The sequence below is a fragment of the Vitis vinifera genome, chromosome 3 (assembly GCF_030704535.1).
Source record: "Vitis vinifera cultivar Pinot Noir 40024 chromosome 3, ASM3070453v1".
Lineage (NCBI taxonomy): Eukaryota > Viridiplantae > Streptophyta > Magnoliopsida > Vitales > Vitaceae > Vitis > Vitis vinifera.
The window spans coordinates 262835-777500 of NC_081807.1; the positions used below are offsets into that span (position 1 = coordinate 262835).

General features: G+C 35.4%; 49 protein-coding genes, 1 non-coding gene and 1 pseudogene across 76 annotated transcripts; 25 read left to right on the top strand and 26 right to left on the bottom strand.

Annotated features, from left to right (window-relative positions):
- Positions 1 to 2212: 2212 nt before the first annotated feature.
- CYSP (cysteine protease) lies at positions 2213 to 5367 on the top strand. The gene is given in 4 exon segments (NM_001281060.1): positions 2213 to 2715; positions 2924 to 3043; positions 4403 to 4649; positions 4859 to 5367. Coding segments are annotated over 4 exon segments (1134 nt in total). The 5' UTR covers positions 2213 to 2226; the 3' UTR covers positions 5137 to 5367.
- Positions 5368 to 6401: 1034 nt separating this feature from the next.
- LOC100258865 (V-type proton ATPase subunit a3) lies at positions 6402 to 21581 on the bottom strand. The gene is made up of 19 exons (XM_010649384.3): positions 21292 to 21581; positions 20747 to 20791; positions 18641 to 18763; positions 18460 to 18567; positions 17511 to 17621; positions 17240 to 17413; positions 15376 to 15513; positions 12986 to 13093; positions 12707 to 12814; positions 12477 to 12625; positions 10798 to 10951; positions 9566 to 9726; positions 9262 to 9468; positions 8667 to 8850; positions 8479 to 8562; positions 8199 to 8392; positions 7659 to 7718; positions 6727 to 6935; positions 6402 to 6635 (listed from the first exon to the last, which is right to left on the bottom strand). Exons 1-18 carry the CDS (start codon positions 21445 to 21447, stop codon positions 6731 to 6733), a joined length of 2469 nt encoding a protein of 822 aa, XP_010647686.1. The 5' UTR covers positions 21448 to 21581; the 3' UTR covers positions 6402 to 6635; positions 6727 to 6730.
- Positions 21582 to 22573: 992 nt separating this feature from the next.
- On the bottom strand, positions 22574 to 29832 carry LOC100262415 (DNA replication licensing factor MCM4). Its single transcript, XM_002274498.4, has 18 exons — positions 29695 to 29832; positions 28747 to 29418; positions 28504 to 28632; positions 28280 to 28361; positions 26692 to 26824; positions 26535 to 26606; positions 26325 to 26450; positions 26126 to 26239; positions 25793 to 26005; positions 25589 to 25687; positions 25027 to 25187; positions 24835 to 24931; positions 24583 to 24744; positions 23994 to 24074; positions 23830 to 23908; positions 23076 to 23212; positions 22943 to 22996; positions 22574 to 22851 (listed from the first exon to the last, which is right to left on the bottom strand). The coding sequence occupies exons 1-18, from the start codon at positions 29729 to 29731 to the stop codon at positions 22777 to 22779; spliced, it is 2523 nt and encodes an 840-aa protein (XP_002274534.1). The 5' UTR covers positions 29732 to 29832; the 3' UTR covers positions 22574 to 22776.
- A 3810-nt stretch (positions 29833 to 33642) lies between these two features.
- LOC100257301 (protein SHORT INTERNODES) lies at positions 33643 to 36529 on the bottom strand. The gene is made up of 2 exons (XM_010649382.3): positions 34560 to 36529; positions 33643 to 34303 (listed from the first exon to the last, which is right to left on the bottom strand). The coding sequence occupies exons 1-2, from the start codon at positions 34807 to 34809 to the stop codon at positions 33957 to 33959; spliced, it is 597 nt and encodes a 198-aa protein (XP_010647684.3). The 5' UTR covers positions 34810 to 36529; the 3' UTR covers positions 33643 to 33956.
- A 107-nt stretch (positions 36530 to 36636) lies between these two features.
- Positions 36637 to 48247, bottom strand: LOC100247047 (uncharacterized). The gene is made up of 12 exons (XM_010649380.3): positions 48139 to 48247; positions 47341 to 47423; positions 46359 to 46464; positions 46171 to 46269; positions 45990 to 46055; positions 45722 to 45838; positions 41063 to 41137; positions 40435 to 40537; positions 38311 to 38358; positions 37903 to 38024; positions 37723 to 37825; positions 36637 to 36959 (listed from the first exon to the last, which is right to left on the bottom strand). The coding sequence occupies exons 1-11, from the start codon at positions 48208 to 48210 to the stop codon at positions 37733 to 37735; spliced, it is 984 nt and encodes a 327-aa protein (XP_010647682.1). The 5' UTR covers positions 48211 to 48247; the 3' UTR covers positions 36637 to 36959; positions 37723 to 37732.
- A 7854-nt stretch (positions 48248 to 56101) lies between these two features.
- LOC100241912 (B-box zinc finger protein 20) lies at positions 56102 to 57582 on the top strand. The gene is made up of 3 exons (XM_002274613.4): positions 56102 to 56481; positions 56563 to 57036; positions 57117 to 57582. The coding sequence occupies exons 1-3, from the start codon at positions 56296 to 56298 to the stop codon at positions 57363 to 57365; spliced, it is 909 nt and encodes a 302-aa protein (XP_002274649.1). The 5' UTR covers positions 56102 to 56295; the 3' UTR covers positions 57366 to 57582.
- A 29074-nt stretch (positions 57583 to 86656) lies between these two features.
- LOC100253714 (kinesin-like protein KIN-7D, mitochondrial) lies at positions 86657 to 102693 on the bottom strand. 2 transcript variants are annotated; one of them, XM_010649378.3, is made up of 25 exons: positions 102028 to 102693; positions 101796 to 101893; positions 101212 to 101301; positions 100762 to 100814; positions 100352 to 100417; positions 99766 to 99819; positions 99532 to 99591; positions 98967 to 99045; positions 98777 to 98844; positions 97697 to 97753; positions 97500 to 97604; positions 97018 to 97122; positions 96730 to 96837; positions 96503 to 96634; positions 96134 to 96316; positions 95463 to 95690; positions 93345 to 93485; positions 92464 to 92583; positions 92277 to 92327; positions 91807 to 91854; positions 91542 to 91688; positions 88697 to 89446; positions 87892 to 88021; positions 87685 to 87798; positions 86657 to 86999 (listed from the first exon to the last, which is right to left on the bottom strand). In XM_010649378.3, exons 1-24 carry the CDS (start codon positions 102372 to 102374, stop codon positions 87713 to 87715), a joined length of 3306 nt encoding a protein of 1101 aa, XP_010647680.1. In that variant the 5' UTR covers positions 102375 to 102693; the 3' UTR covers positions 86657 to 86999; positions 87685 to 87712. The 2 variants fall into 2 exon arrangements, with proteins under 2 accessions (XP_010647680.1, XP_010647681.1); XM_010649379.3 differs by lacking the exon at positions 95463 to 95690.
- Positions 102694 to 111464: 8771 nt separating this feature from the next.
- On the top strand, positions 111465 to 115878 carry LOC100248617 (D-ribulose kinase). 3 transcript variants are annotated; one of them, XM_002265736.5, is made up of 9 exons: positions 111465 to 111579; positions 111656 to 111897; positions 112695 to 112834; positions 112936 to 113188; positions 113288 to 113420; positions 114273 to 114361; positions 114607 to 114884; positions 115392 to 115461; positions 115579 to 115878. In XM_002265736.5, the coding sequence occupies exons 1-9, from the start codon at positions 111513 to 111515 to the stop codon at positions 115786 to 115788; spliced, it is 1482 nt and encodes a 493-aa protein (XP_002265772.3). In that variant the 5' UTR covers positions 111465 to 111512; the 3' UTR covers positions 115789 to 115878. The 3 variants fall into 3 exon arrangements, with proteins under 3 accessions (XP_002265772.3, XP_019074690.1, XP_010647679.1); XM_019219145.2 differs by having other exon boundaries at positions 111485 to 111897; XM_010649377.3 differs by lacking the exon at positions 111465 to 111579 and having other exon boundaries at positions 111782 to 111897; positions 112691 to 112834.
- A 1602-nt stretch (positions 115879 to 117480) lies between these two features.
- Positions 117481 to 119474, top strand: LOC104878779 (uncharacterized). Its single transcript, XM_010649422.2, has 5 exons — positions 117481 to 118202; positions 118375 to 118515; positions 118617 to 118758; positions 119070 to 119192; positions 119433 to 119474. The coding sequence occupies exons 1-5, from the start codon at positions 117481 to 117483 to the stop codon at positions 119472 to 119474; spliced, it is 1170 nt and encodes a 389-aa protein (XP_010647724.2).
- A 2289-nt stretch (positions 119475 to 121763) lies between these two features.
- LOC100243481 (uncharacterized) lies at positions 121764 to 125395 on the top strand. Its single transcript, XM_002265850.4, has 3 exons — positions 121764 to 122397; positions 124590 to 124796; positions 124882 to 125395. The coding sequence occupies exons 1-3, from the start codon at positions 121819 to 121821 to the stop codon at positions 124957 to 124959; spliced, it is 864 nt and encodes a 287-aa protein (XP_002265886.1). The 5' UTR covers positions 121764 to 121818; the 3' UTR covers positions 124960 to 125395.
- Positions 125396 to 125462: 67 nt separating this feature from the next.
- LOC100243426 (protein DETOXIFICATION 46, chloroplastic) lies at positions 125463 to 142160 on the bottom strand. Its single transcript, XM_010649375.3, has 14 exons — positions 141556 to 142160; positions 141008 to 141102; positions 137606 to 137714; positions 137349 to 137404; positions 135141 to 135196; positions 134835 to 134973; positions 134552 to 134689; positions 134404 to 134472; positions 134215 to 134325; positions 133849 to 133977; positions 126932 to 127009; positions 126200 to 126271; positions 126021 to 126083; positions 125463 to 125942 (listed from the first exon to the last, which is right to left on the bottom strand). The coding sequence occupies exons 1-14, from the start codon at positions 142019 to 142021 to the stop codon at positions 125841 to 125843; spliced, it is 1683 nt and encodes a 560-aa protein (XP_010647677.1). The 5' UTR covers positions 142022 to 142160; the 3' UTR covers positions 125463 to 125840.
- A 1543-nt stretch (positions 142161 to 143703) lies between these two features.
- On the bottom strand, positions 143704 to 151940 carry LOC100265746 (protein DETOXIFICATION 46, chloroplastic). Its single transcript, XM_059735754.1, has 14 exons — positions 151035 to 151940; positions 150723 to 150817; positions 149547 to 149655; positions 149256 to 149311; positions 148349 to 148404; positions 148033 to 148171; positions 147762 to 147899; positions 147603 to 147671; positions 147380 to 147490; positions 146981 to 147109; positions 146246 to 146323; positions 144372 to 144443; positions 144211 to 144273; positions 143704 to 144119 (listed from the first exon to the last, which is right to left on the bottom strand). The coding sequence occupies exons 1-14, from the start codon at positions 151525 to 151527 to the stop codon at positions 144024 to 144026; spliced, it is 1704 nt and encodes a 567-aa protein (XP_059591737.1). The 5' UTR covers positions 151528 to 151940; the 3' UTR covers positions 143704 to 144023.
- Positions 151941 to 160049: 8109 nt separating this feature from the next.
- Positions 160050 to 174034, top strand: LOC100265798 (squalene synthase 2). 2 transcript variants are annotated; one of them, XM_002266114.5, is made up of 14 exons: positions 160050 to 160573; positions 161914 to 161956; positions 164384 to 164473; positions 165472 to 165547; positions 167659 to 167728; positions 168717 to 168860; positions 168942 to 169046; positions 169253 to 169399; positions 170576 to 170651; positions 171605 to 171693; positions 172123 to 172214; positions 172292 to 172337; positions 172423 to 172492; positions 173826 to 174034. In XM_002266114.5, the coding sequence occupies exons 1-13, from the start codon at positions 160379 to 160381 to the stop codon at positions 172489 to 172491; spliced, it is 1242 nt and encodes a 413-aa protein (XP_002266150.1). In that variant the 5' UTR covers positions 160050 to 160378; the 3' UTR covers position 172492; positions 173826 to 174034. The 2 variants fall into 2 exon arrangements, with proteins under 2 accessions (XP_002266150.1, XP_010647676.1); XM_010649374.3 differs by lacking the exon at positions 173826 to 174034 and adding an exon at positions 172672 to 172959.
- A 1330-nt stretch (positions 174035 to 175364) lies between these two features.
- On the bottom strand, positions 175365 to 181829 carry LOC100260580 (SH3 domain-containing protein 2). 3 transcript variants are annotated; one of them, XM_010649373.3, is made up of 11 exons: positions 181510 to 181765; positions 180437 to 180484; positions 179550 to 179672; positions 179400 to 179469; positions 179146 to 179297; positions 178118 to 178219; positions 177608 to 177808; positions 177432 to 177494; positions 177156 to 177308; positions 176943 to 177017; positions 175365 to 175768 (listed from the first exon to the last, which is right to left on the bottom strand). In XM_010649373.3, exons 1-11 carry the CDS (start codon positions 181567 to 181569, stop codon positions 175652 to 175654), a joined length of 1164 nt encoding a protein of 387 aa, XP_010647675.1. In that variant the 5' UTR covers positions 181570 to 181765; the 3' UTR covers positions 175365 to 175651. The 3 variants fall into 3 exon arrangements, with proteins under 3 accessions (XP_010647675.1, XP_010647674.1, XP_002266234.1); XM_010649372.3 differs by lacking the exon at positions 181510 to 181765 and adding an exon at positions 180662 to 180814; XM_002266198.4 differs by lacking the exon at positions 180437 to 180484 and having other exon boundaries at positions 181510 to 181829.
- A 4082-nt stretch (positions 181830 to 185911) lies between these two features.
- On the top strand, positions 185912 to 190782 carry LOC100260528 (subtilisin-like protease SBT3.6). 2 transcript variants are annotated; one of them, XM_010649370.3, is made up of 11 exons: positions 185912 to 186186; positions 186388 to 186479; positions 186801 to 186898; positions 187003 to 187158; positions 187237 to 187348; positions 187605 to 188148; positions 188288 to 188385; positions 188473 to 188712; positions 189058 to 189172; positions 189251 to 189473; positions 189563 to 190782. In XM_010649370.3, the coding sequence occupies exons 1-11, from the start codon at positions 186091 to 186093 to the stop codon at positions 190117 to 190119; spliced, it is 2331 nt and encodes a 776-aa protein (XP_010647672.1). In that variant the 5' UTR covers positions 185912 to 186090; the 3' UTR covers positions 190120 to 190782. The 2 variants fall into 2 exon arrangements, with proteins under 2 accessions (XP_010647672.1, XP_019073881.1); XM_019218336.2 differs by lacking the exon at positions 186801 to 186898 and having other exon boundaries at positions 185918 to 186186.
- A 6940-nt stretch (positions 190783 to 197722) lies between these two features.
- Positions 197723 to 199285, top strand: LOC100255460 (GATA transcription factor 5). Its single transcript, XM_002274836.4, has 3 exons — positions 197723 to 197877; positions 197972 to 198309; positions 198395 to 199285. Exons 2-3 carry the CDS (start codon positions 197974 to 197976, stop codon positions 199010 to 199012), a joined length of 954 nt encoding a protein of 317 aa, XP_002274872.1. The 5' UTR covers positions 197723 to 197877; positions 197972 to 197973; the 3' UTR covers positions 199013 to 199285.
- A 2756-nt stretch (positions 199286 to 202041) lies between these two features.
- Positions 202042 to 204030, top strand: LOC100250277 (cytochrome P450 84A1). The gene is made up of 2 exons (XM_002274866.4): positions 202042 to 203067; positions 203239 to 204030. Exons 1-2 carry the CDS (start codon positions 202141 to 202143, stop codon positions 203863 to 203865), a joined length of 1554 nt encoding a protein of 517 aa, XP_002274902.1. The 5' UTR covers positions 202042 to 202140; the 3' UTR covers positions 203866 to 204030.
- Positions 204031 to 207722: 3692 nt separating this feature from the next.
- LOC100255513 (protein FMP32, mitochondrial) lies at positions 207723 to 210566 on the bottom strand. The gene is made up of 7 exons (XM_002266667.3): positions 210198 to 210566; positions 209815 to 209946; positions 209683 to 209742; positions 208569 to 208645; positions 208428 to 208484; positions 207918 to 207984; positions 207723 to 207848 (listed from the first exon to the last, which is right to left on the bottom strand). Exons 1-7 carry the CDS (start codon positions 210348 to 210350, stop codon positions 207729 to 207731), a joined length of 666 nt encoding a protein of 221 aa, XP_002266703.1. The 5' UTR covers positions 210351 to 210566; the 3' UTR covers positions 207723 to 207728.
- An 18218-nt stretch (positions 210567 to 228784) lies between these two features.
- On the top strand, positions 228785 to 230374 carry LOC104878778 (uncharacterized). The gene is made up of 5 exons (XM_059735719.1): positions 228785 to 229445; positions 229524 to 229616; positions 229739 to 229879; positions 229963 to 230063; positions 230162 to 230374. The coding sequence occupies exons 2-5, from the start codon at positions 229527 to 229529 to the stop codon at positions 230370 to 230372; spliced, it is 543 nt and encodes a 180-aa protein (XP_059591702.1). The 5' UTR covers positions 228785 to 229445; positions 229524 to 229526; the 3' UTR covers positions 230373 to 230374.
- Positions 230375 to 232195: 1821 nt separating this feature from the next.
- On the bottom strand, positions 232196 to 234716 carry LOC104878777 (protein FAR1-RELATED SEQUENCE 5-like). The gene is made up of 3 exons (XM_010649420.3): positions 233133 to 234716; positions 232512 to 232970; positions 232196 to 232228 (listed from the first exon to the last, which is right to left on the bottom strand). The coding sequence occupies exons 1-3, from the start codon at positions 234714 to 234716 to the stop codon at positions 232196 to 232198; spliced, it is 2076 nt and encodes a 691-aa protein (XP_010647722.3).
- A 20305-nt stretch (positions 234717 to 255021) lies between these two features.
- On the top strand, positions 255022 to 256926 carry LOC100253771 (cytochrome P450 84A1). Its single transcript, XM_002275155.4, has 2 exons — positions 255022 to 255973; positions 256145 to 256926. The coding sequence occupies exons 1-2, from the start codon at positions 255047 to 255049 to the stop codon at positions 256766 to 256768; spliced, it is 1551 nt and encodes a 516-aa protein (XP_002275191.1). The 5' UTR covers positions 255022 to 255046; the 3' UTR covers positions 256769 to 256926.
- Positions 256927 to 258091: 1165 nt separating this feature from the next.
- On the bottom strand, positions 258092 to 268540 carry LOC100248674 (uncharacterized; annotated as a pseudogene).
- Positions 268541 to 269432: 892 nt separating this feature from the next.
- LOC100243531 (uncharacterized) lies at positions 269433 to 275250 on the bottom strand. The gene is made up of 5 exons (XM_002266965.4): positions 274917 to 275250; positions 273790 to 273959; positions 270708 to 270816; positions 269906 to 269975; positions 269433 to 269815 (listed from the first exon to the last, which is right to left on the bottom strand). The coding sequence occupies exons 1-5, from the start codon at positions 275101 to 275103 to the stop codon at positions 269695 to 269697; spliced, it is 657 nt and encodes a 218-aa protein (XP_002267001.1). The 5' UTR covers positions 275104 to 275250; the 3' UTR covers positions 269433 to 269694.
- Positions 275251 to 276782: 1532 nt separating this feature from the next.
- On the bottom strand, positions 276783 to 289790 carry LOC104878757 (zinc finger CCCH domain-containing protein 19). Its single transcript, XM_010649367.3, has 10 exons — positions 289181 to 289790; positions 288967 to 289046; positions 287329 to 287516; positions 284714 to 285638; positions 284480 to 284607; positions 284033 to 284092; positions 283899 to 283949; positions 281724 to 281794; positions 280070 to 280224; positions 276783 to 279974 (listed from the first exon to the last, which is right to left on the bottom strand). The coding sequence occupies exons 1-10, from the start codon at positions 289591 to 289593 to the stop codon at positions 277345 to 277347; spliced, it is 4701 nt and encodes a 1566-aa protein (XP_010647669.1). The 5' UTR covers positions 289594 to 289790; the 3' UTR covers positions 276783 to 277344.
- Positions 289791 to 292254: 2464 nt separating this feature from the next.
- On the bottom strand, positions 292255 to 303119 carry LOC100250334 (zinc finger protein GIS2). 2 transcript variants are annotated; one of them, XM_010649362.3, is made up of 4 exons: positions 302887 to 303119; positions 302567 to 302766; positions 300423 to 300515; positions 292255 to 293031 (listed from the first exon to the last, which is right to left on the bottom strand). In XM_010649362.3, the coding sequence occupies exons 2-4, from the start codon at positions 302677 to 302679 to the stop codon at positions 292497 to 292499; spliced, it is 741 nt and encodes a 246-aa protein (XP_010647664.1). In that variant the 5' UTR covers positions 302680 to 302766; positions 302887 to 303119; the 3' UTR covers positions 292255 to 292496. The 2 variants fall into 2 exon arrangements, with proteins under 2 accessions (XP_010647664.1, XP_010647662.1); XM_010649360.3 differs by having other exon boundaries at positions 302869 to 303119.
- A 7209-nt stretch (positions 303120 to 310328) lies between these two features.
- On the top strand, positions 310329 to 313151 carry LOC100260645 (endoglucanase 24). Its single transcript, XM_002275244.5, has 4 exons — positions 310329 to 310833; positions 311552 to 311851; positions 311952 to 312113; positions 312293 to 313151. Exons 1-4 carry the CDS (start codon positions 310417 to 310419, stop codon positions 312899 to 312901), a joined length of 1488 nt encoding a protein of 495 aa, XP_002275280.1. The 5' UTR covers positions 310329 to 310416; the 3' UTR covers positions 312902 to 313151.
- Positions 313152 to 319269: 6118 nt separating this feature from the next.
- Positions 319270 to 323758, top strand: LOC100245210 (uncharacterized). 2 transcript variants are annotated; one of them, XM_002267553.5, is made up of 2 exons: positions 319270 to 319452; positions 322904 to 323758. In XM_002267553.5, the coding sequence occupies exons 1-2, from the start codon at positions 319386 to 319388 to the stop codon at positions 323617 to 323619; spliced, it is 783 nt and encodes a 260-aa protein (XP_002267589.1). In that variant the 5' UTR covers positions 319270 to 319385; the 3' UTR covers positions 323620 to 323758. The 2 variants fall into 2 exon arrangements, with proteins under 2 accessions (XP_002267589.1, XP_019073598.1); XM_019218053.2 differs by lacking the exon at positions 319270 to 319452 and adding an exon at positions 319491 to 320258.
- A 550-nt stretch (positions 323759 to 324308) lies between these two features.
- Positions 324309 to 328152, bottom strand: LOC100267514 (uncharacterized). The gene is made up of 4 exons (XM_002267602.5): positions 327726 to 328152; positions 326519 to 326714; positions 325786 to 325917; positions 324309 to 324692 (listed from the first exon to the last, which is right to left on the bottom strand). The coding sequence occupies exons 1-4, from the start codon at positions 327938 to 327940 to the stop codon at positions 324570 to 324572; spliced, it is 666 nt and encodes a 221-aa protein (XP_002267638.1). The 5' UTR covers positions 327941 to 328152; the 3' UTR covers positions 324309 to 324569.
- Positions 328153 to 329182: 1030 nt separating this feature from the next.
- Positions 329183 to 332856, bottom strand: LOC100255572 (cold-regulated protein 27). Its single transcript, XM_002275271.5, has 4 exons — positions 332601 to 332856; positions 330958 to 331158; positions 330588 to 330870; positions 329183 to 329547 (listed from the first exon to the last, which is right to left on the bottom strand). Exons 1-4 carry the CDS (start codon positions 332766 to 332768, stop codon positions 329474 to 329476), a joined length of 726 nt encoding a protein of 241 aa, XP_002275307.3. The 5' UTR covers positions 332769 to 332856; the 3' UTR covers positions 329183 to 329473.
- A 4464-nt stretch (positions 332857 to 337320) lies between these two features.
- LOC100262354 (probable fructose-bisphosphate aldolase 1, chloroplastic-like) lies at positions 337321 to 339255 on the top strand. The gene is made up of 6 exons (XM_002267690.5): positions 337321 to 337602; positions 337692 to 337961; positions 338046 to 338155; positions 338249 to 338339; positions 338431 to 338700; positions 338802 to 339255. Exons 1-6 carry the CDS (start codon positions 337426 to 337428, stop codon positions 339078 to 339080), a joined length of 1197 nt encoding a protein of 398 aa, XP_002267726.1. The 5' UTR covers positions 337321 to 337425; the 3' UTR covers positions 339081 to 339255.
- A 387-nt stretch (positions 339256 to 339642) lies between these two features.
- On the bottom strand, positions 339643 to 343487 carry LOC100257242 (B-box zinc finger protein 19). The gene is made up of 6 exons (XM_002267921.4): positions 343164 to 343487; positions 341830 to 341926; positions 341639 to 341754; positions 341294 to 341536; positions 341118 to 341206; positions 339643 to 340043 (listed from the first exon to the last, which is right to left on the bottom strand). The coding sequence occupies exons 1-5, from the start codon at positions 343254 to 343256 to the stop codon at positions 341123 to 341125; spliced, it is 633 nt and encodes a 210-aa protein (XP_002267957.1). The 5' UTR covers positions 343257 to 343487; the 3' UTR covers positions 339643 to 340043; positions 341118 to 341122.
- Positions 343488 to 350721: 7234 nt separating this feature from the next.
- On the top strand, positions 350722 to 358567 carry LOC100250389 (kinesin-like protein KIN-7E). 9 transcript variants are annotated; one of them, XM_010649313.3, is made up of 17 exons: positions 350833 to 351098; positions 351201 to 351322; positions 351520 to 351634; positions 352129 to 352236; positions 352326 to 352557; positions 352971 to 353060; positions 353155 to 353255; positions 353361 to 353474; positions 353571 to 353652; positions 353726 to 353793; positions 353910 to 353975; positions 354128 to 354252; positions 354985 to 355321; positions 356008 to 356112; positions 356202 to 357167; positions 357599 to 357912; positions 358113 to 358567. In XM_010649313.3, the coding sequence occupies exons 5-17, from the start codon at positions 352338 to 352340 to the stop codon at positions 358432 to 358434; spliced, it is 2910 nt and encodes a 969-aa protein (XP_010647615.1). In that variant the 5' UTR covers positions 350833 to 351098; positions 351201 to 351322; positions 351520 to 351634; positions 352129 to 352236; positions 352326 to 352337; the 3' UTR covers positions 358435 to 358567. The 9 variants fall into 9 exon arrangements, with proteins under 9 accessions (XP_010647602.1, XP_010647615.1, XP_059591740.1 ...); XM_059735757.1 differs by having other exon boundaries at positions 350860 to 351098; positions 351187 to 351322; XM_059735761.1 differs by adding an exon at positions 351730 to 351906 and having other exon boundaries at positions 350860 to 351098; positions 352116 to 352557.
- A 1913-nt stretch (positions 358568 to 360480) lies between these two features.
- LOC100246984 (NADH dehydrogenase [ubiquinone] 1 beta subcomplex subunit 9) lies at positions 360481 to 365299 on the top strand. The gene is made up of 6 exons (XM_002268369.4): positions 360481 to 360749; positions 360873 to 360914; positions 361878 to 361959; positions 362225 to 362280; positions 363662 to 363731; positions 365070 to 365299. The coding sequence occupies exons 1-5, from the start codon at positions 360624 to 360626 to the stop codon at positions 363701 to 363703; spliced, it is 348 nt and encodes a 115-aa protein (XP_002268405.1). The 5' UTR covers positions 360481 to 360623; the 3' UTR covers positions 363704 to 363731; positions 365070 to 365299.
- Positions 365300 to 365752: 453 nt separating this feature from the next.
- On the top strand, positions 365753 to 367600 carry LOC104878690 (uncharacterized). The gene is made up of 2 exons (XM_010649291.3): positions 365753 to 367022; positions 367116 to 367600. The coding sequence occupies exons 1-2, from the start codon at positions 366728 to 366730 to the stop codon at positions 367415 to 367417; spliced, it is 597 nt and encodes a 198-aa protein (XP_010647593.1). The 5' UTR covers positions 365753 to 366727; the 3' UTR covers positions 367418 to 367600.
- Positions 367601 to 368702: 1102 nt separating this feature from the next.
- On the bottom strand, positions 368703 to 369254 carry LOC100241858 (small ribosomal subunit protein bTHXm). Its single transcript, XM_002268496.4, has one exon. The coding sequence runs from the start codon at positions 369143 to 369145 to the stop codon at positions 368879 to 368881; it is 267 nt and encodes an 88-aa protein (XP_002268532.1). The 5' UTR covers positions 369146 to 369254; the 3' UTR covers positions 368703 to 368878.
- A 129-nt stretch (positions 369255 to 369383) lies between these two features.
- On the top strand, positions 369384 to 377000 carry LOC100264142 (epimerase family protein SDR39U1 homolog, chloroplastic). Its single transcript, XM_002268581.4, has 13 exons — positions 369384 to 369625; positions 369721 to 369789; positions 370680 to 370755; positions 371028 to 371087; positions 371480 to 371598; positions 372415 to 372459; positions 372644 to 372722; positions 373531 to 373592; positions 374531 to 374633; positions 374962 to 375022; positions 375340 to 375410; positions 376403 to 376542; positions 376626 to 377000. The coding sequence occupies exons 1-13, from the start codon at positions 369545 to 369547 to the stop codon at positions 376731 to 376733; spliced, it is 1074 nt and encodes a 357-aa protein (XP_002268617.1). The 5' UTR covers positions 369384 to 369544; the 3' UTR covers positions 376734 to 377000.
- Positions 377001 to 377578: 578 nt separating this feature from the next.
- Positions 377579 to 384433, bottom strand: LOC100258971 (uncharacterized). The gene is made up of 10 exons (XM_002268745.5): positions 384330 to 384433; positions 383756 to 383795; positions 382015 to 382092; positions 381633 to 381657; positions 381511 to 381543; positions 381280 to 381401; positions 381017 to 381147; positions 379845 to 380068; positions 377944 to 378194; positions 377579 to 377834 (listed from the first exon to the last, which is right to left on the bottom strand). Exons 2-10 carry the CDS (start codon positions 383756 to 383758, stop codon positions 377742 to 377744), a joined length of 960 nt encoding a protein of 319 aa, XP_002268781.1. The 5' UTR covers positions 383759 to 383795; positions 384330 to 384433; the 3' UTR covers positions 377579 to 377741.
- Positions 384434 to 389312: 4879 nt separating this feature from the next.
- LOC100233080 (arginine decarboxylase) lies at positions 389313 to 392291 on the bottom strand. The gene has a single exon (XM_002268994.5). The coding sequence runs from the start codon at positions 391698 to 391700 to the stop codon at positions 389538 to 389540; it is 2163 nt and encodes a 720-aa protein (XP_002269030.1). The 5' UTR covers positions 391701 to 392291; the 3' UTR covers positions 389313 to 389537.
- A 14675-nt stretch (positions 392292 to 406966) lies between these two features.
- On the bottom strand, positions 406967 to 409734 carry LOC100248726 (V-type H+-transporting ATPase-like). The gene is made up of 3 exons (XM_010649277.3): positions 409505 to 409734; positions 408943 to 409228; positions 406967 to 407433 (listed from the first exon to the last, which is right to left on the bottom strand). Exons 1-3 carry the CDS (start codon positions 409578 to 409580, stop codon positions 407301 to 407303), a joined length of 495 nt encoding a protein of 164 aa, XP_010647579.1. The 5' UTR covers positions 409581 to 409734; the 3' UTR covers positions 406967 to 407300.
- A 1613-nt stretch (positions 409735 to 411347) lies between these two features.
- On the top strand, positions 411348 to 415773 carry LOC100243586 (NADP-dependent D-sorbitol-6-phosphate dehydrogenase). 2 transcript variants are annotated; one of them, XM_002269196.4, is made up of 6 exons: positions 411348 to 411663; positions 413859 to 413953; positions 414065 to 414182; positions 414444 to 414576; positions 415063 to 415282; positions 415364 to 415773. In XM_002269196.4, exons 1-6 carry the CDS (start codon positions 411531 to 411533, stop codon positions 415592 to 415594), a joined length of 930 nt encoding a protein of 309 aa, XP_002269232.1. In that variant the 5' UTR covers positions 411348 to 411530; the 3' UTR covers positions 415595 to 415773. The 2 variants fall into 2 exon arrangements, with proteins under 2 accessions (XP_002269232.1, XP_010647574.1); XM_010649272.3 differs by having other exon boundaries at positions 411404 to 411663; positions 415063 to 415773.
- A 2047-nt stretch (positions 415774 to 417820) lies between these two features.
- Positions 417821 to 421609, bottom strand: LOC100265912 (polyprenol reductase 2). The gene is made up of 6 exons (XM_002269282.4): positions 421272 to 421609; positions 419669 to 420018; positions 418676 to 418910; positions 418389 to 418487; positions 418215 to 418286; positions 417821 to 418123 (listed from the first exon to the last, which is right to left on the bottom strand). The coding sequence occupies exons 1-6, from the start codon at positions 421425 to 421427 to the stop codon at positions 418019 to 418021; spliced, it is 1017 nt and encodes a 338-aa protein (XP_002269318.1). The 5' UTR covers positions 421428 to 421609; the 3' UTR covers positions 417821 to 418018.
- Positions 421610 to 423981: 2372 nt separating this feature from the next.
- Positions 423982 to 429242, top strand: LOC100233069 (GAGA-binding transcriptional activator BBR/BPC4-like). 3 transcript variants are annotated; one of them, NM_001281089.1, is made up of 4 exons: positions 424048 to 424110; positions 425998 to 426062; positions 427779 to 427857; positions 428028 to 429242. In NM_001281089.1, exons 3-4 carry the CDS (start codon positions 427789 to 427791, stop codon positions 428880 to 428882), a joined length of 924 nt encoding a protein of 307 aa, NP_001268018.1. In that variant the 5' UTR covers positions 424048 to 424110; positions 425998 to 426062; positions 427779 to 427788; the 3' UTR covers positions 428883 to 429242. The 3 variants fall into 3 exon arrangements, with proteins under 3 accessions (XP_010645040.1, NP_001268018.1, XP_019073237.1); XM_019217692.2 differs by having other exon boundaries at positions 424109 to 424405; positions 428028 to 429209; XM_010646738.3 differs by lacking the exon at positions 427779 to 427857 and having other exon boundaries at positions 423982 to 424110; positions 428028 to 429209.
- A 5013-nt stretch (positions 429243 to 434255) lies between these two features.
- LOC100255631 (bZIP transcription factor 29) lies at positions 434256 to 438091 on the top strand. Of its 4 annotated transcripts, none has more exons than XM_010649261.3 (5): positions 434256 to 434653; positions 434947 to 436211; positions 436343 to 436475; positions 436563 to 436647; positions 437465 to 438091. In XM_010649261.3, the coding sequence occupies exons 2-5, from the start codon at positions 434998 to 435000 to the stop codon at positions 437710 to 437712; spliced, it is 1680 nt and encodes a 559-aa protein (XP_010647563.1). In that variant the 5' UTR covers positions 434256 to 434653; positions 434947 to 434997; the 3' UTR covers positions 437713 to 438091. The 4 variants fall into 4 exon arrangements, with proteins under 4 accessions (XP_010647563.1, XP_010647567.1, XP_010647559.1 ...); XM_010649265.3 differs by having other exon boundaries at positions 434259 to 434653; positions 434956 to 436211; XM_010649257.3 differs by having other exon boundaries at positions 434367 to 434653; positions 434892 to 436211.
- Positions 438092 to 439129: 1038 nt separating this feature from the next.
- Positions 439130 to 439213, top strand: TRNAL-CAA (transfer RNA leucine (anticodon CAA)). The gene has a single exon. It is a non-coding gene; the product is annotated as a tRNA-Leu (tRNA).
- LOC100262408 (tRNA-dihydrouridine(47) synthase [NAD(P)(+)]-like) lies at positions 439162 to 445723 on the top strand. Of its 2 annotated transcripts, XM_002275375.5 has the most exons (10): positions 439162 to 439688; positions 440334 to 440450; positions 440560 to 440796; positions 441484 to 441736; positions 441840 to 442096; positions 442770 to 443042; positions 443326 to 443607; positions 443766 to 443886; positions 444947 to 445116; positions 445225 to 445723. In XM_002275375.5, the coding sequence occupies exons 1-10, from the start codon at positions 439461 to 439463 to the stop codon at positions 445321 to 445323; spliced, it is 2037 nt and encodes a 678-aa protein (XP_002275411.2). In that variant the 5' UTR covers positions 439162 to 439460; the 3' UTR covers positions 445324 to 445723. The 2 variants fall into 2 exon arrangements, with proteins under 2 accessions (XP_002275411.2, XP_059591745.1); XM_059735762.1 differs by having other exon boundaries at positions 439184 to 439688; positions 444947 to 445723.
- Positions 445724 to 447226: 1503 nt separating this feature from the next.
- Positions 447227 to 449345, bottom strand: LOC100250446 (amidophosphoribosyltransferase, chloroplastic). Its single transcript, XM_002269988.5, has one exon. The coding sequence runs from the start codon at positions 449223 to 449225 to the stop codon at positions 447477 to 447479; it is 1749 nt and encodes a 582-aa protein (XP_002270024.1). The 5' UTR covers positions 449226 to 449345; the 3' UTR covers positions 447227 to 447476.
- Positions 449346 to 458670: 9325 nt separating this feature from the next.
- On the bottom strand, positions 458671 to 466401 carry LOC100267621 (probable ribosome-binding factor A, chloroplastic). Of its 3 annotated transcripts, XR_785379.3 has the most exons (5): positions 465929 to 466373; positions 461430 to 461603; positions 459622 to 459833; positions 459090 to 459211; positions 458671 to 458978 (listed from the first exon to the last, which is right to left on the bottom strand). XR_785379.3 is itself a non-coding variant. In XM_010649243.3 (3 exons), exons 1-3 carry the CDS (start codon positions 466277 to 466279, stop codon positions 459687 to 459689), a joined length of 672 nt encoding a protein of 223 aa, XP_010647545.1. In that variant the 5' UTR covers positions 466280 to 466373; the 3' UTR covers positions 458671 to 459686. The 3 variants fall into 3 exon arrangements, 1 of the variants encoding a protein (XP_010647545.1); XR_785375.3 differs by lacking the exon at positions 459090 to 459211 and having other exon boundaries at positions 465929 to 466401; XM_010649243.3 differs by having other exon boundaries at positions 458671 to 459833.
- Positions 466402 to 467188: 787 nt separating this feature from the next.
- Positions 467189 to 477818, bottom strand: LOC100257294 (pseudouridine kinase). The gene is made up of 10 exons (XM_002275394.4): positions 477637 to 477818; positions 477398 to 477523; positions 476346 to 476448; positions 475533 to 475580; positions 469972 to 470069; positions 469749 to 469863; positions 468912 to 468994; positions 467776 to 468340; positions 467476 to 467540; positions 467189 to 467385 (listed from the first exon to the last, which is right to left on the bottom strand). Exons 1-9 carry the CDS (start codon positions 477718 to 477720, stop codon positions 467482 to 467484), a joined length of 1281 nt encoding a protein of 426 aa, XP_002275430.1. The 5' UTR covers positions 477721 to 477818; the 3' UTR covers positions 467189 to 467385; positions 467476 to 467481.
- A 3414-nt stretch (positions 477819 to 481232) lies between these two features.
- LOC100252169 (auxin-induced protein 6B) lies at positions 481233 to 482228 on the top strand. Its single transcript, XM_003631533.4, has one exon. The coding sequence runs from the start codon at positions 481302 to 481304 to the stop codon at positions 481725 to 481727; it is 426 nt and encodes a 141-aa protein (XP_003631581.1). The 5' UTR covers positions 481233 to 481301; the 3' UTR covers positions 481728 to 482228.
- A 674-nt stretch (positions 482229 to 482902) lies between these two features.
- Positions 482903 to 483654, top strand: LOC100262469 (auxin-induced protein 6B). Its single transcript, XM_002270396.5, has one exon. It carries the CDS (start codon positions 482985 to 482987, stop codon positions 483426 to 483428), a length of 444 nt encoding a protein of 147 aa, XP_002270432.1. The 5' UTR covers positions 482903 to 482984; the 3' UTR covers positions 483429 to 483654.
- A 16363-nt stretch (positions 483655 to 500017) lies between these two features.
- On the bottom strand, positions 500018 to 505174 carry LOC100247042 (transcription initiation factor TFIID subunit 14b). Its single transcript, XM_002275436.4, has 6 exons — positions 504905 to 505174; positions 504635 to 504723; positions 504322 to 504543; positions 503688 to 503875; positions 503487 to 503608; positions 500018 to 500406 (listed from the first exon to the last, which is right to left on the bottom strand). The coding sequence occupies exons 1-6, from the start codon at positions 505016 to 505018 to the stop codon at positions 500320 to 500322; spliced, it is 822 nt and encodes a 273-aa protein (XP_002275472.1). The 5' UTR covers positions 505019 to 505174; the 3' UTR covers positions 500018 to 500319.
- Between the last annotated feature and the right edge of the window lie 9492 nt (positions 505175 to 514666).

Sequence of the window (514666 nt, forward strand, 5' to 3'; positions counted from 1 at the left end):
GTGGCTGATCAAGGCTCTTCCACATGGTAAAATTGAGCTGCAAGGTAGGAATGACCTAAAAGGGGGTCTACACCAAGGCAACAATTTTATACATATTTCCTAAACTAGCACCAAATCTCAAACACATGTAATTTTAGGTTTACTATTTAAACAATACTAAATCTTGAGCCAATACAATATTAGATAAATTTCTCGATTCAATACCAAATCCCAAACATAAATAATCTTGAGTAATACTTCTCATGTCATTATTTTTTTGATTTCGGTATAATTTGTTATGCATAATGATTTCTTTGTCTCAATTAGTTTTTAATGAAATCAAACATCTTTATATGGTTTGAGTCACATCAAATTACAAGCTTGGAAACAATTGAAAGTCATAAAAAAACTAGAAATAATTCCTTTGTGTTGTCCATAGCATTCGAATCCTTGATTTAAAATTTAATATATGAAATAAAGAATGATCCCACAAACTACTTTTTACAATAAATTCTAGACTTAGATAAGTAAATTTTTTATTTTTTTATTTTGAGAATTTTAAAAATAAATTTAAAATATATTGAATAATAATTTAAAATATGTAGATATTTTAATTAATTTATATTATACATAAATATATGATACATTTATATTAAATAAATTTAAAAAAAACTATTTTTCGTATTTAAGTTTTAAATACAAATTTTAAAATCGACTCGTAAAACTGTTTTTGGAGTTAGAATGAAATGTTTTGCTTGTAGTGTGCTCCCAGTTCGAATTTACTTAAAATGGAATCAATCAGTATCCATGATCTGAAATATTTGATTGGTTAAGTTAAGATTCAAATGTCTGAGGATCCAATGGTGTGGATTGTGGGGATGCAAGGAGGTACGGTGGGAGGGAGAGTACCACATAAAGACTACATCCATCTCCCATTTCGAATGTTTGAAACACATTAATTGCTTTTTGGCACTGTAAATGTTGACTTCAACTCTCTCCTTCATCGCGTGGCAACACGCGTTGGCTTTAGGAAACAAACCATGGTGGGCTTTATTTCATATAAAAAATTCATGTTTTAGAAAATAAAATTTATTTTTTCAAGGATACATAAACATATCTACCCAACACTTCTTCAAAAAGTAAATTAATTTATGCAAGTGTTAATTCATAAAATTTGAAATTCACGATGATATTTAAAATGCTTATCCAAAAAAAATATATATAATTTTTTTTAAAAAATTATCTAAATCTTTAAATTTTTAAAAGTGATTAACTTTTTTAATTATTCACAAACAAACTCTAAATTGAGATAGGCATAAAAGGGGAAAAGATTAAAATATTTTTTGTAATTTATCCATAATATAATCACTCGTTTATTAATTTAAAAACAACTCTTGGACCATTCTAGTCTTTATTATTAGCTACAACTACGCCTGTGGACGGAATCTCTAAATCATTTTCAATAATTTATGCTATCATTATATTTGTGGTCTCATGATTGGTACCACGCTCTTTCAACGAGCGTGGATCTGTTCCATGACCAGAGGAAAGAGGAGGCCATTGACGTCGACCGCTGGCTCAGCCTCACCCGCCTTCCTCCGCCACCATGAGCGACAATAGCGCTCCACTTTCTGTTCCGCTTTTCTCTTTTCATCTTCCCTGCCTCGTCGTTTTCTCACGGTTCCTTGAATTCAAATTATTCAATATTTCTTGCTATATACCTAACTAATAATACATATCATTAAGAAAAGAAAAGAACTTTTTATTTATATTTAAGTTAAATTATGAAAACCATCCCGGATTTCTATTAAAAATAATTTTATCAGAAATCCAATAGGCCTTTAAAAAAAGTTTGGAAATGGGGAATGATTTTTGTAATTTATATATATCGATACAAATTATTGTAGTATTTGTGGTTAAATGAAATGTTAATTTACAAATTTTGTGAATTAACAAAAAGAGAATCTCCTTTGAGTAAATGCCAAAGGGGAGAATGGCAAGCCCCTAAAAGCGAAGGAGTTACGGTAGAAACAATGCCAAAGCTGTGACTTTAACGGATGAAAATAACTTCCCGGAGTCCAAACCCAGCAAGCAAACTACCATTCCTTCAACGCATCACACTCTGCCACGTGTCATATCTTCATTGGCTCCCCCTTTACCCTCTCTTCCAAGCAACCAATCAGTTATGAGACCTGCGGATACAAAAGAGAACGACCAGCCCCACCCATCATTCGCACCCCTCATCTCATGGCTCGCTCTTTCTCTCTCCTCTTCTTTCTCCTCTTCTCTCTGTTCTTCGTCGCTTTGACTTCATCGGAGCTTCACTCCGGCGGATCCGATGACGATATCATCATCCGACAGGTAGTGCCGGAGCTCGGCGACGTTGAGGGCAGCGAGGAGGAGAATCTTTTGACCGCCGATCACCATCATTTCTCGATCTTCAAGAGGAGGTTTGGGAAATCGTACGCCTCGCAGGAGGAGCACGATTACAGGTTCAAGGTCTTCAAGGCAAACCTGCGCCGGGCGCGGAGGCACCAGCAGCTCGATCCATCGGCGACTCACGGCGTGACTCAGTTCTCTGATTTGACGCCTGCGGAGTTTCGCGGGACTTACTTAGGGTTGAGGCCTCTCAAGCTTCCTCATGATGCTCAAAAGGCTCCGATCCTTCCAACCAATGATCTTCCAGAGGATTTTGATTGGAGAGATCATGGTGCAGTTACAGCTGTCAAAAATCAGGTGTTCTTTTTCTGTGAAAGCGCTTTATTGAAAACTTTTTCTCTTCAAAATAAATTCTATTTTTTTTAATTAATTTCTGTGCCTGTAATTTTTGGAATTTGAATTTGAAGTTGGATAATTTTTTTGGTTAACTGTCGATCAGTAACCATTGGCTTTTACTTAATATGCAGTATCAAGTTAGATTTATTGTTGTTTGTCCTGTCATTAGGGTTCGTGTGGGTCTTGCTGGTCTTTCAGTACTACTGGAGCGCTGGAAGGTGCTAACTTCCTTGCAACTGGGAACCTTGTTAGCCTTAGCGAGCAACAGCTTGTGGAGTGTGATCACGAGGTTTGATATTTCGCTCCTTCTAATATATTTAGAAGTTTACGCTTCAGGACATTTGTTAGTAGATGTAAGTATTTGTTTGTAACAGCGATAGTAGAATTTCATAATTTTGATTTGATTGGTTTTGCTATGAACTGAACAAAATATTTGGGTTGGTATTCTACATCTTGCTTTAGATGATGGGAAAAACTTGCACTAGTTGGGCAAGGGGTTGGGGTGGGGATGTGGGAGGTTTGGAGTTCGCATTGCAGCCGGGACCAAAACTTCTAAAAGGAAATTATGATGGTGTGCTTTAGCTGTGAGAATAATGTTAGAAAGTTAATTAGCAAATATGCACATCAACATAATGGCAAGTTTCTAATAGTTTATTTTCCAAGAAACAGATATTGTGAGACACCTATCTCTGAGGCTGGAAGTTACTTTGAGGTTGAACCATGATTTGATTTTATTATTAAGGGTGGGGATTGGTTGTGAATGAGTAATACTTCTATATATGTTGCTATTTTTATATTTGTAATAGTGTTCCAACCTGGATTTTGTTAACTTATGAGTTAATTAGAAAGAACTACGAAGTTTTGATGACCTTATATCTTTAGGAGACGAGTATAACATAGTATTGATGGAGGTCGAATTTAGGAACGTTGTGATGGGTAGGTACAGGATTGTTATGTGTATTAATGGAGCTTATATTTCTTTTTTTTGGCTGTATATTTTTCTGGGGCTAGTACCATAACCTTCTGTTGCTTCTGAGCTAATGGACATGGAGGGTGAACCATGGTAAAAATGAAAGATATTCTAAAGTTATAAGTATATTATTATTGTAAAACCATGATTGAACTCTATGATCTTATATGAGGTTCCAGTGTTCTCTCTCATGGAAATGTATTATGTTTTGAGCACTTGACCTTAGAAACGAACATGTTGTGGGTGCTTATTTTATGACCAATCCTTGGTCATAAGGTCTGGAAATCAGGCATAGCCCAATGACTTTGACTGTTGGCAAGAGTTTACCTATTCCCTGTGAGATCTTCTGTTTTTGGGACATAATTTACACTAACTGCAAGTAATACTTTTGACACATGTTCCATTGCAAAGTTTGAAATGAATTAGGCATTGTGGAGTATCTTTGACGTCTGGCAACATATACCTAATCTCTTGAGCTACTTTGTATTGTTGTAATTTGTGGACTGAACATTTTGATACATAAGTTCTGTCTGCGGAGGATATCATGGGAACGTATGACATAAATTTCACTCTCATCTAGGTTTCCATTTTTGGATGAAAAATTCATGTATGGAAATGGGTTGGGATGCAATTTGTTGGATTAGTGTTCATTATCTAAATAGTCTTTCTTATGCGCAGTGCGATCCAGAGGAAATGGGTTCATGTGACTCTGGATGCAATGGTGGGCTGATGAACACTGCTTTTGAGTACACACTCAAAGCTGGTGGTCTCATGAAAGAGGAGGACTATCCTTATACTGGCACTGATCGTGGGAGCTGCAAATTTGACAAGACCAAAATTGCAGCATCAGTTTCCAACTTCAGTGTTATCTCCCTTGATGAAGATCAGATTGCTGCTAATCTTGTGAAAAATGGTCCACTTGCAGGTAAATGAATTTAATTTCATGCTGCTGTTTGTTTTCCTTCACTTCATTTTTTCTTCCTTTTTTTGAGGAATTATTGTGGTGTTTTCAAAATGTGCTTTCCGATAAAACCTTTTGAGGAAGAACTCAGGTTGCTATACAACACATTGAAAAAAAAAAATCTTCAAGGCAAAGCTAGTTGACTAATTTGTTTTTGCTTGGGTTGGATGCAGTGGCCATCAATGCAGTGTTCATGCAGACATATGTTGGGGGAGTGTCATGCCCATACATATGCTCAAAGAGGTTGGACCATGGAGTGTTACTGGTGGGGTATGGTTCAGCAGGCTACGCTCCCATCCGGATGAAGGACAAGCCTTACTGGATCATAAAAAACTCATGGGGTGAGAACTGGGGAGAGAATGGATTCTACAAAATCTGCAGGGGTCGCAATGTGTGTGGTGTGGACTCCATGGTCTCAACCGTGGCTGCTGTGCATACCACCTCAAATTAGGTGAAAGGTAGGGTTTGAACTCTGAACTGTATTTTAATTGTTGAATCAGACGGTGATTATTGTATATAAGCTCAAGGAGCGTGGGCATAATTACATATCATCCTCCCAAGTACTCTAAGACAGTAACTTAAATTTGCTTTTGGCTTTGCCAGAACAATGAAATGTTATTATCTTATCTTATATTTAACTGTAAGTTGGATTATGCTTGACTAGTTGGATTGGTTTTTTTGAGAATTTGGAATTGATTAATGCTTCCTCTCAATAACTTGAATTGGTTTGACGGGTGGTTAGTCTACCATGTATATGCAAAGATAGCAGTGATATCTGGCCAAATCGAGTCGGTATCTGTCATTCCCCTAGTAAACAGGGTTAGGTCAAGGGCTGTGAATGGCAATCATTCCAAGATTTATAGATTTTGAGCTGGACCTGAGAGCAGGTTGAAGCCAAATCCAACCCCACTGTTCTTTCATTTACCCCAAAACTGAAGCCCAAGCTTGGACCATGTTTTAGTTTTATTTTCATTTTCCCAGCTCAATTAGGCCCTAAAGGAAATGTTCCTGGCCCAAGCAATCATATGGCCATCACAAAATGGGCCTGGACCAGATACAATCCTGGCTTATCACCCACTTGAGAAATCCAATTCTCAAACCAAGCTCATTCCAAGCTTAAAGTTGATTTCCTCTCTCACCCCAGTTGAGGTCCAAACTCCAAAGTCCAAGTACAAGGCCAGTGAAAATTCGTGCTTAAGTAAGGATGCCTGGATGAGTGTGGTTCATCCAGCTCAACCTTGATCTAAGCCCGCGTTTAGCCAAATCGGTTTGGCCTATATGAATTGGGCTTCACTTTGTCCCATTCAAATTTAGGACGCTTCTGACCTATCTTAACTTAAGCCCTTTTTGGCCCATAGAAATTTGAGTTTAAGAAATGAGCTGCCAAAACTTTTTATCTTGACTATCAAAAATAATTATATCATGTAATTTTTTTATCAAAAATAAATACTTTTTGGTATATTTTCTATTTTTTTTTTTTTCCCAAAGCTCAACCCGTCATTACGAAAGGAGGTTTTAACTGAAATGGGTCGCAAACTCAAATGAAACCCAATCCACCAAAATTGTAGGCCTAGTGGTATCTTGCTGCATAAGTAGGAGCACCATGCTCGATAAACAATGCCCTATTTTCAGTCACTGATGCCCTCCTGCTTGTCCCACAAAGTTTCCATACCAAAGTGTTTTTAACACTCAAAATAGTTTGTACAGCATTTGACATCAGGTCCAAGGATTTTTTTTCACCTTTTAAATTATCAAATAATTCAAGATTATTACACAAGGGAGAAGCAACCAAGCCACTGGCTTACCATGGAACTGCTCTTATTCCTTCCAAAACATAACGAAATAAACAATAATTGGAAGGGGAAGGGGCACAGTGCATGGTGGTGGTAACTACTCCCTCATCTCCATGCAACACCAGCTACTATCAATTCCCTTCTCTACTCAAATACCCTGTTGTCCAAATCAAAAGAATCAGCATAGATCCATCCCTATGCCCATACAACTCCACGCCTCTTAAAAATATAAGTAAACTTGGACCCACCAAATCAATCATCTTCCTCACTGAGCAATGCGAATGAGAAAGGACAAAACTTATAACCATCTCCCTCGTAGAACTTGTTCTGGAACTCCACCCAGTGAAGTCGCAACGCATGTAAGAATGCACTCAGAGTTTCCATCACAAGCAACACACCGATAGTGGCGCAAATGAACACGATGATGCCAACTATAAGGATTATTACATTGTTGAACCTGCAATCATGTTTAAATTAAGTCATGATCTGTCCATTTCCTTTAGATATCCAGGCATCTGCTTAGCTGCATAATTCATACCACTTAAGTCCTAGAGTCTAACTTCATTAGGTGCAGACAAAAACCCAACCCAACCCAACCCAAAGCATAATTCTTATCCTATGGAGCCCTAGAGTCCAATTCCTATCCTGTAGAGTAAGAGAACCGAGAATGGTACTATTGAACACACTGCTGATGAGATGATGTCAACTCAGAAGGTGGATAAGAATCAGTTGACCAGTAGCAGTGGAGTTGGGATCCCACCCAAGGGAACAAAGGCAGAAGTTGGCTCTACTATTGCTGGCCAAGATCTTCTTTCCTGAACTTATAGCTCTTATGTCTCAGAGGTAGGCTCCTTACTACATCGTCTTTATTTTGGGGTGTCTAACTTAGTTGATAGAGCATTGGGCTTTTAATCTAATGGTTGCAGGTTCGATGGGGTGCAGAGAACAACCTCACCCAATAGAGTCCAATTCCTATCCTGTAGAGTGGCTACAGGCACATGAAGAGGAAAGAGAGATGTTATAAAAAAAAAAGATGAATTGACTATGCAGCTAAAACCAGAATACCCCTCATTGGAAATGTGCTTAAGGCTCATCAATAATTCACTACCATCACACAAGTTCAAAGGTAGCATTTGACTGCATTAAGAGCAAAGCGGTAGCATAAAAAATATTAACTTACCCCCAAGCCAGGAGGAGGACCTTCTCATAGAATACACTTGATAACTCTGAGTGAGCAAGACTGTACAAAGTTAAAGAGCAAAAGACAGGATTAGCTCTACTGACGAAATCAGACAAACAGCATATATAAAAGGGACACTGACCACAGAGATGAAGAAATTGAATGAAGCTTAACATGTAGCAAATTATAAAACGGGTGAGTTGGGTCGATTCAAGAAGATCACTTAGCTAAGTGGAAAAAGAAAATTCCAAAATAGAGGCCACATGTGGGAGAAGGAACTTTCATATGGATGACTATTCTTAATATACATGTATATGCAAATGGGAGGTCCAACATCTAGAGCATAACTTCAATGTCAGATAAATCATTCCCAGATGCAAAGCTTCAACATCTTCAAAATAAACCAAGCTTTGAAGTTTCAACTGATTTCCACACTTGCCAACATAAAATCTCAGGATATATATTATGGGAGATACATATATATATATATATAACCTCACAATCACAATGGAACAGAAATTCAAATTTCTAGCTATGTACCTGAGGGCCCATAATCGAAGGTATGATGCGGTATTGGAGACTGCTCCAAGTACAAATTCAATCGTATGTATAAGTTGATGTACAAAAACTTCACCGAATTCAAATTCTTCATGATCATGGGAATCATGACTTGTATCCAACTGGAAGGAATCCTCTGTGCTCTGAAGTGGTACGTACAGCTGGCTTTGGTGCCTCTGAAGAAACAAAACAGTCAGAACTGGTGGAAACAAAATTAATGGTTGAAACATATCAAGGCAAGGGTTTAGCAAGCAGAAACTACTTCTTCATGTTGCTTCTTCATAAGAAAAGGCTTTGGAAGCAGCATCCATGGTACAGCAACAAGAGCCAGCAATAATAGCACGATCTGGTAACAGAACAGATAAAATGAGTAAGTGGAGTGGTTACATCTTATATGCGTAGAAAAGAAACCTAAAATGAAAAGACCATTCAATAGAAGCAAGAGTCCACCTGACCAGTTTTCTGACCAATGAAAAGCTGGTTTTCTCCCAGATCATCAGTGGGACTCAAGAACATGTATATCATTATGTGATATAAATCAGCTTGTGAACCAGTGCACCATTTCACAATGATGAGGACAGAAAGGTAACCAAACAAACTGTTTAAAAATATCATCTGGGGAACAAATTGGAACCTGGAACATACATATGATTAACAGCCTATATTAGACAAACAATTTAATGCATGCCAAAAGGATTCTAATAATACATCTGCAGAAAGAAGTTAAGAATGAATATAAACATGTGTAAGTATACATGTTTATAAACATCGGTTTAAATATATTAGTAACTATAATGCACCTCTTACCCTCCCAAATGGGCATTATCTCAATGACAGGTACTCTTGCTTAGGAATAGGAGGTCCCAGTTTTGAGTCCTGGGCTTACCAGATACACAGTTCGGGGGAGCATCCACACATGGTTTTCTGGCTTGTGGATCTTTTGTGTTATAAAAAAATGACTAACTACTATTTTCTATGATAGCTTTGCAATAGCTTGAAAAATGCTCTAATAAAATTTTTAAAAAAATTATTATATCTGACTCACCATATATTTAGGCTATTCTGAAAGAATTTGGCATTGAAATAGCTCAATATGATTCCAAGATTCATTTGGGCCACCCCTATAAGGATTGACATTTTCATCTTCAAAGAGTTGAGGAATGGCAGTTCGCTGCGGGAACCATGCCATACAGGGTCCACACCAAATGGGTAAGTGCGACGCACCTTAATTAAGCCCGCTGTTGAAGCATCCCTGCAAAAGAGTATGAAGAATACTAAGAATGGAATTTAAGAGAATGTATAATAGGCAAAAAAATCCAATATGATGTAACTAGGGTTTTGTCAAATACCTGCAAGAAAGATCACGGCATGCATAGGCCGAGGGACCAAATAGTTCAAACGGGACTGAGAAGAACTCATTATAAATCAAACCAGTATAAATTGAGAAGAGTGCCATCATCAGTATAACATAACGGCCACCAAAGGTCATTTCTGTGATGTCTCCGAGCTTCTGTAGTTTAATAGAATGGTGAGAAATTAGTTTCTGATATTAAAGATAAGAGAACTTCAAAGGAAATCATGCTGAAAAAAAAAATGACAACTAATAGGAGAGAATTTGAAATACAATGACCAAGATTTTAACAAATAATGGGAAAAAAAACTTGTAAGGTATTTTTTGGATGGAAAATTCATCAAACAATAAAATATAGAATCATGATAAATGAATTTGCATACTGAGGCAAAAATTTCAGCCAACAGTACAATCATATCAGCTACACAGGAAAAAGGATTTAAGGCAATTCATCTGACCAAATCCAATGGCAACATATTTCATGCTCTTTCCTTTTTTAATCAATAATTCCTTAAAAACCTATGGGACAATATTATATATCCCAAACAACTATCTAAACTTGACTCATGGCAATTGTTAACAAAATATTCAAATAACCGTGTCTAAAATACTAACATTAGTGTCCCAAAAATGTTTCAAAGAAGTTCCCAAACTGGATGAATATAAGTTTTCATGTCCATTGACCAATGGGAAAGACTTTGATTGATGTACAAGCCTAACTCATTCAGCAGGTTCAGAATCAATGATAATGTTCACAAAAAGTCAGCTGCATACAGAGAGAGAGAGAGAGAGAGATCTTCTCAAAGAAGACAATGACAACTTTGTCAAAGGCAACAACAACAATTATAGTGATCGTAAAAGCATGTAAAACAACCAAGCATTGATGTAAGGTTACAAAGGCTTCCTCTTTAGGAACCTAGACTCCTCTTTACTAAGCAGGTCTGGCAACAAATTTTCAACTTCAACAAACACAAATAAAGGTCATAAAATCAACAGGTTTCCATAATGCCAACCAGGGCAATAAATAACATACAGAGATTAGCATTTAGCTCCCTTCCATTGTAAATTATTTTAAATATACAGTGAAATGCTTCAAGGAGTGTCCTACAGAATGAAGCAATAAATCAAGATAGAGATATATTTAGCTGCAATAGATGTGATTCAAGGAGTTGTTCTGCATTGAAAATCTGAATGTTAATGTGAAATTCAACTAACTCATGCGCTGGTTACCTGATTGGAGAGTTTCTTTTCCCTGATTATAAAAAACAATGTAGCGAGTAACAAGCATAATCCATGTCCCCAATCACCAAACATGACAGCAAAAAGAAATGGAAATGTAACAATAGTGAATACACCAGGATTTGCCTCTTGATACTTGGCCACCCTGCAATTAAATGGAATCACATAATTTTAGTATGAGGCAAACAATTCTGTTAATTTGATATCATCAGCAAAATGAAAATCAAATAGGTTAAAGTAAAATATATTTATATAAAGACAGGAGAAGTTCGTGCACATGGACACAGACACAAAGTCTGCTCTTACTAGAAACAAGATATTAGGTGAATATGCCTATCAAAAAGATTTGACTTGGAAAATCAAGGTCAAACAGTTAAGTTACATAAGAATGCACAGAACTGGATGTGACTCATTCTGGAAATTTTGTCATTCAGAATTCTGACCTACATTTAAAATTAACATTGCAAGACATACATTAAAATAAAAAATCAGACTTTCATGTAAATTTGCAGGAGCTCTTTTCGTCAGTTAGAACAATGATGATCCATTTGATGCCAACTTCACTTCAGTCTCATCTGGTCAGTGATAGAAAAGTCTCATTTATTGCTAATACACAAGGTTAATTTGGAATCACCATGCTTCTCCTTCACCATGCTCCATGGCTAATTTTGTAGACACTTGTCTATATTCCACACCTCATACTCCACAGGGTTAACTGAGTCAGGTGTTTCAGATACAATACTTAACCATGCACCATGTCAAGTACTCTTATTGGCTAGCAAATGAGAGACGACAACTAATTTTTAATATACTACTTATCAACTGAAATTCAATCTCCTTTGTGTTCAGTGTTGCATGCCCCAAGTATAAAGGCATTTCTTAGTAAAAAGGATTTTCCCAAAGGATGGGCCCAGATGTCAACTCTAGAAGCAGATTATGTTTTGGTGCCTTTTGTATACTTCCAATGTACATTGGGTGCGCTCTTCTTTGCTAGGTTTTGTTTAATATGCTGTCCATTTGCCTATTAAAAAGAAAAAGAAAAGAAAAAAGAATTTTATAAAAGGCTATACAAACCACATCTATCTCCGATGTGGAGTTAAATTGCATTGATTTCTGTCATAAAATGCTGGTTTATGTGATATTATGACATTTTTGTCAGGTAAAAAATTCAATTTTTTTTTCCTTTTTTTTTTTTCAGTTCAAAAGATGTCATCTTGACAAGTACAACTAACACGTATTCTGGTCACACATTGATTATTTTAGACAACAATTAGGCTTATAAGAACCTTCTCCATGCCAGCTTAACCTGTTATGTACACTACAATCAGTCTTGTATGCCATTTACGTGATTAATTGGAAAATTAAAAACTAAAATAATTCCTCAGAAGGTTCCCCAGCCTGCTCCATCACCTTCTCTATTCTAATACCATATTGGCACATGTTAGCAGTTTAAAAACAGGCTATGATTAGGCTGCCCAGTCCCCAAACCCACCCTGATTGTCATCCTTAAATGTAATGGAAAAACAGGATCATGGAGACAATCCCAAAGGGTTAGGACAGGGTTTGCTTGGTAGTGGTACTCCTGATATTCTCATGCACATGCATTATTAATGCATAATTGTTACCTTCACTAATAAAGAAGCAGTAAAAACAATCTGAGTGGAACTAACCCATATGCATCAACAATTTCCTGAAAAGCAGAAGTAAATTTGTTTGTGCGGAAATAAGTTGGTGGCGACTCTATCGTATGCAAAACCTGGAAAATGGCTCCAACTTGTGAGTTGGAGTCAAATGTTGCCCGCTGCAATGCATCCTGAATCTGCACAAATCAGGTCCAGAATATGTTCATGTTGGATCACAACCATCCCATCAAAACATCCATGCAATGAAGGCAAACTACCTGTTTTGTTGCAAAAGTGGGACTCCACCCCTCTGCTACAAGACATTTTTTCGTTACATCAATGCTAAGCATGTTTAGAGTATGGTAGATGGATTTCTCCTTCCTCACCTTAAAGGTTAAAAAGAACCATATCAATGACTGAACATAATTTCAATAAATCGCAATCCTGCATCTATGAATTTAAGATGAAGTATTTGACTTTTAGATAAGCACAGAAATACATTTGTCCATGCTACAACAACTACAAAATTAAAATTCCATCAAGTAAAATAGACCAACCAAAAGGTTCCACTGCTCAAATTGATCGCCTATGGTCTGTAACAAATTGCCACGGTGCAACAGTCCAACATCTATTGTGGTCTTTAGCTCTGACAGTCTTCCTGAAACCTAAAATTTGAAGTGGATACAGATATCATTTCAAATCATAAAGGTCGAAATGTTACACAAGAAACACAGCTATACAAGGAATGTAATAAGGCAATCTCCAAAGAACTGCAATGTAATATGAAAAGAGTCAAATATTGATGAACAATACAAGGAAAAAGGAGTTTGTAGTGTAGCATGAATGAAATTGATGTGGCATGCCTGATTGACAAGAAAAGAGATGTCATTGCACATAATTCAACTATTTTGACTGAAGAAAAGAGATCTCAATGCACAGAATAGATACCTGAGAAAAGAGAATGAACTCATGATAGTAAGAATATCATGAGAATGCACAAAGAGAAAGCAACATATTCTTAATCATAGGCAAGCTTGCCTATGCATGATACTTTTCAAGGGAATATGATGTGCATTTGAATTCCACTCTTCCAGTAAAGACCATCCTTTCTTACTCATCCTTGAGTAAAAAAACCAGGAAAACCCATGAACCACAAATTAATTTATGTCCTTGTGTCCATATCAACAAAATGTCATAATATCTACATGGGTGGTCAGTAGTACAGCTTCACCTTTCTATGCTGATACTTGATAGTAGCGACCAACTGCCATCAGATGATCATCCTGAATTTAAATGAGGTGAGGATCATGCGAAGACCATATCATGTGGTACATACTATGATTTTTACCATAATACTGCATCATTATTGTAGGTTTGAAAGTGTCAGGACCACCTGCTATGAAATGATTATCCTGAATTTTCTGAGAATGATGCTATGGGAAGAGTACATCACTCCAAAAGTCAAACAGATAATTAAGTGGGTACTTGGTAAAACTTAATAATTATTACTTAATGACTTAAGTTAACTTTAGATTAAATTGTTTTTAAGCTGTTAATTTAAAACTTATTACTTATTTTTTATTTTAAGTATTAAGTTGTTTGGTAAAATTAACTTAAAATTTATTTTAAGTTATTGAATTGACATATTTACCCCGTTAGTTGTAATTAATGTTTATAATTAAAAATTTAACTAATATTTATTTTCATTAATTTTAAGCAATAAATTTGTTTATTAAACATCTATACTTAAAAGTATTATAGATTTGTAAGATAAGCTTAAAATATTTACTAGAAAAAGTGAATTATGAATTTGGAGTCATAGATGTGGGCAAATAAGACAAAAAAAAAAAAATTGGGATTAAGAATAAGTTAACTATTTTGAATTAATACTTAAAATCATTTTTAACTTTTAAGTTGTGATATTAAGTTATTTTACCAAATGTGTTTAATCTACTTAATAACTTAAAATTAAGTTATTAAGTCACTTTAAGTCATTAAGTTGATCTACCAATCACCCTCTAATCCACAGTCAAACCAGCTCACTCACTCCCTATTTTTAATCATCCCCCAGTTAGTTAGAAGTTAGAAGTGTCTCTACAGCAATTATTATTGACTAAATGAGCAATATTAACTCCAACCAGCACTAACAGCCACTGCATAAAAATGGTGGAAATTCGTCTACAACTGGACCATCGAGTCCTTTAATCTTCTAGCAAGACTAAGTTTTAATCCTAACTAGAAATAAAACCACTTTTAGTGTAAACTGGTCCTTTGTCAGTTGATTTACTATTCTTGTTGATCTGAAGTTAGAATATCAAATTAAAGGAATAATTCTCAATGTCATACACAGATATGTAATCTACATAACCTCTCAGAGTTTACAGTAGGCTTATTAAACAGGTGATCCTGAAGCAACCACAATTCAGAGCTTGGATGCATACTGCATAAATGCCTGATCACCTTATAGGGTGGACCATTGCCCAACTATCATCACATGAATATAATGTCAACCATCCAAAACTACCTGATTTGAGAGAAAGCTGAAATTTTATGTAAATATTCGAAAATCTTCTAATGAAATAAGATGGTCAGAGAACTTGCGGTGTTGGGGCTATAGCCCATAGTACAGGAGGTGTTTGATCAATCAAAGAGCTGAAATTGAAGATTGGAATCCTCATTCAATGATAAAAGGGCTAATTTATATCATTAATATTCATCTATGAATTTGAATCACACGAGGAAACATACTTATCATAGTAAGTGCATCATCTAACTAGACAAAAGAATCAACAAGGTTCTTAAGAAAAGCACAAACATAAAAAATTGACACCCCAAAGAAAATAAAAAGCAAAATTAATGAGAAATCAAGTTGCAGTATGGTCAAAGCTTCCCAAAAGAAATCATAGAGATGATGGTCAGAAAGTTCAACCAAAAGAATAATGCATACCTCAGTGATCATTTGAGCTTGTTTTCCAAGGTCTTCAGGAAAAGAGTAGCGATTTGCTCCAAAAGCTTCACATATCTTAAGAATTTTGTTCTTCACTTTTTCTCCAGAGTAGAAAACCACAAATACATTTTTCTCGATCTGCATGTTGGGATTTACAACTCAGAGATTAAGAACCAAGTATATAAAGAAAATACATTGAAAGAAGAATGGATTGTGAGTGTTAAGTGCATGTTCATTAATTGGTATTAGAATAGGATGATACCAACAGACTATATAGATCATGTATAAAGCTACAACAATAGCACTCCAATTTAAACTAGAAAAGTAGTCTAAGAGAATCTCATAAAGATATATGCAGCACCTATTTAGATTGAATTGTCAAGCATTACAATAGTGGTAGAAAATGAATCATTCTTGTTTCAATATTCTAAAAAAATCTGGATTAACTGCTATAAAGCCTACTGAAAAATTGGAAACTTAATTGTATACTTGAATTCATCAGTATCACCTTACTTTATCACAGCTTCCCCTTGTTGGAATGAGCATAGCCTACCTAGGCTAGGCATAAGCAATTGAGATTGCAGAATTATCCATGTGATATTTTTTTGATAATAAGGGAATGTATTAAAAGTCCAATTAAGCACACAAGAGTACACAAGACGTATACAATGTGCAACAAAAACAAAACAAAAAGGACGGAAAACAAAATACTACTCCTTCCCTCAACAAGAACCCATCCAATCTACAATAACAGTGCCCCTCCCTCTCAATCTGGCCAAATAGGGCTCGACACATGCCTTGCTCCTCCCTCTCAATCTGGCTAAATAGAGCTTGACACAGGCATAATCTACCACCCACTCGGCGAACTTCCAATTTAATCACCAAACCAACATCTTTAACTAATTCCAAGCACTCAATCGTGAGGACCATGCCCACCACTAACATCCAATAAGTTATATTGGACCGGTGAAGCTCTATTCTCCCAAATTGAGCAGGTGCATAAAACAAGCCCCTTCAAGGGAGGTTTACAAGATTTGCCTCTTTTCTTGGGAGACTGCATAAAAGAAAAAGATTCCCCTCCCTTGGAGAAGCAATAGGAAGCCCCTTTTAGAGGATAGGTGGCAGTACAGGGCCGCCTTTTAAGGAGGGATGGTGGGATAAGTCCCAACACCTTGACAATGGGTGTCGCACTTTCCCCTTTACTTGGCCAAATTTGAAGAACAATTTTAACCACTCTTCATGGGGCACATTCACAAAGCCATTCCCGAATGCCTGGGATGGAGTTTCTCTTCAGCATCCATAAGGAATGACAAACCATGCTTCAGAGGCAGCTGTGCTGAGGTGTCACAATGCCTTAGCACAAGAGAAGATATGAAGAAAGTGACATGGTGCATTAGTGGAGATATAAGGCTAGTGGCTTCATATTAGTGGAGAGCTTGCCCAATTCACATTGGTGCAGTCCCCAACAGGAAAACAATATCAGATAGGTGATATTGGCATAGAGTATAGTGGTCATATCTAGATATGCATTGCACACTTGACAGAGCTATGTCACACACACAAACGTGGACACTAAAAAACCATTAAGACAAGTAAATATCATCTGGTAGCACCTTCCCATACCAATAACTAGCACTCTTGACAGTTTCTTAGAAAGAAAGGAGACAGTGACAGAGTCAGAAACAAGATAACAGATGAGATAAACAACTAAAAAAAATACCATATTAGTGAAAACATGCTTCAGTTGTGGTAATTCACCAACATTAGACAGACTACAATACAAATTCAATAATAGTGTATAAGAACCACTCTTCATTTTTGCTGAGAATTAAAACAATTAGTATAAAAAAAAAATAGTACAAACCTTCTCTCCTGAAACAGGATCAGTCACAGGATCTTCAACAGCAGATTGCCGCAGAAACACATTACCCCTGGTAGCACGAAATAGAATCCTTTCAAATGCCATAGATTTCACCCTAGGAACAAGGCCAGCAAGAAACCCCAACTTTACTTGCTTTGACAGATCAGTTGACATTTCCTATACAATAGCCAGGAAGAAGTGTTCTGAGGTCAAATAAAAGGTTTCAGATGATAGTATGATACTAAGAATACAAAACAGTGGCTGCAGTCCGTACTTGCTCCAGTAGTAAAGGAGTGTCTACTGATTCTTCACTAATAGAATGTGCTTCAATTTCTCTCTGCTGAGCTGTAGCACTGCTTCGAATGGAATAAAAAAACTCACCAGCCTGGAAGGAAGAAAATAACACTTTACTCATTTCACATATATCATGTTTTACAGCTTGACAGATGATAGAAATTTTGAAAAGATAAAAATACTAGTTAGGTAAAGGAACAAAGATTCTTTAAAAAAGTTATTCCACTTATATCATGTTTTACAGCTTGACAGATAATAGAAAATTTGAAAGGATAAGAATACTAGTTAGGTAAAGGAACAAAGATTCTTTAAAAGAGTTATTCCACTGCATAAGAAAGTCATCATACTCATCAAGCAACACCTAATTCAATCCTTTTTCACAAAGCAATAAAATGGTTACAACTTACAAGTTCTTCAGACATGCTAGAAGAGATGCTGCTTAATAAAATATATTCCAGAAAACTAATCATAACTCAAGCAATACACATTCCAACAAGTGCCTTGGTCGTAACCTATCTAAGCATTATTATTTTAGATTGATAGTTTCCCAATAGATGTGGAACTAATAACACCAAACAAGTTCATTTGTCCATATGTGGTGCTTAAGAGGGAATCATGTTCCACTTAAATAAGTTGCTCAACAATTTATTAGTAAAGCATTAAACAAATTTTCCTGCTGATTCCAAAAAACACATTAATCTTGTTGGTCTTTTCGTTTTCTGTTATCTTGAGGAGATCTCTCCTACTATCTCATACCCTCTTCCTTCCTTGTAATGATATCTTTTATCTTTTTTATGGTTCCTCACAAAAAATGGCTCTTATCAGGAGGTTAAAGTAGCCTTAAAACCAATTATAGCAGACCTACATCAGAAAATGTTGGATATTCAAATTGCCACAGCACATGTAATGTGAACCAAAAGAAGCAATACCTTGTGCAGAACAAGCTTATACTCTGCAAGCTCACTATAAGCACGTTGCAACTTTTCGCCATTTGCATTTATTTCAACCAGCTCTGCTTCAAGCTCTCCAAGTTTTACCTAGCATATGCATGCACAAGGTTAACATACAGCAAATAATATTTTTAATCAAGGGATAAATTTCTTGATATACCTCTAAGTCATCCATATCAATATCACCCCGCATCATAATCTTTGCTGAAGGTGATAATCCAGCTTTAGACATTTGCTCCTTGAAAAAACGTAACTTCCGTGCCATCTCTGCACATTTTTTTATCTTCAAAAGAAAAATGGATCAATGCGTAAAACGACCAAACAATGATCTGTAAAAAGATATAATCAGCATTGCACTTTTTTTTTTTTTTTTGATAGGCAATCAGCATAGTACAACAACAATAAACTATCTATTATACAAACTCAGAAGCAGAACATTATGTGTACTCGAGAGGCTTGTGTTGTCACATATAGATGCACCATTTATTATCAAGGACAGAAATAAACTACTGCTGCTGCTACTACTGCTATTATCCTTTTCTTCTATAACCAAGGAACCTTCTATGGCTGAACCCTTCGGGCTCTCCATCAGGACCCAAACCTTGAGGTGTTGACTATGCTCTCCACAACCAGCATTGGATAATTCAGAGCATTCAATCAATGGCAAGAGTTGAACCCAGAACTGTGCACCTCTTCCACACATCCTAGCATTCATCCCAACCAACTTGGCACCATGATGGGCAGCTACTACTACCATCTATATGATAGTCTTCCCACAATAACCTCTAGTGGAGACACTTTTGGACTCAGAGAACCAGAAAAAGAGGTCAAAAATGATCTTGAATTTTTTTTGGTGAAGACCTTGCTCAATTCTGCGTGGAACTGTGGCCTTCAGAAACTCGAGTGTGACTAGGACCTTATTCAATTCCTTCAAAAGGAACAGCAGCCTTTTGCTAAAACTAATATCACTTTACAGTAACACCCTCAAGGCTACTGTTGTCATATATAAATGCACCATTTATTATGAAGGAAAGAAACATGCTACTGCTATAGGATGATCCATGTTAAAGAAGCAGAACAATGAAAGTGGCATTCCTTCAGCACAGCAGCTGCTGCTATTATTGTGGTATATACATGTGAACTTTATAAAGTTACAAACTACGCGGGTGTTTGATAAATCAAATTCTTAACTTAATATAACTTAATGACTTAATTTAAGTTATTAAACATATTAAGCATGTTTGATAAAGTAACTTAATATTGCAACTTAAAGTTCAAAATGATTTTAGCAAATCAACTTAATGACTAAATAACTTAAACATAATTTAACTTAAAGTCACTTTAAATCATTAAACATTAAGTACTAAGTTTTACCAAACACCCTCTAAGACTAAACTATATCTGACCTGAGCTGACTTTAACTTTCAACCTCTTATCTATGTTCACACCTGAGGTATGACAGATATTCAATATATCTTATCGATTCATTGACTTCCCCCTTCACTTTGAAAATTAGAAAATCACTTTGAACAAAGTAATGCTTACTACGACTCAAAGATATGACCAAACAGGAAAAGCAGTTGGGCAATGTTGAGGGATGATTACCAGACTTGTCATTTGCTTTATATCTAAACCATACGGCAGAAGAAAGAGCTCGATACTAACACTACGAGTCTAGTATTAACTGTTTTCTAAGCAACAGGGGAAGTTAGTCAAGACTATCAATCACTCTCTCAGCTATCCAGCAGCTCACCAAAGGAGAAGAAGCTATAGAAGATTTTAAATATCTAGGTAGATATGACAACAAAAAACATTAAGATTAATTTCCTCACAAAAAATCAATATAAAAAATATTGGTTTTTTTTTTGGTGAGGGGTTGGGGGTGGGGGGGGAGGAGGGGGTGAGGCGGGTGATCATTGGGCATTCAGCCATTGAGCTTCTTACATACATCTATCTGCATATCCATTATTTTAAATGGTTCCATTTCAAACTTCTAGTAAAAGATTAATTAGTGACATTTCATGAAACCTACAAGAGAAGGGACGCCGGAGGGGGAGAGAAACTTCAATATAATGTATGGTATAAAAGAAAGGAAGTATACAAGCCGTATTCCTAGAACTTCAATATTATTTTTGGTATTAGCAAACAGTTTCTATTCAAATGCACTGTAAGATGTTCAGATGGAGCAAAACAAGGTTAGCAACTCTGATGTGAATCTGTGATGACGTTATAAATAGAATGGATATATTAAACTCGGAGAAGTTACCTGAGCAGCATAAGTGCGCTGAAATGGGCTCTTCTCCACATTCAGCTGAAAGAAACAATGCAACAAACACATTAGGTGTGGAAAAAAATTCAGATGCAAACAAATCCACATATCGATTCACAAATAAATTGCAATATGATCCTGATTTTCAGAGCAAATCATTGCCGATCAAATCAAGCTAAGCTCCGTTGCTTCTCCGCAATCACACCTCAATCCACAACTACTGCCAATTACAAGTCAAGACCACATACAGTTACCAAAGCCCTAACCCTCCGCCTAGTAGCTGAGAAAACGAAGCAAAAAAGTAGGCAAAAGAAAAGGAAACAAAGGGGAAAAAAAAAAAATCTGCTCCTTATGCCTGCCGTTGCTTCGGTTGCTGAAGCAGTACCGAGGACACAGTTGAGAAGATGTTATTTATCCTCTTCAAAACTTCAATTTCCAGATATTTTCCTACATTTTCTCAGCATCGAAACAGATCCAATAACTAGGGTCTCTGCACATAATATCGCAACTTAGAGAGAAAGAGGAGAGAAAAGAGTTAATACGTCTTTGAATTGGATGAGACCGAGGTCTCCAAGGTAGGAGATGGTGTGGTGAGCGGACTCAATAGGAATGATGAGTTGAACAAGTTGCATCGGCTCCGACCGGAACAAATCCATCGGTGGACAGCAACCGCCGCGACCACCACCGCCGTCCCCCATGATTTTCCGGCGTTAGATTGCTGCAACACACTGAGAGTTGGTCTCTCTCTATCACACAGAGGATCGTCGATCAATCTCAGACTCAAACCAGAGCTGAGATGCCCTTTCCCTACCGCCCAAGCTTCCACATCCTTCTTATTATTTTGGTTTTTTCTTCCTTCATTTTCTTTTTTTACAGTTTTGCCCCTGTATTTTGGTTTAATTTTTATTCTTTGCCTGTATGCTTCCTCCCTAAAATTTTAATGCTATTAGTAAATCTAATCCACTTGAATACCATTTGACATTTGTTCAATTCATATTCGATTCAATGTAATAATGGGTTAGACAACAACTGTGAGAAGAAATGAGAAATTATTTCCCCGTGAAAGTTAAAAACAATTATATTCATTATGAAATTAATTTTGTTACAAAGTTTAGAATAATTATAAATAAATATTTTTAAAATCTTACTTATTATGGATTAAGGCTACGTTTGGTTTCAATTTGGAGAGTAAAACCAAAATAAAAAAATTATCTTAGAAACTCTATTTTAGCTATTTTGTTATGGGTTTGGTCTCCGTTTATAACCAATTAACCCAAACAAAAAACATGGCTCTCCGTTAAAGAAAAGAATTAATGGAAATTATAAACTTGAAATACCATAAAAATAAAAAACAATGAAATATTTATGGTCAATTGCTTAATCTCCTTTTAATCAACATAAATTATATTGCTAATGTTGATTTTTTTTTTAAATATGCATTTGTTGTAATAGCTGTCATTTTATGCTGTCAAATAAATGTTATCTTTATTTTATGTTCATCAAAATGCATCAGTAATAGTTGAAGCGGAGAAAGAGATTTCATTGAAGTTGATAAGTGACCTTGCCATCAATCATGGTGCTTGATCTCATCTCCCCACATGTGAGAGTGCCCCACCAGAAAGTAGTTTTTTTTCACTGGATTGGGTAAAAGAAAGTGTAACGATGATTGGGCTTTTGGGTGAGGGAAAGTTCCCGGAAGCTGCAAGAAGAGTCTGGGGGTTCTGGGTCCACTTGGGCGCTCTTGTCTGTACTTAATTCAGGAAAGCCTCTCACACATAGTCCTCACATGTAGCATTTGGATCTTGTTGGTCACCCATGGCTGAATTCTGATTCCAAACCAAAATTCATATAATGTAATGTAAAAATATGTACATTCTCAGTCAATTCATGTAATAGTAGTACATTTGACCACTAAAATGTAATGTAAAGCTGCTACAGCGGTTGCTCCTGGGGACAGGAGCAGTTGAGTTAAAGGCTATCTCCATTGAAGTAGTTCTCTTCCCTCCCTCCCTCCCTCCCAGACCCAGTCATATTCTCTTCACACTGTCACCATGGACCGACACAAATCCCTCACTAGCAAGAGTGGCAAGTGCATTTCTCAGCTGATACAAAACAAATAATCAAACACATGAGTGTAAACTTGTACTGGAACAAGGGTGTGTGTGAGTTGGTGAATGATGAGTGAGAGCTTACATCATTAAGGTGCGCTTCGCTGCAAGAACTTTGCTTCTTCAGCTCTTCAAGTAACTACAGAAAATGCAAAAGCACATTAGACTAATGAGAAATGTAATGGTGGTTTTAAACAGAGAGTAGTTGAGGAGAGCACCTCCAGCAACCGCATTGAGGGTCCTCCAAGTTGCATCTTCTCCATAATTATGTTGCGGGTTGTTGATACCAGACTCTCCCGTCTCATCCTTTCGCTTGCTGACACTCCAGTGGTAATGAGATCCATGTCAATCGTTCCTTTTGGAGGAAAAGAAAGCAAATCAGAACAAAGGATTAATACTAGTAATATTAGTAATAGCATACCACTCTAAATTATGAATTGTGCAATATGCGATGAGTGAGGCAAGGCAATCCTGTCTAAAACAATCCCCTCCCCTCCCCACCCCACCTCCATGGAAAACAAGTTCATGGGGTTCCTGTCTTGTTACATTTGGCCACAATGCCATCTGTTTCCTAAGACAAAGCACATGATACAGAAGTTGCCCCAACAATGATACCGATCATGATGCATGTGCCACTTTTCATGCCAAACAAAGTAGTGAATATGGATTACCTCAATTGTCATAGAATGCAAGATGAGGAAAAGATTTCCACATTGCGAATTTTAGTTGCTTATGCCCACTGGAACTCAGCATGATCAATGAGGCAACCAATTAAAGTAACTATCAGAAACCTAAATTTTAGGTCAGGAAATAACTTCCAGTTCAACATGCAGCCATAGACAAGTATCATCTTATTGTCGTGATCCAGAAACAAAATGGGGAATCTAGATCTCCATATACAACTGCTAAAGTTGTGAACAACATGCTAAATGTAGAGAATGAAAACTAGGAAAAAAGAAGACACAAATTTACCGGTGGAGTGATCTGTGGCTGACTGTTGCAATGCAACTTCCAGAAGTCGAAATGCCTCCATTACGTCTCGCTTTTCAACCTGCTCACATCAGAAGCCAATATGTTAATTCTGCTCATCATGAGACAATTTTACATCATTGGGACACAAAGAAAGTTTCACTAACCCATTCTGAGAAACGAATACGGGCCAGGGCTTCACCAAGGCGTATCAAACTCTCAATCTGTCTAGGTGTGGCTGTTATAACCTGTTGATGGTGTCAACAACAAGCATCCAAGGATAAATATGGTGACAAATTCAAGGTCAAGGTACACTATTTGGCATCAGCTTTGTTCAGAATTCAAGAATTTACATAAAGAATTGGTTGGGGAGAAAAAAGCTTTGCTTATTGGAAGGAAAAAACAAAGCCTGTCCTTCTGGATGTATTTATAAGAATTTAGGGATCATTGACATCTTCTGATGACCTTGGCTTAGGATTTGAACAACTTTTACCAATTTCAAATCTTAAGTCCAAATATATATTATCTAAACCTAACTCTGGGTTTTTGATAAATATAACAGTGAAATTACAGGATTTCATATCCAGTTATTAGTCAAATGCCATGATTTGTGTAGTGTAACCTGGAAATTGTCCAAGTTAGAAACAATTCATCATTATCATATTATTCAACATTCTTCTTAATGATGTAAGGTGGCATCATTAGTATTTAGGGGAACCGAGTAGGTTCTTTCGAAAACATATTGAAACCTTGTACCTTTTTGCTACTGCCGGGGAAGTTTCCTCTCCTCCTCATCTCAACATAACCTCGTGTCAGCTCTTCAGCAGCTTCATCAGATAACTTGGGATGGATATGCTTTCGGGCATAGCTCACATATGCAGTTAATGTAGGAAGGTCCAATACATCTTGCTCTAGACTCTGTAAGAAGAGAGACATGCCATATGGTTAATAAGAGAAATTGCAAAAGATAAATCCTAAAACAAGAAAGATTACAACAGTTCCATAGACCTCAGGATTCTCAAAGTGTAAAGCAACAATATGCTTGGCGAGACGCCTGTCTGTTTGTTCATCAGCCTTGTCAAGAATTAGGTAAATCAAATCAAACCTGAGGAAAGAAATCACAAAATCAGAGAGTTGTTCTAGTTCAGGTTCATACTAACATGATCTTACAGGATCAGTATACAAGTAGTATCTTCTTACCTGGACAATAAGGTAGGAGGAAGGTGTATGTTGTCTATGACTGACAAGCGAGGATTGTAACGTGAGCCACTTGGATTTGCACAAGCCAATACGGAAGTCCTAGCATTAAGAGAGGCAATAATTCCCGCTTTTGCAATTGAAACAGTTTGTTGTTCCATCACCTGGGTGACAAAATATGCAAGAGTATGGTTGTGAAGAGATGAAAGATTAAAATGTCTGGATGCAATTTTCTCATTGAATGTAAATTATACATGTAAATGCTGTTTAGTGCCCATTTATTTAGCTTTTTTCTACTAAAGATAAGTCAAAACATATTATTGGAAAAAAAGGGAACCATGAATCCTTTTTCTTGAATAGTCAAAAGTCATGAGAAAGAAATGAGTTTGACTATAAGTAACAAGCTGAAAATGCCTGTGTTGAATGCCCACTGTCAGAATCATGCAGGTACAAGATAATTGTACAAATTGTCTAAGGCATTTACTTATAAATACATTAAGAAAAGGTACCATTGCATTAGCAGAACGTCCACAAAAATTAACAGAAGGATAAATATACAACCCACCTCATGCAACATGCTCCTAGCATTGTCAGACATTTTGTCAAATTCATCAATGCAGCAGATTCCTCTGTCACTCAGAACCAGAGCTCCACTCTCCAAAACCTAAAGTGTTTTTTGCAGATATCAAATTTTAAATAAGTTCCCTTGATTTCAATGAGCAAGCTTGGTGAAAAGATATAGAAAGATATCATAAAAAGATTATCTTACAGTTTCCCCTGTTTCAGGATCTTTCGTAACATAAGCAGTCAAGCCAACAGCAGAGCTCCCCCTTCCACTAGTGTAAATTCCACGAGGAGATAACTTGTGTATGTATTGGAGCAACTGGGATTTGCTCGTTCCAGGATCACCAACAAGAAGGATATTGATGTCACCACGGAAGCTAGCCCCAGATGGCAACTTCAAAGCACTCCCACCAAAAAGCTACAATTTTATGCCAATTAAGTGAAGATTCAATGTTTATGTACTAGATGGTGAGAGTCTAACTTTAGCTTAAATCTATAAACAAAAGAGTCAGAGATCACTAAGTCTGTCATATGGAACCTGGCAAAGAAGGCCTTTCTTCACATCATCCAGCTCCCAGATGTTTGGTGCCAAAGACCTGGTCAGTCGGTCATATATATCAGGCTGCTTTGACAGCTCCTTTAATTGTGCCACCTGCAATCCCAAACAAGGATGAGAAGGACGTAAAAGATAGAATCAAAATATTTTGGAAGTAAAGGAAAAAAATAGATTCAAATACCTTGTCTTCATAGCCAAGCAGGGTGTCTTCTTCATTTCTACCTGAGCCATTTTCAACTTCCATGGGATCCTCTGCTTGCATTCTTGACTTGTCAGTCTTCTTTAAATGAAGACAGTCAATGTAAGTCTGCAATCAAATGAAAAATTATTAGGTTTGGATCCTGGCCATTGAGTGGATTCAAAATTAGTGGAGGAAATGATGAATGCATGCCTTGAATAAAGATTTAACGGTTCTCTGTGTTGGTCCGACTCTGACACTCATAGCCCTGTAAATTCCAGTCACCTGTTCAAAGATATGAATTGATCAAGTCAGCATAAATATAAGAACCATCTTTGTGACAAAAGAATGTGAAATTATATGGTCTCACCTCAACTCTGTCACCGGGCTTTCCAGCGTCCACCAGCTTGTCATGCATCAACAAACTCACAGTGTGTGGTGTCCCTCCCTCAGGGATATCATCTGGTGTCTCTTGAAGCCTCACAATTTGCTTATCAGCAAACCTAATTTTGTGGCAGGACCAGTGAATCATGGATTCAAAATAAGAGATCAACAATACACAGGCTGATTGTTGAAGCGATATCTTTAATTATGTTTTGATGTTCTTATTTCTTCTCTCAAGTTAGTTGGATCATCTATAGCTATATAACTTAGTAAATAGGCTAGTAATTAAGGTATATCAAACAACAAAAAAGTCAAGTCCCTGAATTTGTTTGTGTAAATATTTTTTCATGTTGAAGCAATATCTTTAATTACGTTTTGATGTTCTTATTTCTTCTCTCAAGTTTGAGACTGCTATAGCTTTATTTCTCTTCTGAAAGCTTCTTTAAGATGTTTAAACCAATGGCCTTACTAAAACTTTAAAATTTTGATATTTCGACATTAAACTTTTTATGCTAAATTTCAGCACGACCAAAGCGAAATAGAAACAAGGACGTTCATGGAAGTTTTATGAAAGCTTAAAACCAAAACAATATTAGTTATTCAAGGGTTTTAAGTTGTGACTTCAATTGAACTTTCCATCCATAAGTAGAATTAGTTGGTGAAATTAAAAGGAAATATGGAAGTTGAAAAGCATAGTTTGGCGAAGAAGCCACTCAATCCAAACTGGTTGTGTAATGACTCAATCCCAACTAGGTAGATATCATCCACTCTAAGCCCAAAGGGACCCTCATGGCTTTACGTTAACAAGGCTAAGAGGAGTCCATACTTATATAGTCCCAATAACTTTTTCCCCTATCCAGTGTGAAACATCACAATCACCCCCCATGTAGACACAATATCTTCATTGTATCTCGTGGGATTGCGGAGCCAAAGAAGTAGACACCCCTCATTAAGCCTAACAAACTCCCACACCAGGGTCAGGATCAACTATGGTACCATTTGTAACCACCCGCTCCCAACCAAGTAAATATTATTTGCTTTGAACCTAAAGGGACCTTCATGACTTTAAAACATGTCTACAAGGTTAAGAAAAGTTCATACTTATACAGTCCCAATAACTTTTTCCCCTATCTAGTGTGGGACATCACAGGTTGCTAGATACTAACTTTCTCTATTTCTAAATATTGAAGTCTTATGCAATTAATTCAATGTTGGATGTGTGTGCTAGATAAGGACCTTAATGGAGACTGCATGAGAGTGGCCTCATGCTTTTGTCCCTATTGATCTTTATAACTGATATAAATGAATTTGTTTGTTTCTGATTCAAAATAAGAAAAGAAAGAAAGGTGTCATTCTTTGATGTGGAAAGAAAATTTGAGGAGAATATGTACATTTGATGACTACAAACAATTTACATTAGTGGCTGATGGAAACTTATGGAGATGGTAGGAAATGAGAGCTCAAGCAAATTTCAATTTAGTTATAATTTAGGTTATAGTCCTAAAACAACTGCATGTTAACTCAATTATTTTGGCTTCAAGCTATACAAAATCTAACTTAAAGCAACTGATTACCTGCATCGGTTGTGAATCAGTGTCATGGAGTTCTTGGCAAGACACTCAGGCCTCCCACAAGTTGTTGGTTCATTGATTCGCCCTGATAAAACTCAAGCATCAATAATCAGCTCCACTAATTAAAGCCTTCCCAACTACCCAATTGTCAACAATGAAGAATAAAGTTGATCTAAAACAAACATATACCAACAGAAACCAATAGACTATAACAGCCTGATAATTACCTCGATCCACAACAATGGGGTCAGAGTAGTGTCTACATACAAGGCATCTAAATACTGCTTCCCTGATTTCAGGTATAATTGAACTACACCGAATAATCATCCCTTTCAATGACACCATCTTCTCAATATCTAATCAAAGAATACTCAAAATCAGCTGTCTTTCATACAATCCAATTATCCAGATGAGTAGAGGTTGATATCGAATGCAATCATAATAATCGAACTGCAAAACAAGAAACTAACCAGATGGGTTGAGATTTCTCATCGATGTTGATGTCTTGAGATTAAAAATGCGAGCCTGGATATGCTTTTCAAACAGCGGATTGATTCTACTGACCATGTCCATCAAAACAATGTCAAATATCGCAAGAACCTCAAGTGGGTATCTAACCATCTTGGTGTAAAGGTCCGAGTCATAATCAAACACATCGTGGGCATCCACATCAAGTGATTCTCCCTCTATTTCAAGAACTCTGTGTATGGCTCTCATGTACTTCCCCTCTGTATGAGATGGGTGTTCACGAAAATGCCTTAAAAACCTAAGAATTGCAGCATTTACATCCTGCACGCTAATGTTCGTGCCCCACACGAACATCGGTGGAGCTTCATCCATGTCATCCCCTTCACCTTCAGACGAAGGCGGTGCTTCATCAGTTGATGAAGGCGTGGCAATTGGAGTGGACACGGAAGCCCTTCTAGATCCCCTTCTCCGGCGTCCGCTAGAGGGTGTTGGGGTTGCCTCAGACGGAGTTGGCGTTGTCTCAGAAGCGGCGAATCGGGAGTGTGGATGTGGCGGAGTCGCAAATGCAGGAGACGCGGACGGCCGCCGCCCTCTTCTCCGGCGAGTGCCATCGCCTGGGGACGAGAAAGTGTTGCCGATCGGGCTCGAGTACGAGTCATCGGGAGAGGAAGGTCCTGTAATGTTTGATGTAAAATTAGGGCCAAACGAGATAAATCCTCTATTTGGATGCCGAGAAAAAATCCACGAAAACTTAAGAAAATTCCGAATCTTACATTTTGCACAATTTGGGAAACGAGAAAACCAAAACCAATGAACCTAATGCCTCAACGCAACATTTTTGCTTTGTCAAAACTAAAAGGCACGCAAAACATAAGATTCAAAATTTTCGTTTCTTCTCCAAAGTTTCCCGTCAAACAAACAGAAAGAGAAATGGAGATAGAGAGACTCACCGCCATTGATGTTGGCCGGAGAAGAATCGGAAGCCATGAGAAGAAAGAAAGGGCGAGAAGCTGGGGTTGGGCGAGTGTGGAAGTAGAGAGGTCTGTCCACAGAGGGTTGATGTGGGTTATTTTGGCGGGAACGGTTGAGCTTTCCCGCCAGAATATCTCGGCTACTGATGGGGCACCTTGGGGCTTTGTTTGAAATGGGCTGGGTTCAGAGGCGATGGGCTGCGCTGGGTTCCTGATAATTAGTCGGCCTTAGAAATTCAATTGGAGTTATTTCTGGGCCTAAATTGATCCAATCTTCCAGGCCGAGTCCAAGTCTGGATTGTCTGATTGACCCAACAAATTGCCTTCATTGCTTTTTACAACCAGTGTTACATTCCTAAAAACCGTCTTCTGTTGGAATAGAAAATCATTTTTAATTTTGACAAATTTTTTATCTAAAACAGATGTTTGAGGATTCATTAAAGAGATTTTTTTTCAAGGCAAATTTGAGGTGTTTTTGGGTTTTTTTTTTTCTTCATATAAAGCACACTGAAAAACAATTTAAAAAAAAAATATATATATATATATAATATTAAAAACCATATGTACCAAACAGACCCTAGGATCTAACACTATCCAAATTTTTATTTCATAGATTTTGTGATTAAAGTACTAATCTTCTACATCAAAGTCCAAATGTATTAAAATTCACACTTCACATTAGCCATTCATTTGGTTTATCTTTTTTAAATATTTTTCAAACAAATATTTAATGCATAAATATCCTTAATCAGATTTATAAAAAAATTATTATTTATAAAGCAGTGCCATTAAAAAAATCTATAAAACTGAATTTTTAAAATTATATTGAAGATGTTACAAACTTACAACAAGCGTAGGTATATCGCTTTGCTTCACTCTATTCTGTGAATTTCCGCATGAAGATGAGGTATGAAAATTAAGTATATATAGATTTATGCTCCAAGAAGAACCCTCTTTTGATATCCACATTTGCAAATTTTTTTTTCTCTTTTACCAAACACCTCAGATTTTAAATTGTGGATGATATAGGAGTATTTCCTGTGGGTTGAACTCAAATATCAGCAGCATATGTGCCGGTGTGATGAGTTTTGGTGACAAAAAACATGATCAGATATCCACCTGTTATATAGCGAAGGAGAGTAGACAGTAGACAGTACCGTTGAGTTGTTGAGTTCCAAGATCCAAACGCGAGTTCCTTCTTTTTTTGGTCTTATTCTTCTTCATTTTTTTCTCAAGAGGCACAAATAATGATAGTACAGTGATGATCATGATTCATGAGTCAATGACAGCGACCAAAACTGTCTCCCATTGAGGATCCTGCTTACACTAATATCTCAGTTTCAACTATAATCAACACAAGGCCATATCGATAATGGCCAACTTTATTTTAAAGCATCTGCAGAGAATGCTTTATTTAAACAAAACTGATAGAAAGGTTCCTTTTGCATTGGAGGACAAGGATGAAGGATGAAGGATGAAGGATCAAGAATTCTACCTTATGGGTAATTTCATCTCTATATCTATAGAAAAATAATGTACCCATCTCAAGTTGAAGGCATAACTACTGTGGAAGGATCAAACTCCATTTCCTCCCATGATCAGTTCATAATATGATCAAATCTACGGCTGATCACCATATAATGCAACTCAATAAACTCCACATCCCATATATATCACCCTTACATTTCATAGAAGCCATAAAATTAATTAATCATCAATAGTAACCCAGCTGGTATACATGTTCATATCCGTATGATATGTATCATATATGATATGGACAAATGAATAATACGAGGTTCTATCGCAGCTGATTCTTATGTATATATTTATCTGAAAATTAAGCTTAACTAACTAATCCTACAACAAATTTCAATGGAGACTGCATAAGGATAAGTGATTTTTTATCTGAATAATTAAGAAAACCGAACATTAATTTGTTGATCGATCTGTCCCATTTCTTTGTTAAGCGCTACTCCATTGAGCTATACATCGATTCAAATGCCAAATATGTCATAGGCTTTAGACTCATGTGGGAGGGGGGTTCTTCTAGACACATTAGCCAACTCTGAATATATTATTTAGGGTTAATAGATTCTTACATGATTCACAAAAATCCTCTAAACACTTCAGTGCTGGCTCACATAGTAACAATGGATGGTTAAACACATAACCACCATAGTGTTCTAGCTGGAAATTTAAAACAAATTACATGGGAAACAAGATATTAGTAGCTAGTTGGCTTTGAAATGAAAAGCAGAAATTAATAATCAGCACACTGGTTCATTATATATAGGATTTCATAACATTACTGAGATAGTGACAGACCTTTGTTTAATTTATCACCTAAGGAGTAAAGCTCTCTTTTTCCATATACCGTGAAGTCTTAAAAGGAATTAAACAGTGTCTTTTATCTTGTTATTAAATCTAAATGTGTTGATTAAGACTCTTATTGCTTTGTTAGTGCTTTTAATGTGGTGGTCCTAAAAGTGCTTAAACATCATATGAAGGAAACACACATGTTATAGTAGCTTATATAGTACACATATATAATACCGATGTTTTTTGTATCAAACCAAGCCATATATATATAAAGAGAGAGATTTTTAACTTAGGAAAGACATTTGACAAATTTTGATAGAAAACAGTTTTTTTTTTATAATTTGTTCTAAAAACAGGTTATTTTTTAGAAAGAATTTGAGTTGTTTTCCATCGTCTTTCATGGAGTATTCAAAGTAACAATCAAAGCATTTTACATATAAGTGTGAAGTATACCTTTCATGAAGGATAGGCTAAGAAAGAACTATGTTTTTAGAATCATTATCGACGACGTTTCCAAACATGCCGTAGATCTCCCAAATCTTTGTCATTATAATTTAGGTGATATACTTAAAAAATCCTGGAATCTTCATTTTTTCCAATCCAAGCAGGAGACAACATTGGTGTTTTGCATCTCATTTGTTCCATAGATAGCATTTATATAAGTTGGTGAGGTGTGCCAATGCAGGTCATACCTATATATGCTCAGTATGTATACCTAACAATTAAATCAATTTACCCTAGCTGGATCAAGTGCGCCCCATCTCATATATCTTTTTGGCATCCAAATTGCTTGGAATGATTGCCATGAAAAGTGTTTATTCGATCTGTCCCTCCCATGGAGATGGGTTTGGTTGTGAGTATAAATAAAAAAAGAAAAAAAAAATCAGGCTGAAGCTCTAATTGTGAGTCAGAATCCACCCCCCAAGTATTTCTAAGGAAGTTTGATTGATTCTAGGCTTTGTAGGTAGATGCATCTGCACTGAATAGAACCGTTCTCTCAAAAAAAACCTCTTTATCATGGCTTTCTCTCTTCTTAAGTACAAAGGATATATTCCAAGAGTTGTGTCATTGAGGGCATCAAACCCCTTTTCCCTTTGGTTACTGTCATGAATGTCTCTTTAGCATAGAAGATTAAACATCAAGGCTTATCAGATCCCCAAACAACAAGATGCCCACCTACTCTTTTCTTTCCCCTAACCATATAATATATATTCATCTAATGTCTCTAGGGGTACTCATACATCACCACTTCTCCTTTAATTTTCTTCAACTTCTCTACCTTTATTACCACACCTAGGTGTTTACATATATGTATACCATCATTTCAATCCATGAAACAAAAACCTATATATGATAATCAAGTGATAAAGAAAAAAGGAAAAGAAAAAAAAAATAGAAACTTTATGAACTAGGTTGATAGACTATAAACATTGGGGACACTTTCTCTCACCAGCTTCTTTACTTCACATGCATTTGCGGTTCAATCAAACAAAGGCAGCAGCAGCTGTCCAGCAACAAATTATTTTTATTATTATGTTTAACTTCTTTCCATAATATTAAAGTGTGTGCTAGTGAGGGAACAGTTCTTAATCTGCACATTATGCCATGCATGCACCAAACAAAAAATAATTAACCTGAAAAATCATTGTCCCTCCTCCCATTTTTCGAGCCGGCAAAGCAGCTTATAAACGGGGAAGAAAATTAAAAACCCAGAAGGGAAAAAGCAGGAGAGAAAAACCAATGCACAACAAGACAAACTGCACACAGAGGATGCTCACAATTCAAGAAAGCAAAATTATATAAATCGGTCTCTCTTGTTAATTCTCCATTCTTTTAATTCTTTCTAGTTTAGTGGACAATGGTAATATTAAATATTCTAGAGAGCAACATCAATGATGCAGAAAGAGAGCGAGACATTTTTTTCAAGATCTTCGATGTGGGATAACGTGCGTACCAGGCACAGGAGCAGTAGTAGTACTAGTGCTGTTAATTGGGTATGAAGAAGAAGGATGGAGAAGTTCCATGGCAGCAGTGAAGGTACTAGCAACTATGGTTGGCTGCTGCAGTTGAGGAAATAAGCTCTCACCGCCACCGATGAACTGAATTTCAGGGCCTTCATCATAGAGAATACCCTTGAAAATATGGCCTCCGATGATCACAGCCGTCTGATATGCATACTGATCAACTGCATTGTCGATGGAGTTCACCCTAACACGGCGAAACATCGCCGGAGAACTCACTTCAGCCGGAAAATTCCTCGCCTCCGACCCTACAAAATTACACCCACATTAGAGAAAGCGCTAAACTAAACAAGAACGGAAAGAGAAGAGTAAATTAAACTTGGAACAAGGGTGGGCTGTCACAATGACCTAGAAACAGTAGAAAAAAGAAGAAGAAAGCTGCTAGGGTTGCTATACAAAATCCAATTCGCCTTACGCAAATGATACTCTCTTTGTTCGTTTCTGTTTCTCTGTCTCATCGTCGATTAACTTTATGAGGATCTGTAGTGGGTGCAACAGTAGTACCTGATGATGTAGGTCTAGGGTTGTGTCCTTGGAGGAGCTGTTGAGGAACGGTAGTAGCGGGAAGGTGTTGTTGCCTCTGGCGCCTTCTATATACAGGAACCCAAGTGCTCTTGACATGGGTCTGGCACTGAAACCCTCGGCCTTTACAGCAGGTTCTGCATCTCATGTGAAGACAGTCCTTCTTTGCTTGGTTTCCACAGTCTTGGCAGCTCAAGCTTCGTGATCCTCCTTGCCTCATCATCAGCATCATCACAAAGCCTGCAATTGGCCACTCATTTTATGTTCTCTTTCTTTTTGTTTCCCTCCCCCAGTGCCAAAAAAAGCTCTGAGGAGTGCTTTCTTTATCTGGGTGTTGCTGTTTCTTTGTTGATAGTTTGTTACAGAATGAGGTACACTACTTTCTTTCTCTCCCCTCCCCCCGCTTTTTTTTTTTTTTTTTTTGTGTTTTCCTTTTTTTCTTTTTTTGCTTTCTTTTGAAGATTCAAAACTGATCACTTCCTAATCTGGTCTTCCTTCGTCTTTTGAGTATATAGCTTCATGCCTCGTGCTGAGGACTAGGGGGTTTTGCCAGCTTTTTCAGGCACCAACACACAACAACAGTAGCCATTTTTATAAATACAAATTTGTTTCAGAGGACAAATTTAACGAGACATAATAAAAAGAGAGAAATTACATTTATTTCTTAGACAGCACGAAAAGTCAAATCAGATCGAGAAACTAAAGTAATATATATAGAAAGCACCACCACATAATAATATCATCAATTTGAGTGTTGAAATGTGGAGAAAGGGTCCTCCTTTTATCTCTTCATTATTTTTGTTTTTTTCTCGCCTGCAATCAATTGCTTTAATTGGGGTTGTGATATGTGGGTCATGTGAAGATATGAAGCGCCTGCATGCATCTCACCACTTGTACACGGGGATGAATATATATATATATATACATAGGCACATGAATCTCATCATCTTAATGTTTTGGGTTATTACTTGCAGCAAAAGAACCCCAACTCATGTTCCATCTCCAACCAACAGTGGGGTCAGAGACCAACTGCTTTTGCATATTCGTCCTTCCCCAGGGTTGTGACACTTCTTCCTCTTAATGTGGGTAGGGTTATCATTGGGTCTCTGCCTCTCCATTTCTTTCACCCCATTTTCCACCCATTGATTTGTCCGTTTCTCCAAAAACAAACATGAGATGGGAATTACTTCAATGCAACAATGGGTAAGGCTTGTTCAAGGCACTCGGGAGTGCTTCTTTTTACTTGTAGTATTTTACTATTTTTATTATTAATATTTCTATTATAAATATATTTAAAAAGAATCGTTTAACTGTTGTTGATACATTTTCTACATTTTTATTTTTAAAAGTAGAAAATAATAGTAACTTTTATATATAAAAAAAAAATATGCACTTTATATTTTTATGAATTTTAAAATTTAATCTTAAAAACGTTTTAACAACTCAAATTCATTATCCATTTTAGATAAATTTCTAAGAATTCTTATATTTTTTTATAGGAATTACCATTATTTTTAATTTTTAAAAAATAAAAACACATAGAAATATCTCCAATTAACACCTTAATATTTTAGAAATAAACAAAAAAAAATGTTTTAATAGCATTTTGTATAATGTATTATATAACAAAAAAAAATCTCTTTATTTATTTATTTATTATATTATTATTCGTTTAAAAAATGTTGGCTAGCATTAGAAAACGTTTCAATGGTTTTCTAATACAGACCATGTTTTCGACACTTCAAATATGGATGTTCGAAGAGCTTAGATAAAGCGAATGAAAAGTTAAAACGAAGAAAAGGAAATGGAGGCATGGGAAAATGCGCACTAGCTAAGCTAATGTGGAGGAGTGGGGCTATGGATTGAGCTCTGATGGACCTACGTTTGCTAGCTTGGTTCCAGACATATTGGGGTTGGGCTTTATTCCAGCGCCACATCTGAGTTGATCTTGGTCAAAGTTTCCGTCTTAAAAAGGTTGATTCCATTTCAAGCCTCAAGTAGAAGACTGATTTGATCATGGAAACTGAGTTTAAGACCATCCCCTCAGGGCCTCAGTCACTGATCAAAATGATGAGTCTTACTATACTCGGATTTATCGAGACAACTACGAACAAGGTAAGAATCCTGATTTATCGTTTGAAATGACAGTGGGAAAAAAACAAAAAGCAAATAAAACCTTGCCAGTACTCGGATTTGGCGCAGCATTTTAAGCTAAAAAAGTTCATTGCATGTAGAAGACTTCGGCTGACTAGAAGCGACTGATTTAATAGTGAAACATTCCTCAAGTTTTGTCCGTTTATGCTGATGGGGCTGGCCTTCTTCTGTGCTTTTCTCTTCAGTACAGTTTAGATAACAACTTTAATCACTTCAAAATGGATGAACCTGTTTGGACGCAGAGAAACTCTCAGAAATCAGACTAAAACTGCAGACACAAGGATAATGACATTACTTAGAGTTGAAAAATGGTTGAAAGGTGGAGATGAGAGGCTAGGGTGTGGGTCTGAAAATGACTTTGTAGCAAAGCTGCTGCTGGTGTGGTGGAAATGGCATATTGGGTTGACGTTGCAGTGATGATGATTGATGACTATGGTGGAGCATGTGGTGGCTGTGGCTGTGGCAGTGGCAAGTGGCGACATGTCGGTGGTGGTAGTAATGGTAATTTGGTGGTATTGGTGGAGGTAAAGACGGCAATTTCTTTATTTTAGTAAATACATTTCTCTCAAACTGAAAAAGGCGGGTGTGAGGAGGGAAGGCCACGGAGATGCTGCTGCTGTTTACAGGGAGGAAGAGTTAACTAACAAGACTAAAAGATTGCTAGTATATTTATCCCTATACAGTATGTTAAAGAAATTAAAGCATATATCAATTTTGGTCAGAGGAATGGTGAAGACAATGAAGTGAAGCCCTAAACTTTCATAATTCATGCCGCCCATCCTGCCAGAAGTATGGAATATAAACCGCATACAACCAATTTTTTTTTGGGTGGGGCGGAGATGGGATTGTAAAGGAAAACTAGAGAAATTTGCTAACCCAATAAGAGCAAAACCACACAAACACATAGCAAATAAGGTTCATATAGATATTTAGTGGAGGTAACATTGTGGAAATGCATTGTTTCTATATATATTTGAGCAAACTTTTGTACCTTTATGGGCTCAACTCTGAAGAACCTGGACAATTTCCTCCGCTCTTGATTGGATACCTTTCAGATACTCGGTAAGAATGCGCTGCTGGTAAGAACCTCCTTCCTGAGAAGAAGAACATTAGGAAAAATGCAACATTTTGAAGCTGAAACTGCTATAACCTGAATCCGAGACATGCTTACCGTTCGTATCAAAGTCCGCTCAATTCGTTTCTTAATGACAGCATAAAATACCTCTGGTGAAACATCCCCTTTACCAACTGTCATACCATTTATCAACAACTTATTCCATTCTTCCTCAGGAGCTGCAACCATGAAAAAGTATTTCAGTTGTTTGTACTTTGAGATTTTGGTTTGTCCTTTCCCTCTGCCCCCAACACAACCAAAATAATGAAACTAGTGACAATAATAGCAATAAAAACAACAAAATTAAAACAGAAATAGTAAGGGAATTGAATTACACAATATCCACTAGAAGGGAAGAACATTGTATACCAAAGAAAACAAATGTGACAAGTTTCTTCAGAACTAGTTATCTACTAGTATGGAAAACTTTCATTGATTGCAATCTAGTGAGTGAACTTTAGGTACCTTTTATTACGGTCTCAAGAAAATACTCAGCCTTTAAAATCTCATCCCCTGCACCAGAAACATAATTTATGACTAGCTGGATGATGTCTTGGAGAGTAGAGATCAAATTTCTAGTTGTAAGCAAAAAAGATATAGATAAGAGATAAAGCAAGCACCAAGTATTGCAGTAAAACCGACATAAATATGAAACAGAAGTAAAACAGAGTCCAAGTGAGAGAGAGAGAGAGTATGAAGATGAAATTTACACACACATATATATATAAGTTATTCAATAGTTGTTGTGACATATATTACCAAAATGAGGGAAGAAAAAATATGACTAGTATTTATGAACAACTGAAGTAAAACTGAAACAAAAGAGACCAACCTTAACTCTATTAAGGCTGGGGCCAATTTCCCAACTTGCACAAGAACTTTTTTCCTTACCAAAAAATTGCTACAAAAACCTATATAACCATCAATATTTGCATATAAAGTCTATACCCTTGAAGCAAACCAAATTATCAATAATTCAGCACTTACTTCTATCTGCAGTTGATTTCAGTAATACCTCAAATAAAATCCTGGCATTTCCCAAAGACAGAGACAACCTCTAAAATCACAAACCACTACAGGACTCCACATATATCCTTTTTTTTACTTCAAATGTATCATGAAGTCTAGTTTATACATATTCTCCCAACAGATGAGAGGAAGTTCAAAAACTTCAAAAAATGTGGAGGTTAGACACTTCAAGGCTTAAATGTGCCACAAAAAATCTAGTTCCCATAATTTCTTTCAATACCATCAAGCCTGGTTCAAGTGGTAAAGGGTTGGGAGGGTTTGTAGGGGACTCCATGTTTAAGTCCCAATGAGAATAAAAGTTTACCTATAAAAAAAAAAATATCTTGTAATAAAGATTGGACACACCATCGACCACACAGATGGCACTAAAAGGAGAAGAAAAGGAGTATCAACTCAAATACCTCCTCTTCTACTTCATGTCACGCACATCTCTTCTCCAATATTGAAACTGTACCTCAGATCTCTTCTCAGATCACAGAAAAATAACCATGTCTTAATCAGCTTAACATCAGTTTCTTTACTAGTCACCCTCACTTTGCCACGTTACCCAAAAGAGAAAATACTACAATGAATGGCATGTTGCATGCGTATTAAGCAAGGTGATGATGCCACTTTGTTTCACCAAGCATTTGACAAAACTTGACCCATAATCTAAACAACAGACAAGTGAAGCATCAAAACCTTGAGACATATCCATTCGACTCCCTGGGACAAAGCATGAAACTGTTTTTCTAAGGAAACTAGTAATTTATTACTAGATCCGTGAAACCAAAGTAGTTCAAGGTAATCTTTTTGTGCGTATGTTCAGGTGTCATTTCCCTATTTTGGATGCTGGTGATCTAAAAAGGGCCCAAGAGGGGTACAAAAGCAAAAGGAACAATCAAACCAAAAAACAACAAACATAAGATGTAAAAGTTTCAAATAAACTCATTAATAACACTGGCATCTGAAGGGTCTTTTTGGGTCCCTAGTAGGAGATGACTTCCACATAGGAAGAGGAAGCATTCCCGATCTCCGACAACTTTTTGCAGACATTTCCTCGTCATTGAAGGGTGAACTTCCATTTGTGACTTAGTATAAAAACCTCCAAATCACAATTGACAATTACCTTTTTCAGATGCCATCAAATCTTTTATCTTTTCTCAATAGGGATTTACACGTAGTTTCTGCACATTTTAAAGTCTTCCCTTTTGTAAATTATAAATTAGAAAAACAAATCATGAGGTATAAACTCTTGATTTTTTCATCAGAATAAACTTTTTGATTCAAACAGTTCCAAGTTTAGGCTAGTTATAGAACTTTACTAAACCATTAACTTTTGAAGACAAGATCAGAGCATTCGACAGAAATTCCAAGTAATAGCCATGTGACATATAAAGCCAAACAAGCTTATCTTCATGCTAACATGATCTGCATGCAAAACCAAGAGTACATATATAACACATTGTTGGTGGGCTATCCACAGTTTATCACAGAATGAATGACAAAGATCTTGTGAGAACTTCCATATCTAACAAAATCTTAGTGATACAACATGAAAATTCAGTATAATAATAATACCTTTCTTTGCATAACTACGTTTAGAGAGAACTCTAGAAGCATATAGTTGCAAAACCTTTTGCAGCATAGCCTCAAGCCCTGGCTTATCTCTATCTTCTTTTGCCTGTAAATGACTAAGATGAACTCAGTAACAAAATCATACATAGATTCTCTAGGTATTCAGTGTTTAGGCAGTGGTCTTGGTAGTCTTCCTCTATATTGAAAAATGAAAACTCAACACAACTTAACAAAGCCTTAATTACAACTACATGGGATCATCAACTGAAAAAACAACCAACTTCGTAATTTTCTGGAGTTGTCCAGGTATCAGATAAATATTATGCTGTTCAGGAGTAACACCCAAACCATGAAACTTGTCAAGTCATACCACGTGACCTTACCTATATAGCTCGGAGTATTTAAGATTGTCATATACAGCTAGACCACCACACTTACATTAATGTCATTGAGAAAGCTCTTTTATGTAGAATTAACCATTATTGAATTTTAAATGCCAGTGAGAATTGTCTTTGTATAAATAAAACCTTAGCACAACGTAGCATGACAGTTATTCTAGTACAATAATCTCATGTTAACAACATAAGAAAAACCAGGCAGTTTAAATTAAGATCAATAGCAAAGGACGCACTTGCCGTAGTTGTGCACTAACTTCTGCAAGGAAACCTTCGTCAAGCTGCCCTTCTTGCTCCCTTTGGATTATTTCCTGATTACAATGAGAAAAATGCATAAGTGGGAAGGGAGAGGAACAGATGTAACAATTTCTCTCTGGCATTCCAGACCCAAAAAAAAAAAAGAATCGACAACTTCCAAGCAAATCTGTTGTTAGCACGTGCACACCTAAGTCACCTTGGAAAACTTGCTAAATCACCATAACAGCTTTGTTAAGAGAAAGAAGGAATCTGAAGGGCAACAACTCTAGTCACAACAACCTTTTTTGTCACTTTTGTATTTCCATGCAAGATTAGGTGGCATCAAATCTGATACCCTTATATTGGTCAACAAGGTCAAGAAATCTATTAAATAATCAAGATATATAAAATTGCATGTCAAGACAAGTTTGCAATGCACGGAAAACATCTATTAGTGATGGACAATGAGAAGAGGTGGATAAAGAAGAATCTTATCTACATATACAAAGAGAATAAGCTAAGGGGGCACATGGAAATAATATACATGTATAAGACATCTCTAACAGGGACAGATTTTTTCCGGTGTTTATGGGCCAGTCCATTATTCTGAGAGAGAATTCTTGTAGTCTGAACTTGAGGATATTAGGGGTTTGTGGAGTGATCCTTGGTGTGTCGGTGGTGATTTCAATGTGGTTAGACTGCCCAGCGAAAGGAGAAATTGCCTGAATTTTTCTTCGGCAATGAGGCGTTTTTCAGAGGTAATTGATGAGTTAAAGTTCAGGGATCTGCCTCTAGCTGGGGGCTCTTACACTTGGTGTGGCGGTTAAAATAACAGATTAGCTTCTAGACTCGATCGTTTTTTAGTCTCAGAGGACTAGGAGAGTCACTTTTCCAACCTTTCTCAAAGCTTGTTGCCTAAACCCACTTCTGATCATGCTCCTATTTTGTTGGATGGAGGAGGAATTAGAGGCAAAAAAACCCCTTTTCGCTTCGAAAATATATGGTTGAGTGGAGGGGTTCAAAGACTTGGTCAGGAAGTGGTGGACTTGCTACAATTTCAGCGGATCCTATAGTCACATTCTTGCTTATAAGTTAAAGGCTCTAAAGCATGATCTGAAAGTGTGGAATAGAGTGGTGTTTGGAAATGTCTCTTTGAATAAAAACATCGCTCTTAGTCAGATTGGTTTCTGGGACGCCAAGGAAAGAGATTGTGGTATCTTTTTAGAGGATTGTGAGGCCAAAAGACGGGCAGTGGAGGAGTTCAGCAAGTGGGGAGTCTTGGAAGAGATCTCTTGGAGGCAAAAGTCAAGAGAATTGTGGTTGAAAGAAGCTGATAAAAATTGAAAGTTTTTTCACAAGATGGCAAATGCTCAAAGAAGAAAGAATTTTCTATCTTCTATTACAGTGGATGGTAGGAAGTTGACTGAGATAAAGGAGGAGGTGGTTAATGCGTTCCATAATGTTTTGTCAGAAAAAGGGGATTGGAGACCAAGTATTTGGGGTTGCCTTTTTCTTTCTTGGATAGTGTTGAGACGGGGCTCCTTGAGGAGGCCTTTTCCGTGGAAGAGGTCCAGACTGCAGTCTTTGGTTTGAATGGGGATAAAGCCCCTGGACCGGATGGGTTTACATTGGCTTTTTGGCAATTTTGTTGGGACATAGTCAAACACAAAGTAATGGGCTTTTTTGCTGAATTTCAAAATTCTAGCCATTTTGAGAGAAGCTTAAATTCCACCTTTATTGTTCTCATTCCTAAGAAAGGGGGTACAGATAATTTGAAGGATTTTCGTCCTATAAGCCTGGTGGGGAGTCTTTACAAGATTCTAGCTAAAATTCTAGCTAATAGATTGAAGAGAGTGGTGGGAAATGTGATTTCGAACTCCCAACATGCCTTTGTGGAAGACAGACAAATTTTGGATGTTGTCCTTATAGCAAATGAGGCCTTAGATTCAAGACTAAAGAGTGCAAAGGGTGGTATTATTTGCAAGATGGATATTGAAAAAGCGTACGATCATGTGAATTGGTGTTTTTTATTAGCAATCTTGGATAAGATGGGGTTTGGGATTAAATGGGTGAATTGGATGAGGTGGTATATTTCTTTAACCTGTTTCTCAATCTTGCTTAATGGTTCTCCTGTAGACTTTTTCCAAAGTTCTCGAGGCCTAAGACAGGGAGATCCTTTTTCTCCTTTCCTTTTCATTTTAGCAATGGAGGCGTTGTCTTCTATATTGAAGAGGGCTTTACAAGGAGGCTTTCTTGAGGGTTTCATGGCTGGTGGGAGAGGAGGTGAGGGTGATGTAGGACAACCCTAGGATGGTTGCCTACACTCAAGGGTAGGTGGGCTAGGGTTTTATTTTTAGGGTGTAAGGAGAGGAACAAGGAATAAACTTTATGGTAGAGAAAATTATAAGATAAGAAATAGAGAGAAAGAAGAAACAATGAAGAAAAGATGGAAAACCTTAGAGTCTCACTAAAGCCTTCTAGAAGTCTCACCTAGAAGAAAAATCAATGGAGTCTCACCATTGAGGGTTGCAACCTTGCAATAAAAGAAAGTATAATATTATTCATCAAATTCCATTCCTTTGATTTACATTGATTAGCCTATTTATAGGCTTCTCTAAGAAATCTAAAGTCTACTAGGACTCTAATAACCTATTATGATTCTAATTATAATTATAATATCCAAAGTCTACTAGGACTCTAATAACCTATCATGACTCAAATTCTAATTATATTATAACTCAACTAGCTAATCCTAATTAGACTCCAACAAATATTAATCCTAATTTAATTTCAAGTAATAATAATCCTAATTTAATTACAACTAATACTAATTCCCTTTCTTGATATATATCTTGAATATTCATCCTCATCAAGGGTGTGGTTGTTTCTCATCTTTTATTTGGTGATGACACACTAGTTTTTTGTGATGCAAGCAAGGAGCATGTGGAGGTCTTAAGTTGGGCTTTTATGTGGTTTGAAGCGATTTCCGGGCTAAAAATCAATCTTCACAAAAGCGAGCTGATTCCAATGGGGGTGGTTCCTAATTTTGAGGACTTGGCTAGGGTGTTGGGCTGCAAAGTGGGTTCTCTTCCCTCTTGTTATTTGGGTCTACCTTTGGGAGCTGCTTTCAAAATCATCTCGGGTTTGGGATGTAGTGGAGAAGAGATTTCAAAAACAACTCGCTTTGTGGAAGAGATAATATTTGTCCAAAGGAAGAAGGTTGACTTTGGTAAAGAGCACTCTTTCTAGCCTCCCAATTTACTTTATGTCGTTATTTATCATTCCTCACAAGGTGAGCCTAAGGTTGGAAAATATTCAAAGAGACTTCCTTTGGGGGGGAGAAGTTTCTCAAAGTAAGCCGCATTTGGTGAATTGGTCTATTGTTTGCACGGAGAAAAAGGATGGGGGCTTAGGTATCAAAAACCTTTCTAGGCTGAGTAAGGCTCTTCTTGGAAAATGGTGTTGGAGATTTACTTCGGAGCAAGACTATTTATGGAAACAAGTGATTGTAAGGAAATTTGGAGAGGAAGAAGGACGTTGGTGTTCTGGCGCTTCAAGGGAGAGTCATGGAGTGGGGCTTTGGAAGGCAATTAGGAACGGGTGGATGGAGTTTAGCAAAAGGGTGGCTTTTAAGGTGGGGGATGGTAGAAGAGTGCGGTTTTGGAAGGATAGGTGGTGTGGAAAGGATTCTTTGGAAGAGGCTTTTCCAAGCTTTTACTCTCTTGCCTCCTCCAGGGATGCTTGGGTAGCTCAGTTATGGGATCAGTCTGGGAATTTGGGTCATTGGGACCCTGTATTCATAAGACTTAACAATGATTGGGAAATGGAAGAGGTGGAAACTTTTTTCAGTAGGTTACATGGTCATGCACTTAGAAGGGGTGATGAGAATGTCATGTCTTGGAGGGTTTCAAAGAAAGGTTTCTTTACAATTAAGTCTTTCTTCTCATCCCTAGTTCCATGCATTGGTAGAGAGTTCCCTTCAAGCTTAGTTTGGAATCCTTGGGTTCCAAAGAGAGTCAGCTTTTTTGCTTGGGAGGCTATTTGGGGAAGAATTCTAACTATGGATCAACTAAAAAGGAGGGGTTGGGTCTTATCAAGTAGGTGCTATTTGTGTAAAGCGGATGAAGAATCAGCAAATCATGTGCTTATTCATTGTCCCAAGGCAGCTATGATTTGGCACCTTATTTTTGCTCTTTTTGGTGTTCATTGGGTTTTGCCCAATTCTATCAAGGAAACCATTCTTGGTTGGAACGGCACCTTTGTTGGAAAGAAAAGAAAAAAGGCATGGAATGCAGCCCCTTTATGTTTATTTTGGACTTTATGGAAGAAAAGAAATAGAAGAATCTTTGAAGATACTGAATTAGCGGATCAAGCTATTTTACGGTCTTTTTTGTACATGTTTTCAGATTGGGTTAGGATACATGTAGATTGTACTTCATGGTCCGTTTTTTATTTCATTGATTGGTTGGGTTGTAAGTAAGGGATTTTTTTGCTTTTTTCTTCTCCCTTTAGCCTTGTTGCCTTGTATACTTCATGTATACTTTCAGGTGTACTTCAGGCTTTCTAATATAATTGCTTTTACTTATTAAAAAAAAAAGGGACAGATATTCGACAGGAAAATGCAAAATGGTTCAACCAAGTTAAGAGAAAAGAGTTACTTTCTCCATTAGACTGAGAGCTTCAGGATCCCTAGGAGGCCATGAAATCTCTTCCTCTTCATCAACTACAGGCCTTAAAATTTCCTTCAAAACATCAGTAGCTGACTCTATTTTTTGCTGCAGATAACAAAAGAAATAACAATTCAAAAAGATATTAAGGAAATGAAATAAAGAAAAAGGAAAAAGAAATACCAATGTAGTTCTTAGGAATGACTTAAATTTCATTTTTGCCTGTGTGTCTGTGTGAGAGAGAGAGAGAGAACAGCACCTTGGTCTTATGGACAAGGCGATCCACTATGCTCATTACAGATAAAGCCAATTCCTCATAATCTTTCTGCAGGCACATTAATAACAGACCAAGACATTTGTAAACAAAACAGGAGCAAGAAGAAGATTAACCTTGGAAAAATCATTGAAAAAGGTAAAATCAACCAAGTCAAAAACCGTGCTTTATCATCCTCAGATTTGCAGGTATCAGTTCTTGCTGCAAGTCGTATCCAAAAGCTCTCATTGAAAGCAAGGACATTTTCAACCACAAGCTTCTGAAGCTGTTTACAAAAACAAAAAAAAAAAACACATAATTTCCAATTGGCTTTCGTGAAAATAATGCCAAAACAAACAGCGCAGAACTGCTTACTTCATTTGCATTTGCTTCTCGCAACATATCTATCAGTCTATCCACTTCAACAGTCTTTTGGAACAATTTTTCAGCATCTTGATTGACTGCACATATCAAAGTTCTCCTGTTTATTAAATCCAAGCACATCATTTTACTATAAACAGCTCCATCAATCAGATAAAACAAATAACAGACCATATCAATATAAAGAGGCATTTTAATATATTTAAACATGAATGAATCATGTCATAAGGCCTTTATGGGTTTATTCTAGTTATCTTCCTGATAATTTCAGCCAACAAAATCAGGAAGAGAGAGAGAGAAGAAAAACCAAAAGACAGGTGAAAGCAGTTGGTCTAATTAGCCAGGTGAGAACTAGTGAACATGGAAAAATAAATAATAATAATAATAATAATAAATAAAAATAGAGTGTCTATGAATAGATGAGCAGAGGGGGAATCAAAGAGCACACAAATTAGCCTATACTTCACCTCATTGATTGACATCTCAAATCCAACCTAAGAGTATCCTCAGCTTCCAACCACTACTTGTTCTTAATTTTTAAGTGGCTTGAGTAACATGATAGAGGAAGCGTGCCAATGCCAACCCCAAATATGGAATTGCATTAGTAGCACAGCCAACATTGACATACAAACTAAGGAGACAATGATAAGGTGAGAGAGGAAAGCCACCCATTCAAAGAAGGCAATGAGTGTTGGCCAGTGGCAAAACTACAAATTATTTCTGACTGAACTCAGTCATTACAAAAGGATATACCAATGATATGGGTAACCCTGAAAATCTTTTAAATGACATGCATTTTTCACCTCTCTCAGATGATTTATGAAAAATTTTAAGATGCCTTACTCGGATTCATCAAGGTAAAACAACCAACATTCATAGCTAAGTATATGCAGAAAAAGCGTATGAGATGCCATGAATGCTATAATAAGAAAACAAAAATTGTTGGTATAACAAAGTTGAACCAAAGAACTGATACCTCTTATTATATCCCATTAAAGCAGATGAAGAAAATGCCTTGAGCTTTTCCATCCCAATGGTCCATCTTGGAAGCAATGAACTCTACATTACAAAGAGCAATGCAACCTTGAAATTAAAATAAAGGGATCTTTCACCTAACAATCTTACATTTTATACTGTCTTGGTTTCAAACTGTGAAAATGATTGGATTCAAAAATGTTAATTGTCTCCTCAGGAACCAAACTGACATAAAGGAATTAAAATATTGCAAACTTAAAAACAAAAACTTCATTCAGCTACACTTAATCAACTTTTTGGCTTATTTAAATAGAAAATATGAAAAACTCGAATTTTCTTTTTTGCTTTTCTTCCCCATTTTCTCAGCAACCAAGGGAAGGAAAGGGTTCAAACCCTGAAATTACAAATCCAAAAAACAAAAACTTCATTCAACTAAACTTAATACAATTTTTTGCATTACTTGCATTGCAAATTACAATGAAAAATAAATAAAGCAACCTAAAATCCATTCTATATTATTTTCCTGAATTTTCTCCGGTATGAAACGATTAAAAGCAGGAAATTCGAAATCCAAAAAATAAAATGGTCATTCAACTAAACCTAATACAACTGTTTTGCCTTACTCCAACTACACATTTTGAAAAAATAAAAAATAAAACAAAAAATCGTCCGAGATTGTTATTTATCTGCAGTTTCCAAGCAACCAAAAGGAAGGAAATAATTGAAAGCATGAAAATCTCAATTAGAGTTTGAGCGAAGCATAAGAATTTGGAATAAAAAAAGTAAAAAAGAAAAATACCCGAAAATGGAGAGAACTGGAAGAACTGTACGCGGGAACCGGAGAAAGCGAAATGGCGAGGTGTGTGGCCATTTTGGGAGGTTGGGCTATGGCGGGAGAGGCCACAAATCATCTGCTTTAACCAGATATCCACCGCATGGGCCCCACTCTCAAAGCCCATCTTTTCGGATAATAGGCCCAATAGGTTTGGGCTCACCCTGGGCCTTCCCATTGAGAATTAATATTGCCTCGAAAACACGGCATATGTTTGAATGCAGTCTTAGATAAAATCAATTAGTATCTGGTGAGAGTAAATAAAACCTTTTATGACATTTAATATCATCATCTCCGAGCTTAAGAACGATATTATTATATCCTAATATGCAGGTTCAATTACACTACCAAAAAGCACTTTTTGACACCTACTAGAAAATACATGTACAACACGGGTCTCATTACTTTATATTCAAGTATCATTATTTTATATCCCATATGAGATTTTATTATTTCATATCTTGATTTCATTTATTTATACTTTAACTTCTTATTTTTATATCACCATTTAACGATTCGAATTTCATCATACACTTTGAACAAGTCAAATTTGAAGTCTGTTAGGTGTTGATTTGATACTTTATATTTTTCCTATAAATTGCTAAGACGAGGATTGGAATGGAAAATCCAAACTAAATTGCTTACTAAAAATGACAATATGAATCAAAAGTTACTTTTCATGAAAACCATTACCTTATTTTTATTAGGATTTTAATGTTTCTCTTTTTATATGATATTCTAATTTATCTTTATTTTCATTTTCATGATCATGGACCAAACAATTTAAATATTTTATTTATCTTGTAAGGTATTAAATGATGTATTAGTGGTTATCAACAAAGATGGTATTTGATAAATTAACTTAATTTAAGTGATTTGGTAGATTAAGTATGTTGCTTATTTATGGAAATAACTTAATATTATGAAACTTAGGTATTAAGCTAAAATAGTTAGTTTATTTTTAATCTTAAATTATTTTTATCTTATTTGCTTATACTAATGAAAGTATATTTTAGAATTACGATTTTATCGTTGATGACTTATTTTTTATAATAAATATTTTATTATTATTTTTATCTATTTTCAATGCTTTAAATATGAATATCTTATATATAAATTTGTTACTTAAAATTAATGAAAATAAAGATGAGTTAAAATCAATAAAGATAAATATTAGTTAAAATTAACGAGTGTAGATGTCTCAATTTGATGATTTAGAATAAATTTTAAATTAATTTTATTAAACAAGTAAAGTAAATAATTAATAAGATTTAAGTTAACTTTAAATTAATTTAACTTAAAATCAACTTAAACGGTTAATCAATGAGTATTATATTTTACCAAACACTCAGAACTCAAATTAAAGTAAAAAAAAAGCTCTTAATTGATTTTATTTTCTTAAAATAAGTGGCTTTTGAGGGCTTAAAATATTCTTTTTAATATTTTGCTCCATTACTCTTTTGATAAACCTAGTAGTATATGATATAAATATTATAAAATTAAGAATTTATATAGTTAAAAACCAGAGTGAATTAGAACAAATTGATCTAATTCAACCCAGACCTATTCCGAAGTTGGTGAGGATTTGGATAAGAAGTTAATACAGTTCAATTGTGGTTTATCTTTCGGAACTCAAAACTTAATTCTAGATTTGGGCAAAATGTGTTGGAAAAAATTTTCAATTATGGACCTATTTATTAACATTAATTGTACATGCATGCTATCTATTATTTGAGGGGTATGGGCTTGCAAGACCACCTATAAATAAAATAAAATATAGTATGGGAACAAATAGGATTATAGTCCAGAGTCTAAATAAGAGGTATTGTTATTTTACTCACATTTCATTATTGAGTAAAGTCCAAGTTCTTTGCAGTACATTGTTTCAGACATAGAAGACTCAAAACTTGAGTCTTGTACTCCAATAGATAAGTATGTCTTCTTAAATTTTTCTTGATGATTTAGCATGAGATTTTGGAAGGATGAATTCAAATTTTGGTATAATTTTCTAATAAAATGAACCTAACCCAAAACCCAATTTAAAATTTTATAATGTTTATAATCTATATAATCAAATAAAAATATTTTGTTTATATTATTTTAAATAATATTTTATTATTATATCAAAGTAATGTGTTATTTATTATTTATTTACATCAAATGTATGATAGATAGAGTTTGAATAAATAATTAAAAAAAAAACAATCCAATTCCAAATTGATTCTCATCAAACTCAAGCTAGTCTAACTTGAACTTAACCCCATCCTTAAAAAATGAGGATAAATTGGGTTCAAATGGAGCATCTTTGATTAGAGATCTAATTAAACCAGGGTTTAGAATGAATGTTTATTGATTTAATTTAGACCGGGGTTGGGTATAAAACCAACTTGAAGGGCACAAGTTAAAATTAAAACTCACTTAAACCTATGAATATGAGAAATCCTCATTCCATGAATCTATTAATTAGATTTTAATTTCCAAGACAATTAGACGGTTATGAAATACAAAATTGTCCAATTTCATTGATGAGAATCGTGATTGACGATGATGACTCATATGGGATGTCGATGTCAACTCTATCCCTATCCCATTCTAACATGTTCCTCATGTCCGACCACCTTAAATATATGAAAATGTCAATAACAAATAAAAATAAAATATTCAACAAATATTGTTATAAACTCATCTTTTATTATGATAAAGTTAACATTTTTAATATTTCAAAATTAAAGTTAAAGTTTTTAAAATTAGTATTATAAAAATTTTATTAAATTTAAAATAACTTCTATGAATATAAATAAAGCTTTTAATTCAAAACTTAAATTATAAAGATTAATATTAAATAAATTCATAATTTCGATAAAAATAAGATTTTATTTTATGTTAGGTTACCAATTAACCTAAAAATTTTAATTATTAAGTACAGGTGACTCGACAATATAAATTAGACTCGAGAATGTAAGAATATCTCAGTCCATGTAGATCCTATTTTTTTATTTATTTATTTTACATAAAGTTTTTTTATTTTGTATCTCATGTATATAGTCTCATTGATTCTATTATTTTTGTGGTTGGTATATGATCCCAATACTTTATATCTTAACTCTATTATTTTGCACCACAATTCTATATCCTTTGAAAATGTCGGATTTTGTTATGCTTATGAATAGTCTGCGTCACCGAATTAATGCAATAGATTTTTCCATGAGTGTATAAATTTTTAGAAGATGAGCTGTCAGCCTGTCACTTAGGAGTGATTTAAGGAGGAGTGATTCATGGTACACCACAAAAAATCCCAAGGAAGTGGTGGCATCAAAATGTTGACCCAAATTATCTCATCCATGTGAAAGGGTCATTTGATTAAAAGGCCACTCAAAACCTAAATTTTAAAATTTAACATTTCACCATTTTTTTGATATTACTTAAACAAAAATATCCTCTCTTTTTTTTTAAAAAAAAAAATAACCTTATTTTAAAACCTACTTATTTTTTCAAAAAAAATATAAAAATGATTAAATTTCAGATTTTGAAGATCATTTCATTCCTTTTAACCAAATATTTATACTTGAAATGCATTTCTCGTTTCTTATCCACTTTCCCTCTTGGATTCAATCCAGGATTTGGTGAGGATTGTTCATATTTTCGTATCAAAAAGGCCATGAGCTTAGTTAATGGATGGTGTGATGCCATCTGTGAAAATTTAGTCAATAAAGAATTTTTTTTTTTTCTCTCAGTTTTTCCAATGTTGAGTTTTCGGATAAAATAAATGCTTAAACAACTTTTAGTTTCTTAGAATCCAATCTAAACCGAGCAGTTTTAATTTATTTTGTTGTAAAATGTAAGAAATTAATTATAATTAATAATAAGCATAATTTGATCGAAATTGGATAATTGAATGACTCCCAAGCACAATTATTTTTATTGACAAGAGCATACATTAAAGGTAAAAAATGCAGGCTATAAAATACGGGAATGACTTGTACCGAAGGTAATAAATCCCTTTTCGGATCGCCCACAGATTTGAAAAACCTTGAGAATCAAGCAATACACTCCAAAAACAGTTGCCAAATTATTGCAAGGACGTTGAGAAAATGAAGCTCTTTTGCCATAAAAAGTAACCCAAAAAAAAACGTGCCATCCCCTCAATCAAGATCTTGAAAAAGTACCATTCTTTAATATCTCCTAATATTTTATATTGAATTGCCAATATATCATGTTGAAAATAGAATATAATTTCGTTTTTTTATGAGAACTCTAATTTAAGGCTCATTTTGGAGTAATCCCAATTAAAGTACTTTTAGTTTATAACGTATTCATTATAAACGCTTTTTTAAAACAATCACTAGGTGTTTAGATATTTAAAAAAATGCACTTTTTATAATGTGTTGTATAACAAGATTTTTTTTTTATATAGAAAAATTGATAACTAAATGATTATCCAAAACTCACTTTTAATGATTTTTCAAGTTTCAAAAGTAGTTTTAAAAAAATTCTTAAATATTTAGGTCTTGTTTGGTAACTGTTTTTTAAAACAGTTTTAAAAAATAGTTTTTGAAAACTATTTTATAAAATATTGTGGAATTAAAGTTTATTTGAGAATTTAAAATGTTTTTAACATATTTTTAATACTTTTAATTGAGATACTATTAAAAGAAAGTGTTAGTACTAAAGATGCTTTAATCATAATTATTTTAAAATAAACTCTCATCACGCTCATAATCACTGCTATAATAGTGTACTTCTCACAAATAACTTGTTTAAAAGTCATACAACCTAAGTCTTGGGATGTGCTATAATTCTACTCTACACTTTCTCAAATCTTGCTTAGAGTTATAAAAAATATAATGTTTTGTATACATAAACTAGTAGTTAATAAAAAAGAATATAAATCATCGAATCAAATCTAAATAGTAATTTTCAACTATTTAAAGCGCACGATGAAATATGAATCATTAAATGAACCTATAAATATTTAAGATCGAGATATAAATAAATAAGATTAAAATATAAAAAAATAAAATCAAAATACAAAATAATAAACTACACATCCTTGGTTAGACCCAATTGTTTATTAGACATGGGGAGTGGGGATTCAATATTTTTGACCAAAGTGGCTTTCATCAACCCCAAAAGCTCATAAATTAGACAATGTGTAGCACAATAATCAATAATGGAGCATATATAATAAGAAAATGGTGGTTCTTGCGTGAGAGCTGACGCCTGTGATGCTTCAACTACTAAATAATTGAAAATGGTGTGATTTTGAACCCGGGTTTATAGGCTTTCCAGCATGGATAAAGCTCATTTTTGTTGCTTTGTGCCCTTGGAAAGAGGCTAATGATTCCCCCACAAACCTCAAATTTTTGGATTCCTCACATGGGAAACACAACTTTCTCCAAGAACCCTAATTTTATTAATAGTATGAGTCCTTTGGACTTTTACCAAGTGCTTTGTGGCTAGTTGCAAGGTATTTGTACTATTGGAATTAAGTCAATCAATGCAGCTAAGAATAGGGTTTGTTCTTCACTTCTCTGTGAGTTAAATTCTAAAGTGGGGGAAGTAGCTTCCAATTTGCCATTTTGCCGACCTAAGTTAAAAAGGCAATTTTTGGAGACTTCATGTATTCATTTTCAACTCATCTCTAGTTCATTGAATTAAGCATTCTTTGTCCTATAAAGTGTAGAGGGAGGTTTCTAGCCTTTTTTTTTGGACTTTGTTTGGGTAGAAATACATTCTCAATCAATTCATTGTGGTGGGTAGAGCTACCATATTTTGTTTTTTTTTTTTTTTTTTATATATATTTCTCTAATAATTGTTGCAAATTGAGAATATTTCTAAGTATGGGTTGCATTTGTTTTTAACAAGTAAAAAAATTTGTTTTAAAAATTAAATAAAAATTGTTTTATGTGTTTAACTTATAACTTAAAAAATTAAATTTAATTCTATTTTTATTAAATTATTATTTAAAAAATATGTTTTGTGGTATGAAAAGTGCACACACAAATCCTAAAAAATTTAAAAATATAGTTTAAGAATAATTTTTCACTATTAACAACAACAATAATCAAAATAACAATGTTTTTAGAACCGAATTGATGATTGAATAGAAAAAGTTATTGATTCACGATTCACTGGTTGGACTGCGATCATTGGTTATAAATAATAATTTAGTAAACTCTTGTGGTTTTAAACGATATATATACAAAAAAGGCTGATTACATATCATATCCACTTAATAATCGTCCTATCTTATGGAATTAGGATACCACTCAAACAAGCAAACGTAGCTTATGATATGAAATAAGCATCAAACATTGGGGTCAAATATTGAATGTAATGACTCATTTTATCTCTTATAAATATTATCTATCTTAAACCCATTATAATCCTTCCAATAGATAATTTAATGTGATGGATTTAACGACCTTTACAATTAGTTTATTTACAACATGTGCTAAAAATTATAATAAAGTAATTTATAGGTGTCTTCTTGACAAATTTGATTTTACTGAAGATAATGAGAACTTTTACTCCCAACCATTTATGAATTAAGAAGACTCTTTTTATCGTAAAACCATGAATTTTTGGTGATTTTTATGACTCGAACTCTATTATAATTATATCAAAATTATATTTTTTTTTAAATTATGAATTTTAATTTAGTTTCATTTTTAAACTAAAATAAAAATAAAATACCATTTTACTCAAGAATTTAGATGGAGAGTAACATGTTTGATTGATACTTTTAGTCAAACCTTCTCTCACGTTAAACACCATAAGATGGAATGGGCCCATGTGATAATCCAAGTTATTGGCACTCAAGATTCACGTTGCAAAGAAGCTTCACCTCATATATCTTAAAAATAAAATTATATAAAAAAAAACTTAATTCAAGTCCCACATCCATTATGCATTCGACTTTAGAAAAGCGGCCACAGTGCAGCAAAACTTCATTTCAAACCGCTTTAACCGACGGAAGGGGTGTGATGCTCCCATATTCAAATTAAATGTGAAAAGACTTATGGCCCCTTTTATCTACCCTACCAAAAGGTAGGCATTGGATTGATCTTGACGTTTTCAAAATCCACCCCTCGTTTACAAGTTATATTGAGCATCCATCGTTAATAACCCTTTTATAATAATTTTAAAATCATTTAATATTTTAAAAATCTTTAACATTCAAATATTAAAAAAATTATAAATATTTTTTAAAATTACTATCAAATATCAAATATATTCTTAAATGAAATGATCGGATAATATTAATATAAGATCATAAATATATAATTTATACAAACAAAAAATAAAATTTTACTATTCAATTTCAATGATATTTTAACAATAATGCATATTTTATACTTCTATTATCTTTCCTAATCTATATTATTTAAGATAAGTATGTTAAAGTTTTGAAATTTTTATTTAATTGAATATTTAACAAAAGGAAAACATCCCTTCAATCGGAGGACTCCAATATGCCCTGTTTTGATAAGAAAATAAGAAGAGTTGGCCTTGAAATGCATGACCAAATCAACCAAAGAACGGTTCAACCATTGGGTCAAGTGAATTAAGTCGAAAAAGCCCTTTTGATGGTCCAAGGTCAAGCCAATGATCTAATTTTTAAAACATTAATGAATTGTCCCACGACTACGAGATTTCACAGGGTTTCCCCCACAAGTCATCCCAGCTATGCTGAACCCCAATTATTAAGACCCGGTCGGGATTTTATTAATACCACTAATATATTCATTCAGATCCACCAAACCATCGTGGCTCACGATGATAAATGAATTCCATGTAAAAAGGAAATTCTATGGCCTAATTAAAGCTTTTGAGGAACAATCTGTAGAAGTGAGATATTTTTCTTGAGCGGACGCATGGACCCATGGACCCATCTCTTATCTCTGACTCATAACGTACTATTGTATTATTATTCAAATGTATATTCCTTTTGGTTACTCCAAAAGAGGCCCATGGATCGATAAATGCTAAAATAAAAGCCTACCCCTTCCCTCAATTCCTCATTTCTCTCATAATCGAGACTGAATATAGGCTATAGTAGCCCCCCAAAGAAAGCCAAGTCCCCCCATCTCAGGTTGCCCAGAGTGGAAACACAAGAGAATAATGAAGATTCAGTGTAGTTTTTGTAGTAAAGAAGAGGCCTCTGTTTTCTGTACTGCAGACGAAGCACCCCTTTGTGATATCTGCGACCGTCAGGTCCACCATGCAAACAAGCTTGCCGGAAAGCACAAGCGCTACTCCCTCCTCCGCCCTTCCGACAAGGACTTCCCTTCCTGTGACCTTTGCCAAGTACCGAATTCTTCTTCAGTTCTTCTCTCTTGCTATTTTTTACTTACTTTTATGTATGCATGATATTGTATATTTTTTTAGGATAAGCGTGCCTTTCTTTTCTGTAAAGAAGATAGAGCAATTCTCTGTAGAGAATGCGATGTTTCAATTCACAAGGCCAATGAGCACACCCGGAAACACTACAGGTTCCTTCTCACAGGTGTGAAGCTTTCCGCTTCTGCTTCTGAGTACCCAATCTCAGCGTCATCTTCATCGCCCTCCACCATTGATTCCGAGACCAAACCCTCTAAATCATCAACAAAAAGACCCACTTCAGTTTCTGCCGATATCTTCTGCAACACCGCCATTGGTGCTGAGATCAAACCCTCTAAAACATCTACAAAAAGACCCACTTCAGTTTCCGCCGGTATTTCCAACCCAACTGTGAAAACAGCCCCAGCAGCAGCTTCTTACAAGAGGGATCATGACAATCAAAGTATCTCTGAGTACTTGATGGAGACGCTACCAGGATGGCGGGTGGACGATTTTCTTGATCCTTCTTCTGGTTTCAGTGAGGTTTGTAGCACGACCCACTACATCTAGTGATTCATTTTCGTTCTGAGATTCATTTTCTGATTTTTGATGGATTTTTGCAGTTTCCGGATCATGGCGTTGGAACCCATCTGAGCTCGTTTCCATATGAGGATTTCGCCGTCTGGGTACCTCAAGATACACCTCAGTTCAATCACCTTCCTCTCTACATTCCTCAGACAGGTGGGGGAAATGGACTCAAGGCCTCTGAGGAAGCGAACACGGTGAAAGTTAGCCGGAAAAGGATTGACGATGGGTTTACAGTTCCTGAAATCAGCACTCTACCTCTCAAGAAATCAAGAAATCTTTGGTAGATATTTTGAGAGAATGAAAAAATATCTGATGAATCTATTTAATGATCTCGCGATCATTTCCTTTTCCGTGTGGTTCCTTCGGGGTAGATTTTCTCAGTTGTTTCTTCTTTTCTATATACCCAATACTTGTGGATTTTTTTTTTTTTAAAAAAAAAAAAACTAATTCTTGTAAAATATCAATGAACTTTGCACGAAGGTTCTATGTTTCTTTCGATCTCATCCAAAAATAATCCTAGATTTGTATCTTTTCTTTAAACCTAACTCATTAAATTCCTATTTCCCAATTTTTGTTTTCTGATCACATGTCTAGCTGTGAAAGGCACTTTGATGGAGATACAACTAATCAGAAAAATCTCCATGTTATAAAAAAATATATGGTAAAATCTAAATCCGAACAAAATACATTGGAGTAGAAGATAATCAAAATGTAGGTTATAAATATACTATGAAGCTACTTTTGAAAGTGCAGTGGAACCCAACTAATTTATTATTTTCATGGCATTGGAAAATATTGTTTTGATGGAAGGAATTACTTGGAATGACCCCCTTACAACAAGTCGTCAAAATTATTGTTGCTATAGGGGCTGTGATTCAGCTTGCCTAGTAAAAATTCTTCAACAGGATACCTAATTATTGGCAACTTTATTTTCCAAAGTAGGAGCCGTCGGTGAAACAGAGCCGCATCTACCTACCAACGTGAAAAGAAGAAGTGGAAATCCATGAGAGTATCAAGATTCAAGACACTATTCAAACAAACTTATGGTCAAGACTCAAGAGGGCCGTGTTTTGAATTAGGCGCATATATGTACATATAAATTATAATCATAACCCCATCATATCTCAAATAAAAAAATAAAAATTAAAAGGCAAGATGGAAAGTAGGAAAAATTCAAGTGACAAGAATAAGATTTAGATTATCTTTTTATTGATAAATTTTCTATTTCTAATAATGAATGAAACTATAAATATAAAACCATTTTAATTTTCACTTTATATTCTATTTTGATAATAATTTTAAAATTCTCAAAATTTATTATTCTTTTCCTGTATTTATTTATATTGAATCCGGTGGAGTCGAGTCGATCCATTGAGTTTTAATCTATGAGATTAAAGTGTACAAAATAAATGTACTAAATTAAGAGACCAAAACACGGATTAGTGAAATCACTAATTCTAACTCTCATAAAATGTAATTAGGGTTAGCCGAGTACGACACCAATGTCAAGACTCAAAATTAGCAAAGACAAGACATACACTATTTTGTTTATGAGAGACATGAGCCCTTGGAAAGTTGGATGAGCAGAGGTGCAAATGTTGTGCATCAACCATTTTTTTAACATGGTAAATGAAGTTCAACGTCTAGAGCTCTAGTACCTCCATTATGCGAATATATATATATATATATATAGTGGGTGATATTAGACCTTGTCAGCAAACAATAGCTAGAAAGTTGAGGGAATAGGATTTCATGAATGATTCCCACTTGCAACAATAATAAAATGCCGTATTTCTTTCTCATGGTCTTATTAGTCATATTTTAATTTTCTTATTGGGCCAAATGCAAGTTTATAACTTATATATCTACCATGTGATTGATGATTTGTTTGCAAGATACATGAATTATCCATTTGGACGGTTTAGGAATACATGACATTTATTAAATCATTTGCTGGTGGTTTTTCCATATTGAGAGATTTTGCTAACTTTTAATATTTTGCCTCAATTTTTTTTTTACTTATTTCAGTAGGGACAATATGTTACCAACCTCAATCAATTCTCATGTTTTTACATATCGAGATATTCAACATTTAGTTGGTTATCAAGTACATATAGAGCAAAAGAAGTTACTGGACTCGAAGTCATTATCAAAATCGGGTCACAAAATGAACATGCGAGGACATATGATATGTCCCAAGAAGAAGTTGCTATTTATTTTGTAAGAGGTCTTAACATATTCATCTATCAAAATGAATGAAGATAAGACATACACTGATTTGTTTATGACAGGCATGAGCCCTTGGAAAGTTGGATGAGTAGAGGTGCAAATGTTGTGCATCAACCATTTGTTTCACATGGTAAATGAAGTTCAACGTCTAAAGCTCCAGTACCTCCATTATGCGAATATATATATATATTTATTTATTTAGTTTGGGTGGTATTAGACCTTGGCAACAAACAATGGCTGGAAAGTTGGGGAATAGGATTTCATGAATGATTCCCCACTTGTAACAATAGTAAAATGTCTGTATTTCTTTCTCATGGTCTTCTTTCTCATGTTTTAATTTTCTTATTGGGCCAAATGCAAGCTTATAACTTATATATCTACCATGTGATTGATGATTTGTTTGCAAGATGCATGAATTATCCATTTGGATGTGTGAAACCAAGGTTTGGTTAATCTTGATTTTGATGATAACAAAACAAGGTGTAAAACTAATAATTATATTTCAAATGTGATTAGGCAAGACGATTTCCAAAGTGGCAATCACAAAGACAAATCAAGCCAAGGAGAAATCATGAAGAAGAATACCACCTCAAAGAGAAGAGTTCTTCAAGACCAAAGTTTCATAAGATCTCTTTGTAAGGTTGTTGGTGCACTAGGACTTTCATGCATTTCATTCTTTATTTATGCACCAAAATTATCCAAGAGTAATATTGTTTTAAATATCTTAAGAATTGGATGATTTCATGTTTTCAACTAAAACCTTGTATTAAATGATTTTCAAACTTGTGTTAAAAGGTTTTAAGTTGAAAAAGGTTGGGTGTTGAGCCAAAAAATGGCTCAATCGGTTCAATCGGTTGTGCTCGTCCGGTCGAGGACCGGTTGAGGGAGGCCAAAAAGTTTCTCTCTCTCCTAGTGACCTTCTCTTCCTGGTCAAGGTTGAACCTCAACATGTTGAGGTCCGGTTAAGGTCCGGTTGAGGCCCAACGGTCACTTGCCAAGCATTAAATGCTAACGGCTAGTCAACTGGTCGAACCCCCAACGGCTAGTTTAACTTTTTTCTTCTATAAAAAGGCTCCAATCTTTGAGCCTTGGAAGAGTATTTTTTAGTGCACCATTATTTCAAAACTTGCATATCTTTAGTGCACCATTCAATCCTAATTTTTCTTGTATCATTTGAGCTTAAAGTTCTTGTGTTATATTTTTGAGAGATCATTCATTTGTAAATCTTTGAGAGGAAGTTTCTCAAGTGTGGGATATCACTTGAGGGGTTGTTCAAGAGTGGGATATCTCTTGAGAAGTGTAAAGGGTGTTTGGAGCCAAAAGTTCAAGAGGGTGAATTGGAACCATAATCCAATTGTATTGCTTGAAGGCTTGGTTTGGAAGCATTGGATTAGTGGAACCTCAAGCTCGGGATTGAAGCTAGAGGAAAGTGGATGTAGGCCGAGTTGCGCCGAACCACTATAAACTAAGGGTCTCCAACGGGCCGGGCCGGCTGGCCCGGATGAGTAAGGCCCATGGCGGGCCACTGAGCCCTTTGACTGGTCAACGGGCCGGGCCGTTGGTAAATTAAGGCCCGTGGCCCAGCTCGTGGGCCCTCAAGTTGGGCAGGCTGGGCAGGCTTTGGGTAAAAATTAAAATACTTTTGAGTTTTGAAGGGAAGGGGATTCGAACCCTTCCCTTATGGATCCATAAGCATTCAAGGAGAGCTAGCCACCAACTGAGCTGGCCCTCTTTTGTGTAACTATTTTGCATTAGTTATATATATATATATATTAGAAATGTTGTATGATTTTTGAAAAAAAATAAAAGTGAGTTGGCTGTTCAACGGTCACATGACTACGGGCGGGCCTAAGGGCGGGCCAACCCGCCGGGCCGTGGGCCGCGGGCTTTTTGGAGACCCTTACTATAAACTCTTGTGTTTGCATTCTCTCTTCCCTACTATTTAATTTATATGCAATTGTCTATATATTGATTATTATATACTTACATATAATTGTCTCTTGGGGCACTATGTTACCGATATGGATCAGTTCTCATGCTTTTACATATCGAGATATTCAACATTTAGTTGGTTATCAAGATATGTATAGAGCAACAGAAGTTATTGGACTCGAAGTCGTTATCAAATTGGGTCACAAGACGAACATGTGAGGACATATGATACATCCCAAGAAGAAGTTACTATTTATTTTGTGAGATGTCTTAACAAATTCATCTATCAAAATGAGCGAAGACAAGACATACACTGATTTGTTTATGACAGGCATAAGCCCTTGGAAATTTGGATGAGTAGAGGTGCAAATGTTGTGCATCAACCATTTTTTTCACATGGTAGATGAAGTTCAACGTCTGGAGCTCCAGTGCCTACATTATGCGAATATATATATATATATATTTGGTGGCATTAGACCTTGGCAGCAAACAATACCTGGAAAGTTTAGGGAATAGGATTTCATGAATGATTCCCTACTTGCAACAATAATAAAATGTTGTATTTCTTTCTCATAGTCTTCTTCCTCATGTTTTAATTTTCTTATTGGGCCAAATGCAAGTTTATAGCTTATATATCTACCATGTGATTGATGATTTGTTTGCAAGATGCGTGAATTATCCGTTTCGATGGTTTAGGAATGCACGCAATCTATTAAATCATTTGTTGGTGGTTTTTCCATATTGAGAGATTTTGCCAACTTTTAATTTTTTGCTTTAATTTTTTTTTACATAGTGACAACAATATGTTACCAACCCAGATCAGTTCTCATTCTCATACATGTCAAGATATTATTCAACATTTAGTTGGTTATCAAGATACGTATAGAGCAACAGAAGCTACTCGACTCGATGTCGTTATCAAAATCAGGTCACAAGATGAACATGAGAGGACATGTGGTACATCCCAAGAAGAAGTTGCTATTTATTTTGTGAGAGGTTTTAACAAATTCATCTATCAAAATGAGCAAAGACAATACATACACTATTTTATTCATGAGAGGCATGAGCCCTTCAAAAGTTGGATGAGCATAGGTGTAAATGTTGTGCATCAACCATTTTTTTCACATGGTAAATGAAGTTCAACGTCTATTTATTTATTTTGGGTGGTATTAGACCTTGGACGAGAACAAAATCAAGAAAGTTGAGGGAATAGGATTTCATGAATGATTCCCCACTTGCAACAATAACTAAATGTTGTATTTCTTTCTCATGGTCTTCTTCCTCATGTTTTAATTTTCTTATTGGGCCAAATGCAAGTTTATATCTTATATATCTACCATGTGATTGACGATTTGTTTGCAAGATACATAAATTATCCATTTGGACGGTTTAGGAATACATGACATCTATTAAATCATAGGCTGGTGGTTTTTCCATATTGAGGGATTTTGCAAACTTTTAATTTTTTTTACCTATTTTAGTAGGGACAATATGTTACTGACCCAGATCAGTTCTCATGCTTGTACATATCGAGATCTTCAACATGTGGTTATCAAGATACGTATAGAGCAACAGAAGCTATTGGACTTGAAGTCGTTATCAAAATCGGGTCACAAGACGAACATGCAAGGACCTATGATACATCCCAACAAGAAGTTGTTATTTATTTTGTGAGAGGTCTTAAAAAATTGGGAGAATTGGGCTTTAAACCCATTTGGCTTTGATAATTAATAAAAAGTCCTTCAGACACCCATAATTGATTACAAGGATATAAGATAGGAATAGACAAAAATACCATTTTGACTTACACTCATCATTTTTGTCTTATACCACTACTCTTTATATGCCACTTCCATAAAATTCTCCATTATTTCATCTTTTTTTTTTTCTAAACAAAAATTATATTAATGATTCAAAAACTATTTTGGAAAATACTTTTGAAAAAAAAAAAATTTAAATGATTACATTTTAGAAGTAAAAAATTTAATGATTAAAACACTATTTATTTACAATTTTTTTTTATTTTATACTAAAAAAGTATTTTAAAGTTTATTTTTTTACTATTATAAAATTAAAAAAATTAATTTTTTTTAATCTTCTTCCTTCTTTATTTTAATAATTTTTTGAACATAAACTTTTGGTAATAAGTTATATGAAATGTTGCAAATATGTTTATTAAGGAATTTTCTTAATAATTTGACTCAATTGAAAATTTATTGAAATAAAAAAAATAAAAAATTTAAAAAAAAATGATGGATGAAGAGTTTTTATTTTAAATATTCAATTAAAATGTTTTTGTATTTAGAAATTGATTATATTAATACATAGCATAAAAGAGAGTGAATTTTTCTCATATAAAAGGGTTGAATGGTATATTTACCAATTTTAAATGATAACAATAGTTAAAAATTGTATAAATTATGTTTGAGTTTGGTTTTAAAATATTTTTTTAGTTTTTACTTCTTTTATTTTAAAAAATAATTTTTATTTTCTATATTGTCTCTTTTTTAAAATATGTTTAATTAAAAAAAGAAAATTATTTTTAAAAATGAAAATTGAATACCTTGTTTAATACTATTTTTTTGTATGAAAATAATAAAAAGAATTAAATTTTATTTATTGATTATTCTTTTTTATTTTTTATTAGTTATTTTAATAATAAAATAAAAAATATGATATGTTCACAATTAAATAAATGAATTGTCAATTGTATATTTTTTTTCACAAAAATATAATATGTTCACAAAAAAAATTGGATTTAAGTTTTCATCTCTTTTTCTTAATCAAACTACTGAAATTATATTTAATTTGTATCATTATACAAAGGTATTCACTAATTATACAAAGGAAATGCACTAAATGTACAAGGGGTGAGTCGTTATCAAAATCGGGTCATAAGACGAACATGCGAGGAGATATGATACATCCCAAGAAAAAGCTGCTATTTATTTTGTGAGAGGTCTTAACAAATTCATCTATCAAAATGAGCGAAGACAAGACATATACTGTTTTGTTTATGAGAGACATGAACCCTTGGAAAGTTGGATGAGCAGAGGTGCAAATGTTGTGCATCAACCATTTTTTTAACATGGTAAATGAAGTTCAACGTCTAAAGCTCTAGTACCTCCATTATGAGCAGAGGTGCAAATGTTGTGCAAATGTTGTGCATCAAACATCATTGTTATCATATTAAGCACCTTTAGTTTTTTAGGCTCCTAATCTTGTTAATTCTATTTCACTGCATTCATTCTTCATTTTTTTTGTCGATGGTCATTGGTCATTGAAAAATAATGAATTTTTTTTTTTTTTTGCATATTTTTTGGTTGATAAACATAGATAAAAGTTTGAATTTAAGATGCCATAATATTGCGGTTTGATGTGTTGGGTGTTTTTAAGTTCACAAATGTACATTATTTCTTTGTGCAATTTAGATTGAGTGTAGAAGTTCCATCAGTTTGTGAGGATTGTTACCAGAAATTCATGCATGAATTTACAAAGTTGGTAAAGGTGTTTCTCAATTTTCTCGTGGTTTCAATCGGCCAAACAATTCCTGAAGAGTGAAGGAAAGATGATGAAAAAATCTGGTGATCAAAGAGGTATAGAGGTGATTAAAAGAAGGTGTGGCAGCAAAAAAAAAAACGGGTGCCAAGGATACTCAAAAGCTTAAATTATAAAAAATCAACAAACACCCATCAAAATTAAACAAAGATGGAAAAAAACAAAAACCTTAGGAAGATAAAAATAAATATACAATATCAAATTAGATATGATCATATAATACTTACAAATTTCTTAAAAAGGAAAATTTATGGAACAATATTCTTATTAAATCTTCAAAACCTTTTGTAGTGAGGACCTTTATGATAATTTTGTTAAATGGAGAAACAAGGGAAAAAGAAAGAGAATACAAAAAAAGAAAAGTAAGTTTTGGTTTACTAATTTGAAAAAAATGTAGAAAAAGGAACCTAATTTCATAAATCAGTTTTCTCATCATCCATTTAAAAAATATTTAAAATAGATGTACATTTTCATAAAGTAGAAAATTATTTCCTGAAATACCCTTTTATTTGATAATATTAAATAAAATTATCAAAAAATTATTTGATCATTTTAATTCGACAAAAGTATTTTAGAAATCAACATATTATAATTTTTTTCTTATATAATATGAGATACAAATCATTTTGAAAAAAATTCTCTAATATCTTTAAGTAATAAATAAAATCTTTTTAATTCTCTAATTAATAATGTGTAGACCCCCATTTTGGGGACCTTACTTTCATGCATTTGTTGCAGCCAAGTTTGACAGGTGTCGCTACCTTAGGTGGCCATGTGTCACTCTGAGACGGGCTGTGGTGGAAGCAAAGTAGTGGTTTTGAGAACCACTAGGGGAGGGACACTTGGAGGAATGTTCTAGAAGGAGGAGCGTATTTGATGAAGTTGTTGTTTGGGATGATTTGGAGGGTATGCCGGTAGCCAGCTTGTCGGCTAAGTTCAGGATGCCAGATATTGAGAGATACATTGGTATCGATTGTCCACGCATCCATCTTCGACTGTATAGCACCGTGATGAGGGCTCATGGACTGGACGAGCCTCAGATGATCACTCTTTTCCCCCTATCTCTAAGTGGGGCGGCTCAGCGCCGGTTTGCGTCTCTGGAGTTCTCGAGACACCGTACATGGGATGACTTGGCCCAGGAGTTCCTATGACAGTTTTCGTTTAACACTGTCGTAGACGTATCCAGGAGAGAGCTCGAGGCTCTGAGGTAGAGGACAGAGGAGTTTGTTTCTTCTTTCATTTCCCACTGGCGCGGGAAGATAGCTGAGATAGTGGATAGACCATCAGAGAGAGACCAGATTCAGATGGTTTTGAGGAGCCTACAGCCGAGGATCGCCAGACATGTGGTCGGAGTCTCGTTCGCAGGCTTTGGGTCTCTGGTTATGGCTTTGTATGATGTCGAGGACGGCATCTCGAGATGTTTATGGGCAGATTCTTCCCCTAGTGATGTTAAAGGGAAGAAACCATTCGTAGGACTGAGGTCGACAGATGTTAGTGCTATCAGTTCATCCAGTCAGAGGCTTCCTAGGCGTCATCAGCCGGTCCCACAGCTCCTCGAGACTCATTCGTCTTACACACCTCAGCAGTTCAGGCCACGGGCACCTTGCCCGACTTTTGATCAGACATATCAGGCTCAGCCATTGGCTCTACCTTACTATGCCACTCAGGGCATCGAGAGGCCTCCTGTTTCATACACGGCCACTGGACAGCCATGCTACGCTGCACAGTTCACTTCGAGGCCCGCACCTTCATACCCTAGGCCTCGAGCTCAGCAGACCTCTGCACCCTTTGCTTTGAGAACGCAGAGACAGTTTTCACAGATAGGCATGCCGTTGAGCCAGGCTCTTCGGAAGCTCATAGAGGCCGGTTTGTTGACTGCTCTCACCCCTCGGCCACTACCTCAGCCTATTCCAGCTCAGTTCAGGATGGATTTACATTGTGCTTATCATCAGGAGCCTGGACATGAGACCGATCGATGCACCGCTCTGAGGCACGCTATTCAGGATCTGATAGACCAGGGTTTGGTACACTTGGGTCAGCTGAGTGTGACCACAAACCCGTTACCTACCCACACCACTCATGCAGTCCCTCCACCAGCTGATGGTATCCATTTTTTGGACTTCGATGAGATTGATGATCATGTCCATATGTTGAGTTGGGATGATTCAGACCCAGAGCCTATCATGCCAGCTGGGATTTATGAGACGAGTGGGGTGACTCTAAAGCCACAGATGCCCGCTCCATTCCGGTTATTTCCTGAGGCAGCGTCTGTACAGGCTACCATTGTTGAGCCTCCAACTTTCACGTGCTATGGTGTTCAGACGCCATTTGTTTTGGTGCCATACATTGAGGAGGTTCAGGCCCCCCATATTGATGATTCTCAGACTCTAGACGTTCAGTATATCCTCCAAGGAGGTAGAGTATTGAGACAACCACCTCCTGCCGCTGTCGCCAGGCCATTAGAGGAGACATCTGCTCCCAAGGAGGCCCGAGCCGAGGATGATGAGATTTTGCGACAATTGCATAGCACTCAGGCTCGCATTTCTATCTGGAGCCTCTTAGCGTCTTCTAGTACTCATCGGGATGCACTGACTCGAGCTCTGAGCCAGATCAGAGTTGATACCACGACCACTCCCGAGGGACTCATTCATATGATGACGGCTGGCAGAGCCACTTGTATCGTCTTTTCCGATGATGACTTGACACCAGATGGTTCAGACCACACGCGTCTTCTCTATATATCTGTTGGCTTTTCAGGTCGTAGAGTTCCATCTGTCCTTTTGAACAATGGCTCGGCCCTGAACGTATGTCCTCTAGCCACCGCCATCGCTCTTGGATACGCTCATTCTGATTTCGGTCCCTCCACTCAGACCGTTCGCGCATATGACAGTACTCGGAGGGAGGTCATGGGTACATTGGAGATCGAGTTGCTGATCGGTCCGGCCACTTTTGTCACCGTGTTTCAGGTTTTGAAGATTCCTACATCCTTTAATCTGCTTCTGGGCCGACCATGGATCCACAGAGTCGGGACCATTCCTTCTTCCCTTCATCAGAAGGTGAAGTTTATTCACGATGGTCAGGTCGTCGTGGTGCAGTCTGTGGGAGACATGCTCATTGCTGCCGAGCTTGTGCTCGAGATTAGTCACACTGATGACGATCTTTTTCTGACTGGATTCACCTTCGATGAGGTGCAGACCGTGGAGATAGAGGATTTCTGCCGGGATTTTGTGGCCATGTCCTTTTACCAGCATGGGAGCCCAGTGGTGCTCGATATTATGCGGAGCATGTCCTATCTACCCGACATGGGGTTGGGTCGACGTCAGCATGGACCGAGCGAGTTCATCACCATTCCTAATCATGACGTACCATTTGGGCTCGGGTTCATCCCCACCGAGGCTGATTATCGATACATGGCGCATTTGGGCAAGGAGAGAGTGAGGGCTCGACTGACCCACACACCTTTCGACTATCCTCTTCGCCCATACATCAAGAGCTTATCTGATTATTTTGTGAGGGCATCAAAGCCATTGACTCATGCGGACGTGATCATTGGAGGACTTAGCACCACTCAGGAGGTCGAGCTTCAGCGCCTCGTCCAGCAATTACGACTGAGAAACGGAGCCCCTGGCTCTTCGACTTCTGTGTTGATTGCTCCTTCCTCTCCAGATCGCACTAGCCATATGACGTTTTGCTTCCCGGACGAGACCGATGAGCATGGGACCTTTGCTGAGGTCGGGGACATAGTGGACGGAGCCACCCCACACAACGAGTACATCGACGAGATGCTCGCCCTGAGCCTGAGCCCGATCGAGGAGAGAGTTCATCCTAGGCTCACTTCACCATTCGATCTTTTTGAGGTGTCTTTCATCGAGATCATTGAGGAGATCCAGACAGCCCCTACTCCAGAGATTGTTCAGAATGCTATAGTTGTTGTTGATTTGATTGACGGCCCTGCTGGCCTTGTTGAGGGAGTGTCCGAATTTGTGGACTCACCTCTTTCATTTGATGTTTTATCGGGATTTGTCTCCCGTCCTGACTATGTTTCCGACTTTTCATCTATGGATTTGAGCATTTTTTAGTATCTGTCTGTCTCTTGTGATATTGATTTATTTGCACCATCTTCACCCACATCACAGATTTTTGATATTGATGATGAGATTGCACAGCATGACTCAGATGATGACTCATCTTCTGTTTCCGATTCGGATCCCGTTGATCAGAGGGTTTCACCTACTGTAGGAGACACAGAGATCGTTGACTTTGGCACGGCAGATCAGCCTAGAGAGTTGAGGATCGGATCGGATTTGTCTACAGATGAGAGAGATAGCCTCATCCAGCTGCTCAGATCCTACTTGGACGTTTTCGCATGATCCTATGAGGACATGCCAGGCCTTGATCATCTATCGTCCTGCATCGTTTACCACTTCTGCCTCATGCCAGACCGGTTAAGCAGAAGTTGAGGCAATTGCACCCTCGTTGGAGCTTGCAAGTAAGGAAGAGATCTAGAAGCAGCTCAGTGTAGGATTTCTATTAGTGGTCGAGTACCCGGAGTGGCTGGCCAACGTCGTCCCTGTTCCCAAAAAGGACGGCAAGGTGAGAGTCTGTGTTGATTTCCGATATCTCAACAAGGCCAGTCCTAAGGATGATTTTCCTCTTCCACACATCAACATGTTAGTTGACAGTACAGCAAGTCACTCGATGTTGTCCTTTATGGACGGATTTTCTGGGTACAGTCAGATCTTGATGGCTCCAGAGGACATGGAGAAGACGTCCTTCATTACCGAGTGGGGTACTTATTGCTATAGAGTCATGCCATTCGGATTGAAGAACGCAGGAGCCACATATCAGAGAGCAGCGACCACACTCTTCCATGACATGATGCATCGGGATGTCGAGGTTTACGTAGACGACATGATAGTGAAATCCCGAGATAGATCAAATCACTTGGCAGCTCTTGAGAGGTTCTTTGAGATGATCAGACAGTTCAGATTGAGACTGAATCCCAAGAAGTGCACTTTTGGAGTGACTTCTGGGAAACTCTTGGGATACATGGTCAGTGAGCAAGGCATAGAGGTAGATCCGGACAAGATTAGAGTCATCCTTGACATGCCTGCACCGAGCACAGAGAGAGAGGTCAGAGGCTTCCTCGGCAGACTTCAGTACATCAACAGATTCATTGCCAGATTGACAGACATTTGTGAGTCCATTTTCCGACCCTTGAGGAAGAGTTAACCTACTGTTTGGGATGATCAGTGTCAGCGTGCATTCGAGAGGATCCGAGAGTACTTGTTGTCGCCTCCAGTTTTGGCTCCGCCTACACCAGGTCGTCCTCTTCTCCTATACCTATCAGTTTCGGACATGGCTTTGGGTTGCATGTTAGCTCAGCTCGATGATTCGGGAAAAGATCGAGCCATTTATTATTTGAGTAAGAGGATGTTAGACTATGAGACGAGATATGTCATGATTGAGCGCTATTGCTTGGCATTGGTTTGGGCCACTCGCTGATTGAGACATTACATGACCAAGTATTCAATGCATTTGATATCCCGTCTAGATCCTCTGAGATATTTGTTTGACAGACCCGCCCTAGTTGGTCGTCTCATGAGATGGTTGGTACTTCTGACTAAGTTTGACATCCATTATGTCACTCAGAAGTCCATCAGAGGGAGCATTGTCGCAGATCACCTAGCTTCTTTACCAATTTCCGATGGCAGAGCCATTGATGATGACTTCCCAGACGAGGATGTCGCTGTTGTGACTAGTCTATCAGGTTGGCGCATGTACTTTGATGGTGCGGCCAACCATTCTGAATATGGGATAGGCGTCTTATTGATATCCCCTCATGGTGATCACATTCCCAGATCTGTTCGTTTGGCATTCTCAGATCGACATCCTGCCACGAACAACATTGTTGAGTATGAGGCTTGTATCTTGGGATTAGAGACAGCCCTCGAGCTCGGGATTAGACAGATGGAGGTGTTTGATGACTCCAATCTGGCATTGAGACAGATTCAGGGCAAGTGGAAGACTAGAGATGTGAAGCTTAGGCATTACCACGCGTATTTGGAGCTACTGGTCGGGAAATTCGATGATTTGAGATATACCCATCTGCCTAGAGCGCAGAACCAGTTTGCTAATGCCTTAGCTACTCTGGCTTCCATGATGGCCATACCTACTGACGCCACTGTTCGCCCATTATTGATCGAGTCGAGATCTGCTCCCGCTTACTATTGTTTGATTGATGATATGGAGGTAGACGATGGTTTGCCTTGGTACCATGACATATATCACTTTTTGAGACTTGGCGTATATCCTGAGGCCGCCACGGCCAAGGATAGGAGAGCATTGAGACAGTTGGCCACCCAATTCGTGATTTGTGGCGAGACGCTATATAGACGATCACCTGATGGGATGCTGCTATTATGTTTGGACCGCGTTTATGCCGATAGAGTGATGCGAGAGGTTCATGCGGGAGTCTGTGGACCACATATGGGAGGACATATGTTGGCTCGTAAGATCATGAGGACAGGATACTTCTGGTTGACCATGTAAACAGATTGTTGCCAGTTCGTTCAGAGATGTCCTGAGTGTCAGATACACGGAGATCTCATTCACGTGCCGCCATCCGAGTTGCATGCATTGACTTCACCATGACCATTTTCTGTGTGGGGCATCGACATCATCGGGAAGATTTCGCCGAAATCTTCCAGTAGTCATGAGTTCATCCTGGTTGCTATCGATTACTTCACCAAGTGGGTGGAGGTCGCCTCGTATGCGAGATTGACGTCATCTGGAGTTGCCAGTTTCATTAGATCACACATCATTTGTCGCTACGGAGTCCCTCACGAGCTGATCTCGGATAGAGGGGTACATTTCAGAGCAGAGGTTGACACCTTAGTACAGAGATACAACATCCGGCATCATAGATCGTCTGCGTACAGGCCGTAGACGAATGGGGCAGTAGAGGCCGCGAATAAGAATATTAAGAGGATATTGCGGAGGATGGTCGAGACTTCTCGGGATTGGTCAGAGAAGCTCTCTTTTGCATTATGGGCATATTGGACTTCTTTTCGCACCTCTACAGGAGCCACACCTTATTCCTTAGTGTATGGTATGGAGGCAGTGCTACCCGTTGAGATTGAGATGGGATCATTGAGAGTAGCACTAGAGTAGCATATTCTCGAGACGGATTGGGCTCAGGCTCGATTTGATCAGCTTAATCTCCTAGATGAGAGAGATTGAGAGCAACGGACCACGTTCGTGCATATCAAAGGAAAATGGTCCGCTCTTTCAAAAAGCGGGTCAAGCCCAGACCACTGCATGTAGGTGACTTAGTTTTGAGAGTCATCAGAGGATTGATCAGAGATCCTAGAGGAAAGTTCAGACCCAGTTGGAGCGGACCTTACTTCATCAGAGAGTTGTCCCCAGAGGGCGCCGCATGGTTGATGGATTTGGATGGAAACCAGTTCTCAGAGCCGACCAATGTGGATCAGCTAAAGAGGTACTATGTTTGAGCCCATGGTCGCAGGATGGGTGGCCATCATTTCGGTTAACTATATCCTTTTATTCCCCTTCTGATATATATAGACTATTGCTAGCCCATTGAGCCTCGCACGTGCATTATAGTCTTTCTTTCTTGTTGCCTTGCTCATATTTTCACACCGGGATAGGGGCCCTCTAGTGTATGCATGCATTGTTTAGGAGTTTCATGAGCCTTGGACCTAGGGGTGCATTCTCCTCATTATATTCTCTATATGTTTGCATCACTGCATTTTCATCTCACCTCATCGGTTGTGTTATTCGTCTCATCTTGTTTATCCTATCTACTGCTCATTTGCATCATTTTCTTCCACCCCGAGTGGTGATCCTCCTCAGTTCACTACATGGAGGATAGTCATGTCATTTCCACTATCCATCCTACGGACGTTGGTCCAGGGATCCTTAGTTTGAGAAGGTCACATCATCAGAGAGAGTTCATGTTACATTGACATTTGAAAGTATGTTATCCTTTTTTGATGTTATCTTTGGGATTTCTGGGTTTGCATTCAGAGCATGTATACTTATGTAAAAAAAAAAAAAAAAAGGACGCTTATGTGTATTTATTTTCTATCATTGTGTATGTTGATGTTCAGGGGTCATCTGATTGATTATGTTTGTTGATGAGAGTTCGTATGTGAGCTTTCCGAGACCTTTCATTCTTTGTATTCATTTTTGTCATATGTTTTGAGAGTGAGATAAGTGACTTTCTCTCAGGAGCTTTGGGTCATCGTCCATTCCATCATTGCATTCGTTATTGGCATGACTTCCTTGCATATTTGATTTGAGCGGATTATCACTCATTCTCATATTCAGTGCTTCATCATCATCATCCTCATTTTCACTCCTGATTCATTGTTTTCATTCCACATTTTAGCTTTTTCTTACAGTGACCTATTTTCGGGTTTGATATTCTCTTCACATTATCATCACACATTTCACTATCAGTTTGATCTGTTTCATTTGTCTCCTCATCGACACTATGTTCACATTAGGCACCCTCGGGTCCAGGGCTCATGGGATTTTCTGTACATGTTGTATTTCACACACGAGGGCATGGATTTTGATCATCGGGTATTTGAGCTTAGTTTCCCTTCGTTTCTATCACCCTATCACCTTAGCCTACATTACGTCCCGTGTCTTAAGACCATCCTGAGGCCATGGGATCAGATATCGTCTTCTACGGCTTCTATGTGGACAGGTGTTTGAGATTCGGTTGACATTTAGATATTTGCCATGCATCTTCTTCTGGGAGACACTTCTCGGATGTTTAGATCCGTTTCGACCTTGTTTGGATTACCAGGATCACGTGTTTAATGAGGAATGATTCGATGTCACCTGTTTTTCCTGATTTGTCGCACGTCAGATGCCATACTAGGGGATATTCCGTTTCGGAGGATCTTTATGGATCTTCGTAGAGGTCACATGTTGGAGGATAGATGATTCCATGCTATCTGATCTCCGACCTATCATACATTTTGATGCCATATAGGGGCATATTTCCATTCGGATGAGATTTACAGATCATAAGGGAGTTGCGTGCTTATCCTTATTTGCGAGATGTATGCAGGGATGATGATATATTCGCTATCCTCGCGATGATTCCTTAGTGGAGCCTATCGAGAGCCATCTAGCCAGGTCCGCGCTTTTAGATGCTTAGATGTCGTCATGCTTCCTTCCGAGGGACGCCTCTTTGATATCTGGGTTTGCTTCAGTTGCAGGCATAGATGATTTAAGCTCATCTAATTTTTCGACATGTTACATTTTCGATGCCACACTGGGGCATATTCCCCATCTGGATCGAGATTTATAGATCCCCACTGGTTTACATGATCATCCACGGTTATGAGATACACGCCGGGTTGATGATTGATTTCATTTTGTCCTGATACTCCGAGGAGCTTCTCTTGAGTCGTTCAGTCATATTCTTACTCTCTGATATAGTCGTGGTTCTGGGACGAAGTTATGTCGAGTGCCTAGATTCCCACGTCATTATTGAGTGCGGTACACATCAGGTCTTTTACGCATCCCCATGGTGTTATTCTCAGGTCATTAGGGCGGATCGGGTACATCTAATGCCATACTAGGGCATATTTCCCTCCTTTAGCCATAGAGATGATCGTTCTCTCACAGACCCGTTATAGTTTTCATCACTCAGCCGAGGGATATTGTATTCGCCTCATTAACCATTATTCCTGAGCTCTTCATCGAGATGAGCTCTCAGTGGTGCGTCGTTCGAGACTCGTAGAGTCCCTTTTAGCCATTTCTAGTAGTTTGAGATTTGCAGCAGCATGCCACACTGGGGCATATTTCCCCCTCATTATTTCCTTGCAGTCTGGCGTTCAGAGCCACCGTCCATTCACGATTTACGACATTCAGAGTCATCATGTCACATTTTTCAGTTCAGCGTTCAAAGCCACTTCTCCAGTTGTCGGCGTTCAAAGCCACCATCACTTTTTAGTTTCGGCGTTCAGAGCCATCACCGCTTCTCAGCTTCGACGTTCAGAGTCGTTATCACTTCTTAGTTTGACATTTAGAGTCATCATCATTGCTTCTCAGTTTCGGCGTTCAGAGCCATCATTGTTGCTTTTCAGTTTCGACGTTCAGAGTCGCGTTCTCGATTTTGGCGTTCAGAGTCGTTATCACTTCTCAACTTCGGCGTTCAGAGCCATCATTGTCGCTTTTCAGTTTCGCCGTTCAGAGCCATCATTGTCGCTTTTCAGTTTCGGCGTTCAGAGCCATCATCGGTTTTCAGATCGACGTTCAGAGTCGCGTTCTCGATTTCGGCGATCAGAGTCGTTATCACTTTTCAGTTTCGGCATTCAGAGCCATCATTGTCGCTTTTCAGTTTCGGCGTTCAGAGCCATCATCGGTTTTCAGATCGACATTCAGAGTCACATCCTCGGTTTCGGCGTTCAGAGTCGTTATCACTTCTCAATTTGACGTTCAGAGTCATCATCATCACTTTTCAGTTTCGGCGTTCAGAGCTATCATCGGTTTTCAGATCGACATTCAGAGTCACATCCTCGGTTTCAGCGTTCAGAGTTGTTATCACTTCTCAGTTTGACATTCAGAGTCATCATCATCACTTCTCAGTTTCGGCGTTCAGAGCCATCATCGGTTTTCAGATCGACATTCAGAGTCGCATCCTCGGTTTCGGCGTTCAGAGTCGTTATCACTTCTCAATTTGACGTTCAAAGTCATCATCATCACTTTTTAGTTTCGACGTCCAGAGCCATTACCATCATCTTGTTTAGGCTTCCAGAGCCATTACCGTCATCTTGTTTAAGCTTCCAGAGCCATTACTGTCATTTTGTTTAGGCTTCCAAAGCCATTACTGTCATCTTGTTTAGGCTTCCAGAGCCATTACTGTCATCTTGTTTAGGCTTCTAGAGCCATTACCGTCATCTTGTTTAGGCTTCCAGAGCCGTTACTGTCATCTTGTTTAAGCTTCCAGAGCCATTACCGTCATCTTGTTTAGGTTTCCAGAGCCATTACTATCATCTTGTTTAGGCTTCCAAAGTCGTTACTGTCGTTTTGTTTTGGCTTCCAGAGTTGTTATTTTCTTGTTTAGTTTTTACAGTTAGTTTTTTGGTTGGCTTCCAGAGCTATTATTTTCTCAGTTTAGTGTTTAGAGTTAATTTTCTTGGTTTGGCTTCCAGAGCCATTGTTCTTCTAGTTTAGTGTTTAGAGTTAGCTTTTTGGTTTGGCTTCTAGAGCGGTTACTTTCTCAGTTTAGCGTTTAGAGTTAGCTTTTTGGTTTGGCTTCCAGAGCTATTATTTTCTCAGTCTAGCATTTGGAGTTAGTTTTTTTTTTGGGTTGGCTTCCAGAGCCATTATCCTTCTAGTTTAGCTTTTATAGTTTTTGGTTTGGCTTCCAAAGTTGTTGTTTTCTCAGTTTAGCGTTTAGAGTTAGCTTTTTGGTTTGGCTTCTAGAGCTATTATTTTCTCAGTCTAGCATTTGGAGTTAGTTTTTTTTTTGGGTTGGCTTCCAGAGCCATTATCCTTCTAGTTTAACTTTTAGAGTTAGTTTTTGGTTTGGCTTCCAGAGTTGTTGTTTTCTAGTTTAGCTTTTAGAGTTAGTTTTTTGGTTTGGCTTCTAGAGCCATTATTCTTCTAGTTTAGTGTTTAGAGTTAGCCTTTTGGTTTGGCTTCCAGAGCTGTTGTTTTCTAGTTTAGCTTTTAGAGTTAGTTTTTGGTTTGGCTTCCAGAACTGTTGTTTTCTAGTTTAGCTTTTAGAGTTAGCTTTTTGGTTTGGCTTCCAGAACTGTTGTTTTCTAGTTTAGCTTTTAGAGTTAGCTTTTTGGTTTGGCTTCCAGAGCTGTTACTTTCTCAGTTTAGCGTTTAGAGTTAGCTTTTTGGTTTGGCTTCCTGAGCTATTACTCTCTCAGTCTACCATTGTTCTTCTAGTTTAGTGTTTAGAGTTAGCCTTTTGGTTTGGCTTCCAAAGCTATTATTTTCTAGTTTAGCTTTTAGAGTTAGTTTTGGTAGGCTTCCAGAGTTGTGATTCTCTAGTTTAGCTTTTAGAGTTAGTTTTTGATTTGGCTTCCAGAGCTGTTATTTTCTAGTTTAGTTTTTAGAGTTAGTTTTTTTTTGTTGGCTTCCAGAGTTGTTTGTTTTCTAGTTTAGCTTTTAGAGTTAGTTTTTGGTTGGCTTCCAAAGTTGTTATTTTCTAGTTTAGTTTTTAGAGTTAGTTTTTGGTTGGCTTCCAGAGCTATTATTTTCTCAGTTTAGTGTTTAGAGTTAGTTTCTTATTTAGGCTTTCAAAGCTCTTATTCTCTTCTAGTTTAGTTTTTAGAGTTAGTTTTTGGTTTGGCTTCTAGAGCTGTTATCTTCTAGTTTAGCGTTTAGGGTTAGCTTTTTGGTCTAGAGTCGTCGTTTTTCTCAGTTTAGCGTTTAGGGTCAGTCCCATCATTTAGAGTCACAACTCCTAGCATTCATATTCTATGGCATTGCACGTCTCACCTTCATGGATTTGCACTTATTCTCACTCTCCTCACCTCGTTACCCTGTGCTTATCGCCTATTCATCTCGTAGTTCACATAGGGCAGTCTCCTTTAGACGCATTCTTGTTCGTACTCCAAGGTGTTTCGACCGTTACTCACCTTTGACATCGATCTTCGGGTCACTTTTGGAGACATCTTAGAGGGAGCTTGGATCCTTAGTATGGCCGCAAAGGCATTTTGAAACATCATTTTGTTTTAGGATTAGGGCCTTTGTTTTAGTCTGTCAGCCTGAGCGAATTCGTGTTTTGCTAGTGTCCCTATGGGGGTCTCCTTGGTTCTTCGGTAGAGTTCACTTCATTCCACTCACTATTCACACTTACCTTTCACTCCATTATTCATGTTCCCTACTCTCGTGAGCTCTACCGAAGAAGGGCATATTTGTAGACCCCCATTTTGGGGACCTTACTTTCATGCATTTGCTACAGCCAAGTTTGACAGGTGTCGCTACCTTAGGTGGCCATGTGTCACTCCGAGACGGGCTGTGGTGGAAGCAAAGTAGTGGTTTTGAGAACCACTAGGGGAGGGACACTTGGAGGAATGTTCTAGAAGGAGGAGCGTATTTGTTTTTTTCTGTTAGGATGTTGCCAGCTGCATGTGAGAGTGAGTGGAGGCTGGCAGCTACAGAGGGAGGTGGTATTGGTTGCCGTTGGAGGATTCTTTTGGGGGGGTCTTTTTGCATTGAGTGGGAGAAGAGGTACGAGAGGAGGGAGAAGATGGGATTTTAGAGAGAAAGAGAGAGGTTGCAGAGTAGTGGTGCTGGTGTGGCTTTTTCTGCAGATATTGTTGTAGGGGCAAATGAGGTTTTGGAGGGAGCTGAGAGGAGAGAGATTTTAGGGAGGCAGAGGATTCGATTACTGGAGGAGGATATTTGGAGGGTCTCTGGGCATTGCTAGGGGGAAGGAGAGTGTGATATTTTTAGAGAGGGAGAGACTCTGTTGAGGACGAGAAGGAATACATAGGAGAAGAGTTTTGAAGGAAGAAGGTTCAGCGCATTGATCGTTTGACACCAAGGTATGCCCCATCCTCACTTCGGTCGTTCTTTATTAAGCGTTTTGATTCCCATATGTGCATGATTCGCTTCGAGTATTCATTGATTTTTCTCATTGATTGTCATGTCAGCTTCATTCTATTAGTAGAGACCCGACTTTAGGGACTTAGAGGGGTGCTACGGTCTTTACCGTACCTTCCCAATAAGTAACCTGACCCCCAAACCCGATCCGGTTTTTCACAGACCGCCTTTTTCAAAATAAGGAGTCACACTTAGAGTTTTTCTTTCTTATTTTGTTTACCCTTTAAAAACAAAACAAAAATAAGTGGCAATTCCAAGTCATTTTCAAATAATCAATAAAAATCAATTTTTCAAATAAAAATCGAGTTCGTCATCGAGTGGGAAACGCATCGAGCCGAAATGCGAGGTCCACATAATGATTTTATATACTATATTATATAAATACACTCAATTTTTTTTTAATAAAATTGAACAAAAATTTTGTTAGTTGACATCAACAATAAAATAGAAAATTAAATATAATTAAAACCAAAAAAATTAAAAATGAAATACAATTCAAACCAAAAAACTTAAAAAAATAAAATATTAACTCTCATTATATTTCCAACTCATGAATTTTTTTCTTCTTGTAATACAATATTTATAATTTCCATAATAAAGATACAAATTAAATATGGTCCAATTCAATCTTATGAAATTTATATGTTTTATAATAAATACAAATTAAATTTTACCAAATCCAAGCTTGAATATTTATATTTTGGTTTAATTTTATGCGATCACTTGGTTTAAATACAAACACACTAAACAATCATTAAGTCTAAACTTCATCTTTCATATCAATTGAATTTTATAAAAAAATTTGAAATTGATCAACACCTAATTCATCCATCTACGATGAATTATTTTATCTTTACAATATTACATCAAATTTTAATAATTAAGCATATGTAAATATAGTTTATATTTTTTGTATTTAAAAATAAAGAAAATATAAGTAATTTGTATATAAGATGTATAACTCTTACATAAGATCATGGGTAGTCTATTTTCTCAATTTATAAAATAAAAAAAGTAGTGAACTTTTGTTTTTGTATTGTAATTATGAATGCAATCTTAGATAACTTTTTTTTTTTTTTTTTTTTGGAAATAAAAATAAATAAATTTTATATAAGAAACACGGTTTGAAATTTCGTGAAATATCGGTAATATTTCATCGAAATTTCGCTTCTCGCCCATCGCCGAAATTTTGCTGACATAATAATTGGTTCAATGATCAAATTTCTTTTCAGAAGATGCAAAGTGGAAGGATGCATTTAAGTTACAATAAAAGGTTTCTCTATTTTAGCAAGGCTTTTATGAAGGGGAAGGAATGCGATGAACCATTTTAAATTAGGGTTCCGTGATTTTATTTTGGTTATTTTAGGTATTGACTAATAAGTCACGTGACAATTACTTGATTTTGTTTATTTTTTATTCTGTGATTTATGCTTTCCATTATTTATGCCTGGGTATAAAAATGATTAGGTATAAAAGGGACCAGTTACTTGGTACAGGAAGCAGAAATTTATATAATAAAAAATTCCATTTTTCCTTTGTCTAAGCGTGTCTTCTTCTTCCTAGTTGTTTCAGTGTTGCAGGAGGAGTGTAGGCGTGCTGCAGGAGTCGTTTGGGAGCAACGGTTAGGCTGAAAAGGCTGCGTGTGGCTGCTCTGCAAAAGCAGCAGAAGGGGTGAAAGTTTAAGAAGGGGATAAGACGTTTACAGCTGGAGAACAAGGGGCCTGTTTGGCTAGGTCCTGTGTTGAGGGTGACTTGGGTTAACGAAACACGTGAAAAGAAGAAGTGGAAATCCATGAGAGTATCAAGATTCAAGACGATATTCCAACAAACTTATGGTCAAGAGGATCGTGTATTGAATTAGGCGCATATATGTACATATAAATTATAATCATAATCTCATCATATCTGTATCCTTAGTGCAACGAAATCAAACTCAGATAAAAATAAATAAAATTAAAAGGCAAGATCGAAAGTAGGAAAAATTCAAGTGACAAGAATAAATTTTAGATTATCTTTTTATTTATTATTTCATTGATAAATTTTCTATTTCTAATAATGAATGAAACTATAAATATTAAACCATTTTAATTTTCACTTTATATTCTATTTTGATAATAATTATAAAATTTCTCAAAATTTTTTATTTTTTTCCTGTATTTATTTATATTGAATCCGGTGGGGTCAAGTTGACCCATTGAGTTTTAATATGAGATTAAAGTGGACAAAATAAAATGGAGGTATGAAATAAAGGTACTAAATTAAGAGACCAAGACATAGATTAGTGAAATCACTAATTCTAACTCTCATAAAATGTAATTAGGGTTAGCCGAGTATGGCACCAATGTCAAGACTCACCCCTAGTAGACATTATAAAGAAAAGATGGAGACAACTTCTTATACTTCAAAGCTGAAATGAAAGTATCATTACTTCCAGAGGTTCAGGTTTCACTGTCCTGTTTATGCAAAGTCAACTGAGGTCAGATCCTCTTCACAGTGTGCCTCTCAGAGCTTCTACTCAACAACAAAGAATTGGATGAGCTTCTTCTCTACACAAAGGATGTCCGAACAGGTGGTCCGAGCACGCCCCTCTGAAGCTTAAGTTAGGTAGATCAAATCCTTTCAAGAAGAAAGTGAATAGGCCAACTTTAGCGTGCATACCTAGGTTATGCTTCAGGAGAGCCTTTTATAGTGCTCAGGAGAAAACCACTATAGTGTTGAGTAGGCACTTTGACCTTCATTGTAATGATGGCTATTGTCACACTCCTGAATATCTCACTGAATTTTTCACGAGTGCGCGGTGCTAAGGATCTGTCCTTAGCCAACCTTCCTTCCAAGCGTTTAGAAAAACATAGTAAAACACAGAAAGAACAAAGCAATAGGGACAACACACGAGGTTACGGGAATCCTTTCCCAACTTGTATTATTTCACTATTACAAGACAAAATCATTTCCTGAACCAGAGTACAATGCTCTCACCCAAGCATACGAGAAAGAACCCTTTTCCCCAAACTCTCTCTCTCTGTTTCAAGGCTGCAGGAGCCCTTTTAAAAGACTCAAGTTGCAGTTACAAATTTGAATTTCCTAATTCAAATCTTGGAGCCAACTTGGTGGTTATGCAACTGGCCAGAACCGCCCTCAACTGCCTTGCATAACCACCACCACCCATATAGTGGCCCGCACATGCCACCCACTTGCACCAGCCATCATCCTTCAGTCAACTGCAGGTCAAATGATGGCTTGACTTGGTCACTGGTTGTCTGAGCTAGCTGCACTGCCATATCCTCAAGCCTTGCTCACCGAGCTGCTGGAGAGTCCCCCTAACAAGCTGTCTCCTTTCCCGCAAAGTGCCTCTTGTGACTGGGTGTCCATCAGCATGTCTTGATCAAGGCCCTCTGAACCAGGCAGCGTGCACCAACCATCTGACCAAGCGTCTGGTGCATCAGTGTGTCTTCCTCACACTGATGTGTGAGCCCGTGCCATGTCTAGGTGCCCATGACTTGGGCTTGTTGCTTGCTTCCCCTGTCCGGTCCAGCATCATAGCAACGAGCCATGGCATTGCGCCCATGGCTGATCCCTCTTGGTGCACAGGGCATTGCGCCCTTGTGCTGTGCGTAGGCATCTTGGTGCGAGTCAGCTATCGTTTGGAGCCATCAGACCATGGCATTGTGCCCATGGTTTCATAAGCTGGCTCACCGCACAAGGCTTAGGCGCCCTCGTGCTTGCACGGGAAAGGGTTAGGCCGCACCAGGCCCCGTGCTGTTGCGGCCACGGGGTGCACACCACACATATTGTGGAGCCCATGCCCAAGTCTGTGCCATGGTGCCCCCTTGGTGCGGTCAAGGCTTTCCTTGGTGGCTCCCTCCTTTGAGTCACCTACCCCCTCCCCCCCCCCCCCCCCCCCTCTCTCTCTCTCTCTTAAATAGCAATACGGGCCGTTTTCATTGTTTCATGAGGAGACCTCGAAATGCCTGAAGAGACATAATGGAATAATAGATAATTATAATTTAAAATTCCAAGTCTCTCAGCCATCATCTGCACCACCTAAGTCAAGTGCGCACGCGATGCCCATCTGGTGCGCACACGGTGCATGTCTGGCTCGCCCACAGTGCGCGCACGGTGTGCGTCTGGCCCGCTCGCGGTGTGCTTCTGGCTCGCCCGTGGTGCGTGCGCGGTGCGCGTCTGGCTCACCCGCAACCTCCTCACATAGCCCTTGGAGTTTGAACCACCAAACCTCTAAGATTTCCTTACTTTCATCCTAGGCTCTCATGGGTGCAAGGCCTACCCATGAGGCCTATTCCTCCATGGTTAAGTCAAGAGGCTAAGAGGTTGACAACTATCCTATAGGTGGTAGGGCAATCATTACAGTTTAAGGCGGTTGACAAGTGCTATTAAATGGTGTGTCATGATGCAGCTACCCGTCGTTTCAAGGTGCTAGAGGTATGGATCAGTGCGCGATAATCCATTGACATGGACGTAAGGGTTTGGGAACATCTCATCTGTCACTTCTATGTTAGATGGAAATGATCACACATAGCAAAAAGGGGGCTTGAAGGCTAGTTGGAAGACATTGCCCACTTAAGGAGTTCGGTGTCATTTGTCGCATGCCTTTGAGGTCCGAATGGGAGGCTCCGAGCACTATGACAGTTATCCGGACAATATTAAGGGGACGTGGAGTGACACGTAGAAGGAAGTCCCCACAATGCCCCCTTTAACTCATGGGCCTATGTCCAGACAAAGGCGGATGGGTTATATCTCTCTTCGAATCACTCCAATGTCGATGGGACATGTGTCGCTTGGGGGGTTAAATGAGGGTCGCTTTCACCAAGGTCGTTGTCGGGTGGTGCGTCGCTTCGGGGTGTGCTTCAAGGCAGTCTGTCTTTTGGGATCCCTGGGGTTTTGTCTCCTATAAATAGGGGACTTTAAACCTTCTAGGCTACCTTTTTGGATTTTCTTGCTTTTGGAGCTTTTCCTATTTCTCCAATCTTCTATATTTTCCCTATCTGCAACTCTAGTTGCTACTCACATTTTCCTACGGTTTCACCATCTTTCCTAGCCCTGCTTCAGGCGAACCTCGTCTCTGCTAGCGGATGTTTTTCTTGGATTTTGGTAAGCTCATTCTTCCCTTGCATTGGCTTCTTCTTTTTCATTGTTCATTTAGTTGCGCTTGGGTTTGTTTTTGGAGTTTGTGATTTTTTGGGTACAAAATGGATGCTGTGAGGTCCAGAATGTAGGGTTTTAGTGTTTTTATGGGGAAAAACAGTTATTGTTGGAGGAAGGATTGATATCATTTGTTAGAACTAGGGTTTTTTCATGTTTCTTTTTCTATTGGTCCTTTGAAAGGTATACCCAAGCATTCTGGCTTGAGGTAGTCGTGGTGGTATGGTGGGGGGTGTCCTTGGTTAGGGCTTGCTTTGAAAGCAGGGTTAGGTATCTTGCCCAAGTATGGGTTTAAGACTCGTCTCGGCTACTTGTTGTACATTTGAGGCACTGCTTATTTGTAGAAAGGTCGGGTGACTATTTTCTAACAATTGGCGATGTGTCATGTAGGTCTCACATGACCCATTGCTTCAGTATGTCAGTAAAATGGCATATTGCTTCTACCAGTGTGGCTGGTAAAAGCCAGAAATGGGACAAGAAGGGTGCGGGTTCAGGACGCACTTAGACAGAGCGCCCCATCGAACTTCATTCTAAACGGGAGTTCTGGGAGCATTTTCGCATTCTGAATAACATTTCTATACTCTTGGTAGACGGTGATCCCATGCCTACTGAGAAGCAGTCTCACAATGCCATTTACTTCAGCAAGGAACAGTTCAATGTCGGGCTCCGCTTTCTCCTTCCTTCCCTCTTCAAGCAGTTTCTTTATTATACCAAGATCCCTCCGACCTTCCTTCATCCGAATGCAATTAGGGTGCTGATAGGGTGCAACATCTTCTCAGAGCATGGCCTGTTCGAACCGTTTCACAAACTCTCTCAATGATTTATTTTCCTGCATTTTTATGTTTTGCAAGGTACTTATGTTCTGCTTATGGCGCGCCAAACATAGGTAATGTCCCACAAAGGCTTCCGATAAATCCCAGAAATTGTTGACAAAATTCTTTGGGAGGCAGTGGAATCATGAATGAGTCTAGTCGTGCAGGCTAGTTGGAAAGACTTTGCATAATAGCGCATCATTCTCTATGTCAAGGGTCATGAGTTGCCTGTAGTACATGATGTGATCGAACGGATCACTTGTTCCGTCATATGTCATGAATTTTTGTACCATGAACCCTCTTGGGGGCTCGTAGTTGATGATGTAAGGGTTAAAAGGCGTGGATAACGTATCATCCAGTTGTCTGCTGACAGAGTCGGGCGGACCTCGATCTGTCAGAGCCCTTGCTTGTTGTTGTGTTGATGGATGGGGAGGCCATTCTGGCATGACCGCGCAACCGAAGGACCAGGGCAGGCCTCCTAGGTCGTTGCTACACATGGTCTTCCCTCCATGTTGGGTGTCTGAGGCCCTAACCGAGCTCGCATTGCGTTAGATAGTTGCAACCTCCTATCATGTCTTCTTTTTGTTGAGATGTAGGTGGAGTCAGAGCTTTTGTCTAGCAGCGTTTGGAAGGCTGGTGGGAACTTCTCATTAGGTCGAATCTCCTGGCTGCCAGAAGGGAACTTCGCATTCTTGGGAAAGAACACCTCCTCGTTCAACTTGGAGTTTGTTAGCTGGCTTTTTGGTTGTTGACCGTGAGAGGAGCTTGATGAGGATACTTGGGTACGCAATATGTCATTCTCTTCTCTGAGTCTTCTTGTCTCATAGAACAAGGACTGTACCTATAGTTCACTCTCTTGTTGGCGTTTTTCCATGTTTTCACGCCAGTTGAAGTAGCCTTCGCTGCCCATGGCTGACAATCGACTTCTTGAGGGAGTTGACATCTTTAACGTTTCCCACAAATGGCGCCAATGTTGATACGAGGTCAATTGAGGTAAGATCCTTTTCACAGTGTGCCTCTCAAAGCTTTTGCCCAGCAACGAGGAACTGGGTGAGCTTCTTTCCTGTATAAAGGATGTCCGGACAAGTGGTCTGAGCATGCCCCTCCAAAGCTTAAGTTAGGTAGATTAGATCTTTTCAAGAAGAGATTGAATAGGTCGGCTTTAGCGTGCGTACCTGGGTTATGCTTCAAAAGGGCCTTTTATAGTGCTCAAGATAAAGTCACTATAGTGTTGAATAGGCACTTTGACCTTCACTATAATGATGGTTATCCTGTAGGTGGCAAGACAATTACAGTTTAGGGCGGCTAATAGGTGTCGTCAGATGGTGTGTCATGATGCAACTGTCCGTCGTTTCAACCTACTAGAGGTATGGGGCAATGCACTATAATCCATTGACATAGACATAAGGGTTGGGGAAGATCCCATCAGTTACTTCCATGTCAGATGGAAATGATCACACGTAGCAAAAGGGGGCTTGAAAGCTGGCCGGAAGATGTTGCCCACTTAGGGAATCCGATGTCATTTGCCGCATGCTTTCATGGTCCAGATGGAAGGCTCCGGGCACTGTGGCAGTTATCCGGACAGTACTGAACACATGGAGGAGAGTCCCTACATGCCCCACAACTAAGCTATAGAAGATAGGAAGAGGCAGCTTCTTATATTTCCCTAGTTTTGCCCTCATTAAGGTTATGCATGATTCCCGTATATTTGACCTTCTAATAAAAGAACTCTATTGAAATTTAAACTTAAAAGGACAAAAGGCTTTTAAAAAATTAACTTATTAAAAGGTTTTTAATATCACAAATTTTAAACAATTTAAAAGTAATTTTTGAAATGATAAAATAATTCTATATTTTTTTAATAAAACTTAATATATTTTATACAAAATTTATCAAAAGTGTAGTTAAAGGAATACTAAATTATTAAAATATATATATATATATATATATATATATATATATATATATATACATGTATTCCTTAAGTTTTTTTTAAAAAAAAAGAATCTTTTAACACTTTATATTTTCTTTAATAATTTATTTTTCACTTTTTTTGCAGGACATCCAAACAATAAAAAGTAAGGTTTTTTTTTTTTCTACTTTTTTTCCCTCTTTATCTTATTTCTTTTCTGGACTCAAACATAGCTTAAGTGTCCTTGCGATTGGTTGAAAAAATAAATATAAGAAGAAAAATAAGCATCTTATGGATGACTCCTATTAGAGGTAGCAAAGATGATTTTATACGTAGGTGTGATTTGGGGTGGTAAAGAAGAATATATGAATTCAAATTTGATAAGGAAAGAAAAACCAAGCTTCTTAGGGATGATTAAGTTTCTTCTATACATTGCCATGGAAGTAAAAATGACACATCACAACATTCTGCTGCGTGTTTGGAAAATACAGTAGCAACATCCTGTATCAGAAACCTCAAAATTTATCTTCTTTTTTCCCTTTTTTTTATCTTTTCCCTTTTTTTTCCCCTCTTATTTTATAGGGGTGAAACAAACAAAATATTGATTGATATACCTTTTAGACAGTTACATACAAGCAAACTAATAAAAGAATTGCACCACCCACCATTGCACGGAAAATAGCAAACAGGTGAATGATGACAAACCCCTGCAAAACAAAATAAACAAAAAATAAATACATGGACAATTGGATCCAAAGAAATTAAATTTATCACATCATGTCTTCTCTAAAGGGTTGCTCAAATAAGGGTCTGTTTCAGAAGATTTTCAAAAACAGTTCGAGTAACAAAGTTACTCGGGCCATTCACAAATAAAATTCTATTTAAATCCTCAAATGTGAAACAATTTACTCGATTTAGAGTGCATTTGTTATAGAAAACGTTTTTAATCATTCTAATATTTAAAAAATAAAAATTTTCAAATATTAAAAAAGTTAAAAGTGTTTCATAAAATCACTACCAAAACTTTAGTCTCCATGAAAATACTATGCGCTTGCAAACAATATGAAAGTTTTCAAAATATTCTAGATATTTTTAATTATTACTCAAAACAATGTACAAAAAATAACTGAAATCAACGTCAAATTTGTTTTAAAAATTAATTTGCTTTCAGAATAAATTTTCAAAAAAATTGTTGTCTAAAGTTTTGTTAAACATGTTTCCTAAGTTAACAAAACTGTTTTGCAGAACAATTTCCAAATAGGGCCCATTTGTCTCCTCTTATCACACTTTTTTTTGCCAAAATTTTGTCCAATCAACATAACCAGGGTCATCAAGTGACCTAACATCACTCCAGTGGGAGGACTAATCAGGACCACATTAACCCGAACTCACCTTCATTTAGTGGGCATAATGGGCAGTGTTAGGAAGTGAATGCAAAGAACCGATCTGCAATCTTTGTGCGACAAATTGGACACTCAGAACAAGCAAGCGAGCAGGATCTACATACTGTAAAAGGAGCACCAAAGATTTCTCATTTATATAAATAATGACCCCAAAGTGCAACTAAATTTCCGCTACATTAAAGTTGAAATGACTTACAACAAAAATGCCGGCATGGGAGAAGAATTGCTGCAGTAGGTGACTCAAAACACACTTTGCAGATGTGGGAGTTGGCATCTCCATTTCCCAGGTATTTCTGCTCCTTTTCCTTCATCTCTTGCATTCGAGCCTGAGGTGAATGACAATAGAGTTAAAAAATGTAGAACCCGCTTAAATCTATCAACCTCGAGAAACTATAACACTCTGGTTGCACACAATTCATAAATCTTTCTAACTTGAAAGAAACTCTACAGGTTCTTTAAGAGGAATCAAGAAAAGCAAAATAATGTGTTAGGCATTGCAAATAAAACTTTACAAATTTGTCAACCTGTATTTCCCAAATAAAATTTTACATTTTTCTTTTCCGTTTACCACTAAGATAATGCTAAAAAAAATTAGGCGATGATGATGGCAAAATGGAAAAAGCATCCATCAACTAGCTAATTTACAGAAAATGCTCTACAGTTAGCAACTGAACTGAATCCCATACTTAGCGGTTGTTTCGGAAATCAAAATCTTCATACAGCCTAAAACAAAAGACACGACATTAAGCAAATGCAGTTTTTTTCTCTCTAATTACTATTCCTTTCCCTTTCCCCTAAAAATAATGGTTAAATGCCACATTTCCCTGCCAGACTCAAACTTCATTTCAATTCAACAGACAAACAAAATGCATTGCCAGACAGAAATTTGATTTCTCAAAATGCCCATAAAGCCTAAGGGTCTGATCAAGTGAAACAAAATTAACACAACGCCATCATCATGATAAATAGAGCAAAGAGACAACGAGGACATAAAGTATTACCTTCAGGCGAGCAACTAGAGGCTCTTCCTTAGGAATGTCATGAGCTGGCCTCATAACATCTGGAACTTGCATCTCTTTAAGGACAGTATTTTTACTGTCACTATCATCTATTTTTGGATTCAAATCATTCACATGATCTAATTCATTGGGATGCCTCTCATCAGTGTTTGACTCGGGGATGGCTCCACCCTCTTTCTTTAACTGAGCAACCAGCACCCACATGTTTGCTAAGTCATTTTCCAAAGCTGACTCCCTTTTCTTGGCCTCTTCAAGCTTTTTCCTGTAATCATCTTCCACTAGTTCCTTATCAGCTAAAGCAGCCTCAAGAGCCATCTCACGTTGTTTCCTTGCCTGCAGTTCCATCTTTAGATCATCTGGATCAAGATTCCACAACTCAAAGTCATCGTAAACTGCTCCAGAGATATCATTAGCTCGGCCAGGAAGTCTGCCTTTCCTTCCAGGTTTAGCACTGTCAGAATACTTGCGATTACCATTGTTACTGGCTTGTAAATTCGAACCCCGAGAATGAGCAAGCTCTCGAGCCGCAATCAATTCTTTTTCTAGTTTCGTATTCTGTAATGAGATCTTAGTAACTTCACCAGCCAAATTCTTCAGCTCGACCGCAGCAGCAGAGGCTAGTTCCTTTGCATACGAAGCTTCTTCAGACAATTTCTGGTTCTGCACCCGTAGTCCACTGTTCTCCTCTAAAATCTGAACCTGTTCAAGCTTTAGTTTCTCATTCTCAATCTCCTGCACAAACCAACAAAAACATCTATATCAGTCCAAAATACAAGCAAAGGAATTGGAGCCATAGAATTACTGAAATAACTCCCTTCCTTAGAATCATTTTGCAAAAAACAGTGCATGCAATGCAGATTATAACATCTCAGTTGTAGTACCATTGGTGGTATTAATCTTAAAATAGCCATCTTAAATGGACTGAGATACAACTATTGGGTGCAGTGCAGATGCATGGCTAGGTGTTGGATCCATCTCGTTTTCAAATCTGGGGGTACCCACACAACCCTAAATTGTTGAAATGAACATTTTTTCTTCCTATATACACTAGTTTAAGTTGGCATGTCTGCATAGTTCATCCAAGCAAGTAGTGAACTTCACCCATAAAATAACCATGTAAGAGAAGGACCATAATACAAAAGCATCCTACAGGATTTTTAGTAAATTTGGATTATGTTCCTTTGGAAAATGTTAAGCATATGTCTGAAGGTGGGCAAATCGGACACAAAGGGTGTTCCCAAGCCAGTCCTGTCATGTCCAACACAAGCTTGTAATATATTTTTTATGTATCCATGTAAGTCACAACAAAGAAAATAGTGACTAAATCTATTTAAAAATAATCCAAAGAAAAACCACCAAGCATCAGCTGTCATATGCTGTGCACAATAAGCATCAAAACTCCACATTTCAAAGTGATTTCAATTTAAGTCTGACTGCCAAGAAAAATTTAGCATATCTAAACTAAATTTTATTTATTGATAACTGTATCTAAACTAAAATTAGGCTATTGCAAATTAACTTATTGTGAACTATTAAAACCTATTTAAAAGGCATATACATATACAAGACATATACATTTACACATTAAATATATGCAGAGACATAGAGAGAGTGTATGTGTTTGTCTGAGAGTGTCAATGGTACAGATTTTTTATGATCATCCAATCATACACTCACATCTTAAATAAATACGGAATCAATGTTGTACACATGTGCTAAAAACATATAATTCTAAACATTTCACATACATACACACCCAGTAATATGGTATTAGAACGATTTCCAAACACATTTAGAAAACAAAGTCAACTTTTGAAGAATTCATGAAAAAAACTTGAATCTTTTTCTCTTCATCCATAATTAGCATATTATTACTAAGACTGCTTGCTGAGAACATATGAATACCTCTTTGTGAGCCTTCAAAAACAACCTGGGTATGTAATTTGAAAGCACTTGGTCAAAAGGAATAGGAGGAACAAACCGAACTCACAACAACTGGGATTTAATCACTACTCTAAGCAACCAGAAATACAGCAGAAGCAACATCAGTAAATTTAGAACTTAAAAGCCTTGAGTTCCTATATTTACATATTTAATGGTTGTTATATTATGTTTATCAAGTACTGCATATACACCAGTACCTGAAAGCAAGAGTAGTAGAAGGCATTGTGCGTGTGTACATACAAAAAGTTATGAAAATGGAATTCTACTCCTAGAAAGGGTAGTGATCAACAAAACCCCAATAGCAAAAAGGCTTTACAAACTATTTCAAACATCTTTACAAGATAAGTATTTATACACATCATAATGTTTCAAAAAAAAAATGGTCAAACTACAATATTGTCTAGGTAACAATGAGTGATGACCCAAATTGCATAGTCCAATACCATACTTCTGAAGATTCTCAATTACTATTAAACTGGATACTGTAGTGCAGTGGAGCCCCTTCTGCCCACATTCCAAATGTCTTGAGAGTACAGATGAGCATTAAGAGTGTGAACTGGAATCAATTAGGAATTTAGTAACTAAATAACAGACTACCGTCAACACAAATATTATGCATCCCAATCCAAACTGGTAGCCCATGTCATTACGAGTGGTGGAGACATTCCCAATGAATATGAAACCAAAGTCACCCAGAAATGAAAAGCAATGCATAAAATGTCAAGAAACACTAGCAACCACAAAAGTTCAGAAATCAATACGATATTCGTTTTTATTTTATTTTGAGAAACAGTACATACTGATGAAACATTGTGAGGAAAAATATAGATTGTGGACAATGAAAGTCTGCCCATTCAAAAGCAGCAAAGATTCTAGTAAGCACCTGAGACTGAACTTTCTTTTTCAACTCATCAATGTAGTCTTCTGATACACCCTGCTCAGAAGACAAAGACAATTTTTGAACAGTGCCTGAAGAAAGCTGCTGTTGCAGAAGATCCACTTTCTGTTGCAATTCCATGTTTTCCGCACACTGCCAGTGTAAAAAGGGGAAACAATCAACAAAAGTATATTTATTTGCAAGAGACATATACCAGCATTTAATGTAAAAAATTAGAAGAAATGAATAAGAAGAATGTCCTTATTTTGACCTTATTCTGCAGCTGCTCCTGGAGAACACGATTATCTGCAGTTTTGATCTGCACCAATTGATAAAAATGTTTTTAACCAAATGAACATCAAGGACATGTTTGGATTGACAGAATACAGATTCTCAATGGGAAATTTATTACATTCTTCATCACTGCTTTTGGATTGCTTTCTAGAGATGGGAATAGGAATCGAAGCTCACTCTCACAGAAACCAAAACCCACTCTTTCCAGGATTTTGATCACTCTCTTGCACTTGGTATTTTGATTCACCCCCATTCCAATCCTATTTCAATTCATCATTCTTTTTACCAAACACACCCCAAAGGTATCCTACCAATAGAAGATACCCGGTAAATTAAAGGCAAACACAAGATACTATTGCATGGATGAATTTCCATCTAATGGGAATGAAGAAACAGTGATCAATTGATGCTTCTTTAAACAGTAATATTAATTATAAAACTACTCACCTCAAGCTCAAAACCTTTTTCACTACATTGTGTCATCAATTTCATAACAGTCTGTTGCAAAACAAAAATAACAGCAAATTACTGAGCTACTTTCATGTGATAATAAAGGGAGTACTAGCTTTTAGATGTAAAATAAAAGAAAGAAAGGAAAAGGATCAAAAATATGGTGAAGAGAGAGAAAGAACACCTGCTGCATGTCAACCATTGAAGCATTAGCAAATGAAGCCTCACCAGTCTCCATCATGCGTTGTTCTAAAATCCTCATTTGCCTCTTCTTTTCTTGAAGCTCATGTTCTAAGTTCTGAATCTGTGTTTAAGAAAACATGCACATTAATGAATCTAACATTAAAGAAAAATAACTTAAAATACAATCATTACATGAAAATTTATCGCCTTCAAATCTGGATTATAGGTGATCACTACATGTATTTGAAAATCTAAGTTCTCTACAACACCAATTACACATTGGCTTTACCAGACCCTTTGATGAATATATATGGTCTCTAAATTCTACCACAATAAAAGTAGAGTTCAATCCATTCCAAGAACTATGATGTCAGACTTAGATGGAAAAAATAAAAAATAAAAAATTTGGACTCTATTTGAATCCACTGTATAGAAATCATTGTCAAATGATGATGATAATCCAAAAGATGAAAAGATATATAGGGTAGAATTTTGGATTTGCTTAAAACACAAGGAAATCAAGTGGGTTTCCCAGCTTTAGCAAATTTAATGTGCAAAAGCAGAGAAACATCAAACCAGCATGGGTCATAATTTTCCTTTCTCCAAGAGGTCAACTTGTTGAAACACATCAATGGAATATAAAAACCAGAACCAGCCATCCGCCAAAGTACCAGGGAAGATGACACAAGGCTAACAAAATAAGTTAATGAATTTGCTCACTATGCCAAGGAAAAAAGGTGCATAAAAAGGTGTGGTGAGTACTATTAATTCCTCATCTATGCAGGTTTCAGCATTTCAAATTAACTCATTTGCGCACTCTGAACTTGATTCAACATGTTAATATGAAGAGCACAGTTTTGACAAATGAGAACTATACTATACTTGAGTTTTTGAGCCATCAGGATCATTCACAGACTGCTCCATCAAGCGCTTCAGAGTACTGGTGCTGAATGCAATCTCTCCCGCAAGCATTTTAACTTGTTCAACAAGGAGGTCCATTTGATCAGACATTGTCATCCCACCCTTCAGATCAAAATAAATAAATAATAAGCACCGATAGGAAAGAATATCAATGTCCACTCAATAGAAATTGAAAAAACTATCTTAGTATTTAACCCACTATTGTCCTCTACCAGAAACAGATGCATTGAAATTGTGGCTTCAAATGATCTAATTTACAATTAAAATACGAAAGGAAAATGACCAAATAGATAGTTAAAACAATTCTGAATAAGAATATCTAATGTGTTCAAAAATCAAGCCACGAATGTAATAGAAAAGGTATCATAGCAATAATTTCTCCTACTGTATGAAACAAAATACAGCTTAAAATAAAATTATATGTCTAAATAAAATATGCACAAATAAATGAATAAGTACACACCTTAGGAACCTTATTAGGAAAAGCTCTAGTTGGAATTGTTTGCATGAATAAACTTGCAAACTTGCAGTTACCCTACTGTCAATATTGAACTGCTATAGCTATGCAAGTCATAAATGTTATGAAAAGGCAACATGTAAACACCAAAAATTGGCCTATTTTTCCATTAAAACAAAAAAAATCTATCTTTGCCGGTTTGAAACATGACAGCAGGAAAGAAAGAAGGGAAAACTGCAAAAATCAGGGCAAGAAAGGTACAATAATGCATCCAACTGGGACGACTGAAGTAAGCAATATACACAATGTAGGTGTTGAAAATAGCATAAAAGAAGTGAAATGCTGCTTCTAGAGCTAACACTGATATTTGGCAAGATTCTCAGTCAGTACTCACTTAAAGAGTCAAATATTTTAGGTTCAATCATTGGTTTACTAGGATTTATATTTTAATCTAAGAAATGTTTTGGTCACTTCAAGTTTTGGGCTTGCTGGATGATAATTGGGTTAGCCTTAGGAGAGTCTTCTTGCTAGTTTGGTCTGCGTTAACAGGTCAGATAGGTTCAAGTCCTACTTGACATGGTTTCCAAACTTATCAGTGCCCCAAGTCAACCTGATTTCCAACAAACAATAATCTATAGAAACCTTGTAATGGTATATTTTTGAGGTTTTTGTGTGATGAGTAGTATCCTCTTGTAGGTGAGATTGTGTAATGATCCAAGGTGTCATTGCCTGTCTCTTTCTTATTTCTCTCACCCTTTCTTTTTTTAAACATCTCTGAAATCTATTTAACCTCATTACCGAAGGATTAGAGCAGCGTCCTCTAAGATCCTAACCAAAGTCATAATTAACAGGCATCAAGTGCTAATATGTCAAGATCCTCATCAGACATTTGTATTAAATCACAAGTCAAATCTAGAAATCAAGTATGCAATCCACACTGAATTCAGTAATAAGGAATGTGAGTAACATTTATTTAAAAATAAATGAATGAATAAATCAACATTGGATTGAGTCAGATTTTGTATCTCCACCTTAAATCTGAGACAAGGAGAGAGAAAAATGAGGTAAACCATGCAGAAAAAAATTGGGTTCTGGCATACAGGAAAACACCAAAGAACTTGTATTGGAATTCATGGAACAAAGAAAAAGGAAAGTCAAAACAAAAAGGAAAAGAAACAATCACAAGAGAAACACAAGCAGTGTCTCAATACTATATATGCTGAAACCCTCAACTGAGAAGTCATCATCCAAAAAGAGAAAAAACAAACAAACAAACAAACAAACAAACAAGAAACCAAAAACCAAAAAAAAAAAAAGCAAAGAATCTACCATTACTGCTGTATGTTGCAAAGGCTTTTGCAAGCCTATTTACAGTAGATTTTGACATAATATAATGAGAAACAAAAACACAATAAAAATACAACCAGAGGGCAGTCCAAAATTTTGGCCCTAAATGGGAAACTGGATCAGGTCCATCCATCAGCAATGACTTGGGGAAGGGTAGATTGATTATGCCTTTTTATAGCAATACATAATTCTACAAGAGTGCTTAACTAGTTTAGCATACTAAATAGATAATGAACAAAAAAAAGCAGTGAAAAAAAGAAAAAAAAAAACCATACTGTTGGCAGTTTTGAACCACAGGCAGAACCACTGATAAGTTCTCCCGCTTGAGTAGATTCAGTAACTGTACTGCTAGCAGGTGATAGTTCTTCATTCCATTTACTGGAAGATCTTCTGTGTCTAAAATCACAGGTCAAATCTGATGGAATTGCCAAAGCAGAAGATGGGGAGTCTTTCTGATTCTCATTTTCTGCAGGCAGAGGACCCTCACGTATAACATCCAATTTCTGACCAAAAAAAGCATTAAAATAAAATCAAAGGTCATGTTTTCTGGATCCAAAAACAAGATCTAAAGAAAAATTGAGACACTCAATATGGTCTTTGTTTTTTCTTTCTTTTAGTTTGTTTTTGAGAAGGGAGTGGGAGGAATGATGTTCTAAAAAGAAGCAGTTATGGAAACACAGTTATACAGTTAAGAAATAGTTGAGTGCCAGGAATGACAATTTTTACTAAGATAAACTGCCTAACAGAGCAATAATCAATACCATTGACACTGTTCATGACACCAAAGATACTTCTCCAAATTTCCAGGTTAGAAGTCACACATATTTGATCAAAATAAAATCAGATCCACATTCAAAGACTACAAAACAAATTTAGGATGAAAATAAATTGCCCGAACTACATGGTCCATGTCACTCAATATTTTGAATTGGAAACAGGAACTCACATCATCCTCACCGACAGAATGACTCCTTTGATGACTGACCGCATCACCTAAGCAACCAGGAAGTGTATTCTTTGTAGAAACCAGTATAAGCTTGGTTAGCCTCTGAATTCTACTCATGAGAGCAGCCTTTGCTTCCTCTTCTTCCTCCAATCTCGACTGCATCTTCACTTGACCTTCTTCCAACTATTCAATATACAACAAAGAGTGAACACAGTGTGAGAAGCTAAAACAGTTGTCCTCAGTTTAAATTGTGATTAACAAACCAAGAAGAAATAACTGTTCATAAATTTGGATTCAGGATATTAAACTTCCAATAGTGATCTTTACTGGACCAGTGCCTTCAATACCAACATAAATTTAGAAGATAACCTGTTGCCTTAAGCTGATAATCTCCTCATGACTGACGCCAACAAGCATTCCCCTTCTAAGCTGATCAAGTTCTTCTTTGAGAGTTGAGATCTCTCTTTGATACTTCTTAATCAAAGATTTTTCATCAATAATCTGGAATTACAAAACCAGCATAATTGTCAGCTTTCCTTTTCATTATTGGACATGTTCATTGAAAAATAATATCATATATTCAGGTAAGGCTAGACCTTATTACGGGAGGCATAGATTTCCACTCGCTTTGCTCTGCTTGCAAACTTTAGTGTATTATGTGTTTCCTCCATGTTACTCGATGCAGGGGTAACTGTGCAAATGAGCTGGGAAAATTTTAAAGAAAAGAACTCTGTCAATTATCATTGCATTATATGATTCAGGACAAGTGCAAAGTAATGTCAAGAAAACGACGGTGCATGTAGATTATACCTATCAAGTCGTATTAAAATTCAAACAACATCATATCTCATACCCAAAAAATTATCATCACATCTCAGACTCACCGAAACATGCCCATGTCCACTCAGTGAAGATTGCAAAAGGCGAGTAAGCTTAGAATCTCGATATGGAACATGAGATGCCCTCCCCTCACTCAGTTTTCCTATTACCTTTATATGAAAACAGTGTAATCAAGTTAGGCATTTGAAGATAATATATAAAGAAAACAGAAAACAAGAAATAATAAAGGAGAAAAAAAAATTAACATAGCAAAGGTGGTGAAGAGTTGCATGTTGGATTGCTGGATCCACCCATAAGCATTATTATAGTTAATTCAGAAAACTAGAAATAAATCGTGTCCTATATTTACCCTCCCAAGCACTAGTTACTCAGTGAAACCATCAAATCAACAACAGAGGCACTTTTAGACAGTTACAGGGAGGTGTTATGAAGACCTCTGAACGAAGTGAAAGAACACCAAAGATATACCATAATAACCAATGCAAAAGAAAGACAAATAGAAAATCAGAAGCTCTCAAGCACCTACAGTTCCAAGAGTTAGAAGGCTTTTGTTTATGTAAGATCCTTCCTTTCTCCTCAGTCCAGTAGTTTCTGTTTTTGAGCTCTCAGATCCAGCTAGATCAATCAGATTCTAAAGCAAAGAGACAAAACAAAGAATTAAGAATAGCAAGATACAGAAGTTGACAACCTATATTCTTGAATGATAAGTGATGTTAGCCATACAAGTTGAGAGAAAATCACGCCATCGTATTCATCACCATGGTTGCTACTTTCAATCATCTGCATATGCGTATACACGTTAGAGGCGGAGAACCAGAAGAATGAAAGCACAATAAATGAAGGTTACCCCTTAAGATGGAGGCCAAAAAAGATGCCCTTACTCCACTATGTGTAAAACCTTTAAAGGCATAAAAATGCAAAATACAAAAAGATTGAATATCCATAAGTATAGAGGGAATTGAAAAAAAACAATCCTAAAATGATTCGATGACTGTTACTTGTCAGCTAGCAAAAGCAATCTTGATTGCAACTTATGCGAGCGCAAATCCAATGAAGGGGCAAGGTATGGATCAAATGAAGTATCTGTTGTAAGGAACTACTCATATTTTAGCGAGCTAAAACAGTTTTATGCACTTTTGACTACAAGTTACAAGATATCACTCCTGGACAGCTGGTGGATGTATTCAACTGGGCTAAGTAGTTATATATACAACTTTTTTTATTCTAGCAAAACAATTCACTGGTTATGCCTCATAAATTAATGCTTCCAACCATCTTTACCTCATATAAGTGCCCTCCCAAGGACAAATAATGGCTGAGGAATTACTTTCATTATGCCTTCAAAAGAAGCATGCCCCTTAAAAGACATAACTGAAAAAATCTTATTTGACTAATAACAGTAGAAATTTCCTACTAACTTTTTAAACCCAACAACAAAAGTTATCGCGTTCTTATGCACAACCTTCTCACTCTTCTATGTTTAAACTAAAAGACTTATATCTGGATGACTAAAATCAACTGCCAACACGACCCAATTCATTTGCAATAATAGACTTAATAAAAAGCCTATATCCAGCAGAGCTCTTTCTCACCTATACCATATGATTTTCAGTTCAAATTTTTTAACCTTCACCAATCCAATATAAAATTGAGTCTTAAGATCTTAACAGGCAGATAATTAAATTCCATCCTACAAAACATCTTCACAAGCACAAAAGAAAAACGGAAGTGGCAGTAGCACCTTTTTCCATGGCAAGGCAATGTGAATTTAAACACGCAATAAAAAATGTAAGGTATTAATACCAGTGTAAATATGGTGTGACTACGGCTACTCAACAGATTGAAATTGTTGGACCCAACATGACGATGCTCTGCCATTAAGAAAACAGTAAAAACATAGTCACAAAAACTTCTACAGCACTGATTAATACAAATCATAAACACAAAGAAAAAAGAAAAAAATGTACATAACAGAAGCAATCCCTGTGAATACCTTCCCCAGCAGCAATAAAAGATAGAGCGTGGCCTGGAGATAAAACAACTTCTTCCTTAATACCTTCAACGTAAGTTCCCTGAAGGCATAATGACAGAATAGAAAATCAGCAAATCAATAAACAAGAATTCAACAACATTATGAATTTTTCAATATAAAAGTAGAAAATTTTGTGGGGACAAATTTTCACCGAACATCTTGTAAAGCTGTACCGGATTGACCATTGAGATAATGAAACCTATTATTTAGAATCAAAAGATGAGGAACTATATTATCTTAGATTCAATGTCGATTTGGAATTTTACTGTTTGGGAGTTTTAAGCGCCTATTTTCTACTCATTGCAGCAATATTAACTCCATACACAAGTTTTAGTAAGCAAAATTAGATATGCCCTTTACTTAAAAATAGCAAGAATAAATAATGTAATAATAATAATAGAAAAGAGAGAGAGAGAGAGAGAGAGAGATGAAAATGATGATGGATAAATAGAACATAAGAAAGAATGAGAATTCTGTGGAGTAAAGATATCAAAACATAACAAGTTTCTCAAGGTATGCAAGAAACCTGTGCGTCTTCTCTAACACGCAAATTTTGACCGGTTGGATCAAGCAAGTCATTTATCACCTGATAATAGACAAATAAGAAGCACCATAAGTAATATAACTTCCACTTCACAGACATAGTGCTCATAATGATTTTTCTTATAAGTACTCATAATGATACTAACCAAAGAAAAATGACAGTAGCAAATCCCATGCCACATATTGTAAAATTTATGTCAAGTGTAATGCTACAAACCTCATTGTAGATTTCAAGATATGACACCCGAAGTAAGAACTCACGTCCTGGAGTCTGAAGTGAGAACACAGTTAATCATTGATACTTCATCCATTAATGGTCCAATATAAGAAAGGAGAATTCCAACAAATGAGGAAAAAAATACGTTTTAATCAGGCCACTAAAGTATTTGTTATCAATATTCAAGTAAAATGCTTAAGAATGATTACATGATCATGCAAAACCAAAGCTAGTGAATGGTGAATACTAAATACTTATTGAATTGACAACCAAATGCAAATTTTCATTTCTCTAACAAAATAAGATGAAGTAGTGGAAATGAACATAAAACTTTGGACTCAAAATTAACAACTTCTCAAGGACACAGAAAATCAGTGCCCATATAGCTAAACTGCAAGAATAATTTGACAAAAAACATCTTGGAATCAAGGTGCAGTATAATATATACATCATTGCATTGAACCTATAATGTGCAGCAGTGATTTTTTTTCTCTCTCTAAAAGAAGGAAGGCAAAGAAAACATGATAACTTGAGAAAGAAGGGCAACATGTAACAACAAAGCCAACTAAATTGCATGAAAACTTACATCTTGGATAATGCTGAAAACGTCCTTTATGGCCAACGGAATAATTCCTGGAGAATTTTGGTCTCCCTGTCAAGATTAATATGGAAAAACACATGTCAAAACATAACTCCTAATTTTCCTTTAAGAGACTATCATGCTTGAGATATTGATAGAAACCTTGAAAAAAATGGGAATAGGAAGACAAACATGAAGAACAATTAAAATACCCATATAGCATGATAAATATAACTAGGTTACTAGAACACCTAAAAAAGAAAAGTACTAGTGATACAATCATTCACGCACATATATATGAGTGCATTATACATACATTTGTGAAGGTTAAAGGGATTTTATTTTATTAGAGTCTATATAAGTGAAACTCCAAGAGCATCAATCATAAATGCATCATTGCAATGAAACAAACTTACATGCATAGTATGTGTCTTCCCACTACTTGTAACACCATAAGCAAAAACGGTTCCTACAACATCAAAAAGATTATTTCAATTAAGAAATATTTTGAGACGAGTTAATAGAATCAATTACAGTAATATATTAAATTAATACAATTTTATTTAAGAGCCAGCTATATTTTTTTAGGATTTCAATCATAAATGGCACCTAATTTTTGTTAGGTGCATTTTTGTTAAAATAATTTCTGTTAAATTGATTATGGCATCAAGTAGGAGTGGCATCATTTTTTTTTATTAGTAAATCTTTTGCCCCCATTGGGACTTGAAACTTGAACCACCCTCCCACAAGCCATCTGCAACCCTTTACCACTTGAGCCAAGCCTCAATGGCAGGAATGGCATTAATTATTTTCACAAATTTAACAGAAAAACAAGGTTTTAGAGTTAGAAACTTAAGATAACATACCATTGATACCCTCCATTGCAGCCTTGACTACAGGTCGAGCAGCCACATCATAAACGTCCTGAGAACCAGTAGATGGTCCAAAAACTCTATCTGTCATGAAACAAGGGATTGATAACATCAAGGAATACACTAGCCTCACCCGAGACAACTACAACTAAAGCATTGCAAAATTATTATTCTATGTTTGGCTGCTGATTAACGGAGGAGGAAAAAGTGATTGAATCCATGCATTCTTCATTGATTGTATTTCCAAACAAAATTAAGATTAACAGAAGTAGTTATTTATTGTTCAATGAGTTTGTCAAATTTTTGGTTTAAAATGTAAGAATTCAAATTTTTCTTCTTTCTGTCAGCTTCCTCAGAAATGGAATTTCATTATAAACTATAATTTTGTAACAGCAGTTACCAAAGCAATGGAATTTCATTAGAAATTGCAAATTACATGCCAGTGTACTAAATACTGATTGCACAGTAAGCAGCTTCAATATCTTATAGCTTCTAAAAATTGAACAATAAATTGAAGCAGAATTGATATCAGACGGATTGGAATTTACAATTTCAAATTATAAATTCAAGAATTGTACCAAATGCATAAGCTGTAGCTGGATTATACTCATTTCGAACAATCTTATCCCCGTCGGCAAACCAAGCGATCTCATCTCCCCGCTGAAACTCCCTCTCACTACAACCAGAAATTTCACAATTTCCAAGCATTCAAACACATTGCCTCAAACCACAACCCTAGAATTAAAAATTCGAACTCATTGAATCCAAAAGCCCATAGATCTGATCCAATTCCCGCAGATCTAACCATACCTCAAAGGCCTAAACCGAATAGTCACCGAAATGCTATCCCCGGACCTCGGCACATCGATCAGCTCCCCAATCAACTCATCCGACGCGAACGCCACCGGCGTTCGACTGCCGTATCCGCGCGGACCGGCGTACATTGAGTCAACACGGCCTCTGCTCGGCGTTATGGATCTGGAGCCGAGTCCATTGCCGGAGTTGTTGAGGAATGAAGAGGCCGACGACGAGCACGATCGAGGCATAAGCTTTCCATTCATAAACGACGACGACGACGAGGATGACGAGTACGGACTCGACGGTTTCCGGTAATGAAACGGGGAGCTGCTCCGGCCGCGCGAGGACGAGGCCGCCATTGCAACTCAGTGAGTTCGCACTCGGATCGGAAATGAAGAGACAAAGAAACCAAGAACAAGAAGAAGAGAAGAATATGTCAGAGCTCACATGCTCTGCGGAGCAAAAGCAAGGAACATTGCTATTTTTTAAAACCAAAAAAAAAAAAATATGCTTTCGCACTTTGAAGCTGTAGAGAGAGAACAGTGAGAGAGATAGAGAGAGAGTGTTTCTTCTTCTTTAAGACAAAGAGAGTTGCAGAGTATAGAGAGAGATGGAGAGAGATAGGAAGAGGTGGAGATGATCCCTAATAACTGGTAGTGAGAACGATGGGTGGATTTTTCCCAAGTTTGAAATTTAAAAAAGAATATATAATAAAATTAAAATAAAACAAATGATTAAAAACAAGTGATAAATTACGGTGAGTGACGTGGCGGGTTCTGCTGACGTGGACTTCAGACGATTTTGAAAAATGAACACAAAACGAGCGGGAATAAGTCTGGCCGCCGCTTTCAGACAAATCGAAAACGGGAACTTAAAATTTGTCTTAAATCAACATCGCTACCGTACAAATTACGATCCATACTCGCCAAATATGCACGACACCTCTACATGCAAGGGTGTTTTCGGAAATTCTCTATTAAAGTACAAAAGAGCCTACGATGAGTCGGCGGGGAAGCGAGTATAGGAGTTTCTTCATTGGAGCGATGTTGGAAAGTTTTTTTTTTTTTAAATAAATAAAAGAAAACAAAACAAAAATGTGAGCGTGGAGGGAGGAGGAGCGGAGTCGGAAAAATAGTGGTGCTGTCAGTATACAGCGAGATTGCGACACGTCAGCAAATAACCGATCATTAACTTCCTGTTTGGTCCCACGCATTGCGTCCGAAACACCGCTGCGGCTTGCATTTTCAACGTAGATGGAGTAAAAAAAAGGGGAGGAGCAGTTTTTTGAGTTGGTCTCGAGTGGTTTTTCAATTATTGTAAAAAGAAAATTGAAAATATGAAAAACATTTACAAAAAATTATATTATAATATTTTAAAATTAGTATTATTTGCGTCAAACATGTAATAATTTTTTATTTCGGATGTATTTTCTTTTTTTCTAGATTTGTCAAATCATTTAAATAATTGTTTTTTTTGTAGAAATAAAAAAATTTAATGTAAAAAACCTCACATTTTATAAATTAGTTTTATTTTTATTCACTTACATTTTTTATTTGTTTGTTATATCATAAATAGACAATTAGTTCTGGTTTTTTTTTTTTTTAATCGTGAGAAAAAAAAATTACTCTAGAGAAACCATCATTTGAACAACAATAAATGAGAAATTTTAGAATATAATTAAAATTAAATACAATTAAAACTATACAAATTTAAAATAAAAAAAAATCGACTCCTATTATATTTCTATTTCCAGATATCTTTTTTTTTCAATTAGCGTGCTTTGCAAATTATTTTTTTATTTTTATCTTTTAAGTTTAAAAAAATTTATTATTTTATTATTGATGTCAACCAACAAAATTTTATTTAAAAAAAAAAAAAGAAAATGATAGGATTTATATAATATAAAATATAAAATCATTATTTGCTCAATGATTATAAATGATTTTATTTATTACTTAAGTATCTTATAATTTTTTTCTACAATAATTTGTGTCTTGGTTATATAATAAAATTTTATAATATATTTATTTATAAAATACTTTTATTAACTTAAAATGATAAATTATTTTTTAAATATTTTTATTTAATATTATAAAGTAAAATTTCATTCCAGGAAATCCTTATATGACTTATGAAAAAAATACTTTATCCAATTTTTTCCTTTGTTTTTTTGGGGACAAAAATTTAAGATTTGAGGCAAAACAGATGATATTCGTATTTACCATATTTGGGAGCATACGTGAGAGATGCCAAGTCTTAGGCATCAGTCCGTCCTGTTTTGATTTGTTACCCTTTTCCACCATGCAATTGTGTCGCTTATTCGAGAAATATTCGTGCCAACACGGAAAAAGGAATCTCCATTTATTAAAAATTTACAATAACTTCAATTAATATTTTTATTTAATAAAAATATTACATTTAATATTTCTTAGATATGGAAGTTATTATTTCTAATACATTAGAATGGTATTTGGTTGGTGGGATAGAATAAAAAATACACATCTTATCATATTATTTCTTTTAGATATGATATTAGTTAAAATCATATATATATATATATATATATATATATAATTTTCAACGTTTAAAATAAAAATAATAACATATTCCAATATTTTATATTAAAAAAAATGAAATTCTTCTTATACTTTACAAGATTTGTTATTAAAACATTTAAACTTTATAAATAAATTTTTTTATATTATGTTATTAGATATATAAAATATTAGTATATATATTAATATTATTTTGTAATATATCTAATAAATATTTTTTTAGTTTTTATTTTTTAACCACAAACTTAATTTATGATAAAAAATATATTTTACAAAATGAGTATATATAAAATAAAAAACCGACCAACAAATAAACTTATAATATATGAGATATATATATATATATATATATATATATATATATATATATATATTTTAATATAGAATTAATGTATATGGTATAAAAGAGATATAGAAAAAATAGTAGATAATATATTTTTTTATTTAATATTTTTCATATTTGATTATATATAAAATATAATAAGTGATAAAATAATTTATTATAACTTATCATATTTCATATCTGACATATGCTCTAAATATTTCATATACTAATTGATAATGCAAAAGTTTATAAAGTATTCTTTGTATTTTTAATTATTTATATTAACACTTAAAAAAGCTGAAAACACTTAAAAATCTCTTCCAAAAAACATGTTTGAAGAACAAATTAATAATAAATGTTTACTATCAAAAGATTACCAAATGTATTTTATGAGTTAAAAGCCTATTTATATAATATTTAAACAATAATTAAATTTATGGAAATACTTAATCTGTTCATTGTTAATTTATCCATCACGTGTGAAATAATCTTAAATTTGTAAATCTAATTATTCGTATATTTAATATAAAAAATAAAATAAAAATTAACAAAAATATTATTTATATATTCTTAGATGACTAACATTATTTAATTTGGGTCGCTTTTACATATTTGAGAATATTTTGTATCACTCAAAGCAGCCTCATAATTATCTTAGAAACGACTCACATTATTGGCGCTGCGCAACGGACTCGTTGCACAAGCACAATTGCATCCGGGCAACCAACAAGGTCGGTGTGGGGGAAGGTAGTTGAGAGGGTGCGATCTCCACGCGCAGACACATGTTCGATGTTTCTTAAAAATAAGGGAATTGAGGGAGGGTGGGGTGGGGGTGATTCGGGTGAAGAGATACTCCGCCATGTGAAGGTTGTCTTTTAGACGTGGCGCTTTACACGTGGCCCACTCTCATGTTTCTTGCATCCCCTGCGGGCGCACTGCGCACTTGGACTGATCCACACGCCACCCGAGGAGGGTGAGACCCAAGCTTGTGGGTTTGGTCAAGGTTAGATCAACTGCCTTATCACTTGTCTTCGTTATTGCCATTTATTTATTTTCCCATGCATGTGATACTACACTTTGTGCCTCCATAATGTCATTGTGATTTGGGATGGTTGGTTGCGTTGAAGATTTAAATTTTATTTTATATGAATGGTGGGTTTCAACGTAAAAGGGTTGTCAAGCAAAATATCTATATATATATTTTTGTGTGCACGATTCAACAACTCTAACCTCAAATTTGATACTTATCATCTGCATGAGCCTATAGGGAAGGCCATGGTTCGTGGAAAAACTTTCCTTTTTAAAAGATAATTTTTAAATTTTTTAAATTTTAAATTTTAAATTTTTTAAAATTTTATTTTAAAGCTTTGTTTTTAACAAGCTCAGTGTTATTGTCATGTATAGTTACGGAAGTACGTTTGTAATATTGGGCATTGAACGAATGAAAGATTGAAATGTCAAATAGAAAAGAAAATCAAAAGTATTTTGACGTGTCGGCTTTCAACTTCCAAACACAAATTTACATTTTGGATTGAGTGATTTGACCGATTGAATGAGACTCTGAACTTTAAAGGCCACCAGTTACATTTGAAGATCTCCCGAAAAATACAATTAAAAAAACAAGAGTTTACTTCAATTTAAAGAAATCGCATCATTTAATGATGGCAGTGGAAAATCTACTAGTGGGACTAAATGGGGTGATCCGTCTCCATCTTATCCAAATTAAATATCATTATTATTATTATTACTTTAATTTTCTACGTCTAAATTAAAATATTATCCAAATAAAAATATATTAAACGTAACATCTCCATCGGACTTGTTTACTGGAGGGTGTGTTTATTACCTTACATCATTTTTAAATCATTAAAAAGTGTAATTTTCACGTCTAAGATTTTAACTGTGGTAAAAGAAGAGAAAAACGCTCTCAAGTCCCTCGTATAATTTTTTTATATTTTTTACTTAATTAAAAAATCATATATTTTTAAAAAATAATAATAATAAATAAGAAAAAGAAGGAGGGGATTTTTCGTTTTTTCTTTTTTTCTTTTTTATTTCTTGATATTTCCCTTGCGTTGGGATCATTTTATGATATAATTTTAATTATATTTATTTTTTATAATAAATCAAACATAATTTTTCTTCCGAAATAACATAAATATATTTCTTCATTAATTCCAAAAAATAAAAAATATAATTAAAAAAAAAACAAACACCAGAGGGCCTACAGGAGTAACCTTGTGTGGGTGGGCACCACATAGTGATTTGATCTGTCCCAATAGTGAATTCATTTACTGGAGAAGTCAGTTGGTATCTCATATTCATGCTTACGCCATGGTTTTTCAAAGCCACCAATAATTGTGTCATGGACACCAATAAATATATGTATTCATTTCTTATACCTTACTCGCAGCATTTGACGCCAAGTCCTTGCCGGCCTGCCTCTTTTGGTGTATTTTTGAATTTCATATTATTTCTTGTTGCTTTTTCCAATAACATGTAATTTGAAGTTAATAATTCAAACTATGAAAAAATGAAGTTTTGTAAGAGCAACAGTAAAACACTGCACAAATATGGACATATGCAAGTGATGCTTATTTGGATCGTGTTATAAATGTTCTAATAAAATCCATATCATTCAATCTCTTTTTCTATATATATACATATTAAAATTTAAATTCCACCACATCACTCTCTTACCATATAAAGAGAGAAATTTAGTCGTTGCACACGAAAATGAAATGCAGAAAACGATGGAAGGCGGACTTAATCTAAGATAAAACTTTTATAATTAGGCATATTATTCATATCATAATTGTTGATATCAAGTCAACTAGGAGCGATGCTTCTCCCTTCCTTATTACAAAAGATGTCTGGATATACCTTCCGAAGCTCAAATCAGATGATAAAAGTCAACTTGAGATGTTGCCCCCTTTTAGGAGCTAAAAATAGTATATTTTTTCGTGTATGTGCATGTGTACCTTGATTTTGAGTTAGAGAAGAGCTTTTATAATGTTTGAAACGGTGTCACATCTGTGTTGAGATGACTTCTTGATTTTCAAAGTCATAATCACAACACAGTTGGTGACGAGAGCAATCATCACCCTTTAGGCGACTGATAGAGATTGCTAGTGGGGGTGACTTGATTGTTCACTTGTTACCGCAGTTTGCAGGCGATATGGTGTAGCGTGTAGCAAGCAGCCTATGGAGACAAGGTGACGTCTCATCGAGCGAACTCCTAATATAGGGAGAATGATTGCTCATGGGAGTGGGTTAGGAAACCTATTCAGAGTGCATTGCGTAGCTTTAGAGAAACACCGTGTAATTGACTATTGGTACTTCAAATCCGGATTGGATATTCGGATCTGGTTACATTCGTCTAAACAAAGATATAAGGATGTCACGTGGAGCCAAGATGGCCTGCCATGTGGTCACACGGGGAAGTCACCTACAATAATAATATTATTTGTGTTTTTATTTCATTTTTATTCTATTTATTTGTGCCAGAAATTCATCAAAAGGGTTTAGGGTTTTTTTTTTCAATAGAAATTATTCTACCCTTTTGCCCAAATATGTATTTTTTTATACCAAAGATCGATCCAAAAGAGGGGGTTAATGGAAATGTTTTTTACCATTTTACCCAAATATTTATTTTAATTAATCATTGCTAATACAACAACACACGTTTCAAGGCTTAAAACAAACAAATTTGGAATTTGTACCATATTGGTAAATACAAAGGGGCAAAGACTCATTTTCTTTTCTTGTCAATCTTTTCAACTCGGTAATGTTTTCTCAAATCCATCCAATGACACGTATGGAACCTTAAAACAGACAAAAAGGAAAAGTAAAAAAAAGACACCATATTTAAGGGTCCCATATTAATAACAATACATGATTAGCATGAATTTGTTTTGACTAACCAATATGGCCAAAAGGGGAAGCCTAAAAACCAATCGTTTTGGTCAAATGACTCTTCTATTTTATTGAATTGTGGAGTGAAGGAGTAGAAGCAAAGAATGGATGGATATGGGGAGGAGGAGATGATGGAATCATGGAAGCACTTTTTGGAGGTGGGGTTGAAGGCATAAGCACATGGAAAGCTTTTATTCACATGTGGTCCTAGTAATTGAATGATTGGGGGGTTGTGTTGGAAATGTGGGTTTTAAGGGTTGTGAGGGTGAAGACAGCCCATTTAGCTGGCACCTTCCACTTTGAGGGATGTACAAGTGGCTCATGTGCAACCAGGACAGGTCCCAACTGCCATGTGGGCTTCCACCCTTATGATCTCCTCCATTCACCCTTTTCTCCCCACAGGGTAAGGATACTTGGAAAGAAATGTTCGTTCTTTAAAATTAAAAATAAATTTCTAATGCACAAAACACATTTTACGGACGTTTTTTTTTAAAAAATAAAAGATATATATTAAAAAAAACATAGAGTTTAAAAACAGATTATTTTTCAAATAAATATTATATATTTTTAATTATTTTTTATAGTGTTTTGAGAAAATATTTATTTATTGAAATTGTATATAAATATATTTCAGTTTTATTAAAAATAAGTCCATAAAATAATTGTACATATTTGACTATCGCATAAATATTAGTTTTTTTCTTATGATGTATGGTCATATATAATTACATTTGTTTAAATATTATTTAAGGGTATCAATTGATAGGTAGGTGAATCAATTGATTAAACATCCAAGAGTTTTATGTATGAAATACTCAAATTAAAAATGGGGAGTTATAAAATTTAATTTACATGAATATGGTGTTACAACTTTTGTAACCCCATCATTATGAATTTTATTTGGTACATTATGTCATGAGTAATGAGGGAAAATGTAAGAGTATAACCTATACAATTATAGAGACGTATTAAAGTTAATAATCAACCATTACCCATTAATTTGTACATAATGGATGTAAATAATGAGTATAACTCCTATATAGTATTTGATGAAAAGACTAGGAGATGTACAATTTTTTATAAGTTAAGGTCTCAAACCACATTCTCATTCTCATGTCTTTTTGTTGTTTTATTTTCAACAACATACACCACACAAGTGACTCATCTACTATATAAGAGTAGTAAATTGAAAATTTTGACAATTCAATTCACAAGGTGATTCAATCTCAATTTAAAAGTGTTATTAATATCATGGATTAAGGTAAGAATATGATCATTATTTTAGTAATTTCATTTATTTTGCTTTATATATCCAAAATTGTTTTTAAAAAATAATTATTTCTCATAAAATTTATAAAAGTTTGGTTAACAATAAATTCAAAAAAAAAAATCTATCTTAAAATCGGGGACAATTAAATAAAACTATTTTTCTAATGTGCTTTGTTGTTTTTTTTTTTTCAATTTCTGATGGCTTGAATTCTACGTTCTTTAATTTAAATGAAAGAAATATGTCAATATGCAGGCCCGCATAATTTTTTTTTTCAAGAAACTTTCATTTTCAAAATGTTAAAAATTTAATTGTTTTAATCCCATAAAAAAAAATCATTCAATAAAAGACGTACTTCGTTCAAACTTAATTATTTAAACTATTAAATGTTAAGATTTTGGTATATATGATATGTTATTATGGACAATAATGCAGTGGGACATCAAGCGAAAAATACGCTTCGTCAAATATAAATAATTTAAATTAATGAAAAATTAAAATTTTGATATATTTTAATTCAATCCTCAAATTGTCAGCAATTGTGCAGCGGGTGACAGCATATCTTGGCCTGCTTGAGGAATTGCTAAAGAAGCTCTTTATGCCGCACGATTGTAACATTATCCAAAAATAAGGTACAATTTGTTTGAATATGGTGTATTTATAAATGCAATAATTACAATAAAAAAAAAACCATCAAATGAATTCAACAAGTGAAAGGTTGCTTAACTAGCCCATATTTTATTGGAATCATAGCATAAAATAATAAATTCATTAAATTATTATTATCAAATTAGTATAATCTTTATCAAATTAATAATACAAAATAAACAAAAAATTATAAGAATTATTTTAGCCAAATTGTTAATTTTAAATTAAATGTAAAATTTATGGATATACCTAATTAATGAAAAAAAAGTACTTTTAAGTTTTAAGTGAAATTTGTGGATATACATAATTAAAGAAAAAAAAAGTACTTTTAAGTTTTAAGTGAGTTGAAATCAAGTTCGGAAAAAGGCAAAAGGAAAATCACAAAAAAAAAAAAAAAAAAGAATGCAGCCTTTTTAACTTTTTTTGAAAGAATAGAAAATAAAAAATAATTATATTTTATTTTGTTTTGTTTATAATTAAACAAGAAAACATCGAACTATTTTTTATTATTTTAAGAGTTCTAAAGTTAAAATCATATGAATCATGTCATAATATTGTTATTTTTTTTTTAATTTATAAAAGTACAATTAAAAAGAGTATTTTAATCAATATATTAAAATAACAATTACATTAAAAAAAAAAGTAGATTTTTTTTTCCCCAAATATTTTCACCCTTGCACTTTCCAGGCTTTCAAACGACATCGTATTATGCATTGCTGTCTCATGCTCTCTCCTTTAAAGTTTGTTTGATCTCCTTATCAACAAAGAAAGCACTGGAAGAAGAGAGATGCATGCCTCAATCCAGCAGCCCACATGCTCTTTCCCATCTCTCTGCCCTCCATCAGCCAAACAAGGCAAAAAAGTTGATAGAATCAATTGCAGATTTTAATGGGTCGTTTTATACTGATACATGTGATTTCAACTTCTCAGGATGCTGCAATTCAAAAAAGCCATTTTGGAGGCATCAGCTGCATAAAACTGCAACCAAAGCGAAAGCAAGAATGATGATGAACCCTGGAAGCAATAAAGACGATGGAGAAGTTTCTGGGCAAGTGGGTCATAGGCTTTATCTGGGTATGGACTTTGGCACCTCTGGAGCGAGGTTTGTTCTTATTGACAAGCAAGGAACAATTCAGGCCCAAGGAAAGAGGGAGTATCCCCTTCTATATATGGTAGGCTTATTGGACCTCAACCTTGTGCTTTTCTTAAATTAAAAACATGGTATCGAATGTAGTTAAATGAAAATAAATAAAATCTTTATGCAATTTTGCTTACCCAGAATCTTAAATCAGGGAATGGCTTGAATGGACCAATGATCTGTGGCTGATATTCATTCCCATTACCGAAATTGCTTAATTTTCTGGTCAAATTGGTAGCTTAACATGGTCTTAGAGCCTGCCCAAGTTAGAACCACACTGCTTGTCTATCTCCCCCACCCCATATATTGAGCCCATCTGTAAGCCCAAAGAAAGACTACCCATGAGGGGGGTGTGGCTGATAAGCCTGATATGCATTGTTGAACCGCCATTACCTATCAGTTTAAGCTTTTGGGTCGCAGGTTGAATTGGTAGCTTAACATAATCCATTTATCAAGTTAGCTAACAGCCAAACACTCAGAGAATAGCACAAATTGGTATTCACCAGTGACATTTGAATGCTGCATGATTGAAATTGAAGGCTTGGATTTATATCCAAGTTGTTCAATGTTCCAATTTGTAGCAATGCTGTAGACATGTGAAGTGAAAACTGCTTTCAGTATGGTTGTTTGTTAATTTAATAGTTGATATGGGTCAAATATATTGTGAATTGGGAAATTTTTGTTTTGGAATTGGGTAATTCTGTGTAAAATTGATAGATAAGCGAATATTTCAATGTCAAAGTGGAGTTTATGGTGAACTTTGGTGTGCCTTGTACCGTTGCTGGTTCAGTTTTAAGAAAACTGAGAAGCTTGTTTTTGTTGTCTAGAAAGAGTGAAGAAACAATGGATTGGGTGAGCTCCTGGAAAAAGACACTTTTTTCACTACTTGAAGATGTTCCGGTTAGTCTCCGTCCATTGATTGCTTCCATCTCTATAGATGGGACTTCAGCTACGACTCTGATCATTGATAGGTAGATAAGTTTAGAAGAAGAAAAATTGCTTATTGTTTTATGGTTTTTTTCTTATACATTGATATCTCCTTTAAGCCCAGCGTCCAAATTTGGTGATGCAGCACCACAGGAGAACCATTATGGAGACCTTTCCTCTACAATGAGAGCTGTCCTGATGCTTTGCCAATAGTAAAGTCCATTGCTCCTGCAAACCACACAGTCTGCTCTGGTTCATCTACCCTGTGCAAGCTTGTCTCATGGTGGAATTCTGATGATTCAAATAAAGAACATGCACTATTGTTGCATCAAGCAGATTGGCTATTGTGGCTTCTTCATGGAAAGCTTGGAATTTCTGACTACAACAATGCTTTGAAGGTATTAATTCAATCTGTATAGCGACCCTTTGCATTCTGGCTCCTTGCTACCTCTATGATTAATTAGGAAACACAATGAATCATTCTTTATGTGATACAGGTTGGCTATGATCCTGAACATGACTCCTATCCATCTTGGCTGCTCTCTCAGCCATATTCACGAGTTTTACCTTCTGTAAAAGCTCCTGGAGCTTCGATTGGTTATTTACAGGAGGACATAAGAACACAGTTCGGTATGTTTGTCCTTCTATCTAGTAGTCCCAATTATGAAGGCTATGTAGTATCAGAGTTCTGTTCTTTCTATGTACATTCTTTAGCTGCATTAGTATCTAAAAATAGCAAATGGCACCTTCCATATTATTTTGTTTTAGGATATTTCATGGGAATTGATTTCAAGTACTCATTAAGGTCATTGACTATGATCATTCAAATTGGGGGTTAATATTTCCATTGCCCCTTCCTCTGTCAAACTTATGCTGCCTTTTTTTTTTCTTAAATGCCTAAGCTCCAATCCTCCAAGCCTTTTCTAGTTAAGTTTGTCCGATCCTTAGCTGGCCTTTCTCTCCGCTCCATGGCACTGGGCCCTTCTGTGGCCCCCATTCCAGGTCACTGAAGTTCTCAAAAACTATCCTTCATTTGTTGCATAAACTAGCTGTTTTTCTTGCATGATCAGCAGCAAAAAGATGAAACTAACAAATTGTACTCCAAGTTTGAAAAACCACCAACTTTCAAATTTCAAGCAAAAAGTTTCCTTCTCAATACAATACAATGCTGTGAATTATCGTCAAGAGAAAATAAGCTCATTTCAATGGCTCCCTGTCATGTAGTTCTGAGCCTGCACCTAGCATTTTCACTTCCACAGTAATTGAACTCTAGAATTGTGGCCTTTTTGTATTGAACAAAGAACTATTTTGCTCTAGAGTCTGGATGAGCTACACATTTGGTCATGACAATTGGAAATGTCACGACTGACTGCTGTTTGATTTGGTAATTCCTGACTTTGATTATTGACAGCATTGCAAATTGCCGGGCTTTTCTAGTCTTCTTAAACTTTACCCGATGTTGTATTGGAAAAAACTTGGCAGGTTTTCCAAAGGATTGTGTTGTCTGCACAGGAACCACTGATAGCATTGCTGCGTTTCTCGCAGCTCGTGCTACTCAACCTGGGAAAGCTGTGAGATTTCTGCCAGACTTGCTCCTCTGTTTTTTAGCTATGAAAAAAATTTCACATGCAGTTCTATAATGTAGATTGGTTTAGCAGGAATGCTGTACAATCACTTTGTACAGATGTGACTCACCTGTATTTTTGTTCATATGGAGCACCTATTGTCTTCTTGAGTTTTCTATTATTTAACAATGCAATTAGACACAAAAGCCTGTCCCAAATCTCTGCATTTTGTTCATAATGTTTGTTATTAGGTAACGTCTTTGGGTTCGACACTTGCTATTAAACTACTGAGCACCAGTAGGATTGAGGATGCTCGATTTGGAGTGTATAGCCATCGCCTTGATGATAAATGGCTTGTTGGAGGTGCTTCAAATACAGGTGGAGCTGTTCTTAGGCAGATTTTTACCGATGAGCAGTTGGAGAAATTGAGTGAACAGATCAATCCCATGGAAGCATCTCCTCTGGATTACTATCCTCTGCATGCTGTTGGCGAAAGATTTCCTGTGGCCGACCCAAAGATGGTTCCCAGGTACTTTTTTTTTCCTTAAAAAGAAAAGAAAGAGAAAGAAAAGAAAATAAAAGAAAATAAAATTTTTTCTTAAGGAACCAAAGTATTTCCATGATTACCATCTTAAAGAAACCTTATGACTTCACCTTGTTTAAGATATAAATCAGTTGCTGCTATTAGGAACAATCCGAACAAAGACCCTGCAGATCTTCGGGAGAATTTATAATTACTACTCATTGTTACAACATTTCCCCATCAAACAAACCCGTAAAACATAGTGTAACTAGGCTGAAGAAGCAAATATAGGTGCGATCAAACACCTCACCTTGGTTCTAGCCCTGTTCCAAAATTCTACAAGTGTATTCTGGGGCTTAGTTTGCATGGAAGGTACCTGCAATAACTTCCTGGCTGACAAAATGGTTTATATTTGGCCATTAGGAAGAAATGGAGCTCTACATGGTGATACTAGTGCAGGCTGAAATGGATTCATAATTGGATTGTTTGATCTTTTCTTTGATTATCACGCAGATTACAGCCACGGCCAGAAAGCGATGTTGAGTACTTGCACGGCATTCTTGAATCCATTGCACGCATAGAGGTAGAGAAATTCCCCCATCTTCTTCCCAATATCTACAAGAGTGAAAGGAATGGACAGTTGTTAACTAGAGGATTGTGTTGCATACAGCCTGACTACATATAGTGTTTGTTATTTCAGGCAAAGGCTTATAGCTTACTGAAGGACATGGGAGCAACACAGGTTGATGAAGTATTCACTGCTGGCGGTGGTGCAAAAAATAGGACATGGGCAAAGATTCGGGAACGAGTGCTTGGTTTGCCTGTGAGCCGGGCTATTCAAACCGAAGCTGCCTATGGAGCTGCTCTGTTGGCATTGAAGGGCGCCCAGCGAGATATAGATATTCCGTGAGAGCATAGTATAAATTATTAATCTGATATCTATCACCTAATAGTTTAATCACTTTTGAGTTAATTATAAATCAAATTAAGATGTTTATCATTTGGATTCTGTTGACCCACCTCCCTTGCCTCTCAGTAAATGGGAGACTGCAACGATACCCGCTGCTTGCTCCGATGTCGTCCTACCTACACGAAATGATCGGTTCAAGGCCCGACATTCAACTTTAAATTAGGGATGCCGATGGCGCAACTCGCAGCCCAGTCTCCTTTAAATTTTAATTTTTAATTATATTAAAAATAAATATATTTTATAAATAAATGGAATATTATTATTTTTATAATTTATTTTACTGAAAATTGATTTTTTTATATGATATGTATTAAAAATGAAAAAAATTTAAATTTAATTATTTTTAAAAAATATTTATTTATAATCCCCAATCCATCCAAAATTTAAATAAAAATCTCAAATTATTTCTTAACTTATTTATTTTAATTTTAAGCTCGTTTGTTAGCTCGAAAAACTCTATGCGAGATATAAAGTTTACAAAATAGGAGAAAATGAGAAAATGAAAATTAAATTTAAGAAAAAAATTTATTTCCCTTCCCTATTTTGGCTACTTCTGTGGAGAAATATAGCTTTCCGATAAAAAAATTGAGTACTTGATCATGATGATGATTACGATCAATCGTGGAAAACCGTGTCGTGGGGCGGGATTTAGCCATGGGATTGCTATCCAAAAGTTGATGGCTAAGATCAACGGTGGAAGTGTGAAGAGGTTGAATCACAGTAGCAACCAGTACTACTACGGAGTAGAGGAACAATAAATGAAAGCGAACATTGGCCGTCACAAGCATAGACCCTGATATGATGTCACGTACCTGATAATGGCACCGCATCCATGCATTTAATACCTACTCCTCTCGTAATCATGATTAAATCCTTTTTCTACTCTTCCACGCTCACTTTCTTCATGCGCCTTCACACGCGCATCTCCAAGGTTTATCATTAATTATCAAATGAGATTTTGAGTTTTGACTAGTAAAGGAATTCAAAAGTGAGAAGAATCTCAATTACACTTTTAGTACAGTATTAAATCCACGTGTTCAATTTTTAAAAATAAATTTGTAATTATAAATGAGTTGTTATTATAGTATTTCTTATAGTTACTAGTAAAATTTGTTAAATATACAATATGCTAAAAATTCTTTAAATATATTAAAAAAAATAGATTATATCAAGACATATTTTAAAAAATATGGAAATTTTTTATAAGAAATTATCTTTAATAGAAATTCATAAGGGGCCGGTCCATGTAACATTCATAACATTTCTAAAGGTTGAATCTATTTTGTGATGTTTAAAAGTATTTTTTGTTTTCAAAAATATATATTTGGTATTGTTATATAAATTATTCAAAAACTATAAATTTTTTTTACCAAATTCATAGTAAAAAAATATTTTTTTATATCAAAATATTAAATTATTTTTTGAAAATCATTTAGATTATTACTATTATTATTTTATAAAATTAAACAGTATAAAAATTCTACAAAGGTTGCATTTTATAGGAAATTTTTAGAAAAAAAATGTTACCAAAATATTATGAAAATATAAACTAATTCAGTAATTTGTTCTAACAGCATGTTATTATTATTATTCCAATTTGGACTTATTATTTTATTTTTCTAGCCCTAGTCAATGAAAAAGTTGTACATTGTCGTACGTGAAACCGGAGCTCTCTCTCCTCTCTATAAACCTTCTCAGCCCTCCATTTCATTCTCTCAACATATGCTTCTCCTTCTCCTTCCTCAGTCCGGGAGGTTCCAGCAGCTCTGCAAATCTTCCATGGCAGCTGAGAAGACTTTGAACCCCCAAGCACCCGAATTCATCCCCACCTCTCTCTTCTCTAGCCACTATTCGCCTTCAAATTTACTTCTCTTCTATCACAATAGCTTCTCAACCCCATTTTTTACACCTCTCTACTCTACCTCCTACTTACCTTACCCATCTCTGTTCATCTCACCACAGCGTGTTTTCTCGCCGGTTCCACTCCAGTTGCCGCCGCCTGTGGAGTTGTCGGTGGTGGAGGCTTCGTCTGAGGATGATACCCAGGTGGAGAAGCAAGCTGTGATGGAGAAGAAGGTAGTTGTTGAGAAGTTTAGTCCGAGAATAGTGGGTAAAGGTGTTAGGAATCGGTGGGTTTTGAGGAAAGGTGGCGGTGGGCAAGGGTTTCGAGGGCATGAAAACCAGAACAAGCAGGCTTGGAGGGTCAGGGTTGGTGATGGTGATCAGAATCAGTATTGTGGGAAGGTGGAGTTGAAGCCTATTACACGCAAAAAAAACCCTAAGGATGTGCTGCCTATTCAACCCGGTAGCAACGACACCACCGTTATGATCAGAAACGTACCAAATAAATACACGTATGCGCCTTTCTTCTTCTCTTTCTGATTCATCTTCTTCATGCGCAATTTCGTTTAAGATATAGTAGTTCTTCTGATCTGTATATTGAGGTTTGATGGTGATTTAAATTTGCGGGGTTTCGTAAATTTTCATGTATTTTTCGTAATTCTTGTGCTGTTGTCCTTTTATCAGTCGTGAAATGTTACTGCAATTCCTTGATGAGCACTGCATGAAAGAGAATCAGAAACTAGGGTTGGAGAATTCTGAAGAAGCCGATCAGGAAGAGCGGATTGTCTCAGCCTTCGACTTTCTGTATTTGCCTATAGATTTCGAGTATGTTACGTTTAATTTAAGAACTCCTGAACTTCAATTTATCTTGAGAGGACCTTATTATATACATAATGTGGTTATTGTTGTGTTAACTGTTGGTGCAGTACTGGGATGAACAAGAGCTATGCGTTTGTGAACTTCACACACCCAAAAGCAGTGTGGAGATTTCACTTTGCTTCTCACAATCAGAAATGGGAACTTTTCCACTCTAAGAAGATACGTGAAATAGTCTGCGCAAAGATCCAGGTCTAGCCCCCAATAATCATGATGATTGATGACAAATATCAGATCATATCTTTATCTCACTACACTCCATGCATGTTTCTCTCTATACAGGCTTCTGGGGTTTTGATTTGAAAGCTTGCTTTATCAATTATCATTACTCTCCGGCTGTCCACACACAACACAATCCATATATATATATATATATATATATATATATATATATATATATATATATATATATATGTATCATAATATCATATATAAATTCATATATGTATATATCTGATCATCTTTAAGTTTTGGTTTGATTTGAAAAAATGCGATAAATGAAGGGGAAGGAGGCGCTGGTGAAGCACTTCGAGAAGATGAGCTTTGCGTGTGAATGGGATGAGTTCCTGCCCTTGTGCTTCAGCCCAGCTCGGGATGGCTCCAGGGAGTTGGTGAAGCAAAGCACCGTGGGTAGTAGAGTCGACGCATAACCCCCACTCCTCCACATTGCCTCACTCAGTCTCACGCCAACCAAATCTAGCTGTCTGGGTTTAGATTTCTGAGTTGTCTGACATGACAACCGCAGCAGCTTCTGTGTCTCATCCTGTCACCATCACATCTATATTTTATATAATATGTAGATTTGGGTCAGTTTCATCCTATAAAAACTCTTAAGTTGAGTTCAGTTGTTTCTGTTTCTGTTTCAGTTAGCGAGATCAGGGTATAAGCTGTTGAAGGGTGAGTGTTAATGGTGGAACTGGGTCCACCTTCCACCCCATGTTGGGAAGGGTTTTGAGAAGAAAAGAGTGGTGGAGCATAGCACCTGCACCTTGTCACACTGGAATGGTAGGTGCTGGGGTCCACCCTCTTCCATCGATCATCAATGGCTGTAGTTAATCCATGTTATGTTATAAGATGTGATGTTGTAATGTAATGCGGGTACAGTAATGGAAGGTGCAAGACATTCTCTGGACTGTTCTGAGTTTTTCAATTTTCTCGTTTCCATTTTTTTTGCTATAACTGCAAGACATTCTCTCTTTAGTCTCTTCTAACTTGATGCTTCATTGATTGTAAGCAGCTGATAATCAGAGTAACATTCTTTGAAAAAAATGTGATTTTATGTGAATGATTTATCTGACATTTGCAGAAGAAACAGATTTTTTGAAATTAATTTTTATTAAAAAAAATGCTGTATATACTCCAAATTTTATAAATATGACAGCTTGTAAATAATTTTGATTTTAAATAGAAAAATTGGAAGGGCATGGTGGTGTTTGGTGAAGTAGAAAATAGGAGTAGAGAGAGGTAGAGTGCAAGAGAAATTATTTATGATGAGTCTTGGAAGTTGGGATTCGAAATCTAGGGTTGTAATCATTCCAATAGAAAAAAGATGAGATAAAAGGAGAAAGAAAGAGAAAAATTGCACTTGGAAATTTTTCTAGCTTTCCTCCCTTTTTTTCCTGGCTGTTAGAGTAAGGTCATAAATGCCTTGGAAACCATGATTTGTTACACTTAGATGTAGGGTTTTTCCTTAACTGTTTGAAAGTAATTCAGATTGAAAATACTTTTCTTTTGTGGGGATGAATCAAACTTTTAACCTCTTCAAATTCTATATAACATCCAAGATTAAGCTCGAATGATTATCTGACCATGAATTGCTTCCTCCTTGGATAAAACTCTCATGTTGTTTTAAGTAGTGTAAAAAATAATTTGAATAAAATAATGTTAGATTTATCATACATTATAATTATAAAAAGTGAGTTTTTTTTATTCACTAATTTGTAAAAATATAGAAAAACAAACTTCAATTTTTATAAATAAGTTTTATACTCCTTTTTTTTTTAAATATAGAACTTTTTCAAACTCAATTAATTATTTCCTAAAATACCATTTTACTTTATAATATTAGATAAATTTATCCAAATTTAATTTGGTAAAAGTGTTTTACAAATAAATATATTATAATCTTTTTATTATATAATATGAGATACAAATTATTGTGAAAAAATTATTCAGGATTTTGAAGTGACAAATAAAATATTTCTAATCCCTAATTAATAATATCGTGTATTATATAAATCCCCTCATGTCATTTTATTTAATAAAAATTTTGTTAGTTGACATCAATAATAAAATAAGAAATTTTAAAAATTAAAAACAAAAAAAACTTAAAAATAAAATATTTACTTTCATTATACTTTCAACTCTTTCTCGAAGATATTTATATTTTCTACTATAGTACTTTAAATAAGTGGAAGTTAATATTTTATTTTTATATTTTTAGTTTTAATTATATTTTTAATTTTTAAAATTTCTTATTTTATTAATCTTAAATCACTTCTTACAATAAAAAAAATTATTAATTGATATTATTAACATATAAAATGGTCATTTTAGAAAATAATTATTTGAGTTATAAAAAAATGTATGTATTTTAAAATATTTTTAAATGAGTGAAGATTAATATGATTTATAAAAATTTAGATTTTTTTATTTTATTTTTTATTTTTTTATGTTTTTAAAAATTAGTGAGTCAAAATCCATATTTTTTATTAGAATTTTATCAATATAATATTTTTTAATATTAAATAAAATAAAATATAATTAAAATTATATAATTTTAATTTATTTAAATTTCAAGAAAAAACTTAAAATTAATTTAAATAAATATATAAAAATAAATTTTGAATTTTAAATTTATTTATTTTATATATATTTTTATTTTGCCTATTAATACCATATAAATTGATTCCGTTCATAAGATTTATTTTTTTAAAGGATTTTAGGTAACAACATTTTAGATAAGAATCTTTGAAAATTCTCTAAAAACTAAATTTTATAGTTACTAATCAACGAAATTTGAAAGAAGTGATTGGTTAGTGTATTTACGAACCCATTAAAAATTTCAAGAATAGTAGAATAAATATAATTTATTTTATTTATATGCGTGCAAATCCTCAAAATAAAATTCAATAAAATTAATTTAATATTATAATAATTTATGAATATACATAAAAAAGAAAGAAAGATCTTCTGATTTATCTTATATTCTGTTGCAAGAATACTGAAGTGAGTTCGCAGTTCCTCACAAAAATGGCGGCATCATCTTTATCATCTACTCATCTGCTCCACCACCTTCTCCGCCGTCCGCCGCCGTCACCCCTTGTATCCTCTTCCGTCTTCTCCTTCTTCTGCGTCTCCCCTACCACCACCGCCACTGCCGCCGCCGCCGCGGCCACTTTCTCTCCCCTTCGCACCACCCTCTTCTCCTTCCACTCCTCCGCTCGCCCTCTCTTCCTCTGCAACTCACTCTCTTCCTCCTCTGTCGCATTTCCTCAAACACCTTCTCCCCAATCCATCGAACCACATTCCATTCCCCAAGAACAATTGCTAAACGACCTTGCGGAAGAAGAAGAGAGCGGTGGCGAAATTGTGGAAGAAGAAGAGAGCGGTGGTGAAATTGCGAAGCAAGAGGAACTGTACGAATCTGAGGAAACCGTGAAGGAGACTTCGCGTCCGGTTAATTTGACGATAAAGGAGAAAAAAGAGCTGGCGTCGTATGCTCACAGCTTGGGGAAAAAGCTCAAGTGCCAATTGGTGGGGAAACAGGGTGTTACTGCTTCTGTGGCTTCTGCATTCATCGAGAACCTTGAATCCAACGAGCTTCTTAAGGTAATTAGCTGATCAATTTGGATGATCATGTGAGTTGCTTGATTAGTCATATGTGTTGGTGTTTGCTTGCTGAGAAACTTGAGGAGGAGAAAGGAATAATGAATTTTTTTTTATCAGTATGAAGTATGGTCTGTGCTGTTTTGGTGTTAGGTTAAGTACATATTTTTTAAATAAAAAAATGTTTTTCTTAGATCCCAAATAATGAGAATTGAAGAGGTAAAATTTGGTTCAGTTTCTTTTTCCTGGATGTTCTCAGTAACCAAACGAACGGCTAGTTGATGCTTGAAGTGGTAATGTTTGCAGGAAGCAACATTTCATGCTAGAAGAATGAGAACATTGTTTCAGTTATAAGAAATTGAACTGCTGTTGCATTTTTCTCTCATTGTTTGTTTATCAGTTGCAATGATCTTAATGAACACTTGCATTTCAAAATTTTCCTTTCTTCTAAAGATTTCTGCAACTATTAGGGTTTTTTTTTAATTCAAGAAAAGCGGGATTAGTTGGAACTTGGAAGTTCCTTTAAATGGATTCATCCTAAAATAGTAGGAGGACACATTCAATAATGTTTAAGGCTTGATCAAGAAGTATTATCCATCTCAGATTGCAATTGCTTTGGGCCATGGAGGCTAGTTCTTGGGATTGGTTTTGCAGGGTGGTGGGATTTCAGGCCATGGTTTGAACCAGCACTGAACTTTTGCTTTAGGCTATGTTTGGTTCCTAGAAAATGTGAGGGAAAATGCAAGGGAAAGAATATAAAAAAGAAAATTGGAAGGAAAGAAAAAGTGAAGGAAAATAAAAAATAGATTTAAAATCAATAAATCATTTTATATGCTAGTTCAAACTCATTTAACTTATTTTTCCTTTTTTATATAAAGATTAAATAATTTAAAACTATATAAATTTCTAATTAATTTTAATTATATTTGATTTTTTTTTTTTCATATTTTTCATGTTGAAATCAAACCTAAGAAAATCATTTTCCTAAGCATTTTTTTTCTTTCCTTATTATTTTTTGGGAACCAAACATAGCCATATAAAATTTATATTTAACTTTTGAGTGTTGATGGTTGGTAAATCTTGAAAATTCCCTTTAAAATCTAGCTTTACCCTGGAATAGAAGAGGCGTTTTGTGTTTAGATCCTGCCTTCAGCTGCTGAGAAACCAGTCACCAACCCACATCCCTAGCCTGAAAAAGGGGCTGGTCGGAGAATTGTGAAATTAGACCAAGTGATTTAAACCTTGGTTGAAAAAGAGTTATCAGGCATATATATATTCAGAAGACTGAACTGTGAAATTCCCAAGCAGTAATAATGGGGTTTAGTGATTTTCTAACAAAGAAAACTGCTTGCTGAGCAACATAGAGAAGAGAACTTCTTGTTTCAAAGACCAAGACCAATGCCTACTGTCAGGGGAGGTTATAGAACTGCTATCTCTATGTCAATCATTTTTCTGTGAATAGTTTGTTTGATTAAGAATGGATAGTGATATGGCTGCTTTTTGGAGCTGATCGATACCTACTTAGCGAATCATGGATCAATAGATAAGAGAAGATCGTAGTTGAAGGGATGAAAACATCATTTGTTACATAATATGTTGAAGGGCTAAAAACATCATGTTATATAATACATGTGTGTGTGTGTGTGAGAGAGAGAGAGATAGACTTGAACAAACTTTTAAAACATGGTCAATGTTCTTAATCTTGCTTTTAAATCATAGCCCCTTGCTTGATGATGCCTCCTCAAAACGCGTATGAAAAAAAAAAGAAAAAAGAAAGGACTCTATTCCTTAACCATAAGAATTGGCCAAAAAATTCAAAAACCCTGCCTTGCTCAGCTGGTTTAAATATTTTTGCACCCTTTTGTTTATTGAAATCCCCAAATGAGCTATAGAATTTTGTTTGTAAGATTTCTATGTTGTTGGTTTTAGGTTTTCAGGTGCTGCAGAAGCGCTTGTAGGAGACCTTTTCTCTTCTAAGATGTTGGGATGTTAGTTCTAACACAGCGTGGTTCTCTTTCTTTTGAGCTGTTTATGTCTGAATAAGGCCATTGCACATATTTGTCTCTTAGCTAATCAATCATTTTGATTACGCATCCCCTATCATCCTTTTTAGTACCGGTCTCCTGCTCCTGGTAAAGAAATGAAACAGTTTGCTGTGATGAGCTAACTGATTTCTGGCTTAAACTTTGGCACAGATTAAAATACATGGCACCTGTCCAGGGGAGCTACCTGATGTGGTGAAGCAATTGGAGGAATCAACTGGTTCAGTTGTTGTTGGCCAGATTGGTCGGTCGGTCATTCTTTACAGGCCAAGTGTCACCAAGTTGAAAGCAGAGGAGAAGAGGAAACAAGCTCGGAGAGTTTATGTTAGAAAAGGAGCCATTTTCAAACCCAAATTGCCGGTAAACCATGTTCAGGACATAGAGTGACAATTTATTTTTTGCAATACACACTTTATTTCCTGTTACTGAATCTCTTGTATGTTAGGGAAAATTGCTGGAGGGACAATCACCAAGGGTGCCTGGACGTGGTCGACGAGGAAGCAGCAGATTTCGAGACACATAATTGTTCAGCAGTTTTTTCTTTTTCCGGAGCTGCTGCAAGAGCAGGTAAGATTCTTCTATTTCTCCTCTTGCACTGCCTGTAAACAGCCTTCTCTTTCTCAAGGCTACATGTTTGAGGAAACAACATCGATTCCCTAGAATCAATCAAGTGCTACAAAACCAAGATGGGAAGAAGGCAATGATGCAGCTAGAGTTAGTTCTCATATTTTGATGTTGTCAGTTGTACTTGGACGGTATTTTTCTGTTTCCATCAGTAGGGAGTTGAGGAAGTGAGGAGAGGATATCTTCTCCAAGATGAAAACTAGTTGCAAGTGCGTTCTTGAGCTCGAGTCTTGATTTTTAGATCTAGTATCTCTCTGATTGTCTCTCTGAGCATTTACCCAAACAATTGTAATTTTTTTATAATCTATCAGACTAATATCGTCCCATTTTGCCTCTGTTGTTGCAATGTTCTGATAAAAAAAAAAAAAAAAAAGGGAATTGATCTAAATGCGAACTAGAAAGTGTAAATCAACTGTGTATGTTGATCATTAATCAATTTTGTGTGAATAGGAGTATCTTGGAAAACAGCCCCTCAAATAAATGGCCGAGTATTTTCCTAGCAATGAATTCATGTATGGGTACACTTTCTTGTTGAATGGTAATGTATAAAGACATCGCCTAAGGACAACAGAAAATTACAACAATCAGTATCATACCCCGTTTGAGGCTTCACGGAATAATGACAACAGGGTCTTTGGCAGCTTGGAAAAAGCAGGTGCCCATTTCTTGGTAGTGATGGTTCTGGGTATATAACTAGTAGTCCAGAAGCATGAAAATTTGTACTTCAGCAACACCTTAGGGCGCCGATTGGTTTCAAGTACATTGATGAGGATCCAGTAACTATACAGCTTTGAGCTTCCCAAGATCAGACTGGTTTAAATCTTCTGAGTAAAGTATGCCATTTGGAGAAAAAAGTCGCTGGAGGGCGAGAAAAAATCGTGCCTGAAGGAAAGTTTCAGGATTCAGACTAGCTCAAAGAAGAAAATGTCTGTATGTATGAGTGTGGAATGTTATTTTTACCCATTGGAATGCTACGAGGCCAAACCAGCAGCCTGACAATCCATATCCTCTACTGTACACAAACTGGTAGCATAAACAGTATTCGGTAACAGTTAATGCGTGAAAACAGAAATAGATTTATCCATTGGTATAGAAGGCAAAAAAAATGAAATCAAAGAACAAAGAAGTAGAACTCATACCAATAGTAAAAGACCACCTAAAGAAAAGCATCCACTCATTGATAAACTAATGAATCTAAGCTCCCGTCCAGCCTGCACAAGTAAACAGATACCCTGATGCTAGAATGCAAGATTTTCTACTGTGGAGCAAAATGGAAGGAACTATGAACAATTGGCAAAGCAAGTTGGCTAGAAAATGTATTAACCACAAATTATGCCCTTATTTTGATGGAGAGCCAAGAATCAGAGTTCAGGCTACTTAAGAAGTACATAAAAATCAGACTATATAAATGATCATTCTTTGACCATGATAGGCTGTGTGGATTGGATTAACTCAAAATAAGGAGAGAAAATTTGTCTTTTTTTTTTCTTTTATTGTCCTCTTGCTTGCCTGTTTTGATGAAAATGTGTACATCATGTGCTATCTATTTATATTCTCTTATTGCCTATCCCCAAAAAAAAAAGAAAAAAGAAACTACATAAAAAATCATATATGGATGGATTTCAACTTAATTTTGAGCCAGCAATTCAAAGGAACTTGTGTAGATATATGGTCAGGGATTCCATCTCTTAAAACACAATTAATCATGCAATAAATATCTCATTAGGAATAACAGATTGAATTTTTGGGCTATACCAACCATGTAATTCTCAAATCAAGTTCTACCAAACTTCTGTTCCATTAGAAGACATTGAAGAAGTGACTAATGATAAACATATGAAAAGTCACTATTAAATCTAAAACATACATACCAGCAAAGTTCCCTCCAGACTGTGAGTAGAGGGTGTCACAACTAATGCAAGAAAGTATGGAATCAACACCTTGTGCATCTGCATATATACAGTATAACATAATAAATACTCAGATAACAAAATGCGCCCTGGCTTGGGTAGCAGGGTGATAAAAAATGGTTGGAGTTAGGTAGAGGTTAGGTTTGGGGGCTGCACATCCTTATGTTTTGTATGCATAAAGACAAAAGGAATCTTGGGTCAAAATGCTCCTTTAACCAGACAGAAAGTAAGTTATAGGTGAAATTATTGTTCAAAACGCAGTCTAAAGTAAGTTATAAGCAATCTGATTGACAAAAGGAATCTAGGGTGAAATTATTGTTCAAAGTAGCCCCCTTTTAATTTTTATTTTTAAATTAGTTTGAAACCATGTTTTCAAAATGTGGCTTCTATACAAATTAGAAAGAGTGGTTTTGAAAACAAAGTTTCTAAATGTGTACTAAAACCGCAGTCTGAAGTTGCAGTCTCAAAACGCAGCTTCTAACAAATTAAATAAAATAAATAAAACATAAGTTATATGGCAAAAAAAAAAAAAGACACTTTGGACTTTTATTTCAAAAGTGGCCCACAATGTATATTTTAATGACCAACAAGACCATTTTGAACCCAAACTCAAGAAATTTGGTAAGAAGTATGAAAATATTTTCATTGTTTGTAAATTTTGGAACAAGTGTGTTTTCACACACTCATTTGAAAAAAAAAAGGCAAAATAGGAACTTTCTAAAAATAATCAAGTTTCATGCACTCATTGGGATGGTCAAAGGTAGTACCTATATTATTAAAGGGTAGTACCTGGGATGGTCAAAGTAGTACCTATATTATTAAAAGGTAATATTTGAATGATCAAAGGTAATATCTTTTATAAGGAAAAGTGCATAAAAGCCTAATTATTTTTAGATAGATATATGAAATTTGGATTTTATAAACTCAAGTTCCTATTTTGTGGTTTTTTTTTGCCAAATAAATGTGGAAACACACTTTTCCCTATAATTTTCTTTGGCACCTGCACAAGAACAAACAACTATGGATAAAACAATGGTGGTCCATTTTGCATCTTTTATGGGCTTGTTTTCTTGAAACTTTAGAAAAAAGAAAGAACATAATGTGGCATCTAAATACAATGATAGAATAGCAAGTGGAGTAGGCTTTAAACTAAATATCACGACAAGATTAAATAATGACACCTCAATATATTGGACCATAAGAGTATGAAGAATTTCTGAACTCCTTTATTGATAATGAATCGGTACACACCATACACATATATATACACAAATGACTGAATAAGAAACAATCAATCTAGCTTAATTCTCTCCTAAAATTAGGAAACTAAATCATAAGGAAATATCCTAAATGATCTCTCCTTTTTTATTCCTAAATTAAAGTCCTAACTTTGGCATTATTTCAACACTCCCCCTCAAGCTGGAGAATATATATCATATAATCCCAGCTTGCAAGTTAAGTCTTCGAAGTTAGGCCTAGGTAAAGCTTTGGTGAGGATGTCTGCGGTTTGGTGCTTGGTAGGAACATAGTTTAATTTGACCGTCTCACTAGTCACCTTCTCTGTGATAAAGTGTCTGTCAATCTCAACATGCTTGGTCCTGTCATGATGCACGGGGTTCTTTGCTATGCTTATAGCTGCCTGATTATCACACATCATCAGAATTGGAGATGAACTCGTTTGTCCCAGTTCACTAAGAATCCTTTTTATCCAAATCCCTTCACAGATTCCCTGTGCAAGAGCTCTGTACTCAGCTTCTGCACTACTTCTGGCTACAACTGATTGCTTCTTACTCCTCCAGGTAACAAGATTTCCCCAGACAAAAGAACAATATCCGGAAGTGGACCGCCTGTCAATGATGTTTCCTGCCCAATCCGCATCTGAGTATACTTCAGTGTCACGGTTCTCTGTCTTTCTGAAGAATAGGCCTTTCCCTGGTGTCATTTTTAAATATCTAAGAATCCTGTAGACTGCTTCCATGTGTTCCTCAGTGGGGCTGTGCATGAATTGACTTACAGCACTCACTGCAAAGCCAATATCTGGCCGAGTGTGTGAGAGATAAATCAAGCGCCCGACAAGCCGCTGATATCTCCCCCTGTCTACCGGTGTACTTTCTTTCTCGATACCAAGTTTCTTCTGACTATCCATAGGAGTATCAATTGGTTTGCATCCAAGCATACCGGTCTCCTTAAGAAGATCGAGTATGTATTTTCTTTGAGAGACTACGATTCCTTTCCTTGATCTAGCCACTTCCATACCAAGGAAATATTTCAAATTTCCAAGGTCTTTAACTTCAAACTCTTCTGACAAATACTTCTTCAAATTCTGTAACTCCCCCATATCATTTCCAGATAGAATAATATCATCGACATAGACTATCAATATGGCCAATTTCCCGGCATGAGATTTCTTGACAAATAGAGTATGATCAGCCTGACCTTGCTTGTAGCCCAGCTTCAGGACTGCTTTTGTGAATCTATCAAACCAGGCTCGAGGAGATTGTTTAAGGCCGTACAATGATTTTTGGAGTTTGCAAACCTGATTCTTTGCCATACTTTCTTCGAAACCAGGTGGTATTTCCATGTAGACTTCCTCTTCTAGGTCCCCATTTAGAAACGCATTTTTTATGTCCAGTTGTTGCAAGCACCAATCTTGATTGACAGCCAATGAGAGAAGGATCCTGATAGTGTTCAGTTTTGCAACAGGAGCAAAAGTCTCCTGATAGTCTATTCCATAGGATTGTGTAAACCCTCTAGCTACCAAACGAGCCTTGAATCTTTCGACTGATCCATCTGCTTTGTATTTTATGGTGAAAATCCACTTGCACCCCACAGGCCTCTTCCCAACCGGCAAATCTGTGATAGTCCACGTCCCATTCTTCTCAAGTGCATCAATCTCATCTTGTACTGCCTTCTTCCATTCTGAAATTTTTAATGCCTCTTGTATTGTGTTGGGAACCTGAGTATCATCAAGAGAAGTAGCAAATGCTCTGTAAGATGGTGATAACCCTTCATACGTAACATAATTCCCAATTGGATGATCTGTACATCTCCTAACACCCTTCCTCAATGCAATTGGCAAAGTAGAATCATCAATGCTGGGAATTAACACCTCTCCAGCCCTATCCTCACCTATGTTCTCTTCAGGAAGACTTGAATTGGAGTCAATATATTGGCCACATGTTGACTGTGATCCGTGCTCTAATTCCTGTCTTTTCCTCCTCCTGATGTAAACTTGTAAGTTCTCATTAGCAAGTTGTGGGGCTATAGGTTGAATAGGCATGGGAGACTGGATGGTCACGGGAGAAGAAACATTTGTGTGCTGGGCTGGCTGAACTGATGGCGGCATGGGTGTGGACAACTCAGTGGGCGCGAATTGGGAAGGATTTGGTGACTCTGAGTGAAAAGAAGGTACACCATCAAGAAAAGACTCCCAAACTTGATGTTCATTCATGCTCTCCCCCTGAACATGAGATTTGGGATAGAAGAAGACATGTTCAAAGAAAGAGACGTCCATGGTGGTGTAAAATCTTTTGTTGGTTGGAGAATAGCATTTGTACCCTTTTTGGGTTGGAGAATACCCTAGAAAAATGCACTTATTTGCTCGAGGAGCAAATTTGCTACGATTTTGAGGATACACATGAACGAATGCCGTACAACCAAATACTTTGAGTGGTAAATCAGAAGAGGCGGCATGGGTGTGAGGAAACTGTTTTAAGAAAAGTTGACGTGGGGATTGAAAGGTAAGCACTCTGGATGGCATACGGTTAATCAAATAGGTAGCTGTGAGAATAGCTTCCCCCCAGAAATAGTTTGGAACATTAGAGGAAAACATAAGGCACCGGGCAACCTCCAAGAGATGTCTATTCTTGCGTTCGGCCACCCCATTTTGTTGTGGGGTGTCAACGCAAGAACTTATGTGGATAATGCCATGATTTTGAAGATAAGTACTGAGACTACTAGTAAAGTATTCCTTTGCATTATCTGACTTGAGGACTTGTATTTTGGAATTGAATTGATTTTGAACCATACGATTGAAGGTTTGAAAAATGTGCCCGACCTCTGACTTTTCTTTCATAAGGAAAACCCATGTTACCCGAGTATGATCATCAACGAATGTCACAAACCATCGAGTGCCAGAAATATTTTTTATCCGGGAGGGACCCCACACATCACTATGTACTAGAGAGAAAACAGTCGAAGGTTTGTATGGGATTTGAGGATATACTGTTCGAGTATGCTTTGCAAACTGACAAATTTCACAGTGATAAGATGCTGGATTTTTATTGATAAATAATCTGGGAAACAATTTTGCAAGGTAAACAAAGCTAGGATGACCAAGGCGATAGTGTAACAATATAATCTCACTATCTTTATTGACCTTAGAATTTGACACAGAATTGAAAGACTCTGACATACTCTGAGACTGTACGCAACTTGCTTGAGAGACTTGGTTGGAGAATTGGCCACATGAAAGGAGGTAGAGCCCGGAACACAGTTCAGCACTGCCAATCATCTTCCCCGATTTCAAGTCCTGAAAAACACACAAGTTTGGATAGAATTTAGTAACACATTGGAGATCATGAGCCAATTTGCTAATGGACAAAAGATTGCAATCCAAGTTTGGTACATGGAGGACAGAGTCAAGATATAAGTCTTTAGTAAGTTTTATAGAACCTGTCCCGGCAATTTTTGACTTTGAACCATCAGCAATATGGACGGATGAATGACCATTACTTGGCTTGTAATTTTGAAGAATGGCAGCATCTCCTGTCATGTGATCAGAAGCACCTGTGTCTACTATCCACGGCCTCATTCCTCCTCGATTAGCAGTGAAGGCTACACCGGTAGTACTGCCACTGCCAACTTGGCTTAATAATTTCTGTAGCATCTCCATCTGCTCTTTGTTGAATGGACTCGGCTCGGGAACAGAGGTGCTCTCAGAGTTGGCAGCCACGTGTGCTCTGCCATCTCTGTCAAACCGTGGCTTTGGTTTCCAATCAGCAGGTTTGCCATGAAGTTTCCAGCAAGTCTCCTTATAATGGCCTGGTTTCTTACAATAATCACACCAAGGCCTATCCCGTTTCTGACGATCTCCACCACTACTATTAAATGACCGAGCCGCAAGGGCAGAGGCATCCAATGTTGGGGCAGGTTGCTCTTTTGATCCCATCATCACTTTCTTTCTACTTTCTTCACGTCTAACCTCTGAAAAAGCCTCCCTGAGACTTGGCAGGGGTTTAATGCCCATGATTCGGCCTCTAACATCATCCAATTCCCTGTTTAGTCCTAGGAAGAACTTGAACAGTCTCTTTTGTTCCACAATTTGCCTGTATGTTGCTGCATCATCCGAACATTTCCATGAGTGAGTCTCAAATAAGTCAAGTTGCTGCCAATACCTTGTGAGTGTGTTGTAATACTGAGTAACTGACTGCTCTCCTTGGCGGAAGTCATGTAGAGCTGATTCAACCTGAAACAGTTCTGAAGTATTTTCAGAACTTGAGTAAGTTTCTTTGGCTGCATCCCATATGTCCTTTGCAGTCCCAAACAGCAAGAAATTTTCGCCTATGTCATTGTTCATGGAATTGATAAGCCATGACATGATCATGCTGTTTTCAATCTTCCACTTCCTGAAACCCGGTTCTGTAGTTTCTGGCATGACTGCTTCTCTAGTGAGGTACTCATCCTTTCCTTTACCGCAAATGAACAGCAACACAGATTGTGACCACTGTAAATAGTTATGGCCATTTAATTTGTGTCCTGTGATGAGAATAGGAGAGGAATCATTGCCACCAAGGTTTGGAATTTCAGATCTGCCCCCTGATTCTGGTGACGTGACGCTGGATACTTGTGATGATGCCATTCCGTATTTTGTCATGGACCGGAAAGGTAGAAGAACACTTTTCAAGGCACGTGCAGGGACTGGAGTTGAGAAAAAATAGCCGAAGGACGCCGGAAAATCTGATCAGAGGGCCCGCGGAAGCAAAATAACCCCAAAAGAGGCACGTGCAGGGCTCGGATTGCACAAACAGGTAGGAAGGGTGGCTGGTCGGCGTCAGGCGAGCCTGGAGGAGGAAGCGCGTCGCCGGAAAGTGGCTCACGCGCCCTCACGCGCCGGCGCGTGAGATGCAGTCGCCGGCCGGAAAAACGCGCGTGGGCGGCGCGTGGATGGGTTTCTGGTTCCGGTGCTTTGGGACAAATTGGAGATCTCCTCCAGGCGCTCCTTGCGGTGTAGAAAAAAACCGTCGCCGGAAAGTTCGCCGGAAAAATTCGCCGGAAAAGTTCGCCGGAAAAGTTGCCGGCGGTGAGTGTTTTCTGACGACTATTCGACTGACTGGAAAGTGTTTTCTCCCTTGGCTCTGAGAACAGGGACTGATGGCCGGAATGAGAGAGAGAGAGAGAGATGATCGGATTGAGATATGGCCAGAAAGATTTGGCCGGAATGAGTGATGGCCTGAATAAGAGGTGGCCAGAAGGGATTAGGGTTTCAGAAAACTGGCTCTGATACCATGAAGAATTTCTGAACTCCTTTATTGATAATGAATCGGTACACACCATACACATATATATACACAAATGACTGAATAAGAAACAATCAATCTAGCTTAATTCTCTCCTAAAATTAGGAAACTAAATCATAAGGAAATATCCTAAATGATCTCTCCTTTTTTATTCCTAAATTAAAGTCCTAACTTTGGCATTATTTCAACAATTCATAATCCTTATGCATCATAGCTTTGGTTCAAAGCCACAAAATTCAAAACTCAAAAGTAATTGGTAATTCTCATAACATAGCAGCATAATTCATATGGTTTCACTTTTTAATTATTGCATATTGCCAATTATAATGACAAAGGGGGAGAGGAGGGGACAGAGCTAACCTCATGTATGACCTCACCATCATGTGTAAAAATATTAGGGAATAGCCATGGAATAGCTATCGCAATTGTTCCGAGTGTCAATCCAACTAAAGCTCCCATAATCAAAAGTGACTTCAGCAGCATTCGGGCCTGTTTAATTTGGCAAACAGAAAGCCATTTAGAGATTTCCACAAGGAATTTTTACTCAGTAATAATGCTTATGTGCAACATCCATTAATGTCCTGAAAAAAAAAAGAAAATTAAATAACTTATGTATCCCAACAGAATAGATAAAATTTCTTGGAGGCTAACAGTTACAGGGGCAAGTGATTGAGTGAACACTTTGGAGTGGTTGCAGCATCAATAGAAAATGAATAAATTCCTAACCTTCGCCAGATTTCGATTGACTCCATATATCAACTCAGGCATGAATGATTGTGCGGTTTGTGAGAGAGGCTCACCCCAAACTGTACACATGCTGTACAATTGACTCATGACCTAAGTGAAAGGTAAGCCATAATGTAATTCAGCAATCCCTTATAGTTAAAACAAAATATTAGATGAAGTAAAACTAACCTGATGAGCAGCAAGAGTGTGTGTGCCCATAGATGTAGCAAAATATATAAGGAAAGAGTAGAAAGCCACCTAAACAACAAAATGTTACACATCACAACAATCGCTTTGAAACAGATATAGCTAGAGAACCAAGTAAAATATAGCAAACCTTTGACATCATTGTTACAAACACTGGAGCAGCAAGCCCCAATATCTGCACAAATTCATCAAGTGATGGAACAGAGAAGGCGAAAGCATTATATCCTTTCTTGTTCAGAGCTTCAATCATCATATAACCAGCAATGACCTGGATTTGTACTGTAAGTGACATTACAAAAGGAAAAAAAAAAAAGAACATCTATACCCATTTGGCGCATCAAAGAGAATGTTCATTCAGCATTATATCAAAACTAAACTAAATATTATATAATTAAAATGTTCATTCTGCATACTTGTGACACCATCGTTGCCCATGCTGCACCAGCAATACCATAGCCTAAGAAACTGCAAAGGACAATATCACCGATGCCATTTATAGCACTGGCAACTGCCAAAGCCTTCAAAGGTCCCCATGAATCTTTCATGCCAAGACTAGCCACCAGAAGGAAAACACCATAATAACAAGTCAAAAGAAAGAGAAAAATTCCTCATTATTTAATCAATTTAACAATAAGAAATCAGTGTTAAAGATAGCTTCCTGTTAGGTGTAAGTCAAATTAAAATCAAGTAAAACAAAACAGATATAGTATTATTTGTACCTTGCACTTTGAGCAACCCATCCAACAAGAACTGCTGGCCATGCTAAGCCCCGAATCTACAAACAGAAAAGATTCTCTTCAATTAATATTTCAATAAGACAAAATAAAGATGGGGAAAAGGCCATAGCAACCAATTAGGTAAAAGGAAAATGTCACAACAACCAAGGTTTTTTTTTTGATGAATAAAGAGAAATATATTAAGAAAAAAGAAGTGCTTCCTAATATATTAAGAAAAAAGAGGCACTTCAAGGAAGCACCCCAGCGTATACAGGAGGTATACATCACAACAACCAAGGTTTTTGTTCTACTACTGTTCACAAAATTAAATTAAGCAGAAAAACATGTCATATAAATTATTATGCAGCTAACAAAATTGTTTGGAATAAAATATCATAACATAAATTCAAAATAAAACTATCATCTTATGGTTAGAAAATGTGTTTTACATAAGATGATTTATGTATTAGACTAGAGTTCAAAGCAAAAGATGATTTATGTATCTCAGTTATCATCGCTCAAATTGCAGTTAGAAGGGATCAGTAGTACGTTTATTTTGCTTAGGCCCATATCTAATTAGGAGATTCAAGCTTATCAAATGCCTGATTATCATTTCTTTGAAAGACTTGTTTCTGAAGTTCTTCACCAGCTCAATTTGTCGTTCAGCCATCATACACTTCTAAACCAACAACATCAACTCAACTCCTCACTGACACCACCACATCACTTGCTGTCACTGAATACATCCAAGACATCTCAAATGATATCCTTAATTTCATTGCTTACTACACCTATGCTTCTCTTAATTGTAGTCACTTCTTATATCTCAACATTGTTTGATCTTTAGCCTCATTTATCTAATCATTTCATTTCTTGTACACTCACTTCATTCAATGGAAAAAGAAAAAGAAAATAATAATGATTAGCAAATTGTTGGAAGAAGCATAATTTAAAGCTTGATTCTGCCTGATTGTAAGCTTGATTGAGGGGAAGCATATTCTGATTTTGATTATATTTCATTTTTTTTCTTACTTTGCATTTTAGCATTCCTTGTTTTTAGTTCCTGCTTTTGGATAGTTTTCTTTTGTAAGTTATTAACTAGGTTGTATACTTAGAATTAGCACACTACTATAAATAGGATAGTCTCCCTTAGTTATGCAATTTTTCATTATTCAAAGAATATTTCAAATTCAGATTTTGTACATGGTATCAGAGCACTAGGGTTCTTAGGTTAAGGTTTTTCTGGCCTCTATCACCTTGGTGATCTATTTTTCAGCCTTCATTGCCGAGTGTTTTTCCTTGGTCATTATCACCATTTATCACCTTGGTCTTTTATTCACCATGTCTATTTATTGCTTGAAGTCCTTTTGGTCTAGTCATGAAAACTCGGCATTGACTGCAACCAAGTATAACAGTAATCAGTCCAATTAACCACCAAAATCTGGTGGTGGAAAACAAGGGGAAAAGGACTCTGGATGGTGTGATTATTGCAAGAAATTAAGGCACACTTAAGACCCATGCTGGAAACTTCATGGCATACCTTTTGGGATTAAGAAAGAAGAATATAAGGGAGATAGATCTGATCATCTCATTAACTAGGCCTAAATAGAACTCTGAAGCAAAACCTCAACAAAGTCCTAGTCCAGGCAACCATGAATGGTAAGCCTTAAACATGAACCAAAGGGCACAAAAGTTTGATCTGATTTGTGCCTAAAAACCCAACCCAATTCTATGTAACCAAGATATCTTGAGCCAAAAACAACGGTAAGATTAGGCCCAATTCAAGCCGTATCCCTGCATCCTGTAACAATCAAAGTTTGAAGTGACAAGGGATGTTGCCACCCCCAAATAGTTGGGATAATATACTGTGGTTGATCAGTTTAAGCCAACTCAGAGGTGTCAGCCATCCAAATGATAAATATGAAAAAATTGCCAGAGAAATTCAGTAACGGAAGTTCTGTTCACTAACACCTCCATGGATGAACTAGAGGTTTACCATATATGGCTGTTCCCAAATGCACATAGCCTACCAAATGATTAGAATCAGAAAAGTGGCAATCAATGAGAAATTCAGGAATTACCCTACTTGATGTCATTATCTCTCTTTTCCAAATAGATTATATCGGTTATCAGTAACAAAGAAGTAAGCCCAGAAAACTATAGGAATAGACGGGCAATTATGCAAGCAAAAAGGGTTTGTGGAAAGTGCACCTGAACATATACATTTGCCGCAGGTACAATATGAGCATTCTTTGGCCCCGTAAAAACTGGAAAAAGCAAAATTAGCATTTATCAGTCACCAGATGCCCTCTGATGGTCTTTTTCCATCATTGATTATTTTTCAAAATACGAAAAAATTTAAACACTTTTATATTTCCTCATATTTTAAACAACGACCTCATAAAAGTAATGAAGCAGTACATAAGCCCAGACTGAAAATAATTCAATCCTGAAAGAGTCCTGATTACCAGTTAGTGCCCATGCACCCAGGAATTTTGTAAAAAGGAGCATCAGCACACCACAGGTAAACCCAACAAAGAGCAAGGTAGATATCTGATGTTGCACTTCATTTTTATCCTGCATTCATGCTATTTGATTATTCAAATGCTGCATCTTAGGGCATAGGACATTCAATATTAACTTGTTATGTAAATGAACATATCATCATAAACTTGTAATTCTCTAAACTGCAATTGAAGAAAAACGGAAATAAAAACCAAGAAGAAGAAAAGCAGGTATAAAATCAACAAAGCAAACCCCATATTAGAACATCTTGTAATAAAAGTAATAAAAGAAAAAAAAATGATGTGCTAGGGTGTGGAATCTCCAGAATACATGCCTACAAAAATGCACCAGTAGATCAGAGCTCACAAATTTTGGGCAGTGGTAACTGTTTTTCGTATGAGCTGTAACAGAAGACTAAAGTAAACTGTGTCCTATTTAGAGAAATGGCTAGGAGAGAATTGGCAGTAACTTCAGGAAAAATTGGATTCAAAATGGCCCAGACCAATATTCAACCTACAACTGGCTCACAGCCCCAACTATTGCTCATGTTTTCCTGCAGTCTAGTTCAGTCTGTCCATCAGCTTAGGCTAAGGCCATGACTAGGCAGGCTAGCAGGCTACAAGTTGGGAAGAGCCAGCCCCCAGTAGATTGCTACCTGGCCTCAAGACAAAAAATTCATAGTCCCATCAAAAGCAGGAATCACACCTAAACTCTGAGAGCCAAAATCTGGGTTTGCACAGCCCAGCTGGCTGTGAGCCCACCAAGTCAAGGGGAGTGGGAGCTAAATATCAAAAGCATTAGGAAATCCATGGGAAAGAATTAGAATATAACTCAAGTTCAGAATGAGAACTTAGAATGTCCTTTATCTCGTTTTTTATTTTTTATTTTTTTTTATGGATAAAGGAAACGTATATTAAAAAGAGTAACGCCAAAAAAACACCCCAAATTACACAGGGAGTATACAACAAATGCCTAAAAGTGCCACCAAAAAACAAAGGGGGACAATAGAAAATGACACCCCTCAACAAGATCTCATCCAATCCACAAAATCTACAATAAAAGAAGGGCTAAGAGTTATAAACAATTTGGACCACGCCCAAAGATTACAAAGAAGAAAAAGTTTAATCCTTTGTATAGAATGCTCTTCGTTATTAAATGCCCTACTATTTCTTTCCTTCCAAATTGTCCAAAGAAGATACAGAGGAGCATCCCGCTACACCATTTTCCTTTTTCTACCAAGGACCCGTGCCAACTTAAAAGCGTCTCTCCTACTGGTGAGGGAAACACCCATGACACACCAAAAAGTGATAACAAAAGATGTTATAAAACCCTTGTCTTGTGATAGTGAATAAGAATGTGATCAACCGATTCTTCCTCTATGCGACAAAGAAAACAGTTATTTGCCAAAGACCACCCTCTCCTCTAAATGTGATTCAAAGTTAAAACTTTATTCTAAGTAGCTTCCCATGCAAAGAAACCCACCTTGGGTGGCACCCAAGAATTCAAAATTATACTTGATGGGAAAGCAGCTTGACTTCCCAACTCTAAGGCCTTGTAAAGGGCTATAACAGAAAAAATTTCATTCTTTGCCCTTGTCCACAACAACTTATCCTCCTCATCCTTGCTCACCCCCCCATTCTTGCAACCTCAAAAGGAAACGCTCCACAATATTCAACTCCCAATCATTAAGCCGCCTAGAGAAGCAGGGTGCCCAGCAACCTCCATCAGCTGATGAGTTCAAACATGCTCCACCCAAGCCTCCTTGAGAGTAGTTCAACTAAAGAGGGGAAAGAAATGTTTAGCGATTCATCTTTGCACCACTTTTTTTTCCAAATAAAACAACTCTTCAACTCCAAATGTCTCAATCCTTCCTAATGGCTTTCTAAAATCCTACCCCATACCCTTCTCTCACTTTGTGGGATCGCCACCTTCCTTCTCTTCCCCATATTTTTTGTTGATAACTTTTTGCCAAAAGGCCCCCCTTTCCTTCGTAAAAAGCTAACTTCATTTGCAAAGCAAGGCTCTATTGAGGGGCAAAAGATTCCTAACCCCTAAACCACCCTTTCTTTTGTCTGAGTAAACAATAACACTCCTTGCTAAATGTGGTTTCCACTCTGGGGCCCCTCCTTCCCAAAGAAAGTCCTTTTGGATTTGCTCCAGCCTCAACCTAACTATCATTGGGATGCAAAACAGAGACATTAAAATAGATAGGCATGCTAGAAGAGTGCTCCGGATTAGGATAAGTCTCCCACCTTTGAAAATGTATTGTTTTTTCTACAATGCTAGTCTTTTGCGAAATATCTTCTCCGCACCATCCCAAATTGAGACAGACTTAAAAGGAGATAGTGAGAAGGGGGGGCACCGACCTAGAAACAAACTCTTGAACCAACTCTGTTGCATTCTCCACACTCCCTACTAGAATTAGTTTGCTTTTTTCCAAATGATCTCTCTCCAACTGAAAAAGCTAAACCTAACAAGAGTTATGAAAGAGGATATCATAACTTCTCAACTATCTCTCCATCTTCACATATTTCCACTGAAAGAACTAGGAGAAGAGTCTGCATCAAAATTTTGGCAGTTATTGATGCCATTGAGATCTTCTTTGATAAGAAGGGATCGCCTATCACATATGGGAGAGACCTCGAGCAGCTCAGCCTTTCTTAAACTGTAAAAGCATTTCTGATGTAGAACAGTAAGAGGAAAAGAATAAAGGGAAGAGAAATAGAAGTAGAAGACAGAGATTCCAAATAAATTACAAATATCATCAATAGAAAAAAGTTCAAAGTATTTAACATCATTGATCTTACATATAGAAAAACAATCCTAACTCAAAAAATAATTTTAATAATTCTAACTTTAATAAAACCTTATCACTAAAGACTAATAAGTTAATAACCCTCAAACAAATAATAAATAACAAAATCTATCACTTCCTAAATTTACCCCTAACATAAGTGTGCAACTTAACATCTTTATCTCCATCCATTTCCATAGGATGTGAACATATGACTGAATGATGGCTCCTATTTGGCAATTTCCTTTAATAGGAAATTTTCAAATGCTATGTAAAAGGCAAAAAGCCATTTAAATTCTTGGGGATGTCCATACACGCCTTAAATCTCTGGGCATCATCAAGAAACATTTAAAACAATGTAATACTTGCTATCCATAAATATAGAGAGTGTTGTTCAGATTCTTCTAAACACACAAAATTAAAGCCCATCAAATATATATGCCCAAAATATACGCCAACAAACAACAATAATATCAATAAGGAATCTACTTCTCTAGAAATCCACAACTAATATTACATCAATAATAACACAAAAAAACAATAAGACCTTCCAATCACTCAATAAACTAACCTGTCGAGCAAGTGAAGTCGCAACCATATTGGAAGTAGCAATAGAAAGGAACATGAAAACATAACTCATATAATCACATACAACTGTGCCTGGGCCTGCCAATCAAAAACCTCAAAGTAATATCTACTGCTCCAACTAAAGAAAGTCTGGCTTCAAAATTGATAAAGAAAAATGCATGCCTTTGGCTGCACAGAATGGATTTTTCTTAACACTCCATTTCTATGGAATTCTAAAAGCTTGGTTTGTATTGGAATTATTTTTGTGCATCTGGCGTCAATATTTTTATCCAATTCCAGTTCCAAATCCTTCTGTATATAAAGCAAACAAAAATTGGCTTATGCACTGGGCATTCAATTTCAGTTCCAACCAATTAAAAAATAATTTTATTTGGAATTCGAATTCATGCTTTTTCAGCCAAATTGTTTTGAACTCAATTCCACTTCCAAATCCGTCCCGAAGGACCAAACAATAAGATTCAAATGAAGGTCTCCAATTCCATGCAACCAAGCATCAAATTAGGGATTAAAAAACTTCCAAATTAAAATTACCCAAAGCAGCAAGCTCAACCGAGCTTCCCTGACCAATAACAGCTGTATCAATAAGACTCATCAAAGGTCCACATATCCACAGACCCGTGGCAGGCCCCGTAAACATCATGATCTCCTTCATCTGTTCCCATATACTCTGATTCACCCCGAACTCTTGTTTTCCCACTCCAACAACCTCCACCTCCACCTCATCCTCTTCCAACAATGAAACCGAACCGACATTTTCCTCATTTCCAGCCACAAATTCAACTCCGTCTCCAACAACTTCACTGGAACCAATACAACCAATTGCAAACCGACTACCACGATTCATCACCGAAGAAATTCGTAAACTTTGCAAAGAGAGAGAGGTGTGAGAGTGAGCTTTCAGGCATTGATTGAAGAAGAATGGAGGTGGAGAGAATCGTCTGAGGCTAGGGTTTTGGAGGTGGATTTGGGAAGGACGAGCTAGGGTTTTGAACTGCATTTTTGCTGATAATTCAGAGACCTGAAGAACAGAGGAAGATTGAGAGGTTGTCTGAGGCCTCAATTCAAAAGCAGCCACAGGAAAGGATTTTGGCGGCTGGGGTTAGGCTGCGTCTTCTATTTAATAACGGCCACAAACTTCTTCCCGTAAATGCAACATCCAATAATTTAGGAAGTGAAAAAGCAAAAATTATTAGCATTTTCCCTCTTCAGTTATTAAATTAGAAAAAAAAAACCAGCTAAATTATATATATATATATATATATATATATTAGTGCTTTGACAGTGATTTGAAAACGTGTTCATAATATTTATAACAATTAAAAATATTTATCTTTTAAGTATTAAAAATACTAAAAATACTTCTTAAAATAACTATTAGACATGTTTTAAGAGTCAATTTACAGTGATTGTAGAAACCACTTTTAATATTTTTAATACTTAAAAATTTTTATTCAGGTATTAGAAATGCTAAAAAGGTTTTATAGAATTATTTTCAAACGCATTATTAAAAATGCTTCTTAAAATTATTATCAAACAAACTCTAAATGCAACGATCAGATTTATAAAATTTCTTACATCCAACCTATAATACAAAAATCTTTTTTATTTTTTTTGGTTGTATCTATCATAAAGGATTGTTCGAATAAATGGCATCATATATAATTTATGTTTAATGATGTTATTCTATATCTCATATTTCATATTTAATTTTATTATTTTATATTTTGATCTTACTTATTTGGATTCATTCAAATTTTATCATGTTTTGAATGATTTAAATTAAATGTTTTTGTAGGTACCAATTGTGGTATCCTACACTTCTTCAAATACTTATTAGAAATAATAAAATTGCATTTATTTAATATCCTAAATTACTTGGAATTTTTTAAATGATTTAATTTAATAATAAATGAATATCTCAACCCTATTATCTCGTATCTTGTATTAAAATATTAGCAAGGGAGTAAGAGAGAAAATATCAACATTTCATTTGTTTTTTTTTTAAATTTAATTATTTTACTATTTTTTCTTATTCCAATGGCTTTTTTTACATCTGTTTTTTAGCAACATAATTAATGGAAGAAAAAAATACCTAATGTTACCGTGCAACTAAATTTTTGATAATTGTATTTTAAGATACTTTTCTTAAAAGTAAAGATAATTTGATATTTTTAAAACTTTTAATGGATTAAAAATCTATTTAATTCTTCAAGTATTTTTAAAACTTTTAATTAAATAAAAATCTATTTAATTCTTCAGGTTTTTTTTCAAATACAGATAAATTAAATGAGAAAGTTTAGAATACGGGTTTGGGAATTCTTATAAGGTGTAAAAAACAAAAAAAACAAAAAAACAAAAAAACCATCAGGGCTTTAAGGAATTTAGCTTCAAGATTAGGAAACCAGCTTTTCCGTACTACAAAAAAGCCCCGTTTTCCTTGAACCATGTTTGAAAAAAAATACTAAAGAAAAAATATTAGGAAACAAAAATGAAATAAAATAGAATTAAAGTTAACAAATTCTTTGAAGTTTATTTCATTTATTTTTTTCTATTCTTATATAAGGTTTAAATAATTTGAAAATATATTATTTTTTAACCCTTTATAATTATTTTTTGATTTTTGATTTTTTGTATTCTTGCATGTATTAGTACTTTGTGGAAGGGAATCGAAAAAAGAAATGACTACACAAATGGAAAAAGCTCATTGTTGAAAACCTAGTTATTAAAAGAATTACAACAATTGATCTAACCAGTAATATCATCTGCATTGGGCATATCTCCTTTCTCACAGTGTTAGCCTTGGTACTGAGGCTTAAAGAATAATAATAATCATGAAGAACCTGATCTTTGGCAGCTTGGACGAAAGCCTTTAGAAGTTTTTTGGTAGATGATCATAGATAGATAGTCTCTCGTCCAGAAGCATCAAACTTCATCCTCAGCGACACCTTAATTAAGATTCTGTCATCGGTTTCCCTAGATCGATACTGATCATTTCTATACTACGCGGCTTTCAGTTTTCCCAGTTCATACCGTTCCTCTGAAAAAAGTACACCATTGGGAGAAAGAAGGCGGCGGAGAGAAAGAAAGAACCGAGCCTGAAACAAATAGTGGGTTGAACTCAAGACATGTTTGGATAGAAGATATATATTTGTATGTATGGGAGAGTTATGGGAATGGTGTCTTTACCCATTGGAATCCTACGAGAGCACACCAGCAGCCTGGCAAACCATATCCTGAATTGCTCACAAGCTGGTCATGGGAAGAAAAAAGAGAGAATTGTTAGAAGAGTAGAAGTAAAAATGGAGATAGTTGATGCCAGTGAGAGGCAAGAAATGGATCTCTCATACCCATAGAATAATGGCTCCCAAAGTAAAGCATCCGCTCATTGATAAACTCAAAAACTTGAGATCACGTCCAGCCTGCACAAGTGAACAGAGATCATGACGCAAATGAGTGTTCTGTGGTGGATCGGATGAATGAAACCATGAGAAAATAGGCAAAGCAATATTGTTTTGGAATGTTCCTAGTTAGAATATTTACTTCTTTCAAAGAAGTTCACAGCTAAAATGAAATTTCAGACCATAGATACAGTTTCCTAATAAGGATATGTGGGTTCCTAAAAAAATGGCTGAAGAAAGTGAATTTTTTATGTTCCAAGGACATGAAAGATGTCAAGGAAAAAAATTATTAAGGAAAAAAGGGAAAGAAATGAAAAAATATTTTTTTCCCTATTCTCCATGGATGAATGAGGGGAAAGTTTGGGAAATTTATATTCCATAATAATTTAATTTTCTTTTCCTCAAATTTTTCATAAGAAATCAAAATTTTTTATTTTTATATATAATTTTTTCCAACTTTTTTCTTTCCTTACCTCTTTCATCTTCATTCTCTTTTACTCAAACTTTCTTAAGAACCAAACATTGCCTAAATGTGTCGATATAAATATCTTAGGATATGATTTCCAATAAAATATGATATCATTTGATATACATATCTTATGAACATGATATTTTAAAATAACATATCAAATAAGATATGTTATATTATATTATATTTAATATGAAAATAATATATATATTATTATTTGATTTGGCACGAGCGAGGTTTAAAATAATATATATATTATAAAATAATATATATTTATATTTGATTTGTGAAATGAATAAAAAATAATATAAAATATATATTATTTTCAATGTTTAATATATAAATTATATCAAATATAAATATTTTCTATTTAAAAAATTAAAATTTTTTATTATATTTAACAATATTCATGATTAAAATATTTGAACTTTATAAATAAATAAAAATTATATTATGTTATTATATATATATATATATATATAAAATTTATATATCATATATTAATATTATTTTATAAATATTTTTTAAGTTTTTCTTTTTTAATCATAAATTTAATTTATAATAAAAAATTATTTTACAAAATGAGTATATTAAAATAAAAAAATTGATAAAAAGTAAAATTTTGATACATGGATATGTATATCTCATATCCTACCATGAGATTAACATATCTCATATGAAAGGGATACAAAAAATGGGGTATATCTCACCACTTATCATATATCTCATATTTGATTAAACATAAAATAGGATAAGTGATTAGATAACTTATCATATCCCCATCACCAGCTAAACATAGGATATGATATAATATCTCTTCTCTTATCCTATCTCATACTACATTACATTCGACCAATCAAACATGGTCTTATCTCATACTACATTCTACCAATCAAACATGGCCTTAGGAGTACTAAAGGACATAATTAACCAAATAACATGTATGGGCAATGACTTGGGCCCTAATGCTTTGCTGCTCAGGCGTCTCCTGAGGCGGAGGCTGAACAAGCAGTTGAAGCCTAGGTTGATGTCAAGGTTACTTCTATCTACAATATCATTAAATTCTACAAGCCAATGAAAGAAAAAGGACAAAGAATCAGCAAATATGGAACTCTGATCATCAGAGTCAGCGCTGGCACAGATCAAAGGGATCTATTTCTTAGAACACAAAAAAATGAACTTGTGGTGATTTTTCTTTTTTTCTTTGTTCTTTCTTTCTTTCTTTCTTTCTTTTTTTTTTGGTTGTTGTTGAATTGATAGACTGAATACTTTACACACACCATAAGCATAAGTTTCAATCAAGTTTGATGAGTTTTAGGTTCAAAACACAGCATTGAAGTTAGAACAAACATACCAGCAGTGTGCCCTCGAGACTATGTGTACAGGGTGTCACGGCTAAAGCAAAAAAGAAAGGAATCAACACCTTGTGCATCTGCATGGAGCAAGGTAATAATGAATTATTAAAAAAAAAGAATCAAACATCTGTTTTCTCATTTTTCTCATGAAGTACAAAAGGCATGAATAAGTTTTATTAATTCTTTAGAGAAGTTGAATAATCGATCTATTCCCTCTTCCTGCAACCTATTACTTGTAAAAATATACATGCGCACCAACTTATTAAAAGAATTGAGCTACTGATGAGTCACACAGGAATCACCCATCCAAGACAACTAGCTATGTGTAAAAGGAATGGTGATTTAGTTAGCACTTTTGGACTTTGTCCATTTTTTCCGATTGAAGTTGCTGAGAGAAATTACAATAGGCCTCTGAATCCACATGATGGGTTGCAGACAGGTCCGTGACAACTCAAGAAAAAGAGCCACTGGAACGGTCACAATCCCACATATGCAACATACAGTTCAGTTCAAGGCTGCAAAAACTAGAAGGGGATTGACTCCTTTCAGAACTGAGCAATATATTCATCTGGTTTTTTCCTTGATAATTATAGAATAGTAGCATAGAATCAATTAAAATAACAAAATAGAAAAATAAATAAATAAATAAATAAAAGGAGAAGAAGAAGAAGAAGAAGAAAGAGGGGGGGGGGTTTCAGAAATAAGAATTCTCATATGGAGAAAATGGAACTAACCTGCTGCATGACGGAGGGGTCGGGTGTGAAGATATTGGGGAACAGCGCAGGAACAGATGTTCCAACAATTCCTAATAACAATCCAAGGATGACTCCAATAATCAAAAGAGACTTCAACAGCGTTTGGGCCTGTTTGATATTACAAATTAACCTTTTAGAACACTGCTGGGAAACATGAGACATATAGACAGATTTTGCAGGGAATTTTATGATGTTAATTATTTGCAACATATCCCTTAAGATCACCTAGAAAATAGAAAGAATTAATCTACAAAGCCCATATACCCCTAACAAAGCATATAAAAATTTTTGGAGGTTACATGGGAACAGTTGCCTGTAATAGGACTGATATGTGGAACACAATGGTTGAAGCACCAATAGGAAATGGATATCACTAACCTTTGACAAACTTCGATCAACTCCATACATCAACTCAGGCATAAATGATTGGGCGGTTTGAGAGAGAGGCTCACCCCATACCACACACATGCTGTACATTTGAATCATGACCTAGAGTGAATTGTAAATTGTCAATGCAAATGTTCATCATCAGTTCCGTACTGACAGAAATTTGAAGCAGAGAAGAAAGCAGGAATTATGAGGGAGTCATGGTCAAACCAACCTGATGAGCAGCAACAGTGTGTGTACCCATAGAGGTAGCAAAATATATAATAAGAGAGTAGAAGGACACCTACACAAAAAGTGTAGAAAATGTCTGAGAATGCATAGAGACAATCACATGAACAGGTACAGCTAGAGAATAAAGTGATATGCAGCCAACCTTTGACACCATTGTCACAAACACAGGAGCAGCAAGCTTAAATATTTGCAGAAGTTCGCTGGGTGATGGAACAGATATGGAGTAAGCTTTGAATCCTTTCTTGTTTAGAGCTTCAATCATCATATAAGCTGCAATAACCTGGAAAACATCCTTGTAAGTGACAGCACTAAAGGAACAGTCTTTTAATTTGGGTACATTAAGAATGCATCAACAGGGATATGAGATAGAGTAAATCAACCATGTGAGAGATTAGAATGTTCATTCAACATACTTGTGACACCATTGTTGCCCATGCTGCACCTGCTATACCATAACCTAGTAAAGTGCACAGCACCACATGGCCAGTGACATTTACAGCACTTGCAACCGCCAAAGCCTTCAAAGGTCCCCAAGAATCTTTCATCCCAAGACTGGACACCACAAGGAAACATTAGAATACACATGGGAACAATTCTCACCATCAACTTCTAACAATGAGAAATCACTGTCATAAATTGGAATTGAATGCCAACTAACAAATTCATGCATTAATACATCAAGAACATTCAGTAGATAATGCATGGGAAAGGATATAGTATTTTTTTCACCTTGCACTTTGAGCAACCCACCCAATAAGAACCGCAGGCCATGCTAATCCTCGGATCTACCAAAAGAATATCTTTGGTTCAATTAAAAGGTCATTTGAACAAATAGGGAGGAGAAGAACTTTGTAAGAACCAAGTATTGAAAGTTATTTTGTTTAATAGTAGTAAATGAAAGTACTTCGAGCAAAAGGATGTGTCATAATAATAAGCTATGCATGCAAATGCTAAAATCGTTCAGAATAACAAGAATTAGAACAGGTTTAGACTAGAGGAAAAGGCAAAGCATGTTATGAGTCAAAGTAATCATCTTCCATCATCTACTACAAGGGATTGGCAGTAAATATCCAATCAGGAACATTATAGCATTTCAAAATCCATATCTTTTGCTAAGAGATCGTGTTCTTGAAGTCTTTTCTCTAACTCTTATGATCTGTCTGGATCAACCTTCCTGCAAAATGTTATAAGCTTCAATACTGACAACTCATCTCTTATCAGCAGTATCACCAAATCATTGGTTGTTACTGTACATGATCAAACCATCTCAACTTTGCTCATGTTAATTCTATGACCTATTAAAGCTAGGAATTAGTTTTTTTGGTCTGTGAAGCCGTCCATTTCCACATCTTAATTACACTTGCTCTCTATGATAACAGGAAACTACTAGCCAACTTATGCACTTCTAGTAAAGCCACTTGAGTTGAATTAAAAGTAAAAGCATGAGATGTTGAATTATATTAGCATAAACCGATGAAGAATTGAGACAGCATCTATGTACTTGGCATTCTCTATCATCCAAAAAGATTTTGTGGTTTATCGATAACAAAGAAAAAATAATCTGCCTGGGAAAAAGGGACAACTGAAATTGTATAAGAGAAAGGAACATCAAGTGTTTAGTTAATGGAAAAAGAACCTGAACATAGGTGTTGGCTGCAGGTACAAGATGCGCATTCTTTGGTCCAGTAAAGGCTGGAAGAAAAAGCAGCATTAACAAATTTGTCTATCATTGAATGGCAGGCATCATTAACAAATTTATCAATCATTGAATGGCTTTTCCTTTTCTCTGCTATTGGGCTTTTTTTTTTTTACATATAGGATTAGGATACAATGAAAAAGAAGAAACATAAAGATGACCGGATGTCCAAAAATAATGTGGCACTGTCAGCCCATTATGTGAAATTAACCAAATCTGAGTCTTTATTACCAGTTAATGCCCATGCACCCAGGAACTTCATGAAGAAAAGCATCAGCACACCACAAGCTAAACCAATAAAGAGCAAGATGGATATCTGATGTTGCACTTCTTTTTTATCCTGCACCAACACCCGATCAAATAATGCAACATAGAGCGTAGAACAGACAACAGCAACTGATTATATAGGTTATGCCACTACAAAACTCATGATTCCCTGAACTACAGCTAACGAAGAAGACCAGGTGGTCCCAAAACTAACATTAGCATGTACTGAAATACAGAGGAAATACAGTCATATGCAACACAAAGCTGTGAAAGCACCCATCACAACCAATAGAAACACATAAAGAAATTAGTAGCCATGCACATATGATAGTTCATTCCATATACTACATATATAATCAGGGGCGGTGTGGCCTGGAATTGGGTTTTAGGTTTCAAAAAATTTAATAGGCTCAGCCCAAGGGCCAACTAAAACTGAATATTTGAGTTGCATTTCAGCCAGTAGCACCACCCATGCACACAAACCCAGTGCCTGTTACAGAGGACTGGAAGTGGTATCGAAAGCCTGTGTCAACAAAACAGCATGCGTGGGCATACTCCAAATTATGCCACCAACCAGCCAAGGCCAAGGCCATGAACTGGTTGTCTTGCCAACAAAAACCTATCATGCCCAGTTCACAGCTTTGGTTGCTACCTGGCATCAAACCCAGAGCCATGACCCAATTCAAAGCTGGATCCATGGCCTATGAGAAATCCACTAGGAAAATCTTAAAATAATCACTTCTTGATTGTCTTCTTAGCATGTGATATAGCAACTAATGTGGAACTACCAATGCAGTATTTTAATTATTTTCTCTCATTAATATTCCATGGTCAACGAGAATGATGAATCCATTGCTCAAGGGGTGCACCAAATAAAGCTACATATTTTGATAAGTTCAACGTTTCAATTGTTTAGTTCGCCTAGAGTCATGCCTATTCATAATTTGACAAAAATAATTGAGAAAATGATGAGTTGAACACCTCCTTCTCCCAAACTCTTCTTCCAGAGACACAGTAGTATGCACAAAATTTTCTATAAGACAAAAGTTCTTAATAAAAATGCGTTTGTTGAATCAAACAGAGAAACCTAAACCGAGCATTACTCAAAAGTAATAATATCCTTTAACCAGTGAAACTAACCTTTCTAGCCAGCGCAGTGGCAACCATATTTGAAGTAGCAATAGAAAGAAACATGAACACATAACTCATATTGTCGCAAAGAACAGTTCCAGGTCCTGCCCATTCAAAACCATAATGCTTGATGTTGTTTTGATTTATGAAAAGAAAAAAAAAAAAAAAAAGCTTAAATCAAGTCAAATAGTTAGCATTTTGTTCCCTCCAATCCCAAAGAATGAAAGACTTAACATCCAAACCTGCACCTTCTTACTTTTTCCACATTTTTTCACCAACCAAACACAAGCTTTAAGCCAAGAAAATTTCCGGAAACATTACCTAAAGCAGCCAGCTCAAGCGAGCTCCCCTGACCAATCACCGCCGTGTCAATGAGACTCATCAAAGGCCCACATATCCACAGCGCAGTGGCTGGCCCCGAAAACATCACAATCTTCTTCATCTGATTCAAAATGCTCTGATCCGCAGCGAATTCTTTCCTCTTCGATCCAACAACAACCTCCACCGCTTCCTCTTCTCCTTCTCCAACATCTTCTTCTTCGAACGACGAAACCAGAGCGCCATTCCCGCCATTTTCGCTCGCAACATCCTGTGTCTCACCGAGAACCTCCTGACTGGAGCTTTTGCACAAAGCCGTTAGACGATGCCGGCGATCATTTGCAGCCGGAGAAATGCACAGAAGCGACGGAGCAGGCGAGTTGCGGAAGCGAGTGTTTGGACTATTACTGAATGAGGTTGAAGGTGGAGAGAATCGCCTGAGATCAGGGTTTTGGAGATGGAAGTGTGATGCGTGAGAGAGCGCTTTGAAGGGCATTTTTGGTGGTGAAGAGGCAGAAGCAGAGAGAGAGAGAGAGTTATGGACTTTGGAGTCAAAACATTTAAAAAGGGCTGGATCCACGCCAAGGCTTCCCGGCTCGAGCTTCTCGCATGGTCAGGTAAGTCCAGTTTAAATAAGAAATATTTGTGCCATAGAAATGTTAGAAAAATCGATTTCCACTTTGAAATATATATATATTTCATTTCTATTTGTTTTATTAATTGATAAAATAAAGGGATTTTTTACTAAAATAGTAAAAACATTATTCCTAAAATAAATAAAGCGATCTCAAAACCGGCAAGGCTTGGCTTCTGCAGGCCGTTGAGCTGCAGCTAAGCCGCCTTTTCATGCCCAACTACCTCTTGCTTATTTTCGCTGCGCCTGCATATCAAACGCCCAAAGGAGAAAGGCCGCCTTGTCAAGTCAGGCGGCAGTAAACCATGTGCCCATCAGCAATTCCACAAGTCCACCATCACTCCATGCATCTGTAGCTTCTCAGTCTCTAAGCCTACTTACCTTTCCCGTCACCTGTCAACCTATGTTAAAAAAACACACAAGTAATTTATATTTATATAAAAATTTATAAATTATATTTATCAAGTTAAATTATTTTAAAAAATAAATTTAATACAAATTAATAAATTATATTTATTTTTAAAAGACAATTTAATCTAATAATTATTCATAGCAAAATCGTTTTTTCAAATTTAATATAACTTATAAGTTATATTAATAAAAATGCTACAATTTTATAAATATTATTTTTAAATCACGTGAGTCCCATGGGCCATAGGCCATGGACCTTGGAAGTGAGTCAAAGTACAAGGCTATAACTGCAATTCAAAGGAAATTAATTTAGTATAATACTGTAGGTTGGTGTCTAGAGACACTACCTCAGCTTCTCACCCCACCCAACTCTCCCTCTTTAACTACCTAATATGAAATTAAAATATGAATTTAACCACCTGTCCGTCTTGTCCACCGTTTCTTTGGCTCTTCAGTCTTCACTGTATGGGTAGCACCACACTTTCTTCTATTCCTAATTCATTCTCACATATTTTATGAACATTTAAGGACCAGTTATTACCATTTTTATTTTTTATTTTTTATTGGGAATAGGCTATTCATTGATTTTTTTTATTGACATCGGTATTTTTTGTTCAGAAACAAAATTACAATTATCAAATATGTGTAATATTTATAAAAAAAAAATCAGTTTTTAAAATAGAAAGAATAAACCAAAGGCAACTGATAAATTGACTCGAATTGGTATGGAATGGGTCGGACTTCAGCCATTTAAAGCAGGACCTAAAAGGCTTGGGCCCAAATGTTTGAAAAACTTAACACGGGCTGCAATTTTGGGCCCCAAAGCTCTTTCCAAATGGGCCTGAACACTTTCAGGCCCAAGATGCTTTAGATTTTGGGCTCGTAGACCATGTATATGCCCTCAACACCACCATGCGTTACGTCATCCCTTCCTTTCAAATTAAAAGGAAATTCAAATTTCATGATGTTACAACTTGCTCATTGATGTACATTCCCATTCACAAAAAATAAAATATTAAATGCACTTATCCAAAATATCTTCATACCGACCTATTTTTATTTTTAAAATAAAATTTAAACGTGGAATAACAAAAATACCATTTTTGCCATCCTTACCCTCACCCTTCCGAAGCCCTAATAATCTTCCCTTTCTCTCTTCTTTCATTTTCCATCTTCTTAAAAGGGAAAATAACGATCATGAGAGCCCACCGTGATTTGTGACAGGTTCGATCCCTTAACAATGACAAGGCTATGGATAATATAAGGATAAGCATTACAATATTTCACTCCTTCACGTGCATCTCCCCTTCACACAAAGATGCGCATTTCCCCTTCACAAAAATGCTCATTTGCTGTCCTTCACTACTAATGTCGTGGCCTCCATTCATTTTTCCTTTTTCCCTCGTGTTTTTTACATGATTCATGAACATTCCAATAGTATCACTTGGCAGCTCCCATGTCTCAATATTCGACATGTGATTGGGGGACCTAAGATTCCCACCAGCTGTATTCGATCTGGCCACATTAATACCACAAATAAAAATAAATATTTTGATTGTAATTTAATAATTTTAGAAAATATTTTTAATATTTAAAAAAAAAAATTTTCAAGTAATATAAAAATTAAAAACACTTAATAAACTTTAATTTTTTTTTCTTTCAAAATTTAAAATTTAATTTTCCACATTGTGGAAAAGAAATTAGAAAATAGAAAACTTAAGAACCTGTTTGGTTCCTGTTTTCAAGAACTATTTTAGTTCTTGAAAACAATAAACACAAAAAACTTATTTGGGAAAGGGGGTGTGTTTTTGTTTTTTATGTTTTTTGTGTTCTCAAAAATCACTTTTTTTAGAACAATAAAAAGATATTTTCATTGTTTTTTCACGGTTCAGATAATAGATTGTTTTTTGTGTTTTCTCTTCCTTTTTTATGTGTTTTCTTAGCTGTTTTTGTGTTTCCACAAAGGTGAGTTTCACTCAACCACCACACCCCCATCTGCAAACCTTTTCTTCTTCCCTAAATTATTGAAATTAATATATTTACACATGGTTACAAAGTCATCATTTGTTTAAGAAAATTATAACTAGTGTAAAAATTTCAAAATAAAATAATATTTTTTTAATTTAAATAAATTATGCATATGAAAATTATTTATAAATTTATAATATCAAATTAATGCAAGAAAAAACTTTATTAATTAAAAAAAATAACTTTCAAACATGTTTTTTGTTTTATTTATTCTAAAAAAAAGTATTAACTCAACCAAACATGTTTTTTTTTTAAACAAAAACTATTTTTCAAAATTCAGTTTCCAAACACAATTTTTTTTTTTCTGAAAACACAAAAAATTATTCTTAAAAACTGTTCTCAAAAACTGTTTTAAAAAACAACAACCAAACATGCCCTAAAATTGTATTTTTACTATCCCTTGTTGAATTGATTGAATTCAAATAGTTTAATAATCATAGTTGGTTGCATTGATTGAATTTAAATGGTTAAATAATTATGTTTGGTAATAACATTATTGTTTCCATCAGTATTACATGATCATAGCTGAGTTTTTTCATGTAAAAAAACAATCCAAATTATTGATAACGTTTTTATTTACTCATATCGGTTACAAGATCGGAATGGGACCATATTATTATTATTTTACATTATATAAAAATTTTAAAATGGTATACAAATTGCAAATATTTTTCATAAATAATTAAATTGGCTAATCATGAAAAATGCCAATAATATTATGTGGCCTAAATTGAAACCGTTTTTCAAAACAAATTTTATATTTTTAGTTATTTTCTAGCTATTTTAAATAAATGATTAAATATATGAGAATTAAGGATATGTTTGTCCCTGAACTATTTTTTGTTCTTGAAAATAATAAACACAAAAAACTTGTTTGGGGAAGGGAGTGTGTTTTTATTTTTTGTGTTTTCTGTATTATCAAAAACCACTTTTTTTAGAACAATAAAAATATATTTTCATTATTTTTTCACTATTCAAATAATAGATTATTTTTTGTATTTTCTCTTTATTTTTTTTTATGTGTTTTCTTAGTTGCTTTTTGTGTTTCCACAAAGGTGCGCTCCACCCACCACCACACCCATCGGAAAAGCCGCACCTGCCATGCTGTTCCTCCTCTCAGCAGGTCGCCGTCCCAACCACCATCATGGTGATCGTCAGCCACACAACCACGTGCCTCGTCCATGATGCTTCCTAGAAGCCGGCCCCCACTTCTCCAAAGAAATCAAAATGAAGATGGCTTTGCTGCTTCCGGGGTACTCAGCAAGGGGTCTACACAAATTTTTTAATAAGTATTTTTAAAATAAATTTTAGAGATTTTAAATTATTTTTATAGAAGAACATGAGAAACAATTGAAAATATTTTTCAATTAAAAATATTAAAAATATTTTAAGAATTTTGTAGACCATCTTTGTAGAGAATAAATCATGAAAAACAGTTAAAAATGATTTTTAAAGACTATTTTTAAAAGACAATCTTCAAGCTATTCAATTGGTTACTAGTATATAAGTATTTTTAACAAATATATCAATTATGACCCTTTTTGAAATTATTTTTCATATTTTTATTTTATTTTATTTTTTGAAAATAATTTGTTTTTTAAATTAATTTTAAGACTTTTTTTAGTCGTATTCTTATAAAAAGTTAAGAGAAATAATTGAAAGAAACAAATTAAAAACTCTCCCATTATATTTAAGTGTATACTATGTTAATAAAGATTAAGTTGTCAAAGCTCTGGTTTCAAAACATAATTAAAAAACAAATTTTAAAATTTGTTTTCAACCCTTCTTGAAAATGGTTTTTTATTATTTAAAATATAAAATAATTTTCTAAGTTAGAAACATATTTGAGAAACTTAAGAAAGAAAATAGTTTTTTTGATAATTTGTTTTGAAAATATTATTTAAGGTATTTTTACTTATTTTTTATAAAATATTTTGAATGATAACTCACAAAGTGACAAAAAAAAAAAAGTAAATTTTTTTTACATTTCATATAAGCATATTATACCTTTACAATAACTATTATATATATATATATATATATATATATAAATTACTTTTGAAAATGAGTAACAACGGTTTTTAAATAAAAAAATATTTTCGAAAACATTCCTAACAAAACATATTTATTTTAAACCTCAGTTATAAAAACCTTCTTAGCAATAATTGATACCAGGTCAACTGAGATCAGACTTCTCCCTCAATTGTGGCAACGAAAACTCTAATCTAACCACTAGAGAATTGCTAGTTTTTTCCTTGTATAAAAGATGTTTGGGCGATTGTCCGGACACACCCTCCGAAGCTCAAGTCAAGCACAAAATGGATAGGAAACTTTTATGGGAAGAGAGGATATGTGTTAGCCCTTTTGTATTAGATATTTGAGTTATGTTTCGGTTGAACTTTTATAATACTCAAAGGAGGAAAGCACGGTAGAGTAGAGCTGATACATTGACCTAAACTACAATCATGATTGTGTAGTAAGTGACAAGACAATCATTGCAGTTCAAGGTAGCTGGTAGTTGTGTCAGACAACACATCATAATGCAACATGTCGTCGTTACAGCCTGTTGAAGGTATGAGATAGGGTGTGATGGTTCATTGATATAGACGTAAGGATGGAGGAAAGTCCCATCAGTCACTCTAGTACCGAAAGGTTGTCGTTTTACATATCAAGGAGGATTTGGGACATACAGGAAGGTGTGGTATACTCAATGGCCCTAAATGGTTTGGATAGAATGTTTATGAGTGCCTCGAATGTTGTTCGGGCAGTAATGGAGGGAGCGACATGTGATCCATCATGGGTATTGCCACGTGAACAGACACATGGAGGTACACGTGGGAGAAGGTCCCACAAATACAAAGACTACTCATTCTTATTGAGAAATAGAACGTGAAATTGACTTCAAGAAACGGGAGCCTCACATTATAGCAGAAATTTCCACATCAAAAAATCTTAAAGGTCAAGTCATATGTCATTAAAACTATAAGCAAATAATTGTACCTAAATTGGAGGCGTTACTCGATTATCTCAAGGTTCAGACGAGAGGAGTGGGTTGGCCGGCGAATAAAATGGAAAATAACGGAAACTGACAAAGGGAGTGTTTGGATCTCGTCGAAAGTCCAGTGATTTTAGTCTCCATTTTTATATAAAATTATTGAAAAAAATAATATAATATCTTTCAAGAGAGTGAAATGAAACGTATAATTTATAAATTCAAATGTGTTTTTAACTTTTTAACTCAACCCAATTCTCAGGGCGTTATCACATTCAAACTTTTCAAAAGTCATCTCCCCAGACTTATTACACAGCTGTCGGCTTCACCTCGCTTTCTACATTGAGTTTAAGGCAAAAATAGTGTTTTTGAAGGAAAAAAAATCAAATAAAGTAAAATTGAACTTATGTTGTACGGACACGCTATTTTAACAAATATTTTTAAGATTGAGAAAATTTTCTTTTTAACAGATTACTTTGACCGTAAACTCTTCTATCTCCCAATCAAACTAATCAACTGAAAAGGAGGTGCCATAAAAAAATGAGCTGACCTCCGTCGCTTTCCGTCTCCCTTTCTAGTTTCTACTTTTGTTCACACTATTCTGCGTGTGATCAAGGAGGCTGTCTCGATTGTCTTGCCCTTTAATTATTTTAATTACACCTATGTTATGTTTAGGTTAGGTTGGACCAACCCGGCCAAGTTATACTCTAACCAATAGATATATTATATGCCATGGTATCCTATGATTCCAAAGTAGTATATTTTATTTAATAGGATACGTTATATTTGATTTGTAAAAAAATAAAATAAAAAAGGAATAGAAAATATACTTATGATTAAAATATTTAAATTTAATAAATTAAAATATTATATTGTGTTGTTGGATATAAAAAATGATTTGTATATGTTAAATATTATATTAAATAATATAGGGAAAAAGGGGATTTGATCCACTAATATAAAAATATGTAGAAAAAAACTCAAAATATTTAAATTAGTATTATTTTCATCTATTTAAAAATAATTTAATATATATATATATATATATATATATATATATATATATATATATATATATATATATATATATATATATATATATATATATCTATGTTTTAACGAATTATTCTAAAAAATGTTCATTTACTTATCATGTCATCCAAATCAATTGACAACTAGACTTCTTCATATAAATGTTTATCTTCAGTTTAAATATTTTATTATTTTTATTATTATTTATATTTTTTTTACATTATAAAGTAAAAATTTGAAAAAAAAAGTCTATTATAATAGTAATAAGTTAAAAATAAATTCATATTCTTAATAATAAATAAGTCAATCATAAATTTGTATTTATTATATAATATCAATAATTATTTAATATAATAGAGAATAAAATTTGTTATAAGATTTTCCCAGATAAAAAATATTTTACAATATGGTTGTACTTTAATATACAAATAAATAAATACATATTTATATTAAATAAATTAATTATTATTATATATTATTCAATTTATTATTTATTATTTAATAAACAATCTTATTACTTTTTGAATTAGTAATTATGATTAAATAGGATTTGTTTAACAATATTTCCTCTTAAAATTGTAAGAAAAAAATATTAATCCTATTTAAATATGATTTTTTTTGCACAATATTTCCCAAATTTTTAGAAAACTAAAATGAGAATCCTTTAAGATGGTTGTTTTTAGAGAAAAAAATCTCAAATAATAATAATAATAAAAAAAAAATATCTAAAAAGAAATGAAACATTTATATAGAGGAGTTTGGTTATCAATTGATTTCAATTACATGATAAGTAAAATGACATTTTTTGAAATAATAACTTATTAAAAAAAACATATATTTCAAATTATTTTTAAATAGGTGAAGATAATAGTAATTTAAAAATTCTGGGCTTCCTTTTTTTTTCATATATTTTCATATTATTGGATTAAATCTCACTTTTCCAAATAAATATATAAAATATAAAGTAAAATAATATATATATATATATATATATATTAGTATTTTTTAACTAGGAATTATTTTTTCAATCAAAATTATTTGTATTGCAAAATGAGTGATATAGAAAATAAATAAACAAAGTGCAAATTTATGATTATAAAATATGAATACATTATACCTCATCTTAGAATTATTATATAGAATGAATATAAGATAAAAAAAAAAATTAGAGAGAATAAAATATCAATGGTGTTTTTTTTTTCAAAGTATTCGAATCCTGTCTCTTTTAAGTGTTTCGGTTTCATAAGATTTATTTTTTAAGTGTTTTTAATATAAATGTTTTTATTTTGTTTTTAAGTGTTTTTAAGATAATTATTTATAAGTGTTTTTCTATAAAGTACTAAAAATGATTTTTATTTTTTTAAAAAATACTTTTTAAATCTTATTAAGAGTGTGTTTGAATGTAATTTTAGAAAATGTTTATAATATTTTTAATACTTGAATGATAAAAATGTTAAAGTATTAGAAATATTAAAAGCGTATTTTTAAATCATTATCAAACGGGTTCTAAGAGCGCTTTTGACAGTGATTATGGAAAGTGTTTCTTATATTTCTAATACTTTAAATTTATAATTTTATTAAAAACAAATATTAAGATAAAATTTAAATAGCATATAAAAATAATTTATATGCTATCTCAAGACATATTTTTTATTTTTCTAATTCTATTTTTCACTTAAGCTCTTCGAAAAACCAAAAATAGGATAAATCAAGTTTTTATTTTTCTTTCATTTTTCTCTCAATTTTATTTCCGTTATATCTTCTCATAATCTTTCCAAGAATAGGGTTAATCGAATATCTCAATTGTCATTTTTTTTTTCCTAATATCAAATGATTTTGGATTAAAAAATTTATTATCTTCTAACATAAAGATAAGTGTACTATTTATATGCTAAAACATTTTTCCTTCTATAAATATGAAAACTGATGAGAAATGCTTTTTACATACTCCCCAAACTGAAAAGAATGATGGGATGATAAAAAATGGAATCTCAGAATATTTGTTTATAGGAAATCCCTACCACCAAAATAAATAATCTAAATATTTTATTAATATTATAGTTTTAAATTCATGAAATCCTCTCTATTCAAAGTCGTCTAGTTGGACCAGGCCAAGCATTGGCATCAACACCACCACGCCAAAATCAACCTGAGCGATTTTATAAATCCATTGCTCACTCACTCTCAATCGACTCCTCCATTTCCAAATCTCGATTTTCAGATCTCGAAATACAGAGAAAAGCAGAGTAAATGGGCAGTTTGGGAGCGATTTTGACGCATCCGGATGACATATACCCACTGCTGAAGCTGAAAATGGCGGTACGCCACGCCGAGAAGCAGATCCCGCCGGAGCCGCACTGGGCCTTCTGCTACACTCTGCTCCACAAGGTCTCTCGCAGCTTCGGTCTCGTCATTCAACAGCTCGGCACCGAGCTCCGCAACGCCGTGAGTTTTTTTTTTGAAAATTTTGTGAGCGAGATTTTTTTGTTTTTTCTTTTAGTGCGATATTGACAGTGTAGTGGAGAGGCATCCTAAATTTTATTAGTTAATCGAATTTATTAGGTTTATTTTATTTTTTCAATCGAGCAGAAGAAAAGCACATTTGTTGATATTTTTGAAAGTTTTTTTTAGTGAAATTGCTGTTTTCTTTGAATGTTGGACCGTTGTATCTTATCCTTGCGCATATTGAATTGATGATTACTTTTACTAGATGTGTGAGTTTTTTTTTTATTTTTAATTTTTAATTTTTAATTTTTAATTTTTAATTTTTATTTTTGGAGCGATTCCGACATTGTAGTGGGCATCCTAAATTTTATTATGTTTGTGGAATTTTTAGGTCATTATTTATTAATTTTTTTGGTGTTTTGTTTGAATTTTGGATCGTCTTATCTTACTCTTGCGGATGTTGAATTGATGTGTACTTTTAATAGATGTTGTGAGATTTTATGTGTTTTTGAGTGCGATTTGGATAGTTAACCAGTGCCTTCATTATTCACTGGAATTATTAGGTGTTAGTTTTTCTTATTCTCTTCTTTCATCGAGTCTAAGAACAGAGCAACTTACCGATAATTTTGTTGACTTCTAGATTTAGATATTGAAATCGTTAAATTTTCTTAATACTCGTGTGTGAGATTTTGCTCTTAGTTAAGTGTGATTCAGAGAGTGCAGTCAACTCCTAAGAACTAGTAGTTTTTCACTTCATGGAATCATTAGGGATTAGTTCCTTTCGTCTCTTCTTCAGCAAGTCCAAGAACAGAGCAAATTGTGGACAACTGAAATAAATCAGTGTTTTCTCTGAACTTTGGATTGTCCTTGTGGATATCGAACTGCTAAATATTCTTTGTATATTTTATCGATGTATTGTTATGTGTTTTTATTTTATGTACTTTGTGAATGTTTTGATTAGATTTGAATGAGTTTGCTAAAATTTATCAAGTAACCAAATGATCAGGTATTAATTTCTCTCATTTTCTTTCATCAACACCAAATTCTTCACAGGCATACAATGTTCTAAACTCGCCAAAATAAAGAAAAAGGAAAAACAGAAGTATGCAACCTTTGTCTATTTTCAATGGATTTAGACACTAATAAGTCTTATCACACATTTTAGGGCATAAAGTGACTTCTGAGATTTCATAGAGCTAGTGGAGATTGATCTTGTTTTTCTCTTTTTGTGCCTTAAATTGAATTAGATTTTCCACAAATGAACAAGAAAGCCACTAATTTAGTCTACCGTTGAATTTTGTGTTCTAACTTTCCTAATGATTTCTTTTATGGTTTTGCAGATATGCATTTTCTATTTGGTTCTTCGAGCACTCGACACTGTTGGTTTGTACCTATTATCTTAAAACTCATGCCATGTGTGCTAGAATTTATAATTTCTGTCTGATAGGTTGTATTTGGCATAGTGCATTCTTTTGCTTAAATCATTAACTTAATGCCATGTATGCTAGCCCTTCTATTTTGTGCCTGCTGCCACTGAAATTTTCCACCCTGCTTCCCTACATTCTTTATATGATTTTTTCAGACTTCTTTCTATTATACTCCATTTAGTGTGTGTTTGGATATTTCATCTCAATGCTTCTGGCTGGTGCCATGACCAGTTACCACAACTTGTCCACTCTGTTCTTGAGTGTATTCTTATTTACTACTGTATGATATTCGGCACTTACTTTTAATTTCAATGTGCATATGAGGTCCTAGTTATGCTTACTGCATATTAAAAGGTTGCATGGTTACCACCTCTCGTCCTTTTACTTATTAAGTTGTGATATTCTATGGGGCGGTTATATTCTCCTTAGCATCAATTTTATTAGTTTTGGAATTTATTTGTAACAGCTGCCAGCTTCTGATAAAAATGTGAGTTTTCCAAATGGTTGGCCCTGGTGGATTCAAGGCTCTTTTTATTTTCTAAGCAAATTTTAATGTTACAAAAATCCTGAATGCCTGCTATTATTGACAATCCACTGAATAAATTTTATATTTCTCTATACTTGGCGAGGATGTTTTGTCTTGAACATTTGGAATTGAACCTTATCACTTTAGGAGCACTATTGATTCGTTGAAATTTATTTTAAATGTTGACAAAAAAATTTATAGATTAAACGTGATGGAAAATTGATATTGTTAGAAAAATTAGGCTAATCCAACCTATGATAATCACCTTAGAGGGGGGTGAATAGGGTGATGGTATTTTTTTGTAAATTTAAATTATGTGAATGCAAGAGATAATTATATGCAAATATATAATAAATTAATATAAAAACAATTGTATATAAAGTAAGAGAATAGAGAAGAGAGAATGCAAATACAAGATTTTTATAGTGGTTCAGCGCAATCCGGCTTACGTTCACTCTCCTCTAGCTTCAATCCCAAGTTTGAAGTTCCACTATTTCAAGGCTTCCAAACCAAGTTTTCAAGCAATACAATTGGATTATGGTTCCAATCCACCCTTTTGGACTTTTGGCTCCAAGCACCCTTTACAATCCTCAAGAGATACCCCACTCCTGAACAACTTCTCAAGTGGTACCCCACACTTGAGAATCCCTAAGTGATACCTCACACTTAGATTCTTCCTCTCAAAGATATACAAATAATTTCACAATATCCTAGTACAAAACTTTAGGCTTAAATGATACAAGAAAACTAGGATTGAATGGTGTACTAAAGATATGTAAGTTTTAGAACAATGGTGCACTAAAAAATACTTTTCCAAGGCTCAAATATATTCAAGAAAGGTTTTGGAAGGTTAAGCTCTTGAAACAATGAAGATTGGAGCCTTTTTATAGAAGAAAACGACCAAACTAGCCGTTGGGAGTTCGACCGGTCGAGCTGGGGGTCAACTGGTTGACTATCCGTTAGCATTTAATGCTTGGCAGGTGACTGTTGGACCTCGACCGATTGAGGCTCAACCTTGACCGGTTGAACAACCGTTTTGGAAGAGAGATAAGGTTTTTTGCACCCCTCAACCAGTTGAGTTGGGGGTTGACTTGCTCCTCGACCGGTTGAGCTGGGGGTCAACCTATTCCTCGACTGGTTCAATTGGTTGAGCCGTTTTTGGCTCAACAACCATTCTTTTCAACTTAAAACCTTTTAAACAAGTTTGAAAAACATTTGATACAAGGTTTTAGTTGAAAACATGAAATCATCAAATTTTAAAGGATTTAAAACGAAATAACTCTTGGATTTTGGTGCATAAGTAAAGAATATAATGCATGAAAAAACTTAGTGCACCAACAACCTTATAAAGAGATCTTATGAAGCTTGGGTCTTGAAAAGAACTTCTCTTTGAGGTCTTCTTCTTCTTATTGATTTCTCTTTGGCTTGATTTTGTCTTTGTGATTGCCACTTTGGAAATCTTTTTGCCTAATCACACTTGAAATATAATATTAGTTCCAAACCTTGTTTTGTTATCATCAAAATTGAGATTAACCAAACCTTGGTTTCATGAATATATTGCCTTAGTTGATGACTTAGTTGAATGACAAAACTTTCAGTCTTCTCTCTTGTTTTCCTTTTTATTTTATTTTTTTAAGTTGCTACACCTGAAGCAATCAATTTTCTATCAACTCCTTTGTATAATTTTTTTGTGTCTTGTTTTTGCACTTTGTTCATATGGATCACTACATTTTGGAAGGTTCACTGGGGCATTTTGGTGTTATTTCAAAATTTCCTGTTATCTCTTACTTTCAGTTATACTATGTTACTAAGTGGATATATGCTCACCCTCCTAATTCATCTATGGTTCTTTTACAGAGGATGATACAAGCATTCGTACAGATGTCAAAGTGCCTATTCTGATAGCTTTTCATCGTCATATATATGACCGTGACTGGCATTTTGCATGTGAGGATCATGAACTCTTTTCACCGTATTTGTTTCTCTTTTGCAACCATATTTCTTATTTGTGGTTTCTTTGGTTCCACAAACTGGAGAATACTGTTTTGGTTATTTTTTTGTCAAAAATATGGCCCTTAAATTCTTTCAGATATTTTGTTTTAATTTAGTGAAAAAGGAAGAAGCTAGGCTGTGCTTATGATAGTTAGCTTGGCTAGTTTCTATGTTCTAATTCCTGCTCCCTGGAGCGTTTCTATGCACCGCCAGGTTTCTCTGGTTACGTCCAACTTTGTAAAGTCTCCATTAACTCTTCAATGAATAGCAACAAAGTTCTGAATTTTCATTGCAGAAGTTCATGTTAAAATCTAAGCTTTCCTGTTAAATTTTTGTGAATAATAGAAGCCAATTATCTTCTTTTATGTCTAACTGTTTAAGAATATCAACCATAGAGAGAAGTAAAGTCCTGGAGAACATACTATATGTCTGATTGTTTCAGAATCCTGACAATTGGATGTGTTCAGAGCAATTTCTAATGTGGTTCATTTAGAAAATACACTGTCATATGCCACTCTTCCAAGACTGGATTTAAGTTTCAAGCAGAGCCACTTGACCAGTTTTTTGTTTTTTTTAAAGGTTGCACTTGTCCTTTTCATTAGAATATTCACTATGTGTTCTTGGAATTTTCTTCTCTCTCTCTCTCTCTCTCTCTCTCTCTATATATATATATATATATATATAGCAAACTCTTTTAGCTAGGGGCAACAGCTTTCTTATCTCGATAGTTTTATACCATACAAAGCAAGAACTGAAAACCTTTTTCTGTTCAAAAATTACAAAATATTTCTGTAGAGCACATGGTGTTTTTATACCATACAAAGCAAGAACTGAAAACCATTTTCTGTCAAAGTTGCAAAATATTTCTGTAGAGTACATGGTATATATTTATGTGTTGACATGTATACAATTTTAGTTTGCTCCCTAATCGTGCCTCTTTCTTTTCTGTTAAGGTGGTACAAAGGACTACAAGGTTCTCATGGACCAATTCCATCATGTTTCAACTGCTTTTCTGGAGCTTGAAAGAGGGTTAATTCTTATTCTTGCACTTTTCCTCTTATAAATACTCAAATGTTTCTATCTGTGAATATGACTTCTCTTATTATTCATATTAAAGCTCCTGCAACCATGTACTGATCAAAAACTGTATCTTCTATTTATTCCCCCACCTTTGATGTCATGAGGATGTAGTCAAAGGCTCCTAGACAAGTTAGATTTTAAATTCTTCAAGTGCTTAGTTGCATATTTGTCCTTAGTAGTCACTGGGAAGTGTGGATGTTGTTCCTTTCTTTTTTTGGAGTTTTGTGGGTTTTTCCTCTTTCGGTCAAGGAAACCCTTTTAGGATGGAGGGGCTCTTTTGTGGGAAAGAAGAGGAAGGTGGCGTGGCAATTGGGACCGTTATACTTGTTTTGGGTTATATGGCAGGCTAGAAATTCAATTGCTTTTGAGGATTGCGGGCTGTTCATTCAAAGGCTGAAAGTATCTTTTGTGTATTTATTGTGGTCGGAAACCAAATTGTGGATAAAAGATGGTCCTTCGACCTTAATAGATTTTATAGAGTGGGTGTGTATGCGTTAAGGGAGAGGATTTTTTTTGTTTTTTTCCTTGTTGTATGGGCCCTTTTGTAAGGGGGTAAGTCCCTTTATACTGTAATTCGGTGGGTCGCTATTTGAGCGCCTCTTTGCAATACAATTATATACTTATTGATCAAAAAAAAAAAATATTTGTAGCCTGTAATATGTGGGGGACTTCTAGATGTCAATGTGGCTATCTGGGGTCTGTAATGACCAGACTGCCATTTTAAATGTATTTATAGAAAACCTAAGGAGGACTAATTTGCTGAAGACATCAGTGAAGTCAAACAAGTTTGAACATCCAAGTTCGAACTTGCAAACTTTTCATTTAAACAATCAGGAAATCATAAATTTCTATATTTACCCTTTAGTCACCAATTTCATCATTATAGATGAACATTAACTTTGTAATTTTTAAGAGCATAGTTTTAGAATATGATTGAAATAAAAATTTCTTTCATATTGATGTTGAAAGGTTCAAGTTGGCATAATCTTGATTTGAAATTACACTGCAGTTTAATTTTTTTATATGCATATCCACAAGAACTTATTACCTATCAAATAAATAAATAAATCCATAAGTTATGATTTCCAGAATTCAACTGTCCACCTATTGACACTTGGTCTATGGCAGCAAACCATCTGTCTAGGTTGATTGACACTGTTTTGTGTACAGTAGGATCCTGGAGTGTCTAGTCACTGACAAAAACATGAAAGGCTTGAATTCTAAATGGCCCCTTGACTTCTCCAAAATAACTGGATGCCCAATGAGCATCCTGCCCCTGTATGTTTCCAAAACAACTGGCAGGTCATCTAGTGATTAGTAATGCAGCTGATTGTTGAGAATCTGATTACAAAGGAGGTTAGCTACAGTACAGATCCTCTAAATTTAGGATGTGTTTTTCTCTTCCCCTTTTTTTTTTTCCCTGATTGCAATCGTTGGATGCAAAATGAATAGGTAACCACGATAGTTTAGTGAGTTGATGCTAACAATTTCTCCAAATATATTGTTATTCCATGTTATGATGCTTAAACAGAGTCAAGAAATTCTAGTTTTGAGACACTGGAATCTAAAGTAGCTGGGATTTTAAAGTTTGGGTTTGGGTTATATCTAGGTATCATGTCATAGAGGTCCTTTGCAGGATTGTAGTATGAAGTATATTCCTAATGAATATACTTCATACAACAATCCTTAGAAAATAAGTGAAAACAATTAAAAGATGTTCTCTGAAAATATCATATATTTTTTTTTGTTTTTAAGAACAAAAAATTGTTTTCTACTTTTTAGTTGTCAAACATGTAACTCTGTTCTAAAAAATAGAAAATTGTTCTTAAAAACAGTTACTAAACAAGGTCTAAGTTTATAGGCTTAAATCCCTTTGTATGATTGCATTGGAATCTATTTCATGTGCTTGTTGGTTAAACTTGCTGCATGCATTTGTTTGTCTGAAATATAAGAATATGTTTTTTGAGTTCTTGAATATATACACATCTTCTATCTGATAAAAAAAAAATGTATACACATCTTCTACAAACCACTTATGTTATCCAAAAAATTTGTTGCAGTTATCAGGAGGCAATTGAAGACATCACCAAACGAATGGGGGCAGGAATGGCAAAATTTATTTGCAAAGAGGTTTGTAATGAATGTCTTTGTTTTTTCTTATTTTATGCAATGAAATGTTTGTTTCTGCCAAAAAAAGAGGAGGTTTATAATGAATGTATCATGCAGGAGAAAAAGGAGAATTGGCTCAGGATTTTTTTATATTTCTTTCTGTTTGCTTTAACCGGTCGCTTATATCAAGAATACTCATGTTAAGTTGTTGCGTCGGCTGGTGAAACCAGTGCGATTAAGTTGACTAATAAGGTTCTGCAATTACTTTTGATCGGTCCACAAAACCAAAATATTGAAAATTTTGCAAGAGAAATCTTCAGCTATGACCCCTAACTTAACATAGCCTTATTTCCCAATTTCAATTTTCATGAGCATGTGCTAACACCACATCCACATTGCTCTTCTCCTTTTTCTTGTCTCATTTTGTAGGTATTCAATTATCCACTAGCCTGCCAATCATAAAAGCTGTAGTTTATAAAAAAAATAAAATCAAGCTCATAGTTATTGAAATGATAGTATTTTATGTCATAAATTGTGTAAAATCTTGGACTTGTGTGTTACTTTTTTTATTAGCAGTGAGTATGCTGTTGAAATTTTTTTTCTCAGATCCCCTGTTTTGGATGGTCTCAAACATCCGATAAATCTAGCTATTTGGATGGTTAAAAAGAATGTAAATGGACAAAAAAGGAAAAAAAGAAGAAGAAGATTTTGCTGTCATACTATGAATTGCAGTATCTGGTGACTGGCCTTGAGATCTCTGTTCGTTCATCTGTTATTGTGTTAGTAGACAACCATAATTCTGGCAGAAGCTCAGACAATAGCTCCTTTGAGATTGGAATATATTTTTTTATGAAGTTTCTAACACACATTGTATTTCTCCAAATAACCTCCTTATGTAATGAACATCTGAATAGCACTAGAACTAAATTCATCTTTGGATTATGCCCAAAAGTTCTGAAAAATAAAATGTAATTCACATGTGATGCCGATAATTCTACTCCTATTGCAGGTGGAAACCATTGATGACTATGATGAATATTGCCACTATGTAGCAGGACTTGTTGGATTAGGATTGTCCAAGCTTTTCCATGCCTCCAAGTTGGAAGATTTGGCTTCTGATGAACTCTCCAACTCAATGGGTTTATTTCTTCAGGTAATAGTTGTATTAATTTGATATATGCTGCAACTGGTATGCTTCATCCCGTCTCAACTTTTTGTGTCTCATAAATCCCAGAAAACAAATATAATCCGAGATTATCTGGAGGATATAAATGAGATCCCAAAGTCACGCATGTTTTGGCCCCGTGAGATTTGGAGTAAATATGTTAACAAACTTGAGGTGTGTCCCTTTCCCATATTTTATTTTCAGATTATAGTTGTATCTATGAGTTTATCTGTCATTTTGATTCTTTCATGATGTAATGCAGTATCCTATAATTGCCAGTGTGGATATGTGATTCCAAAATATAAAAGATTTTTATATCCCTATCTATGCTTGAGTCTTATTGCCTATTTATTGCTATATTCTGAAAATATTTATCTCAGGACTTGAAAGAGGAGGAAAACTCAATCAAAGCAGTGCAATGCTTGAATGACATGGTCACTAATGCTTTAATACATATGGAAGATTGCCTGACATACATGTCTGCTTTGCAGAGTCCAGCAATATTTCGATTTTGTGCTATCCCACAGGTTTAAATCTTCTCTACTAACTTCTGGTTTCTCTATTTGCCATAAATTGGCCTGTTTGTATTCATGTAAGGGAGTAACGAATATCCTCTCAGTGATTTCAGGTTTGCAGGTTATCTAGCTTGCCTATCATGCTATATTTTTTTATATTCTAGTCTCTAACTAAATAATAATTTCTCTGATCAAGGAAAAAAAAAATGAATTAAAAAAAATATCAGCATTTTCTATACCGATTTAGTCTCATTTTTTCCTGGTTGGACACAAATAATAATAACCCTTGAGCTGAAGGTCTGCTGTATGGACAGTATAGTTTCTACTTAGCATTGAAGGCTCTCAAAAAAATACTACTGGTTGTAGACGAACATTTTTACATAGCTTATGCCATTATGTTGCATTCATTAATCCTGCTATTTCAAGAGATCTCAAAAATCAAGCATAAAGCAGTAACAGCGTTTTTGTGATAACTGTTTGTAATATAGCTCTATTTACTTCCAAAGTTATGGTTCTTTCCTTGTCCTCCTTCGAGCCCGTCCCAAATTGATCTTATACTTTGCTTCTATTGTGCAATTTGAAGATAGATCGAGTCTGGAGAAAGTTTATTAATACTTTTATATGTTACTCTAGTCGACGTACTTAACGATTGTATTCATCTTCTGGACTTGCTAAATATTGTTTGTTAAAACTATAGCAACTAATGATAACAGAAATCTAGGAAAATCTGTTGTGTAAGATGAGCATGCAACAGTATCGCATGCTAAAATTCCTGAACAAGTTAAACCACATAGTAGCCATCTGGAATAGGCAATTGCATCTTCCCACCCGATGGTTTGGTAATACAATGATATGTTCCATTATCCATTGGCTGAATGACATTCCTTTTTTTTTTTTTCTGTCTATACAGGTAATAGTCTGATCTTAAATCTTTTCTTTATTGAGCTAGTAGTTCTGTCCCAATTCGGGATTCGTTTGTTTCTTTTTCTATTTTTCTATTTCTACCATGCTTTCTCACTTGATAAAAAAGTTTCGAATGTTTTACCATTCTTATTGTGTATAGGTTGACTTTTACAATTTTGCCTGATTTGATGAGTGCCATCTATGTTCATCATGTTGATATCATTAATCCTTATAGGATGATCCTGTGGAAGTTTGTCTCATCTGATATTGTGCTACTTTTACTAGATCATGGCAATCGGGACACTAGCTTTATGCTACAACAATATTGAGGTCTTCAGAGGAGTAGTAAAAATGAGGCGTGGTAAGTTGCTAATTATGGATATTGCTTTCCTTACTTCTGGACTGTTAAACATGTAACAGAGAAACTTTACTTAATTTATTCTATTGGTTTTCTTGTTATGCTTATTGCACTTCCTTTACACCTTCCAGTTTTTACTTTTGTCATTGGATGATAATACTATTAAAAATTCATGAGAAGTTAATGTATGGGCAAATAGTAATTGACCTTGAGTGACCAGTTCCATAGACACCTGGCAATGTTAAACTTGGATTGCTTCATGTTGTCCAAGACATCTGTGAACATATTGCTATGATAACTGCTGGTGGTTTTGAAGCTGTATTTATCATTTGATTCTTTGACCTAATGGTTTTAAATTCATAATCGAGAAGTAGTAGTATGATTTAAATTCGGTTTGAGCCATGGAAGGTGGCTATGATTGGTAATGATTAACTGATTGTTTTAGTTATGCTCAACTGTGGTCCGACTGATATTGATCCCTCTGCTTGAAGTCCAACCGTAGATATTGAAGAGCTTCCTTCCTATGAGCTTGTTAAGCTGATTGATGTGATAAACGTGCCTACACACACCTACAGAAGGATGTTTCTTTAGCATTTGAATAATTTTGATGCTCAATGAATTTGCAAATGCTTGAATGAGTAAATCTTGCTTGCACCTGCATTCAAGTTGTCTTATTACAATACACCCCCTCCCCGATTCCCTTCTCTTATTCTATGGACAATTGTGATTCCTTCTGATAGAATATCATGGATAGTACTAAGAGAAAGGCACCCCCTCCCTGTTTCCCTTCTGTTATTCTATGGATGATTGTGATTCCTTATGATAGAATATCGTTGATAGTGATGTTTTGGGGGCTGTCCTTTACCTTGATATAATTTTTTTTTTGAGCAAACAGAATATGCCGTGTTAACTGGTGTTTAACTCTCGGTCCACTTTGGTGGTTTGTTTTTTTCTAGGTCTTACTGCCAAAGTTATTGACAGAACAAAAGCGATGTCTGATGTCTATGGTGCTTTCTTCGATTTTTCTTGTATGCTGAAGTCCAAGGTACGGCGCCTTTTCATATGTACCATACGAGATGCATTAGCCAGCAAGGAGAAAGTGCTTTTCTTCAACTTAATAGAGTTAATATACCATTTGCTCATCATTTTATATACTATGCTTATTTTTACCAAAACTTCTTTAGATGCTCAATAAATCTTTAAGATGGTAATGCCATGGAAAGGCAATAGGAAGAATGAGAGTTCCAAGCCATGACGATTAGGGGTATACTCATAATTATTTACCATTAATAAAATTAAACAACTGTAGTGGCTCTTCTCTAATCATCACCCAATGACAGTGTCCTTGGAAATGGAGGGAACTTTTCTAGTCTTAGGTGGTAGCCAGCTTTTGAAGATGATAAATTCATTGTTCTTCTTGATCTATACTGGTGTTCTTATTCACTGAAGATAGTGTTGCGGTTGGCTGCTATAGGTTGACAAGAATGACCCGAATGCTACAAAAGCATTGAGCAGGCTAGAAGCAGTACAGAAAATTTGCAGGGAATCTGGAGCCCTTACCAAAAGGTTTGTTGTCAAAGTACTACAGTAATCCTCTATCAACCCGATTTCTGTGTCTGACAATTTTGTTGGCGTTCCAACAGGAAATCCTATGTAATCAGGAGCGAACCAAGATATAATTCAGCTCTGGTAAGCCTATATGCTAATTCTCTACCTCGTCATATCTTCATGGAAGATCCCCTACTGATTAGTGATTATATTAATCTCAATGCAGATTGTGGCATTCTTCATCATACTGTCCATCATTTTCGCGTATCTATCTGCCAACCGTCAGAATAATTAAGGTAAGTCTTATTTGAGTAGAAACCAATGATTTCTCTTTATCAGACTCCTGCACCACACCAGTAAAATACACAATCACATTGCTTCAAAAAAATTCCCCAAAAAAGAAGGAAAAAAAGAAAGGAGAGATATTCTAACTGGTTTCATTTCTGCAAAATCAACTTTCTCAAATTTCCTGTAGGTATTAATGGATGGGTACAAAACTGCATGGTTTCTACCGAGGATCTTCCGTTGTTTCCTAGTGTTTATATATGCTATTCTATGGGTGATGCTTGACTCTTTAAAAATCCAATAGGTATCTCCTGTCCTACTAGAAGTTAAGGGACTCAAATAAAATACGTAATGAGCTCCTATTTTGTTGTTCACTATGGGAATTGAGCTAAAATGCTATATCGATGTGTTGTAAAGCTAAAATAAGAACAATTATATTATACTATATTTACATGAAATCACTTGTTTGGGTTGGTGACTTTCATGTATTTACATGAACTGGTCGGACAGGCATACTGGCTGCTCCTTTCTCACCTTTTTTTTTATCTCCTTTTTCAAACCTTATTCACTAATTAGGGTTCTATCTCTTCTTCATGAAGAAAAACAAAAGCCTCATCCATCTTCTCTAACCTGTTGTTAATCCCCAACTCATTAATCTTCATTTTTTATGTCGAACCCTATCATTAATCCCAACTCATATTAATCTTCACATTTCGCCAGTTTTTCAAAATCTATGAATTATCTGTTTTCTCAGTTTTATTTATTTATTATTATTCCCAAGGATTATCTTCACAAAAGTTCCGTCCCTATAATATTTTCCTTAGAATAGTAAAACAAAAGTGTAAGAAAAGGAAAGATTAAAAGGGAAAAGGGGGAATATCATCTTCACAAAAGTTCCATCCAAAACATATTTTCGTTTGAAGAATAATAAAAAAATGTAAAAAGGAAGAAAAGAAAAGGAAAAAGGAGATTTGACAAAAGAAAAGATGGGGGAAGGTTCTTAGATGGGTAGGATTTAAAGGTTGATGATGAAAAGGGTAATTTTGTCATTTCATATCCATAATTTACCTTTTTTTTAAAAAATGGATGTATTTAATAATTGAATTTGGTTTTTCAGAACAAAATTACCCTACAGCTGAAAGACTATTCTGGCCTTGAAAAATTCATATACATCAACTGTTTCCTTTTTCTGCCATTGTTTTCCATCTAACTTCTCCAGTAACACTAAGAAAACTTGTGTTGTTTAACGCTAATGGATAAGCAAATGATTATCAGACAAATGATTTTAGAAGTGAACTGATAAGGTTTTTGATTTTTTTTTTTTTCCTCTTTTGGCATTTTCAGAGATCATTTTCAAGTCCGACGCTCTTTACAGCATTTACAGCATTCGGAGTTAGAATCCTTGCTTTTGAATACCGGGGAAATGCCTAGAGGCTCTTCGTAACACTATGAGAGGTTTTGACGCTATAGTTCTGGACATTACGCTAAATTTCTAAAAATCCGTGATATTTTTTTTGTTAAGTTTTTTATAATCAAAATCTTTTTTTTTTTAATAGGGTAATTTTATCCTCATTGGAACTTGAACTGGAACCTCCATAAATCCTCTCCATCCTAGGGGCCTCGAAGGCATTGTCAAAATCTTTCTAATTCTTCACCACTTTTTATTCCGTAACACTGTTTACTTCCATTTTCACCTTTTCTTTTTTTATAGGTAACTTTTGTTTGGAAGAACTCGGAACCTCTCATAAATCCTCTCCATCCAGGCCTCAATAGTCGAAATCTTTCTATTCTTCCCCATTTTTTATTCCAAACACTGTTTACTCCCATTTCACCTACAAAAGTAAAACAAGGTTACAATTCTTGTTTTGGAAAAAGAGGTAGTAGAGAAAAGGAGTATTTTTTTAATTTTAGCTATAACGTGTTGTTACGGGAGCCGATATAAATTCTCAAGAATAAAACGACATACCCACACCCAATAAATTGACCATTTAAACAGAGAAAAAAAAAAACACATTGTTCAAACCTCAATTGTTGCATGCATAATCTCTACTCTTAAGTGGAATCAGTCAAGAAAATGGAACATTATGGTACCGTAATATCCTTCATTCTTCCCGTCAGCTGCTACATCCTAGGAATTCATTATATCCATCATATATTCAACTGACAATGCAGAAAAGAAAAAGGAGACCTGCATCTCCTCCTTGTGGCATCCAAAACCTAGAAGAAATGTCTAGCTAAAGCCCAGACCAAACTCCTAATTCGGAAATATTCTCTTCCTGGTATCTGTAGCTTTTCTTCTTCAAACTGGGAGAGAAAGCTACGTTACGGTTATACATACATTATAACTAGATGCAGAAAATCACCTAAAATGATTGTTCATAAATAAGATATGTTTGATTCATAGAAAGAATAAAAAATTTTGAAAAATAATTTTCTATGTTTAGTTTTATTATAAAAAAAGACGAAAAATAAATAAAAAAACTTATATATCTTTTAATTATTTAATCTTCATATAAAATTTTTTTTAAAATAAATAAAATATTAAATCTATTTTTTTATTTTTCTTTCTATTTTTCCTTTTTATTTATTTTTTGCCCATATATTCTTTCAAACTTTCCTGAGAAGGAAAGATAACCTTAAAGCTTTAAAGCTCTAATTCGTAAAAGGAACATTCAGATAAATTGGAGCAAATTTTCAATTTCTTCAACAAATAACTAACTTTACAAAGCCTTGTTCTTATACACGTACAATAAAACTCAAAACCCCCTCTTTTACCATTTGGAACTGAGGCTAGGGCAACTCAACGAAGCCTTAACTTCCCAACTAATAAATAGGAATTAGCTGAAAGTGTTGCAAACTGTAACAGGAGAAGAAAGCAGAATATCGAGTGATAGGTTTTCCTTTACTCATAATATAACAGCAAATATAAAAAAATGAAGATAAAAGGACGTTATCAAGTCCTTGCAAAAAAAAAAAGGGACACACAGGTATAAATCAATAAGAATACAGAAGGAAATTTTGGTATCTATATCACATTGAAAGCAGGTAAGGGTTATGCATTCTTTCTCTCTAATTGTGAGAACAAATCCATGCCCTACCTCTTTGCAGCGCAAAAAATACACACATGCAAAAAGCCTCTTCTTCTCAAAAGCCGACCCCAAGCAGAGGATTTAGAACACTTCAGCCATCTTGCTTGCAAGAACCCGTTCCCGCTTTTCAACATATCCAAATGGGAACCAACCTGCCTTTCCTTTGCATTCACCTTCAGCCCATCCATTATTAGACACCTACCAAAAATATAAAGTATGAAACGCTATTACAACATGGTCCAAATAAATAAAAAAGACAAACAACCGTGTGCCCATTGGTTTCAGCTGAACAGTGAAGAAGAAATAAAGCTACAAGCTTAAATCAACTGCGATTGCATAGAATGTTAATAGATTGGTGTAATGGTGGCTAAACCAATACTGTCACAAATTAAGGAACGTCAAGGACAGGATATCGGATCATCGAGTCCAGAGATAGCTTTATATGACAAGTTCATAAGAAAAGCTCAGACCTAGGATGCTGGACTTAGAAGAGTTCATGAAACAGAAACAATTTAGCACAACTTAGGAATGTAGTAGGTTATTTTTTTTTTGATAAGATAATAGTGAGTGAATTAATAGTTTATAACCAAGAAATGGCACTCCCATATGAGACAAAGGCAAGTTTCGGGTTTGGTACCAAAATTCTATTTCATAAGACTCTTTTTCTTTCATTTCTAATGCGGTTCTGAGTTGCATCAGAATGGGGGTTGTTGAAGCAAAATTGAGAGGTGAAAGCGATGGAACATGCAGTTATTTGAGTTGAAATGAGATAAAGGGTTATTAAGGTTATCTTGTTAATGGTATGGGGTTCTTTCTTTTTCTATAATCAGATAATTATGTCATGTTTTCAAAGGATAAAGTCATGTATCTACACTCTGATCTTTCAACACACATAACATGCAAATAACCAGATTATGATTCATGAGGAGAATGGTCATAATGAATAGTTAATGTAAACAGAGCATATGGAAACAGATGGGCCACTACTAGAAGCTTCATCTAATTATGATGATTCAGCATAATCAATTGATGTGCACATCTTTTAGTTCTGTCTGCTCAGCAGTTGGCAAGTATATAGGGCAAGTTGGAGATTGGGGAGGAGGGAATTGATCATCTATGTGCATCAGCTCACAGGACCAGAATAAGAAAAAAAATGACCAAGGAATATTGTCTGTATGTCTCTATGTTTCACTTTCTTGATAGGATTTTGATAAGTTTTCACCTTGATAAAAATGTAATTGGCATAAGGCTTTGGTGAGTAGTATCCCTATCAACATGTGATGGGTACTGGTAGATGCTAGAACTACACATAAAAGCAATTATCAATGGAATTTGATACTACAGAGATATTGAATTCAAGCATAGAGTAAACCTTTCGGACAACAACAAAGTCACCAATTGACAAATTCAACTCCACATCAGATTCAGCTTGATACGAATGCATAACCTGCAACAACAACAGAGAATAACAAAGTGCGGACAAACAGCCATAAAAGGTACATCATAAAGATTGAAAACTTTCAGCTAGAAATCCAAAAATCAACTGCACACATGCACGCACACCCGAACACACCGAATTACTAACCTCTCCTAAGAAGTAACTAATGCTGTCACTGGATCCGTTGTGTGTTTGAGAAGCAAATACTCCGTTAACTTCTTCATACGATGGAGGTGGGGGCGTATTGTTTTCCACAGGAGGGCTAGGAGGTGCTTCAATTCGTTGTCGCTCTGAAATCATCTATCAATCACAATAGAGATGGAATATAATCATAAGCTAAAGCATAAAGCATTGAACAAGATAAATCATAGATCCACTGGCAAAAATACTAAGGTAAAAGAACTTGGTGACATCATTCCATACCTCAGTTTCAAGTAGCTCAAGTATTTGAAGGACTCTTTGGTGATAAGCGCGTTCGGATTCAACCTTCAAAACAGAAGCAAAATGACAAAACCATAAATTTATGAATCATGATTCCTAATATGATCAGAAATTGCATTATATAGGAACTATGTTAGATCAGGGGGGAATTGCATTACTGTGGCAATAAGTCGCTGGAGTGTCAGCCTCTGTTGTTGAGCTTCAACAGCAGCCATTGCAGCAGCAGCTTCCTTCCCCAATATTGCCATGTTTGATTTCAGGTCATGCAACTTTGCTTCTGCAGCTTCCAGTTTCAAAGTATTATCAGCATTGCCTGTTGCTTCCCTCATTTTTGCTTGGCGTTTGGAAACTTCGATGGCCTGTCTAGGTTTAAGACAAAATGCAATGACAAGTTTGTGGGCGGAAAAGTCAACAGGTAAAGTAAGCTTCATATATATCTTGGAATTCCCCCTAGGTGAATAGATCCATAATATGTTCCAGCAAATCTAGATTATACAGTTGAGCTAAACTAGGAAACAATTGACAACTCCCCACTAGAAGACAAAGTAGGGATGAAGCTATAAAATTGAAACAAAAACTCAGCAATAAAAGAAAATATCAAATATGACTCAAACCCTAGGAGAAAAGTGCATACATTTGAAAAACTAAATAAAATTGTTTAAGAATACCTGAGCTTCAGCTTCTTGTCGCATTCTTTCATAGCGTTGAGCAAGATGTCGAGCATCCTCCAATGGAGCTCCCATTACCATCGCTCTTAATGGCTCTGCAACCTAGAAATCAAGGCATTCAGCACCACATCGAGCACATGATTACAACGCCTGTGATAGCAAATAGGAGAGGAGCAATAATTGAAAATGAAAAAGTGGCACGCTCAATAGAGCAGAATCTATTAGGCCAGACCCAATGCATTAAGAAGGATAGCAGAAATCAAAAGCTTCAATGATAAGATAATCCAGCATTAAAAGAAAAAAGATGCATTCAACGAGTTCCATGGCTCAACATAGTTTTTGAGTTAACTTGATTCACTGTTGTAACCTCTGTTCTACCAATAATGCAATCTTCACATTATAATGAATCCTTTTTTATTATTATTATGCTCTTACCAGAGCAGAAATTCTTGGCTGCAGCGCAGCAATGTTTGGGTATATCTAATTATGCTCGGAACCATTATTGTAACTATTTAATTAAATGAACTCATTCTAGTTATACTAAATACTAACTGATAGCCCAAAAAGCAGCTGGAAGACTTGAAGTAACCATGCAAGAAACAAAAATAAGGTCCCAGTAAAACTTTGGATCCATTTCCACTTTTTTGCTCTATATTTCTCTGGGAAATCAATGGTGAGCACCATGTAATTAATCTAGAAAAGGCAGCAGGCATGCAAGTACAATTGAAAATATCTAGTTGCCATTAGAATTGGGAATCATAGCATTTAAGGCAAACTGTGGGTCTAATCAATGTAAATCGAAGAAGCAAGATAAAAAATAGTGCACCCTTGTCTCAATCAATAAGATATACTAGTAGTTCAACCATTCCCAGACATTTGTCTTCTCTCGATAAGTTATGCTAGTAAAGAACCATTCTTTGAGGGGAGAAGTGGATCAGAAATTGGGAGTTCAAATGGAGCTTTCAATAGATTTCACATTGAAGCACCCAAGAATTTTACATTTTGGAAAACAAAGAAATTGGCCAAACCTGTGTACCAAGAGCTTTCAATAGATTTCCACGTTCTTTCTCAATTTGGGCACGAGCTCGTCCATAATTCAATGCAGCTTTCGATAACGTATTACCACTGGTACAAGTATTTTCAACACCATATTTCCTGCAATCTTCTGACAATTTTGTTCCTGAAAAACAAGTTGACAGTACACAACAAAACAAAGTCAAGTCCTTTGCATTCATTTGAATTATAATAGTAAAAAACAAAATCAAAAGTTTCACCAACACACCTATTTCAACTTGTTTGGACCCAGTAACGATAAAACCTTCTACACCACGAACAATATCCCTTTGAAAATGCTGAAAAATGATATAGAAATTTATAAGTTGAGGAAATAAACAAATTGAGTCACAAATGAACCACAGGAGGATTAAGCAACCTTTCCAGCACGTGTTGATATGTAAAGCTTTTCAAGTTTCTGATGCTGCTGAAGCTCTGCCTCATCAGTAATTACATTATCTGAACCCCCGTATCCCCCACCACCAAACTGTTTGAGGACAGCCTGTGTAATATTCAATGAAATTAACACAACATCTCAAGAAAATTATTAAAAATCAGCACATAAAGTATGGAGACCACAACAGAAGTGAAATGAATTCATGCATTTTAAAAAGCCAACTAATTAATTGCACTGAATTAAGAAGTAAAAAAAAGAGAGAGAGAGAGAGAGAAATCCTTCCAATATTTACAGAAAACTGATAAAAAGGGAAAAGCATGTCTAAACTACTCCCAAGGAAAGCAAAAGAAGTTGCACAGTTTAAAAAGGAAGTGAAGAAAAAGTAAAACCTAGAACCGCATTCCACAAATTGGTGGGAGGGAGCAGTGGGTGTTGAGCCCCCCCACAAAAAAGAAAGAAAGAAAAGCAAAATATACATCTCAAGTCTCTACTAACATTAATAATTTTAAGGATCATCCATCATAGTTCCATGGATCTTTTACCCTCTCTCATTTAGAAAATGCCCTCAACATTGTGGTTACCAAATCCCATAAGCCTTCCGGACAAAGGGCTCTGGGAGACAACCTTTCTACCACATGTTATTGGCATCAAGTATTAACTTCTTTTTATATACATTTTTTATAGGTCATTTTTTTTATATTCTTATTGGGACTCAAACCTGAAGCCTCCAACATCCCCACTCCAATCCTTTATCACTTGAATCAGTTCTCAAAGGCTAACTTTCTTATGCATTTGAACATTATTTTAAATGGAATTTTAGTTAAGATACACAAATCAAAGTAAAAAAAATAAAATAAAAAAATCCTTACACAGGCATAATTATTGGACTTGGACATGCCACCGACCTGTATTGATGGCTGCATCACAGGGCAGCTGGTCAGCAGGTTCTCTCAATTGACACATTGGGTTCCAAAGTAGTTGAATAATAAAAATTTTCAACATTTAACCAAATTTTGAAATTAGCACTTTATTGGAGCTACTCAAAATGGTACATTTCTAAGGCTCAATTCTCCTACTCATCATCACAGACTTACTTTCAAGTTCACCTGTTTAGCACCCTGAGCAAAACCAGATTGACAGGTTGATTTATCAGCACATTGACCAATCAAATCTGGATCTGATAGACTGCATGTAAGCTTAATTATCCATATAGGAGAATTGGATGCAGGCATCAATTACAAGATATCAATACATTATTGATGATGAAGACCAACTTCAGATTATTTGGCATTTACATTATGATCAAATATGAAAAACATAAAGCAGTCTGCCACACAAGCAGATACCTCAACCTTGAAACAAACCAATGCCAGCATTGGCTTTGTCACTTCCGCATTTTAATACACCATCGATCCTTTTCTTTCAACTTTCCTTATTTTTCAACATTTAAACGCCCATCTCAATTCCTAAACACAGCTCATAAACAACCCTTCATATTGCTGATTAAAACAAAACCGAATCCAATTCTAGAATAGGCTCCATTAGTACATCAAATCCCCATTTTTTAACACTCCACAATCTCACCGATGTGGCAGATCCACGATATCCATCAACTCGCTTCCATCCCAATTTCGCATTCTCACCAAATAAATTCAGAGTCAATGACCTAAAATTCAACCCGTTCCAACCCAAAAGAAACACAAAGGATCATCACATCATCCAAATCAACAAAACCGAAGCCACTGACGCCCAATGTTCTATTTAATCAGATTGCCCTAAACCCATACATCGAACCCATAAACACCAAAAATTGAACCAAATTCCGGACGTTTAGCACAGATCTAACGTATCGACATTAAAATATATATAGATCCGGAAAATATTTTTCCAAAATCAAGCCATTACTGTTTCATCACATACACATATATAGAGAGAGAAGTACCTGTTGTTGCTTGGCGACCTGTTCTCTGAACTTGGAGGCTTGCTTTCTGATAGCCTCCATTCACAACCAGGAACCTATCGATTTAAGGCTTCGGAGGAAGAAAATGGATGGATTTAGGGTTTGAGAGAAACGGAGATGGGGAGAGAGAGAGAGTTTTGAAATGTATCGAGGGGAGAGACTTTGGGAGAGACGTTTGAGCCTGGTCGGCAGTGATGAGGCCAGAGGATCGATTCGCTGCGGTTCACGATCCTTCCGGTTCCTACAATTTAATATATATTAAATTGTTTGAATAATTTTAATTTTATTTATTTATAGTGAGACCAGTTCTAAAAATTAAATTGTCAATCCAATGTTTTTCTTCACAAATTTTGATGACCACAAAAGAAAAAATAATGATTTAATGGAAGTCCTAAATCAAAATAAGTTTTTCAAATAAATTTTAATTCTATGTTTGGTTTTTGAAAAATTTAAAATGGGATGTAAAAATACAAACCAAAAAAAAGATAATAATATTTAAAGTTAATAATGTTTCTTTTATTTTATTTTATTTTTTATCTATATAAAAATAATTTGGACATATATATAAATTTTTAATCAATTTAAACTGTTTTTTATTCCTTTTAATAAGACAAATTATAAGAAAATTATTATTTTCTTAATTTTTTTTAAAACCAAATAAGACAAAACTTTTTGTTTTTCATAGAAAAAAACTGACATTTTTTAAGTTGAAAGTCGTAGCTTTGTGCCTCTTGCCGCCACCTGTTCTTGAAAATATAACGGCCATGAGGAATTTTATGCTACCAATAAACTAAAGAAATGGACGGCTCCTGAAGGACGATGATTTAAATATTTGGGCGGACATTCAATGGTTTGATTTTGAATTTATATGTTTTTTATATTCCATATTTTAAATTATTTAATAAATACTAAATTTGGTTGTAGCCCTCATAGCACTTCTTTTTTATTATTATTTTTTTAATAATAAAAAGTATAAATATTTTTCAATAAGATCTTAATTTTTACAACTATTTATACCTTTTATTTATTTAAAAATCAAAATGTTTGATAACCACACAAGAAGGGTAATAATTTTTCATTTTAAAATATATATAAAAAAGTTTAGTACTAAAAAATTATTGATACATTTTTTACAAATTTTTTTACTTTTGAAATTTAAAGGTAAAAATAGGTTATTAAATATGATTTATAATTTTAATTTTAAAAGGTAAAAATAAAAAAGTAAAAGTGCAATTGTATCTTAAATAATTTCCTAAAATTTGATAATAATTTTCAGTCACATTAATTTAGCATTACAATTATGAAAAATGATTGCAAGAATATTATTTTTCGTAATTCCAAAGCATGCCCCACGTATTACTTAATTCATTCTTTAGTAAGTCTATTGCCAAGAATGAATTTTTTTGCTTCTATGCAAATACGATTTAATTATTTTAATTTTTTTTTAAATTCAGTTTTTTAAAAATAATTGAAAATAAAACACCTTATATAAAAGTTTTTGTTTTTAAAATGGAAATATAGAAACAAGTTGAGAATATTCCAATACTTCAAACAAATTTTTGTTTTAGAAAATGTTAGATAACTATTTTTAAAAACATTCTCAGCCAAAGCTTAAAGAACTTATTTAATTCTTTAATAACACGCACAAAACTCAAAGCAAGTAAGTTATAAGACTATGTTTGGTTCTCGAAAAATATAAGGGAAATTATGAGAGAAAAAAAAAACCAAAAAGGAAAAATGAAAAAAAAAAGTAATTTAAACTTATTCAACTTATTTTCCTTCGTTATATTGGTTAAATAATTTTTAAAATGCATAAAATTTTAACTAGTTTGAATTATATTTAATTTCTTTCATATTTTTTTTTTATAATGAAATCAAACATGTGATAATTATTTTTTTAATATTTTTATTTGTTTTCTTGATACTTTACAGAACCAAACATAACCTAAAGGAGTGAAAAAGTGTTTCTTCTTGAATAAGACTAATAGCATATTAAAACTTATATAATATGAGGTTGCGCAATACATTTTATGCACGCGTATATTTTGTGCAAAGGTATATTTGATATCGTTTTATTTGTGTAATGGATGCAAAATCTATAGAGCTCTCCTTAGCTTGTACAAAGTTGGGATCTCCATTATACATTGACATATCATTTATCTATATATAATTCACTAGTTTAGTGGGATATATCATAATAACTATAATTTATGGTCGACATTATGGGATTAAGATAAGATGATTCTATCTCATACATGTCTTATATGCGTATCATATGTGTCTTTCAAATATAAGATGTAGTGAAATTCACTGTACTTGCATGTACCTTAGTGGGAGGTATTCATGATTGATGGAATTGAATTAAAATTATCAAAATGGTCGTATCCTACAATGGTGGCTGCTTCTATTCCCTCATTTATTTCTTAATAATGTTTGAGTCGGTGTGCTTCTCTTTTCCACTATCAAAAACAAGTCTACTCGATCCAAACGCCTTTACAATAAAATAAGAATAAAATCATGCTTTCTACAAGATTCATGAACAACAACAAATAAACTCAACTCACCCCACTACAATACGATAATATCAACCCATTTCAAACCATTGACCCAAGAAAAGAAAAAAAAGTGGAATGAAGAAGATAATTAAGTGGTGTTTGTTTTTTAACTGAATATAAAAAGTCAAAAAATTTGATTTATTATATTCTTCTAAAAATAATCTATTGACATCATTCAATATAAGTAAAATGAACTTATTACCAATAAGTGGATAAAAAAAACAAAATATTTATGTGATGTTTGTTTTTTTACTTAATTCTAAATAAAACATTAATGTTTAATAGTGTTAAATATTAGGTTATTTGTCTTTGTAATATTTTATTTCTATTAAGTATTAAAAAGTAAAAAAAAATCAATATGTTATTTTTTTTATTTAAAAAAAATTATATATTTTTGTTTTTTATATTTAGTAAAAAGTCTATAAAAATAAACAATTTAAATTTTAAAAATAAATTAATTTTAGAAAAAAATAAAAAAAAAATAAACACCACCTTAGTTTTTTTTTTTTTTTTCAACCAAAAAACAAATAACACCTTAGTCCAACGCATCCAAAGTAGAGTCATTGTCAAGTATTTCTAGTGATATCCCAACTTTTTTTTTTTCCTCCTTTTTTGAAGTGAAAGCAAGTGGTAAATCTAATGAGTGGGGAAGGACAAAGGCCATAAAAGAGTATAGGTATGATTGCCGTAATTGAATTGGATGATATTGGGATTGCCTTTTTACATTGCAGTTGATATTTGGTCGTAGTGTTCATTAATTAGTAAGCTTCAATGGTGCACTTCTGACTCTCTCCTTCTACGTTTACATCATTCCTTTTTATGACTTGTTATCATTTCTTTGATATTCACCCTCAATTACAATCCTCTCTCAATAGAGAAGTTGCTCCTACAAAGTCATTCACCCAATAGATTTTAGCTATCTTAATGATAATTTCTTGGTGGAACTGAGGAAATTAAGGAATGATTGTTAATTTTTCATTTTTACTATTGTGATTGATATTTGTATTTTTTGTGTAGAGTAGATATCGATTCTTATATAATACTCGGTTTATTGTAATATTTTCTATATAATAAATAAGATTTCATTTGATATAATATTCTGCTTGCAGGTGCAACTAAAAGTTCGAGTTGAAATTGAGACTGAAGTTAAAAGTGATGATTTTTAAAGAATAATATTAATATTATAAATTTTTTATTAAATATAATTTTTTATGTAAGTCAAAATTAAAATTTTATAATAAATAATATTTTTTTAATTTTAAACTATTTGAAAAAATTAACCCTTTTTAAAAATAGTTTTTAATTTCTTAAAACTTGATTCAAACAAAGTTTAAGAATTAAATCCATATATATATATTGTTTCATTAACAACTAAAATATGTTGATTTATGTAAATTATTTTATTATTTTCATATTATACTTCAAAAAAAAAAGATTCCAATAATTCTTTTCTAAAAATGTTATTTGATTTGGGTTTTTATCCATTTACACCTCACTATTTTTTTTTATTATAAATAATTGCGACATTTCAAATTTATTTTAATTCCAGTCAATAGAGAAAATTTATTTTTATTTTTATTTCTTAAAATTCTAGCCACGTGATTGCATCGTGCTAGATTGTGTTTTAAAGTGTCAGCATTAAAGGAAGTGGCCTCGACATCTGGCGAGCGATGACCCATTTTGGGAAATTCCAGTCAACCGTTTCAGAATTAAAATCTAAATATAAAAAATAAACCAATCGGAACCTGACATCTGGACCACAGGGCCCCTCTCCTTCACCGCGTGATCTCACGTGCCAACCACTCCACCACACAGACACAGCCAAAATGTAGGAGACTATGGCGCACCAATCCACCATTAGCGTCACTGCGCTCACTGCTCCTAAAGCAGCTCCTCCACTGTTCTCTCTGGTCCCCCATCTCTCCCCCCCCCCCTCTCTCTCTCTCATGTCATCATTCATCAAGTATAAGTCACTCTGTTTTCTTCATTTTTCATTCTCCAGAGTCCCATGGCTTTTCCATGTGTTTCTTTCATTCTTCTTCTTCTTCTTCTTCTTCTTCTTCTTCAAGAGTCTTGCTTTGTTCTTTCTCGGCTTTCAACCAATGTAAGCTCTCTTTCTCTTGTTGTTCCCTGTCTGTGTTTCTAAGAAAAAGAAAAGAAAACTTTGAGTTGTATTTTAAGGTGCTTATGTGATGAGAGATTGCAATTCTGTTATTTTTTTCCTGCATTTTCTCAGCAGCCAAACGGGGTTTTAACAATGAACATCCGGGTTCATGGGTTTCTGGTTTCCCTGGGTTTTTTGTAGGTTTACATTGTGTATATGGGAGAAAGACCCCATGATGAACCAGAACTCATTGAAGACTCTCACCACCAAATTCTCTCAAATCTCCTTGGAAGGTTTCATCTCACAACTGTTTGTCTCAGCATTTATTTACTTGTTTATACACCCTGAAATTAATTCAACTAATATGTATTTGACCAGTTACCTAGATTAGAGAACTGAAAATATTGTACTGAAGAGCTTCAGTGCTAAAATCTTAGCATTAAAGACTTTAAGCTGATGGAAGGGTCAGATTTGAGAATAATTAGAAGACTGTAGCTTGATTTTCCAGTCCCATTTTCAGTGACTATAATGTAATAGAAGGGATTCATTTTGTGTGTATTCAAATGGGGCACTGATAAAACAGAAAGTAATATTTCCCAATTTCAATTTGATAGCGAAGAAGCTGCCAAGGAATCGATTTTATACCACTACAAACACGGGTTCTCAGGGTTTGCTGCAGTTTTAACAGAGTCTCAAGCCAAGGTTATTGCAGGTGTTATAATGTTGGTGAACTGTGAACTCTGTTTTCCTAGTGTGAAAAAGGCTTAAGTCCCAAGGGTTTGTTATTAATCCCTTCTTACTCAAAAATTATTTCAGACTTCCCTGGAGTTGTCCGCGTGGTTCCCAACAGAATTCTCAGCCTACAAACAACTAGAAGCTGGGATTTTCTCCATGTAAACCCTCATTCTGGGACTGGAATCCTTTCAAAGAGTCTTTCGGGTTTTGGGTCCATCATTGGCATCATAGATACAGGTTGGTGAGGAAAATGTTGCATATGCTTGCAGTTTTTTCCGCGATTTAGCTTGTTTCGGTGTTTGATTCTTGGTGTAGGGATATGGCCTGAGTCTGACAGCTTTAAAGATAAGGGCATGGGTAAAATCCCCTCTCGCTGGCATGGGACATGTCAAGAAGGAGAACAATTTAACCGCTCCAACTGCAACAGGTTGAGTTTTCTCTTTGCCTATTATCAAAATTCTCTCTATTCCTGTCTCCTTATTAAAATCATCCATTCTTTTAGCTCAATTAATCAGTTTCTGTAGTGGATTAACACTAAATTATCAGTAATTTTGCTGTCATTTTGAGTTTCTCCTCATATTACCCAGCAAAAGGGGAAAAGAAAAAGAGAAACCAATACATTATTGGTTATATCAGTGCATTTCATCATACCTTGTCCCTTAATGGCAGCATATTTTGGGCAGGAAAATAATCGGTGCGCGTTGGTATATCAAAGGATATGAGGCTGATTTTGGAAAGCTGGATACAAGTGGGGGTGTTGAATTCTTGTCTCCTAGGGATGCAGTAGGCCATGGTACTCACACTGCTTCAATCGCTGCGGGTTCTCTAGTAAAAAATGCAAACTTTAGGGGACTAGCTCGAGGATTGGCAAGAGGGGGGGCTCCATCAGCTCAGTTAGCTGTCTACAAAGTCTGCTGGTCTACTGGTGGATGCAGCTCAGCGGATGTTCTTGCTGCATTTGATGATGCTGTTCTTGATGGGGTGGATGTTCTCTCAGTGTCCCTGGGCTCATCCCCGCCACTTACTGCTTATTTTGATGATTCTTTGGCCATTGGTTCCTTCCATGCTGTAGCTAAAGGGATTTCTGTTGTATGCTCTGCTGGTAACTCTGGCCCTTACCCTCAAACCGTCATCAATACGGCTCCATGGATCATATCAGTTGCAGCCAGCACCATTGATAGAGCTTTCCGAACTGTGATTACCTTGGGGAACAACCAAACTCTTGTGGTACTTACTGCCTTCATTTTCAGTCCTCCATTTCTGTTCTATACTGCCCTACTTTTTAGATGTTTACAAGTTGGTTTCCCACATGTTTTGCAACTTGAGATTGTATAGGCATGGAAATAAATCCTGTTTTCTCATACAGGGACAGGCTTTGTATACAGGGAAGAATGTGAATAAGTTCTACTCTTTTGTGTATGGAGAAAGCATTGTCTCACAAGATTCAGATGAAGAAAGCGCAAGGTAATATAGATTTCCATTTGCCTTTTGTCATGAACCCCTAGTCCAAAATGGGGTATGCATTTTCTTAATATGGTGTGTTTGTAGCAGAGGTTGTGACATAGGAAGCTTGAATGCTACTTTAGCAAGAGGAAATGTTGTTCTCTGTTTCCAAACTCGGTCTCAGAGGTTCTCTGCCACTGCAATAAGAACTGTACAAACAGTTGGGGGTGTTGGACTCATTTTTGCCAAGTCTCCCAGTAAGGATGTTACACAATCTATGGGAATCCCCTGTGTCGAGGTGGACTTGGTTACAGGGACATCTCTGCTGACGTACATGGTGTCGACCAGGTAATTTCCAGGAAATGAACTGTTTTTTGTGGAATCTTCAGCACATGTGAATGATCATATACTCATTTTTGCCTCTTCCTTGTTCCTAAATACTATATTATTATGTATTTCCAAGTGATGGAATGGCCACTGATTTCACACCCCCTCTGTTTTTCTTACTAACAAACAGGTTTGTAGTACTTGGAATTTGGTATGAATCCTTCTTTGCGGATTCAGCTATCTGTGGAATCATGTCTTTCACTGTATCCTAATCAATAATGCTATTTCTCACTGCCTTTGGCCGTATCTTTGTTGGCATATCTTGTTGTTTTGGAGATTTCCTAATGGATTGTTTTTATGGAACAGCAAGCCTATGGTCAAGTTTAGTCCCACAAAGACAAAGGTGGGACTACAGAGTTCCCCAGAGGTGGCTTACTTCTCTTCCAGAGGACCCAGTTCTCTTTCTCCCTCTGTGTTGAAGGTACTGAAATTCTTTCTCAGAGACTAGTTTCTTTTTCTTTTCCCCCTTCTGATTAATCCTTTTGAATATGTCTTCCAGCCTGATATTGCTGCTCCTGGGGTGAGTATATTGGCTGCCTGGTCTCCTGCTGCTTCTTCCCCCACAATTGATATGACTCAAAAAGAATTACCTCCTGAGAACTTCATGATTGAGTCAGGAACCTCCATGGCTTGTCCCCATGTTTCCGGCATTGTGGCTCTTCTCAATTCCATGTACCCCACCTGGAGTCCTGCTGCAATCAAGTCTGCTCTTATCACAACAGGTAGAAAACAAAAAAACAAAAAAAAATCACTTTCATTTAGGTTGTTGTCTGTAGATTGTATTGACCCATCTCTCTCTCTCTTAACATAGCCTCTGTGAAGGATGAGTATGGTCTAAATGTAGTGGCTGAGGGAGCTCCATACAAGCAAGCCGACCCGTTTGATTATGGAGGTGGTCATGTAGATCCTAACAAGGCCATGGACCCTGGTCTCATATATGACATGGGAATGAAAGACTATGTCCATTTTCTGTGTTCCATGGGCTACAACACCACTGCTATCCACTTAATCACCAAGTCCCCATGCCCCAAAAACCGAAACCGAAACCTCCTCCTGAACCTTAATCTTCCTTCCATCATCATTCCCAATCTGAAGAAGAGCTTAGCAGTATCAAGAACAGTGACAAATGTTGGTCCAGAAGAGTCTGTGTACATAGCCCAGGTTGAAGCTCCTCCAGGCACAAATGTTAGAGTGGAGCCATGGATTTTATCATTCAATTCCACCACAAAGAAGCTAAAGTTCAAGGTATTCTTTTGTTCCCGGCAAAGACTACTAGGAAGATATTCATTTGGGCATCTGTTGTGGGGAGACGGCTTCCATGCAGTGAGAATACCATTGATCATCGGAACCGTAACTGCAGATTTGTAAGTCTTAGAGTGCATTTGATAGTGTTTATCTTTGAAGTGCTTTCAGTGAAAACTTTTTTGTTTAGAAGTGTTTTTAGGGGAATCGCCTATCGAGTATTTCTTTAAAAATTATTGTTAGTGATTCTTCAGCTTTTAAAAGTGTTTTTTAAATTTTATCAAACATCTTAAAGTACGTTTGGTAGTGATTTTAAGAAATGTTTTTAACCTTTGTAACATTTGAAAATTTTCATCATTCAAGTATTAAAAATGGTAAAAATACTTCTTATAATCGACGTTAAAAACACTTTTTAGTGTATTTAAAAGTGATTATAAAATACTTCAATTATAAAAATTTTGAAGTATTAAAAATATTAAAAATATTAAAAATTCTTCCTAAAATTATTATCAAACGGGCTTTAAAAACACTTTTTAGGATGAAAGTGCTTTTTAAAAACACGATCGTACGGACTCTAAGCATTATTCAAATTGGTGAGGACTATCATCACTAGAAACTCCTGCTTTGTTAGCTGCTGTGAGCTCTTCTGATGAACTCATTTTACTAGTTCAATTTTGTGCATCCAGGCAAATAGCAGAATGCCCTTGTTGATTTTGTGGATCAATGTTGGACTTTATTCATATTGAAGCCCTAGACTATCTGAATAGACTATTTTAGTTAAATTCAAAATGTGTTTTTTGAATTTAGACTGAGAGAACTGTTTTCAAATGCAGTTTTCTTTCTTTAAAATATAAAACAGTTTTTTTAACTCCAAAAAGCCTTTGATTAAGTTTCGATTTAAAATAATTTTTTGATAATTTATTTTAAGAACAATTTATTTTTCAAAACAAATTTTCTTTTTTATATTTAAGTTTTATAACACCTTAAACAATAATAAGTGGAGAAAACTATTTTATTGTATTTGGGCCCCAAAACATAATTTTGTTTTTAAAAACAATCACACTTCGAATTTTGTTTTTGAAACTGATTTTGAAATGAATTAAAAGTCGACAAATTTTTTTTTAAAAAAAAATTAAGGATCACTTAAAGTAATTTTTAGAGAATCACTTAAGTATGGAAAGTGATTATGGGAGAGTTTCAAAAGCTCATAAATTTAAAAGTGTTTCCTAAAAAAAATAAAAAATAGGCATTTGACTAAAAGTGTGTTTGACAATGATTTTGAAAAGTGTTTTTAATATTTCTAATAGATAAAAAATTTCAAATGTAAGAAATACTAGAAATACTTTTTAAAATTACTATTAAATATACTTTAGAGCTCGTTTAATAATGATTTTAGGAAGTATTCCTAACATTTCTAATATTTGAAAATTTTTATCATTCAAATATTAAAAAAACTAAAAACGTTTCATAAAATTACTGTCAAACACACTATAAATTTTGAAATCAAATTTAAAAGAAATACGAATTTCTAAAGGCTTGTTTGGTTACTTTAGTAAATGATTAAAAATACAATAAGCTGAAAACACTTAATCAAAATTATTGTCAAACCATAATGATTTTTCTGAAAGCGTTTCTAATAAAAACACCACAAATAAAAACATTGTAATTAAAGTCACTGGCAAACAGGTCTTACATACTTCCAACGCTACCATGGGCCATGGCTTCTGATGCCTTACTCGAATTGAAAGAATATGATTTCCGGAAGAAAAAAGTTTAGAGGACAGCCGGGCATTACCGAAAGTTTTAAAATTTTCAAATGAGATGCTTAGTCAAATTATGGCCAACCAACAACAGTTGGTGGTAACCCAAAAAAAATAATGATTGTTAGGTTCATCTCAATCAACCAGTATGTGACATTTTCTCGGTTGGCAAAAGATTTTCTTGTTGTCCAATCGAGTTAGTTGGGCTGGTGGTCCGGATGTCATCATAATAATCACACCCAACAACAGCTATCCTTCAACACTTGTATGTAAAGGAATTGCTGTGATTATTTTGTGGGTTGCTTTCTTGCCAATTCATTTCCAACCCATCTCTCGCCTTTCTATAAATTAACTAATCTCAAATGATTATTTTGGCTCTCTTTTGAATTTAATTTTTTATTTTTTATTTTTTACCGTTGCATCTATGTTTGGGTATTGGAAAATTTGAAAGAAAATATGGGAAAACTAAAATAAAATGATCGTACGATATTTAATTCTAAGAGAGTATTAAGAAAAATAAAAAAATGGTTAAAAAAGGTTTTTTTTTTTTCTCATAATCATCTAATTAAATTAGTTAAAGATTTATATATATTTAAATTATTTGATCTTTATGTAGGAAAAAAAATATGAAAGAGTATATCAAAGAATTAATTAAATTTAAATTTATTTTTTATTTTTTAAACTTTTTCACTGTTCTACTTTTCTTTTATTTTTATATATTTATTTAAACTTATTTTCTTTATTTTTCAATTTTATGTAAATATTAAATAATGTAAACTTAAAAATGTATAAGTTTTTAATCAGTTTTAATTATATTTATTTATTTATTTTATATTTTTTATTTATTTTTCAATTTTGTATAGATATTAAATAATATAAATTTAAAAATTTATAAGTTTTTAATTAGTTTTAATTACATTAATTTTCATTTATATTTTTTGTAAACCAAATATAATTAAAAATATTTCTTAATATTTTTTTCCTTTGTTTTAAATACTTTTCATCAACCCCACATAGGGTATATGTAACGTCCTATCCTTCTATATAAAAATAATGAACACAATCCGTTTGAATTAATTTTTTTTTTTAAATAATAGTGATTGTATCATTTACAACAAAAACAACTAAACTTTTTTATTCCTTTTTTATTCCATTGCTATTTAATTACCTGATATTTGTTTTTTACTTTGAAAAAAAATGTAGAAATAAAAATTTTGAAATTTATAAATATATATAAATTAAGAAATGAGGATGAAGGTGAATTGTAGTATTATCAGAAAGAAAAAAGAAATTTGAAGAAGTTAAAATCCTTCTAAAATAAATGAAATTTTATTCCACCATTTGTTGGATATAGAGATTAATTTTTTACTGAGGAAGATCTTTACGAGAATTTTACATCAATTTTTAAGTGGTTACATGAACTATCGAATGCCCCCATTACTTCATGGTGATGGTTTTATATAAGCTATTGCTTTGTTGCTACTGAAAGCTTTTTGTATATTTTGTTGATCTTTTGACACATGAGGAGAAGAGTAGTTGTGTTCTACTTTTTAAGTGCAGGTTGGTCAATTAGATCAACCTGCAAGTTTGAAATGTTGTCTTTTTTCATAGTCTTTATTTTGGGGTGAGATGATTTTGTGCACCCTTAGTACCCCCAATCCTGATCTTTTTTACCATTAGAAGAGTTCAAGGCTTTTTAGCTACTCTGGGTTGTATGCCAATGATGGTGTAAGGAGTAGTTTTCTGCATTTACTAGCGACAACATATTCACTGAGATTCTTATTTCTCAAAGCGATTGTCTCTTATGCTTATCCTCATTTTGAGAGAGTTGGCTTGAAAGGATATGGTATTGCGCTTGTGGTGAGTTGTATTTGGTTAAGTACATTTTGAAGATGTTGAGTTAGCCTAAATCTAGTATGAGGCGTTACATCGGTGTGGTTTATTTCAACTTAATTGAAAGCTAGTGTGGAAACCTTTGCTTTACGTTAGGGTCATGCCACAAGTTCTATTAGATAGTTACAAGTGGGTGTAACTTGGGTTGAGGATAGTGGTTTGTCTAGATCTGATCTTTGAAGCATCTTTTTTCCTTATCACTAGCCTTCTTCAGCTTTTTGGTGTGTACTTGGTTGTCTTCTACAAAATCACCTCACCTCAAAAAAAGACCATGAAAAGATACGACCTCTAGACTTGCAAGTTAACCTAACTGACCAATCTGCACCTAAAAGGTATAGCACGACTACTCTTATTCTCATGTGTCCAAAGGTCATCAAAGTGTATAGAAAGCTCGTAACATCTTAGCAACAACAGAGTAATAGTTTATAAAAAGTCCTCACCATGAAATAATTGGCATTGGATAGCTCATGTTTACTTATAAATTGGTGTAAAATCCTCATAGAGGTCCTCCCTAGTAGAAAATTCATCTTTATATCCAATAAATGATGAAATAAAATTTCATTTATTATTGAAAGATTTTAGCTTATTCAAAATTAAAAACATACACTATATATATTATTGATAGTTGACATAATATTTTGAGGCTCCCACAATGGTAATAAATAAAAAATTAAATGAATATTACATTCCTATTTTTTATTCTATTGTTACAAATATTTCTTAAAAGTTTAGAAAAATTAAAAGATTTAATAAATTAAATTTATATTTGCTTGTTTTTTTTTAAATAAAAATAAAAAAATTGTCCCGGTAGGACCACTGTGCAACTCCGGCTCTTATTTAGAACGCATGGTATACATGTGACTGCGCAGGAAAAAGCGGTGTCGTTTCATTAAACGCAACAAACTGTTACTCGTCAAATCACGTGACCCGAGTGGGGCCCTTCCACACGTATATCTGGCTTCCACGTGTTAGATTCAAGACTGTTCGCTTTGTTCGTCCCGATTTCGTCAAAGGGCGGCCGATTGCTTGGTCCAGTGCGCACGGAACTCCGCGTGGAAATCACAACTGTCTAGAAAAATATAACACTGAAAGTGAAATTGCTTGTTGACCCTTGACATTTTAGCAAATTGGATTTTATGACCAAGCTCTTGAGAACATGTCATTCGTGGGTATTTTTATTTAGTTATTTTCATATTTTGAAGGGTCAATTCTTCTATAGAAGAGTTCAAGATAATCGTTCAAGTCGCTTGTCAACAACTGACTTTACTTTATGTGAAATAATGAAAGTATTAAGCATGTTCTTATAAGTCATAATAATAATAATAATTATTATTATTATTATTATAAATTATAAATTATAAAAAACACCCTTATATTTTTATTTGTATTTCATTTTAATCCTTAAATATTTTTTTAATTGATTCCAATCTTATAATCAAATAAATCATTTTATTAATTTATTTTTCATAAAAAAATGGATTAAGATACAGATATAGCAAATATATTAATAAATTAAACACGTTTAAATATATTATAAAAAACTTATACAAATGTTGTCGTATGGATTTTTCTGTTGATTACTAACAAAAAAATCTTGATAAAATAATTTAATTTGTATTTTTGTATAATTAAAGAGTGACATCGCTTGCATATTATTATTATTATTATTTATACTTTTTGCTTGTGAGAGAGGGTGTTAAGATCTAAATTATTAACTTTAATTTAAAAATATTTGGGATCCATAAAAATAAATCATCAATTTATTCCCATTATTGAATTAATAACTTTAATAAAATATAATTAAAAGAATAATTTAATAACATAATAATTTTCTAAATTTTTGCAAAAGGTAATGGCTCATAATGTAATTTTGTCCGAATTGAACTACTTGTACACAAAAGTCCCCAAAAGAAAAAAAAAAAAAAACAAGGAAGTGTCCTCTCCACTAAAAAATCATAGTGGATTGGGCATAAAACGTGGATCTCATTTCCCTTACGTATTTAGACTTGGGAGGACTCTTCATTGACTTGAAACTTTGTTCCTTTGTTACTAGAAACCGACGTAATTTCATTTCCGTTCCTCCTTCCATTCTCGTGTACTTGCAATTTCATTGCATAATTCCATTGCATAATTCCACCAATAATTATTATATACTTAGTTGTTTAATATACAAAGCTTAATGCATTTTTACGTGACCACGACTTATTAAATCTAGAATAGATAATATCTTTTTGAAAAGAAATAAATTATTGTAAATGACATCCAATTTCCGATCTTAACGTAAAAAATAAAATATTTTCAATACAATCTTATATAAAGTGTTTTTAATAAATGGTTTGTCAAATTTTTAATATTTTATTAAATACTTAATTATTTGTTTCGAAAACATTGTATAAATTATAATCGACGTTATAATCTTGTGATATCCTATAATGATTTTTTTTTTATAAAAAAAACGTTTTTTATAGTACAATATATGTAATGAGTTCTTTTTAACTATATAGATATATTTTCAAGAAAAATCGTATATAAAAAAGACCTTATTTACATGAGACAATATTTGCATGGAGGCATCCATAATTTTACAAGGTTTCTAGGTAATAAATGATTTGGAAGTTACAACAAAAATATTGATTTAAAAAAGAAAAAAAAAAAAAAAGTGATGAACAATCGGTGCAACAGAGTTTAACCTAGAGGCTTTAATTATTGATGGAAACGAACCATTTGACCATGCCATTAATTATTAGTGCTTCCTCTCACATTTTCCTTTGACTACTTTTTCTTCCTTATAACATAACCCCCCCTTTTTTTTAACTGTCCTATACTTGAAGAAAGATAATACACTCACTCTTAACTTTTCGTATTTGAATTCTTAAAAATAATTAAGAATTGTTTTTTTAAATTTTTTTAAGTATATTAAATAAAATGTATAACATCTATTTGGGTTATATATTTGATAATAATTTTTTTTTCAAATATTATCAAAATAACTCTATTAATAACGGATTGGTAATGAAAATATGGATGATTGGGTTTTACGAAAATATCGAAAATATGTGAGTGAAAATTCTAAAATAGATTCTATGTTAAGGGGGTTTGTTTTATTTTATTTTATTTTATTTTTTGATAAATTTACATAAAACTTAAATAAATAATAAAATATTGATAATACTTATGTTAAAATTAGTTTTTTAAGAAAATAATATAAATATAGTAATATTAAAAAAAGAGAATATAAATGGGTACATGCATATATATAGTATTTTGATTTATTCTCATAATCCATTATAAAAAGGAAATTTGTTACTTTGTTACATTTTTCTTTATATGAATAGCCCTAAATTATGAAAATTTAAATTAAATTATCTAAAATATCACAAAAACTCCTATAATATTGGCCTTACAAAATGAGTTAGAAGTTAAATTCACGCCTATAAAATTCTCAACGGTAATAGATAGAAGTATGTTCAACCATCTTTGTAAGAATCGGAAAACATGTAAAAAAAAATTAAAAATTTATTTTTATACTTTTAAAAATATTTTTGAAAACGATTTTTTTTCTGGAAGAAACAAATAAGTAGATTTTTAACAATATCACAGCGAAATGACAAAACGGCCGAAAAGGCGGCGTAATTAGCGGCACAAAGCGGTCCATGTTCGTAAATAACGGGAAATTGAGTGGCAACCTCAAAACTCAAAAAAGGCAGAAAAACACAAAATCATAGCGGTTTCCCAGTTGGTTCCTCACGGTTTCGTTTTGAATAATCTACGTGTCATTCTCCAGTGTCACCAAAGCTCTCCATCACGGCCCAATCTCAACCGCATAACTAAACTACCATCAATGGTCCCCGCAGAATAAGACAACGCCAGTGAGAAAACGGCGAGTGAATTTAGCCACGCTGCTGATGAGATGGCGATGTGGGATTGGACCCAACAAAGGTAGGCTGGAGTGTACAAATCAGCGAGGAATAGGGGATCCGCCCTAAAGAGGCCTAACCAAAATCAAAAGTCAAGTCCGAAATAGTCAGCTCGATTGGAAATAATCACGCGCGTTACGGTGTACAATAACGTAATAAAAATAATACATTGAATAAATGGTCTGCAGACTTTCACTGGAGAGAGATTAAAGATAAACCATTAACTCAGAGCAAACCCCTCATCATTTTCCAGTGCTGCTGCCTCTGGAATCTCTCCCGACTTCCTCTCTTCAACCTCTGTTCATCTTTGTCAGGTAAATATATATTTTTTTTATAAAAATTTTGTTTAAAATAAAAATAATACGAAAAAGGAAAATATATGATTTTTTGAATTTTTATTTGGTGAAGGAATGGATCAGTGTATTGAATCAAGAGCGTTGAAAGAAAGTTTACGCAGAGAAGCGGCCATGAAGACGACCCCGCAGGTGTTGTATGATGATGTATTGTGTGGTGCCGGAGTTAATGGCGTTTCAGGCGAGGACTTCTCCGTTGACGACCTTTTTGACTTTTCTAATGGGGGGTTAGGAGTTGGGTTTGAAGGGGAAGAGGAGGAGGAGGAGGAGGAAGAGAAGGACTCGTTTTCTTGGTCTTCTCTAGAAAGAGTTGACGATGATAACTCAAATTCCAGCAGTTTCTCCGGCACCGGAGATTTTGAGTCCCTTTCGGCGGGAGGACTAGCCGTTCCTGTGAGTATTTTTCAAAAAACGTTTGAATTTATTTCTGGGTTTTTGTTGATTGCGGTCGTTGAAACGATGAAATCCTTGTTTGTAGGCTGACGATTTGGAGCACCTTGAATGGTTATCTCACTTTGTAGACGATTCTTCAGCGTCGGAGCTCTCTCTTCTATGCCCCGCCGTTACCGGAAACTCTCCGTCAAAGCGGTGCGAAGAAGAGCCTAGGCCGGCGTTGTTGAGAACTCCGCTATTTCCGACGCCGCTTCCGGCAAAGCCCAGAAGCAAACGGCACAGAAGCAGCGGTCGTGCCTGGGCTTTTGGGTCTCATTCACCATCTTCGTCTCCTTCCTCTTCGTCGTCCTCGTCTTCAACGTCTTGCTTGATATTCGCCAACACCGTTCACAACATGGAGTCGTTTTACAGTCTCGAAAAGCCGCCGGCGAAGAAGCCCAAAAAGTCACCGTCGGCGGACTCTCAGCCGCAGCGGCGCTGCAGCCATTGCCTGGTTCAGAAGACCCCACAGTGGCGAACCGGGCCACTCGGCCCAAAAACCCTCTGCAACGCTTGTGGGGTTCGTTTCAAATCCGGCCGGCTCTTCCCGGAGTACAGACCAGCCTGCAGTCCAACTTTCTCCGTCGAAATCCACTCCAACAGCCACCGGAAAGTCCTAGAAATTCGGCGAAAGAAGGAGACAGCTGAACCTGTGTCCGGCTAACCATAGATACTTTCCATACGTTGACCCTAGAAACGGGCAATCAGCCACGGGTTGGACCGGTCGGAACCGATCCGGTCCAACTGTAAATTTTGGTGATCCGTTACACTTGTAGGCAGTAACGGAATTTAGAGCGGTCCTATTTTATTTTAGTTTTACGTTTTTTCTTTATTATTTTACATTCGCAGCTTTAATGTAGAGTGAGAAGTTTTTAGACTTTTAATTATTAAAAATTTTAAAATGAAAAATGGATCTTTCAAATTTCAATCAGAAAAACCTTTGTTTGAAGCTTTCCAAGCGGTTCAGCGGAAGTCACGTGCTTTCAACCCCGTCAGGCCGCATGTCGTGTGGGCAGTGGGTATGGCCGTATGGGCCAAGTGGGTTCAAATATGAAATATCTGAATAATGACTGGCCCACATCCACACTGAGTGGTTGCTGACTCATTCTAAATGGCCTGACTTTATGTAAAAGTCAAGGATGAGGACCATCTTCAATCATCGTCCTTTTGGTTCCAATATCTGCTTCATGGTGGGCCTTGGGCTGCTTTAATGCGCAGCCTACTCATAACTCCAAGTCTTTCAGTGGACCATTTTGAGCCCAACTTGGTTGTCTGACATGGGTCACTTAAGGCCCATTAAGAATATCAAAGCTTCTATATTTAAATTATTTAATCCAATCCTAAAACGAAGGCAAAAATGAAAGAGATATTAGTAAATATCGTCAGTGAGGTTTAATGGCATAAAAGTTGATAGTACATGTGGCAATAATAAAAAAATAAAAATACATTTTATTTTCATCATTTTTCACCTTGTTTTTTGCCCATTTCATCCCAAAATGAAAATGATGAAAACCAGTCAATGTTAAACGAGGGTTGACCAAACGTTTTAGACCATTTTTGGTCAAGAGGGTGTAAAACTAAAAAGGCGGCCTAACTTGAAGAGCCAGGACCAACCATTTTTGGTGACTTTTTCTTTCTTTCTTTTTCATTTTTTTTTCCTTTTTCAAAGCTGATAGTCATCATTTTATTTTTTTTCTTTGCTTTTTCTATTTATTACTTCAATTTCTTAATTTAAAATTTTAAAAATATAAATTTAGCAAATAATTAAAATGTTAATAATTGAACTAAATTAACAATAAAATTATCAAAGAGATTTTTTGAAGTGACTTTTAAAATCAAATTTCAAATAAAATATTCATATGCAATAGTAATTTATTTATTTATAATAAAATTAATAATTTCATTGGCGAGTCTTAATTTTTTCTCAAAGAATAAATGAATATATATATATATATATATATATATATATATATATATATATATATAGATATATTATTTTCTTAAGAAAAATATTTTTAATATTTATATATGATTTATTTAATTGTTTTTAAGAGTTTTTTCTTTTTCAATATTCCCGTGAGTTTACTTCCATTCCATCATAGTATTTCTTTCCTATCTCATCCGCTATTTCTAATATTTTTGTAAAATCCAATTACCAATATTTCAATATTTTAGATATTTTCATCGATCATTCATCTAAGCCCACTCGTTCGATTTGAAACTGAAGTGGACTTATGTCCAATTTAATATGATTGAACAAGAGGCCCATTTAGAGGCCCAAGTCATACTCCATTCTTGGGCCTGTGGTCAGTCCACATTTTAGATAGCTTTGCTGCCAAAGCTTGGGCTAACTTAACGAATGTTGGGGATGGCCTGGTCATGGCCCAAGTCATACTCCATTCGATTTGTATAGTTTATTTATATTTAATAAAATATAAAATTTTAATAATAAAAATATTCAAAGTTTTTAAAATTCAATTGTTAAAAAAATATATAAAGTAAAATCTACGATTCAAAACTTTTTGCTGCTCACACAAACAATTTTTTTTTTTTTAAAAAAAAATTTCTAACTTTTTTTAGGTGCTCATTTTTTACTTTTATTTTATTATTACTTTTTGCAAATATAATTTTTTCTTTGCATGTTTTATTTGCATTCAATTTTTTCTTGGCTATGCATATTGAAGTTCTTGTACCATTTTTTGTGCTAGAAGAATCTTTAAAGCTAGTAAATTAATTAGATATTGGAAAAATGAAAGATCTAATCAATGAAAATTTCAATGCGAACTTATTAATGAAAAAATACAAAAATAAAATAAACCATAGATATCCAAACATAAAGGTACATCGAGGTTTAATATGATTCGATTGAGTATGTCTATTTTTAATAAATGAGAGATACATTTATAGAATCATAAAATAAATACAATTATTAGATTTTAAAACATTCTATATTTCCCCTATTTTTTACTAGTCATTTCACATTCTTAGGTGTTTTCCATTCTTTTTCACACTCCAACGGTGTTTTTCCTTTTTTTTTTTTCTTATACCCCTATCCACTATGTGTGATCTTTTACAAAATCCTATATATTTTATAACATTTTTATGTTCATGTAATTTTTTTTTTCCTTTTTAGTTGAGATATTTTTTCCTTCTTTTTTTTCATTTCACATTTCTACCCTTTCTTCCATCCTATAAATATACATATTTTCCCTTAATAAACATTTTTTTCCCTTAACAAACACTTTTTCTCCTTAACAAACATTTTTTTCCACACACATTATACGCATATAATATCGATTAGCAAACAATTTTTTTTTTTAAAGGCACATATTCATTCCTGATTTTATTTTTAAATTTCTAATTTATATTATTTTTATTTATAATAAAAAAATAATTAAGTTGAAAATATTCTTTCGTGATATATGAAGTAATTTTTTTGGATTCAATTATTCAAACATATAAACTAAAATTTACTACTTCTATTAAAACTATTCTAATTCACTTTTAGAGATGAAGTCGACTAATTTTTGTTAACTTTCCAAAATTTGAATTTATTTTTCAATAAAATCTGTGCATATATAAATCTGCGTCAGAAAAGGGAAAGTATTGTAATTAACTTTAAAAAAAATCGAATCAAAGAAATAAAAGCAAATCTGTTCATACCTAATAAAAGCAAATACATCAAGAAGAAAACCGGATAGTACTATTTTCTGCTCTTCCTACATGTGAACGGACAGTCATGACTGTATAAATACTCTCAGAAATCACGCTGATTCACAACATCCAGTAGTCATGGCATCTCCTCTGCAGTCTCTCCTCACCTTTCCCTCCCTCTTCTTCCTACTTTTCTCTCTTTTCCTTTTCATTATTTTCTTAAGAAAATTGTCAAGAAAACTCCCATATCCACCAGGGCCCAAAGGCCTGCCGATCATCGGAAATATGTTGATGATGAATCAACTGACCCACCGGGGACTAGCCAATCTCAGCAAGGTGTACGGTGGCCTGCTGCATATGAAGATGGGAGTCTTGCACTTAGTGGTCGTGTCCACCCCGGAGATGGCTCGTGAAGTTCTCCAGGTGCAGGACAGTGTTTTCGCCAACCGGCCAGCCAGGGTTGCGATAAAATATCTGACATATGATAGAGCGGACATGGCCTTCGCTCAATACGGACCCTCTTGGAGGCAGATGAGGAAGATTTGTGTGATGAAGCTCTTCAGTCGAAAACGGGCTGAGTCTTGGGCGTCGGTGAGGGAGGAGGTGGATTCAACGCTTCAAAGTATCGCCAAGAGAGGTGGGTCTGCTGTTAATATTGGTGAATTGGCGTTGGACCTCACCAAGAATATAACGTACAGGGCTGCGTTCGGGTCGAGTTCGCGAGAAAAACAGGAGGAGTTCGTGAAGATTTTGCAGGAGTTCTCGAGGCTTTTTGGGGCTTTCAACTTTGCAGATTTTATACCCTGGCTGGGTTGGATTCAAGGGAAGGAGTTCAATAAGCGGCTGGTCAAGGCTCGAGGATCACTTGATGAGTTCATCGATAAAATCATCGACGATCACATTGAAAAGAGGAAGAAGCAGAATAACAGCGGAGATGAAAGTGAAAGTGAAGCAGAGTTGGACATGGTGGACGAGTTAATGGAGTTTTACAGCGAAGATGTTGCAGCGGAAGACTTGAATTCTTCAATAAAGTTCACAAGGGATAACATCAAAGCTATCATTATGGTAAGAGATTCGCAAAAATCAGCCTCTGAAAAATTATTTTGTCTTGTTTCAAAACTTTCATCTAATAAATCCAAACATTAGAACTGTACTTTTCCTTTGACCCACTTTTTTTTATAAATGAAAAATGGCATTCAAGTGGGATGGTTTTGACTTAAATTGGTGTTATCACAGGACGTGATGTTTGGTGGAACAGAAACTGTGGCATCGGCAATCGAGTGGGCAATGGCGGAGCTCATGAAAAGCCCAGATGATCTGAAGAAACTGCAGCAAGAATTAACAGATGTGGTGGGCTTGAACCGAAGGTTACACGAGTCCGATCTGGAGAAGCTCACCTACCTCAAGTGCTGCATCAAGGAAACCCTCCGGCTCCACCCTCCAATCCCAGTTCTCCTCCACGAGACCTCCGAGGCTAGTGTGGTGGCCGGATACTCAGTCCCAGCACGCTCAGATGTCATGATCAACGCCTGGGCTATAAACCGAGACAAGACCGCCTGGGAGGATCCGGAGACGTTCAAGCCAGAGAGGTTTCTGAAGAAGGACGCACCTGATTTCAAAGGGAGCCACTTTGAGTTCATTCCATTCGGGTCCGGCCGGCGGTCGTGCCCGGGTATGCAGCTTGGGCTGTATGGATTGGATCTGGCTGTGGCTCACCTTGTTCATTGTTTTAGCTGGGAACTGCCTGATGGAATGAAGGCTAGTGATCTGGATATGAGCGATCTGTTTGGACTCACTGCTCCGAGGGCGATACAGCTGGTCGCAGTGCCGACTTATCGCCTGCAGTGTCCGCTCCTTGAGTGAAAAAGGAGAAGAAGATCGTGTTGGTGATGGAGGCCTGTAATGATATTAATTTTCTTTTCTATCTACAATAAATATGAATGTATTTTGAATTTTGGATCTAAGACTTGGTTTGTTTATGCTTCAATATTAAAAATAAAATTTTAGAATAATTTTCAAAAATAGTTTATAATAAATTTTTGGAATATTTTGAATATTATCATCTATTTTTTTATTTGTAATAATTTATTTTTTCATATTTATATAATTGTTTTTTTTAGAATAGCCAACAATTGAAATTAATCTAAATATGTTGTCTACTTATTTATAATCTAAAAGGTTTAAAATTATTTTCATATTCTTAATTATTACCCTTAAAATTTGGTAAGCCCGTTTTTAAATTTTTATTATCAAGCATATTCTTAATTTCTTAAACTCCTTTCACTTATTAGTCATCTTCTACATAAAGATTAAATAATTTAAGAATTTATAAATTAATGACTAATTTTAATTATATTTCGTTTAAGATACTAACTGATCATAGATAACGTAAGTGAAAATATAAACAATAATATAAATTGCAAATAAGTAAAGAGGATAAGAAAAAGAGAAATACAAATTCAAAATTTTGAAGTGGTTACTTTCACTTATAAGTAGCATATTAGGCATAGTTTTGAGTCAATCCATGTACGAACCCATCTAAACCAATTAAGTACTAGTCATTGGGCAACTGGGTGGCCGGTAGACAATAAGAGTTTCACCAATTAAGCAAAGTCAATCCATGTACTAACCCATCTAAACCAATTACTAGTCACTTAATTGGGCAACTGGGTGACCGGTAGACAATAAGAGTTTCACCAATTAAGCAACCCATTCATACGGTACTTAATTAAGGTTCCACTTCAATTGCTTGAAACAATCTTCTGCAAATTTAATTTATGAAAATTTTCTTAAATTGATTGCCTGCTTAGGCCAACTAGTTGGCCACTTTGTTCAACCATCCAATAAATATATAAAATGTATGAGAGAATGATGCATAAATGACATTTAACAATTCATATTGTTTCAATACTAGACTTAAGATTGAAAACCTCTTTTTCATGTTGAAACATGAGTTTTTATTGTTGAAACAATCTATCTCATTTTTTTTTTTATAAAAATCATTAAAAAAAAATGCATAAATGAACTCTATAATTTTTACAATATTTACATTTTTAATACAAAATCCTAGAAATCCCGCTAAATGAACTCATTGTTATTTTAAAAATATTTTTAATTATGAATAATATTAAACAAAGATAGTTTTATTTAATATCCCATTTACAAAAAAAAAAAAAAAATTGATTTAGACGCTGAGACGATTTTAGATACTTAAATAAAAATGTAATACAATATAAACCTAATGCATCAATAACCATATAAAAATGTAATCTTTGAAATCTTATACTTCCTTTTATTTTTCCTTTGATAAAACCATATCTTGTTATCATAAAAGTTTAAGATATTAATTGTATTTTTTAATTTTTAAAATTGCAACATGAAATATTTTGTCTTTTAATATAATTTTGTTCTAAAAGTCAGCATATTTATTTTTATCATTGGGTAATTCACAATGGTTTTTATTCAAGTCATCCATGTCAAAATCAAATATAAATACTCACAAAATCAATTAAATTTTAGCATCACTTTAGTAAAGAAAAGAAGTAAATTATTCAATTCTCAACTAATCCACCATGTCACAATCTCCTTCAAAAACATTTGAGTCACTTTAATCTCAAAGTTGTGCTCATACTTATTGGCTTATCGGATGATGGAGTCCATTTCCGTACATAACTAATCCCAAGTTTCATTCAAGGTACCTGCTAAAGTTTTTTAAAATAGTTCTAAATACAATCCTAGATTGTTTTTGGAATAAAATTTGATTTGAAAATTTAAATATAAAAAATGATTTTCTTAGGCTATGTTTGGTTCTCGAAGAATATGAGAAAAAAAATACTAAAAAAAGAAAATAAAGAGGAAAAGTAAAAGAAAAGAAAAAACGAAGGAAAATAAAAAAATAGATTTAAAATCAATAAATTATTTCATATGTTATTTCAACTCATTTCGTTTATTTTTTCTCTTTTATATAAAGATTAAATAATTTAAAAATATATAAATTTCTAACTAATTTAATTATATTTTATTTTCTTTCATATTTTTTATAATGAAACTAAATATGAAAAATCATTTTTCTTAGTATTTTTCGGAACTAAGCAAAACATTAGTTTTTGATGAAAGTTCTATGTAAAATATAAAAATTTCAAAGTATTAGCCTAAAACACTTTATTAAAAAAAATAAAAAATGTATATAAATCATATTTTTACTTGTGTATGATTTGAAAAAAAACATATTATATATATATAATATGTTTTTTTTCAAATCATACACAAGTGCATATTCCATTCATAAAGAATAATCTAAAAACCTATTTATTGTTGAGTTTCCAAATAAAATTATATTTTTGAAAATAATTGAAAATTATTTTAAAGAATTATTTTTAAAAAGTATTTGAAAATATTCTCAAACAAACACTTATTTTAATTTTTAAAAAAATTATTATGGTGTTCTCTAGGTTATATATATAAAAAAAAAACATTATCTCATTAATATTTATGAGAAAATATTACCTCCTAAGAAGCTTCCAATTCTTTGAAACTTTGTATATGAAGTCTTATAAAAAGGTAGTGGTTGAGATAAGTGTCATCTTTTAATGGTCTTTAAGTGTGTCCAAGGAGTAAGGCCAACCATGAAAAGCATGAATTGCACCGAAGTATCTTGAAGTGATAAGGATGACCACAAAGGGAAATGTAATAAATTAAATCCCATTCTGTCTAAAGCAAAATTGTCTTAACCCCTTTAATTTAATGCTTGCCTTCATGCATGCAACTGAATCCCTTTACTGAAAACAAAAAAAAACCCTATCAGTGAATTGGGTCAACCTTGCAGCCTCTCCAGACATCTTCATGCATATTATTAGCGCACATTTTTGTATTTTCAGAATTTTGTTTAACATTTTTGTAAAATATGTTTAATATCTCCATATTCCATCATTATCTTAGATGATATTTGTTTTTTGACTGAATAGAAAAAATCAAATATTTAGTTTTTTCTATTCAATTAAAAGTAATCTGTTGACATCGTCTGATATAACTAAATTGAACTTATTGATAATAAATTTATTTTAATTATATTGGACGATATCAATAAGTTACTTTTAACTGAATAAAAAAATCAAATATTTTAATTTTTTTTATTCAACCAAAAAACAAACACCACCTTGATATTTTACCATCTTTAGATCCTCCATCTCGTTTGAAATAATACATTCAAGTAATGTTTGGTGGGTGGAAAAAGGAATGTAAAACAATGTTTTGTTTTCATTCCCAATTCTCCTTAAACAAGAATGAATCCGAAAAAAAATAAATTATTTAAAATAATTTTTTTTATTTAAAAAAAACATCATTTGAGTGTTGTCATTTTTGTTAAATAATAAGATTAAGAAAAATAATATTTATTTAATAAAAAATTAATCATAAAAAGTCATAAAAACCTAATGAGAATATAGGAGTAAAATAATAATTTTTAAAATATTATATATATTATTTTTTGTGTCAAAATAATTAAAATACCTTTTCTTAGAAATCAATTGAAATCTCACTTATGAGTAAGATTTTATTCTTATTGAAATTAATTTTTATTTCAATTTCATTGTCATTTAAATTGTCCAAGTATAAAAATAGACGAGAAAAAATATATGGCATGTCCACTCTTCACCCATTTGAACCAAACATGAACTTAAAAAATTCCATTTAAATTTTATGAAATTATTATTTTCAGTTTTCTTCAACTACAAAACAATCCGGATAATAGCAAGACCAACGGCAGAGATGGAGACGACGGTACCTATACAGTATTTAATAACGTCATATTTTGCTGCTTCCAGATGAGCTCTTAATGCATGAATTTCCTGTAAACAAGCGAATCAGTGTCACAAGTCATGCTATTTCTCAAACACAATAATTAGTTATATACTTACACGATCAAGTTTGTTGGTGAGGTTGGTAGTTTCTGCACCCTGTTCGGCTAGCTCATCACGTATACGACTGAAATCTTGAAGTTCAGTAATTAGCCAGTTCCATTGACCGTGTTTTTAAAAAGCATTTTTAGTTTGATAAATATTTTGAAGTAAATTTAAGTCTATTTTTTAAAAATTGAAAAATCACTTATAATATATTTTAGAGAGATATTTTATAATTAGAGTGTATTTGATAGTGATTTTAGAAAATGTTTCTAGTCTTTCTAATATTTGAATGATAAAAAATTTTAAATATTATAAAAGTTAAAAACACTTTTTAAAATTACTGCTAAGAGTTTTTAATTATCCAAAAACACTTTTCAAAAAATTATTTGAATGAAAAACACTAGAAACGCTTTTGAAAAAAGACACTTTCAAACAAATTACTTGAATGAAAAACACTAGGAGGAATCAATTGAAACAATTGAAGATGACAAGCACCATCATAGAAAACAAATAAATGCTTCATACCCTCTTTCGAGATTTAAATCTAGACGGTGGCCTGCAGTGATCTTGTCCATCTCATGCCTATTTCATTGGGAAATAACATTTGATGCGGTGAATGTGAAAAAGAGAAGGCAGAACTTAAACCCACACAAAATGCAAACCTACCTCACATCAGTGCGCATTTTGTCTATGTCATTACGCAGTTTTTCAGTTTCTCGTTGCAGTAGAGAAAAATGATGCTCCTTCGTCAAGATCAAAGCATGAATTAGAATTAAAAAAAATAGATTGATACAAAAATATGAAAAGAGGCACATATCTCTGTATGAAAACTCACTTAGAGTGAGTTTGATAATGATTTTAAGAAGTATTTTTCTAACATTTCAAGTGTTAGGAAAAGTAGAAACACTTCTGAGAATCATTGAAAAATGCACTCTTAAACTTTTATCCTATAATATGATTTTAAAAATTACTTTTAAAGACTAAAAAAACTTACTTGTAATATTTCCTGTAAAAGCATTTGATAAGTAATTCTCCAAAAAAACATTTCAAATGAATGTTTTTACTAAAATCACTTGAAAGAAAATACTATCAAACTCATTCTTAGAGTTCGTTTTACAATGTTTTAGAAAATAGGTCTAACCTAAAAAGTGTTTTGAAAAAAAAAAAATCAAAAGTTTGACAAAATTTATAAAATATTTCTAAAAAATTTAAAAATCACTTATAGTGTTTCCTAAATAAATACTCAATGGGTGATTCTCCCAAAAACAAAGTTAGAAGAAACATTTTCATTAAAAAAACACTTCGAAGAAAAACAACAGTGCCAAACTCATTCTAGTCACATCAAACACTGCTTTAAGAAGAAAGATTTTGGAGTTTGATTCTAGCATATTAGTATCAATTGAAGTGTTAGAATATAATCCAAACTCTAGCTTTTTTTCCATTCCAAAATGAAAATCACAAAATAAAACACCAAAATTTTGAAAATTTCAAGCAGATGTGAAGTCCTTTGGGAATGATTGATTTATGGGAGTGGGTTTCAAAATTGGAACCAAGGCTCTGATTTGATCCTAGAGTTTGGGCATCACCAAAATTGTAGTTGGAATTTGTTGGACCCAATAATATGAGAATCCATGCTGCTAGGTTTTCTAAGTTTCAAGAAGTTGTACGCTTGCTCTTCGTGCAAAAATTCCAATTCAATCTCCATGTCCAAATAACAAAAATCAAATAAAAATAATAATAATAATAATTGCAAAATTAGATAAAATAAAAGAATTAGTACCTGTGAACCTTGCACTTCCACCTTAAACTTGGAGAGATTTGATTCCTGTAACATGCTAGCCTAAACAAAAATTCATGCTCAAAATGATGTGGGGTTCAAAACTAATTAGCAAATAAAGGAAAAATTCAATACCTTCTGCAATTCTGGTTTGGAGACTAAAGATTGAGCCAAATTTTCCAAGGTATCATTTAAAACATGGGTCAAAGCAGTCGTTACCGCCTCAGCTTGTTTTGATGGCATGCCCTCTGCTTCTAAACTCTTAACCTGTAAACACATTGTGACAGATTTCTTAGTCCTTGAAATCAAATCTTAGCTAACACAATGAAAAATGTTCTTCAAAGATGATTGAAAACACCAATGTGGTGTCTTCAAAATTTTCTTTGAAAAATGTGAAGATCCATCCCTAAAAAGTTAGAAATAGGAAATAATCAAGCTGACAAAAACAAAAGCGATTAACACAAGAAAAGCATAAAAATTTCCTTTACGGCAACCAATTCCTAAATAGCAGCAATTACCAGTGCCAATGTATCAACGAGAAATGCGCGCTTTCCACGACCATTTCCGAGCTGAGAAATCTGTCTGCAAGCAAATGGATGAACAACTGACCCATTCCATTCAAACAATGCCCCCAATCTGATAAAAGAAAACGCTCTCCTCGATCCAAACATTAAGAATTCTCAAGAACAAAACTGGTAGAGGAATAAGTAAATCGCGGTGAAATTCTTTATCTGAACCGCGGATGTGAGAGAAAAGAGAGAAACCGCCAATACCTGGAGGAAGGGGGTGGTTGAAATTGAAAGACTATGACGAATCTTTCTGCCATTTTTATAAGAAGGCTTCCTTGAAAGCTTTGCAAACTTCCTCTTTTCACCTCCCGCGGAAAGTGTTCGTTCAAAGGCCCGATGAGTGGGGATTACTTGTAATATAATTAGAAAATTAAATAAAGGTTGAAAATAAGCCAAAAAATAAATATTTTTTTGTTATTTATTTATTATGAAATTTTATGCCATTAAATTATTAATTTTAGTAGGGTAATAATTCCTTGTAGAATTATAAATATTAAGTATTCAAGAAGTTCTTGAATATTAAATAACTTTTAACTTTAAGGGCATACTACCCTTTTGTTATATCTTATCATCTATGTTGGTAATAATATGTTGTATTTTTTAAAATTCAAGAAAAAATATGAAAATAAAAGGAATTAAAAAGTGAAAGAAATGGAAAATAAATTTAAAGTGAAGATATTATCCTTTATATGTGACATGTTGTATATTTTTCTTTGCATTCAATTTTTTCTTGGCTATGCATATTGAAGTTCTTGTACCATTTTTTGTGCTAGAAGAATCTTTAAAGCTAGTAAATTAATTAGATATTGGAAAAATGAAAAATCTAATCAAAGAAAATTTCAATGCGAACTTATTAATGAAAAAATACAAAAATAAAATAAACCATAGATATCCAAACATAAAGGTACATCGAGGTTTAATGTGATTCAATCGATTATGTCTAGTTTTAATAAATGAGAGATACATTTATAGAATACATAAAATAAATACAATTATTAGATTTTAAAACATTTTATATTTCTCCTATTTTTTACGAGTCATTTCACATTCCTAGGTGTCTTCGGTTCTTTCTCACACTCCAACGGTGTTTTTCCTTTTTTTTTTTTTTTAATACCCCTATCCATTATGTGTGATCTTTTACAAAATCCTATATATTTTATAACATTTTTATGTTCATGTAATTTTTTTTTTCCTTTTTTTTTTTTTTTCATTTCACATTTCTACCCTTTCTTCCATCCTATAAATATACATATTTTCCCTTAATAAACATTTTTTTTTCCCTTTACAAACACTTTTTCTCCTTAACAAACATTTTTTTCCACACACATTATACACATATAATATGGATTAGCAAACATTTTTTTTTTTTAAAGGCACATATTCATTCCTGATTTTATTTTTAAATTTCTAATTTATATTTTATTTATTTATAATAAAAAAATAATTAAGTTGAAAATATTCTTTCGTGATATATGAAGTAATTTTTTTGGATTCAATTATTCAAACATATAAACTAAAATTTACTACTTCTATTAAAACTATTCTAATTCACTTTTAGAGATGAAGTCGACTAATTTTTGTTAACTTTCCAAAATTTGAATTTATTTTTCAATAAAATCTGTGCATATATAAATCTGCGTCAGAAAGAGGGAAAGTATTGTAATTAACTTAAAAAAAAGGGACAATTGTGTTTTGGACCTAGTTGGGCCAAAAAATTAAGTTTCGGTCCATATAAATTCACCATTTAAGCCCAAGACCTAGAAAAAGTGTGAAAATTAAGAAAAAGGATATGAATTTTTTATCTTTACAAAAATGACCTTTATTGACCATGAAAAAAAAGAGTAGAAAAACATTAATTTAAATTTTATTCCTTTTATAAACCTCAATAAAATTTAATTTAATTTAGTGATTTTCCAAAAAAATAAAAATAAATTATTATTATTATTATTTAAAAATCAAACATCTTAAAAATATATATTTTTAAAATTATGTATGTAAAAAATAACTAAAAACATGTCAAAATTATTATTTTTAAATGATATTGTGGACCCCGCATTTCGGCTCATGCGTTTCCCACTCAAAGGCGAGCTCGATTTTGATTTTGAAAAATGATTTTATTGATTAAGAAAAATTGACTTGGAGTTGCCACTTATTTTTGTTTTATTTTTAAATGGTAACAAAATAAGAAAGAAAACCCTAAGTGCGATTCCTTATTTTGGAAAAGGTGATCTATGAAAAACCGGATCGGACTCGGGGGTCAGGTGGCCTATCGGGAAGGTACAGTAAAGACCGTAGCACCCCTCTAAGTCCCTAAAGTCGGGTCTCTACTAATAAAATGAAGCTGACATGACAATCAATAGGAAAATCAATGGATACTCAAATCGATTAGGCGCATATGGGAATCGAAACATGCAATAGAGAATGATCAGAATATGAGTGGATGCGTACCTGGGCCACGAACGAACAATGCACTATCATAGAAATGGAGTCAGTGCACAATATAGAGCACGAAACATATCACATGCATCACTAAACATGGATTAAAATTGTTCGAAGGAAAACTGGATTTTTGAAATTCATTTGAAAATCGGAATCTTAGAGATTATTTGAAAATTGGAGTTTTGGAGATTATTTGAAAATTGGATTCTTAGGAATTAAATGTAAGAATGAGAATTTTAGAAATTAAATTTGAAAGAAAATTGGGATTTTGAAGAATTATTTAAAAGTTTGGGATTTTTAAGAAAAATTAAGTTACAAAAATTGGGACTTTGGGAGTTAAATTTTGAAAGGGATCAGAGTTGTAAGTTATTTGAGAAGTATAAATTATGAAAGTTGATTTATAAAAATTGGAAATCTTGAAAATCATTTGAAGGTGGACCTTTTAGAAACGAATGAATAAAATGGTAACAATAATAATGATAACAATAAATGAGTAACTAGATAAATACGATAATTGAAATATTGAGAGTGAAAATTAAGTTCGGAGATAGGACAATTGGAATTTCAGATAGCTAAATTTATAAATTGGAATTTTGAAGAATTAGACTTTAATGGTTGAGATCTTTAAGAGAAATAAATAGGTAAGTATGGAATAATGTTACTAATTAATCAAAAACGATATTTGGACGGATGAAAGTGAATAGTGAGATTTGTGAGATTAAAAATTAAATTTGAAAATCGGATTTTGACAAAAATGATGTTTGAACGGATGAAAGTGAATAGTGGGATTTTGAAAATTAAGTTTGAAAGTTTTTAATAATTGAACTTTAATTATTGGAATTTTTAAAAGAAAGAAATAAGTAAACGTGGAAATAGCGATTAACAAAAATGATATTTAAATGAATAAAAAATGTGTAGTGGGATTTTTGAGACTGAAAATTAAATTGGGACGTTGGATTTTTGAAGGATTAGACTTTAAATAAATAGATAAGTATGAGATTATAATTCTAATTGATGAAAATAAGATTTAAACGAATTGTAAAATTTTTTAGGATTGAGAAATTAAATTAAGACATGGAATATTCGAAGGATTATACTTTAAATAATTAGATGGATACGAGATAATAATTCTAATTGATGAAAATAAGATTTAAACAAATTGTTGAAAAATTAAATTAAGGCGTAGAATTTTTTTGAAGGATTAGTCTTTAAATAACTAGATAAATACGGGATAGTAATTCTAATTGATGAAAATAACATTTAAACGAATTGTAGAATTTTTAGGATTGAGAAATTAAATTAAGACGTGGAATTTTTGAAGGATTATACTTTAAATAATTAGATGGATACGAGATAATAATTTTAATTGATGAAAATAAGATTTAAATGAATTGTAAAATTTTTAGGATTGAGAAATTAAATTAAGATGTGGAATTTTTGAAGGATTATACTTTCAATAATTAGATAGATACGGGATAATAATTCTAATTGATAAGAATAAGATTTAAACAAATTGTAGAATTTTTAGGATTGAGGAATTAAATTAAGATGTGGAATTTTTGAACGATTATACTTTAAATAATTAGATGGATACGGGATAATAATTCTTATTGATGAAAATAAGATTTAAACGAATTATTGAAAAATTAAATTAAGACGTAGAATTTTTTTGAAGGATTAGTCTTTAAATAACTAGATAAATACGAGATAATAATTCTAATTGATGAAAATAAAATTTAGACAAGCGGAATTTTTAGGATTGAACATTAAATTAGGACGTTGCATTTTTTAAGGAATTGGACTTTAATGAATGGGATTCTTAGAAGAGGATAAATATATACGTAAGAATAATAATAATTAACAAACATAATATTTAAACGAGTGGATTCGAATAGTGAAAATTTTGAGATTGAAAATTAATTTAAGAAGTCAGATTTTTTTGAAGAATTTGAATTTTAATGATTTGGAATTTTTAGAAGAATTAAATACATAAATGCGGAATAATAATAGTAATAATAATAAGAATAATATCTAAATGGATGAAAGTAAATAGTCGAATATTTGAAATTGAAAATTAATTTAGGAAGTCGGATTTTTGAAGAATGGTTTTAAAAGACATAAGTTTTTGAAGATGGGACTTAAAACTCGGAATGTAGAAAATTCATTGAGACCATCGTAAATTAATTATATAAAAAATTTTCATATATGATGATTAGACATAACTAAAGCAAAGAAGATAAAATACAAATCATTTTAAGTTTTAAAGACAATATTCCATCCTAATAATTTATCTTTTAGTTGTGTTTAAGTTGAGTTAACATAATAGGTAAAAATAAAATAAGATAAAAAATGAAAATGAATGAATAGGTTAATTAATTACGAAGATTAGAGGTTTGAAAACTTATTTAGAATTGGAGTAGCCAAATGGGCTATCTTAAAATGGATATGGGCCAATGAGGGTGGCTAGCATAGGGGGCATGAGGCCCTTCACCAACATGCTTGGACTTGGGCCCTTACTCAAGCCCAAAGTCCTTACCATGGGCAAGCCCAGGGCATCCATCCTCAGCACCAACTTGGGCCAAGTGCTTCAATTTAAGCCCAAATCCATCTCCACCATGGGCAAGCCCAAGGCATCCATCCTCAGCACCAACTTGGGCCGGGTGCTTCAACTTAAGCCCAAATCCATCTCCACCATGGGCAAGCCTAAGGCATTCATTCCCCTTACAGCCCACTTATTTGAGATGACATGGCTCTCCGTCAACATGCTTGGGTTGGGTTTCTTCTCAAGCCCAAGACTTCATCTCCTTCACAGCTTGCCTCTCCGCCTGGATATCATTCTCAGAGGAAGCTCCTACCGCCGGCGGCACCATGGAGAGAGGAGCGGTGGCGGCAGTCCCGTAGCATCCAGAAGATGCTACTGCCATGGTGGCTGGTGCAAATGCCCGCATGGCCGGAGCGGGTGATGGTGGCTGGTGAGGTGAGCAGGCACCCTGTCGATGCGGCACGTGCAGCGAAGAGGTGAGGGGTGGGGCGGCTTGCATGCATGGATCCCACGCGTGTAGACGGACGACTTTGGGGGTTCCTGTGGAGATGAGCTGAAAGCGGGCATGGTGGGCAGCTAGGTATACCAGGTTCCGCGCATGTGGGTGAGGGATGGGCATGGCGGCTAGAGAGAGAAAAGGTGATGGGGAAGATGGGTGACGGTGACGGTCATGCATGGAACGTGGGATGGTGATGAAATGAAGCTAGTATATTGGTGCATGACAATGTGGGTATTGGGGGTGGATGATGAGCATGGTAATGGCCATGAGGAGGAGGTTAAAACAAAGCTTCATTGCTCTCAAAACAAACCAAAAATATGAAAGAAATAGCAGCATCCAAACCATAACTATGAACCATGAAACGAAACATATGATCGGATGATATTTACTCGAAACTATTAAGAGAAAGATAAGGAGATTATATACATCAAGTGAGCCCAAAGAGTCATGGTAAATATCGTACATCTCTCTTCTCCTCCTTCGGGCTTCTCCTTTCCCTCTAGATCCCCCTTCACCTCTCTCAGACATCTCGCTCCCTCCTTGCCCTCAGCTCTAACTCTCATTTTTCTTCTCTCTTTTTCTTCTGCAAAAAGAAAAAAAATCCCCCCCCTCCCTCTTCTTCCTCTGGAACCCCCACCTTCATCAGCTATCACCCACCTTCCTAGTCCCCCCGTCAACCAGCATGGGAAACCCCAACCACCCTCATGGGCAGCCAGGCCTCTGGCTGGTTGTCCACGTCTCAGAGCCTACATGGGAAGGTCCTATGCGTAGGGAAAAGGGGCCCCCACTTATCTAAGGTGCTACCCAGCTCCTCCAAGTGGTGAGACAACATCCCTCCAATGCTATATAAAAAAAAATCCCTCAAAAAAAAAACTAATGGTCTTTTGCTCTTCAAAGGGGGTCTACAAATATACCCCTCTTCGGTAGAATTTACAAATGTAAGGAATATAAACACTAGAGTGAAAAGAAAGTGTGAATAATGAGTGGAATGAACTCTACCGAAGAACCAAAGAGACCCCCACAGGGACACTAGTGAAATGGGGACTTACTCAGGTCAATAGACGAACATAAAGGCTCTAATCCTAAAAGAAAAGGATGTCTCAAAATGACTCTGAAGTCACACTAAGGACCTAGACTCTCTCTAAGATGTCTCCAAAAGTGACTCGAAGTACCATACCACAGATGAGTAACAGTTGAACCACTTTGGAGTACAAGAACGAATGTGTCTCGAGAGGACTGCCCTAAGAGAACTACATGGAAGTGCCAAGTGTAGGGTGCCCAACGACACGACCGAAGTACGTGTCGTAAACTCAAAGGACTACGTCATGAGCAATGAAAAGAGAAATCTGGAAGAACAATGACGAATAAGCGATAAGCATAGGATAACATGGTGAGGAAAACGAGGATAGATGCAAACCCCTGAAGGCAAGATGTGTAATGCTAGTGAACATGAATGTCAAAACTGTGACTCTGAACAGTACAGTCAGGGAGAAATGACTCTGAATGTCAAACACGGAAGGATGATGACTCAAGGTGCCTGAATCAATATGTACAATGGCTATGAACACCAAACTAACGAGTGACGGTGGCACTGAATGCCAAACAGAACAATGGTTCTGAACGCCAAAACTAAGAAAGATGATGATTCAAAATGCCTGGATGGGTATGAAAAACGACACTGAACGCCAAACTAAAAGAAAAATGTGGTAGTGGCGCTGAGCGTAAAATAGAATAGTGGCACTGAACGCCGATATTAAAGAAAAGAAATGGCTCAAAAGGCCCGAAGGAGTGTGTCTAATGGCTCTGAACGCCAGAAAAGAGGAAGATGGTGATGGATCGAACGAAAGATAGACATGAGGACTTTGAGTGTCAAACTAAAACCGCGACTCGGAACTCTAAATAACAATAATAATAAACAAATAATGGCCCTGAACACAGAATGAAGACGTGGCTCTGAACGCTAACTGAAGATGTGGATCTGAATGCCGACCGAAGATGCGGCTTTGAACGCGAACGAAGTGAAACATGACTCTGAACGCCGAAATGAAGGTAGGCAATGGCTCTGAACGCCGATACTAAGAAGTGATGGCTCTGGACGCCGAACAAAATGATGGCTCTGAACGCCAATCTGGGAACGCGACTCTGAACGTCAAACTAGGAAGTGATGATGACTCTAAAAGCCGAAACTGAAAATGCGACGAGGATGGCTCTGAACATCGATACTGAGAAGTGATGGCTCTGAACGCCAAAAACGGGAATGCGACTCTGAGCGTCAAACTAGGAAGTGATGATGGCTCTGAACACCGAAACTGAGAATACGACTCTTAATGTCAAACTGAGGAGTGATAATGGCTCTGAACGCCGAAATTGAGAAGCGATAATGATGGCTCTGAATGCCGAAACTGAAAATACGACGAGGATGGCTCTGAACACCGATACTGAGAAGTGATGGCTCTGAACGCCGAACGAAGATGCGATGATGGCTTTGAACACCAAAAACGGGAATGCGATTCTGAGCGTCAAACTAGGAAGTGATGATAGCTCTGAACGCCGAAACTGAGAATACGAATCTTAATGTCAAATTGATGAGTGATAATGACTCTGAACGCCGAAATTGAGAAGCGATGATGATGGCTTTGAATGCCGAAACTGAAAATACGACGAGAATGGCTCTGAACACCGATACTGAGAAGTGATGGCTCTGAATGCCGAACGAAGATGCGATGATGGCTCTGAATGCCAAAACCGAGAAGTGATGGCTTTGAACTCCGAACTGGAAGTGTGGCATGGTGACTTCGAATGTCGTAAACCGTGAATGAATGGTGGCTCTGAACGCCAAACGAAGATGTGGATCTGAACGTCAAACAGAAACAAAACATGGCTCTGAACGCCAAACTAAAACTGATAACTATGAGCGTCAAGCTAAGGAAGATGACTCCGAGCGTAATAGATGAGAAGATATGGTGGCTCTGAACGTCAAGCTGAGAAATGATCAATGACTCTGAACGCCAAAATGAAACAACAACGCCTCTGAACGCCAAACCAAAAGAAACATCAATGAATGCCTATCTGAAACAAAAACTCTGCATGCCCAACTAAACTGGTAACTAGGAATGTCATGCTGAGAAAGACGACTCTGAACATCGTAAACGAGAAGACACGGCGGTGGCTCTGAACGCCAAGCTGGAAAGGGATAATGGCTCTGAACGCCAAAACTGGAGAGATGGCTCTGAATGCCGAATGAGGGTGGACTATGGCTCTGAACGCCGAATGGAAAAACTAACATTGGCTCTGAACGCCAAAACTAAGAAACGACGATGGCTCTGAACGCCGAAATGAAACGACGGCTCTGAACGCCAAACTGCAAGGAAACGATGAGGGGGAAATGCGCCCTAGTGTAGCACGCCTCCACAATCCTCAATCCGCTGGAAGGGTCCGAAAGAGACTCCATGAGTCCTGAAAGTTGCTCCGCTAGCGAGTCAGAATGATCAGGTCGACGGTGAACGTAGTCTCATGACCCGCCCGACGAAATCACGAGGTCTGTTGGAGTGTCGCAATTAGCCGAACTCCTCTAACTCATAATGCTCTGTCAGAAGAATCTATCGTAATCTTGAACGGATAATCCGATAGTCTCAGGGGGTAGTTTGGTAAGAGACACACCGTGATCTCGACATAACAATCTACTGAATAGTCCTGGCCAATGGGGCGATCAAAACCCGAACATTGTGCTCCATTGAAAGCTCATCTCGACCAAAATCACAGGAATATTGATCAGTAAGGCAAATACAATATATCTCGGCTGAGGTATGGAAACTGTAAAGGATATGTGAGAGAACGATCGCCTCCGATAACCCTCAGTGGTGAAAACTTCTCAAACTCTCAACACTTAGTGGTCAACTAGAGTGCACAGTGAACAATGTGGGTGCATCCGATAACCCTAAGAAGCTAAAACGGGAAAGGAAACACACTAGACACACAAATATCTATGAAACCTAGCTCCGGGCTATACAGGTCTTCAATGATCGGACTCCAATCGACATCAAAGTGTCGCTCTCCTCCAGAATGCTCCCGTGCATCGATATAGCCCGTCGCTAGACTTTACTCCTAATCTCTGGCTCGGTCAGAGAGCAAGCACATAGAAGGTCTCACTCTTGCAATAATGAGAACCGAGATGAAAAGAATGATTGAAACCAAGAGAGTTGGAGGAAAGGGGATAGATATGTGACCGACATAGACAGGTGACATGCAATCATGCAAAAGAAGGGTAGTCATGCAGCATGCAGTCAAACAGAGTACAAGGTATATCATTCATGTCCACACAAGCCATGATAAACAGATGAAAAGTGATACATATATACATCATGCTCAAAGACGATCAAGAGGATATACAAGCTAGTGAATCAACATGCCAAATCAATCGATATCGGAATGAATCGATATACATCATGTTAAAAATGAATCTATACATGCAAGGCGACCAAAACAATCATGGCAAACATCGGAATCACTATGCTAAACGAAACAAGATAGGTAATCAATGCAATCAACAAGTCAATATTTCCAACGAATATGGCAATGAAGCACAAAGAAAATAGCTATCACAGGATCCTCAATCAAGACGAATAAATCATCATAATCAACATGTCAAATCAAACAAATATATCAATGAAGCACAAAAAAACATCGCTATATCAAGATCCTCAATTAAGATATCAACAAACACGATCAACATGCCAATGTCCCAAATAAAAACTCGGGAATTCTCAATGCACAATCAAGATATGAGGACCCAATGATCGACCCATCAAATGCCATGTTTGCTTTATCTTAAGTTCAAGCTTGACCCTCTAAACAATCCCCAGTGGAGTCGCCATTTTGTGGACCCCGTATTTCGGCTCATGTGTTTCCCACTCGAAGGCGAGCTCGATTTTGATTTTGAAAAATGATTTTATTGATTAAGAAAAATTGACTTGGAGTCGCCACTTATTTTTGTTTTATTTTTAAAGGGTAACAAAATAATAAGGAAAACCCTAAGTGTGACTCCTTATTTTGGAAAAGGTGATCTACGAAAAACCGGATTGGGCTCGGGAGTCAGGTTGCTTATCGGGAAGGTACGGTAAAGACCGTAGCACCCCTCTAAGTCCCTAAAGTCGGGTCTCTACTAATAAAATGAAGCTGACATGACAATCAATAGGAAAATCAATGGATACTCAAATCGATTAGGCGTATATGGGAATCGAAACATGCAATAGAGAATGACCAGAATAGGAGTGGATGCGTACCTAGGCCACGAACGAACAATGCACTATCATAGAAATGAAGTTAGTGCACAATATAGAGCACGAAACATATCACATGCATCACTAAACAGGGATTAAAATTGTTCGAAGGAAAACTAGATTTTTGAAATTCATTTGAGAATCGGAATCTTAGAGATTATTTGAATATTGGAGTTTTGGAGATTATTTGAAAATTGGATTCTTAGGAATTAAATGTAAGAATGAGAATTTTAGAAATTAAATTTGAAAGAAAATTGGGATTTTGAAGAATTATTTAAAAGTTTGGGATTTTTTTTTTAAAAATAAGTTACGAAAATTGGGACTTTGGGAGTTAAATTTTGAAAGGGATCAGAGTTGTAAGTTATTTGAGAAGTAGAAATTATGAAAGTTGATTTATAAAAATTGGAAATCTTGAAAATCATTTGAAGGCGGACCTTTTAGAAACGAATGAATAAAATGGTAACAATAATAATGATAACAATAAATGAGTAACTGGATAAATACGATAATTGGAATATTGAGAAGTGAAAATTAAGTTCGGAGATAGGCCAATTGGAATTTCAGATAGCTAAATTTAGAAATCGAAATTTTGAAGAATTAGACTTTAATGGTTGAGATCTTTAAGAGAAATAAATAGGTAAGTATGGAATAATGTTACTAATTAATCAAAAACGATATTTGGACAGATGAAAGTGAATAGTAATTTGTGAGATTAAAAATTAAATTTGAAAATCGGATTTTGACAAAATTGATATTTGAACGGATGAAAGTGAATAGTGGGATTTTGAAAATTAAGTTTGAAAGTTTTTAATAATTGAACTTTAATTATTGGAATTTTTAGAAGAAAGAAATAAGTAAACGTGGAAATAGCGATTAACAAAAATGATATTTAAATGAATAAAAAATGTGTAGTGGGATTTTTGAGACTGAAAATTAAATTGGGACGTTGGATTTTTGAAGGATTAGACTTTAAATAAATAGATAAGTATGGGATTATAATTCTAATTGATGAAAATAAGATTTAAACGAATTGTAAAATTTTTTAGGATTGAGAAATTAAATTAAGACATGGAATATTCGAAGGATTATACTTTAAATAATTAGATGGATACGGGATAATAATTCTAATTGATGAAAATAAGATTTAAACGAATTGTTGAAAAACTAAATTAAGACATAGAATTTTTTTGAAGGATTAGTCTTTAAATAACTAGATAAATACGGGATAGTAATTCTAATTGATGAAAATAACATTTAAACGAATTGTAGAATTTTTAGGATTGAGAAATTAAATTAAGACGTGGAATTTTTGAAGGATTATACTTTAAATAATTAGATGGATACGGGATAATAATTCTAATTGATGAAAATAAGATTTAAACGAATTGTAAAATTTTTAGGATTGAGAAATTAAATTAAGACGTGGAATTTTTGAAGGATTATACTTTAAATAATTAGATACATACGGGATAATAATTCTAATTGATGAAAATAAGATTTAAACAAATTGTAAAATTTTTAGGATTGAGGAATTAAATTAGGACGTAGAATTTTTGAAGGATTATACTTTAAATAATTAGATGGATACGGGATAATAATTCTAATTGATGAAAATAAGATTTAAATGAATTATTGAAAAATTAAATTAAGATGTAGAATTTTTTTGAAGGATTAGTCTTTAAATAACTAGATAAATACGAGATAATAATTCTAATTGATGAAAATAAAATTTAGACAAGCGGAATTTTTAGGATTGAACATTAAATTAGGATGTTGGATTTTTTAAGGAATTGGACTTTAATGAATGCGATTCTTAGAAGAGGATAAATATATGCGAAATAATAATAATAATTAACAAACATAATATTTAAATGAGTAGATTCGAATAGTAGAAATTTTGAGATTGAAAATTAATTTAAGAAGTCAGATTTTTTTTGAAGAATTTGAATTTTAATGATTTGGAATTTTTAGAAGAATTAAATACATAAATGTGGAATAATAATAGTAATAATAAGAAGAATAATATCTAAACGGATGAAAGTAAATAGTCGAATATTTGAAATTGAAAATTAATTTAGGAAGTCGGATTTTTGAAGAATGGTTTTAAAAGACATAAGTTTTTGAAGATGGGACTTAAAACTCGGAATGTAGAAAATTCATTGAGACCATCGTAAATTAATTATATAAAAAAATTTTCATATATGATGATTAGACATAACTAAAGCAAAGAAGATAAAATACAAATCATTTTAAGTTTTAAAGACAATATTCTATCCTAATAATTTATCTTTTAGTTGTGTTTAAGTTGAGTTAACATAATAGGTAAAAATAAAATAAGATAAAAAATGAAAATGAATGAATAGGTTAATTAATTACGAAGATTAGAGGTTTGAAAACTTATTTAGAATTGGAGTAGCCAAATGGGCTATCTTAAAATGGACATGGGCCAATGAGGGTGGCTAGCATAGGGGGCATGAGGCCCTCCACCAACATGCTTGGACCTAGGCCCTTACTCAAGCCCAAAGTCCTTACCATGGGCAAACCCAAGGCATCCATCCTCAGCACCAACTTGGGCCAGGTGCTTCAACTTAAGCCCAAATCCATCTCCATCATGGGCAAGCCCAAGGCATCCATTCCCCTCACAGCCCACTTATTTGAGATGATATGGTTCTCCATCAACATGCTTGGGCTGGGCTTCTTCTCAAGCCTAAGACTTCATCTCCTTCACAGTTTGCCTCTCCGCCTGGATATCATCCTCAGAGGAAGCTCCCACCGTCGGCGGCACCATGGAGAGAGGAGAGGTGGCGGTTGTCCCGTGGCATCCAAAAGATGTTGCCGCCATGGTGGCTGTTGCAAATGCCCGCATGGCCAGAGCGGGTGATGGTGGCTGGTGAGGTGAGCAGGCACCCTGTTGACGCGGCGCGTGCAGTGAAGAGGTAAGGGATGAGGCGTCTTGCATGCATGGATCCCACGCGTGTAGACGGGCGGCTTTGGGGGTTCCTGTGGAGATGAGCTGAACGCGGGCATGGTGGGCAGCCAGGTATACCAGGTTCCGCGCATGTGGGTGAGGGATGGGTATGGCGGCTAGAGAGAGAAAAGGTGATGGGGAAGATGGGTGACGGTGACGGCCATGCATGGAACGTGGGATAGTGATGAAATGGAGCTGGTATATTGGTGCGTGACAATGTGGGTATTGGGGGTGGATGATGAGCATGGTAATGGCCATGAGGAGGAGGTTAAAACAAAGCTTCATTGCTCTCAAAACAAACCAAAAATATGAAAGAAATAGCAGCATCCAAACCATAACTATGAACCATGAAACGAAACATATGATCGGATGATATTTACTCGAAACTATTAAGAGAAAGACAAGGAGATTATATACATCAAGTGAGCCCAAAGAGTCATGGTAAATATCGTACCTCTCTCTTCTCCTCCTTCGGGCTTCTCCTTTCTCTCTGGATCCCCCTCCACATCTCTCAGACATCTCGCTTCCTCCTTGCCCTCAGCTCTAACTCTTCTTTTTCTTCTCTCTTTTTCATCTGCAAAAAGAAAAAAATATCTTTCTCTTTCTCTCTCTCTCTCTCTCTCTCTCTCTCTCTCTCTCTCTCTCTCCCCCCCCCCCCCCCCCCTTCTTCTTCTTCTTCTTCTTCTTCTTCTGGAACCCCCACCTTCATCAGCTATCATCCACCTTCCTATTCCCCCCGTCAACCAGAATGGGAGACCCCAACCACCCTCATGGGCAGCCAGGCCTCTGGCTAGTTTGTCCACGTCTCAGAGCCTGCATGGGAAGGTCCCATGTGTAGGGAAAAGGGGCCCCCACTTATCTAAGGTGCTGCCCAGCTCCTCTAAGTGGTGAGACAACATCCCTCCAATGCTATATAAAAAAAAAAATCCCTCAAAAAAAAAAAAAGTAATGGTCTTTTGCTCTTCAAAGGGGTCTACAAATATATTTTTAGAATATATTTTTTTTAAAAAAATTAGTTTTCTAAAATAATAAATTTTCAGAATAATTATTAAAAAAAATTAAGATAAAAAAGTTTGTCAAACATTATGTTAGAAAATACTCAAAATAGTTTTGAAGGGTATATTGGTCTTTTCATATTTTATATCCTTCCTCTCAATTATGCAACTTTTATGGACCAAATCTTAATTTTTAGACCGAAATGGGTCCAAAACATAATTATCCTAAAAAAAAAAATCGAATCCAATAAATAAAAGCAAATCTGTCCATACCTAATAAAAGCAAGGAAAATTCTACAATACCTCCTTCGGTACCATGCCTCCATTTTTTTTTCAGCCATTGGATGAAAATGATTAAATCTCAGCCATCCAAATGAAAAGGAAAAAAAAAAAATTTTCAACCGGGTACCTTCCCCTCCCGTTCTCTCCCCCATCTCTCCTCCTTTTCCCATTTTCCCCCCCTAATTTGCTCTCTTCCCCTCCATAGCTGGCTATCTCACTCATCCTCCATAGCCGACTTCCTCCATAGCTCACCCATTTCCCGCTCTCATCTTTGTTTTCTCTCCCTTTTCCTGTTTTTCTCTCCACTGATTCTCCACAGCTGGGTGAAGACCACGGTCGGCTTCAACCGGGCCAACCTCTTCGAGGCCGATGTCGCAGACCTTATCAAAGACGTCTCCACAGCTAGGTGGAGACCACCTTCGCCGTCAATCGGGATCAAAGACGTCTTCACAGGTGGGTGGAGACCACCATCGCCGTGAACCGGGCCAACCTCATCAAAGAAGTCTCCCTCAAGGACCGTGAGCTCAGGATTGTGGGCGAGGTCGGTGCCAAGATCCGAGTCTTAGACTTCATTTCTCCCGATGTCCAGGTCAGCTATTTTTTCTGCTAGATTCTTCTTCTCGAAGATTTTATGTAAATTTTCTGAATTTTTGCTTTCTCTTCCTCCTACCCCTGCATTTTGTCACACGGAGAATTTCGGTTCTTTCACATGGAGAATTTTAGTGGAATCTTCATAACCCTTGTATTTTCTTCATATTTTATATTTTGTTTAAGAGGTGTAAATGGGTGTTTTCAGGTTCTAAATTTAATGGTTTAAAAACCCGAATTGAAGACGTAGCTGGAAGAAGAAGAAGATGACGTGTAGTACTAAGGAAAAGAAAGCTGAGAAGGACACAATTGTTTGTTACTCAAAAGGCGCTTGTATCCTAATTATTTGGTGAGTTCTATATAAAGGGAAAAAAATGTGAGTAGTAATTATGTGTTTTACAATATTGTATCCATTATATTTCATGTTTTTTGTTAGATTTATGGATTGATTACATTATAGAAAAAGAGTGTGGTTAGATCCATTATTGAACATTGAAAAAAATTTATATGTTAATTTTGTCATCATTTTAAATGTAAAGAGATTTAGGGAGGATGTTGTAGTTGTAATGGTATTTGTATTTTAATTGGCATTTGATTGATTGTAGTAAAATATAAATATAAAATTTATTGAAATGTGAAAAAAAACTTATGTTGAGATAATGTGGTGGTGAAAGTATGTTTGATTTATTATATCCGAAATCATATTATAAAAATTGACTTAAATGATTTGATTTAATTTTTAGGAGCGAACGCGATGGTCTTGAAGTTGTTAGAAATCCAAAGAGGCCTATCGGCGCTTGGATACATTACTAGTAAGGGAAAATAGAAATATGTTAAATAATATGTTTGTTAATGTAATTTTTGTGGTTATTATTGTTAAATTTGTTTTGTAGTAACGATCAATTAGCCATGATGAAAGAGAAGAATAAATGAGTGAAGATAAATGATGATGTAAGGAGTAATATTGCTATGTCTAATATAATTACATTTTAAAATTAGAATTTAAATTATGTGACCAATTAATGTAGTTGAGGAAAAAATTGGGCAAGAAGTGGAATGCACTTTCAAAAGTAGAAAAAGAAAATTTCATGGCAAAGTCCAAAGAAAGTTCAAAACAATATTCACTTCAAAAGGGTGTGGTTCCAAAGGTAAATTTTTTTTGTAATGAATATTTAATTTCTTTACTTATGTATTTGTTGGAAATTATATTAATGTAAACATGTTTGATGTTTGTGTATCTTTTCAGTTATATCTTCAGACTCGATGCTTCCCCGAGCGAGTGATTAGAGTGATTGAAAAATTAGAACCAAAGCAAAAGGCAGCCATAGAAGAAATAGGATTTGGTAGCCTCTTGCAACTTCGATGTAGGAAAATTGATCATGGGTTATGTCTTTGGTTGATAAATAGTTTTAATCCGAACACTTATATGTTACAGTTGTATAATACTTGTATCAAATTATCCCCCATTGATGTTGAATTTATTATGGGATTGAGGGCAAGAGGGTTCAAGATTGGCATGAACAAAGATGTTGGCCATAAGAATGATTTATGTAAAAAATATTGTGATAAAAAAGGGCGATTGCCATTAGTGATGTTAGAAAATCAAATTAGGGAGGATAAAGAGGGTGGAAACGATTTTAAAGTTCGTTTTGTATTATTTGTGTTGGGTGCATTATTGTGCCCAACAATGAAGCTTTTTATGAATCGTTCTTTCTTACATCTTGTGGAAGACATCGATTCAATAAAGAAGATGAATTGGACAGAATTTGTGTTGTCCTATCTTGTGCACGGGATTGAAGAGTTTAAGAAGAAACAACAAAGTGGGGTTTGCGGTTGCTTATTGTTTTTAATGGTAATGTCCTTGTAATTAATTTACATCATAGTGAAATACGATTTTGTTTTAATATAATTTATGAACTAACTATATATCTATGTCAAATATACTCGTAGTTATTCTACCACGAGCATATATCGTTGGAAGAGAAATTTCTACCGCTATATACTCGACCTTCTCCTCGGATTACTGCTTGGGGAGATGATGAAGTATTGGACAGGAAACGAAGAATGAAAAAACTTGGTGGATATGCAAATGAGAATGTAAGTTATAGTTTTGAAAGTCGTTTACTATTGATTTAAGTTTTTAGTGATTTAAAATCTGATATGTATTATATTTTGATGAATATATTGTAGCTTAAAATATGGGTGATAGAAAATGAGATAAGGGATTGCGTTGATGGAAATGCAACGACAATGGCGAGTGAGAATAAGGACGATGAGAAATTTGTAATAAATCTAAACAAAGATGTTATTAAACGAGTAAGTGTTTTACAATATTCATCGTGAATATCTATATTAGCATTGAACCTTTGTATTATGATGTTCTTAATCACGTTTGTATATATCACTAAGTTGATGGTGGGAACTTAATGGAGATGGATAAAACCTTTCAACAATTAAAAACACATCTAATTGATATGGCTTATGGTGCAAGTAGTAGTAGTTGTGATCAAATTTTGGCTAAATTTGAGGAGAATTATACTACAGTGAAAGGTCTCTTCCTTAGGTCAAGCGGAAAACCTTTGAGAATGCACGAGGAAGGAACGAAGAATGACATGCTCTCATGCGAGAGAAGTTTGGAAGATACGAACAATATGAATGTGAATTAACATTATCTTCACACTTTGTCAAATGAGAAGTTATGCATCGAGGACTTGAATGAAAAGAATGAAGATGCATGTGCTACATCAATTGAAGTGCATATCATTCCAGACGAAAATCAAAATATTTTACCACTTCCAATCAAAAGGAGTAGAAGAGATTATGGAAAGGTATGTATCATATAAAAGAAAAAATTATTTTCTTTACAACTACTTAACCATTACATAGTAAATAGATGTATATTAATGGCATTTTCCATATTAGGAACCATTACGAACACTATGTGGTTATCCTAATCATGTCATGAAAACACGTACATCAAGGGAGAGGAAACCAAGTAAGTTCAAGGTCTCTCCGTTTGTACACAATTTAAGGAAGATGGTAAAACGTGAAGCATCAGAGGTATAATACAAATAGTTTAATATCATTGTTCTTATTTTTGATACTTAACATATATAGTTAATAATTATGTCTTGTTTTCGAATTAGTCAATCCCCATGTCCATTCGTGAAGACGTGGTGGATACTCAATCATTCAATGTACTTCAATCTCTTGTCGCTGATTATGTTTTCAATAAAGCATTGTCAAAAAGGTTTGTCGTGTCTAGAACATTCATAGATGTGTTGTTACAATTTTAGCCTTCATATGCTTCCAATTTACTCAAGTTTGTTTGAACATATTATTATTTTAGTGAGCTTCTTGTTGACTTTGGTCATGAACATGGAGTTCGTGGAGAGTTTGAGTGCTTACGTCTTAGACAAAATTTGATGGATGTTGTAAGTACCTACTTCATTTATATCAAATGCATGCTATATTAGTTAAATAAATTTATTGAAGTTATTGTTCAACAACAGGTAATAAATCTAGAAGCCTCAAAGCTAAATTATTTTGAAAGACAATTCATAGGCATACGAAGTATAAGATGCTATCTTCCCACGACATTTTCAGTAAGCTCATATTTCTCTTGTTGTTTACTTACATATTAAGTACAATATACTAATGTTCGTATTATGTTTTCTTATTAGCAAATGATTTTGTGCGGGAGTCCTCATCCTTTTTTCGATAGAAAAACATCCATCGTGAGTAAGTACATTAGCGAATTGGATGATTGCGAGAAGGTTAGTAATTATTTGTAATGTTTAATTGCATATATGAAATTTAGAGTAGATATCGTTTTCACCTATAATATACTATATTTTTTGTGGCCCAACTCATATATATTGTTTTCCTACCTTTACAGCTATTTATTCCAATGCATGACGATTGCCCTGGTCATTGGTATCTGTGCGTCATTGACTTCAAACACTTTGATATCCAAATTTTGGATTCATTACGATCGAAAAGTCGGGACGAGTTCCGGTTTAAGAGTGTCAAAATAGTGGTATGCTTTCTGCTTTTTGTTTTCCTTTTTATTTGGTTTTTTTTTCTCTTCTATATTTATTAACCACTTTCAAAATAAATTAGGTTGAATTTTGTCAAACGTTCTTCAAACTGTATGACATAGGGAAAGATGTCTTCCAATTCTCCATTGATTGGGCTCCTTCGATTTCGACCCAAGATAATGGGTTAGTATGAATACATAACTCACATTACTATTCTTTTTCTGAGATATAATTAGACAACCATTCAATAAGTTGTTTTGCTTTTCTTTTCTCTTTCTTAGGTGGGACTGTGGAGTGCATGTCATTAGACATATGCAGAGATTCAAAAATGGTGATTCGATGATGAGCTCCGACTTTTGTAATTTTGTTAAAATACTTCGAGAAATAGCATGTGATTTAGTTTTACACGAGGGAAATAGAGAAAAACAAACCATTGTGGCTATTGTTTGTACAAAGACGTCGACACGAGCAATGAAAAAATTATTATTATGATATTTGTTCTTTTTCTAATATTTATCATTTCCATCTCCACATATCGTCATGTTTATTGGGAAGTTGTGAGATTCGATGACCATACATTATTAATGATTAGGTCCATTTTATTTGAATATCCAAATACTCTTCTTTCAATATGGTAGTCAAAATGAAATTGTAATATATTGGTATCATTCATGTTCGACATGTGTAATTTTGTACGATCTTTAACCTAATCAGATTTGTAAATATTCATTTATCTATGCTAAAAATATATAGTTAGTACATTAGTAGACCGGTTGACGAATGACGTTGAGCCGGTAAGAACCAGTCCAACGATTTAGCTAAGTCCACTTTTCATAGGCATACACATTATGCCAACCGATTGAGAACATTCCTCATATGGATAATGACCCTATGGATGCAGTGTGAACTCGTTGAGGATTTGTCCCAACCAGCTCAAACAATTTTGGATGCAGAATCACCCGGTGTTGGCGTTCAATTGAGTGATTGAAGAATTTTCTAAAGTGAGTGAGCAATTTTTTGAGTTGTGGAAAACGGTTGATCAATGAAGAAAATGTCTCAACCAGTTGACGAATGATTTGACCAGTGGGAACCGGTTGAAGAATGGTATCAACCGGTTGAGGAATTTGCTCAATCGGTTGAGGGTATTTTTAACCAGTGGCAACCGGTCGATCGCCTGTAATTCCTCAACCGGTTGACGTTTTTTTGTAACCAGTGGCAACCGGCTGAGGATTTTTCTCAACCGATTGAGGAATTTTCTCAACCGGTTGATGGTATTTTTCACCAGTGGCTACCGGTTAAGGAATTGTAACAACCGGTTGAGGAATTTTCTCAACTGGTTGATGGTTTTTTAACCAGTGGCAACCGGTTGAGGAATGGTATCAACCGGTTGAGGAATGGTCTCAACCGGTTGAGGAATTTTCTCAACCGGTTGAGGCTTTTTCTCACCCGGTTGAGGATTTTTTTAACCAGTGGCAACCGGTTGAGGCCAAATCTCAGCCGGTTGCCTCCTGCAATGCTATTGTTCAATTTAGGAGTACGACTACCGTCCACAAAAAGGGTATGAGTTGTACTAATAACTTTTCACTACATAAACATTCGACAAGGTACCATTAAGTTCAATTAAAAGGTTTGAAATTGATGGAAACTGCCATTACAAATTACCTAACTACGATTTACCCATTTTGAGTAAAATCACTAACTTTACCTATTTCATATGAATTACATCATATTGATTACTTTCCTATAGTTAACTCATAACCACCTAATTGTCAAACTTTAACCACAATTGAATTTCATTAAATCCGCATAATTAACCGTTTTTTTCGACATGATATAAATGAATCGGTTTCTCCATTTACCAATCATTTTATCACTTGTAATCAATTAAATTATAAATGTAGAGGATATTGCATTCTATCAATCAACTTGACTCTTGATCAAAATTCAAACTTTTCATTAAATAGTTAAGTTAAAAGTACACATTAGTGGAAGTGATAACGTCAACTAATATAAATATTGATTTAATACCTACCATCCCTTACTCCGTTAAGGAATAAAAAAAAGGTTGCATATCCTTTTCATTTGGATATTTGTTTGGATCCCCACCTTGACATGGTGTTGTCATATTTTGTTCATGTTGCTGAAATCCTGCTATTTGCACATGCACATTCCATTGTTTTTTTCAGCTGTCCAATTCCATTCCAATTAATTAAACCTAATCATTAAATAATGCATAGCTCAAATTCATGTCAAAAGTGTTTCTTTATTCCCGATCTTACATTATTAAGTTCACCACAATCTATGTACATGTCAGATCAGTCATTCAACAAATGCTCCTCTAACATTCCCTGCATTTTTCAATAATTAAGTGTTGTCAATTATTATTGAATTAGATGTTATCAATGTTTGGAAATTATATAACAAGCTTATTGTACATACATGTACGGTTGCAAAAATGTCAACTGATGAATTTGTTGAAGGCATCATTTCCATTTGAATGTAACATTGGGAAGACAAATTAGTTTCCTCCTACGTACTCATAATGCCATCAAAACAATTATGTTAGTTATTTATGTAAGTACAACTACAAAAATTAATCTTAGGGGCAATTTTTTATTGAATATGACATACCATATAACCCGACTGAGCATTTTGAGGGATTGTAGCTTCTGGACACTTTCGAATTGTGTGACCCACTCTTTTACAACGACTGCATCGTCTTCCCTTTTGAACATTCATTGCCACTTTGCTTGGATTCCCTTTAATCTTCACAATATTTGGATCATGAACTTGGTTAGTACCTGTCGCTCCATCTGCTGCTATTTTCTTCCCTTTCAAATTATAGTTATAGAGTTCCTCCATTCTCGCCGTCAAATTTTGTATTTCATTTTTGGCCTCTATAAATGAAGATGGCGTATCTGACGCAAAGTAGGAGAGCTTGTTGCACATCGAACTCAATGAACCATATCGTACAAACCGATCCATGTCGTTATCCGTCTCATTCATTGGTACTGATCTTGTATACACCTTTACTAACTTTGTCCACCTCTTTATAATACATGACTGAGGAATCTCTTCCAAATGCTCCACCTTCATAACAACCACTATGTGGCAACATGGGATGCCAATTGACTCAAACATCATGCATGAGCATTTTAATGTTACAATATCCGAGCAAAATTGTACTTCCCAATTTAAGTTCGGGTGTCTAAACTTAGATAATGTGTATGCCCGCATTGAATGATCACTTACAAGACCTACCACAAAGAATAACTCTGCATTTTTCATCTCCTCACGAAATTTAAGGAAAGATTCTTTCGTGTATACCGCCGCAGCATGATTTTCAAGTATGGATAGTTTGGTAGAAAGCACGGGTGAAGAATTGTTCGACTCGAACTCTGCCTTTGCCTCGTTTTTCCGTATTCTCAGTATGGCTCTATCAAATTGTTGTACAAACTCATACAGTCGCAAGTGAATTTTTAAGAATCTATTTAGATATGCATTCATACTCTCACACCTTTGTGTGGTTCTCATCTCTCCAAAGAAATTTCCACGTAAATACGTCTCTGCCCATCTTTTACGTTTCCCATATATCCCGGTCACCCAACGATTCTCATTAAGTCCCAAATTTGCAACCATTTCATGCCAAACCTTATCAAATTCTTCTTCATTCCCACACATGAACATGCACCTTGCAAAGATGCTTGAGAAGTCCTTAATATGCACATTCGTGAATGCATTTCGTTGCAAATGCCATGAACACAATCGATGACACGTATCGGGTAATACTTTTTTAATTGCCTTACGCATAGCTTTATCCCCATCGGTTACAACAGATATGGGCTTCTTATTCATCATTGCATCAAGAAATGTCTCCAACACCCATTCATATGTCCCAACACTTTCATCTATCAATAACGCACAACCAAATACAATAGTTTGGTGGTGATGATTAACACCGACCAACACTACTAGAGTCTTTTTATAGGCATTTGTCCTATAAGTTGTGTCAAATGCTAGGACATCTCCAAAACACGCATAATCCATTCGAGCAGTTGAATCAACCCAAAACAAATTTGCTAGTCGACTTTCTTCATCAATGTTGAATTTATAAAAAAATGAAGAATCCATTTCTGCCTTTCCACACAAATAAGCCAATGCCGCTTCTGCATCACCGTCTTTAATTTCACTTCTACGCAATGCATCAACGTGATTGTATATATCTTTTTGTGTGAAACCGACGTGCTCATGTCCCCCTGATTGTTTGACCATATAGTCTATAATTTGTGTGGTTTTAACACCTACTTGACGCAAAACATCAACTTGTGCCTTATCTGGATTACTTACTGTTCGATGAGAGTGAAGGAATTGTCTGCTAATAGGATCGACCAAATTATGACTATGTTCTCCTATAAATTCCTTTACAATCCACTTTCCATATTTTCTATTCAAGCCTATAAGAAATGCCGCTTCACATCCAACTCTAGTCAACGATCGTGGCTCACGCTGTCGGTTGTCATTGTCAAAAAACTTTGTCGCTCGATGTCCTTCTTTGGAACACACCCACTTTCGAGATATTATATCTCCATTCTTGTCTCGCTTCAAATCATCTTTTCGAATACTAAAGCTGGTTAGTTTTGTTAACATGTTGTAAAATGTTTCAGCCTCGTCTATGCAAGCGAATTGCATTTTGCATACTTCTTCAACTGAAATACCCTTCAACACTTTCTCTTCCCAACCGTTTCCACCCAGCTTGTAAGTTCCACCTGTATATGCATCGTCATTGACAACGTCCTCCGCTTTCACTTCAAACTCCTGCTTGATTGTTTTCTCCATTACCGATTGCATCACCTACATTTCATAAATTATGTCAAAAAGTGTCTCCATAATTCCTTTACAAATTATCATATCACTGTCATATTGATTGATATATTATTTACGATAAAGTCCACATAGGATATTTAAAAATATGGGTCTAACGCATTTACCTTTTCAATGTTTTCATTTGACAATATGCCACATATAAGCCCAAGCCCAATAATCAACATTAATCAAAAGCTATAACATATCCATTATTTTATTTAATCTCACCTGAAAATTTTTGTTACCGAAGCATATTTCTTATGTGTTTGTTTTACCCAATCTCTTCAAAAAATAAAAGGCTTCCGACAAAATAGGGTAAATATAATAAATAGGTTATAGAAATGAAAATTTATAAATTAATGGATTCTAAATATTTTATTTTTATATACTACAAATTCATTATTAGTTGAATATGATTCTTTGTTACACATTCAATTTCTCTCTATATGTATAAAATGAAGTTGATATTATTAACAATATGTACAATGCATACCATAATTACTATAATCAAGTCATATAGTATATTTTAAAAATGTAGAAAAATATTCTAATATTTTTCACAATACTTTATTTTCTTAAATATATCCTCTAAATAAAAAACAAACATATTAATTATTGTGGGGATCAAACAATTTGGAACATTCAAGGAGGAAGTGGTCCAACCATTGGAATATACAAGAAACCAAACAAGTAGTCCTAACGCTCCATAAACCAACAAATCTCATATTCCTCACTGTTATATTATATTTATGAAAACAAGTTTCACATTTCCTTAATTCTCTTTTGTAGTACATTTAAATTTTTGTTTTGCTTAAGTACAAGTCTTCAACATAATTGAAATGATCAAATAATGAGGTCTACGGGATTTGACGTTCTGTTTTCCCTTCTTTGTCGTACTTTTAAAATACATTAGGCTAGGTTTGTCCCAACAAGTATCTAGAAAATAAAAAAAAATTGTTGTTTTTAAATATATTAGGTTATGTATGGTTCCTAAAAAGTACTAAGAAAAGACAAATTATTTTGGAATATTTAGTTGTTTTATGAAATATATTAAAGCTAAAAATATATGGCTTAAAATTAAATACAAACTTACGTATTTTAAAATTATTTAATCTATATATAAATGCATTAAAAAAAGTCAAATGAGTATGAACTAGTAAATTAGATTGAAGATAAACCAAAATCAGATACGTCATCCATTCTCAAGTTTGTTAATGGAAGTTGGCATAAGCAATTCAACCGGTTTCAATTGGGTCGACCTATTGGTGTTTATTTTAAAAAATTTCCCACTTTCCAGTGTCTATCGGTTGAGGAAACCTTCAAACCGGTTGAGAAATTCTTCTATCGGTATACACTGCACACGTGTGTATTTCCCCATGAATTCACCATTTAAGAAGTCATTTCATGCAAAATAGTAACAAAGTAAGTTAGACAATCACAATCCACACTTTTTAAAATCATTACATATTATTACATTACCTGTTATTAGGGTTTGGAAATAATTTCCCTATCACTTCGAAAGTAGAGGCAATTCAATTTTATACAAAATTTTATGGCTTTTGTATAACAAATCTTTATGAAGTTCATGATCATACCTTCAAAATGGAATGTGCAAGTGAGCTGCAGCAGAACTTGAAGAATTGTCTTCCGGATGTGTTTTTTGTAAGCTATGCTCTACTTTATAGAAGACCACATTCACTCTCTAGACTCCTTAGAGTATGTTGCCCCCCAAATATATACTAACATTTATATGTGGTTGTTGCATGAAGTTATTGCATATTTTAATATGTTGCCACATGTAGCAAAACCAACCACCATAATGGTACATTTGGTGGTTGAAGGTTGCCTTTTTTGCATCATTTTTTAGGTGACATTAAATACAACATTTATAGGCAAGAGAGAAAGTCAGCCTAATGTGGATTATTACACCCATTTCAATTGATATATGTTTAACTTAACAGAATATAAAGTGGAGATTTGGCTTTGATTGATAATATTTACATATCTTAATGTTCTTTCATAAATTTATTGTCTTTATGTTTTCATACCATTTCATACTTAGTATAGAGTTTCATCAATTCACGTGCTGTATATGTAATTAAGGAATCATACTATATCCTATATATGAGAAAGGTTAGTTAATTAAACTTAATTACTTAATTGAGGTTCGTTACGATATCATACTTATGACAAATTTTAATAAATTCAGTTACATTAATTTATTTAACTTACCATGCTATATCGTACTTATTCGAAATGTTTGTCATACAACGATAAATTAATTTAAATGCCCATATCGTAGTATATGGTTGTTATGCTAAATTTGACTATATTAACTAGACTATATTTGAATAAAATCCTCATACTATATTCTAATTATGAGATACGTTACTTAATTACACTTAGTTACTTAAATGAGTTATGTTACGATATCATACTTATGACAAATTTTTAATAAATTCAGTTCCATTAATTTATTTAACTTATCATGCTATATCGTAGTTATTGAAAATGTTTGTCTTAGAACCATAAATAATTGAAAAATTGCTATCGTAGTATATGGTTGTTATTCTACATTTTAATGTATTAACCTAACTATATTTTAATAAAATCATCATACTATATCCTAGTTATGAGAAAGGTTAGTTAATTATTCTATATTACTACAAGTAAGTTCTCATATTATATTCTCCTTAATATAAATTTGTTATAAAAAAACCTCTTGTACTTTAATTAAGGTATATCCAAACATTTTTCAATACAATCAATTATATATTAAATTATTTCGATTTGGAAACTTTAAAATCAATATGGTTGCAAATTAAATTTTAATATATATAAAATGAGAACTTATTTAAAATGTAGGAATTGATAAGCTACAGGTTCATTTCCTATCAAACCATAAACTACACTTTCATTACACTAAATAGGAAGGTCGACCGTCCCTCAGCCATTCCCATTCATCCTCTTTCTTCTTCATCTTCACGAAATACCCATGTGCCAACCGATCTTCCATCCCTGAACCCCTCCGTCTTCTACTTCTTTCTGGTCCATCTTCACGAAATACCCCTACCCCAAACCAAGCGGCCATGGCTCCAAAACGAGCTCCGGCCGAACCCACCTCCACTGGTAGCAAAGGGAAGACAAGGGAGGAAGCACATATGGCTGGGACCAAAGGCAAGAGATCCAACCCACAACGGAGCAGCGGCAGCAAACAGAAGCAAACCGAGGAAGCACTACACTCCAATAACAAAGGGAAACGACCGGTCGTTGAAGAAAGCTTTGAGATTCGAAAAAAGACCACCTTTGATCGATCTTCGTTCACAACCCCACAACTAGCCTAACGATTTCATCTTCACTTTGCGAATCGGACTGTAATCCCGGGTAGGAACATTGATTTTGCAAAGCTCAGTTATTTCCATTTCGATGTGCTTTTCGCGAGAATGGGTTGGCTTCCTATTGTCTCCGTGAAAGAGTTCCTTTATCCCAAGGTTGTCAAATGTTTCTACTCCAATATGACATTCGAAGATGAAGGACCCATTACTACCACGATTAACGGTGTACAGATAGTTTTTAATGTTGCTAAACTTTGTCAGATTTTAGAGATTCCAAATGAAGGGGTTTGTTTGTATGAAGCTAAGAAGTGGCCAAGGGTGGAAGGTTTCAAACCTGCAGAAGCTATACAGAGGCTATGTGGTTACCCGAGATCTAGTAGACCAACTTCCCATTTGTTTACTGTGTTGAGTCGTATCCTACATCACATGATATCGTACATTTTCATCCCTAAAGGAGGGCACCGAGATGATGTATCTTTCTTGGAGGCTTTTTTGGTTGACAGCATTCTCACAGAAAGAAAGGTTAATATTGGTTACATAATTTTCCAACATATGAAAGCATGTTCAATCAGCGAAGATTCAGTTCTCCCCTATGGCATGTTTATCACAAAGATTGTCAAATACTTCAATGTCAATTTGCGTAATGAGACAGACGGGAAAAAACTCAAATCATTTGATACATATGATCGGGCTTCACTTCGGCGCATGCATTTTGTTTGGAAGAAAGATGGTTCATGGGCAAGGAAGTCTTCCGTTCCCCCCTCAGAGGTTGATGTGTCTTCAGACAATGGGTCCTCCAAGGACGAAGAATATGAAGATCAGGATGTAGAGGGAAGAACTTCTGAAAAAGCAAATGTCACACGAATACCGTCAACAGGTGGTGTAAGAGCTAGGGCGTTAACAAATCATCCTTCACTAATTGGACCGGACGACTCTGAGGCATCAGATAACCTCAATGCCCAGATTAGCTCCCTTGGTACCCGCTTGGAGGAGATTGTATTAGCCAATGACCGACGTTTGACATCTCTGGAGAATCGCATTGATGGTTTACACGAGGAAGTCAAAGAGGGTATGCAAGTTATACGAGGCCAACATGATGAGATGATGGTATTCTTGCGATCCCACTTCCCGCTTCATAGACCATACCATATATGACCCCTTCTACATTTTGTACTAGTTTTGTAGTTATTAAACTTTCATTCTGTTTTTGGACATTTGGCTAATATAAATGACCTTTTGTAATTATGACTTCTTGTATTACTTATGGATGTAGTGATCCACCATTCACATAAATGGCGTAAATGTATTCGCTCAATGCTGATGATGGTATATGGATGATGTATTTTCTTTTACATGTATATATTATATCTAGCTTATTTTGTTTATAGCTCTTGATATATAGGTTATTTTCATCTCTTTAAACCTTCTTCTGTAGATTTAAAATTGTTCATGGACATCACATAATTGAGGTTCCCATTTGGGTGCCATGAATATTTTTGTGTTTTAAATATTGAGTCTGTAATCCCTGGTTTCGGATGGCAAAAGGAAGGTTATGACTATTTCCATCAAAAGCATAGCAGAATCATGTGTTAGGAAGGTTATATTGAGTATTGGTTCCTCGTAAAACGTATGTATTATCCTCCCTTGGTCTAATCTACTATAATGTCTACGAATATGGTCAGCCTACTATAATTTTTTTTTTTCATAAAACTTGGGCAGTTTCAACCGGTTGAGGCAATGCATCAATCGGTAGCAGTTTGTTTTGCTACCGATAGCAACTTCCCATTTTGCTTTTGCAAAAAAAAATTGGGCAGTTTCAACCGGACGAGAAACGACATCAACCGGTCGCAAGTTGTTTTGCAACCGGTAGCCACTGGCCATTTTGGGTGGTGCATCAAGAAATGACCAGTGTCTACCGGTCGAGTACACAGGTCAACCGGTTGAATATAACCGGTCGACCGGTTCCTCATTAATATAATAGGGTGAGATATGCTTGCCTGCTTGCATAAATTATCGTACTAAGTTTTGGCCCTTTTTTCCTTATTAAAACCATTCTTGATTTACTATTTTGAATAGATTTTTGGCACAATTAGATCATCTCAAATTAATTTGTGTAACTTGTGAATTTAGGTAATGGAAGTTCCTTAAAAGAGACTTCAGATTCACCTCCTCTTGTTGGTGCTGCCTCTATTGGGCTCATGGGCCTCGTAGGTGTTGTGGACAAATTTGTGGAGTTTTTGGCTCTGTAGTAGAAAGTTGGTATGTGGGGTGTTGAAGATTCTTTGGGCTTTTATTCCAGTAAAATGCATGAGATCGATTTTGATCCATGATTTTCTGTTTTCCTTTTGTTTTCATCAGTGTTCTTGGTGATCGGGTTTTCTAAGCATATATTTGATGCTGTTGTAACTTCTTACTGAAGTCCTTTTGGAAAACATCATTGTGAACAGTAGTTGTATACTTAATATCCAAAAAATATTTGTAATAATGAAATTTTTTCTTTCTCCTCCCTAAACTTTGTTGAAAAGAGCTTTCAAGCCTAAAACCCTTGTACCTAGATGTGTTTTTGTTGTAACTAAACACACTGTAATGCTGTTTTAACAGCTACAAAGAGATTAAGGCAATAAAAAGCTGAACCACACAAGGCTCAAGTTGATTAATCTCTTCTAGTTAAGCATTATGTTATTCCATCTTCTGCTGTTCTTGTAATCTCAAGGGTTTTATTTTTTGCTCTCCTGATTTTTCTATTTGTTATTGTACAATTTTAGTTATCTACATTTAACACTCTGTGAGTGCTTTGAGTTGCAAGTTTTCTTTGATATTGCAATTATGAAAAATTTATATGTGGGAAATACTTATAAAAAATAATCAATTTTATAGCTTGCTGTTTGTGTTTGGTGCTTTGACATATCTAGTCTTCAGCTTGAAGAGTGAAATCCAGAAAAATACCAAAGTCAAATTTCTGGGAATATAAGTCATGAAATTTTGGTCCCAAATTCCTCTGTGCAGCAATAATTTCCAAAAAGAAGGATTAGGAAACACAACCTATAATTGAGATATGGTTTCTTCAGCGGAATCTAATTGAATTTTAAGTTTAGGCAAGCAACTGACCATGGTGAAGCAGGTCCTAGCTAAAGTTATGCAGCAGAGATGGTTTTGCAGTGGTTCAAAGTGTGTTTTGGGCTTCTGCGTATTGGACTTATAATGGATTTTGATGTAAATCTAAATTTTATCAGATGAAATTGCTTCATCATCAATTGGTTAGGCTGCTCAGCTAAGCAATTTTTCATGTTTATGATGATTGGTATCTATAGCAGCATGAGGAAGTTGTGAAGTTTTCTCATACATTTCTAAATATGTTTCTTGATAAGTGGTTATAGCTTAATGTAGAATGGTAAAAGAGAAGAAAGTAGAATTGGTGACAAAATACATCAATATATGGTTTACTCAAATATGCCTAATTATATGATTAATCTGAAGATAACAATTTGTGTTTCAGAATTGGGATATTTGGGAGAAGGCATTGCCCATTGTGAAAGATATATGGTGCACTTGTCTTGTGCATTATATACTACATACTTGCCTATTGTTATGTCCAGCACTAGGTATAGTAGTTAAGCGTTTCCCATCACTTCCATTCCCACAAGTGTCATGTCTAGAACCTCATTCTTTGTAAAGCTGATCTCAGCCTAGGAGAAATGAGGAGGGTCATATTGGGTTGACAATGAAAATTAAATCCTCAGTAGAAGTCTTCAATCCTCAAGAACATTTGTCTACAAAATTTTCAAGTTAGTGCATGGCCATTTGGTGTGACACAAGATGATTCTAGATGAGATTAAAAAATTGTCACAAGGATAATGTATAGTTGACCCAAAATTTTAGAACTTGTTTCAAGGTTCAAGAGGACCTAATGCCCTTGAGGCCTTGTTCAAGTGGTAAAGGGTTGGGGAGGGTTTGTGGGAGGTTCCAAGTTCAAGCCCCAATGGCGATTCAAGAGGACTTAGGTCTGTGTTTCAACTCAAAATTCAGAATGGTCACATTGATAATGGAATCATTCCTTTGAAAGGAAAATAGTTGACTCCATAACATATTCTGCCTAAGTATTTTAATCAGGAAAGTGCAATTTTTTTCTTTTTTCTTTTATATTTATTTATTTGTGGGGGGTGGGGAGTGTGGATGGTGTTCTCAATTGTTATGATGACCTTGCTTGGCATTTTAATTGTTGGTGTCCTGAAGAATTACCAAGTTTCGAGGATTTGATGTGATAATTTTTGTGAGTATTCAAGAAGATGCTCCAATTATCAAGATATGCTTGAGGCTTTTTTTATGGCACCATTATGTTTTATATCACTTAAGCTAGAATTGATCTGCACTATTTTGATGAAGAAAAGAAAAAAACTCTCTGATGGATCTCCAAATTGAATATAATTCAACAGCATGAAGATTTAATCCCAAGTATTGGGGTTGGCTACATGAATCTTGGTTTTCTGTTCTGCTCTTTAAGTCATACTTTTTGCTTAATCATACACCACCAACATGTTTTGTCTTTCAGTTTCAACCATTCTCTAGAATTGACTATATACAATTTTATGTAAAGAAAAACAAGTAATTTTAACTTGTAATAAACAACATGATTGCTAAAGACCTAAATAATGATACAACTTTAAAGTTTAATGGCCAAAAGACATTTATGTGGTTAACTCCAAATAGTTGGGATTTGGGCTCTGTGAGTTGAGTTGTGGAAATTTGGTATTTCAAAGCTAAGAAAATTAACCCATGATGCTCCAATATCGGATATCTACTAATAGCAATTATATATTTCTTTTGAACCATGCAAATATTAATGCGTGCCCTTTCCAGACCTCCATTTGGAAATTATCGTGTTTGGTGGTCTCTTGCAGATTCCAAATATGCAGGGACCGCATTGTTTGTTAAGAAGTGTTTTCAACCAAAAAAGGTCTCTTTCTCTATTGATCAAAAGGGTATTATGGATAGGATCTTTTTGTTGTTTTATCATATGAAGAATTTCTTACTTTGATCAATTGTTAATTCTTTTCATGGTTAAGTAGAAGTTAATTGCACTTTCTTCAAATTGCAATTTGCCCATGCATTGCTTGAACATGTTTCCAGGTAATTTGTTGCATTCATCCATGTGTGTTTATTTATTGGAATTCTTGTTATGTTTATTTGTACATGTGAATTTTATGAGTGGCAAACCGTACATATGATTGGCACTTAACAATAATTTCTTTTGTTGAAGATTTTACACTTTGTTTCATGTTGAGAATCACAATTATAATAAATTAAAATCATATAATATTATTTATAACCTTTTAGAGTTAGTAATTAACGATGATTTGTTGTTTTTCTTTTCCTTTTCTTTTTTTTTTTCTCCTCTTTTTGTAAATTTGAACATGGTTTGAGGGTATTCTGTGTATTTTAGCTCAACATTCCATGTATATGACTGCAATAAGTGATTGAAAGGACAGATGAATGGATTTTCAGAAGTAAAAGAAAAATGGAAGTTTGTTTTGGCCAAACCTCTATCTCAAATAGCTAGAGATTATGAAAATTGTGTATCATAATTATTTGTGATGATGTAGTTCTTGAATAGCTTGGAATCTGCAATCGGCAACTACTCTATCGTTAGTAGCCACTGCTTATTGATAAAGGCTTCTTAGTTGGGGGAGACTATCTTAAAAATATGGAAAAATCGCCTCAGTGTCTGGGCTTGAGGAGAGAATGGGGCTATTTGAGAGGAAATATAAGGGAGGACTCAGTGTGGCCCTATGGCAGTAGGATGAGGGGGCCATGCTATGGGATGTGGATTTGGGCTTCAAAGAGTGAATTGCATTCTAGATCAAAACCCCAGGACCCTATCCCTTAGAATGTGGCTTCATGGGTCTTATATGGAAGATTGGATGCATGTGAGGGTCCACAGCAGTCACAGTAGGCCCTAAATCAATTACAAGATTAAGGATGCCTGCTTGATGCAAGGCTAGCCGGTCTCTAACCAAAGTTGCCATTGCTAGAATATTGGAGGTCAAACATACATGTAACAGAAGGATAGGTTAGCTGGTGCCATGAAAGAAACTGAATCTATTGTTGAGATGATCACTAGGTTCACTGAAATTGTCAATGGCCTTGAAGCATTGTGAAGGGTCATAAATGAATCCGAAAGGGTGATGAAGATATTGAGGTCTCTCCCTTCAAAGTGGCATACAAAGGTCACCGTTATTCAAGAAGCTAAAGATTTGACCAAGCTACCTATGGAAGAGAACTCTTAGGGTCATTAATGACTTATGAAATCAGTTTGACAAAGCAACTACAAAATGAGTGAAGACAACAATTAGGGATTTCAACTAAAAAGGGCAGGGGGAGGATCATTAGGCTAGGAAATGGACAAAAATCGAAGCGTTGACCGCGTTAACCGTTGACCAGGCGGTCGACCGGTTCGTCGGGGCTGAGAATTTAAAGAGCCTCCCGCGCCTAAGTTTCTCACCCATTTCTTCTGGTTCTTCAACCCTTGTGCTGTTCTAGCTGCCCTTAAGGGATTTTTGACGCCATTACAGCCTTCTGAGAGGTACGGATTGGATTTTGGAGGCTAGGGTTTTGGATTTTGGGACCCAGGGCTTCGCATTTGGGTGAGTTCCTCCTCAGTTCACTCGTCAGAGCCTGTGTCAGTGTCTTCCCGCGCTTGAGGGCTTTCAGGTGTGTGTGCATCCCTCTCTTCAGCCTCGTCTCCTTCATCTCAGCCTTTCGGATGGCGCCTAGGAGAGAGTCAACCGCTTCCAGGGCTCAGGGCAAGCACCCTGCTGAGCCATCTTAGCCAGATCAGTCGAAGGCTCGTCGAAAGGCGAGGTACGACACTGCTCTTTTCGGCTCTGTCGAAGACTACCAAAGATATAAACAAAAATTCGCCCAGAGGAAAGTTGTTCCAGGGAGAAGCAACAATTTCTCCCAGCTTAAGTACTTTGGATTTGAGGAGATATTTGGACGGATGAGATGGCTGCCAGTGGTGACTATTTCGGAGCCCATCTTCCCGACTCTGATTCGCACTTTCTACTCACGGGTGACCTACGGGGTTGGAGGACCAATCACTTCCACTGTCAGAGGAGTTGAGATCACCTTGAGTCCGGAGAGCATTTGCCGGATTTTCGATATACCATCAGTTGGACTCAGGGTATATGAGTCCAAAATGTGGCCCACGGTGCCGAGATTTGAGCCCAGAGAGGCTATTCAGAGGCTGTGTAGACTTGCCGATGCCCAGGGGATGGGCAAACCCTCTGCACATAGCCTGACAGTGATCAGTCGTATCTTGCATCACATGATCTGCTTCATTCTGTTGCCACGTGGCGGATATTGAGACGAGGTATCCTACCTCGAGGCTTTCATAGTGGATTCCATTTTGACAGGGAGACGGATTCATGTCGGGTACCTGATGATGATGCATATGATATCTTGCTGTGAGAGCAAGACCCGCGTGCTCCCCTATGGTCGCTTCCTCACGAGAGTATTCAAGGATGTCGAGGTTGATTTGAGCCGCGAGACAGATTTCGAGGCCCCAACCACGTATGACACATATGACGAGTAGTCTCTGGGGCGGATGAAGTTTGAGAAAGCCCCTGATGGCTCTTGGATCAGGAGAGTTGAGCGACCACCGACACAGGACTAGGGGCAGGGACAGATGCATCCTGGAGATGAGGAGGAGGCCGAGATTCGAGAGATGGAGGGTGGGCTAGACCCTCAGAGGGACTTTGAGCAGAGCATGCCTGAGTGTGACATTCCTCCTCCACTTCAGACGGAAAATGTTCAGTTTGAGGCATCCTTTCCTGAGCCGATGATATTTGAGTCGGCATACACAGTTGGACCATCTGAGCCATTCTTCACTAAGCCTTCTCACGCAGAGATACCATTTTAGGCACCTCACGCACCTGATCATGCGCCTTGGATGGATTTATTCGCTCAGATCAGTTCTCTCGGGACTTGTATGGAGGAGCTTGCAGTCGTCAATGATACTCGTTTCCACTCTATGAAGGATCGCATAGATGAGTATCAGACCGGCTTCACCTCTCAGTTTGAGCATCTCGATTAGAGACTTGGGCGTCTTGAGGAGCGTATGGATCAGCAGCATGAGGAGATGATGGCCTACCTTCGCTCAGTGTTTCCTCCACCTCCGCCTTGATATCTTCGAGACCCCCCCCCCCCCCCCCCCACCCCCTCCCCCTTCGTTTCTTTATGATGTTGCCAAAGGGGGAGAAATTTTAGGATCTAAGGGGCACACACATGCATGACATTTCCATATCATTAGTCTTGTGTTGTGTATATGCGATATTATTATATATGATATGATATTTTCAGAATTCACATTGTCTCCTATTGAAATTTTGCATGTCATTTAAAATTTTCGCTTTAATTGATCCATGTTTGGATTGAGGGAGAGATTTCTTCTCTCCTAGATAACCAAGGTTTGTCATCATAAAAAGGGGGAGATTGTTAGCCCAAGGGTGCCCCTAATCGGGTCTTGATGATAACAACCCATGGTTAAGTGACTAATTGTTTTAAATGTTTAAGCATCTCAGGTATAAACTCGAAAATTCATCAAAGGACCAAATGGATACATGATCGAGACGCTTGGAAGACTTGAGATCATAGGAAATGAATGTAAGATGATAGCATGAGTGCACTTAGGATGTTCAAACTTTTTCATGCATCTTAGAAAACTCGCTTTATTCTTTAAAACTTAATTTTCTTTAAAACCCGAGTTTTATCAAACATACCTTAGGCAAATTGATTCAAAAGTGGCATATTAATTCACCTAAAGACCTTGCCTAAGTAGTAGAAAAGAAAGAAATTTCAAAAGGAAGGTTTTCGGGGCCAAAAAGCTCAACCGGTCGAGGCTATGGCCAATCGGCTCAACCGGGTAGGAAATCGGTCGACCGGTTGACCCTGTCCGGTCGAGAATCGATCGACGAGTGTCAAAAACCCTCTCTCTCATCCAGTAGCCTTTTCTTCCTAGTTGAGGTTCACACCCTTCCCGGTCGATGTACGGTCGAGGCAACGCAAACCTGTCATGCATTAAATGCTCCAACGGCTAGTGAACCGGTCGACCCTTACATCGACCGGACGAGGTTGCCTTTTGCTATTTTTGACTCCCGAGCTTAGAAACCTATAAATTGAGAGCTCCACTTCATTTATGACTAAACATAACAATTTTTTTGTAATTAAAAAAAAAAATTTGAACACATATTCCTGAACTTCGAAACTCCTCAGGGCATTCCCTTCAAGGGAAAAATCTCAACCCAATAAAATTCTACACTTCAATTCTAGTTGAGTCGAGCCACCTACATGGTGCCTTGTGTGTGTATACCCATGTGCTACCACCCTTATGTCACAATTGAGCCACTACCTGACACCCCTTGCATTGACAAGCTGCTTAGCATCATAGGCATCCCTACTTGCCATCTTATTTTGAATATGGCATGTCAACCTGCATGTGATAGGTAGTCATGGGTGTAAGCTGGCATCACATGAGGCCTTGACACCACATCAACTTAATCAAGGTGTTGATGCTTGGCCATTATGTGAGAAGTTTTGGAAATTGACCCTAAGCCAGCCAGCCAGCTAGCCAGGGACTATGGTTGAACTTAGTCTTTCTTGGCTGAGTTTTCATTTTTCTCCAGCTTAGGTTTTCTTTATAGGATGTGAAAAATGGTGAATCTGTGCTTCCCTCATTTGGTTCTATTGAAATGCTATGACATGGCAAGTCCATATTGTATGTGCCATCTTGTGGATATAATATATATATATATATATATATATATATATATATATATATATATATATTTTAGTTTTGACGGTTGCATGGGGTTTTAGAAACTTTAATGAAGATGAATGGTAACGGTCGTGTGTGATCCAAATCTACATTAGGGCTCATTTTTTAAAAATAATGGAAGATGCATTGCTAGTGGATTTGTCTCCAAATCTGTTGGATAAACTGTGCAGGAATGCAACATTAAAGAAATTGCTGATGAAGATGAACCCCCACCAAAAAGTTCCAAAAATAAAAAGGAAAATGGACCAGAGAAATCACCGAGTCTTGTCTTCAAAATAACCAGAAAAGTTCCATATAAGACAGTTCTGAAAGGTACGTTATTATTCTTTTGACTGTACTTCTAGTCCTGCTTGTGGACTGTTGTCATTTTCCCCTCTCCTATTTAATTACAAGTGATTTTACACTTAAATTTTCCATTTATCATGCAGTTCACAGTGCTGTTATGTTAAAGGCTGAGAGCATAGCGGATAAGGCTGAGTGGTTAAACAAATTGAGAAATGTTATTCAGCCTTCAGGTCAAGTGAAGGGTGAATCTGGTCTTACCATGCGACAAAGTCTTTCTGATGGTTCTCTTGTGAGTCCTTTTGAAATGTTTTTTCCTTTTCTTTTTGGCACAATTCTATAGCACAACTAGTTGCTTTGGAGCTTACCTGCATTTGGTCTTCTGTGTTTCTTGATATAATTGTGGTTAATTTAGAACTTTGGTGCTTCTGCCATCTTTGACTTCTATACTGGTCCCAGAACATAAATTCTATAGTTCACATTTTTTCATTTGTTATTAGGTCTTTTGTGGTTACTGTTTGGCTGCCTTGAAAATTTTATAGGATACAATGGCCAGAAGAACTACAGATCCAGAAGAAGAGCTCCGTTGGATGTCTCAAGAAGTGCGTGGTTATGTTGAAGCTGTTCTGAACAGCCTTGCTGCCAATGTCCCAAAAGTTGGTTTGTTTTCTTAAATCCATTATGATTCATGTATTTTGTTGCTTATGTAGTTCTCTTAGTATTCTTTATTACCTTTGAGCAGGCAGTTGTCCTTTGCCAAGTAGAAAAATCCAAGGAAGATATGCTTAATCAGTTATACAGTTCTGTCATGTTGGTACTCTTTGCCATATGGAAACACACAATTCTCTAAATACCTTAATATATATGTTATCAAAAAGAGGAAATATGAATGCTTTACTATCGGAATACTTTTGGTTGTTTGTGTTGGTAAATTTTTTTATAAATAACAGAAACTCTCAGAGGAAGTGGCCAAGAGGGTACAAATCATGTAAAAGTGAGTGAATACTCAGATTAGGGAAACTAAAACAGAACATATAAGAGAGAAGGCAATTTAGAACTCCCTAGACCCTCTTGCTACCCAAACAGCTAATCAGCTCTAGAAATATTGTCTCCTAGGAGGCCAGCATTTATGTTGGGATGCAACACATCTGCTAGGCAATAAAGATGGGAGTAAGGAGTAAGGACTAGCCACATTTAGAATCCTTCAATGATTCATCCTGCTCTCATATTTTCCACCTTAGTTATATTGCACCTCATAAAATCAATTCCAAGAAATCTCCCGCCACCTCTAATTCCCTTTAACCTTCGCTTCTTATTAGATAAAGAGTTTGAAGAGTGGATGTTATTTTTAAGGAGAAGGGTAACTAGAAATGATGATTATTTGAGTGCTTGTTTCTTGTCTTGCTCCTCTGTTTGAAGGACCAAACTTCAAAGGTTAAGTTGTTTGTTTTTTATGAATTATCTATAGTGATGTAGTTTTCTATAGATGTTGAGTTTGCCGAACCTAGTTTATTATGAAGAGTCGTATTAGGGTGCGAGGCATAAGCAAAAGTTAACGTGGAGACCTTGGTTGTTAAGGGCTTGGTTCGTGATTATGCAACTCTTTTGAGATCTATACATGATAAGGTTGGGTTTTTTAAGGATCACATTACTATTGTTTGGTGTTTGATGTGAGCTTGTCTATGGGTAAGCCTATGTCTTGATCTATGTTGGGAATAGTAACAAAGAGGAATCTTCACATTCCTCGTACCCTCCCAATTCTCCACTTCTTTGGAGTATTTTAAATTTTTTGGGACATCATATGGTTTGGATGTTGTTTAAATAGGTTCGTTACACTTGGAAGGTGGTCAAATGATTTCCGAAAAAATCCAAATCCAAAAATACTCAAAAATTCACAAGGGTACGAAGAATGTGAGGAATCCTCACATTGTTCGTACCCTCCAAATTCTCCACTTCTTTGGAGTTTTTAAAATTTTTTGGGACATCATATAGATTGGATATTGTTTAAATAGGTTCATTACACATAGGAGGTGGTGAAATGATTTCCGGGAAAATCCAAATCCAAAAATACTAAAAAATTCACAAGGGTACGAAGAATGTGAGGAATCCTCACATTGTTCGTACTCTCCCAATTCTCCACTTCTTTGGAGTTTTTAAAATTTTTTGGGACATCATATGGCTTGGATGTTGTTTAAGTAGGTTTGTTACACTTAGGAGGTGGTGAAATGATTTCCGGAAAAATCCAAATCCAAAAATACTAAAAAATTCACAAGGGTACGAAGAATGTGAGGAATCCTCACATTGTTCGTACCTTCCATATTCTCCACTTCTTTAGAGTTTTTAAAATTTTTTGGGACATCATATGGTTTGGATGTTGTTTAAATAGGTTCGTTACACTTGGAAGGTGGTAAAATGATTTCCGAAAAAATCCAAATTCAAAAATACTCAAAAATTCACAAGGGTACGAAGAATGTGAGGAATCCTCATATTGTTCGTACCCTCCCAATTCTCCACTTCTTTGGAGTTTTTAAAATTTTTTGGGACATCATATGGCTTGGATATTGTTTAAATAGGTTCATTACACATAGGAGGTGGTGAAATGATTTCCGGAAAAATCCAAATCCAAAAATACTAAAAAATTCACAATGGTACGAAGAATGTGAGGAATCCTTACATTCTTCATAATCTCCCAAATCTCCACTTCTTTGGAGTTTTTAAAATTTTTTGGGACATCATATGGCTTGGATATTGTTTAAATAGGTTCATTACACTTAGGAGGTGGTGAAATGATTTTCGGAAAAATTGAAATCCAAAAATACTAAAAAATTCAGAAGAGTACGAAGAATGTGAGGAATCCTCACATTCTTCATACCCTCCCAATTCTCCACTTCTTTAGAGTTTTTTAAATTTTTTGGGACATCATATGGTTTGGATGTTGTTTAAATAGGTTCTTTACACTTGGAAGGTGGTCAAATGATTTCCAAAAAAATCCAAATCCAAAAATACTCAAAAATTCACAAGGGTACGAAGAATGTGAGGAATCCTCACATTGTTCGTACCCTCCCAATTCTCCACTTCTTTGGAGTTTTTAAAATTTTTTGGGACATCATATGGCTTGGATACTGTTTAAATAGGTTCATTACACATAGGAGGTGGTGAAATGATTTCCGGGAAAATCCAAATCAAAAAATACTAAACAATTCACAAGGGTATGAAGAATGTGAGGAATCCTTACATTGTTCGTACCCTCCCAATTCTCCACTTCTTTGGAGTTTTTAAAATTTTTTGGAGATCATATGGCTTGGATATTGTTTAAATAGGTTCATTACACATAGGAGGTAGTGAAATAATTTCCGAGAAAATCCAAATCCAAAAATACTAAAAAATTCACAATGGTACGAAGAATGTGAGGAATCCTTACATTCTTCGTACCCTCCCAATTCTCCACTTCTTTGGAGTTTTTAAAATTTTTTGGGACATCATATGGCTTGGATATTGTTTAAATAGGTTCATTACACATAGGAGGTAGTGAAATGATTTCCGGAAAAATCCAAATCCAAAAATACTAAAAAATTCACTATGGTACGAAGAATGTGAGGAATCCTTACATTCTTCGTACCCTCCAAAATCTCCACTTATTTGGAGTTTTTAAAATTTTTTGGGACATCATATGGCTTGGATATTGTTTAAATAGGTTCATTATACTTAGGAGGTGGTGAAATGATTTTCGGAAAAATCGAAATCCAAAAATACTAAAAAATTCAGAAGAGTACGAAGAATGTGAGGAATCCTCAAATTCTTCGTACCCTCCCAATTCTCCACTTGTTTGGAGTTTTTTAAATTTTTTGGGACATCATATGGTTTGGATGTTGTTTAAATAGGTTCGTTACACTTGGAAGGTGGTCAAATGATTTCCGAAAAAATCCAAATCCAAAAATACTAAAAAATTCACAAGGGTACGAAGAATGTGCGGAATCCTCACATTCTTCGTACCCTCCCAATTCTCCACTTCTTTGGAGTTTTTAAAATTTTTTGGGACATCATATGGCTTGGATATTGTTTAAATAGGTTCGTTACACATAGGAGGTGGTAAAATGATTTCCGGAAAAATCGAAATCCAAAAATACTAAAAAATTCACAAGGGTACGTAGAATGTGAGGAATCCTCACATTGTTCGTACCCTCCCAATTCTCCACTTCTTTGGAGTTTTTAAAATTTTTTGGGACATCATATGGCTTGAATATTGTTTAAATAAGTTCATTACACATAGGAGGTGGTGAAATGATTTCCGGGAAAATCCAAATCCAAAAATACTAAAAAATTCACAAGGGTGCGAAGAATGTGAGGAATCCTTACATTCTTCGTACCCTCCCAATTCTCCACTTCTTTGGAGTTTTTAAATTTTTTTGGGACATCATATGGCTTGGATATTGTTTAAATAGGTTCATTACACATAGGAGGTGGTGAAATGATTTCCAGAAAAATCCAAATCCAAAAATACTAAAAAAATTCACAAGGGTACGTAGAATGTGAGGAATCCTCACATTGTTCGTACCTTCCATATTCTCCACTTCTTTGGAGTTTTTTAAATTTTTTGGGACATCATATGGTTTGAATGTTGTTTAAATAGGTTCGTTACACTTGGAAGGTGGTCAAATGATTTCCGAAAAAATCCAAATCCAAAAATACTCAAAAATTCACAAGGGTACGAAGAATGTGAGGAATCCTCGCATTGTTCGTACCCTCCCAATTCTCCACTTGTTTGGAGTTTTTAAAATTTTTTGGGACATCATATGGCTTGGATATTGTTTAAATAGGTTCGTTACACATAGGAGGTGGTAAAATGATTTCCGGAAAAATCCAAATCCAAAAGTACTAAAAAATTCACAAGGGTACGTAGAATGTGAGGAATCCTCACATTGTTCGTACTCTCCCAATTCTCCACTTCTTTGGAGTTTTTAAAATTTTTTGGGACATCATATGGCTTGGATGTTGTTTAAATAGGTTCGTTACACTTAGAAGGTGGTGAAATGATTTCTGGAAAAATCAAAATCCAAAAATACTAAAAAATTCACAAGGGTACGAAGAATGTGAGGAATCCTCACATTGTTCGTACCTTCCATATTCTCCACTTCTTTGGAGTTTTTTAAATTTTTTGGGACATCATATGGTTTTGATGTTGTTTAAATAGGTTCGTTACACTTGGAAGATGGTCAAATGATTTCCGAAAAAATCCAAATCCAAAAATACTCCAAAATTCACAAGGATACGAAGAATGTGAGGAATCCTCACATTGTTCGTACCCTCCCAATTCTCCACTTCTTTGGAGTTTTGAAAATTTTTTGGGACATCATATGGTTTGGATGTTGTTTAAATAGGTTCGTTACAGATAGAAGGTGGTCAAATGATATCCGGAAAAATCCAAATCCAAAAATACTAAAAATTTCAAAAGGGTACGAAGAATGTGAGGAATTCTCACATTCTTCGTACCCTCTCAATTCTCCACTTGTTTGAAGTTTTTAAAATTTTTTGGGACTTCATATGGCTTGGATATTGTTTAAATAGGTTCATTACACTTAGGAAGTGGTGAAATGATTTCCGGAAAAATCCAAATCCAAAAATACTCAAAAATTCACAAGGGTACGAAGAATGTGAGGAATCCTCACATTCTTCGTACCCTCCCAATTCTCCACTTCTTTGGACTTTTTAAAATTTTTTGGGACATCATATGGCTTGGATGTTGTTTAAATTAGTTTGTTACACTTGGTAGGTGATCAAATGATATCCGGAAAAATCCAAATCCAAAAATACTAAAAAATTCACACGGGTACGAAGAATGTGAGGAATTCTCATATGCTTCGTACCCTCCAGATTCTCCACTTGTTTGAAGTTTTTAAACTTTTTTGGAACTTAATATGGCTTGGATATTGTTTAAATAAGTTCATTATACTTAGGAGGTGGTCAAATGATTTCCAGAAAAATCCAAAAAGACTCAAAAATTCAGTACATTTTGAGGGTGTGAAATGGATCGAAAAATTCAAAATGGAAATTTACCAAAAAAATATGTGAGGGGTTTGGATTTCCATATTGTTAGTAATTATACATTTTTCGTATTTTCAATATTTCAACCAATTTTTTTGAAAAGCTAAGAAATAATTTAATCATATATTCTCAATTAATAATTAGTACACAACTAATTCAATTTTAATTTAATATATATTTTATAAAATTTAGTTCTAGTTTTCTCATTTTTTTTAACTTCATAAACCAATTATATTGATTTTCACACTTCAAATATTCGTCAAATTTTTGTCAACAAATTATTTGATGTTAAAATAAATTAAATTTACTTTTCCTTAATTTATAAATTATATCACCAAATTCTTTATAATTTTTTTTATTTATTTTAAATTTAATTTTTATGTGGGGTCTAATCACTTTATAGTACAAAAATAAATAAACTCTAATTTATTTTTTCAAAATTTTCTTTATTTTTCTGTTTCATAAAAAAAATTTCCTAAACAAAATAATTACATTAAACAAATTTATAATTGGTTAATGTAATAAATGTAACAATGTGTGTTGCATGGGATTATTTCCCATGGCAACCGGTTGGATGACTTGAAAAAGAGGTTTTGTTTTTTTTTTTCTTTAATTTAGCATGCCATATGTCTCTACCCTATTAGCCCAAAAAAGTGGGTAAAAGTGCTTTTCGGTACCGTAGCAAGACCCTAAAAGCAAATACATCCAGAAGAAAACCGAACAGTACTATTGTCTGCTCTTCCTACGTGTGAATGGACAGTCATGACTGTATAAATACTCTCAGAAATCACGCTGATTCACAACATCCAGTCATGGCATCTCCTCTGCAGTCTCTCCTCACCTTTCCCTCCCTCTTCTTCCTACTTTTCTCTCTTTTCCTTTTCATTATTTTCTTAAGAAATTTTTCAAGAAAACTCCCATATCCACCAGGGCCCAAAGGCCTGCCGATCATCGGAAATATGTTGATGATGAATCAACTCACCCACCGGGGACTAGCCAATCTCAGCAAGGTGTACGGTGGCCTGCTGCATATGAAGATGGGAGTCTTGCACTTAGTGGTCGTGTCCACCCCGGAGATGGCTCGTGAAGTTCTCCAGGTGCAGGACAGTGTTTTCGCCAACCGGCCAGCCAGGGTTGCGATAAAATATCTGACATATGATAGAGCGGACATGGCCTTCGCTCAATACGGACCCTCTTGGCGGCAGATGAGGAAGATTTGTGTGATGAAGCTCTTCAGTCGAAAACGGGCTGAGTCTTGGGCGTCAGTGAGGGAGGAGGTGGATTCAACGCTTCAAAGTATCGCCAAGAGAGGTGGGTCTGCTGTTAATATTGGTGAATTGGCGTTGGACCTTACCAAGAATATAACGTACAGGGCTGCGTTCGGGTCGAGTTCGCGCGAAAAACAGAAGGAGTTCGTGAAGATTTTGCAGGAGTTCTCGAGGCTTTTTGGGGCTTTCAACTTTGCAGATTTTATACCCTGGCTGGGTTGGATTCAAGGGAAGGAGTTCACTAAGCGGCTGGTCAAGGCTCGAGGATCACTTGATGAGTTCATCGATAAAATCATCGACGGTCACATTGAAAAGAGGAAGAAGCAGAATAACAGCGGAGATGAAAGTGAAAGTGAAGCAGAGTTGGACATAGTGGACGAGTTAATGGAGTTTTACAGCAAAGATGTTGCAGCGGAAGACTTGAATTCTTCAATCAAGTTCACAAGGGATAACATCAAAGCTATCATTATGGTAAGAGATTCGCAAAAATCAGCCACTGAAAAATTATTTTGTCTTGTTTCAAAACTTTCATCTAATAAATCCAAACATTAGAACTGTACTTTTCCTTTGACCCACTTTTTTTTATAAATGAAAAAAGGCATTCAAGTGGGATGGTTTTGGCTTAAATTGGTGTTATCACAGGACGTGATGTTTGGTGGAACAGAAACTGTGGCATCGGCAATCGAGTGGGCAATGGCGGAGCTCATGAAAAGCCCAGATGATCTGAAGAAACTGCAGCAAGAATTAATAGATGTGGTGGGCTTGAACCGAAGGTTACACGAGTCCGATCTGGAGAAGCTCACCTACCTCAAGTGCTGCATCAAGGAAACCCTCCGGCTCCACCCTCCAATCCCAGTCCTCCTCCACGAGACCGCCGAGGACAGTGTGGTGGCCGGATACTCAGTCCCAGCACGCTCAGATGTCATGATCAACGCCTGGGCTATAAACCGAGACAAGACCGCCTGGGAGGATCCGGAGACGTTCAAGCCAGAGAGGTTTCTGAAGGACGCACCTGATTTCAAAGGGAGCCACTTTGAGTTCATTCCATTTGGGTCCGGCCGGCGGTCGTGCCCGGGTATGCAGCTTGGGCTGTATGGATTGGATCTGGCTGTGGGTCACCTTGTTCATTGTTTTAGCTGGGAACTGCCTGATGGAATGAAGGCTAGTGATCTGGATATGAGCGATGTGTTTGGACTCACTGCTCCGAGGGCGATACAGCTGATCGCAGTGCCGACTTATCGCCTGCAGTGTCTGCTCCTTGAGTGAAAAGGAGAAGAAGATCGTGTTGGTGATGGAGGCCTGTAATGATATTAATTTTCTCTTCTATCTACAATAAATATGCATGTATTTTGAATTTTAGATCTCTAAGACTTGGTTTGTTTATGCTTCAATATTAAAAATAAATTTTGAGAATAATTTTTAAAAATAGTTTATAATAAATTTTTGGAATATTTTGAATATTATCATCTTTTTTTTTATTTGTAATAATTTATTTTTTCATATTTATATAATTGTTCTCTTAGAATAGCCAACAATTGAAATTGGTCAAATATGTTGTCGGAGGGGTACTTATTTATAATATAAAAGGTTTAAAATTATTTTCATATTCTTAATTATTACCCTTAAAATTTGGAAAACCTATTTTTTTAATTTTTATTATCAAGCATATTCTTAATTTCTTAAACTCGTTTCACTTATTAGTCATTTTCTATATAAAGATTAAATAATTTTAGAATGTATAAATTAATAACTTTGGATACTAGATCTGGCCTCAAAAGGTCAAGGTCGGCCAGTGAGACGATGGGGGATAAGCTTCATCGTCGAGAAGAAAATAGCCCATGATCTAATAATGAACCATTCTGATTAGTTGATAATATTAGTTGAGAATTTTTTGAAAGATTCCTATGAAAAGTTTCATTAACACCTAATTCATGTCGAGTAGACCTTGTTTTGTTGTTGTGAGAATTCTTAATTCGTGAATTGTTAATTTTAATTATATTTCATTAAGATACAAACTATACTGATCATAGATAATGCAAGTGACAATATAAACAATAATATAAATTACAAATAAGTAAAGAGGATAAGAAAAAGAGAAATGCAAATTCAAAATTTGGAAGTGGTTAGGCTCAACCACACTTACATTCACTTATATTTTTTAAGCAGAGCGCACTTAAAAACTCTTTTTTAAAGCTCAAGTAAAGTTCAATAAAGATTTGAAACTCAATACATGATTTTAAAGCTTTTAAACAGGAGTTGAAAACCCAGAGTAGCATATTAGGCATAGTATATTTTGAAAAACCACTTATAATATATTTTAGAGAGATATTTTATAGTTAAAATGTATTTAATAGTGATTTTAGAAAACGTTTTTAGTTTTTCTAATATTTGAATGATAAAAAATTTTAAGTATTAAAAAAGTTAAAAACAATTTCTAAAATTACTGTTTAGATCGAGCCTTTAATTATCCAAAAACACTTTTGAAAAAAAAACACTTTCAAAAAAATTACTTGAATGAAAAACACTAGAAACGCTTTTGAAAAAAGACACTTTCACAAAAATTACTTGGAATGAAAAATACTAGGAGGAATCAATTGAAACAATTGAAGATGACAAGCACCATCATAGAAAACAAATAAATGCTTCATACCCTCTTTCGAGATTTAAATCTAGACGGTGGCCTGCAGTGATCTTGTCCATCTCATGCCTATTTCATAGGGAAATAACATTTGATGCGGTGAATGTGAAAAAGAGAAGGCAGAACTTAAACCCACACAAAATGCAAACCTACCTCACATCAATGCGCATTTTGTCTATGTCATTACGCAGTTTTTCAGTTTCTCGTTGCAGTAGAGAAAAATGGTGCTCCTGCGTCAAGATCAAAGCATGAATAAGAATTAAAAAAAATAGATTGATGCAAAAATATGAAAAGAGGCACATATCTCTAGATGAAAACTCACTTAGAGTGAGTTTGACAATGATTTTAAGAAATATTTCTAGCATTTCAAGTGTTAGAAAAGGTACAAACACTTCTGAGAATCACTGTCAAATGCACAAAATCATTTTTAAAAAGTAAAAATATTACTTATAATATTTTTTGAAGAAACATTTCATAAGTAATTCTCCTAAAAATATTTCAAAAGAATGTTTCTACTAAAACCACTTGAAAGAAAAATACTATCAAATTCACTCTCAGAGTTCGTTTCACAACTTTTTAAAAAACAGGTCTAACCTAAAAGATGTTTTGAAAAAAAAAAAATAAATAATTTGACAAAATTTAAAAAATATTTCTAAAAAATTTTAAAATGACTTATATTGTTTCCTAAAGAAACACTCGATTGGTGATTCTCCCAAAAACAAAGTTAGAAGAAATATTTTCATAAAAAAAACACTTCAAAGAAAAACAGTACCAAACTCATTCCAGTCACATCAAATACTGCTTTAAGAAGAAAGATTTTGGAGTTTGATTCTAGCATATTAATATCAATTGAAGTGTTGGAATATAATCCAAACTCTAGTTTTTTTTTCCCATTCCAAAATGAAGATCACAAAATAAAACACCAAAATTTTGAAAATTTCAAGCAGATGTGAAGTCCTTTGGGAATGATTGATTTATGGGAGTGGATTTCAAAATTGGAACCAAGGCTCTGATTTGATCCTAGAGTTTGGGCATCACCAAAATTGTAGTTGGAATTTGTTGGACCCAATAATATGAGAATCCATGCTGCTAGGTTTTCTAAGTTTCAAGCAGTTGTACACTTGCTCTTCATGCAAAAATTCCAATTCAATCTCCATGTCCAAATAACAAAAATCAAATAATAATAATAATAATAATAATTGCAAAATTAGATCAAATAAAAGAATTAGTACCTGTGAACCTTGCACTTCCACCTTAAACTTGGAGAGATTTGATTCCTGTAACATGCTAGCCTAAACAAAAATTCATGCTCAAAATGATGTGGGGTTCAAAACTAATTAGCAAATAAAGGAAAAATTCAATACCTTCTGCAATTCTGGTTTGGAGACTCAAGATTGAGCCAAATTTTCCAAGGTATCATTTAAAACATGGGTCAAAGCAGTCGTTACCGCCTCAGCTTGTTTTGATGGCATGCCCTCTGCTTCTAAACTCTTAACCTGTAAACACATTGTGACATATTTCTTAGTCCTTGAAATCAAATCTTAGCTAACACAATGAAAAATGTTCTTCAAAGATGATTGAAAACACCAATGTGGTGTCTGTTGATGCCTCGCGTCCCAGGGATCCACGCTGCTGCTAAGTGGACGCGCACTTTCAACCAAGAATGAGTTCTGGCTCAATCGACCCTGCAAAAGATGTCCGGACAGGATGTCCGAACACACCCTCCGATGGTTTTGTTAGTCATGGCTTAAAAGATCAAGCTCTTGACCTCTTTTCTGGGGTAGCTTTCTTACCTTCTTCTTTGTGTGAAGGCCCTTTTATATAGTGTCAGAAGCTCTACTCCCCTCTTTAATAGTGGGAAGACTTTTTGGCTTGTCATGATGTCCTCAAGGTGGTGGCAGAGTCATCATCACCTTGCAGGCGGCTCCTACGAGAAACTCCTTCCTCTTATCCAAGACATGTCCGACTTCAGGTGGCCCAGACCCCTCAGAGTGGACCCCTCCAAAATGGATCACAGTAAGAAGTGCACCTACCATAAGGAGCATGGACACACTACGGAGACGTGCAGGAGCCTCCATTATTTGGTGGAAAAGCTCATAAACTATATCCACGGAGGACCACTGGATGAGGAGTACGACTCCAAACGAAAGAGACAGAGGCTGTTGCGTGCAGCATCAGTGCTTGAGCGCGTCAACTCTATACGGCCTGGGATAACTGGTAGGGGCCCCTGACCCATAGATGGAACAATCATTTTCCCCCCGATAGAACCCACACGGATATTACAACCACACTGCGACGCTCTCATCCTATCCTTGGGGATGGGAGACTTTGACGTGAGACGCATCCTAGTCGACCCAGGCAACTCGGCCGATCTTTTACAAGCGTCGGTAATTAGTCACATGGGACGCGATCTATCCGACCTTGAAAACCCTGGGCGAATCTTGTCTGGATTCAACGGAGCGGCGACTACCTCCTTGAGAGACATTGTGCTGCCGGTCCAAGTAGACCCAGTCACTCTCAACGTACAATTTTCGGTGGTACAAGATTTATCACCCTTCAATGTTATCTTGGGGCGCACATGGCTGCACTATATGAAAGCCATCCCCTCTACTTACCATCAAATGGTAAGCTTTCTCACTGAAGATGGGCAAGTCGACCTATACGGCAACCAGTTGGCCGCTCGCCAATGCTATCAGATAGCGCGAGAAGTAGGGACCAGCCAGGAGGACAAACCCCTCCCTGAGCCCACCAACGCACTTAACCAATAGCAATTACTGAGTCCGGCGGACAAAGATCCCCTGACAGCGGATCCCTTGCGAACGATACAGATTTCGGAAGAAAGTACTCACTTCACACATATTAGTTCCCTTTTGACACGCGAAGAGGCAAGGAACATCCAAGACACCCTTCGACAAAGCCATGACGTCTTTGCATAGGCGTATTCTGATATGAAGGGAATTCACCCCTCCATCGTCTCTCATAGGCTTAACGTCTTGCCAACAGCGAAACCTGTCCGACAGAGGGTCAGACGTTTTCACCCAGACAGGCAAAAACTTATCAGGGATGAGATTGACAAGTTGCTGGAAGCCGGATTCATTAGAGAAGTGGAGTACGTATCCGAACTGGTTGGCAAATGTAGTAGTGGTCCCCAAAAAGGAAGGCAAATGGCGGGTGTGCATCGATTACACCAACCTCAACAATGCATGCCCAAAAGACAGTTTCCCTCTACCGCGGATAGACCAAATTGTAGACTCCACCGCTGGACAAGGAATGCTCTTTTTCTTGGATGCCTTCTCCGGATACCACCAAATCCCCATGGCCCCGGCCGACGATGAAAAGACAGCCTTCATAACGCCACACGGACTTTATTGCTACAAAGTCATGCCATTCGGACTCAAAAACGCTGACGCTACCTATCAGAGACTGATGATGAAAATCTTCAAACTTCTGGTCGGTCGCACAATGGAGGTATACATCGATGATATCGTGGTTAAGAGCAAAACCCGAGGGGAACATGCCCTCCACTTGCAAGAAGTCTTCCACCTCTTAAGGAAGTATGGCATGAAGCTGAATCCATCCAAATGCGCTTTTGGCATAAGTGCTGGAAAGTTCCTGGGATTCATGGTCAGCCAAAGAGGGATAGAGGTTAGCCCGGATCAAGTTAAGACAGTCATGGAAACACCACCCCCCAGGAGTAAAAAGGAGTTACAGCGCCTCACAGGCAAGCTCATCGCACTAGGGCGCTTCATAGCCCGCTTCATTGATGAATTGCGACCCTTCTTCTTGGCAATACGAAAAGCCGGTGCGAACGGGTGGACGGACAGCTGCCAGAGCGCTTTCAAAAAAATCAAACACTACCTCATGCAACCACTCATTCTAAACAGCCCCCTCCCTGGAGAAAAATTGTATATGTATCTGGCTGTATCAGAATGGGTCATTAGCGTTGTTCTATTCCGCTGCCCCTCACACAAGGAGCAAAAACCTAATTATTATGTTAGCAGAGCGTTGGCTGACGTAGAAACAAGGTACTCAAAGATCGAGCAAACGGCTTTGGCCCTTCGAAGTGCCGCCCAGAAGCTCCGCCCTTACTTCCAAGCCCACCCGGTGGTCGTGCTCATCGACCAGCCCCTTCGCAACATCTTGCACAAGTCGGACCTAATCGGAAGAATGCTTCAATGGGCTATAGAGTTGAGCGAGTATGGAATTGAATACCAACCAAAATTGTCCATGAAAGGGCAAGTAATGGCTGACTTTGTGCTGGAATACTCCCAAAGACCTGCTCAACACAAAGAACCACGCGAAGAAGAGTGGTGGACTTTACGGGATGATGGAGCCTCTCGATTATCAGGATCGGGAGTAGGGCTCGTGCTGCGATCCCCAACAGGAGAGCAGTTGGAGGAAGCTATCCGACTAGGATTCCTCGCGTCTAACAATGAAGCAGAATATGAGGTCATCCTATCCGGATTAGATCTCGCCCTGGCCCTGTCCGTCTCCATGCTCCGAGTCTACAGCGATTCCCAACTCGTGGTAAGGCACGTCCATAAGGAATACGAAGCTAAGGATGAGCGCATGGCGCGATATCTGACTAAAGTAAGAGACATCCTACAACGGTTCGCCGAATGGACCCTCGAAAAAATTAAACGAAACGATAATGAACGTGCCGACGCCCTGGCAGGGATAGTCGCTTCCCTCCCCATCAAAGAAGCCATATTATTGCCCATACACGTGCAAACCAACCCCTTCGTCACGGAAGCATCCACATGCAATACCATTGAGGTGAGCCAAGCCAACGGCCAAGAGTGGACGGAAGCCATAATAAAGTATCTCCGGACAGGCACTTTGCCCGAAGAGCCCAGGCAGGCACATAAGACCAGGGTACAAGCCGCCCATTTTACCCTAATCGGGGGGCACCTTTACAAACGGTCCTTCACAGGCCCCTATCTCAGGTGCCTAAACCACTCAGAAGCCCGGTAAGTGTTAGCTGAGTTGCATGAGGGGGTGTGCAGCAATCATTCCGGAGGTCGATCTCTAGCGCATCGGGCCCACTCGCAAGGATATTATTGGCCCACGATGAAGAAAGATGCGACAGCTCATGTCAAAAAGTGTGACAAATGCCAGAGGCATGCACCCATACCACATATGCCATCGGAGACATTAAAACCGATTTCTAGCCCCTGGCCCTTCGCGCAATGAGGGATGGACATAGTAGGACCCCTACCAACTGCAACTGCCCAGAAGAAATTCTTGCTCGTCACCACAGATTATTTTAGTAAATGGGTGGAAGCTGAAGCATACGCTAGCATCAAAGACAAAGACGTCACCAAGTTCGTATGGAAAAACATCATCTACTGCTTTGGAATCCCTCAAACCATTATAGCTGACAACGGCCCATAGTTTGATAGCATCACTTTCCAGAATTTCTGTTCGGAACTCAACATCCGGAATTTATACTCCACACCGCGTTATCCTCAAAGCAATGGACAAGCAGAGGCCACAAACAAAACCCTAATAACTTCCTTAAAGAAAAGGCTCGAGCAAGCCAAAGGGAAGTGGGTAGAGGAGCTACCTGACGTCCTATAGGAAATACTCCCTTCGCCCTCGCATATGGTATGGATGCAGTCATTCCTACATAAATAGGGCTACCCACTATCCGGACTGAGGCAGAACGGCAGGGTGATGCAAATGTGGAACTAGGAAGAAATTTGGACTGGGCGGACGAAGTGAGAAAGAGTGCATCCATCCGGATGGCCGACTATCAACAAAGGGCAGCCGCTCACTATAACCGCAAGGCAAGACCCAAGAGCTTCAAAAGTGGAACGCTGGTCCTCAGGAAGGTTTTTGAAAATACTGCTGAAACGGGAGCAGGAAAATTCCAAGCCAATTGGGAAGGCCCCTACATAGTATCCAAGACAAGTGAAAGCGGAGCCTATCATCTACAGAAGCTAGACGGAACTCCGCTGCTCCGTCCATGGAATGTATCCAATCTTAAGCAGTATTATCAATGAAAGGAACGGAAGAGAAAGCAAAAGAGACAGAGAAAATGTAATGTATTTGTAAGATAAGGAACAAAGTGTCTTTATAAAAATAGCTGCCCCATATGCAGCAAAACAAAGGAAAAATTATAAAGTCCGCACAAAAGGAAATCTCAGCTAGACGGATCCCCAGGTGCCGCATCCTCCTCATCAGAAGGGAAAGAAGGAATATCATGCATAATTTCGTGCTTCTTCATACAACAGCGGTAGCCGAAGAAGTACATCTCGTCCGCCTGCTGCTAGTATTCTTCTTCCATCTCCTTCTTCTGGGCGGCGAACCTAGCCTCCATCTCCTCCTTTTGAGCCGCCAGACCCGCCCGCAAATCCTCTAACTCCTTCTTCTGAGCGGCGAGGCTAGCTCGGAGTTCTTCCGTCTCTCTTTTCAACTGGAGGTTCTCCTGCCTAGCTTCACTGACTTGGCTCTCCAAGGCTTCCTTTTCTTTCTCTAGAATATCAGCCTCAGCTCGGATAGCGTCCTTCTCCCCCTCAACCCGGCACAGCTGCTCCGACCCATCCACCACAGCTTTTCGGCCAGTGGCCAACTCAGCCTCAACCTTCTTCAACTGGGCGCGCAGCTCCTCGACGGCACCCAGATGCTGGGAGATAAAGGCACGCATGGCCTCTGCCACCTTCAGCCGCTTGAAAAGCTGCTCGCGTGTGCGCATCATGTGGCGGATGCTGGTTATAGCCTGGGCAAAGCGACAACAAAACAACAGACAATGTTACAATAGAAAAGTGGTAACTGCTAAGAAACAAGAGAAAAACAGCAAAAAAGTATTTACCACTTCAGCAGTCTCTAGGATCGTCCATTCCTACAGGGGCTGAATGCAGGACACGGCGGACTTAGAAGTACCAAAAGGGAGTCGTGCCTCTGCGTCTGTGAAGCATGGCACCCCCTTCAGCATCTCCATCAGTTCCTCCCAACTTGGAGAAACTGCTGCAGCATGACTGCTCTTCTCTTCCGGAGCCTCCTCACCGTTCGACGCGTCCGAAACCCCCTCTGACATAGAGGTGTCCACCACAACAGGGGAGCGTAGGCCTGAACCGTGGCCGCCGCGCTAGATCCTACGGCATCACTTGCACTGGCACCATCCCCGTATGAACGGGTCGCAGCTGACGCCGGAACCTTTGGCGTCGGTTCCTCCCCACCCCGATCCGGGCAAACTTTCTTAGCTGGGGGAGGCCCAAGGTCGAAGGGGACGTGCAACCATTTGCCATGTCTGCGCAGAAGCCTCGCCCTAAGGTCACTTGTGCTTCTCATTTCCTCTGGCTCGTCCATGACCTGCAAGCCAGCAGACTTCGGTTCAGGCTAGGGAGAGCTAGGCTTCGAGTGGAAGATTACAAGCTGAAGGGAACTGGAGGTGGCCTCAGGTTCCTCAGCCTCCTCAGACTCCGGGATAGTGTGGTCCGACCGGTTGGGCCCGAACCTACAAGACGAAGACGAAGCCTCAGGAGTGGGGGTCGCTATCCGGAGCACCTGCGCAAGTGTCTTCTTCGTCTTCTTCTTCTTCTTTTCCTTTGTGGCCGGGGGACAGGCCGCTGGAGAAGAGTCGCGCCCCTTCTCACCAGGTGCTTTCCTTAATGTCCCCTCCTGCCTCTTCTCCTCTTGCTGGTCAAGGCGTTCTTGACGCGCCTTTGCGTCAGCCTCGTGAGCCCTCTCGTAAAAAGACAAATCTTTCAATACAAAATGCTTCCCAAGCACTACCCGTTTTGGCAATCGCCTAAGGAGAATGTTGGTGACGTACGGTTGAGGCTCCCGGACTACCGCCAACAGGTTCCGGGCAATGAGCAGCGTCTGATAATGCCTCTCAGCTGCAGTGATCTCGAATAACTTGTTCAAGCGGTCGAAAGACGCCTTTTCCACCCACTCGACCAGGCGACCCCTCTTGGACGTACCTACGTTGCCCACAACCAAAGACGTTAGCCATCTGATAACATTAAACTAAGAGAACAACAAGTGAACGTCGGACAAACTCCGCAAGCTACCCTACTCGGGAGCGCTAGCGAACGGTTTGGGGAAAACGCTCTCTCCGGATGCTCCGACAGTCCAGCCCAAACACCCTTGACTAATACATGCCCCTTGGCTCCCCCCTTCGTCGAATCTAGAAGATGAGTCACCAATTGGAGGGACGACATATAGGCAGCCAGGCTGAAGAGGTCAGTCTTTCCCTTCTTGATGGAATAGATGAAAAGGACCTCCAGCAGCGAAAGGTCCAAGTTAAACAGCATGCTCAGAATGCTGCACCCCATCAGCACCCGGACTATGTTGGGATGGATGTAGGCCGAAGAGATCTGGATGAAGTGAAGAAACTCTTTGAACAAGGACGGGAGAGGGAACCGGAGCCCCGCATTGAATTGCTCCTTGGAGAAATAGATAGCGTTGTCCGCAGATTTCTCAGTGGATATGGCCTCTCCATCCACAAGCTGAACGGACACGCCATTCGAAATGCAGAAGCGTTCACAAAACTACCTCACGTTCAGCTTGTCAACAGGCTTTTCCGCATAGACCACCCCGAAAGCGTTCTTTCCGCTCTGCCCGACCGCACTTGATGAAGCTACGTCCTTTTTCGCAGGCATTTTAAAGCGTGGGGCCGAAACGGAACCTGCATGGCGGGATGCCAACAGTAAAAAAAAAAGGACCTGGCCCCACAGCCCTAACAGCAAAAACGCCGAGAAAACCTAAGATACCCAACATCCCCATCCTAACCCTTGGCTCTACCCCAAAGCAAGATCGGTCACCCACAAAAGGTGCAGGGGGGCAACAGGAACCCTAACGCACCCAAAACAAAACCAAAACCCCCCGAAAAATCCTTGAACACCAGTACCGACCCCCAGTCACAAGTAGCTTACCCAACAAGCCAGAAACAATCAAAAACAAACACAAACGGGAAGAAGGCAGAAATAGAGAACGTACCTAGCGCAAACTGGCAAAACGGAGATGAAGCCCGCGATGCAGTCACCCTCACGACACGAATGTCGCTAGCAGAAGCCCTAGAACTTCACTTACAGGCGAAGATACGCAGAAAGCCGAAGAGAAAGCACTACCAACAGAAATGCAGAAGGAAGAAATGCAGGCGTAGGGGGGCTCGGTCTGCTATTTAAAGGGAGACAGCCCCTCGGTATTCCAAACGCCTAGCCGTGCCGTTATTGAAAAGACATACCGCCTGGGAATTCCCAAGGACGGCGGCTCGTCATAAATGTCCTTCCTCCTTTTCGCCTCCGCACCGCCACGTGGCCCAATGAGCGCAAAAAAACAACCTAAGTTTCAAAACCATCATTTTTTAACCCGCCCATTCTGCCCAGGCAAAATCGACAGGTTAAAAGGGGGGCATTATAGGGACCCCCCCCCCCCCCCCCTCCCCCCTCCCCCCACGATGACACGCGGCGCGCACAGCCATCCGAATCACCTCTATCGGGGTCCCCCAGGGGAGGGAGGAGCACCCTGCACTCTCAAATATCATACCCGGGCGACGCTCCATCCTATCCGGATCATTGACTGTAAGGAGAAAGCCTTGCTGAGTCATCCCAAACAGCCTGTCACAGCCCACGTTTCGCCGCCTACAAAGCGAAAGGACAGGAGGGATGGCAAGTCACCTCCCATGATATCTAACAGCCGCCTGCAAGGTGATGATGACTCTGCCACCACCTTGAAGACATCATGACAAGCCAAAAAGTCTTCCCACCATTAAAAAGGGGAGCAAAGCTTCTGACACTATATAAAAGGACCTTCACACAAAGAAGAAGGTAAGGGAGCTACCCCAGAAAAGAGGTCAAGAGCCTGATCTTTTAAGCCATGACTAACAAAACCATCGGAGGATGTGTTCGGACATCCTGTCTGGACATCTTTTTCAGGGTCGATTGAGCTAGAACTCATTCTTGGTTGAAAGTGCGCGTCCACTTAGCAGCAGCGTGGATCCCTGGGACGCGAGGCATCAATAGTGTCTTCAAAATTTTCTTTGAAAAATGTGAAGATCCATCCCTAAAAAGTTGGAAATAGGAAATAATCAAGCTGACAAAAACAAAAGTGATTAACACAAGAAAAGCATAAAAATTTCCTTTACGGCAACCAATTCCAAAATAGCAGCAATTACCATTGCCAATGTATCAACGAGAAATGCGCGCTTTCCACGAGCATTTCCGAGCTGAGAAATCTGTCTGCAAGCAAATGGATGAACAACTGACCCATTCCATTCAAACAATGCCCCCAATCTGATAAAAGAAAACGCTCTCCTCGATCCAAACATTAAGAATTCTCAAGAACAAAACTAGTAGAGGAATAAGCAAATTGCGGTGAAATTCTTTATCTGAACCGCGGATGTGAGAGAAAAGAGAGAAACCGCCAAAACCTGGAGGAAGGGGGTGGTTGAAATTGAAAGCCTATGACGAATCTTTCTACCATTTTTATAAGAAGGCTTCCTTGAAAGCTTTGCAAACTTCCTCTTTTCACCTCCCGCGGAAAGTGTTCGTTCAAAGGCCCGATGGGTGGGGATTACTTGTAATATAATTAGAAAATTACATAAAAGTTGAAAATAAGCCAAAAAATAAATGTTTTTTTTGTTATTTATTTATTATGAAATTTTATGCCATTAAATTATTAATTTTAGTAGGGTAATAATTCCTTGTAGAATTATAAATATTAAGTATTCAAGAAGTTCTTGAATATTAAATAACTTTTAACTTTAAGGGCATACTACCCTTTTGTTATATCTTATCATCTATGTTGGTAATAAATATATTGTATTTTTTAAAATTCAAGGAAAAATATGAAAATAAAAGGAATTAAAAAGTGAAAGAAATGGAAAATAAATTTAAAGTGAAGATATTATCCTTTATATGTGATATGTTGATGATAATATGTTGTATATATTTTTTATCTTATATTTGATTATTGAAAAAATAAAATAAAAATGAAAAATACATTTAAAGTTAATAAATTATTTATATATATATATATTTAAATTTAATATTTTATGGTACACTAAATATAAAAAAAAATTAATATATTTTTCTTTAATATTTTTTGTTAACTAAATGTAACGTAATAAAAACTCATGGTATACCAAACTATTGAAGCGCATGGTTAAATTTAAAGTTATAAAGAGAGTTTTTAAGATGAGTAATCAGGAAAAAGAAAGCCTATTAATATTTTTTTTAGGCAGGAAGATAGATAAGAATTACTACAATCTCAATCTGGCATGTAATCCACTGAGGAGGGGGGCAGTGGAAAATACATTTGCTCTCTCAAATCAAACTGCATTACTTACTTAAACAATGAAAATAAAATTTATTGATAAATAAAACCATTGTATAACCATGTACTGAACCAGGGTATAGTAAAACAATTCCCCTCCCCTTCCCTTGCACAACAACAAAAGGATTACTACATCTTTATGATAAAGAGGAAGGGGGAGTTTTGAAAGAAGATTTCCAAATTGATTAGCAACAATAAATATAGCATAGTGCCACTTCTGCAGCTTGGATTCCTCTTCTAACATACATCCTAACCCAAACTCTCTCCAATCTTACTTTGGTCTTCTTCGGTAAGGGTATAGAATGTCATCCAGACTCTCTTTTAGATAATTTCCCACCTTATTCACATTCCTGGCAACACCTGATGCCACCAGACTTGCATTCCTTACAAACCTGCATTGTTATTCACAAGCATTAGATTTCGGGTTTTCTGAGAATAAATTGGAAGACACTGTATGTATTTGAGATGAATTATTGGCTTGCCTGTTCAAGTACTCATTCCCTGTGGAATGTGGCGGTTTATAGGGGCGAGGTTGAGGAAAAGCATGGCTGTCTATAACATAAGAATAAACAGAAGGCAGAAGGTCAAAAAACTTGAACAATAACATTATTTAAAACATTGAAACCTCAAGAGGAAATAGAACCATTATTCAATAAGAAGGTTTATCAAGGTTGAAAGTTGGGAGGTGATGTTTCAGTAAAACCTTGAAAAGAAATGGATGATATGAGCAAATGAGCAGTAAAGAATGTGACTCCTTGTTAACTATAGAATCATAAACATTCCTCATATCATGTCCTCAAATTTAGCAACCATTTAGAAGCTACATGGAAAATGAAAACAACCTTAGCACTTGTTTAATTCTTTGTAATTATGAGTTTAACAATTAGTGCTACAAACCCACTTTACAAGAAGAAATTTATTGATGCTAGAATGGATCTCATTTCCTATAATTTTTTTTTTTCAAATAGATACAACAATACATAATTTTTGTCTCCTTTTCCTGAAGGAAAAAAAAAACAAGGAATAAAATGTTAGAAATCCAAAAGGGAACTCCCAACACTTCTGTGGATTTGAAAGATGTTAAACAAATTTGAAGCATAATATGTTATTCAAAGTAGAGAGTTCCATTTTCAACAATTTGAGTGACAATCAATGGTTATTGCCATTTATTTCTTTTCGTGTTGGTGCATTTTTGTGTGTAAAAAAATAAAAAAATAAAAATCAAACTATAACATAGAACATGACCAATGAAAAAGAGAACAAAAAGTAAATTGCTTTTAATACCTTCTCTTCTCTGAGCAGGAGCAGGAACATGGTTAGCGGACCCATGGTGAGCAGGAACATGATTAGCAGACCCATGGTGTGCAGGAGAAGTTCTCTTGTCCAACAAAACCTACAAGAAGCAAAGCAAGATAAATTATAACTTGACAAAAAGGAGATAACACATGTAAGCAAGAGCCTGATTATTAGAAAATTGAATTCCAAATCAATCAAAATCTATTTAAATACAATCCAGATAAAAAGTAAGGAACTTGAATATAATGTAAACCAAACCGGACACAAAGCTAGATGGTTGGATTATGAATTTACACCACTCACTTATTTGTACAAAAAAGAACAAAGAAAGAAATTCAAGGATTTCATTAAAAAATCTAGGCAAAAGAACATACATGACTGAGCTTCTGTAAATTTCCATGAAATTTAATGCCACTTCACAGTAATCAAGATTCAATTTGCATTCCATCTTTCAAACCTTGTACACTTGCATTAAGCTTTTAGTTGTGCATTTCCAAAACATAATCATGCTTCAATACGACAATAAAATTTAAGCCAAAGGTAAATCCTAGTTTGCATAACTTCTCTCCTCATCCTAGTTTGCATAAGGAAATTTAGAAGTTTGAGTTAAAAACACTCACACACAAACACTTACGACCTATTTAATAACGTTTTTTAAAACAGTTCTCAAAAAATAGTTTATGAGAGCAGTTTTTTAAAACAATCTCAATTATCTCTAAGAATAAAGATCTATTTAAAAAATCATATATATAAAACACAATTTTCTTGGCTTCCTCTCCATGAAACAATGTACACTTATGCACAATGCAAAAGTTCCCACAGTATTCTCCATTTTTTTTTTTGAATTGGCAATGATACAATTTTATAAACAAGCGCCATAGAAACAGCCCATCAAGGAACAAAGGATGTATACCACAAGAGCCAAAGAAACAATAAAAAAATGGAGCTAAGGAACAACCAAAATGAGAGTACAAAAAACAACTTTATCCCATAATGAGACCCCAACCAATCAACAAAATCAATTAAATGTACAACTTTACTCATAAAAAAAGATTACTAAGAAATAGGCTCTTCAAAACACAAATAGGTCATTCCTTATCCTCAAATGACCTTCGATTTTTCTCTTTCCATATTGTCTAAAAGATGCATAAAGGAACAACTCTCCAAGCCCTTTTACACCTTTTTTCTGATGAATGATCCACGTCACCCTAGCAGAGCCTCTCTCATTGTCACCAACAACACCCAAGGAACACCAAACAAAGAGAAGAACAACCGACAAATAACCCTTGCCTTGGAAGGGTGAAGAAAAATGTAATGGATTGACTCTTCAACTTTACATAGGAAGCATCCATTAACCAATGTCCACCCTCTTCTTTGAAACGAATCAAAAGTCAAAATCTTTCCCAACAAGCTTTCCACGAAAATAAATTTGTTTTAGATGGAATCTGTGAATTCCAAATGACCCCCATTGGAGAAGGAGTTAAACTTCCCAATCCCAAGGCAACATAATGAGACTTTACTGAGAAGGTATCATTCCTCAATCCACACTACCCTATACTACTCTTTTTTTTTTCTTTTTTTTTTTGTAGGTAAATTATTGTCCCCATTGGTACTTGAACCCGAAACCTCCCACAAACCCTCCCCATACCCTATCCTACTCTCTATTCACTACCTTACCTTGCAATCTAGAGAAAAATTGTTCTACATTTTCCAATTCTCAATCATTAAGCTGTCTAGAAAAGTAAGGGTTCCAATGGCCCTTTTCCTTGTTTGATCTCTTAAATCAGTCACCCAAGCCTTTTTTCATAAGGCTAAAGCATACAAAGATGAAAAAGAAACACACAATGACTCATCCAAAACTTCACCCTCCTCCCATTACCCACAAAAAAGGAAATTCCACTATTAAAGATAGCTCAATCCTTCCTAATAGCTTTTCGTAACTCAACACCATACTCATCTCTCACATCACAACACGACCACCTCCCTTTTTCCTCTCCATATTTTCCACATATAACCTGTCTCTAGAGAGCTCCCCTTTTCATCACCAACTTCACTTGCACAAAAATGCTTTATTCAAAGAAAGACTTCCAACACCCAAACACGCCCACACACCACTTTCCTTTCTCCGTGCATACAGTTGACCACTTCACTAGATGAAATTTATTGTCCAAAGTCTCTTTGAATCCTCTCTAGTATCATTCCAACTTTTCTCAAAATGGACAACAATGACATAAAATAGATGGGGAAGCTAGATAATGTGCTCCGGATCAAAACAAATCTTCCCCCTTTTTCTGAAATATATTGTCTTTTTCCACATAGACAACCTCTTGCACAATTTCTCTTCCACTTCATCCCAAGCAGCCACTAATTTAAAAGAAATGCTCAAAGGAAGCCTCATATACACCCCAATTCATAGGCCAATTCCCCGACATTGTCCACCCTCCCAACTCTAATTAACTCACTCTTTTCCAAATTAATTTTCAAACCAGAGATGATTTCAAACCACATGAGCAATCAGCTTAAATGAACCATTTGGTCTTGAGAAACCTTACAAAAACAAGGGTATCACTTGCAAACAATAAATGAGACACCTCCCCTTCACCCTAAAACCTGACAGATGGCCTCCATCCTTAACCATCTATAGAAGGCAACTAAGGGCCTCCATTGCTATAGCAAATATGTAGGGACAAAGAGGATCCCCTGCCTCAATCTGCTTAAACTTTGAAAAAAGGCAAAAGGGATGTCATTAACAAGTACCGAACACTTTGCAGAAGAACTATACCACACAAAAAACAATCGAAAACACCACAAATTTGTTTTCAAAAAGCAACCTATTTTAAAACAAGTTCTCAAAAAAACTGTTTTCTGTCAAAATTTCACCAAATGTACTTTCTAAGTAAGAGAAATGTTGTCAACACCAGTTTCCAAATAGACCCTTATATTTTGGCATGCATCACTAAAAATATAATCCAACAAGGTATATCTCAACAAATTTTTTGAGTTAAAAATAATCTGTTTACCACATTTCTTGTATGAGGAAAGATAGAAAAAATACATCTGAATGTAATACCTCAAGACCAACACAGAATGGCAATTCTGCTTGTTTCTCTTCCTGATCAGCAGATGGATTTTTGTTGTCCAAATACACTGAGTAACCAGCGCAAGCATACCTGAAGTCTGTAAGACTTCGACCCTCTTTAGAAGCTTCCAACTCAGATTCTCCCACAATATAGCTTGGTACTGTTCATAAACTTTAAAATTAATACAAATATAACATATTTAACGAATATAACTCTTAATTAGGCACGAAACGAATGATCAATGCATTAAAAAAAACACCAAAAAAAAAACTAGCTACTAAGATTAGAAATTAGTGAAATCTCTTAACATGGTTTCTTCTATACATACATATTCAGTAAGATATGAAGCTCTCCATGGGTCAAAACATTAACAAGCACTTCAGTATGAGAATGAAAGGCAACAAATATCTAGAAGCACCAGGCACATCAAAGCGACTTATCTCAAGTAAGGATTAAGGCCTAGACTCCACAGCTTAGCACAGAAAAAGCGCATCTATCTATTCACAATGCGGACCTATTTGCGATTTAAAAAGAGTCTAAAATTTGGTTCTCTGGATGGATATCAAGCTATGACATTGGATCTATCCAAAGAGTAAAACAGGAGATTTGATTCATGATTCAACATTATTGCTTCGCAAATATTGTTTTAGAGACTTGACTAAAACCCTAGAACATAAAAAAATCAAAGAAAAACCAACACAGAAGTGAACCCCTCCAATGTACCAACAGTGATTTCAAGATTAGTGACCTGAAGCTTTATTTGCATCGCCTTTCAAATTCTATATTGATACCACACACTTGAAGCCACTCCATGAGTATGACATACATGCTATAGAAAAAAGCATCAATTCCTACTTTAATTAAATCAATAGCATCACAGATCATGCCCTAGAAAAAGAGGTAAATTTACATTACACAAATGGACCTGACGTTTCAATCTAATCCCATATTGAAGATCCTAATCAACCATAATGCCAGTTAGCACTTAGCACCACACAGTGCCGCGTCAGATTAAATTTCTGATTTTTCTTCGATCTTCCTCCAGTTTCCTCAGGAGTCAAACAGAGAGAGAAATAAATACAACTAGAAAAATATGCATATATAGGGAGAGAGGCACCTTGATGAAGGGTTCTACTGATGCCGATGCACCTAGGGTTTTGAGACTTGGATTTGAGAATAGACGAGTAGTATAGACATCCCTTGCATGACTTGCCCTTTGATCCTCTAACAGGGTTAGGGTTAGGGTTAGGGCTAGGGCTAGGGCTAGGGTTAGGGATTCCGTCGTCTTCTTTATCCATCTCCATCTTTCGGGTTTCACTTGCAGTTGCAGATGTGTTTCTCTCTCCCTATGAAGCCACGCATAAGTTCTTTATAGGCATCATAAGATCATAATACGATACTGACTCTCAGTTCTAGTGCAATTCCAATAGGGCCATTCAAGATTCCAATTTAAAAAATAAATAAATTATATATATATATATATATATATATATATATATGAAAAATAAATAAATTATTAAGAGCTCGTTTTGGATGTATTTTCTATTTTTTTATTTTTAGAAATAGAAATTAATAAAATAAAAGGTCTAAAATCTTATTAAAAGGTTATAGATTTATGTCCTAAAAATTATTTTTAAAATTCTTTTATATTTGAGATAGAGAAAATTTTTAATAATTTGATTTTTTTTAATGATTTTTTAAAAGTAATTAATATATATTTTATATAAAAATTATTATTAAAAACAGAAAATACTAAATATACATTAAGAAATATATTTTCTTTATACTTTTATAAAAAAATTAATATTTTTCCATTTTTAATGTAGTATTTTTTTATCATATAGTGAAAGATAATTTTCTTAAGTTTTATGACTAATTTGAAATAATCAATATATTGTTAATATTTATTTTCTCCTAAATTGATTAATTTATGAGTGAGTTTGAATGTATGATTATTTTGTTCTAACGAAATAATATTATTATTTTAAAAGACTTAATAATTTAATTTATATCAATCTTAAATCTTTTTTTATAAAAATAATTTTTGATTTAAGTAAAAATAAACTATCTATTTTAACTTAATACTTAAAATCATTTTTAATTTTAAGTTATGATATTAAATTATTTTAATTAAAAAAATAAAATTAATATAAATTAAATCATTAAATCGATTTACCAAAAACCTTCAAAATCAAGAAAATTGTTTCAGATATTTGAATTTTTGAACAAAATCCCAATCTAGAAAATAATTAAACGATATTCCAAAAAACTAAGAACTCTTTCAAAATTAGTTTTCCAAACTCAAAAACAATTTTTGATAAATAAAAAAAAAAAGTTTTGAAAACAGGCTTATATTCTAAAAACAAATATTAATTATTTTTACTTGCTTTCTGAAAATTATTTTAAAAAATAGTTATATAAATACAAAGGATGGTTAAAAAGAAAATACTATAAATAAAAAATAAATTTAAAACATTTCAAATTCCCAGAGAAAGACTTGTATTTTAAAAAGCAGCAGAGAACCATCCTTTGGCACCTGTATTCAAAAACTGTTTTTGACAATTGTGTTCTAAGGCGATAGGAAGCAGGTCCTTATTTTCTAAGAATTATTTTCCCAGATTATCGTCTGCCTCCATATACTGCCTCAAATTATAAGATTAAAAAATGAAGGACCTGCTTAGAAGTTGGAACCAAACACACTTGGACTGCTATGGGCTATGGAATCGTCTTCCTTGATAAGCATTCAACAGTCAACATTGCTATTGAACCAGCAAAAGAGAAGTTTTCCTTTCCAAGCAAGCATTATATTTCTGTAGGTACTCTCTCTAGTTTGAAGCACACAACAAACTCAGCCATGCAAATACTACCAATAACTGGGGAGTGTGGGTTGGTTACTCTCCTATCCTCAAAGCTGGAATTTTTGCTTCTTCACAACATCAGGCTATTAGGAATTATAAACATATATAAAATAAACACCACAAAGGAATTATGAACTTTCTTGTCAACTCTCAGATAACTTTTTCTCATGAGTAAAAACTTCTCTACACAGTGTTTATCCAAATCTAATTGAACATCCTAAGGCTTCCTGTTGTGTCATTTCCCACTGTACATCCCGCCAACTGCTTCAGTCGTCCCTGGAATTACAAACACCTACAAGTCTACACAGATGGATACCATCCAATCCCATTGGGGCATTGAGATCACAGAGCAGGTTGAATGATTTCAACCTTCCACCTCACAGGAATAAGTTTAACAACTATTCTTCACCACATTGAACTACTACTCCGATGTCAGACATAAGACCATTCAAAAACTGTTATCGAACTAAATGGGAAAACATCAGCTATAAAGACAAAACAGGTGTCCAGCTAAACTGAATTGTGTTTCACAAATATAAAAACGCATCAAAGCTTATAGAAAGTTGGTACCTCCTAAGATGAAAATTCTGTACACTACCACAAGTCACTGCTACTGCTACTGACTGATAATGGCATGATGCTCCTCTCATGACACCACCAGTCTCTGCAGCTGTGGACATCCTACATTCAACTGTGCCGATAATCACATGATGCTCCCTTCTTGCAATGCCCATTCTCATGATACACACACAATCTCTGCCCTTTAGGGGTTGATCTACCAGAACCTCCTCCCCCTCCATTGCCAAATGATGATTGGCGATTCCAAGGTCTGCCCCCGCCATAACCAGGATCTCCACCCTGGGAACCCCTGTCCCTTTGACCTGAGAATCTATCACCATTATGATTTTGGTCACTTCCCCACATGCCTTGGTTCCCTGTTGGTGCAACCCAACTTGGAATTGCATTTCCAGGTGCTGACGCTTGACCAGAAGCTCCCCAGTTCATGTTTGTGTTTCCTGGTACTGGTCCCCAGCTCATATTTGGATTTCCAGGCATTGGACCCCAGCCAGCATTTGGATTCTGTGGCCCTGGCCTTGGGGCAGCACTTGGATTTTCTGCAACACCCATACCCCAAGGTAGGTTGGGTGGGGCAGCTGGAGCCAGGTTGGGTGGGGCCGGTGGGATCATAGCGGGTGGAGCAGGGGAGATCATGTTGGGTGGACCCGGAGGGATAATGTTTGGTGGACCAAGAGGGACTAGGTTGGGTGGGGCTGCAGAGATCATATTGGGTGGCACTGAAGGAGTCAGGATTGGAGGTGGAGGCAGAGGGTTCAGGTTAGGTGGAGCTGGGGGGCCCAGATTGGGTGGGGTTGGATGGCCTAGATTGGTTGGAGCTGGAGGGCCAAAGCTGGGTGGAGCTCGAGGGCCCATGTTAGGTGGAACAGAAGGAGCTAGGTTGGGCAGAGCCGGAGGACCAAGGTTGCCAGGAGGTGGAGGCTGGAAGTTTGGTGGATTACTTGGAACTTGAGGTCTCCAAGAATCAGATAGAGGCAAACCTAGGCCTGGACTAGGGAAATACCCAGCTAGATTTCCTGTGCCAAGAGATGAAGCAGAATTATGGATAGAAGAAGCATCAACCCAGTGACCATATGGTGGCTGTTGTGAATGCATAGGAATAGAATTATTTCGTTCTAGCTTCTGAGGTGGACCATATCCCCAGGTTTGAGATTCACCCCCAGATACTGGGCAGGAAGATACTATTTCTGGCTTTGAAATTGAACCAGACCCCCATCCATGAGTTTCAACAGGATGGCTAAGACCCGCAACAGAATGAACCAGGTTTGGGAGACTTGCACCTGCAACTTTAGAATCAGTAGCACCTGGGTTCATTGAGCCAGCAGCAAAATCAGGTGCAGCAAGTGGATATGCATCTGCCTGAACACTCTGTGATTCACCTGACACAGACGATTGAGGATGAACCTCTGGAGCATTTGCAGAGGAATTTGAGACTGAACTAGGCACCAATGCTCCTAAAAGCTCAATCACATTATGTTCTTTCCTACCAGGAACACTTGTTTGTTGGCTGAATGATGCAAAAGATAGATCTGAACTATCAACACCTGCACTCTGCTTGACTGAAGATGGTGAAGTAGAAGAATGTATCAACTGGCCATTCTCTGAGGTCACTGCAGTAGGAGATAATAGCGTTCCAGAGGAACCTAAAAATGGATCCACTGCTGGTTGAACAGGAAACTCAGTGGCTGTGCCTTTTTTATCAGGAGCTTGCCCAGCAACCCAACCAGTGGTGCTTTGGGCAGGAGTGGGAGAAGGGAGGTTTGCCAAATCATTCCTGCCATCATAGTCAGAAACTGAACCATCTGTGGAAAGTTTAGGAGCCTCAACCATAGATGAAGCAGCCCAGCCCTTGGACAAACTAACCTCTTGTTGAGATCTCCAATTTTCTCCTCTATGATCAAGATTTGGCTTCTCCCCACCTTGATTTTCACCTACTTGCTGCAAGGATGATTCATATGGCTTTCCAGAATCTGTGGATGGGTGAGGCAGAGTATGCACATTTTGGGACTTTCCAATGCTGTTGTCAACTGGTGATGAATCTTTTGGGAATGCTGCGAACAATACGTCAGTCAAAAGTGCAGAGTCATCCTGCTTTTCAGTAGTTCTCCAAATTCTGAGATCCTTGGGGAAGAACCCACTATTACTCCATTTCCGCAGCTGCACCAGAGAAAATGGTCCTTGGACTCTTCCAGAAGGATCTTGGTAATGCCACATTTTGTCCGTTTCACTGAGTTTGGCAGCAGTTGGTTCTACCCCTGTCAAGGGAGGTCCGGAGGAACTTTCTAATGCAACTCCAGAAAATGATTCAGACCTTCCCACTGAATGGGCTGCCACAGAACTGTCTAATGCAATTCCAGAAAATGATTCTGATCTTACTCCTGAATGGGATGCCATGGGACTTTCTAATGGCACGGTTGAAAATGATTCAGATCTTACCACTGAATGGCTATTCCAGCCACCAACTTCAGAATTAGAACCACTTATCTTCTCCCACCTGCTCAGTTTCTGTGTGTCTCTTCTATTCCATGAATCCTCATTCATGATCTCATCAGGGCTAGCAACATCTTCACTTTTGCTTGAAAAAACTTTATTTGACATACTTCTGCTGAATTCCCAGTTTCTACTAGAATTTTTTGTTGGTGTACTCCAGGAATAATTTGAACCAGAATCTCCTTTCCTTGAAGAGCTAGGTTCCATCCTCTTCCTGCTAAAGCCTGTATCTCTTGGTCTCAAATGATTTTCTGTGTCCACCAGTACTAAGTAATCAATAACAAAGCAATACAATTGAAATTATTAAATTCTGAAATTCACAAGTAGAAAAGCAAGTATAAGGGACCTTGTCTCTTGTCATCTGTCTCACTTTCATCTTCCTCAGACTCGTAACTTGGATCCATATTTGGGTCTGCATGGACTTCTGGAATTTCCTCAAGCCTGCGCTGGCGCTCCTCAGCTGTCTTCAAACGCTGCAATTTCTCGACACATTCCCTAAGCGTGAGAGGAAGTCAAGGATAACTTTACAATTGCCTGTAGAGCTTTCGGCATCTCCATCACAACACCACAAATTAGGTTCCATTTGGGCTAGTTTTTGTGTTTGTCTTTAACTAAAAGCTAAAGCTGAATCCACATCATGATTTCCATGGGGAAACATTGGTATCATGAAAGTTTTATTAAACATGAAACAATTTCCAATATAGGTCAAGGAAGAGCTCCTATGAGAAGTAGCATTGTTATTGCTTCAATATTAAGCTATTTTCCAATACCTATCAAAAAAAAAATTAAGCTATTTTTCAAACTAAAAGCTCTTTTAATATAGATTCAATAACTAAGTTATTAAAAAATACTTTTGCCTTCTTGGAAAGCCCATCCAAGTAAGTCTTTACATATATAAATAATGGGAGCAAACTAAACAATATACAATTTTATGGTAGACACAATTTGGCAGCAAAGTGTAAGGACCTTTACTGTAGATAAATAACAGGTCAAACTGCATGATAGAAATCCAGCTCAACCTTGCATAATCTTTATTGCCTGAGGATGAACATAGGTATATAGGTATATATATATCCACGACACAGTTAATGTGCCTGGGCCCTTGACTACAAAAGATGAACTCTGGAAGAGTCCATTTTGGGGAAGTATCACCAGACCCATCTCAGTAATCGCCTAAGTTTCCAAAGGTGACCTATCTTACTGCAGGAGATCGTATTTAGAATAGGGCTCCCAAAAATTTTCAGACTCACTTCTGTAATGGAGTTAAGGCTTCCAGCTAAGCACCACCAAATTCCCAAAACTAACTCACAACATGTTCCATCTAGCCAGCCTCCCAACACCCACCACCACCAACATACCCTACTGAATATCATTTCCTTTCAGCTCCTTTAAGAAAATAAATAAGTCCCCCCTAAGCTCAAGCTCTGATCTAGCACCTTGCCTTCTGAATGCTCCAAAGAGCACCCAAAGTTCCCTAAGAATGCTGTTATTCCCCTAAAGAAACCTAAAATTAGTTTGCACTAACATTTTATTCCAAAACAAATACATAAACAGTCATACATCAGCCAAGAGTTCCCCCTCAAACAAAGATATTCAGAACACAGAACAAATACATAGCAAATTTACATAAATCATCAGTCAAGAAACAACAAAAACTCACCAATTAAAAGACCAATATCCTAAAGAACTTTTCTGAGAGAGTACTACAGGATCTCAATTGTAATCGGCCAATAAATAGCCTGATTTAGGTTAGTTCAAAGTAAAATTGTTAATAACACTGAATATGGCATAATAGGTGATTCAATTTAGAAACCAACTTTTGACGTTTAAGGGATAACGCGTTCAGGTCACCAATCCTCATAGCACTTATTTGATTGAGTGTCCTCTGGATTAACCAGAAAGGCAATGTCTTAAGAAAATAGGACATATGATAACAAGAAGCCACTTGCATATTCAAGATGATAATAGAACTATGCATAAGCTGAACAAAAAAAGGATATTCCTTTCTGCGCCCCTTTTCACTAGCTCGATCGCGAAGATGACTAAGCCGCACAATCTCTGTTTCCAGCCACTACATCAACACAAGAAGCATCATGCATAGTAGACAGCAAAAATATGACGAAAAAAAAGAAGAAGAACAAAGCAGGAGAGGAAAATATCCCAGATCTTCTGATGATATAACAATATAAAAAATGAATAAAAAATATTTTTTGAACAAAATTAGCAGATACTAACATGCAACAGTTAGGATTTTTGGATAAACAGGTACTTATTTAAGTCCAGAATAAGAAAATAATTCAAGTGCACCAACAATGTAATGAATTAATTTTAACATTATTGATCAACCAGTGATAGGATAACAGACCCACACTTCATAGAGATATTTTTCCTTGATTGTTATAGCATTTTAAAATAGGCATTAGGGGGATCATGCGGATTATGAAATGCCATTCTCATTTGGGGTTTGAGTAATGTGCTCACACTACCTTCATTACTCCTATATAAGCTGCCTATATGAAGGCAGGGATAAGACATTAAATAATTTTAAGCACATTAATTGAGTGCAATTATAAATGATTTCAAATAATTTTTATCAAAGAGCAAGGTAGTGACCAAGATTAACTCCCCCAACCATTTCAGACAAGGCAAGCAGATTCTTGCCAGTTTCCAAGTACAACTGAGTATATTAGTTTAGTACAAGTGCAAATAGTGCTTCTTAGCATTTATCTATACAGAATTCATTGGTATCTTTTATGTCCATTTTTAAACTGCTGACAGCGCTTTCACAACATAAATGATTTGGGAACTTTTTCTTCTTTTTTCAATTACTATTATGCAGAAATAAGAATTTATTTGATAGCTATCCAAAGTTGCCCTTAACAAAGCTTTGCTTGGGAAGTGGAGTTGGAGATTTGCAAAAGAAAGGGAGTCCCTTTGGAAACTTGTAATCATCAACAAGTTTGGCTTCGAGGAAAGGGGGTGGTGTTCGAGAGTAGGGAGAGGAGGCTATGGTGTGGGGGTGTGGAAAGCCATTAGAAGGGAATGGGAGGGCATTCAAGGTAGATCCTGTTCATTTTTGGGAATGGGAGGGCATTCAAGGTAGATCCGGTTTCATTATTGGGAATGGGAGAAGGGTTAAGCTTTGGAAGGATTTGTAGTGTGAGGATTAGACATTGAAAGAAGCTTTCCCTAACTTATTCCTTTTGGTAGTTGATAAAGATGGTGGGTGTCAAACGCTTGGGAGGAGGGTGGGGAGATGGGTTGTTGGAGTCCTCGCTTTTCAAGGCATCTTCATGATTGGGGGATGGGAGAAGTGGAGTCTTTGCTTTGGAAGCTTCAACCTTTGGCTGTAAGAAGAGATGCAGAGGACATTTTGAGCTGGCAAGAAAGTAGGAATGGCTTTTTTTTTGTTCATTCCCTTTATTGTTCCTACACAAGGGCTCCTAGTGATCCTTTCCCATGGAGCTTTATTTGGAGGTCTTGGACTCCAATGAGAGTGAGCCTTTTTGCTTGGGAAGCATCTTGGAACAGAATTTTGACTTGTGACCAGCTGAAAAGGAGGGGATGGAATTTACCGAATAGATGCTACTTGTGTAAACAGGAAGAGGAAACCAATGACCATCTATTTCTGGTTTGTATTAAGGTTAGAATGTTGTGGAATGTGATCTTCGCCCTTTTCGGTGTGCATTGGGTTTGCATTCCTCCATGAAGGGAAACTTGCTTGGGTGGCATGGAAGCTTTGTGGGTAAAAGAAGGGAGAAGGCATGGAAGGCTGCACATTTATGTTTGATGTGGACTTTATGGAAGGAAAGGAATGGGAGAGCATTCAATGATGTTGAACGGTCCGACCAAGCTATCAAATATTCTTTTTTGTATAATTTGTGAATTCGGCTAGGGTATATATAGAATATCACATTTTGTCTATGATTGACTTTATAGATTGGCTGTTTATTAAGGGGATGGCTATCTTCTCACTTTGCTGCCTAGTTTTTTAGGCATTTATTTGTATACTTCATGTGTACTGTTTTCTTTGTTTCTAGGCGTTTCTAATGCAAGCTCATATTTACCTATAAAAAAAAAAATTTTAAAAAAAACACTATCCAGAATAGTAGTTGAATACATGCACCAAGCACAAAGTAAATAATGAATGAACAAGTTGTACGCAATTGACATACATCCTTGACTCTGACTGCTTGAAGTGCTAACGCTTTTTCCAGAATGCCACCCTACAAGCAATCACCATGCTTATTAGGATTAATGAGAAAGTCCGAATATGGAAAACAGAAATGAAACTAAAATATAGAATTACCACTGTCAATGGGGTGATTAATCCACATTTTATACTCTGACGTAGACGCATACATTCGTCCTGAAAAGCAAAATAACATATAAGGCCACACTCTATAACAATTTGATCTCTAATAAGCTGCTGATTTGGAAACCCCTTTTTCGATAAATAGGATGCTTCTTATTAATAAGCCATTGAATTTCACATGTATCCATTATTTCCCTACAAAGAGAAATGTTTTTCCACCATCCCCATAAAGGGTATTTAGGACTAACCAAGGCCTCATTCAAGCAGGGATCCTATTCATCAAAACCAAGGGGCATCCAAATGAGAAGCCTCTTCACCTCCATCTTATTCTACTAGAGTAAAGTTTGTTTATTAGAAATAAATGTCATGAAAAGGGTAACAAAAAATTATAAATAGCGATACAAAAAATGGTAGGAAAATATTAATTATAAGTTCAATCACCTCAGTGAACTCCTGATTTGAAATTATATCAATTGATATGATTTCTGTCTTGCTTAAATTTAAAATTTCTAGCATAACTTCTGTTGTCCTTTTGCCAACTTTATATGGATCAGCTGCTTTGCTTGTACCTGTATACCAAATTGTTAGAAAAAACTTACCATCATATTTGTTACTAATTTTCCATTATTTATGTCAAACAGAGTATAGAAGAGGGGGCAATAGTCTAAATATTACCTACAACTTGGACTAGCCTATACACATCTTGCTTTTGTCCACTACCGGAAATCCTTATTCTCACAAAAGCACCAACCACCTTGTCATGTAACTTTTCAGTATCTTCAATTAAATCCTCCATCAAATTACGCCGTAAATAAATTAAGCTAATGTTGTGGATATCAATAGCTGCATAATCATCAAGATTTGATTGAGATCCTCTCTCATCACCCTTTTTACGTGCTTTACGTCTCCTATCTTTACCCACTTTCATTAGGGTGTCGGTATTACCATCAACCTCCAACTGACTAGCTTCACTATCAACAACACTCCCTTGTAGATCATCTGTCTGTGAATCCTCTTTATTAAGAAAGTGAGACTCAAGAAGTTTTAACATTTCAAAATGCCCAACACGTGGTTTTCCAAAAAGATATTCAAGTCTTGAATCGCAAATTATTTGACTTTTTCGGCGAGGATCACGAAGTTTGTTTCTTTTTATATATTCTAGCAAGAGGGCTTGTACATCAAACTGACTTGTAACGGATTTGTCCCCATTCTTCATATGCATAACAAACTCCAAGAGCTCTTTTGATGCCCACTCAGTGTTGGCAGGCGTAGACGTTCCTTCTGCTCCAATTGCTGTTGCTACACTCGGTGAATCCCTCTCCTTATTGAGTGACTTCAACCGTTTCTTGGCCTTTCTTCTTTTGGGCTTCCTTGCTTCTACATTTCCAGAGGAACTGTCTGAACCAGGACCACCATCATTGTAAACATCATTGGGTTCATCCGGTGCTTCCTGTTTTCCAGCAGGTGCATCAGACCCTTTCCACGGATTTTTAGCCTGAGCAAGTTCATCTGATGTTAGAGATAGCCTTCCTTTTAAATCTATCCAGTAATCCTTGAAGAGGAACTCCCAGCTACTTTTGTCATCGAAATCAACTTGATCCTACAAGAGCAAAACAATCAAAAAAGGGGGAAAATTAGAATGCTGCAACAAGCACTACAAAACCAAACAAAAGTATGCATATACTTAACAAGCACAAAAATATCCCTGCTCAGTCTCCAAAAGAGCAGAATAAGCAGAAGAAAAAACCGAGATTGAAAGAATATCAACCAATTGACATTAGTGCTAGATTCAGGGGTCTACACCATGTACAAGCATAAGGAGAACACTAATTTTTGAAACTTCTAGACGAGAAGATATCATGCTGCTGCAGTCACAAACCAGCTCAACACTTGCCAGCATCAACCCTAAGGGATCACGTTCATTTTATGGGTTTGCGACAAATTTATCACTCGGAAACTAGAGGTCATTCAACTTGACTCCACTCAACTAAATAAAGCCTTAAACACCATGTACTTGGGGTCAATCACATGAGTCTTTCTTTGCTATTTCAACTCTATATAGGGCCACATAATCTGTAAATTACATGCACCTATTGTCTTCCAACACCTCAATCCACATTCTCTTTTCAAAACTATGGTTGATATGTGATGAAGTCTTTAGATTATTTTTTAATCTTGAAGAGCAAAAAAGTAGTGAAAAAAATGTGCTGATCTTAAAAAGCAATAAAATTGGCTAAAAGGTTGAGCATCTAAGCATTTGAAAACAAGTGGAAATTAAGTAACCAGAAAATAGCATCCTGATTGTATGTTGAAAACTTGAAAGCAAGTTTTACTAAATCTTTGTTCACTTGGTCCCAGGATGCAGTAGTGCGGTGGTGATATTCTGGTTTGGGCATTTATCAGCCCATACAACAGCTATAACCCAATATTTGACCCTTTCTCTGCTATCGACAACTTGCATCTATGAGATGAGTTATTCAACTTACAATGCTGTTCAATTTTACAACTATGGTCCCATATTCTACCTACATGCAAGTAGAAAAGATTATAGACATGAATTTCAGTATGTTCAAACACATTCAGTTTTTAGTATGGAGCAAGAGTGCTCAAGGTGAATGAAGAAAAAATGGTGACAATAGCCAATAGCACTAACACCCATGGTAGCAAATCACCTTATACTATGATTACAAAAGTATAAAGATATTTTAAAAACTTGAAAATCCTAGATGCCCTTGAGAAACATTCCACTTCAATCCAAATATAAAGGATGGCTAAGAAGAAACAACATAAAATAAAGAAATGTTTCCACAACATGAAACTAGACAAACATCAAACTATTTTCCTTAAATTTTATTTTTATTTTTATTTTTTTGATAACAGAAGAACCTTCCATGGCTAAGTCTTTAGGACTCTCCATGAGGACCCAAACCTTGAGGTGTTGACCGCCCCACAACAACCAGCATTGGGTAAATTTAGGATATCATCAGTGGTAGGATTCAAAACCAAGACCATGTGTCACTTACTAAGACCACACTTCTCAGTGTTCACCTTGACCAACTAGGCTACCCTGACGGATTGTTTTCCTTAAATTTTAATTAACAAATTGAATATCCATAATTTCAGCATGAGATATCATGACTCCATTGCATCTACTTTCACACATTAAAATGCTGCTACAGTTGCATTTTTACATTCTTGAAAATGCCAATGACACATAAAAGAGAAAAAAGGTAAAATGAGAGTACGGGAAAAAAAAAACCAGGAGAATGAAAAAGAAGAGGCATACATACCATTTCCTTGTTTCCCTGCTCATTTTTTTCAATCAACATGATAATTTTCATGCATGCCTCACAGAAGCCTTTGTTTTCTCTAACACAAAAGATAACAGAATCTTTGATGCAGTTCTTGCACAAGGAAAATGGACATGTCAAACACATATAATAGGAATTCTTCTCACAAGCAGTACATTGATGCCAACCTGAAAGAAAATAATAACTGATTTAATAAAAAAACATTTTTAAAATGTGAACTTCATTGAATAAAGAGTAAATAGATAGAACCAGACAAGCAAAAGGCATGCAAAATTAAGTGAGCCAAAAGCACATGAACAGCCAGGAGATAATTCAGGTAAATTTAACAGTAAACATCAAAACACCCAGAAGTTCTTGGATCAAGCTTGAATTTGTGTGCGTGGAATGACTGAGAAGAGACAACGATCATAAAGCAAGTGCAAAGCAAAACAGGAGAAAATTATCTCAACTAGGAGCAATGTGCAAGGATCCATTCTAGTTTCCTAGTCTGCCAACAGAATATAAATATTTAGTGGACTGGGAGTGTAGAATTTGGAAAAACAATTAGTTCATATATTCATTACTTTGGAAATCTCTGTCCCAAATATTTTAATAGAAATGTTACATTTATTTCATCCAAGATATCATGAGGACGATCATATCTTAAGTTTGATTGTTGCAGCTCTTCTGCATTTTAAGCCAGAATGCTCAAACAGACTGGGCAACCCCAAAAGAAGATTTATCATAACCAATTAATATAAAAACGATGTGGCAGTCATATTATGTATAGCACAAACATCACACATCAAAAATCAAGATTAGTCAATCAGAAGTTGGAAGTACTGCTTTACAATGTGAATAGAGAGGTAGTTTAGAGAGATTTTTTGGAAGATTCAATATCAATAAGAAAATCAATAGCTCTAATGTAGTTACATTCCATAACCCCACCAGATACATTCCATTAGTGAATGGGACGAATTCTTGCCATATCACTAGCATTCGTCTGTTTACAGTGGAAAGCACAAATATATCTATATACTAAAAAGATAGTTGAAGGCATCTCTAAGCTCCAAACACCTAATGTAATGTGTCCTTTTTATTTCAAACAAAAAAAGAAGGGAAAAAAACACTTAAATGAGTACCAAACCCCCTAATTGGGTAGTTTTTAAAATATAATTTTTCATTTTCAATGTGCAGCCACATGCCTCCACCAACTGCCCTTGTTTCTGCAGTAGCACAGCGACTAACTTGTTCTCCAGACCCTAAACCATTACCCTCCTTCTTGACCCAACCCTAATTTCCCAAAAGGAACTCCACACTTGTGCAGCAGTACTGCTAGTTGTATCTTATACTTCAAAACCGGAAAACCTAACACAAATGCTATTTAAAAATCAACTTTAAGGCCCAGAACAACACCAACACTATGAACCAAAAACCACAATGATCATCAAAAACCAAACACCTAATACACTATTCATCGGGGGGGAAAAGAAAACAAATTGATTAAAGGAAATTAAGAATGTAAAGAAATTGGAAATGAATGCAGTAGAGAAATTGAAGAATTGCCACTAGAACTTACCACAATTCCATAGACTGGGAATGCAAATGAGAAATTGAAGAATTAATAGTAAAACTTACCACAATTCCATTTGCCCTTGGCTCGAAAGAATTCCTCGTCACGATTAACACACGTAGTATGGTAGGCCTTAGGGCATCCCCTGCAAAAAGAAAAAAAAAACCCAAATCAATCTCATTCAATTATAAATAAACCCCCAAGAAACCCGCAAACATAACCGAAACACAGACAGCATAAACCCTAGAAAATCGCACGATTCAATTACCCAAACCTCACCTGCGATCACAGAGCACAAGATCACCGCCATCGAAGCAAATGAAGCAAACGTCCTCCTCAAACGACTTCTTCAGCGGAGCCCGCGCTGGAACCCTAGGATTCCGGCCCCTCTTCCTCCTGCCCCCGCCGCCTCGACCTCCCTCCGCGACCTCCACGCCGGCCTCCGCCTCCGCCTCAGCCTCTGCCTCCGCCTCCGCCTCCTCTCCCGCGATCGCCTCCACGTCCTCTTCCTCCTCCGGCTCCGCAACAGCAGCAGGAGACGCGGCGCCCACAAGCTGCGAATCGTCCAGCTCTGAAACGACGTCGCATTGGTCGATGCTTTGCGGAAGCACTTCGTCACCAATGGCCGAGTCCCCTTGCCGTGGAGAGGGCGGTTTGTAGCCGTCGTTTAAAGCGTCGTCTTCCTCCTCCATTAAGGATTCAAACCCTACAATCAAACCCTAGCTTCTCCTTGTTGCTCCGCTCCCCCCACTCGAACGCGACTGATTTGTACGGAATCCAAGCGAAAGAGAGAAAATACTTGCAGTTCGCAAGGAGGAGAACCCAAAAACACACAAAAAAATAAATAAATTATTAAAAAAAAAAAAACCTACGTTATTTTGTTTGGATTTGGGTGCGTGAGGGCGCCGAAAATGTCCGGTTTTATTGTTGAAATATCGAATATGCCCCTACACCCCTTGTGTTGTCCGCCTTAGAGCTATCCAGTGGCGGCGGCTTCACGGTGTCTGCGGCATGACCGTGTGATTTCACCGAGAGTTCATCAACGGTTGGTATGTGTAGCTTGACGGATCAGAGTGGCTTGTGTGGGCCCCAAAGGACCGACCTTCACCATTGATGAGAGAGTCCACTCTGATCCTCAGTGGATTCGTTTCAAACATTTTACTTCCTCAAAAAGGTCAAAAGAAAAATTAGTAAGACTTTTTATTAACTTTAGAAATACTTTATGTTAAAAGATGCATCGGACAGATCTATTGGTTTTTTTTTTTTAAGCTTATCATAAATTAATATAAGTTACTGATAAATTGATTTTAAAAAGAGGGAAAAAAAAAACAATTAGATTTATGGTTTTATGTGTTGTTTAAAATAAATCTAACATTTAATTTTTGTCAATTATGTGTGTGATTAAATAAAACTTAAATATAAATAATATGACTAAAATAAAATAAAGCATTGTCAAGGTCATATCAATAAAAAAATTAAATTGGAGTGACTTTTGATTTGGAGAATTAGTTGTGTGTGTTATTTTTAATTAGTGGTTGTGATAATTGTTCAATCACTTCAATGATTTGATATAACATATATTATTCGTCGAAAACAAATTAGGTGAGAAATGGCTCTAAAAGTAAGGGTGGCCGAAAAATCATCAAAAGGAAAAATATATATACTTGGTAGGAGAGTAAAAACGTAATAATTATATTTCTTTGTTTTGAGGAGAGTTTAAGGTTAATGATGGGATTTTCTTAATCAATATTAATACTTACAATGTTTATTATTATTATTATTATAGTCAATTGAATATAAAATGATTAACTCGTGTCAAACTCATATATCTTTTAACTCATATAATGTTAAGTTATAAATCACTAACATGTACATAATTTAAAGTCATACAATTGTTGACTCGATGAATCTCGAGATACGTTAGTCTAGGTATCTTTGATCGAAGGCGGAGGTACTTGCACTCAAATGGAAAGTATTGAATTCAAATCAGAGATGCCTAAACCCGAATGGGATGTACTTGTACTTCAATTGAAAACATCTAATCACATACAACCTTAGAAAAGTTAATGAGCCAAATACTCTCACGTTCTTGAGAGATGGCTCTCAAAAAATAATGAATCATAAAGTTTGTAGCCAAATAAACTAGTAAGAGTTGCTCGACGAATCCACTTAGGCATGATCCATTTGGTGGACCATCACGAATCATCGACCAAGAATAGATTCCAATGACAACAAGTCTACAAGGAACAAATACCAAGGTACCATCTACTCATGATCATATACAAAAATCTAATATCAAGATGAAGACTAGTCCCATCAATAAAAAACATTCATGTGGCTCCACCTTACGCTACCTAACACAAACCTTATCAACAAATATTCGATAGTGTAAAAATTATTATAAGGAAATTGTAAAAAATTATTATAAGGAAACTGTCATAAACTCAAGTTACTTAAACTTATTAGATAACCCTATAAATACCCCCATTGAGGATTAGGGTTTTCATAACTTTTCCATAAAGTTATCTTTTACCTTCAGAGATAAGAAGAGTCATACTCTCAATTCACTATTTCTTCCCTCTATCAAAAGTATGTCAAGATCAAAGAAGAGTCATTGAACAAAAGATCTTAAGTTTATAAGACTTCCGATAACGTCGATTTGATTCTTCAACACTTGGATTCAAAGTTTAAGAACATCCAAACCTAAAAACTAATATTTTAACTCTAAAAAATCAATTTATTAAAAAATTGATATTATTTCCATTACTTAGATTTAAGATGCCAACAATTAGTATCAAACCCAAAAAAACACCAAGTCTTTTCCAAAAAGAATTAAAGAAGGAAAATAAAAAGAAAACGCTTCCATTGCTCACGGAGAAGATAATATCCATTTCAAGTGTTGTGACCATTGAAAGAAGCTTTGAGTAGTTGTCATCCTATACCAACCAATACGCAGCAATGTCAGTATCAATCCATACCATACTTTGAAATATGTTCCCACGAGGTACTATGAATTCTCATATATTATTGAATAAAGCAATTATTTGAACGTCCCTATGTATAAATCATATTATCAATTAATTATTGATTTAACACCATAAACTCAAACTTCAATGACTCTAAAACAAACACTCATTGGTTTAAGATAATTAAAAATAATAAACCCTAATCTAAGATACTTAAAAAATTAGAAACATGAGAGTTTATATTTTTCATATGTAAAATAAATCAATAGATAAGATAATAAAAATTTGTAAATAACTAATAATAAGTGGGTTTAGATTTCCACAAAGGCTCAAACCTTAGCCTAATATCTTTGGATTGCTATATATTTTTTTTCAATCGAAGTCGAGTTTGGACCCCAAACCCAAAGGGAGGTGCTTTTATAAAACAAAAGGAGGTATTATAGTTCTAAGCAGATGGGAAGGCACAATGTCAAAACCACAACATTCAAACCACATAAAGTTCAGAGTTCCAACAACGCAAATATGTATCATGTTTCAACCTAAACCTAATCTGAAAACTGGATGAGCAATCTCTCCTCAAAGGAGGAGCAGAATCAGTCATATATGAACTACCAGCCATAAAATTGATATCAGTACCTCCTGGGAAAGCGGTCCATAAACCTCCCAGAAGGACACTCAAATGCCATGTGACCTCGACCTCCACAGTTGCGACAGATCATCAAGGGGGCCGCGCAATCCCTGCTCATATGACCCAGCTGCTGGCAGTTCCTACATACAATGTCTCGGAACCCACTGCTGCGAGGCCCACCACCCCTGTCTCCCAGAACGTTAGCCTTGGGACACTGTCTAGCCACATGCCCAGAAACATTGCAGAGGTTGCATACAGGATCATTGCGACAATCGCGTGCCAGGTGACCTGTTTTCCTACAGTTGTTGCAAGCCTTGTCATTTGTGCAGTCAGCAGCAATATGGCCTTGCTTGTAGCAGTTATTGCACAGCCTCAGGTCCCCGGGGGGAACTGGGGGAGCTGAGCAGTCTCTAGCGAGGTGTCCAGTCTTACCACAGGTGTGGCAGATGCCCTCGTTTGGACAATTGCTAGCTGTATGGCCTGGTTCTTGACAGTTCCAACATAGTGATCTCGTGGTGCATTCTGATGCAATGTGCCTGCTCAGAAATTTGGATGCATGATTAAGATGAAAACCCAACCACTAATAACATAAAACCATTAAAATTTCGGGTTCTATAAGTTTAGAAACCCAAATTTGCTTCAATAGGGATAAGATCAAGAAGACTTCATTCTCATAGTAGACAGATGGTAATCAATTTTTTTTTTTTTTATAAGTAAAGAAAATTCATTTATAAAGAGACGCCAAAAGAGCGACTCAAGGTATACAACCTATGTAAGGTATACAAACCTATACACCCACCACCAAAAGAGGCCAAAGACAAATAAGAGACCCACCAACCAAAAGGCCCAAAACCTTACAATGATCCCAACCAATCTATAAAATTCACCAAAGTTTGAGGGCATTCTACTATGAACAGCTTTGCCTCAGACCAAAGCGAGCATAAAAAGGAATATTTCAATCTCTGTATTGATATTTCATCATCCTTGAAGGCTAATCGATTTCTCGCCTTCCAAACCGTCCAAAAAATATGCAGGGGAGCCGCTTTCCACACTTTCCTATGATTCTTGCCCACAGAAGAAGTCTGCCAACTGAGCAAAGTCTCTCTCACTGAACACGGCAACACCCAAGACACCCCAAACAAAGAAAAAAGCAACTCCCATAAGACCCTTGTTTTTGAGCAATGGAGAAGCAGATGATCTATGGTCTCCTCCTTTTCAATACACATGTAACATCTATTTGCCAATGACCATCCTCTTCTCTGAACAAGATCTAGGGTAAGCGCCTTACCCCATGCAGCCTCCCACGCAAAAAAGCTAATTTTGGGTTGTACCCACACCTTCTAAATACAGCTAGATGGGAAAGAACTAGGGCAGTCCGCTTCTAGGGCAAGGTATAGAGACTTAGCCGAGAAAATGCCGCTCTTTGTTTCAGTCCAAACAGCCTTATCATCTACATCTCCAAGGACTCTCTTCCCGTGAAGACACCCCAAAAATAATTCCACTTCCTCCACCTCTCAGTCGTTTAGGGCTCTTGAAAAACAAGGGTTCCAACCCCCCCTACCCCCTTGCACCAAGGGATCCCAAACATCCGCCACCCAAGCTTCCTTTTCAGTCGATAATGCATAGAGGGAAGGAAATGACTCGCACAGAGGGGCATTCCCACACCATCTATCCCTCCAAAAACTCAACCTCCTTCCATTGCCAACACTAAAAGAAATCCGCGCACCCACCAAGTCCCAGTCCATTCTTATACCTTTCCAGAGCCCCACGCCATGCGCCTCTCTCACTTCCCGAGTGCACCAACCCCCTCTATCTTCCCCATACTTTCCTCTAATCACTTGATTCCACAAAGCCTCTCTCTCGTTTGCAAAACGCCAATTCCATTTAGAAAGGAGTACCTTATTGAGAATGGAAAGGCATTTGATCCCTAAACCCCCTTTCTTCTTGCTTAGGCACACCACCTTCCATCTTACTAAATGTGGTTTTCGCTCCAAACTGCCACCGCCCCAAAGGAAATCCCTTTGGATTTGTTCAAGTCTTCTTCTAACTGAACTTGGTAATCTCAGTACAGATATATAGTAAATGGGAAGGTTTGACAAAGTACTTCGGATCAAGGTTGCTCTTCTTCCCTTGGATAAGTATTGTCTCTTCCACATAGTCAATCTTTTGTGGAACCGCTCTTCCACTCCATCCCACACTGCCACTGACTTAAACGGAGCACCCAAAGGAAGACCCAAATAAGTGGACGGGAGACTACCCACTTTACATCCAAAATCCAAGGCAAGATCGTCAATATCCATTACCCTCCCTACTGGAATGAGTTCACTCTTGTCCAAATTAATTCTCATTCCCGAAGCGGCCTCAAACCACATTAGCAGCCAACTTAGGTAAGTCAGCTGATCTTGGGAGGCTTGGCAAAATACCAAAGTGTCATCGGCAAACAACAAGTGTGAAATCTGAGTCCCGCCTTCATTCCTTCCCTTCACCTGACAGCCCGAAATGTAACCATTGTCCACAGCCCTTTTAAGGAACGAGCTGAAGACCTCCATGGCAATCACAAAGAGATAAGGCGATAGAGGATCACCTTGCCTTAAGCCCCTGGAGCTTTGGAAAAAACCCTTAGGCGTTCCATTGATCAACACAGAGAAGCTTGCAGTGGATATGCACCACTTGATCCACCCTAACCATTTCTCCCCAAAACCCATTTTCTTCATTACTGTAAGAATAAAGGACCAATCCACATTGTCATATGTCTTCTCTATGTCAAGTTTGCACAAGATCCCATTTTCATTGTTCTTTAGAATCGAATCGATGGCTTCATTAGCTATTAACACCGCATCTAGAATTTGTCTTCCCTCCACAAAAGCCCCTTGAGCCTTAGAAACCACCTTTCCAACCGCTCTTTTAAGTCTATTGGCTAAAACCTTAGCCAACCACTTGTATAGGCTTCCCACTAAACTTATGGGCCTGAAATCCCTCAAATCCTCAGCCCCCATTTTTTTTGGGATTAAAACCAAAAAAGTAGTGTTTAGCCTCTTAACAAATTTACCATGTTCATGAAACTCCCTAAAGAATCTCAACACATCTTCCTTCACAATATCCCATGCAAACTGCCAAAAAGACATTGTAAATCCATCAGGACCCGGGGCTTTGTCCCCACTACAGCCTACTAGCGCACCATGTACCTCTTCTTCCGTGAACGGCACCTCTAAAGCATCAGCATCTAGGTTCTGTAGCTGTTCACACTGCAGTCCAGCCAAAGAAGGGCGCCATTCCCCCGGGTTGGACAGCAGGGTTCTAAAGGCATTTACTATCCCTTCACTCATCCCATTCTCCTCCGACTTCCACACACCATTAATTCTTATTCGTTCCATGTTGTTTCTTCTCCTATGAGCATTGGCCATCCTGTGGAAGAAGCTCGTATTTCTGTCCCCTTCTTTCAACCACACTTCCCTAGATTTTTGTCTCCAAGTAACCTCTTCTAAGAGAACCCATTTTTTGTATTCTTCCCTCGCCTCTCTTCTAGCCTCCATCTCTTCCAATGTCAATCGGTTTGTCTTCTCCTTTGCATCCCAGAACTGCATCTGGTCCAAAGCAACATTTTTCCTATACTCCACCCTGCCAAAAACGTCTCTGTTCCACTCCTTCAGTTTAGTCTTCACCACCTTTAGTTTTTCAGTCAGGACAAAGCTTGCAGCACCATTGAAATTATCCCCCTCCCACCAGGCTTTCAATAGATCCTTAAACCCCTCCACCTTAAGCCACATGTTCTCAAATCTGAAAGGGGATGGACCATTTCTCAAGCCCCCTCCTTCTAACAGAATTGGGAAGTGGTCTGACACTGGTCTCGGTAGAACGTTTTGCCTTGAATGGCTAAAACGGCAATCCCACCCCTCATTGACCAGGAATCTATCTAATCTTGACAGGGTCTGGTTGTTCGCCCCTCCACTCCAGGTGAACGGACCCCCAAATAGAGGCAAGTCCTTTAACTGTAATTCTTCAATTACATCTGCGAATCTTCTCATATCTGAGTTATAGCTCCCTCCTCTACTGTGCTCTTCAGGACTTAGAATAGCATTAAAATCCCCAGCAACACACCATGGCCCATTCCAAAGGCCATGGATGGCCCCCAGCTCATTCCAGAGACTTTCCCTTTCTCTCCTCTTAGTCAGACCATAAACCCCTGTGAAGGTCCACATAAAGCCATCCTCACAATTTTTAAAATGGCAAGAGATTGAACATTCTCCCTTTTCTAGCTCGATCATCTCCAGCATCCTGTTATCCCAAAACACCACTATGCCGCCCGCTGAACCCCTTGAGTCCACAGTTCCCCAATCTAGGAATCTTCCCACCCCTATACTCCGAATAATCCCTCTTGTCATCTCCTGTATTTTTGTTTCCTGCAGACAGACCAAATCTACCTTATTCTTCTTAATCAAGGCTTTAATCACCTTTCTCTTGTCACAGTTATTTGCCCCTCTAACATTCCAAGAAAGAATTCGGATCTTCATTTAATATTGGAAGAACTGCCCCCCCCCCCCCCCCCCCCCTTTCTCCTCCAATGTAGTTCACGGTCCATTCCAACTTCCTCAATTCCCTTTCAAATTTGGAGGATTCCATTTTTCTCTTTTTCCTACCAACCAGGTTCCCCTTCTTCCCCTTCTGGAGTTTTCTTTCTTTCATTTTTTTGAGCAAGAGCAGAATCTCTCCTTCAAAGCCCTCCGTCGGCATCCCGAGGCATCGGCTAAACCTAGCTAAGCAACTGGACTGCCAACACTGCTCACTCGCTTCGTTTCTCTCTTCCGTAATATCCCATCCCACCACTTTCTCTACCTCCTTTCCAATAGTCCCGAGAGCCATCCCCGGCGACCCTAGGACCTCTGCCTCCCTTCCATCCGCCATAATCATCCTTAGAGGGTCCAAGTCTATTCCCCCAAAATCACTGGCCCCAACTGGATCGACAAACATCCCATCCCACCCAGAATGAGAAGAAGAAGAATAGAGACCCCGCTCCCCAAACGAAAAAACGTCCCGAGGACAAGAAGATGTGTACCTGGCTGCCTCCTCCTTTAGAGCTTCGTCGGTAAGCTTTTTGAAGTTACAACCCGAGAAGGACGAGCCCTGAGTGGCGCCGACCAAGATCCCGTCAAGCCACCCATATGCCTCCTCCCGACAAGCCTCGCGAGCCCTAACACCAGCGGGATCTGTGGAATGAGATATGGGATGCCCGATCCCAGCTGAGCCCTTATTTGGAACCAACTGGGGGCGGCCCATTTCTCTTGCAGGAATATTTTGTATTGGGCCTAAAAGGGGCGGCCCACATACCTCAAAACGGTCCTCCTCAGTTGGCCCCTTCTGGGCTTTTGGCTTTGTCACTTTTGAAGGTGGGCTTAAGAGAACCAACCCACTAACTTCTTTAATGGCCACCGGGATCTCCTCACTGGGCCTCCTCTCCGCTTCTGAATCCAGGACCCAGCCCGACCTACCATTAGCTTTGATTGCAGGCCCATCTTTTTGCAAATACTCCCCACCATCCTTCTGCCTCTCTGCCACTGCCCCTCTTGTCCGTATCATGTCAGAAGAATTAGCCTCCATGCCGCTACTTTCTCCAACTTCAAACGGCACTGCCATCTTTACAGGTTGTCCTTTTGCTTGCACCATTTCCACCGCACAACCGGCGCGTGTCCTCCCCCCTTCTTCTTCCCTAACCTCCATCTTCTTCCCCGTCCCAGAGCTGCCAGCTGGAATCACATCAGTCACCCTTGGCAACATCTCCCACCAAAGTTGAATAGCGTAACAGGTAGTGCCGATTACCACTTGCAGAGAGCTTGGCCCTCCTATCCCCTCCAAATTCACCAATATTCTGGCCCATTGTAGCTCCTTCATTGCACCAGTACTTTCATCCACTGCAATAAATCCCCCACAACAGTCTCCAATCTTTTTAAACACTTCCCGGCTCCAGAGATGCAGTGGTAGTCCCATCACTCTCACCCAGACTTCCTTAACTTGTTCGCGCCTTTGAGAACATCCCACACTTGGGTCCCATCTTTCCAGATGTATAACCGATTCCTTAAAGCGCCGGAAGCCTCGTTGTAACATATTATTTGCTTCTGCTTTTAACTCAAACACAATCAGAAAGCAAAAGCCCCCCATCCTTGCTATCCTCATTTCTCCTTGGAGTTTCCAGTGATGTTTTCCCCACTTTTCCATATCACTCAAGTCAGAATCCGTAACCCCCTTCTCTCCCCAACTCCCAACCAAGCAGCGGTCCAAAAACTCCCTTCCTTTCACCACATCTTCTTCTCCCAATTGAATCCACACTGCCTCCCCTAGCCTTTTTTCTCTTGGAGCTTCTCTTGTATTCACTACTTCAACGTAGGATTTCTCTTTCTTCCCCTTAGAAACCCCAACTTTGCTCTCAGTCTTCTGGGATATATCTGCTTCCCTAGTCTCATCTCTTGACAAAATTCCTATTGAGCGAAGTTTTTCAGCCAGCAAGGCCCATCCTCCCAAAAAACCTTTACCTTCCGGGAACACCAAGCAATGTCTCTTTGCTTCCGAGTCAACCACAGAACATAATAAAAACCTACCGGCATCATTTGTTCGGCATTCTAGTCTGAACTTCTTACCTCCATCCTCCCACCTTTTGGCAAACCTCTACCCACCCTCACCCCTACAACTAGACTCCACTCCCTCCAACAACCAGCCCAAACTAGATTCCCCAAATCTGATCCACGAAGTGAATCCTCTGCTTCTTTCCACAATAATCCCCCTTTGTTTCTTCCCAAACACCTCCACAGAGATTTCAAACGTCTTAGAGTCTACTGCAAACCAGCAGCTCCCCCCTCTTCCCCCCCCCCCCCCCCCTTACCATGGCTATCATTCAAGCATGATAAATGAGGCACATATGTCTTTCAAATTCAGAATTCTCCAGTAAAGCAGCTTCTCATTCGAAAACAGGGCACTATTTTGCCTTTCAAAAAATCATAGATTCGTTTGATTTTATTTTTTTTATAGGTAAATACGTAAATATATTAAAAGCGTAAAGAAAAGGCACACCAAGTACATATGGAGTATACAAAGAGCACCAAAAAGTAGGCTAAAGGAAAAAAACAACAAACCACAACCTAAAACAAAGACAACGCCCTAAGGATCATAGAAACAGAGGGCTCCCAAACTACTTAACCTAGTCCGCATTCTGCTACCTGACCAGGGCTAACAAACCACCTAGGAAAACGAACAACTACGGCTTCTTCACCAATGACCACACCCCCAAGCCACCACCCCCTTGAAGAAACAAGCAAGACAAGCACCGTGAAGAGAATGTAAACATCCTCTTCCTCTCCACCTCCCGTCCCCTCACCTTTACAACAGCCTGGGCACTCAGAAACCAAATCCCACCCACACTTCCTGCTCCTTCTCCCATTTCCACTTGAATGATTGTAGCTAATGGAGCATTCCAACTATCAAAGTTCCCTTTCATAGCGAGAAGCAGAGGAAGGCCTCCTCTTAAAACTTGAGCCCACCACTTCATAGATTCGTTTTATAAACGCATGTTTGTTAAGAAATTCTGGAACCTAGATGGTGATTATCCAAAAGGTTGCAGGTATGGACATCGCATGGAAGTGGGTGTTCAGGCAGAAGTTCTTGCAAGGTTTGCAATTCAAGCATTATCTGAAGGGTAGGGTAAGTCCTCATAAGGAGGACTGAAAGCAAGTGCCAATCTTGTGCTCTTCATGCCAGAATATCAATAGTTTACAGAAACCACCAACCAGAACTACCATACCACAATACCAACTGCAAAGGGGATTCTTTGGTTTGTAAATTTGATTAGTGAATGGAATACACATGTTCTCAATTTACAAGTCAAGCTAGAAGAATATCTATGTTTCCAATTTTGCAAGTAGTGCATGAGAAACAAACTTACCCTGGAAGGCTACAATTATGACAAACTGCCACATTAGGGCATTCTCTAGCATAATGACCTGGTCGCTTGCAGTTCTTGCACAGATTGCCTTGGCTGGGGATAAAATCAAGCTATGATCAGTATAAAGCAGAACATAGTACATGCAGAACAAAATTTTTATAAAGACAGGCAAATCAAATTTTTATAGCAATAGTCACCTTATTCTTTATGCTGCTTTAGCAGTTTGAACTAGTGAAACAGAAGAGCATAAGCATGGGAAAAAGAGAAAAATGATATTCACCAGAAATGCCAAAAAGTTGTTAAAAGGAATCACATTTCCATATGTTACATTGGGGGGATCTAGCAAACACGTGCAAAAATCAAGTTTCATCAATTGCAAAACTAGTCAAGTATCATTTTATCATTGAATGGCCTTTAAAATGACAGTTTTTTTTTCCCTGATTGACCAACAAAAGTGATAACAGCAACAATCAAAAAAGGGCACACCAAAGTACAAGATGAATACAAGGTCCCCAAATGCTTAAAATGATAGGAATACTACAGCCCCCACCCCTTCCTCTACAGATAAAAATAAATTTTTTTCCAAAAAATGGTCCCACTGGAAGGGTAACCTAAAACCAAGTAACCTGCCAAGCATATTAATTAACAATAAGGAGGGAAACTAGGTTTGTTGAGATTTCTTTTGTATTAGAATTATTATAATCCACGTAAGGATATCTTATGTAATATTCATGATAAAGATGGTTTCATATCCAGGTAAGTAGTTGTTTGTGTTTGTTTCTTATCAGGATTTGACTCTAACTCACATTTATGGTCAGAGAGCCATTACCCAAGGTCAATCCTAATAAGCAGAGGGCCCTGCATATCCATATTGGACATGGTCCTAACCACAACACTTCTGTACAAAGAAGCCACTCTGAAAAATTAAAATTTTCAATGTTCTAATGTTCCTATTTAATTGAGTTTCCATTTGAGTCCCAATAAATGTTTTCTCTAAACTCCAGAAAAAGGATTAGGAGCATTCAAGAACTTGCTATTTTGGGGAAATCTGAATCCAGCTTTGTTTCTCTTATTAGTTGGTGATGTTTTTAGAAGGTTTTTTCAAGACCACAAAATTTTGTCTCTGTAACTTAAGCGCTATTGGAGAATTGATGGAACTTGTGTTTGGGTCTGATTATAGAGCAGCAAAGACAAGATTATAGTTTCCTCCCTCTTTTGACCTTTAGGTATTATACAAACACCTAAAACCCCAAAACTAACTGATACCTAAAACTCACAGAAGGCAGTTCTCTTGAATTCCAACTTCTTACTACTTTCAAAATCTTACTTTGAAACCCACTAACTGGCTGCCCTGCTTACAAACCTAAAACCATAACCCCACGTAAACCTTGGTCACCAATATAAATTATAGAATGATGAAGACAGCAACGTTTAGAGTTTTCTAGTGCTGCTTTGCATCACAGTCAGTAGAATAACTTCAGAACTGCACAGTTCACATTAAGAAAATCAGAAACTGCGGTCATGAGAAATCACATTGAATGGATATTCAGAATCTAAAAGCTACTATTTTGACTTGCATTCCATGAAGTAGGAAAAAGGCATGATTCCAAGCAAGACATACCCAGCTCAGCAGTTCAAGAATCCAGCGGAGAAACATGGAAAATCTTATTCACTACCCAGAACACAAAATACTCCAGCATTTATATTTCCAATAAAACTAGGCAAACAATCACACAGACCACATGAGTTACAACATAAATTAGGTAATAAAACTTTTTTCCCCCTTTGTATGGATAAACTCAGTAAATTCCCAAGTAATAGTTTTTTACCCCCTCGTCTTGATTGGCAAATAAAGATGTATTAAGCAGCTAGCAAAAAAGGGGGCACACCAATCATCAGCTTGGTAGAAATTCAGAAACAAAATTATGGAGGTTGAACTTAAAAGATCCTTGATAGCACTTTCAAGTAGAAGCTTCATTCAAAATAATTGCAACAATCATAGGTTTCCAAATCTAACTCAAGAAAAATATATACACACAAAAAGTTTGTCTTTTCCTTTCTTTTACCCTTCCAGCCAACAAATCTTTATATAAGGTAGTCAAGGAGAAGAAGAAATAATAATAAATGATTGAAAATCAGAAAACCTGAAGCCCCGACGGGAATCTCTCCTATAAGGTGCATTACGATAGGACAAGCGATCAGTGCGGATCTTGCGATCCTGCGGGCTCCTACTCCTGCTCTGGCTTCCTGAGCTCATTCTCAAATTTCTCCTTCTAAACACCAACCACCACTGATTGCAAAAATAAAACCACCACCACTACAGCTGCCACCTGCCGCCTCCTCCCTGTCCACATTACAACCAGACAACCAATACCATACCATGAGTCCAAATCCAACCTTCATACGATTCTCTTAAAAAATAAAAGACACTAAATCCCAGGGCTACATTTTTGAACAAGCAAACCATCTTATATCAATAACATATCGTCTTTCTCAGCACCCAGAAGTTTCTATCTCAAGCAAATCCTTTCTTCAGCAACTATCCGTTGTAAGCAATTCAAACATCCATTTCCACACATGCAATGCCTCCCAAAACTATAAAGCCCAGATAAATATATATGCAGCACACCCAAGCTCCAGCTTTACAAATCATATAAAATATGGAGAAACCTTTTGTTTCCAATTCTACTCTAAGACCTACGCCACAAACCATTTCAAGATATAGAAATATCAAATCTCTGAATCCAAAGGAAATCTACAACTTTCAGTAAAATAGAAAAAGGTGAAAAGGAGAGAGAGAAAGAAAGAAAGAAAAAGTGCTGATAATAAAGAAAGAATGCCCAGAAAGAAAAAGATGTATTTTCATTTCTTTATAATAATCAGTTTTTCTTTCTTTTTTGATAGGTAATCAGGATATATCAAGGCACTTGCAAATAGGTGCAATAAAACACACACAGAGTATACATTCACGGCCCAAAGGCAAGCAAGAAAAGGAAAAGAGAAAAGCAAATGCCCACCACCCAAACAACCATCAACCCCAACAGGAAAACCCCTTCTGGACACAAAAACCTCCTCAGCCTAACTGCAGCCCCTTCCCTTAATCCCCAGCACCCCTCCCCTTTCCACTAACAATGAACAGAGAGCTATTATAGTTAATAGAACACTCTAATTTTCAGATTTCCCTCTCGAAATGGGATGAAGGCAATGGTTTCTTCTTTTCCCTTGACACCTTAACCCCACACCCTTTTCTTGATTCCATTTTCCTAAGGAGTATAATAATCAGTTTTCATAACTTTAGATTGTCAAAGGACAGCTTTGCTGTCCACACTTCTTTCCTTATTTTAGCCCACAATTGTTTCCTTATTTCTCAATTTATTATTCTGTACAGTTAGCATACATTATTTGACAGATTATAGTTTACCTGTATAGGGCTAGAATCATGCGAAAATTTATTTGCTTTTATTTGCTTTCCATGTATAGCATCCTTGTAAAGTCTATATATAATATACAAAACTCAAGGCCAAGGTACTTGGCTATTCACATAATATTTTGACATGGTATTAGAGCTTGTGTTCTGAACCTAGAGTTTACACGCTTTCTAGTTTTTCTTTGGGTTTTCTCAGATTTAGCCCTAAGGGCTCACGGATTTAGCCCTAGGGGCTCACGGATTTAGCCCTAGGGGCTCTCGGACTCTAGCCCAGCTTTTGGGTTCTTTTTCTTTTTTTTTTCTGGTGGTTGTGACAACACATCTGTGATGTGATCTTGGAGTTTTCTTTGGGTTTCTTCGATTCTAGGCTCTTGGAGATCTTCGATTATTTGGAGGTTTGTTATCAAATTTAGGCTCTTTGACGATGTTTTTTTTTGTTTCCTAAGCTATTTCTGTCTTTGTAATGTCTGGACAATATTCTATTTTTCGTTTCAATGGCAAAAACTATCTTAGTAGGGAGTTTTAGTTTAAGATGTTTGTGAAAAGTAAGAAGCAAGATAGAGTCTTTAAGTCATCTACGGAATCTGAGAACCGGGAGATGTCTCTTGCTTATTCTAAAATCATTTGGCTTCGAGGTTTGCTTGCGGAGTTAGACTTTTTTGAGACCGATCCTACACCTCTACATGCCGATAATACAAGTGTTATTCAGATCACGGCCAATCCTGTCTATCATGAGCGCACAAAACATATTGAAGTGGACTGTCACTCTATCCGTGCAGCTTTTGAAGCTCGTGTTATATTTCCACTGATTTACAAATTGCTGATATCTTCACCAAGGCTCTCCCTCGTCATCAACATTGCTTGCTAAGTAGCAGATTGATGTTTGTTGATCAACCTGCATCAATTTGAGGGGGGCTGTCAAAGGACAGCTTTGCTGTCCACACTTCTTTCCTTATTTTAGCCCACAATTGTTTCCTTATTTCTCAATTTATTATTCTGTACAGTTAGCATACATTATTTGACAGATTATAGTTTACCTGTATAGGGCTAGAATCATGCGGAAATTTATTTGCTTTTATTTGCTTTCCATGTATAGCATTCTTGTAAAGTCTATATATAATATACAAAACTCAAGGCCAAGGTACTTGGCCATTCACATAATATTTTGACATAGATCACTAAAAGATTAATAATTACACAAATAAGATTAGCTGAACTGCAGTAGAAATGGCAGTCTATAAATTTGCATCTAGAAGCCCCCTTTCCAATCAAGAGCATTATACATCCAACAGTACATACTTAACTCCAACCAAGAATAATAAAGCATAATGCAATGTTGTATCAAGGACTCGCATAATGCAATGTTGTATCAAGGACTCGCATAATGCAATGTTGTATCAATTACTCACATAATGCAATGTTGTATCAGGGACTTGCATGCACTAATGATTGTTAAAGGGTCCAATCGCTGAGGAAAGATTTGTTTCACTAGGAAATTTGTTATCATAAAGATATAGAAATATAATATATAAGAGCTAGCATACAGTCTACATAACCTTTTTTAATTCGACAATTTATGTAATTGTCTGAAAATTTCAGGCCACTAAGAAAAAAACAACCAAAAATCATGGTTTTAAAAGGCACAAGGCGCACCTAAGTTGTAAAAGTCTCCTATAGCTTAGGCGCAAGGCATAACACAAGGCATGCACCTAAGTGAAGTGAAATGCAACTTGGGATGCATATCAATTTTATAAAACATGATTTAAAATTTAATCCAATCAATAAAAAATTTAAGATTCCAAACATTTAAAAGAAGCATCCAATAAAAAAAATAATGAAATTTTATAAGTTTCAATATATGACTAGAGATTTCAAGAATAAAAGCATTTGCAAAGGAAGAGTAAAGTTGATAAGGCACGCCTCTTCAATAAGGCGCATGTCTTGGCACGCGAGGTGCTATAACTAGGGAGTAGTTATGAACTTACGAGTTGAACCTAGGCACACTTAAAGTGCACCTTTCAAAACTATGCCAGAAATAGTTTCATTCCACTCTTCACTGGCTTATTGAAGATAATAATAGACACATAATTTCAATCTAAAACATGAAACAAAGCAAACACACAAGAGTCGGCTTCATGTAGATAGAGATTAAGTAGGGATATTTTCGGTCTTACAAAAAAGAGTGCAAAAGATGAAACACAAAAGCAACTCAATCTTCCACATCTAAGAGCATATTCTCAAATCTAACATGGATTTGAAAGTGATAAAAATCAAATATCTCATGTTGAAAAATCAATATTTATCAAAATTTGTGATACTCTTCAACTTCAACAAACAAACCTATGTCAACTGACATGACAAGGTTGTGGATGTGGGCCTCATACTCCCATTTTGCTTGAAATATTGACTATTTTGACTTTATTCTATATAGGGATAGAAGATGAGAAAACAAATGGGAGATTTAATTTAGGCTTATCTGATTAGAAGGGATGAAATAACTCCCCCTTTGTAAATCTAACCCTATGTCCTTTTTTAGCTTCTTTTTGACAAAAATGCACTCATTTTTTTCTTGTAAAAATAAACCTCTCTTTTAAAACCTACATGTAAATAATTGAAATGTTGAAGGGCATTTATATTAAAAATGAATTACTTTTCAAGTTCAAACATGGGAGGGGTTGGGTTTACAAATTTGGGGATCATATCATCCCTTTTAACCAATTAATTCTTTAGTTTGTGAAGGATATATTATCGTTTTGCCCGAGTCCCCATATACTAAAATTTGATATATGAAGTATCACACGTACCCAAACCCATGAAACATGCATCAAAATCACTATTAGGAGAGGGTGACATTCTCTATCTCAAAATCAATTTCCTCCAATAATAAAAATGAAAAACTATAAACCCCATATCAAGTATCATTAGCTAATTCTAACCATCTCTTTGAAACCTTGGTGTCAGGTAAATTACCAAATTTGACCAAATGGAAATATACCTTCTGTCCGACTCCACATTATTCATTACCATACACGCCGCAGATTTACATTTGAAAGTTGTACCAATTCATATGTTCTACATAGATTTGAAATTTTTTACACAAACAATCAAATCAAAAACCCTAATTATGAACTTGGGAAAAATAAAACACAAAAAAAAGTATCACAAACACTATTATCAAACAAACGGAACGAGCAGGAAAATAAAGAAATAAAAGACGACCCATAAACCCTAATTATAGGGCCACGGCGAAGAGAGCTGAGGGACGAACCTGATGCTGAGCCTCTCAGGCCAGTGAGGGTACTGCTGATAACGTCACCGAGGAGACACGGAGAGAGATTGAAGCAATCAGGTAAAATTAGTGGCAATGAGCCTCTCAGGTTTGAGGGCAAATTAGCCGGTGGGAATCACAGGCAACTCTTTCTTTTTTTTATATATATATCCTGATAATGACCTTGTGTTGTGTGATATTTCGGCTCCTTAACCGGGCCTGGCGCATCTCGAGTGATCCAATCTAGGGCTGGATTCGGCCCTGAAACTGAACTCATGGGCCAGCCTGCTTTCTAGGCCCACGGATGATTCGATAGCTATTCTCAATGTTCCAAAAATCGAACCAGTCATTGAATTGAAAAAGTTACTAATTCATGGTTGAATGGTTAAACCAATGATCTAACCGTTATAAATATATTATTTATATTTTATTAAAATTAAAACTAATTTTAAGAAATTAAAAATATATAGATATAATTCAAAATTTAAATAATAATTTTTTTTGTGTAATTGATATGTCAAATTAAATGATAAAAAATAAATATAAATGTATTAATATATAAAATTTTATTAAATATAATATGTATTATATTTAAATATGAAGATATATTTAAGATGATGATGATTATAATATTTATTTTTATCTATACATGTATGTAATTTATTATTTTAGAATTTTTTAAATTATTATATTAATAAATTTATAATATTTTCATACTTCTCATTAATAATTATTATAAGAATAAAAATAAATGTAAATATTTATATTTGTTTAAATGTTTTATATGATAAAATCAATAAAAAACATTTATATATCGAAGTTTAGTGTATTACTCAACAAAGTGGTTGAGTAGCTTCCATATGCGCTGCCATTCCAAGGTGGGACAGGTGGACTTCATGTCAAGACAAATTGGGCCAAAACGAGGACTAAAAGCCCATGTGTTTTGTTGAAACACCAATTGATCTGTTTATTCAAAACCGATCGGCTCGTTTGATTCGATGGTTGAACCATCGGTTCTAACGGTTTGATTACGATCCAACTCCCAAGCGGTTCATTCCATTACACCCAATTGAAAATGCTACTAGTCGATGGTTCCATTGATTGAACCGATCAATCCGATCCAATTTTAAAAACATTGATTGTTATATGAAAATGCTTATTTGAATACTTGTGTGGTTTGGTATATACAGCTTTTGTTGTTTGGTTTTAAAATTTAGATAGTTAGAACATTTGGCAAGACCGAAAAAATAGGATGCAATTTTCTATAATAAAAGTGTTTTTGAAACTTGAAATGTTAGGTTTTGTTTAACAACTATTTTTAAAAACAATCTTATATTTTTTGCACAAAAAAAAAAAAAAAAACAAGAACATATATTTTTGCCATAAAAAAATAAAAAACATCAAATAGTTTTTTACTTTTTAAAAACATAAAATATGGTATTCTCGTATAATACCTTTTAATTGTTTTCATTTGTTTTATTAAATGATCGTTTAAAAATACATATACACAAATATAGAGAATGATCATAATTTTTTTTCAAATTAAAACATATTTAAAAATATAAAAAATTATTTTAAGGAAAAAAAAAAACCATGTTTTCAAAAAAAAAAATTATCAAATATAGTTATGTGTTTTAGAAATAGTTTTTTTATTTTTAAGAACAAAAAAATGTTTCTAACTTCAAAAAATTAATTTTAAAATCAATTCCCAAATTCTCATATTTTCTCAAGGATGTTAAATATGGGATAACCTCTCTAATGATAATGGATGAATATTTATATACAAATAATATTTAGGGAATAAACCTCAATTAACTATAATTAAATTAACTAGTATATCATCTATTTTAATTCTAACTTTATCTTCTAAGTTCTACCCGATTCAAAATATTAATATTATTTTCTATTTTAAGTTAAACTAACAATAAAAGTAACCATAGAAAAATACTAATATTTTAATTGAAGGTAAACATTAACTTTTTAAAACTAATAGTAGATAAATACTAATATTAAATCAAGGATAAATATTAATTTCCTTCTATTTCAAATCAGGCTAATAACATATAAATATTAATATTTAAATAAAAAATAAACATTAACTTTTGCTACTAAGAGCTACTTATGTTTTTACATATAAAATTGTTTTTTATATTTGCATTTTCAAATAAAGTTTTTATTTTCTATTAATTAAAAATTATTCTCAAACACAATTTTTTTTTTTATTAAAAAAAGGTAACACCATAAAATCAAAACTTTGACATCATCTTGAAATATGGACTTAGGAGTTTGACATGTGTGAGAGTTCAAGTAATTTATTTTTAATTATTTTTTATATTTATATAATGTATAATTATTTTTTAAAACAACTAAAAAAGTAAATGAAAACAATTTAAACAAATTAAAATATATTATTTTAATTTTATTTTAGATAGCATAAAACTATTTTAAAAAACAGTGTACAAAAAGGGCTTTAAATTACTATGACAACATTAGTGTTTTTGGTACCTTGCTTTCTCAAAAAGAAATACAACCCAAGAAGAAAAATAAAGTGGTGAATCAAATATGAAGCTAAATTATTCTCATACGCACACAACCTAACACATTCAACCACATGCTTAGAGATAACGCAAGAAGCTAACAAGCATTTAAATTGCAAGTATAAGTTATAACCACCTCAATCAACACTCCATCCCTCACCCTTCACCACTGCGTTGCCAGTTACATGATATATAGATTATTATTTCCTTGTATGCATTTCTTTATAATCAAGTCTATTTATTTATAATTAATTCTGACATCCGTTAATTTGCATTTAATGGGAGGAGGCGAAAAAATAAAATGGAAAAAGCAATTTTAATGCCTTCGGTGAAAAGTTAAGAATATGATGTCCTTTCTCTTCTTTGCCACCCATTTCTTCAAGGCCATCACATTACAAAAATTAAACCCCCAAAACCCTTTGTCTTCTCGTTCACGTATTGTCCAGAGCGTGTACTCCACGCCTCCCCCACCACCGCCAATGTGAGAGAAAGTGGTCGAACATCCCCCCAGAGCGCGAATCTCTTCATCATATACACTTTTATCTGCAGTGGCTCATTGTTCCTCATACACTTTTATCAATAGTGGCCCCACAAAACCATCCCAGTAGACTCAGATTTGCGGTGCCGAGCCATGTGAGTTCACTGACACGCCCCAGCCTTGTCGGGGCTTATACGACACCGTTTAATCCTTCTCCTCTCCTCGTGACGCTCGTACAAAAACCGAACCAACATGCTGCAAACCAACTTTCGCTCCTCCTCCCAATGCCGATTCCTCGAACCGTATTTCTCATCTCCCTCCTCCTCCTTATTCTTCGATTGCCTCGATTTGAATCCGCAAACCACGATTACTCTGATGCATTATCGAAATGCATATTGTTTTTCGAAGGTCAGAGGTCTGGATTTTTACCTAATGGCCAGAGGATCTCTTGGCGCGCAAATTCGGGGCTCTCCGACGGCTGGCAACGGAGCGTCGACCTCACCGGCGGCTACTACGACGCTGGAGACAACATCAAGTTCGGGTTTCCGATGGCGTTCACGACCACAATGCTGGCGTGGAGTGTGATCGAGTTTGGGGATTCGATGCCGGCCGGAGAGCTGAGGAATACGATGGTGGCGATACGGTGGGCGACGGATTATCTTCTGAAGACGGTGTCTCAGCCCGGCCGGATTTTTGTTCAGGTACGGCCGGAAAAGTAGTGTCGTAGTTCGTAATTTAAGAGTGGAGGCTGGGGTAGTTCGGAGAATTTTAGTGTGTCCATTTATGGCGGGCCCGAACTGGCCCGTGAGTTAGCAGTGGAATTTACAAGTATGTTTCTAACTTTGTACACCTTTTGGCCCCACATGAATCCTTTTGGGTCAGGACCAACGGTACCACGCGCTCATGTAGCTCGTGCCGGGCACTCTCCGACCTCCAAGACTCTTCTGATGAATTTTTATTAAAATTTTTTTAATTAATTTTAATTAAACATGTTTTATATTTTCCATAATAAATCAAATATGAAAAATATTTTATTTATTTTTAATATTTCCCGAAAACCTATCGATTTTTGAGTTTTATATTAGTAATTGTTGTCGCATTGGTTAGCTACACTACAACACACATAAAATGAATAAAATATTGCATACTTTGTACCTTTCCTTTCTAGGAGACACTCAACGTCGGCACAACTCTATCCTAAAAACCTTCACTTCAATTCTTAGCCTCTCCTTTTATATTCCCCATTTGTCTTGATCTACTCTATTGACTTATGATTTGGGTTCTGATTACCTGACCCCCAGAATACGCGTGAATGCCCCTTCTTTTTCAAGACTTAATACGAAACTGAAACGTTTGAGGAGAACGTTCATGGGTATTAATTAGATGTAACAATTGTTTGGTTATCTTTCAATTTCTTAGGTTGGGGACCCCATAATTGACCACAACTGTTGGGAAAGGCCAGAAGATATGGACACTGCCAGGACGGTCTACGCCGTTGAGGCCCCAAACCCGGCTTCCGACGTCGCCGGCGAGACCGCGGCTGCTTTCGCTGCTTCATCCATGGCGTTCCGGTCATCTGACCCGGGTTACTCCGAGACATTGTTGCGAAATGCCATCAGTGTTTTCCAGTATGCTGATAATTATAGAGGAGCTTACAGCGATAATGCGGATATTAGAGATGGTGTATGCCCGTTTTATTGCGATTTCGATGGATATCAGGTGGGTAATCATAAATTCCTAATCAATTTGATTTAGATCAGGCTGATTTGTGGGAAGTTTAATCAATTCTGTGAATCTGATGTTATGGTACGTGGCGCAGGATGAGCTGCTGTGGGGAGCAGCATGGCTGAGGAGGGCCTCCCAGGATGATTCTTATCTGAATTATATAGAAAACAATGGCAAAACGCTTGGAGCAGAGGACAATATCAACGAATTCGGTTGGGACAACAAGCATGCTGGCCTCAACGTTTTGGTCTCAAAGGTACGAAGTTCATTTCAAAGTTACCAACTCTTGTCTTCATCAACAAAAAAATAAATGAATAATGGTACGGTACTTGGGTTATGGATCATTCAATAATTGAGATTTTTTTTTTTTGTGCTATTTTTGTTTCTTTTGAATTTTTTCAACCAAATATTCCTTGTGTGGTCACGCTCTTTCAGGAGTTCCTAGAAGGAAGTATGTACTCGCTCCAATCATATAAGGCATCGGCAGATAGCTTCATGTGTACATTAATCCCAGAGTCATCATCCTCCCACATTGAGTACAGTCCAGGAGGGCTCATCTACAAGCCCGGAGGCAGCAACTTGCAGCATGCCACATCCATCGCATTCCTCCTCCTCAGCTACGCTAATTACCTAGCTCGATCGGGGCAGTCCGTCAATTGTGGGAACATTAGCATTGGCCCCTCCTCCCTCCGCCAACAAGCTAAGAGACAAATCGATTACATTTTGGGCGATAATCCAATGGGCATGTCCTATATGGTTGGTTATAGTAATTACTTTCCTCAAAGGATACATCACAGAGGCTCATCCTTGCCTTCAATCAAGGACCACCCTGAATTCATTGCTTGCAAGGAAGGGTCAGCCTATTTCAACTCATCAAATCCTAATCCTAACATTTTGGTGGGCGCTGTGGTGGGTGGCCCTGGTGATGATGATTCGTATGAGGATGATCGAGATGATTTTCGAAAATCAGAGCCAACAACATACATCAATGCACCATTGGTGGGTGCACTTGCGTACTTTGTGGCCAATCCAAACCCAAGTTAGGCCATGAGAAGGAAATATTTTGTGTATAGATATAGTGACCATCATCAAAATAACCATATTTTGTAAAAAGTCTCTCATCTTGCGTGAGGCAAGGATGGAAGAGGCTAATTAGGTAGATTTTTTTTCTTGGATTCCATATAGATTACCGAGTCACAAGAGCTTGTTGTGACCTTTTCCTAAAGGAGTGGTGAAGTGTTTATTTTTAGATATGTGAAATTTTCCAATATGCTTTCAAAGTTGTCAAAATAAAGTTGTCTACCACATGCATGTTTGCCAAAGAAATCTGAGGAATTGAGTATTTTGCCATTTTCAATCAAAGTGAGTTCTCAATGTTTGGCTTTTTTACTATTGTTTTTAATGCAATGATCTCTTATAATTAATAATGATTGAAGGTGTTGAACTTAAGGGGCATTAATAATTGGACTAATGGGCATTAATTTACGGTAAATCATGATAACCCTTTTAAAGAAAAGTATTGTTTTTTTTTCAATCATAATAAGAAATTATTTTTCAGTGATAAATTTAAGTAATGTTTGTTTTTTTATTGAATAGAAAAAGTTAAAGTATTTAACTTTTTTTTATTCATTTAAAAGTAATTTAAATTAAATTTATTATTAATGAATTTATTTTAATTATTTTGATTGATATTAATAAGTTATTTTTAATTGAATGCAAAAAATTAAAATATTTAACTTTATATATTCAACCAAAAAAAATAAATAGCGCCTAAATCTCATTCATTTCTAATTTTATTTAATTATTTGAATTTAACCATATACAACAAAATTTTATATTCAGACTTCATTAATTATAACGAATTAGTATCCTTACCATAATTTAGTATATCCCATGAACCCAAGTTACCAACTACCCAAGAAACATTAAAACCGAATTTTCAAGTACTGTCAAATTTCATGGTACTTGAATGGGTTAATTATTGTACGAAACATTAATGTGTGTGTTTCCCCTTCTTTATTAATTTGGGTTTTTTTTTTTTTTGGTCTTTAAAATGGGCAACAAGACATGTTCTTAGAGGATCCACAGCGGACAAATTTGCCATACAAAGTTAAGCATATGGTACAAAAGCCTCCACGATAGACTAGACCATTGGATTGGACGGTAGGGAGCCCAAAACTTTATCATCAGCTAGTGGTTGACCATTGATTTCATGTGTCACCCACCAAAATTCAAGTTCACCTGCAAACAAACACCATCCATCTATGTCACCCACCATATTTAAAGTTCCAAAGTCCTCCGGCACCACCGGAGATCCGTAATCTTGCCGTACTCATCTCATCTCTATAATAACTAGCTCATTTTTTGGTGGATTAGATGAATGATAAGACCCATACGCCGATCTTTTATCGACACGTGGTGATGCATATTGTACAACAATGCTTACATATTTGTCATATTTAGTAGCATTTTTAATATGTGGGGGTCTTGGTAGGGCACGTTTGAGTTGGGGCTAGAAGAAAACATGGTATCTTCTTAGGGACAAAGGATGGATACTGATATAATGGAATAGATTCAAAGCCAAATTGTCCCATTATGAGTGATGGTCTATGGTGCCTACTTTACCTTGCTTTTCACTTTGTGGGTAAAAGTTAGAAATATTTGTCGTAAAGGATAAAATAATTCTCACATTTGTCTTAATTATGGTAAGTATAACTTGGGGTTTAAGATGATTAATCTTTATATTTTTTTTTTCTTAAAAAAAAAAATCGTTTTGAAGTAAAATAAAGATAAAAAATTTGATGGAATATATTTTTATTTAGAAGGGGTTTATTTCATGTTTCTAAAAAATAGAGATTATTTTTCTTAATATATAATTGTAAAATAACCTTAAAAGTTATTAAGTGAAGAGAAAAAGTGGTGATGTTTTATGGTTATGATAAATTTTTTCAATTCATATCGAATCACCTACTTTCTTTTATGTAGATTTTGTTTGCTCTTTGTGCAACAAACTTTTATGATGTTAAAATAAGTCTATATAATTAAAAGGAATGTACTATAGATATAGTATCAAGAACTTTTTCTCATTTCCAATATGTGATATCACATTCACCCTTTATTGTAAACATAACATTTTCGTTATATTTCACAAAGATTAAGAGATCACAATTACGGGCCTAAATAAAGTCTCACACCGAGGGATCATATCATAGAATGATGTACTTCTTTTCATATAGATATTATACACTTTGAAAAGCTAATGTACACTCTCGATGTGAGATTTTATTTGATACCATAAACAGTGTTTACACACACATATATATGCTCATTGAGGTCAAAGCGAACAATATATATATATAAATCCATAAGGGCTCATTGAGGCCAAAGTGGACGATACTTATACCAGAGGGAGTATGTTATTATAAAATGACATTAAGTTGATTTTCAACCTTAATACGAGACTTTGTTTGATACTATAAAGAGTATTTATTTGTCTAAGTGATTCTATAATTCTGTGTGACACGATAAGAGCGAGCTTTATATTTTTATGGGAAAGTGAATGAGAGGAAGAAGTTTTTGACATAATATATATATATATATATATATATATATATATATATATATATATATATATATATATATATATATATATATATATATAGTGAGTTATTCTCAATTGTATAGATATATTTAACTATATAAATACTTTAAAAACCATGAAGGACCATCAATTTTAGGGTGAACGTGTTTTAAAATTACGAAGGACAAGACAAATGCTTTAAAATTTAGAGTCGATTAAGTCTAAAACAAACAATATTTATATGTAATAAAGGAGATGATTACACATGTATGTTCAATTTCTATTAATTTTTTTTTTTTTTAAATATTTTACTTCAAGTAAAAGCCGTGTAATATTCTAGGGAGACTTTATTGATGGATAAAATAATGAGTTATGGACTTTTTTGTTTCGCTGCGCTTAACAACCGATTCTTGAATTGTTCGGCACGTGACAAATGCATTAAAAGAAATCAAATCAAATCGAAACAAACCAAATTCAAATCAAAATTAATATCTCATAATATTAAATGGTATTTTTCCAATATGGGACCTCTTGGAGGAAGCCAAGTCTTAAAATTCTATTCGAGAAACCCCACCATAATTTAGAGAATAACAAAGACAACATTTGTATCATTTTATTTTTCAAATTTTAAATTAATAAATCTGAATTTTATTTCTATTATTTTTTTTATGTCAATCAATTTGCATAGACATGAGAAATTTGTATGCAAACCTAGGTGTTGCTACATTGTAGTCTAGTTGCTTAGGATATTCGGCTCTCATTACGGAAAAATTAGGTTCTTATGTTTGAATGATAGAAGAGCAATGAAAACAATTATTAAGATTTTTTTTTCCTTGAAAAAAATATTAAGAGAGTCCGCAACAAAAGGATTACTTAAATATATTTGGTTTTAAAAAAGTGAGAAAAAGTGATAGATGACAAAAAAATATAAGGAGAAAATAATTTTTTTTCCTCTTGTTTGTTTATAAAAAGCAAAGTTGATAGAATGTAAAAATGTTTTTTTTTTTAAAGAGAAAATTATATATTTTTCTTTTATTTTAAAAAATGGGTGAAAATAATTTCTATTTATTTTCTAAAAATTATTTTTTATTTTATTTTATTTTTAAAAATTGTTTTATAAAAACAACAATAAAACAATGTTAGAAATTTTTAATAATATTTTTTTATTTTTAAAAATAAAAAACTATTTTAAAATTATAAGGTTAAATAGGCTCTAAATTATTAATACTCAAACATTTTCCATGTTTTCTTAGGGTAGTTGGATGGAAAATCTTTTATAATTTTTCCTTCATTTTTTTGGGCTTTTTTCTTCAATATTAAAAAACAATAGCTAACCTTTTCAATTAATTAAATAACAGAAACTACTAAAAAGCACCATTAATTAATTTCAAGATACTTTTTACTTCCTTTTATATTACTAACTTATTGTTATTTAATTCAAAAAAATTAAAACACTAATTAGTGTTATTTTAAGATAATAATTTAAGCCTACTACTATTTTACCGTTTTTATACTATTAAAAGAAATAACCTACTCAGTTTAATCTACACTATTTCAATCTAAAAAACTTTTAAAATAATAAAATAATCTTTTTTTGTTTAATTGCAAGAAAAAGATATGTAAAGTAAAATTATTATTTTTAAATAAAATTTATATTTTATTTTATTTCACCCTAATTTTCATTGCTTTTTGTTAAAGTTGGTTTATTAAAATAGGTTTAATTGTAATAATATATAAAAACATTTTTTTTCTATATCTACAACTATAAAGGATGCTTGTTTTTTATTAAAAAAACATTAAAAAAATATTTAGGATTTAAAGAAAATAAAATTGTTTAACTCATCCATGGAATTTATACCAGACAATGAACAAGGAATCTCAACATTATCATAAAACAAAATGAAGATAAAAAGAAAATCAAAATAAAAAGGAAATTGTCTCAATATACAATAATTAAATTTTAAAAAATGTACAGTATATAATATAAAAAATTTAATTATTTTGAAGTAAGAGATCAAGATCAAATCAACATTAGTACTAAGTGTGAAATAAGACTAATTAGATTAAGGAAAACACCCAAAAAGAGGGGTTGACAAATCCCACATATGTTCATTGACACTTTCCTCAATCTCGTTATTTGAGTTGAGGGCTTTACTAACTAATGTTTCAAACCAAGCCTTCAACTTGTACAATTAAATTCAACGAATCCAGTGGGCTATATAAGTTTCTTCAAATTCAATGCCAACTTGAAGCTCCAAACTCTTAACCTTTCTTTAATGAAGCACAATAATACCCAACCTAACTTAATAAAGGCTCGGTACAAGTAGAAGATAAGATGAAAAGAAATGTGTATACTAAGATGGATATTCAAGTGCAGAAATGAGTTGCACTTGAGTTTGAGACTTTTGAATGAGAGAAAAGACGTAGGTAAGCTATTCACTGCATTTGTTCTATTGTCAATAAATGCACATGAGCTCTCAATTTATAGACACCTCTTTCTACAACAACAAGTTTCGACCAGTCAAGTTGCAATTTGATCAATTTAGTAATCATTAAACATTAATTACATTGTAAGTGATTATTAGTCCTTTATAAGTTTTAATCGACCCTTGATCGGTACTCAATTGGAAAAGACAACGTCTTTATTGAGAATTAAAAGGTTTTGGAAGAGAGAGAAAGTGTTTTAATACTTTGACTCGTCCTTAATCAATAAAGGCTAATTGGTCAAACCAGTTCCCGACCAGTTGAATTAGTCATGGGAAGACCTTGATTGATTGGGCCAAAAATAGCCTAACGCTTCATTTTTTCTTTTCTTTTTGTCTAATCATTCTTAACACTTAAACAACATATTTATAAACCTTTGTATGCCAAATTGAAATAGTTTCGCCTAAGGTTGGTTTTTAAGATTAATTCAATTTCAAAAAATTTATAAATGATTAAGTTTAGTTTTATGACAACCAAGTATGAAAGAATGCAAGATTTTTTTTTTAATCCTAAGTGCACCCAAAGACTCATCATATAAAATTTTTCCTAGACTTCAATGAGTGTCCAAACATTAAAGTCTTCAAGTTCTTTAAATCTCTTTAAACAAACTTGAGTTTTCTTTTTATTTTTCTCATTAAAACCGAAAACCTATTTAAAATTGTTAGTTCATTTAACCTTGTTTTTTTTTTTTTGTCATCAAAACTTATTTAGGAGCATCTTTGGGCTAATAATAACTAACATATGATATTGGAATGAATGAATTAATTAAAAGAGATTAAAATATTCCAAATTTGTAAAACTAACCTCTCATATTTTTTAACTTGAAGAGTTATCCATTTTTGACATAAATATCGTTCAACATTTCCATTATTTACGTGTGTATTTTAAAATAAATTGTTGCTTTTATAAGAAAAAAATGGTATTTTAATTATTTTTGTCCAAAATAGGTATTTTTTAGGTTAAAAAAAAGTGAAGGGTTAGTTTCCAAAAGTGGAGATGATTTCATAACTTTTAATGTGTTATCCCTATTAGAATTAGAATTGGGAGTGAAAATGTTTGAATAAGATTAATTTTTTTTAGAAGGTTTACAAAGAGAGGAGTTGTAATTTGTACATATTATTTGATTATGTACTTTTTTTTTTTTATAAATTTAGAATAATATTTTTATTGAGTAAAAATTTATTAATGTAATTTTTAATGTTGTATATTAAAAAGGTAAAAAAGTAGTTAATTTTTTTAAAATATTTTTACCTTGTTACATATTATTCTTTTTTTTTCTAATCTTTATTTAATTTAATATATGTAACTTATATTATATTCTATATATAAAAAAATAGATTTATTTTCAGAGCATATCTCAAAAGTTGGTTATACTAGAATAGAAAGTGACCCAGAAGGCAAAATTATCCCAATCGTGTGCAGAACGTCCCTTCAATTCTTCTCCTTCTTGAAAGCTATTAATTTATGCTCTTCATTCCCAATATTAGGGTTTCAATTCTTGAGGCTTCCCGCAACGGCAACGATATCAAAGGTACGATCTTCTTCTTTCTCCAGATGGGGTTTTGAATATCGTGTCAGTTTATGCTTGATTTACTGTTGTTGTTGTTGTTTTTTTAAATTTCTTTGTTTGGTTCCTGAGGAAATGAAGGAGAAGCAAATAATGGAAAATGTTGATTTATTATTTTTTTTATCATGTTTTGCAGAGTTGGGTTTTTGAAATTTTGAGAAACCACCTTCGGTAAATCAGAGAATTGATTTTATTTAATTATTTATTTTTAGGCGTATTTAGTGCAGGTTTTCCATTTCCTTGGCCAGGGAAATAATTGGGAAAGAATTTAAGGTTCAATTTTTTTTTTTTTTGTTCCTCTAATTTTCTCTGATAATTTCTCGGCCGCCAAACGGGTGGTAAATGCGTGTTTAAGTTGCTCGTGTTTGAAGTAGTGGTAATTAAGTTTCTGTTTTTGTTTCACTTATCAAACAAAAAAAAAGTTACTTTTTTGGTTTCATTTTGGAACCACTTTTCTTGCTTCTAAGAGCCATAAAGATTTTTGCTCTTTGAGGCCTCAAACTGCTTATGAAATACCAAGGGATTGAAATTAGTTTAGGTAGAGTGTGGAGGTTAGCTTTGTAGAATGAGGTGGAGAACTCTTCAATGGCTAAGACCAGCTCCAATTATAGCAAATTTCAAACGGTTTGTATCTCTCTATATGTGTGCTTGTAGCCCGGAATATCATCACCCCGTGTTGAAGAACAATTTTTGTACAGTCCTGGGCAATTTCTGTTGAAGAAGGCTTTGTTGGTGTTTTGAAGCTTTGCCAATTTCTGTGAATAACTTGGGTTAGTTTTCAAAGAATTCCTTCTAATCCCTGGATGAGCGCTAGACTACAGGCTATTGAATACTAATGAATTGATATCATCTTGATAGTATTGATTGAGCATCATCATCAATTTGTGATGGGTTAGTATTGATGGTCTAGTTATCATTGTATATTCGAGGTTGCATGGGTCTTCTCATGATGAGTCTTCTCATGAGACGTATGTTTCCTGGGTAGCTGAAAAACCCTAGGATCTTGTTAGCATTGCTTTAGATGGACAAGATTTTTTTTCTTTGGGAATTAGTAGTTGACTTCAGACTCCATGATTTTTTGATAGGTAAATAAAGATGGTGGGTTAGAAACCCCTAATAGAAAAGGGGGTGTGCAACTACACAATGTATACAAGTAGCGCATTAGAAAACAAACCAATACTTCTTTTTAAATAACCAATCCACCTACTATCAACAATGTCCAAAAAGAGTAAAAAATAACCCAATTCTCTGCTATACCATGTAAACAGGGCCTTAAGAAGCATACCCTTATCTCCAAGCTTGACCATTCCATGCCTTAGAAAGATTTCCAAAGTGTGTGCCAAAAACGACTTAAGGGAATTAGTCTCCAAACTATTGTGCGCTAGCTCCCACAAAATCACTGTACTAACTAAGAAGAACATCTCTACCTAAATGTGGGAGTATACAATAATTAGGGAGAACAGCATAGATCATAATCCAAAAGTCTATTTCCAAGGGATGTGGATGTGATTAATATAATCAATAGCTTCATTACAAAAGCAACATTTATTGGCCATACTCCATCCTCTCCTCATTAGGTGGTCTATAGTTAGAATTTCTTCCATGCTGTTACCCACACCAAAAACTTAATTCTTGAGGGTGCTTTTGAATTCCAAATCAGCTTAGCATGAAGGTGGGTGCCTTCACCCAAAACCTGTCTAATTTTACTCCAGACTGACACCTTGCAATGCTATGAGATGATGGTTTGAGGCACAAATGTTTCGTATAGAAGATTGCATTAAGTCAGGTATTTTATGACAGAGTACTATGCCCCTCTACAGCACACCAAAGTCTTATTCCATATTTTTGGAGTTTTCTCTCTCTCTGTTTAGAAATCAGGAAAGTTTACAAAGGGAATACTGAGGAATCCTTCAAGAAGCATAAACAACCTTAAGAAACAAAACAGAAAAAAAGAAAAAGAGAACCAAAATTGGAGACAGTTAGACCAACCTTGATCTTAAATACTATACCTGTAATGAAATGTTAAATAAGTTTTATTTTTTCTGGCAAGTAAATAATTATAACTAGGGAAGTAAGGTTCTGAATTCTGATGTACACTTTTAGTAGATATTTCCTCTATGAATCTTTACAGCCTTTTCATTTGATATTGAGGATCCCAGCAGGTTTTGTTATGGCCTTTTCCTTCTTTTGTTGATGATCTCACATGGTTTGAGTGCCAAATGAAGTCTCCAGGGTTAGTATTTACCAATCACTAAAAAATATGTGTACATCTTTAGAGGAGATCAAGCCTTCATTAAATTTTGTTCATCAAAATATCACTGAACAAAATCTCTCTCTCTTCTAGTTGTTAAATCCCCAGCTCTCAACTTCAGTGCTATTAGGATGCCTTAAAATTTTAAAGTAAGTATACTAGTCAGCCTCATCTCCTGGGCATGTTAGCATGATAATCCTAGGTACTCATAAAATCTGCAAAATCTCGCAACATTGTGTTCTCAGGTTCAGTTGTTCTTAAAATAGATAAATAAGTGAGGTTGATTCTGTTTTGCTGTAATGAGTTTGAAAACAAATAAAGGAATTAGAAAAACATGATTCATCTGTACTTTTATCCACTGTACACCAATCAGATAAGGAATAAAAATTATTAATAGAGTTGAAATCTGTCTAAATGAAATTAAATCATTGCAAGGAGCAATATTACTTTGATAAAGGTCAGTTCAACAAACCCTTACTTCCAAGTCCTTGGGCTTGCCTTCTTCATCATTCAGCCCAATTTAAGGCTCTGTAGTAATATTGTATTTCATCATCACATCCTCGTAAAATCGAGGAAATGGAATGTTTCATCAGATACAGGCTTCTGATTCTGTAAACATCCTAACAAGCATAAAGCTATTGGTACAGTTCAGGCACTCTTTTCCAATTTTAATCACCATATCTAGTACTTAAAAAACTGGAAATATTCTGAAACTCCAGTTATTTATATAATGATTTTGTATTGTTTGTGAATTAGTTTGCTTTCTTGGACTCATATAATTCTCCTGTATTCACTGTCATTATAGTTGTCTCTTTGCATTGTATGCTAATCTTTCCTCTTCCTATTTCACGGTGTTTTTTCATGCCTAATCATATTCATTTTTTCTCTTGCTTGTTATGAAAGTTAGTAGAGGAGTCTTGCTATGGGACAGTTTGGATATGTTTAAAGAGGTTTAGATCTCTTGGGCTGAGACTGACTTACAGCCCTGAAAGTGTATCTTCTTCTGTGATGATCATGATGAGGAAATTTTGCCATCTCACTAATTCCTCCCATTTTGTGAAATTGACAGCGTCCTCAACTACAGTCTTCAATTTATTAACTTCTGCCACCTATATTCATATATTTTCCTTTCTTCTAATGGCATTGTTCCCTGGAATTTTGTAGGCATGGCTGTGGGTGATGATGCTATGATTGAAGGTTCGGTTTCTTCTCTTCTTCTCAATTCCTTGGAGTCCAGCCAAGATGCAGGTTCACTTTCTCCTGAAGACGTGGCCTGGGTTGACTCCTGCCTGATTAAAGATCCTGAAGTTTCCGATAGTGACTGGAATTCATTGAAAGATGCCTTACTAGAAATCCTCAATGTTCAACCCAATGCTCTTGGCACTTCTGGAGCTGGAAATGTTGTTTTTCCAAGCAGAGCAGACATGGAGATGCTTCCTTCCAATGATGAAGCAGAAAATGCTCTTCTGCCAACCACAGATGATTATCCCATTCCTATAAATGAAGTGGAAGAAAACTGTGATGATATTCCAGACAACCAAAAAGCTCATAATTTCCGATCCCGAGCTTACTTGGGAAATGTTTTTCTCCCAAGTTACAACGAGGAGAATCAGAGAGAAAGCAGAAATACCGATTTGAGTTCTTTAGGAGATGAGATAGAACCATCAACTGATGATATCTTCAAGGTCTGGGACTTGGAAATCCCAGCTGAGGAAGATGAGCTCATTCAACAGTTGAACAAGGCCCTCACAGACATTTCCTCACCATCTATACCTGCATCATTTGATGATTTGGGCAAGTGGAAAGATTTGAAAGGGGAACTACTTGATGATCTCGTTTCCGGCATTGCAGACTTGTCATTGGATAAAAAAACTGCTTAAGAATATTGTGTTAGAATCAGATATTAAGATGTGTTTAGTCAGTTTGCATAATTTAAGTTCCACTAACGAAAAGGATCCACCACGAGTTGCATTCTGGGGTTATAATCTTATTTCAATATCACTCTGGGTTTTATGTTGATCTCTTTCTTCATTATGTTAGTTATACTGACTTGAATGTTCAAATGCTGGAGACGAAGTAGAAAATCTTGAACAGGCCTTGTTTTCAAATTACAAAAAAATGTCTAACCAATTTTTGGCGGAAATCAGTTTTTTCAGAGTTTGTTTCGAAAACAGGCAATTTTTTGAAGCAAATTTAAGATGTTTTAAAAGTTATTTTTTATGAAGTGTTTTTAGGAACAATTTAAAGAAGGAAGAATGCTTTAATAAATGTATAGTAACAAGATAAGTTGAGAAAACAGTTTTTTCATATTTGAATTAAGAACTGTTTTAAAAAACAGTTATTCAAAAAAATTTGTTGTCAAACTGGACCTCCTCCGGTCAGAATTTCATATTCATATGACAAATTCCACATCCACAACTAGTTAGTACCAAATATATTCATATGATAAATTTTCTTGATATCTTGTGACAATATTTCAATATATTTGAAAATATATTGCCAATCTGGAAGCACTGCATCAATACCCCACCTTGGTCTAGTTTTCTAAAAGCAATAAACAATAAACAAATATGAAAAGCATTATCTTCCAACCATAAACAACTAAAAACAATCAAATACATCCACAACAAAATCAAATGGACAAAAATAAGGATGATTCTTAATTCTTTGTAAGTTATAATCACCAAAAGATCAATGGGGGTGGCTGGGCAGTGTACAAAACAAGAACCATCCAGCATGAGAAGAATATTTGACTTGATCTCAATTGTGCTTGAAAGACCGTCAAGGGGGTTTTATGTGGCACAAAGTAAGTTGAATGAAAAATGAACCGTCATAGCCTTTGCTCATTGGGGTTTTCAAGTACTGGCACTCCTGGTCCATAAATCAAACGGCAGCGGTCACTGAATGAACCAACCAGTCGAGAGACCACCTCCTTGAAGAACACGGATGCCACCTGTTCATCAGAAAGCCATCACCAAGTTAAAATGCTCTGACCTTCAAATTCTCAACTATCTAGTTTGAAATTGAGTAGTAAAAACTAGATATGATAATAACAAATTATAATATCTTGAACCTCTGTACCCTAAAATCATATCAATCAAAATCGAGATATGAACCTAGACCTAGAATAAAAAAATCAACAAGGATGTAACTAGGTTGAAGATAAGCATGGGTTCCTTTTGTTCTGGTGTTCCTGTGTGCTGCTTGGTACAGCTAAAGAGGGGATCAGGATAAGCATGTGAATATGATTTCTTAGAATCCAGTCATATTATGGACATGCCCCAAAGCATACCACAAAATGACCAGATTGGGTTCAGGAACTTGGGCAATAATGGAAAAGGAATTATGTTCAGCTGTAACTAGTGTCTATTAACACATCTTGAAAAGGTTAAAAACAAAAGAGATGGAGGTAGAACTAGAGAGAAGACATGTAGGTGTGTTTTAACAGAATGTATGAACACATAAAAAAAGGCATGGTATGAGGATTCAAGCAACCACCTCAATGTAGCTGCAGCCATGACAGTAGAAGTGGTGTAGTGAATCTGACATAGAGAAGCTAGAGGTGACAGCATTGCGGTATTTGGTATCATAGAGGCATTAACAGTGCTGCTAGTTGGTAAATTGGCATTAGAGGAGATGCTGGTGTAGTTATTGGAAGTGATTGGTGGTGGTGGCAATGGTAGTGTTGGCATAAACAGCATGGCCCAGGGAAGATAGCATTTGTCAGTTTTTATTGGTATAAATAATAGTGTTCATGATGGAGATGGTGATCCTAGTTTTGTTAGATGAGGGCTTTGTGCAGCAATTTTGGGGGTAAAGGAGGTTGTTTAAGTGGACAAGGATCTGGGAACACATGATTTCCTTCATTTCCATGAATATCCACAGGTTGTGATTCATTACAACTATCTCATGCAGTATTAGGTGTCAGCTTGATCATTCATTCATGAAAAAGGCAAAACAGAAAAACAATAGCAGGAATGACTCAAAAGTTTATAGAGCTAGAGATGTACCGATATGACAACAAAAAATTCACTAAAGAACATTACCTGTCGATAAAGTGGGGATTGGAACTTAAAATCCACTAAGAAATGAATGTCGCAAGTTCCTGGAATTGGTCCCGGATTGAATTCCCATATATTTATCAAATGGTCAAAAAGGGAACTTTCTGAGACAGTTGTCTGCAAGCAAAACAGAATAAAATACATCACATCAGTGCCAACAAAAACTACATGAAAATAAAAAACAAGGATGTAAAAAATTACATACATAGTAAGAAAGCCTAGAAAGACCCGTTTCAAGCATTTGAAAAAACACATTGGTACTGAATAAAGAGAAGATTTAACCATCCATGAGACCACCTGTTGGCTCACAGAAGTTGAGATAGGTTGATATGGTTCTGGTTTGGCACAAAAGAGAGTCAACCCTAGACCCAAAACATCCAGTCCTAATTTAATAGCCAAATGTGCAGTCCCTCTATAGTTTCTTAGTTTTGGCAACTTTTATTTCAGGCCCTAAAGAAAACCTACAATCATTGCCAATTTTTTTAACTCAAAAACCAGTTAAAAACTTATTATCTTCCTCAATCAGCTTGGCCTACACATGCTCATTTCAGCTCCTTAGTTATAGACTTAAAACCAGAGGAAACATAGTCTTTATTGTTTTTTTCTTTTTCTTTTCTTTTTTAATTGTGAAAACTAAACAATATTTGATTAATTTTCTGTTAACAAAAAGGGGGGAAAATCAGAAAAACTGTAAAACTTCTAAAACCAACTTCACTACCTTTATAGTCTTTGGTCTGTTTAACTCCACATGAGAAACATAACTTTCAACAAGAAATTTAAAACCAATCTCAAGCTCCGCATCAAATGATCCATCTGGATTGTGTTTAATTATCTCTGATCGCTGACACCAGGGCACAAAACCGTGATACAAGTCAACTGCTGCAACAACATCAAATAACTGTTCTGGAGAGTACCTGATAACCAGAAACTATGTCAACCCTTTTCTCTAGGGAACACAGATTGATGAACAAAAGATTCTCAAAGCAACCATTCCAAGGGCATAAGGTCAATCATCAGGTAACACTACTAACTATGGAGGAAGCAATCATATCACGGTTAACGGACCAATGTAGAGATTCAATTTAGGCTCATTATGTCTTGTATGACTATGCATCACAAAAATAACAAATAAATTTTTCTGAGAAGAAAGAGAAACGGAATAGAGCATCCATAATCAGAGAAACCATATGTTCATAAGATAAGCATAGGTAAGATAAGTTTGGAGATGAAAACAAAAAGCATGACTCAGCCGTTGATAAAGGGATTTTTAGTTTAGATGATTTTGACATGTCTATAAAAAGATCCTAATAGAGCTAGTGAGAAAATCTGAATAAGTTATTATTGTGCAAATGGCGCCTTTTAATGTAACAATTGTTTTCAGGAAGAAAATTTTGTTTGGGAACTCAAACATGAAAAAATTCCCAAAGTATTCTCCATTTTTCAGTTTTTTCTCAGCATAGCGATGCACTACAAAAATCATCTCAAATCTGTTCTAAAAGAACAAGGTTTTTTCAGAACAAATTAGTAAAAAAATTGACTTATTAAGTTAGAAAACTGTAACTGTTTTCAAAAACATTTCCCAAACAAGCTTCAAAAGGAGAATATATCCCAAAAAAAACGTACAAACTCTTTTAAATGCCTTTTTCAATAATGCTCCATTTGGTTGAGGAAAAACCATGGAATTCTGCCCACTTGATCAATTTTTCTGTTTCTGCAAAATCAATTCAACCTGAGACATCATATTCAAAACTTCAAGTTCATGTCCCCCCAATTTCTCAGCAACCAAACAGAGAACAGAAAGAAATTAAACCCTTAGTCAATGCAGATCACGAAGCAGCAACACGAAACTTTTGCCTAATAAACACAAAATACCAACAGAAAACAACAAATCCATGCTCTGTTGTGTTGAAGCCAAGCAAAATTACCCTAAAACGCGCTTCTCCTCATACACTTTCGACAGAACACCGCCCTCTTCTCCGTCTCCACAACCCAGAAAACGCCTCGTCTGAATAACGCTTCCAAACAGATCCCTGCGACCAAGAACCGGTTTAAAGCCACTGACGCATCGAATCTCATTGAATTTCTTCGAAGACCTCATCAAAGATCCAATGGCCCTAGCCGTCGACAAAAATGGCGGCATCGTGAAAATGGAACAATATCATTCAATTCCGTACTGCCTCTCAGTATGGATAATGCCCTGTAGAAGCCGGCGAATTCCCCGAATTACAGCGGTAATGATTGAATTGGACGGCGGTTCGAGATCGAAGGGCAACGTTTTCTTAGGGTTTCCACCAAAGCTTCCTCGTTTGGCGTGGTGGGAAAAATGGTGTCAGAACTTCAAATCGAGGATTTTAGATAATTAGATGTAAATATAATTTTTTTTTAAATAAAATTTTCAAATAATTTTTTTAAGGAAAACAAATTAAATTATTTTTAAAATTGATCATTTTTGAACTCTTTTTTTCTTTTTTACGTCTGTTTCCAAATTAAATTCTTTAATACTAATTTTTAAACTAAATTTAATTGAAAAACAAACACTTAATCCTAATCTCCGCCTAATATTATTATTATTTTTTAAAATTTTTTATCTTAAAAATATTGTTTTTAGAATATATTTGATAATATTTTTATTTGAAGTATTTTTAATATAAATATTTTTTTAAAATTATTTTTAGAAAAATCATTTATAAAATATTTTTTTTAGAAAACGTTATAAATTATTTTTTTAATATTACAAATCATTTTTTTTAACATTATAGATAATTTTTCAAAATTTTAACAAATACTTAATTTTTTTTAATATTTTGTAAGCCAAAAGTATTTTTTTAAAAAAAAATAGCAAAAAGACTCTTTACTCCTTATTGAGATTAAACTCTTTTAAAAATAAACTTAATTGAAAAACAAATTTCTTCTCTCCTATTTTTTTCTCCTAATTTTTATTTTAAAACGATTTTCTTATTTCCCTTTTTAAGTTAATTTCATTTTGATACGTAGGAAGGCAAATTCTCTATATTTTATTTATTTATTTTTTAATTCTTTTCAAATTTCTTTCCTTCAGAAATTAGAGACCTAAAAACACTTGCATGGATGTTGATCTGACAAGGATCTTAAGCTTGGTGACATGTCAACTTTTATCTTACATAATAAAGCTTAAGTTATTTAATTAAGTATTTTATAATATTTATAATTTATATTAGTATATATAAAAATATTCAATTCATATATTTATAAATGATTTTAAGAGAAAAATATCAAATTTAATTATATCATATATTATTTTATTTGTTAGAAAGATAAACATTTTTTTGTTATTAATTTAAAATAATATTTTATTTATCATTTAAATTTTGACAAGATAAAGTTAAAAAGAAATTATTATAAGTAGATGCAATCCAATCACATAAATATATATTTTAAAAAAAAAAATCTATAATTTTTTAATATCCTCCCAAACAAGAACAATAGTTTTCACGTACAGCATTAATCAAAGAAAAGAGAGGAAGAATAAGAACAGTGACCACACATTCTTCATCCATGGCGAAATTCAGATGGAATAAGTCACCGATTTCCTCCATTTCAACTCACTGATCCTTTACTGGGTACTGGAAAGAGATGGATGGAGTAGAAGAAACCATGGGGTGAAGATAAACTGTGATCAGTTCACACTAGTTGATCAATCGCCTCGTGTCTTCATCCTTTTTGGACTGCCTTCAATTTCATCGTCCATAAAGTTCTGACCTGAGACCTCTGCAAGATCCAAAATGTTCAAAATGATTTCATTTAACAACGAAATATGCTGGCATTTGAAGTGTTTTGACTGCATTTGTGGCAAAACAATGACATTAGTTTTGTTCCAAATGAATAAATATCTACACAAAATGGAGCAGCTTCTTATAAAGAGTTGTCGTATTTGAGTATCATTGGAGACCACATACACTCCCAAAAGCTTATGCTTATGCGCGCTACGGGGTAACCTTGCATATAAGGCCCAACCAACACATTAGAGCGGGTCATTATAAAGGGTTAGAGTCGATCTTCAACTGTGAGATTGGTACAAGATTTTAAGTATATTAGTGTCATGTGAGACTACATACACTCCCAAAAACTTATGACTTAAGCTCATGAGAGTAAAGATAACCTCGTGCATGTGTGTGTGTGTCTATATATATATATAAAGCTTTAAGCATTTGAATGTCATGCGGGACTACACACTACCAAAACTTATGACTTATGCTCATGGGAGTAGAGATAACCTCGTATATAAGACCCAACCAATATTAATAATCAATAGATATGGGATATCGGACTTTCAACCTCTCTCTGATTCCAAATGATATGAGATCACGTTCACTTCCAAATGCTTAATTAGCAAATGGGAAATAAAGGTAGTCTCACGTATGAGACTTAACCAACATTAGTAATTAGTTGATGTGGGACATTGAACTTTTGTCCGTCTTACATAAAGTGGCCCACAATCCCATAAAGAACAACCAGGGATAGTATTTCACGGTTAAGGGAAGAAGCTCGTAATGCAATATATATAAAGAGATTCTTTTAATTGTAAAAACGTGTTTTAAAGCCTTAGAATTATTAAGGAAACAATATCTACATAGTAGGTTGTTATCAATGGTATCGGAATCAATCCTGACTCTTGTGACAAGAATAACAACATTTTATCAAAGGTGATTGTGATGTTCCATATTCGAAGCTTTTAACACCATATATGCAGTGAACTCTTGGCGACAGTATAACGTATTTTAAAAAGAGAGGTGAAAAGAGAGAACTACCTATATTGCTGCCAACTGAGTCCCGATGGTAGAGAGAATTCCACAACAGAAACTGCCTTGAAGTGGAATCTCCTCCGCAAGACACAGCCTGTTTCCCTTTCTGCTTCACTGCCTTACTTGTGGAAGCAGCATTCTCCTGAAGAAACGGCAATCCTGGATCTTGGCCTCTTCTTGAAGATCTGAAATGCCTGATCCATGGATCTGACTGAAGATCATCATGCCGCTTATTTTCAGCTCTTACACACTCCATCTTCTGCCACGACCCACCTCGAAGAACCTTGAACTGGAAAGCAAAAACAGAAAGGAATGAAACAAAGTTAAAGCAAGAGATATATAGAATGGAGAAGGCAACACAGCAAACAGTTCAGACCTGGCCAGATGAAATGCAGGTGTTGCAATCCTTCTGTGAGGATGGTTGTGACTCTGATGGATTCCATTTTCTCGGCGGCCAACCAAGAAGATTAGAAGAATCGTATAACTGGTTAACAAATGAAGCTTCCATGGAATTGAGATACAGACTATGCTTCTCATCTGTCCATTCTGTAGACAAAGGGTCTGTCTCTTCACCCTCCTAGAGTATGCAATTACCAGGAGAAGAACCAGATGACTTTAATCCTATGTTTCGATATAGGGAAAAAAAACTAAGAAAAATGATTTTTATGTTTTAAAGCTCATATATTTTCAAATTATTTAATCTTTATATAATAACTCAACACAAACAAGAATAACTAATTTTCAGGATATAGTAAACAACCTAGCAAAAAACTAAAGTAAGCAACCATACCCAACATGGTTTTCCCATTTACCTTAAATCCTTATATAGGATTGAAGATGCAAAATTAACCAGTTTCAGCTTAAGCTATAATGACCTGCACTCAATCGTGTAGATATTATCCCATTTGGATCTAAAAAAACTATCATGGTTTTAAAACGTGTTTACATGATTAAACGGAGTTCATACTTATATTAGAAACTTTTTCCCATATCCGATGTGGTATATTACAAACACAACGTCTTCGTTATATCCCATAGGATTGTAGGGCCAAATAGACGAACATTTCTTACGAGACCAAACAAATCCCCACACCAGGGTCGGGGATCGACTATGATTCCATTTGTAACGACTCACACTCAACTGTATAGATATTGTCTGAACCCAAAAGTCTTTACACCTTTAAAATAAGTTCATACTTATATAACATCAAAAACTTTCTTCCTTCCTTATCTGTTGTGACATATCACATATAATTTCTGTTTAATAATGTTTTCAACAATAGAATTTGTGAAGAGTTTGTAATTTTTAAAAAAATTTATAATTAAATTCTATTTGAAAACTCAAATATGAAAAACAATTTTATCAATTTATTCTTATAGTATGCATTTTCATATAATACAAAACTTTTCAAATTATTCTAAAAAAAACGTCTAAAAAATACCTAAGTTTTATTCTAAAAACAACTTTGAAAAGAAACAATCCAAAAATTGTTTTCAAGAATAGTTTACAAAGACTACTCAGCTACTTAGCCACCAAACTTTGCTATGAGACAGTTACACAAAAAGGCTTCAAGAAAACATAAATATCAGGAGAGCATTGGATTTATCAATAGAAAGTAAAAAACTAAAATCAAAAATAAAATTCAAAGAATTGGAAACTGATCAAATTCAATCACAAAACCCTCTAACATAATCAACTGAAATGCCCCATGAACAACGCAAAAAATATATATATATATATATATATAAAATGAAAAAAAAAAAATCATTTCCACTACCAAACAGCCCTACAAATCTACCTCCATTTTCTCAGGAAAATCCGAGTAAAAATCAACATCAATTTCTTCTGCTTTGAAAAAAAATCAGTAGTAGAAATCAGAAATACAGATTTTTGAGCTTATTATTACCACTATCCAACGATTTAGCCTTTTAGAAACCTAGATTAAAGAATAATATCATACACTAATCCCCAAAAAAGCAATGAATATTTAGGAAAAGCCGAAAGAGCATTTTTTTTACCAGTCTCGAGGTTGCTTCCTGGTCAAGAAACTGAGTTGAGTCTCCACGGCTGAGTCCGGCGGTCTGCCAACTCGGTGGAGCATCCATGGCTGTGGCGCTGAAACTCTCCAATTTTACAAAAGCATTTATGTTTACAAGGAAGATGTAGGGGAGAGAGGCGGGGTACATGAGAAGCCGCCAGCTGTCGAAAGTTTTACACGTGTCAAGAAGTGACACGCAGCCACGTCACACATTGTGTAATGATCGACATAGATATTTTTTGTGCCTCAAAATATCTGCTATGCTGGAGGTAGTCTGCACTTTAACCGTTACTGTGTGCGCTCAAAGCTTGCGTTGGCGCGCTTTTACAGTGTGTCCTCATCCTTTTGATCATCCTTAATATAAAAATCAACGGTGGAAAACAGTTTTTCGTTATTTGGATTTAAAAATAAAAATAAAAATATGTTTTAAAATATTTAATGAAAATAGGTAAAATTTTAAAATAAAATTGAAGGGTTTTTAATAGTTTTTTATGGAGTGGTGTATAATATTTGTATGAAAAATAAATAAAGAAAATTATTTATATTTTGGTTTTCAAACAAAATTTTATTTTTAAAAATAATGAAAAGATATTTTTGAGAACATCATCAAATAGATATTAAGTATTAAATTTTATATTTAGAAAACATATTTAACAAAGTATTAGAAAAAATAATTTTATGAAAATTTATTTTAAAAATAAATAAATTTTTTTTTTATGGGTTTTCAAGTTTTTTGAATAATGTTATAAACAATAATTAAGAATATAAAAACTTTATTATTGGAAATAAGTCATATTATATTCCACCTAACAAGTCAGAAAAATTCATTTTTCATATTTAAGATCTTACTTTCATTCCCCAAAGCAATTAACAGTTGCTTTTAAAAATTGTTTTTCAAAATTACTTTTTGAAAATATTTTTAAACAGACGTTATAATTCCATAGACAATTGGATTATTCAAATCTATCTCTTTCAAATAGGTGATCTTTTGAATAAAAGCTTTGTCCCTCATTTTCACAACATTTGGATTGATATTGGACATTAAAATATATCTTTAGAAAAGGATTTTTCATATCCCCACGGCAAAATAATAGTGCTCATGACCAAATCAACTTCCAAACTCCTGAACTTTTGTTAGTGTCTTTATAGGGATAGAAAATGAAATGAAAAAAATAATAATAAATATATATATATATATATATATATATATATATATATATATATATGTTTAAAATTATATATATTCAAATACAACAAAAGGAGAAAGCGAAAATTAATTCAAAAAATCAAAATACTTTGTACAATCACACATACTTCAATTCATATGATATCATAATACATTTCTTTTTATCCAATATTATAGTTTATAAAAAATATCAATTTAATATATATGTTGTCAATCTTTTATCATTTATTAAAATTTCATGTAAAATTGTAGTAATTTTTTTTTTTCTTATCATTTTTTTAGAATTTTTATATGATATTTATGTGAAGTCCAACCATTCTTATACTTTCATCCCTATTTCACAACCACCTCAAAATATAAAAAGGAAAAATATAATTGACTTCGATCAACCACCTAATCTTCTCAAGAAATGTCTTGTTCCTCTATTTCACAACACTTTGGCTTGGCTTCCTTTGGATCATTGTTAGTATCTTCAATGCATGAAGAATATATAGAACCCTAAATTGTTGCTCAACACCATGATCTTTCTTTGTGTCAACGTCTAGAGAAATAAAATTAAGTCAAATGATAAATATTTCTTTTGAATGAAATAAAATAAATATGGGACAAATTGATTTTAAAAATTTGGGTGAAATATATTGAATTGTCTCATTTTAGCTTTTAAAGTGTTATTTACGACACTCCACCCATTGGAGATCTACAAAACATCGATAATTGAAATTTATGAAAATAATAAAATATGAGACAAATTGGTTTAAAAAATTTGGGTTAAATATATTGGATTGCCTATTTTAGCCTGCCTATTCATTATTGGACTTATTTATTTATTTATTTTCTAAAGAAGGCATAGAATTGAACAAAATGAGAAAAAAGTAATGGAAAAATATAAATAGTTAAATTAGGGTACAAACATATGGATTTAGGATTTAAAAAATTGGAGGAGATTACAAAGTAATAAACTCACTAGTAAGATACAAAGCAAAAAGGTTGATGAAATCAAGGACATGTTTTGATTGGTGATATTTTTTCCTTGTAGTAAAAAAAAAATACATGTTATTTAGAAATTGGTTTTTAGAATAATTTTTTATTCTAAAAAAAAAATAGAAAAACACATTTCACAAAATAATTATTTTATGTTCTTAAAAATGGAAAATATAGAGTTTGTTTGGTTGCTATTCTTGAAAATTGTTCTGAAAAACAGTTTTTGGTGTTTTTAGAAAAAAAATTGTGTTTGGGAACTGAATTTTGAAAAACAGTTTTTGTTCTCAAAAACAAAAAAAAACTATGTTTGGTTGAGTTGATAAAAAAGTTTTTTAGAACAAGTAAAACAAAAAATATGTTTGAAATATGTTTTTTTTTTCCAATTAATAAAATGTTTTTTTCAAATAACTTTATATTATGAATTTATAAATATTTTTTAGATACACAGTTAATTTAAATTAAAAAATTATTTCTTTTATTAATTTTAAAATAAAAATATTTTTTATATATTTTTAAAATAAATCAAATATGATAAAATTATTTTTATTAACAATTTTTTTCTTGATTTAATCTTTAATTGTATTAAAAATTATAGTATATTTTATTAAGAAGAGATAATTTTTTTTTAAAAGAATTAATTTAATTTTTACAACTAATTTTCACATAATAAGCTTGTAAATAAAATAAATAGCACATGAAAATAAGTGCAAGGAAGGAGATGGTCACTTTCCAAGGGATCCCATGACTGAAGATGGTGTTTTTTGCTTGGGTTGACCAATAGATTTTACCACCTAATATGCTTTGAAATTTGCACTTTATTTATGATTTTCTATTTTTTACCAACCATGTCCCTTCAAAATATCTCAGCCCATTCCACTATTGAGAAAAGTGTTTACCCAATATTATTACCTTATTTACAAATGACTACCCTCACCCTTAGTCGTCTCTCATCTTCTTCAAAATTGAGAAAAAGTCACCAACAAAACCCTCTCAAAGCCACTCCTTTTCTTTCTCTTCCATGTCCTTAAGCAAGTTTTTTTGTTTTTTCTTTTAACAAAACAACTCAAGAAAAATCAAAACTGAGAAATGGAAAAAATCATGAATTTTTTTTTTGTATTTTCATTCTCGTTCCCCACTTTTCTCAGCATCCAAACAGGAAAATATAAACGGGAAAAATAAAAAAAAATAACAACACATGATAAAAAAAAAAAAAAAAACTCAGATTTGAAAAAAAAACACGAAGAACAGATGTTCTTTTTATGCCTTTTTTTTTTGTTCTATAAACAGTAAAAAAAAAGGCAAAACACCATTTTTTTTGTTCTCTAAAAAGTACCATTTTGAGAACACGGAGAAAAATAAAAACAAATTTCTCAACCAAATAAGTTTTTAGTATTTTTTGTTTTCAAGAATAGAAAACCGTTCTTGAAAACACCGACCAACATAGGCCCATAATGTTTTCAAATAATATCTTTTAGTTATTTTTACCTATTTTTTATTGATTTTTTTAAAAAATAATTATATAAATACGAAAAATGATTAAAAATAAAACACTGGATATAAAATTTAATTTAAAAATATTAAAAATGGGGTGTTGAAAGAAATTTTTTTAAATGTTGTTATCCAAGACTGTTAGGCTCTTGGAGACCAGCAAAAAAGGGCTAAGCAGACCCAAAAGTTGTTGGGTTAGTCAAACTGGCTATTCACTTATTCATCCTTTCACTTTAGATCCCGGAAGCCTGATTAACGGTGGGTCAATGGGCTTCGAATGTTAAAGTAGCGTTTAGATTCGGGCCTCATTCGAGGTTGGCCCAATCCTGCAGTAAACATCAAGGCCCGAGGTTGCACCTTTGGAATCATATTTTCTGGGGCTTAGGCTTGGGCTTCGGTTTCCCGTTGATCTTGGAAGGAACCCAAAAACTCGTCCCCTAGGATTTTGGTCATTTTGTGGGTATTAATCTCTCAGCCATATTGAAGCCAGTCTTGTAGTCATTTCTAGAAGGGAGTACCACGTATGAACGATGACCACACATCCTGGTCTTTCTGGGCCTGTCAATTCCACTCCACTTGATGTGGGCTTTGCGAAGGGCCCACCCAGTTTACGTGGCACAAAAAATCCCCTATCAATCACATGGAATTCGCTGACCTGGCGAGCCATCAACCGTCCATACGACAATCACAATCTCATCAAAATCTTGGGGCTGAAACCATGGTCATTAATCAAAGAAACACAAGACAAAAAGGAGAGAAAACTCAGCCTCATATTTACTTTCAAGTGGAATCTCCCATAAACCTACCCTCGCTTGGACTCATTTGGACCCCGATGCAGTGAGTGTGACACATCTGTCTAGTAATCAAAGAAGAAAAAAATCATGGTTTTTTTCACTAAATTTATTTTAAGGTGGGAAAAAATCGCCTGATTTCGCCCACGACCGAGACCCACCACATCAGCAAATTATCGTCCAAATGGCAAGCTGCTACTAGAGGATGCATCATAGCCTCAAATGAGACATCTTTTGATAGTAGCCTATATGGGCTGCATGTTTATATAAATTGTGTGTGTGGTAAAGAGAGGGAGAGAGCTTGTGTGAGGAGATAAGATTTATAGAGCTTGGCCGAGCTGCTCTCTGCAGTAGACACAATGGCATCAGCAGCTCCATCTCTCCTCAAGTCATCACCAGTCCTAGACAAGTCTGATTGGGTGAAGGGCCAGACTCTTCGCCAGAGCTCTGTGTCCGTCATCCGGTGCCTCCCAACAGCCCCATCAGGGCTCACAATCCGGGCTGGTTCCTATGCAGATGAGCTTGTCAAGACTGCGGTGTGCACTTGAATACCAGTAACCAAAGTTTTTGTATGTGTCCATGAGATAAATGTACTAAAAATGTGTTACATGTTTTTGGATTGCAGAAAACAATTGCATCACCCGGACGGGGAATTCTCGCCATGGATGAGTCCAACGCCACCTGTGGGAAGCGTCTGGCATCGATTGGGCTAGAGAACACTGAGGCCAACAGGCAGGCATACAGAACTCTCCTAGTGACAGTCCCAGGGCTAGGCAACCACATCTCTGGAGCCATTCTCTTTGAGGAGACTCTCTACCAATCCACCACTGATGGGAAGAAGATGGTTGATGTGCTTGTTGAGCAGAAAATAGTCCCTGGTATTAAAGTTGACAAGGTAAGCTTGATTTATACTATGGTTTTTGAAGTGTATATGTGGGGGAATAGTACTAATTTATGGATTTGATGATGAGAACAACAGGGTCTTGTGCCCCTGGTTGGCTCCAATGATGAGTCCTGGTGCCAAGGTCTTGATGGCCTTGCCTCCCGCTCTGCTGCTTACTACCAGCAGGGTGCTCGTTTCGCCAAATGGTATGATTCCTAACTCAGGTTTTTCTAGCGGATGGTGTCTCTGGTTTTCAGCTAAGCTGGCTTGTTAACTTGTATTCTTTTTTATGGGGTTAGGCGTACTGTTGTGAGCATTCCCAATGGCCCATCTGCCCTGGCACTGAAGGAAGCAGCTTGGGGACTTGCTCGCTATGCTGCCATTTCTCAGGTAAGGAAACCACTCAAAAAGGCTAATTACTAGTTACTCCAACTTTGGATGTGTGACTAAGTGAGAACATTTTGGTATTTTGGCGATTCAGGACAACGGGCTGGTGCCAATTGTTGAGCCAGAGATCTTGCTCGATGGAGAGCATGGAATTGAGAGGACTTTTGAGGTGGCTCAGAAGGTGTGGGCTGAGGTTTTCTTCTACCTAGCTGAGAACAATGTGATGTTTGAGGGTATCCTTCTCAAGCCTAGCATGGTCACTCCTGGAGCAGAATGCAAGGACAGGGCGACCCCAGAACAGGTCGCAGACTACACCCTCAAGCTCCTCAAAAGGAGAATTCCTCCGGCAGTTCCAGGGATCATGGTTAGTGCCAGAAAACATCCTCCATTTTCAGCATTTTTTTTTCGGGTTCTGAGACAGCATGTCATGCACTAATATACTTCTTTCTTGTTCCTGTGGAGCAGTTCTTGTCTGGTGGGCAGTCTGAAGTTGAAGCCACCCTGAACCTGAACGCAATGAACCAAGGCCCCAACCCATGGCACGTGTCATTCTCGTATGCCAGGGCCCTCCAGAACACTTGCCTAAAGACATGGGGAGGAAGGCCTGAGAGCGTGAAGGAGGCTCAAGAGGCTTTGCTGATCCGTGCCAAGGCCAACTCTCTTGCTCAGCTCGGGAAGTACACTGGCGAAGGAGAGTCAGAGGAGGCAAAGAAGGGAATGTTCGTCAAGGGCTACGTCTACTAAGCTGCTGCACTTGCAAAAAAAATCAGATTGAAAGGAAGACAATGGAGTGCTGAATATGCATTTCTCTCTCGATGTGTTAAAGCCTATAGCCATGGAGACTATTTTTGGTTCATTACAAGTACTTTTTAGCCACCTAATAAACTTCCTGCAGATGAGATCAGTCATTATTAACCAATGCATCTTAAGTTTCAATTGTAATCGCCTGAAATCACCACAAATGCATAATGTTTACTCCGATGTTGTCCTACAGATAAGAAAATGGTCAAACAATCCGTAAATCTATTTGCTAGAACTTCAATTCATGAGAAGTCTCATGAACAATGAATATTTACATGACTGGAGACACAGTTTGTTAAAAGCACATTTCCTAGGCATGGAGTTTCTACATCATCAAGCAAAACTAAAACGGGGGGATCATACTTTGATTCATAAACCCAAGCTCAAACAGTGGGATTAAGCTCACAGGCTCTCATCTCATGCTAAAAGACAATGAAAAGCCCGGATTCAGAACCATATTTTTAGTAAGAAACATTATAGAAGCACAGGTGGTTGACAAGTAAGCTGCAAAACAGGGATCAACTGCATTTGTGGACAGTTCTTTTATTCCCTTATAAATTCATGGTTACTTACAAACATTAGACTGGGAGATTATCTTGATATATAGCAACATTTTTGCTTGTCATGAAAGTTCCTTTTTCCAATCATTTTCCTCCCCTGCGCAACAATTGGTAACAGAATTTGCAGAGGGTTCTAGAACCACAGTAGCGTCACCATTAACAATTCAGTTTTTTCCTAAGGCAAATATTTCTTTTGGCAGGGGTAAGAACTCTCCTTGTCTAACCAGCTTTGCTCCAAGAAGTAGAAGAGAAAAAACCTAGTCCATATAAATATGGAAGAAATGACTAAAGAGGTTTGTCCTTGAACCAGTCAACAGGCTGTGTGTGAAAGATAAGCGTCTGACATCTGCAGCCACAAAACGAAGCACAATGATCAGCCCCAGATAATGTAGGCTTACCACAAAATTTTGATGGACAAGAATTTCTTAGAAAAGTACATGCTAATCTCATGCAGATATACTAGCTTAAGCACTTTACAGCCAATATCAGCAAAAGCAAAATATAATTTCAAATTACATGTATTCAAAGAAGCACCTATAGGTCTGCATTTTAAGAATGATAGAATGCACAGAAACATGAAGGTATAACCTAACAGTTTGTCCATGGTTTTCTCCATCCACTGTGAACTCAATTTGTGAGTCCCTAATTTTTTACACATTAAAAAAATTCAGTTTTCATAGGTTAACAACCTAATGATATAGTCATAACTATCTATTCCATTGCTGGAAGGTAAATCTAGAGAATCATCAGAAAAAAAAAAATGTCAAGTGGATGCTACCAATCATCTGATCATGGAAAACTTCACACAGATGGGAGATTCCAACAATGATTCTAAAGGCATGGATACATCACAGGTGAGCAACAAAGTAAAACATTTTCCTTCCCAGGTTTGGGCATCCTGCCTAGAGCAAACATGACATAAAACTTCTAACAAAGAAACCAGCTATTAATAAATCCTTCAATGGTCAAATATGGCACCAATACAGAGGTGGATTTGATTCTAGTAGGAGGCATCAAAAAGAATAGAGACAGGCCAAACGAATGGGGCAAGAGGCCAAAGACAGATGAGAAAAGACAAGACTGCTGAGGATTTAACAGTGAATATGATTCTAGATATAAACAAATGTTGAAAAATTATTCAGATAGCCAACCCCAAGTTGTTGGAGTTGAGGCTTTGTTGAGTTGAGTGGTAACTAGCTCATTATTAGCTTCAAACAATCCCTCCTTTCCATGAAAAATAACTTATTTATGCCATGTGACACAAATGACACAAATTTTACCTGCAACATATTTTATGGATGCTCACAACCATTAGTATGGATCGTTATTAGTCAAAAATATCCCTGAAACTACTAACCATAATGTCAACTTCATAAAACAAGAGATGTGAGCTAGCAGCAACTTGATAGAGATTATTTACCTTGCTTACTTTTCAGGCTCTCTTTTGAAGGATCCAACAGGAACTACACTTTCAGATTCATGATTAGTGCCACTATGTACATCCATACTCTGTTCCACCAGCATAAAAGCAGGTCAGTGTTTAAATGCAAAGAAATAGAATACTAGAGACCAACCTAGACACTGAAAAATGAATACCTGGTTATTTGAAGTTTGCCCATGTACTCTTTGGGGCCGAGCATTCAGATCAATCAATTTATTGTCCATCTTGCCATCACCATGAGTGTTATTCTCTAACATTGGAACAGAAGAGGCCATGTGATTTGGCTGGGTCTCTCTCAATGTCATCATAGGTGGCCAATTCTGTTCCCTTCTTGCTTCACCAGGCTCACCAGATTGTAACCTTAGTTCCTCAAGACGGCCAGGCTTATCCCCTGGAAACTACAGAACAACACCAAGGGGAGAGGGAGTGAATTTGGGTAGGCCTTCTGCATAAGATATAAAAGAAGCTGACCCAATACCATCTCAAACAGAATCACAAACCTCAACTCTCTGCCTTAATAGCAGATATCTTCCATGGGTTCTTTTACCTCCAACATGTACAATCATATCACATTGCAGGCAAAGAGAAGTTCCATCGACTTCACAATAAAAGAAAGCTACAGACATGTGAAAGAATCTCAGTGCAAAAATTTAAGCAAAATATCGATAAAAATAAATAAAAAACAGCATACCAGGTGCATTTTCACATATATCACATCGAGGAACATCACTTGGGTCAGCCAGCCCAACTCTTACATGCCGACTAGCAAGTTTGTTACACATATGGACCTGTCACTCCAATCCACAAAAACCATATAACTCTACCATAAAAGTTCTATTGGCAAGCAATTCCAGGGGAAAAATTAGAAGCATACACCTTGAGAGGAAAAAACAGTGAAACAAACCTTTTTTAGACATTATCACATACTTCTTGTCAGCATAAATACCAATATTCCTTAAAAAAAATTACTTTGCATATGATTTAATAAAGGAAAAGCCACAAAGATGATGTCCTTCCATGCCACTCTAGTTTGCTAATTTTATCAATATTTTAAGAGCTTTTAAAAATTGATTTTTTTTTTTCTTTCCTTAATAGGTAAGAGGGATATATAAAAGAGAAAAGTCGGGAGAAAGCAAACCAAATGTACTGAGATATACATGGCATGTCCCAAAGAAGGCACATAAAAGAAAACCAAAACAAAATAACTCTCGAGAAAAACACCTGCTAAGGGACAAAAACAACACAGAACAGGGAAGGCGGGATCAAACCAAACCAAACCAAAAAGAGAAAACCCGGTCACCCGAATAGGGACTCGTACATTGCGTCTCATTGAAAAGCTAATTGAGAGAATTTAATTCAAGAAAATAACGTGTCTGTTTAAGAATTATTCTTGAAAACAGAAAAACGTTTATTAGAAATGTCTTTTTAGAGAATTTGTTTTGAGAACGGGTTTGTTTTTTTCAAACAAATTTGAGGTATTTCAAGTTTTTTTTAGAAATATTATGGGCAATAATTGAAAAGACGGAAAATACTTTGAAATTTTTTGCATTATAAAACTGTTTTTCATATTTGACCATCCAAGCACAATTTTGATTCTGAAAACAAGTGAGAATTGTTTTCGAAACCATTGCCAAACAACTCCATTTCTAGTTCAAATCAAGATCAACTGACCATAGTCTTACATCAAATTTCCGCACCTAAGCAGGTCAAACCGAAAATTTCAATCTTATTATTAAATTCATGAATCTCACTTCCTGAACTTCAAGAACTATACACTAAAAAATCCAGACTTGAAATCGACTCAACTGAGCAGCAACACAGATAAATCAGAAACAAACGCATTGACGAGACTAAATCAAAGTTATGTCATATGATTCGATCGTGAATAATCCACAAATCACTTGAAAAACACGGATTTTCATCAACTTCAGAGCAAAAACAGATAACAAAGAATCAAAGTGACTGACTGGAAATCGTCAAACGGAAGAAGAATCAAACACAAGTCATTAGGATTGAGAAAAGAACCTTTTCGTCGCAGGCACGGCAGAGGGCGGCCTCGTCTGCGGCGCAGAACAGGATAGCTGCTGCGCTCTCGCAAGCATCACAAAGAGTTCGCATAGTCCCTACTCTCCACACACTCTCTCTCTTTCTCTCAGCTTCTCAGCTTCCTCCGCTTCGAGGCCATCTCCGCCGTCCCATTTACAGACTTTGACTGATCATAGCAGAGAGAAAGATAGTGGAGATCGGGGCAATGCTTTTTAAAATGGAGGAGGAGGAGAAGGTGAGTAGCGAAGGAGCCAATGGGCTCGATGCTGCTAGGATCACTCGCTGGTATGGGGTGGATTTGTGTATTCGCTTCCAATAGTCGACACGTGGCCATAGAAGGACTTTTTGGTAAATTAATATTGCGTTATGTCTGTTAAATTTTCTTCGGCACTTTCCGCTGTTGCTGGTGGCGGGTGGCTGCCTGCCGTTGGTCGCTTTTTCCGCGCTTTTCGCATCTATTCTCTTCAACTTTCCTGTGAAAATTTACAGATCCACGCGCGTTTCTAGTGCGTGCATGACACAGATTCCTTCATACCGCAAAACGTGGCGAAGACACCGATGTTTTTTTTTCCTTTTAATATATAATAATAATAATGCCACGTTCCATTTAGATTTCTTGAAACAGATTATTCACCACATGGTATATCAAAGGCCTTGGATTTAATTAAAATATATATATATATATATATATTATTTTTCTTCGTTCTTATAATCTTATTAAAAAATAAAAATTATAATAAAGTTTGAAAATGTTAAAAAATAAAAGACAAAAATAAAAAATCCCTAGTTTTAATTTATTAAAGAATAAATTCAAAATTTTAAAATATAAGCAATAAGTTAAGAGTTGATATAAGAGTGGTCATTTTTAATTTGTATTATTTTCATTAGAAATATCTTAAAAGAAGATTACTTGCTATTTAAAAAAATATTTACGATAATATTTTTTTTAAAATATGTTGTATAATAAAAACAATTAATTTTTTAAAGAGACATGCAGAAAAGCAAAAGGGTTTTTAAAGAAAAATAAAAAATTAAAGATAATCATACTTGATTGAATGATTAGTTGATGTAGAAAAAAGATGACTTACGGTTGAGTTTGTTTATATAGACATTACTTTTTCTCATCCACTCCCACCTCAATATCTTTGGATAAGATTTGGTATCTAAACCTATAAAAAAAAAAATGGAGGGTGGTGTGCAAAAGGAAAACCATTCTCACTTTTGAAGCTTTTGGGGAATGAAATAGAAGCAAAGCGATGGGGTCGATGCCATTCTCACGCTATACAACCCCTAAAGAAACAAGACCCTAGAAAAAGTCCAAGGATTTTGGTATCACCACTTTATTTATGGCCACAAGCTTCAGATATGATGTGGAATGAAAGCTCCTCCTAAGCCATTCTCACCCACCACTTTAGCTTCTCTTGCCCCACCCTATTCTTTAGACACATTGGGTTTCTTTTTTTATTTTTTTATTTTTTTATTTTTTTTATTTTTTTATATATATAAATCAATTGTTTTGTACATCGTGGTTAGTGAGTGTAGTGATAAAAATGGCAATTTGCTCTATGATTTTGGATTCTATGCAGCATGAGACCACACATGTCATCTCAATTGAAGTCCACCGTGTTGTCACAATAGAGCATGCCATATTTTCAAAGCATTTCCATGTGTTTTCTAATCTTAACAATTGAAGGTGTAAGCTCTTGATTAGGAAGAAGAAGGGTCGGAAGACTTGTTTAGAAAAAATTTCTAGGGCTACAAATTAGTGGGGTTGGATCCATATTATATGGTTTGGGCCACAAAAATTTGGAAGTGAGTTTCCAAAGTATGTCCAAAATCAGTATTGTCTACCATGGTCCCTTGATGGTACACTACAAATGTGGAACAACAATGATGAAAAAATGACACATTGTCAATGATTTTGAAAGCGTCACTAAAAGTTTTGAACTGATAATAAATGCTAGGGCATATTATTCAAGCATGAAGAGTTCTATTCACATGTGCCTGCTTTGGAGGAGAGACCCAAGATCCACTGGGTCATATCCAAATATTTGGCCCAAGCAGTTACTTGGGTTGGACTAGATTGGGCTTAGGTCAGCCCATACACATGGGCTGATCTCCCTTTACAGGCAGCCCAATTTCTTATAGGTTTGATCAATTTTTCTATTGGCTTATAAGTTGGGCTCACTTCATTTATGATCCCTTTTTTCTTAGAAATCACTCAAAATATGCTATAAAAAATCTTAAGAATTGTTTGAGGACGATATCGAGAACCATTCTCAAAAAATAATTTTTAAGAGTTCTTGGATAGTGATAGTAAGAAATGTTTTTAGTTTAAAAAATATTTTTGAAAAAACATTACATGTTTGATAAAATTTATGAAACATTTTTAAAATTTTAAAAAATCACTTAGATCTCGTTTGATAGTTATTGTAATAAGTATTTTTAATATTTTTAATACTTAAAAATTTTTATCATTTAAGTATTAAAAATAATATAAACATTTTTTAGAATTATTATCAAACACACTCTTATAGCGTTTTATTGATCAACAATTCATAAATGATTATTCTAAAAACATTTTTACTAAAAATACTTTGAGTAGAAATACTCTTAAAAGTTGTTTGACAGTAAGTTTAAAAAATGTTTTTAACATTTTTAACACTTAAAATTTTTTATAATTTAAATGTTAAAAATGTTAGAAACATTTTCTATAACTACTATCAAATGCATTTGTATTGTTGTAAAAAAAAGTTCCCAATTGTTTTTTAAGAAAACTTTTTTGTGTAAATACTCAAATATGAAAAAGAATTTCTTTTACTTTTTTATATTTTTAGTTCTCGCTCAAACGTGTTATTTGAGTTATAAAACAATTTTATGATTCTCGGAACTAAATAAAACGTCAAAATTTCATTGAGACTCCATTTGAATTTAAAATTTTTGAAAAGATGTAGAAAAAAAAAAGAGGAAAATTATAAAAATAAATTAAAACTCAATAAAAAAATGTATATGCTAATTATTTTATTCTAAATAATTTGACATTATAATCTATTCTCATGAGTATTTACCTTGATATTCCTAGCAGAATTGATGAGATAATTCAATCAACATCGCAATAATTTAATTAGGGCTTTAATGATCAAACTTAGTGATTAAAGTGTGGGGATGATATTTCATTATGAAAGATAATTATTATGTGTGGGAGGTGTGTGGAAAATATGTTGATCCCCACAACATTGTTAGAATCATGGGTTGGTCCAAAGCTACTCATTCTCATGGAGTTCTCTTTAAGCAAGGAATATTCTAAAATGTTTGAGATGTCTCTTTTTTATTCCTCACATTCATCATTTTTTTCAAAATGAGGCCATTTTCTTTGTGGGAAGATTGAAAAAAAACCAAGTTTATATTTCAATGGAAATGTAAAACTTTTTTGATGAAATATTAATTCATTTATAATAAGAGACATAATTGAGAATAACCACTCATCATCAAAATCAAAGAATCAACCACTAGACTGGCCATATCCTAGTTGGTTTATTCATTTCTGGTTCGGTTGCTTGTTTCTTTCTTTGTCACTTTTTGCATTATTTATTCCTTGGTAGCCCCGCCTAGCCAAACGGAACCTTTGTTTTTTGTTCTTTTGATTTTCTTTCTAGCCAAACAATACCTCAAGCATTTTTTGTTTCCCCCCGTTAGAATTGTAGCTGTTATTATTTGATTGTATATACTAATAATGTGATTTTTGATAGAGCTATCAGCTCTATCAAAAATGCAATAAATGTGATAGGAATAATTAGTTATTTATTTTTTTTGTTAAAAAGCAAGTGCCTTCTTTAGAATATTTTGTTATCCTTTTAAATAATCTTTTAGACCATATTGGATTTCTATTTAAAAATAAATATATTAAAAAATACAAAAATAATAATAATGAAATATAATATTAAAAAAAAAAACTTTTTATATTTGTTAGATAAAGGCAGGATTGCACGTAGAGTGAATTCAACCTACCTAACCAAATCGTATATGGGGTTGAATGTGTAACGACCTACATTCAACCGAGTAAATATTATCAATTTTAGACCTAAATGAGCTTTCATAATTTTAAAAGTTATCTATAGGGTTAAAAAAGATTTATACTTATATAGTGATATGGATTTTCTTTCCTATCTGATGTGAAATATTACAAACACCTTTTCATTCAAACAAATCTCCACATTGAGGTTGATGGTTGATTCTGATGTCATTTATAACGACTCGTCTCTAACTGTGTAAATATTGTTTGTTTTAAACCCAAAAAAACTCACGACTTTAAAACACGTTTATATGGTTAAAAATAGTTTTTACTATTGTAAAATAAGGATAAATACAATGCAAATCAAAGTAATAAGGATGAAATATATCTTACTTTGATAATAATATATAATAGAGAAGAAGAAATCAGACAAGAGAGTTGAAATAATGAAAAATAGAGAGAATTAGAGAAAGTAATAAATTTATTTCTTACTTAAGGATACATATTACAAGGGATAAAAAAGGGAGAATTATGTTTTGGGGGTAGATGGGCCCCCAAATTAACAAAAGGTTCACGTAACTCTTCAAATTGAGCTCAAGACCCAATGAAAATATGAAAATTGAGTTAAAGGATATCATCCTTCAGTATTTCCAAAAATGCCCTTTGTTGATTTTGAGAAAAAAATTAATATTTTTGAAAAATACTTTTATTTAATTTAATATTTTTTATTTAATTTAATATTTTTAAAAAATACTTTTATGTAATTTAATATTTTTTAAAATACTTTTATTTAATTTAATATTTTTAAAAAATTAATTTATTTAATTTAATATTTTAAAAAATATTTAATTTAATATTTTTTTAAATACTTTAATTTAATATTTTTGAAAAAAAATTAATTTAATATTTTTGAAAAAAAAAATATTTAATTTAATATTTTTGAAAACTACTTTTATATAATTTAGTATTTTGGAAAAAAAAAATTATTTAACTTAATTTTATAAAATATTTTATATGTGTTCTTAAAGGGTATATTTGTCCGTTACTATTTCATATCCTTCAACTCAATTTGAAGAGTTAGATAAACCTTTTGTTAATTTGGAGGTCCATTTACCCCTAAAAGATAATTCTCCCGATAAAAAACTCTTTTATAGGTTTTCTAAATGACTTCCATTAATATTTCCATTAATAAATATTAATGGAACTCGTAAATAATATTAATGGTTTCCATTAATGAGTATTAATGGAAGTCATAAATAATACTTAATTAATATTTATTATAATTAATGTGGTGACATTTATTACTTTAATTATAACATATACATATATAACATTAAAAAAAATTTCTCATGTCCTATATCAGATATAACAAACATAATGTCTTCATTGTATCTCATAAAATTATGAAGTCAAATAGACAAATACCTCATACGGGGGTAAACAAACCTCCATATCTCACATTGAATATGAGAGAAAGTTTTTAATACTATATAAGTATGAGTCCCTCTTTAACTATGTAAACGTGTTTTACAGTCGTGAAAGCCTATTTGAGTCTAAAACATATAGTATCTGCACGATTGGGTATAAATTGTTACAAATGATATCAAAGTTAATCCCTAACCCCTGTGTGAGGTTTTGTTTGAGTACCAGAAGGTTGTTTGTTTAACCCCACAATCCCGTGAGACACAATAAGAATAATGTATTAGTGATGTCCCACATTGGATGAAGAAAAAGTTTCTAATGCTATATATGTTTAGACTCCTCTTAACCATATAAATGAGTTTTAAAACCGTGAGGATCTCGTTTTCAAATTATACGTTATCTTAAAAGTAAGAAAAATTTAAGAGCAATATATTTTTCAATAATTTAATATTTTTTGAATAAGACCATCTAAAAATTATAATTTTTTATGACCCTTTTTTTTTTTCTTATAATTTCCTTTTTTATATTTACTCTTACAAACTCCCTAAAAACCCAGCATAGCCTTACTTTTTATTTTATTGGAAAGGTTAAAAATCAAAATACTTTCATTAAAAATAAATATATTTTTGTATGTATGGTAAGAAAATACAAAAACCACACAATGTGATCATTTATTGAATTTACACCCCCATACTACCATTAATTGCTACCTTCTCTTGTGGACATCAACCCTTGGTGGTCCAGAAACCTTAACTCCAATTTAAATTAAAATTTCATATTATTTATTATTATTATTAAAAAATAATTTCTTTGGGCTTGGGCTGGGCCCATCTAATTACGAGTACGGAACCCACAAACGTGTCCCTTTGATTCCAACAGCAAACTTTCCCTCTATACGACTTCTATAGCCTTATAATACAATGCCAACATGGAGAAATTTCATTAGACCATCTGCATAATGATATTGTACTTTTTGGGAGTTACTATTCCAAAGTACAACCACGAAAGCAGGAATTCATGGTTTTTTCTTGTACTCGAGTGCACAGGAACATAATTACCCGGTGGGCCTCGTACTGGCCCATAAGTCGTTGGCGGTTATTCTAACCGACAAGCCGGCACGGGCACTCATCAGCCATCACGACCCTTTCACCCTTTTCACCATTTCGCTGAGTTGACCCGTGATCCGCGATATCAATAGGGTCATTTATGTAATTTCACTAAATGATATTTATATTAGTTTTGTCTTTTCAACTTTTTTTTTGGACTATAATTCTTGATCGTGACCTCTCGACGGTGCCATGATTAATTATAAAATGGTATTTCAAAGTACATACTATAATAATAAAGAAAACCCATTTTCTTCTACGAAAAATCATATGATATAGATTCATTGACTATCATAATCAAATAATTTAAATAATTGTAATTATTTATATTAAACTACTTTTTAAATGTAAATAATAATAAAAAATAATATTTATTCTCATTTTTTTACTATATTAATTTTTTTTAATAAATAATATATATTTAAAATACGACTCAAATTAAAACTTCTTCTCTTATATAATGTATAACATTGTAACTTTTTTTTTTATCTGATAAAAATATCTAATCATCCTTATATCATACTAATAATTATTTGGACCGTTGTTCTAAACATTAAACATTAAACCCGAAATCTTAAATTTGAAACATATTTGCCTAATTAATATAAATTCATGACACAATATTACATTTCAATTCTACCCAAAATTAAAATATCAAACTATATATTATATGATGATGTCCGGAAGCCACCATCATGAGATCATTTTTCATAAACTATTTTAGATTTTTTTTTTAATTTATCTTTTTATTTTTTATTTTTTTATATATGTATGGTAATGTGCCTATCCAAAATTTAATTATAAGGGATTGCGGAGAGAGAAAATAAAAAAGAATTTATCATTTTTCAAACCATATAAATAATAATATTGACCGAATTCAGATTTAAACAACAAAATGTTGACTTCTCACCATAAAAAATAATGATAATAAATTAATAATAATAAAATTCAAATACTTTTTGAAATTTTAAATCACATGATTCAATGCATATTGTGAATGCCATCACATCCGAATAACAAAAGGACGGTGAAAGCGTGCTAACAAGAAACACACACTAGTTTCCCCTCCCCCACATTTCCACGTCACGCGCTCCAGGAAGGACAAAGTGGTCATTCCATCACTTCCTTCACGAAGAAACTTCCCAGAGACGTTGATGCGGCAGCAACTGTTCCACAGATTTGCAGGAGAGCCTCTGAGAGAGGGAGAGAGAGTTTATAGAGAGAAAAACTAGAGAGAGAAAGAGAGAACGTACGGGGTTGGTGCTCCGGTTTGTTTTCGTTTCGGAATTTGGCAAGATCCAGAGGCCGAAATTTCGCCGGCTTTCACTGTTCCATACGTTCTCATTTTCGGTTCCTTTTCGGCGACTCTGTCAAGTTTGTCCTCTTTTTTTTCTTTAGCCTTTATTCGACGCGTAAAGCTTCGTCATCGGTTTGATTTTGCTGCGAATTCACACTTTGGCAGTTGCTTTTTATCAGAGATTGAGCTTCAGAAAAAGTTTTGAAAGCTAGGTTTTCACCTCCAATGTCGAATTCAATGCGCGAAATTTGATTCAGTTTACGCCAAATGTGGGTGGAGGTTCCAATGCAATTACGAGGAGGTAATCTAGCGAGCGGATTTCGATTTTTGAAGGCCATTTCTTGATTTTTTTTTTAATTTGAATTAGTTCATAAATATTGTAATTAATTTGTGATTATTTGAAAATTTTACCGTTAATTTCTAGCAATGGCAACGTTCAAATGCATTAAATGTTTTGTGAAATTTGGACTGTATTTATATTTGGATTTTTGTGTTCAGAGCCCGGAACTTGAGCCTGCAGATCAAGCTCACTCTGGGGAACAGCTGAAAAGACGGCGTTTGGTTGTCGGGAGCGGACCTGAACTATGTTGGAGAAGGAGATTTTTTTGGAAAGGTATAAACTTTTTTTCTGGAAATCTTCGATTCTCCAAGAATGTTGCACTTGAAAACTGTAATAGTGAAATGAAATGAAATGTTTCACTATTTCAGTACGGGTAAAAAAGAAGAAGAGACAAATAAGATGTAAGAACTAAGAAGATATATGATTTATAGAAGAAAGGACAGAGTCTGGTAAGCTGGGGACCCATGACTGAACACAATTCCAGTCTTCACCAGCCACAAAAATTTGATAAGAATAAAACGCAGTTACTTGGGTTCTAAGCACAGGTGGGTCGCCATTACAGAAAGTTATCTCTTCTGAGTTCTGACATCCAGACCAATTTTTGTTGATGGGAAAAATAGGAAACAGATAAAATGTGTTTGTTTATTTTATTATAATTATGTAAGCTTGAGACCAAAGATTAGGCGACAGCTTTTAATTACAGCAAAACCCATGATTAGACCTTTTTGGTTGGTTTAATAATACCCATGAGTAGCTTGTTGTTGCAGATAACGTGGGTACAAAAAAGGTTGGGCTTGATTTTTAATTTTTGGAAAGTGCAACAACCCTGTTCTAACATCTAACCAACTTGCATTTTTGGAAAGCAAGTGTAAACTGTAAGTACTCGAGATTGTTTTTGGTTCTTTAAGAAATTTAAAGTTATGGGTTTGATTTGTTTTAACTGGTGAGTGGTCTGAGAACAAAGGGAGGGGGTGAAATGGGGGCACTAAGTGGGGAGGAGCTGGCACGGTGGGAGAAGATGCAAGCGGCGACTGCTCGTGAGGAGAAGATTCTTGTTCTGGTTAGGCTGAGGCCTTTGAGTGAGAAGGAGATTGCAAGGAATGAAGTTTCAGACTGGGAATGCATCAATGAGAACACTGTCTTGTTCAGGAATAGCCTGCAGGAGAGGTCCATGTTCCCAACTGCATATTCATTTGGTAAGGAAACACTTTCCTTTCTCCCTTCTTCTTGCCAAATCTTATTATGGGTTTAATCTAAGTTACATTGGTATCAGTCCTTCAGGGTTTGGATTGATTCAAATCATTTTGTATGTACGCCTCAAACAACTTGTTCTGGCCAATGATGAAAATTGAGTTCAAAAGTATTTTTAGGTGGCTTTGGATTTCATTGCAATCATCACTTTATTATTATTACTATTATTATTTTTTGTGATAAATTATTCTGAGTGAGATATGCTGAGGGCTTTTAACCTATTTCCTATTGTCTTAAGCAATTTTCATAAACAGATGCTTTTTCAGGGTTCATAGTGATATTAGATTTCTGTTTGGATTATAAAAACTGTTATCTGATTTCCTCATATCTTTACTTTTGATTCATGTTTTGGGGATAGACAAAGTATTTCGAGGTGACTGCACCACGAGGCAGGTGTATGAGGAAGCAGCCAAGGAAATCGCTCTTTCAGTTGTCAATGGTATTAACTGTAAGTATAACCCTCCTGTTCTTTCTGTTTGTTTGAACAATTGATTACTTAAATGATTAATGAATCCTAACCAACAAAATATTTCCTTCTTCAGCGAGTATCTTTGCATATGGGCAAACTAGCAGTGGAAAGACATACACCATGATTGGAATAACTGAATACACAGTAGCAGACATATATGATTATATACAAAATGTAATAGAAAGATTTTTTTAAATCACTCTCCCCACTTCAGCTTTATATCTTATGATGTTCCTCCTCATGAGCCTCTTTGACAGAAATATTTTGTTATTATTGTAGCATGAGGAAAGGGCATTTGTTCTTAAGTTCTCTGCAATGGAAATCTACAATGAAGCTGTCAGAGACCTCCTTAGCACAGATAATCTTCCACTTAGGCTCCTAGATGATCCAGAGGTAAACGTCCTTGTTCTTTTATTCTTTTTTTTTTACCCTTCTCTTTGTCTATCATAATGAGTACATCACTGCACTAAATATTTGTTGCCTCATCAGAGAGGGACTATTGTGGAGAAATTGACTGAGGAAACTCTGAGAGACTGGAGCCATCTAAAGAACCTTCTATCCATTTGTGAAGGTAAAAAAATTCAGCAAATGTAATGCTGTTATCTGATGATTGCTTATCTTTATGTATTGTATTATTCTTGCAGCTCAAAGACAGATAGGGGAGACTTCCCTGAATGAAACAAGCTCCCGATCTCATCAAATTCTAAGATTGGTATGCCTCTCTTCCCTCCCTTTCTCTGGTTAGAATTTTTTTTTCCTAATTAAGATCTTATATTCAATGCTTTAAAATCCTTAACCTGCCACTTTCTTTGGATATTGATTTTGCAGACAATTGAAAGTTCTGCTCGTGAATTCTTAGGCAAAGGCAACTCTACCACCCTTGCAGCCAGTGTGGTATAGATCGATTAATTTTCTTTTTGGGTCAATGTGTCAATGAACGAAGAGAAAAAAATTGCCTATAGATATTATTTAATGTTTTTTTACACTAAAAACTTTTTGAAAAATTATTATTATAACAAGAGGTAAGTATTGGTGTTCATGTACAGAATTTTGTTGATTTGGCGGGAAGTGAACGGGCATCTCAAGCAATGTCAGCTGGGGCAAGATTGAAAGAAGGTTGCCACATAAATCGCAGTCTATTGACCCTTGGAACGGTCATACGGAAGCTGAGGTTGGCTTTATCATTCCTTTGCATGTTTCCTTTTGTAACTCAGCTTGAGAACTAGCAAACCTTCCATAGCTAAAGTTTTGAGCATAGCTACATGGTGCTTTGCTTGTGTTCCCCTCGTGTTTATAACAGTAAATAGGGACTCCATTTTCTGAATCTGATACCTCCTTTTCTCTGAATCTCTTATTTAAGTCTCAAACCAGTATGAATTGATTCCTTATTTCTTCCACCATGTTAGTTTAGGATGTCATGACCTTGAATTTCCTTCAGATGCAGAACATTGTCATGCTAATTCTAGAACACAACATATTGCTTGTCAATTTATCACCTACATACTGGACTCTTTTCATTGTGATGCAGAGAAGTATAACTAACAAGAATGTAGAGCACATCTCTTGCATGGTGCAAAATATGACCAACTAGGTGTCTCAAAGGAATTAATATAATCTTATTCACTTTTTAACCAACATGCACTCCCATGGGAGGATAAATATGCAAGTGTGCACCTGTGTCTTTGTGCAAAAAAGTAAGAGAGAGATGCTTACCTTATAGAATTCTTTACCTGGATGATTTTGACATTGACTCTAAGACCTGCTTCTTCTATTGTATATATGGAATTCCTTCAGAAAGTTGACGTAATTCTGCTTCAGGAAATCTGTGTGTGTGTGTGTCTGTGTGTTTTGAAGAGTTTTACTTTACATGGTTCATAAATCTGGTTCCATGACTGAATTGCAGCAAGGGAAGACAAGGACATGTCAATTATAGAGATTCTAAGCTAACACGGATATTGCAACCCAGCTTGGGAGGCAATGCTAGAACTGCCATTATCTGCACTTTGAGCCCTGCACGAAGCCATGTTGAGCAATCTAGAAACACTCTGTTGTTTGCTAGCTGTGCAAAAGAAGTCACTACAAAAGCACAGGTCAATGTGGTCATGTCTGATAAGGCCTTGGTAAAGCATTTACAAAAAGAATTGGCCAGATTGGAGAGTGAATTGAGAAGTCCAGCCCCTGCTTCTTCAACTTGTGATCATACAGCATTACTGAGAAAGAAAGATCTTCAGATTGACAAGGTTGTGATTTGCTTTCTGAATTTATTCACCTATACATACACACACATGTCTATGTTTAAAATGAAAAAAAAAATGAAAAAGAAAAAAGATAGGGGTAAGTCCTACTGTCTACCAAGGTTGGTAAAGTGAGAACATTGCTGACAGGCACTGTCACAGGAAATGGTTAAAGAAATGGAAATGTTCAGAAAATTCAATTTCCTAGCCCATCAGTTTCATGGGCATCTCCCTTTACCATGCCCATTACTGGTGCTGAGGGAAAATTTTTTGCATCCTCATCCCAAACAAGTTTCCCAAAGAAATGCCAATTCTTGTGGAACACACTTTTTCAATCATTCAGGACATCTACCTAGAATACTCACCTGCAAAGTGCAAACTTGTGTGCCATTCCTAAGGTCAGGAAGTAAACCTTTCAACCTAATATTACATTTTTAAAGCTTGACTGGAGCGACATTGGTGAGAAATTCCTATTCAGGCAGTAATACACAAATGTGTACGCTTTTTTATAATAATGTGGCCTAACTCATCCAGCTCAGGCCAGCAGGTAAATTGCTGATTCCTTAGCCATGTCTAAGACATGAGTAATGCAGTTATATTAAGAAATGATGCAGAAAGATGAATGTATGTAGCAAGTAGTATATTCTTGCTTGCCTAAAAATTGCTTATGTAGCTTCTTTTCTATCATGCAGATGGAGAAAGAGATAAGAGAGTTGACTAAGCTACGTGACATTGCTGAATCTCGGGTTGAGGATTTGCTACAAATGATTGGAAATGATCAATCTTCAAGTCAATGGGTGTGTACTACTGTTTAATTTCTATGAAATTTCACCTCACCTTAACAATGCCACTCCAATTGCTAACTCTCTCTCATCTCATCATTCAGACTGGAATTCGTAATGATCCTAAATCACAGGTAGGCATTAAATGGGAAGATGATTGTTCAGTATCAGAGGCTGATCCTGGTTGTCGGGATATAGGTGTCAGAAGCTTCAATACAACTCAGTATTCTGGCAGAGGCAGTGGGAGTAATACTCAGGAAAAATACCATCAGCTTCCACAGTACTCTGAAGGCCATTCTCCATTTGATGGACCTTCTTCACCGATATCAGTTGGAAATGGGTTTGTTAGGCCAGATCCACGTTGTGGTCAGGAGGAAATTGCACTTGAAGCTGGGGAAGATCCTGATGACCTTTACAAGGAAGTTCGATGTATTGAGATAGAAGAGTCCAGCAAGCACAAGAACCTCAAGTCCCTTGATACATCAACTGGTGAAAATGAAGGTATGGCAGTGTCTGGGAATGGAGATGTAACAGATGGGGAAATCATATCAGCCCCAACGAAGGGAGAAAGAGAAGTTAGTCACATCCAAAATGGTTTTACATATGGTGCATTGGAGCAGAAAATCCAGGATGTTCAAAAGACAATTGAATCTCTTGTCAGTCCTTACCCTGATGAACCATCTCCCTGGGCACTGGATGCAGATACACCAAGTTCTAGAAGCTTGACATTGACTAGGAGCTGGAGTTGCAGAGCGAATCTCATGACTGGTTCGTCTTCTCCCTGTGAGAAGGTAGAACAAAGACTGAGTACTCCACCTAGTGGATTTGAGAAAGACTTTCCTGGAAGACCAGAAAGTTTCCGAAGGAGGCATCCTCCATTAAACTATGGTGCCAACATGCCAAGGTTGTCAAGAACTGATTCGCAGTCTTCTTTTGGGAGTGCTTTTGTTGACGAGCTAAAAGCAGAGAAGACTTCTGCAGACGAGGATATTACTAGCATCCAGACTTTTGTTGCAGGTCTGAAAGAAATGGCTAAGCTTCAATATGAGAAGCAACTTGTTGATGGTCAGGTGAGAACATGGCTATTCCCTTTTCATTTCACATCCATTCGAGAAAATACATCATTTTTATCCTGGGATTCTACCATCAAATTTTAAATATTCACGTATGTCAATAATTTCAAAAGCCTAATGCTCTCATTAATAGTCTTGTCTTCCTATCATGCTATCCCAAAAACAATAAACACATTCAAAAGATCTTTATTTGCAAATCAAGAAATGGTGCAGAATCCCAAGGACTGTTGCTATGTTGGTGCATGCCAGCAGGTGAATATACCATGCATCAATAATCAATTATGTATCTTCAGTTTCATTTACAGCAGCATCTTCTTGCAATTCAGATCACGTACTCTTTTTTAGTGTGATTTATTAACTGTTGGGAAGGTTGGCCTCTTCCATGAATCTTGCTTCCTTTGACATGGTTTGTTGAATGCGCATGTTAGGTTGAGGAGACGGGGACAAGAGCTGATAAGCTTGAAAAGAATGTAAAAGACGTGGGCTTGGATCCAATGCAGGAAGGAACTCTTCCAGATTGGCCCTTGGAGTTTGAAAGGCAGCAGAGGGAGATAATTGAACTTTGGCAAACTTGCAATGTTTCATTGATCCACAGAACCTATTTCTTCCTGCTCTTCAGAGGTGATCCAATGGATTCCATTTACATGGAGGTAGAGCTTAGGAGACTTTCCTTCCTCAAAGAAACTTTTTCTCAGGGAAACCAGTCTCTGGAAGATGGTCGAACTCTCACACAGGCTTCAAGGTTCTTTCTCTTTCACACTTACAGGCCAATGTATTTGAGTTTGAGTTTGTGTTTCATCTCTTGATCTTTGAAAACTCAATAGTTAATTAACATATAATAATCTTACATAGACATATTGCAATGTAGATATCAATCTGCAAACCTTCCCGTCTTTTTATGGCTACCTAGAAATTAATCTATATATTTTTATCTGGAGACAGCATTAGGGCTCTTCGCCGTGAGAGGGAGACGCTGAGCAAGCTGATGCACAAAAGATTCTCAGAAGGGGAGAGAAATAGACTTTTCCAGAAGTGGGGTATCAAGTTGGACTCGAAGCGGAGGCGGCTGCAGCTGGCCCAGCGCCTGTGGAGCAACACGACAGATATGAGCCACGTCAATGAGAGTGCTGCCATTGTTGCAAAGCTGATCAAGTTTGTTGAGCAAGGACAGGCCCTCAAGGAGATGTTCGGGCTGAGCTTCACACCTCATCGCACCAGGAGAAGATCATATGGCTGGAAACACAGCATGGGGTCCCTTTTGTGATGATCCTTTCTTTATGCCATACAGCATTTCTTTCTGCATTGGAATTGAAACAGATTGCCTAGTGTGTAACAGAACGCTTAGAATTTCTTTTGTTAGTTTGTCAGGTTACAAGTTAAAAATTGTGTTTCGGCAATGTGTTGTTTTCTGGGTTTGATGTATATTTGTTTTGTTCTGAATGACCATCTCCCATGATTTTGTTTGGATCGCAGGAAATGACAGAAACGAAGGGAAAATCCTGGCAAGTATTTAAAGCAGATTCCTTTCCCAAGCTAAATTCAGCATTCTCTTCTCCTTCCTGTTTCTTTTCAGGATCCAAACGGGACTAGAACAACCCGAAAACTCGGGCATCGGTTTCGTTTTGCATCAGCACATTATTCCCCTCTCCTTCCTCAATTGATTTCTCCACATGACCTACTCAGATCCTTCCTGTTCATATATTGTACGTAATTTTGTTATATCAGAGTCCTCACCTTCAGCAGTTCAGCAGAAACGCAGGGTTTTCCCGTCTCTCAACTTATAAAAATAGGTTTTGTTTCCTTGTGGCAAATCTTCCATTATATTAATCCCAATATCAACATTTTTGTTATAAAATAAACATAAAGAAAATAACAACACGTATAGTCTATAAACATAAAAATAAAAGAGTAATGAGAAGAAAATCTTCTTTGGGAATAACTTAGTTGTTCAGTCTTTATTTATGTAAATTGACTTAATAAGTTAAAGTGACTTAATAATTTAATTTAAGTCATTAAATAAATTAAGTACGTTTTATAAAATAATTCAATAGTATGAATTCAAATAAAAAACAATTATAAGTAATAAATAAAGATAATTAACTTATTTTTAAATCAACATCCCATTCAGAAGGATCTCATCTCATAATTATCCATGATTGTTTATGTTTCTACCATGACCACTTGTTGAAATGTGGAGGGAAGTGGGGTAAATGGCTGATGCTATGGGAAGGATTCCTCTTTGGCTAATAGGTACTATAATCGGCATTCTTGCGATCGGTTTAATAGGCATTTTCTTTTATGGTTCATATTCTGGATTGGGTTCATCCCTATAGTAATCGAATGAATTGAGTTGTTGACATGAAAATGTAAGAACTCAATGGGACCCACCCCCTCTTTGGCCAAGTTTGTCTATTTTGAGAGGGAAAGTCCTGTTAAGTTCTTAATAATCATAAGATTTTATTCGTATAAATGCTAGATAAAACGGATCTCCTTTTATGATATTTTAAAAAAATCCATTTCATTTTTTTTTTCTAATGATGTTTTTAAAAAACGAACTTAATTGATTGATTATGAACATTTATCTTTTTACCTTTATTTACCTTAATAATATTTTTTATTACTTCACATCTTCACTACAATTCGATTTATTTTACCTTAATTATAATTTATAAGGATAAATATGTTAATTTTATGATTTAAAATAAGTTTTAGCTTTTAAGTTAATTTAAATCAATAATTTAAATATAATTTAACTTAAAATCAATTTAAGTCATTAAATAATAAATACTGAATTTTACCAAACATCCCCTAAGCATAACACTAATATAGAAATAGTAATAGTGTTAGTGTTGTAATTCACAAACTCCATAAATATTTATAACAATTTTCTTAAAATTAATTAATTTTTTTTATATAATTTTCTAATTAAGGAAAAATATAGAACTTTGCATTAGTTATCAATAAAAGGCCAAAAAGCATTTTAAAATAAAATTATTTAAAGAGTTAAGAAACCCAAAATATAAAGAAGAATATGTAGTATCGATTCACTATTATATCAAACTTTTAATCAAGTCTGATTTTTTTTTAATGATATTCAAGGTCTAGACTCTAAATATATATATATATATATATAATTAAAGATTTTTAGATGATAAAATATAAATTTGTGAAATTTAAAATATTTTAAAATGAAGATGAATTTTATCTTAAAATTAGGATCAATAAACATGTTTTTCAATTGAGTGCTTGTATTTTTTTATTATGCAAAATTTATTTAACTTTTTTTTTCAACCATTTTCATTTTCAATATTTCCATAAATATATTTGTGGAAAAGCGTTTGCAAAATTTGTCACTGAAGCGACGTCGTTTTGGTCTCGCTCACAGTCCTCATTACTCTCAAGCCCCCAATCGTCGTCCCCAGTTTTGAGAGTAGAGAGCAGAGAGAGAGAGAGATGAGTGCAACAGCATCGTATCTAGCGAGAAGAGCAGCGCAGAAAGAGAGGGTTCGGATCCTCTACAGGCGTGCCCTCAAAGACACTCTCAATTGGGCCGTTCATCGCCATCTCTTCTATCAAGATGTATTCCCCTTTTTTTTCTTCTCATTTCTCCCCCGATTTTCCGCCATTCTCATCTATTTCTCTAGGGTTTTATTTCATTTTACTTTATTTTTTATATTTTGATATTCTTCATCTTCTTTTCAGGCTTCAGACCTCCGCGAGAAGTTCGATGCCAACAAGCACGTGGTTCGTTCTCTCATTCGATCCGTCAACTGTTTTTATCTTTTTTGAAATTTTGTGAATGATATGAAATCGTCGAGGAATTGGTCTTGAGCTAACACATTATTTTTGAAAGCTAAATGGGTGATGATGTATGGTGATTCTTGGTTCTGAGTTGTTTCCGTCAAATGGGGGTTTGTTTTCCTAGATCTGTATAGGGAGTTTGAAGCCAAATGAACATAATCTACACACATTTGATCGTTTTGATTGTATTTTCTTGGTTGCGATTATCCATATCGAGAAATGTTGTTTAATCACTTAGCTGTATAGTAAGAATTCAGGGTTTCAGTATCATTCATTTTGGTGATTCATGTGTGAGTGAGATAATTTTTCGAGAAATTTAACAATGAAATTATTGAATTAAGGATTAATAAGGATGTGTTATGCCTCCATGAACATTTGGAATTTTTTGAATGCAGTTGAGGAACAATTTAAGCATTTTCTTAGTTTTCTTTCTGTTTATTTCTAGATCAAAAGTGAAAAATTGGCAGTTACTCGCATTCGAAGTGGTTAGTATTGTTAGCAAGGTGCCATGTTAACGGAAAAAATCAATGTTCACATGATTCTCCCATTATCCTCTTGCTTATTATGTGAGATTTTGCAATGTGACTCTGTAGAGCAGGCCTCGAGAATTGGATGATCCTCAAGTGTCTAATATTTATTGTATGGAGTGGTTGTTATAATCTATTTTTATCTTTGCTTATTGATACCTAGACAATTAATGGATATCAGAATATTATTTTTTAACTTTAATCAGCCAATTGTTGATGATGACCATGGTGACAACAGCAACGTGATGACAATTATGTGCAGCTCTATATCCAAATATTGGAATTCTAGGGCTTGACAGGAGCTGTTCACTGAACTATGCTTCCTGATATGGGTACTCTATCAACTTAGCATATGCTATTTCTTTTGGCTGATTTGCAGGAGGATCTTGACACAATTGATAGAATGATTGCTGATGGTGAAGCAAGATATGATAAGTGGCGGCACCCTGATCCTTATATTGGTAAGTCATAAGTGCTGTGATAGAAGCTTAAGTCCTTAGAGGTCCTTTCTGGGCTGTGATTGATCAGTGGTTTTAATAGAAATTTTTTGGCACAAAACAAAGAGAATTTACCAATTATGTAGATACTTTAGACAATAAGCATGGACCAAAAGTAGTTTGAGGGAAAGATTTCCTGTTTGATGCTTATTGCTGGGACCAAATACTGTATATATTGGTTTAACTTTATCTATGCAGTTTGAAGCTCACTTGTTTTTCTATTGAACAGTTCCTTGGGCTCCTGGTGGTTCCAAGTTTACAAGAAACCCAACGCCGCCTGCTGGGGTAATATGTTGAATGGTTTATCATTTGATTAATAATTGGAATTTTTTTCCTCTTTATTTTATTTTATTTTTTGTTTTGCCTGTGCACCTATTTTTCCTGTTTCTTTGGCACTTGTTTGTTATTTGCCTGTCAAAAATTGATATATTACAAAGCATAATCTTTCATGAAAATAATTTTTCTACAAGTGTCCCTTTCTGAGTTTTCATTCTTACTACAGAGGCATGCAATTAGGCATTTCTTGGCAAATTCTAAAATCATACAGATGTTTAGTTCTACTTGATTTGTGGTTCAAACAAGAGAAATGGGAATGCTGGAAATAAACAGATATTTCCAAGCTTGGACATCCCGCTTGTCTGCCAAAAAAGAAAAAAAAATCATTTATTTCTGCTTATTAGGATGGGACTAAGTTAAAATTTCTCTTCATTCAAATAGAACAATTTTTGAAATGGTTCCACTACAGCTTGCCATGCATTTTTTCTTTAAAAGATGTGAATACTGTAAGTTGCATACAATGATGTTAACCTTGTGGTTTCAAAAGAACAAGATGAACACCCACATGCTGTCATTGACAGACATGCACATGCATGTATACAGAGACACACCTAAACACATGAATGAGTGCAAATATACACTTGTTACTCTTTAGGCCATTTAGGGTTTTAGGATCTTGACCATGATAAGCTGAAGTATAAAGAGAGTCTGCCAAATGTATAGTTACATTTGAAAGGTGCTGAGTAGAAAAGGGATGTAACCCTGGTATATAGGAAGTATACAAAGAGCAGCATCAAAGGTTAAAAAAACAAGATAACAGATGCAACAAATTCAGAATCCCTGAAGTGGCCTAAGCCCTTCCCAAGGAATCAAGAAACCCCAATAGCTGTAGCATCTTTGGCCAGTAGCTAACAAGATAATTCATTTAAAAGGTATAAAGTTTCTCACTTGTATGGAAGTGCATTTCCATTTGGTTTCTCTTCTGAAAATTATGAAGTATTTCTTTCCCAGCTTATAGGTTGCTGTGTGTTAATTTCCACCTGTGTTGCTTGTTTTCTCTTATTTGTGAACTATTAAGATTGTGTGGATATTGCATTTGCAGTCATTAGCACTTGATCATGCTTATAAACCAGGCTGCATAATCTTCGTTTTTTTTTTTTTTTGATAAGTAAAAGACAAAAGTATATTATATATCAAAGAAAAATGCACCCAAAGGACAACCCAAAGCATACTGGGAGTATACAAGAGATGCCTCAAGGCGAAAGCCAAGAAGGGTTACAAAAACTTACCCACCTTCATTTAGAACCCAACCAATCAAAAAAGTTGATCAATGATAAAGGGCCACCAGGCTGCATACTTTTGACTCAATTCTGATATGTTGTTGATGCAGATTGAGATAATATATGACTATGGCCGAGAAGATAACAGCTAAAGTGGCACATTATTCCATTGCAATAAAGGTTTGTATCTTATTTAGCTGTATGGCTTATTATATACCACTGATGGCTTGGTGATCAGTTTCCCTTGGTTGTCTTCCTTTATCATCTTCTTTCTTTTTTCTGTTTTGGCTTCTCCATCATTTTTTTTAATAGGCAAAAGAGCAATAGATATGTTAAAGAGACAAAAAATGCTACACCCAGTACACAGGAAGTATACATCTGCGCACCAAAGAAAAAAAACACAAAAACCCTCCTCCTTTTGGCAACCTAACCAATCTATCAAATTAACCATAGAGGGAGACTCTTGCCCTAGACCCCCTTTGGTCAATTCTAAAATGTTACATAGAAAAGAAAACTTTAGCTCTTGACCTCTCTTTCCAAATAGTCCAAAACAAACAAAGAGGAGCAACATTCCACTTCTTTCTCCTCTTCCCAATGGATTTAGCTATGCCAACTAAGTAGTGTTGCTTGGACTCAACACCCAAACTACTCCAAACAAGGAGAAGATCAACTGCCATAACAAATATGCCTCAAAACAATGAAGAAGGATGTGATTGCAAGATACCTCCTTGCCTTTGCGTAGAAAACATTTGTTCACCAAAGTCCAACCCCTCTTCAAGTTGTCTACAGTTAGAATCCCTTTCAAATTTGTTTCCCAAACAAAAAAAATTCACTTTTATTGGAGCCCAAGAATTCCAAATAAGCCTTGCCAGGAAAGAATTTGAACTCCTCATAACCATCCCATCATAGAAAGATTTAACTGAAAACTGGCCTCCCTTAGTAGCCATCCACACCACCTTGTTGTCCACCTCCCTACTCACTGATTTACTATGCAACCACAAAAGGAGTGCTTCAACACAACTTAACTCCCAATCTTGGAAATTCCTTACAAAACGGGGGTTCCAACACCCCCTAAATTCAGCCTGTTCCCAAGCATCACATGCCCAAGCCTCCTTTGAAGTGGCTATAGCGAACAAAGAGGGGAAAAGGGTCCTCAAAAGGGCGTCCCCACACCAAATGCCCTTCCAAAATCTTACCCTTCTTCTATTGCCCAAAACATGGGAAATCTTGCTTTAGAAAGCATCCCATCCTTTCCTTATAGCCTTCCACAATCCTACTCCATAACCCTCCCTCGCCTCCAAAGAGCACTGACCCCCTTCTTCTACCCCATACTTACCAATGATTACTTTATTCCACAAGGGCTCCCTTTCTGACATGAACCTCCAACTCCATTTGCCTAATAAAGCCTTGTTCAAAATAGAAAGATTCCAAATGCCTAACACAGGATTCACATACACAAACATTTCCTTATTACTTGGTTTCTCTTTTGTATATTCTAATATTTTGTTACTGATGCAGATCGGGGACGATCTATGGCTATCCATGATTATGGTCTAGAAATGGTCATGAAGAAAAGAATTGTCTTGTTTGTATTGTCCAAGTGAAGGTGAATGGTACCTTTGAACATTCTGAGAAGGCTCTGTTAATTGCAGTGTATTTGGTATACTGTTGAGATGGATAATTTGACTAAAATGAACTGCTTGCATGACATGAATAGTAGGTTTTATCATGAACCCTTTAATTTGCTACATTTGCATATACTCCATGGGGCTCATGGGCTTTAGCTGTTGCATTCTTTAATCAAAATCTGCAGAAACAGAACCATATTTTATTGTCCTGCTGTAATTCCCTCTCTTATATAACGGTATACTTGCGCCAGTGGATTTAGAGAGGGTGATGATTGCCATTGCAGGGGCTTGCTAGTGTGGTTGGTTTTGATTTTTCTGAGAACGCACAGATCCAAGCCCAACAACTGGCTTTTTTAGTCTAGTCTTCTCTGCATTATCAACACTTGGTTTAGATAAAAACAAGGAAAAGTTTTGAAATTTGTATCTAGACTATAATCAGGGCATACAACTCTTTTGTATTAGGGTGTTACATTGTTGCCCTGTAAATTTAGGTGATGGATCACTTAAATGATGGTAAAATTGAATACTGTGAAAAACTCGTCTACCCGCTAATTGGTTTTAGGTAAGAGCTAAGGGTCATGGTTTTTAATTGATTTTCTAATAAGATGAAGATGACAAAAACTTATACCAAGAGTTTGTCTGATCTTAAAATCAGGCTTCAAATTGGGACCGACTGGACAATAAGAATTATGGAAATTTCTTTATAGCGAAAGCCAGCTGGGATTAAACAAAGCTTGCAAGGGTGCCTCACATACAATCTCAGATTTAATGAATTGGAGCATTTCCATTAAAATTTAATAATGATTCCATTGCTTCCAAGCATGAGTTTTTCCTGGCATGTGAAGGCTATTAGTTCAACATTGAACATAGAAGGTCATGGAAGGTAAGATTACACAATATGAGAAAATGACACCCCTCATCATTGCTGATGGTTATATTATCACTAAAATTGGCTCCTCATTTTAGTTGAGAGTTCAAGGATTAAAATGAAGCATTTTTAGTTTCAGATTGGTAAGATGATTCCGATTATTATAAGGAAAACATGCATTTCTGTTAATATAAACAGTGAGAAGGCAGAAAAATCATATCTATGAAGTTGTTGGATCACACTTTGAGGGGCAGAAGTGAACGTGCACGCATTACAGGATGTTATAATGAAAAGGTCATACTCTGTGTGTGTGCGAGAGAGACAAACGAATGCAAAAATTATATGATCTCAAATTTCTAATATAAAACTCAAGCGAATAGACCAGTCCAAAAGTTCTAAGACGTGGCCAAGGTGGATTGGTTTTATATCAAGAAGTGGAAACTTTTCCTCGGTTCTTTCTTCTCTAAATTCATTGAGAGTCTACCGGGGTTGAGTCCATGCCATCATGCTTCTCCATTAGTATTGTAGTTGGTGTGGAAAGAGATAGATTAGGACACTGCAATTGAGAGATTAGCCACAAACTTTTCACCACAACTGACTTTAAATCCCACAAGGGGCTCCGCATAATTATTTGTTTTTAACCCGAAAAACAGTCCTGTTTTTCTAACAGTCTGGTTAAGATGGAAGATGAAGCAGGATGGGCGAAGAAGATGATTCAAAAGGATATGCTGCGAATTGCTGCATCTGTGATCCCAATATTCCTGCTTTTGTGGACAATTCAAGCTGGGATTAAGCTTGCAACTGATCCTGGGAACGAAGCCAAATACAACCAGTTTGCCTTATTGATTGGGGTTGTCACTATTACCTTTGGTACAATATACTTCATCATTGGGCTTGGCATAGTTGCAGACTTGGTACTGGGTTGGTCAGGTCGGTTGCGGGGGATGGAGGACAAGAAAACTGCAGTTCATCAAGGTAGCAATACAAACAGTCTTGATGAGATTTTACAGTTCTATTACGTTGTTTTACTTTTTCCCAAAAATCTTACTCCCACTACTGGTGAAGCAGCAAGGGAGACAAAGACAACCCAGAAAGATACTGGCCGCCTTGCTGCAACTGTGATCACAATGTTCATGCTCTTATGGGCAATTTTCACTGGGTTTAGGCTTGTAACTGAACCTACAAGAAGAGATGGAAGATACAGTGGCTTGGCTTTCTCAATCGGGGTTGTTGCTATTGTCTTTGGTTTCGTCTATTTTATCATTGGGCTCGCCATATTGGCAGAATTGGTCCTAAATATCTTAGACGAGTTGCAGAAGAATGAGAGGAAGGAATCCAACATTCATATAGATTGCAGCATTGATGTCTAACAGCCAAAAATAGCTTCATATTTCCAATGTTAAGAGGAATATATAGGCCCCTTTTGCTCATAGTTTTTCTGTAAACTATACAACATTCATCCAGAAAGATATATGTAACTATGACGGAAGAGTCTAAATCATTCTTTCCTAAAGCACTATAACTACGAAATAAATCATCTATGCTTTCATCCATGTCTAAATCTTCATTTCAGCATTCAATTACCCACTTAACATGCTAGTGAAAATACAACTTGGTCTAATGAGATCAATGGAAGGGTTTCTCGATCTTTCTAGTTCCTTAGTTGGGTGGTGGCAGGGGCAAGGAGATATGTTCTAATTAGCTGGTTTTCTCAGTATTTCTTCCTATTGCAGAATCACCCATTCAAACAAAATACTAAATTTAAATCTCCTAATACTATTTTTTCAATATCCCTTTCCTTTCCAGCATCAGTAAAACAAGGCATAATAGAGTACACATCATGTATCCACATAGAACCAAGTGGGCAAGCATAAAAGAGAAAGATAACAAGAAACAACCTCTCTCCTTAGTGAGTAATCAACTAACCTACAAAGATTAAGTAGCAATCTCTCTCCTTAATAAGTAATCAACCAACCTACAAAGATTTTCATGTTCATGGGAGGATCATCTATATAAATTTTACCCCAACCCAAAAATATTAACAGAAACGAAGATTTGATTGCTTGAAGCAGACAGTTTGGCATCTCAATGATTTCTGTTCCTTGCCTTCCATAAAGTCCAAAACAAACACAAGGGAGTGGGCCTTTAAGCTTTGCTCTGCTTCTTTCCCGTAAAAGAGCCATGCCACTCCACTGAGAGAAAAAACCAGCTGCCCAGGATTCTTAATGTGGAATAGTGACTGAGCAAGTGATCAACTGATCCTTCCTCCTTTTCACACATATAACATCTATTAGGAATACCCTATCCCCTGAGCCAAGGAAGTGTAGAAACAAAACTATCCCCTGAGCCAAGTTAGTGTAAAAAACAAAACGCTCAGTTTAAATCTCCTAATTTGTTGTTTTTTCAATATCTCTCCCTCTCTAGAATCATTAATTCAAACAAGATGGTGAATGGAAATATCCCAATCCTCTTGAGTTTTTCAACACTCATTTCTCCCCAAAGCCATCAATTCAAGCAAAATGCTTAATTTCAATTTCCTAGTTTTAGGGTTTTTGTCCTAGGAACTAAAAGGGGCTTTTTCTTTTAAGTTTTCCCGATTCCTTAGAAGAAGTCTTGCTGTCTCCAGTCTCCATTTTATTGATAAAAAAACTCTACTTTACAGAATCCATCACATATCCAATGCATTCAATCCGTAAAGCACTCAAATTGAATGTATAACAGAGAAATGATGCTTCAAGATCAATGAGAAATGTACATGACAGAAATGGAGAAACCCTAGCTGAACGACGAAGCAGAGGAAAAAAAGAAGAGGAAGAATAAAAAAAAAAAAATCAGATGAGCTTAAAAGGGAGAGGCCAAGGAATGGATCTGGGGACCTCAACCTTGTCCTTGATGCGCTCAATCTTCTTCTCCTTCTTGGGCCTCGCGTTCCCGTACGACCCCTTGAACCTCTTCCCCTTCTTCGTCTTCTTGTCCCCTCTTCCGCACAGAATCGGCACCCCCATTGCTGCTGATGATGAAGACGCCACTGTTGATCTCTCCGTCATCGTCGTCATCATCCTCCTCGCCGCTGCGCCGCACCACTGCATCATCGCCATTTCTCTTCTACTCCTTCACTGTTGTCGAACCACACAGGCGAAGGCTTTTGTGTATGGACCTGCCGGAATGGGCCGGGCCGGTCCAACCTGGGGCTAGTCTTTCTATGGCTCTCCTATTTCGCAATTGGGCCAAGCGCGAAAAAAATTGATATTTTTTTTTCTTTGTAAAAATAACCTAACTTTTAAAATTAAATTCCCACTACAGAGGGAAAAACATACACGAGAAAATAAATAAATAAATAAATAAATAAAATCAGATGAGGTGTGGCTTCAAATCAAACACCTCATGAAATAACAACAACAATCTTTTTTCATCTTATATCAAAGGAAAATCTGTGACTTCAATTCTGGTTCATCGTCTTTGTTTTTCACAAAAGGGGTCAACCCAATTGCTCATAAATGGAGCTCTGCAGAACCACTGCTGCATTCTCATGGGCTCACTCCATCTCTCCTTCTCTTCACTTCCCTCAACGCTTCTCAGTTAGTATATTCTCTCATTTTTCCTGCGTTTCTTGTTTCTTTAACTACTGATTTATTTATTTTTTAAATAACATTTTAATTTGTTGTTTATTTAGATGTGTGAGAGTAAGGGGCTTAGAGTTTGTTGCGCCGTCAATGCCAGTGCTTCTGGGCAATCTCAGAAGGTAATGCTTTTCAGACTATGGCCTTTTTGGGGGTCTCTTTTACTTTCTGTTTGGTTGCCGAGAAAATGGAGGGAAATTGGGATTTAATTTGGGTATTCTTAGGTTTATTTTTATTTGTAAACGGGAATCACAATTGGCTAAGTCAAATTGAATTTACCTCTGTAAAGTAGATTTTTTTTTTTCTTTTTTTTTTTTTTTTTTGGTTTCATGGGCTAGAAATTTTTGTTTTGTTGTCTACTTCCCTACATTTTCTCACCGAACAAACAGAATGTTAATGATTGACTTTTCAGACATTGTAGTTTCTGTCTTAACTTGGATGAATTAACTGTTGGGTTGGTTCGAACTAACAGCCTTTTTGCATGATATAGATTACTGAGACCGTTTTTGTGCTGCCAATCTCAAAAGTGGTAGTGTCCTTTATATGTCTATCTTGGTTAATTTTTCAATTTGTGATTGAAAACTCTTCATATGTTTACTTCAATGCCTAATGACATTGTTCTCAAATTACTCCAAATTACTCGGTGAGAAACCTCTTTGACAGGTGTTTGCCCAAAGTTGGACAAGATGGGTGAGGCTACTAGCATTTTGTTTATTGGCTCCCTCTGATTGTTAGACTTGCTCCATCTAACAAATTTGTTTTCTTCACAATTTAAATGAATGATACTCATTTGGCATAACTTTGGGTTGTGGCCAATCATTGGTCTAACCCAGCTATTGGGTGAGTCTTGCTTCACTGTTGCAATCTAGGGCTGCACATTTGGTGTAGCATGAAGGGTAGTTTTTGACATGGAAAAAATGTTCAAAATTTTCCCAGCTTCTTTTTTGGCATTCTTGGGTAGGATGGTGTTGGTTCCTTAGGGACTTCATTGACCTTTTATGGTTTGTTGCAGGAAAATCAGATGATTGTGTCCGTAACAGGAGCAACGGGTTTTATAGGGAGAAGATTGGTGCAAAGGTTGCTTGCAGGTTGTAGTTACTCCAATGGGCTGTAACTTTGTTAACTAAGAATTATCATCAAAGGTGTATGTAGAATTGGACCATAATAATTTGAGTCGGGTTTGAGTCAGTTGGTTCTCAGATTGTATCCCCTAAACCATACATACTCTACTGTAATATTTACCATATCACACATTGTTTCAGACCCTCCATGTTGCATATATTATGTTTTGAAGTTCTGAATGATGTACCTTTATATCAGATGGGTTAAATCCCTTCCCTTTATTCCCATTGGAATGCAGATAATCATCGTGTTCATGTCTTGACACGGTCTCGATCGAAAGCTCAGTTTATTTTTCCTGGTAAGAAGGTAATAAATACTTTTTTTTTGAACTTTTTACATATACAATCTCCCACATAAAGTTGAAAAATAAAATTGTAATTTATTTTTGGTTCTTCATAATTGTCACAGCTTGTAACCATTTTTTATGGTTTATGGATTTTCATAACTCTTTTATTCTCTTCTATTTTATTTTTTCTTTTGGTCTTTTATATTCATGTATACTTAGAATCAACTTTCTCTTCTTCTTCCTCTTCTTTTTCTTTAATTTTAATTATTTTAAAACTTTTTTATTCACAATTTGGAGCTCTTAAATTTTCCTTATAACACTGAAACAATACTCATTCTATAGTCTTTTACCAAGTATTGTTCTGCTTAACTCTTATTCTTTTTTCTACATCCTGGAATCTGTAGCCAAGGACTTTCGAGGAATTGTAATTGCAGAGGAGCCAGAGTGGAAGGACTGCATTCAAGGTTCAAATGCTGTTGTAAATTTGGCAGGAATGCCCATAAGTACAAGGTGGTCTCCTGAGGTTAGTATCAGAAGTGTATTGAACTAATAGTTTCATCTTTTTCTACATTTTTATCTTTCGAGTTATACACAAGAATTAGTCAGAATGTCACTTGTTTCACAGTATTTTACAGTTTCTTTTTCTGGATCCTCTGTTTGGTAATTTGCTACCCAGTACCTGTATGGCTTAGTTTCTAGGCCTTGAGACTCAGGACACCCTCTTTGATTCCAACGGTGCAAGCCAATACCTATATATGCCCAAGTATTGCGGTTTCAATAGCCATTCCAAGTCATAGTTTTCATTGACAGGGTGGTTTTGAATTAGTGCTTGTACTCTATTATGGTGATACATTCATGCCTTTTAGCACATCAGTAATCTATTATGGTGATAAATTAGTGCCAGGTGAGAATCAGTGTTGAGTAGTGCATTGGCCAGCTGTAAAAATGGTGTGTCAATAATCGATTAATCGGTTCCAACATGTGTCACTTATGAGCTGCATATCCCCTGATACAGCCATCAAATCACTCTATTTATTTGGATGAACAAGCTCCCCTGGGGAGAGTTAAACTTATTTTTCATGTTTTCAATGAATTTTTTATTCAAGTAATTATAGGGAATTTTTGTTCATAATATATGTTTCATGCTTCATAGCATGTTATGTAAAATACATATTTCTTATGCTGCTACCAGTTTGCAACAATGCTAATGATTAACATTTTTGTTGCATATGACTTCGATTAGCTCTCAGTGCTTCACTGGAGTTGAACATATCAGAATCTTCTGATGACATATTGCATCATTTAATACTCAAAATTGAACAAATGTATTGTATTGCAGATAAAAAAAGAGATCAAGGAAAGCAGGGTCAGGATTACCTCAAAGGTCACCACTGTTTCTCCTTTACCAATATCTACCTACTGCGATCAACCCAAACTAAGTTCTTCTATTATTTTTTTTTTTTTTGATAAATCAAACTAAGTTCTTCTATTATCGATGCAAAAAGTGACAAGAATCTTCTTCTTCTCTCTTCTGGTTGTTCATTTGACTATTTCAACTAATTATGAAGGTTGTGGATATAATAAATAACTCACAAGATGAAGTTCGGCCCACAGTTTTGGTTAGTGCATCAGCGATTGGTTACTATGGTTCGTGTCCATCACAATTTCTACTTGTACTTTCTTTTATCAAATCATTAAATAACATGTATACATCAATTCTTTTGCTTATTTAACATGTTTCTTAGTTTAAATGCATTTTTAGGTCTTAATAAAGATCGCCTCTGGGTGCAATTTGACATACTTATGATATAGGTTCTAAGAGTGTGTTTCCATTGTAATTTGTAATAGTGCCAAAATGAAAATTTTGTAATAATTATATTACACAAGGTGCAGTAATAGTGTATACAAAGTAATAAAGCTTCCATCAGGGATAAGTATAGCTACTTGTAGGGCTACATTTGGCTTTTGAAAAGTACCAAGGACAGGGGGAAAATGCTAAAGAAAATGATTTTTTTATATTTGAATAACATGAAAAAAGGTAAGAAAAGATAATATTAAGGAAAAGAAGGGAGGGGGAAATGCTAATAGATTTTCCTCCATATTTTCCTCAAAAAGAGATGGGGAAAGTGCATTCCTTAGTAATTTACTTTTTCCCCTCAACTTTTCTATGGATAATCAAACTTACTTCTTTCTTTCTATTTTTCCTTTTTATTTTCTTTCCATGAACTTTCTAAGAACCAAACATAGCATAAAAGAACATGTGATTTCCTCACTTGAAAACATGGTTTTTTGACAAAGGAACATCCAAACTATCAACTCCCGGCCTCCCTTGGCTTGCTTGTCTTTCCTTTCTCTTCTGGAGATTGATGAAGCTTCAAATATATTTAATATATGAACCTTTGGCTTTTATATGATCATACGCTGAAATTTCATTTTTCTTTTTTCAAATGCTCAGGCGCAAGTGAAACACTAGTATTTAAAGAGCAAAGTCCATCAGGAAATGATTACTTGGCTGAGGTAAACAAAATGATTATTTAAATTTCTGTTCCATATGATTAAAATTTCTCTTGTTAGATAGAAGTTAGCCTCAGTAACATCTTATGCATTTTCTTTCTTCCTTTCCTTCTTTCGTTTTTGTTTTGCATTTTTTCAGTATATTACTTGTATGATCTGTTACTTATCATATTCTCTCATTTAGTCAATGTTTTGGGGAAGTTGCAAGTGTGGTTAATTGAGATACTTGATGTGCCATGTTAAAGCGATTTATTGAGCTAAAATTTTATAATATTTCATCTTATACAGCAGTTGTGGAATCCATTTGCATTTATTGTGGAAAACAGTATTGCCGCAATTCCCTGCTTTTCAAGTTGAAAGAAATTACTAATTTCTTCTTTTGATGGTGATGAATTTTGTATATGTTTATCACCTTAACCTTTTTGTGGCAATTGCAATTGTTTTTGGCTTCTTTCCAATGTCAATATTATCTGGTCAAACCATTCATACAAGTAATATCAAGTCTTTTGACTGCCATTTTGAGCACTTATTTTCCACTCGCAAAGCTCTTATCCATGCGGTGTAAGTGTGGGCCAAATTAGAGTGAGAAATTGCCCTATTCGGGTTGTGGCTTATGACTTGTGCAAGGAAGTCAACGGATATCAATGCCCCTCACAAAATTTTCCCTGGCATATTGAAGAAAAAGATAAAAATCCTGAAGAACCTACTGTAAGATGTGATAAAGGCAACTTGATGTTTTCCTTTCATATTCATTTATCCAGTTCATTCCGATGATCCTCAAAACTGGTAATGTTTCATTAACATGTAAAGGGAGACTAATAAGAACTTATCTTATCAGTAAACTTCTGGCCATGAAATATAATCATATCTTAAGTTTCCACATGGAAAGCCATAAGTGTTTTACTGTTCTAACCTTTGACTTACATAATACACATTATCAGGTTTGTAGAGAATGGGAAGGCAAAGCATTCAAAGTAAATAAGGATGTTCGCTTGGTGCTTATTCGAATTGGTGTTGTTCTTGGAAAGGATGGTGGTGCTTTAGGTATCATTTTTGTCATTTGAACCCTTTTCTGCAAAGAATGATTGTGTATTCCACTTCTCAGTTTTTTTGTTCATCTGACCAATCTTCTCCATTTAAATAATTTTATTCAAGGTATTCATTTGGTCAGACTTGTCCATGGGCTCTAGATGAATTTGGAAAATGACTTCCCAAAATAATAATTGTCTTTCATGTTTACTTTTGTTTCAATTGATAATCTTACTGAATTTGCTGCTACAGTTGGTTAGTTGAATTTGGTTCGCCTTAACCAAATATTCACATCTAAAAGCTTCAATCTGGCTGGCATACTTACTGTTTTGAACCTCTGCAGCTAAAATGATCCCTCTCTTCAATTTGTTTGCTGGTGGACCTTTGGGCTCTGGTAAACAATGGTACTGTACTCAATTTTTGTCTCCCATTCAATCTTATCAGTTACCATTTAACACTTTCTACTGCTTATGTGTCATTTGGTTAGTGTTTGTACGCATAAATTGAATTTTTTGTCACTTGCAAAACCAAGAAATTTATTTCCAAAATGCTAATAAAACACTCTCTAAATGTCATGTTTATTTATTTATTTTTCTCACTTCAGAAATTAGGAATCAGTTAGATAAATTGAAATATTTCTGAGGATTGATTGAATCATGGTTCTAATATATTTGATTTTGGCCTCCTATTCCAAAACATTTATGTGCTTTTAATTATGTAGGTTTTCCTGGATTCATCTGGATGATATAGTGGAGCTAATATATGAAGCATTGTCTAATCCATCATATACAGGTTAGAATTTTGTTTATAAGTTGAATAAATTCTCTTGTTATTCTTAAATCAGAAAATTAAGGGCAACCAAATATTCGATGTAGGATGGAGCTGAACTATATTACTGTTTGATGCTTCATCTGATTCACATTCACTTTTATTTCTGATATCAAGTCTGCAAGCATGTACAAACAAGTAAATCAATAATAAAATGTCCCATCCTAACCACTATGGACATTTGATACCATATTCTGATGTTTTTCTGGAAATCTAGGTGGTCTTTAGAGTCACTTTGAAATTCCTAAAGTGGGAGATTCACGAAGTTAGGCTCTTGTCTATTAAATTTAAATGGGTTTGGGAACATCTTGAAGGAAGAATGGCTTTTGGTAGCCTATTTCATGTTGTCATATAGAAGGATTTAAAATAGGTCAAAAGTTTATGTAATTTTCTAGGAAATAGCTTCCTTTCTTCAAATAAGTATTCCCGTTCAACTTCATGCAAGAAGAAGCCAATATTACAAAATTACTTCAAGCACATAAATTGTTTGTTATACTAAGAGAAATGTAATCAAGAAGCTTGCACCTTAATGTATGTAGTTACGGTAAGAGTTCAACTAAGACCAAGTTCTTCTTTGAAGTTGCATTCAAAACTCACCCTTATTTCCCTTCCCTTTCACTTCATGCTGTAATTGCACTGAATTTCTATCATATGGTTTTTAAGAAATTACAAGATTTTCCCTTAAACCCATAGAACCTATTAAACCATCTGACTCCTTCCTTTTTTTGGTGTTCCTGATATTTCCTTTTCAATTGACCCCCTCTTAATGTAATTGGATTTTCCTACTGTATATACACAACTTTTTTGGTAAATGGCTGGATCAGGTCTGGAGTAGGCCTAGGTATGAAATTCATGTTGTCACATGTATAAGTAAAAAAAAAAAAGGGATACTTGGTTTAGGGTTTTACTTTTCTTCCTTCAACTATGGAACTGAGTTTCAGTAATCCGAATGTTAGGAGTTATAAATGGAACTGCACCAAACCCTGTCCGTCTGGCTGAGATGTGTGACCATTTGGGAAATGCCATGGGCCGACCCTCATGGCTGCCAGTACCCGATTTTGCACTCAAAGCAGTCCTTGGAGAAGGTGCTTCTGTGGTAAGAATTTCTCCCATATCCTCCCTTTTTGGTTCTGGTTTGAATCACATTATGGTAAAACAAATGACTTGAGCTGATTACAGGTCTTGGATGGGCAAAAAGTGCTCCCTGCTAGAGCCCAGCAGCTGGGTTTCACATTCAAATACCCATATGTGAAAGATGCACTAAGAGCCATTCTTCTTGGGAGTTAAGATGTAATGGGATATGCACATTCTTTATTTTTCAGAAAAAGCTTCCCAAAAGTTGGAGGCATGGAGTGAGATTCAAGTGATCCAGATTTGAGTCACGCTTACTTCTGCTGCGCGGAAACCATTTTGTCCCTTGAAAATAAGTTACAAATTGTTAGCCTCTCTTCTTCCTCTGTTCTTTCAAAATTAGTTGCAATTATTTGTGGTAATGCACCAATAAGCCATTTGCAATGTATTTTATGAAAATTTAAAGAGACTACTTTTCTTTCACTCTCAGATTATATTACCTGTGAGTGCCTAATACATAGCAAGGAGATGCTGAGTTTTGAGGCATAAAATTGGCGACTTTGATTTGAAGATATTGCCTGTCCGGAAAGCTGCATTGAGAACATAAAGCAGTTTTCTATTTCTGAAAACATATTTTAACAAACTTACGCTAGAATTGCTCCCAAGGAGAATTTTGTTTTTGAAATGATTGAGAACAGTTTTCGAAAATGCTACCATGCAGGCCCCAAGTTTTGGTGCTTAAGTTATGTTATTTGGCAGTGTAGGCAGGCAACAACAGGACTATTAAGCATTGATCAAAAGAAATTGAGTGTTGCTTGCATGTGTAACATGGAGAAACTTACTCCTCAAACAATACTTCCTATATATGAGATTTCATGGTATAGTGACTTCGAGGGATCATGATCAGCAGAATAGGACCTTTCTACATTGAGGGAAAAAAATGGAGGTGGGTGGTCTGTGGGGTGATAACAGACCAAACCCACATAAGGACTCCCATGAAGCAATTGTATGGGCACAACTGGAACCCTATTCTGAATATGAAGCTTCACAATCCCATGAGATAAGTTAAATGTATTTTTCTTCACTTTGAAAGGAAGACTTCCTATTGTCTTTTGATGATACAGATCTAAGTCAAATATAATTCTTTTGTATTTCCTGATCCACAAAAGGACAAATGAAGCAGAACAAGATTAAGACCAGAGACACCCATCTCAAAGAATTCATTCATCCCTTCAAAGAGTACTTTTTCCCTGAAAAAGGCTGGAACTTCGGCTCTTCTTTCTTTGGCTCCTCCTGTTTAGTGGCTTTTGCAGCTTCCTGCAGGAGTAAAGAACCATCCAAAATGAGCAGAATTGTATCAATAGCAGCTTTTTTTGAAAAAAAAAAAAACCATTTTAGTTCTGAATGGCTGATGAAACAACAGTACCTTTTGTGTTTCCTTAGGAGATCGATTTACATTTGAACCAAAAACGAGCTTCCCCTGAGACTGACGAGAAGAGCTTTGTGAACTAGACCCTGCAGAAGGCTGCCCACTACCACGGTTAACAGGTTGCTTGTCTTTGGACCCCGAGGATGAAACTGGTGGAGGCTCATACTTCTGAGGTTTTCCATCCAACCTTCTACCTACTCCACAGAAGGGGTTGAACTTTGGTTCAGGCTCTACTGGAGCTTCTTGAACTGAGAACAGAGATAGACAATTTGTCTTAGAAGAAGGGTACCCAAATCTGCTGATTTAATGACATTAAAGTTTATACATTGAAATTTCCAAGAATTCCACATGAGAGTTTGCTTCAAAAAAATTATTGAGGGAGTATTTTCCATTCAACAAGAGAAACTTATCACTACTTATGCAAAACATTCCCATTTATCAACTTCTTGCCACCAGTGGGGGAAGACACCTAAAAAATCTCACACAAACAGACAGATTCATATTTCCAATTGACAAGTCAAAATACACAATAGTTGAACAGACAGATACTTTTCCAATTTATATGCTAATTTCCAATATTAAAATATTTTTCATCATATTTAACTACACATGTACGATGTTATCATGATCAGATATCCTGTGTTTCAACCTAATCAAATTCACCCACAAAGTGTGCTATAATTTCCAAATCATCATCTACAGTTTACGGGAAAAAAAAAACCCCAAAAGAATCAGTTAAGTAGCTAAATTTTCATCTCCTTGAGATCTCTCTAGCAGCATATGAATTGAAAAACAGTTATAAATTAAATAGAAGTATAGCTTTGCTACTACAGTTTTACGCAACTCCCATTGGATCCTGTGAAAAGTTTAAAATAGTGTGGTATTTAGTGACATAATGTGAACCCCTTTCTAGAACAAACACTATCATCACATCTCCCACTCACACCCTAATAATAATACTATCGATCTAGCTAAAATTTCTCATAGTAGCTTTTCTTTTCTTGTTTTTTTTTTTATAACCGAGGAATCTTCCATGGCCAAGTCCTTAGGACTCTCCATAGGGACCTAAACCTCGGGGTGCCGACTGTCCCGCAACAACCAGCACCAAGTAAATTCAGGGTATCATCAATGGCAGGATTTGAATCCAGGACTATGTGCCACTAACTGGGATCACACTTCCCAGTGTTCACCCTGACCAACTGGGCTACCTTGACGGGTTCCTCATAGTAGCTTTTCTTCTTAACTGCTTTTTATGTATTAGACAATTCCTTGCCAGATTCACTTTCATTTCAGCACTATGTACTATGTCTGGATTGTAGAGCGTGCATCAACAATTCAATGGCCACTATAATTCTCACGTAACTTATACAGTTTTTTTTTAATCACTTATTACTCTCAAGTTATCACATGAATGGCGCATGACAACAAAGGAAGGGTAAAAATCATTCATTTACTTCATACTTTGGTGTGCTCTTTTTAGCATTTTTTAATGCTTTTCTTGTTTGCCTATCAAAAAAATATATATATATCATTCATTCGCTTGTCCAAAAAAATTATCCACCAAGTGTTATAAAAAATAGGTATGGGATGAGCTCCTAGAACACATCATGTACATATCCTTACTATCAGAGGTTCACAACTTAACCTTAGGTACAAAAGAACATTAAGGATAGTGTTGCTTCTTTAATAGTCAAACCCAAGTAGATGAGATTATGTCTTTGACGATTTGATCGTTACTCAACTTACTCTAGAGGGGTATAGCAGCTCAACAAAGAAGGGAGGAAGAGGGTAAGGGGCTAGTGGGCTTGTTGGAATGGAAACCTAGAACTATGATGGAATGAAAGAAAGACAATGTGAAATAAATGAAACATAGCTAAATAAGCTGATGAGATGTTCACCTTCAGCTGCTGCCTTGCCCAGGGGAACAGGTGCAACAGGCTTTTCTGGTTCTTTGAAATCAAGAGGAGGTGCAAAATCCACCTCACAGTCTGTCTCAATGATACTTATAGCATTAGAAGGCTTTGTCTCTACAATATCTATGTAATATTTCTTATTATTATATGCCACCATGATACTATCTCCAGTGGTTAAGCAGGAAAAGTTCCTTAGTGTTGTCTCCAAGCTGCATTATAAAAGAAATGAAAAAAGATAAATTAGTGTACCTGCTACACATATCCATTAAATGACATAGATGAGCATCAGATATTTTATCAAAAAGATAAATGTACATAAAAATCATAGAATGATAAGTGAAAAGGTTCTCTAACACCTTCAAGCTTCAAATTAAATAAGCATATGATCAGAAATTTTCTTCCAACTTACAAACTTTGTAGAAGGCAGTAGTAGTTATACTGAAGTTCTCCACAGCATTTTTTTTTTTTTTTTTTTTTTTTCTGTTGGATAGGTCAGTTCTCCATAAACTTGTAATTAGAAAAAATAAAAAATAAAAATAAAACAACTGCTCTATTAAGAAAAGTTTCTGTGACTCACTGGGAACCTTGTGACTGTACCAATTAACCCTCCAAAATACAATCCTTTCATCCCTAAAAATCTCTCTGGACAAAGGATAAAAGAGAAACTCTGAGAATCTCCAACATTATCCCTTTTTGGCTTTTGCATAGAGAGAAATGAACTGTTCAATAATAGGAATCTTGCCAACGTTTCAAACAGAAGACAAGAGGCAAGAATACTAGACAAGTTATATGAGTTCTTGGATGGATCGAATAACTGCCCACCAATCAAATTTCACTTTAGTGGGGTGGGGTGGCAGTCTATGCTACCTGACCCACCTAGGAGTAGGGAAGAAGCCGTCAAGTACAGCAGCAGCCTCTATGTTCAACACATCCATTCCCTTATGTGGCTACCATCAATTCAAATAACAAGGAAACAAAAAACCATGTACACCATCATGCAATAGAAATTGCACATCATGACATGATATATCATAATATGGATTACCATTTTCAACTTCAGGATTCCCCTCTCTTGCAACAGCATAAAATATTGATGAACATCAAGAGACACCTTACCTACCTTCTCCTAGCAATAAAGATTATTAGCAACAACTCACATGGCTTTTGGGTTTGAAATATCCAAGAAGTCTGTTGTATGGGGCTGTAGTTTTACATATGTTCCCTTCGGAAGAGTCACATTTTTCACCTGCACAGTGTCTCCCTCTTGTAATAGCATGTTTTCCATCATCTGACAGGAAACAATTAAAAGGATCACAACAGGAATGAGTGCCCTGGAGACATCTGCAGTAGTAAAACTGACCTACAGCAAAATATGTTTGCAATACCAGGCTTATACAGACAAATGCTTTTGGATGCCTACCCAATATGGCATATAGATCATGCCCTCTTCAGCTATGAATTCCAGAACTCCACAATGGGAGACCCGCTGAGCAGCAGGATTACTAAGTTCGAACAACATGGGATAATCAATATGAAGAGAAGCTGCAGGATTAAGTTATTTGTTATCATCGTAGATAGGTTAATTAAGAATCTGAAGTGCATCAACCATATAACAAATGCCATAACATAGGTTCCAACTAAAAGAACTAACCTAGGCGGTCAAGGGCTGAGGGAGGCATTATAACTGAAACAACATAAAGAAAACAAAATCAATAAAGATTAAAAAGAAAAGAAAATTAAATCACAACCAGTAGCATGAACTTGAAGACTTACTTTTACCACCACTTTCTATCTGTGGCTGCAGGATATGAAACAACAAAAATGGAGTCAGAATTATGGAAATGTTGACAAAAAGGACAAGAAAAAGAAGAATTTCTTTCAAGTAAAACATAGGGTTGCAAAGCCCATGCACATTGATTAAAAGGTGCCACGCTTCAATTAGCTTTAGTGAGGAGACAAAGTTTTGTATATTGGAAAGTCCTTGGTTGAGGGCATGTAAAATATCACAAAACCATAAAATCAGACAGCCAAAATGAAAAACTAAACGAAATTAAAGGACTAAAAACAAGCTCACATACTAAGTTCTTGTTGTTGCATACAAGAGGTGAGTCTAGGGACAAAACTAAATTAGCACATCACAAGGTAAGTATTGAACCTTATCTATAAAAGATGCAGGGTAACATCGATATTTCTGCTCGAATGACATTCCATGATATCCATATCCACCAAAATACTGCAATGTCACAACCAACAGAGTGAATAATAATAATAACAAAAACTATTAATATATAATAAGCAATTATTCAATACTGTCAAAACATATAACAATGTTATTTACAAGAACCGAGGTAAAATAAAGGTGTAAAATGCTATGAGTTTTAGTAATGGCATCCTTGCTTCATGGTTCTCTCTTACCCCTGTCCTTGCATTCTAGTTGATTATTTCTGACCCATCTCTAGCTTTGGCTAAGTATATACAATGGATTCTAATGTGCCTTCTAATGAAAACTAAGCAAAGTTCTAACATTGGAAAGATATAAAGAAAAAGAATGAACACTAGGCTATGTTTGGTTCTTGAAAAGCGTTGAGGAAAGCAAAAAAAATGATAAGGAAATGAATCTTTTCCTTTTTTTTAAAAAAAAAAAGTTTGGATAATATAGAAAAAGGTATAGGAAAAAAAAAATATTAAGGCTATGTTTGGTTCTCAAAAAAATTGAGGGAAAATGTAAGGTAAAGAAAATAGAGAGAAAAAGTAGAATAAAAGAAAAAGTGAAAAAAAATAAAAAACAAATTTAAAGTCAATAAATTATTTTTGTATACTACTTCAAACTCCTTTCACTTATTTTAAGTTTTCGAGATAAAGATTTAATAATTAAAAAATTTATGAGTTTCTAATTAATTTTAATTATATTCAATTTAAACATATATTCCATATTACAACCAACCATGAGAAAATAATTTTTCTTAATATTTTTTTTCCTTTCCTTACCACTTTTTGGGAACCAAACATAACCTAAGGAAAAGATGGGGAAAAAATTGTCTACAATTATTCCTCCCCATTTACCTTTAAAAAAAAGCAAGGTGAAGTTCGTGGAAAGTGCATTTCTTAATGGTTTAATTTTCCTTCCCTCAAATTTTTCATGAACAACCAAATAAGAGAAAGTTTTATATTTTTTTTCTTTACCATTTTCTTTTCTTACCTCAAACTTTTTAAGAACAAAATGTAGCCTTAAAGTGATGAAAATAAAAATAAAAAGCATAACAAGAAACAAGGAGAAATCATCATTTGTCAAAACTAATTAGGCTACAAAAGAGGATATAAACTTGTAAGCAATTGTCGTATTTCAAGCTCAAACATAAAGCAGCTGATTTTCAAAGGGAATTTACAACAATAGTAAGAGTATACCATATCCAGACATTTTTTTTTTTTTATCAAACATAGCATAACAATTTCATTTTGCCTTTTCAAAGTCAAAAACAGGTGGAAAATAGTTTACTATATGACTGAATGGTTCTCAACTCCATGCTGCCAACGAATTTCAGCTCCACCTTATCTCAATTTTAAAAAGTTTCCCTCCACAAATTTAGCATGTTATTGGTAGCTTCACAACCTTTCAAAAAATGGCACTTTGCAGAATAATATGGTTACAAGGACATAATAAAATATCATACCCATTTGAGTTGCAAGTCATAGTAATTATTTAAATAGAATTTTTACTTGTCATGAATGGTCAATTTAGGTGTGCACCATTCAATAATGGAGGGCAAACCTTGCCCATCTCCAAGTTGAACTTACAAAAACATTTAGCCAAACTTTGGTCAACAATTACATATGTATTCTCCATCCCTGCACACCCATTATTACCAATAATTATTCAGTACAAAACCAAAACATACCATTTTCTATTCCCACCGATTAATCAGCCGTTGGAGTTCCCTATCATAAGACAAACAACGACAATTCTCCATTATCGAAATACCCAATATGGAAATTTAAAAGAACAGATATTATAATATTGAACTAAGAATATCCACCAATTCTTGCTATATTTCCAATGAATAAAGGTCTACTTTGGTTGCAGAGAGAATGCCGGATAAGGAATAAAAGGAAAATTGATTTCCAGCATTTTGCTTCTTTGCGATCCAGAAAAAAGAACCTTCAATCAACTGTGCCTTCCTAAACCTATTTGGCTCAGTTGATTCAAGTACTTCAGTTTTTCTTGGAAAGCAAGACACCTCAAAAAGAGAGATTCGAAATCATATTTTCCCCCATTTCCCTCAGTTTTCTCGCCAAACAAAAAAATATTAAAGAAAAATAGCACCAATTAAAAGGATTAGGTCTAAGAAAACGTAAAAATTTAATAAGATTAATACTTAAAGAATCGTGGAAATTCAGATCTAGAAAGGGAAATTGAAATCGAAAGCGAACAGAGAGTGAAATATGTCAACTGGAGAGTGGGAATAGCAATACCGAGCTTGGAGGAAGAAGATGAATTGCAGAGAGGGACTATAGACGATGATCGAAGAGCAGAAACGGAGTTTAAGAGAATTATAAGGGGGAGAAAGGTTAAGATGCGCTGCGGTGCGTGTTACGCACGCTATCTCTCTACTTTCCACGTGAACGGTCCGGATACTCTGGGCTTTTCTTCTTTGGGCCTCACCCACCTCCCAATTAGTACAATTTCAGGTTCCAATATCATGGGCTTTCTTGGGCCCCAACCGTAATCGATGGCATTTTGGGCCCCCAATTATAGGCTTGTTTTTGGGCCTCCTGATGCCAGGCTTGGACTCTTAGGGCCCATAAATTGCCCCATTTAAAATGGGCCTCTTTCTTTTTGTCCTTTGGGTGCTGGAACTAAATTGAACTTTCTAATATATCGGTGTCCTGTTTTACGCACCCATTTTTTTAAAAAAAATAAAGATATTTTTAATAATTTTGAAAATATAATATATAATCCCACGTGAACGGTCCGGATACTCTGGGCTTTTCTTCTTTGGGCCTCACCCACCTCCCAATTAGTACAATTGCAGGTTCCAATGTCATGGGCTTTCTTGGGCCCCAACCTTAATCTATGGCATTTTGGGCCCCCAATTATAGGCTTGGTTTTGGGCCTCCTGATACCGGGCTTGGACTCTTAGGCCCCATAAATTGCCCCATTTAAAATGGGCCTCTTTCTTTTTGTCCTTTGGGTGCTGGAACTAAATTGAACTTTCTAATATATCGGTGTCCTGTTTTACGCACCCATTTTTTTAAAAAAAATAAAGATATTTTTAATAATTTTGAAAATATAATATATAATCCCACGTGAACGGTCCGGATACTCTGGGCTTTTCTTCTTTGGGCCTCACCCACCTCCCAATTAGTACAATTGCAGGTTCCAATGTCATGGGCTTTCTTGGGCCCCAACCTTAATCTATGGCATTTTGGGCCCCCAATTATAGGCTTGGTTTTGGGCCTCCTGATACCGGGCTTGGACTCTTAGGGCCCATAAATTGCCCCATTTAAAATGGGCCTCTTTCTTTTTGTCCTTTGGGTGCTGAAACTAAATTAAACTTTCTAATATATCGGTGTCCTGTTTTACGCACCCATTTTAAAAAAAAAAAAAAAAAGATAATTTTAATATTTTTTAAAATATAATATATAATAAAAAAAAACTAAAAAAATCAAATATAATTAAAATTAACCAAAACTTATATATTTTAAAATTTTTTAATCTATTTTCTTTTTTATCGCATTTTTTTTTCTTGGAGAACTAAATGTATTTTTCAATTTTATTCTAGAAAAAAGGAAAAAGAATTGCATTAATTGTGTTGACAAAGTGCTTATTTGAAAGGTAAAATGACTTAAACTAAAAAATATTTACAAATATTGAAGAAAATTACACCCAAAATCTGTTTGTAAAGCAAATCCGGAATGTGGTATCATTCTTCTTTAAATTGGTAATACAAAACCTTCAAAAAAACGCATCATTTGCACTTCCCTTTTGTCTCTTTCATAGCATGTTTTTTTTAATAAAGATGTTTATAATGAGAAAAATTGTAATATCCCAATATGATAAGGAAAAAAGTTTAAGATATTATGTGTATGGATTTCTTTAACTTTGAAGACCCTTTCGGGTTGAAGGGGACAATATCCACATAATTGAGAGATAGATTGTTGTAAATGATATCAAAATTGATCTCCAACCCAAATATGAGAATTTATTTGACCTCATTAGGGGTGTCTGACAATTTAATCTCACATTCCCTTACGATGTAGAATGGACAATATCCATATGTTAGAAGGGAAATCATATGGGAAAAAGACCAACAACCATGGCAAAGACAAAGCTAATAGCGCAAGAGTATTTTCATCTGTGTGTACAGCAGAAACTTGTGGTAGTTAGAATAAGTTATATTGCTGTTGAAAAAGAGGGAAACTTATAGATAATCACAACCCCTGTCGGCTACACGATGAGAGTCACGTGTACCAGAATTCAAGGTCATCAAAGGCAGAAAAAAAAAATGAAAAGAAGATTAGACAGCAATCAAAGATTAAAGTTTTGATTAAAAGAGCTCATACAAACCACAATATATTCCATGATATCCAGAAAGCGAGAAGTGCTATTTTGTCCTACTAGAACAATGAAGTCATGACGCATGTAGTAAGGGAAAGGCTGGTCCTCCACTGAAACACAAGGATGAACCATCTGCAGGGCATTTCATGTTGAGCAGCACACTTAGCTACCCACCTGAAAAGAAAATTAAGTGCAGATACGATATTGTCGGCAAACTCCATCATTTGGTTCGTCTGTGCTAGGCTACAAGTCCATCTCCAGAAAAATTAAATCATTAGCTTTAGTTCTATCCTCAGAATCAGTACTATTTCCTCTATATCCAGCACAGATTATGCTCTTCTGTGGTAAGAAAAGGGGCAACATAGGATTGATCCTCCCAAAGGGAAATGCAAAATTACCCGACTAGTTAGTTTTTCTTGAATAGAGGAAAGAACAAAGACACAATAACCATACATCTACTATTTCTCAGGAAGGCGCATTCACCATTCTGGATATGACAACCCACTAGAGGAAAGGTGAAAAGGGTACCTATTTGTTTAAATTTTCTAACTTTCAGCAACCCAGAGAAAGTAGCAATCAATTAAAAACTTTAGACTGGCAGCAGAATTCACATGCTACATACCAAAAAAACAAAGGAAATCCTACCCACAGAAACAAAAAGTCCAAAACATTATGTTATGTGTCATGTGTTCCCAGCAGAGAGATTTCACGCTTTTCCAAAAATTTATACAAATCAGGCTTCTGTTATGAGTTACCCATGATGATTAAGTGATAAGTCTCTAAGACAATTTATTTATTTAGTTTTGGGAAGAAGGGAAGAACAAAGACAAAAGCTGAAAAACCTATAGGGCTGTGGTCCCCATTAAGCAAGTTGATAACATGGCCAGGGGAGGGTGAGTGATAATGGTGAAGTCTGAGTCAGTGTCTGGGACTATGTAGGCCAAATGGTATGCAAGAAAATAAGCCTTACAATAGGTATGGACCATCCTGCATCCCCAATTTTTCTTGATCAAAGTCCTACTGTCTTCAATCAGAGCCCTGATATGGTCCCTCCTGGCTTCAGCAGAACTAATAACTTGGATGATAGCCTGGGAATTGGTTTCACATATGACCATGCTCCCTCCATCCTTCTTCCCACACCCCACGATGAGACCATAGTGAATCACTTCTAAATCAGCTGTCACACTGGAACAAGTCCTAAGATTAGCAGTGAAACCCAACAGCCAACAACACCTATGGTCGTCTCAGATTGAGACCGCAGCTCAAGCTGCCCCTAGGTTTTCTTATTAAGAACATCCATCAGTTTTCACATGTACTCATAAACATCAAAGGAGGTTCCTGGTCTCAGTTTTATAACATAAGGCATCTTGTGTAAGATGCCAATCCAAACAAAAACAACAAAATTGTCGTAATCTTGTTATTGTATCCTTCTTCCCTTTCATCAAACTTTTTGCTTCTCTAAGGATTTCAAACCTTTATCTAAAACCAATTTGTGAACTAATAAGTGAAGTCACTGTGTTATTGATACCTTGCCCTCATGGACCCTCTAAATCTTGGGGGACTTTATCCAAACCACCCTTTTGTGTTTTCAGTATATTATATATTTGATCACCAATCAGAGAGAAAAAACAAGCATCTCTTATGGTCGACAAAAATCGACTGCTCCCATGTGTGTTCAAACGAAGTCCTATATGACATGTTGAACCATTGAACCTTCTAGGAGGTGCTCACAGCATGGGGACACCATCATGCCTAAAGGGGGAAAGATTCAGTGGAAAATTACAGGTCTAATCAGCATACAATGCTGTTAATAAACACACTTGATTAGGCCCCAAACACGGTGATTTTGGCTTTATTCAGGCTCCATATAATTGAAGCAACCCATATTCCACTACGCCCACACCCCACAAGCCCCAGTGCACCAGTACCAACTTGCAACCTCAACCTCTGAGCCTATCTAAGAGACTGACCATTTCTTAATTTTGAAGTTAGAAATGATTTCATCCTCCTTATGACTCATATTTCGTATCACATTCTGCTTGTGGAAACCCATTTAGAATCTGTCACTTGATAAAATTTTGACAGCTCAAAGCTAGCTATCTAGTTCACAGTCAGTCTCCTTTACACCTCAAAAACTCAGTGAAATTCTCTACTTCAATGCCATTTCAAGTTCTTGATCTTCTTAGCTACACAACATTTGCCTGTATCAAGTTGCAACCACCACAACTCTAGTTCTTTTATCCTATACTCCACTTGGTTCACATCATCTATCCCATACTTTCCTGAAATTTCTCTCAATCTTAGCCACATGAGACATGAGGCTGTACACACATCCCCTAAAATTGTGGCTAGCTAAAGAATTGTCTGCCTCTTGGAAGACCCAATGTCTTTCAATGTTTTTATGATGAATCAAAGATGAGACACTTGGGCTACATGGATGGGAAACCTACCACTTCCACCCTGAGGATTTGTTTATTCAACCCAATAATCACAACAATTTACTGTTCATCCTAGATATATCCTACTTAAATCACAATCACATAATAATTGATTACTCAAGCACATGTCAGGTCAAATTGGCAAGCCAAACTACGCTCACGAGACAGTCTAAATCAACATGACCCCACAGAGAATAGATTTCAGAATCTTGTTATCTGACTTTTGTCCCAGAGCTGACCCCATTTCCATTTCTTTTCTTCTACAAATTAATACAACGAAACCAAACCAACCAGAAAAGGGCCTACACAAGATCACAAGTGAATAAAGAGAAGGCAATAACTTCAGAAAAGCCACCAATAGAACATCCATCAACCATTCAGTTGCAGCATAAACTGATAGCTTCAGAGCATGCATTCTGGTTAAAAGAATGTGAAAAGGAACAAAAACACTGCAACTGCTTTTTAAACTAAAATTTCCAAAGTTTACTAGATGGAAATAAAAAGATTACAGAAAAAGGGGAATAAGATTCCGAATTTACAAGGGTCTGATTCGGGCCCATTCCCCTCTCTTCTTCACAGAATTCAGAAAACTGTTCTAACCAAATTTTAAAAAAAAAAAAAAAAAAGGAAAAAAAATTAAGGCGACCTCCAGGACAAACAAAACATGGGGATGCCAAGACTAGCTCAAGCAAAGCAGTAAGACCAATGGTCATCATCCCCAGCAGCAGAATCAGCAGCACGATTGTAGTTGTCTTCATTGCCATAATAGTAACCGCTGTTAGTCATGCAGCAAGAAGAACCCGCCACAAGATAGGGCATCTTGTGGAAGGAAAGGGCAAGTCCACTAGCAAGAGAACCATTGGTCATACCATCCTCGTGACCGCACTCCTCAGCGCGGTGCTTAAGCGTCTCGAACATGAGCTCAGGCTCATGCTGCATCACTCGGAGCACATCTCCGCAGGAAGGCCCTGGCATGGCACGCGTCACTGCGAAGCTGTGAGGTCCATCGCTCTGCAACACCCGAACAACACTCGGGCCACCAAACAGATTGTGCAAACCACCGAGCGCCTCCTCGTAAGCCCCGCCCAAGAACATCCCCAAGTAGTACTTCCCACTACCACCAAAAACAACATCTGAACCTTCTAGTTCATGCAGAGGCAAGCTTGACTCACCGCCAATGAACTTATCAATCTTCCCATCACTGTCACAGGTCAAATCCGATAAAATCCCCCTCGCCCCAGGCCTCTGGTCGAGTCGGTGAATGGGGACTATAGGGAACAGCTGCCCAATACCCCAGAAATCAGGAATACATGTGAAGACTGATAAATTCACATGGTAAGTGCGCACTGGATCAGTGGCACCAACCTCCTTGGAAACCAAGTCACACAGCCCATCAACGTCAGCAAGCTGTTCAATACCTAACGACCCTTCCTTGAATTGATCAACACATCTTTGCTTCAATTGATCAGCAAAACGCAAGCAAGTCTCATACTCGCCACTAACTGCAGCAGCAGCCAGATTCTGGTAATCAACACGGGCTTCCTCAGAAAGTCCCTCCACAAAGCGCTGTAAACTGAGTGAAGTAGCAGGTGAATCATGTACACTTGCCGAAACAGCCTCAAAGATCAAAATTGAATGGTGAGAGACTAAAGCCCGGCCACTTTCACTGCAAATCACAGGGTGTTTCACTGACTTGCGATCACATACATGCTGGACAGCTCGAACTACTGCCATAGCATACTCTTCAAGCCCATAACCAACAGAAATATCAGACTCACTCGACTTCGATCCATCATAATCAATACCGAGACCCCCTCCAATGTCAATGACTCGCATATGGGCACCGAGACGGACCAATTCACAGTAAATCTGAGCAGCTTCACTGACCCCATCTGCGAGCAAGTCTGTAGAAGGAATCTGAGATCCGATGTGGAAATGCAGTAATTGCAGAGAATCAAGCATTCCTGCTTGTTCAAGCTTTCTTACTACTCGCAAAATCTGTATCGTAGTCAACCCAAACTTCCCTTTCTCGCCAGACGTGGACCCAAAATGGCCCGCGTGCTTAGTCCTCAGCTTGGCTCGGACACCAATCACCGGATGCACGGAAAGCTTCTGGCTTAGATTAATCACCAGATCAAGCTCTTCCTCTTGCTCAAGGACGATCACAGTATTCAAAGCAAGTTTCCTCGCAACCAGAGCAAGCGCAATGTAGTCAGCATCTTTGAAGCCATTGCAGACCAGAAGAGCTTCAGGGTTTCCTTTGCACAAACAGCTCATGGCCAGAAGGAGCTCCGGTTTGGAACCAGCTTCGAGGCCAAACCGGAAAGCCGACCCGAACTTCACGACATCTTCCACGATGAACCGGTCCTGATTGCATTTCACGGGGAAAACACCTTGGTAGTGAGATTCGTAGCCTTGAGATTGGATTGCGAAGTCGAACGCAGACTGCAGAGACTCCAGACGATTCTGGAGCACATCAGGCAATCGAACGATGAGAGGAAGCTGCAAACCGAGTCCTCCCGCAGATTTCGGATCCGAAACTTTCTTAACGATCTTCATCAGATCAATCTCTTGATGAGGAAGGGTGTTCTTACCGTACGGACGAACAGAAATGTTGCCGGAGGTGTTAACGGAGAAGTACGGCGCCCCCCAACCGTCGATCCTATACAAATCCGCCGAGAGGGATGGGGACCAATGAGAATGTTCGCCGGTCGGGAGAGCTGCAGCGTCGTTTGTCGCCAGAGGATCGCCGGCGAATGGCACCGGCGCGGGAAGAGAGCTATCCCCGGCAAAGGCGTAGCCGGGAGGTGCAACAGCAGCATCTACGCAACAAGCCAGGGCCGGCATCTCTTCCCCGATATCAAAACAAAATGAAAATGATGAAAAAAATATAGGGTTTTAGATCTTCGATTGTGAAGGTGGGGGCTTTAGAACCCGCCGAGGCCGGAGCCCCGGCTACCCCCTCAAAAGAAGCAATAAAGATCGGAGAAAACAGATCCGGACCCTAACTCACCCTTATGACACTCAATTATCCCCACGCCTGACCGTCAGAAGACGATTTTCCAACCAAAACACAACCTGAAAGGCCTAAAAACTCAAAAACCCGGCAAAGATCTAAACTTTCTGAATAAATCTCACCATACAGATCCGCTCTGACCACAAAGAAAATGAAGAATACACGAAACAACACAGAAAGAAAACGAACACGGACACAAAACCAAAACTCGTTCAGAGATCTCAGAATTCGGCGACCGAAAGGGAGAGGAGGTTGAAAGAAAAGGGAAAGAGAGGAGCGAGAAAATAGTCGAGAAAATAGGGGGAAATGGACGGAACCCTAACGGCGGCGAGGGAAAGAGAGACGGCGAGAGCTAGGGTTGGCGTTCAACTCCAAAGACCACGTTAACGAAGAAGAAGCGGGCGAGAATTGCATGAAAGCAGAAGGTGCTTTATATAGTTGCGGAGAGGGGTTTAGTGGGCCTTGGCCCACCATTTGGGCCGAAATAAATATCTGTTTTGTTTTCCAAATTCTCGTGCTTTCCATTTTGCCCTTTTTTTTTTTAATTTTTTTTCTTTGGGTTCTTAGATAATCAGCGGCGAGAAGCCGCGTGGCCCTGGCAATGTGGAACCCTTTTCTTTCAGTCCTCCTCTCTCCTGATGGTTATCGTCTTGCGTGGCGAGAAAATACGAGTAGGTTCAAAATATCGCGAAATCTGAGACATACGTGATGAGAGGAAAGCAGCAGGAAGTTTCCTCTGGATCGGGGTTTCCTTTAACGTCCATGATTTTGCCACCTCATCGATCGTTGATGCTCCGCTCCCTTTGCCATTTTCATTCCCTTGACCGGTGTGCATTTTACTTTCGTTTTTATTCCTTTCTCCCGTGGTTCAAGATGAGTAAAAAATAAATAAATAAAATTAAATTTTAAGTATTTTCAAATTATTTAATTTTTATGTAAAAAAAATAAAAAATAAATTATATACATTCAAATAAATATTTTAAAATTATTGATTAACTTCAAATCTTTTTTAAAAATAAGATAAATATTCTAAATATTTTTAAAACACTTATAAAAAATTTGTTTCTAGAAGTTAAAATGTTAAAAACTTTTTGTTTAAAAAGTCTCGTATCGATTCCTTAAAAATCCCTACTACACAAAATTAGGCATGAAAGAACGACTAATCCCACATCTAAAGTAATTAAAGATTCACCTTCTTGTTGGCCATAAAAACACAAACTTTTCATGTTTGTCAAAGTGGAATAATTTCATTTCTACCACAAAGTTCCCCATTTCACATTGGAATAAAATGCAAAGCAAATGCTAAAAGGAAAGATTTTTTTTTTTTCATAAGATTATATATTCCTTAAATTAGTTGAAGGGTGTCATAAATAGTTTACAAATTTTGGTAGAATATTAATTTTTAAATATCTCATATGATTTTTTTTTCTTTTTCCCAAAATAATATTTATGATTTTTTTTTTCAATTTAGAGTGTCTTTGATAGTGATTTTAAGAAGTATTTTTAATCTTTATAACACTTAAAAATTTTCATTTTTCAAATATTAAAAATATTAGAAACACTTCCTATAATCACTGTCAAACACACTATTAATACTATTTTGATAAACTAAAACAAAAAACAAAAATAAATTCCACCATTGATTTCTAAGGGAACTCAAAGGATTGTTTTAAAAATCGGTCTGTTTTTTTGGATTATTTTGAGTAAAAATTGAAAATATGAAAAATATTATAAGGGGCTTTTGAATTATATATAAATATATTTTATCTTTAGGCAAAATAAATTAGGAAAAATATTTTTGGAGTTATTAAACAAAAAATTGCTTTTGAAAACATTGAAAATATTTTAAAAAATTAGTTATCAAAAAACAATTTTTAGTTTAGAAACAATTTTGAAAAATAGTTTTTAATTAAATAATAAAAAGTTGTTTCTTGATTTATTTTTTATAAAGGTATTATATATTTATGTATGATACAAATTTTGAAAATTTTTAATTATTATTGAGAAAAAAAGTAATTAAAAAATAATTTAAAATACTTTAAATGTATTTAAAAAAATCATCTAATTTTTAAAAATTGTTCTCTATGTAAAAAATTTCAAATATTTTTAAAATTAACAACTATTTTCTATTCTAAAATCCTAAAAAAACCCATGTTAAAAAATAGTCACCAAACAATTCCTTCTCATTTTTGGCTAGTTCCATTTGTTTAAATATAGTTTCATTTCCATGATAGGACTGGTTGGTAAAAAAAATACCCACCATTGCATCCTACCTTCTTGGTGCTTGTTTGGGAACAAGGAAAATCAATCAAACAAACTGATAACGAGATTTTCAAATTCTCGCGAAAAGACTGAAGAGGTGTGGGCGTAAACCTTATCTCCGAGAGAATCTCCAAAATTTTGACGCTGCAAGTTTGAAAATTTGACACCTGCGGTCCTTTTTTGACGCGCATTTGACACGTATTTAAAAAATAATTAAAAAAAAAACCTAAAAATAGAGTCTTAACGTTTCAAGAAACGGTAATGGACTTAGGCAGTTGTATCTGGGCCAGGTTTGATTTGGTCGCCTCACGGCCCGTCAAGAAGGCCCACCACCACCACTACGCCATAGCTTGCGTCTCAAGGTACTATGGAATTTCCCATTTTGCCCTTTATCTCTTTTTTTTGGGGTTCTTACCTTAAACAGCCTCATATGGTTGGTCCATACAAAAAGAGAGTCATAATAGTAACTTGGCTTCTCACCAACCTTTCCACTATGTAAGAGGACACATCATATAATAATTTTTAAATAACCAAAATTTTCATGATAGTAGTAAAATTCAATGGGCTGCTGCCTAAAGTGAATTCAAAGCCATAAAAATCAAATTTTGACTAAAAATTAAAATTTGAAAATTTTACTTCACTCGATTGCTCTGAACTATGATTGGTTAAACGGTGATTTTAGAAAGACTTTCGTGAATCTAATATCAAGTGCTTTAAAAGATTTAGGATATGTTTCAAAGCGTTTTTTAAAATTGTTAAGGAAATGCAATTTTTAAGAGAATAATTTTTAATTTTTTTAAGAATAAAATTACATTTGAAAATTCCAATATAAAAAATAATTTCTTCATTTCTAAACTATCTTCGTATTTTTGTTGTTTAAAATACTTTACAAAAAGTAATTAAAAATATCTTAAATTTGTTTTGAAAAATAATTTATTGTATATTTCTACATAAATATTAGCTCTAAAAGTAAGCTATATATATCCAAAAAATTTATTAAATTATTGATATGGGTAAATATACATTATTTTGATCTGTGGGACTAATTGGCATCTGAAGTACCAAGAGGGTACCCGTTAGAAAAGCCAAAGAGCAACTAATGTGGAATTTTCTTTCAACAAAATCAAATTTTCTTACTCCAATTAGCTTACAAGAAAGTTATATATGAATTTTCAAAGTAAAAGTCATGCATGGGCATTCAATGGATAAGGTTATTTCAATTCAACTCTACATGCAACTTGGTTGATGTTAATGGCCCAACAAGAGAGAAAAAAAATTTTGAATTAACAATTCACCTCCATAGCTAAATTAATGGGAAAAAAAACACTAATATTAACAATATTTCCTCTTTTTCTTTTTAAACCTATTCTTGTAATGTAATAATGCTTTTTTAATGAGTTATTCAAATGATAGTAATACTAAATATAATAAAATGTTTGTTTTTAGGTGCATGGTTAAAGCCAAGTCTAAAAATTCGTATTAGAGTTGAGAATCAAGAGAGCGTGATATCAGGAGAGGAATTGTTAGAGAGTAATAATTGATTTTTATCCGTTCACTTGATAATTGAATTTTTATTATTTGTTTTCACGACAAACTCAAACCCTAGTTGGAATACGGATTGTTAATGTGCAACAATTTTTCATGAATTCATTCAATAATTAAATTTTTATTATTTGTTTCCTCGGCAAACTTAAACCCTAGTTGGAATATAAATTATTAAGGTGCAATAATTAGTTTTAAGATGAAAAGGTCAAAAACCTCATCTTGGATGGCATACACATCAATATGTTAGGAAGAAATTTTCATGGATTCACTCAATAAATAAAATTTTGTTCATTGGTTTCACATTAAACTCAAAACATAGTTGGGAAGTTGATGGCTTATGGGCCTTTTGTTTTTCATAAGGAGTTGCATTTAAAACATGGATTTGGACTTGGATGAAAATCCCATTGACAAAAAGGAATGGCAAAAGTGATGGTACATGTTATACCATTTAAATAAAATTGGATTAAGCACATATTCTCAAAAGAAATTTCCATGAATTCACGAACGTAGTTTTGTTACTTGGTTTCATATCAAATTTAAATCCTAATTGAAAACCTTGTGCGTCAATGGGGCTTTTTGTGTAATAAAAATTGCATTTAGAATATAGTTTTGGACTTTTGAAAACATTCTCATTGATATGTTATATAAATAAATGATAAAAAAAAATATGGTAAAAGAAATTATAGTCTAATTTTATGCATCTGCAAATATTATGAAAAGCAATTTTTCATGAATTCATTACATAAACAAAATTTCGTTATTTAATTTTCACATTAAACTCAAACTCTAGTTGGAAACTTAGTGCTTTTATGTGACTTTTTGTGCAATAAAAGTTGCATTTAGAACATAGTTTTGGACTTTGAAAAAAATTCTCATTGATGTGTTATATAAATAAATGATAAAAAAAAAAATATGATAAAGATGATGATATACACATTACTGTTCAAATAAATCATTGTTGAATTTTATGCATCAGCCCATGTTTTGAGAAAAAAATTCATGAATTCACTTGGTAAATAGATTTTTGTTACTTGATTTCACTTTGAATCAAACCCTAGTTAGAAACTCGATACCTTTATGAGATCTTTTTGTGCGATAAAAATTGTATTCTGGACATAATTTTAGACTTTAAAGAAATTATCATCTAACTGTTATATGAACAAATAATAAAAATTCTCAATGTTGCATATGGTACCATTCAAATAAAATATAATATAACTTTGTTCTTTTACTAAAAATGAATTTTCATGAATTCGTTACATAAACAAAATTTCGCTATTTGATTTTCACATTAAACTCAAACTCTAGTTGGAAACTTAGTGCTTTTATGCGACATTTTGTGCAATAAAAGTTGCATTTAGAACATAGTTTTGGACTTTGAAAAAAATTCTCATTGATGTGTTATATAAATAAATGATAACAAAAAAAATGGTAAAGATGATGATATTTTCAAATAAATCATTGTTGAATTTTAGGCATGGGCCATGTTTTGAAAAAAAAAATTCATGAATTCACTTGGTAAATAAATTTTTGTTATTTGATTTCACTTTGAATCAAACCCTAGTTAGAAACTCGATACCTTTATGAAACATTTTTGTGCGACAAAAGTCATATTCAGAACATAGAAATTCTCATCGAAATATTATATGAACAGATAATAAAAATTCTCGTGAAAGTGATGATGCGTATGTTACCATTCAAATAAAATATAATCTAACTTTCTTCTTTTACTAAAAGGAATTTTCATGAATTTGCTATTTTGGTTTCACATTAAACTCAAACCCGAATTGAGAACTTGGAAGCTTCATGGGACTTTCTTGTGCGTAAGAGGTACACTTGGAACATACATTTGGACTTTGAAGAAAATAGCGACAACAGCAAGAACGAGGACCCATGAACCATGTGCGTTTAACACCTAGGCTTAGTAAGCCAGTCTTGTTTTACCCGGAACCCATTCTTTATCATTGACTCCTTGACTTGGTGGCCATGCCTTTGAAAATGTATCACATGGAGGGGGTGGGAGTTAGAATTGTATTTGATGTGATTTTTTGTGGACCAAATCCAAGGTTTTTGAACATCTAATCATTGGCTACAACTAAGCTAAACCCCCCATGTCTGTCTTGGACACCTTTTGATTGTGAAGTTTTGAATCAAGAATATTCTCCAAATTACTTATTCTACCCACGGACTTATCTCATCAACATGGGCATTGTTGTCGTTTTTCTTAGTGTATATTCCATTTAATATAAGTTGGTCCATTGGGTCGGTCTTCTACCCTTTGGACTACAAAGAAAATAAGATCCATTTGGATAGGGTTTAGGATTTTTTGGGTCTTTAAATATACCTCAAATTTTTGGTCCTAACATTTGGAATCAATTATGTTGGGTGTGACCTCCCTCAAATAGGTTCTTGCAGTGTTCCCCCAATTGATGTAGACTCTTTTTGCATTCATCCCCAAGGATGTAACCCATTTTGATTTTCCTTAGTTAGGTTCAATAAAAACACAACCGCCTTTTTCGGTTTTTCACGACACATGTTTGTCTACAACCAAATTTTTTGACTTTTGTTTATCCCTAACATCTTTGTTTGATGTAACATTTTAATATATTTTTTTAATATTGATTGGCATTATTAAATATTGGTAGGTCAAATAGTTAACATTACCATAATTTGACTGACTCATCGTAATCTTTATATATTAGACTACTTTCGTATCAATTTTTAATATATTTTATTCTTAATCTTTTTAAATTAGAGTCTCTCTAAGAGTAATCATAATAAAAGCATTGTCCATATCTAACATTTTATCAATTGCCTTTTAATTAAAAATGTTTTTAAGGACTATTAGGGGTAGCTTAAAATAAAAAAGAAGGTATTATTTTTATAATGTATTAGATAATAAAAAATAATCATTTTTGAAGAATTAGCTAGCTACCAAGTGATTATCAAAAAAATCATTCAAGCCCATTTTCAAAATTATATATATATATATATAATTATCAAATACCCTTTTTTTCAGATGAAATTGGTTCAAAGTATTAAATTACACTTGTATCCTTCTTAAATTATTTCCAAATGAGTTATTAAATTAGTGTTTATTTGATACACTTCTTGTTTTCTATTTTTTTTTAATGTAACTTTTAAATAAGATATAAAAACTCTTAAATACTTATATTAAAAATAATAATTTTACAACTATTTAAAAATAAAATATTAAAAAAATTATTATATTAAATTTTTAAATTTTAAAAATCATTTTTAAAAACATAAGTTAAATCTATACCTTTATATAAGATAATCTAATTTTATATTAAAAATAAAGAATCATAAATTTATTTTTTATCTCAAAACATAACTAGTAGGGTTGGAGCCATGTAGCCTATGATCACGGGGGCTACCGGTTTTGACTAAAGATGGTCTTATTTCAACTCCAAACAAGCCGTCATTAACTTTTTGAATTTTTCGAACGTTTTCAATACGGGTACATTTCAATGAATTTTCATTTCATTTGAATTTGTCCCCCCTTTCACGTGAACATCATGGATCTTTAAATACAACAAGCAAGCATGAAAAAGAAGAAAACGGAGAACACGTCCAAAGGCTCTTCATCATAGCCATTTAATTTCGGAATTAAGCAGAATTCCGATTTCGCCCCTCTCCGTGATCATGGCATCTTGTGGTCGAGGTTGGATGTTCTTGAGGGCATTTCGGTCTTTTTTGAATAAGTGAATATTTTATTGGATGGGGCATGTGAGGTGGCAGTAAATAATAGGTGGATTGGAATCTAAGAATCTCGATCCCTTATACGGTGTTTGGACTGAACCAGCGGTTATTCCGGAATTGTGGTTAACGAGGTGTGGGCCCAGCCCTCTGGGCCCATGGGCCTGACAGAGGATTTTGCTTTTATTGTGATCCAGAGGCCTTTTTCTAGAATCTAGGCTACTTTCCATTTCGTATTGGGAAATGGGGCACGATACCCTCACAGTGCACTTTCTATAAAGTTTGTAACGGTCCATTTGAAAACGATTTTCAAAAGGTCATAAGAAAAGTTCCACTTAAAAACGCTTTAATGTTTTCGCGTTTTCCAAAAAGTACTTTTGAAAATCTAGGCCCATGTTAGGTACCTATTCCAAAAATAAATTTTTGTTTTTTAGAAGAAAAATGAGAAAATGGAGTGTTTTGAGATAACATTTTTAATTATTTTCATTTTATTATTTTTAAAAATAATTATATAATTTTTGGAATAGTTTAAAATAAAACATTATATTATTAAAATTATTTTTAAAACATATTTAAAAATATAAAAAAATAAATTAAAAACATCTCACCTTCTAAACAAACTTTTGTTTTACAAAATATTATAAAACGGTTTTTAAAAATTATTTTAAAATACTGTTATTTAATATTATTGTAAAAAACATTTCTCAAAATAGAGTTTATTGAATTTACTATGTATAATTACTCAATAAAACATGTTTTCAAAAATCATTTTTCATTATAAAACATGTTCTTAAAAATATTATCAAAATAAATTTTAAATTTATGTTTAAATACTAAATAATTTTCCATAGGTTTGTAAAGCAGGGTTTAAGATATTGTGGGGCATTAATATCTTATTCAAATCCCACATCGAAAATAAATAGAAAAATGATTTACTTAGTTGTAGGGGTTGAAGGTTGATGGATATATGTATATTTATTTAAAAAGGAAAAGTGAACTTTTAAGATGGAGTTCAAATTTTAATCCAAAATATTTGTCATTTGCTTTTCAAATTTCTTTATTCCATTTTTCAAATCATATTACTTGTAAATATATCCCTACTTTATTCTAAATTTTGAAGTACTTATATTCCTATTATTCATAAAATCCATTATGGAATTATTCTTTCTCTCTCTCTCAAATTTCTTTATTCCAAATTTCAAATCATATTACCTTGTAAATATATCCCTACTTTATTCTAAATTTTGAACCATATTAACTTGTAAATATATTCCTATTATTCATAAAAATCCATTATGGAATTATTCTCTCTCTCTCACCAATTTCAAATCTAATATAATCCATTAATTTATTTTACTTAATATTAAATAGAAAAATATTTGTGAAAATTAAAATTGGAAAAATAATTCTTATTTAATTTTTTTTTTAATAACCTCATAAATACCCATTTTGGTTATTTAAAAAGGTGTTTTTAATGTAAAATAAGTAAAAATAAAAACAATAATAATAATAATTAAAAACCTATAATAAAAACATCATTTTTTTGTTTAGAAAAAGTAAGGATGACAATGAAACTGTTTTAGGATGAGTCACTCTCATCTCAATTCAATCTCATCTATTTATATCTATTCTCATCTCTACCAAAATAAAAATTAAAAATTAAATAGGGTGCAGTAGGGCGCGGTAGTGCAAGGCAAGTCTAGAAAATTCTCATACTTCCCTCGCCTCATCTACCCGATCTTGTTTAAATTTTTTAAAAAATTTTGTTATTTTTAAAATTATTAAAAATAAATATAATTTATAAATAAAATTATATATAATAAAAATAAGGAGACAAAGTCATATTCAAATTTGTCTTAAATTTTTAAAAACTTCTCAAATTCACTATCTCTTTGTTTATCTTTATTCCAAATCATTCCCATCAAAGGTAGGAGGAGAAGGGTATCGCATTGTCATTTTTAAAAAAATTGCATATTTATAAAAGAGTTGAGGTTATTTTTCTAATTTAGAGATTATTATGTCTTTTAAAATTTATTTTTATATCTTTAAATTAAATTTAATTGTTGAAAAATAATCTTGCACAAAAATAAAAAATAAAACTTCCGAAATTTATGGGGAATTTGTGATGTTCAGTGTCCAAGAACTATTTTTTTTATTCCTGTTTTTGTTTTTAATAAAATTAAAATAAATTATTTAAAAAAAAAAGTTTATCTTTCTCTTTTTCAGTGGAACAGTGTTGGGACTAGGATAAGAGACATAGTGACAGGAGGTCACATGAAAGAAGAGAGAAGTGAGTGACACGTGGAAGGAGTAGGATGTACACAACATTGAGATGGTGTCATCTATGATTTCCTAATCATTGTTGGGATCAGATGTGGAGGCAACCGCATCTCCTTCTGACATCAGCAAATCATCTTGCGCCACATTTTTATTATAATTTATTTTAATTTTTTAAAACAGGTTCAAGCTTGAAAGCTTTTTGCCCTCCATACATATTTTTTTTTTTTTAATTTCTCTTTTTTCTTTTTTAACGTGCTTTTGGGGCAGTTATCCCATCACGTGACGACTCAAAACACCTTTAGTTAAAAAAATATTTTTAGAAAAAAATAATTATTTAAAAATTTATGAATAATAATCTTAAAAATATAAAAAAATATTAAATAGTAATTTTTTAAGAAACACTTTATAGATGATTCTTATAAAAATATTTTTAAATAAAATACTTCGAATATAAATACTACCAAAAGCAACCTAAAAATCACGTTAAAAAGTGTTTTGAAAACATTTATATAAAAAATTATATTTTATTTTGAAGAACATAAAATTATTTTTAAAAATAGTTGTCGAATAAGGTCAAAGTGATGACATTAAAAATAGTGTTTCTAGCATCAATTGAAAATAAAAAAAATTAAAATTTGTATATTTTATTTTTAAGATAATTAATAATTATTTTTTTAAAATATACTTAAAAATTGTTTTTGGGAATTGGCTTATGAAATATGATCAAACATGTGTATTATTTAATAATTTTATGAAAATTAGTGTGTTTATAAAAAAATTAAAGATCTAGTATTAATTTCATTTTGAGGTATAATGCTTGCTTTTGTTTTGAAAAAGATTTCAAAACTTTTCTTTATTTTTTTCATAACAATATTCCATTTAGTATTAGATTTTAAAACACTTGGGATCCGGTTAGGGAAATGGATTACTAAAATATTGGTAGTTGATCATTGATATGGAGACAGTCACAACAAAAACATGTTTGGAAAGCAAGAAAATTAGAGAATGCATTCCCTCCATGATACCAAATACCAAACCCCACATGACTTGTCTTTTAGACATAACCTAAATGGTCCCTATTCAGTGCATGATCCATCATCATACTATATAATTTTGTGACAAAAGAAGAAGTATAATTATTTAATAAATCAATATAGTTTAATTCTATAAATATTCTTAATCAAAATAAAATATTTAAATGATATATATTCAATAACATCTTGTCCTAATAAGAATATCATATATATATATATACAACTATTGGATAAGACATGTGACCCTATGAGTGCAATTATTGTCCTAATAAATATGAATTGTGTCGATCCTTTCCTCCTTTGGTGAGGAAGTTTACGAAGTACCCCAACTTGACAATCCCTTTAATGACATTGTGAATGGACAACAACGATATGTTATTTTGGTCATTCATGACGAAAATCCACTAACAATCAACTTGGAGTAGGTTAACCAAGTTGTCATCAACATTTTTATATAAGTGAGTTATGAAGAGACGCTATAATCATATAATGATGCTTTGGTGGTGGCTTTATCAATGACAAATCGCAAACTGCAATGAATTTTAGTGGATATAGGCAATTCAACTTGTATTTATTTAATAAAGAACGGGGCTATCTTTCAACCTATTAACTTTAACAATAAGCTCCCTTATCGTGTTCAATAAGGATTCTATCACTTCAAATTGGTAAAATATTGTTATTAGTCAATGTTGAATTGACAACTATTATAGTGAAGTTCCTTATGATTGGTCTTGCGCCTCCTTATAATGTTGTTTTAATGCAAAATTAGATCTATCGTACAAAAGTTGTTTATATCGACTTTGTATGAAAAAAAAGAAAAAAAAAAAAGTACCATTCCTAACTAGTAAAAGGAGTAATGGAGATACCGATTGATCAAAGTTCTACCAAGAAATATTATTTGTATGTTTAAAGGGAGTTTTTATGAGGTTTCACATTAGTTTTATGGAATTATATAAACTATAGTGAGTGACAAAAATGAGAGGGGATTTTTTCTCTACCATAAGAGAAATGGGAAAAGTTAACTTGCCTAACTACCTTTTTGGCCGTTGGTTTTACTCATGTGGTTGTTTCTTGTTTTTGTTTTTACAAAAAATGTCAAATCATTTTATTAGATTTTAGCATTAGATTTTGAAACACTTGGAATCTGGTGAGGGTAATAAATTATTAAAATATTGGTAGCCGACCATTGACATGGAGACATTCATAGCAAAGCATGTTTGGAAAGAAAGAAAATTGTAGAATGCTTTTCCCACGTACTACCAAATACCAAAACCCCACATGGCTTGTCTTTTAGACACAACCTAAATGGGGCCTACCTATTGCTTAATCCATCATCATACCATATAATTTAATGTTCAAAAAAGTATAATCATTTTAATAAATCAGTGTAGTTTAATCATAAAAATAATCTTAGCCCAAATAAAATATTTTTTTTTAAAAAAAAAAGTATGATAAAAAAATGAACTCATCCCTCACAAAAAAGAAGAAAGTGTTGATTAAAATAAAAGTGAGAGTGGTTTAGAAAAATTAACAACCTAGAGTGGAAAAATGAAATATATATATTTTTTTAAATAATTAAAATTAGAATTTATTGTGATGTGAATCATGAAGGCAAGATTATTAAAATATTACCATCTTATTTAACCACAAAAGCGTATGGATGAGACCAACTAAGCTAAAAAGCCAAATAAAATAAAAATAAATAAAATAAATAAATAAATGGTCAATATTGATGTGGGAAAAGAAATGGTGGAGATTAAAGAATGACCTATTTTTTTCTGGTAATGAACAGTGACTTTCTCCAAATTTCAAATACATCCCCACCATGACCTAAATTTCCCAACACATCATCCAAAAATGAAATCATCCCACTATCCATGTCACCATGCCACCACCCCCCCATCAGCCCATCTCTGTTTTTTTATACCTTATCTCTTTTATCCTTTCTTGGAAAATTTTGGAAAGCAAGTTTATTATAATACCATGTTACCAAATAAGATTCTATTTTTGTTTTTTAATGCCTAAAAATGAAATGGTTTCATCATTAATTAATGTAAAGAAAAGGGAAAATATAATAGGATGATTTATTTTATTTTATTTTTTGAATGCAAGACATGGATGAAGTCACAATGGAATCATTCAACCCCATGATCTTAAAAGTGATGTTAAAGATATGTGTGGTGGCAAAAAGGAGATTTATTTATTTATTTTTAAATGGGATTAGCATTCCAATTTTGGAAATAATTTAAAAATGTAAAAAATGTTATATATTTGTGATTTAAAAATATAATTATATTAATTATTGAAAAATAATGAAGTTGACTGCACAACAATTATTTTTGTATATGATTAAACAAACAAAATAATGAACATTAGAAAAATATGATCACAAATTGCATTAGATGTACATAAATTAATGGAGACTTTAAATCCTCTATTTAATTGCAATTTTACCTCCCTCAAATCTTAGGGCTTAATTGGTGAAGTTTTTCCAAAATAAATTTCAAAAATCAGTTTTTGAAAATAATTTTTAAAAATTGTTTTAAATTATTTTTAAGAACAAATTTTGTTGGAGAATTATTATTATTATTATTATTATTAAAGCTTCACCTATTAATGTTTAATGAAAAAGTTTATGATATATTCTTCATGTTAAAATTATTTCTCAATATAATCTAAAAAACATCCGAAAATACCTCAAATTTGTCCTAAAAATCACCTTAAATTCAAAACAAATTATTGAAAACCCATTTTTAGTCTTCGGCTCAAAAGAATAAAATACTATTTTTGAGAATAGTTTTCAAATAATTCCTTACTTTGTGTTTTTGGGGGGTGGTGAGTTCTAAAAGCCTAGGGTACTCTTTAGTGGCTTTAAGAGCGGGCTATAAAGTCCATTGAAGCCCAACTACTAAAGCCATGGCTCAAATGGACAAGCCCATGACTGCAAAGCCAAGGGTCCAACCCTGAGCCAACTTTGTGAACTTTCATTAAGCCCAATACAGCGAAGCAAATAACCCCAAGGGTCTAAACCTCTCATACTAGTCATATTTGAAAAGTAACTTGATCATTGATAGGAAGTAACTTACACCTTTTTAGAAGTGATTTTAAGAGAATTAAAAGCACTTCCTAATATTTGAAAAACCTTTCTTACAAAAACTAGCTGTTTGATAAATATTTGAAATTCAATTTTAAAAATCCTGAGAAATGAAATGATTTCCAGAAAATCATTTGATAGGTAATTCTTTCAAGAATTATTTTTTAAAAACGCTATAAACTAAGAAAACTTAAATCAAAATCACTCCAAGTCCCAACCCGAGGGACAAGATGAATTCAACAATTAAGATTGCCTCCATAAGTTATGACCTATGATCATATAGGTTGTTTCTGAATTGGGTTCTCTCGCCAATTCCCTTTGCCAAAGCCCAAACTCAAAATCTAGGTCAGATTCATGCCTTGCACAAAAAGGGTAAACGCATCAATGAGAAATGAAATCCAACCCAAAACTAGTGTACATTTAAAAACCTATTATGGGTCAAGTTGTGGCCTTTCTCCAAAGCTCCATGGCACACACTGAAGGGATCAACATCCCTGAGGGCACAGCTTTCATCCAAGAATCCAAAACGGGCACACAATAACATTTTAATCCAACAACCTCACACCCAAAAAGAAACAAGCTTCATCTAAGCTGTTGCTAAAGGGTCACAACTTCATCTGCCTTCTAAGGATGAAGACAGACCAATGTCACACCTTGCCTAAAGGGTCAAGAGGCCTCACTGTTGCTAAAGAGGGATCAAACATGACACCTAGTGGCAAGGAAGACACAGGCAAGGCGCAGGCGACACCCATTGTTTTCTATGTGACAGATCACACTGGGTGCGGGACATCACAAGAAGAAAACCCTTAAATGCCATGATTGACGAGGAGGAAGATTACCTAACAAACTCCCAAATCTGTGACACCAAGCTCGTTAGCTTATTATGAACAAATCCATCCGACCCTCTTTTCCCTTGAGTCTCACACCGTGGGGTTACAAGAAGGAAATGGAAGGAAGCTGGGAGTGTCCATGCTCAAAGCATGACTTTCATCCCGTTCAATCCAATCCAATCCAATCCCAGCCCATAACAACATTTTAGGCAATAAACCAGGTTACCGGTATGTTTGGAACCCACGATGCCAACACAATCTCTCGCACTGCATAAATAATTTCCATTTAAGGTGTCCACTGCACAAACAATTTAAACACAAGAACCAAGAAATTGTTCAAATTATATGTATAAACTTGCCAAAGTTAAATGAGCACAAGGCCGCAGAAAAGAAAAATCATACATGCACTAGGTCCAGAGTTCCTAGTTTCTATACCAAACAAATACAGCCTTCACAAGCATTTTATTCTTGCAGATAAACTCAATCCTACTTCTACAAATAACAGAACAGAAAGATTGTTTTGGAGCACTAACTTCCATTATGAAAACATTGGTGAACCCTGCAAGTGCTCACCAACCACTGCTGATCTCAGAAGAATTAAGTTATTTTCTTCCCAAAATGTTACCAATGAACGATACAAGAATACTGGGTAGTACAGTCCCTTTCTTATTCTGCTCTGGACTGGCCAGCTCGGGATGACAAGATAATGCCAACAATAAGGCCGTATAGGGCCAGTGCTTCAGCAAAGATGAGAATGAGGATCATACCAACAAAAAGTTTAGGCTGCTGCGCATTAGCCCTGCAAAACAAATCATAGATTCAAATTATGATTAGTCCTACTAACAAAGAATTTGTCCTCAGCCAAAGCAACTTATCCTAAAGTCGTCCAAAGTACAGTCTGAAGAAATTAAAAACTGAAAGAAATAAAGAAAGAAGACAAATTTTAGACCAAAAAAGGAAAGAGAGAAATTGAAAACAAGCTGCCTGTTTAAACATCTGTCTGCTAACAAATTTTTACTTCCACATGGAGCTTTAGGTTATGTTTGGTTCCCGGAATGCACCAAGGAAAGAAAAAAAATGCAAAGAAAAATGATTTTCTCATGTTTGGTTTTACTATAATTTTTTTTTTTAAAAATTAAATATAATTAAAATTAGTTAGAAATTTATACATTTTAAAATTATTTAATCTTTATATAACGGAGGAAATGAAGTGAAATGTGTTTGATGAAACATATAAAAATAATTTATTAATTTTAAACTTATTTTTTATTTTCCTTCATTTTTTCTTTCCTTCCACTTTTCCTCTTTATTTTTTTTCCCTCACATTTTCCCTCAAATTTTCCGAGAACCAAACATAGTCTTAATGATTTTCTTTAAGAGCATTTCTGGAAGTGTTTCTAAAGAAAGCGCCACAAACTAAGAGAACCTTATAACCAGAATCACTCTTTTTTCTAAACGTGCTCTAAATATGTTTATTATTTGTTTCAGATATCAAACTTACAAGTGGCAGAAAACAATTTTTGGGGATATAAAGGCTACAATGCAAGAAAAGGCACAAGGAGAATGCATCATTCCAGTAAAATTTCAACAAAATAAATATAATAATACAACATTAAAATGCATTCAATTCTGCTTGCGCATACCCTAAAACCAAATATAGAGGGAACATAATTAATGGCAAAATATCTAATAGAAAACAATTTGATTATTAAACGAGGGGGAAAGAAAATGACAGTAACAATTAAAAGGTGGCTGAACAAGGAGGCTTATTGTTTTTACACTTTTGGCTTTTTTGACAAAGGTGTTGTAGAACCAGAGATCAGGTCCAGGTCGCTCTCAATCAACCAAATCGAATTTTAAAGCTGATTTCCACCCAGTTAGGACTGAGGCATAACCTCAGAAATCCAACATGATAATACTCAAAAGGAAAAAGGAATTCAAACATTTACACTTGCAAATCTCTAATCGTAATAAACCCAAATAAAAACAAACGTTTCAAAATCAAATTAAAATCGCACTTGAACTCCTAATTCTCCACAATTTCAATTCAGAACCTCGAGATTAGCACATAGGTGATAGTCCCATGTCCATTGATGCATGTGTTGCTAGTAATTTACATAAAACATATATCAAAACACCATGGTCTCATAAGCAAATAGATGAACTTGATAAAGCCATTTCAAGTTTCAGCCAAGCCCATCTCAACATACCATATTCTTCATGTAATGTCACAGGCGCGTTAACAATATCAAACATCAAACGAAACCACCCATCAAAACTCAACATCTAAATCAAATTATGCAATTACCTGACACCGGCATCGCCAACAATCCCGATTGCCATTCCGGCCGAGAGCCCGGCCAGACCACACGCCAAACCCGACGAGAGATGCGCATAGCCATCGAAAAGGTAGTACGATTTGGCCTTAGGGTTAATCCCAGTACTGATGATAACAGCAATGATAAGCCCGTAAATACCTAAAACTCCAGCCATAACAACTGGTACAATCGACTTCATCACCAGCTCCGGCCTCATCACTCCCATCGACGCCACTCCGACGCCACTCTTCGCCGTTCCATACGCAGCTCCCATACCTCAAAAATTATAAAAACAACAGTCAATCAGAATCGAAGATCTATATATCTATGTCCGGTTATTGAGAAAATGAAGAAGAAGGAGAAGAAATTATCGAATCTATGCATTCAGTTATAGTGAGATCAGCTGACTAAAGACCAAAACTAAGCTCAGATATTCATAATTCCAATCATCCTATTTTCATGCGGTTTCTCAGGAACCAAACGCAGCGTAAAAATGGAAAAGAATGGAGATAGCGTGAAAACGAAGCGAATAGAGAATTAGGGTTTGAGTACAGGAGAAGACGAGGGCAGCAGCGGCGCCGAGGAATCCGAAAAACGGTGCCGTTTCATCGCCGCTGAATGTAGACATTTTAGATAGTGGATCTGAAACGACGTCGCTTGAATCAGCTTGGTCTCTCTGTCTCTCTGATTCTCTCCTTGAAGATCAGCGCAGCGGAAGATGATTGCAAGTGTTTAATAGTCACACGTCTGCTATTGGGCCTGATGTGGGCCTATTGGGCCTGTATTACGCCATTGAAAAGCCCAACCCTTGAGGTTTTGGTTTCACTTGGATTTCATGAACTTAAGAGACTATAGGCAAAATCAAGTTTTTTTTTTTTAAATATTTCGAAAACAGATTCTAAGAAAGCCGAAAATCTTCCTATCTAGGGTTAGGTTTGATGTTTTTAAAATTTTGGGAATTTAGGTATTGAAGTGTATTCATGGAGGTAAATTGCATGTTTGTAAATTTTTTAAATTTTCTTTATTATTGTTAGTCATGAATTTGGAAATTAAGGCTAAGTTTCATAGTATAGATTAGAGAATTTATTAAATTTTAGTGATATTAAGAATATTTTTTTTTAATTAAATTATTTATAAAAGTAGAGAATATTATTTTATAATATAGCGAAGAAAAGTCTTTTATTTGAAAAAATATTAAAATATTTAATTTTAGGCTTTTTGGAAATATCATTTAAATGTATACTTATACCGTAAGTTCAAAAATAAAAAGCTAAAAAAGAGAAGGTTAAAAAATTAACAAACGTTTGAAAAAATATTAAAATATTTAATTTGTTTATACTCTCAATTAACAACTATTTCTCAATACTAATACAAGTGAGTAACAAATATTCAAACATTTGTTTCATCATTTTACAGTTATGTCTTATACAATTATTTTGCAATAACAATTTTAATTTTAATTATTGATGTTTCATGCGGTGTTAATTGTGAAATGTTTTTAATCAAATGTATAGAAAATTTGATGTATGACCATCCATTTAAATCTTAAAAATTGACAATCCTATGGGCCAATTTCAAGAGAGAATGATAACAAAATTGTTCTACTTTGAGAATTTGTCTATGTGATAAGTTTATACATTATGAAGGGTCGGTTCTTAGTTTGAAAAAATTCTAGTGGGTGTTCGAGATTTTAATATTTGAATTTAGTTTGATGTGTAATTATCAACGACATGTTGAAGTAAATATTAGAGTATTATATATTTTTTTTATTAATTTTTCATATAATCAAATTTTAGATGAATAATTTTGATTTACATAATTTAACCGAGTTGTTCTTTGTAAAAGAATCCTAATTATAATTTAGTCTATGTGAAATTTTAGGGTTAAAACTTAACTATAATTAAGTTCAAGTGAGTATTTTGATTTTTAAAAACTTAACTTTATAAATATTTTTAAATGAAAATTGTATTTAAGTTGAAATGAATAATATCACTGAAAACTTAATCGTAATTAAGTTTTTCATAAATAAAACTTAATCAAAGTTAAATCCAAGTGAATAATCCGATGAACTTGACCTCAATTAAGCTATTTATAAATGAAACTTAATTATGGTTAAATTCAAGTGAAGATTATGACTGAAAATTAATTTATCATCAATATTAAAAGCATGGTAATTTTTTGTAAATAAAATTCGTTACTTATCATATTTTAACCTTGTCATATGAAATAAAAAAATCTTATATTTTTGGACTATTTATTTTCCTTTAACTTATTTTTTCATAACTAATTAAGGGAGGAAATTATTTCCGCCAATATGAATGTTATTTCAACTTTTTTTTTAACCAAATAATCCTTTTTTAAAACTGGTTTTTAGGGATAAATATTGTCAAAGTAGAAAATTTTGGATTTTCCTTTAAAAACTCTGGCATGTTCCAACGCGCAAAACGACGCCGTTCCACTCTGGACGGCAGAGTAGTTGATTATTCAATTGAATAATCTGCAGTCGGAAAGCTAGACACGAGAACAGCCACCCAGAGAGTGTCCGTGTGAGAGAGGGAGCTTCATAGATCAACCAAAAATGGCGATAACACTCAACAGTGGCTTCAAAATGCCCATACTCGGCCTGGGTGTGTGGCGTATGGACGGCAAAGACATCAGAAATCTCCTCATCAACGCCATCAAGATCGGTTATCGCCACTTCGACTGCGCTGGTAACCCCACTTTTCCCTCACAATCTCTCTCTCTGAATCACTGCCTGTGTTTCTTATATATGTATCTATGTGAATGGTTCATATGTTATGCTTAATTCTACACGGGTAGACCAATGGAGTGTGAGATAGAGGGTGTGGTGGCAAAAGATTTCAGGATCTTTTATGCTGATTTATGAAATTGGCTTGTTTGGGCTAGTGTTTGCCTGTGGGGTTTGAGTGTATGTGCTGCCATTTTTGTGCAAAGAAATGATGGAGGATGGGTCTTCCCAAAACCCTTGAAAAGGGGGTTTGATGGGTAATCAGCAGGTGTGTACTAGTTTTCTTGTAGGGATGTGTTCTATTGCGAAGCCGCTGGTCATCGTAATGGCATTTTTGGAGATCATTTCTTTATTGTTGAGGTTGTTTGAATTAATGGAATTACAAAACATTTGGGTATGGTGCTTGATCTCTTATGCCACTGCAGTTAATTTACCAAATTTGTAGGCTTGGTGAGAGGGCCTTCCTTTCTATGTAGACATCGTCTGAGATAGTCTGGTCTCATAAAAGGCGTCTATTTCTCTGGTCTGTAATCCTATATTGGATAGGGGAGAGTTTTTAGTGCTATATATATTCCTCCTGATCTTATAGATGCGTTTTAAAGCCGTGAGAGGTTATTTAGGCTTAGAACAAACAATATCTATATGGTTGGGTAGACGTCGTTACAAATGATATTAGAGCTGATCCCGAACCCCAGTGTGAGGGTTTGTTTGGCCCTGTGAAGGGAGGGGTGTTTGCTTATTTGGGCCTATAATCTAATAGAACACGACAAAGACATTGTGTCTGTATTGGGGGTGTTTATGATATCCCACCTCGAATAGGAGAGAAAGTTTCTGATGTTATATATGTATAGACTCTTCTTAACTTTGTAAACGCATTTTAAAGTCGTGAAAACCTCTTTGGGCTTAGAGTGGACAATATCCACATGGTTTGATGAGAGTTATTACAAAAGACACCCCATATTTGCTTAAGAAGTGATTTTGATATTTCACATTGTTTAGGAGAAGAAGTTCCCAACGTTGTATGCACAGACTGTGTAGGAAACAATATCCACACAAGAGGAGCAAACCATTTGGAAAATGAATTTCACATGCGGGGATGATGTGAAAGCTTAATAAGGAGCGGGTCATTACATCTGGATATTCTTGTGCTGATACTATAGTATTTCTAAAGGATACATCACATATCTCATCCTAGTGTGGGACTTGACGAGGATGACGTGTTTTACTATATATGTAGGTGACTCTTTTTAACTGTGTACCATGAAGGACCCCATAAGGAGAAGGTTGTTGGACTTGGACACTCTTATGATGACAGTATTGTTTTTCTAAAGAGTGTAATCACATGGCATTGGATGGTACTGCTTTTTTTCTTTCTTTCTTTCTTTTTTTTTCTTGGTTGAAGACCATAAATGTAAAATTGAAAATGATGAGGAAAATATGTTTGGCATGAGGCCTATGGAAAATATTTTTCAGGAAATTTATGGAGTGGCTGCTTTCAAGAATGTCAAAAGTAGGTTTTTGTTTTTTTGAAGATAAAATAGTTTTAACTAATGAAATGAGACATTTCTCAAGAATTTTTATTGTTGTCATTTTTGTAATAAAATTCTTTTCAAAGAAATTTGTTTTGAACCATAAACTAAACAAGCATGCTATATATTTTCATCAACTATTGTTCCTTCAAGCTCCAAACTTGAGAAATCTTTGAAGTTTATATGAGGAAGATTATTAACCCTTTCTTGGAAATTTTTAGGGGAAATGCAAAGGGAAGAAAATAGAAAGAAAAAATAGAAGGAAAGAAAAAGTGAAAAAAAAAATAAAAATAGTTTGAAGTTCATAAATTATTTTTACATGCTTCTTCAAACCCATCTCACTTATTTTTGCTCTTTTATATAAAAATTAAATAATTAAAAATTGTATGAGTTTCTAACTAATTTTAATTATATTTGATTTTCTCTTGTATTTTTCATTGTAAACCAAAGAAGAGAAAATCATTTTCCTTAATAATTTTTTTTTCCTTTCCTTTGTAGTTTCCTTGGAACCAAGCATAGCATAAATATTTGAGAATTTAAAGTGTCTATGGAGTGCCTTAGCCTTTTTACACACTTCCTTTTGAAGTGCCAATGGAGTATGCAATTTTTGACATGATATTGCCTGCAGCTGATTACCAGAATGAAGTAGAAGTTGGGGAGGCACTTGCAGAAGCATTTCAGACTGGGCTTGTCAAGAGGGAGGATCTTTTCATTACCACCAAGGCCAGTTAAATTGCAAACTCTAAAATCTTGAAATCTTTCATTTTCTATTAACACTGATCCCTAATCTTCCAAACAATGAAATTTTTTTCCTGCATTTGAATATGATTGCAGCTCTGGAATTCAGATCATGGACATGTTATAGAGGCTTGCAAAGCCAGTCTGAAGAAGCTCCAGCTAGATTATCTAGACCTGTTCCTTATTCACTTTCCCATTGCCACCAAACATACTGGTTTGTCCTCAATGCCTTGTTCATCATTCATATATTTGCGTCTGTGTATTGTATCATCTGCTTTTTTTTTTTTTTTTGAGGTATGACACATAATGGGACAATGTACATGCAGTGGCATAAGTTCATGGGGTTGAGGTGTAATGACAAGATGACTTGTCTCGTGCTTCAAGAGTCTTTCTCTGTGTTCTGGTTTTGCAGAACCTTATGCAAGTCTGATAGTTGGTTTTTAGGGATTTTTTATGTTATTCTGCACACTTGCAGGTGTGGGCACAACTGGGAGTGCTCTGGACGAGGATGGGGTGTTGGACATCGACACAACCATATCCCTGGAAACTACCTGGCATGCTATGGAAGAATTGGTTTCTATGGGTTTAGTTCGAAGCATTGGGATAAGGTATGCTCACAAGTTGAAAATTTTAGGTACAATTTGGCCAATACTGTGAAATTTCATACAAGCACTATCCATCATATCCTATGAAAACTTTCCCCTTTCTTCGAGCCTTACTCTGGAACTTGGATGGAGAAAAAAAAAGACTTTTTAAAACTAATTAAGGTGCAATTAGAGAAACAGTTGAAACTTGAATTTCTATTTCCATGTCAACAAGGGTTTGTTAGTGACATCTCTTATTGATTGGGGGAAAAAGTTTCTGACATTATATCCGTAATGAACTTCTTTTAACTAAGTATATGCATTTTAAATCTGTGAGAAGTCATTAGGCTCAAAATGATAATGTCTACTCAGAAGGGAATGAGTCATTACAAAATCTCTCTTGCCAATTGAAATTAAAGGCTTCAAGTTGTTCCTTTGTTCTGATTCTTCAGTTTTGTAAATTTATTTTGAAACTTGGGAATTGTGTTTTGAAAGGAAGTTTTCTTGCAGCAACTACGACATCTTTCTAACCAGGGATTGCTTAGCTTACTCCAAAGTGAAGCCTGCTGTGAATCAGATCGAGACACACCCCTACTTCCAACGCGACTCCCTCGTCAAATTCTGCCAGAAGCATGGAATCTGTGTCACTGCCCATACTCCTCTGGGCGGCTCTGTGTCTAACACAGAATGGTTTGGTTCAGTATCATGTTTGGATGACCCAGCTCTCAAAGTAAGGAAAACCCTTCTCTTACATAGATCAACCATCAATGCTGGTTTGCAAAATAATGTCTTCTTGTTTCTTTGGCTTCAGGATCTGGCTGAGAAATACAAAAAGACTGTACCTCAGGTTGTTCTCCGATGGGGCATCCAGCGGAACACGGTTGTCATCCCAAAAACATCAAAGCTTGAGAGATTGGAAGAAAATTTCAGGGTTTTAGACTTTGAGCTGGCCAAAGAGGACATGGACCTGATTGGAAGCCTGGACCGGAAGCATCGAACCAATCAGCCTGCAAAGTTTTGGGGCATAGATCTGTATGCTTGAAGGTGTCCAAGTTTCATGAGTATGTTCTCAGTTCTCTTATGTCTTGCAAGAACTAAGAGTAGGGGATTCAAAACCCTGGACATCCTTTGTTCTCTCTACTGCCATTGGAAAACTTTGATTGATCTTTGGACATCATTCTTCAAATAACTACATCTCTAATAATTCCTCTCAATACAAAACCCTTCTGTCAGTAACCAGTTAACAGTAGATTCTAAGCATATTCTGTTTTAAAAAACACTTTAAAAAAAATCTGAAAACATTTTAAATCTGTTTTAAAAAAACAACCTGTTTGCAGAACAAAATTTTAAAAAAGCTGAGGTGTTATCCTATGTTAGAAAATTATTTTTTATTCTTTAGAAAAGAGCACGCCTAAGTTGTAGGCTTTGTAGGCTCAAACAAGACTAAATGCGAGGGTAATTATGTTATGTAGCAGGGTACAAAAGCTCCATTTATTAGACTAGGATATTTGAAGATCAATCATTATGGATAAAAATCCATGATTGAAAATGCTTCTTAAACACATGGATTGAAAAATCGGAAAATGTCGCTGATATTTCGTCGAAATATCGGTTATCGGGCGGCATGGAAACGATAAACGGCACCGATTATCGATCGACGGAAAAATCGGCCAAAAATCGACAAAATCGCCGATATATCGGCGAAATATCGGTGAAGCACCGAAAAATCGGAGAAAAATCGCGATATTTCCTACCAGTCCAGCCCGCGCAGTTGTGTTTTTCAGCCTGGCTCAAAAATCGTGGATTTAGGGTTCGTGAAATTTAAATCCAATGGCACAACAGCAAAGAGACCCCTAAAACAGATCCAGAAAACACAGGGAGCAAAAGAAAAGCAATTTTTTTGGTTTTCTTTGGGAGTTTTGAATGGATTTTCTCGGAAATCAAACGAGGATGAATTTTCCCGGAAATCGAATGGGGATGGATTTTCTTGGGAATCAAACGGGGGTTGCAAAAAAAAAAAAAATAATAACATGATTAGATTAGTACCTGCGAGGATTGAGATTTGAGAGTAACAGAGGAAAATAGGGCTTTTTAGGGATTCTCTCGCTAGAAGACACCTTCAGAAAAGGGTTTTTGATGCCCGAGAGAGAAGTGGGTGCCTTTTTTATTTTATTTTTATTTTTAGATTTAGGGGAGATAAAAAAATAAAAAATAAAAAATAAAAAAAACATGAGAACAATTTTCTATAAATAATTATTAATTTTCAACTTTTATTTGGATTATTAAATAAATTTATATTAATAAAAAAAGTTGTTATCGCATTTTTTAATAAATTTTAAAAATTAAATCTCAAATAAGATATTTTATATAAATTAATTTAATTTATCATTTAAAATATAATAAAATATGTAAAAAAATCATGAGAACAATTTTCCACTCTCTATATAAATAATTATTAATTATCAACCTTTATTTTTATTATTAAATAAATTAATATTAATAGAAAAAGTTATTATCACATATTTTTAATAAAATTTTAAAAATTAAATCTCAAATAAGATATTTTATATAAATTAATTTAATTTTTCATTTAAAATATAATAAAATATGTTTTAATAAAAATATTTTAAAATTTTTAAAATAAATACTGTCTTCAACAAGATGAACTCCCTTCATCTAATAATATATTGAAACTACATCGATATCTTTCTTAGTATAAGGACTATTGCAATCTCATATTTCTTAACTCAATTTTAACTTTATACACTTTCAAAATTCATATATATTATTTTTAAAATTCAAATATCGAATCTACCAATATATCTCTATTTATGATATTTTTCTTCTTAATTATATATATATCAATTACACTTACAAGATAACTTTAAAATGTGTATTCTTACTTATGTTATCATTTTTTGAAGTTTTTTCAAGCATTCCTATTAATTTTAAATAATTTTCACTCCACCGATATTTATGAAAAAATATCCACCGATATTTCTCCGATATTTCCGTAAAATTGAAGTACCGATATATCCGTAAAAACCGATATTTCAATCCTTGCTTAAACATTCCATTGTTAAAAATTTGAAGGTATGGTGTTACCTTAAAAAGAGATATCATTGAATTTTTCCTCAATGAAAAACCCTCTAAGCCTATCCACGAGTATCAACAAAATCAATTCTCCATGTTCATGACAAGCTTGAATCGCCGGCTGAGACCCGTAAAAGGGTGAAGAGACAGCAACTTTGCCATTTGGAAACTCAAATATGAAAACAAATATTTATAACTTTTGAGTGTGCTTTTAGAAGAAAACAAAGACAAAAACCATTTTCTCCTAAAACCCTCACCGGATTGATAGAGCAGTTGAGTTTCCAGATTCAATAGACAAAGTTTCTTTCACTCAACCACCTAATAATAGTGATGCCCCAGTATGCAAACATGTTAAAAGGTCTGCACCATAGCACTAGTAAACAAATGGAATAATGGCAAACCGATTGCTGGGGTAATTGTCAAATTTATGGAGATACCACCTCTGTGTTTCTGCTGCTGCAAATATGAGATTTGATGCCTGCCACCACCAAATAAAAAGCTTAAGGTTTTGGAGGATTGAAGTGCAGACAATGGCAAAGAAGTTTTCACATTCAGAGAAGTAAGAATACCACAAATCCAAAAAGTAACCAGATTGTCAAGTCTGAACCCCCACTAGCCACCACAAGGCCACCGTATATAACCTTCATTACAAGAAAGAAAACCAATTAATACGATGATAACAGTAGTTGTCAGGAGAAGAAACTTCTACAATTCAAAGAAACAGAGGGAGGGAAGGGAGTTACAATCTCAGCCAGGTAGTGCGGAGAAGAGACTATTTCAAACCAATCCCCATCAGGGATTCCGTATTCACCTTCTTGCTCCTTATGCTCTTGCAACAAGCCCTGATAAACAGTTGAAAACCCCAGATGAAAACAAAATGGATGATGAAAACCAATACGGTTCCATGCCATGTCCAAGTATGATTTTTAAAGGGCTCATCAAAAATGTTTTGTGGGGATAGAATCATAGAAATAATAACAGAATCACCAAAATAAAATGAAAAAAGTACAAGTAAAGAACATAGACTCACGAGAATTGCATGACAACGATGCTGATGAATCCAACCCCAAATGAATATAGCTGCACCAAGCCAGGAGGGCCATCCAAGCTTCATGAGAGAACTCATGTATCCCCACCAATCAAATTCAATGACAGGCATCTGATTCTTGCCTTTAACGATGAATTCCTTCAATTGATTTGCAGCAAATTTAAATACCTCTGGTGCACAAACGCAGCAGAGTGACAGTGGTGCTGCTGTGTAGAAACTAGTCTCAGAAAAATAAAATAAATCAGTAAGATGACACAGCATTTAAGTACACAAAGAACAGAATGCGAAAAAGAAAGGAAAAAATGAAGGGGGGAAAAAATTGACCACCTCCTTACTGGCAGTTCAATCCAAAAATAAAATAAAATCAAACAAAGAAAAATTTTCAAAAAAAAAAAAAACAAAAACAAAAAAAACAAAAAACAAAAGAAGTTACAAAAATACTGTTTCATTTGAACCTCAATTTAGTGAAAGGCCTATGATTTTGCAATAACTTCAAGCAGTCAAGCATCCCAAAAGATATTAGAGAGTGTCTTAAATATAGCTAATAAAAAGAAGGGTGCCTTTTCTTGACAGACATTTGATATTAAAAGGCGCCTAGCAAAAAGAACAGGAGCAACCAGGACATACCAGATGTAAAGCCCTGGAAACCGAAAACAACAATGGCAAAAATGAAGTTAAATTGGAACCTCTGAAGAGAAAAAAACATTGTAGTTACATCCAGTATCACAACAGTCCCAAAGTAACACATCTATGATTTGATACAATCAACAAGGCAGATTGGCAACTAGTAACTCACTATATCAGGTAAAGGGATGAAACAGAGGAAGCATCATGATTCAAGAGTACATGTTTAAGCTAACTTTTCCAACCACTCATTACTAATATGGATCCAAATAAATGACAAAATCAATATCATGAGCAGCAGAAAAATAGAGTAGCAGGAAAACTAGACTGTAAAATCTTTGTGACACTTACAACAGGCCAGTCAGATAACCAAAAACATGCATCCGAGCTGAGCTGCTATAATTAAAAACATATATTGTCTCATAAAGGCGTCTCATTACTTGGACTTCCATCAACAAAAGCAGGAACACGGATCGCCAAACAAGGTATCTATGCTCAAGTGGAGTCGAACGAGATTTATGCAAGGAAAAGATATGTGAACCTCCAGTCAACTGGCTCGCAACGGTGGAATAAAGCAATGGTTCAGAGACCAATGGTGCCATTCTGTATGCATATAGCAAAGTTGCAAGAACCAACAACGTTGTCCACACCACTGCCACCACATAGAAATGGCAGAAGAATCTTTGTGGAACGGTGAATTTCTACAATTCAAGAGAACACAATATTAGAGAAGTTTGATACAATCATGGAATAGACATGAACCCCACTAGAAAAGAACCAACTGCAACCACCACCACCACCAAAACAGAGGCAAATTGCATATACAAATTTAGGAGGAGGAGCTTAATATTGTGGAATAAGCACATAAATGTTTGATAATGGACCAAACTGTCACAATCTCTGTTAAGGTGCACTCAATGGATGCTACTTTGCTTAAACCGAGTTTTGCCTCAAAGCATGAAGCTGACTTCCATGCCAATCTACAATTTAATCAAAATGCATATAAACCTATTGCATCAAATCAGAGTCGGTGTGAAATTGTGATATCCCAAGTCAGATAAGGGAAGAAGTTGTTGATACTATACGTATATGTTTTTATTAACCATGTAGATGTGCTTTAAAACCGTAAGAGTCCACTAACACTAAAGCAAAAAATATCTATACTGGTGAAAGTCGTTCCAAACAGTATCAAATCCCTGATCCCAATGTGGGACTTTGTCTATCTGGTCCCACAAGGAATGAGGATGTGCATGGTGTGATTGTAAGTGTTTTAAAGCCATGAAAGTCCATTAGGGCAAAAGTTGACAATATCTCCTCAAGAGGGAGCGGAATGCATACAAGCTATGTGAACTGTAAGGGAACTCAAAATCCACAAATTTCAAGCTCACTGGCTCTTGTTGTCTTTTAGCTCAATGTTTATCACATCCAATTTAACTATCATGGCACACAATACGATATGCCCTTTATGCCTTTATGGCTTTCAATCAACATTTAACATCATTCCCTAGGGTTTAAGCAATCATTAAATTCGCAACAATTATTAGTAGTAAATCTTCATGGCAAAAGACTACTCTCATATTTCCCCTTCCATGCTAACAACACCGTCTGGTGATCATAAAAGAGACTTGGACGAAATCATAAATAGCCTCCGTTTAGGTAATTGCTGAGAGGGGAAAACAAAGAAACAAATTCAAAATAGCAGCAAAATCTAGGATTCCATATGCTGGTAATGGAGTATAGACACATCAACCATCACAAATTCAACAACGCCCCGTTTGATTGCCTAGAAAAACGTAGAAAAAACGAAAGGAAGATTCGAAACCCACACACAAAAAAAAAAAAAATCTCTTCTTCATTTGCTATAAACCAAAATAACAACAAAAGAAAACACACAATTCAAACTCGTCCCGTTTTCTTCCCGTTTCCCATCAGCCAAACAGAAAGTAAAACTCACGTATGATGAGGATGGCATGGTTTTCCCTCTCCTAGCAAACCCCAACACAAGCCCATGAAAGGAATGGAGACGAGAAGAGGGAATGGAGGCTATGAGTATGGGCAATGTTCCAGCAATCCAGGCGGCTCTGAGCAAAGCAACAAGGTCTAGCTCCATTGAAGCGAAACAGAGGGAATTGAGAAAACCCAGGTTGGAGGACGGAGCAGTGTTGAAGATAAGCCATTAAAAACAAGGGAGAGTTAAGTGTAAGCAGAGGGTGCGTGCGGGTGTCAGGCAGTAGAGATCCCAGACGTGAGTGTGAAGAAGAGTTTTTGAGGAATCCAAACGCAAGTTTCTTGTTTAGGTATCTCTTCTGTGTTTTCAAATATTTTTTAAAAATAATTTTTATTTATGATGTTTTATAATTAACAAAATCATTAGAAATAATTTTTATTTTAAATAATTCTTCATATTTTTACTTAAAACAATTCTTAGAAAATAACTAAAAATAACTATAGCAATTAAAATGTATTCTCAAAAAATCCTAGTTAGTGGCTCCCAATGAAAGCATGAATCAAGTCAAGGAGAAAAGAAGTTTCTATTTAAGGGTGAATGTAGTGACTTAAAAGAATTTTTATTTATCTCCTGGTTGTGATATCGTAATGTTTCTGTGATGAGATATTACACCATCTTCTACCTTCAAATATAAATTATGGTTTGTTGAGGTGTAATAAAATCACTCTTAAGTGGATGGATCATTCAAATGACGGTGATCTAATATCTTATCCAAATAAAAGGTTTAGTCTAACATCATTAGACACCAATTGATTTTCGGATAAAATAGTCAAAAGCTAATTAAATTTTTTTGTATATAGTCAAGTTTAAATCTGGTATGATCACTCGGGACAAAATATAACTCATAAAACTTGATTATGCTTTATACATCTTAGTAACGGTTAGTCCACTTCTATTGTGTGAATAAAAGTTTGTCTAATTATATGTTTATTTAATTCAAAATGTTTCCATGGACCCCGCATTTTACACGATATGTTCTTACTCGATGGTGTGAACTTGTTTTTTTTTATAGTGAAAAATATGATTTTAAAAAAAGACTTTAATTCACTACTTATTTTTATTTTATTTTTAAGGGAAAACAAAATGAAAAAGAAAACTCTAAATATAACTCTAAGTATTTTCTAAATGGGTATAAGATGAGTATGGTGTTGGAGAGAAGTTGAAGATGGTGGTGAGCTTGTCATGGAGTGACAAGTTGAAAGTGGTGTGGTGATCGGTTTAGTGGGTTTGGAGAATGATTGGTAGGCGTCTCACAAAAAAAAAAAAAAAAAAAAACCAAAATAGAGCAAAGAAACAAAGTATAATCTCATATTCTATAGAAACAATAATCAAACATAAAACATACACAAGTGATCTCAAATTTCATAGAAACAAACATGATTTCTAATGTCCATCCCTAATCATCAAAATGAATCTCAAATTTCAACAAGGAATGGAATAAAATAGTGTGAAAATGGAAGAAAATGAAGTATACAACGACTACACCTGGTGGGATTTGCTTAAGCACTAATGCTCGATTTCTAGTGTTTCACTGCCTTCTCCTCCACAACACACCTTTTCCTCTACTTCTACTCGTCCCATACCTTTTCTTTTTTCCTCCAAGCTCTCACCCCAAAACCTCTATTCCACCCCTCTGCTCAGTCCAACTCTTTTTTTTTTTCCTCCCAGACATCCCTTGTTTTTTCATTCTCCCCTAAGCTTGCTTCATTGCTCCTGGTTCAGCAAATATGTCACCATCCTCAACCACCACCATGACAAGTGGTGATGTCCCTTTTTCCACATGTCCCATGTAGCCTTTAACTTTAGGAAGCCGTCCCCCACTCTTGGAAATCAAATGCTCTCCCGAGTGGTCAACAAGTGTGTAAAAAATTTTGATCCAAAGAGGGGTCTATAATTTCATAACATTTTTTTTTTATATTTTAAATCATTATTCACAATATTAAAAAAAATAAAAATGAAATTTTATTTGAAACTCCAACACTTGTACCTTATTTTTCATATGCGCACTATACATTTATTTACATTTCAACATGTTTCAATTTTCATAATATTTTTCATATGTTAAATCTTTACTCGAAACATTTAAAGAAAATTTTTTTGATGCGGATGTTTCAAATTTATTATAAAAAATAATTTATTTTACAAAATAATTTCTTAAAATTTGTGTGAAACTAGCTCCTATGTGAGAAGTGTTTTTAAAAACAATTATAAAAAATATTTTATAAGAATCATTTTTAGAAATTGTTATTCCATGTTTTTAGAACAAAATTTGTTTTATGATATTTTGTAAAATAAAATTATAAAAGCTTGTTTGGAACTGATATGTTATTAATAAAATTTTTATATTTAAAAAAAATGAATTTTATTTATATTACTTTATTTTTAATCATTCTCCCCATTTATATAATTATTTTTTAAAATAACCCTAAACAATAAGTAAAAACTTAAAATATGTTTTCAAAAACACCATATTTTTAAGAATACAAGACTACTTTTTGTTTTCTTGTTGTGAAACATGTATTTTTAAAAAACCAAAAACTGTTTTTGAAATCAACTTCCAAAATTACCCTTTAAAAACCTTTCTTTTTATTTTTATTTTTTGAGAATTTTACCAAGCAAGCACATCTTTGTTTTTCCGTGGTAATGTAACACACCAATCATATATTAAAATAATAGTTCCATAGCAGCAAATAATTGGAGGAAAACCAAGGGAGCTACACCACTCTCTCTCTCTTTCAACTGTTCATCCCCAAATTCATCGCTTCGATTCTTCAATATCATACATGTATGCTAATTTTCTTTTTCAATCTGCAATACTACAGCTTCTTTTCTCATTCAATCTCTCTTCCATGGCCATTGTGTGGATTTGTGTGTGTTTTGTGTTCAAAACCCTAGCTTAACTGAATTTGGAGTTCTTACATTGATTCTATAATCGATTCATGAGTTTAGTAAATTGTTTGACGGAGTTCAGCTTGGGATTCTGCAGTCAGTTTGTGTGTTTGTAGCCAGGTGTGTGTTCATTTTTTGCGGGATCGCAGTCCAGGGACTACACTTGAGGTCTGTGTGGTTACTAGATGAAGGTAGATGAGGATTGAACGATTTACTTTTTCTCTGGTGCATTTCTCATTAAGCAAACAGGAAATTTGGGCAAATTTTGAGTTCTTTTAATGAATGTGTAAAAAATGTTTTTTTTTTTTTTTTTTTTTTTTTTTGTGAAAAGCTGCATTTTTGAGAGTTAGGGTTTCTGCTACATGATGGTCTACTAGCGTATTTGAAGGCAATGATAGGAAGGCAAGGTAGGATCTGTAGATAAGTTTTAGGGTGTGGAACTCCGATGTGGAAACTGATTCCTTTTGTGAACTTGGACAATGTGAAAATCTGATGTTTGAATTCGATTTTTGATGATGAGAGAAATGAGTTGTGTTAGAGTGATTTCTTTGTTGTTCTAAAGTTTATGCAAAATTATGATGATTTTGAACTTCTCATGAAATTCCATGGTATGGGGTGGCAACAAATGTTGCCAATGCCAAACAGGAGAGCTGTGAATGTGACATAGGGTAAATTGTAAATCTCAGTGACACTGTTTTAATGGTGATTGGGGGGCATATGTGCCCAGGTAAGATTAGGTGAATTTAATAAAGGACCATTTCAGGAGGGTGTGAATGTTTTGATTCAAGGGGGTTATGGGTTTGAGGAAGAGGATTAGGTGATGGTATCTAGAATTTGCAAGGGCATAATCATCTCTACAGTTAATAGTCTACTCATTTTGATTAGTAATGACAATTGTAAATTATCCCAAAACATGCTTTCATAAGATGGATCAATATAATATAATTTAAAATCAAACAAATACTAGTCGGTTACACTTCTTTCTTACTAGAAGTTCGATCAAAGGTCATATAGAGATTTTGGACTTAAAGTGAAGAGAGTTTAATCTTTCAACAAGCATTATGGGTACTAGTCTACTGGATATATGCATTAGGAACTGGATAATAGGGGAAATGGGCACCTAAGAGTCAAGCGGTGGAAACTTGAAAGGATAAAAATAAAATCATGGTTAAAGATAAAATGATTAAAAAGTGAATATTAAGATATAGAAGTTTGCATGGACATTTTTTATTTATTTTTTGTTATTTTGGCATCTGACATGGTGAACCAAATGACTCTGGTTGTTTTATCACTTAAGTGACTTTCCATTTCCCAAGTTCCTTATTATTATTATTATTATTCTTACTACTACTACTACTACTACTACTACCACTATTATTATTATTTGATTTTTATTTTTTATGTTTTGTTTTCTGCTATTCTGCCAAAAGTTGTGGTCATTGTTATATATGTTGAATTGATGCTTATGTTTGATGAAGTAATCACTGACAACAGAAATGTAGGTTATTTTTTTTCCTTATGGCTAAGTATCTTGCTTGGATGTACCTGAAAGGAAAGATGGAAACGCATGTATTCTTCTATATGGCAAGCTGACAATTGCAAAAAAGCTTGTTTGTGCAGTTTTTAGCTGTCTGCCCTTGCAAGAAGCCCGGCCATATATTGTCTTAGCATGCTTCTAATATTTTTAGACTTTCATTCTTTTATTTGTGTCAAGTGGCTTGATTTTATCTGGTACATTTATTTTTTAAGATAACCTGTGGGGCTGTTTTATGGTGAAATGCAGGTAGCTTCTAAGAGACCTGTCCGGATATCATATGAGAGCAGTTCCTGTGGTTCATTGTCATTCAGGTTAGCAAATTTCATCCTTTTTTATTTATATTTTATGTTTCATAGTCCATGTTGTGTACTTGTGTGAGAAGCTTCTCTCTTCCCAGTTTTGGCAACATTTTGCTCTTGGAGTAATGTTTGAGGGTGCTAAAGGTTCTTTGGTTGCCAAGTTATGGAGTTTAGACATTTCATAACTGATTCTTGGATGCTATCAATTTATATTTTTCTGCATGGACAGCACATTCCTTTTCAACATACTACCTATCTGTGTTTCCAGTTCCAAATTGTTAGCCTAAGACTCAGAAAAACCGGAAATTAACATTTCCAAAGTAGAGTCCCATTGATTTTCCATTATAGGCAATGTGTTTTTGCTGTAGTCCAGAGTGACACGCTATAACATAACACATCAATTATCCTTGTATCTGACAATGTGGATTCTCTTTCATAATGTCTCATGTATATCATGTACGAAGCTGTTCTTATGGCTGTTTTAGGTATACAGAGCATTGGGCTTGCATTCATTTATGGCAAATATGATGCTTCACTTTGGAATCTCGGGTTTTTGGGCTGCAGATTCAGTTTTATGCTAACTTGTCTACTTATGGACTATTAGTTCTTAATACTATATATGTAAGCTCCCACCGGGCCAGTGGTTTATTTAACAGTGGAAGAAGGGTTTTAACAAGAGCATTTTAACAATAAGATTTTTTATGTCTAGAAGAATCAAACACTATCTTTCTCATAAGTAATCACTCTCAATATTCTGTTGTGCTAGAGAATGGGCCATGCTATCATCTAATCCCAGGATCCACTCACCCCACAAACTTTGGCTGGAAATTGCCTTCATCAGAAATTTTTTGTAGCTGTTTTAGTTACGTAACTGCATTAGCTTGGCAGTTGCTTCTGCTTAAGGTGGTTGTCCTTTCTGAAATCCAATTTTTTCCTTAAGCACCTTGGGACCTGTTCACCCTCTTTACCTTCTTTTTGTTCAAGCAGCAGAAGCAGTTCTGATTTCTTTGGCAATCTTAATGCTAATTGCAATTTCTTAGGAGCCTGCTGTGTTTCTAAGTAAAGCAGTTGATAATGCAGTTCTTTTGTATTACGGCTAATTTTGTTTGTTCGGATGCTGCAAATTTCTGGTTGGTTGCAATTAAGACATTAGGAAAGAACAGAAATTTGAAATCTTTCAACCAATTGGATATTTGGGGTTGGGAGGGATACATCTTCGTTTCACATCCAAGGAGGCCATGCCTCTTTATTGGGATAATTGTTGCTTGTCAAGTTTTTGCTTCACTGTGACAAAATGGCACTTGAAGCGTGTTTTTCTTCCCTGACTGATTTGTGGGATGGTTTTTATTTATTTATCTATTTATTTTGGGCACGGGGAAGGGGTGTTGTGGGTTTGGTTGCATTTGCTCAATCATTGTTGTTGTCATTATTGCTGCTTGCTATCTTGATTTCTACTACTCCAAATGAGGTTATTTTTAGGATGCATTACTATGTATGTTGTTTCATGCTAAGTCCATATTTTTCACTGTCTTCTAAAATTTAACTTCTACCCCAAAATCAAAATCCTTTCCTCCATTGTTTACCATTTGTTATTTATATTTATTTATTTATCTATTTCTTTTTTGGAATTGAGGAAGGATCCTCCAGGTGGAAAATTAGTTGATACTGGATGTTCTGGATGTTGATCTTTGTTGGCAACTTGAAATTATCTGGCTTTACTTGTAACAGTTAGTGGAAGATGGATGATGGTGGGCAGCGGGAAAATGGGAGACATAAACTGGATTATTATAAAGGACCACAGAATCCGGTAGGAAAAAGCCACTAGTCTCCACCCAAAAAAACCAAGTAAAAAGGGGGAAGAAAAAATTTTTGATTGTCATCTTTGTTTTATGCATGAATTTCAGCTGCATGAATTTCAGCTCCATCTGAATAGTATACAAATGAACTTGTTAGCTGCCATTCCCCTTTTTATTGCAGTGGAATATGATGCCCCAGCATCATTTGAAGGAACAAAATGCCTTGACAATGAATAAGAAGGTTGTGAACATTCTTGCTGAGAGGGATAATGCTATTCGAGAGCGGAATATAGCCCTATCTGAAAAGAAGGCAGCCTTGGAAGAGCGGGATGAGGCACTAATGCAACGAGATGCTGCAATCTCTGAGCGTGATAATGCCCTTCTGGAACGTGACAATGCTATTGCTGCCCTTCGATATCGAGAAAGTGTCATCTCAATTCAACGTGGAACAAAACGCATGGATCACCCCCCAAATCATGCAGCTAATGGAGCTGAAGGTTCTTACAACACCAGGGAAGTACACATAACTGATGCCTTTCCCATATCAACCATTGCTGCTGATTCTGTCAAGTCGCGCAAGCGAACAAAGGAGAACAAGGCGGTTTCTTCCAAGGGTCTAAAGCCACCAAGGAAGGGAAAGAAAGTAAATGAGGATTTGAACAGGCAGGTCATTTCTGATGGGTTGAAGATAAAGTCTGAGTGGGACAGTCAGGATCTGGGCTTGAATCTAGTCACTTTTGATGAATCCACCATGCCAGTGCCAGTCTGCTCATGCACTGGTGTCCCTCGACAGTGCTACAAATGGGGAAACGGAGGATGGCAATCATCTTGTTGCACGACCACCCTGTCGTCATACCCACTACCACAAATGCCCAACAAGCGCCATGCACGAATGGGTGGCAGGAAGATGAGTGGAAGTGTCTTTACAAGATTGCTCAGCCGACTGGCAGCAGAAGGTCATGATCTCTCAATGCCTCTGGATCTCAAGGACTACTGGGCCAAGCATGGGACAAATCGCTACATCATCATCAAGTAGCCTGCCATCAACCTTCAAGGAATGGAGTATGTTTTGCCCTTTTAGGCCTCTCTCTGTGGTCTAAAAATCTACGGTATTTTCTTTAATGACAGCAAAGATGGAGCTTCACAGGCAGCACAAGGTTAGTTTACTTTCAACTTTGGTTGCATATCTGTATGTTATTTGACTCAAAACACCGTATCCCAACAGTACAGGGGGGATTTTTTGTAAAATGGCAACCCCAAATAGTTGGGATATAAGGTCGTTTGTTGTTGTATGGGAGTTTATACTCTGGCAGCAGACTGACTGGCTGGCTGGACCAAAGTAGATCACCTTTGTTTTGCTGCATTACCAATATTTCAAACTCAACACCTTTCTTTTTCTCGATGGCACAAGTAGATAGGCTTTCGAGGTGAGCTCAGGAGAATCATATCACCTGTTGAAACTTTTTTTTCTTTAGGGGGGACATAGCACGGGGTGGCTTGAACACTTTTAACCTTACCTTGGCATTTGAGGAATATTTCGGGAGACAAAAGGGATAGTGGGATGGGTGAAGAGTAGGGACCCAACTTGAACAGATTGATCTAACCCAACCCAATATTTGGCTGGATTTGAGCAATTATTTTTAATGCTCTGCCAAGGCTTGGATATTTGGAGTCAAAATTTGAGCCCATTTAATATTTTTATAATATTTATAATTTGTATTATCCTCTATGATAATATTTGTTTTATTTATTTATTTTTTAGATTTGTAAGAAAAAAAAATCAAATTGTAATTATATCATATATTTTTTCATTTTTGTATTAAGCTATATAAATTTATTTGTACTTTATTGTTGTTATTATCCTAAAATTTGTCTTATTTATTATTTAAATTTGGTATGAGTATATAGTAAATAAATTTTTAATAAATATTATGAGGGGATTTTTTGAATCATATAAATTTGAGTTTACAAAAATGGGATTGGGTTGGATTTGAGTTGACCATCAGTTGGGAGGGGTTCAAATGGTCTTTTAAAATGCATTTATATGGTTAAAAGGAATCTATACATGTGTTAAATATCTTTTCCTCGATTCCTTGAAAATAGAATCTATCAATATAGCCTTTCAAATTTCATTTCTTCAATCCTTTTTCCTTCATTTGAAGCTTTCCTTTCTCCTTTTCCGTCACTGCATCTTCTCTTGATTTTGCCTTTTATCTTCGTTCACCCTGATGCCAAAATCAATGTAGTTTTTTCCAATACCAGTGCCTTCTTCCACTTGCCCAACCCCAGCATCTTCAAGCTCTTCATCATCAGCAGCACAGCACAGCACCTCACCATGATCATTCTCCTCCCCCAAACACCACCCAGGTTATCACTGGATGATCTACTTAGCTCCATTGATGATCACCCTCCCCACCAAGCCTGTTTCCATTGCCTCTTCATATATTTATGGCTGCCCTCACCCCATCTGCGACCACAGGTTGTGGATGTTGATCAGCTAGATAAAGCCCAGGCAGTGCAGAAACTAAGTACAGATCATAACTGGAGACCCCTCTCTTCTGCAAGTTGAGGTAATAATCCGGCTTTGGAAAGGTCAGCTCCTTTGCCATCGTCTGATCCTCTCACCAATTACACCAACCTTAAGCTTACATTTAGCTTTCAATGATGCCTAGTTGACGACAGAGATCTTCAGTTCCTTACTTATGCTGGCATTACCAGTCATTTGTAATTAGCTTAACATCCTGGTTAATCATTTTCATGGAGAAGCTCCCTGGGCTTATCTCTGAAATTTGAGCTGTACTTTTCAAAGGCCGTATATATGTATATAGAGAGAGATTGAAGTTGGGGTTGTTAGTAGTAGGTTGGTGTATTAAAAGAGTTGTACAACAACTCCATTGCAGGGGCTTTGAAGACAGGGCAAACCCAAATCAGTTATGTCACCAGAAAGACAAACCAGTTGGTGGGTGTCTTCAATACTGGCTAGGAAATTCTATACACACCGCAATGCTGGTTTTTATTATCCTTGGCTCCATTTCTGAAACCAAATCGGCTACAATAAAAGCTAAAAGGTTTGTTGGGAACATGTGTTCAATATAAAATTTAATAATAATAAAAAATAAATAAATAATATAAAAAAAAATTAAAAAAAAACAAAGAAGCAAAAATGGGGAAAAAAAGGTGATTAAAAATAAAATGGAAAACATTTTCTCTATCTTTTAAATTTGTAAAAGGTGGCTTTTGACTTAATGAACACTCCAAAAGCGATTGCAGCACACGCTTTCTTGACGTCTTCACTAACCGCCATTTTTTCTCCTTAAACGATGTCGTTCCTACATAAACGACGTCGTCTCCCTTCAGTAGGGCTCTTCCTTTTCAATCCCATCATGCCTCCGCCTAATTCAGTGGGGCCTATCTCCGCTTCTTTTTTTTTTTTTTTTTTTTAATTTTTGGATAAGATCGCTTTTCTTCATCGATTTACTTACCTTTGCCACGTGGCCAATATTTAATACCACTTTCCTTTCAACACTTGTCCATGCCCCTCGTGCCCTTCCATGCAAAGTCAACTTAACTACGTCATCGACGGGTTGTGGAAGGCCACGTGTACGGCTCAGCGCCTTTTTCGGGGGGTGGTGATCACGAGACGTGATTTCAGGGGAGACCTAGCATAGGAGTTAGGCTTCATCTGGGACTGTTTGGATAACTGTTTATCGTACGCCCATCACGGATAAAGTTGTCTTTAAAATAAAATTTAGGTAGTTTTTTATTCAAGTGTTATATAAAATTTTATTATTTAGTTTTTTAATTAGAATATTAATTTAGTCAATGGAGAAATGTGTTGGTTTATTATTATAAAATTTGAATCTACGGATTACATAGAAAGAAGCAAAAATATATGAATAAATAAATAAATAAAACATAAGCCCAATACTCATGGTTATAACTTCTAAGTGGCTCTTAATATAACAACAAAATAATAATAATAATAATAAACTAAAAATATTATAGATATTATATGAAATTTCTGACAAATTTAATATTGACAATAATTGTTTTAATTTACTTTCCTAACCATTTTCTTAGCTTTAATTAAAGAAAAGCACATTTTAATAAAATATTTCATTTGAAACTAGACATGTAAAATAAGTTTTTGTTTCTAAAAAGAAAACATTAGAATTCCTTTGGAGCAATAGAATTATTGTAAAATTTTCCTCCAATATTTAGTAGCTTCCAAATATATTTCTCATCTGGGTATGTTTGACAAGTTTTTTAGATTCGTTTTTTATTATTTAAAATAAAAAATTAAGAAAACAAGTTTAACAATTAAAAATTATTTTATGTTATTTTTATAAAATATCTTTTAAATATTTTTTTGTATTTTCATTTGTTTTATATCTTTGATAATTTTATATATATATAAAATTGAATTTACCACCATGGTCACATTATTTTTAAAGATTTTTTTTATTTTAATTTTAATATTTTTGGAATCTCAAATTATTATGGATAATGATAAAGGAGCTGGCAAAGTAGCATGTGCCTAACCACCCAACATTTCCCAATACAATGGTACCAAATGAGTTAGTTAATTTTCCACTCTGATTTTTTCCAGATATTTCTGTATTTTTGTCTCAATTCATTGCTATTTTTTGGGTAGGGGGTTTGGTTGTCTTACTTCATTCCATGCCTTGTGCCCAAAAATTAATTGGGGGTTTATATTTGATTAGACAATTTTATTAAAAATATTTTATTTTAAAAAGATTTGATACCAAAATTAAGAAAATATTATTTTTATAATGATTTTTTAAACTTATGCAATACATTATTACTTTTGCTAGGTTTTCATTTCGGTAAAAATATGACATCTAATAATATTTTTTTGTTATCATATTGAATTTTACGCTTATAACCTAGTCTCATTTTGGTATCGATGTTTTTACTTTGGGTTCTAATATCTTATACTGCAATTCAATGTATTATACCTTAATATCATTTATTTGTATCTTAATTTAATATACATCTCAAAATTGGATCATAAAAATTACGGTATTTTCTATTATTGTTTATTAGTTTAACTTAATTATAACTAATTCTGATACACGACTAAAAATTATATTTTCATTTAAGGAAAAAATATGATACCAAGTGAACATTTGTACCCTAATCCCATTTTGGTATCGATTTTTTTGGAACATGATTTTTTTTTTTGGGATATAAAATAAAATTCTATTTGGTATGTCTAGGCCAATCTCCTAGGGCAAAACCATATTCTCCAATGTGGAGTGTGGGACAAGTTAGGGTTTCATTGGTTCACTTTTTGTATTAATAATTAAAAATAAATAAAAAGAAAAAGAAAAGATGGGAATGTGAAAAATGATAAATCACTAAAATCTTGAAATCTCAGCCATCTATAAATTCTCAAAATCATAATTGTAGATTTATATCTTCAAAGATTTCTTAACTTATATATTGTCACTAAATCAATATATTTATCATTTTAATTTCTCCATATGTCATTATCAAAGAGGAAATTTCTTACTTAATTTTCTACATTAAAAGTATTTAAAGTAAAACTAATATTAAAATTAAATTACTAAAAAGGAATTGAAGTCAACACCCCCATCCCAAAAAATCTAATATTTTGATTATATAATTTAATAATAAATTTTAAAAATAATTACTTAACAAAAATAAGACAGTTTTTATTAGTAATAAATTCTCAAATTTAGAAGAAACCCCATATTTATTTTTTAGAGAAAAAATTCATTAATATTCTCCATATCTATTCCATATCATTGATTGTTTAATGAAACCCCAAATTTCATATTAATTCAATTTCTAATTCCAAAATAATATCCTACTATTTTTTTTATTTTAATTAATATTTTCCATGTGACATTTTATATAGAAAAAATGCAAGAATTTGATGGAAAATCTATCCATTAAAATGGAAATTTATTAAAGGGTCAAAATTAGGGAAAATTAAAATAATAAATCTAAATTATTATATGTATGAAAAACAATAATCATACTTTAATTTTTTTAGGAATTCATTCATTTGATTTTATTTATTTAAGGAATTATGTGAAGAAATGCTATGATAATAATTAATAATGTGGAGTAGGGTGCACAGGCCCATTACCATGGGGTGCAACTAGGGGATTAGGGCCAATTAAAGGAGAAAATATAATTTAATTTCTGCCGTATATAATTCAAGATTCACATGAAAACGAAACCAACCGCAATTTCCCACTCCAACGCGCCACTCGGAAAAGGGAAATCAGTTGGGTCGTGAGCACGCGCATTTGAAAGCGAGTGGGTGCCGCCAAGGAAATGAAAATGTTTTTAAATTTTAAATTTTAATTTTTGGGCAATAATATATAGAAATTTATTGCAACATAATCTGCGGAGATAGAGGAGAAGATTGATTTGTCCAAACGCAAATGCGGTCGGAATGAAATTGAAATGCGGCCCAAATGCAAATTCCAAACCCAAATGAAATTCTTATTAAATTCACGCGTAGCAGTCATGAAATCCGTGTATTCGCCAGTCGTCTTCTTCTTCGTCTCTTTTTTAGAGAGAGAAACAGAGTGAGTGTTTTTTGTTTTTCTAGAGAGAGAAACTGAAAGTAAATCGCGTCCAAGGTGTGCACTTCTTCGGTATCTCCGTCGCCGACCGCAGCTACAATCCGCAACAGAAGAACCCATTTTTGGGAAACAGCTTCGGTGGCGCCGCCGCCGAATGCGGCGGAGATTCCCTCGCTAACACTGTCGGGCCTGCAACTGGAGCTCCATTGTTGCGGTTCACGAGGTACTTGTACTTGTGCTCAGTTGTCTCTTCTTTTTTAATGATCGAGTGATTGTAGAGGGAAATGAAAGTTAGGGTTTATTGTGCATTTCTTTCTGGGGTGGTCGTTTGCGGTGTCTAGGGTTGTGGTTGATTGTGTTGATTACGTTTTGCTAGAAGTGAAGTTGAATTGGGGTATTCAGAGTGACGTTTGATGATTTTTAGGGGTTTTTTTGTTTTTTTGATTATATTATATATATAGTGGGTTTTGAAGCAAAATGGGTGATACTGAAGAAGCTAATATAGATATGATTCAGAGACTTCAGTCTTCATTTGGGACTTCGTCTTCTTCGATTCAGAAACAACCCATGTCTATGAATCAACTTGATATACCTCAGTTGAATGCGTCATCTCAAATTCGTGCTCCAATGATGCGGCATTTTTCTCCGAATTTTAGTGGTGATAGTAGCAAGAGGCACGGTTTTCCGCCGTCTCATCCACATCAGATCCCACCCATTTCGCCGTATTCCCAGATCCCGGTGCCCCGGCCGGCGAATCAGCAGCTGGTTTCCCAGAATTTCAGCCCGGGACCGTCTCATTCACGATCTTTATCACAGCCGTCATTCTTCTCGCTGGACTCCTTGCCCCCCTTGAGTCCATCGCCCTATCGGGACTCATCATCGACTTCAATTTCTGATGCGGTTTCTGCTGATATCTCAATGGAAGATCGGGATGCGAGCTCGCACTCTGTGCTCCCTCCATCACCATCACCATTTTCCAGGGGCAATTCTATGAGGGTCGGTGAGAATCTTCCTCCTCGGAAGGCACATAGGCGGTCCAGTAGTGATATCCCCTTTGGGTTTTCTTCGATTATGCAATCTTCTCCGCCTCTTATTCCATTAAGGGGTTCAGGTGCTTTGGAGCGGTCCATGTCAGGTAGAGATAATAATATGGCGGCAGCAAAGCCAGTTCAATTGGTTAAAAGAGAATCCAGTTGGGAGAGAGGTGGTGATAGCAATGCAGAGGGGATGGGTGAGAGGAAATCAGAAGGTGAAGTTGTTGACGATTTGCTCTCGGCATATATGAATTTGGACAACATTGATGCGTTGAACTCTCCCGGTACTGAGGAGAAAAATGGTACTGAGAATCGCGAGGATTTGGATAGCAGAGCTAGTGGGACAAAGACGAATGGGGGTGATAGCAGTGACAATGAAGCAGAAAGCAGTGTGAATGAGAGTGGCAACAGTATGCAGAAACTGGGAACTAGTTCTTCAGCTGAGAAGAGGGAAGGAGTCAAAAGAAGTGCAGGTGGTGACATTGCTCCAACCACCCGACATTATAGAAGTGTTTCTATGGATAGTTTTATGGGGAAGATGAACTTCGGTGATGAGTCGCCAAAATTGCTGCCATCGCCAGGAACCCGTCCTGGACAACTATCACCAAGTAATTCAATGGATGGGAATTCAGCGACCTTTAGCTTGGAATTTGGCAATGGAGAATTTAGTGGGGCTGAACTGAAAAAGATTATGGCGAATGAGAAACTTGCTGAGATTGCATTAACTGATCCCAAGCGTGCCAAAAGGTAGCACATTCTTTTTCTTTTTTTCAATAATATTGCATTCTTTAATCTGTCACTGCATCTTAGTTAATCGATCTGATCATTAAGAGGCATTTCATATGTATGTTCCTACTCATTTGATTGGTTGATCTTAGGATTTTGGCCAATCGTCAATCAGCTGCTCGCTCTAAAGAACGGAAGATGCGTTATATATCAGAATTGGAGCACAAGGTCCAGACATTACAGACAGAAGCTACTACATTGTCTGCCCAGCTAACTTTGTTACAGGTTGAGATTTTGATTGTTGAAACTTTTTTCTTTCTTCATTTTGTTTCTTCTAATGCCTAAAGTTTTGTTTCTTATATTTGCATCCAGAGAGATTCTGCTGGACTCACAAGCCAGAACAATGAGTTGAAGTTCCGCCTTCAAGCCATGGAACAACAGGCACAACTTCGAGATGGTAAGAATTTTCTTTGTTCTATTTCTCACATTGCATTTACAGCATCCAAAGATGCTAGACTTTGATTTTGTGTGCAAAAAGTGGGCATCAATAATTTCTTGTGTGCATTTTTTACATGAGCATGTTTTCTAAACTTGTGAATTTTGGAATTCTGTGGTGTAATTTTCAGCCTTATGTATTCGTGTTAGACTAATGATGATAATTAAAACGGCACCATATATGGTGTAGATATGTATATTTATGTGAAATTTATATTTTTGTGACATCACTGATTCTTTCATTTTTAGTTGATCTGCTTAAGCACATGGGCATAACATGAGGGTAGCTAAAAATGGCATTCTTTTAAACAAATTTTCAATTGAAGAAGTTGCATGAACTGTTTTCTCGATATCTCTTTTGTTTCCTAGATTGGCATTAGTTTTCTTTAGTTGAATTTCTGCCTTCTTAGATGTTTTCACTTCAAATTTTATGGGAAGCAGGTTGGTGGATTTGAGATAGATGGGGTCAGTTGGTCACCACGCTTAGCCATGTTACCTTTCCTTTTTTGCACATGGTTGTTGGATGTTTGAAAAAATTACTCACTAGTTCATATATGTGCATTTTATAAGCTAAAAACCAGACACGTTTTGATAATTTGACTCTCAAAGTAGGTGATGAATTTGTTGACTTCCTTTTGAAGGAGATCTGCTTCATGTGAACTGCCCCTAACATTCAGATTTCTTTCATATACTTCCATGCTTCATTAGCAGCATGCTTGGACTACTTATCCACTTAATTGAAATGAAAATGGATTGTTAATTTGGGTGAAATGTGACAGCTCTTAATGAAGCGTTAACTGCGGAGGTCCAGCGATTGAAATTAGCGACTGCAGAGTTGGGTGGGGAATCTCAGGCCTCTAAGTGCCTCGTCCCACAGCTTTCCGTCAACCCCCAAATGTTCCATCTCCACCACCAGCAGCCTACCCAACTCAACATTCACCAGTTGCAGCAACAACAGCAGCAACAACACAATCAGCAGCAGCAGCAGAATGGCAGCACAACCACAAAGCATGAATCAAACCAATAGGTTTCTAAAAAGATGGGAATGGCTTGGAGTTCTAGGAATGCCCTCTCCAAGAATCATACGGATCTCAATATTCCATACTACCTTACTCTACTACCCTCGATGCCTTTATTCATTTTAGTCTGTGTCTGTTGGGTCCGGTCCGCACAAAAGTCTTGTTTTTTTCTTCTTCTTTTCAAGTTGTGGTACTCTCTACAAGTTCAGACTTAAGTATTAAGTCATATACAGGTCTTTTATATTTAATTTTTATCATAATTATAGCTGTTATTTATCTCTGGTAGATAACCATATTGGGAATGTAAACATTATTTAGACATGTTTTGTTATATCATATGTTAAGACAGTAGAAGAGTTGAATCGAACTCTTCCCCCAGTTGTTTCATATTTGTTTATCTTTAGTAAAGACTGTTGCAGACAAATTTAAGCTTGGAATTCCCATATACATGCAATTGCAGGCAGGTTACTCCACTCTATCAGGGGAGTGGATCTTGTTTGGTTCCTTGGCAAGTGTGAGACTGAGTTCGGTAGATATATCGGTTTATTAATTTCTTCTTTCAGAAAAATTATTAACCACACCTTGTACACTCAAACGAAACTTAGATATATATCTCTCTTTACCTAACTTAAATCCTTGTTACACAAGTTTCCAAATAGAATTGAGTGTACTTACTACCCTCACTTCATATCTAACTTAGGCCTTTCAAAGAAGGAGACTGAAACAGTCTTTTACTTTTTTCAGATGCATTTCATTTTCATTTGCATTTCATCTAACCAAACATCTTTCATTTGCAAAAGACCTTTTTTTTTTTTTTTTATCAAAACAAGTTGTTTTAAATAATTTTTTTTTTTTGGTTGTTTTTAAATCTATTTTAACTAATAATTAAAAATGTAAAGAGGGTCTGAGTTCATTATTAAGCTTATGCCCTTCCATTCCTTTCAAGTCACCCTTAAACTTGTTGTACTGTTTGATTGAATTTGTCGGCTTCGAGTTGGTCGAAACCCGATTTGAGAACCTTTCTCATAGATCCTGTTCACCAAGTCATCACTAGCAATCAACTCTTATCCCTTAGTGTCAAAGGGCGAGTTCTTTTCTTGTCCTACCTAAAGACTTTTTAGATTCTCATTAGAGCAAGACTCTCTTGCGCTGCTTTCTTTATCTCACTTACCGTTGGTCCGTCTAGTGCCTTTCGATTGGGGTTCACCCTCGGGTTACACTGCTTGGGTTATATTCTATAGTCTTGAAGGCAGTCAATGTGTCAACCATTCTAAGTTGAACACTTTTATATTCTTCATAAAAATAAGTTTTTTCAATAGAAATTTATTTCTATAAACAATTAAAAACTGTTTTAAGAAAACATTACTACAAAATTCTTAATTGAATTATATTCATATAATTAAATGGTAAGCTTTTAAAACAAAAGTCAGGATGGCCGAGTGGTCTAAGGCGCCAGACTCAAGTTCTGGTCTTCGAGAGAAGGCGTGGGTTCAAATCCCACTTCTGACATTATTTTCCCCTTTTTCCCTTAAGTTTTTATTGCTCGCTAAAACGGTGCGTTTTGAACAAAAACGCTGCGTATCGATCGATAATAGAAACGGGACGTTTGAAACAAATGCTGCGTTTCGATGTCGTTTTACCTTTATCTTCTTAAAACAAAGCTTAACCGCATTGGAAATTTGGAACCCAGTGGAAGAAACCCTAAAACAGAGCAGACCACACTTCACAGCCACTGAACCGAGTCGACTCGGCCGCTATGGACGGGTCGTCGGTAGCGCTCGTCGAAGAAGCGAAGGCTACAGAGAGAGCGGAGAAAACACCAGGAGAACTTGTCGCCAAGGCCATCGTTCCTGTGAAGAGAGAGTTCCTTCGTCCTCCGCCTCTCAGGCCTTGTAACGACGTTGCTTCGGACTCCAAGTACACTCCTTCAACCTTCGTTAAGGAGAAGAAATCCAAACGCCAGCTCAAACGAGAACGCCGCCAGGTCCTCTTATCTCTCTCTGAAACTTCATGTACTTACATCAAACAACTGCGTTTTTGAGTTCTTCGTGGATATTATTTGTTTGTTTTGGTGAGAATGTGATTCAATGTGTATGAGGGCTGTATCATGATCCATCAATGTATAATTTGTTCTATATACTGTGTTTGGCTCCAAATTCCAAGCTTGATTTTGGTATTTGGAAACAGTTGGGCTGAATTGGGATATGGAGGAGCATCCTATATGGAATTCGGGTGGCAAATTTTCTCCCATAAATTTGGGAATTCAGATAAGGTTATGAAGATTTTGGGATAGAATAGGAGGAAACCGAGTTTCTAATACATTTTCCAGTATCAGCATTCAGCAATTTAGCCAGAATTGGTTTATATGGGATTAACTGTTACTCGTACTGAACCATTGGAACAATAGGGGTTATGAAATGTGGTAATTTGACCTGGGTTTGTGTATTAGTGGTTTACCTGCGAACGATTGTGAAAGAAATAAACAGTTTCTGAGTGCTTGTCTTGTAGCTTTTGTGTTTAAGTTATGTGCCCTTGGGTTTCTGATTTTTGAGAATTATTGTCTTGTTTGTTAATTGGATAAGCTTTTGATTTTGTAATCTAACTGCAAGAGATAATTCTAACCTTGCAGGAGCAAAAATCAGCCCTAAATATCTGTTCCGAGATTGCTAAGACAGGCAATGTTAATGCATGTCCTTATAATGAAAAGTGCCGCTTCAGCCATGACTTGGAAGCCTACAAGGCTCAGGTACTGCAATGGTTATTTATTTTTTAATCAGTTGGACTGATTTTTCATGTGTGCAAACACATTGTATTATTTCATTCAACCGCATGATGACTTATTGTTTTAAATGTAGAAACCAGATGATTTAGAGGGAAGCTGTCCCTTCACAAGTGCTGAAGGAGCATGCCCTTATGGTTTGGCTTGTAGATTTTCTGGTACCCATAAAGATGGTGTTGCTGCTGGAAATTTGAATCTTCATAAGAAAAACTCTGAAATTAATGGACTGAACAAAGATGTTCAGAAGCTTTTGTGGAAAAACAAGATAAGGTTCCCCAAGGCAGATGCTAAACTCAAACTTCTTGGTCTTCTGGTATGAACATATAGTATCCTACATCTCTATGTGCATTATGAGCACAAGTTGAAGCCTTTTACTACATCATTGATGTCTTGATTGTTCGTAGACTCACTTTCTTTGGTTTTTTGGTTCAGTTTTGTGCTTCTGCTATTGTAGTTCTTCTTCAATGCTGATTTGCATTGCATCTTCTTTTGGTTTTCTATTTGGATTTTGTCTAAGGGCTTAGGGAGTGTCTTGAAGTGCCATGGAAGTTGAACCTGTTCATTGTTTCCATATATAAACAAATTTGGTGTTTAGCATTAGATAGGAATGGTTACTATATTATCTAAAACATTCAGAAGCAGGATCATCTATTGAAATTCTGAAAATTTACAAGTTTAAAGAAAAAGGGAAAAATAAGATTTTTTTTAAAAATGCTATTAGAAACAGAGGCTGGATTCATTTCAAATTCTATGTTGAACGTTTTGTATTAATATAATTTCCACTTTAGGTGTGGATGTTTCGCTATTAAATTTTTTTCCCACAAGTACTGGTTGCATTTCTTGTCATTTTTAGACTGTTGTCCTGGTCTCAGATATTTTTTTCGTTCTTTCTGTTTTTTTTTTTGCCCATCTTGAAGTTTGATTGTGCTGAGGTTGTTTGTGGTAAGGGTCCTTAAATATTTACCTGTCCATTCCATTTACTGTCTTATCTTTATGGCAGGGGAAGGCCAATTCAAAAATTAAAACATTCGAAGATAAAGGGGAAGGTGATCTGAAAGTTTCAAATGGTACTCATGCTACTAATGATAATAGTTGTGGTGAATTGGTCATTGACTCAGATAATAAAGTAGAGGGCTCTCCAAAAATGCCAGAAGAGGATGATGTTGAGGGATTTGCAACTGATGAACCTAGACCCACGAAGAAAATAAAATCTGCAACTAATGAGGAGTGTTGCACTGGAAATGCAGATAATGGTTGTCATAACTTCTATCTCAGTTGGGATCTATATTTCTTGGGTATTTACTTATTGTTGTGCATTTGTGTTCTATGAAACTTAGCTTGTGCATATTGCCACAGGTGCATCTGTCCAGGAGAAAGATTTAGGGAAAAGCTGTGCCCAAATTGAACCAGAGTCAGCAACTGATAATATTTTTTCTGAAAGTGATGGTAGTCTAAAATTGCACCCACGTGAGAAGAAGCTTATTGATTTTAGAGAAAAGTTGTATCTTGCACCTCTAACCACTGTTGGGAATCTTCCTTTCCGAAGGGTTTGCAAGATGTTGGGAGCGGATGTAACATGTGGGGAAATGGCAATGTGCACAAATCTCTTGCAGGTATTTTATTTTTTTGACCCCACATATTTACAATTTTAATGATAAAATTATCATCACAGCTGGTGGTAAGATTTTTAATCCAAAACAGTCTGGGTTGTAAAATATCACATATGCTACAAAAGTTAAGAAAGTTATATAAGAGGGCTGTAACTTTAGTGTAGAAGTCATTCACAAATAGTCTCTCTTGGGTTCATATAATTATATGGATAACTTTCTGCCTGGTGACCTTTTGAGTTCTACCTAGAAGGCTATTAGCCTGGCCTAAGTGAAAACTTTTTAGTATGCGTTCTAAAGGGCCACTTTTTTCCTTTACCTGTATAGGATGGCTGTCTTAGATTTTTGCAGGTTTTCTGCCAGAGCATAAGACTAATATTCATACTCAACATGATGTCATATCAAGAAAAATAATGTTTTCTGCTATGTAACATACAGATAGAATATAGTACTTTGATGCACATGATGATTTTTTTTAATAGGCAATAATCTAATTTTATAATCAAGTGACAAAGAAAACGGTGCATCAAGGTTTTGATGTACATGATGATTGAACCTAGCAAAACAAATAATTGTTATTGTTGATCTTGTTATGCATGGAGGGGTGAGGTGGTAGTATGACTTGTTTTGATTAGGGTCAATGTATCAAATTCTAACCACAAATTTGATTTGGGAGTAGGGTCAAGCTTCAGAATGGGCACTGCTGAGGCGACATTCAGCAGAGGATTTGTTTGGCGTACAGATATGTGGGGCATATCCTGATACTGTGGCACGTACTGTTGAACTCATAGACCAGGAGTGTGAAGTGGACTTCATTGATATAAACATGGGCTGCCCAATAGATATTGTCGTTAACAAGGGTGCTGGGTCAGCTCTTCTTACAAAGCCAATGCGAATGAAAAACATTATAGAAGCAGCTTCTGGCATAGTGGACAAACCTATAACTGTCAAGGTAATTGATAGCATTTTTCAACACTACGCAGATGCTTGTAAAATAATTGCATGACTTTCACCGGTAGGCATTTTTAACCTGGAAATCATGCTTAGTTTTATTTGTTCATCTTGTGATTTTAAAAATTGTAATTGTAGAATTCTTGTGATGACAATGCACTCTTCATCTTTGCTGAATTTTCTGAACTCAGTTTTAATTTTTCACTTCTGATCTCAACACGTTATCATTTTTTCTTATCAAGCTCATTGGAGATGCATTATAATGAAGCTTTTTTTCACTCTAGGTGCGAACAGGTTTTTTAGAAGGGCGAAATCGAGTTGATTCATTAATTGCAGATATTGGCCAATGGGGAGCCAATGTGGTAACCATACATGGTCGTTCACGTCAGCAACGCTATAGCAAGCTTGCTGATTGGGAGTACATATATCAGTGTGCGAGAAAAGCCCCTGAAGCTCTGCAAGTCCTGGGAAATGGGGACATCTTTTCATATTTAGACTGGAACAAGCACAAGTCAGGCTGTCCTGAGCTTTCTACATGCATGATTGCTCGAGGGGCTTTAGTTAAGGTTTGTCCTGTGAGCTTTTGCTTTCTGTGATTGTTCTTGATATATGTTTGTAATTTTGATTTCCATATCCTCTCACATGCCAATGAACCTTTTGATTATAATATTTTTTTGGGAGGGTGTTTTTATAGCCTCTGAGTATTATTGCTTGTACTTTGCAGCCTTGGATATTTACCGAAATCAAGGAACAGAGACACTGGGATATCAGTTCTGGGGAAAGGTTAAATATTTTGAAGGATTATGTTCGGTGTGGCCTTGAACATTGGGGTTCTGACACAAAAGGTATGTAATGTTTATTAATTCTTGGTGTGTGATATTTGTTTTCACACATCCTATTCTTGGATTGAGTGGATGAATCCAATTGTTTTGTAGCTGACCTAGGTAAAATGAAATTTTATTTGAATCAATGTATAATGAAGACTCTGTTTGTAATTGCATCCATAATTTTGAATTTACGCTTCTGTGAATAGATGTTTTTACAAAGTTGAGATGGTTTCCAATGAAGGCTAATCACTCCCCTGATTCATCCACCCCCATGAATAGATGCAACAATACTCTCCTAACAAGTTAATCAATGTAATTGACATGTAAATGAATCAACACTCTCTAATTAAGATTTACATAAACTTTCAACTACTTGAATCACACAACCGAATATTGAGATTTAATGTGAAAAATCTGCGAAGAAATAAAAAACCACAGGATTACAAGTAATCCAAAACATCCATTATGAAGAAAATCAACATAGTGCATGGGTCAATACTCTGAGCCCTATAGTGGATGTTTTCATTGCTTGTAGGCCCTCTGGTTTTTTATCTCTTTGGAGATTTTCTACATTAAATCTTGATGTCATTGTTTCTCTCGTTTTATCTCTTCACTTGTTTATCATTACTATAAAACTTCCATTGTTTTAATGAGTTGGTTGGTTGAGAGTTGGAGCCTCGGAAAGTTTTGATATCATTTCAATTTTGGTTATATAGTTGATGGATATTCGGTTATGTGATTTGAGTAGTTGAAAGTTATGTAAATTTTAATTGGTTAGTGTTAGATTCATTTGCACGTTGGGAAGGAGTTGTAGATGGTTTAGCAAATAAGAGGACATCTAATCGAAGGATAGGCTGTAGATAGAAGTAGAACTTGGCAAAAGATGACTAGAAAGTTTCTATAGAATGACTGTACAGATCTATACTTAGTTACAGGCGATCCCTTTGTGACAATAGCTTGGTAAGTTTGAGAAAGAAGCCTCCAGTTACAATTAGCGAACCTCTGTAGAAACAGATTATTGTTATTATATCTAAACTTGATTATTGTGGGTATACTTATTTTTGCCTAATGTCTGCAGGAGTTGAGACGACGAGGCATTTCATGCTGGAATGGCTTAGCTACACATACAGATACGTCCCTGTTGGTCTGTTAGATGTTATCCCACAACAGCTGAACTGGCGGCCACCCTCCTACTTTGGCCGCGATGACCTTGAGACTCTAATGGCCTCTGATTCTGCAGCTGACTGGGTATGCAATTGCCTCTTATTCTGGCTGATCAACAATATAGTTAACCTCCCTAACAGAACTCTCGCAATTGACCAACCTTATTTTTCACTCGTCATAATTCTTCTGCAGATTCGAATCTCTGAGATGTTGCTTGGCAAGGTTCCTCCAGGCTTCACATTTGCACCAAAGCACAAATCCAATGCTTATGACAGAGCAGAAAACGGTTAATCATCAACAGTTTTGAACGTTGCTGGGGCGATGACAACGATAACAATGGCTTCAACTGCAAAAAAAACTTTTTTCTGAACCTTTTCCCTCACTTTAATCCAACGGGTTTTGCTGGAACCAGGCAATGACACACTCCCTCAAAGATGTTGATGAAGAAAAAAATCCAGCGGGCATCGGGTTGATGTGTTTTTAAACTGTACCATCAACTCAGTGGAGGCAGGTTGTGAACTTGCCTTCCAACCCCAGAATTTTACTATCTATTTTCCAATTTTAGAAAATACCAACAATTTCTTTTATGATAATGTATCACTGAAAATTTCAGTCGAGAATTTTTTGCTGCTTCATCCTAGGAATTTGAATTTTTAATAAATTTATGAAAATAATTTATTTTATTAGAGAAGTTCCGGTGTTTTTTTTTCAATTCAGTAAAAACCTGGAGGCAAAGGAACCGAAAGTCTGAAACAACAAACAGATTTCAGATGAGACTAAAGTCTACTGGCTGCTTCAAGTGAGAGGTGAACCTAGAAATATAGAAATTTTCTCGCTCAAACTACACTTAGGAGTTGCATTGAAGTCATGGTCATCTTCCAACTTCTCACAAACTCAGGAAGATTAACCTACCAAAACTACTCCTTTTGACTAGACTTCTAAAACTGTAAAAGATGACCTGCAAGTAGCACCTGAGTGGCATTGACTTCCTCCCTGCAAAAAAGCATACAAATAACAGATTTCCATCACCTGAATGATTCTCTCAACCAATGCAATGTGAGGGCAGCCGGAGATCTATGCTGAACAAAGAAGAGGAACTGCATTCTTTTCTTTTCTTTTTTCAACAAACTATCTCGGCATTTTACATCTCTAAACTGGCTACGAACTATTCTTTATGCCCTAAAGCATCATGTTTATGAAATTTTCAAGAACATGGCTAAATCTGCATATATATGCAGGAACCAGTCTTATCACAAATGAGACCTCATGTTTACTGAACTTCTTAATTTAGTGGTCCAACAATCAAAGCTGTTATCCAGGCATGAGCCTATGATCACACTGCATCATTCATCAGGCATTCCTTTATAACTTAGTCGGGCATTATGGTTCCATCCAGACACCAACCCTAGACTCACCCAAAAGACACAGTAAAGAAGAGAAACAATAATCCAAGATTAGGTTCGATTACAACATGAAGTGAAGATGAGAATGGCTCATGTTGCCAGGCAACAAACTTGTCTCCTAGTAATCTTCTAAAACTCCATCTTTTCCATCACTAACTAGGATATGAGAATGAACCAGAATAGTAAAAAAAATTTCAGGTTTTTCTAGTACTTGTCAGCCAAGCCACATGCCAATTCACTATTGCCACTCAAATACAAAACCTCCTCTGCATTTATTGGTTAGTCCAGGCAACAAGAGTCAGTACCTTTAATGTTTGTAACAAGCATTTAAGACTTAACCAGTGATTTAAAAGTCTTATTCACCAAAGAGAAGAAAAGAATAGCTTCAAATGCATCATTTGCCATCTACAGAATTACCTTTTTAGGCAGTCAAAGAATGAAAGTCGCGGATTGAAATTATCCACAGGCTCTATCATAATTTCTGGGATATGCTAGATCATGGCCTGCAAACTCTGCTGAAATTTTTTATCATAAGACTAACTTGTTGTGCCGAATCTTTCATCATAACTTAGGGATTCTAATTCAATGCGATTTCATATTGCATTGGTTTTCCACTAACATCAAGGTAGAGACCTGGGTCCAATGATGGATGTTGAACAATCAGATACAATACTCCAGCAAAAGCAAACCGACAAGTAGAAAAACGGGAAAGGCATCAATTATAAAGCACGAGACAGCCATGTGAAAGGTGGAACTAAGTTTCAACCCCAGAATTCATCAGTAAGAAAAAGTAAGCCTAAATGAATATCATATTCAATTAAGCAAAAACATTAGAGTAGACAGAGATTGTATAAATTTTAAAATTTGGAACCCATTTCTCCAAATAAGCCCACAAATATTGTACTCAAGAGCATTGCAGACAACTCTCACCCGCCGATCACATACAAATACCCCAAAATCCTGCTTTTTCCATCACAAAAAGCATTTATATAGCGAAATGAAGGCATGGCAAACAATACATCCACCAAGAAGAGGCAACTATCAGGAACTGCTAGCCACCTTCTGAGCCACCTGATTCCTAGATGCTTGAACCCAACCCCCATCAATGGATTCTATACTACCATTCAACCCATCATCCACAAAATCACCAACCCTTTTCACTTTAAGCTCTGTAGGTAGCACTGGGTAGTTTCCAGTGAAACAAGCATAACAATAATTTGGAGCTTCCTCATCATACAACTTCTTCATGCTGTTGATTGGCAGAAAAGCAAGCGAATCACATCCGATAAACTCCCTGATCTCCTCCACACTCATCCTATTGGATATCAATTCCTCTGGACTCGGTGTGTCCACTCCATAATAACAAGATGCAATAATTGGGGGGCTCGCAATCCTCATATGAACTTCTTTAGCCCCTGACTCCTTAATCAACCTAACAATTTTCGAAGAAGTGGTGCCCCTCACAATTGAGTCATCCACCACCACAACCCTCTTCCCTTCCAATACGGCTCGGACCGGAGAGAGTTTGAGCTTCACTCCAAAGTCCCTAATCTTTTGTGATGGCTCAATGAAAGTCCTTCCAACATAGTGTGACCTTATCAGCCCCTGCTGAAAGGCCACCCCTGCTTTGGCTGCAAAACCTAATGCAGCCACCACCCCTGAATCCGGCACTGCTATCACAACATCGCAATCAACCGGAGCTTCTGTGGCAAGAATTTCCCCGAATGCCCGCCGAGATTCATAAACCGACTTACCAAAAACAACCGAATTGGGCATGGAGAAGTAGATATGCTCAAATATACATTTCTTCGGTTCAGGGTGGGGCATCAAACAAAGGGACTGAACCCCATCTTTATCCACCACTAACACTTCGCCTGGATACACTTCCCTCTCATATGTAGCTTCGATCAAGTCAAGGGCACAAGTCTCTGAGGCAAACACCACAGCGCCATTACTCCTCCTCCCCATGACCAATGGCCTAAACCCATAGGGGTCTCGCACAGCAACCAGCTTGTCCTCGGTCAAAAACACCATAGAATATGCCCCCTGAAGCTGCTCACAAGCATCAACAATCCTCAAAAAGAAAGGCCTGGCCTTTGAAATCGCAATAAGGTGGAGAACCACCTCGGTATCAGAACTAGTATTAAAAATCGACCCGCTATCTTCCAGCTTCGCCCGAAGCGCCCGATAATTCACCAAATTACCGTTGTGGGCAACCCCAACCGACCCGAATCGGTACCCGGCAACAAAGGGCTGGACGTTCTTGAGCATGGAGGAACCAGCAGTCGAGTAACGCACATGCCCTATAGCAGAGTCTCCAGGCAACTGCTCCAGTTTAGACTGGTTGAACACATCCGAGACGAGTCCAACGCCGGTAATCGACTGAAGAACGTTGTTGTTGACGGTGACAATCCCGGCGCCTTCCTGGCCGCGATGCTGGAGGGCGTGGAGAGCGAGATAACAGAGCCTGGAGGCTTCGGGGTCGCCATAGATACCGACGACCCCGCATTCTTCCCGGGGCTTCTCGTCGTGATCGGACAGAACAAAACCGCTATCTGGGTCAGCGTTACCTGCAGATACAACACCGGCAATGGGATTTTTCGAGGATAAAACCACAGCGGGTTTGTGGGCTTGAGAAAGGGGCTGACAGGATGAGGGTCTGTGAACAAAGGATGGTTTTTGAAGGGTTTTAGGACTAAAACAGACAGGGGCCTTAGAAGGGTTGACAGACAGAGAATAGGGTTTTTCACCAGAGCGTGAGATAGAACTGAAATTGCTTGAAGCTGCCATGGCGGTTCACGAGAACTGCAGAGAACGAGAGGAGACGACTAGGAAAGAGGAGGCTCCCCAGAGTGAAGAGAGTCCTAGGTATTTGTTTTTTCCTTTTTATTTTTTCTCAAATTTCCCAAAAAAATTGGTGGCGTAGTTTGTGTCACCCTTGGTGATATAGCCTCATCACCCTCAACTATTTATTGGATGATAATTATTAAGCAAAAAAAGAAAATTTATCATATTGTTTTATAATATAAAATATATATATATTTATAATAAATAATTTTTTCCCCTATTGAACTTTAATTAAACGAGGAATCTAAGTACAACCCAAATAAAATTACTAATTTGGGAGTGTATCTAGGAAACTGATTTTTAATTTAAGTATTTTTCATGGACAACACTATTATATATATAAAAAAAATCCTTTTAAAGAAAATTAATTAACATATTTGGACATATTCAAATAAAAAGTATTTTAATAACATTTTTGGTAATGTAATTTCTAATAAAAAGTAATTTTATCAAAAAAAAAATCTCATTTATTATAATTTAAAAAAAACTTAAGACTATTCTCAATATTTTTAATTTTTACAAGGAAAATATTTTTGAACATAACAATGTTTTTCTAATTCTAGAATTACTTTTAATAGACTAATAATCTCTCTTATTAAAAGGAATTGGGGAGATTAGGCACAAGGGATGGTTTGGAAGACCCCATTGTTCCTCTTTCTTGTGGGCAATTATTGTATTTGTTTTTTTTTTTTTTCCTTTTTAATAATTGATATTTTTTTGGTGCCATTAATGTCTTGACAAAGTATGAAATAGTTGGAAGTAATTATCATCTTTTCATGATACCACATTTTCCCATTTGTTTATTCATCAATAATGAACATTTATGGAGACGAAAAAAAATTCTATTTATTTCCCTTATTTGGGCACTAGGGCTTTGTACTTGTTCAGTGAGATTGATGAGGAATTAAATAATTCAAATTAATAATTATTTTCGTGATTCACCCTATTTTAATAATTATAAAAATAACCCATTTTCTTTAAGTCAAGAAACATGTAAAAGAAAAAATGAAAGTCTCCCCTTAAAGACCAATAATATAATCTTCTTCAATGTGAATGCAGCCCTAAAGTCATATTAAAACAAAATTTTGACCCATTATGAATTGTGAAAGTGCATACACATAGAGGGTTGGTCCAAATGGAGCCCACAATGACCTTTCTCTCCATGAAGTCCCTTAACAATGACAAAGAATGAAAAAACACCATTATTAGGTTTCCACCATAGTTTTTTTTTTAAAAAAAATACGATAAATCAAGTGATATCATATACACATACGTATCTCGGCCTCATTGTTTTGCATTTTGCATTTTACATGTTGGTTTCATTTTTTTATCATCTTGATTTTGTTTATTTAAACTATTTTAAATCGTAAATGTTAAAAGTTCAATACGTATTAATTAAAAATTGATTGGATATCTGATATTTCTCTTATTCCTAAAAAAAGATCGAGACTATAAAGATATATGGAACACGTATTATAAATAATGAAATAATTATGATATTGGATTAAAAAAGTAAGTACATTTTGACTGAATTGAGAAAATGTTTGTTTTTTCCATGAAAACGTGGAATGAAGATACCCCAATTTGAAATGGGATATTTTTATTTTTTGTTTTTGGAGGTTGTGTTTGATGGTGAGTTGTGAGAGGGCATGGGCCAAGAGAAATGGGTAACTAACATAAGGACAGCAAAGGATATACTCCACCACACTCATGCATCCAAGTGGATTCTTTCTAATTTATTCAATGATCTTTTTAAAAGAATAAAGTGAGAGAATTTTCTATGTGAGGTCCATGGAGAAAGTTCCTTTGTAGACTTTGTGAAATTTTTTAAGTGATTAATTTAATTTAATTTGAATTTTATTAGGAGGGTATAGTTGTAATTCAAAACTCAATTTATTCCTAACCCAATCCCATATTATAGTTTTGGATAATTTAATTTATAAATTAAATTAAAAATGAGAAAAAAAAGTGAAGTCAAATTAAATTTCATTTTTTAGGGGCTTAGAAAAGTTGTTATTTATTTTTGTAAAAATATTTATTAATTGGACAAAGAATATATACCACATGAGTTGTCATGTGTAAATTAAGAGATAAATAGAATATTAAAAAAAAAAATAGGTTAAAAGAGGAATGCAACCTGAAATGGAAAGTTAGATGCGATTTTGGATTGTATTCCGTGCGTTGTTCCATTAAATTTTTACATAATATTATTTCATTTTTATTTATTTTAAATTTTATATATATATTCTTTCTAATCTAGAATTTCAGGATTTATTCTACAACCATTTTCAAAATCAATTATAAGAAATAGTTTCTTTTAGAATAGTTTGTAAAATATTCTCTTTGATTTGTGTAGAACAAAAATCTATTTCGAAATCTAAAATGTTTTAATTTATTTTTAATATTTTTATATATATTTTAAAAATAATTTTTATATGTAGTTTTTAATTGTCAAATATATTTCTTGTGTTTTATTTATTTATTTTGAATATCAAAATTATTCTAAAATACAATTCCAAAACATACTATTAATAAATTATCATTTTTTATTATCATGATAATATTATTTATACTCACGTTACAATTTTTATAACTTGGTATTTTTGTCACATTCGTCATATCTCAATCACATTTTTTTATCATAATTATATATCATTCACATTTTTTTGCACTTAATAATATTTTTAATACCCTAATTATATATTTTTTTTGTATTTTAGTACCTTAATCATATTTTTTTTTCTTTTTCATATTTTTACACCATGATAACATTTGTCATACCTTAATTACAATTTATGTACCTTACTATCTTGATCATATATTTTATATTTTCGTCATATTTTTTATATTGTAGTCATATTTTAATTTACCTCAATTACATTTTTTTTCTTTTACTTATATCACAATTTTCATATCTTACTTTCTTACTTATACTTTTCACTTTTATTTAAAAAAAAATAAAAATTCTTATGAATTCTCATGCTAAAAGTCCCATTTCAATTTTTTTTTTTCTTGTTACTTTTATTTAGTTAGTATTTTTAAGTTTTTTTTTTTTTTTGAAAAATTATTGAACATTCTATAGAAAAAAAAAAATAGAAAGAAAACTTTTGTTTAAATTTGATAAAGAATATTAAATTTTGGGAGAAAAATAAAATTTAAATTGGATAAGATAAGAGAAAAGTAACAAGTGTCTAGATAAGCATTTTTGGGGTTTTAGGACAAAAATTGGAATAACGTAGAGGAATGGAAAAAGTGGAGAAAGATGTTGATTCTTCTTCTAGTCTATCTCCTCCTTTTTTGTCTTTTTCTTATTATTATTATTATTATTATTATTATTATCAATGATTTAATATTGAATATTAAAATCTAATGATTCACATTAAAATTTTGGTACGTCATGATATTATATGATTTTCAAAACAATTTGTGGATATTTTTTAACAATTTATGGATATTTTTTATTTATCTCTAAAATAATTAATATTTTTTATAAAAGTGTTTCTAATAATAATATTATTGATAAAGTGTTATTAGATAAAAGCTAATGGTAATATTTTTAAAACTTTACATAAGCTTACAAGCAATAAATGTTAAATAATGCAACATGGCAAAGTTAAAAAGATAAAAATATAAATATTCATTTATAATGTGAATAGATATAATCTACCTACATTCATGACTTAGAACCCGTTTGATAGTGATTTTAGGAAGCGTTTTTAATATTTTTATTATTGAAGTGTTAAAAATACTAAAAACGTTTTCTAGAATCACTCCTAAACGCACTCTCAGTTGCGTTGAATATAATCCACCGATTCAAAGAGTCTTCTCAAACAAGATTCTTCGTGTTTTTCTTTACACTTAATTTCCGAACCTTTTTAAGCTTGCAAGCTTTAAAATCTCATGCACTCACATCATACCTCACGGCAACAAAAACAATTAAAAGTCTTATGAGAGTAGGTAAGTAATTTATAACAAAAGAAAAACGTATTTAATGAAGGAAAACAAATTCAAACTTGGAAACTTCGACCGCTCTAAAAACTTTCAAAAAGGTATTCAAAGCATGTATATAACGTGTAAGTGTTTTATTGGTTTAAAAAGTGTCAAGGCATCATCCACGGACTTTTTGGGATCAAACTAACCATTAGTTACAAGTTTGTTGAAGATATCATTAATGTGCCCAAGGCTTAATTAATCAGTAGAGCATTAAATACATTATAAGTAATCATTAGAGGGCAATTTGCTAAATAGGTTGATCAGATTGAACAACCTCTTGGCATGCCATAATTATTTTTCACAAATTTTTAATTTTCAGCATGTTACAAGGCAATAAGCCCACCATATATGTTGTGGCAATGCATATATAGCTCTTTCGGTTCTTTTTGTGAACTTTCGATGACGTAAAACTTACTTCTTTTTAAAAGAAAAAATAATTTGAAACTGTTGTTTAAACTTAACTTTCAAGTTAGAAAAGATAGGGTTTAGTCTTTTAGTTTCTTAAAAGCCTTAAATATTTTTTCATGAAAATTGATATTCAAGAAATCCCAGTATCAATAAGATAAGAATCTCTCTTTCTCTCTCTCTCTATATATATATTAGCCTTAATGAGCTTCCTTGACATGCAATGATATTTGATTTGTGAATATGAAATGTTTGCGATCATGAGCATTTATACCCATCAACACTAAACATGTTAATTTTTCGATCGATAAAAACTGCTTTTATAAGAATCGCTCTCAAACAAAGACTTAGAGCCTGTTTGGACGTGATTTTGATTAAAGTATTTTTAACTTGTAATGTTTTTATTAATAATACTTCTATGAAAAATACGGTCAAGAAAAATCATTAGTATTTGTTTATAAATAATAACAAGTGTTTTAATAGTGTTTTTAGTGATGTACAAATAATGATAATAAAGAGAAAAGGTATTTTGAAATTGTCATGTTTTTATCCCATTCTCAGCCCAGGGCCAGGGCCCCCGACAAAATTCCCAATGCATTGGTGAAGGCCCAGGCCCAACTTGAATTACGGCCCTTGTTAAAGGCTTATCAAATTCCATGTTTCGATGTTTCACCGTTTTGTGTTTCACCGTTGCGGCAATCACACATCAAAACGCAGCGTTTTGCATCGGCTGATCTAGGGCTAGGAATAAAGAGGGCTGCTGTCTTCTTCAGTTCTTTAGCTATCGAAACAGAGATCGGTGAAATGGCGCCTCCTCCAGGACCGTATTCCGGTACCAGCACCCTTGCTTTGGTAAAACCCTAATATTCTTTTTTCTTTATTTTGGGTTTTCTTTTCTCTTCTACTTTCTGGGCATCCGATCATGGTTTCTATGGATCTTGTAGGTCGCTCGTGTTTCCGCATTCTCTGCGGGTCTGGTTTACGGGAGCATTAAGCTCAAGTACCTCAAGGTATTCCATACTCAATTTCTTGTGTTATCATAATGGATTCAATTAATTCAACGGTTTTGAATTTGGCTTTGTATTTCGATTTGGGTTTAGGGTTTAGATATGGATTTGGATGGATTAAGGTGTCAGATTCTAGTGAATTCGGTCAATGCCTTAAACTTGTGTGTTGAGAGAGAAATGGAATTTGATGCCTCGAAATCTTTGAAGAGAGTCGAACCCAGTTCATACTTCTGAGTTGGGGGTTTATGGACAACTTAATTTGCGTAAAATGGGAATTCTCTGGTTTCATATGGTTGAAGCAGATCAGATATATTAGATTTATAGAAACAGAATGACTTGGCTTGGAGATTTCGATCTTACCATTGCTAATGACCATTTGGAGGTTCTAATGGGTTCTTTGTTTTCTAGGGTAGTTTTTGAAATATAAATGTTTGATTTTTTTTCAAATCCATTCCATTAGGTACTGTACTCTCTCTTAGATGTTAAACTGGGAGGGCTAAAGATGCTTTGTTGTGTGCTGCATTCCATCTTGAGTTCAAATTTGACATGGTGGAAAGAGCTTTGTGACCCTTTTATGTAGATAGTTGTAAATGGAGAATGGAAATTCCATTCTCTCATATGAACTAGCAGTGGTATGGGAAAGTTTTTGCATTCCTGAAGATGTCAGTTTTGATTGGAGCAATTCCTTTATGTGCTTCTTTTTAGATGTCCAAAGGGGATTACATCTTGTTTTATGGTTTTGGTTCTGTTTTTCTTGGATTTTTTTTGCAAGTAAACTGTTGATTTAATTTTCCTGTGTGAAAATAATCACTTCCTCTGGAAGATGATTATGCAACAAGGCCAACTTGTTCTGTTTTCGGAATCTAGATTATATAATTTTGTACCACAGACGGTCCTGGAGCAACACAATTATTTATGTGTGTGGTCTCTTGGTAAAGGTGAGTGTGCTGAATATCTCGGCCAGAGGGTAGGGGTTGAGGGGTCTTATAATGCCATTGGAATATGACAGGTTATTGCTCACATGTATATGTGGTTATTTCTTACACAATTGTATTTGGGATGCTGAGTTTTGAATTTGGTTCGAAGAAGCTTCTATGGGACATGCTTCAAGGCCATGGGTAGAAGCATGAAGTGAATAACTCATTTCACTTTAGGTGTTCACGTTTGTTTAACTATTTTACAGAAGAAGATGATTTTTTTTTTTGATAAGTAAAGCAAGATATATAAATGAAGAGGCGGAAAGTTACAAGTATACAGGGGGTATACAAAGCAACAACCCCCTCTCAAAGCAAAAAAAAAGATCAACAAGGCTCACCACCCCTTAGTTGGACACCAACCATTCCAAGAACCCTATAAGGGACACACACTCCTCACCAATATACAATCTAGCCCAGCTCCACAAACTACAAACAAAAGAATTCTTAAGCTTTTGGATATCTAACACTCCCCCCCTAAAAGCTAGCCTATTTCTTTTCTTCCAAACCGTCCAAAAAATACACAATGGTATGGATTTCCATATCTTTTTCCTTTTCTTTCCCACAAAAGGGCCCCTCCAGCTAGTTAAGACTTCATTTACAGTTTCTAGAAAGACCCACTGCACACCTGATAACCCAAGAACAATATCCCACAGAACTCTGACCACTATACAATGAATAAGAATATGATTTACAGTTTCTTCTTTACAACCACATAGAAAACAACAATTAGGAAGCTGCCATCCTCTTTTCTGAAGTCTATCAAGAGTGAGCACCCTCCCCCATGTAGCCTCCCAAGCATAGAATGCAACCTTGGTTGGTACTGAATCCACCCAAATGCTTCTAGAAGGAAAAACAATATCATTGGGTCTGGCCACCAATCTATAAGCTTCTTTGACCCTAAATTTGCCATTCCTTCCTCCCTTTCAACAGACTGAATCTTCCTCCATAGAGGGCTTGTAATCCCTCAGAACATGTAGCAAGTTCCCTATCATATCCATCTCCCAATCATTAAAGTCCCTCAAAAATCTTAGATTCCACCCCCCTTGACCAAAATTCTGATCCCACATCTCCTCCACCGTCGCATTCCTATGAGAAGCCATAGCAAATAGGTGGGGGAAATTTTGGGACAGCCTTGTACCATTACACCAAACATCAGTCCAAAAATTGATTTTGCTTCCCTTCCCAACTATGAACCCCATGTTATCCCAGCACCAATCAGTTTCCTTCCAGATTTCCTTCCACACCCCCACGCCGAACACCCCATGAGCCCTCTTTGCTCTCCAACCATGACCTTCTTGCCCATATTTCGCTGTTATCACTTGCTTCCAAAGATTATCTTTATCATAAGCAAATCTCCAGATCTATTTATCAAGCAAAGCTTTGTTCAAGAGCACTAGCTTCCTTAAGCCTAGTCCTCCCTTGCTCTTATCCTCACAAATTGCCTCCCACTTGATTAGATGAGCTTTCCTTTCCACACTTCCCCCTCCCCAAAGGAAATTTTACAGAAGAAGATGATGCTTATCGTTGTTTTTTATTATTTTGTTACCTTCCATTTAGTGGATATGGATATTGTTCACATTCAGTGCATTTTTGCAAATATCGATGCTGTTTCCTGCTTGCCAAGCCAATGATGTTGGCTAGTGCCAAATTATTGGCAGCAAGGATTTGCCATCTATCTTACCCCATCAAACATCCTTACAAATCACAATTGATGCTTACTTTATGCAAATAGATGCACACATGAAGAATGTTTTAATGTAACATGCAAGGAAAGAAATTGAAGAACGTTTGAAAACGAGGAGTAGTCTGTTCAAGTGCTAAAGTGCACTTTCATTAGAAATCTAGTGTTATAGGTTAGCATGTACATAGGAGAAGATTCGATGCCTTTAATTGATTTATAGATTGGATGAGATCTAGTTGAGGGAGGGAGTAGTTCTTCTAGTATTTTCTCTATTTCTGGCAACAGCTTTTGTTACCCATTATATATGATCTGTGTACCCTGGTGTATAGCTTCTATTTTTGTATTTATAATATTTCCTTGTATAGAAGAATGTTTGAAATGTGTACTTTTGTCTTATGTTTTTCTTTGCTATCAGTCCAAGGCAAAGTCTCAGAAGAAAGCTGAAGCAAAGTCTCATCATTGAAGGAGATGGGCTGTTTTTTTTTGGTTTCTGATGGAAATAATTTGATTGTGGCGGAACATATTTCATCTTGGTGTAAAGCATCTCTGTGTTCTGTGGTGCCATGCTTATAGCTTAGTGTTTATTTGTTTTTTCGTTGAGAATTGTTGGTTACTCGGCTATGGCCATTACAATGGTAGTTCAGCTTGCTCTATTCTATTGCCTGTAAGCAAAAAGGGTGTTCACTACCATCTCTACCCTTGATTAGAAAAATAATTTGTTCCCCAGTTTAAACATCCCAAATCGAGCTTGCAATTTTGCAGCATTGTGCCTGTTGCTATCATTGTGTTTTGGTTGGTATTCAGTCGTCTTCTTAATCCTTTGGAATTTAGTTACCACAATGCTAGTAATTTCAGTTTGATTGAGAAATTTACAAGAAGCATCCTAACACCGGTGTAATCCAGCTTATAAGAGGGTGTAACACCGGTGGACTTATGAAGAGCATTTAAAAATAATATGGATAATATTTTGATGGTTTTTACATTGGTTGAGAGGTAAAGCATCTTCACGGAGAGTGGACGGATAGGTAATTTTTATTTTCTAAAAAATAATGTTGAAATAAAATATAACAACCGTTTTTAAAAAAATATTGCCATAACATGTTTGTTGCACGTCTGAAAAAACAATGTTCAACTAATAAAAGAGAACTGACATGGATACTTTTGTGACTGAAATACAGACCTCCATTTTTGAGCACATGAAAGCATCTGATCAGATTGATTACTTTTTCCTGGTCAGGTGCCTTAACCTGAAATGCTTGACCAGGGAGCCCAGGACCGAGCCTTCAACATTCAACCCAACTAATACTTTTATGAAAAGAGCGTAATAAGACCAAAAAGCTTTTGATGGCAGATGCACGGTTATTTACATAAGAACTTGATTCACTAAATGGGAATTGTCCACTGCCAAAGTTAAAGAGCTTGCACGCTACTCTCTCACCTAAGGCCTGCATTTAGTGTTTGAGAAGTAAAATTAAACATTGAATACAACATGAAGAGTTGTTGCAATGGAAGTTGAACAAAATTCTGGGTAATTTTAGACAGGTTGAATGTTGAGATCTATAATTCAAATGACCCACACAGCTTGGGAGACTTGCTTCAGTCCTTGTTACCATCAAGACCTACATCTCCCCCCCTGCATAAAATAGAACACAGTCATGGACTTGTAATGTTAACTCAAAGTTAACAATGCATAAACTGCAATTGTGATACTATCACCAAAAGTTATCAAAGTAAGATGAGTAACTTATTGAAGATGTATGATGCTGCTGCTTAGAGACCAGTCATGGCCATAAAATAACACTCCTTGCATCATGGAAAGCCATTCAGCCATTCAGATGGGATCCCTGTGGAAAACCTAGGCTTCATCTGCACTATAATACCATCCTTTGATATTTGATGGTATCATCTTCATAAGAATCAGAGCACTCTTGCCTCCTTGAGTTCTAAAGCTTATCAATGAGTTATACTAATTTTTTTTAAAAAAAATGGTATTCTAGTAAAGATTTGGGATTAAGAATTCATTCGTAGATATAATAAATGCCTCGGAATTTGGTTCAGGTTTCCTGTTTATGTGGGACATTTGGGTTGTATTAGGAAACTAGTATCTCTAAGCCAAGCAATAATTGACACAAAGACATGGTGAATACTAATGTCCATTGAAAATAGCAAGCTAGGATATGAACTCACTACCACAAGGTAAATGATTACACCTCGCTCATTCAGGCTTGCAACTAAATTCATGGAGGATAAGACCAAGCTTTGAGGATAGAACTAACCTGTGAAGAAATAAACTCATGCTAAAAACCAGAGGTGCATGATCACTAAGCAACTGGGAAGGCAACTATTTTATATAAATAATGTTTTCATCAGGGTCATCACCATCACCCTCCCAGTCATCATCTTGAGGTAGATCAGATGATTCGGATGGTTGATCCTGGCTTCCTGCCATCTTTTTCTCATTCTTTATCCTATCCAATATTGCAATCACCTGAAAGGGGAAAAATCAAAAGATCAATCAGTATTGGCAGACAACATTACTCCTAAGTTCATGCTTTGCTGACCCAGTAAAATGAACATAAAACTGAAAGTATGTTTATTGTCAAACAATTTGCTGATACAATTTTTAAAATTGGTATAATTTAGATATGTTCCATGCATGATTCATTCCACCATGGAAAAACTAAACTTTATGGAATCAACAAGAAGATTAAGCCAAAAGTAAAGTTTATGGAATCAATAGAAAGATCTACGGCAATTCTCGCATCATGAGAAAACAAGTGAATTAAATTGTAATTCTATAAAGCCAGATGCAACAGGAAGACCAATCTTCAAATTGCTATAATGTGGGATTTCTTCCCTTCTGGCCACAATTTGTCCTTCTGAATTGTCAGCTCAATTTGGGCAGCAGTGGACTTCAAATTTTGTATTATTACTCCAACACTATCCAAATTTCACTTCATCCTAGTGTTATGCTAAGATTTTGGTCCTTTTGACTTGAGATTTCTTCAATTCTCTCAATACTTGGGAACTTTGGCATTTTGAAGGAGAAATCATTGTTTTCTTGTCCAAAATTGCAGTGACCCATACGTTTAGTAAGACAAAAAGGGATGTCAGATGACCTCATGTGACTAGAAATTGGAAGGAAGCAGGAATGATACATAGACTTTTGAGTTCTTGATGCCCAAGTTAGCTGAAGACCCTCATCTGAGTTGGGAGACCTTTGTCCACGTTGATAGCTCAAATGTAACTAACCACTATATGATTCATAACTGACCACACAAATAACATACCACATGAGACCACGAGGGTTGTGTCAAACATGGGAATGCCCACACAGATAGTGGAGCCTAAAAATAATGGGAAACGGTGGTAATTTTGGAATATAATTATGAAAAAATAAAGAGGATGATGTTTTACTCCTACATCCATTTTTCAGCATATACTCATTTGACATGAATGCTCAAATTTTATATGGATGAAAGACTAGAGATAAAAATTTCATGCAGATGGGCACTCTAACTTGCCAGCACTCATTAAGAGACACCACTAAAATGTATAGGTTGAGAGGATCAGAGAGTCTCCATACGACCATATTTGAGGTCCTGGATTTCAATTATAGCATATTAAAAGGTATCCAATCTCAGTAAATAGCTTAAAATGGCAACCATATGATGATGCCTGGTCCTGGAAGTGCAATGTCTGTAACATCCCATATACAGATCACTGACAGTTCATATAATGTGGATAACATTTAGGGGCACATCCTATATGAGATGTGTAAGGCATGTTCGCTGCATGGCTATGGCCTCTACAGCTTATGCTTTGAAGTGCATTTACAATTCAGAAGCAGGAAAATAAATTAATGGAATGTACTTAAAAGGAAAACATGGACATGGGATTGATTTTAACCAGCTAATGAAGAAATCAGACTTAATGAAAAAAGAAAGAGAAAAAAATAAGAATCAGAAAAAAGAATGTGAGAAGAAACTGCCTAACAATATAGAGTAATTTTTAGAACATAAAGAATATAATTTCAATGAAAAAAAAAATATCTATAAGAGGGAAAAAATAGATGAGTTTTTACCCTGCTTCCTCGCTCTAGAGACTCATCCTCTACGAAGCGTATCTCTGGAGTTAGCCGCAGCTTCATACGCCTCCCCAACTCACTTCGAACGTATTTAGCCTTTGACTTCAAACCAGCAATGGCGACCTCCTTTCCTTTCTCATCCCCAAAAACAGATACATAAACTTTAACCACCTATGAGCAAGGAAAGAACAGTAACATGAAAACCAAAAAATTTGTAGCATCATAACCTCATTCTTGCTGAAAGAGAACTATTCTGCAAACTCAATTAGAGAAATCAACATAAAGGAAATGACAACTCTAGTTAGGATGGGAAAAAAATTATCTTTCTCACCAGTATCATAAATGGGACAATAGCAGGTAGACATAAAACTCATACTCATAGCTTCTTGGACACAACAACAGTCTCACGGCCATTGATGTCTTTTATCTCATCCATTAGATTAATCATTCCATTGGATGGTGATGAAGAAATATAGCAAAATGATCCACAAAGAAGGCAAAAACTTTCATGGCAACAGTGTGTGAACAACCAAAAACAGTTCCCAAGCATAAATATTGTCAAAATTCCAAGAAACTCAAACAATATTTGTATAGTGGAACCATGACATGACTGCACCAGGTTGCTATCTCAAATATTAATGGAACCATAGGGAAAAAAGAAACATATTTCTGAGAATGAATCTTTGGGAAAGGTTTTTTGTCTTCTTCACCTGGTTTTTTTGGCGATCTGATTGTATACTTTGTGTTTACTGTTTTCTCCATTTCTAGGTGCTTCTAATACAAGCTCTACTTACCAAGCAAAATAAAAAATAAAAATGAATCTTTGTGGAAACAAAGTAAATCAGCATAACTGTGTGCAGACTTTCCAGTTGCTTTGATGATTTGTACCCACTGCTCGTCGATACCTATTTATCTATATGCCCCCTTCATGATTTTTTTCTCTTTCATAGTCAGGAAGGTGATTGCATTGGAACATTTTTGTTAGAAAAAAAAAGAGCGCTGGCTAGTCTTTTTGAGCTAATCATCATCAACATCTTAGACATTAGGACTACAGGGTCATAATAGACCCTCCTTCCCCCAAAAATTATCCAGGAATCAACATACATCTGTAAATAATTGGACAGAACAAATTGCTATAAAAAAAAACAAAAAAAAAAAACAAGTATATAGGTTGTTCCATCATCATTTCAAAAGAAACAATTTTATTGACTACTACATGATGCCAAATGAAACTAGCTAATATAATTATGTCTCTCAGCCAATCTTGAGGTTTCTGAGTAAACGAATTGTTCTCATTCTCAGAGAAATTTTAGCAGCCAAGCAAGATTTCTAACAAGAACATCAAAAATCCACCTCAAGTATTCCCACCATATATAGAGCAAAGCTACTTTCCTACCATCAAACTGGATATACCAATTTCATCATTTCTTCTAGAAATAATGGTATAAACTCAACTGGTGTACTGTTGTGCTTTTTTGCACTTCTAATACATTCTCTTACTTATCAAATAAATAAATAAATAAATAATGGTATTAACTCAACTTGCACGCTAATTTTCAAAATTAATTTCCATCATTTGCCTAAGTTCTCACTCATTCATTATCTGAAAACCTAGGTCCAGCACCACCCACATAGTCTTGAGAACTGTGCTCATCCCTAGATCAAATTAGACACAACCTATGCCATTACAAAAAAGCGATGCAATCATTTTTTTTTTGTTGGACAATTATTGTACAATTTTTATTTTCTTTTTATTTATTTATTTTTATTTTTATAGATAAAGAGAATTATAACAAACAGAAAGAGGAAACACCAAACTAGTGCCCTCTAGGTATACAGGGAGTATACAAAAGCAGCCCACAGACTCGAAACCAAGGAAGGGGAAAGAAACAACAACCCCTACCCTTACTTAGAGCCTAGTCACTCAAAAAAGCTAACAAGAGAAAAATGGCTCAAAACTATCAACACCCTAACCCAAAACCAAAGATTACATACAAAAGAATGTTTCAGCCTTTGGAGTGAAAGCACCTCATTCCCAAAAGTCAACAAATTTCTTTCCTTCCAGACTGACCAAAATATACATAAGGGGGCCATTTGCCACGTTTTTTTACGGGTTTTCCCCACAAACGCTCCATGCCATCCAAGGAGAGTTTCCTTAACTGAACCAGAGAGAACCCAAGTCACACCAAAGAGGGAGAAAAGAAGATTCCACAAAGCCCGCGTCTTAACACAATGAAGTAAAAGGTGATCCACCATTTCTGCTTCAAAAAGACACAGAAAACACCTATTTGCCAAAGAGTACCCCCTCCTCTGGAGTTGCTCCAAAGTTAAGATTTTGCCCTATGAAGCTTCCCAAGCGAAGAAAGCTACCGTAGGAGACACATTCGCTCTCCAAATACTACCATAGGGGAACAAAGCAGAACCTCCGGGCTCCAGAATAGAATAGAGCGACTTTACTGAGAAAACTCCACTTCTAGATGCTGCCCACACCACTTTATCCTCGTCCTCCCTTTGCACCCTAAAGGCTTGGATTTGTAGCATAAACCACTCCACCATCTCAATCTCCCAATCATCGCCCTTGAGAAAAGAGGGGTCCAACCATCCCCTACACCATCTGGGTTCCACACATCCGATACCCAGACATCATTAGCTAGGGAAATGGCAAATAAAGAAGGGAAGGACTTAAAAAGAGGCTCATCTCCACACCACTTATCCTTCCAGAATCTCACTCTCCTACCACTACCCACGCGGTAGGCTAAATTGCTATACATACCCATCCACTCCTTTCTAATAGCTTTCCAAAGCCCTACACCATGCCTCCCGCTTACGGCCCAAGTACACCATCCCCTCTCCTCTACACCATATTTGTGACTGATTGCTTGCTTCCACAAAGCCTCACTTTCAATGGCAAAGTGTCAATTTCACTTACTCAAGAGAGCTTTATTCATCAAAGCTAAATTTCTCACACCCAAACCACCTTTCTTTCTTTCCAGACAAACCAAGTTTCACCTAACAAGATGTGGCCTCTGCTCAAGAGCTCCCCCCCCCCCAGGAAGTCCCTCTGAATCTTCTCCAACCTCAACCTTACTTTTATGGGCAAATAAAAGAGAGACATGAAGTAAACAGGCAAACTAGAGAGAGTGCTCCGAATTAGGGTGAGTCTTCCCCCTTTTGATATATACTGTCTCTTCCACATAGCCAGCCTTTTCCGAAACCTCTCTTCAACACTATCCCAAACCACCTTTGATTTGAAGGGTGCTCCCAAAGGCAAACCCAAATAACAGGAAGGCAGACCACCCACTTTATAGCCCAACTCCAATGCCAAATCCTCTATATCATTCACCCTCCCCGCCGGAATAAGCTCACTCTTCTCCAAGTTAACTCTCAACCCTGAGCAAGCCTCAAACCACGTGAGAAGTCAGCTTAGATGCGTCAATTGATCCTAAGACTCCTCACAAAACACCAAGGTGTCATCTGCAAAAAGCAAGTGAGATATCAGAATCCCCTCTCCACCCCTGCCTCTTACCCTCCACCCTAATAAAAAGCCCCCACTAATGGCCCTTCTCAATAAGCAACTAAACACCTCCATAGCTATCACAAACAGATAAGGGGAGAGGAGGTCTCCTTGTCTCAAACCCCTTGAACTTTGAAAAAACCCGGAGGGAGAAGCATTTATAAGAACAGAGAATCTTACAGTAGAGATACACCACTCTATCTACTTAACCCATCTCTCCCCAAAGCCTACTTTTTTTAACATTGCCAACAAGAACTTCCAACAGACATGATCATAGGCCTTCTCTATATCCAACTTGTACATCACACCCCCTTGATTGTTTTTCAACCTAGAATCCACAGCCTCATTTGCAATCAAAACTGCATCAAGATACCCCCATGAGCACTGTACATTTTTTCTTATTATTCTCAAGATACCCCCAATATTTCCACAACCATGCCCTCACACTTCTTCCCATAAGTTTTGCATTTTTCTATCTCACCATTTTAGTCACGCAATTTCAAAAAAGGGCTACTGATTCCATACTATTCACGATAAATCTAACCCCCCAAGTAAATTCAACCAAAACACACTTAAAATGGACCAAAATGCATCCACAAAAGTGAAAAAGAAGATTTCAGTTCAACATGAAATTTATATACAGCGAGATGGTAGATAAATTATTCCTGAAATTTCCTTTTTTTTTTCTTTTTTTTCTTTTTTTCCCTGCCACACCGATCCTTAATAAGAATTATCATGCTATCATCCCGGTTAATTGAATAATTACACTAAAAATCATATAATACCAGTGAGTTCATCACTCAAATTCATACATATTTCAGCAAAGTTAAACACTACCACATTCGCGATCAAAACCCATCCCCTCATTCGGAAAATTCGAAACTCAATCACTCATTGCCGCGAAAAAATCAAATAAAATAAGCAATAGAAATGAACATCGAAAAATAAAAAATCTCGACCTATGAAATCATCACAAAATCACCTGCAAATCAGCGGAGACTTCGACATCGCTGATAGTGGTGAGAGAGGAGAGATAGCGATCGGCGCCGAGAGCCGCCTCCGGAAGAACAGCGAACTGCAAAACCTTATCGGTGAGAAGCATATCGGAGAGCTCTCTCCTTATCTGTTTGGCCACCATTTTCACTCTTCTCTGGTTCGCCATACACCTCACTGTGGCAATCTGGTGCGGACCAGCCACATGGACTTCCACGGCTGTGGAAAGTGTTCTCCTGAATAATGGACATGATTTGGTGGTGGAGGTGGTGATGGAAGACGATCGACGGTGGTGATGAGGGAGAGGAGCATGGCGGTGGTAGAGGGGGAGGTGCAGCATTGCTGTACAGAATCGAGCGGAGAGTGGTGGGTTGGATTATTTGCAGTTTCTATCTATAAAGGGCATTTTGGGCAATTCTATACCCTTCTACTTGTTAAATACACTCGTGGTTTCACTCTCTGCACCCTTCTAATTGTTAACGGAGTTTTTATAAATAAATTTGTTAATTTTCAAATAATTCTTATTGTTTTTTTAAATAAATTAAAATAAAATAAAAAATTTACTTCTAGTTTACAATCTTTTGAATCTCTTCAATAAATTTCTAGCTTTTTTAATACAATTTTATTTTTATTACTTCTAGAATAGAATATTATTGAATATTTTGTAATTACATGATCAATAAAACAATAAAAAAAGATTATATATAATTAATTTATAAAATTAATAATAATAATAATAAAAGAAATGAAAAATACATTACATTTTACAATTAGATATTTTTTAAATAAAATTATATTACATATAACATTTATTATTAAATAGAAGTATCAAATCTCTTACGTTTAATATTATTTTGTAATTTTTATTACATATAAATAATATATATATATATATATATATATATATATATATATATATATATATATATTATTTTTTAAATATATAAAAACTATTTGTATGCATTAAATATTTTAATATTATTTTATCATATATTTTGTACATATTTTTTTAACATCTTTTAAAATTATAATTTTTTTAATCAAACTTCTTTGTCTTACAACATGTGTAATATAAAAGACTGAAAAAAAATGAATACGAGAAAAATAAATTTATGATCGATGAAATATGTACATCTTATATTTCTATTTAAATTAATATATTCATAAAAATTATAATAAATGATATGATAACTTATTTTATTCTTAATTAATCTACCTTATCTCTTATCCTTGCACTATGTCCAACCAATCAAAAAAGGACGACACTCTCGGAGGTCATCAATATTAATTTTTCAATTCAACTCCATTATGCTTTATAGATTAGAAAAAAAAAAAAAGAAGGCCCTTCAAGAGAGCTGGGTTTGATGGTCTGGGTGGTGGTGGGAGAAGCAGATAGTGTGCTGCATTGCAAGCTTTCTTGGCCCCTGGTGTCCTTTTGATCAAGTTCTGAAGATAGAAACAAGAGGATTTTGATTGAATGTATACACCAAATGTAAAAACATGGTCAGATTCAGAGCTGGTAATTTCAATGGTTACCTTGAATCACAACATTGATCGATGGGATATGACTTTGGCAGAAGAGCACACACGTCTGGCATCATCTGCAAAAACAAAAATTCACACATTAACAGAGCTGTAAGATATCATAAACTGAATATGAATTGATCCACATGCAGCTTAACCATGAACCTATTCATGCTTAGGATTATAAAAAATGGATGTATTATCATTTTTAACATCATTTTGACAAGAATGGAATATGTTTACACATTCACTGGCTCGTTAATCCAATTTCTCGCCAAGAAAATCGTTTAATTAAATGCGACGTGCTCATACCTGCAATTTTGGCCAAACTATATTCAGAAGGGACATTGGTCTCTCCCTCAACAGCAGCTTTGGCTGCTGCAATACCAGCTGCCACACTTTGCAAAACATCTAGACCTGCACACATAGAAGCAAGTGTTCCACCAACCAAGCAGTCCCCAGCCCCTGTAAGCCTTGCAACCGATGCAGGAAGTGCCGGAAGATGAACAGCAAAGGGATAAGTTTTGCTTGAAGAAGTTGCAATGTTTAAAAACAGATTGGAAGGACAGCTTTCAGTTATAATTTCATATAACTGGCTGCCGAAGCCTTGAGGTTTGGTTCCTTTCAGAACGTTGTTCATAAAGCCGGGTCCTTCTTTAGAACATAGGAAAACCCCATCTGATCCCAGAGTCAAGACAACTACTTTTATACCCTTTTCCAGCAAAACCAGGATTGCTGGTTTTAGCATTTGAAACAAAGATTCTATTGAGCATTTAGTTCCAACATAGTCCCGCTGAATTGGATGAAACACATCTTTGCAAGACAAAGCATTTGCCATGGCAATAAGTTCATCTTCATTAGGTGATGCAAAAGTTATCTGCAAGAGGACAAAGATACATTACAGTTGAAGAAACCTGAAAGTTCAAGAACATGACACAAAAAGAATGCAGAGTGGTATTCCCGTGATGCAGTCTCCTTTTAACACTACCCTTTTCTACTGCAAAGTTGTAGATGGTTTAAGTCGAAATCTGATTCTGAACTTCCAGCATGTTCCCTTTTAGTAATCTTTTAACAAAGAATTGGAAGATGGACACTATAAAGTAGAAATTCATTGAAATTCTGAGTAATTAGAAATTAGATGCAATAAGAGGTTGTAGAAATTTCAGGATTTTGCAAACTTTGCTACTGTTCAGAATTAAAAAATAGTTTAATTGTAGAATTTCATTGAAATTTAAATCCAGTTCTGAACAATGGACATTCCCTAGATGGGGCCTGACAATGAGTGTGCTTTGCGAAACCCCCCAACTCAGACCCTCCACCCCCACTTAAATGAAATTATAAAATAAAAGGAAAGGACAAAATTTAGGAAGACAAAATACCATTCTCCCTGCTTACTTGTTGATAATTGGCAGAAAAATTTAGTGATATGCAAAAATATTAGCACTCACATACTTGGCAACTGAAGCAACTCTTCTGGATTTTATTACTGAAACAGGTTCAAACCACACTGGAGTGCTAGACTCAGCTGCCACTGCAAGCATAACCGCAAAAGGGTAAATCAAAAAGACAATTGCCCTCTCAAAGTTAGCATGAATATCAAGTTGGCAAGTTTTTCATCTACTCTCTCAAAGTTCAGAGAAGGGAAAAGAATTACTTGATGAATTTCACTATTTATCAAACATGAATGTACTTCTGATTCAAAAACAGAAAAGGTACCAATTACAGAAAAGTACAGCCCTGAACTGATTCTTATGACACCTATATTCTTCAACTTCACATAGTACATCCATGTTCACATGACATGTGGTATCCTTGTTGGATACTCTTGCTTTGCTTTTGATTTTGATTGACTTACGTTCTTTTCATTTTCAAATCCCATAACAAATAACTACATTAAAATGGAGAATTTCCTGGAAAGTGAACTTCTGTTAAAGTTATAAGGGGTAAAAAAGGAAGGAAAAAAAAATTTGGGAAGTGTTTATCAAATATATATTTTCTTTTGATTGATTTCTAATTAGTGCTTTTTATTTTTATGTCACATCCAACTGTCCATACCCACAACATAAATCCTTTTTAGCCAAGTCACAGTATCCTAAAATTTGTAGTTATGAAAGACACCCGAAACTTGACAAAGACTGATTCTAGAAAGCTCCCACTATTAAAGTCATTGAAGTGATAGAGCATCAATACTTTGAAATGCTTAAATAACATAGCCTCCAATTTTTTCTCAGCCAATACAGACAACACTAGCAAGAATTTGAGAGAGAGGAGTTAAAAGTATGTACTCTGGCAAGAAGCTTCAAGAGCAGAAGGACTCAAGTTTGCATCAACCATCAACACTGGAGCAGAACATATATTGCACTTGAATTGCCTAATCCAATCAGATGTGAGAAAATTTTCCTGTATCAAGACCAGCCAATATGTAAGCAGTTGGGGTCCTTGAGTAATGAACTTTGTATAAGCATGCAATTGTATCTGATTCAACTGAATCCATCGAAGGCAACTCACAATCGCTTCCACACTTGCAACACCTGCTGCCAGCTCTCCATCACCATCAAATATGTGACACACAACAGATGTCTGGATATCATGGTGCTTTCGAATGCCTACATCAAAACAAACATTTTGTAAAGAAAAATTACTATGATGGTAAGCTCTGAAATGATATTCTTTTTCATTTTCTAGAAAAAATAAAGGATAGAATTATGCCTTGCAAAGAGAACATAAGAAAGGAAGAGAAAACTCATGCTCATTAGAGATTGCAGTTAAAGTGGCTCTTACAAGATCCTAATTTTCATCTTTCTGATTCAAAAACAGAAAAGGTACCAATTACAGAAAAGACCACTAATGTGTAAAATTCACCAATCCATAAATTATTCACGACTAAGAGATGAGGTACCATATCATAAAGAAATTCACAAATTATTATGAATAATTCCAGAATGACCCATGTTTCTCTCTTTTTGCAACTTGCTTGCATTTCCATGACTTCTATTTATTCAATAAATTGAGCTAAATATTTTAACCAAATGTTCTTAATATTTTTTGCAAAAGTTTTCTTGAGTTTCCCTGTCACGGCTAGTTTCCCAACTTATTCAAGATATTTTTTAAAAATTTCCAATCATAATTACTCCTGGAACCATACCCAATTCCAAATTAGACATCACGCTAGTTTGACCAGAGAATAAAATATGAAAATGTTTATGGAATTCAATTATGGTGGAAATCAAGACATCAACAATCACCTCGGTCTCAAACAAATGAAGTCATCTGTTGGGTAAACAACAAAAACAAATAGTACATGCCTGTGATAGACTATTCACAACTCAATAAATGTTATGAGTGTTTGCAAGCACTGAAGCCAAGCCAAACAATTTAACAAAATATGTAGAGATACTATTTTGAGAGTAAAGAAATCAAGACATCAACAATCACCTCGGTCTCAGGAGCAACTCCCTCTGAGCATTATACTGGTAGATGGCAGCAATGGGGAGATGGGCCCAGAGGGGGAGAGATCCTCAGGTGGTGAAGGTAGGGGGGATGAGTTCGAGGTTTTGTTACAAGATTTGGAAGGAATAGGATGTCGATGGGATGATAGTTGCCTGGCGAGATTCAGCAAGTTTCTGGGTTTTTCGATGGAAGGCTTTGAAGGAGAAATTTTGAACTTGCTCCTAAAGACCAAGAGAAGAAGAGAGCAGAATATTAAGAAAGATATTTCGGGGTCCACTAAGTTTGATTGTGAATTGAAAAAATTAGTGTGGTCCATCAATTATAAAGGGGCGAGGAAGGAGAAATCTCTGGTTAGAGATGGTGGGGATAGAATCTCGAACCTTAGATGAAGATAAAGATTATATCTTGGAATATAAGAGGGGCCAATGATAGGGTTAAAAGGAAAGTTATTAAGGCTTTGATCAGGTCACAAAGAGCGGATTTGGTGTGTCTACAGGAGACCAAAATTCAAGATATATCCAGAGGGATTGTTCACAGTCTTGGAGTTGGAAAATTCTTAGGTTGGGGTGCTATGAGTGCAAGGGGGGCAGCTGGTGGGGTAGTAGTGTTTTGGGATAACAGGGTTTTGGAGTTAATTGGCATGGAAGTGGGTCTTTTCTCAGTTTCCTGTCGCTTTAAAAATTGCGAAGATGGCTTCTTGTGGACCTTTACGGGAGTATATGGACCTACTATGAAACGGTACAGAGAGTTGTTTTGGGAAGAGTTAGGAGCCATTTGAGGGTTGTGGTCTAACCCTTGGTGTATTGGCGGGGACTTTAACGTGGTCAGATTTCCTAGCGAGCGCAGTAGAGAAGGAAGATTGACTGGTTCCATGAGAAGATTTTCAGAGGTGATTGAGGAGTTGGCTTTCAAATATTTGCCTCTCCATGGGGGGTTGTTCACGTGGAGTGGAGGGCTGAATGGTCTTTCCAGGTCCAGACTGGATCGTTTTCTAATTTCGGAGGATTGGGAGAACCATTTCAGTGGGGCGATTCAGTGTTCTCTCCCAAGACCGATGTCTGATCACTTCCCAATTCTATTAGATGGGGGTGGGGTGAGGAGAGGTCCAATTCCATTTCGGTTTGAGAATATGTGGTTGAAGGAGGAGGGGTTTAAGGAGTTGTTAAAGGGCTGGTGGCAAGGATTTAACTATAGTGGGTCCTATAGTTTCATCCTGACAGAAAAATTGAAGGCTCTGAAAATTAAGCTGAAGGAATGGAACTCGGAAGTCTTTGGTAAAGTGGGGGTGAACAAAGGATTGGCTCTGGATAAAGTATCCTACTGGGATAATCAGGAGCAACTTAGAGCTTTAAATGAGCAAGAGCTAGAGGCGAGAGAGGAGGCTAGGGAGGAGTTCAAGAAATGGGCTCTAATGGAGGAGACTTCGTGGAGACAAAAATCAAGAGAAATTTGGTTGAAGGAAGGCGATAAGAACACGGGATTTTTCCACAAGATGGCAAATTCTAACAGAAGGAGGAACTGCTTGAAAAAAATTAAAGTCAATGGTACCTGGCTTTCAGAAGATCATGATATTCAAAGGGGAGTGGTGAGGGCCTTTCAAGATCTTTTATCGGAACCAAGAGGTTGGCGTCCTTGTTGGAACAATATTGAGTTTGACAGCATTGGGGTTGAAGAGGCAGCCAGGCTGGAGGAGAGTTTTGCTGTGGATGAGGTGTTCTCGGCCCTATCAGATCTGAATGGGGACAAGGCCCCTGGTCCGGACGGGTTCTCCCTTGCATTCTGGCAATTCTGCTGGGATTTTGTCAAAGATGAGGTCTTAGGTTTCTTCAAAGATTTTTTTGAGAGGGGAAAATTCGTTAGAAGCCTGAACACCACCTTCTTAGTTTTAATCCCAAAGAAGTGTGGGGCTGAAGACTTGAGCGATTTCAGACCCATTAGTTTGGTGGGGGGTCTTTACAAGCTGCTTGCAAAGGTCTTAGCCAATAGATTGAAAAAGGTAGTGGGAAAAGTGGTGTCTTCAACCCAAAATGCCTTTGTTGAAGGTAGGCAAATTCTTGATGCTGTGTTAATAGCTAATGACGTCATAGACTCCTTGTTGAAAAGAAAGGAAAGTGGGGTTTTGTGTAAATTGGATTTAGAGAAAGCCTATGATCGCATTAATTGGGATTTTCTGCTATCAGTGATGCAAAAAATGGGTTTTGGGGAGAAATGGGTTGGGTGGATTAGATGTTGCATATCCACCGCTTCGTTTTCGGTTCTGGTCAATGGTTCTCCAACCGGTTTTTTCCAGAGCTCCAAGGGGTTAAGGCAAGGAGACCCCCTCTCTCCTTACCTTTTTGTCTTAGGAATGAAGGCCTTAAGTAGTCTCATTAACAGAACAGTGAGAGGGGGTTTTCTATCAAGCTGCAGGATAGGGGGAAGGGAAGGTGTCGGGACCCAAGTTACGCACCTGCTGTTCGCCGATGATACTTTGGTCTTCTGTGATGACTCTCAAGAGCAATTGACTTTTCTAAGTTGGTTATTAATATGGTTTGAAGCCATTTCCGGACTGTGCATTAATTTGAACAAAAGTGAGATTTTGCCGGTGGGTAGAGTGGAGAATGCTGAGTTACTGGCTGCTAAGCTTGGCTGCAAAGTGGGATCTCTCCCTTCCACTTATTTGGGGCTCCCTTTGGGTGCTTCGCATAAGTCGGTGAAGGTTTGGGACAGAGTGGAAGAGCGGATGAGGAAGAAACTTGCCTTGTGGAAGAGGCAGTTCATTTCTAAGGAAGGAAGAATCACTCTCATTCGGAGCACTTTGGCGAGCATGCCAACCTATCTTATGCCATTATTGCGCATGCCAAGAGTGGTTAAATTAAGACTTGAGAAAATCCAAAGGGATTTTCTTTGGGGAGGGGGAGCGTTGGAGAAGAGGCCCCATCTTGTTAAGTGGGCTGTTGTTTGTACTCACAAAAAGATGGGTGGATTGGGGATTAGAAATCTTTCCATTCTTAATAGAGCCCTCTTGTGCAAATGGAGTTGGCGTTTTGTGGTTGAAAGAGACTCATATTGGAAGCTTATTATTAGTACGAAGTATAGGATTGAAAGAGGAGGGTGGAGCACTCGCGGGACTAGGGAGGGTCATGGGGTAGGGCTTTGGAAGGAAATCAACAAGGAAGGTTTGTTACTGCTCAATAATGTATCATTCTCGGTGGGGGATGGTAAAAGGGTGAGGTTTTGGAAAGACATTTGGTGTGGGAACACCCCCCTTTGTGAGGCCTTTCCCTCCTTGTTTGATTTAGCGGGTTCTAAAGATGTGTGGGTAGTGGACTATTGGGACCCAATGTGGGAAGAGGGAGGGTGGACTCCCCATTTCCTTAGACCTTTCAATGATTGGGAGGTGGAGGAAGTGGAAAGACTCCTTTCGTCCATTCAAGGAAAGAGGTTGGATGCTGATGGGGAGGATAGGATGTTGTGGAAAGAGACGAAAAATGAGATTTTCACTGTAAAATCTCTCTGTAAGTCTCTTGTTCATAGTTGTGCAGTCTCGTTTCCGTGCAATATTATTTGGAGTCCGTATGTTCCTACGAAGGTGAGTTTTTTTGCTTGGGAAGCTTCTTGGGAGAAGGTCCTTACTCAAGATCAGCTCGAGGAGAGGCTGGATTTTAGCCAATAGATGTTGCTTGTGTTGTGTTGAAGAGGAAACGATAAATCATATCCTCATTCATTGTTCTAAGGCGAATATTTTGTGGGATCTTGTGTTTTCTCTTTTTGGGGTTAATTGGGTTCTGCCGTTTACGGTGAGAGACACTCTATTGAGTTGGTATGTTTCTTTTAAGGACAAGAAACATAGAAATGTTTGGTGGGCAGTTCCTCTTTGTTTATTTTGGACGGTTTGGAAGGAAAGAAATAGGATAGTCTTTGATAATGAGGCTTTGTCGACTCAAAGATTGAAAAATTCCTTTGTTTGTAATATCTTATCCTGGGCTAAATCTTCTATAGCTGTAGGCCCCTTAACTTTGTTTAACTTTGTGGAATGGTTGGGTTCTTGTTGAGGGCCGGTGAGTGCTTGTGTTTTTTTAGGTGACACTTGTATACTCCCTGTATGCTCCGGGTCGCCTTTCAAGCACCCTTTTTCTAATATATCTTTGTGCTTTTGCCTATCAAAAAAAAAAAATCACCTCGGTCTCAGACAAATGAAGTCATTTGTTGGGTTTCAAACAACAAAAACAACAGTACATGCCCGTGATAGACTATTCACAACTCAATAAATGTTACGAGTGTTTGCAATCACTGAAGCCAAGCCAAATAATTTAACAAAATATGTAGAGATACTATTATGAGAGTAAAGAAATCAAGACATCAACAATTACCTTGGTCTCAAACAAATGAAGTCATCTGTTGGGTTTCAAACAACAAATACAAACAGTACATGCCCATGATAGACTATTCACAACTCAATAAATGTTATGGGTGTTTGCAAGCACTGAAGCCAAGCCAAATAGTTTAACAAAATATGTGGAGATACTATTATGAGAGTAAAGCAACATTGATGCAACTTAGTGCATCACCAAATTAGTCCTCTATCCAACAATCATCATAGATGAAATAATATATTTGTAAGCAAGAAAAATGTCGACCTTCCATAGATAGCCGTGCAGATTTCCAGTGCTCCAACAGCATATTTCCTATTTAAAAGGGGGACAAAGAAAAGGATAAACTTTGTAAGTTCTGTAGGAAGTAAATTCTGTGTTTTTTGCGGCCAACTATGATATGACCAAAAAACTGCATTGTGATACAAATAATACAGACTTGTCCACAGTCCAGAACCCAAACCTCTCAATAGATCACATCTGAATGTTTTGAAATGTAAAGTAGTAAGTTTTTCCTTTCTCTTTTATCGGAGTAATGGGATAAGATTACATGGGACTTGTTGGTCATGTTCTCATTGAATCTCAAATGTAAGAAAATTATGAAACCTGGATAATCAGATCTTATCTATCTTTGCATGAGTTAATGCCTTTGTGCATCCATGTGTTGATGCATGCATTATTCTATCACATACATACATAAGCCTGTTCTGTGATGATCATATAAACTGACAGCAGGTTTATAATAGATTTGATTAAATATTGCTCAGATTATTATTCAATTTATTAACATGCCTTCTAGCTGTGCATCTTAAGGGTCACCAGTATAAGGAGCTTTCAAGGACGAATGGGCAATCAAAATGTTCTATGTTCCAAACACGCTGATTTCTCATCTTCTTATTTCTCGATTCAGCATCACATCACTTCTAATGAATTTAACAAATTAAGCTAGGACCCATAAAATGGTACTATCATCCCATCCTGTCAGTGAACCGTGAGAAGTGCCTAAATAATTGAAGGTATGATGCCTTCTATAAAAATTAGAAAGCTGGCACAATGATTTAATAAAAAGGTACAACACACCTGCCATGTCAAGGCCCAGAGCACTAATCATGTAAGGCTTTGTTCCGAGTTTTGACATACACTCAGCAATGTTCCTTGCCACACCTCCTGGTACATAGTGGACCTGCATAGAGAAGCCCCAAGGAAACAGCTCTGCATTAATGACTTGCTTTCAATAATATAGACAGAATAAAACCTGCATCTGCCTGTGTTATGAAACAGTACTGAAACTCACTAAAATCTAGAAAGTAAAAAAAAAAAAAAGGTAGAAAGGCTTGATGTGATGCCGGGAATTCACCTGACAACAAGGTATTTATCTCAACTGCTGGTGAACCAACCCGGGTGATATGGACACAACCCTCTACCCTACACCACTCAACAAGGCATTTAGTTCAACCGCTCGTGAACCAAACCTGGGTGATATGGGTACAACCCTCTGCCCTACACCACTCAACAAGGCATTTAGCCCAACTGCTGGTGAACCAAACCCAGGTGATATGGGCACACCCCTCTACCCTACTTCACTTAATGAGAATTCACCCGACAACAAGGCATTTATCTCCACTGCTGGTGAAACAAACCAGGGTGATATGGGGAACACCCCTCTACCCTACACCATTTAAATGGAAATTCACCCGACAACAAGGCATTTATCTCAACCGCGTGAACCAAACCTGGGTGATATGGGCATACTCTTCTACCCTACAATACTTAAATGCCAGGGAGGCTGAAATTCAACGTTCTGGTGGTTAGTCCTTTCAGAGCCTCGACTTTCGTATAACCATACAAAGCCTTATGTCCAGACATCAAAACTTATGTCAATTCTCAAAGAACCCTTCTCCCTCATCGATACTAGTTAACCTAACATCAAAGAATTATCATTTCCTTTCTGATTCTTTATATTTCATTTGCGAAAATTTCATTGACAAACCCAGATTTTTCATTATCTTGACTAGCTCTATCATGAATCAGAATTATTCACAAAACCTAACTAACTAGTGCAAATATAAAAGAAACCCAAATGTGAATGAAGAATTTAAACAAAAAAAAAAAAAAAAAGTAAACGAACGTACCTTTCCAGGGGTTGTAGTTTTGGGTTTTGCAGAAATCGAAGGAGTGGCTTGTATATCCAACACCATACCTCCTATTAGCACTGGGTCTGCCTCCACATCTTTCACATGTACCCCTCTTAGTAGATTCTACGTAGAGAAAAAGTAATGAAATCAAATAAGAATCACCGCATATTCAGTTAGATATATATATATATATATATATATATATATATATATATAGGTGTTGCAAAGTATCTCACTGGAAAAAGAGATCGATTGGCTTGATGGGGCTGCAAGAAATGGCGAGAAAGTGAATCTAATCGTCTCTGGGAACCGCTCTCCATTTTTCCTATCCTTTGCACACCTCTGAGAGTTGAAATTTTGCCCAAGGAAGACAAAGAAGACGAACGAAACCACTGATGGGTTTTAGGATTTGAGTTATGGTATTAGAAGTCCTATTTGAATCTAATCATTTTATTAGGTGAGTGGAGGCCATTCGCGGAGGACTTGAAACGACGTCGTTTGACGAAGAGAGGAAGTCACCGCTTAACGAATTTGAAATATTTTTAACATGTTTTAAATATATCCTAAAAATAATATTTATATGTATTTTATTTTTAATTATGTACAATTATTTTTAAAAAAATTCTTCGAAAACAAGTGAAAACAATAAAAATATATTTTTTTAAAACACTATGTCATGTTGGTTATTGTTTTTAAAATTTATTATAAATAGTTTTTAAGAATGATTTTTAGTGTTTTTAGAAACAAAATTATATTTGACAAATGAATTTTGAAAAATAATTTTTATTCTTAAAAAAAAAATATTATTGAGTTGAGTTAATAAAAAATATTTTTTAGAATAAGTAAAACAAAAAAACATGTTTGAAGTTTTTTTTTTTTAATTTAGTCTTTTTTTTATTCCTCCCAATTTATAAAAAATATATATAAATAAAGAAAAAAATTCAACAAAAGATAATAATAAGGGAGTAATGGATTTGAACATTTTTTGTTTTTTATTTTATTTTAAATTTTGATTCTATTTTTTATTTTATTTTAATTATAATAAATAAGAAGATGAAATATTTTAATAATAAACCCTTAAATATCATACTAAATCAGGATTGATAAAAATATGATCCTCTTTAATAAATGGTTAGACTTTTTAATATTCTAAAAAACTTTAATAATTAAAAAAAAAAAAGATAAACTCACTAGTTTAATTTAAGATAATTAAAATGTCATAAACTATATCCTAAGATAATTAAAAAATTGGAAATATTATAATATATTCCTTTTTATTTTAAATAAAATAATAAATAACATAATTTGAATATAATAAATAATATAGGTGGGTTTAGTTGGTTTAGGTTTTCATACATAGTCCAAGCCTTTGATTCACATTAACCTTAATATTTTTGGGTTGATATATTTCTAACCAAAATCAGACCCTAATCGATTAAGAGTGCATTTAGAAGTGATTCTATAAAATGTTTCTAGTATTTTTAACACTTAAATTATAAAAAATTTCAAATATTAAAAATATTAAAAAGGTTTTTTAAAATCACTATCAAACAGACTCTAAATTTTCTTCAAATCAATTCTAACCTCAAGCCCAATTACCATTGGTTGATATGTCAAATGGGCTTGAGCTAATAACCTACCAATGCCTCTATAAATCACAATCTTATTACAAGCCTAATGAAAAAATATTAATTCCACATGGGATCATGCAAATGGAGCTAAAAAAAATAAAAAAGAAGACCAAAACTAAGGTTTAACTACCACTAAAGATCATGAACTTCCACTTAAAGTATTGGGAACCAAACATTGGAAATGTCTCCTACTGCTTATACATAATCAAGCTGCATAATTTTGTGTTGACAAGTTCTTGATGTAGCCCTGCAGAGGGACAGCACTGCACCCTCCCTAGAGCAAACTCCAATTCTTGTTTAATTTTCTTGCTTTTTTTAAAATAAAAAAAAAATGAATAAATGCAGTTAGCATAGATCCAATTGAACTGTTTTGAGTTCAGAAGCAGGCCCCAGCATATATTCCCTAAATCTTTCCATTTTTTCTATTTTAATCAGAGATTACTGTGTTAAAAGATACTGGGAGACAAAGAGATCATGGGATATAGAATAAATAAATAAATACCCAAATAAATATTTTATTTTATTTTTTATTTTTGGTTATTTTCATTCTTAAATCATTTGTTTAGTTGATCATTAACTGAAAATCTTATAAGCTTAGGTTCAACCATGTTACATATGTAAGTATGGAGAAAAGGTTGACCTATTTGTTTTTCTCATATTTGAGCTGAGTCCCTTTCTCCCCCGGATTACGAAATGACTCACTGAGTTGAGTTGGGATTATTGATTCGTACTAATATCATAAAAAAAACCAATTTTTTTTTGTATTTCTACTCCAATTATATTGTATTGTCATCTTTGAGAAATAGAGATTGGATTTTTCTCCACGTATTTTTTGTACTATGGCAATGAAGCATGTTTGGGACGGGTCATCTGTATCCTAACTTTATCTCATTTATTTATATTTATTTTCATTCCCGATTAAAAAATAATACTAAATGGACAAGACAAGACAAGTCAAGTACAAGAAATTCCCGTACCCACTCATCTAATTTTTATTTTTTTTTTGTTTTTAAAATTTAAATTTTATTAAAAAAAATGATTTGTAAATAAATAAATATTCAAAATATTTGTAATTTATTTTTATAAAAAATAATAGTTTATTTACATCAAAAATTTTGAAAAATGAAAAAAATCACCTAAAATAAATTTTTATTTAAAATTTCTTATAAAGGCAATGAGGTGTGACAAGACAAAGTTATAACTGAACCCATCTTAAGTTTTAAAGAACTTCCCAAACAATCTCGAACCGTTCATCTTTATTCCAAACTCTTCCTATTAGGGGTAGGGTGAAATGGGTACCCAAAAAAACTTGTCCCATTATAATCTCTAATATTCTCATTTATTTATATTATTGTCATATTCGTTTCGTATTTCGTTCAACAGTACATATTTCATTATATTTATACAGTTTAAAATGAAAACTCTATAATATTAAGTTAGTATCATAGATTTTTGTTTAGTAATAACATGTTATTACTATTATTTAAGAAATATCATTGTTTTAAATTTTTTATTTTTGAGAAAAAAAAGAAGGTAAATTGGAATGTAGAGTAAAAGGTACTTGTGTGTTTTAATTTTAGGTGTGGACAAGTGGCTATAATTCAAATGTGAATTAAATAGAGTAGATGGCAACATTATTTGAGATTATTACAAATGTGGACTCTTATAATACTTTAATTTTATTTAAAATTGTGTAATTAATAGAGTTGATTGTGTTAGGTGTTAGATGCAAATATAAATAAAATACCCAAACTTTCTTATAATTATATTTATTATTATTATTTTCTACAATTTCGTGGTGAAAATAAGAGTATATTTGAAATTGATTTTAAAAAATATTTCTAATATTTTTAATATTTAAATAATAAAAAATTTTAAGTATTAAAAATATTAAAAACGTTTTTTAGAATCATTGTTAAACAGACTTTAAATATAATATAAATTTTCGTTAAATTAAAGATATTTTTGCTATGCAAAAGGTTATTAATATCTTGAATAAGAAAAATATATTTGGTAGAAAAAAGGAAGACAATAAACAAGAAAATAAGATTAGTAAAACTCATCCCATGTTACACACTTAGATGGTGTCTTTGTGGTATGTTGATGACGTGGCCATGAACCTAGTTTCGTAATTATATCCCAATCCATGCCCTTTTAAGTTTTCCACCACCTATAAGGCTACAACTCCCTCCTTCAAAAGCCAACAGTACACCACCTCTCACTCTCTCTCTATAGTCTATACTTTCCGGCTCTACGTATCTCGCCGGAAAATGCAGCCGGTCGGGAGCAGCGACAAGATCCGGCACATTGTGAGGATCCGGAAAATGCTCCGTCGCTGGCGAAGGAAGGCTGCATCGTCAGGTGGTCGCATTAGGGTCCCGTCAGACGTCCCAGCCGGCCACGTGGCGATCTGCGTGGGGAGCGGGTGCAGGAGGTTCATTGTGCGCGCGTCGTACCTGAACCACCCCGTCTTCAAGGCGCTGTTCCTTGAAGCCGAGGAGGAGTACGGCTTCGCTAACCACGGCCCGCTCGCGATTCCCTGCGACGAGTCGGTGTTCGAGGAGGTCCTCCGAGTGGTGTCCAGGTCCGAGTCGAGCCACCCGCCGCGACTCACCATCGGTGACGACTTCCAGAGACGCTGCCACGTGGAGTCTCGGCCGTTGCTCCACGGTTTTGCCGAGAAATCTATATGTTAATCAACCAGTGAGTCGTTCCGACCGAGTGTATTAAAATTTCGTGTGTGGGTTTGCATAATGGGGTTGAAAACAAGTGGGTTAACGTGCGCATGGGGCTCACAATTCCTCTTCTAAACCTTGGCCGGCCATTGAGTCAAGGGCTCTCTTGTATATATTCTAAAAAGCTTAGGGTATCGAGGCGTGTGAGGAGAGATAAGAGGAAGTGAAGAGACCGCCATGTCTGCAACTAATATACGCATCGAAGCTCTCTATGAAACATTCTAAGCAACGGTATATTAATTTTTCATTTTTCTTTTTTCTGAAAATAAAAAAATAAAAAAATTGGAATGCATGAGTTGAAAGTAGTTGTATGTTTTGATTTAGTAAAGTAGGTAGTAGCATTGTTTGAGATGATTCCAAATGTGGACTCCCCACGTACGTCTAAAGAAGATTCCCTATCACTTTTTGTTGTTTGTAATTTTCTTTTCTTATCAAAGTTAATACATATATTTGGCTTTTCTAGTCTTCTAGTATTGCCTAAATACCATATTTAATTAAAATCTTTTTACTCATACTATAATATTAAATCTTATGTTGTATGGAACATAAATTTAATCACTTCAAGAAATGGAAAATGAAAGTAATATTTACAAAATATTCTTATTCACAATAAAAATAATAAGCTTTTTTTTTTTTATAAAAAAATAATTCTGATATATCAAATAACTTATTTATATTTTTATATTATTATGAAAAAAAATATTCATGAAATTTTTTAGGTGGTCATTTTATTTTTATTTTAAATCTAATTTTAATGTGTTTGATAAAATTTAAAAAATATTTTTAAAATTTTGAAAAATTATATTATAAAATTTTTTGGAGAAGCAATTGATACCTGATTCTCTCGGATGCATTGATAATATGCTTTGAGATTAACTCTAATTTAGATAATAACAAATAATTTTTTATATTATTATTATTATTATTATGCCCATAATTGAAAAAACCATTTTTCAAAATAAATATTTGGATGTGTAGAGCGCATTAATCGAGATATTTGGACTAGTAGAACAAATCCCACGTTAGATGGTGGCTTTGTGGCCTGCTAGTGCCAATCACATGGCCATGAACCTGGTTTCGTAATTATCTTCAAATCCATGCCCTTTTTCACTTCTCCACTACCTTATAACCGCCTCGTTCAAACGCCACAGCTAACTACCTCCACCTTCTCTCTCCAGAGCTTTCTGTACTTTCTTGCTCTACGTATCTCGCCGGAAAATGAAGCCGACCATTGGGAACGGCGACAAGATCCGGCACATTGTGAGGATCCAGAAAATGCTTCGTCGATGGCGGAGGATGGCTGCGTGTTCGTCGTCGTGTGCGTCAGATGTAGTCATTAGGGTTCCGTCCGACGTCCCAGCCGGCCACGTCGCGATCTGCGTGGGGAGCAGGTACAGGAGGTTCATCGTGCGCGCGTCGTACCTGAACCACCCCGTCTTCAAGACGCTCCTCCTCCAAGCCGAGGAAGAGTACGGCTTCGCCAACCACGGTCCCCTGGCGATTCCCTGCGACGAGTCGGTGTTCGAGGAGGTCCTCCGAGTAGTGTCCAGGCGCGAATCGAGCCTCTCGCCGCGAGTCACCATGGTTGACGACTTCCAGAGATCCTGCCACGTGGAGTCTCGGCCGTTGCTCCACCGTTTCGCGGAGAATTCCATATGTTAATCAACTAGTGAGTCGTCCCGAGTTGAGTGAACTCAGCTGACTGTTATTTATTTATTAATTTATTAGTTAGCGAGTTATTTCTTTCTATTGTTTAACCTTGAGTCGCCCCGAGTCAGAGGAGGCGAGTTAGGAATAGCACAAAATTTTTGATTTTTTTTTATATTATTATTATTTTATGTATGCCATTTCATCTTCCTAATGAATCGCAATTAATTATTTTTAATTATATATTAACCTAGTAATAATAAAGTGAGCGGAAGTGAAAAGAAGAGTAACAGACTAATAAAAGTTTCCAGTGTTAATCATTCTGTTGAGATGATGATTGCAGTGAGTGGCACTCCGGCTCTCCGGCTCTCCGGCTCTCCGGCACTGCTACTCATTGCTTGCAACCAAGCTCCGATGTAATGATTTATTTAAGTTTTGAAATTGAATCAGAAGTGCAATTCATGTTAGGGTTGGACCCCATCTCCTTGTTTTCTAGCTGGAAGTCACCACACTCACCACCCCCTTTATCATTAATGTCTGTAAAAGACTAAAAGTTTCTCTTCACAAATATTTTCCCCCTGGAATCAAATATAGCATAAAGGTTTAATACAATCTTGATAACTTTGGAAACAACCCTAATTTTAGCATCCCATAACAGAATCTTGACCTTCTTCTAGAACTTGTCACATAATTCCTTGCGAGAAAAGGGGGGGTCTATGGAATTGGAATCCCATTCTATAAGATAATAAAATATTTTAAATCCATATTATTTTATAAATGTTGTACACAAAATGTTCCGCGTAAGCAATAGGTAACGCCGCGTTAGAATAAAGCAAAAAATAAAAGGATAAAATGTATAGAATTTCATGAAAATGACACCGTTTTGTAGCCATGCATGATATGGGTTTTGTCTTAATTCAAAAGATAGGCATTGGAAGATTTGTTTAGAGTAATAATAGAGAGAGGAGCATGTTCTTGGGCCCCTCTGCAATTGGAAAAACGGTCTAATGGAGCTCACTTTTCAATGATAGCAAAAGGGTTTGCTTGCCTCTTTGACATTTTTGTAAGGAGTATGAGTGGAGTGGATGATGTATTATGCTTTTCTTTTTCAAACACCCCACCAATTATATTAAGAATTTAAAGATTAGATTATATGAATTATTTTTAGATTAATCCCCTTATTCATTTCATTTCATTTCACGTCCTTCTGAAAGATTAAATTAATATTTCATTTCATTTCATTTGATGTCATTTTGTGTCCCATGGAAAGATAGGAAAGGAAAAGAATAATAAAGAATTTAATGTCCATCATTTGATTTGCTTTAGAAATTATATTGAGAATTATTTAAAAAATGATAAAATTCTCAAAATTTTTGTTGTTTATATACGAAAGAAATGAGATAAATCTTTAGTGACATTTCACATCGAATGTACTAAGGTGTATGGTCTAAGTGTCATGCACACCATGTAAAACTATAATGTTGTTACAATCTAACAATTTATTTGATTTTTGACTTTAATACCAACTTTTTATTAAAGGATTACTTCCCGATATAAAAGGAAATTGAATTTGATTGATTGTCTTTAAAATTGATTTTGCTTCCTCAAATATGTAAGTCGGTGTTTTTACGATTTAACAACTCAATTTTAATTAAGTATACACTTTCAGTAGCTAGTTGAGTAAGACTTCTAACCAAATAATTCAATTTATAAGAATAAAAGATAATCAAGAAAAATAGAAGTAAAGAGAAGGAGGGTGGAATACAAACAAATTTTATAAATCAACTTTTTACAAATATTTTGAAAATGTGTAATTTTAGAAAATATATATATTTATCGTATGATACAAGGTTTGAAACAGATTTTCAGTATGAGATTGCTTGCAAAAAAAAAAACAATGTAAGACTAAGGTGGTGTTTGTTTTTTTTGTTTTTTGTTGAAAGCAATTTGTTTTTAGAATTTAGGTTGTTTGTTTTTCTATTTTTTCATAACTTATTATAAACTTTTTATTAAATAGAAAAAGCCAAAATATGTAGCTTTTTCTAAATAGAAAAATAACATGTTTTTTTTTTTTTTTTTTACTTTTTAATACTTAATAGAAATAAAATACTATAAAAACAAACAAACTAATATTTAACATTATTAAACATTAAGGCTATATTTAGAATTGAGTAAAAAAACAAACACCACCTAAGAAAATGAAAGAAAATGAAGTGGGAAATGCAATATCGAAAAAGTAGTTTGAAGATAAAATACAAATTATTTGCATTGTCTCAATGATTAATTCATTTTATCTAAGTGTTTAGAAAAAAAAAATGAATTAGAAAACAAGGGAGCTAACAGAATCTATGACAGCAACTATAAACTTTATAAAGTTTCAAGTTTCATTTTTCTTTCTTCTGTTGTTTTCTTGGCAACCAAACAAAGGGCTTGGGTATTTTATTGTATGAAAGTGTTCTACAAGACCTTTCCAAATAAAGCATGTTGGGCTGGGCTTGAATTGTGGTCCAACTGCCAATTCTAGTCAAGTGTTTGAAGGGCCTTGACCAAGCCCATGACCTTCCTTGGTTTTCCTTAGAGAAAAGCTCAAGATCAACAAAATTTAAATATATCATCACCTTCAATGAAGGCAAATTTAAACATGAGATCTTGAAAGCGCTTTCTTATAGAAATTAAGTGTTTTGTAAATTTTTTAAAATCTAAAAAATTACTTAAAAGTCATTTCTAAAGAATCACTTGATAAGTGGTTCTTTCAAAACTCACTTTTGAAAATTACTTTCAATTTAAAACACTTCAATTAAAATCACTGATAAATAGACATTTATTCCTTATTTCGATACCAAGAATTGTTTATCAATATATGATAAAATTATTTTTTATAACCATATTATTTTTAAGAATTAGAGTGTGTTTGAAAGTAATTTTAAAAAGATTAAACTAAGTTAGCTTAACCCGTTTTTTAATGACTATAAAATTATTTTTTATAACCATATTATTTTTAAGAATTAGAGTGTGTTTGAAAGTAATTTTAAAAAGATTAAACTAAGTTAGCTTAACCCGTTTTTTAATGACTTCAAATTTCACATCAGATTGATAGCTTAATATGATATCAAGGTATCAATGGATGACAAGTCATAAATTCGACCCTAATGACGTTTATTTTTAGGTCCACTTGTCACATTGGTAGCTTTTCACAACTAGCACCATACAAAAGGACAAAATTGAAAAAATAATTAAGAAAGTTGTTTCAAAGAGAGTAACATTAATCACACACATGCCCTTCATAATTTTGAAGATGAGTTGTTGTGAACTATGGAAAAAGCCCAAAAGAATAATTAAAAAGATTTAGAAAAAACATTATTATAAGATATGATAATTGAGAATTCAATCAAATGATGGAACCTTGTGATAAATCCTAAAATACCATATGCTTAATGTAACTCTAATTAAGAAAAAAGAAGGGAAAAATGAAAAAAAAAGGCAATAAAATATAGATAGAATAATGAAATTATTAGGAAGGAGATAAGCTTTTGTGTTAAGTGGGGTTGACTGAGATGTTGAAAAAAAGGGACAGGAGGAGCCCAATGTGAAGATGGTTGCCATGGGAAAGGGTAAGGAATGGAGCCCATGAACACACCCTGGAGACCAATAATAGTGTTGTTAGGGCAATAATTAGGGGCCACTGCTGGGTTTTGAAAGGACTCAGGCTTGGGTTCATACAAAAATGAAAAATCAAGTAGTCAATCCATAATTCCATACCTATCCAATGGTTTCTGTGACACTTGTCACTCCTGATCTTGATAATTGAAAGTTTCCTTTCACGCTTGTCATGGTGGGGAAGTATTTTAGAAAATAGTTTTTCAAATATGATATTTGTTGTATCATACTTCAAAAATCTTTTTGTAACTTGATATATTTTTAACTTGTTATTTATTTATTTATTATTTTTTATTTTATATATTTTTGAATATGTTTTAAAAAATAAATTTTATATGTATTGTTTTATTTTTAATTATTATTTTTAAATAATCCTTTAAAAACAAATAAAAATAATAAAAGATGTTATTTAAAAATATTATATTTTTTGTTTATAAAAATAGAAAATTGCTTTTAGGTTATAAGTGTTTTTTTTTAATTTTGAAGAAAAGAAAATTATTTTTGAAAATATTTATAATATAGAATTTAAACTATTATTTAATAGCTGTTTTCAAGAATATTTTTTTTTCTGAAAAAACACATTTGATAATTAGAAAACTGTTTTTTATTTTCTGTTTTTAAGAATAAAAAATAAGATATTTTCATAAAACATTTTTTTATTATTTATTTATTATTTTCACTTGTTTTAAGTACAAAATAATTATATAAATATATTAAACATAAAATATTGGATATAAAAATTATTTTTAAAATATATTCAAAAAATATTAAAAATTGGTTGAAAAAAATTGATTATATATATATAAAGGTGGTGTGACATTTTCAGTAATTATCATTAAAAAAAGAAAAAGAAAAAAGAAAAAAAGAAAAAGAAGTAGTTTCGGTTAATAATAGATTGGTCAAAAGCTAATTGGGCCTATTGATCAGATATTGCCAGCAAAGTTGTGAATAGACTTGTTAAAGTGCTCAGTTTCCAGGGCCCTTCCCCTCTCTCTATTGCCCCACTTCCACATGGTGGAGGCCCCAAATCTTTTTAGCTTTTTGACTAATTATTATCATAACTTTTCCTTTTAGGTTGGAAAAAAAACATTTCAAGTGTTTTCTTAAATTACACTTTTAAATATGATTATAATATTAAAAAATTAATCAAGAAAATGAATAATGTGACTACACTATAAAACTTTAGTACATTAAAATTTTCCCTTTTAATAAAATAAAATATTAAAAAGAAAAGTCAAATATTAGGGCTTTAAGAAATGACCATTTTATTTCAATCTTATTTTGAGATCAAAGCATGCTTCAAGTGACCCCATTTCATTTCATTTCATATGTGACAAGTTTGAATACTGAATATGAAATGGCATTCAAATTCTCAACCCCCACATGGCAAAAACATTTCCAATTATTTTCATTAATATGGAAAATTTTATTCTTGAAAACACCTGTTCTAACTAACTCAGTGTTGGATCCAACTTAATTCCAAATAATTTCCCCTATTTTTTCAAGTTTTCCTCAATCGTATCATGATAAATGTTTTCGAGCAAACTTAGAAGGCGCCATTTTTATAAAAAAAAACCCGAGATTTATTTTTGAATAAGCTTATAGGCATTCATTTTTATAATATTAATAAAATATCCGAATATAGATACATTTATTTTTAAATTATCTTTTTATAATATTGATTTTCAATTTTGAGATATATAATATATGATCAAAATAACATTATTTTGAAGTGAAAGAAAGCGAAAGACAATGATTTAAACTAGTTCAACATCAAGTAGGTCCATTTCTTACGCGTGTTCTTAAAAGGGGGATTCGATTATTGATTCTATCAGTAAAATTGATGATGTTGATTGATTATTTTTTTATTTTTTTTAAATTATTACTTTAAATTAGATATTTTTATGAAAATACAATACACTATATATTCATGCATGGAAATAATTTCTCATTTTCCTCATAATAATTACCAATGTGATATCATTAACCATAACCATGACCCAACTCAAACCCATAAAAACCCAAAAAAATTAACTCATGAAAAATGAATAAAAATTGAAAAATGTCCAAGATAGAGAGACCCAAAACCCTAACTACTAGGGCAACAACCAAGTGGGTACATACATGTACTTGCAAACGTTCTACTATTTTGATGATACAAGTGGGGGCACCGATCACATGCACATCACCCCAATGAATAGTAATGAGGATGACCCACCAAGAGATACGAGTAGAGACCCTATTGGCTAGTTTGAATTGGATCACAAGCCCCATATATCACTTTCATGGAGCTGCAGGGTTTCAGTTTTGTCATGAAGGGTGGTAGTTGTGGGCCCGTGGCCTGTGGGTGGTGGGTGGTGAAGAGGTGAAGGTGGTTAATAAATGGCAGTTATTTTAGGTGGGTGAGTGAGTTGGGGAGGGTGAGATTATCATTCCCTGACAATGCCCCCCACGAAAGAGATTCAGTACAGATTTGTACCATATTAGGAGTAGGACACTTTTGTTGGTACACCCTCTGGCTCACTCTTCAAAGCAGTGTGGCCTCAGATATATGGGGGACCAGATCAAAACGACGTCGTTTTGTTGGTGGTCCATTCTCCATTTTTACCTATTTATTTATTTATTACAAATTTAAACCACCTTGCAAAGAAAAGGGTTGTCAGATAACATCATGATGGTTCATGGGTAACCTTGTTTTTTTTATTTTTTATTTTTTTAAACCTAATTATAATAGGTGTAAATTAAAATTTCCATAATTTTGAAGAAAAAGAGGAAAATAAAGGAGAAAAAGAAAGAAAAAATTTAAAAATTACAAAGAGGGTACAATGGAAAAGACATAGTTTAGTTTAATGTTTTCCTCATTTGGAATTGGGCATAGAAAAATATGTGGAGAAGAAGAATTGAAAATGAGACGAGGGAAAATGAAGGGTAGTACCCTAGTGGAGGACACCTAGTCCGACAGCACATTCAATCTCAGAGTCACAATATCTCTTCAAATATATTTCAACCTTGAAAGGCCCCAACATAGACATAGGGTTCCCTACAACACCTCCCACCTCCCTACACTAGTGCCTCTCTATGTCCCTTCACCCAATTTCAAGCCTTGAGAAATTAATGTAAACTATTTCCAAAAAACAGACACATCAAAAACAAAAACAAAAACAAAATCATAATTGTGGGTACATGAATAATATCATGCATGCAGTGGCTTAATTTTGTTATCAACTTGTTCCATCTTCATCCATTTTTGGGATTTTTTTATATTATTATTATTATTATTATTCTTGAATTCATTTGAGTGTTGGGAGTTTTAAGGAGGGTTTAAGGTGTGATAAGGTTTTGATGAAATGCTTTGTAGATCTAGAAGTGATTACATTAGGGTTTTTAGTTCAATACCAAAAAAAGGGCATCTTCTTTTGGGTATGTACAAGAAAACTATCGGAAAAGAACAGAAAATATATTTTGGAACTTAGAAAACATTGAAAACATCATTTTAAAAATTTGTTTTGAAAATATATTATTTTTTTAGAAGAATTTTGAGGTGTTTTGAAGTGGTGTTTAGAGAATATTCTAAGAAATAATTGAAAATTTAGAGAATATTTAAATATTTTCTGTATTATATATAAACACACAATGCTTTAAAAACAACAAAACTCTTTTTTAGACAAAATTTTGTTCTCTATCAACTTATTTTTTATGAAGATGTTATATATAGGTATAATATAAAAATTTCTAAAATAGTTTTTATATTATCTATTATTTTTCACTACAAAAACATCTAAAAACACTTTAAATTTATTTTTAAAAATGATTAATTTTGATAATAATTTTTTTTAAAAAAAATTTCAATAAAAAGATTGGTCAAATGTATTTTTTGATTTAAAAAATTGTTTTTAAAAAATAAAAATAAAAAACAGTAAACTATTTTTAATAATAGTTTTCAAAGAAACCTTAAGTGTCCATGTTGACCCATAAGGTTAATTAATTATCTTAAATTACCATAAAAAAATATTATCTTAATATTCACCCTTGTCTAACTTATGTTGTATAGTATATAGTATTGATTGTACTATATTTATTTTAGATAAGGTAAGTGAATATTCCTCTAATCATGGTAACATTTGTGATGGCTTTTCCTCCCAACATTTAGAATATTAGTATTCAATTCATTTAGACTTTTCCTATTTCCTATTCCCTTGAATTATGGAAATGTGTAAAATCAAAATTTTAGTATCCATTTCATTTAGACATTTCCCATTTCCTTGAATTATGGAAATGTGAAAAATCATAAATTAATTAATTAATTTTTTTTTCTTGAATTATGGGTATACCTAACTGAAAATGATCAAATGGGGGCATAGAAAAACAAGATTAGATGGAGATAGTAATGCCATAATGGACCATTTTAATTAATATTTTTTAATTGTGATTTATTCAATATTTTATTCCTCAGCTGCCAAGAGCACATGGGCTGCCCAATTTGGTTGTCCAAATCATTACAAGTCAAACAAGCTTAGATTAGAAATAATCAAATCCCAATTTTTTTTTTTTATGAAAAATTTATCTTAATTATATTAAATTTAGGTTAAAATATGGTCTATATGAGTTTACCATTTTATCTAGACGTCTAAATAGACAACGTATGAGACATTTTAATATTTCTTATCGACTAAATCGTAGATAGTATGAATTTTCTCTTCTATCTTATATCGCTTAAATACGAGAAATTTCAAATTCTAAAGCTTTGATTCATTATTAGATAGTTAACAACAAGACAAGTTGGATTAATATGCACCAAAATAATGCAAAGGAATTAGTCCAACAAATATTTTTTTTTTCTAAAAGTGGCCAAACACCATTCAAATTAAGGTGAGAAAAGCAATTCTAACAGTGGAATACAAAATTATGACTTTTGAAAATAGTTATTTTGGCTCTAAGAAAGAGAAATGAAGAGTGAATCAAACAGAAAAAGGTAATGAATGTGGAGCACTGTGGGGAAAAAGAAGCAAAAAAAGAAAGGAAAAGTGCATATACATGCAGAAAACTGAAAATGATGGAAGCCTCTCTATACTTTGAATTATGTTTTCGGTCTTGTTTTTCTAAGAGAAGAGATCCTTGAATTGAAAGGTGATCTGATCACTTACTGTCATTTTATCACCATTTTCTGCATGTGACTATTGTCTCCAATGTCAATGGAAGGGGCCCCTTGTTTTTTATTTAGACATTCAAACCCATTTCCCATATCCCTAAAGTAATATATTCCTTTGTATATTTTTCTTTAAATTCTTATGAGTAAATATGAAAATTGTTATAAGAGTATTTATCTTGAATGTTGGCAAAGCAAACTTAGGTGACATAAATCCACTTTTCAGATGAACCACCTCTACACCCTTAAGGGCTTAGAAGTTAATTTTGAAGAGGGGGGAAACAAGAATAGACAATGAGGCCATTCATGTGTGGGTGACGATGCAGGGGACATGTGGATGATCAGTAAATATCAATAAAGAGCATCACAAACTAGGGTAGATTCCATGTGCATCATGAGTCAGATACATGCCTGACCTTTATCATTGCTCTACTCAGGTGAAAAACCTACTTTCAGGTGAGCACCACCCATCTGGAACTTCCTTCAATTAATTCTCATGTTTAAACCACAATGTGAAAGCATGGAGTTTAGCAGATGAGTGTTTTAATGGTTGTGCTGACAAAAAATGGAGTTTCTAACCTACTCTACCAACTCACCCACCATTCCCATACACAACTTTTAATGGGGTGAAATGGGGGGAAAAAAAACTAAAAGAAAACAAAGGAAGTCACAGAGGGCATGCAAGACATGGATAAATTATATTAAAAAAGAGGGAGAGAGAGTGGCAGGTATGGGCATGAAGAACACCAGAACAATAATGGGGGAACTGGAGATATTTTTTTGAGGATGAGAGGATTCAGAGACGAATTTTGGCAGTAGAGGATTAGCAGCAGCAGAAGATATTCTTTTGGGGTCCAAGTCAGTTGGGAGAGGGAGAGAGAGAGGGGGAGGGAGAGAGAGAGAGCTGTGTGTGTGAGTTGTCAGAAGAGGAGTTCTGTGGCTGAAACAAAAAGAAGGGCAATGATGCTTTACCAAGAAAAAGAGATCACATATGAGAAGAGGACCAGCTAAAACAGCGGCACCTCCTTGTTTCTCTTGCTGGTCCTACTCTCAAAAAGCAGCTACTGCTTTAAAAGATTACATAAATATATGGTTGGTTTCCCTTCATAGCTTCAAAATTCACAGTGTCTCTAGCATAACCCATATCAACAATATCCATGCATGCCACACAACATTGATTGATTGATTGATTCATGCAATGCATAGTGCATACCCACTTGCTAAAACACAAAGAAAAAGACTATATATGCAGCTTTAACTCCTGCTAGGAAAACCCAGAAAAAAGAACAACACAAGGCTCTGATGATCGATCTAGAATACAACACAGTTGTATATTATCAAATCAGAAATCATTTTCACCAAGCTGATGAGTTTCATGATGAGATTATCCTCACTATCATATCCTTCTACTTCAATACCATGAAAAATATATAAGCATGAGGATAAGGGTTGGGTGAATGACGTGCATGATGACAGTGTAACGTGTAATGCCCGTATGATCTCTAGTGTCATGCATTCACCATTAATACACAAATTAAATGCAGATGTGCAAGTGCATGTGGAGAGTGGAAAATTTGTGGGTAGGAGATTGAAAGAATTTGATGGTTATCCAGAAATCCTTTTCTGGGGGTTTCCTCTAATAGGGGGAGTACTTTTAATTTGTGTGTCAAAGGGGCTGAGAATTATCAACTATCCTAGTCCAACTAATCAGCTCATTGAGTGAAGTGTAGGGGATCATAAAGTACCGTATCATGATGTCATTGTGAAACCACATTCACCTAAGAACCCTTTTTTCTGTTCAAGGACCACGCTCTACTGCATTTAATTAGCCCTCATGTGCCCACCCTTTTACGTGTTCTAATTGAATCGTATACGTCTTTTTTTAACATATTTGGCAGTAAAACTCAAATAGGAGGTTTCTATTCTTCATCTCCACGCCGACAAGGTGGTAAGATTTAAGAACAGTCTTAATGAGATGTAAATTTTTCAAAATTTTGGTTCTACTCTTATACTTTTGTGAATTCTGTTTGTACTAATGAATCCTACCCTTTTGTAAGTATTCATTCTGATGAAAGAGCCTAAGATTATTCAACTTTGTGGTACAGTTCTCCTAATGTCTTGTTGTGGTAACTTTGGGAATGAAAATTAAGATATTTGTTCTATGATTTGATTTGATTTGACTAGAGATTTCATTTTATCATTGTGTTTCAAGCCATGCATAGAATTTACAGGCTAAAGAACACTAAGAGAGAGAGAGAGAGAGAGAGAGAGAGAGAGAGAGAGGGAGGGAGGGTGGGAGGGAGAAAATTGTAAAGTGAAAAGGAAAATCATTCTTGCTTTTCATTAACATGATCAACTTCTCTCAAAGGGTGTAGCAAGGCACCTCTGTGAGGAAAATCTTGGAACTTTATACAAATCTAACCCAGAAAAAGTTCATGGGTCTTGGGTTAGAGTCGTTAAACACAAAAACCCAGTAGAGAGGGTTTCAAAAGAAAGAAAAAATTAATCTAGAGGGAAGAATAACAAATGAAGAAAGATGTTAAAAAAAGAGAAGCAGTGGGAAATGCTGCTTCATCTTAGCCATCGATCTTCTCCAAACAAACCCCATCATAATAACACCCTCTCTTCTCATCTGAGCATCGATGTTAGAGAGCGGAAAACAACTTCTTCGCATGGAATTGTGAGGCCCATGTCATGATCGAAGCCGAACTCTTCTTCAGCGCGTTGAAGCAGGCATTGGAACTCTGGATGAGACAAGAATGAGATTGGGACAATGTATCTACTTCTGTTTTCTCCAACATAAACGGCAAAGTGACCCTTTGGGACGTCGAGAGGAAGGCCATCTTCATCGTAGCCATTTTTCTTTCCTAGGCTGGAGCATCTCTTGAGGATTTGCTTAAGAACTGCAGTTTGAGGCAGTTTGTTTGATTTTCTGATGGCCATTTGGGGTTGAGAGAGTTTGTGGTGTGAAGGAAGGAAGCAGATGTTGAGAGAGACTAAACAGAAAGGAGAGCACAGGCGGTAGTGGTGAGAGGATTGAAGGGTGTGAAGGGTATTTATGAAGAAAGTGGAGAGAGAGAGAGAGAGAGAGAGAGAGATAGTCATGTGGAGTGTGGGGGCAAAGGACAGACCACGGGTGTTTTGGGGTATGTGTATGTGCGCAAGGACATGGTGGGAGCCAAATCCTTTGGGTTTACTGTTCCTTGTTGGTCCTCCAAATGACAACATGGACCCCCCATCCCCCCCTCTCTTTCTCTCTCTTTCTCTCTCTTTCACCTCCAAACATCTAAAAATCTACTCAATTTTCCTCTTGTTTTCTCTTAATCTTAATGTTTGGGAGCACCTAATTTCTGTGTCTGCTCTTCTAATAGAGTATTGTTTGGATATTTGTAGTTCACCACAATCCCTTCATAGTGCTACCCTAAACACCAGCTCTCACTTTGGTATCTATTTCAAGTTTCAATATCACAGTTTTCAGTATACCCATTTCCATTTTCAATGACACCCTACTCCTACTCCAATCTTCTAAGTTTTCCAATCCCATTGAAATTTCAACATCTCATTCAAAATAATCTTCCTCTCCTTTTTCTGTGGTTCCATATTTGCCTTCTACTGCATCCAGGAAAGGGTAGGGTGTCCTTAATTTATGTGGTTTATCACATAACACAACAAAGAGAAATCTAGATTAATTTGTCAACTTGCTCTCCAGACAAACTCTCATAAGTGCCTTCAAATGTGACTGACCTTGTGGAAGAGGAGATCTGAAAAGCTTACTGTATTCCTACAATAAAAATAATGGCAACTGGGCTGCTAAGGATTTAGTGTTTATTGGGGTTGCAGCTCACTGTACTCTTTGACCCTATATTTTATCTTCAACCTCTCCTAAATAACTCTCTCACAAATCACGGACTGATAATAACTGTACTAGGGAGTACCACCCAGTAGAAACTTTGGTTTTTTCTGATTGTTGGGCTTGTGATTCTGTCAACTGAGTGATGGATTATAGAAATAATTAAAGAAAAAACCAACAATTTTCACTTTTCACAGAGCATGTGCAGCTATAAAATTGCAGAAACCCATGTGTATTTCACTGCAATCTTTGCAGCTGTTGACTCCAGTACCTTTAACTTTAAATGGTCATACATCAATAGAGGGAGATGCTAACAAAAAAAAGATAAAAAGCCTAAAACCCTTAAACAACCCTTTACGTGCATCTATCTTCTCTTCTCTTTTAATATTCGGCAAGTCCTAGTACTACTTTTTGTACTTCTATATTCTCTTCCATCCTACTTCACTTTGGATAATCTAGATTATTCTTCTATGCCAAGTCATTTTAGGGTCTCATCTCCTTTTTCTGAACCTCATCTCGCCATATATCCTGTATATGTTAGTGGCCAAGAATGGAAGAGACCACACTTGATGGGTACCCATTTGGGGAGATCTTTTAAGACCGAAAGCATCAAGTAGAGACAATATTAATGAAGGGTCGTTATGGATTCAGCTGGACATATAGGCATTTTGTATTGAGAACTCACCGATCGATGAGTAATTGGCTTTATTTTTTGGCATTGGTTGATGCCAAGAAGCTTTTGCCGGGGCACTTATATTTCAGAGTTGTCAATAACCTCTAGAAGCTGACAAGAAATAGTATTCCAATATGCAAGTTGATGGGGTTTTGTGGTAATGATTCCTAGTTTCTCCTCACTCTTATCATGAAGTTCAGAGAAAGGGGAAAGTGCAGGTTAAAAATTTCGACCAGTGTTTGAACCAGAGCAGGAGGTGGTGTCTCCACAGTAAGGGGCCTCCCATGTGGTCCTCCTGCTGAAACCACCACCACCAAATAGAAAAGAGCTATAATCAGACATAAATCTACTTCGAATGAGCACCACTGATATCCCTCTCTAGCCTGGCTCATTTCAGAAAAGTTATTTCTCCATGTTCCAAGGCTCAGAAAGCGATCTGCAAAAGCTAGATTTAATGCCTGATACGGCTATGTCCGGCATTTCTGTCTTCTCTTTTTGTTTTATCCAACCCCACAAAAAGACCATGACAGTACATGCATCCCTATTGGCATAAACACATAGGTAGCCACCTAGAATGTGGTATTAATGGGTGTAATGACCAACATCTGAGAACACATACAGCCTAATTCAAGACTCGGTCAGGTGAACAACTCTGTTCATTCATCATCTTAACAATCTTCCTAACTAGATTTGAAATAATCGACTGAAAATCAGAACTGTACACATACAAGGTCTCCAACAGCAACAAATCCTTGGTTTCAGCCAGACAGATCATTTTTGGCCATAGAATTCTATCCGGGGTGTTATGGAAGTTGTAACATGACTCCTCCCATTGCCTTGACCCAAGTTCTTTCCAATATCACTTGTTTTGTTCTTGTAATGCCTCCAAACTTAAAAGTTACATACCCTGGACTGTGTTAAATTTTTGAGGAGTGGGAGAAGTTAACCATGTGTTAATTTATGGAAGGTGACAAGAGAAATGAATTTATAGATAAAACCCTACAAAATTAGAAGCAAAGGCTTACCCATGGGTCACCGTCTTTGGAGGAAGCTTCCCCATGTTCTGTGAATGAGATTGGTTGGGAGAATGGAGGATAAAAACAGAGGGGAGGAGAGAGAGGCCCACCGTTCTCACTGAAAATGCGGTGACCCCCAAAGCTAATCAACAAAGGCATTTTCTTTTGAGTTGATGGAGACCCTTCTTTCATCTAGCACATGAAGGCCATGTTACTCTTGCCCCCAGACTCTCCTGTAAAGACAACATAGTAAGGCCCTCTGAGATCATCCCAACTACTTGAAACGGCTATAGCTTACTTACCCAACTGAACCATCTCTCAAACTGTAACTGCCCACTTGGAATTTTTTATAAACCCTCAGTTTTTGTATGCACTTTTTCCTGAGTTGCCTTTGTCCTTTACAATGGCATTTGCTAGAGACTGGTGAGGAATGAGATCACGGTACTCTTAAATATTGGTAAATTATTCATGACAAATGACTTTATCTATATCTGCACATTCTAGATATGGATAGAACTGCAGATATTAAATGACACCATTGAAAGGTGATATCATCAGGATGTAAATGAGGAAAACCAATGACATTGAAGGAGGTTGTGTACAAAGTACTCATAGAAAAAGCCTGAAAATGCACGATAGAACCTAATGATGAACAAACTAAGGATGATGCCAGCAGATATACCATCAGATATGAGTTGCTTAAAAGATCAGCTTGCCTACCTCTGCATGCTTCACTAGAGCTACGGTAATCAATAAGCAGAACCACACTGAAGATAATGTTAATCGGTCAGACAAGTGTTGTTCTGCAGGAAGGTTCAGAATTTACCAAAAAGAGACGAACACAAATTCAGCAGGCATTAATCATCAAATTAAAACCCCAACTATATGAAGCCTAGATAGATTGAGATAGGCATTATGGAGTTGAGATGAGAAGATTATTCCCCTGGACCCACTTGAACAAAAATAAGAGGATTTCTGAGCTTTAAGGATAGAGATTCGTACCTGGTACATGCCAAACCAAGTCCAGAGTGATAATCAAATTATATCGAAATGACTGTGACAGCACATGGAGGACCCATACAAAAGTCAGAATCTATAACCTACTTCAATTTACCACCTACAAGTGAAGCATCAAAGGACTAATTGAGGAGGTACCTTAGATGGCCTCCCAGCTTTATTCACATGTCCTATTATCACTCACAGAAGGAAACATTGATGTGAAATCATGTCCTCTGCAACGTCCAATAATTCTACAACTTTGGAAACCATTTCCAACTGAGCGTCCAAGTTAGGTGACTGATGAGCTTATAGAGAGTGAGAATGAACGGTACCGTTAAGTAAGGCTCCAGCATGGATTACAGAAACAAATAGGACTATAGAAAACAAGATCAAAGCAAAAATTTGACCTATTTTACTGATTTCACAATAAAAATAAGTAGCCCAATCTAGAAGAGACACAAGCCTTTCCTAAACCCCTTCAGATGTATGCTAGAGGAAGATGATACATGATACAAGGGATGATTAGCCAATCCCAAGAGACATCTTCGCTAGGAAGTGTCCTCTAATTGCCTTATCCTGGCTTTCCCCTATATCACAGCATTGAAGTCATGTGTCAATGGTATCACAACCATCATACAAGGAGGTTTAAGTTGTCAAGGTTTCCTTGGCTAGTGTTAGTTTGTAATTTATGTATGTTTGTTTTCCAATCTTTTGTAAAATTTATTTTACATTAAAATTTAAATGTCAATTATAAATAGAATATATATGTTATTGTGATAAATATCTTGATCTTAAAGTAAGGTAACAAAAATCTAATCATAGCCTATAGAAGTTGAACCTTTTCTTGATTTGTTGAAATATAAATACTAGAGGATATAGTATGATAACCATGGGATCCAAACACCCCAGCGTGTTAAGCACTTTTGCCCCAGAAAAATAATGAAAAGACACCTTCTGGAATTCCTTAATACAGGTAGTCATGAACTTGAACATGGAAATCATCTGCTCAAAATTTCAATCTCATCTTTATTTTTCAGTACTTCCAACCAAATGACACAATCAAGTAAAAATCACATCATACCATAGTTACATTTTCAATTATTCATCATTCAACAGTTCAAAGTATTCCCCACGAAAAGACATTTTCTTCAACCACAATAATACAAGCAATCAACCTGCAGCTATCAAACCCGATGCTCTTTGGAACCTGATAATAGCATATGGTTCTCACTCGAGTTATCATGTTTTAGAAGGACAATCAAATAAAAAAACAAAAGGGTTTCTATTCAATCAACCCAGCAGACAGTTCATAAGATAAAGTAAAACCAGTTTTGACCTTTTAACCAACAACAATATATTCCTTTTCCTTTTACAGTTGGATGCAGAGCAGCATTATCATTCAGCTTTCTAGAGAAGGAAAAAAAATACAGAAAAGAAGATAAAATGGAAAAGAGGACAAACTTGTCAGGGCCGAATAAATACATATCATTACATTCTTAGGTGATCATGGATCTCCATCATCAAAACCAATTAGAAGTCTCAATATTTGTAGGAACGCTGTAAATTCACTGGTCAGATGTGGGTTTCAACTGTTGATGCTGCCCATCAATTACACTTATCTGTCTTCTGAGTTTAGCGATATGAGCTTGCACCTAACACATTGAAACTAAATTGTCAAAAATTTTGGGTTTGTGCATTTCTTGGTAAAAATTGAATGGTTTATCTCCTCTAAGCCATGCAAGTAAAGAAGCTATAATACAACTTATCCAATCACTGATGCAAAAAAAGTCAGGATTTAGGATCTATTTGGCACTGAAACCTGGAATCTCAGAATTTGTTCTGATGATCCATCCGGGAAAAGATCTAACCAAAACATGGTCCTAGCTAATAGGGCACTCACAGCCCTTTCTGAAACCTTTCTGAAGCTTATCTGCTCAGGCAGAACATTATTAATAATTACAAATGATACAAGTTTCAGATGAAGCAATGATATTTTTTTGATTGGAAGATGAAGCAATGATATGAATAAGGCTAAGTAACTAGCCTTAATACTTCACTGCAACCAAAGTGTGAACAGCATCAGGACGGTCAAATTGCCAGGGATTTTTGGTTGCTACAAACTCATCCAAAACAGATTATTGTATATCTCCATCTGAAAGACCAACTTATCAAAAAAAAAAAAAATATCTCCATCTGAAAGACCATTGAAGCAACCGAGGCATGTCTGGGAATAGCCCTTCCCTAGTATAAGGACCCAGTGGCTTCACTATCTCATATTTTCTGGATGAAAAGAAGTTAAGGTCTATACACAAAATTATTTGGGTTAGCTTACTAATCCTTTCTGCCATTCCAATCTTAGTCCACTATTTCTCATTCTTTACATGATTCTTCCTGATTCTCAAAATGAGTCTATGCATCAACAATTACATCATCCATTTTTATTGACATTTGAAGCTTCTACATGAGGACTACAATGTAAAGACTTATCCATTACTGCATGACATCAAAATTCATTTTCCACAATAGCTACTCTTCTTACACTAAACCAAGTTTCATTTTTTGATAAGCAAAAAAAATAAAAAATAAAATAAACAAGTGCCAAAGAGATGGTGTACCATAGTACACAAGACACATACAATGAACACCATAAGGTGCAACCAAAAAGAGAAAATACAAAAGACAACTCCCTTTCTTAGCAAGAACCAAACCAATCTACAAAATCATTTAAAGACAAAACCTATATCTATGTACTTCTTCACTCGCAAAAACAAATTTCTAAGAAAAGAAAATTTCAAGGCTTGATTCCATTGCTCCACCTCGTCAAACAACCTTCAATTCCTTTCCTTTCATACAATCCGAAAGATTCACTGAACCAAGTTTCATGATTCAGCAACTTATGTTTCAACTGTTTATAGCCCATAATCTAACCTATAGAGTGATTTTGTGGCGACAGATGTATTTCATCATATGGTGCACACCCTAGAGTAGATAACAAAATTCATAATTTCCACATGCTGCAAGGTTGCATTGCTTTATGAGGGTAAAGCTTAAATCCAAAAAATAGTGTTGTGGGAGATCAGTTCACAGTTCCATATTTGCCCATAGCATCACAACTACTATAAATAGAACAAAGCCATAGAAAGCGTGTGGCTAACTCACTAACATCATAAAAGAAGAAAGAGCTATGATCAAAGAACAAAACTCTTCTTCATGTAAAACTTTCTTACAAATGCATACAGAATGAGGATGGTGAGCTATTCCTAAAGGAAGCCTCCCAAGGAACAATGAAACTACAAAAAGCTTGAGTGTGACATTAGTGCATGGCTGTACTGAGAGCACAGTACCATATCAACAACATGAGATTATCATGTACGTGGTGATACAAGGCTATTACCAGAAATCAACTAACTAGAATTTAATAAAGGAGAGAGAGAAAAAATAAGCCATTTTCTTTTAAGGATTCTAAATTTTAAGGACAAAAGGTTACACATGTATGTGCTACAACCATGACAATGATGGAAGTTTCCAAGAATGTTTTCTATAAACTTATTAGATCATTTGCTTTAATCTTTTTGTTATTGGGGAAATCTTTTGTTATACTAACCAAGGATACCGGAAATTTGTGTAATATCGGTGGTTAGATTTTACAAAAATTTTGATGGGATGGAAATTGATTAAAACTCATAGAAATATTAGAAAAAAAACTCTAAGAGATGATAAAATAAATAATAATACATGTATTGAATTTTTATTTTTATTTTTAAAGAGAACAACATATATATATATATGATCAAATTTATGACATTGGACAATAATATGCTGTGATTAAAAACACATTTAGTAGTAAAATGATAGTCTATCTAGTTTGGATATATTTAGGGATATAAAAGAAATGATGATATGTATATGATTTTTTTTTCTTTTTTAATTTTTTAATTTTTTTTAAAATATTTATAATTTTATTTACAAGTTTATGTTTTTCTTGTATTTAGTTATTATACAAAAGTTATAGAAAAATTCATCAAAAGGATTATCATGATAATTTTATATTTTCAACTAGTTTAATGGAATTTGAAAGTAAGACAATTAAAATTTATTTATTTCCTAAAGTTTTATTTTAAATGTTTCATTAATAACATGGATATAGAATTAACATTTTAGTTTTAGTAGAGACAAATAAGGTGTAAATATTTAATGTGCAGTAGTAAAATTAAATTTAAACTGGCTTGTGGTAAAGCCCCCATCTCTTCTGGTCCGGTCCCTTCATTAAATTTTAAACACAGGCTAGTGAAAAAATTGCCAAAAAATTCAATGATTTATTGGTGATTTTTGGATGGACAAAATTTGGGTCCTGTTCCCATATTGAGTTGCCAAAAAAATGATGATTTATTGGCGATTTTTGGATGGCTGAAATGGGTTTGTTTCCATATCAAAGCCAGCCGAAATCCAAAATTTTAGTGAAATATCAGCCAAAATTTCTGATTTTTCAAATACTGATTCTAACATGATGCATGGTGCAGGGAGCTTCTGGTGACAAAATGATAGACCACATTTATAATCTAGATGATTCAGACAATTACATCTTGGTGTAAATAGATACCCCTTCATGTTTGGAAGGATGTAGAATGTATATGTTCCCATTTAGGTGGATGTATCATGAACATTATCCACAATTCTCACATGAACTGAAGAACTAGTAAATGCAAATGGAAAACAACCCATTCATGCTGACCTGCTGCCGAGCTGCTGCAAGTTGTAGTAGTTCATCTGCTTCTGAAAAATTCTTGAACCACTGGTTTAGAGGATTGTCTTTTGAGTCAAACCTCTTCTTTTCATTTACATCCTCCAGAGGTACTACAACAACCAAAGCATATTTTTCTTGTAAAGAATATCAAAGAGCAAAATCTATAGAAAACACAGCTAAGAAACATACCAGGTGGTGGTAAACTAAAACCAGCAGGTAGCCTGGGCACAATAACGGCTGGATGATTCTGCACACGAGCAAAGAAACCTTCTGAAGGCTCGGAGAAAACAATTTCATCATAGGATTCTACAACAACAGGTTTCTTTGCCGACATGGGTCCAGATTCATCCTCTGGGTACAACTTTAAATGATGATATCTGTAAATAGTTTAAACTCCATCAAAATATGCTTAACAGCTTGTTTTCCAATATCACATATTAGGCAGAGATAATAGAATGATTTTGAACTAAAAAGAAACTGTTTCAACTTTCATTAGTTCACTGCTTGGTTGCCAAGAAAACCAAGGGAAAGAAAATAAAATATTTTTTGAATCATATGTTTTATACTGTTTTCTTTCCCACTCTCACCACCTAAAATAAGTTGAATAGTTGTATTAAATTTACTTGAATGGAGGTTTTTGTTTTCTCAATGCTTAAAGTCTAATTCCTTCTTTTCCTACCATTTCTCAGCAGCCAACCAGAAAAGAAAAAAAATAAGCATACTTTTGAACTTTAGCTCTTTTACTCTGAGATCACAAAAACAGTGTCCAGCTCCAAAAATGTTCTACATAAACGATAACTGTATGACCTGAAAAGCAACTCACAAGTTCAATGGCTTATCACAAACATCACTCTGGAAATAAAGCGTAATAGCGATTTCAAATTCACCCCATCCCGCTTCCGACAACTCAAATGGTGGTGACTCCACAACCCTTGTGGGATTATTGAAACTCGAATGCAATTGAAACACGGCACGCTTTATCACTACACCCAGATCCTCATTTGTTGGAGAACGAACATAAACAGTCCACTTATGGGACTGATACCTAATTAAAATTTCAGAAACTCAATCAGGCATTTATTCAAACATGCAATGAGCAAACCAAAAAACCACTCACTCAACAATACAATACTTACTCGCTTGCCTTTTTACCAAGCCAAAATGCGATGTTACCATACACTATTGGAACACTGATTTCAACATCTTTGAGCCTTTTATTCAAATTCTACACCAGACCCATGATCAATAACACATTAAACAGCATGTCTTTGTTATCATAAGGCAATTTTAGAGCAGTGCACTATAGTTTTGTGATTGAAAAAGTGTTCCCGCCTCGTGGGTTTCCTTTTTTTGGTGATTCAGATAATGGGTAATTGTTCAAAACTTGAAATGAAGAGGAACGTTACCTTCTTCTCACCATCTTCCGTAGATTTGACCATTTTCGACCGCTGTGATTTCGGCGTGGGCCCAACTATGTCCGGTTGATCCGGACCGTGCTTCTTCGTCGACAAGCTGTGCATCTTAAGCGCTTCTTGTTGTAAGAAATCGAAAAGGAACCGATTGAATTTAGGGTTCTTGTTGCAGAGTATGGATTCGAAAACCTAGGGTTTGAAAGAGGGATCGTCTTCGGGAGGCCTATCGCAGGATTCCCGAGCAGCCAATCAGGGCATGACATGTCATTGTCAAAAGGACTTTAAATGAACAAAATGACCAAACAACCCTCAACCGAATGACGTGTCGGACTGATATTACCTATCTTCATTGAAAGGCAGTGCACTAGAGCTTTGACATTTCTTTTACCGTTAAAGTGACAGGTATGAGGTACCCTATGGGTAATTTTACTTCACTGCCCCCATGCTTTTGGGTAAATTAATTTAAACTCTAATATAAATTTTTATGTAAAATTAAGAATATTTAAATATTTTGAAAAGTATTATACATTTGTATATATTAATATATTATACTAAAATGCTAATGCTATTTTAAAGTAAGGTTAATTTTATGTAAGATATTTTCATTTATACCATCTTCATGCATTATTAAAATTTTATTTATTTTCAAGTGTAATGAATTTAATTTAATTTAGAATTTAAAAATCAAATATTCAGGAATAATATAACCAATTATGATGTAATATTTGCTCTTTCCTCCTTATGATTAATGAAATTTCTTTTCTTTTTTTTACGTTTGCATTCAATTTAAGAGAGATAACAAAAAAAAAAAAAAAAAACTTTTGATTGCATGTCTTTTGATCGAAATCTCTTTGTATATTTGGATGAGGTTTGTTGATACATCCACTTTTTTTTTTTTTTAATAATAAATTATAAATATGAAATTACAAAATTATCATCTTCTTTAACCCATTGAACATATTCATCCAAACCCCAACCCCCTCTTCTTCAATTTCTTTTTTTTTTTTCTACCCTTTAGTTTTTCCTTTATTTGATCCCTTCTCATCCTTTTCATCTTCCTCTTCAATTTTATTTTGAATACTTAAAAAAATAAAAATCAAATAAACAAACACATACCATGTTTTTTGTTTTTTCTTAAATTTGAAAAAGAATGAAAGAAAACAAAAAAAAAAAAAAAAAGGAGAAAAAGAAAAATGGAGTTAAGAAGAGAGTTAGTGCAGTATTTAGTAAATTTAATATTTTAAAGTGATTTAATAACTTAATTTAAGTCATTAAGAAAATTAAATATATTTGATAAAAAAACTTAATGATATAACTTAAATTCAAAAACAACTTTAAGTAATAAATAAAAAGAATGAATTTATTTTTAAGTTCATATATTCATTTTATATTTTTATCCCCATTTATCTTAATTACCTCTATGATTTTTTTTACTATTCCATAACCTTCATTATCACTCAATCTCTTTTACTCTCATTATAATTTATGATAATAAATATATCAAATAAATTTTATCAAATAACCTTAATATTTCAAATAAGAATTAAGTAATAAGTTGTAAGTCAATAATTTAAATATAATTTATCTTAAAGTCAATTTAAGTTATTAAATAATAAATAATAAGTTTTGTCAAACCGAGTTTGAATGAGGTTAAAAGATGAAAATGAGGATTGTGTTGTTAGTTCACACTTACACTTTATCTAAAAAGAATGGATATGGGAAAAGTTTAGGGGAATATCTTTTAAAAATTCATTAAAGATATGTTCACAATTGATGTGGTGGGAAAGAAAGAGAAGAAAACTCTTTGGTTGATTTACCTTAAATAATGTGTCTATGGTGATTCATTAATTCTAACAATGCGCTCCATTGCTTTCATTTGACTTGTTTTAAATCACATCCCTTGTAATAGGGTTCTTCAAGCTTCATCAGAGAGATCTCTTAGATATTCCCGAGGAAGACAAGTTGATATCCGATTGATCATCTGTGGACCCCGCATTTTCGACTTGCTCGAATGCATTTCCCACTCGAATGGCGAGCTCGATTTTTATTTGAAAAATGATTTTTATTGATTATTTGAAAATGACTTGGAGTCGCCACTTATTTTTGTTTTATTTTTAAAGGGTAAACAAAATAAGAAAGAAAAACCCTAAGTGTGACTCCTTATTTGGAAAAGGTGGTCTGTGAAAAACCGGATCGGGTTCGGGGGTCAGGTTACTTATTGGGAAGGTACGGTATGGACCGTAGCACCCCTCTAAGTCCCTAAAGTCGGGTCTCTACTAATAAGGTGAAGCTGACATGACAATCAATGAGAAAATCAAGTGAATACTCGAATCAATCATGCACATATGAGAGGCAAAGCATATATAAAGAATGAGCAAAATATGAATAGATGCATACCTGGGCGGCAATCACGAATGCGCTATCATGAAACATGGTTAGTGAACAATAAACAGATGTAATTAAGCGCATATCAAGAATAGAGCAAATCAATCATGCCTGGAAAGCCAATCAACTAATCAGTAAATCAATCATGAAATCACATATGTAGGGCCCCCACCAAGGCCCAATTCATTTTTGCATGAATTAATTCCATAAATTCCCTTGCTTGGAATTACGGAATTTTATTCTAGCTTATTTTAAAACATTTTGAAAATATGAGGAGTTGTGAAAATTGCTTGTCGGGGAGAAAAGTGACAGCAAATTTTTATTAGAAAGTGGAAACTTTTGGAACCTAAAGATTTCAATGAGGAAACATGAGAGAATTGGAATTATTTGAAAACCAGATTTTTGAGAAAATGCTTGCAAAATGGGATTAGGAACAGTTATTAAAACAGAGAATGAGGAAGTAAAAGGTGGTGGCACATGGTCAAAAGCTGCATGTCTGAAGTGGCCATGCAAAAAGTGGTCATGCAAAGGGGAAATATGCAAGAGTGGGCCCAGTATGGGAGAGTACTTCTGTTGCCTCTACTCCAGGTCAGTTTCCTCCCCTATCTCAGTGGCTGAACCCAGAACTGCAGCGATAAGTGCCGCTTCAAACTCCTTGCTGTCTGGCAACAAGTCTGCCCACTTGTCCCCATCTTCTTCGGATGAAAGAGATCGCCTCCTAGTCTTATTTTCTGGTTCCATGGATTCCATCAAAGGCTTTTTGAATGACCCTGTTTCGTGCACTCCTACCGAATTAGCAGCATGCCCTGATCTTGTTCTCTTAAGGGACTCCTGCAGGGGTTTTCCCATTGGGTCCTTGGTCAGCTTTGATAAGTAGAATGGCAATACCGCGACATTGAGTGAGTTCACATGAAAACTGTTGGTTTGGTGGCCTTCTATCTAGGAAGAACCTTCACGAATTGCATTTATTCCCAGCCTCAGCAACAACAGTAGGGGTGTCAAAATCAGGTTTGCTTTTCTTCAATCATTGAAACAACTGTACTGATCTGCCCATGCGCATATTCCAGGATGTTCGCCACACGGAAAATATCTACATCTGCACTGGTGTGACCCCGATGATGATGATGACAGCGGCAGTGGCTTTCTCCGAGGAATCCAGGTCATTCATAACAGCAACATCTATGCTGACAAACACTTCCAGCAATGCACCAAAGCTGTGATCCCATCAGAGTCTCCTCTTGATCGATCCAATCTGCATTTTGTTAGCTTTCCCAGTTTTGAATTGATCCCCTGAATTATGATCAGACTTATCTTCTGGTTGAGATCTAGGAGTACCACTGGTTGCATCATTTCCAGGCGAAATAAGAGAGGAAACCAGCCTGTGCTTCTTGAGAAATGGCTCACCCCTGGAACTCGATTTGGAATTATCACTTGAAGAATCAACGTCACTGTCTCTCCTCCTGAACTCCCACCCTTTGCTGAAATTTCAGATCTTCACTCATGTTAGTACTTGGGGATATAATCACAACTGTGTAACTATGTGCTCAATCCCCAAGAAAGTCCGACCAGAAATGACTAGACTCAGCTATCATCAAAGTTTCAGTTGCTTGTTTGGAGAATGAGATCAGTTTGATAGGAGGATTTCCACTGCAACTGCACCTTGAAGTTGTTTGAAAGATTGTACCATGATTCTAGCATTCGTTGCTTCGTTTATTCTTGGATCTTCTGGCTATCTTTGAAGGTCGTTAGGGTAAATCAGGGCTTTAGAGAGTCTGAGTGAGCCCTCATTCAAGAATATGATGAACCAGTCAAAACGACATTATTGAAACACTTTGGTACGTCCAACTTTACCCATCAAATCTTCAACATTGGCAACATAGAGATGATTATCAACAAGCACTGCTGTAGGAGTAGTAAAACCATCATCTCGGTAAGTAACTCTTTCAGTATCCAGACAAAAACATGTCAGCTTGTTGATATGTTTCACTTATTGCCAATTTAGTATTTGTCATGGACCCTGGATGCTTTAACAAATTCTCAAAGAGATGCTTCTTCAAAAACCTGCTGCTATAGTTGTCTTCTTCTCCTATCATCATTGCCTATCTTTCAACAACTCTCTTCCTAAAAAGCGGATACATCACCTAGCAACCTGATCGATGTTGGGAAACCAATAGCAATCACTGTCTTGAATACATTCAGTTCAAAGTGGCAGTTTGATCCATTTACAGTAATAGCCACGTGAGTTCCCATGACCTTGAGAGTGGCATTGAACCTCAATCGATAGAGGAATATTGGCAGCATAATCCTCAACATCCCACCTTCCAGTAGTAGTCAGCGTGATACTCCAGAATACCCATAATCATGTGGAGTTTCTTCAATGGATCTGAAGGAATATGGAGCAAAGCTATCATTTCACCCTTCAAGAGAAGCACAGGAAGCCAGGACCAGAAGCCAAGCAGTTATTGGAGCTTGGTGGACTGGGTAGTGGGATTTAGTGGGAGATGGGTTAGTGAGGTGGCAGGTTGGATGGATGAAGACATGGGTATGAAGGATAGAGAAATGGGTTTGGTAAGGTAGGTTTAATGAAAGGTGGATGAATTCATGAGAGGAAATGGGTATGAACGTGAGCATGGTGGGTGGAAATATAGCAATGAGAGAGAACGGGTATGATGAGTACAGTCACTGGCCATGCTAAAGTATGTGGATAAAAATGAAGAGCATGGGGATGAGTTTGATGTGTGCAAAGGTTGAGGTGACTGATTGGATAGTGGTAGAATGCAGGGATATAACGGGTATGAATGGGGTTCAAGGGGAGGGTCTAATGGTGAGTTTGATGGAGCCATGGTTGCAGGTGTTTCATCATCTGGATGAGCTGCATCCAGCACTTCAGATTCAGTAGATTTCATGATCATGGGGGACTCATCAGCCTTTTGATGCTTTGTTGATGATCTTTTTGTGGCTGCCCTTCTCCAAGGTGTCTTCCCATTTGTCTTTTCAAAACGAAAACGGCATAATCTCCCTAGCTGCGTTCACTCGAGGTCAACTTCAGAAGACACCCTCTTGCTCTTTTTCTCTATCCCCTCCAACAATATCTGCTAGGCTTGGGCTGTTCTGTCAGCAACATATTCTTCCCGTCTCCCAAAAGCATTAGAGTTTTCTGACTTGGCAACTAGATCAGAGCTGGAGGCAGACCTGGCTTTATTTTTCAGATATGGCATGATCTCGCCCAATTCTTGAAAAGGAGACCTATCAGGAGCGTCTTTTTGGGGATGACAATAGCATAACTTGACTTCTCAGGAGGGATGGTCCTTTCTAATGAGAAGGTCATATTACTGCTCTTTAAAAGGTCCGGGTGGCTACTAGAAAATTTCTCTATAGAAGAGAAGTTAACCAAAGAACTTGAATCATCAAGAAGCCTGGTACTAATTTCAACAAAAATGCCCCAATGTGTTCCAACTTCAAATGTCTCGGAGCAGAATCTGTCCATTGCTGATTTTGAAAGGGGGTTCAGTTCATTATGTCCAATTCTGCCAAGTCCCCTCGAACTACTGAAATCATATCTATTGAAACTGCAAGAGTCAAACCACCAGTCAATGCCGTGTTTGCCTTTGTGATTGATCAGAATAATCGATATTAATGGGCCACTCAACAGTATCAACCAATTTACTATGTGAGGCCATGTGTCGAGCCATGGTGCCTGATAAAACAATTCGATTGAACCCGTTTCTGATGGGGGGTCCTGACAAGTGAGGCAATGAGGCAAGGATCTCCACGTAATGAACGTGTAGGAATGACAGTGGCCCATGTGAACATACAAAAATGCATGAACCCTTCGATTTCAGGTATTTCATACTCGGAGAGCCATGAACAAAGCCCAGCAGATGAATCACCAAGCATCTTCAGTCATCTTCTACACTCCACGTGAACTTGAAGGGCAACAAAGAAAATGATAGGTCATTCATGCAGAAAACCATGACCTAAGGCAGCCAATTGGTCAAGCATTGGCACATTCCCTATCGAATGCCCTTCATGAGTCACCCATACCGAAACATCAATCGCATAGCACCGAAACTTCCTTATAGCTATTCTCATCATCAAGTTACTGTGATTTTCACTGATAAACACCTCTCCTTACAGTCACCATAAGACTTGGCTCAAACTGCACAGTCAGACTTGGATATACCTTCTCACAGCCGTTGCATTGAGCAAGATCCAGAAACAAATAGGAGCCATAACAAAGCAGAAACCACAGAAAACAGAACACAAAAGAAAACGAGTAAAAGTGATCATCAGAGGCTTCACTTCATGAGTTATCCGTGAGTCCTCTGATTAGGTGAGAAAAAAATACAATATGGAATGTAGATATTGGCATGATTCTTGGGCGTTTCACAACAGAGACAAGACATGCTCAGATTAACAATACCAAACATCAACAAGAGACAAAGAAGAGTGATAAACAGCCAAAAACCATCAATAAGCCTGCAGCAATCATACCTGAGAGTGCTATTCTTTGGTAAAGTTTTGTTAAGCTTCGAAATGCTTCCAAATACTCCTTCAAAATATCACTCCAGAAAAGTATCTATCTCTCACAGTTGCCCAAAATCTCTCCTTCCTTGCAATGGAATCCTCCAAAGCTCGAAAAAAAAACTCTCCAATGGCAGCCTCCTCTCTCAGACTATCATGAAAAGCTCCTCTCACTCACGAATACTCTCTCTCAAAAATCTCCTCTGTTTTTCTCACCATGCTCTCTGCTCCCCTCCTGCAGCTTTCCCTCTCTGTAACAGCTTCCCACTTCTCTGTTTCCCCTCTCTGCTTCTTCTTTTCAAAAATATCTCCAGGCTTGCAGCCCCCAGAAAGTTCAAACCTCTCTCCTTTTTCCCTCTCGCAACCAAACCAAAAGCTCCCCCTCTTTCCTGATTTCTGCAGCCTTCCTCTAATGGAAAAGCATCTCCCTCTCTGAAAAAATCTCCAACGGCAGCCCCCGACCCCCCTCCTGCAGCTGGCCTGCCCCCAAAATATCTCCTAACCAACTCTGAAAAGCACCACCTGCCAGAGACGCCCCTCTCACAGCAACGTACCTCCTCTGCATATCCTCCTCCAGGTGTCAACCTCTGATTAGTCCATCAATTCCACTATTTTGATCCCATATTGACTAATCCGGGAGTGACACGTGGCCATGCAAGATGGTGACACTTGTCAAGCATCAGCTGCAAGAATGACTCCCAAAATGGGGGTCTATACATCAAGTGCTGTATTTAGCTCTAATGCCATCGATATCATCCTGAGCCAATTTCTTGGTCACTCCATAGTTAAAGGTTGCGTACATGACGACTTTCTCAACTTGGCTGTGCGCAAGTCCTAGAATATGACCTATTTCCTGCGTAACAACATTTTTCAGATTGACAGAACCACCAACTGCACCGATTAACCACGATTTTTCCTCATCGAAATGGATTGTTGGATCAGTCAATGATATTTTGGCGGAAGCCACGGTTCCTCTAGGGCCATCACGTTGGGTAAACGTAACTCGGAGTTTAGCATGTGATTCATCTCGAACCTTTTCGAAGGTGAAGTTCGAAACAACAGCCCATGCATCGAAACAGTTTGTAATTGGTTGCTCAGGTTGGATCCAAGGAACACTATGTAGTGGATATGCATATGATCACGGGGCCATTTTATGCCTATTCTAAAAGCATAATTAGGGTTGGTAGTACTGTTTGAGTTTGGGGGTGGTCCGGGAACCCACATCTTTGTTAGAGATTTATTTTTAATATTATTTACTTATTTATTTGGAAGCTCCATTATTTGTTTTTTGGAAGTTTGTTGCTTGACCAAGTCCTTAGTCGTTTGTTTAGTGGTTACAAGAAAGTAGCTTTTTCTTTGCCTAGTTTATAGGAGTTGAGGTTAATGTCTTAGTGTGGTAGACTTAGTTGTTTTCTGTTCTACATGTACTGCCTATTTATAGGCCATTATTTTATCAGATGAATAATAGAGAGAGCTTTACAAATTGCATACGTTTTTTTTTTTTTACACTTTGTATCAGTGGTATCAGAGACTGGCAAAGAAAAAGAGTGAGAAAAGTAAAATTGAGAGTGTAAAAAAAAAAAAAAAGGTGTGAGATAGAGTCGTATATACAACAGCAGCTTGATTTCTATTTCACCTAGTTTCTTGTTTTTGAAGCAATAGTAGAAGAGAAGCAGCAGTAGAAGAGAACGATGGCCTTTGAAACTTTTGTGCAACCTGTAATTCCACGTTTCGATGGTCACTATGACCATTGGAGCATGCTAATGGAGAACTTCTTGAGGTCTAAGGAGTATTGACATATTGTGGAAGCAGGAGTAGCAGAACGAGCAACAGGAACAACACTAAATGACAAGCAGAAATCAGAGATTGAAGGGCAGAAGTTGAAGGATCTCAAGGTAAAGAACTATTTCTTCCAAGCAATTGATCGTCCCATCTTGGAAACAATTCTTAGCAAAGAAACTTCCAAGGATATTTGGGATTCCATGAAGAAAAAATATCAAGGCTCTGCTAGAGTGAAGTGTGCACAACTTCAAGCCTTGAAAAGAGATTTTGAGACTTTACAAATGAAGGATGGGGAATCTGTCACCAGCTACTGTGCCAGGACTATGGACATAAGCAACAAAATGTGATTTCATGGTGAGAAGATGGAATATGTCACCATTGTGGAAAGGATATTGCGTTCCCTGACACCAAAGTTTGATTATGTCGTGTGTTCAATTGAAGAATCGAAAGACATAGATGCATTCTCTCTTGATAAATTGCAGAGCTCCTTCCTAGTCCATGAACAGAAGATGAACTGAAATACAACTATAGAGGAGAAAGCTTTGAAAGCTTCTACCTTTACTCATTTCTCAAACTCTAGAGGAAAGGGTAGAGGTAAGGTAGAGGTAGAGGAAGGGGAGATCGAGGCAATAGAGATGGCATCAGGCATTTCAAAGCCAATGATGATCAATTTCAGGGTAAAGTTAGAGGACAAGATCAACATTTTGACAAATCCAAAGTAGAGTGCTTTAGATGTCATAAATTTGGTCATTACCGATCTGAATGTTATACCAAGCTGCCAAATGACAAAGAGAAAGTGGAGAAATTGAATTTTGCAGTAGAAAAGAATGAATCAGAGACTTTGTTGATGGCTTATCATGTTAATGAGGAACTCCAATAAGACATATGGTATGTGGATACAGGTTGCAACAACCACATGTGTGGAAGTAAGTCTTCTTTTTCTTATTTAAATGAAGGCTTTCATTCTACTGTAAGTTTTGGTGATTGTTCTACTGTGAAAGTAATAGGAAAATGTGATATTAATATTAGAACCAAGAATGGTTTTGTAGAAACAATATCCAATGT

Coding starts and splice junctions, on each gene's coding strand:
- LOC100258865 (XM_010649384.3), bottom strand. CDS start 21,447: ATGGGGGACGGCGGTGGTGGTCGCGGCGGTTGCTGTCCACCGATGGAT. Junction 20,792..21,291: donor GTCTCATCCAATTCAAAGAC/GTATTAACTCTT, acceptor TGTTTCTTTCAG/CTGAATGTGGAGAAGAGCCC. Junction 9,727..10,797: donor AAAAGAAACTCTCCAATCAG/GTAACCAGCGCA, acceptor ATTAAACTACAG/AAGCTCGGAGACATCACAGA.
- LOC100262415 (XM_002274498.4), bottom strand. CDS start 29,731: ATGGCTTCCGATTCTTCTCCGGCCAACATCAATGGCG. Junction 24,932..25,026: donor CCTCCTACCTTATTGTCCAG/GTAAGAAGATAC, acceptor TTCTTTCCTCAG/GTTTGATTTGATTTACCTAA. Junction 24,075..24,582: donor TCCCCGGCAGTAGCAAAAAG/GTACAAGGTTTC, acceptor CACCATCAACAG/GTTATAACAGCCACACCTAG.
- LOC100257301 (XM_010649382.3), bottom strand. CDS start 34,809: ATGATGCTGATGATGAGGCAAGGAGGATCACGAAGCTTGAGCTGCCAA. Junction 34,304..34,559: donor CCCTAGACCTACATCATCAG/GTACTACTGTTG, acceptor GTAATTTTGTAG/GGTCGGAGGCGAGGAATTTT.
- LOC100247047 (XM_010649380.3), bottom strand. CDS start 48,210: ATGGCCACACACCTCGCCATTTCGCTTTCTCCGGTTCCCGCGTACAGT. Junction 38,359..40,434: donor ACGTAGTTATGCAAAGAAAG/GTATTATTATTA, acceptor TTTCTGGTGCAG/GGGATGAGATTTTAAAGGCT. Junction 38,025..38,310: donor TCTTGAGACCGTAATAAAAG/GTACCTAAAGTT, acceptor TCATGGTTGCAG/CTCCTGAGGAAGAATGGAAT.
- LOC100241912 (XM_002274613.4), top strand. CDS start 56,296: ATGAAGATTCAGTGTAGTTTTTGTAGTAAAGAAGAGGCCTCTGTTTTC. Junction 56,482..56,562: donor CTTCCTGTGACCTTTGCCAA/GTACCGAATTCT, acceptor ATATTTTTTTAG/GATAAGCGTGCCTTTCTTTT. Junction 57,037..57,116: donor CTTCTTCTGGTTTCAGTGAG/GTTTGTAGCACG, acceptor GGATTTTTGCAG/TTTCCGGATCATGGCGTTGG.
- LOC100253714 (XM_010649378.3), bottom strand. CDS start 102,374: ATGGCGGCCTCGTCCTCGCGCGGCCGGAGCAGCTCCCCGTTTCATTAC. Junction 101,302..101,795: donor AGCTACAGCTTATGCATTTG/GTACAATTCTTG, acceptor GTTTCATGACAG/ATAGAGTTTTTGGACCATCT. Junction 91,855..92,276: donor AAAAAGGTTTTGAGCTTGAG/GTGAGTAGTTTT, acceptor CAATTGGTGCAG/ATCAAAACTGCAGATAATCG.
- LOC100248617 (XM_019219145.2), top strand. CDS start 111,517: ATGCCTCAATCCAGCAGCCCACATGCTCTTTCCCATCTCTCTGCCCTC. Junction 114,362..114,606: donor CTACTCAACCTGGGAAAGCT/GTGAGATTTCTG, acceptor GTTTGTTATTAG/GTAACGTCTTTGGGTTCGAC. Junction 115,462..115,578: donor AATCCATTGCACGCATAGAG/GTAGAGAAATTC, acceptor TTGTTATTTCAG/GCAAAGGCTTATAGCTTACT.
- LOC104878779 (XM_010649422.2), top strand. CDS start 117,481: ATGAAAAAGTTGTACATTGTCGTACGTGAAACCGGAGCTCTCTCTCCT. Junction 118,516..118,616: donor TATTTGCCTATAGATTTCGA/GTATGTTACGTT, acceptor CTGTTGGTGCAG/TACTGGGATGAACAAGAGCT. Junction 118,759..119,069: donor TAGTCTGCGCAAAGATCCAG/GTCTAGCCCCCA, acceptor CGATAAATGAAG/GGGAAGGAGGCGCTGGTGAA.
- LOC100243481 (XM_002265850.4), top strand. CDS start 121,819: ATGGCGGCATCATCTTTATCATCTACTCATCTGCTCCACCACCTTCTC. Junction 122,398..124,589: donor AATCCAACGAGCTTCTTAAG/GTAATTAGCTGA, acceptor ACTTTGGCACAG/ATTAAAATACATGGCACCTG. Junction 124,797..124,881: donor TTTTCAAACCCAAATTGCCG/GTAAACCATGTT, acceptor CTTGTATGTTAG/GGAAAATTGCTGGAGGGACA.
- LOC100243426 (XM_010649375.3), bottom strand. CDS start 142,021: ATGCAGTTCAAAACCCTAGCTCGTCCTTCCCAAATCCACCTCCAAAAC. Junction 127,010..133,848: donor ATGGTGAGGTCATACATGAG/GTTAGCTCTGTC, acceptor GTATATATGCAG/ATGCACAAGGTGTTGATTCC. Junction 126,084..126,199: donor TAGGTGGTCTTTTACTATTG/GTATGAGTTCTA, acceptor TTATGCTACCAG/TTTGTGTACAGTAGAGGATA.
- LOC100265746 (XM_059735754.1), bottom strand. CDS start 151,527: ATGCCCTTCAAAGCGCTCTCTCACGCATCACACTTCCATCTCCAAAAC. Junction 147,491..147,602: donor ACACTGTTGCTGCTCATCAG/GTTGGTTTGACC, acceptor AATTCACTCTAG/GTCATGATTCAAATGTACAG. Junction 146,324..146,980: donor ACCCCTCCGTCATGCAGCAG/GTTAGTTCCATT, acceptor TGCTCCATGCAG/ATGCACAAGGTGTTGATTCC.
- LOC100265798 (XM_002266114.5), top strand. CDS start 160,379: ATGGGCAGTTTGGGAGCGATTTTGACGCATCCGGATGACATATACCCA. Junction 165,548..167,658: donor TTTCTGGAGCTTGAAAGAGG/GTTAATTCTTAT, acceptor AATTTGTTGCAG/TTATCAGGAGGCAATTGAAG. Junction 170,652..171,604: donor AGTAGTAAAAATGAGGCGTG/GTAAGTTGCTAA, acceptor GTTTTTTTCTAG/GTCTTACTGCCAAAGTTATT.
- LOC100260580 (XM_010649372.3), bottom strand. CDS start 180,799: ATGCCTGCATCCAATTCTCCTATATGGATAATTAAGCTTACATGCAGT. Junction 177,809..178,117: donor GACAAGAAGCTGAAGCTCAG/GTATTCTTAAAC, acceptor AAACCTAGACAG/GCCATCGAAGTTTCCAAACG. Junction 177,495..177,607: donor TCCAGCGACTTATTGCCACA/GTAATGCAATTC, acceptor TCTGTTTTGAAG/GTTGAATCCGAACGCGCTTA.
- LOC100260528 (XM_019218336.2), top strand. CDS start 185,921: ATGGCGCACCAATCCACCATTAGCGTCACTGCGCTCACTGCTCCTAAA. Junction 186,480..187,002: donor CTCTCAAATCTCCTTGGAAG/GTTTCATCTCAC, acceptor AAATTATTTCAG/ACTTCCCTGGAGTTGTCCGC. Junction 187,349..187,604: donor AACCGCTCCAACTGCAACAG/GTTGAGTTTTCT, acceptor TATTTTGGGCAG/GAAAATAATCGGTGCGCGTT.
- LOC100255460 (XM_002274836.4), top strand. CDS start 197,974: ATGGATCAGTGTATTGAATCAAGAGCGTTGAAAGAAAGTTTACGCAGA. Junction 198,310..198,394: donor CGGGAGGACTAGCCGTTCCT/GTGAGTATTTTT, acceptor CCTTGTTTGTAG/GCTGACGATTTGGAGCACCT.
- LOC100250277 (XM_002274866.4), top strand. CDS start 202,141: ATGGCATCTCCTCTGCAGTCTCTCCTCACCTTTCCCTCCCTCTTCTTC. Junction 203,068..203,238: donor ACATCAAAGCTATCATTATG/GTAAGAGATTCG, acceptor GTGTTATCACAG/GACGTGATGTTTGGTGGAAC.
- LOC100255513 (XM_002266667.3), bottom strand. CDS start 210,350: ATGTTTGGATCGAGGAGAGCGTTTTCTTTTATCAGATTGGGGGCATTG. Junction 209,743..209,814: donor CCAAACCAGAATTGCAGAAG/GTATTGAATTTT, acceptor ATTTTTGTTTAG/GCTAGCATGTTACAGGAATC. Junction 207,849..207,917: donor TCACCAACAAACTTGATCGT/GTAAGTATATAA, acceptor GCTTGTTTACAG/GAAATTCATGCATTAAGAGC.
- LOC104878778 (XM_059735719.1), top strand. CDS start 229,527: ATGATTTTGTGCGGGAGTCCTCATCCTTTTTTCGATAGAAAAACATCC. Junction 229,617..229,738: donor AATTGGATGATTGCGAGAAG/GTTAGTAATTAT, acceptor CTACCTTTACAG/CTATTTATTCCAATGCATGA. Junction 229,880..229,962: donor TTAAGAGTGTCAAAATAGTG/GTATGCTTTCTG, acceptor AAAATAAATTAG/GTTGAATTTTGTCAAACGTT.
- LOC104878777 (XM_010649420.3), bottom strand. CDS start 234,716: ATGGAGAAAACAATCAAGCAGGAGTTTGAAGTGAAAGCGGAGGACGTT. Junction 232,971..233,132: donor TATTCTTTGTGGTAGGTCTT/GTAAGTGATCAT, acceptor GTTGTTATGAAG/GTGGAGCATTTGGAAGAGAT. Junction 232,229..232,511: donor ATGCTCAGTCGGGTTATATG/GTATGTCATATT, acceptor TGAAAAATGCAG/GGAATGTTAGAGGAGCATTT.
- LOC100253771 (XM_002275155.4), top strand. CDS start 255,047: ATGGCATCTCCTCTGCAGTCTCTCCTCACCTTTCCCTCCCTCTTCTTC. Junction 255,974..256,144: donor ACATCAAAGCTATCATTATG/GTAAGAGATTCG, acceptor GTGTTATCACAG/GACGTGATGTTTGGTGGAAC.
- LOC100243531 (XM_002266965.4), bottom strand. CDS start 275,103: ATGGAGATGGATAAAGAAGACGACGGAATCCCTAACCCTAGCCCTAGC. Junction 270,817..273,789: donor CATTCTGTGTTGGTCTTGAG/GTATTACATTCA, acceptor TGCTTCTTGTAG/GTTTTGTTGGACAAGAGAAC. Junction 269,816..269,905: donor GGGAATGAGTACTTGAACAG/GCAAGCCAATAA, acceptor ATAACAATGCAG/GTTTGTAAGGAATGCAAGTC.
- LOC104878757 (XM_010649367.3), bottom strand. CDS start 289,593: ATGGAGGAGGAAGACGACGCTTTAAACGACGGCTACAAACCGCCCTCT. Junction 284,093..284,479: donor CAAATCAGGAGTTCACTGAG/GTGATTGAACTT, acceptor TTTGCTTTTCAG/GACGAATGTATGCGTCTACG. Junction 279,975..280,069: donor GACAGATGACAAGAGACAAG/GTCCCTTATACT, acceptor TGGTGGACACAG/AAAATCATTTGAGACCAAGA.
- LOC100250334 (XM_010649362.3), bottom strand. CDS start 302,679: ATGAGCTCAGGAAGCCAGAGCAGGAGTAGGAGCCCGCAGGATCGCAAG. Junction 300,516..302,566: donor GATTCCCGTCGGGGCTTCAG/GTTTTCTGATTT, acceptor TTTTATCCCCAG/CCAAGGCAATCTGTGCAAGA. Junction 293,032..300,422: donor CATAATTGTAGCCTTCCAGG/GTAAGTTTGTTT, acceptor ATTTCTGAGCAG/GCACATTGCATCAGAATGCA.
- LOC100260645 (XM_002275244.5), top strand. CDS start 310,417: ATGCCGATTCCTCGAACCGTATTTCTCATCTCCCTCCTCCTCCTTATT. Junction 311,852..311,951: donor GCGATTTCGATGGATATCAG/GTGGGTAATCAT, acceptor TACGTGGCGCAG/GATGAGCTGCTGTGGGGAGC. Junction 312,114..312,292: donor TCAACGTTTTGGTCTCAAAG/GTACGAAGTTCA, acceptor ACGCTCTTTCAG/GAGTTCCTAGAAGGAAGTAT.
- LOC100245210 (XM_002267553.5), top strand. CDS start 319,386: ATGCTCTTCATTCCCAATATTAGGGTTTCAATTCTTGAGGCTTCCCGC. Junction 319,453..322,903: donor CAACGGCAACGATATCAAAG/GTACGATCTTCT, acceptor GGAATTTTGTAG/GCATGGCTGTGGGTGATGAT.
- LOC100267514 (XM_002267602.5), bottom strand. CDS start 327,940: ATGCCGCCATTTTTGTCGACGGCTAGGGCCATTGGATCTTTGATGAGG. Junction 325,918..326,518: donor ACAGACCAAAGACTATAAAG/GTAGTGAAGTTG, acceptor TTTTGCTTGCAG/ACAACTGTCTCAGAAAGTTC. Junction 324,693..325,785: donor AATCCCCACTTTATCGACAG/GTAATGTTCTTT, acceptor TCTGATGAACAG/GTGGCATCCGTGTTCTTCAA.
- LOC100255572 (XM_002275271.5), bottom strand. CDS start 332,768: ATGTACCCCGCCTCTCTCCCCTACATCTTCCTTGTAAACATAAATGCT. Junction 331,159..332,600: donor AGGAAGCAACCTCGAGACTG/GTAAAAAAAATG, acceptor TGCATACTCTAG/GAGGGTGAAGAGACAGACCC. Junction 329,548..330,587: donor CTCAGTTGGCAGCAATATAG/GTAGTTCTCTCT, acceptor TGGATCTTGCAG/AGGTCTCAGGTCAGAACTTT.
- LOC100262354 (XM_002267690.5), top strand. CDS start 337,426: ATGGCATCAGCAGCTCCATCTCTCCTCAAGTCATCACCAGTCCTAGAC. Junction 337,603..337,691: donor ATGAGCTTGTCAAGACTGCG/GTGTGCACTTGA, acceptor TTTGGATTGCAG/AAAACAATTGCATCACCCGG. Junction 338,701..338,801: donor CGGCAGTTCCAGGGATCATG/GTTAGTGCCAGA, acceptor CCTGTGGAGCAG/TTCTTGTCTGGTGGGCAGTC.
- LOC100257242 (XM_002267921.4), bottom strand. CDS start 343,256: ATGCGAACTCTTTGTGATGCTTGCGAGAGCGCAGCAGCTATCCTGTTC. Junction 341,927..343,163: donor GCCGTGCCTGCGACGAAAAG/GTTCTTTTCTCA, acceptor TTGGAGTGACAG/GTCCATATGTGTAACAAACT. Junction 341,537..341,638: donor TATTAAGGCAGAGAGTTGAG/GTTTGTGATTCT, acceptor GTTGTTCTGTAG/TTTCCAGGGGATAAGCCTGG.
- LOC100250389 (XM_010649300.3), top strand. CDS start 352,338: ATGGGGGCACTAAGTGGGGAGGAGCTGGCACGGTGGGAGAAGATGCAA. Junction 352,558..352,970: donor CCCAACTGCATATTCATTTG/GTAAGGAAACAC, acceptor TTTTGGGGATAG/ACAAAGTATTTCGAGGTGAC. Junction 353,475..353,570: donor GGCTCCTAGATGATCCAGAG/GTAAACGTCCTT, acceptor TTGCCTCATCAG/AGAGGGACTATTGTGGAGAA.
- LOC100246984 (XM_002268369.4), top strand. CDS start 360,624: ATGAGTGCAACAGCATCGTATCTAGCGAGAAGAGCAGCGCAGAAAGAG. Junction 360,915..361,877: donor TCGATGCCAACAAGCACGTG/GTTCGTTCTCTC, acceptor GCTGATTTGCAG/GAGGATCTTGACACAATTGA. Junction 362,281..363,661: donor ACCCAACGCCGCCTGCTGGG/GTAATATGTTGA, acceptor TTGTTGATGCAG/ATTGAGATAATATATGACTA.
- LOC104878690 (XM_010649291.3), top strand. CDS start 366,728: ATGGAAGATGAAGCAGGATGGGCGAAGAAGATGATTCAAAAGGATATG. Junction 367,023..367,115: donor GAAAACTGCAGTTCATCAAG/GTAGCAATACAA, acceptor CTGGTGAAGCAG/CAAGGGAGACAAAGACAACC.
- LOC100241858 (XM_002268496.4), bottom strand. CDS start 369,145: ATGGCGATGATGCAGTGGTGCGGCGCAGCGGCGAGGAGGATGATGACG.
- LOC100264142 (XM_002268581.4), top strand. CDS start 369,545: ATGGAGCTCTGCAGAACCACTGCTGCATTCTCATGGGCTCACTCCATC. Junction 373,593..374,530: donor GAAATGATTACTTGGCTGAG/GTAAACAAAATG, acceptor ACACATTATCAG/GTTTGTAGAGAATGGGAAGG. Junction 375,411..376,402: donor GTCTAATCCATCATATACAG/GTTAGAATTTTG, acceptor TCCGAATGTTAG/GAGTTATAAATGGAACTGCA.
- LOC100258971 (XM_002268745.5), bottom strand. Junction 381,544..381,632: donor GATAGAAAGTGGTGGTAAAA/GTAAGTCTTCAA, acceptor ATGTTGTTTCAG/TTATAATGCCTCCCTCAGCC. Junction 381,148..381,279: donor TGATCTATATGCCATATTGG/GTAGGCATCCAA, acceptor GTTTCCTGTCAG/ATGATGGAAAACATGCTATT.
- LOC100233080 (XM_002268994.5), bottom strand. CDS start 391,700: ATGCCGGCCCTGGCTTGTTGCGTAGATGCTGCTGTTGCACCTCCCGGC.
- LOC100248726 (XM_010649277.3), bottom strand. CDS start 409,580: ATGTCTACATTCAGCGGCGATGAAACGGCACCGTTTTTCGGATTCCTC. Junction 409,229..409,504: donor TGCTGCCCTCGTCTTCTCCT/GTACTCAAACCC, acceptor ATAATTTTTGAG/GTATGGGAGCTGCGTATGGA. Junction 407,434..408,942: donor GTTGGCGATGCCGGTGTCAG/GTAATTGCATAA, acceptor TTTGTTTTGCAG/GGCTAATGCGCAGCAGCCTA.
- LOC100243586 (XM_010649272.3), top strand. CDS start 411,531: ATGGCGATAACACTCAACAGTGGCTTCAAAATGCCCATACTCGGCCTG. Junction 413,954..414,064: donor ATCTTTTCATTACCACCAAG/GCCAGTTAAATT, acceptor ATATGATTGCAG/CTCTGGAATTCAGATCATGG. Junction 414,183..414,443: donor CATTGCCACCAAACATACTG/GTTTGTCCTCAA, acceptor GCACACTTGCAG/GTGTGGGCACAACTGGGAGT.
- LOC100265912 (XM_002269282.4), bottom strand. CDS start 421,427: ATGGAGCTAGACCTTGTTGCTTTGCTCAGAGCCGCCTGGATTGCTGGA. Junction 420,019..421,271: donor CCATGCCATCCTCATCATAC/GTGAGTTTTACT, acceptor CTTGAATTGTAG/AAATTCACCGTTCCACAAAG. Junction 418,124..418,214: donor GGTTACTTTTTGGATTTGTG/GTATTCTTACTT, acceptor TGGTGGTGGCAG/GCATCAAATCTCATATTTGC.
- LOC100233069 (NM_001281089.1), top strand. CDS start 427,789: ATGGATGATGGTGGGCAGCGGGAAAATGGGAGACATAAACTGGATTAT. Junction 427,858..428,027: donor ATAAAGGACCACAGAATCCG/GTAGGAAAAAGC, acceptor TTTTTATTGCAG/TGGAATATGATGCCCCAGCA.
- LOC100255631 (XM_010649257.3), top strand. CDS start 434,908: ATGGGTGATACTGAAGAAGCTAATATAGATATGATTCAGAGACTTCAG. Junction 436,212..436,342: donor GATCCCAAGCGTGCCAAAAG/GTAGCACATTCT, acceptor GGTTGATCTTAG/GATTTTGGCCAATCGTCAAT. Junction 436,648..437,464: donor ACAGGCACAACTTCGAGATG/GTAAGAATTTTC, acceptor GAAATGTGACAG/CTCTTAATGAAGCGTTAACT.
- LOC100262408 (XM_059735762.1), top strand. CDS start 439,461: ATGGACGGGTCGTCGGTAGCGCTCGTCGAAGAAGCGAAGGCTACAGAG. Junction 441,737..441,839: donor CACTGGAAATGCAGATAATG/GTTGTCATAACT, acceptor ATATTGCCACAG/GTGCATCTGTCCAGGAGAAA. Junction 443,608..443,765: donor CTCGAGGGGCTTTAGTTAAG/GTTTGTCCTGTG, acceptor TGTACTTTGCAG/CCTTGGATATTTACCGAAAT.
- LOC100250446 (XM_002269988.5), bottom strand. CDS start 449,225: ATGGCAGCTTCAAGCAATTTCAGTTCTATCTCACGCTCTGGTGAAAAA.
- LOC100267621 (XM_010649243.3), bottom strand. CDS start 466,279: ATGCTGCACCTCCCCCTCTACCACCGCCATGCTCCTCTCCCTCATCAC. Junction 461,604..465,928: donor AAGTCTCCGCTGATTTGCAG/GTGATTTTGTGA, acceptor CCTTGCTCATAG/GTGGTTAAAGTTTATGTATC. Junction 459,834..461,429: donor CTCTAGAGCGAGGAAGCAGG/GTAAAAACTCAT, acceptor TTCCCCTTTCAG/GTGATTGCAATATTGGATAG.
- LOC100257294 (XM_002275394.4), bottom strand. CDS start 477,720: ATGGAGAGCGGTTCCCAGAGACGATTAGATTCACTTTCTCGCCATTTC. Junction 476,449..477,397: donor AAACTACAACCCCTGGAAAG/GTACGTTCGTTT, acceptor TTCTCTATGCAG/GTCCACTATGTACCAGGAGG. Junction 467,541..467,775: donor TAGTTTGGCCAAAATTGCAG/GTATGAGCACGT, acceptor TTGTTTTTGCAG/ATGATGCCAGACGTGTGTGC.
- LOC100252169 (XM_003631533.4), top strand. CDS start 481,302: ATGCAGCCGGTCGGGAGCAGCGACAAGATCCGGCACATTGTGAGGATC.
- LOC100262469 (XM_002270396.5), top strand. CDS start 482,985: ATGAAGCCGACCATTGGGAACGGCGACAAGATCCGGCACATTGTGAGG.
- LOC100247042 (XM_002275436.4), bottom strand. CDS start 505,018: ATGCACAGCTTGTCGACGAAGAAGCACGGTCCGGATCAACCGGACATA. Junction 504,544..504,634: donor CTTGGTAAAAAGGCAAGCGA/GTAAGTATTGTA, acceptor AATTTTAATTAG/GTATCAGTCCCATAAGTGGA. Junction 503,876..504,321: donor TGTGATAAGCCATTGAACTT/GTGAGTTGCTTT, acceptor AACTATTTACAG/ATATCATCATTTAAAGTTGT.